At 40.1% G+C, this 411,491-nt stretch overlaps 1 protein-coding gene across 5 annotated transcripts; it reads left to right on the top strand.

Moving 5' to 3' along the window:
- Positions 1-42,298: 42,298 nt before the first annotated feature.
- Positions 42,299-394,799, top strand: DCLK1 (doublecortin like kinase 1). Of its 5 annotated transcripts, XM_012465568.3 has the most exons (18): positions 42,299-42,592; positions 47,547-47,941; positions 65,134-65,480; positions 220,139-220,238; positions 294,523-294,639; positions 310,351-310,445; positions 325,848-325,932; positions 328,892-329,000; positions 336,993-337,050; positions 337,546-337,665; positions 341,727-341,873; positions 353,878-354,011; positions 355,718-355,795; positions 356,481-356,577; positions 358,812-358,892; positions 370,159-370,272; positions 375,306-375,379; positions 389,108-394,799. In XM_012465568.3, exons 2-18 carry the CDS (start codon positions 47,566-47,568, stop codon positions 389,163-389,165), a joined length of 2,190 nt encoding a protein of 729 aa, XP_012320991.1. In that variant the 5' UTR covers positions 42,299-42,592; positions 47,547-47,565; the 3' UTR covers positions 389,166-394,799. The 5 variants fall into 5 exon arrangements, with proteins under 5 accessions (XP_012320991.1, XP_012320990.1, XP_012320997.1 ...); XM_012465567.3 differs by lacking the exon at positions 375,306-375,379; XM_012465571.3 differs by lacking the exons at positions 42,299-42,592; positions 47,547-47,941; positions 65,134-65,480; positions 220,139-220,238; positions 294,523-294,639 and adding an exon at positions 309,242-309,440.
- The last annotated feature ends 16,692 nt before the right edge of the window (positions 394,800-411,491 follow it).

The following is a 411,491-nucleotide window of genomic DNA, read 5'->3' as shown; positions in this document are numbered from 1 at the left end:
GGGCTTTTACTTTGCACCAGGGTTTCTTTACATCTCCATGTGGGCTATGAAAGAAGCTTGCAACTGGGAACTCTTCAACAGAGGACCTAAAAGGTCTGACCCCTAGAGCCATCTCTCTACTTGCTCTCTCATCCCACTTTTCCTTTCAGCATAAAAAGGAGGCTACCAGATCCATCCTTAGGGCTCTCTACTTTTCAAGCCTGGGTCCCATGATCCTAGACTTCATGCAAGTGTCCAAATTCATTTCTAATGTGAGAATTTCATTTTTAATGAATTCTTCTCTTCCAAGTAAGCTCAACTCTTAGCCAAGGAAGAAAGGTTAGTTGGGTTACACCTTGTAGAAAAAGAGCAGAATTTTCCTTGTAAAATCAAGTTGGCTGGTCATGGAACAGTTGCAGTGTTATTTTCACAATAAAGAAGATGCAAGGAGCTTGCCTAGAAAAGGTGACAGCTTGTAGGTTTCACATTGGTGGAGGCAGAATGAGTGAAACATAGTAGATGATCTGATACAGGGCTGTGAGGAAGGGCAAAGAATTAAGGATGCCACCCAGGCTTCCGGCTTGAGCAGCTAGGCAGACTGTATTGCTATCCACTGAGAGAATGCAAGGAGTACACTCGGAGTCATGGCACTAGAACATGACAATTATATGGGGACGCGTTGCATTTGAGGTATTTATATGATACCGAGTTGAAGTAGCCAAAATATATTCAGATATTGCAGCACAGGCAGGAGATATAGATGAGAGATGTGGTTTGGGGTGTCATCAGCACTGGAGGGGAATACCAAAGTCGGGGGATTAAACATTAAATGGTGGGAGTGGCCTGGATGACCCAATAGGAACTTGTGATGCTTTAATTTTTTTCTTTTTTTTTTTTTATTATTTAAGTTCTGAGGTACATGGGCAAAACATGCAAGTTTGTCACATAGGTATACACGTGCCATGGTGGTTTGCTGCATCCATCACCCCATCATCTACATTAGGTATTTCTCCTAATGCTATCCCTCCCCTATCCCCCTACCCGCTGCTATCACTCCCCTAGCCCCCCAGCCCCTGACAGGCCCTGGTGTGTGATGTTCCCCTCCCTGTGTCCATGTGTTCTCCTTGTTCAACACCCACTTATGAGTGAGAACATGTGGTGTTTGGTTTTCTGTTCTTGTGTCACTTTGCTGAGAATGATGGTTTCCAGCTTCATCCATGTCCCTGCAAAGGACATGAAATCATCCTTTTTTATGACTGCATAGTACTCCATGGTATTTCTAATTCTAGATCCTTGCAGAGTCACCACTCTGTCTTCCACAATGGTTGAACTAATTTACACTCCCACCAACAGTGTAAAAGCATACCTGTTTCTCCACATCCTCTCCAGAATCTGTTGCTTCCTGACTTTTTAATGATCACCATGCTAACTGGTATGAGATGGTATCTCAGTGTGGTTTTGATTTGCATTTCTCTAATGACCAGTGATGATGAGCGTTTGTTCATATGTTTCTTGCCCGCATAAATGTCTTCTTCTGAGAATTGTCTGTCCATATCCTTCGCCTACTTTTTCATGGGGTTGTTTGGTTTTTTTCTTGCAAATTTAAGTTCCATGTAGAATCTGGATATTAGCCCTCTCTTGGATGGATAGATTGCAAAAATTTTTTCCCATTTTGTAGATTGCCTGTTCACTCTGATGTTAGTTCTTTTGCTATGAAGAAGCTCTTTAGTTTAATTAGATCCCATTTGTCTATTTTGGCTTTTGTTGCCATTGCTTTTGGTGATTTGGTCATGAAGTCTTTGCTCATGCCTATGTCCTGAATGGTATTGCCTAGGTGTTCTTCTAGGGTTTTTATGGTTTTAGGTCTTACATTTAAGTCTTTAATCCATCTCAAGTTCATTTTTGTATAAGGTGTAAGGAAGGAGTCCAATTTCAGTTTTCTGCATATGGCTAGCCAGTATTCTCAACACCATTTATTAAATAGTGAATCTTTTCCCCATTGCTTTTTTTGCCAGGTTTGTCACGGATCAGATGGTTGTAGATGTGTGGTGTTACTTTTGAGGCCTCTATTCTGTTCCATTGGTCTTTATCTCTGTTTTAGTACCAGTACCATGCTGTTTTGGTTACTGTAGCCTTGTAGTATAGATTGAAGTCAGGTAGCATGATGCCTCCAGCTTTGTTCTTTTTGCTTAGGATTGTCTTGGCTATGTGGGCTCTTTTTTGGTTCCATATGATATTTAAAGTAGTTTTTTCTAATTCTGTGAAGGAGGTCAGTGGTAGCTTGATGGGGATAACATTGAATCTGTAGATTACTTTGGGCAGTATGGCCATTTTCACCATATTGATTCTTCCTATCCATGAACATGGAATGTTTTTTCATTTGTTCGTGTCCTCTCTTATTTCCTTGAGCAGCGGTTTGTAGTTCTCCTTTAAGAGGTCCTTCATATCCCTTGTAAGTTGTATTCCTAGGTATTTTTTTTTTTTTTTTAGCGATTGCAAATGGGAGTTTACTCATGATTTTGCTCTCTGTCTGTTACTGTTGTATAGTAATGCTTGCGATTTTAACACATTAATTTTGTATTCTGAGACTTTGCTAAAGTTGCTTATCAGTTTAAGGAGATTTTGGGCCGAGAATATGGGGTTTTGTAAATATACAGTCATGTCATCTGCAAACAGAGACAATTTGACTGCCTTTTTTCCTATTTGAATACCCTTTATATCTTTCTCTTGCCTGATTGCCCTGACCAGAACTTCCGATACTATGTTGAATAGGAGTGGTGAGAGAGGGCATCTTTGTCTTGTGCCAGTTTTCAAAGGAATGCTTCCAGTTTTTGCACATTCAGTATGATATTGGCTGTGGGTTTGTCATAAATAGCTCCTATTATTTTGAGATATGTTCCATCAATACCTTGTTTATTGAGGGTTTTTAGCATAAAGGGCTGCTGAATTTTGTTGAAGGCCTTCTCTGCATCTATTGAGATAATCATGTGGTTTTTTTCTTTAGTTCTGCTTATATGATGGATTACATTTATAGATTTGCATATGTTGAAACATACTTGCATCTCAGTGATGAGGCCGGCTTGATCATGATTGATAAGCTTTTTGATGTGCTGTTGGATTTGGTTTGCCAGTAGTCTTTTGAGGATTTCCACATCAATGTTCATCATGAATACTGGTCTGAAATTTTCTTTTTCAGTTGTGTCTCTGCCAGGTTTTGGTATCAGGGTGATGTTGGTCTTATAAAATGAGTTAGGGAGGATTCCCTCTTTTTCTCTTGTTTGGAATAATTTCAGAAGGAATGGTACCAGTTGCTCTTTTTACCTCTGGTAGAATTTTGCTGTGAACCTGACTGGTCCTAGAATTCTTTTGGTTGGTAGGCTATTAATTGCTGCCTCAATTTCAGACCTTGTTATTGGTCTATTCCAGGATCTGACTTCTTCCTGGTTTAGTCTTGAGAGGGTGTAAGTGTCCAGGAATTTATCCATTTCTTCTAGATTTAGTGGTTTATTTGCATAGAGGTCTTTATAGTATTCTGTGATGGTAGTTTGTATTTCTGCGGGATTGGTGGTGATATCCCCTTTATCATTTTTTATTGCATCTATTTGATTCTTCTGTCTTTTCTTCTTTATTAGTCTGGATAGCAGTCTATTTTGTTGATCTTTAAAAAAAAAAAAAACAGTTCCTGGATTCATTGATTTGTTTGAAGTTTGTGTGTGTGTGTGTGTGTCTGTCTCTATCTCCTTCAGTTCTGCTCAGATCTTAGTTATTTCTTGTTCTGCTAGCTTTTGAATTTGTTCTTGCTCCTCTAGCTCTTTTAATTGTGACATTAGGGTGTTGATTTTAGATCTTTCCTCATTTATCTTGTGGGCATTTAGTGCTATAAATTTCCCTCTACACACTGCTTTAAATGTGTCCCAGAGATTCTGGTATGTTTGTTCTCATCGGTTTTGAAGAACATCTTTATTTCTGCCTTCATTTCACTATTTATCCAGTAGTCATTCAGAAGCAGGTTGTTCAGTTTCCATGTAGTTGTTCAGTTTTGAGTGAGTTAATCCTGAGTTCTAATTTGATTGCACTGTGGTCTGAGAGACTGTTTATTATGATTTCTGTTCTTTTGCATTCGCTGAGGAGTGTTTTACTTCCAATTATGTGGTCAATTTTAGAATAAGTGTGATGTGGTACTGAGAAGAATGTATATTCTGTGTATTTGGGGTGGAGAGTTTTGTAGATGTCTATTAGTTCTGCTTGGGTCCAAAGCTCAGTTCAAGTCCTGGACATCCTTGTTAATTTTCTGTCTCGTTGATCTGTCTAATATTGACAGCGGGGTATTAAAGTCTCCCACTATTATTGTGTGGGAGTCTAAGTCTCTTTGTAGGTCATTAAAAACTGGCTTTATGTATCTGGGTGCTCCTGTATTGGGCACATATATATTTAGTATAGTTAGTGCTTTTTGTTGCATTGATCCCTTTACCATTATGTAATGCTCTTCTTTGTCTCTTTTGATCTTTGTTGGTTTAAAGTCTGTTTTATCAGAGACTAGGATTGTGACCCCTGCTATTTTTTTTCTTTCCATTTGCTTGGTAAATCTTCCTCCATCCCTTTATTTTGAGCCTATATGTGTCTTTGCACATGAGATGGGTCTCCTGAATACAGCACACCAATGGGTCTTGACTCTATCCAATTTGCCAGTCTGTGTCTTTTAATTGGGGCATTTAGCCCATTTACACTTAAGGTTAATGTTGTTATGTGTGAATTTGAATTTGATCCTGCCATTTTGAAGCTAGCTGGTTGTTTTGCCCATTAGTTGATGTGGTTTCTTCATAGTATCAATGGTCTTTACAATTTGGTATGTTTTTGCAGTGGCTGGTACTGGTTGATCCTTTCCATGTTTAGTGCTTTCTTCAGGAGCTCTTGTAAGGCATGCCTCATGGTGACAAAATCTCTCAGCATTTGGTTATCTGTAAAGGATTTTATTTCTCTTTCACTTATGAAGCTTAGTTTGGCTGGATATGAAATTCTGGGTTGGAAATTCTTTTCTTTTAGGATGTTGAATATTGGTCCCAACTCTATTCTGGCTTGTAGGGTTTCTGCATAGAGATCTGCTGTTAGTCTGATGGGCTTCCTTTTTGGGGTAACCTGACTTTTCTTTCTGGCTGCCCTTAACATTGTTTTCCTTCATTTCAACCCTGGTGAATCTGACAATTACATGTCTTGGGGTTGCTCTTCTCAAGAAGTATCTCTGTGGTGGTCTCTGTATTTCCTGAATTTGAATGTTGGCTTGCCTTGTTAGGTTGGGGAAGTTCTCCTGGATAACATCTTGAAGAGTGTTTCCAACTTGGTTCCATTCTCCCTGTCACTTTCAGGCATACTGATCAAATGTAGATTTGGTCTTTTCACATAATCCCATATTTCTTGGAGGCTTTGTTCATTACTTTTCACTCTTTTTTCTCTAATTTTGCCTTCTCACTTTATTTTATTGAGTTGATCTTCAATCTCTGATACCCTTTCTTCTACTTGATCAATTTGGCTATTGAAACTTGTGTATACTTCATGAAGTTCTTTGTTTTTCAGCTCTATCAAGTCATTATGTTCTTCTCTACACTGGTTATTCTAGTTAGCATTTTGTCTAACCTTTTTTCAAGGTTCTTAGCTTCCTTGCATTGGTTTAGAACTTGCTCCTTTAGCTCAGAGAAGTTTGTTACTACCCACCTACTGAAGCCTGCTTCTGTCAATTCGTCAAACTTATTCTCCATCCAGTTTTTGTCCTTTGTTGATAAGGAGTTGTGATCCCTTGGAGGAGAAGAGGTATTCTCGTTTTTGGAATTTTCAGCCTTTTTGCGCTGATTTCTTCCCATCTTTGTGGATTTATCTACCTTTGGTCTTTGAAGTTGGTGACCTTTGGATGGGGTTTCTGAGTGGGCATCATTTCTGTTGATGTTGAAACTATTTTTCTGTTTGTTGGTTTTCCTTCTAACAGTCCCGCCCCTCTGCTACAGGTCTGCTGGAGTTTGCTGGAGGTCCATTCCTGACCCTGCTTGACTGGGAATCACCATCAGGGGCTGCAGAACAGCAAAGGTTGCTGCCTGTTCCTTCCTCTGGTAGCTTTGTCCCAGAGGGGTACCTGCCAGATGCCAGCCAGAGCTCTCCTGTGTGAGGGATCTGTCAGCCCCTGCTGGGAAGTGTCTCCCAGTCAGGTTACACAGAGGTCAGGGAGCCACTTGAATAGGCATTCTGTCCCTTAGCAGAGCTCCAACTCTGTGCTGGGAGATCTGCTACTCCCTTTGGGGATGCCAGACAGGGATGTTTAAGTCTGCTGAAGCTATACCCACAACTGCCCCTTTTCCCAGGTGCTCTGTCAGGAAGGTGGGGGCTTTACTTATAGGTCCTTGATGGGCTGCTGCCTTTTTTCAGAGATGCCCTGCCCAGTGAGGAGCGAGTCTAGTGACACAGTCTGCCTGAAGAGGCCTTGCTGAACTGCTGTGGGCTCTGGCCAGTCACTGTGTAAAATTTGCAGTGACTCTGTTTACACAGCAAGGTTAAAATCACCTACCCAAGCCTCAGCAATGGCAGACGCCCCTCCCCCCACCAAGCTTGAACATCCCAAGTTGAGCTCAGACTGCTGTGCTGGCTGCAAGAATTTCAAGCCAGTGGATCTTAGCTTGCTGATGATGCTGCAGTTCTATCGTACTATATGATTCATCATACAAGGTCACTCGGCCAGGCTCCTGATGACACGTGGCATTGCAAGTCACCAGAGATCCAAGGTACGTGGGTAAAACCCTCAAAGGGAGAGGGTACAAGTTACCGGTGGCAGCTGTTTGTTTATTGGCTATTTTTTGAACGTTAAGAAGTTAAATTGCTCTGAATTTCTGGCTTCTGAAAAATGCAAAACATAGACAATACTGGCTCTATTTCTAGTATGGCAAAATAGTGACAAACTGCTTAGGCAAAGCAGTGCCTTCCCCTTTACATGGGGCGTTGGCTTCCCTTTGGCCCCTCCCCACCCAGCCTGCCTCATTCATTGAAGTGAGGTGCCCTGTCCCAGTAGGTGTTCCAGTTTGGTTCCAAAAGGGGTAGTGTTTCTCTATACAAAGAAATCACTTTGGGATGGGAGGATGGAGAGGTTTGTTAAATTGCAGATTCCCAGGCCATACTCCCACAAGGTCATATATGGTAAGCCTTGCTCCCTGGTGCTTTGGAATCTGCATTTTAACAAACACTACAAAATGTGTTTGCTGTTATCTGATTATTCCTCTTAAACACACCCAATTCACATAAAGAGATTTAGATGTCCATAGAGGACAGAATAGATACAAACTAAAACCATATGTCATTGACTTCCAAACCTGGCATAGGGGACAGAATACATACAAACTAAAACCATATGTCACTGACTTCCAAACCTGGCAGGACCTCAGAAGCACTTGTAGGTTGATTCTAGGACTTTCTCCCAGAGATTCTGATTCCATAGCTCTGGAATGAGGCCCAGCACTCTGCATAGGATGATTCTGATGCACAGCCAAGTGTGGGAGCCCCTGTTAACTTACAGCACACTGATCAGATGCATGTTAAGGGCTGGGGTGGAGCACAAGGAGCACCGCCCTCCTGAATCCAGGCAGCCAGCGATGGAGAGACTCATTCATTACTCCCACAGTGGTTGATTCAGAAAGGGTTTGCTGAGATGGGTTCCCGAAACTGCTTTGGTAAGTTAGGAAGATGAATAGGTAGTACACTTGTGGGGAAACTCAAAGGTGGGAGTGGACCCCGTGAATTTTGAGTAGGTATTCCCAAGAAGAGTGAAAACCAGAAAAGTGAGGTGGGGTTTCACTCATTTTGGTTTATCTAGATGGTAATGGAAACTGCCATGGAGAGGTGGTTCCGAATTTTTCTCAAAGCTTTCATATTTTGTGAAGATACTCTAAAGGTATTGTTAAAAACAGAATGCCAGTTTTGAAAAAAAAAATTGGAAAGGATCTGTCTTTTCTCTGAATGGCATTGATATAACAAAATCTTAAGATTCGAACTGGAACCCCGTGGTATTTTTCTACCCACCTATCATGCTTGCCACTGGTTTCCCCTTTCCTTCTGTGCATCTGCCTGTTACATGGAAGCAGGAAGCAGGAAGCCCTTAGATCACCTTAATTAATCCGGTATCAGGAGCTGGTTTTATCTCCAGGAAACATAACACTCCTATGGAAAATGGAGAAACCTCTGATCTTTATAGTTTCAAAGGTTTTTTTTTCTTTTGTTTTTTTAGCACCCTAGAATAATGTTCTTTCTAAAAACAAGATACACATACAAACACAGGATTATATTACATATCTTGTATGCTGTTGAATTTTACTCATCAGGCTTGTAAAAATACTAATTTATGCTCAGAGCAAAGGTTTCTAGACATGAGATTATAAAATGAGAGGGCTTAAGGGCCACTGGAAGAAACTTCAGGGAAATAGTCTTCTAAAATGCACAGATTGCTCTAAGAAGAACATGGATCGCAAGAAGTCTTTACAAACATATTCCTTTATGCTTATTTCTTACCCAGGTAGTGTCGAGACTGTGTAAGGGTGTTGGGAGTGGTGCATTTCATAAAAACACTAAATTTTTCCTGCTTTCAAACTGCATCAAGCTATTTCTTGGTGTCCTTCAAAATAATAGCCAAATGTTCAGAAATTCTCTGTTTAGGACTTGTGGGACTCCATGCTATTTTAAACCCTCAATAACAGATCTCAACATTGCAAGCGTCTTGTAGATTATTTTCCACATAGACCTAAAATAGGACTCATTTTTCAAGTGGCAGCTATTGAAAAGTAGAAAATCTTTCCCATAGTTATGTGTATATTAGGATAGGCACACAGAAACAAGAATAAACTCACTGATTTCTTTCCCTACTGCTTTGGGCTAATACTGGTTCTCTCATGTTGTGGTATTCTAATGTGACTGACTCTTGTTTATAGAACATTAAGGAAGGGGTGAGAAACCTACAGGACTCATATCCCAGGGGTAGTTACTTGTTTCCTTAATATTTTTAGATTTTATTTACTGTAATCAAAAAGAAGGCCAATGAGGTTGGAACACTGATTTTTATCTCCTAACAGAGAATTGTAATTGAATTATGACATTTAACTGGTAAACTAAAGATGTTAAATATCTTTTCCTAAAGGAGACATTATAGGCTTTTTCTTTTTTTCAGTACAATAGGAAATTCTACCTTTTTATAGGGTTAGAGAGTCAGGAGCTGGATGAAAACACCCCTAAGCCTTTGATAGAGTTCAAAGAAAGGGAGAAAGTCAAAATACCAATTGAGCTGCTTTTTTTCCTTTAGAAGTAGAAAATAATATTTGGAAAAATTTGAATATGAACACATTGTCATGGGATAAAGGAACATTTTAAAAGGGTTATTAATTTTATGCAACTGAAAAACTAGTGCAGGATTTACTCTAAGTTCAAAGTAATACTCCCTTGCTTTCTTGAGTCATGTGAGAAGCATCATATATGGGGAAGGGAATTCCTCTCTTGACCATCATTGCCCTCACCCTGTGAAGCAAGAGCTATGCGTTTCAATATAAATATTATTGCTGGCCACAAGACTTCCCATATCCTTTTCAAAAACCTAGCTGCAGAATTTGACTGGCAGAGAATGTGTTTATACTTAGTCTCACTATCCTCCCTAAAATGGAAAACGTGTAACAAAGGATGCAATAAAATGCTGCTCCCCAGGGCAGGCTTGTGTCAGCACAAGAGGCAGTTACAGGGAGATCATGTTAAGGGATTAGCACTTACAACCTTGGCTTTCGTCCAGCCAAGGCTGGGAAAGGTACTCCCAGTTCTCTAACCCAGAAGCAAATGATGAAATTCACGCTTCAGGAAGGCACGTCCACTGGCCTGGCTTGGCGGAGGTGAGTGCGAAGGTGCTTGTATAAATGGTTTGCTTGTTGAGGCCCAAGATGGTTTATGAAAAGGAGGTGCTTAGCCAGCATTTTATCACAGGTTAACTGCATTAGAGAAATTGGGTTAAAATGTTAAATCTCAGCTGCTAGAACCGGCTTTGTGTCATTTGGGTATTTCCTTCAAATGCTAATGAAAGCTCAAGAATACTAATCAGATCCCATTGGCAAAGCCAAGCCAGTCACAGCAGGTTTCCAGCTGAAAATGATTTTTCACTGTCTACACTTGGATATTCTGCTTCCACTTGAACAAAGGCAAGGCAAAGTCATTGGTGATTATGCTCCTCCCATGCCCAGTCCAGGCCTCCTGCAGCAGGTCCCTATGACTGCTCCTCACAATTCTGAGGCCCTTGCCTCTAATAAATAGAGCTCTGCTTCTACACCCTCAGTGCCTGATGCTAGGCCAGACACCACTTGTTCACTGCTCAGGCCAGAGCACTGATTACCTTACCCAGAAGAGGCAGCTGAGTGTTTTGGGAAAAGCATCAGATTAGAAGTCAGAATGTTGTCAATAGGGCCTAGTTCCACTACCCATTAGCTGCATATATTTGAGTAAATTATTCACTTTCTTGCACTTGTTTCCTCTTCTGTAAAATGGGAGTAATGAAATTCATTTACTCATCCAGGGTCTGAGGATTAAAGCTCATGCTTATAAAACTTCCTGGCATGTGGTTGACCTTGCCCAATGGTAGCTGCTTTTCTTATCTTGCCACCTTCCCTTCCTGTAGCCTGTCTCGTCCCCACTACACGATCTGCAGAGGAAGAAAAATCATGGTTCTCAATGTCACCTCATATCACTCTTCCTGGCTCTGTATCGTCCTAAACAAGGAGGTCTTTTGGTTCTTTGAGGGTGATAGGATTTTCTCCAGGCAGATTTGGCTGCCTGGCTGCTGCTGTTATATAGGCAGAGATTTAACTGGGGTTTCACCAAGCAAGTTTGACAGAAGATAAGGGTTAGGGAGTTGAGTAAGTATGCAAGGCAGTCATGATCAGGAAGACCCGGGGGGATCTTGGCTTTACAAATGAGGAGGGTGATTGGCCCTGGAAAGGATCAGTAGATGCAGGCCTTCACCTGTGTGATTAAAAAATTGTTGATGTCAAAAGTAGGTAGAGGGATGAGATGTGAGGGTAAGGTGGGGGTAAAAGCAGATGTAGCAGCTGGTGAGTGGCATACTCGGAATGGTGGGAATGGAGGGGGTACTGTTCCTGGTATGAGCGTGGGAGTATTCTTTCTCCTTTGTGGAAAAGAAAACTTATCATACAAGGCTACGGAGAGAACATGGTAACTCCAGAAAGACCTCATCTCTCCAGCACTGCCAGCCTTTGAGAATCCTATTCATACAAACCTTCCAGACAACAAATACTTAAAGCACATACTTTATTTTAAAGACTTTGAGATAGCTCTTACTAATGACCAGTTGGCTGAACGCATCAATCATATACTAAGAGATATTGTACTCGCACAGAGAGAAAGGGCACGAGACAGGGAGAGGATGTGTGATCACTTTAAGGAAGAATATAACATGTGTCAGTATTTTGAAAGATAACCATTTCCAGGGAAATGGTTTACAAAGCCTTCATAAAGTCATACATTTCTATTTTAATAACAGGAAGAGGACGGGACTGTTACTTGCTGATCACTTGCTTATTTCTAGTCAATAGCACAAGTAGGACCTTCATGTAATTTTCTACAAAGAAAATAAATATATAAACAGATGCTTATAATTGAAAAAATAATGGAGCCATTTCTCACCAACTAGATATGACAAAGATTATGAACTTTTGCACAGTGTTGGTGAGGGATTGAGAGAAAACTATCATATGTGGATAAGAATTAAATTTGCATCAATTATTTGGCAACATCCATCATGATTGTAAATGTACATATCTTTTGTATTAAAATTCAGAGACAAAGAGGCTTAGATGAATGTAGCCCCAGATGCAGAGTTCAGAACTATGGACTAAGTGTGAAGTGCTCCATATGCTGAGAGAGAAAAGGCAAAGGTTTTCAGACTGATGGGGTGCGACAGGATCCAGATGAGCCCTCTCCTTGAGTTGAATCATAAGTACTTTTTAAACTGGGTATGATAAAGTTAGCATTTGAAGAATGTTAGGAGAAAGCAGATTATTCCAGAAACAGCAATGGGGAAGCAATTTGAAATTAAAAAAAAAACAAAAAAAACAGAAGTAAAACTGCATTCCTACATCACCCCCCAAAAATACTATAAGAAAACGTGTATTTTTATAAAAATGACATGATGACTTTTGTTTAAAAGAATGACAATGAAACCCAGACCTATATGATTAAACACTCCTCCCCCCATATTTTCCATTAATATGACTGGCAAATGGCTTGTTTCCCTAATATGCAAAGGGATTTTCAAATGAATAAGGAACACACAAGCAACCAGGGAGAAAGATGGTTAATTTCAGGAAGAAAAAACAGTAGGGAAATAAATATGTGAAAAGATATTCACAATAGTAATTGATAAAGCAATGAGCTATTTTTCACAGACTAGATATGACCAAGATTATGCTCTTTAACAGGGGTTGAGGGAAACTGTCATATGTGGATAGGAATTTAAATTTGCATCAATTATCTGGCAACATCAAGATTGTAAATATACATACACTCATTCCACAATTTTTTATTTACCTGAATTCATTATGAATCTTCTGAATTCATTATGAGTTCAGGACCTCCTCCTCCTCTAGAGGTGACATGAGGGCCACAAGGACAGCCATTGATTTTTCTTCCCCCATCACAACACAATCTGCCCCACCATTATAAGCAGAATCCAATACTCAAAGAGGCTATAATTAGAAATGACTGCACACCTTCTCCTAAAAGGCCATGGGAACTGGCCTCATCACTCTTTTCATGCCAGTCACTTGTCACCAGAAGTCAAAGCTTCTCATGTCTCTACCACCACCCTATTGTTGGACAGCTCCTATTGGAACCCAATGTCCCAACCACCATGATCACATACATGCCTCTGGTATTCAATCATCAAAATCATTTGTACTTTTCTCCTTTCTAGGCCAGCCCCTCCACTCCCAGCTTGGGTCTCAGCCCCTCTTGACTACTCACGGACATTCCTCGAGCAATTGTCCCTTATCTCTCTTGAACACTGGATTCTCCTTTAATCCAAGGTCAATTCCATTACACAATAAACATGCTTTAATATTTCCCACCTAAACAAACAAAACCAAAAAATCCTCTTTTGACTCCACCCCACTTCCAGATACTGCTCGATTTCTCTGTTCTCCTTTGGAGCAAAACTTGAAAGCATAGCGTTGTGTCTGCTTTCTTCACTTCCTCACCTCCCATTCTCTCTCTTGTGAGAGTTTTTGCTGAAGTGTAATTAGCCTACTGGAAGGTGCACAGATCGCGGGTATGCAGCGCAATGGATTATCACAAAGTGAACACACCCTGTGCCAATACCCAGGTCAAGAAATAGAACATTGTCCACACCCCAGAAACCTAGTTCTTTCTTTTGACTGCCACTGTTCCCTCTTCCCCAAAGACAGTTACCATTATTCCTTTTAAAACAACACGTTATTTTGCCTATTTTGAAAAATTGCTTTGGAATATTACTGTATGTATTTCTCTGTGCATGTTTTCTTTTGCCCAATGAGATGGGCAATTTATGAGATTCGTTCAAGTTATTACACAGCAGGGACCAGATCACACAATATAAACACTTTTTCAGTTTTTTGAAGTAAAGCCCTTGGGAGGTTTTTAACAGAGGAGTGACATGATACGATCTTTGCATTGAAGGTTCACTTAGCTGCTACCTTGAGAATAGAATATGGGTCTGGAGGTGAGGATGAAGATGAAAGCAGGGAGACTGGTTAGGAAGCTGTTACAACAATCCAATCACAGTATTAAATTCTCCGGCTTTAAAAAGAAGACATTTTAGGTCAGTCCCTCAGTGGAGCCAAACCAAAGCAATAATAAACCAAGTTCACTGTTGGACCTGCAATAACTAGGCCAGCTATCACAATTTAGCCCCAGAAAATAATTAACACCTCCACAACAAAAATAGCCTTTGCAAACAACTGTAATTTTCAAAATTAAAATAGAATAATGTATGGCTGAGAATAAATAGAAGCTTCAATATTTAGAAACCTTGGGTCTTAAAAGTAATACTTCATCAAACACAGAAAGCATTCTCAAGGCCAGAAAACCAAAATAATTTCAGGCCTTGGGGGAATGACAGGGAGGTAATGACTCATCAAAAGCAGACCGATAGGCAGGGCGAAAAGTATGGGTTTCCTGGATACAAATAATTGGAAATACAGGGATGCCCTACCTCACTGCGAGGTTTTCCTTTACTATTTACATTCTTTCTTACAATTTTTAACACTTGCAGCATCACCAAGGTGTGTTTTCTTGGAGACAAGTGTTTTTACAGGACTCAGTTGGACCGTGAGATTATGTGTGGTTGGTTTTTCTTCCATGACTACACATTTGTTTTGGTCTCAAGAATTCCCAGCCTTTCAAAATGGAAGTTTTAACATTTTTGCTCAGATCCACATATTTGATTCCATGTTGGTTTTCACAGCACTCTGGGCAAAAGATGGGGCTGGAATTTGGTGTATGTTAAATCTAGGAGCATGGCAAATGATGCCAGGCCACGGCTCTGTTCAATCTACAGTCTGTCTAGGGGAGTGGCCCCATCCCACGTCCCCTTCTTCCAGTGGAAAAGTGTGGCTGCCTCATACGATATCAACATCAAAACATTAGCGTTGTATTGAATATAGTCTCACTTATTAACCAACTAAGATCTATTGCTAATGCATTTACCTAGGCGTTTTGTTTTAGCTTACTTTATTTTTTGCTTCTATTACCTTTGAAGGAATGTTCCCCTTTGGAACAAAATTTTTCAAAATAGTTCATACTTGTCTCCAATTCCCCTCTTGAATTCTTTGTTAAACCCACTCCAACAGCCTTTGTTTTTAATATAGCCTTGTCAAGGCAACAAAAAACCTGTGTATTGCTGTGCCTATACAACCCGTGCAGAATGTTTATTTTTCCTACCAACCTTCTGAAGGTAATTTCTTTGCCTGTATGTTCCGACCAAAAAGAAGTGATTCAAAAGAGAGTTTGAAGCCAGGCTGGGTGTGAAGCCAATAGCGCAAGAGCTCTAGAGTCAGACAAACCTCAGTTGAAGTGCGACCTGCATCACATACTAGTGGGTGACCTGAGCAGCCTCCCTGACCCTTCTGTGCCTCAGTTTCCTAATCTGTGAAAATAAGGAGTTAATAGAAGCTGCCTAGCAAGGCTGTGGGAAAATGAAATGAGAGAATGGGCCTGGGACATGGTAACCATTTATTATGCATTAGCTGCTATTATTATTGTCGTTGATACTGTTCTCATCTGACGCCAGTGGGGGCAAATATGTTTTACTCCAGTAGGTTCCTCCCCACAAATCCTCCTGGGTAAGCAGCTGCCTCTGCTGTTTCTCAGGCTGCTTTGTTCGACTTCCTGCCTGCTTGAGGCATAAATCAATAACTTTGATGATAGCCACTGCTCCTGTGTGTGAGATGAGGCAGGAGGAAGGAGGGTTGTGAGAGGGGGTGATCACTGGAAAAAGTAATGTAAGTCTTATAACCTCAGCACCCCACAGAGAGAGGAAGTGCTACCATTGCATTCACCTATACATCTGGATAAAATTAAAACAATAAGCTTTATTATAATAAGATCATAAAATGGCAAGCTTTGCAAAAACAGGAGCAACATCCTCCATTTCCTCTGAGTCCCTCCACTCTGCTGTCCTTAGGTAGCTAAGTCAGCAGCCTTCAATCTTTTTTTTTTTTTTTTTTGATCCACAAAAATGGATGCCACTCACAGGAGCGGTCACTCTCGTGGGGATGCCCAAGATTCTGTGAAATTCCCAACACAAGCAGCAGTTCCTCCCTATTCTCTCTCTCAAATGCAAGGGAGAATGACAAAAATAGAGGGGTACATTTTAGCTAGCTCCAATTCACTTGGAAAAAAATAAATAATTTGCGACCTTTATTGTTAATCATAAGTTTCTTTTGACACCTCACACTGTTCACCTTTGCTATTTCAACAGGCATCATTTCCTATCATCAAACGGTGCCAGGGAGCTACTAGGAAATGGGATGAGGAGGGTCTGGGATGTCTATCGGTGCTTCCCAGTGACTGTTACAGGCCCTCTGTTTCAGGTGGACCCTCCTGCAGGAGCAGAAGATTTCTTGCTAAAGGGGGCTTAAAGGTCTTTTCCTTTCTCTTTAGTGGATCAGAACCTGTGTATAAAACAGAAATGAAATGCTCAGGTGACAGCAGTGATTCTCAATGGCTGGTGTCCAAGACACAAAAGGAAAATCCCAATGTTTTTATAATACCAACTTCTGAAGTTCATGTTTGGCAAATTTTTCCTGAATAATGGGGAATATGAAGAAGACCCAAAATGATCATAAAGGGGAGGTTTTGGAGTGTGATCTGTTTCAAGTCAAAGGAGAAAGTGGTCAAGCAGCTTGGGGGCCAATTACAATAGTGGGTGAAAGCCACTGGGTTAGCGAGAAGGCTCTGGGGTCACCACATAAGACAAAAGTGCTTTTGATTACCTTTCCCCACCATTCCTCTCCTTTCCTTTTAGTGAATGGTAAATCCATTCGTCACCAAGCTAGAAATCTTTGATTCACTGGCTCCTCTCTCTCTCTCTCTCTCATACTTGAGTTTCAAAATGTCATCAGTACCTGACCACTTCACTTCAGTGAAGGAAGGTACTCATCTTGGTCCAAGCCAGCAATATCTTTCGCCCAGGTAACGGCCTCCTAACTAGTCTTCCTGCTTTCACCTTCCCTGCTACAATCTGTTTCACACTGTAGACAGAACAGTCTTTTTCTGTTTGTTTGTTTTGTTTTCGTTTTCTGAAATGGAGTTTCACTCTTGTTGCCCAGGCTGGAGTGCAATGGTTCGATCTCGGCTCACTGCAACCTCTGCCTCCCGGGTTCAAGTGATTCTCCTGCCTCAGCCTCCTGAGTAGCTGGAATTACAGGCATGCACCACCACACCCAGCTAATTTTGCATTTTTAGTAAAGACAGGGTTTCTCCACGTTGGTCAGGCTGGTCTTGAACTCCTGACCTCAGGTGATCCACCTGTCTCGGCCTCCCAAAGTGCTGGGATTACAGGCATGAGCCACCATGCCTGGTCAGACAGTCTTTTTAATATTTAAATCAGATTATGCCATTTCTTTGCAAACCTCCAATGGCCTCTCATCTCATTCATGGAAAACCGTTCTTTACTGTGTCTATGAGCCCTTTTAGGACCTCAGTCCTTGCAGCCTATCCAACCACATCATCTCCAACAGCTCCTCCCTTCTGTCACTCAGCTCATTGACAGTGGTCCCCTGGGTTTTACTTGAACATGCCTACCTCAGGGCTTTGCACTTGTGGTTCTGTCTGCATGAAATATTTTATTCCAGAAATTTGCTTGGCTAACTTATTTATTGAGGTTGCCACAGGCCTCAGTATGAAAGAAGCCTTATTCTTTTTCATGGGCAACTTGATCATTGGCATCTGTTTCAGTAGTCAATGACTGTGAGCAAATTGGGTATGTCAAACTCTGCAAAATTGCTAGATTTTTTTAAAATGACCTAAATAGAAAGTTTATTTCTCAGAAATTTGTTAAGGCCAAATTTTTTGTGTATTATCCTCAGCATATGGTTGCTTTTCTCTTACAAACTCTCACTTGTTTTAAAGAATGAATAATTTGGGGACTTTGAGTATTTAAATCTATTTTTAAACATGGTATATGTTCTTGTAACTATCGTTTCTCACATTGGCACTGATTGTACTTTATTAGTTAGTTCCAGAGACGCTTAATTACAGAAAGCTGCCTGGGGAAGTACACGATGGAGTCAATTGTATTGATGAGAAAAGAAAAAAGCTAACTAATAGACCTAATGACTCGGAGTCTGAGACAATCATGAAAGACTTTCCCCTCCACTTCTTCAAAACAGGTAGTGTAATGTTAACTAGAGTCAGGGAAGTCAGTAACTCGTTGTGCCAATTTAAACCCCTAAAGCAATTTATTTATGAGGCTCAGGGTATTTTAAATTCACCCAAGTCAATCACGCGGTGAAAATCATGCTCGGGTGTGAATTCCGGCATGGAAATATGCATCCCCTTCTTGTATTCACACAGACTTTTTGCATCTCAAGGGAAGTAAGCAGCTGTTGCGGAGTCAGTAGAGTCTAATCTGAGTAAGGAGGAGCCCAGCAGGGCTCTGGTGGGGTCCGAGAGAGGGCACTAGGGCTGCTTCTATTCGGGGATTTGCGGGGAGGCGCCGCCGCCGGGTCATTGCAGCACCTACCCAGAGCGCAGGGCTGCGGATCCCACAGCAGCCTCCGGGTCAGGTTCCAGGATGCTCGGGGATGGCGCGGCTGCACCTGTCACCCGCCGCTGCCTCCCGCTCCGGGGAGACCCCGCGCCGACCTCTGCCCTCGCGCCTGACAGCTGGGCCCCGAGCCTCCCCTGCCTCTGCTGTCACTCGGAGGTGGCTGGTGATTAGTAATCGTCTCCATCCTCCACGCAGGAGGCGTGACCAGGCTTTTACACGCAGCCTCTGCCCCCCCAGCGCCTGGAAATTCCTTTCAGGGACTGCTTTTGCATCTGGAAACCAGACGTGATTCAAGTGATATGTTCAACTCCTGCCCCTGGACTGGGGAGAGTGTCACAGCTCAGTAAAGCACTGCTCCCAGGGAAGAGCTGTCTCTGCCCCCATGAGATAGTTCTTTTCCCTTTCCTGATCAAGGAGACAATGACGGAAATATGACTGTCATGGCTGATGATGGCCAGACTGGAGAGACATTCACACTAGGGTTTGGTTTTGTTTGTTTTTGTAGAAAGAGTCTCACTTTGTCATCCAGGCTGGAGTGCAGTGGCACAATCAGGGCTCACTGCAGCCTCAACCTCGCCAGCTCAAGTGTTCCTCCCACCTCAGCCTCCCAAGTAACTGGGACTATAGGCGCATGCCACCATGCCTGGCCAATTTTTTTTTTTTTTTTAATTAGAGATGAGGATCTCACTATATTGCCCAGGCTAGTCTAGAACTCCTGTCTTCAAGTGATCCTCCCACCTCACCCTCCCAAAAATGCTGGCATTACAGGTGTGAGCCACTGAGCCTAGCTCCCGCTAGTTACCACTAACACACTTCCTCAATTGTAAAATAAAGCATTGAACAAGTTGTTACATTTAAATCACTTTCGAAGTGTTCATCAGCCTCCAAATATTGAGGCATTTCTCAGACTAATATCAGTCGCAATTCTATCACTATTTCTACGTGGCAATATCTTTTTCCATGTAAGGGAAAATTGATTTTGACCAATTCGCCAGGTATCAATTTTGGTAACATTTTGACCATCTTGATTTGACATATTGCATTGCGGTTCCCCAAGTCACTCCAGCTGGGGCAGAGGAGGCAGCTTACACAGAGCACAGTCACTGTGGGCAGTGACCTTGAGCCCTCCAGGCTCATGTGCTTAGTCCTTCTTGTCACTGGCTCTGACCCTGCCCTTGGTACTTGCCCAGCCCAGGCCCCAAGGGAAGAATGCTTACAAACTGGGTCAGATATTTTACCTTCCCCATTGTTCTAGGGAGTGGTCTCCATCTTCTTCCCATGTTTGTTCATTTTACTAATTTCAGGAACCCCAGATCGTGGTCCTGGCCCTCCTCCACCAGACAAAAGGAAGTCAGAGCTTGCTGTGAAGCGATTCTTGCAAAGTGGCTCCACAACTGCTTGCCTGAGTCAAGCCTCAGGGGAAAAAATCCCTGTATCCATCATCTTTTTCTCTATTTCTCTAGGAATAATTTATCTCATAGTTTATCATATTCCACAACATCTGCTTATGATAACTAAGGCATTTAGCAGCTTGACCTGCTGGAAAGGATATGGATTTGGGACTTTGAGTCTCAGCTGTACTTCATACAAACTTTGTGACTTTGGAAATAGACACTTTCTTGGTATGAGTCTTAGTAAGCTCACCTGTAAGGTGGGAGTTATAAGAATTTTATAGTGCCAGGCACAGTGATTTACACCTGTAATCTTAACTCTTTGGGAGCCAGAGGCAGGAGAACTACTTGAGCCTAGGAGTTTCAGACCAGCCCTGTCAACATACAGAGACCCTGATTCTCTAAAAAATTTAAAAAATTTTAGCCAGGCATGGTGATATGCTCCTATCATCTCAGCTCTTCAGGAGGCTGAGATGTGAGGATCTCTTGAGCCCAGGAGGTCGAGGCTGCACTGAGCCATGATGGTGCCAGTGCACTCTAGCCTGGGCAACAAAGCCAGATCCTATCTCAAGATAAATAAATAAATAAATGAATAAAAGTTTTGTAGGAATCCAGTCAAATAATGTATGACAAAAGATTCTGTGAGCCTCACAACGTTATATAATGGTTTTTCTGTGTGTGTTTGTTTTACTGCAGTAGATTTTGGTGATTAGGAGAATGAGTTTTTGGAGTCAGACTTCTGTTTAAAGCAAGGCTTTGCTAATTACTGGCTCTATGACCACAGACAAGTGACTTTAATTTTTTTATACTCCAGCATCATCATCTGTAAAGTGGAAATAATAGCTATATTTTAGGGTTGTTGAATCATTAAGTGAGATAAGCATTTAGTGTAATTCTTAATATATTATAATAGTAGTTGCTGCTGTCAGGCCCCAAGCATGCTGTTGGCCTGAAAAAAAAATGTACCCTTTAGACTTTTAATCTAGCTCTGGAGTTCCTCCTTCAGCTGTTATCCACATCTGAATTTTTATCTTTAGAAATAAATGTGTATAAAATTGCCTTACTTAATTTCAGTGTTTAGAAAATATATATTTTTTTGTAGTTTGAAAATGCATAAAATTCTAGTGAACCAGCTTCTTTCTTATCTCAGCAGTTGAAATTATTTCATCTGACCATTGATTCTTGAATTCAACCAAGATTTTTCCAGAAAAATCATGAAAGAATCCATCTTCAGAGACTGATGTTCCAAAAGAAGGCATATCTTCTGGGATAACAGATCTGATGTGAGTATTCTGCCAAAACAGTTGAGCAAATGAAACAAACTTAACAGCTTTTGCCTAATTCACTAATATACCAAAAGGCTTCACAATTAGGTTTGCATGTCAGGTGTATTAGTCCATTTTCACACTGCTGATAAAGACATACCTGAGACTGAGTAAATCATAAAGAAAAAGAGGTTTAATGGACTCATGGTTCCAAGTGGCTGGGGAGGCCTCACAATCATGGCAGAAGGTGAAAGGCACATCTTATATGGCAGCAGGCAAGAGAGAGAACCTGTTCGGGGAAACGCCCCTTTATAAAACCATCAGATCTCATGAGGCTTATTCACTATCACAAGAGTAACATGGGAAAGACCCACACTGATGATTCGATTATCTCCCCCTGGGTACCTCTCATAATACATGGGAATTATGGGAGCTACAATTCAAGATGAGATTTGGGTGAGGACACAGCCAAACCATATCAGCAGGGTTGTTCAGGGGACTCCTTGGGGAGCTGTAGCCCTGCATTAGGATGGGGTTCCAGGAGGTGTTGCCATGGAGCATCCCTTTTATGTCCACAAATGGCCCTTCTGAGGAACATGAGGTTCCTGAACATGACACATTTGTTCTGGGCTAGAGAATTTATAGTTTTGCTCATGCACCTGTGATCAGCTGCTAGACTGGCTGGCTGGTCTAGCATTGCCTTAACAAGGACTGCTCGTCTCTGCTCAGTGGGCCCTCTCTTCTTCAGCAGGCTTGTTCTGATGGCAGTTGCCAGAAGCAAGAGAGCCAGTGAAAGAGTGCAAGTACTCTTGAGACACAATGACTCTCCTGCTGCAATCTATTGATAAAAGCAATAGAATGGAAGGTCAACCTAGACAGAAAGGGAGAAGAAATAGACTCTACCTCTTGATGAAAAGATGTGCAAAATCACATTACAAAGAGTATGGAAATGGGAGAAGTGAAGGATCATGGCCATTTTTGCAACCATCCACATATGGTACAATTGCTGTGTTGCTCTCTAAGTAAAGCTGTAAGGCATTTATGTTCCCACTTTCAGTGTGAGTTTCTGTTTCTCTGCATTCTTGCCAGCACTTGGCAGAATACACTCATTTTTTAAGTTGATCTGATAATATAAGGTAAGTGGTGTCACATGGTTATTGTTTTTATTTCATTTTCAGTTTCTTATACCTACTGAGGTTAAACATATTTTTATATATTCACTAGTCATTTGTATTTCTTCTGAAAATTGCCAATTCCTATCTTGCTAATTTTTCTATTGGAATGTTTTCTATTGGAACCTTTTATGAATATTTATATATTTTAATTCTTTAAGCATCATTTCACTGCAAATTTATTTCCATTCATTTGTCCTTTTTTTTCCCAGTAGGTTTTTGAGGAACAGGTGGTGTTTGGTTACATGAATAAGTTCTTTAGTGACAGTTTCTGAGATTTTCGTGCACCCATCACCCAAGCGGTGTACACTACACCCAGTGTGTAGTCTTTTATCCCTCACCCCCCACCCTTCCCCCTGAGTCCCCAAAGTCCATTGTATCATTCTTATGCCTTTGTTTCCTCATAGCATAGCTCCTACTTACAAGTAAGAGCATATGATGTTTAGTTTTTCCACTTCTGAGTTACTTCATTTGGAATAATGGTCTTCAATTCCATCCAGCTTGCTGCGAATGCCATTATTTCATTCCTTTTTATGGCTGAGTAGCATTCCATGGTGTATATATATTTATGACATTTTCTTTATCCACTCATTGATTGATGGGCATTTAGGGGGCTGGTTCTGAATTTTTGTTCAACATAGATTGCAAAGATTTTCTCCCACTCTGTGAGGTGTTTATTTACTCTGCTGATTATTTCTTTTGCTATGCAGAAGCTTTTTAGTTTAATTAAGTCTCATCTATCTTTTTTTTTTTTTTTTGGTTGCATTTGCTTTTGTGTTCTTGGTCATGAAGTCTTTGCTTATGCCAATGTCTAGAAGGATTTTTCCGATGTTAGATTTAAGTTTTTGATCCATCTTGAGTTGATTTTTGTATAGGGTGAGAGAGAGGATCCAGTTTCATTCTTCTACATATGGCTTGACAATTATCCCAGCACATTTGTTGAATAGGGTGTCCTTTCCCCAATTTATATTTTTGGGTTTGCTTTGTTGAAGATCAGTTGACTGTAAGTTTTTGGCTTTATTTCTGGTTTCTCTACTCTGTTCCATTGATCTATACACCTATTTTTATACCAGTTACCATGCTGTTTTGGTGACTTTGGCCTTATAGTATAGTTTGAAGTTGGTTAATTTGATGCCTCCAGATTTGTTCTTTTTGCTTAGTCTTGCTTTGGCTTCATTTGTCCTTTTAAATTTGCCTTGATGTCTTTTGCCATAGGCAAAAATCAATTTTTATATACAAATAATGTTAACCTTTTCATTATGAGTTATATTTTGTGTAACTTAAGCTATCCTCAACTTCAAAATATTTCATATGTTACTCCCATTTTTGGTAAAAAATAGTTTTAAAGTTTGCATTTTATATTTTGTTATTTAATATATCTGGAATTTATTTTTATGTATGACATGAAGGAAGAAATCTAATTTTATTTTTTCTATGTAGTGAACAATTATTCTCACCTACTTTTTGAAGACTGTGCCTTTCCCCACTGATTTTTGGTGCCATCTTTATCATATATCAAGAACCCACGTATGAGCAAGACTGTTTCTAGACACTCTAAAAGTTCCATTGACTTATTTATTTGTTGTAGCACCAAGAAATTTGCTGTTTCATTTATGATGACTCTGAATATGAACTAGTTTCTAAAGAGAAAATATGCTTTTTAAATTATTTTTCATGATTTCTTAGCTGTATCTAAACTCTTTTATATGAATTCTATATGGACCAAAACTTAAAAAAAATACACTTTACCTTTAACTTTTCTCCTCTATTATGCAGTAGAACACACATCTAGCAAACAGCTATTTTTACTGAGCACATAAATCTTCTTCATGGTCATTCCGAGGCAGGGAAACATGTTCCCAGTGGAAAAGGCCTGAGGTTGTATTCTGTTTTAATACTTCTCATCTGGTAGAATCATTTCTCTGTTTTTCAATGTTTTTACTTGCTGAGTAATACTGTTAATGTAGAATCTTAAAAACTGTAGGAGTGTTTTATTAAAAGATAAGAAGGTAACATGAGGCCTATTTTTAGTTAGAGCTCTGGTACTTTTTGAGTTCTAAAAACCTCAAATACAATGTCTCATCTCAGATGTCTTAGAATGTAGCCTCTTCACTTATTCATTCAGCAAATATTTACTAAGGTCCTATTACATGGCTGTTACTATCTTAGGTGCCAGGGATAGAGTGGCTTACTCACCAATTCTTTAGAAAAGAAGAGACAATGATTATTTTTATTTTATAGGTGAAAAAACTAAGGGACAAAGCCTTCATTTAATTTGATTAAATACAAGTTGCATTTGCTGAGAGCTTACAGAGGTCCCAGACTGTAGGGTTATGTATTAGGTGCTCTGGATGATAATATCAAAGATGAGGAAGAGAGGTTGGTCTCATCCAACATGACACATTACAGTCAACATGAAGATATTACACTTGAATTCATGTAAGACCACTTGACTCCTTTCTAAGGAGATTTAAATTGCTTCCTCGAAAGAGTAGACTGTAAGTTGGCTTTTGAAGAATGGAAGTCTCATTGTCTGATTTCTAGTGAGATTATCATGTAGACAGATTGAAGCCCAGATGAGATTTTAGAGCCAAAAGGGACCTGGAGAGAAAGACAACATTGCAGAGACAGGGGTTAGACTGGTTGGAATAGAGCAAGTGTTTGAAGCATACAGAGATGGAATGAGTAGTGAATAATACTCAGGTCTCCTGCACTCCTGGCTAGTAGAGGTCAGTAGATTAGGAGGCCTGACAAATTACAATCACGGGCAGGCTACCTATGCCTTCTCATTTGGTACTGATTCCTTTCTAGTAGTTCCAGTGTAATCTCCTTTACAGATTTTTTTATAATTCACCACTGAAACTTAATCATTCTTCCATCTATGCCCCCTGTACTCTGTGCATTTTTAAAGTCACAGCATCTGTAATCATCAGCATACTTGATAATGTGTCTGTCTGCCTGAGAGCAGGGCCCATGCCTTTGGCCTCTGTGACCTCAACAACTAGCCCAATGCCTGTTAGTTGAGGGAAATTTTTTTGATGGAAGAATACTTTTATAGCTTATTCTTTATGGGAGGGCTAGAGTTCCTTGGGTTTTTTGTTTTGTTTTGTTTTTTAAATCTGTACATCTAATGAATCTTATGAGGTAGTAACCTGATGCACTTATATGACATGGGTCACAGAATTTTGTGATTATGTAGGAGTGAGGTTACAGATGCAGAATATGATGTGACCCTGAAAGGGTTCCAGAGAGAGAAGCTGTAAAGAGTTGACTCATCCAACAGTGCAGTGAACGGTCAGCAAATCACACATCTTGTAGTAGTTCAGGCCTTGCTGAGATTTACAGGAAAAACATTTTCCTAGTAATTGGAAGTTTTCCTCCTAAATTGGTGTTTTACAAACTTGGGACTTAACTAAAAATTGGTTTTTTTTCTTTATTCTTTGCATTTTCTGTGTCTTTTAAAGAAATACTCTTATCCTGATGTTGAAAAAAAAATATTCTTCTACAAATTTGATTATTATTTTTCTGTTCACAGGAAAGTCTTTAATCCATCTGGGATTGCTTTTTGAGTATGATATGCTCTAGGGGCTTAATTTTTCCCCCCATTGGGATAGCTGATTCATTTACTAAAAAAAAAAAAAAAAAAATCCTTTTTGTCCCTTCTGATCTGCAGTGCCTACTCAGGCATAAAACAACTTTTTATATGCATGTTATTCTGTTCCTGGGCTGTCTTCTATTCCATTTTTCTATTTGTTCATTCTTGCATCAATGCCACAATGTTTTAAATAATATAACTTTGTATGGTAATGCAAATCTCTCTACATTCTTTGTCTTCAGTACAGTTTTGACCATTTATTCTTTGCTTTTTGCTTGCAACAAAATTTTAGAATAAGCTTGTCATACTTCACAAAAAATGAAAACACAAGCAAAAATATGGTTGGCATTTTTGCTGCAATCACACTGAATCAATAGCTCAATCTGAGGAAAATTTATATTTTTATTATTTGATTAAATCAATCCATGAACATGGTATATCTCATCATTTATTTTGTTTGCTTTAATGTCTTTCAATATAATTTCATAATTTTTTCATAAAGATCTTATATATCTTTTCTAAGGCTTATATTCCTCCATACATTGTATTTTAATGCTATTATAAGTGATATCATTTAAATTACATTTTCTAGCTGTTTTGCTAGCATATAGAAATGTAACTAATCTTTGTATATTCAGTTTGTATCAACCTTCCTAATTTTTCTCATTAATTCTAACAATTTGTCATTAGATTTACTTGAATTTTCTATTCAAATGGTCATATTATCTGAGAATGACTTTCTAATCCTTGTACTTTTCATTTCTTTATCTTTCTTTACTGTGTTTGAACAGCAGTATAACAATAAGCATCCTTATCATGTCCCTAATTTAAAGAAAATACTTCAATATTTCTTGATTCAGCAGGATGACTGCAGTAGATTTGGGGTATCTTATTTTAGGACTTCCCTTCCATTGCCAAGAATTTTAAAAATCATGAATGCATGGTGAATTTTTATTTAATACTTTTCTATATCTGTTGAGGATTATCACATGATTTTTCTCCCTTAAGCTATTTTAGTGATGAGTAACATCGGCTGATTTTCTTTTGTTAAGCCAATTTTGCATTCCTTGGATAAACCCTACTAGCTCAAGATGTGTTTTATTTTTTATATTTCTAGTTTGTCTTGACAATGTTTGCAACTATTTTTATAGATGAGATTGGGTTATAATGATCTTTTTTTAAAAACACTGTTCTTGTTAGATTTTGGTATCATGCATTTGCTAGTTAGTCTCTTAAAATAAATTGAGGGGAATATTCTCTTTATTTATCCTTAAGAATAGTTTCTGCAAGATGGAAATTATTTGTTCCTTCAATATTTGGCAGAACTCACCTGTTTTTTTGTGGGCCTGTTGTTTTCATTATTGGAAGATTTAAATTCTGATTCTATATCTATTTCTTCTCAAGTCAGTTTTGGTAAGTTATATTTTTGAAGACTTTGTTTCATCTAAGTTTTAAAATGTATTGTCATAAAACTGTTTATGGTATTTTTTATTATCTTTTAAATAACTGAAGCATGGGCAGTTAGATTTGATTTTTATTTTTATTATTATTCACTTTAGCCTTCCTTATTTTATTCTTACTTTTCCCATAGTTTCATCTATTTTATTAGAGTTTTTAAGGAACTAGCTTTTGTCTTTGATGATTCTCTATATTGTATATTTGTTTTCTAGAACACTGAATCAGCTCTGTATTAGTTTTTTATTGCTGTGTGACAAATGGCTGCAAGCTGAGTATCTCAAACAAAAGAGACTTACTGTTTTATGTTTGGGTATGGTTAGCTGTATGCTCTGCTCAAGGTCTGACCAGGCTGACATCAGGGTGCTAAGGTGCTGGCTGGGGCTATGATGAGGCATGAGCTCTTCTTCTAAGTTCACTTGTTTTGGCAGAATTTGTTACCCTATAGTTATATGGCTGAATTCTCCATTTTCTTGTTGGCTGCTTAACTTCTACAGCCAAACACAGTTCTTTGCCATATGGCCCAAGTTTACAGCATGGCTATTTGCCTACCTCCAGGACAGAAGAAGAGCATCTGCTGAACCTTTGAATTTCTCAGACCTCTGTCTGTGACCTTTAAACCCTCTTTAAAAGGGCTCACCTAATTAAGTCAGGTGCATCCACACTCAACAGAAAGAGATTATACTGGTTGTGTTCTCAAGGATGCAGAAATCTTGAAAGCTATCATAGAATGTTTTCTGCCATTAGATCCCTATATTTATCTTTTTATAAATGTTATTATAGCTTTATTCTGTTGTTTTCTTTCCAACTTCTAAAGTTAGATGCTTAGTTCATTGGTTTTCTAAAGTATTTTCTAAAATCCATTATGATTTCTTCTTTGAACAATGTACTACTATAAGAATATTTCAAATACTTTAAATATGTAGATTTAATTTTTTCCTTTAATTACTCATTTCCTACTCAATTGAATTGTAGGGAAGAATATTGACTGTCTGAATCAATATTTGGAAATTTGTTGAATTTTTTTTTCTGTTTTTATAATTCTGTCAACTCTTGACTTTTATTATTAAGGTCATACCATTTTGTGCTGGTACATAGAAATAGATTGTATGTTCTTGATCAATAAACTTTTTTATAATTTATATAAGATCTATTGAGATAATCATATGTTTTTTGTCATTCATTCTGTTTATGTGATGGATTATGTTGATTGATTGGTGTATGTTGAATCAGCCTTGCATCTCATGGATGAAGCCAACTTAATCATGGTGGATAAGCTTTTTTGCCACTAGATTTGGTTTGCCAGTACTTTATTGAGGATTGTTGCATTGATGTTCATCAGGGATATTGGCCTCAAATTTTTTTTTTTTAGTTGTCTCTCTGCCAGATTTTGGTATCAGGAAGATGCTGGCCTCATAAAATGAGTTAGAGAGGATTCCCTCTTTTTCTATTGTTTGGAATAGTTTCAGAAGGAATGGTATCAGATCCTCTTTGTACCTCTGGTAGAATTTGGCTATGAATCTGTCTAGTCCTGGGCTTTTTTGGTTGGTAGGCTATTAATTACTGCCTTAAGTTCAGAACTTGTTATTGGTCTGTTCAGGAATTCAGTTTCTTTCTGGTTTAGTCTTGGGAGGGTGTATGTGTCCAGGAATTTATCCATTTCTTCTAGAATTTTTCTAGTTTATTTGTAGGGAGGTGTTTATAGTATTCTCTGATAATAGTTTGTGTTTTGTGGATTGATGGTGATATCTCCTTTATCATTTTTATTGTGTCTATTTGATTCTTCTCTCTTTTCTTCTTTATTAGTCTGGCTAGCTGTCTATTTTATCGATCTTTTCAAAGAAACAGTTCCTAGAATCACTGATTTTTTTGAAGGGTTTTTTGTATCTCTGTCTCCTTCAGTTCTGCTCTGATCTTAGTTATTTCTTGTCTTCTGTTAGCTTTTGAATTTGTTTGCTCTTGCTTCTCTAGTTCTTTTGTGATTATAGAGTGTTGATTTTAGATCTTTCCTTCTTTCTCCTGCAGGCATTTAGTGCTATAAATTTTCCTCTAAACACTGCTTTAGCTGTGTCCCAAATATTCTGGTAAGCTGTGTCTTTGTTCTCATTGGTTTCAAATAATTTATGTATTTCTGCCTTCATTCTGTTATTTACCCAGTAGTCATTCAGGAGCAGGTTGTTCAGTTTCCATGTAGTTTTGTGGTTTTGAGTGAATTTCTGAATCCTGAGTTCTAATTTGATTGCACTGTGGTCTGAGAGACAGTTATAATTTCCGTTCTTTTGCATTTGCTGAGGAGTGTTTTACTTCCAATTATGTGATCAGTTTTAGAATAAGTGTGATGTGGTGCTGAGAAGAATATATATTCTGTTGATTTGGGGTGGAGAGTTCTATAGATGTCTACTAAGTCTGCTTGGTCCAGAGTTGAGTTCAAGTAGTGAATATCCTTGTTAATTTTCTGTCTTGTTGATCTGTCTAATATTGACAGTGGGGTGTTAAACTTTCTCACTATTATTGTGTGGGAGTCTAAATCTCTTTGTAGGTCTCTAAGAACTTGCTTTATTAATATGGGTACTCCTGTATTGAGTGCATAGGATAGTTAGCTCTTCTTGTTGTGTTGATTCCTGTACCATTATGTAATGCCTTTCTTTGTCTTTTTTGATCCTTGTTGGTTAAAATCTGTTTTATCAAGAGACTAGGATTGAAACCCCTGCTTTTTTTTTTCTTTTGTCTTTCCATTTGCTTGGTAAATATTCCTCCATCCCTTTATGTTGAGCCTATATGTGTCTTTGCATGTGAGATGGGTCTTCTGAATACAGCACACCAATGAGTGTTGACTCTTAATCTAATTTTCCAGTCTGTGTCTTTTAATTGGGACATTTAGTCCATTTACATTTAAGGTTAATATTGTTATGTGTGAATTTGATCCTGCCATTTTGATTCTAGCTGGTTGTTTTGCCCGTTAGTCGATGCAGTTTCTTCATAGTGTCAATGGTCTTTACAATTTGGTATGTTTTTGCAGTGGCTGGTACTGGTTGTTCCTTTCCATGTTTAGTGCTTCATTCAGGAGCTTTTGTAAGGCAGGCCTGTCTGTAAAGTATTTTATTTCTCCTTCCCTTATGAAGCTTACTTTGGCTGGATATGAAATTCTGGGTTGAAAAAATTCTTTTCTTTAAGAATGTTGAAAATGGGCCCCTACTTTCTTCTGGCTTGTAGGGTTCCTGCATAGAGATCTGCTGTTAATCTGATGGGCTTTCCTTTGTGGGTAACCCAACCTTTCTCTCTGGCTGCCCTTAACATTTTTTCCTTCATTTTAACCTTAGTGAATCTGAACAAATATGTGTCTTGGGGTTGCTTTTCTCTAGGAGTATCTTTGTGGTGTTCTCTGTATTTCCTGAATTTGAATGTTGGCCTATCTTGTTGGGTTGGGGAATTTCTCCTGGATAATATCCTGAAGAATGTTTTCCAACTTGGTTCCATTCTCTCCATCACTTTCAGGTACACATATTAAATATAGGTTTGGTCTTTTCACTTAGTCCCATATTTCTTGGAGGCTTTGTTCATTTCTTTTCATTCTTTTTTCTCTAATCTTGTGTTCATGGTTTATTAACTCATGAATAAACTCATGGTTTATTAACTCAATGAGTTGATTAACTCATTGAGTTGATCTTCAGTCTCTGATATCCTTTCTTCCACTTGATCAATTCAGCTATTGAAACTTGTGTGTGCTTCACGAAGTTTTCTTGCTGTGGTTTTCACCTCCATGAGGTCATTTACATTCTTTAAACTGGTTATTCTAGTTAGCAATTCCTCTAACTTTCTTCCAAGGTTCTTATATCCTTCCATTGGGTTAGAACATGCTCCTTTAGCTCAGAGGAATTTGTTATTACCCACCTTCTGAAGCCTCTTTCTGTCAACTCATCAAACTGATTCTCCATCCGGTTTTGTTCCCTTGCTGGTGAGGAGTTGTGATCCTTTAGAGGAGAAGAGGCATTCTGGTTTTTGGAACTTTCAGCCTTTTTTGCACTGATTTTTCTTCATCTTCATGGATTTATCTACTTTTTGTCTTTGATGATGGTGACTTTCAAATGGGGTTTCTGTGTGGACATCCTTTCTGTTGATGTTGATGCTATTTCTTTCTGTTTGTTAGTTTTCCTTCTATAGTCAGGCCCCTCTGCTGCAGCTCTCTTGGAGTTTGCTGGAGGTCCACTCCAGACCTTGTTTGCCTGGGTATCACCAGAGGAAGCTGTAGAACAGCAAAGATTGCTGCCTGTTTTTTCCTCTGGAAGCTTCCTCCAAGAGGAGCACCTGGCAGATGTCAGCTGGAGCTCTCCTGTATGAGGTGTCTCTCGACCCCTGCTGGGAGGTCTCCTTGTCAGGAGGCAAGGGGTCAGGGACCCACTTGAACAGGCAGTCTGTCCCTTAGCAGAGCTTGAGTGCTGTGCTGGTGGGAGATCCACTGCTCTCTTCAGAGGTGGCAGGCAAGAACATTTAAGTCTGCTGAAGCTGTATCCATAGCTGCCTCTTCCCCCAGGCACTCTGTCTCAGGGAGATGGGAGTTTTATCTATAAGCCCCTGACTGGGGTTGCTGTCTTTCTTTCAAAGATGCCCTTCCCAGAAAGGAAGAAGTTAGAGAGTCTACAGCAGCTTTACTGAGCTGTGGTGGGCTCTGCCCAGTCTGAACTTCTTGGCAGCTTTGTTTCCACTGTGAGGGGAAAACCTCAAGCCTCAGTAATGGTGGATGCCCCTCCCCGCATCAAGCTTAAGCATCCCAGGTCTACTTCAGACTGCTGTGCTGGCAGCAAGAATCTCAATCCAGGGGTTCTTAGCTTGCTGGGCTCTGTGGGGGTGGAATCTGCTGAGCTAGACCACTTGGCTTCCTGCCTTTAGCCCACTTTCCAGGGGAGTAAACAGTTCTGTCTCACTGGCATGCCAGGTGCCACTGGGGTACAAAAAAATAACTCTGGCAGCTAACTTGGTATCTGCCCAAATGGCTGCCTAGTTTTGTGCTCGAAATCCAGGGTTCTGGTGGAATTCCCTCGGCATCCGAGGGAATCTCCTGGTCTGTGGGTTGTGAAGGGGAAAGACGTAGTATCTGGGCTGGAGTGCTCTGTCCCTCACAGCACAGTCCTTCATGGCTTCCCTTGGCTAGGGGAGGCAATTCCACAACCCCTTATGCTTCCCAGGTGAGGCAATGCCCCACCTGGCTTTGACTCACTCTCCATGGGCTGTACCCACTGTTTAACCAGCCCCAAAGAGAAAAGCTGGGTACCTCAATTGGAAATGCAGAAATCACCCACCTTCTGCATTGATCTTGCTGCGAGTTGCAGACTAGAGCTGTTTCTATTTGGCTATCTTGCTAGCCACCCTCAATTTTTACAAGTTCTTTTTGATCCTTTTTTTTCAAATTTTCTTGGTCTTTTTAAAAATCCCTTGCTCTTGGCTTGAAATATTTATCCTCTCTTCTGTTATTTTAAACATACTATAAATGTGCATATATTTTTATATCCCATGTCTGATAATACCACTATCAGAAGTCATTTTAATTCTGATTCTGTTTTTTACTTTTTTCTAGCTTATACTCATGATGCTTTCTTTATTAATCTATTCAGTGTTTCCTCCTCCCCCTCTTCCTTCTCCCTTTTCTACTTCTTCCTTTCTTCTTTCTCCTTTCTTTTCTTCACCATTAGCCTATATTCTTTAAAAGTATATTTGTAGCAATTTTTTGAGACTTGGCTTGAAGATGTATTTCTTCGAGGAGTTAATTCACTTTTTCTAAATGCCTGAAAACATTTTAAACGGAATTGAGAGCTTCAAGGCTTTTTAGGTCACTAGAAGAGTATGACTTTGGGCTGCAAACCTACATGAGGCCCAGCGTATATACCTAAATTTTTAGGGAATATTTTCCTCCTTTACGTAAAACACAGTTTTGAGATAGGCACCCTTTCTCTGAGAGTGCATGGAGTTTCCTGTTCAGCATTTTATGATGAACATATTCTAGGTTTTGTCTCCAATCTTCCTGCATTGGGAGGCTATGAAAACTAAAGCTCAGCACTCTTAGGATAAAGCCAGTTTTGAGTTCCTTTTCCCCTGTGTGTATTTGTTACTTGAACCACACCCATTGGTCTTTATAAAAACAATACATTCTATTATTTGGCCTCACGTTTTATTAGAACTGAGAAGGGTAGGAGAGTTTTTCAGAGTTTAGTGTTACATCCATGCACACGAGTTTAGTGTTGTGAAAGTTCTGAACACTGGATGGGGGGTCTTCGGAGAGGAATATGCTTCATTCTTTGTGCAATTGGTAGAACTATTTTCTTGAATTTTCTTTTCAAACTACAAAAACAAAAAGTGTTCATGCAACAGGGCATTAACATAGAGATACACAAAGAAAAGGGCAACAATCTATCTCCCCCACTACTCCTTAGCAGCCAGTATTTACACTTTTGGATGCATGTTTATCCTTAGCTCTGTAAGCTCACACAATTGTATGCAAACAGATACACAATATAGACTCTCTTTCTTTCTCTTCATTACCAAATAATGAGATCATAGTATAAATATTTCTGCCACTTGCCTGTTCATATAACAGCATATCATGTTCCTCTGTGTCAATATATATAGCCTAACTCATATGTTATTAATAGAAGCATGCTATTCTGTAGTATGTACATATGTGCTCCAATTTATTCAGCCATTTCTCTATTCACAAACAGTAGTTTTCCTGCCAAAATTTTACCATTGATGGTAGGGAACGAACAGCAATGAACATTCTAGACACAAACGCTTATGTACTGATGCTTGCTGGATCAAAGACTCTGTTTGTGATTTGCTTTCCAAAAAAAATTATAGCTGTTGTATAAGAGTGTCCTTTCCTCCATATTTTAACTAACAATATATTTTATCAGTCCTTCTAATAGATGCCAGGCTGATGAGGGGAAACACATCTCATGTTTGCCTTGTTTACATCGACCTGAATTTTCAGTAAGGTTGAGCATCCTTCCATATGATTAATAGCCATTGCATCAACTCTAATGTGGAAAATTGCATGCACTTTATTCATTTTTCTATCAGATTGCTTGATGTTTACTATAAATTTCTATGGCTGTTTGTAAGTTAGAAAGAGTAATCTTTGTCTGTCATATATATTTCAAATATTTTTTCCCAGCCTATCATATGTTTCTTGACTTTGCATTTCGTGTATGGAAATTTTTATCAGTTTCATTGAGCTATGATTTACATACAATAAAATCGACCTGTTTTAGGTGTACAATGTGATAGATTTTGACAAATGGGTACTGGTATATAACCAGAACCACAATGATGATACAGAAGTTTCATTATCCCACATATTTTACCTGTGCTTCTTTGTAGCCAATCTTTTTCCTAACTCTAGCCCTCTGACTACTGCTTTTCTTGCCTTTTCTGGAGTTTCATATCAATGAAATTATGCAGCATGTAGTCATTTGTGCCCATCTTTTTTCACTTAACATAATACCTTGAGATCCCATGTGTGTTTCAGCAGTTCCACTTTTCAAATAGCTGAATAGTGTTCCATTGTATGCATATTCCATAGTTTGTTTATCCATTCACCAATAAATGTTTATTTCAGTTGTTTTATCTAATTTGAATAAAACTGATTAAAAAATTTTAAATATAAGTCTTTGCATAAACATATTTTTCTTTTTCTTGGGTATATATTTAGGAATGGGATCGATGGGTCATTGAGTAGGTACAAAAAACTGACAAATTATTTTTCAAAATAATTGTATTATTTTGTATCCCAAACAGGGATGATGAAGAGCTTTAGCTGCTCAACCTCCTCCCCAACACTTAGTATCATCAGTCTTTTTATTTTCAGTTATTCTGTTGGGCGTTCATGGTATCTCATTGTAGTTTGAGTTTGCATTTCCCCAATGACTAAAGATGTTGGGCATTCTTACGTTTCTTTGGTGATGTGTCTATTCAAATATTTTCCCTTTCTACCCCTCTTTTTTTGTTCTTCTTTCTATTGAGCTGTAAGGGACCTTTATTCTGGATGCAAGATCTTTATCAGATATATATTTTGCAATTACTTTTTGCTATTTTGTGACTTGCCTTTTTATTTTCTTAACAGTGACTTTTGGAGAGCAAAAGTTTTTTAATTTCATGAAAGCCAACTTAACTAATTCTTATTTATGTTTCATGGCTTTTTTTTGTCTTCTCTAAGTAATTTTTGTATAGCCAAAGGTCACAAAGATGTTTTTCCCATATTTTCTTCTAGAAATCTTATTGTGTCAGTTTTTGTATTTAGATTTATGATATGTTTGAGTTAATTGTAAAGTAAAAGAAGCTATAATGCATTGCATACATTGGCATCCTACTTTTATTCTATTTAAAGCTACACTTTTGGTATGTATACATATAATAAAAAGTTCAGAATATGTACATGCTAAAAATATTTTGATTTTTTTTCCACTTTAAAGATTATCAACAGCAGAAATATAGTAAGCTTTCTCTTTGTTTAAAAGATACCTTTAAAAATCCACTTCTACAAATTAAATGAAATTAAATTTTAAAAGACTCATTGGGATATAATAAAAACTTGCCAATGACTCTTTGACTTTACTTATGAAGTTATGCAGTCTACATGCATATTTTATAAAAGGACAAGCATTATTATTGTCTGAGCCCCTAATTTTAAAAATCCCATGTGTTTTAGGTGAGGTCTGCTACATGCTTAGAAGGCTGACATAGCTATTGTGACTTCTTAAATATCTGTGTTCCATAGAATCAGTGAGAGTTCTCAGAAAAGATAATTACATAAAATATAATTAACAAAGTAGTATACAGTATTTTAATATAAGTATGCATTAATAAATATAAAAAGTAAATTATTTGTCTCTAAAAAATTTCTGGGACAAAGAGTGTGGCTAAATAAAATTCTATTTGAATGCATTCTAGGACTTGGCATGGTGGCTCATGCCTGTAATCTCAACACTTTGAGAGGCCAAGGCAGGAGGATCGCTTGAGCCCAAAAGCTTAAGCAATATAGTAAAACCTCATCTCTACAAAAAATAAAAAAATTAGCCAGGTTTGGTGGCAAGTGCCTGTAGTCCTAGCTACTCTGGAGGCTGAGGTGGGAAGATCACTTGAACGTGAGAGGCTAAGGCTGCAGTGGGCTGTGATCATGGCATGGGTGACAGAGTGAGACCCTGTTTCAAAAAAAAACCAAAAAACAAGATGTAATTACAAGAGGTAATTTTAGGATCCTTAAGTAAAATTTTTGTTATTTTCGGGGAATTACTCCACACCTTGGGGCATAGATAGAAAGTATAAATACACATTTTTAAGTTATTTTTCTGAAATTCTTGTATCAAGAATAATCTGTAATTTTACATAATATTATTTGCACTTGGAGATGCCATATTTAATCTATGGATGTAAAGAACTCTGCAGATTTGAATACTTTACTAAGTTCAGATCTATATTACAACGAGAGAACTATAGTACACACATAACAACTCAAAGTTTCCCGGTCGCCTACTGTTCTCTCCTGCCACCCTCTCCAACCAAGGTCTTGCTAGTAAACTTTTCCTTATTCCCTGTCCTTCTCCAGTATTCTCCAATAGCAGCCAGAAAAACTAGAGGAGATGTTAAACATGCAAATATGATCTCACTTCTCTGCTTAAAATCCCTCAGTGATTTTCCTTTTCTTTTCTTTTTTTTTTTTTTTTTTTGAGACGGAGTTTCGCTCTTGATACCCAGGCTGGAGCGCAATGGCGCGATCTCGGCTCACCGCAACCTCCGCCTCCTGGGTTCAGGCAATTCTCCTGCCTCAGCCTCCTGAGTAGCTGGGATTACAGGCACGCGCCACCATGCCCAGCTAATTTTTTGTATTTTTAGTAGAGACGGGGTTTCACCATGTTAACCAGGATGGTCTCGATCTCTTGACCTCGTGATCCACCCGCCTCGGCCTCCCAAAGTGCTGGGATTACAGACTTGAGCCACCGCGCCCGGCCGATTTTCCTTATCTTTAAGACAAGTCCACATTCCTTAATAAGACCCTCAGGAAGTGGGGTGCTGGCCCCTGCCCACCCTTGCAGCTGCCTCTCTCCACTCTCTCTGCCTGTGCCCCAGCTGCTCTGCCCAGCTCTTCTTCCTTGAACAAGCTGCTTCCCACTCAAAGTCCTCACTCAGCTATTTCTTCTGCTTGGAGTAATGCCGTTTCCCCTTGTTGCCTGGCAAACCTCAGGCCTCTGCTTAAATGTTACTTCCTCGGGGAAGGAACGCTCTCCTTGAAGCTCTTTGTGTTCTTTTCCTTTGTGGTACTTAAATAATTATTGTGTAAGTATGGGTTTAAAGTATGGGTTTAATCCCGTCTCCTGACAAGCTACCGATGCCTGGGCGCAGCTACCGATGCCTGGGCGCAGCATATTTGTAACTCTATCTCATGATTGTATTACTTCCACCTAGCTTGGTGCCTGGCACATTGGAGACACTCAAAAATTACTTATTGGATGAATGGATGAATGAAGGAAAATTAATGTGGTCTGTAAATACTCATGACCTCGAAATGGCATTGAAGTCAAGGATATAATCCTTAATGTAAAAATGTGAATTTTTCCTATCACTGGATCTCTAGATAATTATTTTCTGGAGAGAACATGTTAACTTCTAATTACTTGAGTACATCGAGAGAGTCACTGGCCATCAGCCATCAACCTAGAGAGAGACTGTGGCCAGTAAGGTGACGGAACCTGCCGTGACCATGTTCTGTTGAAAGCTTTTATCAACAACTGAGATGACGATGTTGGTGCAGTGTTTATCAGGCTGATAGGATGGTGGAGGGATTGTTTAAGTATAATGTGCCCTCATTACACTCCACAGCTTTGAATGGGGGATCAAATGACAATATACAATGTAATAAAGGAAAATTCCAGTGGGCACTGGACTTAGGTCCTCCAAATCTAATTGAACAAATGCAGAATGAGGGGCCTTAAGAGCAAAACATGTGAAAAGCATGGAGATTTTTATTGACTGAATGAGTCAATAGCATGGCATGCCTGTCAGAGACATTGATTACTCCTATAATGGCAGCACCGTGTCAACAGCCAATGAAGTCATGGAGCTTCCCTAGTCAGACCACCCCTGCTGTGCCATGCCAAGTTCCTGGAGGCAGATGTGAAGGGAGATGCTGACAGTTGCACTGCTGTGAGCATTGCCAAATATGTCAAATGAGAAGCAGTTGAAGGGCTGAGGATTCCTAGTTAACAAGGAGTCAAATTTGGGAGAATGTAATGAGACTGTCAAGCAAGAGTTAGGATCATTCAATCTGTTCTCTGCAGGTCTAAAGGGTAGACCCAGGGTGCACAGGAAAATTCCAGGGAAGTGGATCTTAGTTGAATTTGAGCAGCTATCCAGCAGGGGAGTGGGCTGTGCAGAGTTCCCCTTTACTAAAGCAAATTATCACTTATGCAGGAAACGAAGAAAAGAGCATTGGGAAGCCGTCTGCTAGTTGATGCAGGTTCTATCAGAGTCGTAGGGACATTTCTTCCTCTGTGCAGGTCCAGAATCTCATGTGACTTGGACCTCAGCATGTTTGCAGTGCCAACCCAGAGATAAATGGCCAGTTAAAACAATTACTTTTAAAGATCTCATTTACTATGCCTAGATTTTCATGATCTAGCCTAACACTCCAAGGGATAATCTTATTCCTCTTGGTTTTTGCCACAGAAGCAACAGAATAGAGGGAACTCCAACAACTTGTTGTGGAGGGAATTCATGCACCAGGTAAGAATTGGATAGGCTTCTGCCAAGGTCCCACGTCACTGAGTTTCTATGATTCTAGTAGAAGCCAGAAAAGTATGTTCTCTGTAATTAGAGGGAATTAGATAAGCTATCAGGAAATGTCATAAGGAGCCTTCAGAAGAAAAGAAATGCAAAGGAAATCAGATTGATGATTGTATTATGTAAAGCTGCTTCTCACAATTGTGGCAGCCACTACATATGCCCAGTCCCCCAACCCAGGAGCCCATAGCCACAGAGGAGAGATTGTGAATGAGCCAGAGCAAATTCTTCCTCCTACAGGGAAGAACAGGCAGTGAATCTCTTCCTGCTAATATTCTTATTCTACCATTCTACTTGAATCTACATGATTAAGTATATTGTTTATAAAGAAGCCAATGAAAGGAACCTGAAAAGACATACATGGTGAATTAAAGAGCATTATTCCAAAGAATAATGGTTCTCTGTCTCTTTCCTGGTTTGCACTAAAACCTTACATTCAGGAAGACAAGCACACATAGATAAGATTGTCCATCTGCTTTGTTGTCAGAGGTTAAAGTGCAAATGTCCTCATGGAAGATTAGTCCAAAGTAGACATATTTGAGGGGACCCATCACTAAAAGAAGCAGTGTTCACAATAGCAAGGAGTTAACTCTCTATTATGAAGTAATAAACTCTTTGATTAAAAGACTGCATTTTCCAAAAAAGATTACACTTTGCACTAGAATTTGGTATTGCTTTATAAGCATATGGCCTTAGCCATTGAAAAACTGACTTGAATTTTAAAACATAGGGATTTTAAATATTGAAGTTGGGCTTGACATTTTCAAGCTACATGACTGTGGGCAAATGATGTAACCTCTCTATGTCTAAATTCCTTCATCTGTAAGATAAGGATAATAATGCCAGGGCCTACCTTGCATGGTTCTTATAAGAATGAAAGAATAAAATGTATAAAAGCCCCCAGCATGGCAAAAAGCAAGCACTGAGTTGATGGAGCCACTAATAGAGCTGGGGCCTAGTCATTGTCAACCTGTAGAATACAGAGGTGTGTCTGCATAAGGCTGCAGTTGGGGTACAGCTTAAATAGCATTTGCTGTAGGGAGCTAGAGTGAGATCTCCAGTAACTTCAGAAAATCCTGGGGAAAAGAATATATTAATTCTAGTCACTTTTTTGATCAATACCTTAGTGATATCAATGAAGTAGCATTGGCTTTTGAAAATTACTTGAATTAGGAGTTTTCTAGTTATAAGAAATTATTGTTGAATATGAATTAGATTTGCCAAAGGCTTAAGCTACCCTGGAATAAACTTTAGTACCAGCTGCTGTCCTGGACTAAATGATATGACCATAATGTAGTGGCCAATGGGTACTATTTAATGTCCTCATCTACTTAATTATCAGTTGTCCCCAGGTTTCCCTAAAGAGTTAATGATGCTCAACTATTTCTTTTTTTCTTTTTTTTTTTTTTGAGACGGAGTCTTGCTCTGTTGCCAGGCTGAAGTGCAGTGGCGCAGTCTCGGCTCACTGCAACCTCCACCTCCTGGGTTCAAGCAATTCTTCTGCTTCAGCCTCCCGAGTAGCTGGGACCACAGGCGTGTGCCACCACGCCCGGCTAAGTTTTGTATTTTTAGTAGAGACGGGGTTTCACCATGGCCGGTCTTGATCTCTTGACCTCGTGATCCGCCCGCCTCGGCCTCCCAAAGTGCTGGGATTACAGGCGTGAGCCACCGCGCCCGGCCCAATGCTCAACTATTTCTAGTGAGAGCACTTTGCTACCGAGAGAGTCCAACACAAAGGTGTTTCTTGAACACATTATCTGTGTGTGCTAGGTACAACAGCTAGGAAGAGGTAAGATGCTGGTGAGTTACTTAAAACTCTTAAGAAATGACCCTAGTAGAATATCCATACGGGTTAAGAGATGAAAGTTATTTCTTGGCTTAGCATTTTGGAAGAAATCACTTTGCATTTGTCATTGGCAAGATAATAAGAAGCTCTGATTTCTGTTCTCCTGAAGACGTACTTGGCTTCTTCCTTTCTCTGAACTTACCCCCATGGCTCTCATTTTGCATCAGAACATGAAAGAATAGGCTTAGTACTTTGCATTTAGTTAATTTGGTGAATTCATTGCACTCTCATCTCTAGGCTATTAAATAGTTCAAAAATAAATATTGCATCACTTGTGGAATATGTAACATGCATCTCATATGAGCTGTGTTTTAAAACAAATGGCAATTATTTAGCATTTACATCATCCTTGGAAAGTATTTCGGAATAGTGCTTTTTAATAATAAGTAGTCAAACACATAACTGGGCTCAATGGACAAGAGAAAAATAAAATTTTAATTTTCTATTGAAAGGTGTGGGCTCAGGAAGCGAGAAAAATACTTATGTGTATTTGTATACATATGTGTATTTGGGACAAGCACAGGTCTTGGGGGCAGGATTGAAAGTCAGATTAACTGGATCAAAATTCAGGCTGCATACTGAGCCAGTCTAAGATTTTACCGAAATCTGGGAGCAGCTCCCACTCCCTGGACTATGTGCAATGACTGGAGGAAGCTGTGAACAGTCTGGGCTGGGGTAACATTCCCGCTCTGGGAGGAGAAGCTTGCATGAGCTCATGGGGCTTTCCGCCGCAGACCCAGCCTTGGCAACCGCAAAGTGTCCGGTAGTGAAACCTGGCCCTTAAGTTCTCAAGGGCCTGTTGGAACATATTTGACTCTAAGCAGAGGTCACTATTCCAAGGGTGACTCACGTCTTGGGGTTAAGTGGAGACGATGGGTGGGATCCATGAGCAGATCCAGCTCGTCCCAATGTGGGGGGCTGAGGGAACCACCAGAGTGCATAGCTTGGGAGGGTTGGTCATCTGGAGAGGCGCTGCGTGGGTGCATCCTGGGCAAGAAGGATGAGAGGGTGATCCACTGGCTTGCATACCCTGGGAAATGTGTCAGACCGTGAGGTCACATCGAAAGGTGTGGGTGTGGGTCCTTCCTTCCCTCCTCCGACGGTGGGGGCCTCATCTCTGGGCCGCATCACCTCTCTGCCTTGCACACTTCCTGGCTCAGACTCAGCCCTGTCCACGTTCTCTTCCACCATCTGATCTGCCCCCATCTCTCAACGACCACTTCTGAGGACTAAGGAGGTTTAGGGGTGTAGTCAAGTCGGATGCACCGAGGTCGCTGCGGTGGGAGCAGGGCGCTGGGAGGGAAGAGGACCTGGGGCGCAGCCGTGGTGGGTGCGCCCTGCCAAGAAGGGCGGGGGCGACGGGGCGCGCACGCGGAGGAGGAGGAGGAGGAGGAGGGAGAAGGGAGGGCGTGTGAGCGAGTGAGACAAGAAAAGGGAGCGCGCCCGCCGCCGCCGCCGCCCTCCTCTGGAGAGAGAGGCTGGAGTGAGGCTGTGCGAAGCGCCGCATTTCAATGAGGACGGGCCGAGGCACATCCCTGCACTAGTGGCCGTAGCCGAGACGCCGCACTCCAGCAGCTGCTGCCGCTCAGCCCGGCCCCGCCGCCGCCCCCCAGCCGCGCAGTCCCTCAGCCCCGCAGCCCCTCAGCCCCGCAGCCCCGGCCGCGCCCAGCCCGGCGAGGACAGCACCAGGAGGCGGCCCCCAGCACGGCCACAAAGACCCCCGGCGGCGTCTCTCCGCGGACCGGTGCGTGGTTTGCCTTCCCAGGGGACGAGAGCTGCGGGGAGGGCGGCCCCGGGACCCTGCAGCGCCAGCTCCGCCCGCAGCCGCGAGGCGCCTAGGGCAGGGCGGGCGCTCAGCTTGGCCCCGCCGCCCCGCCCGCCGTTCCTCGAAAGGCGGCCGCCCTGCCCTGGCCAGCGTGGCCTGGCCCGGGGGCGTTGAGTGCGGGCGGCCCCGGGGCTGCTGGCACCTGGCTCTTTTGTCTGGTGCCTCGGGGCTTTAAACCTGGAGTCGGGCGAGCGGGCCCCCCCAGGCTTTTCGCGTTGTTAGTGGAGATGGAGAGCCAGGGCGGAGGAGCTGGGAGAGGTGCTTGTCATTGTCAGAACTGGCTGTGGAGCGGGAATCAGGGAAGGAGTGGCCGGGCCCGGCCTCTTATTGTGTGTGTGCTTTCCCGTGTGCCCGGGCCGGTGATGTGTGCCTGTGGATGGGGTCGATTTGTGCGTGGTGGTGGCTGCAGCGTGGGTGTTGCAAGTACGTTTGCAGGGTCTCAAGTTCCTTCAGGGACAGCGAGGCTGCCTCATGTTCAAATTAGTACCTGCAGTGCTAAAAGCATGCGGAGAGGAAATGGCATTTTTCCTCCTAGTGGGAGCGCACGCACAGCCCCGCAATGCCCCACAAAAGAGGCTGCTTTTGAAAACCAGGTTTGCGCGGAATTGCTGCTGGATTTGGCAAGGAGATGCTGGTTGATGAGAGAGCAGATGAAAGGTTTCATTCAAACCGGCTCCCTCTCTGCTGCACCTGCGAGTGTATCCAGGCACGGTGCACACACGTTCAGCGACCACACTGCAGGGTGTTCCGTGAATACATTTTATGACTGTTCCTAAATATATTGCCTTTCAGTGGGAAAGGAAAGTAGGACAGCGTTTTAAGTATGAAATGTCACATGGATTCGGGTCAGAAGGAATTTTAAGAGAGGTCATATAGAGGAAAATTATAAAAGATAGGCACACACCCTGTGATGTCTACGTTCGTGGTGGTGCACGGGCCTGGAAGGTATGTGTATGCCTTTTATTCCCTGCCAGTCCACCTGAATCCTAATCCTACGGTTAAAATATGCCTTGGGACTTCAAGGTCCAGCATCTATTTAGATGTGGTAGCATTTGTGTCATTTTTTTTTCTTGGTATGTGCGTGTGTTTGTAAATTTCTGAAACAAGAACCATGTGCTCACCTAGAGAACAGAGATTCCTCAAAATGGTGAGAAATCCTACTGAGAACAATCAGGGATGTTGGTTTCTTGAAATGGCAGGATTTATAGGAAAAGCTCTGATGAGAGGCAGTCGCCCTTCTTCCCTCCAGTATCTGTGGTCGCTGTGGTTGAGGCGCTGTGGTTACCGGCCTGGTGTCACTGCACATGTGCACTCAGGCCCTTGGCCACCTATGGTCTCTGAACGTTGAGCTGTGTGTTCTCACAGGCTTCCTGTGCAGAAAGTGTAAACCTGTGGAAGACCAGTGGATCTTCTTCAGAAGCTCATATATGACTAAGCCTAAGCCAAGGCGAGGGAAAGAACACCTATTTTGATGCCACGAATAATTACCGGCACACTAGGGTGTGGAGTGTGCTTCATTTAGAGGTAGCTGGAGCCTTGAAAATAATTTCACTCTGAGTATGGTTTCTTTTGTCGACACCATTGCCCACTTTTGGACAGGTTCAGGGAAGGGAAGTAAAAGGTGTATCCCTGCCCTGGATGAAACTGTGATCCACTTTGAGGAAAAATGCAAATAAAATGAAACAAAGTAAACCTTTTTTTTTTTTTTTCTATTTTAAATTGTTCTTTTCTTCTTTTTTCATCTGGTGTGGGAATTCCTGGTCATAAAAGCCTGTTCCTCCTGGGGAATTCAGACCACTGCCAAATTATTTGGCCTTTGCCAATTGTTGGTCACTGAGAATTTGATGTGCACTCTTTCTGGTAACAGGACTGTGCCATCTTTCCCTACCACCCTGCTTGTTTTCTTTTAGTTTATGTCAATTTGGAAGGAAATTCCCAAAACCCCTAGTGTTGGAAGAGTGATCACTGCCTTTAAGAATAAAACACAAACTTCAAAAGCCAGTTTGACCTTTAAAATTTACAAAATGTTGAAGAGCTTAGTGAGTTAGTGTGAGTACTGGGAGTGTCTTCCATTACACCCCCAAGACACACTCCCTTTTAGAAGACAAGAGAGCTCACTTTAAAAACATATAAATTAAAAAGTAAGGGCAGTTACCGGTATCATGGGCAAAAGTTGGTTCTGTTACATAAGTAATGCATACAGGATTGTGTATCAAGTGATCATTATTTTAAAGTTATCTAACTTCAAAATCAATGAAACCAGTTCAGAGCTGCCTATATATGGTGTAACTATTTTTTGAAAAATGCAAATTCTAACTATTATGCGTTAGTAAGAGGCAAGAAATTGTTTTCATATTTGGAGGGAACAAACTGTACTGAACTCATTAACACTCCAAGTTTAAATCACACTTCATTTCTCCCTCTCTAGACCTTCAGTGGGGTCAGCAATAGACTCATAAGCAGGTAGATAAAATCACGAACATGAGAGGCCTGCTGACCACTGCCTCATCTGTGTGCAGACTTGATCTGGATAATTTATGTGGCCTGCCCTAGGTCACTGAGCTAGTTAGGAGTCAGGGTTTACAAAATCTTGCTTCTCATGCTGAAGAGGAACCAGTTTCAGATGGGCTAGGGATGGAAACACCAGCTTTGGAGTTACAGTAAATCTGGGTTCAAATCTCAACCACCTCAGTTATAATTTTGGGACCCTGGATAAATTCCATACTCAACTGAGTATTGATGATATTACCTAGCTTGTTGGATTAATACGAGGTTTGGAAGAGAAGTTTTAGCATATTATACAACTGATTGATGAGTAATAGTGTCAGGTACAGCCTAGACATTCAATAAATATTGCTTTCTTCCACTTCATTTCTGGAGTACCAAATCTCTAGCCATGCTTTTGGGTGTGAAATTTTAGCCACTCAGAATGAAGCAGAGGTCAGTTTACTGAGGGTCAAAGAAAGGTCAGGGAGACAGTGGTACTTTGGTGAGTTTTGACTGACTTTCAGAAAGCTGATGTCCATCTATATGGTGGGAATTGGGAAGTGCTTGTAAGGTTCTTGCTCCAAATTTTCCATTTCCCTGATATTCTATTTCAACATGCCTGAAATGTTGTCATTAAAATTTCTTTCCTTTGAATGCTTTGGTCTTTCCACTTCCTAGATTGTCCTGTTAAAACACAGATTCCCCTGCAAGACTCCACAAACCTTTACCAACCAACCCCCCAGCAAGGATGAACTGGTTCCCCAGGCAGCTTGCTGTGGGGGCCGGGGGTGCAGGTGTACTTTCAAGGAGTCATGAGATGGAGATCAGGAAGAAAGCAGGGGCCACTCTTGCCAGAAAAGAAAGATTCTATTCCTACTAGGTCTTTATGTGACAGGGTCAGGAACAGAAAAACAGATTTTATTAATAAAAAAATGAGTACTTATCACATGCCAGACACTCATGTGCATGAACTTATTTAATAGTTAATGCTGCCTATGAGGTGATACTGTTCTTATCCCCATTTTGTGATTGAGGAAATCGAGGCTTAAAGGTGTTGATTACGTAGATTTTTCAAGCTTACACAGCTAGCATGGGGTCAAGTGTAAACTGACATCTTTCAAGTGTAAATTGACATTGAGGTTTACCTTGATTTCTTCAATCACAAAGATAGAGAGCCTTAGTGAAAGGAAGAACCAAGAAATGTACTTCCAAAGAACATTTTTTCCTTTCTTGTTGTTCCTCTTCCTTCTCTTCCTCCTCCTCTTCCTTTTTCTTTTTTTTAAACTCAACTTTTCTGAAGTACTAAATGTAAGTAAATGAGGTTTAGTGAATTTGCTTTTAAAAATATTGCATGTGTGAATATGTTAGAAAATCTTTAAGTTTTAAATCAACCTACGGACTGATTTAATTTGCTCTCCATCTGGCCATGGGGTGCACAAACACTGTGAAACTTTTACAATCTATTATGTTGCCTGCCCTCTCTTTCTGTCCCAGCCCAGCATAGCTACTTATCTTTCACTGTATAATGATATGAGAGCTTATTTTCTTCCTGCTACCAGGATTAGCACACTTGCCCTGCAAGCTATGGAGTCAGGGAAACCTGGGGCAGAGTTGCTGGTACAAGCATTTCTCCACTGTATTACTTGGAGCAATTTAGGAGAAATTTTTCTGTGCCTCAGTTTCTTCATTTGTAAAAGAGGACACTACTTTGGAAAGTTGTGTCTGCTGGGAATAATGGTTGTTTGAAGCCTGATGCACTGTGGGCAACCTATGAGTTGCTTCTAACAAATCTGTGGTTGATTAATAAGCTGTTTCCACTGGGGTCGGCCCTATCTATTGAGAGCGTGCAGAGGAGCCTGCGTTTATTTTGTGGGAATTCACATCCCTTTATCTTTCTGTCCCACTTGATAACTCATATTAAATATGTCATCAGTTACAGCAATATTTCCACCCAGCTGTTTTGAAGCAGATCCTTTGAAATCCTGATCTCAAAACAACATCATCCCAAAACTTTGGGAGGCTAAAGGGGTTGGGGGGCTGGGGAGGGTCGTTTGAGGCTAGGGATTCAAGACCAGCCAGGACAGTATAACAAGACCCTCATCATTACTACTAAAAACAAACAAACAAACAAACAGAATAATGGAGGAAATTAACCAGGTGTGGTGGCAGGCACCTGTAACCTGTTACTACTCAGAGAGACTGATGCAGGAGGATCACTTGAGCCCAGGAGCTCGAAGCTTCAATGAGCTGTGATCGTGCCACCTCGCTGCAGTCTGGGTGACAGAGCAAGACCCTGTCCCTAATTTAAAAAAAAAAAAATATATATATATATATATATAAAACCCACATCAATATGTGTGTCTGCTTTTGTTTCTGGGGCTCGTAGGTCCTACTTGAAGTCCATCATGTCCTTCGGTAGAGACATGGAGCTGGAGCACTTCGACGAGCGGGATAAGGCGCAGAGATACAGCCGAGGGTCGCGGGTGAACGGCCTGCCGAGCCCGACGCACAGCGCCCACTGCAGCTTCTACCGCACTCGCACGCTGCAGACGCTCAGCTCCGAGAAGAAGGCCAAGAAGGTTCGTTTCTATCGAAACGGAGATCGATACTTCAAAGGGATTGTGTATGCCATCTCTCCAGACCGGTTCCGATCTTTTGAGGCCCTGCTGGCTGATTTGACCCGAACTCTGTCGGATAACGTGAATTTGCCCCAGGGAGTGAGAACAATCTACACCATTGATGGGCTCAAGAAGATTTCCAGCCTGGACCAACTGGTGGAAGGTGAGCGCTGTGAGATAACCCCCACGTGACCCTACAGCTTCCAGGCTCAGATTTCCGCAGTGTTCTAGCTGGCTCCCATTTGTCCTCTGACAGTTGGCATTCAGCCTTATGGCTGTAATCCTTATGGTTTCACACGTTAGAATGTGCTGTTGTGTACTATAAAAAGGAAAAAAAATTAGTGGTATTGTCAGGTAGCTTGGGAAAAAGTGCCTAATTCTACAGCATTCTCTATTTTCTTTCTCACACTCATGTTGCATTAATTTTAAAAGTCCATTTTTATCTCTTGAATCTCATAGTTTATATTCATTTCTAAATGCAAATTAAACTTTTGCTATCACCATATCTGAAAGTACTTGAATTGAAAACGACGAATGGTCATGAAATTTTAGAGTTGAAATGAACCTTTGATAGCCATCAAATCCATTAATTTTATCTTTGGAGACTGAGGACCAGAAAATTCAAATGACATGTCCGTGGTTACATGGCAAGATAGTGATGACCCTGAACCAAAACTTAGGTTTTCTGACAACTCATTCCACTGTGATGCTTCCTTTTGATTTTAAAGGATTATTGTCTTTCTCAGATATTTGCTGAGATGCAGGGACTAGTCTGTTCAGTTTCATTTTTTTAGTCCAATTTAGGTTAAGAGTAATTATCTGTTTCAGACATTTAATGTGGAAATAGGACTGTTTGCATCCGCGGTTGCAGTCTGGTGTCTTATGCAAGCAGAGAAGGTCACCGACTCTGGACTACACTTGCCTCAGGACTGACCCTATTTGAACAGGGCATAAAGCCTGTCATTGCCTTAGAAACCATTGCCAATTAAAATGAGTTGGAGGAAAAGGACCGGGATTAAATGTATACCAAGGTGCAAAGAGGCTAGCAGATCCTCTTTGGAGAGTTGGTTTTCTGAGATTGAGATCTCAAGGCCCTAATGATGAAGAAGTAGATAGCACAAAAGAACCTGGGAGAGGGAGGTCAGACAGAGTGTTGGAAGAGCTTGATTTCGGCCTTGAGTTCATCTTTACTTCAGAGCTATCTGCTCAGGCCGTGTAACCCAACTGGGTCCAGCAGGGATGCCATGTAATCCCCTCCCTCTCTTGTGCAGGTAGCAGGAAGCATCCGTTGCACCCCTGTTGGAGCTGGGGTTGCTCTCCCCTGACTGCACACTAACAGAGCCTTCTTGTCCTGCTTTGTAACCAGTGTTTGTTTGTGGCTCAAGGCTGGGGGCTTCTCCCATTTTGCTCCCCTTCATCCCTTGGCAGGAATGCCAGCCTGATCACAGTGTGACTGGCCTTGAGAGCATGCAGAGGAGCCTGTGTTTATTTTGTGGGAATTCACATCCCGTTTTGGTGACTTGACATGCTGCCAACATGCCTGTGGACTTGGCCTTTTTCCTTCTACTCAGAGGGTGGAACTTCCAGTAAATTAAAGGAGAAGAATGAACATGAAATTTTACTGTTTCAGCTTTAATTTTTGTGCCCTGTCCTTTGCATGACCTTGGGAAATCCAAGGTTAAATGAAACATTTGGTGGTATAGTCCAGGGGATCTGGATAAAAGTCATATGCAAAGTCAGGTACATGACCAGTCAACAAGCCATCCCTCTGAGGGCTGATAGTACTGTAGGGAAAAATATGGCAAGATCTCAAAGCATGTCCTAACACAGCCATGGGTTGACACCTCACTCTGTTCCAGAGTCATTTATGTAGCATCTATGGGGGTTGGGGGACTTCAATCAGTTTTGCACCCAAAATAATCTTTACTTAGAAGTTGCCAGAGGTACTCCAATGACTCCCATCCACCAAGGAGAGAGTCTGGGAGGTGGCATATGATAGTACTCCCTTCACATCTAGGAACCAGCAAAATCGTGGCATACTTGCCACCATCTTCTTTGTCTGTCTTTTATGGGAAAATAATGCTGCTCTGAGGGACTGATGTCTTGACTGAAGGTAATAATGATAGCTCTCAGTTACTGAGCATGGGCCAGGCACTGGTCAAATCCTTGGATATATAAATACATTTAATTCTCACAATGATCCTAGGAGGTAGGAACTGTTATCCTTATACTAACGTGAGCAAAGCAAGGTACAGTGTGGTTCAATGATCTGCTCAAACTCACAAAGAAATAAATGATAGAGTTAGGATTTGAACCCAGGAGGCCTAGTGCCAAAGCTTGAGCTCTTAACTACCTCTAAGATGCTGTGTGCTATGAATTCAATTCCTATGAAAAGCACCCTTGTGTTTGTTTTAATACAGTGGATTTTTTTTATATAATGGAATGGTAGATGTTTCATTGTGAAGTTAACTGCAAATTCTAAGTTGTTCCCATGGCTGTTAGTGACATTGAAGTGTTATTGTATTAGCTTCTTCTTGAAAACAAATGTTTTTAGTCTTGACATAATTCCAGGAAAGAAAGATGCAGCTCCCAGAAACACTTTAATATTTGCCCCAAAACACTTTTTCCCCTTAATCAATATGAAGTAACTGCCAATTGAATATTCTGATGTTTAAAAATGACTTTTTGGAGAAAAAAAATTCTCTGATTGAATGAATGGTAACTTTGGTACAGTGTGTGAGTTCACATGTTGGCTGCATTTATTTTTTGAATTTTCATTTAAACAGATTTTTTTCTAATTCATAACACTGACAATTAGCATGCAGCTGCACTTAGTGTTTAAATAGCTGGAAATTCATTTAGATTCGCCTCTTTGTCAATTACATTTTTTGCTTAGTCTGTTAAAATGCAAACCGTTGCTTCATATTCATCATTAGGCTCATATCTCTCACTTTACATACTAATTTTATGTAAACGTCAATGCGTGTTATTAGCTTTTCATTTTCCCTTCCAATATGATGATGTTTGAGTTTTAAATTAAATCCTTTTAGTGGGTGCAGTGGCAAGTGTATTTGACTTATAATTATTCTCTTGCTCTTTTTTGCTTGTTCTCAGACTAAAAATTCTGAATTACAATGATATTTGTGAATTTCTTTATCTATAACAGTCTTGTGGTCGCTGTCACTGTTTTGTTTATATATATGGATTATTATGCCTAAGTGTGGTTTAAGCATGTTGGTAGAGCTAGCTGTATGTAATTAGCCGAGCCCAAATTATATGGTCAGTGTGAATGTGTTCGTCTATGACTGTATGTGTATGTGTGTCACCTATGCACATATGTGTATATATATACACACACACATTCACACACACACACACACTTAAGAGCATTCCAAAGGTGACACTCTTGTTTGCTTTCAAAATGGCCTTAATATGTTTTTTAAAAAGATCATGATGCTTAATAAGGAAAGTTGAATTGCAGGCCTATTTCTGCAAGTGATTCATCTTGAGACTTGGCCTCATTTCCCCCAATTTTGCACCATCTATATTCTACTGTAGGTGTGTAAATGTTGTGAAGATAAATTAACATATGACATTTAAAGCCTTTGAACTCTTAGGAGAAAGATGTAATGTAAACCTGGAGCATTGGTGGAGTGACTGATTTGTCCTTCTTTTAACATTTTGTGAAAATGTACATGTGAGAGGGCCAGAACATTTTCTTTAAGCATTAAGATAAAAACTCTGTAGATATGTCATCTCTGGATACATATAAATGAATTTGTTCATCAGATCTGCACTATTAGCGATAAGCCCCTCTTCTTCTTTGGTTCTCAGGCATGCCTTGGCTTTTCACTAACCCTGTATGGACATTGCCTGACTCTGGAGCTGTAGTTTGCATAAAGGCTTTTTCCAAGTTCCCATCATAATTCCCCTCTCAAGATTAAACCTATGCTTCACCCCACAGTCAGGGAATCTCTTTCCTATTGTAGCTTCTGGATTACCATCTTTTCCTATTTCCTAATGGGGCATCCTCTACTTTATTTCCCCATTTTACTGGCTTTCTCTGTGCCTCTTCTTGCTATATTGAATTTTTAAAATTAATTTTTGAATAGCTATAAAACATATTCTTCCTAAAATTCCCCAGAAGGGACCACTTGATTAATTTCTTTTTCTTTTTTTTTTTTTTTTTTTGAGACAGGGTTTTGCCATGTTGCCCAGGCTGTTCTTAGACTCCTGGGATCAAGCCATCCACCCACCTCAGCCTCCCAAAATGCTGAGATTTCAGGCGTAGGATAACTATGCCCAGTCCACTAGTTTCTTGAGTATCCTCTCAGAGATACCAGTGCATGTGAAGGACACATATACAGAAGTGCCCCCTTATCCTGGAAGGAAATACATTCTAAAACCCCCCATGGTTGCCTGAAACTGAAGATAGTACTGAACCCTGTATATACTATGCTTTTTCCTATGAGTGCATACCTATGATAAAGGCATGTATATGATGTAAGGTATGTGATAAAGTTTAATTTATAAATTAGGCATGGCCAGAGACTAACAACAATAACAAATAATAAAATGGAACAGTGGTAACAATATGCTGTAATAAAAGTTCTATGAATGTGGTATCTCTCTCAAAACATCCTATTGTACTGTACTTGCCCTTCTTGTGATAAAGATGGAAGAAGCAGGATGGCGAGAGAGTTCATCACACTACTCAGAACTGCCTGCAGTTTAAAACTTATGAATTGTTTGTTTCTGGATTTTTTCATGTGACGTTTTTGGACCTTGGTTGACTACAGGTAACTGAAACCATGGATAAGGTGGAGCAGTACTGTAATTTGCCCAGAGGTAACTTTCCATGCCCGTAGTTCTGCACCTTGCTTTGTGTACTTAACAATATATCCTGAAGACCTTTCCATATTGGTACATCCAGAACTACTCTGTTCTTTTACTGACTTCATAGTACTCCTTTATCCAAAGCCACCATCATTTATTTAACCAGTCTTTTATCAATGTGCTTTTAGGTTGTGTCCAATCCTTTGTTATTATAAACAGTTTTGTGATGACTATCCTTGGGTAGATGTTTTCCACTCACGTAGGAGACTATCTTTAGGATAAATTCTGAGAAGTAATATTATTGGATAGAGAGGTACAAGCATTAAAGTTTTAAGCACTATTTGGAAAATTCCCTTTCATAAAAGTGGTTTTAGTTTACACTCCGACCAGTTATGTATGAAAGTGGCTGTTTCTCTACCCTCAACAAGATGGTTTGTAATCAGAGGTTTTGTCATTAACCCATTAAGAAAACTGTATAACTTCTCATAGCTTTAATTTTCATCTTTAAAAGCCATTTGTATTTCTTTTTCTGTGCGTTGTTTCTCCATCATTTATGATCATTTTCCTATCAGGTTGAGGCCTTTTTTATTAACTTGTAGAAATTTTTCTTTTAAAGGTATTAACTTTCTGTAAAATGGTGGAGAGTGCAGTCATGTGTCATTTAATGACATGGATATGTTCTGAGAAATGTGTTGTTAGGCGATTTGCCATTGTGGGAACATCATAGAGTATACTTATACAAACCTAGATGGTGTAGCCTACTCCACACCTAGGCTACAAACCTGTACAGCTATTGTTCCTAGGCTACAAACCTGTACGACTTCTTACTGTACTAAATACTATAGGCAACATAACACAATGGCAAGTATTTGTGTATCTAAGCATATCTAGACATAGAAAAGGTACAATAAAAATATGGTGTTATAATCTTATGGGATCACTGTCATAGATGTAGTCTGTCATTGAACGACACGTTGTGGCACATGACTGTATTTTTTCCAGATTTCTCTTCAGTGAGTGACTTCATTTATTGTGTTTTTTGCCATGTTGATGTGTAAAACAATTATATAATCAAATATATTATTCTTTATTTATAGCTTGATTTATAGCCTCTTGGGTTCTCTGTACACTGAGATTATAAAGCCATTTTTCCTCATTTTATGTTTTCACTTAAGAAATATTTTAATGGAAGTCATATTGGTGTAATATGTGAGGTAGAGATTCAATTCAACCTCTTTTTCTAGGCTAGTTGCATCATTTCTTTACCGTTATATTTTCAGATTAATTTGGACTTACAGAAGTATCACAGAGATAGGAAGTTCCTGTATACCCTTCACCCATCTTCTTGTAATGGAGCAGCACACACAATCATGGTACAATGAACAAAACTAAGAAATTAACTGGTATGATACAGTAGCTGCACTACAGGCTTCATTTGGCTTTTATTTTTTTCCCCACTGATGTCTTTAAAAAAAAAAAATTCCAGAATCACACATTTCATTTAGTCATAGTGTCTGTTTTTTGCTCCTTGAAGCTATGACATTCTTCAGTCTTTTCTTATTTTTAATGACTGACAGTTTTGAAGAATACTGGGTGGTTATCTTGTAGAATGACCCATAGTTTAGGTTTGTCTGATGATTAGATTGATGTTATTTATGCATGGAAGTCACGTTTTGTTCTCAGTACAGCATTGCAGGGGGTACGTGATGTTGGTATGTCTCCTTGGTTACCTGTGATCATTTGGTGAAGGCAGTGTCTGTCAGGCATATTCACTCTAAAGTTATAATTTTCCCCTTCGTAATTAATATTTCGGGAAGAAACTTTGATGCTATGTAAATATCTTGTTTCTTTAAGATTTTGCCCATGAATTTTGGCATTTATTGGTGGATCTTGCCCACAGCAGTTAGTTCTATGATGTTTTAATGGTGATTTTCTTTTCCCTCTTTACTTGCCAAATACCTAAACATCACTGTTCTCCATTTTCCTGTCTTTGGATTATCTACTGTGATCTCATCAACTAATATTATTTTAACCACTCTTTTAAGATCTATTACTCCCAAATCCAGTCTTTCTTCTGCACTCCAACTACCTGGATATGTATAACTATTTCTCTTCCTTAGTTCTTTCAAACTCAACATGTATAATTGTGGACTCATGCTTTTCCATTTTCCAGAATTCATTCTTTCTGTCATGTTCCAGCATGTAGTACCACCTGCTAGGGTCCCAATGTTGGGGACCCCCTCAACATTCACATGTTAAGGTATTAAGAGATAGGACTTTTGGTAGGTGATTAGTTCATGAGACTGTAGCCTTTATAAATGAGATTCATTGCTTTATAAAAGAAGCTTCCAAAAATTGCCTTGCCCCTTCAGCCCTGTGAAGATACAATAAGAAGGCGCCATCTGTGAGGAAGTGGGCCCTCACCAGACACTGAATCTGCCTGTGTCTTGATTTTGGACTTCCCATCCTCCAAAACAGTGAGAAATAAATGTGTGTTGTTTATAAGCCTCCAGCTGATGGTCTTTTGTTACAGCAGCCAAAGGACTAAGACATCACATAACTTAACTTCTTTCTCTCTTATTCCCTCAAATCCAAGCTATCACCAAATTTTGTTGATTCTGCTTAAGACATTTCTCCAACTTGTTCTCTCTTCTCCATCACCTATTTCTGTTTACTGGAAATCTCCAACTGATTGGCCTCTAGGAACTTCAAGTTTAATATATGCACAGCCAAGTTAATTTCCTTCTTTACTGCCTAATCCAAACCTTTTCCCCTTCTAATTGTACCTATGTATGGAAAGTAGGCCCAAAGAGAATTGTCAGTGTCATCACTTCAATGTCTTTGTTGCCTCATATTCCCTCGGAACCCATAGCCAATCAACTGCCAATTCTGGCTGGTTATATCTGCTAAGTACTCCTCATAGCATCCACTCCTCTGTCAGTAGCGTAGATACGTAACATTCAGTTCACCTCGTCTCCTGGCCAACTGTAATGACTTTCCAGGGGATATCTTGACCTCTCTCTCCCCATGTTCACTTCAGCCCCTTGTTCACACTGCAGCCAATGTAACCTGTCTCTCACCCAGGGGTGATGATGTGTAAAAACTCTGACCTTGTTGCCTGATGCAATTTTATCTAACTTGTCTGTGGAACCATTTTCATTTAATTTTTTTGAGAAAATATATTAATATATCACAGAATATCCCTTTCTGTACTGTGCGATAGAGCATGTTAGTATTTTATTTTTATCTGGAATGCTGTCCTCTGTTTTCTATCAATGGTAATCTTACCTTTGCTTTCAAGGCCTGTGTGAATTCCATTTCCCTTTCATTGATAGCCCAGTGGGAAGTGGGAAGTGATTTCTTTCTCCTCCAAATTAGGATGGCTTAGACCACTTACTTAGCAATTATCACTGACTGCCTTGTGGTGGAATCTTTTCATAGACACATCTTGCTTTCTAAGCTGTTTGAAGACAGGCTCCTGACTTAGGTTTCTTTCCCTCCCCAGAGTGGCTAAGTTAGGTCTTACACCTATGACTCGGGATTTAGGAGGTGGTTTTTAATTTTTACGTTTCATTGCTAATGCTATATGTGCTTGTTTTGTTATTTGTTGTTCTGTTACAGTTAGTTGTATATAACAGTTTTGTTATTTGTTGTTCTGTTACAGTTTGTTGTATGTAACAGTTTTGTTATTTGTTGTTCTGTTATAAGGCAAAATTTTTAGCAATGAGATTATAGGTATAAACATTTTCATGGCTCCAAGTAGTTTTCCATGTTGTTTTAAAAGATTATTACCAATTTAATGTCTGTAGTGGTGTTTTCTAGTTATGCTTTGTTTGTGTTTATCCTTTGTCATATATTTTAGTGCCTTGTATTATTCTGTTGCTGCAACCTCAACACCACTTTATTTCCATTATTCTTTTGTTGCAATTATAATAGGTACAAGAGTACATCTTAAATCTGCTTTAATTTGCACTTCTTGGTTTACTATTTGAGCATCTTCCCATGTGTTTTTCACATATTCTTTGTTTTTAGCCTTTGCTATCTATTTTCGTACCTTGTATATTTGTAAATTATAATAAGCCATGCTTATTATAATAAGAAATAAGAGGGCCGGGCGCGGTGGCTCACGCCTGTAATCCCAGCACTTTGGGAGGCCGAGGCGGGTGGATCACGAAGTCAAGAGATCGAGACCATCCTAGTCAACATGGTGAAACCCCATCTCTACTAAAAATACAAAAAATTAGCCAGGCATGGTGGCGCGTGCCTGTAATCCCAGCTACTCAGGAGGCTGAGGCAGGAGAATTGCCTGAACCCAGGAGGCGGAGGTTGTGGTGAGCCGAGATCACGCCTTTGCACTCCAGCCTGGGTAACAAGAGTGAAACTCTGTCTCAAAAAAAAAAAAAAAAATAAGAAATAAGAAAAAGAATCTCTGCTTTTTTTTTTTTTTTTTTTAAAGAGAAAGAGAGAGAGAGAATAGGAAGGAGGAAAAAGGAAGAGAAAGAGAGAGAGAGAATGGGGAGGAGGGAGAAGGAAAAGAAAGAGGGAGAGAGAATGGGAGTATTGCTTTCTTGCCCAGGCTAGAATGCAATTTAGTAATGGGTATTGAAAACCTCTTTTATACTGATAATTATACTTAATGATGTAGTCAGGAAGGAATAAGGGAAGAAGATAACAAACAAACAGCCAACCAATATTTAATTTAAACCTATGAAATGCTATGCGATTACTGAGGAGTGATTTACTTCCAATTATATAGTCACCTTTGGAATAGGTGTGAGGTGGTAACGTATGTTTTGTGTATTTGAAGTGGAGAGTTCTATAAATGTTTATTAAGTTTACTTGTTCCGGGTCTGAGTTCAAGTTCTGAATATCCTTGTTAATTTTCTATCTCGTTGATCTATAGAATCGTTAGCTCTTCTTGTTGCATTGATCCTTTTGCCATTATGTAATGTCATTCCTCGCCTCTTTTGATCTTTGTTGCTTTAAAGTCTACTTTATCAGAGGCGAGAATTGCATCTCCTGCTTTTTGTTTATTTGTTTATTTTTACTCTCTGTTTGATTGGTAAATCTTCCTCCTTCTCTCTGAGTCTTTGTGTATTGTTGCATGTAAGATGGGCCCGGATGCAGCATACCGATGGGTTTTGGCTTTTTATCCAATTAAAATATATATAAGTTTAATACCGGCGTTTGATGCTAGCTGGCTGTTTTGCCCATTAGTTGATGTAAATTTTTTATTGTGTTAAAGTTCTTTGCTTTTTGATATATTTTTGGAAAGGCTGATATTGGTCGTTCCTTTATATGTATAGTGCTTCTTTCAGAAGCTCTTGTAAAGCAGGCCTGGTGGTGGTGAACTCTCTAAGTACTTGTTTGTTCGCAAAAGATTTAATTTTTCCTTCGCTCATAAAGCTTAGTTTGGCTGGATAGGAAATTCTGGGTTGAAAGTTCTTTTCTTTAAGGATGTTAAATGTTGGTCCCCACTCTTTTCTGGCTTGTAGGGTTTCTGCTGAGAGATCTGCTGTAAGTCTGATAGGTTTCCCTTTATGGGTAACCTGACCTTTCTCTCTGGCTGCCCTTAGTATTTTCTCCTTCATTTCAACCCTAATAAATCTGGCGATTATGTGCCTTGGGGTTGGTCTTCTTGAAGAATATCTTTGTGGTGTTCTCTGTATTACCTGGAGTTGAATATTACCCTGCCTTGCCAGGTTGGGAAAATTTTCCTGAATGATATCCTGAAGAGTATTTTCCAACTTGGATTCATTCTCTTCATCACATTCAGGTACACCTATCAAACGTAAATTAGGTCTTTTCACATAGTCCCATATTTCCTGGAGACTTTGCTCATTCCTTTTCATCCTTTTTTCTGCATTCTTGTCTTCTCGTTTCATTTCACTGAGCTGGTCCTCGACTTCTGATATCCTTCCTTCCTGCTTGATCAATTCGACTGTTTAAACTTGTGCATGCTTCGCGAAGTTCTCGTGTTGTGTTTTTCAGCTCCATCAATTCACTTATATTCTTCTCTAAATTGTCCATTCTCATTAACATTTCGTCAAACCTTTTTTCAAGGTTCTTAGTTTCTTTGCATTGGGTTAGAACAAGTTCTTTTAATTCACAGAAGTTTCTTATCACCCACGTTTTGAAACCTGCTGCTGTTATTGGAACACACGTGTAATCTATTAAGCCTTGTTCCGTTACTGATGAGGAATTGCAATCCCCTGTAGAGGGAGAGGCATTCTGATTTTGAGTATTCTCTACCTTTTTACGCTGGTTTCTTCCCTTCATTATATATTTGTCTGTCTGTCGTCTTTATAATTACCGACTTTCTAACTGGGTCTCTGACGTCCAACTTGTTGATTCCCTGTGCCGAAATCTGAGCAATCCACTGAGCCGGCCAAAACAGCGGTGTTAAGATTGATGGTGCTTTTCTGCCCGGGAATCTCCAGACTCTGCACCAAGAACTGGCGTGCTAAGGCACCAGCAAAACCGCCATGCCGGCCACAAGAGTCGCCCTGGCGACCCGTGGGGCTCCTCTGCTGGGAATCTCCTGGTCCGTGAGCAACTAATATTCGTCTGAAAGTGTGGCGTCCTCTCGTTCTTTACGCTTTCACTGGGAGGTACGTGCCCGAGCTGCTAATCATCAGCCATCTTGGATCTCTCTCCGAATCTCTGCTTTTCAATTTCAAAAAGTTTGGATCTCTCATGTTTCTCCTTCATGTTGGTTTTCTGTTGCTTTGGATTTGAGAAGTTGACATTTCCACAGGTCTGACATACTCATTCAAATTCATTTTCTATAAGCTTACTTTTATGTTCTATTTTATTATGGAAGAATTCTGTGAAAGAATGACCCATAAGCACCTTTGGGAAATCTTTTTTCTTGCCTTTAATAACTCTGTGAAAATCATCTTAAGCCAATGACTTCCAGGTAGATTATAAATGTTGCTGTATATATCTGAGTTGCCTCATAAAATGCAATATCCAGAAGGCACTTTATGATATTCTATTCTGTAAACAATATTTCATGTAATTTAATTCAGTTCAGTTGCAGAGGTTTCAATACATATTTTGAGTTTTTGCCATAACTCACAATAATGAAATTTAATTGCCAGAGATTTTAATCAGAAAGTTTATCCTCTGGAAAAATGAAATATATTACAGATATCCCTCACTTGAGATACTTTTGAATATGCCACATATTGATCTTAAAGAAGGCCTAGAGCAGGTAACAACCAGCTCTAGTAATGTGAAGGATAGAGATGAAGTCATTTTCAGACTGAAGTTAAGTAATGTTAGAACTAGAATTTACAAGTTGCAACTCTTAGCAGATGAAAACACTCCCATAATAAGAGGCAAATTTGTAGAATCCCCCAATATAGAATCTTGTGGAGGAACACTTTTATAGCTGACACATCGTGAGGACAGTCACTCAGGGAACTGGTACCACATTGTCAGTTTTTGATAATGCCTAGGAAATTCATTTTAAGTGGAAATATTCTAATGTCATAATGGAAGCTAATGGGAAAGTAGAATTTACTTAGCAGATTTTAAAAATAATAAATACTATTAGAGAAAATGTATTGCTATGCTTTGAAGAATAATCAGAAGTATGATCATTTAAAAATACAGGTCAGATGTGGTAACATGTCTGTAATCCCAGCACTTTGGGAGGCCAAGATAGGCAGATCACTTGAGGCCAGGAGTTAGAGGCCAGGAGGGCCAACATGGTGAAACCCTGTCTCTACTAAAAATACAAAGATTCACTGGGTGTTGTGGTGCATGCCTGTAATCCCAGCTACTCAGGTGGCTGAAGCAGGAGAATTGCTTGAACCTAGAAGGCAGAGGTTGCAGTGAGCTGAGATGATGCCACTGCACTCCAGCCTGAGTGACAGAGTAAGAAACTGTCTCAAAAAAAATTTTAAAAAACCATAAAAATAAAAATACGTAGTGATTTTTTAAACAAGGACTCTTCAGTATCTTAAAAATAATCTAATATGGTTACTTAAATATTATTTCATCCTCCAACTTTCTGAAAATACTGGTATCTTTCAGGAAAGAAATTACCATATTCTGACATTTTAGTATCAGTTGAATCTAAACATATTTTCATGCTTTATTTCCTTGTCTTTAAAAAAAAACTGTCATTTTCTTTATCTCTCTCTCTACTTAAAAACAAAGATTAGTTTTTGGCCTTTGTAAATGCCACAACAAAATTCAGGCAGATGCTGTTTCAGCAGTTCTTGCTATTTGTTGGGGTGTCTTAGACACCCACAGTATTAAATTTCAAGTGGAGACTCAGTCTTATTCTAGAATCTTTAGGGCTTGAACAAACTGAAAAAAAACAAAAACAAAAAACTCACTGTATGATAACTAACCAGCAAATTATTATGTTTTGTAATTTCCAGTATCACCTCTAAGAGCTTTGCAATCATGCCATCCTTGTTCAAGTTCACCTATAGGAAGTATTGCAAAACTTTCAAAACAAATTTTGGGCTATTTTGCTCAAATATGCTTTAGGGATTTTTGTTGTTGTTGTCGTTTGTTTGTCTTTTAGATAAATTCACTTTTATTTCATTGTTGCAGAAGTTATACCAAAAGACTTTGGGGTGTGGGGTGGCTTAGTGTATGTAAGAGGAAGTATGCTGCAGTAATTATAAGCTTACTTTATCTTGTGGGGTTTTTGTTTGTTTGTTTGTTTTCTTGTTTTTTAAATAACAAGAGACAGGATCTCACTCTGATGCCCAGGCTGGAGTGCAGTAGCACAATTATGGCTCACTGCAGTCTCATTCACCCAGGCTCAAGCGATTCTCTCACCTCAGCCCCCAAATAACTGGGACTACAGGTGTGAGCCATCATGCTTGACACTATCTTATTTTTGAGTGACACTTAACACACATACCTCATGTCAATACTTGAATGCACCCTAAAAATGATTATTTAAACGAGGTTATAACTTACCTCTTAACTCCCAGTCACATTAAGGAAGAGATTGAACACTGGATATCCAGAGCTATTTAACCAAATCAAAACTATGTATTATTCTCATTCAGAACAATCACATTTGTTAATTTATAATAATTGATGATGATTAGCCTATTAATTAAAAAGGTTTTTTTTTAAAAAAATCAGAAAATACAACCAACTTTAACTGTGTTAAAGCAGGAACCATATCTCTTGCGGCAGAGAGAAGTTCAGTACTATGATTACAGTAAAAATAGTTAAAACATGAATTCAAATAGATTCAATGGAAATTTCTTTGCACAATAAAATGGAAGTTTATTAGCATAAGGAAATCAATGGAAATTTATTAGCATAAGGAAATCCATCTGGGCCTTTCCTGAATTCCTGAATAGTGTTGCAGACTCTCAATGACTGTGGTGTGATCTTGGATTTGGTGGCAGCTCCTTCTCCTTCCTTTAGCGGTTGCTTTCCTGTTAGCACAGTATCATCTGTTACTAGAGTCTCACATCCTTCTCGAAGATTCTCATTCCAGCCTTTAAATCTGATTATCTAGGCAGAGGAGCCTCACACTTACAGCACAGATTAAACACATATTTCTTCTCATCATTGTTGCTTGAACCAAACCATCAACACCTTCTCAGAGTTGTCATTGGAGAACTTTCTTATGCTTTTAAACATTTTCAGGGTGCTTTATCTAAGAAGATATTTTTAAAAAGTGTTTCTTTTCTCTTCTAACAAACTCATTCCATGTTGCTATCTTCTTTAAAATTGCTCCCTCTTCTAATTTAATATATATTTTTAATATATTAAGTTTTTGTTGAAATGTAAACTCTCTATATCTTTGTTTTGCCTTTAATTAGCTTAGTACATAAACTTACAAATAATTAGACAATTGTATATGTTCAGTTAGCACAGAATTCTGATAAAGGCTGGCTTTGCCTGCTCAATTACATGCTGTGTGTCTCATCGGGGAGCATTGGGGGCATTCTCACATTGACATGGACCCAACGTAGTGTCCACTGGTAGAACTAACTGTTCAATATAAGATCTGCTTACCGATTTCTAGTAATTTTGTTTTTGAATTTTTCTTCAGGCTTACTGTATGATCAGAGTAATGTAGCCTCAGGTCATTTTCACTTAAATAGCAAGCTTGCATTTGAGATCACTTTGATTTCCATCTTCTAATTTGATCTTCATAAAAACTTAGTGGGGTTTTGTTTTATAGATAAATAAACCACCACCCAGAAATCTGAGGGACTTGTCCAAAGTCACATGCTTGGAGAGGTCAGGTCTTGAGCTTGAATTTCCAATTCTCTCTTCCCACTATCACTTTTAGGTTATCATGTTGGCGGGTTTTGGGGTGCAAGGGAGCGCTTAGCTCCCCCGAGAGGAAGTTTTTCCAGGCTTTTGGTCTCTCACTTACTCAAGAATGGGAGAGGGGACCACGGCAGGTGCGCTCGTAAGAAAATATCGGACCCCAAAGAGTTTTTGCAGAGAAGTAACTTAGGCAGGGAAAAAGAAGAAGGAGAGAGAAAAAGATGAAAGAGAGAGAGAGAGCTTCCACGAAGAATGTGGAAGGGGACCCAAGTATGGAATCCAGGAGGGGAAAAGCAGCTTCCACTAGGGTGGAAGGGGACCCCACAGCGGGAAATCCACCTGGATGAGGGAGACAGGGACTTTTAATCTGGGAGGAATTCCCTCCCTCTCCAAGCCCCTTGGCCAATGAAAAGAGTTCCCTTAAACTTCCGCTGGAGTGATTGACTTCTGATTCTTTTCCACACCCGTGAAAATTAAAACAGAAACCGTTAAATCTCCCAGATGGAGAGGCATGGGAGCGGGGCATGGCGCTGGGAAGTTCTTGTCCTTAAAACTACGCCCCATTGTGGACCAGGAAAGAGAACACATTCCCTCAATCACTCCATGAAATCTCCCAAAACACTACTGTTTCTGTAGTACCCAAATGTGCCTTTCTCAGGATTTAAGCAAATATCAAAAATATGTATGTGTTTTGATATTTGGTTAAATCCAGAGAAAGGCATAGCTGAGATAAGTCATGATCTGCCAGGTGAATAGAAAGGGGGTTGGTTAAACTTGCACTATTCATATAACTTCTAGTGAGGCATAATGTGTATGTACACACATTAGAAGATGTTTTAAGAACATCTGCAAAATAAGTGTTCAATAACATGTATAACTGTTCTTTCTAATTTTTGAAAGTGTGCTTCAGTTATTTACTTTTTATTTTTGTCACCCAGGCTGGAGTGCAGTAGTGTGATCTTGTCTCACTGCAACCTCCGCCTCCTAAGTTCAAGCAATTCTCCTGCCTCAGCCTCCCGAGTAGCTGGGACTACAGGCACATGCCACCACGCCTGGTTAATTTTTGTATTTTTAGTAGAGATGGAGTTTCACCATATTGGCCAGGCTAGTCTCAAACTCCTGACCTTGTGATCCGCCCGCCTCTGCCTCTCAAAGTGCTGGGATTACAGGCGTAAGCCACCATGCCAGGTTGCTTCAGTTATTTTTATATGACTACTTGTTCTGTGGCCTTGGATGCTTGCACTGTTAATTTAAAAATAATACAAGGACTTAGATAAAAGCCAATGGGCTGTGTTATATTAGGCCTAGGTCACGTTGCCTGCAATTATGAAGGCCTTTAAGCATTTTTACCTATTCCTAGTTACAAAAACTTATTACAGAGAGAAAGCCATTATGAAATCTTTAATTTCAAAATGGTTTGACCTCGCTTTATGAAATATATATTTAGAATTCATCATTTTACAATTAGTTGTCTCTTGGTTCATATTTTTCTTTCTTTTGTGTGTGATCCACATCTACTTAATAGTCTGATTATTTTCATTAAAAGATTTCCTGCTAAGGAGTCATTTTTTAATAAAAATTTGATTATATTTATGAGTTCATTTTTGAAGCTGTAGTTTGTATATTGAACACTTCTAAAACCTTTTACTTATGAACAAGTATAAGTTGACTTTATAGTATGTGTGGATCACTGTGATCAGCACTATATAGATGAGAGAAAAGGAAGGGGGATTATTTGCTTGCTTTTGGAATTTTACTGGGCTTTACAAAATCTTTAGCATCAACTCTCATCAAATTTGTAAATTACATGACTACTTTAAGATGCTGTATTCTGATTCATTCTTAGTGTTTAAATTATCTCAGGTAACAAATGTAGGTATTTCCAATTTTGAAATTTTCTGCAAATTTAAATATCTCTAATTCCCAAAGAATATTTTCTATTTTAAATTCACTTTCATACTTCTCTAAGGTCTTTTCAAGCAGATCAATGTTTCTGTCACCAATCTTAAGATGTGGAAATGGAGGAATAATGTTTTGTTTTGTTTTTCCAGGATGTGGATCTTTTGCTGACAGTGCCAGATTAGCAATCCGAAATCTTTCATTTTCCCTATTTATTAATCCTACTTCTGTTGTTTGAAAAGTCAGAGCTAGGTGTTGCCCCTAAGTAGAAAAGGCAAAAGGGAGGATAAGTAGGAAAAAAGAAATGGGTATATTTTAGTGTAAATTTAAATATATTTCTCTCTTCCTTAGGAGAGAGTTATGTATGTGGCTCAATAGAGCCCTTCAAGAAACTGGAGTACACCAAGAACGTGAACCCCAACTGGTCGGTGAACGTCAAGACCACCTCGGCTTCTCGGGCAGTGTCTTCACTGGCCACTGCCAAAGGGAGCCCTTCAGAGGTGCGAGAGAATAAGGATTTCATTCGGCCCAAGCTGGTCACCATCATCAGAAGTGGCGTGAAGCCACGGAAAGCTGTCAGGATTCTGCTGAACAAGAAAACGGCTCATTCCTTTGAGCAGGTCCTCACTGATATCACCGATGCCATCAAGCTGGATTCGGGAGTGGTGAAACGCCTGTACACGTTGGATGGGAAACAGGTAAGAGAAGTGTTGTGATGTGACTTTGACTTTAAGGCAAGAACTGAGGAGTTGGAGGGTATACGTGGCTAAAGCATATATTTTTCTCAAGTTGTTAAAGGACCCGGGTCACTTAATCAACAAATATGTACTTGCTGGCCCCAGAACAGTCGGAAGTTTGAGTTGAGCAGGATTATTCACAGGAATAAAGTAAGAAAACTATCTTTGAAGATTAAATAATTACTCAAGGATTTCTACTTTTTCATTTATTATTTGCTTAACATCATGGTTCTTTTCAGTCATCTGTTTTCAGTTTTCTCGTACGTCTTATGGCGTTAGGCATGACTGAGGTGTGGAAGTAAACTGTGACCAGTGGGGAATATTCTGACTTATTTCTTTGACCTAAATATTTTATGATTTTAAGTCTTTGTACTGTTCACTAGTGAGATTTACTTACATTTTCTAGATTTTAAAATATATATGTAAGAAATGACATATTTCCATCTGGATAGCTTTAAAGGCATATTTCTAGAATAGTATGCATCTTGTATTTTTCAGTATTAAAAGGGAGGGTTTTAGGTACAGAATGAACATCAGTTGACTTGGATGGGTGGCCATTTTAATGTGAGTTGATCAGATGAACCCAAAGGAAGCATCACCTTTCATTTTCTTGGGTGGATGACTTTTGTAAAGGTTTGACAGAACCCTGATGGTGAGTTGAATTAAAAAAACATTAATTATATGTATAGCATGATTTGCTAGTGATTCAGAGTTTACCAGATTATATTTTTGAGCCCACTATCTTTGCTGGAAGTTTAGTTTTTAATGTTGTGCTATCAAAATGCTTTTTTTAAAATTTAAGGGATAATTGGAATGATTTGTATGTATAGTAAATATTAAAATTAAAGTGATTCATGAATTAAGAGATTGATCTCATTAAATAGAAGACTCCTACAAGTTCTTAAAGGTAGCACATTCAGACTTCGCGAATTAGAAATAGATGCTAATCCTAGAAAGAGTATTAGTCATAAAAGAATACTTCCCTTAGGGATCCATTCAGAAGCTCTAAATTATAAAATTCATTAGGAAAGAAAGAATACGTGCCAGTTGTTCATTCGTATTTACTATCTTCTGCTTGTCTTATAACTCTTGCCCTAAGTATCATGCGGTTAAGGATTCTAATGGATGAGATTCTCTAATGGATGAGATCTAGTCTTCTAGATCTAAGAGTCTGTAGCCTAAATGTCATCAATATATCAATGACGAGAAAGTTCATGATGGCTTGTGAATTATACTAGCAATAAGATGGCAAGCTTCACATTTACACGTTTAAGCCCTTCACTGGTTCCATTTCTAATGAATGATTTAAACATCTTATAGTTCTGAATTTTCTCAAGATGGGAGTTTATCTATTTTCATAAATATTTACCTATTCAAATAAATATTTGTATAAATTGTTTCATTAGGGCGAAGAATGCATATTGATAAATGTTCTCTCTCCCCACCTCACTTCAGAATTTTGGGAATTCCAAAAAGCTACACTGAATCTAAAAATCAACTTTAATCACTTTAGCTAAAATTTGCCATCAGCTGATTATTTAATTTTGCTTATTTCAGGAATAAATCCCTAGAATAGGTATGATGTTCTCAATTGTTTTCTTCCTTTCTGAATTTGTCTACTATCAGTATTTGATAATGGCTAATTTGCTGTGGTTTACATGTAAATAATCCAAGGTCATGGGAAGGAATCCCAGGTTTAATGTCAAAAGACCAAGATTTAAGTTTTGGCTCAGCCATAGAGTCCTTATGTTTTTAGCAAAACACTTAACTGAGCCTCATTATCCTCATCAGTGAAACACAGATAAAAAGATTACCTGTGTTTTATAGAGTGCTTGTGGGTCAACTGTGGTGATACATGTGAAAGCAATTTTGAACTATAATGATGATAGCTTTTTTGAGCATTGTTCTAAGTGCTTTGCATGTATTAGCATGTTTAATTCTCATAATAGCTTGCTTATTATTCCCATTTGACACATTAGAACACTAAGGCACAGAACTTGTTAAAAACATGCCCAAGACCACACAGCTACAATTTAAACTGGTCTTGGTCCAGAGCTGGTGCTGGTAACCACTGTACCATTGCAGATTATGTTAAAGCACCAAACCGATGTAAATGTATTGAGAAAGAATTGTCAAGGGAGTAATGTGTCTAAAGAATATCATCTGAAACATTTCTGCTCTGTACTTGTTTTCCCTGAAGTCATTCTGCTGACTGTTGTACTCAACTGTTTTTTTGTCAAGCATTCAGTTTGCTGCTGTGGTGTTTCCCCTCCTGTTGGCAGGTTCTCTTCATAGCAGGAGCAGTGAAAAGCTGCAGAGGATGATAAAGTGGAAAGAAGATAAAGACTCATTCCTTGGGTTCCCAGTGGGAACAAAGATGCTTCCTCGTGGACCCCAGGAGTCTTTAGAATCACTTTGACTCAAAAGAGAAATCTGCCCCGTAAGCAGTTTGTTAGAGTAGAATTTTTGACAACCTGGCAGAGACTGAGGCTTGATAAGCCTCTGAGAATAAACCACTTTCCTCCATGCTGTCCTATGGAGTAATGCTTGGCCATAGTGGGGTGGCGCCTGCACTGCTACCACCTTGGCCTGCCTGTGGTGGCGTCGAAATCCGCATGCTGCCAACAAGATGTCACCCTAAGATCACTTGTCGCATCTCTTTTTTTAAATAGTTTAACTGAACCCTCACATCAACTCCACAAACAATATGGCAATTCCAATGCCCAGTAAAGTATTTCATGTTTTTGGGTTGAGGAAATAGAATTGTTTAAAAAATGAGTTAATTGAGTGCTTTGAGTAAGTAGGTAGAGAGGAAATGGTTTTGTAGAGTGCCTTTGGTCAGCCTGCAGATGTATCTGTCACATGGAAACTGTTGATGCTGTGATTTTGGAAAATGGAACCATGAAAGCCTGAGCCTACTGTTTAATATGTGACCCAGAGGAGGTGGACACTGGAGGGCACAGGCCACGTGTAGTGCTCACTTGTTTCTACCATCACTCTTTGCTCAGTTGCCTCTCGGGTTTGTATTAGCCCTAAGCGAAGAGTTCATTGTACAGTACTTTTTTTTTTTTTTTTTTTTTTTTTTTTGCTGTTTTTAGGCTGAGATAAGAAAATCAATGTTTTGTGAATGCTGCACAATCTAGAAAAGATTTTGCAGGAAGCTACAAGTTGGCCAAGATGACCGCTGTGGTTCATAAGCGGTGTGTGTGAGCAAATCCTTTCTAATGATTTCAACTCCATTCTTTCTTCAGGGGCACTGAAGCTTCAGTAAATGGTTGCCCTGACCTTCCTCCTCTTCCTTGCAACTTTCAGGGTGACTGCTCACCAGGTCATCAGTCCTTTTGCTGGCGTGACTGGGAGTTCAAGGAAGTGATGCATTTTTAAAAAATCTGGGCCTTGGTTAAAGGCTTCCAAAGAATAAAATGGGACATTTCTAGCTGATAGTTAAAATCACGTCCCCTGAACCCACGTCCAAGGGGAGGATTTGCAGGATCTGAGAGTCTGAGAGTCTCTTCCTCTTGTTCAAGTCCGAGCTCTGGATGTTGGAGTTTTGCTGTGGGTTATTCACTTAACCTGCCAAGCAGTTACTCCCAGAGGACATTTGGAGTATAACTATTTTTTAAGTGCTTAAAATAAGCCTAAAAGTTACCAGATTTGCTACAAAGATACCCTTGCATATCTCCTGACTCCTTTTATGGAAAAGCAAATCTGGCTGTCTTGAGCTGCTAAATCTGCTAAATCTGTGGTTCTTGAATCCTTCCTTAGAAACATAGAACTGCAAGTCTTAGAACAGCTAGTGTCTAAGTAGGTGATTTATACTATAAAGAACATAGATAAGGCACTTCCCAATGATCCCCTTCCCACTAAAATAGAGCAATAACAAACTCGGTTGCTCTTTAAGTAGAAAATAAATGCACATCCCTATCTTATCTACTTTTCAGCATCGAAGATCGGTACAACATTTGCAGCATACTTTAGTAGAGAGAAAAAAATTGAGGGATGTTATATTTTATCTCATAGATATTTCACTTTATAAAATCTACCATGTACTTTATAAAATCTACCACTGCTAGCATGCTAGGGTGAGCAAACAATTTATTGTTTTCCCAATATGGAAAACATTAGGTATTACTCAACTGAAGTAAGGGTAGCTATAAACTGATTTAGATGGTAAACCATGAGAAAGCATCGTAACTGCCCTTTTGAAGACATCTCAGTAGCTGTTGATAAATTAATTTATTATTACATCTTCTCTGTATCTTTTGATCATGAATCCTCATTGCCTGTTATAAACATAAAGCTCAAAAGATGCTTGTAAATGACTCGTAATAATTGCCACCATTTTTTTAGGTGTTTAATATAGGAGTTTACTTGACTGCAGAAAATGGTAATGATGATTAATAGGATATTACAAAGTGGTCTTTATTTTCTTCCTTTTGGCTTCTAATACCTAATTCTAATCTGAAGTAAAAATATTTTGGTTGGCTGGGTGCGGTGGCTCACGTCTGTAATCCCAGCACTTTAGGAGGCTGAGGCAGGCTGATCACGAGGTCAGGAATTCAAGACTAGCCTGGCCAACATGGTGAAACCCTATCTCTACTAAAAATACAAAAAATTAGCCAGGCATGGTGGCGCACACCTATAATCCCAGCTACTCAGGAGGCTGAGGCTGGAGAATTGCTTGAACTCAGGAGGCGGAGGTTCCAGTGAGCGGAGATCACGCATTGCACTCCAGCCTGGGTGACAGAGCAAGACTGTCTCAAAAAATAAATAAATAAATAAGTAATAATTTGATCCATTGTTGAATTTGGAGCATTTAAGATATGTCTTCCTCTTACATGTTAAAAAAGTGGTACACATTATTTACATCTGACCTTGGCTATAGGAGTCGATAAGCATAGAAAATGTGAAAAACTAGAGGATTCCAGATGAAGTATAAGAAATTTAGAATCTGATAGGATTTATTTGGAATGGGAAAGGAGGTTTTCTGTAGCTGCTAGTAGCAGTGGTATTTTTCCTTTTCTATTAGTAGAACTTTTTTGTGACAGTTCTAATTAACTTCTGCAAGTGTATTAAAACCCTTTATTCTTGGTATAAAGAGTGTGTACTATTGATTTGCTACACTACCTATGTAGTAAAAGTGAATGTAATACATTTTAGTTTTGTTTGCAATTGAAGTAAAAAACAGTTGATATAAGTAATTTAGCATACACTTTAAAATGTCCAAATTTTCTACAAAAGCTCAGAGCACATGTTAAACCATCCTCATGATTTATTAGAGCTATGAATTGATGGAAATAGATGGTTTCAAAGAAACAGAAGCTTAAGAATCATTATGACACTTTACTTGCAGAATTTAAATGTTCAGAATAGAATGTGCTATTTTAGGTTACATATCTTTGGTCAATATTCAGGACTTATGAGTTATACCTGTCCTTATGTAGATATTAGTGCCTTCAAATTGGGAAGATTTAAATCCTTTCTTTTTCACTTTGTGCTCCTCTGAGGATGTGAGCAATTATAGGTACCTGCAGTGATATATATTTTAAGGCTTAGATTTGTTTCAGCAAAAGTCAGTTTTCTCTAAGTTGCATTCTAACTTGCTGTAAAAGGAATTCTAAGTTCTCTTACTGTTCCACTGCAGTACTGAAGATAAGTTGTCTAAAGCCCTTTCTATAGTGTATTGAGAGCATCTGGGGGATGTTTACAAGTCTACTGGCTTTGTGATTGCCTTCTAGTGGTGACTTCTGTTGCTTCTATGACAGCTGGAGCCCTGACCTGGCCTGTGAGCCTTTTCTGTTCATCAGGAGCATGTTGGGATGGTGGAAAGAACTTAGACCTTAAAGTCAGCTGGTCAGTCAGTTATCCCTGCAACAAACAAACAAACAAAAAAATTCAGCTGGGGCCTGGACTGAGATTTCAGTCTGGAAAATCTAGCTTGCGGTTTTTCATCCAAGCTTGGAAAATTAAGTTAACCTACCCGACTTATTGATTAGTTAAGTTTAACATTTCTGCATATTGAATTTACTTATAATGAGGAAATTTGCTTATGAATGCTATAAATTTAGCATAGAAATATGCGATAACATGACACAGAGGAACTACATTAGTTCCATAGACTTATAGACCTGAGTTCAAATCTGTCCTCTACTCTGGGCACAGTAAAATTTATCCTCCCATTGGAAACAGTTCATGCTCTGATGATCCTCAGTTTCATCATCTGTATATTGTGAATAATAATATTAATAACGCCTGATTCATAAGTTGTCATGAGGACTAAATGAAACAATTCACATGGCAAATTTAGCACTATGATTGGTACCCAATTGTTGGTAGTTGCTATGATGGAAAAGCTGACACCTAAGTTGTCTTTGGGAAAAAAAATATTTTAAATGTGCCAAAGGGACTCACTATTTTAAATTATCCCTTTATAATGACTAATCATATTTTCCTTTATAAATGTGGCTTTTCACAAGGAAATGCTTCATGATGTAATAAAAAGCATGGAATTCGAAATGAGACACTTAATATAAAATCAAATCCTGACTTTAATACTCATTAGTGGTGTGACCCTTGGGATTTCAGATAAACTCTCTGAATCTCAATTTCTTCTTCTTTAAGATGGCATAATAATGCATACCTCATAATATTGAAGTGATAATTAACTGACAAAATATGTATATAAAAGCCTTGGCTTCACACATGGTAGGTCCTCTAAAAATATCAGTCCTCCTCCCTTCTGTTCTCATATTCCAGGCTTTCTTAAAAACATAAGAGCCTTGTAGTTGTATAATACCATGAATATAGAATTGGTCATTTTGCATTGTTTGCATTGTGACTAAACTATTGTTTAGTACATGAACTACTAGTGACTGTATTTTCATCATCCCCTTTATTGTCAGTCAGTTGTGAATGCAATGCAGATATTTTATTCACTTTCTTCTTCAATGGTAAAAGTCATCCCTTAAAGGTATCTATCTATTGGCAATCCATCACACCAAGAAAGTAATATTACCATTACTATAATTTGTTGAATACCTTCTCTGTGCCTGGCACTGGACTCGTTGCTATATGTATTTACATTGATGATTACATTGATGATTGAAGGTAATCTCATTGAACCCCAGATCTGCAAAGCAAGAACCTACTCATTTCTCAAGATTCAGCTCAAAGGTGGCCTTGTCTATGAAATATTTCCTATCTTCCTCATGTAAAATTGACAACTCCCTCTCTTGGGGCCTGTTCACTGTACATTGTATGTAGCCATGCAAATCTTCATTATGCTGGTCTATTATAATGCCTGTCTCCTCCTTTCAATTTTATAGGATGAGGCTAGGAAAGGTGTTCTATTGACCTTTGAGTCTTCAGAACTTGACCTGGTAAATGATTAAATGACTAAGTGGCTGGATGATTGACCAGTTTGCTGTGGTCTATCCACTTGGCATTAGCACATGGCTCCAGTATTCAGCAAGGTCCTTACAGGTCATGGCCATGTAGGAGCTGCCTTGGTCACCCTGGGCTGTAGTCATGTGTAGCTGTCAATGATGATGGCACATTACACTACCATGCACACAGCACCATGGTGGTTGTTTCTAGCTGGGACTCCTTCATGAAAGACTCTAGTGTAGAAAAGAAAAAGAATGCATCTGCCAATTTTAGATCATTTTCGCTATTGAAAGCACTTTCATTTTGTGGGGGAACAATTGATATTCTGTTAGAAACATCTTGCTGTCTGAGTCAGGAGAATTGCTCTAAACCTTCCTGACATTGCCTTAGCCATCCAGTGAATAAAGAGAAGAGCTAATCAATATGTCCCATGAATTTAAAAATTGGTGATGGGCCAATAGGAGATGCGCATGAAAAGCATCTGGCCTAATTATTGCAGAGACACAAACCTGCAGTATTCAAGGGTGTTTGTGGTGGCAGAGTATAATATGTTGCAGCAGATTTTCCTGATTAGTTTTTAAATCCTTGAAACTAAATTAAATGAAAGAAGTCTGTTTCAGAAATTAAATGGAACTTTAAAAATCCAATTTTAAATGGAAACTATGTGGTAAACAACATGCCTTAAAAACAAAAGGACATATGGGAGATTTATTTTTTAATTGGCCTTGTCCTTTGTAAGACTAACATATAATCAACATAAAGAAGGAAATGGGGAAAATATTATGATAAATTAAAATTACCCACAGTTGAGTTGGGAAGATGGCCCTTACTCATATTTTGGTCTTTTTCCTTTGTCTTTTTTTTTTTTTTTTTTTTTTTTCCCGAAATGGAGTCTTGCTTTGTCTCCCAGGCTGGAGTGCAATGGCACAATCTCAGCTCACTGCAACCTCCACCTCCTGGGTTCAAGTGATTCTCTGGCCTCAGCCTCCTAAATGACTGGGATTATAGATGTCCACCACCATGCCTGCCTAATTTTTGTATTTTTAGTAGAGATGAGGTTTCACCATGTTGGCCAGGCTGGTCTTGAACTGCTGACCTCAAGTGATCTATCTGCCGACTTCGGCCTCCCAAAGTGTTGGTATTACAGGCCTGAGCCACTGCATTTGGTCCTGTCTTTTTCTAAAGAAAAACAAACAAACAAACAAACAAACAAAACCCTCAGATCCCACTCTGTGTGGTTTGGTTCCTTGCTGGTACCTTCACACGATAGTCTGCACATTTATGTGGGAAATGTATCAAACCATTCCCTCTCTAACTTTGTTATTTCATTGTCCAGGGTCAGATCCCCTGAAGCCAAATTTTCCAGTGTGCTTTCCTCTCTGTTGACTTGTCTGTAGAGCCTCTTTTGTCTGTCTTCTAACTTATGTCTGATAGTAATCGTGTTCCAAAGTCTGATCAAGAAGCAAACAGCATTCAAAGTAGCAATTCTCAAGGTATTGTTGAATGTAATCAGTTATTGGAGGTTAAAAGTGTCTCAGAATTCATCCGCTCTGTGTAGAAACCTCTTAGAAAAAAAGTCACATTTTTCAAAATATGTCTGATTCCATAAGTCCAGTCTTGTTTTTGTAAATGCCAGTTAATAGGCTTTTTAGGTCAATGAGAGCATAGTCACCATGATCTTTTATGAGTTTCTCCCTGAGGGAAAAATACAAGGTAGGTCTCTTTCTGTGGATAATCACTTCTACTTTGCATTAGAACTGTTTGTACACCTGTGTGAGACCAAAATATCCTGAAGAAACAAGAGGGCTTTGTTGATTTCTGTATTTGCGACTACCCTCATGAGATGCTTACAATTTGTTAAATGACATTTCTTAGTTTTAACTGTGGCTCATCTTTTGACGAGTAGATTACAGGGCTAGGAGTGCCCCTACAAGAGATCTTTCTATTCTCTTTTTCTCTACTTGGAAAACCATAAAGTAAACTTGACTTGGCAGATAGTAACATAAAATTGATTTTTTATTTTTTTAAAAAAAACCTTCCAGGAAGAAAATAACTCAAGGTAAGCACTAGCTTAAAAAAAATAAAAAATAAAAAAAGATTAGACATTTTACTTCTGATGCTTTTTCAGAGTGAGAGTCTGGGAGCTAGAAACTGCGTACACAACAGAAACAAGTTGTAAAGAGTCCTGCTGTGTGCATAGGTGTATGCTTCATCTGTGTTCTTAAAAACCACACTACCGGCTGGCCACAGTGGCTCAAGCCTGTAATCCCAGCACTTTGGGAGGCTGAGGCAGGCGGATCACTTGAGGTCAGGAGTTCTAGACCAACCTGGCCAACACGATGAAACCCTGTCTCTACTAAAATAGAAAAATTTGCTGCGTGTGGTGGTGCACACTTGCCATCCCAGCTACTCAGGTGGCTGAGGCAGGAGAATCACTCGAACCCAGGAGATGGAGAGCTGAAATTGTACCACTGCACTCCAGCCCAGCCTGGGCAACAGAGTGAGACCCTGTCTAAAAAAATAAATAAATAAAAATTAAAAATTAATTAAATAAATAAATATAGACCTCACTACCAAAAGTGGTCCCAGGACAGCAGCAACAAGGCCACACTCAGGCCCCACACAGACCTACTGGGTCGGAATGTGATTTCAACAAGAGTCTCAGGCTGTGTATATTCACATTAAAGTCTCAGAAGTGCTGCTCCAGAGACCGAAGAGTATGAATGGAACATCAGAATCCAAAGCCCCGAAAATGGCAAACCCTGGCTGTTGTTGCATGGTAGATGCATTAAACACTAATTTTAGCTGATTTCGCAGTTTTATTAACATCCTCTCAATGCCCATGTTGACATCAGATGGCAAGATATGATTGCCAGCAACAATGTTCTGGAAAGCAGCCAGTGCATTGGTGTGAAATGTGTTCCCACTGCAATGTAGCCTCAGTGGGCTGCCTCCTGTGGAGAATGGGTGGCTTCCTCTATGGAGAATAAACTTAGGTTGAGGCAGAAAGGCTGAACAAACACTGTGGAAACACGGATACGGAGGAAGAGATTAATGCCACAAAGTGCACATGTGTGGTGTTAGAAGTTGTCTGTATCTCACCTCAATACGCTGCACAAACTGAATATGATCCCTGTGCTGCTTCCGGGTGTCTTCTGTGGGAATGACTGGAATTCATTAACTGCTCCTGAGAACCGATTTCAGATCTTCAACTGTTATCAGGTGGAGTCCCTACGCATGAGACAATTCACAATATGGACGATGCCCAGAAAGACGTGGGCTGTTTTTAAGGTGTGCAGGACATGGAGGGGTAACTTTTGAAAATAATTCCCAGCAATAATAATTTCCTAGGCATGCCCAGGGATTTAGTGGCCAAGAGTCTTATGTACCACAGACTTGACTGTGGAAAACAACAATGGATGGGACAAGCTGGAGTGAAGGAACCACCTAGTAATCAGAATTGAGTGATTTTCTTATAACACAGCCTGGGAGGTTAAGAGACTGAGGTGGTGTCGCCTACTTAATTCAGCTGGCGACTGGCAGGGACTGCACATCACTTGGGGCAGACAGGGCTTTGCAAACAGGCATACGATGCCCAGCGGCCCTGTCAGCAGGGCCTTTTTTAATGGGAAGGTCAACTCTATCTCTGAGGTTGTAGCTCTAAATTAGGGAAAAAATAATGAGCTCTAGAAATAAGTGGGGTCTGTATACAAAGAACCAGTAAAAGGTTCATTTCTGTCATTGGTTGATACAGCAGCCCTGGGAAGAGTAAAGTTAGAGTAAAATATTTCTCAGACCCTTTCTGGGATTGGTATCCTGTGAAAGGAATAAGCATAGGCTTATTGTATTTTGTTTCTTGGTAACATCATCATTTTGTTTGTTGGTTTGTTTGTTTGAGACAGGGTCATGCTCTGTTACCCAGGCTGGAGTACAGTGGCACAACCTTGGCTCACTGCAGCCTCCACCTCCTGGGCCCAAGCAATCATCCCACCATAGCCTCCCCAGTAGCAGGGACTACAGGCAGGCAAACTATGCCTGGCTAATTTTTTGTGTTCTTTTGTTGTGGAGACAGGGTTTTGCCATATAGTCCAGGCTGGTCTTGAACTCCTGGACTCAAGCAATCCTCCCACTTCAGTCTCCCAAAGTGCTGGGATTACAGGTGTGAGCCACCATGCCTGGCCAATTATTTTCTTATACAGCAAAAATTGCTTTTCTCTTTATTTACATTTTATTTCAAATTGGTAGGCTTAACCACTGTATATTGAAATAAAATACATCCATTGATTAAATCCTTGCTGCATTTGGCAACAGTTTATAGGAAAAGGGAGAATTTCTGAAGATCACACTCTGATGCCTCTGAGATACATTCAGTTGGAGAAAATCTAATCTCATGCATTACTGTATTGTGAAGAGTGCCGATTATTGACAGTGACCATAAAAAACAAAGACCTGTTACAAAGCCTGTTAGGTGAACAGGCTATTCACAGAGTTGTCTTTGGTTTTGCCAAATTAGATCAAGAGTTTCACCTGGGTTTATTAAGATGATTGTGCTTTAGCTTTTTAACTTGAATGTCCTTTAATGTTGAAAATGTGCATGTCCTTGTAGACTTGTTGGATGCGGAAACATCTATTCAGCATGGATTCTGTGCCAGGCATTGGGAATACCTTAGTTTTCTTTCAGTGGGTGGTAGGAAGACTTGGGAGAACTCCTCAGTAGAATCCTAAGGGAAGAGTCCTTTATAGACTCACTGCAAGTTTCGTTACTAGAGAAACTTGCATTTTCACATTTGTATGTTCATGGGAGTAGGAGATGATTGATACAGTTCATCCTATTTGAGAATGTCCTTATACCATTTAGAAATGTGACTGCCGAAACACCGTGAGTAACATTGCCTTCAGACTTTAAATAACTGAAAGATGTGTTTTTACTTTATAGTTGGATTAACACTTCTAGCATGTTAAGAATCTAAATAATGCTGGGTGTGGTGGCACACACCTGTAATCCCAGCTACTCAGGAGGCTGAGGCACTAGAATTGCTTGAACCTGGGAGGCGGAGGCTGCAGTGAGCTGAGATTGTGCAATTGCACTCCAGCCTGGGCAACAAGAGCAAAACTCCATCTCAAAAACAAACAAAAATATACAAATAATATTAAAAGCCTACTTTTGTGTACCAGCATGCTAGTAAACAGATTTCCATTAAAATTAGTCCCTGTACTCTAAGCTTATGGCAGTTTAAAGCCCTGAAAATAAATACTAAATATCATAGCCCTCAGTTGTGTGAGCCTGCACTTTCCCATTGAGGTGTGTTGGCAATCAGGTGTGTAAAGTTCCCATTCATTTTCTACCCTCAGTTAAAGAGAGAGGGAAGTTATTTTCAAAACTTTACAAGATTATGAAAATGCATGAAAATTTGACTTTGGAGATGTTTACACCCACATACATACATTTTGGGGCACAAGAGACATAGAGGAAGAACAAGAGGAAATGTGAATCTATTTTGAGGGTTGGCAACATTAATGATGCTATCTTTTCTAGGTCTTAAAATCATTTTTTTTTTTTTAAGAGAAAACTGAAGCCTTACCCTGTGTAGTTAAATAATTGCATCTCTCTCTCTCTCTCTCAGTGCTTCATTCACCTGGAAGGACCAGTGTGAATGACCCCACTGTAAATGGATTCTGTTCCTGTGACTTTTCCTTTGTCCTATTTGCCTTATAATTTGGTTTGACATCAGCTGAAGAAAGTGTGTCAGATCATTTCTGGGCTATCTCACCAGCACTGTGCCAGAAAATGAGTGGTAACACCTTGTGTAATGAATCATAAGTTGGAAGACATTTTCTGTTACAACAGCTGGAAACATTTTCTCCAGTTTGCATGAACATTGCTGAGTATTTGGCATTCCAGGAAGGTAAAGGACTGGAGCTGTCCCTGGGGGTGAGGCTTTGTAGAAAAGAGAATAAAGTCATCTTGTAGAACCCAGCCCAGGCATAATAACATTAATAAATGTAGAATAGCAGCTAGTGTTTCTTGCATGTTTACCATATGCCAGGCACTAACTAAAATTTCTCTCTTTTACCCCATTAACAGTATTATGAGGGTAGATACTATTGTTATCTCCGTTTTACGGTTGCAGAATCAGGGGAAAAGTAACTGGCCCAAATGATTAGTATCTGGTCAAGGCAGACTGACATTCTTAACTACAGTGTCATCTCTGACATCATATAGTGTTTTCCAAATACTTTAAGTATATAAAATTCAGGTGGCCGGGCGTGGTGGCTCAGGCCTGTAATCCCAGCACTTTGGGAGGCCAAAGCAGGCAGATGATGAAGTCAAGATATTGAGACCATCTTGACCAACATGGTAAACCCCGTCTCTACTAAAAATACAAAAATTATCTGGGTGTGGTGTTGCATGCCTGTTGTCCCAGCTACTTGGGAGGCTGAGGCAGGAGAATCTCTTGAACCCGTGAGGTGGACATTGCAGTGAGCTGATATCGCACACTGCACTCCAGCCTGGACACAGAGCGAGGCTCCGTCTCAAAAAAAAAAAAAAATTCAGGTGCATCATTTTTTTTTTTTGTAAGAATGCTCCCAATTTATTGCTAAGCTCTATCAGTGTGCCCACTGGAATTTTAAAATACTTTTCTTCTGAAATTATCAAATTCCTGTCATCTGTCAGTCTTTACACATATTAACATTAATGTACTGCCCTGTTAAAAAGGCTACACTGGTTTGTCAAAAGAGAGTAATGTTGAGAAAGCTCCTGAAATGTCTTCTTTGAATTTCTTCTAAATGTTTCTTGCTTTTTTTGGTTCCTATTTGGAATGTTAATGATTATGAAAATAATCCATTTAGAGTAATTTTTAAAACCTAAGAATCTTACTTTAGATTATTTTAAAAGTTTATATTCCCAATAGTGGAAAAAGAACATTTTTAATGTAACACATCAGAGAGATATACAGTACAACTATTTTATATATAGAGAAAAATGCGGAATTTAAAAACATGTCAACTATAAAATAACAAATGATTGCTGCTTTATTAAGCTAAAATTTTCATACCACAAAAAGTACCCATTGTAAGTATATTATTTAATGATTTTAGTAAATCCATAGAATCATGCAGCCATCACTACATTCCAGTGTTACACACTTTCATCAAGAAAGTTCCCTCATCCACACTTGCAGTCAATCTGACCTCCCACTTCTAGCCCAACAGCCACTGATCTGCTTATTAATCATATCAACTTTTAAATGTTGACCTCATTTTTCTATCTGCATTTATAGAAAAGCCTCTTTTCTATCTTCTAAGTCATTTGTGTAATTATGGATTCACGAAGCTCGTCGCCTTTAACCGGTAACTCTAACCTTCCTCCTTTCCAGCTGGGTTTGACTAGCTCTGGGTTTTATTGAGGTTTTATAGGTAACTTATTATAGAGGTTACACAGCCAGTTTCAGCACTGTGAACCACTTATAATCTTTGCACTCTTTGCACACATGGTATTTCTGAGCTTGCTCCAGACTTAGGTATCCAAGAGAAGAAACCTTTCACGTTCATGGCAGGATGGAATAATAGTTGTCTTCTAAGCCGTAGGGTTGCTTCCTTGGGGCCTATTCTTCACTCCTACCTTCTTGGGGCCCCATTTGGTGATACTTGCTTTGTTGCAGTCCAAAATACCAATTATAAGCTGATTAGGTTTCACATGATATTAGCATATTTCAAGCTGTGTATCTCTTTTTGCACTTCATAGTTAAAATATGGCTTCCATGAGCTTTGTCTGTTCCTTGGGTGAGATCCAATTATTTCATAATCTCTCTCTTTCCCTCTTCATGGTGGGTTTCCCACTTGTCCTTTCATTACTTTGCTATTCAAGATCTTTGAGGACTTTTAAAAAATTACCAATTTCTCTCTTCTTAAGGAAAGGGACTTAATTGTGCATTTTAATATCCTGCCATACAGAAAGGCTGCACCTGGGGGATTATGTTCACTGAACCATCAACTGAATGCCTTTGTACTGCAGTGCTAAGATACTGCTGGCTTTTGGATTCCAGAAAAGGTTGTATATTCAGGGTATACTTATCTTCTTTTTCTTGTTCAAGGCATTTCTAAACCAAAACCAAGGACTAGTCTCCCCTCTGAAGCCTCTTACAAGACAGGGAAGAAAAGCTGGTCTCTGGCTGAGATTCAAAGGCCTTGGGCTTATGTCTAGGCACAATTCTGAGGTTGGTGAGGAACTGAGATTGCTTCCCAGATTTTTCTCCCTTTCTAACCTCCTTCCTGGTAATCTGTCTCTCCAAAGAACCAAAGGAGTTTTGGTGGTGGGTAACTACATTAAAGAAAATTACATACCTGAAAACCCTTTCAAAACCAATGGAGCTGATTTACAGTTTTTAACTCTCTCTTTTGGGGGCTTTATTATATAGGTCTTATTATTAAGTTGAAATTAAATAAAATAGAGATTTACTTTGTTTATTATATGGTTAATTGTAATGCTCTTTAGCTAAAGCCGACAACAGAAAATAATATTGATGAAATGGAAAAATGCTATGAGTTCCAGTAATTTAAGACAAACCCTCTATCTTTAACTTAGTTTTTCTTATTTTGTCTACAACAATAGCTCTTAAATTTGGGGGATTGCATTCCCCTTTGAGAATTTTACTGCTATGGCCATGTCCTCAAGAAAGTTATGCTTCTCAGATGAGGTAGCATTTAACTTTTCTATTATGATCCTAGCAGTGTTCAGTCTTTGACTTTCATATTTTGGGGGAGAAGTTGGTGGAATTTATATTTCCATGATATTTACTCATCTGATGACATAATTAAAATCTTGCTTTAGATCATCTTTAATTTTCTTGCATTAAGTAGTGCTTTTTTGGAACCATTTGGGAGTTTGAGCCGAGAAAGATATGAGAGGGCCGGGCGCAGTGGCTCACACCTGTGCTCACAGCACTTTGGGAGGTTAAGGTGGGCAACTTTTCTGAGTTCGAGACCAGCCTGACCACCACGGAAACCTATCTCTACTAAAAATGCAAAAAATTAGCTGGGTGTGGTGACCTGTGCCTATAGTGTCAGCTACTCAGGAGGCTGAGACATGAGAATCACTTGAACCTAGGAGGTGGAGGTTACAGTGAGCCGAGATCACGTCACTGTACTCCAGCCTGGGCGACAGAGCAAGACTCTATCTTGGAAAAAAGAGAGAGAGAGATCAGAGGATACATTCTGCCACCTGTGTTCACTCATGGCTGATTATCAAAAGAAATTTCTGGTTCTTGACAAAACATTTCCTGTTCATAGAGAAATTGTTTAGTTCAATTGGGCATAAGTTTGCTTTCTGTCACTTGCTGGAACTTCTTTACCAGATCAAAAAATCTAGTGCTTCTGCACAAGAGAAGACACAGACATATGGTCCTTCTTCAGAACACTCCTGCTTCCTTTTTGCTCCTCATTTTCCCTTTCCACCTTAATTTTTTTCCCACCATTTGAGCCTTTAGTAAGTGTGAAATAATTTCACTTTTCTTCTCGTGATTATTTCACTTACAGGAAATTATATTCCTGGCTCTAAAGTGTTTTTTCTTTCACAGCAGATGCTCTCCAGGGCTCTTCATCATTTTGTCCTGGGCAATACAGTTTCGAAATGTAAAGTGCTTCCCAGCTGATAGTTCTGGAGCCACTAGGGGGTTTAGGAATGTGATACAGTAACGACATTTGTCTTAATACCCTTTCAAAACTATAAGTAAAGTATAATTATTGCTTAGAAACTTTTTCCTTCAAAAGGAATTGATTTTAGAGCCACAGGGTGTATACCAACTACCCATGACTGGCAGTTAGTGGGGATCAAGTAAGAGTCCACATTTCTGAGTTGGTTTAATCACGCAACAGAATGCCAACAGCTGATAGCTCCTGGTTTTGACCATTAAATTGCTTTAAATTGGTTTTATTCTAATCTATCTATTGTTAACTTTGTATTCATAACCATTGGTTAAATACAGGAAGTGAAGAAGGAGCAGAATATAAACGATGATAATGCCAGTTTTTATAAAGCACATTAAGATGTTTCTTGTACTTAAGAAACTAATATTAAAAAGAAAATACAATGATAATTCAATCCAATGTAGTTTTTATTTACTGAGATGAAAACTTTCTACTCTGACTATGACTAAACAAAATGATTTGTGGAGGGGTGCAAAATTTATATCGGGTCAAAAAAGGCAGATTTTTAAAAAAACTATAAGATATATTTTAATTTGTCTATATTTTAATATAGATTTGACTCTAAAGCCAAATAAGGACTAGTCATTAAAAAAATTTTTTGGCTGGGTACCTATAGTACCAGCTACTCAGGAGGATGAGGCAGGAGGACCACTGGAGCCCAGGAGTTTGATACCAAACTGTATAATATAGTGAGACCCCTATCTAAAACTAACAATATTTTTTGTGCTCAAATCATATATTTGCCATATAAATTAAAATTACTTTAAAATATGTAACACAGGTTGATCGTGAAGAACAAACTTTGTCTTTATGTTCCATAAATATTTTCTAAACTCTATTAATGTATTTCTAATTTAAAATATTTAAAATAACTATGATTTAAAAATATCAGAATTATTCTAAAATTCCTTAGCGTATTTTAGAGGCTAAATAGTTCTATGAAGGAATTCTTGGGAAAAAAAAAAAAAAAGGGCTGGGAACATAAGGACCTGGATTGTAGTCAGGTGATTGAATGATCATGTGCTGGCAATGACTTTGGGAATATCAAGGTCCTCAGGGGTCTCTAGCATGGTACTTTGCTTGAATCAGGTGCTTGGTAAATGTTTGTTCATTAAAGGAATTTGTGTATGTAATATATGTTTCTTTAATCATAGGGTGCTGTTTTTGTTAAAAAATATAGAAGTCATAGTCTACTGTATGGAAACTTAGGTAGGTGATTTGTAGCCACCACGGGAGCCCTTGGCTGAGAGATTCATTGTAGCAAATATCCTTTCACAGATCCATGACCTAGTAGTAATGAATGAAGTGATGGTTTTACCCCCATGATGACTTCTGTCAATCAAAATGAAAAATATACTCACTTTTTTTTATCCCTACTGACTTCTTAAATAATTTACTGATCTGTTGTGAATATGGTACACTGACAATTTTCAAAGTTAGCTATGTGAGCAGTCCTTCCTCCAAGTACAGGACCAATTAATAATGAAGGTTTGATGTAGAAGTAAGGATTTCAGGAACGGTCTGATGCTTGGCACAGACCTAAGGATTTCAAGCTGCAGTCCGTTAATAGTTTTGAAGCATTGTTACTGTTTTTTGTCTCTTATTCGGGAAGGCCTAATTATCAATTAAGTTAACAATACTTTCCTCTTCAAAGGCACTATTTTTTTTGACTTGTCTTATTTTCAAGCCTTTTAAATTCAGTTTATACCTATTTTGTGCGGCCTGGGCTTTTGCCCAATATGTGAGGGATATTTCGATGGTAGAATTTATAGAATTTAGTAACTTGTTGAATATGGGAAAGAACAGGAAGAAGTGAAGAAAAGGAAAAGGAAAGAAAATGCCTCTCAGATGGATAAGGGATATGCCTTGGGCAGCAAGGCAGAGAGAGAGTAGTGATATTAAAAGTTAAATCACATAATATGTGTAAAAACTACTAACAGCTATCAGCTATTTGCCATTGTGCCAGGAACTGCGATAAACACTTCATATACATTATAAAATTTAAAATGTTTAAATCCTCACAGCAACTCTAGGAGGTAAGTACTATTTTTTTCTCTTTTACAGATGAGGAAACTGAGATTTAGAGCGGTTATGTAACATGTGTGATATCACACAGCTATTAAAAAAAACTCAAAAGCCAGAACTCTTAGATACTAATTGCCTTCCAGTGGGAAAAATAAAGCAGATTTGGAGTTATGTACAGTCTGCAGTATCACATGCTGCTAAGTAATTAAATAAAATAATTCATTAAATACAATACTGTAAAGTATTGGCTAGTAGGAAAGATGATGAGAGGACATTCTAGGCAAAAGAAACAATGTGAGACATTGCCCTGGGCTAGGAAAGCAAGATGATTTGTCCAGAATGATAATAGCTGTATTGGATTTGGGGAGGGGTGGTGCTGAGAGCATAGGAACAAGGAACACAGAGAAATATGAAAAAGTAGGTAGAAAATGATGCCAGTGGTGGGGGAAATGGATAGCTATCGATGGAAGTGGGAGGGAGGACCCAGATGAGCAAGACACACAGCAGCCTTCTTACTGTCAACCTCCAGTGCTTTCTCATATGACACATATCACGCTAGGAGTGGTGGCTATTTTCTTTATCTACCTTGACTCATATATCACATATATTTATACCTCTGGGGTGTCATGACTGAAATAAATTTTCTGGACTAACTTTATAAATGTATAGAGAAGCAAACAGAAGAAAGAAGCAACTTCTCTGAAGTTTGGGTTATTTTCCATTTTGATGGCCAAATATAGATTAAAAGTTGAAAGTCAGCCATTTGACACATAACGAGCCCTTATATATTGCCAAGTATTGAGGATATGCAGATAGGTGAGTTATGGTCTTTGGCCTGAGACACTCAGAGTACAGCCCAGGAGACCAACATTTAAAAAAAAATTTATTAAACTTTTTAAAAATTTTACTTTAAGTAAGTTCTGGGATACATGTACAGAACATGCAGGTTTGTTGCATAGGTATACATGTTCCATCATGGTTTGCTGCACCTATCAACCTGTCATCTAGGTTTTAAGCCCGGGATGACTAAAACACCAAAAGCAATTGAAACAAAAGCCAAAATTGACAAATGGAATCTAATTAAACTAAAGAGCTTCTGCACAGCAAAACAAACTAGCATCAGATTGAACAGGCAACCTACAGGATGGGAGAAAAATTTTAGAATCTATCCATCTGACAAAGGTCTAATTTCCAGATTCTACAAGGAACTTAAATAAATTTACAAGAAAAATAACAAAAAACCTGGGTGAAGGATATGAACAGACACTTCTCGAAAGAAGACATTTATATGGCCAGCATTTTAACCAGTGGTTTATAATGCCATGGGCTAGTGCCTAAGGAGCTTGTACTGAGCCATGTGACAACAGTGCAGGAGAGGGACTGGCTGTCACGTGGGGTGGAGTGGGGTGGGGGCTGGGACACAAGATCAAGCTCATGATCATGAGAGCTGCATTGTGCTCTGCTGCTATTTCTCTGAGCTTTCACTGACCTCACGAGAGCATTCACCCCTGTATCCAGTAAGTCATTCAGTGACTCTCCAGTCTGGCCAGGAATGTTTTGGGAATCCAATTACCCTTCTCCAGGCATGTGCTCAGGCTGTCATGGTGGACCCTTGACGAAGTTCCCTAGCTGATCTCTTTGCCTCCTGTCTCTTTCCTTTCCTACCTATAGTCTGTGCTGCCTCCCGAGGGCTCTTTCTAAGAACAAAGCTTTTGTCCCAGCGTGGCGTGTAGCATCCTTGGAGATGCTGGCCTCTTCTCCCTTTCTAGACTCATTTCTTGCCATTTTCTCCTGTATACCCTAAATCCCAGTTCTCCAAACAACTCATTGTTTCTAATACCAAGTGTCTGTGCCATCCCATTCTCTCTGCTTGGATGCCCTCCAGCTGGTCTTTTCAGTGACTCCTCTGAGAAGGGAGCATCTAGAAAATATGCTTGTGAATAGAGGATGTGCGTCCTTATTGGACTATAGGCCCCACATTTCCTGCTCTGAGAATTTTCATCCAGAAAGTCCTGAATGTCCAGACCCAAAGAGAGCTATTTTTCTTTTTGTCTTTATTCTTTGCCAGAACAATAAATATCAAATAACTTTCCTTACCACATCAATAAACCTACAACTGTTATGTCACCCCACTCTTAAGCAAGGCTTGGTTTATAATGTTTTGGAGGGCATGTCATGATTTATGAAGGCAAAGTGCATTAAATTTTTAAAAATAGTGCTAGGTTATTAACCTAATGCTTATTCCCACAATGCATGTGGCACACTTGGGGACCATAGGAATGGAAAATGCACATCTGGATTACTAAAATTTGTTAATCCTCTCCAGTTGATCTGAAATAATGATTAGTCACCAGGAGAGTAAAAAGCTTTGGTTCCCTCATGCTGCCAGATGGAGATCAAAGTGCCATCAACCCTTCCCATTAGCTATTGTTGGAGTCACTCTTGTACCAAAGGAAACAAAATTTTTTCTTGTTTTGTATTTGAAATATTGGAGAAAAAAAATCAAATTAGGCTAGATGTTATTGGTGTGAGACAAGAGTCAGAAACATCAAAGGAAGTTAGAGAAATTAAGTGACCAGAACTGCCTGTTGTGTATTTCTTGATGCAAAGAGAAAAGAAGATGCTTTTGCCAGAGAATGGAGGTGGAAAGAGGAGAGTGATGGGAGAAACTTTAAGTAAATGGGAACACTTTGCAGTGGACAACATGGAGTTCCTATTGGAGGATGGTCCTGAAGAGAAGTGTCATGGGAGAGTGGAATATTGAGTGTTGCACAGGAAACAGACATGGGCTGAACTTGGAACCAAGATTCTGTTTCCAAAACTAGAGTTATATTAACTGGACAAAGCACATAGATCGAGGAAAGCCTGTGCTTCTGTTCAGGCCCAGCAGGCCAGTAGGTCTCTAAGCCATCTGTCCTGTTTCTCCTGGGTTGCCCCACTGTTTATAATGTGACATTTTCTCGTTAAGTAGAGGAGAGCTTACACATTTATCTGCAGAGATACGAGATTGTACAGAGGAAGAGTGATTTGAAGTGGGGCAGAAATCAAGCCCATTGAAGATATCAGAAAAAAAATTAAAACAGCTTCTCAAGCATTTTAATGAGTCTGGCAAGAGCCATTTTGAACTAATTTCAGACTTTTCGTCTTCAACTTGCATATAGAAATTGCACCAATGATGATAAGTAGATTGAGAGAGTTTTCTTAAAAAGACAGAGTAAAATTTTGTTTCTTTTATTGGTTATTGGTATTTCATCTCTTTTTTAAAAAGTATTCAGAAAAGTTTACAATCCAGAAGATCATTGAAACAGAGATTAGAGGTGGGAAGGAGTATGATGTCTGAAGAAATGGTTGCACTAGAAAGGTAGGCTAAGAATAGTGAGTGTTCTTGAGTTATTATGAGCTAAGACATAAATGGAAATGTGGTTGTCATGGGGACTATTTGCAGTAGAATAAAGTATTTTGGTTTGTCAAGAGAGATAGATCTTTTTCTAGCACTAATGATAAGGTCCCACTCTCCCTGGATTCTCAAGGTATATCGGGAAGCCCTGCACGTCCTGCAGACCTGCTTCTGGGGCACGACGCTGCTGGCTGGCCTGCAGGGCACACTTGCCATCTTACAACCTGTTTTCCAGGACGTAGTTCTCTACCCTATGCCACTTTTTTTCCAATACAGAAAGGAGCCTGTCCTTTCATTCTCCACAGCATAGCTGAGGCCAAATCATGACATTTAAGCTTTCCAGAAAGCTTTTACATAAAGGAAGGGTAAGGGAACAGCCTTAAGACGGGACCCTACATGGGGCTGCTCCTGAAGTACAGAAGCCAGCTTCCTCTCTGGCACTGTCAGCAGGCAGCTCACCTGCTCACAATGGGAATGCCCTTGTCATCCCTTTCTGGGCTCAGGCACCAGCCCTCAGTGCCTCCTCTTCAGCTACAGAGGGAGTTTTCCTCAAAGCATACAGTTTGCAGCACCAGCCACACCTCCTCTGAAACACACTTTAATTATTATGCAGGCAGCTCACTCCTCCTAGTCATCAACCTGCTATTGAAGTATCCAGCAGTCACTTAACCTTTGCATAATCACTAGGAGGACATAAAGTGTTTTCCCACCATACATGAGAGATCGGTTTCCAAAGATGAATTTTAGTCTTCAATAATGAAGAAACAGGAAAACCACATCTAACTTGGCCATTTTCCCACATCATGTTTTAAAAAACGTTGTTTAGACCCAACCAGAGCATCCTAGGCTCATGGACACTCTGGTGCTACCCAAAGACTTCCTTAACATTTTTGGTAAAAACAAAGTCACAGGTTTTGTGCCTCTTGCCCTCATCATCTCTGACCTCCTTCCCTGTTTTCTCCTTTTTTTCCCGGCGTCGGTGGTGGGGTTAGTCTTATCCTTGGCTTGGGAGAATAGCATATCCACAACAGGATAGGTGTTTCTGGTATTAAGGATCCAATTGACCTTTGCCCACCTCCAGTGAAACCTGTCTTTTGTTAGAAGAGAGTGGAGAGGAGAGAGAGAAGCCTCTAGGAGTCTTCGCAGTGCAAAAAAGGTATGGATATCATCAGAGCACCTCCTGTGTGCTGGCAATACACACGGCCTGTTTTCCAGTCACTTCTTTACACATCCAAACTGTCACTAGGCTGCAAATTTCTCACAGTCACAGGATGGGTCATTTCATGTTCCCATGCCCCATAATGCTTGCCTCTAAGAGATGCTCAGAAATGGATTACGAATCTAATAGCTAACATTGTCTCCTAACTCTGTTACTTACAACATGGGCGAAGAGATAACAGGTTCCTTTGCAAGGGCTTATTTTTCCTTTTAGCAATACCTATGCTGGAAGATTAATGCCCTGTTTTGTTGCGTACTTTGTAGTCCACCTGCGTAGACATGCAAACAGTCTCTATCATGTAGAGTGTTTAAAAAGCTGTCCAGGCATTTCTCAAAAGAAGACATTCATGAAGCCAACAAACAGGAAAAAAAGGCTCATCATCACTGGTCATTAGAGAGATGCAAATCAAAACCACCATGAGATGCCATCCCACACCAGTTAGAATGGTGATCATTAAAAAGTCAAGAAACAACAGATGCTGGAGAAGTTGTGGAGAAATAGAAATGCTTTTACACTGTTGGAGTGTAAATTAGTTCAACCATTGTGGAAAACAGTGTGGTGATTCCTCAAGGATCTAGAATCAGAAATACTATTTAACCCAGCAATCCCATTGCTGGGTATATACCCAAAGGATTATAAATTATTCTACTATAAAGACACATACACACATATGTTTACTGCAGCACTATTTACAATAGCAAAGACTTGGACAACCCAAATGTCCATCAATGATAGACTGGATAAAGAAAATGTGGCACATATATACCATGGAATACTATGCAGCCATAAAAAAGAGTGAGTTCATGTCCTTTGCAGGGACATAGATGAAGCTGGAAACCATCATTCTCAGCAAACTAACACAGGAACAGAACCAAATACCACGTGTTCTCACTCATAAGTGGGAGTTGAACAATGAGAACACATGGACACAGGGAGGGGAACATCACCCACACTGGGGCCTGTCAGGGGGTGGGGGGCAAAGGGAGGAAGAGCATCAGAACAGATACCTAATGCATGCGGGGCTTAAAATCTAGATGACGGGTTGATGGGTGCAGCAAACCACCATGGCACATGTATACCTGTGTAACATACCTGCACACTCCACACACATATCCTAGAACTTAAAGTATAATTAAAAATAAATACATTTTTTAAAAATAAAAAGCTGTCGAGGAAACGTTTTATTTCCAGCTATAGTGCCAGCCAATAATGTTGCCTGAGGCAGACTTCTCTTGGGATTGATTCTCTCTCTTGCGAGCTTTGTCCTGACACCTGAGTTCAGCTGAGGTGTTCTGGAGCCCAGGGGACCCCTGGTGATACAGAGCAGACTCTAGAGGGCTGGTGTAGGTGGTGTTTTAAGTCACAGAAACAGCTCCTGACATTGACCTGCTTTGTTGATGGAGCTAATTAAATAATGCTAACGGCTGGCAAACAATGATGTCAGTTGGGTAACAGTGACCCTGGCTGCTGAGTTGGATGGGGGAAGGAAGAAAACAAGGGAGAGCGCCTAATTGTAGCCAATGAAGGACGAGCCTTTTATATCTCATACAGATTAATGATAATTTTTATTAAAAGTGTCTGACCCTGTGGTGAGTGCCACAAGATTTGGTTTGTGTAGAGACTTTTCTTTAAAGATTCCTTCACAGAAGTAATCTATTTAATTACTGGATAACTAATTGAAAATAAACAATATGCAATGAAATATTTATCCGGGGTTCCTGTCTATTTAAAGTTGCCAGAATGCCAAGAAAGAAGAATCCAAGGCTAGATAAAGGGAGAGCTTCAGGGGTCAGGGCTCCCTTGGTCTGCCCATGTGTCTCTCTCTCTTTGCCCTTTTCAGTTCCTCTCCAGCCTTCCCTCCCAGGGAGCTCGCTGTGCTTAATGGCAGACTGGTGTTCTCTTGGTCTACCCCAACTACAATTTCCTTGATAACATTCAGGGTATTGGTAACTATTTCCTCAGTTATAAAAGATTGTGTGCGGTAATTTAGAAGCTTGATTTCTGATAGAAAAAATTGGGGGAAATTACTGCAAACGTGAGCAGTTGTGGGAACTTCCTGGTTGAAGATTTAAAGCTAGTTATTGATGGACATTTTTGTCCTTGGGGATAGTGGTACAGAGCTGGCTCCCAAACTGTATTCAGGTTAGTAATTTTTATCTTTACCAAAGCAATTTGCAGAATATGTGCAGTACAGTCTCTCATAACTTAAAAAAAGTCCAACCTTTGGATTATATAAATTATAGACAAAGTTCTGGAAAAAAAACACAATAAATTGAGAGGAGATGTTGTTACCTCTGAGAAAGAAAGTGGGACTGGAATCTACGAATTCTAGTCTATAGTCTATTCCAAATGGAATCTCCAAATTCCAGTCTACAGTTTATTCCAAATGGAATCTATAGATTCCAGTCTACAGTCTATTCCAAATGGAATCTACAGATTCCAATCTACAGTCTATTCCAAATGGAATCTATGAATTCTAATCTACAGTCTATTCCAAATGGAATCTATGAATTCTAATCTACAGTCTATTCCAAATGGAATCTCCGAATTCCAGTCTAGTCTATTCCAAATGGAATCTACAGATTCCAATCTACAGTCTATTCCAAATGGAATCTATGAATTCCAATCTACAGTCTATTCCAAATGGAATCTACTAATTCCAATCTACAATCTGTTCCAAATGGAATCTACAAATGCCATTTGCTTTACATTATTTGAATTTCTTACAGTATAAATGTATTTTAAATATAAAGATTAAAGTTAAAAGAATCCAAACACAACTTTTAGAGCATATAGACATTTGTTTCAAACTTCTCTGGGGAGAAAAAAGTCAGTATCTTTTATTTACATAATTTTGAGATAAAAATTATTATTTTAATAAAATATTGCTTTGAGTTTCCTTGGACATATTTATAGTACCTAAATTTTCTAAAGTGGATACTTAAAAATATCAGTTATTATTAATTTGTCTTTGACCGCATGGTGATAATGAGAAACTTGTTTTCCTTGAAAGACGACATATGTATTTATGGAGTAGTTTTGTTTTCAAAGTCTCATCTTGACTTATATAACCACATGATTTCTTTTGAAAATGGTATAACAATTTTATTTATGATGGGAAAGTACTTTAGCAGGGTGGGGGCTAGGGGAGGGATAGCATTAGGAGAAATACCTAATGTAGATGATGGGTTGATGGGTGCAGCAAACCACCATGGCATGTGTGTACCTATGTAACAAACCTGTACATTCTGCACATGTACCCTAGAACTTAAGGTATAATAAAACAAATAAAAAATAAACTAAAGAAAAAATGCTAAACCAAGTTCCATATAACCAGTAGTGAAGGCCATTTCCATTGGTTTATTGTTCTTTCACCAGTTTTTACACACTTGCTTGGTTTTGTCTTTTTTTTCTTAATGTGACATACAGATCCCTTGTTGGTAGTCTTTCTAATAGAGATTGAGTGGGAGCATAGATAATGGCAGAATGATTCTAGCTTTCACAAGTGTAATTAACTTCTTGTAAAGTACAGTTCTTCAGGACAAATCTTGAAATAGAATAACTATTTCCAGATCTGGGCTTTTATCTCTCTGCTTTATAATTCAGTTCCTTTTACTTCTGTGCTGTCAAGACTTCCCAAACTTCAAATTTGTTTATTGTCTTTTCTGTTTAGCTATTTCTTTTCGTCAGATTATACATAAGTGTTTTTGAAATAGCTGCAGCGTTTGACCCCTATGTGCCCAGTGATTGTATGTCAGTCATTTGAAAAATCAGACACTCAGCTGTCATCCCTGTGGTCCAGTTTCTAAAACCAAGAATCATGAACTGTCTGGGGATAAGGGAAATGGAAGACAAAACTAGCTACTGTCTGCTGATTCTTGCATCTAGTGTTTTTCCTTAACCCTTTTCATTCTGCCAGGGCGGGGAAAAATCATTCTAGGGTGTTTACTGACATTTCTGCATATGTTTTTGAATGCCTCAGGAATTATTTGACATTCTTTTGTGATAGTCCAATCCTAAGTGTCTGTTTGCCCCAGTGTCTTTTTCTTAGCCAAGAGGCCGAGAAGCGATCCCCCCCGCAGTGTCTTTTTAATAACCAAGAGACAAATAAATTTAGTTTTCTTCCTTTTGATAAAAAGTAGTTTGAGAAAGAAACATGTCCATTTGACCCATTTCTATTATTTTTCTAGCACATTCTAATTATGTTATAAAAACAGCAACAACAAAGAAACTCAGAGAAATCCAGGAGGAAATGAACCTGTTGACTTGGAGGATATATATATATTCATATACCACTAATCCTGTGTTTAATAGAATGTTTCTTAAAGCAACAAGTTTTATCTTCCCAACTTAGAAGGCAAGACCAACAGTAGGGGTAACAAGCTCCTGCTAAGCACCCGCACCACAGTGGATGGCACATAGTGGGTCCTCCATAAATATTTGTTGAATTTTTTTAAAAATGTATGGGAAAACTTGAAGAAAAAGATTGTTTCTGGAGGAATTCCATGGATTATTTATGTGTTATTTGGCAATATTACAAATCAGCTGGAACGTGAATAATACATTGTTTGTTTCTTAGAATTGATTCCACTTTCAATCTTTTTGAGTCATATTTATAAGATTTGACTATGTTTTGATGATTGCATGGGCACCAATAAACAGTATAGGACTTGTTTTCTTATAGCCATTTAAATTTTAATTATCACTGGGTAGTGAATGCCATCCCATTTGTTCCACAGGCTGATCTACCAAAGTGGGAACTGGAGTTGAACTGAGGAGGGAACCAACAGAGTAATCAAGATGAAGGAGAAGTTTCAGAGATGTGAACACATAGTACAGTTAAAAACGAACTAGACATTTTTAGTGTATTTTAGAAAACTTCCTATGAGGTCACTAGGACTTAAGGCTCTGATCAGAGGCAAAGGCTAGAGGTTGCTAGAGGCCACCACCTTGATTTGTTAAGATAACCTGGGCTTTTTCTCCTTAAATATGGTGCTTTCTTATAGCTAATAAAGAATGGATTGTTTACTCATTGGCCCTCCATTCCCTAAGGACTTTCTAAATAGCAGTTTGGAATGTGTGGGTACATTGTTTAACGCTGAACAGGTGTTTGGCAAATTCAAATGAGATTTCAGAGACTCTTATGCACAGAAGATATTTAAGGAAGCAACTTTTGTGGACCGACCCCATTCCCTGTAACCATAACTTTGACTCACCAGGAGCTGGGTTTCTGAGGCAACAATTGCCTTTTTCTAACTGCAACCATCTGTTTGTATATTCCCTTCTCTCCACCAGGAGCAAGGAAGCCAAATGAGGAATGAAGATAAAATTCTAGATGGATAGCTGGGGCCATTCAGCTCAGGTTTTCATCTAATCCAGTGGGTGGATTTGACTCTTTTCATATGAAAGTATTTAGCAACTTTTAGTGCTTTCTACAACTTCCATTGTCATGAGGTTTACAAACTCTCTGAGAGTGGTCTAACCAGGACTTGTATCTGTTCAGTTGATGTTGCAGGAGAGGAGTTGGTGAACGTCAGACCTTCATGATGCAGTCAGTCTGAGGAAAATGACTTGTCCATCCAACTCTTTGTTGAGAATTTAAATGACAAATGACATATCAAGTATAGTTGGTCCTTGAACAATGCAGGATTAGAAGAATCTGTCTCCCACACAGTTGAAAATCTGTATATAACTTTTGACACTTCCAAAACTTAACTAATAGCCTACTGTTGATCAGAAGCCTTACCGATAACATAAGCAGTCAATTAACACATATTTTATATGTTGTATACTGTATTCTTACAATAAAGTAAGCTAGGGAAGAGAAAATATTCTTAAGAGAACATATAATTACTATTCATTAATTGGAAATGGATCACCATAAAAGTCTTTATCCTCACTGTCTTCACCTTGAGTAGGCTGAAGAGGAGGAGGAGGAGGAAGAGGTGTTGGTCTAGCTGTCTCACAGGTGGCAGAGTCAGAAGAGGTGGAGAAGGTGAAAGGTGGAGGCAGGAGAGGCAGGCACACTCCTAACTTTTATGGAAAAATTTGAGTATAAGTGGACTCACACAGTTCAAACCTGTGTTGTTCAAGGGTCAGCCATCATTGCTAAAATAGTAAGGCTGGAGATGAGATTATCTGGAGGGGGCAGATTGCTGGCCTCTTCACCCTCATTAGATAATGCTTATCCAATGCCTTGGTTTGCAGGATGCTACAGTTCTTTCCAAAGCACTGTGGCCTTATAGCATTGTTGTTGCTTACTCCCCTTGACTAGAGCAATCGAAATGTTAAAGGAAAACAAAAGTTTCTCTAAAGAATGCCTGTGTAAATTGATCCCTCTGTTTAATCTTCACAATTTTTCTACTTAAGTTGAATAACTGTTATTTTTCTCAGAAGTCAGAGAGCATATTCAAGCAATGGTTTGATGCAATCCTTTATAAACTGTGAGACCTTGTGTGCATGTGTGGTGGGGGTGAGGGCGGGAGGTAGAGATGACAGTTTCCAGTGCTTTCTACTTGACACAGATTAGAATTCCAGAACAATGAAACTTTCCAAGAATGCCATTTCTTGGAAATACCTGCTTTTTAAGGCCCCCTTAGGCATGACTTTTAAAATGGAACAATTAAAATTTGCATTTCAAAGCCATCTAATTGGCCCTCTATTCTTTTGAACTATGGGTGGTCTTTTTAAGTAGATTTCAGCATACTTAATTTTTTTATATATTTTACTTTGAAGTTTTTTTTTCTGCTTCATTAGATCTTTTTACAACCTGGCCAAAAAGTTACTTAATTATTTACTAAGTGATGAGATTCTGTCTTTAAATTTCACATTGTTTTTGTCAGCCTTCATGATATTAGACTGTATTTAATGAGATGTTAGAAAAGGAATAATTTTGGAAGAATTATACTTGAATCAAATTGAATTCTTAGCTTCATTATGTTAATAATTATTTAATTCTAACTTTTTTCTTTTAAAAGTTGCTTTCATTTTAACCGTTTAATTAATGTTACACTAAATTTTTACATGCATTGAAATGCTTGTTTTGTGATATGAGTAATGCAAAACTTCCACCAAACACCGAAGTCTGTAATTATTGAAAACAGAGTTTCTGAACCTGCACTATTGACATTTTAGGCCAGATAAGTTGGTATTGTAGGGGCCTGTTCTGTACATGGCAGGCAGGGTGTTGGCAGCATCTGACACCACCTACTAGATGATAGAATGCCCTATTCCTTCCCCTAGTTGTGACAACTAAAATGTCTCTAGACATTGCCAAATGTCCTCTGAGAGGCAAAATTACCCCTGGTTGAGAAGCACTGATGTAAAGTCTAAACTCTTTTTTCCCTGTAACAGAAAGGGATGCCTTATAGTAGAGAGTTAAAGCAGAAGCAGTGTGTGTTGAAAAAATAACTGTGGAAATCCGACTGGAAACATTATATTGTAGATTATTGTTCCAGGTTAAGTAAAACTCAAAATCAAAGGCAAGCTAAATATTGAAATAATGCAAAAATCAATACATCATTTTTATATAGAATATTTCTGGACCAAGATGGAGGTAGAATGAAGTACAATACAGAACACTTCCTGGAGCAAGGTAGTAATTGAATTTCAGCCTGCTGAAGGAAACTGACAGATCAGATTCAAAATGCTGTTGACCTTGATGAATATTTCCTTTGAATATGTGTAATCTCCTCCACCTATGTAAGATAATCCAACATAGACCAGAAGTTTTATTGAGTCCCTAATTCTTATATTTTGATGTTTTGATTTCACAGGTATTTCCAGCTTGGTTTTCTCTCTCCTTTGACCTTCCATGACGTCGTGTTCTCCTGGTTTTCTTGCTGCTTCTTTGTCTCACTATTTGGCTTTCCTTTCTTATACCCTCCACCCAGAAACTGGTTATCCCCATAAGCTAGGCCTTGTCCTCCTTTTTTTACCTTCCTTCTTCATTAACTCTCACTTACCTTAAATACCAACTCACAGTACTATTCCCAAACTCCAAAAGCTGTAGAAATAGACATTTTTCCCCCATAACTCCTTTGTTGGTAAAATCTGACCCAATTAACATGAAGCTTGTATAGTAATCATCGATCCCACCTAATGTGATACCACCTAATGTGTATGTCACTGCAGAATTGTTAATGTGCTGATCACAGGCCACTGCCCAGATGTCACTGGGCAGGGATAAGTAATGTGTGATGTATGTGCTACACCATTTTTCTAAAATCTGAAAAATTCAGAATTCTAATGTATTTGGCTCCCTACACATTGGGTATAAAGTACAATTACTACTTTTATGTGCAGCATCACGAGTCAATAGCTCTTAATAATCACTTCATTGCTTTCCTTTTGGATATCTTCAGCTATTGATGGAGCATTCTTTCGATGCTTGAAACAATTTTTTAAAAATTATGGCAACTCATTTTACATGCTCTAAGAAACAGAATATTCCTGATGGTGTTGTTGGTACTAAATACTCCAGCCTTCAAAACTTGAGGTTATCTTTTTTTTTTAAAGATGGAGTCTTATTTTTATCCCCCAGGCTGGAGTGCAATGGCACGATCTTGGCTCACTGCAACCTCTGTCCCCCAGGGTCAAGCAATTCTCCTGCCTCAGCCTCCCAAGTAGCTGGCATTACAGGCACCCCCCACCATGCCTGACTAATTTTTTTGTATTTTTTAGGAGAGACAAGGTTTCACCATGTTGGCCAGGTGGTCTTGAACTCCTGACCTCAAGTGATCTACCTGCTTCGGCCTCCCAAAGTGCTGGGGTGTGAGCTACTGCTCCCGGCCAAGGTTTTCTTAATGTTTCCTTTTCTCTACTTGCCCAGGTGATTGAATTCTCAAGGCTTCTAGATCCTCATGAACAAGTTTCTTTTCAGCTTTGTTATCACTTGCAGTAACTTTAGTCTTGAGCTGCTGCTTCAGCCTCCATTTGCGCATGGCGAGCATATCTGTTGTTTCCTCTCGCTATGATCCACTGCGACTTTGCAGAGTAACATTCTAGGCATTTCCACAACTGCCCCGACATGGCCTCATCTCTAGCCATGTAGCAACAGGGGCTTTTCTGCATGCTTGAGACACCCAGGTTCTTTAATGTCAAGTGTTTTGAGGCCATATCCTGCTCTTTGGTTGATTTTCTCTCTCTGACTGCAGAGCTCCTTTTCGGAGCTTCTGTCCATCATCCCTCTCCGTTTCATCTTCACACAACCATCCCTCAGTGCAGTGAGTCACGTTTTAGAGGGGGTTGCATTCCAAAGTCCTAGTAAAAATGCAAAATTCACAAAAATCAGACCTATTTTTTTTGTCGGAAATGATTCACATTACATAAAATTGTAAGTGTAAAGTGACAAACTTTTAATGTTTTATGTCACTATTTTAAGTTCACATAAAATAAGACCATTTTGGAAGTCTATCTACTAAGAGCTAATCTGACTTTGTTTTTTCATCTGTACTTAGACTACAGTTTGTGGTATTTCACCATCCTCTTGCTCCTGGGCTCAGATACTTCATATTCATTTAGAGATATCTCATTCCTCTGGACACCCTTAAAATGTTTCAGTATCTACAACTTGTAAGCCACTTTAAATAATAATGCATTATAATATTATGGCTTTGTGGTAGCTGAGATTAAAGAAGAGTGGGAGATTTCTACTAAGTTGGAGAACTCTACCCAACTGGTACAGATAACAGATCATTGAGAGCTTGGAGGGGCTTCAGTAGCACACCCCAGACTTTGACCCCGTGAGCATTATCTATGGCCATACTTTAGTCTCTGCGTTGCAAGAAGACATAAGAGGTATGCTTATTGTCTTAGTTAGTTTGGGCTGATGCCCTAGGAAACTATAGACTGGGTGGCTTAAACAGGAAACATATGTTTTTCATAGTTCTCAAGGCTGGGAAGTTCAAGATCAAGGTGCTGGCAGATTCAGTTCTCATTCAGGGCCCTCTCCTGGTTTGCAGATGGCTGCCTTCTTGCTCTGTCTTCACATGGCATAGAGTGGAAGCTCTGGGGTCTCTTCCTTGTCTTATAGGGAACACTGATCCCACAATGGGGGCTCCACCCTCATGACCTTATCTAAACCTAATCACCCCAAAGGCACCATCTTCAAATACCATCATATTGGGGATTAGATTTTTTTTTTTTTTTTTGAGACAGAGTTTCGCTCTTGTTACCCAGGCTGGAGTGCAATGGCGCGATCTCGGCTCACCACAACCTCCGCCTCCTGTGTTCAGGCAATTCTCCTGCCTCAGCCTCCTGAGTAGCTGGGATTACAGGCACGTGCCACCATGCCCAGCTAATTTTTTGTATTTTTAGTAGAGATGGGGTTTCACTATGTTGGCCAGGATGGTCTCGATTTCTTGACCTCGTGATCCACCTGCCTCGGCCTCCCAAAGTGCTGGGATTACAGGCGTGAGCCACCGCGCCCAGCAGGGATTAGATTTTAACATATGGATTTTGGAAAGACACAGGTATTCAGTCCATAGCACTATCTTACTAAAGTACTGGTTACTGAGAAAATCTAATGATTACAACACACCAAAATTATGGGGTCAGAGCTCACAAAGTCATATCAATGTTTGTGACATTGTACATTCTCCATAGATGTCCCCAATATCAGTTACATAAGCATTGATCAGAGCAATAACTTGACATTATAAATTCATGAAAAATAATGTAGGTTTTGATACAGAATAAGCTAGCCATGTGTTATGACTTGTAAAGCAAACATAGAACAGGGATATGTGTAGCAAGGTGTGTGGCCCATGGAGGTGGTGCTCTCACTGCATTCCTCCAAGTCATCAATCTGTTTGCTGTGTTGACTGCATCTGACTCTTCTTTCATCTTCTTACCACCGCATCTTGTTTGAGGTTTATTAACAGAAATTTCCTCTATAATATCTATTTTTCTGCTTGCAAGTCTTCAGTGCTAATAAACTTTTAGCTGCCTGAGAACAAGGCCTATCTGTTCATGTCTCCTGTCTCCAGCTCTAGCAGAGTACTTGGTATTTAATACCCTCTTAGTACATAACTGCCAAACTTGCCTCCGTGACCCATTTCCAGTGGGATGCTGGCAAGCCTGGTGACATCTAGAAGGGGGCAAGTCGATTTCTGAGAACTTTTTGAATCCAAATGACATAGGGTAACATAATGATTAGTTCATGGAACTGCAATTGTTTAGGCTGGAAAATAATTATGTTTGCAAAATATGTTATAATTTTTGGCACACAGAGCATGGGTTACAGAAAGGAGATAAAACAGTGGTTAAAAATTGATAGCAGTGTCACTTTGGGCAAGTCTTGGTGTATCCATTTGTAAAATCAGGGTAGAGCAGAGTGATTACCCCGCTAGGTAGTTGAGAAGCATTAGTGCTTGGTGAGGTACTGATACTAAGTGCTCAATAAGTGGCACCACTTTCTCTATTCTTCTACCTATACTTCCTCCTTCTCCTCTCTTTCTCCTCCCCCTCCTCCTCTCCAGGTTTCCACTGGGGTCATTATCATATCTATTATATAGACAAAAAAGTTAAGGTCAGAAGGGTTACATGATATGTTTGAGATTTCTTTAAAATATGTGAAAGAAGAAGTCGTAATTAAGTTTTGGCCCATTATTCTTTTTTGGACAGAATGCTCATCTTCAAACATTTGGGAAAGCATCATGTAGAAGACAGAGATAACTCAGCCTGCATTGCTTCAGAAGGCAGAGCCAGGGCCAATGGGTAGATATTACCCACTTCAAGTATAAGGCGGCAGGTGCAACTGGAACTTCTCTCCTTCCCTGGCATCAGGAATGGCACCGTGCAGATTGTAAGGAGTCCACAAATCATTGAATTAATAGAATTTCACCACTGAAACAAGGACTAGGGTCTTTTTATATTCTGCCAGGGAAAACAAGGTTTGAAAGGTTCTGGTGTTAAAATATGTAGAGAAGGAGAGTTCTCAGGAGTGATCAGAAGGCCGCACAATAGCAGAGATGGAAGGAGAACTCAAGTGCAATCAGAGTTTTTTCAGGAATTCAGCAAATGACTAGTTGCATTAATCCGCAAGTTATTTTTGAGACCTGAGTGGTCAGCAGTTTTCAGGAACTGGTTTTATTCCATCAGGAAGACTGGGGAAGTGAAGATGATATTTTAAAATAAGATCCATGATATTGTGAAAGTGCCCATGAATTCCTGGTGCAAGGACCACCTAGTCAAGGAGATAGGAGAAATAGGGCATCTTTTACATTATTAATATACTGAATGGGTAACCTACCTCATTTGGCATTTCTTCGCATCATTTTTTAACATAATTTTCTCATGGTGAAACACTTTTTATGCAGTGATTTCTATTCATTCTTTTGACTTTCAAGAAAAATAATCTTGTGGATTATTTTTTTAAAAGTGCTTGATGAGAATAAGAAATACAAGATATATTGAAGGAGAGATCAAGAAGACAACACTAGCATTTCTTAGTGCTACACTATAGCCGGGCTATCGTGCATATCCTCTCACTTAACTCTTCTTCATTACATGCACATTTTGCAGACAGGATTTTGAGGCTTATAGGTTAAATAACTCACCCCAGCCTCTGCAGTAAAGAAGTAATGATCTATCATAAGAGGCAGTCAATAGAAATTTTTCATAGAAATAGTTCTTTACTTCTCTTTTTGAAATTGTCTGGGAGCCCTAAATTATAAGGCAGTTGGTGGCATCTGACATATGCTTGATTTCCCAAAATACTCAGATGTCGCTTACAAGTAATATCTCTGCTTTATTTATTTCATCCTCATTCATATTTTCCCCTAACTCTGTGCTTCCATCTATTTCCCCTTGTGTGATAAAAGTGTGTTATCCAGGAAGCCATAGTAATTGTGTATCAGAACTAATGGAAAAGAGCCAGGCAAACATATCTAATTGTTTTATACAGGAGTGGAGGCAAAAAAGAATTCTCCTTGTGATCTGGAAGGGATTTAATACCATGCAGATGATTCTGAAAATATTCTTCACTTTCAAGAACCCATCTAATTTTTTGAGACACAAATTTTTGATGCTATCCCTCATTTGAATCTTAAAAATGTATTTGCCATCCTGCTACAGAAAGATGTGGAGGTCAGGGAGTAATGTGGTCTACTTTGAAGATTAGCTTTTTTTCCCCTTAAACATTTGGAAAGGAAATATTTGTACCACTTCACTAGCAGAAATTCAGTAGCAATGATAAGAATAGAGTTACCTTCTGTGTCTAGTGTTGCCTTTACAGTTGCTTCGTTTCATAGTTTTATAAATTGGGTTTTCTGGTTTCCTTGGAAACCCAGTTGTCGACATTGGTTGCTAAGGAGCAGCCTTGGCTGCACAAAACATAAGGAGCTGTGAGTCTGCTACCAAGTGACTTCATTCTTGGCAGTAACAGGCAGTGGGACTCTAAGGACCTGCTCACGGGGGGCCTCCATCTTGATTTTTAGCCCGAAGGGTTCGAACAGCTCTTCCTGATCTTTATTCTCCTGGCAGTTACCAAAGCTATAGGTGCCCATAGGAGCTGAGAATTGTGTAGCATTTTAGAGCATCTTTGTCCTCAACTATTTCTTCAGTCACTTGATAGCAATGATTTATGCAATAACAGAGAATCTATTTCTGCAATTATAAGATCCCAAATAAACTGTACTGTCTTCTCTTTTTCTGAGATGATTTGGGGGATCTTCCTTCTTAAATTTAGCAGTGAGCAATAATGAAAGAAGCTAACAGTTGTTCATCTTTGCAAATCAATGTGGTAGCATGACAGTGATACTGGACTGTGTCTGATCTACATTTTCTAATATTCCGGTTTGAAGAACTAGAGATTATAGTACATGTAACTGTACCATAACTAAATGGTTATCCAATTAAAACAATAAACAGAGAACTGTAACTTACATTTTCTGTATTGGCATACAACAGATATTTTAGTTCTTATAGAAATACATCCCTAACTTGGGTTATACCCATTTTTGAATATGACTTTATAAGCTCTTTTAGGCATAGTAGTTCAGGTGTGTATCTGTCTGTGGTCATGGTCCACATGTCTGTTTCATGAGTGTATGTTGCACGAGGAAGTCAATGATGTGCTAATCTTTGAGATCAGAGGTAGCAAGGTCCTCGTTGTTTGAATAAGTGCTAAGGACATGTGCAAGCTCCATTTTCATAGCTCAGGTGTGAGCCAGACAGAGCCATCCTCCTTGGCTGTCAGGCTGTCAGGCTGATTTGTGTTACAGTGGGTGGTGATGGAATTAAACCCTGACAGAACACCGTTCATCTTCCTTGTTTGTTTTGGATGATAGCATTCTGAAAATTCATCATATTGTTTTATCTGTCGGATATCTTCAGATACCTGCTTTTAGAGGTAGTTTTTTTTTTTTTTTGGTAAACCCACATATTTAAGTGAGACTCTTGTCTTACCCTCCCCAAGCCTCATATTTGTTATCTTTGGAATTGGGAAAATAATAATACCTTGTATAATTGTTGTAGGAGTGAGATCACATATGTGAAATGTTTACTTAGGTATCTATTCCATAAGAGGACCTTAAAAATAGTATCTGTTTTCTAGAAAAGGCAAATCTGTAAAGATAGATATATTAGTGATTGTCAGGGGCTGGACATAGGAGGATAGCATGACTGCAAACAGGCGTGAGGACTCTTTCTGAGGTGATGAAAGTGTTCTAAAACTGAATTGTGGTGGTGGTTGCCCACTGTATGAATTTACTAAAAGTCATTGAATTATACAATTAAAATGAATGAATTTTGTGGCATGTAACTTATACCTCAATAGAGCTGTTTTTAAAAAGTAGTAGCTATAAGTGGTACAGTAGAGAATTAAACTTTGCTTCTCATAGGCTCTTCTGGATGAGCTAGTAACATCTTAGAGGATGCTATTTAAGCTGGGCTATCCCAGAATCCACGTAATGATGAGCATGAATTATAATGAGATCTTGTTGATGTTATGTATTATGATACAACAGAAAATGATTATTATTTGTGATTACTTTACATTATATAATTTCCAGTTCTATAGAAACCTCCAACTTTCATGACTGTAACAAAATAATTACTGTGGTTTTGTAATGGATCTGGATGACTCTTTTGAACAAGGTAGGGCTGCTGGTTGCAGGATGTATGGCTGTGATTCTTCTTTTGAGACTGTCAGCTGGCTGGACTGTATCGATTCAGTCCAACAGCTTTATTGATCACCTAATATGTGTTAGTGATTTTCTAGAGGTTGGGGGTAGAAGAAGAGAGGTGCTCAGTTTTAGATATGATAAGTTCGAGGTCTCTTGTTAGTTGTACAAGAGGAGTTACTGTATAGGCAGTTGGCTACAAGTATGGAATTCAGGAAAGAAGTCTGGCCTGAAGATATAAATCATGAAGACATTAGCATATAGATAATATTTAAAGCAATAAAACTGGATGAGCTCACCAAGGAAATCAGTGTCATTAGAGAAGAGAAGAGATTCAAGAACTGACCTTAGGTTGCTCCAAAATTAAGAGACGGGAAAAAGGAAGGGCACCTGCAGAAAGGACTGAAAAGGAGTGACTGGTTGGATAGGAATAAAGTCAGCAGAATGGGATGCCCTGAAAGCTTATCCATGGGGCACAGAGGGATACCTGTTCATCCGCTGCGAGTGGCTCATATAAGATGAGTCCTGAAAATGGGACGATTGAATAGAATAACTTCATGATCTTGACAGAAGCAGTTTGGTGGCAATAGGTGAGGGAGCTAATTTAGGAAAAAAATGAGAGGAGAAATCGATGCAAACATAGACATGTCTTTTGGGAAGAAATGGAGAGGAAGTTGGTGAAGGAAGTAGGATAGTAAGAATGGCTTCAATCCGATATTTGAATTATTAAACATTGAGAATTTGGTCTACATGGAGTCATTTAGATTTTAATTTCTTTGGCATGCCTCTCTCGATCAATATGTCTTCACTGGTATTTTTCCAGTTTTGATTTGCAAGCTCTCAGCTTTTACAACAAAATTCAAGTTCTGTTGTGTGTGAATTAATTAATGTAAGATTTTTTCCCCCTACAACCAAAAAGCAGTATAGTCTGGTAGTAAGGACCATGCACTTTATGTCAATCAAACTGGAGTGTGAGTCTGTCTTCTGCTCCTTGTTAGCTGTGTGAGCTGGGAAAATTCTTTAGTGTTTCTTAGCCTTGGTTGCCTCATTTGTAAAATTTGGATGGTAGCATTCTTGCCTTTTAGAGTTATAATGAGACTTAAATAACACAAAGTGCCTGGTCCAGCATCTAACATCAATACAACCTAGTAAAGTTTAGCTTTTATGATAGCTACAAATTTATATTTTGATATGGAGTAACAGTGTAATAGAAAGAATGTGGGATTTGGAATTAACCACACTTGGGTTTCTACCCCATTCCATCTCTCACTATCTGTTCATATTACTTGATATTGCTGAATTCATTCTTGTATCTGAAATGAAAATAATACTTAACAGAATGAGGATTAAATGAGATATTCATAAAATCACATAGAAAGTGCCGCACAAACATTAATTTTATTTATTTAAAATGAAGTTGTACTTTATAGAGATTACAACTCTTCTATTACATGTATATACTAAGAAAGGAAAAATCTTAATATACTTTTGCAGTTTTAAGTGTTTAATTTAATGGGAAATTTGGATTCCAAATAGAAAGAAGCACTCCAGTGACAGTGAAAGGAGATATGTTCACATTATTTCTGGTCATTCTGAAGTGTTAAATGCTATAAGCAGAAGAATAGAAATGTGCATTCTATTATGCATATATACAATTATATAAAAAAATTTCCATGTAGACTGACTCATTTTACTCCAAGTGACCTAACTTGGAGGCCAAGCAAGTATCTTTTTCTCTTTCTGCCAGAACACCCTCTTTTCTAGGTCTCTTTATAAAGATGGGGGCTGGGCCCATTGGCTCATGCCTGTAATCGCGGCACTTTGGGAGGCCAAGGGGACGGATCACCTGAGGTCAGCAGTTCGAGACCAGCCTGACCAACAGAGTGAAACCCCATCTCTACTAAAAATACAAAAAATTAGCTGGGCGTGGTGGCGGGCACCTACAAATCTCAGCTACTCGAGAGGCTGAGGCAGGAGAATCACTTGAACCCGGGAGGCGGAGGTTGCAGTGAGCCAAGATTGTGCCATTGTACTCCAGCCTGGGCAACAAGAACGAAACTCCATCTCAAAAAAAAATTAAAAAAAAAAAAAAGATGGGAAAAAATGATGCATAACAGCTGGTAAAACCTGAAAGTGAAGGAGAATGAGGTCAGCTAATCATTGAAGAAACTTTCCAAGTAAGAACAACCTAATGGTAAAAAATTGAAGTTAGTGTGATCTTGTTTGATAAAAATCTAACATAACCTCATACAAATTCTCTAACCAAAAGCTGGGGTGACTTGGATCCCTTTTGAGTCCTCTTGGTCACCCATGACAGATGTAGAATAGTAAAGACCTGTGCTGTTACTACTAGTTTACGTTTATAGAGTGTTCAGTCCTTTTCAAAATACTTTCATGGGCTTTGTTGCTTGTAATTCTCAGAACCACCCAGTGAGATAAGTTTTGAAACTTGTATTATATCCTTCGTAAAAAGAGATAAATGGTTTCTTTGGAAGATGTTGTTATTGCCTCTAGGTCAGGACTGGGACTGCAGCCACTTTAGGATGTTTTTGGACTAAAAAAACATTTTTTTCACATTTTCAGGCATTATGCAACAAATGTGAATGGTCACATTCTGAGCTTCCTTGGACACTTAAGGATTTGATTTTATTTTTCATAACATAAGCCTGTTGAATCAAAATTCGTTTCTAACCTCGCTCTTTTCACCAGATGTAAAGTTGGCCCTCAAAGAGTTCTTTGTTGACTGGCTGATTGTAGCAAAGGCAAGGTGTCCTGCTGGAGCACATGTGATCATTCTAGTTCATTTCTCCTGCTGATGGATGCTGTTGCTCTGCCGTTATTTTAAAGGAATAGTACTAGGTTATAACAATTAAAATGTTTAGATGATATGCATTGTGGTTCACTATGGCATATACCTAACAAGCTGAATACTACCACTGCTCAGAGAGTAATGAGGGGACATCCAAACAAGAGACATTTAGATGGCAATTCCAAAGCAACACAAAGATAAGGCTGATGTGTGACTCCATCTGAATGAAGGCAAGGATCCAGGTGCAAAGAGGGGGCTCTGGGACAGGTGGCCTGTCTTGGAGAGAGTCTAAGTTGATGGATGGAGACGAAGGGAAGGAAAAATAGCATGAATACGGGGGAGATGAAGCAGGTCATTTCCTGTGACTGCCTTAGTGACTGTGAGTTGCCTTATGAGCAAGCACTGTTGCTATCAAGTGGCCTAATACGTGGAAAAAAACAAAATCAATTTTAACAAATTAAGGAATGTTCTCATTGAAGAAAGAACCATGAATAGTGGTGTATTCTTGGTTTCTTCACTTCTTGTCTTTATTTCTGTTGCATGTTGGCATAGTTACTTAGCTTAATTTAAACTTAATTTAATATGGCTTGGATTCAGGGAGAGAGGATTGTGTTTTAAAAGAATAAAGAGCCCTTGAAGCCTTTTTTTTCCAGTTTCATAGAGTTCAGAATAATATTTTCCAGGCATTGTTTTCTGGACTGTATTTTTCCAAAAGCTTTGTGCCTAGTTGCTTTCTTCATCAGTGATCAATTCCTACAAAACTTTAGTTTCTTCTTCTGACAAATGGAAATTAATGCTAAGATTCTCATGAGATTATTAAGATTAAATTGCTATAATGTAATGTGAAAACTGTATTCACTGAAAAATGCATTAGACTATGCTACAGTGACATTATATTATTAATGTAAAGCTATAACTTTTATCTGACTGCTATATTTGGAAACAGTAACAAATTTTATTTTATTTTATTTTTCCTTGGTCTTGGCTTACCTTCAGAGTATCCTAGAGTTTTTAACTCATCCAAACCAGTTCAGCGTGTTTTGCAAGACTATGTACTTTGTAGCACCCATCACTCATGCTCTTGGAAAGAGGATTTGAAATGCCCTGTGTTGAAACTAGTGAGATGAATTATGAATTTTCCCCCCCGCATCTTTTTAGAGCATTCCAGAAGTTTATTGTGGAGAACACATTTAATCTGAACTATGTGTCTTAGGCCCTATTGTGTCTTAGGTCATGAGAAGTGTTTTTTAAAACTGTCTTTGTTGATCAGATTAACTATTTATTAAATGTAGAATTTTTGGAAAAGAATTATGAGAATTTGTTTAAAAAAAAAAAAAAGACTGTGCTTTACCAAGATTCAGCCAAAGAAAAAGCTCAAAAGTAGAATGTGTTAAACCTAAGGATTTAATTTTTGGCCTGTAAAAGCTATATTATACAAGTTTTACATAGAAGTTCTCCAAAGCTGAGTTTAAGATTTATTTAAAGAGGCTCATATTCACTGAATACCAAGCAGTTCTTTTTATTGTGGCTTTGTGTGAAGAGTTTAGGATTGATTTACATGGACTCTTATTTATAACTTGAGACCAAGATAGTGTAGTCAGCCAAAACTATGTACAGTGTCAAGTGCATTTTAACTAGATACAGAGAAATTTATCTTCGTTGCCTAGCATGAAATCAGCCAGGTCATTTACTGCCAGAATAATAGGAACAGAATGACTTTACAGGCTTAGCAAATTTGGCTCTGTTTTTTGATAACCATAAATTTTCAGGAATCACAATGTAAAATGCTGGAACTCAAAGATATCTTGTAGATTTAAAAAATATTAATCAGTGTGATCATAGTCCATGGTTATGTTCTTCTTGATACTTAATTTTTTTCTTTCTATACTTGAAAAATGTGAACACTTTTATATATGCATTTACACTGTACCTTTTTGCTCCCTAATATCTAGACCAGTAACTTTTTGTTTCCATCTAAAACAGATGTCCCCTATAAAACATCTGGCTGAAGATAGAACAGATTTGTGTTCTGCAGGGGGCAGCGGACTCTTCTCATTAAGCACAGTGATTTTGGAGGGCGTTGCAGGAAATGCTGCCTGCTGTGTTAGCTCCTAGGGCAGAAGGGAATACTTCCAAGAAGCAGATTGGAAACCTAGTGGAAAGAACCCTGGCATCTCAGCGGCACCATGATTGTCCTCAGGGAGGTAGAGCTGAGGTGTGGCACCAAGACCCACTCTCCCCAAGGCTGTTTAATACCTTCATTTCTGAGTTATGATGCAAAAGAAAAGAAAAGAGGCCTGTTAGCACAGGTTCTTTCCATGCCTCCCCTCTATGATGGAAGAGGATGTTTGTGCCTGATTTACTTGGGCCATGCTAAGTTCATGACAGCACCTCTAGGTGAATGAAGACCATAGAGAGACATGTACCAGTGGTTACTTCAAACAGTATCTTGTTTCTTATTGTAACAAGATTTGTTTGGGAAAGGGCTGTCATTTAGACTCATTTTACAGCTCAGGAAAGAAGTGCTGTGGCCAAGGACCAACAAGGTAGCTCTACCCATGGCTTCTAACATTCCAAGACCGTTCTGTTCCAGACCACCCTCATGGGAAGAAGTGGAGAGGCCCTGGGTTGATTTCTAGCTTCTCTCCCTCCTTGCTGCCAAAATATGGGAAATGACTTGACCTTTCTAACTCTCAGGTGCCTCCTCTTGCAGGAACGTTATGTGCTCAACACACTTGGTAGGGTTATTTGAGGTGCAAATGACACCTCAAATAATGTATATCAAATATCGATATATCAAATATTGTAGCTCTTAGCGTATTTATAAAATACTATTTAAATTTGACATGATGAAGTTGTTGTTATTATGATATCTGGGACTTGTATTTTTTATTGTGTGTTTTTAGAGGGCGGAAAATACAGCATTTGGTTCAAAGAAGAAAATAAAAACCAGCCATAATTTTACACCGCAGAGCTTTACAATTGCTGTTACCATTGCTGTTGCGTATAAATGATTCAGAATGTGCACAGATATTCTATTATATGTTTAATTTTATGTCCTCTATTCTTTTGATGTAATATAATGGTGTAAGTATTTTTTCCATTTTACCATATAATGTCAGTGACTATTTAATTGTTGGCTATTTAGATTTCTGCACAATTTTAAAACAATGTGTCAAATTAGCCAGATGAGTCTTTCCTTTGCCCAGTCACCTTTAGTCTTATAGATGGGTTCTTAAAAGCTAAGACGCCTTGGATCTCCACATCAGTCTTTGCAGAGTTGTCTTGGCAAATTATTCTTCCTTTCTAGTTTTCCATTCAATCTTATAGGAAGAATGACCCAAATTCCAAGTAACTGGAATATCAGTTAACATTTACAGAGTCCTTATTCTGTGCCCACATGTTTAACATCATGTCTCATTTACCCTTCACAACAACCTTGTAAGGTGTATGCTCTTTTTATGCCCATTTTATAGATGAATAAATGGAGGCACTCAGAGGTTAAGTAATTTAAGATCACATAGTATGTGGTAGAGGTGGGATATCAACTCAGATAATTTCTCTGGGAAATAGGCGTTAGATGGCACAGATAGCTAAGAAGCCCATTCATTTTGTGTTCATGCCTCCCATAAACTGCTTATTTCCTTCAACTATTCTCACATATCTGCAGTCTGTTTAAAGTCAAGAATTCCAGAGAAAGCATTTTTTACAGAAGAGTGCTTGGCAAACATTTCCAGCATTGTTTAGGAATATCAATGAATTATTAGGACCATTGTCTTTCATTATTTAATCATGTTTAAGAAAAGCTAATGCACTTTGGGAGGCCAAGGCCGACAGATCATGAGGTCAAGAGATCGAGACCGCCTGGCCATCTGAGGCAGGCAGATCACCAGGTCAGGAGATCGAGACCAGTATAGCCAAACCCCGTCTCTACTAAAAATACAAAAATTAGCTGAGTGTGGTGGCGCGCGCCTGTAGTCACAGCTACTCAGGAGGCTGAGGCAGGAGAATCACTTGAACTCGGGAGGCAGAGGTTACAGTGAGCCAAGATTGCACCACTGCACTCCAGCCTGGGCAACAAGACTGAAACTCCGTCTCAATAAAAAGGTAATAAAAGCAAGGTAATGGCATGGAGACCTGTTTTCACTTGAGAATAAAATGTTGATGACAGAAGATAGGTCTCCTTATTATAGAATAAATATAATATTTTACACTGAACCACTGAACTTTCATGTTTCATTACCTTTCTTCTTCTTTTTCTTTTTTTTTTGATACGAGAGACCCTGTTATTCCTGGTAGACTAAAGATGAAGTTATCCATTTCCTGCTTTCCTCTCTACTTTCTTATGGACTAAAGGTAAATGGATCTTTGTCTTCTCTGCAGGAAAATGGCATTTGTATTGCACAAGAGCCAAATTTATGATGAACAGTTCACCATGACTATTTCCTTCTGGATATTAGCTACAGTATATTCCTTGATGCCTAAAGTTTTATGAGTTTTCAGATCAGTGGATGCTTCATTTTACCTTATATGTTAAATTCAATGAATGCATCTAATAAAAATCTTGTTCATAGCAAGAATATGACATATGAATAGTATTCATCAAATACTGTGGGACCCTCCCAGTGTTCACTTACTTTTAGCGTGAGATGTTTATTACTTCTCATTTTACCTGATTAGGTAAAATGACAGTTGTCAAAGTGCCAGAACCTACCCTTCAGGTCATGTTTTAAAAATGTAATAATCTGTTTTAATGGATTGTGGAGATTACTTATGACAATCCCACCTCATCATTAATTTATTCATGTACTAAATATTTATTGCCTGCATTCTCTGTGCCAAGCTGAGTACTAGGAACCAAGTACATGCTAATGAATGAACCTGTTATTTCAAAGCCTTTTAAGAAGGTTGAATTCCTGACTAGCTACTCTGAAAAATACACCAAATATTATTGTCCAAGAAGAGAAAATTTCTATTCGGCTCTTTTCACATTTTCTTAAAAAGGGACACCTACAACCTTTCCTCTTAAGGTAAAAGGAAATAAATTCTCCTATTCTGACCATTTCCTAATTTCCATCTAGCAAGGGGGGTGAGTGGTTTGGCAGGTGTAGTCTCTTCTGAAATATTGGGCACACCTGTATGCTTCTTGCGTCTCTTTGCTTCTTTCTTCTGTAACTGATGCCAGACTTACTCCAAAAGTAAGAGCCTCAGGGCCTTGAAGTTAATAAGAAGCAGAGTAAGTGTGCATACTTTTTTCCCTTATATATTTTGAAAATGGTCAGAGCCTAACTGAAGCCATGGTCTAGTAACCTAACTTCCTTGTGAGGCAGAGGTCGTTGAAAGGAAGAAGTTCCCACATTCTCTCTGATTCTTCAGCTCTTTTATCTTCTTCTCTTGTAATATCCCTGGGACCCCAGGATAGGAGAGAAAGAACTGGACCTCCAGAATGATCATCTAGACTTTTCCAACGTATCTAAACGGCAAACCCAAATGCACTTTGTAGTATTCAGGTGACATTGGAGGAGCTTTCTGCTAAAAGTTAATAATTTCTATCATAGCTGAGATGATGAAAATCATGATCAATATCAGGATCAGTTCATTTCCACATGCACGTGGTGCTATATTGGCTCCAGGTAAGTTGAATTAAACAGACACAGGTCTTGTTCTCATGAGGCCATTGGCAGCATGTTACTTACAAGCAACCAAAGGACATCAGATGCAGACATCACAAACAAGTACACACAGACCTTGCATTATGATCTCAGGAAATATACTCACTAAGTTTGCAGATGACACTTGGGTCAGGACTATCAACCTTTTGACATTAGTAGACATCATAGTGACCTGAACATATTGTCAAGTTGGATTATCAAATTGGAATGACGGCTTGTATAGTCAATGTTTATTTAAGGTAGATCCAGTCCCATCTGGAAGAAGTTTCCACAATTATTCCTATCTGTGGTTAGTTCTCTTTTCTCTTGCTTTTTAATCTGCAGCATCACAGTTTGTATTTACCATTAATCACTAACAAGTCATCATCCTCATAGCTATTATTTGGGTATCTTTATGTGTCAGGCAGGCACTTTATGTAATTATCTCTAATTCTCACAAAAGCTCTGCTGCAAGTTATTATTTTCATTTTAAGGATCCATCAACAGGTTTAACTTTTAAAGAGGTATATTAAGTGATAGGTGTGATTCAAACCAGAAACTGCCTGGGCCCAGTACCCACGTGCCTTTCCCTCTAGGGTAACAGGTAGGTTGTTCTCTACCTGTTTTCTGTTTGATTGTAAACCTTATGTTCTCAACACTGACAATAGGGCAAAAACCAAGACAGTAAGTCCCTGCTTCCATGATGCACATTCCAGTGGAGACCAGGCAACATCCATGTGGCCTTCAGGAGGCTTGGAGAAAGGGGGATGATTTAGGTTAGGAGTGTTTGATTCTTTCTGTGTAGATCATTAATGCATGAAATTCAAAAACAGTCTGTAAACCCTGAGCGTCTGAGCATCTCAGAATTAAATAGTCTTTCTTGAACATCAAAGCCACTATATAAATTAATGTAGGTGTTCCTGTTTATAAAATTTGCAAAATGGGAACACCTACATTTATTTATATAAAAACCCACAGGGTGACATTTTAAAATGACAGGAAACTCAACTGAAGTGTGAATCACAACCAGGACTCAAACAGAATTGTACCTGACAAGCACTCCGAATTTAGACAGGTTCTCAGAGGGCTGCTTAATAGCTGAAAAGTCAGAAAAATGGAACTCTGGGGTTTCCAACAAGTTGTGGTGACTTCAGTGGTATCTCATGAAAACAACACATTGATGGTGGATACTGAAATTTACCATGCTGTCATTTCGTGCCAGAAAAATTTCTGGCTGCCACTTAGTTTTGAGTAGGTGCAAGGTAACTCTAATAAATGTTTGGTTGTTTTGGAATATTGATTTGTTGGGCTCTCTGTCAAGCACGAAGTTGAGCCAAACTATATTTACACCTCATCATTTCACTCCTATCTGTTGCAGTATTTAAACTAGAAACTATTTTTGGCATTTTTTCCAGATAATATTATTTTTATTAAGTGTCACGTGGACTGGTATATACTGCTGGAATTATTTGTGAGTCACTCTTTGGGTGGAAGGAGAGAGAGTAGCTAAAACAAAAGAATTCAAATGTAAATTTGTGGAGAATTGAGGCTTTTTTTTTTTTTTTTTTGAGACAGATTCTCACTCTGTCGCGCAGGCTGGAGTGCAGTGGTGCTATATCAGCTCATTGCAACCTCTGCCTCTCAGGTTCAAGCGGTTCTCCTGCCACAGCCTTCTCAGTAGCTGGGACTACAGGTGCATGCCACCACACCCAGCTAATTTTTTTATTTTTAGTAGAGACGGGGTTTTACCATGTTGGCTAGACTGGTCTCGAACTCCTGACCTCAGGTGATCCACCTACCTCGGCCTCCCAAAGTGCTAGGATTGCAGTTGTGAGCCACCATGCCCAGCCGAGAACTGAGGCTTTTTACATGTTTTGCTTGCAGTTTTATTGCCCTCTCAGCCATCAGAAGTGAAACCACTTATGTGCTTTGAACAGCAGCTACCTATCTAATCTCATTTTAGAAAATCAAGTAAATATTTGTCTTTAGATACTTTATTGTTATGTATCATAAAAATACATGTGTAATGGGGTATGTTTTTCTTCTTGAATGTGCTGGAGCTTACTTCAAGATTGGAACTCGAAATTAGCCATAGATGAGAAGAAACGCCAGTTCTCAGTTTAGGAAAGCCAGAGTGGGGTTACTTAGTTCTCTGTTGCTCTGAATGCACTGTTTTTGTGCTCTGTCCAGACTCGTGGCTTCACAACTTCTCCCTCAACTCTCCCATCATCATCACCGTCACATGCTTTCTCTGAGTCTTTTTTAAAAGATCTGTGTGAGCTCCCCCTTACCTGAGACCAGGATTGTGTTCTGATCAGTCCCATTTGCTTCTGTCCTCATATGGCTGTGCACACGTTGTTCCTAACCAGGTGTTGCATTCATCACAACTGACATAATGATCATTTTCCTTCCAGCCTATGGATCATCGCTGCATCCTGGGGATTGATGGGGCACAGAATAAATGCTCTATGGGTCTTCCTACCTGCATCCTTGGTTGTCTGAGTTCTGGCCACAACTGCACAGTTCTTTGATATCTTTTTACCAGTTTGTGTTACTAATTTTTTGAGAGAAAGCTTTGTTGCAGTCTAATTTTTCACCAGACATCTTTTAAAATTAACTCATTTAATTCATTATTAACCATTTGTTGGTTATTTTGCTGCTGTGTGCACTTGCAGAGTGCACACTGAAGTATAATGCAGCAAGATTTTAAAAAATTTCTACCACTCAAAACACACACATACATGGACACACTCAGCCACATGTAAATCAAAATTAATCGTTATGTATTTGTCAGTCAAGTAGAATATGGAATGTATGTGTTTGATAAACATCTGTAAGTCTATTTGCATGCTCACAGAAGACTCCATTAATCGTTCTGATCATGAGGCTGATATAATTGGAAAAAGTATGCTTTCTGGCCACTGTACCACTGAGAATGGGAAGTTGGTATTTAAAAGACAGTCAGTCAGCTGTGAAAGAGTGACCTGGTACTGAGTAGATAATAAATGATTGAATGAATTGTTCATTAATATTTTATTATACTAAGAAAATGGAATTTAGACCAAAAACACATGTTCGTGTATAGTTAGCTCACGTGAATTGAATATTGATATTCTACTTATATTAAGAAGATTTGGTTGGGCGCAGTGGCTCACACCTGTAATCCAAGCATCTTGGGAGGCCAAGGCAAGTGGGTCACCTGAGGTCAGGAGTTCGAGACCAGCCTGGTCTACATGGCAAAAACCCATCTCTACTACAAATACTTGGGAGAGTGAGGCAGGAGAATCTCTTGAACCTGGGATGTGAAGGTTGTAGTGAGCTGAGATTGCACCACTGCACTCCAGCCTGGGTGACAAGAGCGAAACTCCATCTAAAAAAAAAAAAGATTTAAGTGAAGTCATCTTTGTTATGAAAAACATGATATAATAATATGAATTCTTCTTCAGGCTTTAGGGTATTCTGAAAATCAGAAGGGAATAACCGCGTTAGAACAACATAAGCAATGGGAGTTTTCTTTTCTTTTTTCTTTCTTTCCTTTTTTTTGAGGCAGAGTTTCACAATCCAAGATGGATGGCACCATCTCGTCTCATTGCATCCTGGGTTCAAGATATTCTCTGCCTCAGCCTCCCGAGGAGCTGGGATTACAGGCATGTACCACCATGCCCAGCTAATTTTGTATTTTTGGTAGACACAGGGTTTCTCCATGTTGGTCAGGCTGGTCTTGAACTCCCAACCTCAGGTGATCCGCCTGCCTTGGCCTTCCAAAGTACTGGGATTACAGGCATGAGCCACCGTGCCCAGCCGAGGGTTTTTTTTTTTTTTTCCAATGACATGTAGCCTGTTTATTTAAGCACTACCTGTGGTATTCCAGGTTAAGGATTATACTGGAAAACCAGTCAGACTCCATTGTCAGTTCTGGCTCCCTACTTTCTGTGGTGCAGGCTCTCTATGGTCTAGGGTCAAATTCCTCAAGTCAGGGTAAGTGGTTTTCTTTCATACTTGTACTTCTTTCCCCTGATGCTGGCAGTTGGCCAGTGGGGTCTAGTGGAGAAAATAGTTTCTGGATGGATGAAGATCTTGATTTTATTTCAAGGCCCACTGTGATGATTTCACAGAATAGTGACTGATAAAGTGCTTTTGGCTTCTTGGGAGAAAGGTATTATTTAAATGCCAAGTTTCTAGCATTAATATTTCTTCATGTAGCAGTAAAGCGTGTGTTTGTATTACTATGTGAAGGAGGTAATGGATGAGAAAGTGGAGCAGTACTGTAGGGAATTGAACAGAGAAAGCTTTTATCCTCATCTGACTTAAAGAATACTTTTATACACAATGGTACTTTCCTGAGGTGCACACACTAATTCTGTTTTGTTTCTCACTGTAAATGAAGGTGTATGGCCAAAGCACTATGATGGATGGAGCACTGTGCTAATGGGCTTTGCAAAGCATGATTTGCCATCTTATTTGGAGAGGTCATTCCAACGATTCTAAACCTACAGAGTAGTCTTTTTTCCATAAAGGTAGCATTTGTCAGGTGGAAATTTTTTAGAAAAGTATTGGAATCAATTTTACGTTACCATAGCTACTCTCTTTGGCCACGAACGTTGATTGAGAAACCAAGTAGATATTCTGATCATTACTAACTTATTCCTGAGAAAAATAAGGGAGATTGGATTTCGTTCCTGATCTATTCAGGGAGTTCCAGCTCTGTATTAATCCCCACTGAACATATAATCCCCACTGAATTATATGTTGGCCTAGGTGTCAGATTCAACATAAGCACAATCAAATGCCCAATCAAATTCTCTCAGTGGCTTTCCCTATCAGTGGAGTCTTCACTCTTCTGAGCCTCAAATCCTTCAAACAATTTTTGCTACTTCTGTCCCTTCGGATAGCGCCTCAGATAGCAAATCTTGGGTCTAATTTTATAATATCTTTACATCTCTCCTGGCTGCCGCAATCCCATTTTAGATGTTTCTTATAGCTGTGGACCTCTAACATCCTCACCTTGTTCTCAGCCTACATCTAGAATTGCTTCATCCTTCCTCAATAAGTGCCTTACTCCAGACTTACTTCCGATGTTAGCTTCACATTTCTTAATTTGCCTTCTACTTAGATCTCCCTATCAGTCCTGGGTCTTGATACTGCCCTTGGCACTAATATCTGGTTCTCATTCCCTACCAAATTTCATTCTTGCTCCTCACACAGCCTAACCCTTGGTTACTCTGGGAAAGGTTCCCTTTCTCAGTCCCTCAGGCTCTCAGAATGCCATCCTGGCTCAGACACTTGTGGCCAGTGTTTCAGGGAGGACAACCCTGTCCAGTGAATGGCAATTTTACTTCACAGAGATGGCTTCTTAATGTGTGCTTGTCAAAATTCCACTCTTTTTTTAAAAACCTAGTTCTAATCCCATCTGCTTCATTATGTTTCTCAGTACCACCAGCCCACGGGTTTCCTCTCTCTTCTGTAGAGCACCAATGAATTATTCTTTTGATATTTACTGTTATTGTTCAGAATATGTCCATATGCAAAGATGAAAAACAGTGACTATTTATATACAACTTCTCTCATCCCCCCAAAAATCTATAAGCATTTTGAGGGCAGAAGTCATAGTGTGCATCCTCACATTCTGTGTGGTCTTTATCTCAGAAGCATACATTTAACAGACAAGCATTCATGACTGGCAGACTTTCTAAACTCTTCTTAAAGCACAGTGGTCATAGGAAAAAAGATAAGCTCAGCCTGAATACAGGGCTCTGAAATACCTCTCTCTACACCACTATGTTTTATTCTGCAAACTAAAGCCATTCTGGCTGACTGCACATCATGGCTTTAGTCTATTCCATAAATTTAATATCCTGAATCTGAACCTCAACTGAACCCTGCACAGGCTGAAAGTACAAATAATTTTTCATGGGTGTCTCACACAAAATAAGGGCTGAGCAAAGACCCAGATCTCTTTAAAGCGGTCTTACTAACAAGAAAAAAATTGCAGCTCATCTCTCTACCCCAAGAACTTTACAATGGAATTTTTATTCTTTGCTTATCAACCTGATTGAATAATTGATTGATGTCTGCCTTAAATAGTGCTCATTCCTAAATGTGATGTTACATACATTTAAGTAACAATTGCTAATATTTTCAAGATTAAGCTCTCTAGAGCATTTAAATCCTCACGTATACCTTCAGGTTTTTTAAAGACAGGAAAGTAGAGATTGGAGTGAAGTTACTTCTTTGAAAGAACAAATCATTTTGAAGGGAAGGAAAAGGGTGGGGGTGGGGCAGGAAGACTGGTGTTGCTGTCCATGGTTCTGATTTATGTTACTATAAGGCAGTATTCATTTGGAGAACATATCACTGATGTGGTTTACAGAGCCATCATCATCATCAACATCATCATCAAATGCTGAGATATATTTATTTTAGACTATAATAAAATTTTAAATATTGACTATATCATATGTGTGTGTGTATGTGTGTGTGCGTGTGTGTAGAAACATGTGCATGCCTACCTATGGGTGAGTCCTTGGTAATAGTTTTAAAATAGTATGTTCTAATCTTCAAAGTCTGTATAATATAATGCCATTTGTATAAAAAGTAGAATATATTATATACACATGCATACATATGTATTGTTATGCATACATGTAACATGTATGCATGTATATTTTCATTATACACTTTCGAATATGATTTGGTGTTTGAACAATATAACTGGTTCATATATTCAACAGTTGACTTAGTAGAAGTTTATGCCTTGTTCGCTGTGGCTCACGCCTGTAATCCCAGCACTTTGGGAGGCTGAGGCGGGCGGATCACGAGGTCAAGAGATCGAGATCATCCTGGCCAACATGGTGAAACCCCGTCTCTACTAAAAATACAAAAAAATTAGCTGGGCGTGGTGGCATGCGCCTGTAGTCCTAGCTACTTGGGAGGCTGAGGCAGGAGAATTGCTTGAACCTGGGAGGCAGAGGTTGCAGTGAGCTGAGGTCGTGCCACTGCACTCCAGCCTGGCACCTGATGATGGAGTGAGACTCTGTCTCAAAAAAAAAAAAAAAAAAAAGAAGTTTATGCCTTTTTATATTTTTAATACTCTCTATTTTAAAAAACTTATAATAAACCAGAACTGTTTAAAAATAGAAATAGAAGATCTATTACTGACCTCAACATCAGTGCACTCTGGCAAGCTTTAAAGAAGTTAGAATGAAGTTTTGAAAATCCTGCAGTCAACATAAAGGGATAAAATGTGACATGAATTTATGACAGTGTGGTGTCTGAATTTGTTATATTTAATATAAGTAGAAAGGATAAATTGAACAGCAATACACTGGTGTTCTCCAGAAAACCAGAAAAAGAAGCACTGGGGAAAATGCTGGGAGGGTTCCCCTTATTCTTCCAAAATCTCCAAAAAGAATAAAAAAATGGAAAATTTAGTAAGAAAGAATAGACACTGAGTTCACTCCCTGCTTATTGAAAGAAAGGGAGCTGGCTGGTTAGGAATAGCCGGCACGAGACAGTTCATTTTCTCTTGCTGGTGTTTTAATACGACCCAGGGGCTAGGCTAGAACTAGAGTTTGCAGATTGATAAAAATCATGACAGAGGGCAGAGAAGCAAAGTCCATGATATCTCAAATCTGAGGGGAAGTTTCAAAGGCTATTCTGCTAATGCATCCAGGTTGGTATGTCAAAAATCAAGTCATTATTTCTCCATTTAACCATGCTCCCTCTCTCCCAGCCCCTCCTCCTTGAGCCCTGGTTTCTGGCCATTCATGCTTAAAGGCCCTGAGTCCTCTCTGATCTCTCCCTTTCTTTGCCTTTTAAGTGAACCCAATGACCAGTTTTGTGAAATCTGTCTCATGCTGTTTTTCAGATCTGCTCCTTCTCATAAATCCTACTGCATTCTCCATAGTGTGGGTGCTTATTACCACTTAGAGATGAATATATACAGAACACATAGTGTGGCAGGATTCATGATGCCAAGGTTCATATCCCCACCCCACTACTTGTTAGTGTAGAGGCAAGTATACAACTTTTTAGTTGTATAACTTCTTACTTGTGTAACAAGTACACAACTTGTTAGTTGTGTAAGTTGTGATGAGTACACAACCTGTTAGTGTGGACAAGACCTCAACAAGATACACACTCCTAGCTTCATTTTTGTTTTGTTTTGTTTTGTTTTTTTCTTAAATAGACATAATCATAGCAAGCAGCTGCCTCATTTTATTTTCAGGTCTCTGCTCACATTTACCTCTTCGCAGAGGCCTTTCCTGATCACCATATCTAAAATAGCATCCCCATTATTCTGTCCTTTTACCTTGCTTTATTGTTCATTTGTGACTACCTGACATTCTATCAAGTGTCTTTTTGGTTGGTTATTTCTCTGTACTTCCACTACCCCTCTCCCAAGTAGAATGAAAGTTTCTCAACTCAATGTTTAGTTATTAGGATAATAATAGCCTGGCTATGTTGTGAAGGTGCTGAGATTTACTTTATTTGAAAGCTAAAAAGTTAGACTGTCACACTTTAATGAAAACTGGCAAAAGACAGAAGACTCCCGGGTCAGAGATGAAGGACTTTATTACTCATAGCACAGCAGGCAACATGAACTCTATGTGTATTTTGGTTTTCCCCATGAGTCCCATGATGGTGATGTGCAGTAGCCTTGGGGATTCTTGGGCATATACTGATGATGTGTCACTTCTGAGAAATTTCAAGCTTAGAAAGCCCCCGATCTTATGAGGGTTGCTACCAAACCTTTGCCCCAGCCAAGGACATTATCTTGGTGATGAAACAAATATGCCCTCTATTTTCCAAGGCTGTTTGCTCTATGCATAAATTTGCAAACATAAGACAAAAGCTGTCATCAGACATGTAGAAGTGTCATGAAGCATTGCTATTTAACTCTGCTTTTCTATCCTTTGTCTTCCGTAGCTTTTACACTAATCCTGCATTACACCAAACTGCAGCACATGCTATTTCCCTTTGTGTCATGTAGCTTCCTCACTTTATGCCTCAGTGTATGCTTTTCATTCTGGAGTCTCCTGGGTAACACCACATCTCATCTTCAAGACCTATCTCTTCCCCTAGTTATCTGCATAGCTTGCTTATTCACTTCCTTAAGGTTTGTGCTTGGAAGTCCCCATTGGAGGTGTTTCTCTTAGCTGAAATAGAAACCAGCCCCTCCCCACCCAGCAGCACTGTCCCATTTATCATTATCACCCTATAACATATATATGTCACAATATATAATATATATAATTTATATATAAATTGTGATACTATGTATATATACACACACATACACACATTGTGACATATATGTCACACTTGTCTATGATCTGTCTCCTCTCTGTAAAATTGCATCTCTTTGAAAGTAAAGACCTCAAACGTTAAATGTGGGGCTGTAACCTCAGTCCCCCAAACAGTACCTAGCACACAGTAGATGGTAAGTATTTGTTGACTCTGTTAATTTTGCATTTTCCTTTCTCCATGGCTGTTTCCAGGTTTACTAAGTGGAAAGTGATCTCTGCATCTGCTGAGTCCTTGTTCTACCTGATTTGTCCTTCTCTGTGATGAGGTATTTTTCTGCCCCTTATTATGAATGTGCATACCTCCCACCTCACTAGACTGTGAGCTTCTTGTAGGTAGATTTGTTCTCTTATTCCAGTAGCTGCCTAGTACCTCACACAGTTCTTTTATTTAGTAGACACTCAATCAATGTGTATTGCATTTCATGATAAGTAGATAGACCAGGCAGCCAGAAATATAGCATTCCTTTTAATACTTGTTTACTTGGCATCTTGGGTAATTGGAATGTACTCTTTAACAGCATTTGGAGGAAATAACTGATGTCAGTTGGTTGAAGCTAAGGGAAAAGGGATTTCAGCTAAATACAAGGGAAAACAAATGTAACTTCCCAAGGTAATGACTGCCTCAGGGATTGTAAGCACCCCATCCCCAAAGAAGCTCAGTCATAAAATTCAGGCTGAGATACTACTTAGCAGAAGGTTGGCAGCAGATTCAAGGACAGAATGAGTGTGGGGTGGGGAGTGTGGTTTGTCTAGAGGTTCATAGACATCTCTCCTACAGGCTAGCTTCTATGACTTCTGTGTGCATATGCACTCATTTACCCATCCATCGCATACTTACCTGGAGTAGTACTTTCTAAGCCTAGAGGTATAGTTTTGGGCTGGGCTTCAATCCTTTTGGCTTCTCAATTTCACAGCAATTTGAATACATCTCCTTTACTTCTGACCTTTCAGTGTTTGTTCACATGCCTGTCTTTCTAAGAGACTGTGTACCCCTTATGAACAAAATCAATGTCTTATTTAGCTATCTATTCCTAGTGCCTGTCCTAGAGTCTTAGAGCTCCTTGGATTTTCATAGAATGAATGAATAATCAACCTAAGGTTGCTCACCTCTATATTCTTAGTACTCAGATTTTGGGGCTCTTTGCTACCTGGACTTGCTGAATGATCCAGAAATATTGCCTTTCACTCTCACATGATATCCTTACTACTTTCCTCCTTATAAAACAAATTCTTCTTTGAATTTCTGTAGGGTAATGATCTTGTCATTGCTGAGAGTAGTAAGATGATTTTCTCATCATCTAATACAGTTCTGTTATCATGTCAAGCAAGAAAGCAAGTTATTCAGTGCCAAAATAAAAGGAAACATCTCAAGAGGCAATTACTAATTGCACCATATAAGCTCAGTGATGAGACCAAGTTCAGTGATGAGATATAAGTTGAGTTTCTCAAGTAGAAAGAAGTTTGAATGGTAGGGGATATTTTTTTTTTTAAATAAAGTAGCAGCTATTACTTGCTATCTCTAAAGTGATAGTGATGAAAGTGGAGTTATATTCCAAATCACCTGGGGGACTTAGGCTTCCTGTGAATGGCAGCCTTTAATTTTAAGAAGGTAATTTAACTTTCATTAAAGATCTTTTCCCTCCTACAGAGCATAGGGCCTCTTTCTGAACAGATTCATTCCCTTCTAAGGTTCTTTTTTTTATTAATCAGTAAACATAGCTTTCTAGATGGCTATCACTATAATAAGGAAAGTATTGAAATTCAGATGCTACTGAGAAAAAGGGGGCATTGTACTTTCAGTCCAAAAAAAGGTGAGGCTGAATAGTACCTTAGTGTTCATTCTCAATCTTGCTTTGATTTTACACTACTGTAAAACAAGCTACCATTCTTCTGCTTAAATCTGGGTAATTTCAGAGAGAAAACCAGTGCCATGTGTTAGATGAGATTTAGTGAATGAATGAACAGAGTGAAAAGACCAGTGAATTTCAAAAAATGGTCATGGTTATTAACAAAAGAGAGAGCACATGAACATGAGGGTAAGGATTAAAAGACCACACAGAGGGTTTTATAATCTAAATCAGCAAGAATCAAGCAAGACAAATGTACATATGTGTTATTTAAAAAATTTAAAAATTGACTTGTACATAAAGGAAAATAATCCTTTGGCACCTGAAAGTGTGAATATGGTTGAGCAGTGAGGTGATTATGAGGCTACTTATTCACGTGAGATGACTGTTGAGGTTTGGTGATTGAGAAGTCATCAGTCCTTTTCATTATGATGTGTTGAAGCACTGAAGAGTCTCCAGGGACCTTGATGACCAGACAGACAAAAAAACGAATCCTTAAAGATTATGAAAACATGAGCCAGAAGGATTAGTGTCTAAGGAGAGGAGATCAGAAGAATGTTTTGACTATGGGTGCTTTTATCTTCTCCTCGTTTTTAAGATTGCTTAAATATCTGTTCATTTATTTTGTAGTAAATAATATGAAAGGAAACTGGTTGTACTTTGGCCCTTAAGCACTTTTAGTGTTTTGGGTGGAGTGAAATGTGTTTTAGCCTCTGTAGCATCATTCCTCATTGGCTGATGTATCATTGTTGTGAATGGCTTGTGATATGTCACTGGGCTTACAGGCCAAGTTAAAAGTTTTATGTTTTTTATGTGACCTACTGACACGTCTCATTCCTGACTGGTTTCAGAACTGGTCTACTAGATAACCAGAGAGCAAGGGATGTCCTTGAGCATCTTTGAATCCTGACACGGCTCCTGATAGGTAGGAGACGCTCATACTCAGTAAATAGAGAAATGAACTGAATCAGGTTAATCACAAGCGACACTGGTGGAGATGGTGTGCACCAGTGCAAATCCTATAATTTGAAGGAGAACTTGAACCTCATGCATAATGAAGGACAGGATTAAGTTAATCCTTTGCTATAAAGGGAAAGCACATTTAAAAAACAAATGAATAATGGGCCTAATCCTCACATGTCACAACTGCCTTGAATGGGTAGATTTTATGGCAGGATAAAGGAATTGGCATTGGGATTCTTAAAGGTTGCAAACCAAATTAGGATTTTGTGATCTTCTGGTGTTGGTTGGCACTCAATTCTCCCTGGCTATCTCTGTTGAATTTAATTTCAGCTACGTCATTGTTATCATCCAAGTCCACCAAGAATTTAACATCCATCAGCAAACACCAGAGTAGTACACTATGCCTGTGTTAAAAATTCTGTTGAATGATGTGCTTATTTAACTCATGTTTGCTTTCTTCAGTTAGCTTTTTAGTATATCAAGATATTTGAGGTTGACTAAGAAATATGAATTTTTTCCCACTCCCCAGAGCTATTTATTTAAAAGATATAATTAAACATCAACTATTAATAGGCCCAAAGATTCTAATGATGATAGCAAATATATTCAATTATAAAATGAAAGTTTAACAGTGCTTTAAACGTAGTAGGCGCCCACTGTGTGCTGGAGCTGGCATGTACCAGCTCATTCGAGCTAATTGTTAAAATTTCCAGAATTTTCTAAGCCAGTTGTTAAACACTTGGGTAGCTGTAAATTAGCCATGGATGTCATGGAGGGAGCATTTATACCAGGAAAATTAGCAGTCATTACAAATCAGGGATTCCACCCACCCCAGCAAAAAGCCAGTTGTTAAATATTTTTCAGCCTTTTGCTGGTAGTCAGTCAGATTTTTATTAAGTGATTTTAACATAATATAATAGAGTCATTATATTTTATTTTTATTCTGACAACTCCACTGTTATTGATACTTTTGCTCTTTTTTCCATAGCCAATTTTATATGGGTAAGGACTTATACATATTTTTTAAAAAATACTTGTAAAACTACAAATATGATTTCAAAGAAAATTAAATCAATTATGAAGTTGAGTAATGTAGGCTTTTTGCCATCTTTAGGATAAATTTTTTGAGATGTATAACAAAAGATCATATAAAAGGGTAATAGATAATTAAGATAGAAAACATGAATTTTTATCTAATTTAAAAAATAGTAACTGGAAAAGGATTCTGTTAGACCACATGGGACAGCTAGGAAATGGTCTTAGAGGACTTGGAATATTGGAAAATAAAATGGACAAAGAATGGGAAAGTTTAAATAATACTTTAATGGAAGGAATCTGTACAACAACCAGATTGCCAATTGCCACGTGCATTTAATGCACTTGCCAGATTGCCATGTGCATTAAATGTCTCCTGAAAGTTTGTTAGATGCATTCAGATATGCATGTACTCTTTCAGTTCATTAGAATTTAGGGCTGGATTGACAAATTCTTAGGAAAAATCAGAATATGCTTATGTTTCTTAAGCAGCCACATTTACTTGATAGGTCAGTGCAGTACTAAACAATCTAAAATAATACACAGGCTCTTCTTTTCAATGCTACATCTCATCATCAGGCAGTCCAGAAAACAAAGACTTCCTTTTTTCTTCAATACTTAGTTTCATTTTCTTGGGTTTTCTATTGTCTTTGGAAAGTGATGTGGAGTAGAATAAGATGGAAAATGCATGGAAGTCATGAGATAGAGTTTAAAGGGAGAAAAAGAAACAGAACGAGGTAAGATGAGAAGATAGATAAGGTAAATCATCATGGGTAGGAAATTACACGTGAAACCACTCCCAGTTTCCCTCCACTTCAAACCCAGCAATCCTACTGGATAGATTTCCAAAGCCAAGGCTATTTCCAGAGTGGAAGGAGACAGAGAATCCGGAGTCCTGAGGCCTTTGCAGCAATTGCCCACAAGTGCTGTGACCCCAACTTACCAACACTCAAATATAATGCAGTCATAAACTTGTACACTATGCAGGATCTTGACCATCACTGTCAAGAAAAGAGAGAAGCTGACTTTCCCAGGAGCACACAGCTTATTAGCAAAGCTGAAAGTAAAGTCTCTTATTTTCCAATTTAGTGCTATTTCTAGTGTGTTATTCTTGGACATCACTGAATTGAATGTATAGCCTCATTTGTTTTAAGGTGACAAATAACCTGGAAATTATTGAGTTGAGTGAGACAGTCTGCCAAATGGCTCAGAAGGACTCAGAACTTTACCACATTGAGTGAAACACAAGACTGAGAATATACAATCTTTATAATAAAGGTATACTCTGAGATGAGAAAGTGTAAGTGTAATCTACATTCCATAAACTTGCAAAGAAAAATATAAACAGTATTACTTTGTGTAAAGGAAAATAATATTGTCTTTGGGTGCCTATTAAGATATGTAATAGTTATTGATTCCCTAAACAATATAAAAGAGTATTTTATACTGTTTTATTTCAGTTGTTTCTTTCTTGGGCTAATATTTAAATTATTATGAAGAACTTTATCAGAAATGCTTTGTCCCTAAAGTTTCCAGTTTTAGCATATATCCAGTGCTAAGTATATCAGCTGGCTCCAGCTTAGCATTCACAGACTACTTTTTAATTTTTAATTGACACATCAAAAATTATCTGTATTTATGATATACAACATGATGTTTTAATATACGCATACATTGTGGAATGACTAAATCTAGCAAATTAAAATATGCATTATTTTACATTCATATTATTTTTATGGGGAGAACACTTAAAATTTACTCTCTTAGCAATTTTTAAGTATACAATATATTGGTTTGGGGTTTTTTTTAGAGACAAGATCTCACCCTGTCACCCAGGCTGGAGTTCAGTGGTGCAATCCTAGTTCACTGCAGCCTCAAGAACTCCTCATGCCTCAGCCTCCCACAGTGCTGGGATTACAGGCATGAGCCACTACACCCAACCCTCAGGTATTTGGTATATTGTTATTCATTATAGTCACTAGAATGTACATAGATCTCTTGAATGTATACTTCCAGCCTAACTGAAATTTTGTATCTTTTAACCAACCTATTCCCAATCTCCTCCTCCAACCTCTGGGTAACCACCTTTCTACTCTACATTTCTGTGAGTTCAACTCCTATAGATTCCACACGTAACTGAGATCATGCAGTATTTGTCTTTCTGTGCTTGGCTTATTTTACTTAGCATAATGTCCTCCAGGTTTGTCAATGTTGTTGCTACTGACAGGATTTCCTTCTTTTTTTAAAGCTAAATAGTATTCCATTGTATATAAGCAATCTAAGTGTCAATCAATGGATATATACATGTATTAAAAAAAGTAACATATATATTATATATATATTATATATATATATATTCTAGTGTGTTATTCTTGGACATCATTGAATTGAATGTGCCTACAAGTACTGTGACCCCAGCTTACCAATGCTCAAAAATAATGCAGTCGCAAACTTATGTTTTCCTTTGTAAGTTTAGGGAATGTCGATTACATTTAAATATATTAAAATGTAATATGTGTATATATGTATTATATTTTAATGTATAAATTTAATATAATATATAATTTAATGTTAACATATATATTTAATATAATATATATTACATTTTTTAACCCATGTATCTATCCATTGATTGACACTTAGATTGTTTATATACAATGGAATATATAAATATATATATTAAAATGTAATATATGTATATTACATTTTTTTTAACCCATGTATCTATCCATTGATTGACACATAGATTGCTTCCATACCTTGGCTACTATGAATAATGCTGCAGTGAACGTGGAAGTGCAGATCTCTTTGACAATGGATTCATATCCTTTGATATATACAGAAATGGGATTCTTGGATCCTAGGGTGGTTCCATCTTTAATTTTTTTGAGGAAGCTCCATATTGTTTCCTATTAATGGTTGTACTAACATTCCCACCAACAGTGTACAAGGGTTCCCTTTTCTCCACATGGTCGCCAAATCTTGTTATCTTTTGCCTCTTTGATAATAGTCATTCCGTCAGGCGTGAGATGCCTCATTGTAGTTTTAACTTGCATTTATGATGATTACTGATGTTGAACATATTTTTGTATTCCTCCCAGCCCTTTGTATGTCTCTTTTTGAAAAATGTCTTTTCAAGTGCTTTGCTCATTTTTTAATTGGTTTATATGGTTTCTTGCTGCTGAGTTGTTTGAGTTCCTTTTATGCCAGACTATTTAGACTGAATGAAGTGTGATGTGGGGCATGAAGTTCAGCTGCCCAGTAAACAGCTGATTTTCACTTATGTAAACTTCGTTGTGACTTCACTCACTTGGCCACCACTGCTGTCCTTTTTGGGCTATATTTATGGCTTTGGAGTTTCAAATTTCAATTTAATTCTGTGGTCTCAATTTTTGTATTATATTTATGGCTTTGGAGTTTCAAATTTTAATTTCATTCTCATTAGTACCAGTCCTTCTTGAAGTTAGTTATTTCATATATTTTGAGTCAAAAGTTACTAAAGATAGGACATGAAAATCATTAGCTTTACAGGAATGTGGGTCATAACACACTCCATGGAGGGATCTGAGTCTTGGATTCGCCTGTGAGGAGATTGGATGCAGCCACTTTGTAGAATGTCCTGCTTCAGTTTCTTTGCCATTACGTGTCCCTCCTGTGCTCTGTGCTGGCACAGCCATCAGATTTCAGAGCAAAGGGTTAATAAAATTTCAACCAGTTTACTTTTTTGGCTTCCTTGAGAATGTGATGTATGGATCTGGAAAGTATCACAAAGTCATGGAAGTATTTTAAGGAATATGTTAGATTTGGCATTGTCTGTTAAATCACAGTTGTAAAATTCTTAATGTTCAGGCGCTATTCAGCTGTGTATGTTAGTGTATGTATTAATTCAGATGGTGTTGGATGATTAGAGGCCTGTTAAGTACCACTGCAATTACTTCAATAGTTTGCATTGTGACATTTAAGTTAGTCATATAATCCTAAGTAAATATTAAGCCACAATAGAGTGTATGTTTGCTTCTCCAAGCTTATTAAGCAAGGAGAGAAATTATTATTAGAAAAGAAAGTAAATGTTCATTCTAACCAGTTCTCATAACTTTCTTTATCAAAGTAATATTTACTTTTTTTTTAAAATATGCTTCCTGAATCTTATTTAACTGTAAACCTGGGGTCTGTTTAAAAAAGCAACACTACAAAATAGAAGCCAGTCATCTTTCCTAGAATTGGGTCATGAACTAACCTAAACTGTATAAAAAAGCTAAAATGTTGATTTACTTCAACATACCTTTACTGGACCCCTTTATTGAGCACTGAATTTGGCTCTGAGAAACTTTTTTTTTTTCTTGACACAGAGTCCTGCTCTGTTGCTCAGGCTGGAGTGCAGTGGTGTGATCTCAGCTCACTGCAACCTCTGCCTCCTGGGTTCAAGCCATCTCCTTGCCTCAGCCTCCCAAGTAGCTGGGACTACAGGCATGCACCACCACACCCAGCTAATTTTTGTACTTTTAATAGATATAGGGTTTCACCATGTTGGCTAGGCTGGTCTTGAACTCCTGACCTCAAGTGATCTGCCAGCCTCAGCCTCCCAAAATGCTGGGATTACAGGCGTGAGCCACTACACCTGACCTGATGACAAAATTTCTAAAGTTCAAATATACAAAGTCAAATTTTGACTGAGAAGGCTATACTTTATTGTATTCCAGTTAACTTTTAGTTTGTTCAATAATTTGCTTGTTTTTTTTTTGATTCTTAAAAGTTTTTTTCTAAAACATATATACGTATGCTAGTATACTTAGAGGAAAGTTCATTGAAATACATATATATATGAAGAAGATGTATTTTGAATAGATAGAGCAATGGCTACATGGATAGATACGTGATGAGACAACTATGATAAATTGTTAATGGCAGGGTCTGAGTGTTGGTATACAGGTGTTCACTATAAACATTCTTTCAACTTGATTGCGTGTTTAAAAATTTCCATAGTATAATTTTGAAAAAAAAAAAAAAACATGATTCCCCCTACTCAGATTAATAAATAGAATATTATTACTGTTTGTGAAGTCAATTTGATTTTATTAGAAGGAATATATTTGTTTTTATTTGTAGCAAAGTAAGAAATAATGTCCTTAGAAATCAAATAGTACCAAAGATGTATAACAAAGCAGAGGCTTTACCTATCCCATCTTTCCATGCAACTCCTATTTCCTAGACTTTCATTTTCTCTATTTACCTCCATGTCTCTTAAAAAAATGCTTATTTGTTATTTCTTGATTTATCATGTTTAGATTTTTAACATATTTGATGAAGAAAAATTTGTCTTCCTTTATCTTTCTCAATTTCCCTCCTTCTCCCTCCTGCATCCATATCACAAACTTTTAGTATTCAGTAGTGTTTACATTTTATTGCAGAGTCAAGTAGTATACTATTATTGTTTCATTTGCTGCAAAATTTGCTCTTTTTGCTTGGAGTTATTTGTTGATTCATTTTTAAAATTTTGCTTAGTTTCCTATGTACTTATCTTACTCTTTCTTGAGATACATTAAACACTAATCAATATTAATTTCTGTATTCCTAAATGTATCAGATGATCTACCAATTACATTTCCTTTGTAAACTTCTTTTGGAAGCCTACATTTTCCTATTCACTAGGTAGAGTTGAATGCTTTGCTTTCTGCACAATCATCATCTTCACAGCACAGTTTAAAAAAAAAAATAAAAATTGGACTTCCCTTTATTATTTTCACAAGTGTGTTAGTCCATTTTGCATTGTTATAAAGGAATATCAGAGACTGGGGAATTTATATGGAAAAGAAGTTTACTTGGCTCATGATTTTGCAGGCTGTACAAGAAGCATGGCACTAGTATCTACTTCTGGTGAGGCCTCAAGAAGCTTCCACTCTTGGTGGAAGGAGAAGGGGAGCCTGCATGTCACATGGAAAGAGAGAGAGAGCAAGAGAGGGGAGGGAGATTGCAGACTCTTTTTAACAACCAGATTGCATGTGAACTCGTTACTGCAGGGAGAGCACCAAGCCATTCATGAAGGATCTGCCCCCATCACCCAAATACCTCCCACTAGGCCCCTCTCCAACATGGGGAATCAGATTTCAATATGAGATTTGGAGAGAACAGATATCCAAACTATATCAAGAGGGAACTTCCTTTTGGCCTTTATTACTTTCTAGCTTTTTGGAAATGTATCTCATCTTTTGGAAGAGTTTCTCTGGTGGTTTCCTAACAGGATACATGTAAAATAAAAATTGTGAGACCTTGTTCATCTGTAAAATTTGTTTTTATTCAACTCTCACTTGTGATGTTTTACACAATTTAAGAACTTTCATCAGAATTTCAAAGGTCTTGTTGCTTCTAGTATTTCAATTGTAAAATCTAATGCTATTCTCCTTCATATTTACTTATATATTACCTATTTTTATTTGTTTCTTTGTGGCATCTTGTAGGATCTACTCATTATCTCTGATATTGTGAAATAATTTTGTGAATGATATGTCTTGGTGAGAGTCCTTTATTATTAGTGTACTTGGCACTCTTTAGGCCCTTTAAATCTTAAAACTACTGTGCTGTTCTGTTCATTTTTCTTATATTATTTCATTGATAATTTCTTGCTCTTCATTTTCTCTTCTTTGAAACTTCTATTAAGTCAGACGTTGGACCTCCTATATTGATCTTTTAAGTTTCTCTTATTTTCTTTTATGTTTCTTAAATTTTTTTTCTGACGTACTGAGAAATTAATTTTGTTTTACCTTTTAATTAAGTTTTTATTGTATATCTTTTTTAATTTCCAAGAGCCTTAAAAGTTTTTTATTTTTTGGTGTTTCTTTTTCGGAATACCCTCTTTCTTTTCATGGATGTAATGTCTTCTCTTAAACAAGGAAATTAACATTTTCCATGGTCAATTACACATTCCCAAATTTACTTTTTATTTTCCCATTTTAAGTCCTGTAAATGATTTTATCTTTACTTTCTAACATTTTCTAAAAGTAGGTTCAATAATTTTTTAAAAGAATCAATGGCTTTCTTATTTTAACTGCTTTCCAGTTAAATAGGATGTAAAACAAACTTTTTTCTCCCTAAATATTAAGTGCAGTGATGTTACTCCATCTGATTTTTAAGTGGGCCACAAATTTAATTTGAGTGAACAAAAATATACTTATGTAGAAGAAAATGAATAATGAATTGGATATTAGACCACATTAAATGTATTTGAATATTTTCTCATCAGAATTCATTTAGAAAAATGTTATTAAAATGGAACAGAAGAGACAAAAAATGTCTTTTGATTTCTTGCTCTAACTTTCTTTAAAATAAATGCCTCCAACTTCTGTTATGATCCCCTTTCTTCAAGGATGCAGAATGTGTGAATCACAACTTATATTGGGGCCCCATTAGATGCCTACTAGAGACTCTTTCATGAAAGAGTTCATTGAAAGCCTCTGGCTTGGTAATGTTGACCTTAACATTTAGCTGTGTTTTATGAACTTGCAGCTGTTTATACCCTTTGGAAGCCCAGATTATTATATTGTTATTTGAGTCATCTTAATTGGCAGCTTCGGTCAAAAGTAAGGACATGCATAAAAGAGCAATTGTTGTATTGTGGATAGAAGGTAGAGAATGTTTCATTGATGCTCAGTAATTGTGACTTTCTAAATTTAGGTGATGGTTTCGAATTTGGCCACTAGATTCTCAACCAATTTAATAGCAAATATCCCTGTTTTAAATCAGGTTGCAATGAAAAAGGAAATGTGAAAGTAGTTTTATCCATACTGTATATTATGGGAAATACAGACAGACATAATTTAATAGCCGTGTTTAATACATTTAGGATATGCAAGGAAGTGGCTTGTGTCAGTCCCACACAAATTGTCCTCAATCAGCATTAAAACTGGACAGGATGCCAAATATTCCCTCATGTATGATCCATCCTTGTCTTGTGTGCTACCATTCCTGTTGAAGTAAAGACCTGAGCCACTGAAGCAAAGCTCTGGCTTTACACTGTTTTCACAGCCCCCATTTGTCCTGTCCCAAATTTGAATTGTTCTAGTAATGAGGAACATAGTAGCCAAGGGAATATTTTCCCCAAATATGGGGCAAGAGAAGGAGAGACAATAAAAAGTCCTTATAGGTGGAGTCATTTTTGAGAGAATGAATTTATATTCTCATATTCTCACTAATACATAATTCTTAAAGATATCATTTATCTTACTAGGAGCTAAAATTTGAAATATTTCAGCATTTAGATTATATACAATTTCATTAAAGTGAATGGATTTAAGTATAGGTAAAAGTGTACGTGAGCATGTGTACAAGTGTGTGTATTAAAAGCACTGTGAATAAACTCCATGGCCATGGAATTTAAGCAGAGTGTTTAAAATACTTGGAAACCTCATCTAAAATATAATTCCATTTTAAATATCCTGCCATTTAGAATACGATGAAACAGGTTAATATATTTAGCTTCCTTTTTCTTTTTAAAGAACAATGAATGAGACAAAAACAATCTAACTGTATTGTAAATGTATGAAACAACCTCACTCAAGGGGGTGGAGGTTAAGGTGCTGAACAAAGTAACCTTGGAAGCGAGTGAAATCTGTTGAGATGAAGGCAAAAAAAGCTGTACAGAATTATTGTCCTGTAGTTAAAAAATAATTGTTTCCCATAGGAGTACAGGTTAACAGTTCTGATGCTACTATACATGTATGCTGGAATTGGGCAGTTAAGTAAATGGATGGCTGATGGTGGAAGCCAGGTGACTCACTGTTGGAGTGAAATGTTACATATAAGCAAAGGAGGAGACTAAAATGATTCAAGTTGTAGATTAGAGTTGGAGACATCAGTATGAACTCAGGTTTAGTTTAGTATAGACACAAATGGTTACATATAGAAATATTTTTCAGTATGTATATATACATTGGTTGGTATATTTCCTTGCTCTATCAACTGAGAAGGCCTAGTAGCAATGAACACATCTAATACCTGGATTTTGGTTTTTAATATCATTCTCCAATGAAAGGAAACAGAGGTCCTTGGAAAAATGGCTGATTCTAGAACTAGGAAAGGAAATATACTGATGAGCCTCAGGTATCTTACAGTGCCAAAAAGTAAGCAAGTGCTAAAATAAAAACAAAATGAAACAAACAAACTCATAATGATTGAGGTATGTCAAAGGGACACATAAACCAATTTATGCTCACAATGGCCAAATTGGAACAATTTAACCAACATATTCAATAAAGTAGCCTTGGATTAAAACTCATAGTATAAATATCCATGGGTTCATACTGATATAAATAATTGATTGAATAAATGGTTAGTTGGAGAGGAGAGATAAATCTCCAAGAATGTCAAACAATTTATGTAGATATTTTGCCCTGAAGGAAGTGTAACGTAACTCTCCACTCCTTAAGTGTGAGTTGCACATAAAGACAACTTTTCCGTACGGAAAAGAGAATAAAAGATTAACTTTACAGTTGAAAAACCTGTCAAACGCTACTCAGCCAGGTGAATGGGGTCAGCATCAACAGTGATAAGTCATGCTGATAGAATGTGTTCTTGACAGTATGCACTTAATGTGATAAGGATGCCACTTTACCTCTGTAGCCTTCCTCCCCAAATCCTATAATCCCAGTTTTATCATGAGAAAAACATCAGACAAATCCCAATGGAGGAACATCCTGCAAGTCTCTGAGTAGTACTCCTCAAACTGTCAAGGTCATCAAAAACAAAGACAGTCTAAGAAACTGTGCCCAGAGGACGCTAAGGAAACAATGACTAAATGTAACATGGTGTCATAAATGAGATCCTGTAACAGAAAAAGTACTTAGGTAAAAACTAAAGAAAATATAAATGAAATGTGGACTTCAGTTAATAATAATGCATTCATATTGGTTCATTATTTGCCCAGATCAGTAAAGAAGCATTTCTCCTATGTTTCTTCTATAGTTTTACAGTTTAGGGTCTCACCTTTATATGCCTTTAATGCGAAGGTCACTTGAGCTCAGGAGTTTGAGGTTACAGTGAGCTATGATAGCGCCACTGCACTCCCACCTGGATGACAGAGCCAGACCCTCTATCTAAAACAAAAAAAAAAAAATTAAGTTTAAATTAAAAAAATAAAAGTTATTCATATTATATAAATATCTGCTACTTAGTAGGGCCATCTTCATTTTAAATTTAGGGAAAACATACTTTATTAGACACTGAGTTCAAAAGTGTTTTGCTAATAAATGCATAAAATACAGCAACATATTTATGTCTCTTAATCATACTTTCAGAATTTCATGATTAAATTAGGTGTTTGTTTAGCTAGATCAAAGATTTTTTTTTTTTTTTTTTTACCTTACAGCTTATTTTTGGAAGATAGAATGGCAGTAGTATTTGTGTGTGTGTGTGTGTGTGTGTGTGTGTGTGTGTGTACATGCATGCATACTAACCCTGTCTATGCAATACTTTCAACAAAACATTTTACCAAGAAAATTGACAGAAATTTAAATAAAAAGGGAATTTTTAAAAGTCAATGTTTGCCTCTCTGGTTTAGCTTTAGAAGAAAGTGGTGCTGAAAAATATCACCGATGTTCGCACATTTTGAAGAGTGTGAATTTTATTCACCAATTTGCTTTTTATACCAGAGGCCAGCTGCTACCTTTTGGAAGAGTGAAACATTTCAGCCAGAATTGCCTACAGCTCAGTATAGCTCTAATGGCAGAAGAAATCCTACCAGATTATGTCCTTTGATTTTCACAGATTTTGTTCAGAGGATCTGGCAATGGGTTGCAGTTTCACACTTCAGAAATACATGGTGGCCAAGAGCTATTTCTGGAGTTTTCTTTTAAAGCCTTATCAGTTGTTGAGATTCTCTGTACTCCTGAATCCATTTCCTACTCATTCCTTACCTGAAATGAGTATTTATATCTTTTCTAAGTTGCTTTTAACGTTGAAAACTGCATTTTCTACAACAGCAAAAGATCAAAATGCCAGCCGGACATCTGATGGGATTCTCTGTTGGTAGGCACCCTGACGATTGACTACTAAGTCATGTGAAATGCTTTCTTTAGTCATAGAACATGATGCTGTGAATCACGAAATGTTAGACATAAATTTTACACACAGGGGATTACATTCTAAAATGAGTGCTCAAGATCCTTGGCTTTGGAATTAGAGAAACTTCATTCAAGTCTCAAATCTGCTGCCTCCTTAGATATATGAACGTGGGCACATCTTCTTAACTTTATACCTCAGTTTCCTTATCTGCAAGATGAAAAAGAAAAATAGTGTTTAATGCATGAAATGTGAAATGCTTTCTTTAGTCATAGAACATATTTTAGTGGTAAAGGAGGTAACTTTGCTGTGCTTGTCATAGCACTTTGTAAAATTAAATAGATATTAACCATTTTCATTATCATGTTGGCATTTATGAAAGACATCCCAGCTACCTCCCTACCTACCTGAACAGCATCACCAAATATATTTCTTCTAAAAGATCAGCTGTGCATTAAGTTGCTCAGGGACATGTACTGGAAAAGCTTCTGAGATTATGCATTTGATTAAAACAAAAAGAGGTATATGCCAAAGAATGTCAATGCTCCTTTGGGATCTTTACTTAAAGTTTTGCCCCATAGGTTCCTCAGTATTCCATCTCTCACCTCTCTTTCCTGACCAAAGCTAGGTTCTAGGCTCTTGTTACTGTATCTGGTTCTCCAGGATTCTCTGTTCTGCCCCTGGGAGGCTCTCATTCCTATAACCAAGAAGCACTCTGGAAGATGGAACCATCTCTGGGCCTTAAAACAAGCCTCAGGGGCAGGGATGGACCCATGATGGGGACAGTGCCCTCTCTTGCCTCTTCACTTCACACCCATTTTTGGGGACTGTTACCAGCTTAGCAAGCAAGGGAACAAGTCACTGAGCTTTTATGGGACCCAGATTCCTTGTTCATAAAATGTGAAAGCTACCAAAGATGGTATTTATGGTTTTTTGCTTCTCCGTTATTCTCTTTGATTCAATAAATTATTGGCTATATCTAGGAAAAATAGATGTCACAGTCACTGACTTCAAGAGGCTTTCTTTCTCCACAAAGTCTTCCTTTTATTGCCACTTGGGCTGCAGTGAGCTGTATCTTAAAAGTCTTAATGTGTCTGTGATACATTATAAGCCGTACTCATAAAACCTTAGAAGTTCTTTTTTTACATTGGGGGATTAGATTTTCTTTTTTAAATTTTTCTTTTTTTAATTGAAACATGATCATATTCATGTGATAATTTGATACACTTATATAATATGTAAAGATCACATCAGGGTGGCTGGGCACAGTGGCGCACGCCTATAATCCCAGCTACTCGGGAGGCTGAGGCACGAGAATTGCTTGAACCCAGGAGGCTGCAGGTTGCAGTAAGCTGAGATCGATCGCACCACTGCACTCCAGCTTGAGCAACAGAGGGAGACTCCACCTAAAAAAAAAAAAAATCACATTAGGGTAATTGGGATATCCACCACCTTAAATATACATCTCTTCTTTATGCTAGGAACATTAGAAAAATTCTCTTCTATTTTTAAATATATAATATGCTAATGTTAACTATATTCATCCTACTGCTCGATGGAGCACTAGGTCTTATTTTATCTAACTTTGTATTTGTACTCTTTAGTCAACTTCTTTTCATTCTCCTCAATCCCTACCCTTTCTGGCTTCTGGTAACCACAGTTGTGTTCTCTAGCTTAGTAAGATCCCTCCCCCCTTTTTTTGAGCTTTCACGTATGAGTGAAAACAGGTGATAGTTGTTTTTTTGTACTTGGTTTATTTCACTTATCACAATGGCCAGTTCCATTCATGTTGCTGAAGATGATAGGATTTCACGCTTTTTTTATGGCTGAATCATATTCTATTGTGTGTGTCTGTGCATGTGTGTGTGTGTGTGTGTGTGTGTGTATCACTTTTTTTTTTATCCAATCATCCACTGATAGAAACTTAGGTTGATTCTATATCTTGGCTATAGACATGGGAGTGCAGACATTTCTTCAGTATATTGATTTCTTTTCTTTTGGATATACACCCAGTAGAGGAATTGCTGGATCATACGGTAGTTTTTTAAGGGTAGAGATAATGCTCTTTTTAACCTCCCTAAAGAGACTTACCAGCAATTACATTCAAAATTAACTTATTCATTAAAATTATAAATCTATAGTACATAAATGTTTAACATATACAAAATCTCATAGCTTTATATGTGAACAAAATGTGATTTCCTATGTTATATGTATCACATATACTTTATATGATCTTATACCTACACATACACACATATATACCCTTTTGGGTTCAAAATCACATGAAAATATAAGGAGTCATTGTTAGTACAATGGGTAGTAAATGGTGGTCTAGTGTTATGTAGAACATCGAGGTATTTATTCTACTTGCCATTCAAGAAGTCCAAGAAACAGCATACCATACTGATGTAGGACAGGCAAGCCCCTGAATTGGGGCTTAGCCCTGGAGGATTCCTGGTTTTGCCCAGGAAAGAATTCAGGGGTGAGCCGGTGGTGCTGGACAGCAGTGTTTATTGAAGCAGTAGTGCACATCAACAGCAGAAATGCTGGTCCTTGAGGAGCAGGGCTACCCCATAGGCAGTGTGCTCAGAGGAGCAGCTCAAAGGAAGTTTTGCAATTATAGTTATACCCACTTTTTATGTACAAATTAAAAGGCAGTTTAGGCAGAGACTTCCGGGTTGTCGGGTTGTTGCCATGGAAAGGGGCGGTAACTTATGGGTGTTATGGCAATGGTAAACTGACATGGCACACTGGTGGGCATGACTTATGGGGAGGTGCTTCCATCACAGACTGCGTTGGGAGGTGCTTCTGCCTCTGTTTTAACTAGTCCTCAATTTGGTCCAGTGTCTAAGTCCTGCCTCCAGAGTCTAGTCCCACCTCCTAGCTCAATACTCATGGAAATATTATCTATTTGGATAATGTTGTTATCTTTATAACTATTTCAATGTGGCCAAGAAGAGAGATAACAAAGATTAATCTCTCTGATACCCTTTTTCTTAGTATATAATTCAAATTTCCCTAAAACTTATATTGATTATAAGTGAGCACTGCTTTTCTAGGAATTGTAAGGAAACACAAAATTTATGTATGTTCTTTTGCCACTGACAAAAGTAACAACCTGAATTCCTTTTGCAACAAAATTATATAAGCACAAGCCAGGCATGGTGGCTTTTGCCTGTGGTTCCAACTGCTTGGGAGACTGAGCAGGAGGATTACTTGAATCCAGTAGTTTGAGGCTGCAGTGGGTTAAGATTGCACCACTGCACTCCAGCTTGGGCACCAGAGTGAGACCCTGTCTTCAAAGGAAAAATTAAATAAGCACAGACTGGATATTAAAGAAATAGTTAGATTCAAGCTTTAAATTATTTGGACCCTTTCCCCCCAATACTACTTAATAGCAATAAAATACAAAAAAAAAAAAAAATGCTGGGAGCCAAAGAACAAGATAATTAAAAAACGAGTTATCCAGTGGTTCATTTGTGGTTTCAGTGTGGGTAATAAGACAGTTTTAGTTCCAAGTTAAGTTTTCAATCTTAGGAGGGTTCAAGGAGGCAGGAAAAGATTATTCAAAATATGACTGTAAAACATTATGAAACAGATGGTATAGAAAGAAAAGGAGTGAGTGAGGCAGGAAGAGGCAAAGTGAGAAAGAGAGAAGATGAGCAGGGAGCAGTGAAAGAGAGAGAATTCACTGATTTGAAGAGGGAGAGACACAATAGCAGACAAAGGGGCAGAGATGGGCAGCAATGTGATTTGGTGGGCAGGACTCACTGGAGGTAGGAGAGTCTTGTGCTACCCCCTTGATATTTGGCTGGTGTTTAGGTGGTCAGAGAGGAGAGGGGTTGCAGCAAAGGAGAAAGCTGCAGTGATTTTATGCCCAGCTGGTAATATGCTGCATGTATGACCTTTCCACCTACCTAAGACTTTTCTTCGCTTATATAACTGGCTCATTCCCTGAGCTCCCTTCCTGAACTTTCTCCTTACCAACACCTTTTCTTTCAAATGGGAAGAGGCGATGTGTGCTGGAAACCACTTTCCCTGGCTCTTATTAAATAGGAATTTTGTGAGCTGGTGGTTAAACTGTTGGCAGCCTGAAATCAGTCATGGTGGGAGTATTTACACTTTGGAAACTGTTGAGTGAGAGCTTTTCATTTTCCCCTCAAGAGTCAGTTTACCAGCTCACCATTGAGAGAGGACTTGCCTGGGTAAAATTTCCTGAATTTCATATTGTTTTGCTGCTTATTCGTATTTGTGATTGAGATCATGACTTAAATCCTTTAAAATTTCAAGAATAGAATTGATTATTGGGCTAATTTTTAAATTTAGAGCAGTTTGCAAATCCAAGGACCAAACATGTCCATTTAATATTTAACATTTAAAAGAATGCACATCACTTCCAGGTGATTATCACAGGGAGAGCTGGGGAAATTTTAGAGAAATGACTTTAGCTATTTCAAAATAAAAACAAAAGATACAGGAAAAATATATTGTACAGACTTAGTCATAATTAAACCAGACTTGAAATATTAATTTTGATTGATAATAACTTTAAAATTCTAATGTAGCTTCTATTGATTCTATTCTGGGAGAAAACAACCAAGAAGTTTTATTATCCCTAATTCTGGTTTTCTTTTTTATCCTTATGATTGCATTGATATACATGATCCTTCTTTTTAGACTGGAGACTAATTTGTTTAAAATTTTTTATGTTCATGACTTCAATGATAAAATTTTGAGTTCGTTTTGAACTAACTACCCAGTTCACTACTGGCCAGGCCTGGACAAAGACCTTCCCTCCTGGATCCTGCTTTTGCTTTGGCATGTCATGTAGATTTAAAGGGTGACCCATTGCTCATTAATTATGAAGCTTATATTATTTTCCAGAAGTGCACAAAATACTTCATAGTTGATAAAGATTTATATTTCTAAGTGTTACTCATAGTTATTGAGTGACAATCCTGTAACAGACTCAGGTTGGCACTTTACGTATTTTATGTAAAACCTCGCAGCCATCCCATATGGTAAATATTATTACTCCTCACTCAGAAAAAAATTACTTGTCCAAGGACACACCAATATTAAGAATAAATGTTTTAAACTGTTTGATTCCAAAGCTTAAGTTCTTTATAGTATGCCAGGCTGCCTCCTATATATTATATGATTTTAATCTGCCTATTACCTTAGGAAATGCACAGCAGGTATTATTACTACTTTACAGATTAAGTTTTCATCAGAGAGCTAGAAATGTCCTCTGACTTCTTGTCTAGTGCTCCTCCCCAGATGGTCAAAATTACACAGGCAATAATAAAATTAAAATAAGGTCATCATATCTGACTTAATGTGAAACTTTAGTAGGACATTATTTCAAACTGATGAAAGTTCTGGATTGAACACAGACTTCATATAAATGTCTTTAAGTGGTTCATATTTTAAAAGCGGGAGTGTAGGCCAAGAAAGAAATCTTCAGTTACTGTTTGCCTGCTTCCATCAGAATGATATGTTTGGCACACACTGTGTTTTGTATATCAATCCTGTTGTTTATGGGAAATACCATTCCTCACCCATCCACCCTCCCGTGTTGCTGGGTCCCAGCTACTGCCTTGCGAAAAAGGTGATGTTTCATTTTTGCGTGTTCCTTTATTTTTGTGACAAGGAATTATTCTTAGCGATGTTATAAACGATTTTTTCTGATCCAAGGAACCTTTAGACACCCAAGGTTACACTCTGCATTTGCGATAAAAGGAAGTGGGAAAGTGAAGCAGGAGCAAAAAGCAGAAGAATCAAAAGAACCTTTGCAGAGAGAGTGTCCTACCAGGCCACCCATGGCTGCTCCCAGGGCAGGGGCTCAGTTAAGGAGAGCCCCAGCACTATTTTCCTTCCCTGGTATGGCTCAAAGGATCACTGCAAAAATGGACTGTCCCTTCTTAGAACATGGAGAGGCCAAATAGTCAATTTGACCTATATCCTTCAAAACTGCACAACTAATGGCAGGTGGTGGTGACGGGGTTTGTTAGAAAGCAGTTATAAAAGCCAAACTGAATGGCATGGCACAAATCTCATATTTATTTCCTTATGATCACAAAAGTGATAGATACTTGGATGTAAAAGAAAAACTGGCCTGTGTACAGTGGCTCATGCCTGTAATCCCAGCACTTTGGAAGACTGAGGTGGGTGAATCACCTGAGGTCAGGAGTTCAAGACCAGCCTGACCAACATGGTGAAACCCCATCTCTACTAAAAATACAAAAAATTAGCTGGGTATGGTGGCGGGTGCCTGTAGTCCCAGCTACTCGGGAGGCTGAGGTGGAGGAATCTCTTGAATGTGGGAGGCAGAGGTTGCAGTGAGCCGAGACCACACCACTGCACTCCAGCCTGGGTGACAGAGCAAGTCTCAAAAAAAAAAAAAAAGAAATACCTAATTTTCAGTTGACAACCCACTGTGGGGTTCTAAGCCACCCAGGGGAGTGGAAGAAAGATTAATGAATGGTTTAAAAGGGGCCCGCCCCACAGACTTGTCCCCTTCCCTTTGTTCTCTTCTCCTCCCACCTAAAGTGTTGAGCTGCACATCCAGCCTGACCTCCACCGCTGAGCCCTCACATCTATCAGGCGGGGCCTAGCAGGGATCAGGGTGGGAGGTTTGGTCAGATGCAAACAGCAGCCAGCTGTGTAGAAGCCACGTGCAAAGCGGTTTCTCACCTGCTGACATGACAGCTATGCATTTCAACAACAACCACAGCAAATCGCAGAGAGGACCAGCATGCTATTCAATTTTAAACTAACCACTTAGCAACAGCCTCCCAGGAAGCCATCAAATACGTCACTGTAAATAATGCCGAGGGTGACAAAATTCATCTTTACAACTTAACAAATGGTACTTAATTATCTAATAAGAATAAGGGACCTTTTTATATTATCAAACATATTACCAGAAAATAATTTAAGGCCTGCTGGCAATAAAATCATAGGACTGCTCTTTTAAAATCACATTTAATGACATATATAGAAACACATACACACCTATATAATATATATACACACATATAATTTGTGTCCATATCTAAATGAACCCCGGTCCTTTGACACCATTACCATTGCAGAGTTCAAGCTATTTGCAGCTGTTTTTTAGAAAAGCAAAATACTTTTGAAGCTCCTCTTTTTTATTTTTGTGGTTGACATTGGACCCAGTCCATGAGCCTCACAAGAAAAATCACTCTTTTGTATTTAAAACTTTTTAGCCTAAATGGAATTATCCAGTTTGATCATACATATTATTTGCTAATTTGATTTTGGCTGTTTTCCAAAGTCAAATCCAGATTCAAAGGATGATGACTCACCACTATTTCGGGTTTTTGAGGAAATGGGCCCACGCTGTGAAGGCCTAAAACTCCAGAAATGGAGTCTGAGCAATCATGATGGTGCTGGGAAAAGCGTAGGAGTGACTGTTTTGTATAATTTTATACACAGTTTAGAAATAATTCCTGTGGCTTTTGAGTTATACCTGCAGAACGCAGGGCAATGTTCTTTCTTCGAGGTGCTAAGGGAACGGTGCCTCCCAAGATGCAGAGGTCTGAAATACCAAGGTGCTGGGCAGGCATTGTGAGAAGTGTGGTGTGGTGAGAGCACGGGAAAGAGTGAATGGGATGGGAGCTGATCAGGTGGAGAGGTTCCCTGGAATCTCTCTGCTGTAGGCAGAAAACCTGAGAAACGTTTATTCTATTTGTTCTGTGCCCTATATCGATAATTTTTCTCTATTGAAAAAGTTTGCTTTGAGTTTAATATTTATTTTTAGGGAGTACTGCCCCCAAATTTGAATAACAAAGATACTGTTCACTAATGGTCAAGTACTATCCAGATTCAGTGTGTTAAAAAGAAATGGGCCAGGCATAGTGGCTCAGGCCTGCAATCCCAGCACTTTGGGAGGCCGAGGAGGGTGGATCACCTGAGGTTGAGAGTTTAAGACCAGCCTGGTCAGCATGATGAAACCCTCTCTACTAAAAAAAAAAAAAAAAATGCAAAAAATTAGCTGGGCATGGTGGTGGGTGCCTTTAATCCCATTTACTTGGGAGGCTGAGACAGGAGAATTGCTTGAATCTGGGAGGCAGAGGCTGCAGTAAGCCAAGATTGCGCCACTGCACTCTAGCCTGGGCAACACGAGCAAAAACACCGTCTCAAAAAAAAAAAGAAATGAAACAAAGCAAAAGACCTTTGGTTAGCTAATCACTCAATCACTCTTGAATGTTTGAATATGAGCTCTTACAGAGTGGCAGTGGGGTTCAGACAGGTGCATTCTTTTGGTCTGAATGAGATACTAAATAATGAAACAATCTAGTGATTGTTTAACACTGCTTCATTCAACGTTTGCAAGATTTTGAATGGGTGAAGCCTCCTTTGGACGTGTTCTATTTTCAAACAATTAAAACTCATTAATGCGTTCCTGGCCTCTGCATTTGTAGATCTGGGTCAGTGACTTAGGTCCATGCTGTGTTCGCTGTGTTATCTCAGAGAAGATACTTAACCTTTCTGAACCATGTGTGTAAAATTAGGTTAATTATTTTTGCTTCCCAGGGTTATTGTGGGGGTTACATGAAATTTAACAATTTGTATAAGCATATGACAATGTCTGGCATAGAAGAGACCTTCAAATCCAATAAAAAAAAAATGGAATGTAGGTATCACTATATATCACTAGATATCACATGAACGCTTTAAAATGTTATCTGTAATGAAAATTCTATGGAACAGCTCTTGTTTTTCTATTGGTTTCTAATTCATAATGGAGACAAACTTTTCACCAAAATACCCCAAATAGATCTGGGCCTCCTAATAGTCAGTCTGACTCTCTTAAGCCTTTCCATTGCTATGATTGTGTCTCAAAATCAGGTTCTTTGAGATCATTGGGATTCTGCTTATATCTCAAAAGTAATACACAATTGCTTTGTTTAGTAGAGTGTAGTATTTAACATTAAAAGTGCATTGAATTTACTTTGGCACCATGCTTATACAAATCGTAAGGTAATGGAACATTATGAGGTACATGTATTCATTCAGCAAATATTGTCTGGTTCACTGCAAGATACTGGGGAATGCAATGAGGAAAATAAGACAGATCCAGTCTCTCATGCTGTGGCACTGATAGAAAAAGAGATGTCCATTGGATAACCACACAAACACATATGTCTTGTCATGTCACTGTGACTCATGTTACAAAGCAAATGTATATGGTGCCATGAGAGTGTGCAATAGAGTTTTAACCTGACCAGGGAGGTCAGGGAAGTGAAGAAAGAGTAGGTGTCACTGTTACCTGAACAAGTCCTGATCCAGACCTCAAGAGAGGGTTCTTGAATCTCAAACAAGAAAGAATTCTAGGTGAATCCATAAAGAGAAGCAAGTTTATTAGAGAAATAAAGAAACAAAAGAATGGCTACTCCATAGGCAGAGCAGCCCTGAGAGCTGCTGGTCAGCTATTTTTATGGTTATTTCTAGATTATATACTAAACAATATGTGGATTGTTCATGAGTTTTCTGGGAAAGGGGCTGGCAATTCCTAGAACTGAGGGTTTCTCTCCTTTTTAGATCATACAGGGTAACTTCCTGGTGCCATGGCATCTATAAAATGTCATGGCATTGATGGAAGTGTCTCTTAGCATGCTAATGCATTATAATTAGCGTATAATGAGCAGTGAGGATGCCCAGAGGTCACTTCCATTGCCATCTTGATCTTGGTGGGTTCTGGCCAGTTTCTTCACCACAGTCTGTTTTTTCAGCAAGGTCTTTGTGACCTGTATCTTGTTTCGATCTCATATCTCATCCTGTGACTTAGAATGCCTTGTTTCCTGGGAATGCAGCCTAGTAGATCTTAGCTTTATTTTACCCAACCCCTATTCAAGATAGATTTGCTCTGGTTCAGAAGCATCTCACATCACCTGGGTACAGATAAGATGAGTGCTTCCCAGGCAGAGAAACAGCCTGGAGGGCGGGAGGAAGCAAGGCAGAGGAAACCAGGAAGTTTAGTGGGTATGGAACATGGTGACCAGGAGCCTCATAGGAAGCTGGAGAGTTCACCAGCCCTGAGGGGCCCCTGTGAAGGAGCAAAGGGACATGTGGAACATTTAAGTCCATGAGTCATGTGGTCAGATCAACATTTCAAAAGACCAACCTGAAGTCTCTACTGTTTGGAAAATCATAACAGAATCTCGGTTTTGAACTTAGTCAAACCTCAAATTATAATTTCGCTATGCAGTTGGATTTTAGAAAAATTAAATCTTTATTACAAGTGATGTATCCATAACAAGTAGACACTGAGCTGCTATTTCTTATAATCAGTAAAGTCCACAATAAATGCATATAATATAATATAATAATTTAAGAAAACCTAGAAAACTGAAAAGCAAGTCTTCTAAAACAGCAACTTGATTAACTTAAAAGTCAAATATGAATCACAACCAACAACAGAATATAGGTATTTAGCCCAGGCTGGGTGGCTCACTCCTGTAATCCCAGCACTTTGGGAGGCTAAGGCAGGAGGATGACTTGAGCCTAGGTGTTAAGAGACCAGCCTGGGCAACATGGTGAAACCCTGTCTCTGCAAAAAGTACAAAAATTAGCCAGGCATGGTGCCATGCACCTATAGTCCCACCACATGGGAGGCAGAGGTGGGAGGATCACTTGAGCATGGGAGGCAGAGGTTGCAGTAAGCTGAAATCACGCCACTACACTCCACCCTGGGAGGGCACAGCAAGACCTTGTCTCAAAAACAAACAAACAAAAGAAAATAGGTATTTGATTGCCCCAGCTAATGTACTAGATAAAGAAATTTTTTTCTTCACATATAGAAGTTCATGGCACTTTAAATACTTAACTCACCTCTTCTGTATGCACCTCAGAACTGCAGCAATTAGCTTGGAGGGTCAGCTGTTGACATGTTCATTCCGAATAGGCATGTGTTGAAGCTATTCAAGTTACTCACTCACCAAAGCTCGGTAATAGTTCCCAGATCATGTCTTAGCAATGCATATCCAGTTTTATCGCATTTAAAGTTGATATAGAGCAGCGATCCCCAACGCCCAGGCCTCGTGGCCTGTTAGGAACTGGGCCGCACATTATGAGGTGAGCAGTGAGCAAGGAGGCATTACTGCCTGAGCTCTGCCTCCTGCCAGATCAGTGGCAGCATTAGATTCTTAGAGGAGTGCAAACCCTATTGTGAACTGGGCATGTGAGGATCTAGGTTCTGTGTTCCTTATGAGAATCTAGTGCCTGATGATCTGAGGTGGAGCAGTTTCATCCCCAAACCATCCGTCTACCCCACTCCATGTTGTGGGAAAACTGTCTTTCACAAAACTGGTTGGAGGTTCCAAAAAGGTTGGGGACTGCTGGCTATAGAGGATAATGCTACAGTGAAAATCTCTCCACGTGAAAATAGTTTGAATCCTTAGATATTAGTCTCGTCATTTGTTAGTATTTGAAACAGTGAAGTTAGAAAAACCAATAAAAGAATTTTAATATCTCTTAAAGCTTTTTTTAATAAGTAGATTTGATTATAACCCTAGGATGAGTAGGTCTCTAGATCAATATACCTTGTTTTGAGTTAATGAGGAATGCTAATATATTCATGTTATAAGTCAACCATCAACTGCATTTTCCTGGTTCATTATAAGAATGCCTGAGAAGCTGTTGACTAAGAGTGTGCCTGCTCGTATTGAATTTTGAGCAGTTATGTTTCCAAGGAAACCTGTTCATTGTCAGCAAAAGATGCATCAAAGCAGTACAAAAACATTTGCCAAAAATAATCTAACCTTATTGTTAAATGTGACCTCAAATGTCCTCCACAGCCCTAAAGCAATAATTAAAAGAGGTTTACATTTTTTGTCGAGTTAACTCCATTTAATAAACTCACCATAAAATATATTTCAAATAAGCATTTATGTGGTAGAAAGTAAATGATTTACCTTGAAGATGTATCCAGTTTTGAAAGTTAATGTCTTAGAGATAGTATGGATCTGTTAATGAAGAATTGATTAGATCTTTGCTTTCTCTATTAATAAATCTGTAGTTGTGTATAGTGAAATCTTATTTGTCTCAAATTTTTGACAGTTGGCTATGGGTTGGGTTGTAATTTGGTTTTGCATTATCTATGAAGAAAGTCTTTGCAAGTGTAAAATTTGTAACATAGTTGAAGGCATTTTTGCGTGGCCAGCATTCAGTATTCACTGCTCTAGCATATTCTTTTAAAAAGCTGACAAGTGTTAGGTTATTTCTAACTTTAATAATGCCAGATCAACACATTTTCTGCCTAATGTTAAAGTCATTAAAGCAAAGCTCTCAAAATACCTGGTTCACAGACACAATCTAATAGGCTCTGTTTTTATTTGTAATCATATATGTAATGTAAATAGCTGTATAGGTAACATGACAGTTTGCTTCACTAAGCATGCTTAACTTTGGGCACATTTACCACTCAAACTGAATTGATGGAAGTTTAGTAAAAACACAGTGCATCTCTTTTCTATCTTCCCTCCATGACCGCCCTAGATCAAGTCCTAATTATCTCTGACTTAGAACTTAAATTGTTATAGTTAAGCACTTTGCAATTCACCTCTGTGTTGCTGTCACAATGATCTTTTGGAAATAGATTGAATCATGTCCGAATTTTTAAAAATATATTTCAATTCATTTTTCTTAAGAACAACGTCTAAAGTACTTAATCATGGTGGTAAAGGTTGTCCCATCTTTCTCTCTCATACCATTCCCTTTACCATCCTTACCATGAACGTTCACAAAATTGCCTTACACCTTTGCTAATTTGGGACATTTCATATAAATGGACCTATATGATATGTGGCCTTTGGTTCATTTTACATTCTTTTGCATGAAAATTTAGCATGTTTTCATGATACATTCATGTTATAGCCTGTCAGCAGTACTTCATTCCTTTTTATGGCTGAATAATGTTATTCAATTATTTAAATTATTCAAGAAATTGAATAAATTTATTCAATTTATTCCATTGAATAAATGTATCACATTTTGTTTATCCATTAATCAGTGATGAAGATTAAGGTTATTCCAACCTTTTGACTCTTAGGAATTATGCTAACCATGAGCATTCATGTACAAGTTTTTGTGTGGCCATAGGTTTTCAAGTTTCTTGGAAATATACCTTCATTCTTTTGCATGTGGATGTCTGGTCGTCCCAAACCATTTGTTGAATGGGATATTGCTTCTCCATTAAATTGCCTTGGTACCCTTATAGAAAAAAATTGACCACAATGTATAGGTTTATTTCTGGCTTCTTAATTTTATTCCATTGATCTATATGTTTGTCCTTATGTCTGTATCATACTCTCTTGATTGCTTTAGCTTTGTAGGAAATTTAGAAATTGGGAAGTGTGAGTCTCCACCTTTATTCTTCTTTCTCAAGATTGTTTTTGGCTATTCTAAGTTCCTTAAATTTCCATAAGAATTTTAGATCAGTTTGTAACATCTGCAAAAAAAAAAAAAAGGGCAGCTGAGATTTTCAATAGGGATAATGTTGAATCTGTAGAAGAATTTGGAAGGGGTTATTGCCATCCTAACAATATTAAATCTTCAAATCCATGAACACAGGATGTCTTCCCATTTATTTTGGTCTTCTTTACTTTCTTTCAACAATGTTTTACCATTTTCATTGTACAAGCCTTACCCTTCTTTAGGTAAATTTATTTCTAACTATTTAATTCTTTTTGATGCTGTTGTGAGTGAAATTGTTTCCCTACATTTATTTTTAGATTTCTTATTGTTAGTTGATAGAAATACAGTTGATTGGCTGGGCACAGTGGTTCACACCTGTAATTCCAGCACTTTGGGAGGCTGAGGCAGGTGAATCACCTGAGGTGGGAGTTCAAGACCAGCCTGACCAACATGGAGAAACCCTGTCTCTACTAAAAATACAAAATTAGCCGGGCATTGTGAAGCAGAGGCAGGAGAATAGCTTGAATATTGGAGGCAGAGATTGCGGTGAGCCAAGATTGTGCCATTACACTCCAGCCTGGGCAACAAGAGTGAAATTCCATCTCAAAAAAAAAAGTTGATTTTTGTATATTGATTTTGAATCCTGCAACTTTATAAAGGAACTCATTTATTCTAACAGACTTTTTATGAATTGCTTAGGATTTTCCAGATGTAAGATCATGTCATCTGAAAATAGAGAATTTTATTTATTCTTTTCCAATCTGGATGCCCTGCCTATCTTCTTGCCTATTTGACCTGGCTAGAACCTGCAATCCACCACTGAATAGAAATGAGGAGAGCAAACATCTTCATTGTGTTCCCGATCTTAGGGGGAAAGCTTTCAGTATTTCTGTATTAAGTATGAAATTCTCTATGGAATTTTTGCGGGTGCTGTTTTATCAGACTGAAAAGTTCATTCTATTTCCAGGTTTTCTTACTGTATTTATTATGAAAGAGTGTTAGAGTGTCTCAAATGATTTTTCTATTCATATTGAGATGCTCAAGTGGGTTTTTTTCCCTTTATTTTATCAATGTGGTATTACATTGATCGATATGTGGATATTGTGATGGCTAATTTTCCCTGCCAACTTGGAGGATGTTTTATATGAGATTAACATTTTAATTGGGGAACTTTGAGTAAGTAGATTGCCCTCCATAAAGTGGGTAGTCCTCATTCTGTTAGCCTAAGGCCTGAAAAGAGCAAATGACCCACCTTCTTGAGCAGGAAGGTCTCCAACAGACTGCCTTCTGACTTCATCTGCACTGTTGGCTATACTGGGTCTCTTTCCCCTGGTCTTTGGACTGGAACTGCACCATCAGCTCTCCTGGGTCTCAGGCTACCAGCCTTTGGACTAGACATGCACCATTGGCTCTCTAGGTCTCTACCTGCCAGCCCATACACTGCAGATTTGGACTTGCCAGTCTCTATAATCACATGACCTAATTCCTTACAGAAATATCTTTATATATCTATATCTGTATCTGCCTATTGAGCTATCTATCTATGCACATCTATCTCTCACTCCCTATAGATATCTGTCCTATTGATTCTGTTTCTCTGGAGAACTTTGACTAACACAGATATTAAACCAATCTTGCATTCATAGAAATAATTCAAGTTGCTAATGGTATACACTCCTTTTTATATGTTGCTCAACTTGTTTTTCTAGTATTTGGTTCAGCATTGTTGTATGTCTGTTCACAAAGGATACTTGCCTATAGTTTTCTTGTCTTGTGGTATCTTTGTCTAGCTTTGGCATCAGGTTAATATTAGCCTTACAGAATGAATTGGAAAGTTTTATTTCCTCTTCTGTTTTCTGGAAGAGTTTATAAAGAATTGATGTTAATTTTCTTTAAATGTTTGGTAGAATTTATTAGTGAAGACATATGGTCCTGAGATTTCCTTGTGGAATGTTTTTTGATTACAAACTTATTTTCTTTACTTATTATAGGGTCTAATTAGATTTTCCTTTACTTCTTTGGTAGTTTGTATATTTTAGGAATTTGGGCATTTCATCCAGGTTATCTAATTTATTGATTTATAACTATTGTGAATTTTCCCTTTTAATCCTTTTTATTTCTGTAAGGTCAAAAATGATAACCCCTCTTTTATTCTTGGTCTTAGTATTTTGAGACTTCTCTCTTTTTTTCTCAATAAGTTTTATTCTAGCTAAAGGTTTGTTAATTTTGTTGATCCCTTTAAAGAATTAACTTGCTTTCATTAATTTTTCTCAATTAAAAAATTCTGTATTTTATTTATGTCCACTCTGATTTTTATTATTGCTTTTCTCCTATTTGCTTTAGGTTTAGTTTCCTCATTTTCCACTTTCTTAAGTGGAAAGTTAGATTATTGATTTGAGATCTTTCTTCTTTTTAAGTAAAGCCTTTTACTATGATTTTGTCCCTAAGTAATAACTCCATCTTACCGGTTTGTGTTGAGTTTTCATTTTTGTTCATCTTGAACTATTTCCTAATTTCCATTGTGGTTTATTCTTTAATCCATTGGCTATTTAGGAGTATATTGTTTAATTTCCACACATGTATAAATTTCTTAAATTTCCCTTATTGATTTCTAATTTCATTACAGTGTGATCAGAGAATACACTTTGTATAATTTCAATCCTTTTATATTTGTAAAAGCTTATTTTATGGCCTAATACATGGTCCGTCCTGGAGAATATTCTATGTGTCTGTTGAGAAGAATGTGTATTCTGCATTTGTTGAGTGGAGCATACTATATAGTTCTATTCATTCTATTGTTTTATAGTGTTGTTCCAATTTTCTGTTTTCTTTTTGATCTTCTGCCTAGTTGTTTTATCTAATATTGAAAGTACAGTATTGAAGTCTCCAACTATTGTTGTTGAATTACATATGGGTCCCTTCAATTCTGTTAGCTTTTCCTTCATGTAGTTTTGGGTTCTAGTGTTAGGTGTATGTATATTTGTTAATTACCATATCTTCTTAATGAATTGACCCTTTGTCATTATAAAATGTCCTTTGGCTCTAGGAACAATTTTTGCTTTAAAATTTATTTTGTCTGATGTTAGTGTAGCCAGTCCAGCTCTCTTTTGGTTACTTTTGGCATATTATATCGTCTCATTCTTTTACTTCCAAACTACTTGTGTCTTTGAATCTAAAATATGTCTTTTGTAGATAGCATATAGTCGGATCATGACTTTACAAAAAAAAAAAAAGTCTGCCAATTCTGGTTTCAATCAGTGTGTTTAGCCCATTTAATAATGTAATTACTGATAAAGTAGAATTTCTTTTTGCCATTTTGCTATTTGTTTTTATACATTTTAAGCCTTTTTTTGGTTATTTTGGTTATCTTACTCCATTACTACCTTTTTCAATTACATAAGTTTTTCCTAGTATATAATTTTAAACCTATTATTTCTTTTGCTATTTTTAAAAATTATTTTTATAGTGGCCATCCTGAGGAATACAATTATCATTGTAAGACAGTCTAGTCTGGTATAATGTCAATGTAATTTCAACTGTATACTAAGACTTTGCTCCCATATAGCTCTTTCTCTTTCACCCTCTTTTGTGCTATTACTGTCACACAAATTATACCTTTATACATGAAGACGGTTTTATAAGTGTAGCTTTATTAAGTTGCATTTTGAATCAGATAGAAGAAAAGTATTGCAAACAAAAAGAGATTTTTACTGTATTTTACATTTACATACTTATATTTTTGCCTGTGTACTTGGTTACCTTTGCTAATGCTCCTTAACTCTTTATGTAGAATCAAGTTAATGTCTTGTGTCCTTTTATTTCAACCTGAAAGAGTCTCTAGTGTTTCCTGTAAGGCATGACTGCTAGTGACAAATTTTCTGTTTTGGGTTTGTTTTTGTTTCTTGGAGGATAGTTTAGCTGGATATAGAATTTTTAGTTGATAGTTTTTTTTTTTCTTTCAGCACTTTAATATGTCATTCTGCTGCCATCTGGTCAACATTGTTTCCAACAAGAAGTTGCAGGTCACTGAGGGACTGTTCATTTTTCTTCATTGTCTTTTCTTTTTTTGTTCTTCAGACTGGATAATCTCAGTTGACCTGGATACAAACAAATGGGAATAGGTCAGGAAAAATGCCACAAAGCTCATTTTTCTTCCCTAGAGTCAGCTGTTTAATAAATGCTCCTCAGATTGGTGCAAGCCTTTGATTCATTTCCAGACTTCTAAGAAACATATATTTTGATAACTTTTTGCCATTGTTTTTGTTTCTATGGAGGAGCCATTCCAGGAGTGCTTCTTCATTATATACTTCTTGGACTCAATGACCTAAGGATTGTGGTCATCCTTTATGAATGCTATTCAATAACCATGTATCAAGTGTCTTAGTCCATTTGTGTTACTACAAAAGAATACTTGAGGGTAGGTAACTTATAGAGAAAAGAAGTTTATTTGGTTCACAGTTGTGCAGGCTATATAAGAAGCATGACATCAGTATCTGCATATAGGGAGGGCCTCACACTGTGTCCAATCATGGCAAAAAGCAGAGGGGAGCCATGTATTACCCGGCAAGAGAAGGTGCAAAAGAGAAAGATTAGGGAGGTACCAGGGTCTTTTTAACAATCATTTATCATGGAAACTAATACAAGAACTTGCACACGACTGGGAGGATGGCACAAAGCCATTCATGAGAAATCCACCCCCATGACCCAAAAACTTTCCATTAAGCCCCACCTCCTATAGTAGAGATTGAATTTCAACCTGAGATTTTGCAAGGCTAAACAAACTATATACAAACCATAGCATTGAGTAATACAATGAACCATATATTAGGTGCTGAAGATTACAATGTGCCTCTCACTGTCTTTTAAAACTCAGTACTGCTTACCTTAGCTCCTTCTGTAGTTACAGTTTTTATATTTCTAAGAGTTAGGAGGCATTGAGTAAGAAGCATATGAAGAAATAAGCAGAAAAAGAAAATCTCTAGCATAATACACCTCTAATGTATACATGAAATGTAGTTAATGTAATTGTGTTTAGAATTGTCATAAGGTACTCTTAGGTACATGAATGCTTCAGGGGTATGAAGAAGAGGTGATGGAACAAAGAAGTGAGGTCATTATTATGTAAGTTTAAACACATTGATGCATGCATTAGTGATGTGTATATACTGTGTAGTAAGTGATAAAAGGATGACAATACTGTTGAATAAAACTCACAATAAATAATTATCTGTTAATCTATCAGTTACACTTTTTTAGGTCTGGCATTTGGGGCCAGAGGGAGAAAGGTTCAGTGGAAGGGTCCAAAGCTTGATGAAACAGTGGCCAAGATATTTGAAAACTGAGTTCTGTTTTCTACCCAGGCTTGGATCTTAGGAATACAAAATAGTTTGTTTTTAATCACAGGAACCATCTTATCAGTTTCTATAATAACTAAAAGAACAAATCTGAGAAGGTTAAGGAGCAGCTTAATTAAAATGTTGGAGAAAATGATAGAAATAAATTAATTCAGGGAGTGCCTTTGCCATTAATCATAGAAAAAAATGCATCTCATTTTGGTAGCATACTTAGAAAAAGCAAAATAAGAATAAATTTGCATGCTAATTAGATACAAAGATACCACACATACCTCAAGATAAATTTGAAATCCTGAAACAAGCAAGTGGGTCTATAATAGTCTATAACATATTCATTTGAGTATGTGCACTATCTGCATTTTTAGTGAAAGAAAATGCATTCAATCAAGGGCCATAGAGAGAGTACCATCAACAATATTCCAAGTTCTAAACTAAACTTGCAGACAATTGTCTGTGCAAGTTCACTTATAATATGTATAATATATATGAAAGCAAAGCAAATATGGATGAAAGAAACATTTGAGTGAGAAAGGAATACACTTCTAAAATTTTGCTCAATATTTTATAATCATGGATAGCTGATTTCTTATTTAAAAGTTATATTCTTCCATAAATAATTATCCATGAGAAAATCTTTATAGATAGCCTTATAAAATGTTCACAGTAAATTAACACATTTGAAATCAAAATTGGTAGGAACTGGTTGTGTATAAAAGCAGCATACATTTTGATTCATGAAATTTGTTCAATTGAGCAACCATGGAAAAAATAATTACACTATATTTGTCAGAATCAGTTTTAGGATGACTAAAAGATGATTAATGATTGTTAAACATGCATAAAAAAATTTTAATTGATTTTTTGGGAATGCTTAACATAACTATTAGTTAACTTCAAGTTATAAACGACACAAGAAAATTAACTTAAGAATTTTATGCCATAAATCGAATTTGCTCCCTTAAGAGGAAAGATATTTATTTGAAAAAAAAGAATGTGAATCAGTAGAAAGGTTATGTACAAAATTTGATTTGTGTATAGGGATGTGTACAAACTGAGTCTGTAGGGAACACATGACAATTGGTTACAATTTTACAATCATAATTGTGTAACGTAGAGAAATCAACAGCACAGAGAAACTACTCTAACACATTAAGGTACTTGGTGAAATAAAAGAGATTCTCCTGTTGAATAACAGAATTCAAAACATTTTCAGTAGTAGGCAACTGTGTTAAGCTTTCCTGACCATGGTGGAAATAAAGGCCCTAGAAGAACTGAGTGGTGTCATTAGCAGTGCAAATAGAGTTAAAAATTGCCATCATCTAGAACTAATCTCGTGTGCTCAGGAAACTGAATCTCCTCACTACAGATGGCTCTTATGAGTCAGGAGGATGGTGCTGATCAGAGGTCAGTGTTGGAAGTCCTTTCTTATGGCAAAGACTTTGCAGTTTGTGTGTGTGTGTGTGTAAGTGTGTGATGAGGCTTTCAGTTGTGGGATGTAAGGAATAAAATGCAGCTTCTTTTTGTATGGCAAACAGAAAACTGGATAAACAGTAAATTTTGAGATGTGGCAATGATAGATAAAGAGGGGGCTTTAATCCCATGTTGTAGTTAGTGAAGCATTGCCCTACACACACCGTATTAATGACTAGTGTCACAGATTGATAATGCAATTAAATACCTGCTATAAAATAGTGAACACCATTTAGTTTTTTTATTGATTCTTAAGTCATAATTGGATCACACCATACCCCTGAGTACTCACTACAACATTAGCTATCGAGTCATATGTTTTTATAATATGCTGGTTAAGAGAATTCTGGTTTCCCAGAATGTTGGGTATCAAACTTTCCCCTGCACTGGATTTTATTTAATTCCAAAGGTTGTGGACTTTCCAGTTGTGTTACATTCTATCTTCATCAGTCTGAATGACATTCTGCTCTTGACATTCTGTTCTTCCGTGTCTAGTCTTGGAGTTTTGTTTTTCAGTTACTTAAGGATAATGATTGCTTCCTTCTGAGAGGCTGTGAAAATAATTATTCCATGAACAGATACTGCAGTTTGGAGGTACCATCAGGAACTCCAATTCTGTGTTAAAAATTGCTATGATCATTGTTTCCTTCCTTTTTTATTATTTCTAAAAATGTTATTACCTTTCCAAAAAAACATATCTTTGCTTTCACAGGCATTCACGTGTTATTTTATCAAGCTGCTTAGTATTCACCTTCTTAAGGTATGCAGTTGCTGGTATTTTTCTGCAAGGCAAATTAAGCAACCTTTCTCACTTGGTTGGATGTTTTTGTTTGGAGTTGTTCTGTCTGATGTGGTGCCGCTAGCTATATGTAACTTAAAATGAGGCTAGTCTGACTTGAGGTGTGTTATAAATGTAAAATACGTACACCCTGTCAAAGACTTCATGCCATAAAATAATATAGAATATTTCAAGAATTTTTATACTGATCGCATGTTAAAATAACATTTTAGGTATATTGGATTAAATACATTATCAAAGTTAATTTCATTTATTTCTTTTTACTTTATTAACATGGCTACTAGAACATTTAAAATTACAGATGTGGCTTGCATTATGTTTCTGTTGTGAGAGAATAAAGAAAATGTGTTCAGGTTATTGCAGAATCCATGATAAAAACTCATGGAGTCACGTCCTTAGTGTATCCTTCTCTGGTGAGATGAATGATGGGGAAAAGGAAATCCTGATAAAAGAAAATGGCTTGTTTGATAATTATTGGCTGTGCTTTTCATTTCTACCATTATGTGTATGCTCTGTTAGCCTGATTTGCATGGTTTAATTGCTGGGTTGGGATGGCTTCTTGATGGGTTGGGATGGCTTCTTGATGGAGGAGGGAATAGAATCATTGTGCTATTTAGGGCTCCTTTTAATGGTGACCCCTTTACTTTTCAATCATTTGTAGTTCACTCATATGACTGAGAAGGATAGTGGCAGGAAGGAAATACAGAAAGTCTGCATTAAAATATGGCTAATACAGTATAAGATGTGCTGCATTTTAGTGTACTGCAGGTTAAATTTGCAAACCTATTCTGTAGAGTAAGTATGTGGCAGTTTGTGTTGCTTTCTATGAGTCTGTGCCTGGGGTTACATGTATAAAGCAGCAGTTCCCCCAGACTAGTGATTTTAGCCATTTGAACATGAAATGTGAATTTTACTGCATAATCAGTATCTCTTGGCAAGACATCTAAATGAAGTAAATTGTCCATGCTCTAGCCTTCTGGTTGCTTGGTAGTTATTACCCAAATAGATATATGAAAGTATTCAACGTCCTAGCCACTGAGTGATTTGCTAGTTAACTGATTCTGATTTCTAAACCCATTTATACTTAGATTTGCAGAAGCGTGACAGAATAAATATGGTTATGAGGACAGTCTTCTAACAAATTGACATTTTTCATCTCTAGTTTGAATAAATACAATGAGGGACTGAACTAGTTAGTAAGAGAGATGGAGAAGGCAATTGGATTTTTTTAAAAAAGATACAAATAAAGGCCTCTGGGAATGATCACTGGTTGGCAGGCATGGGTGGTGAAATAAAGACATGGATTTCACGTAAGCCCTAGATGGGTAGCATGGGCTGATGGCTGGATGTTGATGCCTTTTACAGAGTAAGGGCCACTCTAGGAGGGGGGCAAGATTGAAAATAGGTTGTGGCAGGCTCATGATTAGGCATGTTCACATCATAACATAGACGCTCTGGCTGAAAGAAAACTTCAGTTCTATCTAGTCCAATAACTTATGGTAATATTGGTAGTTTAATATAATAAATATTAAATGCCTTCTGTTTCCAAAGCTCTATGCCAGACGCCAGAATTCCCCATTGGAAAAAATTTAAAACCTGGCTCATTTGAGGGTTTCCATTCCTAAAGTGCTAGTTTACCCAGGTTTACTGCAAAACAGCTTTGGGTGATTCCCTCTTCCTTCATTCAGCACTGAGCCTTGTCAATAAGGAAGGATCCCACATGGGGAATCACTAACCCTCAAGTTAAACAGGAAAGCTTCAGAAGACACAGGTTCAAACTCATTGCAGATGAGAGGTGGCCCTTCATATTTCCTGAAAAAAATTGGAGGCTGTTGATGTAATTAATCCTCATTAATTTATTAAATATCTGCTATATGTCAAGGGCTGGGAATATATTGGTGATTGAAACAGATATAGTCACTGCTCCGATGGAGCAGACACAATCACATCAAAAATTGTGTGGGGGGAGGACAAGGAGAGAGAGAGAGATAATTAATAATGGAACATTAGAATATGGTAGGGGAAAAGGATGTTTAAGCCAGGATCTAAAGGATGAGAAGAAGCCACCACTGAATTATGCATGGAACTTTCTTCTGTGGGTTACTGGAAAGGGCAAGGTCAAAAACATGTGGTTTACTTGAAATTCTGATGAGTCTGTAGCTTAAGTTTAAACATCTATTTTCTTTTAAAATATACATCACTTAAACACACTAATATATTGAATAATTTGATTATTTTTCTCAATCATGTTTGTTCTTATTGTAAGACTAATTTTTTTACAGGCTAGAAAAAAATCGAGAATTGTGATCCATTTACCTGACTTCCTTGTTGCTATTGTTATTTTCCCCTCAACTCCAAGAGATTGCAAATGCTTTGTTAACATTTCTCCTAGGAAAACGTATCTGGAAACAGTTCATCAGAATTGGGCTTTCGTCTATATTAGATTAGTTAGTCATTCACAGGTTGTTAGGTAACAGTCATAGGTTGCAAGTACTTTAGGTATGACAAAATAAGGTAAATAGTTTATCAGCTGTAATTTAAAATTGTAAAAGCAGCAAAAAACGTCGCTCTCTGAAATATAATTATGAAGAAGAATGCAAAGTAAGCTTCATTTGAATTGAAAAGAAGCCAGCCTTTCCAATGGCAAGAATTAAGCCTGTTCACGTTTTCAAACATGTATTTTGTTTATATGATCTTCAGCTTTCTATAGAATTTTAGAGAGAAGGTCAGTGTTAAGAATAGCACCCTGTTAGTAGTTAAATGACTGGAAATGATTGGCATTGTAATTAACTATAATTGGAAATAGGTTTAGTTCATAAGAAGAAACTTAAATATACATGTGGAGTTTTATAAACTAATGATTGTATTAATTACTCCTGAGGATTGCCTTTATGGTCTAGATGAGTCACAGTTTGTATATGACACACAAAATAATGATCCCTAACTTCTTAGAAGTCAAAGATCATCCAAGATATACTAAATATAACATTGTTAAATATTTCATTAAGTTTTATCGTATGCCAAAAGTGGTCAGATGGATATCCTCTTTAGAACAAATGTTTCATTAGTTGTTTGAAGGTAGTAACAGCTTATAGATTTATATTTCAAGGTTTATGTTCTTCTTTTGCTCTTTCTCTCCTTACGAGTTTCTCTACTGACGAATAGTATGGATTTGGAAAAGATCCTGAAGGAAATATTATTTTAGGGAATAGAATATATTCAATACGCTTACAATATAGGATATCTTTCGGTTCCCTTAGTGTACTTCATCTTCCTTCCTGTTTGTTGCTTTTCTTTAAGACTATCTAGAGCTTTCCAGCATGCAATACTCATCTCTACTCACAACCCCAGGATATTCTGAGGATTCTCCAAGGGAATTTGGCTGAGATTTTGCTGGGAATAGAGATGGCTTGGACAAAGATTTTGTGAATTCAAGACTGTATGATTCTGTCTTCACATTTGTGTTAACACAGCCTGGTAGCCCACTAACACTATTCTAGAATGGTCAAATTACATATGCTGGCCGAAGCTTCTGACTGTGAAATATTAAAAATCTCTACTAAGCTTTATTGGTAAGAAGGCACTGTTGGCATTTGTGAATTTGATGTTCATGATTTCAGGTGTTTGAGGCTGTTCCCAAAGGTTTGTGATAGTAGTCATTCGAAATTGCTTTGAGGCTCAGCAGGAGTGGTGATCAGTCAAGCCATGACGTTGCTGGGCAGACCCATGCTGCAGAGTTGACCAATGAGCCTTGCTGGCCGCTGGGCACATTCTTCTCCCATGCATATTTACTTTCCCTAAGTGGTAAAATCGCTATTTCTTTGCGTAAATTTTTCATCAAGATATAAATCTTGATGGAAGTTGAAAGCATTATGTTATGAATCTGAGCATGGGAAACAGCAATTCAGACATTTCCTTATTTCCAAATACTTAAAAGGTATCAAGACAGTCTTTCAAATATATACTCTCTAGTATCATTATTTCATCTTACAGCTGGGGAAACTTAAGCTAAGAGCCTGTAAGTTACTTGCCCAGGGTCAGCTAGCTTTTGCCCTAAACCTGAGTCCTCTAGTTCCAAACTTCATACTCTATCCTCCGCAGTCACTCCTGGATCTAGGCCACCCCAAATAGAAGGCTCTTTGCCCAAGAGCTTGCAAATCAGTTTCTCACACAACAAAATTAAGCAATTTTTTCTCCCCTGTGGCATCTGCTTTCAGGGCTATGTCCTCTCCTTTCCCTCTCCTGAAGCACTGGCCTCTGGTGCCTTTAAATATGGAAAGTAGCATAGCAGGTTTTGTATAGCAGGCAAAAACTGTTTCATGAGAGGGTCTTGAATTGCTAAAATATAAATGTAAACATACATACAAATTTGGTAATGTCATGGTGACGTGTATCAGGTTTCATGCTTTATTTGATGGTTTCACACGTAAATGTGGCTTTTGGGTCCTCCTTTGTTTCTCTTCCCAGTTTAAACCAGAGGTTCTCATAGCATTTCTCTAAACTGTGTGTCTGTCTACTCACTGGTTTGCTGGTCTCCCAGCTCCTTGGTGCAGCTCCCTGGAAAAGGTGCTTGCCTTCATTCACGTTTTCTTCCTTTTACTTTATGCATGATTTCCCTAAAAGTTTCTGTGTAATCCAAACTTTATTTTCTTTTTTCTTCTAAGTTCTGGGATACATGTGCTCAATGTGCAGGCTTGTTACATAGGTGTACATATGCCATGGTTGTTTGCTGTACCTATCAACCCATCATCTAGGTTTTAAGCCCTGCATGCATTAGGTATTTGTTCTAATGCTCTCCATCCCCTTTCCCCCGACCCTCCAACAGGCCCTGGTGTGTGATATTCCCTCCCTGTGTCCATGTGTTCTCATTGTTCAGCTCCCACTTATGAGTGAGAATATGTGGTGTTTGGTTTTCTGTTCCTGTGTTAGTTTGCTGAGGATGATGGTTTCTAGCTTCATCCATGTCCCTACAAAGGACATGAACTCATTCTTTTTTAAGGCTGCATAGTATTCCATGGTGTATATGTGTCACATTTTCTTTATCCAGTCTATAATTGATGAGCATTTGGGTTGGTTCCTAGTCTTTGCTACTGTAAATAGTGCTGCTAATCTAAACTTTCTTTACCAACTTCAGTAACACAAGCGTACTGCCGTGCTGCTAGCTCATCTTTGCCCTTTGCTATCACTTTGCCTGCAGCAGCTACAGCTTTTGCCATTGACTAGCATATTTCCCTGCACCCTTTTATAATGTATTCCAGAGATACCTACGGAGTGTTAGTTGATATCTTTTTGAAAGCATTTTCCCATCTTTTTAGATTTTATTATTGTTTCTCTTTGACCTTAAAATGAAGTTAGTAATAGTTTGACATATGACTTTCGTGATGCAAGATTATTTGCTAAATTTTCCTTATATGTGATCATCACATTCTTAACATTTGCTGGCCTCCAAAATGGGTGGGATAATGAGTGATAATTGTTTTTTGTTAAATCTTTTTTTTTTGCATATGAACTTTATTTATTATTCTTTACATTCAGAATAGATATCTTTTATTAGAAACATTCAGCTACCCTTTCCAAATACTTTTACAAGCACATTCAAGTTATAATCTATTCAATTAGCTAGCACTCAAACTTCTTATTTATGTTTCGGGACACATGTGAAAGTTATCTTATTTAGAACCTCTAAGTAATGCAGTTTTTGACTGCAGTTTTTGCAGTTTTTTTATGGCAAAACTCATATACAGTGGCATTTCATTAAAGCTCTATTGGGCTTCCAGTCTCTTTGTATTAGTTTCATGCTAATGATGCAAAATTTCAGAGCCACAGTTTTAGTTGTAAAGATATTAATACTTAGCCAGATTGTTGTGCACATTAAGTTAAAGTAAATAAAGCATTTGATACATGGTAGACAATAATGGCAGCTACTATTACTATTTCAAACTTACAAACAGGCCGAGTGCAGTGGCTCACACCGGTAATCCTAGCACTTTGGGAGGCTGAGGCAGGCAGATCACTTGAGCTCAGGAGTTCGAGACCAGCCTTGGCAACATGGCAAAACCCCATTTTTACAAAAAAATACAAAAATTAATCAGGCATAGTGGTGTGTGCATATAATCCCAGCTACTTGGGAAGCTGAGGTGGGAGGATTGCTTGAACCCTGGAGGCCAAGATTGCAGTGAGCTGAGATTGCACCACTGCACTCCAGCCTGTGCAACAGAGGGAGATGGTGTCTCAAAAAAGAAAAAGAAAAAACAAACCCCAAAACTACAACAACAAAAAACTTATGAGCAATTTTGTGCCTCACCGAGTAGTCTCTTTTTAAGATAACATGAAATTTATTAATTTTCTTGGTGTATCTTCACTTTATATTCTATTTATTTTCCCCCACCCCAGCCCTTCACCCCTTCATTATTCAACAAATATTTATTGAGCCCCCACTGTGTACCAGGTCCTGTTTTAGGCTATGGAGATTCTGCAGTAAGTGATAAAAGCCGCTGCTTTCATGGAGCTAATATTCCAGAACCAGTGCATGTAACTTTTTTGTTTTTGTAATGTTTAAAGGCTGTTTGTAAAATCTGCTAGGAGCTCCATTTTTAGGTAGTGTGGAAATGCAGACACAATGGAATCATTTTGTGATCACCTATTGAATTATTAGAGACAGTTCAGAAAATGATGTCGTTTTCCAAAAAATAAGTTCACAGTGATTCCCTTCTGATAATCAAGGAGAGGCCCATATTAAGGCAAAATATCAGACAAATGTATGATTTTGTTCTTATCAATTATGTGACTTTTTATATTTAATCCTTGAGTTTTATCTTGCTTCTTTTCAAAATGACTATTATTATTTTACAACAAAACACTCTACAGTAAAGTTAACACAAAGATATAAAATTTTATTTACTCATTGCTCTTTCTTCAATAAGAAAACTTAAATTTTTAATTGCAGAAGCAATATGTGCTCACTATTAGAAAAATTAGAAAGAGAAAATGCAGGTAATCAAATCTTAAAATCATAACTACTTCTATAAAATATCTATTCTATCCTTCCAAACTTTTCAGTTTGGTCATATGTCTTTTAGGAAAATAAAATCATAGTGTACATATTGTTTTGTAACCTATTGTAACCTTTGACTTACGTTTAGCTTTTCAGTCAATATTCTTTAACATAATTTTTAGAGGTTATGTATTTTGTATAGTTCTAACTTATGTTGCAATACCCTATTGTTACCTATTTATGTTGTTTCCAGTTTATTTTCAGCTTTTATAAGCAATCTTGCCACGAATCCTAGTCTCAGCAAATGTTTTGCATGTCTTCAAATATATCCTCGTGATAACCTATAAGAAGTTAAATTGAATATGCTATTACGGTTTTAGTTACATGTCATAAAATTGCTTTCCACAAAGATTTTTAAAGTTTACATTTCTCCAGCAGTCTATGAGGCACATGTTTCTCCAAACCAGTAATAATATGAAGGATAGTAAATTGGATGGGTTACACACACACACACACACACACACACACACACACACACACACGCATGCACTAGTTCTGTGATTCTTTGTGGCAGAAGGAAAGTCTTCAAGGTCAGTTTCTCCTCCTTGATCTCCAAGGTTTAGTGCCAGGAACATTCTGAGCCTGGAAAATTTAGCTCACACCCACCAAAATTACATGAGATTGATTGGAATCAGCTTGGCATCAGAATGTTCACTCAATGGTTTATGCAACTGGCTTTCCCGTCTCAAATGAGATCAAATAGTTTAGAAAATATGGGCAGAGTGCTCAGATAAGGACACAGTGCTAGATCTTCCTGAGCTCCCTGGACCAGACCCACTGACTTTGGTCACATGGAGAGGAAAGTGGGAAACAGCGCAGACGAGGGCAGGGGGCTGCCATGGCAAGGCTTCCCCCAGCACTGAAGGTGCAGCCAAAGCTTTCCTCAGAGTTGGAATGGTGCCTTTTATGATTTCTTAAAAACTGTGGCTCTTTCAGAATTTATAATTTATTAAGTTAATTTTCCACAGGATTAAACCAATTAGCCAAATCATGTGGTTAGTTGTCACAAGGATAGTGGATGGTTGAAAGAAGCAACAACCTAAAAGAACACATATGTGCACACACATGCACGTGTGCATGCACATAGATTTTGCAGATGAGCCAGAGACAGTCTTTTTCTACTGGCCTCAATATTTGTTTTATAATTCTTGACCCTCACCCCCAGCAAGTCTGATCTTCTCTCTGTCTCCCAATATAAAATGATACTTCAATTTTCCTTATTTGTTTATTGCTTAAAATGCCTCTTTGGAAACAAAATTTTAATGTAGCATTAGCATTTCAATAACTTTTTAAACCCTAAAAAGGATTTCCATTTCTCCAAGAGAATCTGTTGTTACTTAACTTTGTAAGATAAACTTAGCTGTAAGGGTAATTTTAGAATACATTTCAAGCTCATTTTATTCTCTAGCACATATTATTCTAGCAAATATTGGTTGCTAGGTTTTGCTGAAGAAATCCTTTGACTTAAATTGGATAACACTAAATTGAAACTCAGAACACTTTTAAAATGTAAAAGTTGCCAGCACATTGAATTAACTGTATTGTACTGTTTTGGAAATGTTTGTCACCTCACTTGGCTTAAAGAAAAATGTGGAAAAGACCAAAAAGCCTATGCTTATGCAGGCTTTCAATTCTTGCCTAAACCCAGCCTTGAGTTGGCCATCACCAAGAATAAAAACTGGATATTTCTTATCATATATTATACCTGGCCTTGTGAATAGAGTCATTGTTTTTAAAGAGAGGTTTTTTTCAACCCAACCTCATCATCCTCCTAATAGTGGGTAAGGTAGATAATCAAAGCTAAAACAGTTTTTTGTACAACAACAAAAAGGCAAGAGTGCGTCCAAGCTTCATCTAGTTGATACTGAAAAGAAACCAAGCAAAGCTTCCAATTAGCTTGATCTGTACAATGATGGGCTTTCATTCCCAGTTAATTAAGAGGGATTCAATAAGGCCAAGGCCATGGGTTCCTATCTTGCATTTTCCAAGGAAAAAAATTACCCACAAAATAAAAACTTAACTAAAAGGAAACCTTTGTTTAGAGATTCTCCAGGGTGACGAGTCTTACATTTTTTATCTTGTGGTCCCACACAGTTCTTCTTTTGTCTGCTTACTTTATTACTTGCAGGGTACGCCTCATATTCCATGTCAGACATCCTGTCCATTTAAAACACAAAGTCAATGAGATGTCTTCTAGCAGACAAGCGGTGTGGTGTTGAGTTCCATGCTGAAGAAGTCTTAGCATCCTTGGAAAGTCAGGGAGGGAGAGGACCTAAAAAGGCATCTGGCCTCAGCCCCTTCTTTTACAGAGGAGACTGAGGTCCAAGGGAGTGAAATGACCTGCACAAGATCACATAAAACAGGAGACTTCTGGAACCCAATCTCTCGATTCGTAGCCGGCTGGTTCTTTCTACTCAACTTTATTACTTTGATGTTGCTGAAAGAATTATTGTCTGTTCATAAAGGTAGCATTGTTTTCTGTTGTTGGATGTTCCTTTCAACCTTGTGTTTTGTTACTGCTCCTAAAGAATCAGTTATGCATACTAATTTTATAGCAATGTGTGGAGTACGTACTTAATGTATTAAATATATGAGTATGTGAAAACAATTCATATTTACTCATTCAGTTAACCAACATGTATTTATTAAATATCAGCTATGTGCCAAGTACTGGCAATATCAAGTCAAATAATAGGTAATCCTGCATTTATACATAGGAGTGTATTCAGGGTTTTTCTTTTGCGTTTGTTTTCTTGTAAAACATCATATGCTTAACAGGATGTAATTATTCTCAATGTCTTTATGATGTCTAAATTCCTCAATAAGGCATTTCAAATGATCTTCAAAATACTTTGAAGTAACTTTCAATGACTTTAGTAATGGTATTTAATGGTACGTAAATGGTATATAATACTAATTCATATATTTAATTATGTTATTTGAGATATTAAAATATGGTATCCTGCTCTTAATGCAGCCTTGCAAATGAGAATTGTTACAGATCAAAAGCCATTAGGTGATGGAGCTTGCCCCTGCTATGCCTGGAACTGCTAATATAGCCAGACCCCTAGACTTCCTTCATCCTCACCCCTAGAACTGCCATCAACTGGGACATGCCAGAGAGTGTTCTAGCAGTTTGATACCCAAAGATAGCTGACTTGGTTTCTGTCCTTAAGTTACGACAGAAACTCCAGGACTCACAGCGGGCAAAAAATGACAGTAGAGAGTAAGTGCCCAGTGAGAAAGAGGAAGTCATCACTGAGGGGAAGGGCCAATAATAAGCCTCTTAGATTGTGTGGGGTTTAAGCTTTGCCTTGAGGATTACATGGAAGAACTGAGGGAATAGGGCAGGCTGGCCATGTAATAGAAAAATGCTAGTCAAGATTAGGGTGAAGTGGGGGAAAGGCCTCACTTGGCTTAAGGCTTGCAATTACTTCCTTTCCTTCCTATTTTAGCCACATCAAGTAGTTAGTCCCTCTTCCTGCATAACTGTCCCAGATGCAAACGCTTTGCTCCCTAGCGTGGAAGTCTTGTTTGGGTTGATTGGGAGATTTCAGCAGTGATTGCTGCTATTTTTGTATAGAAGTCAGTCATTTTGTAAGCAACAGTCTAGGATCAGCTCTAGCTGCAGGTCAGCAGACCCCAAACGCCATCCTTCCAGACCATCTCCCACAGGTCTCCTACCAATTTCCTCCGAGAAGAGTTTGATACTAGGGCATAGTAAGACATCAGGTAACAGTAACGAGAAGAATGGAATTTAGTTTAATACTGCTGTTTTTCAATTCCAGCTTCATAATAGCTCTCTGTTTGTGTCAAGAAAACAAAATCAGGCAAAATGAAAGTCAGATGCCTCAGGAGAAAAAATCTGTTTCCCTGATGGCAGGGAGGGCCTTGCTTAGCCAGGTAGGAGGGATTTTTGTGCTGATTGTGATAGGAAGAAGCAGGGATTTTCTATTCTAAATTGTCCTTGAAGGGAGAGAGACAAAAAGAGAGAAGAAAAAAGGGTGAGACCACCCATACCACTGACTATCGTCTCAAGAAACAGTGTGCCAAACTTCTGGGAAACTTAGAAGGATTCCATTCAGCTCACTCCAGCTCCGAAACAGGCAGGCTGTCAGCTGTGCTGAGTGAATGTCATATCCATTCACTACTTGAAAGAAGTGTAACTGTGGGAGCAGAGATTTATTTGGGGAATTTTTTTTTTTTGAGATGGAGTCTCGCTCTGTCGCCCAGGCTGGGGTGCAGTGGTGCAAGCTTGGCTCACTGCAACCTCTGCCTCAAGGGTTCAAGCGATTCTCCAGACTCAGCCTCTAGAGTAGCTGGGATTACAGGCATGCACCACCACATCCAGCTAATTTTTGTATTTTTAGTAGAGACGGGGTTTTACTATGTTGGCCAGGCTGGTCTCGAACTCCAGCCTGGGTGATCTGCCTGCCTCAGCCTCCCAAAATGCTGGGATTATAGGCAGGAGCCACCGCGCCCCACCTATTTGGGGATTTTTTTAATTGTACCTGAAAATCAAAATCCCTTATCACCATTAAAATTAGTGATTATCTTATTCTCATATATTTTGGATTCACTGCCTAGAAAGTAGCAAATGTTCAATACATTTTTGTAGTGAAAGCTATAATAATTGCAGCTTTAACTGAAACTCTTTCTGGATGGCACATTCTCATCTCATCTGGAAATATTTTGGGGTGTAGCTTGAAAAAGATTAGGGCACTTTTTTGAAAAGCGTAATCACAATACTATTACCTTATGTTCAACAAATATTTAGTGAAAGTCTGCAGTGCGCATGACAGTAAGTGAGTTTCTGTCAGAGAAACAAGGAGAGCCTAACAGATAAAGAGAGAGGGAGGAATTTTTGGGTTGCCCATAAATGATCGGGAAGACCACTCTGGACCTCAGAGTGTGGTGTAAGTATAATGATTCTGAGTGGCATAATTGGAGGGGAAGGAAGATTGGTAGAGATGTGTAGGCTGGAGAACAGGGACCAGAGGAGGCAGAAGAGCTATTGCCATGGCTGTGAGGTGCCTCTGCAGAGTCATCAGTATGGGTGTGAGGTTTCTGCATTCGCAGCAGGTATTGAATGGAGAGGATTATGAAAGGGCTCTATTTTTCTTTTCAGGATGATAAAAAGCAAATCTATTGAAGGGCATTTTATTTGATAATGATATTATTTGTCAAAATGCTTAGCATTTTCTGACAATAGGAGTGCATTGTGTCAGAGTTTTGTACTTTAGGACATTTTTAGCCAATTTTTCTTCTAAGACTCCTATACTTTCTTATATTTTGTAATTTTATTCAGGATTTAAAAAATTATTTTAAAACTTTAGGGCAGTTGAAGGGATACTAAAATACTCAAAAGGGAGTCAGTAACTAAAGTCACTGAGGAAGGTGGGAGTGGAGCTCAGCATGTCAAAAGATGAATTGATTGAGTGATGATGCCACTCGAACAATGGTCTGGATCAGCAGTCACATCATGGGAAACTGCTGACCACACTTAGCAGGAAAAAAGACTAGCTGTGGTTTGCATTACATATCAGTAATAAAGCTGGAAGAAAAAATGCTAAACTTTAGATTGCTGCACCAAGCTACCCAAAACACTCCAGGACCTATGCATTCTGAGTGGTCAAAGTATTTCTGTATAATTGAACAAAGTAATTGCCAGTAATTAATCCATGAGGAACATATTTTGTTCTTTGGGTTTTTTTGCTTAGTTTTGGTTTGGGGGGAAGTTCTTTTATATCTGATTTAAAGACCACTACATTGCAGTTTCACGACTTACAACCATAGTTGGAATGTTCTGTATGAGAAAGAACGTTTTCACCAGGAATCAGTCATTTTTAGGTCAGGCCTGAACTAATCAGCCCAACACCACCTCATGATCATCAATATTAAAAACTATTGATAGATATAAACATGTGATTGGCTGTTTAACTGTGTTCCATTGTCAGAATGACATTGATCTGTGAAATTAGATCCATGTGTATTCCATTCACACTGGAAAAAGCCAGGAGAGGGAAAATGTTCCTTGACCCCAAAGCAAGTTTTTGGGCCTTCTGCTCTACTATGATTTTCCCCTTAAATTGAGAGATGAGAAAAGAGATTAAAGATAATCATATCTACCTAGGTTTTAGTTGAATTGGGGCCTATCTTCATTAGTAATAAATCTCATATTTCCTCATCCTTAAAAAGAACTTGATCCAGACAATCTGTGTTCATGTTCAGTGGAGAAGATCACAGGATTATCCAAAATGGGCTAGCTTTGGCTTTGCATTTGTGTATGGGTGAGGCTGATATTGGATTTAATTTCAAACCACAAGGTGTAGCCCCAGGAGAAAGGAGCCATTCTGGAAACTAATTGGCTTTTTCCATCCTACCTTCAACTCAAAGCGTTATTAAACTCTGTTTCTAGCAGAAGGACACTTTTCCTGCATGCAAATTTAGGGAAGTGGTTTAGGGGCTTTAAAGGGCTTCACTGTGTGTGAGATAACACAGGAATCAGAGTGTTAAAAATAGAAGCTCTGAGTAAATAGCTATAGCTTTGTGGCCAACAGGTCAAATGCTCACTCTCAGTATTAAATGGGCAAAAATAAAGTTATCCCATCCATGTCAATGAAAGCAAAACATGTACAAAAGATGATGCACAGAGTGGATAACACCCTTCAGATAAGTGGTGTATTGCCCAGAGTTCTCCATAGAAACAGAACCAATAGGATGTGTATATGTAGGGAAAGATATTTGTTTTAAGGAACTGGCTCCCATGAATATCAAAACAGGTAAGTTCAAAATATGCAGGGAGGGTTGGCAAGCTGGAGACTCAGGGAAGAGCTGATGTTGCAGTTCAAGTCTGCTGCAGAATGGCCTCCTGCTTGGGGAGATCAGCCTTTTGTTCAATTCAGGCTGTCAACCAATAGATGAGGCCCATCTGCATTATGGAGGGCAGTCTGCTTTGCTCAGAGTTAGCAATTTAAATATTAATCTCATCTAAAAACACTCTCACAGAAATATCCAGAATAGTGTTTAACCACGTACCTGGGCCCTGTGATCCAGCCAAGTTGACACATAAAATTAACCATCTCAAGTGGGAATGGGCATTGCACATGGTGCTGTTCGCATTACTAGCACAATGGAGTGACTGATGAAGAAGAGAGGCTTTTATCTATCTCTCCTTCTTAAAGCACTGATGATTTTATTTACAATTAAAATAGATTGGCAGGGTGAGGTGGCTCATGCCTGTGATCCTAACACTTTTGGAGACCGAGGCAGGTGGGTCACCTGAGGTCAGGAGTTTGAGACCACCCTGACCAACATGGTGAAACCCTGTCTCTACTAAAAATACAAAAATTAGCTGGGCGTGGTGGCAGGCACTTGTTATCCCAGCTACTTGGGAGGCTGAGGCAGGAGAATCGCTTGAATCTGGGAGGCGGAGGTTACAGTGAGCCAATATGGCTCCATTCCAGCCTGGACAACAAGAGCAAAACTCTATCTCAAAAAATAAATTAATTAAAATGAAAAATAAAATAGATTGAAAATACTGCTGGCCTTAAGCAAAGTCTAATATAGATGTTTTAGAAAAAATTGTTTTAATCTTATTGCTTATGTTTGTAACATTTCTGCTAGATTTGCATTTGTAAGACCAGCCAGAAAACAAAGATTTATAGTAAAAATGTGTGATCTCACATACATGGGTTAGTTTATCTTTTGTAAGGTTTTCTATCACAGCCTGCTGCTAAAAATAAGCAATCTTCTATTATTTGCTCACCTGTGATTTAGTCAGAAAAGCCAGTGTATTCTCATGAACTGGGAAGAGGCAAAATTTCCACTCAGAATGATAATTTTCTGTTAATCACCATTGAAATTGAAGAGCCTCCCAGATTGTTCCTCAACATTTGAATTGGCCTCAGTTTAAAAAAAAAAAAAGAAGAAGAAGACAAAGAGACATTTCTATGAAAGTAAAATGTTCTTATTCTTTCTGGTTTTGCTAATAAAGCTGCCAGATTGGTTTCCTTCTCTTTGTCCTCAGATTTATTTACATTCCTTTTATTATATTTTGATGTGGCCCATTAAAAATATTGCCCCATATTAACTAGTGTATTGAAAATGGTTAGAATTAGATTTCGTAATAAAGTGAGCTTAGTTCACTCAAATGTTAAGTCATTTCCCCCACTGAATCCTTGTAGACACAGGCATTTAGATTGTATGTTTCCAATATGATATTGGAAAAGATGAGGGAATATTGGTAATTTGAGGTGAAAAAGAAAACTCATAGTTATAATTGAATGTGGATGCTTTGTCTCTTTTCTTGGAGCAGAGGTTTAAAAAAGAAAAGGAAGAAACTCCACCACTACAAAGCTACTTTGGAGAACATGTAGACAAAAATTTCTCAGAGGATATGCTATTTGGTAAAAATTCACAAATAGCTCTTCATAGCTTTCTGAATTTTGGGTCATATCTGCATTTTAAAATTGAATGTGCTGCAGTTCCAACCTGTATGCTTTTGAATGAACCTTAATGATGGGCCGTTTCTTATTGCCATCATCTGTGCCTTTCATTTCTGATTTATGTCAATTGCCTTTAAATGCTTTGTGGTATTTAGGCAGTGGATAAGATAGTAATGCCATCGCACGCTGGTTGCTTAATGATGCAATTGCCTGAAAATTTAAAGTCCATAATAGCTTCAGGTCAGGTTCAGAAGTTCATGTTCCGTGCCAGACATTTGAAGACTGAATCAGAGCCCAAGCACTGCCAAAATCATGCCACATTTGTCAAGCCTGGTCTTGGGTAAAAGCTGTTGGAAGCCTCCCATTCATCCAAACCAATCACTGATAATGAAGCTTGAGGGAACGTGAAATATCTTTTCTAAAAGAAGAGACACCCTCACCAGTTGGCTGCCTTTTTTTATTTTTAGTATAATTACCAGGGGCAAACTGTCTTGCAAAATTGGTGTCCTATATTAGCTTTGAGTTTGTGTTCTCGAGAGCTGATAGAAGGATGTTTTATTCGTTAAGAATATGTGGTTTGAGGTCAGCTGAACGTGATTCTTTCAGGTTTTTCGTGTGGGCTGTAACATGATTGACTATTCTGTGGTGTGGGAAGCTAACAGCTAGAAAAGCAACTTCAGGAGAACCACTTTCCTGTTTTCATGCTTACATTTTTATCTGACTAATTCGCTTGACTCCTGCCACAAACATCTATCAGTGCACAGATTTCTGCTACTTGGAAAGTTCCAGAAGAGCTGCCCACCTGGAACACCTCAGTCAAGCCTGAAGCTGGAATTGTAAAGTGTGACTGATTCCAAAATCACGATGCCCCCACCTTCTCCTGCTAAATGGCTTACTTTCTTTTTTTTTTTTTTTTTGGAAGCTGCATGTTGCTTTTCCCCTTTTCTTTTATTCAAAGGGCTCATAGTATTGGTTCCAGTATCTCAAAAGGATGTTTTGCAGATGAGAGAAAAGGACTTGAAAGTAGTCTGAAATGCTGGAAGGACTGGAGATGTTAACTGGTCACTTCCCCTCACTCTTTCTGCCTTTCATTTTCCACAGTCAGCTCTTTAAAGACTTTGGCTTTGAAGAGAGGAAAGGAAGTATGGCAGCCTCAAGGCTGACACTTGTTCTAGCTTTGTTTTTTCATGAGTGTTCAGAGAAAGGAGTTGAATTCAAATTCTCTGAAACCTGCCCAAGATGCATTCAGCTGGGTCCTAATGTGTCTCTGAAGCACCATATGATAGGTAGTTCTAATTAGGTTGTGGCTAGCTATCTTTGTTATTACCACCATCAAAAAACTGTTAACTAATTCCTCACATATGTAAATCTTTGTAATTCAGAACAGACTCACTTTACCTGATTCTAAAGGCACAAGGCATGGCAGGTATTGGTATCATCCTCATCCCCCAATGTGTAGATGCAGAAACGGAGGACGAGAGGTAAACCTTTCCCTGGCTTTCACAGCTAGCAAGTGGCAAGTCTAAGACAAACCATGCTAAGTCCAGTGCTTTTCCTGTATTTTATGCTGCCTCCTGCCTTCTCTGGGCAGACTTTGGTGGCTATTGGAGGAAAGAAAAAGATCCTTGCTCCTGATGAGCTTACAGTCTACCTGGAGAGATAGAACTGAGGCATGAAAGAGACGAAGAAGAATGCAAGGTGGGCTGTGCTAAGTGCGAAGTCAGTAGTTCTGAGGTTAGATGCTGCAGGAGTGTCATGTAGGAGAGGTGATTGATTGAAGGCAGGGACAGCAGAGAAAGCTTTCGGGAGGAAGTGAGAGTTGAGTTGGTCTTGAAAGGAGAGTAGGTCTTAGATAAGAGAGAGCAGAGCAGCTTGAACAACTGTGTCACAGAAGCAGATGCATGTGACAGTGTGTAGGAGGCTGAGCAAGCAACTGTACTGGGCCCACATATTACATCAGGGAGACAAGGCTGCAGAAACAGCAAAAGGGCCAGGATGTGAAAGATCTTGAATGCCTGAATTTGGATTTAGTCCATTAAATAAGGAGAAGATATCCAGGGCTTCAGAGCAGTAGCTTCATGTGTATAATTGATTAGAGACTGGAGATCACAGCGCGGGGAGTAGCATATCAGTGCAGTTCATAAAGGTGGTAGAATTAAAATAAAGGAATGAATGACCAGGTCACACAAAGGAAAAATGAGCAGGATTTTTTGGGGGAAAGAGGAAAAATAGAGTGATCATAAAATTTGTCTTCCAACCTAGGACATTTTTCAAGACAAATGCTACACTGGTCAGGATGCTGGGAAAACAGGCACAAACTGGGACTATCCCAGGCAAATTGAACATATGATCATACTGGTCAACACTGATGCTGAGGTTTTGAGACTGGGGCAGTTGTGGTCATTGATAGAAGGAAAACCAGCAAGGCCAGTGATCTTGGATTTTAAGCTTCAAGCTGACTGCGGTAAGTCAGGAGTAGATCTCCAATGCAAAGTTACAAATACTCAAAACTTGTCTGTATAGCCCTTTGTTACACTTTTCACTCTTCTTTTAACCCCCAGTGTTTAAAAAAGAAAGAAAAAAGCACTTTCTTTTGAAGGAAGCTAGCAAAGTAGGGAATGGCAGCCACATCCTAGTACTGTCAACAGGTTGCACTGTAATTCTTCATTTTGAAACATGAGCCTGAGTGTGCTGTCAGAACTCATCATCTTTGTCACACCATGGCTTGCAAAAGCAAATCCTTGCATGTTTTCCCACATCAAAGGGAATCATTTGTCTCTTAAGTGGATTCAGACTACTTTGTGTTTCAAAACAACCGAACTGAACGTCTGTCAACCTGTTAACAGTTGAGATTTTCAGAAGGAAGAAGTGTGAACTAGAAGGGGTGTGAGTTTGGGAACCCTTGTAATCTATGATTTTATTATAGATCAGAAAGGACTTGTTCATTAGTTATCAGTTGCCTTGGGACTTTTTGGAGAGGCAATTAAAATCTACTGAGCCAGCGTAATCATAAAACATAATTTTTATGATTTAAAATGTCATTTAGGCTTTTATTTGACATTTTAGGTGATTCATGTGGCACTTTCAAGGCATTAGAAAAAGGTTTTTCAATGCCATGTATAAGATCTTCCTAGCTTTCCCCCCAAATAGATGAGTAGCTTGTCATATGAGGTTAGAACAGGGTAGGCAGTTTCAAGCTCACAAAACGATCTAGAATCAGACCTGGGTTTGCTAATACGAAGAAGAAAAGAATCTTTTCCTCTCCCATCCTAGGTTCATGGCTGAGACCCATATAACAAGAGATAATTAATGAGAAAAGAGCATGCAAATTTACTTAATACAAGTTGTTGTTTGTTTGAGATAGGGTCTTATTCTGTTGCCCAGGTTCTAGTGCAGTGGTACGATCACAGCTCACTGCAGCCTCGACCTCCTATGCTCAAGTGATCCTCCCAGCTCAGCCTCTTAAGTAACTGGGACCACAGGCATGCGCCAGCACACCCGGCTAATTTTTTAAATTTTTCATAAAGGTGAAGTCTCATTATGTTGCCCAGGCTGGTCTCAAACTCCTGGGCTCAAATGATCCTCAGCTTCATCTTCTCAAAGTGCTGGGATTACAGATGAGAGCCATCACATCCGGCCTTTAATCTAAGTTTAAAACGACATGTGAGCCCTCATAAGGAAATGGAGACATACAAACGTAGTTAAACTTGTGTGTTTTTGTGCTCGGTCTGTTGAAGAGGGAATAGTTGTGGAGAAGTATGATTGGACAAAGTTCTGATCTAATGGTAATAAGCTGGGGGAACTTAGCAAGGCTTGTTTGTTGAGGTTCTTCTTGGTATCTGTCTCATACGTTTTTCTTTAGGTATAGAGAAGGTACCCCTCTCATGAGGGTCTTATGACCTGCTTCATGGAAGAAGGGGAGGTGGGTGAAATGAGAGTGACCATCCCATTTCTGCTTTTTCTCAAATGCCAAGGTGCCATATGTTGGGGTAGCATGTCCTGAACTCCATCACCAAGGACAGGGTACGTCATCTTGCCTTGTAAGGAAACTAGTCCACCAGGAAGCCTGAGGCAGTCACCACCCAGAGCAGGAATTTGAAACTGTCTCTCTCTGTAGTCAGTTTTGTATTCTCCAGGCCTACTTTGTAGACATTATGTACAAGATAATTCATCAGATTCGAAATAACTTGGTGGGAATATTCAAAAATACCTCTCTTAAAAAAATTCCCCACTCTGGATGTCTGTTTAAAAACCAACAAAAATAGTCACACTTGAAGTCTTGCTTGGAGTTCAAAATGAGCTTGGAAACCATCTGCCCTGACTTAATCAAGAGCGTTCACTGAGTATAGACAGCTCTACATAGGTGCTGTGAGGGATCCAGAGATTCCCAAGCCCAGCCGGAAGTCCTACACTCTGCATCTATGAACCAAGTGGAGAAACAGGTGTTTATTACACCAACAGCCACTGTCTCCACTGCAGGGCAAGTTCAGAGAAGGTTGCAATTGGCCAGGCATGGCCTGGGGTGGAGAGGTATCCTGAGAGCCTTGCAACCGAAGGTAGACAGAGGGACCAGGAGAGCTCAAGCAGAGATCAGGGGCCTAAGAGCCAAATGGGACTGAAGTTCTGGAGCATGAAAGAGCGCCCCCTCTGGGAGAGAGAGAGGATGTGCTTCAAAGGCCTGGGCAATGTGGAGGATTTTTTGCAGGATACTGGCAATTTGCCCAGCATTAATAGATGTCGTAGTGTAGTATTAAAAATTACGACTTAAATACACACAAATATTAGTTATTTTTCATCTGTAGTTTGGTATTTAGTATTAGTGCAACTTGTACTCTGATATTCAACCTACATTTATGTCCTTGGAGACAATTAACACAATAGGAAGACATTGTTGGGAACTAGGACCTAGGACCATAAATGTATTTTCTATGCCTTTTACATTCTCATCACGAGTGTGCCACCTTCAGATGTAATTTTCATATTTTTAGTAGACATATATAAAAAAGTGTAGTTAAGATTGGCTACCCCAGGAGCTGTGCTTTCTTTAAAAAAAAAGAAAAAAGAAAAAATGGCACCTACAAACTCTAGTTTACCACATATCATTTATTTTGAAAAATGAAATATTTTCTTCTAAAGTGAAAAATGCAAAAAAAAGTCTTTATAAAGGTGATGTTTTGCTGAGTGTGGTGGCTTATGCCTGTAATTCCAGCAACTCAGGAGGCTGAAGCAGGAGGATCTCTTGAAACCAGGAGTTCAAGACCAGCCTGGGCAACATAATCAGACCCCTGTCTCTTAAAAAAATAATAATAATAAGCCAGTTAGCCAGGTATGATGGTGCACTGTAGTCCTAGCCACTCAGGAAGCCAAGGAAGGAGGATTGCCTGACTCCAGGAGTTTGAGGCTACAGTGAGGTATGAGCAAGACCCTGCTTCTTAAAAAATTATAATAATGGCCAGGCACAGTAATGGGATTACACACCTGTAATCCCAGCACTTTGGGATGCCAAGGTGGGCGAATCACTTGAGGTCAGGAGTTCAAGACCAGCCTGGCCAACATGGTGAAACCCCATGTCTACTAAAAATACAAAAATTAGCCAGGCATGGTGGCAGGCACCTGTAATCCCAGATACTCTGGAGGCTGAGGCAGGAGAATCGCTTGAATCCAGGAGGCAGAGGTTGCAGTGAGCCGAGGTCGTGCCACTGCACACCAGCCTGGGCAACGAGAGCAAAACTCTGTCTCCAAAATAATAATGATAATAATAATAATAAAGTCACATTTTGAAGTTCCAAAGTATAGATGTTTTGCAAAAAGCAAATTCACAAGCTGTTCCAGTACACATGTATCTTAAGGGAGTCTGTTGAGGGGGAGATAGTCAATTCAGAAAAGTACGGCGTGCGGTAGGTGCTGGGAGAGAGTGAATATGTTATGGATTCTGTACCCCCGTTATCTTCTAAATCATGGGTTAATTTGTGAAGTTTCTATTTATCGTTTGTTGAAAAGTTACATTTACATTGCTGAGGATGGTCTCCAGGTGAGAGAGCACGCGCAGGTAATTTCCAGTGGCTGTTTAGATCCTGGAGTCCGCATCCCTCGTGGTGCGTGCTGATGATACCCTCAGTTGTTCTGGGCAGCGGCAACAATTCAAGTCTCCTGAAATGTTCTGGGCTGCAGCCATTTCCTTACAGCAAATGAATAATGAATGAACTGTGGGTGAAAGCTAATGGTTCAAGATAAAATCAGAAGCTCACTGCAACATGGGTAATGTTCCTTTGTCATCTCCATGGAAACTGCTATTTGTCAAGACATGCTAGTATTTCAGAAGACAGGGAGGAGTCACCAGTTTTTGTAACTTCAGGTCAGCTGTTGAAAAATAGATTTAAGAAGCACAGATTGAGACAGAATGAATACAGAGAAAGCCACCTGCATGCAGCAGGGGAGCTCTGTTTGTCCATTCTTTGGGATTTTTAAAAAAACAGATCATAAATGGTATAATAAATATTAAGCTGTAAGATTTGAATGGAAAATTGAGTTAACACTTTTTCCCTCCGTTGACACCATTTCTTGTCATCTAGCTGGGCCACATAGTGAGTGAGTGCGCAGACCTCATCCAGGTGGCCTTCTTGCATCACAGGGGGAGGGCTGGCACCGGTGTTGCAAGAAGGGAGAGCAGCTGGCTGCACAGCACTGGTACAAAACGGGCACCCTGGCCTCGCGCACGCATCAGGCTATGATGTCGCCAGCAGCCTGGGCGTGTGGTCCTCGCTGCGGGGGCTGATGTCAACCTGCTGAGATCACATTGGAGAGCGGATCTCATGCTGCAACCTGGCAGTGGGTGGGGCAGGGTCTGATGCATCCCAGTGCTGAGGACAATGGCACTCCAGCCACTCAGGGTTGGGGGAAGCAAAGGTGGGGCTGGGTCTTCCAGCCCCATCAAGACTGGGAGGTTCTAGGGAAAGAGGGAAATAATAAGGGACAAGAAATGTCCAAAAGTGGGGCTCAGAAGTGGATCTAGCAGGTGGCTGGGGCTGCTTTCACCAGCACAGCAGGCAGGAGGCTAGCCTGAGACTGGGGACCTCTGAGGGTGGGGTGCTCCTTGTCTTTATTGAGAGAGACGTGGGGAGCAGTGAGGAGATGATGCCATAAAAGCTCGAGAAATATTCAGACATCAGTAATATATGAAGAAAGCGACTCTTCACACTGTAAGCTTCTGGCCTTTGGAGCATGTAGTATTGGGTTACTCAAATCCGAGGGAAAAGAAGCAAGTGCTATAGACTTGGCCTGCATCTTGGCTCCCCCACTGTGTCTGCGTTACTCAGGGCAGGTGTCTTCTCTCAGCCTCCTCCCATTTCATCCGTGAAAAGACCAAGTAGTGGTCCACCGCAGGGTCATTTTATTTATTTTTTATTTTGGTGGTACATAGTTGGTGTATTTATAGGATACATGAGATACTTGGATACAGGCATGCAATGTAATAATCACATCATGGAAAATGGGGTACCCTGCCCTCAAGCACCCCCTCAGAGTCATTTTAAATATGAAATACGACAACACCTGTGAAAAGATGAAGCCCAGTGACCAGCACCTCACCACTATCAGTAGAAATCAAAGCATTTCTCTTCACTAAGGCTGTCTGTAGAAGTCTCCCCTCACCTCTAAAAAGGGGGTCAGGGTTCAAGCCTTCTCCTGCCTCAGCCTCCCAAGTAGCTGTGATTACAGGCATGTGCCACCATCCCTGGCTAATTTTAGTATTTTTTTTAGTAGAGACAGGGTTTCACCATGTTGGTCAGGCTGGTCTTGAACTCCTGAACTCAAGCGATCCACCCATCTCAACCTCCCAAAGTGCTGGGATTACAGGTGTGAGCCACTGTGCCCGGCCACCACTGACACTTAATCCTGAGCCAGTCTCAGTCTCTATCTGTTGCCCACTCCTTTGTCTGCTCAGTTAATGAGAGAGCAAGGAAGGGAAAGTAATTTAAATATTTTTCTATACAAAATATTATCAGGAAAATGGAGCTTTTACAAGAGGCTTAAACCGTCTCAGTGCAAACAGGAATGCCTTTACATGATTGTCCAGGCTTCCTTGCAGTGAGGAAACTTTCCTCCCCACCAACTTTCTCCCTTCTCTCCAGGGCTGGTCTCCCCTCCCTGACCACGTGTCCTGTGCTCTGCACACATTGCGCATGTCATCACCCGTCACTTCTCAGCCTGAAAAGCTGAAGTGTAGCTCTACTTACAAACGCAGCAGCCTCTTGCTTAGGGAAGGCTCTTGGATCTGCCTGTGAAGACCATGAGGGTCCCACCAGTTTCTGTGTTTCTCCAACTTCTCCTCTACCTCACCCCCCAAAGCCGTTCTCTCAGAGATGCAGAAAGTTGCCAGTGACCGACGAAAGAAATCCTCTCAAGGAGCCAATGTCAGGCAGATGGTGAAAAGTGCCCCTTTTTTCGGTGAAAGAGGTGATCACATCTATACCCTCAGCATGTGCTTTTGATTTTCCACATTATTTAGCTGGCTACTCAGATCTGATTAAAAGCATGTGTACGAGCCAAGGTACAGCAATGAAAGTCAAACACAGACCCATGAGAAGACGTAATGTAAACAAACTATACTAGGAGCTCACTTGCTGGGGTGGGTTTGAGGCCAGATCCTCAACCTCCTGGTTCTCCTCTGCCTCCTCCGTGAAACAAGGATAATGCTGCTTCGTCAGCCTTTTAAGTGAGGGCTGCACCTCACGAACTCTTAATATCTTCTCCCACTCTATGATTACGATTGTTTGGACTTTTTACTTTTCCTTAAATCTGGGGATCAATCCTGCTGTGCTGAGGATGTGGCTTTCTTCCTGTTAAAATATCTATTTCTTCCATTGGAATACATTTTTATTTGGGGACAAGCATCAATTTTAGAATTAACCCTTCATGTTCTGCTAGTTGGCATTACTACATGGCCAAAGGGGAGGAAGATTCTGGAAAGGGAAGGAAAAAGGGCCTGGAGAGGGCAGCCCATCCCCAGCTAATCTCTCCTGGGCCTGCAGGCCACCAAATCCCTCAGTCCCAAGGGCCAAGCCTGCCACAGACCTCTCCTTTCAGTAACACCAAAAACGAGATGACATCAGGTTACCACTTAGTGGTGCCTGGAGAGTTGTCAATTACCTTTCAGTCACTTACCCTTTACTAATTGCAAAATAAACAGACTCTGCAGTCTGCCTTCAATCACAGCCTCATCTCCTGTCCTAATATTTATATATTAGCTTCTTACGAATTGCATTTCATTTATCATTTCCTAAATACTCACTCTATTTCCCTTTTGTGTTTTAAGTACTCCAATTTTTTTTTTTAATGCAAAGAGCAGGGATCAGGGTCAGATTTTCTAAAGGACCTGCCAGTGCCACACCTGCTATTGTTGATCCTCATGCCCTGTAGATCCCTAAGGATGGCTAATCCCCTTGGCAGGAGGCATTGTTTCCAGGGAGAATGGGCTTATTGGCTTTCCACACCTCTGTTAGGAACAACAGTGGAGAGGATGATGTGGAAGGGAAGTCAGCTGGTAGCAGGTCTAAATGCATCTGTAGTCAGAAAGATTTCCAGATTTCCCTAATTGCTGTTTTTATTCGCAGAACTTCTATTTTAAGCGCACACACTCACATGTGGATTGACAGGCACAGCCACAGTAATGGCTGTGTCTGTCTGTAGCGCCTGCAAGCGCTTGTTTCCATGGTGACGGGAGGCACCACAGAGATACAATTATGGTGCTGCTGGGACCAGGGCACTGCCACGCCGGGAGGCCTCTCAAGTGTGTGTGTGTGAGCGCGCGTGCTCGCACACGCATGTTGGGGGCACAGGGTTGCTGTCGAGTGCGGAGTGCAAAAAAGTCAAGCGGGGAAAGGGTTGGGGAGATGGGCGGAGGGAACTTTTTCTCCTACAGAAGCCTGGGGGGGCAGTGAAGAGAGATGATTCCTGGATTAGGGGAATGATAGAAAATTGAAGAAAAGAATACAGATGGGAAAAGGAAAAGGGCAAAAAAAAGTGGGAAATTCTCTCTGCAGAACATGTTTGCCCCTCCCTTGGAAAGGTTTATTGTGGCAGAATTATCCCACATAAATTAGGCAAGCAGAGAAACAGACTTTAGCAAGCAGAGGCAGACGGTTCAGGCAGTTTGGGTGTCAGAGTTTTTCTGAAACTCCAGAGTTGATAGTTTGCTGCCTCCGGCTCAACAGCCCCATCAGGAAGAGGAGAGGAATCAGTCGCTCACCCACTGCAGGGTTTTCTGGGCATGTGAAGCCATTGCTTCTCCTCTGGGCTCTGCCTGAGGTGGAGGCACCCAGTATTGTCTCCAAACAATGTCATTTGGCCTGAATGAATTACGTGTGAGGCAAATGAGGCTTCGTCCAGGTCTCACAGAGGGCACCACTGTTTCTCGGAGACCTTGAAAGGATGCCCAAAGGATTCCATTATATGAATGCTGACTTGGTGAACAGGGACTGAAGTCCTGTCCTTAGCTGACAGTCAAGACACCCACCCCAGGGGTCAGCCACCAAAAAGGAACTTTCTGGGGTTATTCTGTGAGGCTCTGGTTGTAAAAAAGAATGATTCTCTGGTTCCAGATTGAGCACTTATTGACAACCTGCTGTGGGCCAGCAGTTTTCACACAGGCTTGCCTGCACCACTGTAAGTGCTGTTGGCCCCATTTTATAGCGGAGGGCTTGGAGGCGCAAGGTGGTTGAGCAATGTGCCCACAGTCAAGGAAGTCAAGTCAAACCCAGATTTCCAGATTGCAGTCCATCACTGTCTTCCGTATTCACTAGTTCCTCTTCTATGCCAAGAAAAAACTTTTTAAAAATGTCTTTGGGTACATAGTAGGTGCATTTATGGATACATAAGATGTTTTGATACAGGAATGCAGTGTGAAGTGATTACATCATGGAGAACGGGGTATCCATCCCCTCAAGCATTATCCTTTGTGTTACAAACAATCCAATTATATTCTTTTAGTTATTTTAAAATGTTTAATGAGATTATTCTTGACTATAGTCACCCTGTTGTGCTATCAAATAGTAGGTCTTATTCATTCCAGAAAAAACTTTCTGATGGAAGGATTCAGGCTCAGGCATACCCCACGGAGCCTGATTCCACTCATGCACTTGGTGATAGAAGGACAGGAGTTTGGCCCAGCCTGGCTCCTGGGCAGAAGTGCTTCCCAGAGGTTAACTCTCTCCACCAGCCTTACAAAACAAGGTCTTGGGGAAGGGATTTCCTGTCCATCTCTTAGTTTTCTGAGGAGTTCTGGGCCAGCTCATGCTTGTAATCCTAGCACCCTGGAAGGCTGAGGCAGGAAGATTACTTGAGGCTGGGGATTCGAGGCTGCAGTGAGCTGTTATGGTACCACTGCACCCTAGCCTAGGCAACAGAGTTGCTAAAATAATAATAATAACAAAGAGTTCTGGACCCTACAGGAAGCTTGATAGATAAAGCAGACAAAAAAGCAATTCATGGCTGGGCGCAGTGGCTCACGCCTGTAATCCCAGCACTTCCAGAGGTCATGGTGGGAGGATCACTTGACCTTAGGAGTTGGAGACCAACCTGGCCAACATGGTGAAACCTCATCTCTACTAAAAATACAAAAAAATTAGCCAGGTGTGGTGGCAGTTGCCTGTAATCCCAGCTACGTGGGAGGCTGAGGCAGGAGAATGTCTTGAACCCAGGAGGTGGAGGTTGCAGTGATGAAGATTACACCACTGCACTCCAGCCTGGGTGCCAGAGTAAGACTCTTTCAAACAAACAGACAAAAAGCAATTCACACTAATGAATGGACTTTGAACACTTCCTAATCATCTGTAACATTCTGCAACAGATGTGACTTAGCAATCAGGTTTTAGATTTTGAAAAATTGTATTCCAAATCTGAAGGCTGACCATGAAGCATCTGCTTGTGTTATTTATAGAAATTCTTTGTGTTGCATTGTTAATGTTCACATTGTGGTCTCACCGTAGGCCCACTCTGATTTTAGAAATTAATGGAACTTTAGGTATTCTGATTTCACTAAGTTGAAATTCACTTGAATTGGTTGCCTTTTCTCCCTCCCTCCCTCTCTTTCTCTCTCTCTCTTTTTCTTTCTCTCTCCCTTCCCTGCCCTTCCCTGCCCTTCCCTGCCCTTCCCTCCCCTCCCCTCCCTTCTCCTCTCCTCCCCTCCCCTTCCTTTCCCTTCCCCTCCTTTTCTCTCAAAATAGGGTTTCACTCTGTTGTCCAGGCTGGAGTACAGTGGTGCAAATCAGCCATGAACTCCTGGGCTCAAGTGATCCTCCCGCCTCAGCTTCCCAAAACACTGGGATTACAGGCACATGCCACCAAGCCCAGCCTGGTACCCTCTTTCCCTTGTAAAAAGTGCCTACCCCAGGGGGCTGTGACCTCACCTTGACTCTCTTCCTTTCTGGCCCAGGCTCCCTCCAGGTGGGTTGTGGTGAAATCTTAAATGAACAATGCATTTCTATAACCATCAGATACTACTGCAATATTTTATAATTACAGCTTTTAAAAAGTCATAGAATTTCAGCCTCAGGAAGAGTTTTAAAAAATACATGAATGACAAGTTCTACCTCACACCCACTAAGATGGCTGTTATAAAATAATCAGAAAATAACAAGTGTTGGCAAGGATGTGGAGAATTTGGAACCTTGTGCACTGTTGACGGGAATGCAGAATGGTACAGCTGCTATGGAAAACTGTCATCTGACAATTCCTTAAAAAATTAAAAATGGCATTACCTTGATCTAGCAATTCCATTTCTGGGTTTATACCCAAAAGAATTGAAAGCAGGGTCTCAAAGAGATATTCGTACCTCCATATTCATGGCAGCATTACTCACAGTGGCCAAGGGGTGGAAGCAACCCAGGTTTCCATCAGCAGAAGAATGGATAAATAAAATGTGGTATATAATACAATGGATTATTATTCAACTTTAAAAAGGATGGAGCACAGAGGATTCCTAAGGGCAGAGCAACTACTCTGTATGATACTCTAGTGGTGGATACGTGTCATAAATTTGTTCATAGAATGTGCAACATAGAGTGAGCCCTAAGGTGAACGATGGACTCTGGGTGACAATGATGTGGCAATGTAGGCTCATTAGTTGTAACAAATGTTCCCTTTGGTGCTGGGTGTTGGTGGTGGGGGAGGCTGTCTGTGTGTGGGGTCAGGGGGTCTATGGGAAATCTCCATCCCTTCCTCTCAGTTTTGCTGTGATACTAAAATTTCTCTAAAAAAAGAAAAGTATTTTTTTAAAAGCAAGAAAATTCTGACACATGCTACAAAATGAACTTTGAGGATATTTTGCTAAGTGAAATAAGCCAGTCACACACACACACACACACACACACACACACACACACACAAAACAAATCCACTTTTTATGCCACTTATATGAGATAGCTAGAGCAGGGGCCCCCAACCCCCAGTTAAGAACTGGGCTGCACAGCAGGAGGTGAGTGAGCATTACTGCTTGAGCATGCCAGGAATCTAGGTTGCATGCTCCTTAGGAGAATCGAATACCTCATGAGCTGAGGTGGAATGGTTTCATCCCGAAACTGTCCCCACGCCCAGCCCACATCCATGGAAAAATTTTCTTCCGAGAAACTGGTCCCTGGTGACAAAAGGGTTGGGGCCCGTGATCTACAGTATTCTAAATTACAAAGACAGAAAGTAGAAGAGAGTTGCCAGGGCTGGAGAACAGGGGGAACAGGGAGTTCATGTTGTGTTTTATTTTGACACAGAGTCTCCCTCTGTCACCCAGGCTAGAGTACAGTGGCTTGATTTCTGCTCACTGCAACCTCCACCTCCTAGGCTCAAGCCATCCTCCCACCTCAGCCTCCCGAGTGACTAGGACTATAGGTGCATACTACCGCATCTGGCTGATTTTGGTATTTCTAGCAGAGATGGGTTCCACCATGTTGGCCAGGCTGACCTCAAACTCCTGAGCTGAAGCAATCCTCCCGCCTTGGCCTCCCACATTGCTAGGATCACAGACGTGAACCGCCACACTCAGCCAGGGAGTTTGTTTTTAATGGATACGGAGTTTCATTTTTACAACATGAAAAGAATTCTGAAGACCAGTGGTGGTGACGGTTGAACGACAGTGTGAATGTTCTTAACGCTACTAAACTGTACACTTGAAAATGGCTTAAGACAGGAGATCTCTGTGTTATGTGTAATTTACCACAGAATAAAAAAATAAAGGTGTGTCTCCTGTTGGTTCCAAGTAGATGGGATTTTGTTATATTTTCAACAGCACACTTTGAGTTGTAATATGTTTCACTCAGAATCACAAAAGAGCCAGTGTGCTCAGGTCCAGCTGACTTAGTGCCAGAGCTGCTCAGAGAACCCTTCATGTCCAGTTGAAGAGGGACCGGGCCACCTGCATGTGGTTGCCTCTGCAGAGACAAAGGTCATTTTCAGCCCTGACGGTAGGGTAGCACATTGTGAAAACTCACTGTTCTCCAGCTGTTAAGATTTGAATAAAGTAAATGACCATGATTGGCCTTTCGCCATGGGGATTTGTTCGCAGTGAATCATCACCACTTGACTGAGGAGCCAGCTCAGCATCTTTTCAAAAGTAAAAAAGAAAATTCAGTTCCTTCCCTTTTAGCCAAGAGTGCTATGAGTCAGTAATTTGGCACTGGGAGTGGAAAGCAGTGAGAAACGATGGGCCTTTGGGATCTGACTGACGGGAAAGGATGGCTCTGGGACAATATTGTGTGTGGGTTGGCTGTCATGCATTTGCCAAGCAATGGCAGTGGCTGTTTAGAAGCTTTCTGCGCCTCACCCCCTTCACATGTCCTCTTTCTGGTTGTCTCAGTTCTGAACCTTATGCAAAGATCAGCTGACATCCCTCATTCTCTATGAAACCTCATTGGTTAGTCATTTTCCAAGTCTCCTGAATCCCGGCTGCATTCTTTTGCTCTTAATAGTCATTGGATGGTCACTTGGCACTTCCTTTACAGCCCTTGTGCTATTACTCTTTTGAGGGTAAGGGCTGTCTTCCAGGTGGAGACTCTTTCTCCAGACCCAACACATAGCTTCTCTTTTGTGGCCTCATGGCTTAGCAGAGAACTGTGTGAGACTGGGGACTGGGAACAGCTTGGCATGTTAACCCTACAGAGCTCGGGTTTCTCATCTTAAAAATAAAGACAAATAACTACCATTTTTTAGAGGAAGACCATGTTTTCAGGATTAGATAGGACAATCTAGGTAAAACACTTAGCGCTGTGGCTGGTACTCAATAAATGGCGGTTATTACTCTTACTTGTAAGGTAAGTCATAGGTGTGTATATTGTTTGGGAGTTAACCTGAGTTTACTACCTTTCTAGAAGATAGTTCCATCATTCTGATAATTCATACCATTGTCGTTTTGTAATATCTTTGTGTGAAATGGGGCGTTTAGAGAAAAAAAGGTCTGGAAGTACAACGTCGTGTCTTCTGGCTAAGTGTAACTTTGAATTTCCTGGAGCTCTAGTGACACCAAGTGGAGAAATTTGATATTACATGTTGGTTGGTTGAACGTGTTCAAATTCTATTTCATTGGTAAAATAGCAAATTATTCTGCTGTGTGTGATTTCTGAGTTTTCCTCTGTTAATTGTAATCTAGTCTTAAGGAATGAGAATGAAAATAAGATTATAAGAGTACTACATGTAGACTTATTGAATGAAAAACTGGAATTCCAGGCCAGATGTGATGGCTCACGCCTGTAATCCCAGCACTTTGGGAGGTCGAGGAGGGTGGATCACCTGAGGTCAGGTGTTCAACACCAGCCTGGCCAAAATGGTGAAACCCCGTCTCTACTAAAAATACAAAAATTAGCCAGGCATGATGGCACATGCCTGTAATTTCAGCTACTCGGGAGGCTGAGGCAGGAGAATCGTTTAAACCCAGGAGGTGGAGGTTGCAGTGAGCTGAGATCGTGCCATTGCACCACAGCCTGGGTGACAGAGAGAGACTCCGTTTCAAAAAAAAAAAAAAAAAAGAAACGAAAAGAAAAGAAAAACTGGAATTCTAAATTGCACAAAGCAGAAAATCGATTCTTAATGAGCAAGTGTTTTCTTCATGTATTATTTATATCCTGTCAATACAGTGACACATTTGAAATTGACACCAATTTATAGTGGATCGTTAGTAATACTTCCTTAATATTTCTTTCAGGGACAATGACATTCTGCTTATTACCTACCCAGTCTATAAAGAGAGCTGACATTTGAATACTCACAGAGCTCTTGTTGACAATGTGATTGTGCCCACTGTATAGTGGACGTTAGTCCTGTTAACCTACAATGGCTACTGAACCTTGACTTTCTTCACGGGGAAAGAAATGAACAACTTTCCGTTATTTGCTATGCCACTGAGACAACATCTAGGCCTGGATTTAGTCCTGGAACATGGAGCTGTTCTTGGGTTTATTACACCATTATTAGGTACTGAAGAACAGACCAGAGTTGATGAGCTGGGATTTTCTAAACCTAATCATTTGTTCTCAGCCTTCTTGTCACTGCCAACATTCGTCTCTGGCTATGCTCTGCCCTTATAGGTATTTCCTCATTCATTATTTGAGGTATTGTGTGAAATAAAAGAAACACAGCCCATCAGGCCCATCATGGTGCACCTGGTGATCAGTATTAAATGTGTGCGTTTCTGTACTTTAATTAGCAAATACCTAATATTGGGGCAATGGAGAACCATATGCTCAAGTCAAAAGAGTTTCACGATAGTCATTCACCAAAATGTTGCTCCTCAGAAAGAAGTCCTTGGACCATCAATCCTTTGCTTGCCCTCAGGCCACTTATTTGGGGTGAGCTGGGCATGGCTGATGTATCCTTCCCTCTTGCCCATCCCAAGGAAGGAGTGCAGAAATGCAGGCAGCAGATTGTTCGGGAGGAAGACTTGCCCAATCTGCCCAGACAGTCTGAGCCAGGAACATAATCAACTGGCATTTATGAAGCTCATAGTTGTGTATTCAGCTTCCTGATATGCACGCAGTAACTTATATATTTGGAACAGTTGATAAAATTTGAATTAATCTATCTCTCTATATATATACATACACACATACATGAAATACAGCATTTTATTTTTGTCATTTCTTAACATCTGGAGTGGATGAAAGTTTCACAAATGAAGCTTTTTGAATTATTTCTGGTGCAATTTCTTAAATAATAAAATCCAGATTCCACTAAGGCTTAAGCTCTCTAGATCCCTCCTGAGGCCTTGCTAATTCTTTCTGGACACTGTGCTGATGATTGTTAATGCTGTGGTCTGCTCATTTGTGTTGGCTGAAAGAGTAACTCAGTGCAGCGTCCAGCCAGGCGTGCCTCGCTTAAAACCTCAGAGAAGCTGAAGTGCTGGGAGGACCTTTCTCATGATCACTCACAGAATTCTGCCTCGAGCTCACAGGCTTAAGTGTCGTCTGCTAAGGGTTCACCAACATCTCTGCACAGAAGTCTTGCTAAGGCTGTTAGGGAGGAAAAGGTGAGCACTGTGCCAGCCTTGGCAAGAAGGTATAGTGTGGCCAGGAGCTTCCATCTGGGCTGTGGCTGCTCCGAAGTCATCTCTCTCTCTCTAGCACCATGTGCCTGTGCTGTTCTTCCTTACTTGGCCATGCCCCTCCTGTCATCCCTGACTAGAGCTGGTTGGGACTGACCTCCTTTTTCTCTTCCCACCCTGCCTCCAAACCCACCCCTACAGTGCTCTGAAAAAGAATCTTATCTGCATCTCATCCTTTTGGGCTGGCTTGGAACCCCTAGGGAAATAGTGAGCTCAATCTGCTAAACAATTGATGCTGTGGGAGACTAAAGGAGTTCCCTGGAGGACCAGCTCCCCTCCGTGTCATTTCCTAGTGGCCCAGTGATAAGCCACAGAGGCCACTGTCATTGAGGAAATAGGTCGGAGGATGTGGCCCCCTTACACATTACAGGGAGGCTTGCTTTGGCCTTGCAGCTGGTGGTGCATTGTGGAGGTTCCCAAATCACAAGTAAATGGCCATTTTCAGAGCAGGTGGGACTCCCTACCCTATTGAGCTGGCACATAAAAGGCGAGGAAAGGTGGCCCAGATGTCATTAGATATCAGGTTTCCACTGGTAAGAAATCCTTCTGGAGATTTCAGGTGAGTTAGGGCAGAGCCATGAAGGAATGAAGGGAGGAAACCCAAGCAAATCTGCGTGATGCCCCAACCCAAGATTTCCTGGGAAAACTCATCCCCGTGCTCAGGGTACACTCCTCCCTCCTCCTTTTATTTCCAGTTTCTGAGCCATTTTATAGAAAGTCACACCACCAGAACTCTGGTAGCATGGGGTGGGGGTGGGGTGGCCTCCAGCTCCCTGGTCTCACCTTGGAACTGGTTGAAGAGGATGGCATCCTTCATGGGCTGTCTGGTGGGGACTTGTCCAGGAACAGTGAGTGGACCCTCAGTGTCATCTCCCTGCATCTCTGTGCCCTTGTGTGTCTAGCACCCCACGTTGACACCGTAACCAGCTAGATGGTACCATGAACTGACATCTCCACCCTGATGCGGGTCAGACCCCCTTTTCTTCTTTTCAGTGGCAAAGGTGAGACTCATCCCCAGTTCTCTGGCACAGCTCGTATGTGTTTTTTCCCACCCAAGCCTACTGGTCATTCACACCATGTCCTCTGCCTCATCCACACCACAAGCCACACCCACCCTCCTGCTCCTGGCTCTAGGCAACTCTGTGGTGCTGTTTCTGCAGCGCAGGTGGACTGATGTAAGCCTGACCTAGTCTTCGGTCATGTAGTGTTTCCAGTTGTGGCCTCTGGAGTCAGACTGACAGGTCATGCACAGGCGTTGTGCCCTTGAGGACCTTACACAAGCTCTGCCCTCACTTTCCTCACAGCGCACTAAGTGTGGAAATGGCACCTGCCTCAAAGGGCTGTTGACTGAAATGAGATCATGGAGCTGAAGTTCTTAGCACCATTCCTGGTACGTTCATTTTCTAGGGCCTCCATAACAAAGTACCACATACTGGGTGACTTAAACAACAAATATTTATTTTCTCACAGGCCTAGAGGTCAGAAGTCTGAGATCAAGGTGTTGAGGTTAGTTCCATCTGAGGCCTCTTTATGAGTTCATTCTTAGTGCTATAAAGACATACGTGAGGTTGCGTAATTTACGAAGAGGTTTAGTTGGCTCATGATTCTGTGAGCTGTACAAGCTTCTGCTTCTGGGAGGTCTCAGAAAACTTACAATCATGGCAGGACGTGAAAGAGAAGCAGGCACACTTCACATGGCCAGCAGGAGAGAGAGGGAGCAAGTGGGGAAGCGTTACACACTTTCAAACAACCAGATCTCATGAGAACTCACTATCACGAGAACAGCAAGGGGACATCCGCCCCCAAGATCCAATTACCTCACCATGTTCCTCCTTCAAAATTGGGATTACAATTTGACACGAAATTTGGGTGGGTACATAGAGCTAAATCATATCACCCTCTCCTGGGCCTGCAGGTGGGCACCTTCCCCTGGCGTCTTTACACGGTCTTCCCTCTGCATCTGTCTGTGACCAAATTCCCTCTTTTTGTAAGATCAGATGACAGCTCGCATCACTGACCTCATTTTAAAGTAATCATCTGTGTCAAGGTCCTCTCTTCAAATGCAGTCACATTCTCAAGTACTCAGGTTAGAAATTCAACATATTAATTTGAAGGGGACTCAATCAGGCCTGTAACCTCTAGCAAATAACAAATGCTCAACAAATGTTAGTTACTTTTTCTTGGACAGTTATTCTAAACTTTTGTTATTTTTTTTCTATTTCTATTTTTATATGTCTATTTGCTACTTAGTAAATGACGCTTCCTCTTACATTTTTTTTTTCTGCAGAAAAATGAAGTACCAGGGCATAAACCTATTCAACTTGCAGACTGTCCTTCCCTCTCCATTGCCCCAAACCCCACCGACATCACCCCTTTCCTTCCGGTCTCAGAAAGGGGGGTTTCTCTGTCTCTGTCCCTGCTCCAGGCTCATTCTCACTCCTCTGTGCTCCATTTTGACCAGGCTGGTCTCAAACTCCTGACCTCCAGGACCCCGAGTCAGCCCCTGCTCCCTCTTCCTTGCATCTGCAGGTTTGTGCTGTCTTCTCTATCCTTAACCGCTGAGCAGGATCAGGTTCCCCCTTCCACAGACACACTCTCTTGGCCCTGCCTGTCCTTCCAGCAGCTGAGCTCTCTCTGCCTTTTCTCATTGGAGCTTTTGAAGGAAAAGCCTACATTCTGTTATCTCCTTTTTGTCATTCATTCATTTATTCATTCATTTGTTGAGCACCTTCTTTTTGCTAGGCACTGAACTAGGCATTGGCAATCTGAAGATGTGTATTCATCGTTCCAAGATCAGAGAAGAAAACAGATCATTACAATATAATGAGGTGTGTGACGTGCCTTGTTAGAGAGGAGCCCCGTGGGCCCTGTAGGAGGACTTAGGCACATCCGGCCCAATCGCGGCATAGACCAAGGTGGCGGTGCAGGGGAGAGTTTCCCAGAAGAGGCCCCTGCTCTGAGTCCTGAGAATTAGATGGGCCATGGGCATGGCAAGGTCTTCCCAGCAGGGGCAAAAGCCTGTAAGCAGGAGGCCTGGGGTCTTTGAGTGGGTGGTATTTTCTTTCCTACCCTTTGCTCCTGAGCTTACTGGTCTCTACATGTGCCTCGCCATTGAAAAGATTTCATGGGAATTCCACTGGCCCCCTACTGGGTGACCTGGAGAATGCAGTGTGTTCTTTATCTAATGGACCACTTCCCCTCCTTCTGCCTCTCCTCTCTTGGCCCCACACTCACCTGCTGTCCTCATTCCTTTCTCATCTTTCTTTCTCTGTCTTCTTTGTGGAAGCTCCTCTGCTGTGGGCCCCAGAATGTTCTGGGAGCTGACTCAGGCAAGTGAGTTATTAGTGATGTCAGCAAAGGACAGGAGGAAAAGCAGGCACAGGGAAGTGGGAATAATCATGCATTTGTACAGCATGAGGACTGTGAGTTTTGTGACTGGTCACATGCACTGGACAGAGGAGAGGAGAGAGAAAGGGCAGGACTGCACCAAGAGGCCGGGCATCATCAGGATATAGGGTGTGCTTGAGCCGTGATGGTCCATGAGATGGGGCTCCCTTTTCCTCATTCCTCACATCAAATTAGGTTCAGAGTTCCCTTGTTTTTCCACTCCCGCCATCCTTTGAGTCCACCTCACTGCAGTGTTCATCAAGCTTTCTTCCCACTCTGTCTCAGTGCTGCTCCCACCCCAACTCTCTGCTACCTCACTAACGTGCCACCTGCTCCTTGCCACTTCTGTGTGTGTGGCAACCTCTGTTGACTCCTCATGTCAACGCGGAATACCTCTCTTGGACTTTCAGGAATGTTTGTAATCAGACTCCCCATCTTAATTATTTATCGTAAGTTGATAAGCCAATATGTATTGGACACTATGTGTGTAGCTCTGAGGTAGTGAGTGTCTGGGTTTTTCTGTCTCTTTCTCTACACACACACAAGCTGAGCACTTAGTAAGCAGTTAAGACCTCATGTCAATGCTGAAGCAGAAGGATCACTTGAGCCCACGAGGTCAAGGTTGCAGTGAGCTATGATTGCACCATTGCACTTCAGCCTGGGCAATAGAGCGAGATCCCATCTCTAAAAAAAAAAAAAACAAAGGCTACCTGTAAAATAGCTGATTAAGAATCTACATGAGGGCCGGGCGCGGTGGCTCACGCCTGTAATCCCAGCACTTTGGGAGGCCGAGGCGGGTGGATCACGAGGTCAAGAGATCGAGACTATCCTGGTCAACATGGTGAAACCCCGTCTCTACTAAAAATACAAAAAATTAGCTGGGCATGGTGGCGCGTGCCTGTAATCCCAGCTACTCAGGAAGCTGAGGCAGGAGAATTGCCTGAACCCAGGAGGCGGAGGTTGCGGTGAGCCGAGATCGCGCCATTGCACTCCAGCCTGGGTAACAAGAGCGAAACTCCGTCTCCAAAAAAAAAAAAAAAGAAAAAGAAAAAAAAAGAATCTACATGAGGGAAGGACTTGCTGGAAGATGTTTGAGAGCCACAGAAAGGACATCAGAGGAAGGAGGAGGAGAGAATGTCTAGGTGGTGGATAGGACCCGTTGGAGGTATGCTGGTGCTGAGCCACACAGAGGGCAAAGGGTGGAGAAACAGTTCAGCTGTGGGAGAAGGATAGGTGTCCAAGTATGTGGTCACCAATCAATGAATGTGAATTTTAAGTCTGTGGTTGGAAAAGAAGCTCCTGGGAGTGCAGTATGATGAATTGGAAGGATTCCATCTAGACATAGAAAGGAAGTCCAAGATAGGATTATCAGCTGGTAGAAGATGGGAATTATTTGTAACTTGCTCCCTGTCCTTGTGCCAAAAGATAACAAGGTCCAGGGATGGGATTTCATCCCAGAGTTGCGTTAGCAGCTCCAAAGCCCAGCATTGGGCACAGGGAGAGTGTTTTCACTATGGACATTTTTTTTTTTTTTTTGAGATGGAGTTTCATTCCTGTTGCCCAGGCTGGAGTACAATGGTATGATCTCGGCTCACTTCAACATCTACCTCCCAGGTTCAAGCGATTCTCCTGCCTCAGCCTCCTGAGTAGCTGGGATTACAGGTGTCTGCCACCATGACTGGCTAATTTTTGTATTTTCAGTAGAGATGGGGTTTCACCATTTTGACCAGGCTGGTCTCAAACTCCTGACCTCCGATGATCCGCCCATCTTGGCCTCTCAAAGTGCTGGGATTACAAGCGTGAGCCACTGCACCCGGCCTACTATGCACTTTTGATCAAAGGACATAGCTTCCTGTCTTCTTGTATCTCATCATTTCTCACAGGAGCGTCGTCATCAAACTCTGAGCCTTGGCTTCGGTGTCATGTCCTTCAACCTAAAAGGGAACAAGTGTACGTGTGTTATTCCAGATGGGAGAGTTCCCAGCTGGGGCCCAGAGAACCCCCTTTTAATTCTTTTCTTCTTTCTCAGTGCTTCAGTTACCTTGAAGCCAATTGATCATTCTCTGCCTACGTCATTGGCAAAAATTGTATAAGAAAATGATATACTGATAACAGACTATCCTGACATAGCACAGCCGATTATTGAAGAGCGAAAGTCTTATAACTTGGGTTGGTTGTTTGAGCTACACAATGCTGAAGAGCTGGGTTTCACACACTTTTCTTTTTAGTAGAACTGAGTGTATTCCTGGGGTGTCTGCTCTTGCCTATCAAGTGTGTTACCGTAACAATGTGTAGCTTGTTTCTCTGTTACTCCGTGGGCTCTTTGCTGTTTCCATGGCCCTGGATGCTCATGGGCAGCCCAGTCTCATCTCTGTTCTGCCACTGCCCCGTGTGCAAACTGAGGTTGGCGATTAACATTTAGGGCACTGAAATCAGGCTACTTTTTCTGCTTTTGACCTCACCAATTCGCCCCACAAGGTATCTGTGAAATTAACTGTAGTAGTCTGTTGTGTACTGGTATAATAGAATACCCAAGGCTGAGTGATTTATAAAGAATATAAATTTATGTATCATAGTAATGGTTAGATTGAGAAATCCAAGATCAAGAAGATCAAGGTGCCTGAAGATTAGGTGCCTGGTAAGGGTCCAGTTTCCACTCCCAATATGGCACCTTGAAGGCTGCATCCTCCAGAGGGAGGAACACGGTTCTTCACATGGCAGAAGAGTGGAAGAGCCAAGAGAGAAAGAGGCATTAAACACACCCATGAGGATGGAGCCATCACTGCCTAATCACCTCTTAGAGGCCCCACCTCCCAATACTGATATATTGATGATTAAATTTCAGCATGAGTTTTGGAGAAGACAAACATTCAAACTGTGGCATTAACTATTTTTATTCTTTGGGCAAAATATTAGAAGTGGGGTTGGCTAGAAAAAAATCCTACCTTTCAAAAAATGCTAATATCATTAGGTCTGATACATTAAAGCAAAGTGAATGGTCTCAAATGTGGGAAAGTGGCACTTCTGATATTGCTCTGCACAACTTATTTCTGGATGGAGCCATGAATGGAAAATAATTCTTTAATTGTTAGGAAGATTAGCGAAATCTAGGGAAGCTAGGCAGCTTTGAAAATAAAAAGTGTGAAGGTCTTGTTCCCCTAGTGGAAAGGAGAAAGAGAGCTTCAGATTGTGAGAGAGACCTCAAACAAGGCCATAGACCATTTGGCTGCTATAACAAAATTCCATAGACTGAGTGGCTTATAAACAACAAAAATTTATTTCTCACAGTTCTGGAGGCTGGGAAGTCCAAGATCAAAACATCTTGGTGATGAATTATTTCCTAGATCACAGGTAGTATCTTCTTAGTGTGGAAGGGGAAAGGCAACCCTCTGGGGCCTCTTGTATAAGGTCACTAATCCCATTCATGAGGGCTCCACTCTCATGCCTAATCACCTCCCAAAGGTGCCACTTCTCAATACTATTACATCGGGGGTTAGGATTCAATATACACATTCTAAGAGGAACACAAGCATTCATCTCATAGCAAACAACTAAGTCACCACTGACTTTGCCCCTTAGACAACTGAGTGAGTGTGTGTTGGGTGGAGGGCCAGCATTTCTTAGGGAAAGAGGAGCCCCCTACAAGGAAACATGCCATCTCTGTTGAGCCCACTGGAACAGTTTCTTAGGGATGCCTTAACAGAGAATCATAAACTTGGCTTAAAACAACAGAAATGTATTCTCTCACAGTTCTTGAGGCCAGAAGTTCATAATCAAGGTGTCAGTAGAGTTGTGCTTCCTCCCAAGGCCCTAGAGGAGAATTCTTCCTTGTCTCTTCCAGCTTCTAGTGGCTCCAACCATCCTTGGCTTGTGGCTACCTCTCTTCAATCTCTACCTCCATCTTCACATGGCTTTCTCCTCTCTATCTGCTCTTCTGTCTCTTATAAGGACATTTGTTACTGGATTTAGGGCCAACCTATTAATCTAAGATGATCTTATCTCAAGATCCTTAACTTTTTCCAAATAAGGTCACATCAGCAAGTACTGGGGGTTAGGACTTGGATGTATCTTTGTGGGACCCACCATTCAACCCACTACACACACCAATGGAATCAGGACTTCAGACACTCACATGATGTGTCCTAACTGTTGGTTCAAAAACTATGCAGATTATAGTGGCAGGAGAAGTGAAAATTCCCTGAGACATTGCACCCTTGTTACCATGGTGGTAATTTCCCTGACTTTTTACCTTCTTTTAACGTGTAGCATTTACACCAGACCCAGGGAAAACCACTGAAGAGGTTGTGCTCTGTTTTGAATTGTAGGTAAACATTTTGTTTCCTTGTTGGTTGGCTGATGGTTAGGATGTAGGTGGGAGAATGTCATGGGTTGGGAAGGTCGGTGCAATCCTGAGAAAAACCTTTTCTTCAATTTGCACCCAAAGGCCATTGTTTGTAGAGATGTCTTCTATGCTGGAACTGGTGTTTTCTTCTTGTTTTGTTCTTTCGTTTTTTTTTTTTTTTTTTTTTTTTTCCTCTTAGACAGTAAGACTGACAATCTATGATCTACTGAGAGAATTTTTTGTATATCAGAAACTTGGCGTGTCAGTACCTAACCTTGCAGCCCACCTTTGTGAAAGAAGAATTGCAGCTGCTGCTTGTAATTGAATTTTGGAGAAATTTCAATAGATCAACAATCAGGTGGACTATAATATAATGCTATTTTTTATTATCAGTGTGTAAGCTGTTAATGCTAATTTGACTTTCTGCCAAAGACTTGTGGACAGTAGTAATTGCCAGTAGGAGCAACTTCATCTGATGTTCAGGAAAAGAAAGCTAAGGGGAATTCTGCTGGAGGAAGTGTCAGATGAAGGCACTCTGTAGAAAGCACAAAGCCTAAAGCCCCTCCCTGGTCACCACCACTGCTCATGCTGTGTTGAGTTCTGCGGCATTAAGTGTGTCCACAATGTTGTGGAATCATCACCACCGTCCATCTCCAGAACGTTTTCATCTTCTTCAACTGAAGCTTCAGACTCATTAAACACTACTTCTCTATTCCTCCTCGCTGAAGCCCCTGGCAACCGTCATTCCACCTCTCGTCTGTGAATTTCACTATTCTAGGTACCTCATTTAAATAAAATCATGCAATATTTGTCTTTTGTAAAAAACTCATTTCACTTAGCATAATGTCCTCAGGATTCACCCATATTGTATGTAGCATATGTCAGAATTTTTATTCTTTTTAAGGCTGAATAGCATTCTCTTTTATGGTTATGTCATATTTTGTTTATTCATCCATCAATGAATATTTGGACTGTTTCTACCTTTTAGCTATTGTGAATAGTGCTGCTATGAATGTGGGTGCAGAAATCTATTCAAGATACAGCTTTCAGTTCTTTTGGGCATATACCCAGAAGTGGACTTGCTGGACCATATGGGAATTCTGCATTTAATTTTTTTGAGAAATTAGTATGCTGTTTCCCACAGTGACTACATCATTTTGTATTCCCACAAGCATTTCACAAGAGTTCTAATTTCCCCACATCCTTGCCAACACTTGCTATTTTCTGTTTTCTGTTTATTTGTTAATAATGACCACCCTAATGGGTGGCAACCTATTTGAATTTTTAAATGAATTGTTTTTTTCAAAAAAATTTTTTCATATTTTTCTTGTGTGCATTTTGTTTGTCTCTTTACTTCGAACTTTCTGTTATTCCTCAGCGTTTCCTTAGCTCCTAACATCTTGCTTCAAATGTCTAGGAACTCTCCCTATGGCCCTCCTCTCTTTGGAATGAGAAGTTCAGATCCCTTACAGTCTCTTGTTGTTCTTGATTTGGGATTTTTGGTCATTTTTTTCTCTATATGGCTCTGAACAGTATTCCTAAGGTTGGACACAGCACAAAACAAAACAGCAGAGAGAGAGAGAGAGAGAGAGAGAGAGAGAGAGAGAGAACACAAGGGCTCTACTATTACATCGGGGTTAGTAGAGAGAGTGGAAGGGCACCTGGAAGCAGAGGGATTAAGCGTAGTTGATTCTCAGTGGCTTCCAGTCAGTCCTCCCAGAAGAGGAGGGGAGCAGTGTGGTTTCTTAACTATTCTTTAGCTGCTTTCTAATGATCTTTTCTTCATGGGAGGACATTTCAAGGTTTCCCTGAGTAGGAATTTTCTCTTTCTGTGCTTTGCACAGCCACTGGTAAACTGAGATCCCTAAAAAAGTAAATATTTTTAAATGTGGAAACATTGCTTACAACCAAGTGAATAACATTTGGCTAACGAAGAGCATGGAACTATCAGTTGGAATTAGGGCCACGTGCACACAGTACAAAAGCTCCAGATGCTCGTGTTAATTCAGTTGCATTGGAGTCAAAGAATCAGTGGAGCTGGTCCTTTGGACCAAGTGGTCATGTAAATACAGATGGCCAACACATGCCCAGCTTGACTCGTTGGTCAAACAGAGTAGAGATTTATTGACATATACGGGAATATTCTTTTCCTATTGAAACATGGCTGTGTGTTGTACTTATTTCTAAAACTATTAGTATCATGAATGACACATTCATGAAGCACCCACCCTGTGTTAGGAAGAGACGGAGTAAAGAACTGCACCTGTGATCTCAGAACAGCGTCTTCCAGGACAGGATGTAAAGGAACTTGCTGATTTCATGTCACAGCAACTTCAGTTATGGCTTAAGTCAGTGGTTGGCAGACGTTTTCTGAAAAGGTCAAAGAGTAAATATTTTAGGCTTTGTGAACCATATACTCTCTGTTGCAACTACTGAACTCTGCATCTGGAAAGCTGCTGTAGACATATGTAAACAAATGAGCATGGCTGTGTTCCTAAAACTTTATTCATGGGCACTGAAATTTGAATTTCCTACCATTTTTTACCTGACACAAAATGTGATCCTTCTTGTGAGTTTTTTTCCAACCATTTTAAAATGTAAAAACCATTCTTAGCTCCAGGGCTGTACAAAAAGATTTGGCCCGTAGATTTCAATTTACAAAACCCTTGGAAGTCATAGCTTCCAAGAATGTTTCTTTTTGATGCTCAGATTTTTGTATGTGTAGGAAAACTTGGATGCAAGCAAAATAAAAAGTATGTTCTAGCAAGTCATTTACGAAGATTTGAATTTACGAGATGAAAACAAATATTTCCGGCCGCATGCCTCAGTGTAATTTGCTTTGCTGATTTAACATCTTCCTGAAGGCAGAATTTTAGGTAGCAAAGTTAATCTGCCAAGTAGGAAAGGAAGATGGAAGTTTAAAAACTCTAGCACTGCCTATGAAATCTTAAATCCTGCATTCATGCTATTTGCATGTTCATTTCCTCTTTTACAAAATGCTCCTGGGATTCTTATGGTTTCATTGTTAGTGAGAATTGTTTCTTTTTTTTCCTCTTCACAACCCTATATTATAAATTCTCAAAACCTGGCACTTCATGCCACATTCCTTTTGAATGTCTCTAATTCTACAATTTTATACACCCCCTTATTTTCCAAATTTAATTAGTTTCCAGAAGTTCTGAGGAGAAAATGAGCCATAATAATTCTTGATTGTTTCCACTTATCTTCTTATAATTTGATACAAGAGGATTTTATTGCATTTTAAAGTAGTTTTAATTTGAAAAATATGGTCTTCTCCAAGTTTAACTTCATACAGTAGTAATAATTTAACTACTATTTCCTAGTTCTAGAAGTATTTTTCTATCTAAAAAATTGCTTTTCCCAAATTATTATACTACCATTGTGTTAGTCTGTTTTTACACTGCTAAGAGGGCATACTCAAGATTGGGTAATTTATAAAGAAAAGAGGTTGAGTTGGCTCACAGTTCTGCATGGCATGGGAGGCCTCAGGAAACTTACAATGGTGGCAGAAAGGAAAGGGACATGTCTTACATGGCTGCAGACGAGAGAGAGAAATGCGTGAGAAAGCAGGAAAAACTACCATCTAGAAAACCATGAGATCCCATGAGAATTAACTCACCATCATGAGAACAACATGGGAGAAGCTTCCCCCATTATCCAGTCATTTCCCACAAGGTCTTTCCCTAAACTGGAGATTACAATCCAAGATGAGATTTGGGTAAGGATACAAAGTCTAATCATATCATCCATGATAATAATTTAACTACTTCATGGTTCTAGAAACACCTAGAACATTGAAGTTCTAAGTTATCGTTGACTAGACCACTGCCAGAAATTTCATACCCTTTAACCTCTCAGTATAAACCAATTCTTGACAATCCCGGTCTTTACATTCACAAAATATGGCCAAGCAAGGCTTCCTATTATGTTTCCTACTCTACCAAAACATTCAATAACAGCCTCTAGTAAATTGTAGAATTAAAGCATTTTCATTGTTCCCCACTATACTAGCTATGGAATCTCCTCCGCCTGGTGATAAAGATGCATTTGGTTTTTAGTGCCTCAAGCATAGTAGGCTCACGAGAAAATTCACCTCCCCAGTTTGCCCTTTGCAGGTTTCCTCTGTAAGTCATGGAACAAAAGAGCTCGAAGAGACATTGCTCATTTAGTATAATTTCTTATTTTAAAGAAGACAAAACTGGCCATCAGAGATGTTAGGCTCCCACTGTGAGTGATACAGAGTCAAGATGAAGAGAATCCAGTTCTGCCGATCCACTGCAGTGTGGCGTCCTGCGCATCATCCGCTTGTTCTTGGGGCATTGTCATGATTCCTTGTTTCTATCTTAGAAGTGAAGGAGATGTCCTATAAAGGCTTTCCTGTTCTTAGTTCACTCTTCTGAATATATAATGTAAAACAACTATGAACAAAGCAGAAAACACAAAGAGAACATAAGAGAGTCCAGATAATCCAGGATCTGTACAAACAACTCTTTCATACAATCAGGAACTGGTCATGGTGGCATAAGTAATAACTAGCATAAATGTAAAATAATGAATAAAGACCACATGTTTGCCTTTCTTCAGGTTGGCAGAACATATATATGTTACCAGAATTTCCTATGCTTTACAGTTTCTCTCTAAAACCCTCTAGAACTTAACTAAACTCAATGGAAGACTGAAGCCATTAACCATTGTTTTGTTGGAAAATTTTTGTTGTATATTTCTGTGTGCATGAAAAATACACACCTGTATTGATTTGCTAAAATTTCTGTAATAAATCACCGTGCTCTGAGTGACTTAAACACAAAACTGTATTGTCTCACACTTCTGAGGGCTGGGGGTTCAAGATAAAGGCGTAGGCAGGGTTGGTTTCTTCTGAAAGCTGTTAGGGAGAATCAGTTCCAGCCCTCTCCCCCAGCTTCTGGTGCTTGCTGGCAATCTTTGGTTTTCCTTGGCTTAAAGAAGCATCTTCCAATCTCTGCCTTTGTATTTACGTGCTCTTCTTCCTATGTCTTTGTCAAAGTGTCCTTTTGTTATAAGGTCACCAGTCATATTGATTTAGGTGCCCGCTCAACTCCAGGATGACCTCATCTTAACTAATTACATCTGCAATGACTGTATTTCTCTCTCTCTCTTGCTTTTGCTTTTTTTGAGATGGAGCCTCGCTCTGTCTCCCAGGCTGAAGTGCAGTGGTGCAATCTCAGCCCACTGCAACCTCTGCCTCCTAGGTTCAAGCAATTCTTCTCCCACAGCGTCCTGAGTAACTGGGACTATATGTGTGTGCCACCATACCCAACTAATTTTTTGTATTTTTAGTAGATACAGGGTTTCACCATATTAGCCAGGATGGTCTTGATCTCCTGACTTCGTGATCCACCTGCCTCAGGCTCCCAAAGTGCTGGGATTACAGGCATGAGCCATCACGCCTGGTCCTGCAATGACCCTATTTCCAAACAAGGTTATATCCTGATGTACTGGGAATTAAAACTTCAACCTATGAATTTTGGGGGGCACAGTTCAACCCACAGCAACACCCTTCACTGAGATACTGCAAAAAAATAAGACAACTATTTTGTTCACTGTAAAGTTTCATATAGACACTTCTTGAGCTGAAAAAATTTTGATAACAGTTCATATGTTTGGACATTGAAGGGCAGTATAACACTACAAATAATTGCAAAAAGAAGTTTATGACTTGATTGCTTTATAAATTGCATGATGATGATGATTTTGTTTAAATGAATTTATAACTATGGCTATCATGTATGGTGATTTTAACCTTATTTTTATCTGATTACACTTAATATTGAAGTCAGACTTAAAACTTGTGGATAACACATTGAAGTTTGTCTAAATCAGAAACAAGGAGAAAACTTCAATTTTGAGATTTGCATTGAATGGCTATGCCTTTTTTGTGATTTTAAACCTTTAAATTGCTGTTCATTGTGGTAGTTCATGCTTAGATCTCATTTCCTTTAGAATTAAGGAAGTTATGATTGGCGTGGACAAACGTTTCAGCCTCAAGGGAATTTTCAATCATCTACTTGTCAGGTACTTGAAAAGAATATTATTTCATGGGATGCAAGGGGAAAGTTTATCTTAATTTAGTTATTGCACTGTATTCTTCACATATAAAAGAAAAATGGATCATATACAGCAGGAAAGAAAATATGGTTTTCATGCACTTTGGTCAGTGCTGATTGCAGTTCTACTGGTGCCTTATGGTTGTCTGAATCCAACAGCTGTTAGACAGAATAATTTTCAGTGTAAAACCGGTACAAGGAAAGGACAGACTGGAAACCACTGATTTATTTTGCTCTCTGTTATTGATAGTTGACTCTGAGAGTAATCTTGGAAGTTTATGTTTCACCAACATTAACTTACGGGCTATATTGCTATTATTTGCTTTTTTCAGAACATTTGCATTGGGCCTGACATGTCTATGCATTATCTTATCAAATTCTTTCAATCATCCTGGGAGGCAGATGCAATAGTATCCTCATTCTTTCTGTGAAGAAATGTGTTGAATAGGTGATCCAAGTCTCCCTTTCATGGAATTGACTTTTAAACTTGAGTTTCTCTGACTCTGGAGACTATGCTCAAAACCTCTATTATATGCTGTTCTATATTGCTGCATTGTTTAAAGTGAATTGGAACATAAAAATACGTCAACATGAGCATGTTCTCATCCAAATAACAAAAGCATCTTCCTGTGCTGGGTAGCTGTTCTGTACATAAATGGACTGGACCACTAGGGACATTCAGAGCCAATTATGACATCATGAGAGAAGGCCATCAGTCATGAGATAAGTTTGTGGAAGGAGAAAATAATCATGTCAACTCATTCCTGATTTGTGAGAAATGCAATAAATAAAAATACACCATTAGAAATTATTTGTGAAAAGCTCTGATTTTTTTGGCCAGGCATAGTGGCTCATGCCTTTAATCCCAGCACTTTGAGAGGCTGAGGCAGGAGGATTGGCTTGAGTCCAGGAGTTCAAGACCAGCCTGGGCAACATAGTGAGACCCCCATGTCTACAAAAAATTTAACAGTTAGCCAGGTATAGTGATGAGTGCCTGTAGTCAGCTTTTGGAGAAACTGAGGCAGAGGATTGCTTGAGCCCAGGAGGTTGAGGCTACAGTGAGCTATGATCCCACCATTGCACTCCAGCCTGGGCAACAGAGACCCTGTCTCTAAAATAAATAAATAAGTAAACAAACAAACAAACAAACAAATAAAAGCTCTGATTTTTATCCTTTCACTCTGATGTCTTAAACCCACTTCCCCAGATAGCTGAGTTTTATTTACTCTGCTTCCATCCAACTAAAGCTAACAAATTTTTAATAGTTTTTAATGGCCCTGGTGATTTTTTCACATTTGAGCAGAGAAGTTGTGGCCAAGAGGAAAATTACTGCACATGGTAGATTTTTATTTTAGAGAGCGATCATTCATTTTTAAGGTGAAGTTGGTAGCTTTTGAAACCATGATTTGCCCTTGCAGCCAGAGATTAAGGGGTGAGAAAGGGAAGTAGAAGGAGCTTCTTGGCTTTGTTGGAGGGGTTTAGTTTTGTTCCACCTCTACTGGGCTGGTAACATTTGCTCTAAAATTTCCTGTTGTAAATTATCCACTTTATTTCTCTCCTCTTCTCTCCAGGAATAAGTCATGATGATCAAGCATAGGAAAAGAGAGGAAGGAGACAGGAAACAATCTGTTGACTAACACAACCCTTTCCCAGGACAGGAATGTAAGCACATGTAGACGCATCCATGTACACATGCGCATAAACATGTACACATAAGTGCACACACACACATAAGACTTGCTGTATTGGTATTTTCATGAGCTCTAATTTCTAGGAGTGGTTGGTCTTGACTGTGCCCTACCCTGCCTTTGGAAATTACAAGAGCTAGAGTCTATCCGGAAGCTTGGTAGTCTCTCCTGAGATCGTAGATACAGCCAAGAGTACTGGCTCTGCACATGTTAACCATGGCTGCTGGAATTCTCTCCTGGAGACTGCAAACTGCCTGCCCACGGGTTGAATCCAGGACATGGACATGTCTCATTTGGAATACACAGTGTTTCTTATAAAACATGATTTTATTGCCAACTTTTTTAAAATCAGGGGCTTTCAAATGAAAATCTGATTTTACTTTCTCATAGGAAATTAATCAATCTGGCCTACTTTCCTGCATGACAAGTGTTGAGCTGCCCCATTTATGGGTGGGGGGTGTTCCAGGTCAGTGCAGTCCCCATCAATTTCCTATTGTCTGCCTGTGTTAGTGGCCATTGATCGCTCTGTTTGCATAGTGTTTTATTATGTCTGGCCCACTTCACTGTGTATGTTACCTGCCAGGTCTCTGTAGGCTTTTGAAGTCATGATGCTTTATGCCTTGGTTCATGCATCGTGGCGAGATGGAAACCAGCCCTGTGTTACTCACTCAACTCTAGATTTAGATAAAAAAGAATTAATTATAGATACTCTAATATACATAATATACAATGAAGACAAAGAGGAAATGTTGACATAAGGTATTTTCATCACCATATATAATTTTTAAAATACCATTAAGAATATCTCCAAGTTTGTATTCATAGTTGTGTACCCACATCAGAATTTATTTATGAAAACATAATGGCTTGAAACCAAGCCTTCATTTTGAACTGTAATTTTTTTTAAATCTTACTATTGCCATCTCTCTCTCAGCCTTTCATTAGCTGTGTTTAGATCTTAATACAATTATGTAAAAACAGTATTATTATTCAAACAATTCCAGGGAATGTTTCCATTTATAATTTTAAGAGCTCACTTGCTCTAAAATATATTTTTTTGGAGAGCAAATACTTTCCTCCAATATTTTTTAAGCCATGTAAATATGTTTAGTAGCTGCATTTAAGTATGGGCAAAAAAAAAAATTCATTCCTAAAATAATTTTAGAATTCTAGGTTGCCTTTGTACTGAACATTACTGGGATGATTATTATCAATTAGAAGTGGTTAAGCACCCAGTGAACAGAACACAGACTAATATGCTGCACAGAACACTCGAGACAAAAGGCTCTGTCCTCAGCTCATTTAGAACAAAATCCAAAGTTTTGTGGGCGCTCCCCTTATGGAGGTAGTGGTGTTGACGGTAATGATGGTGATAGTGGTGTTAATGGTGGTGGTGGTGTTGGTGGTAGTTATGCTGAGGTTGGTAGTACAGTAGTGGTGATGGTGATGGTAGTGATGGTATGTGATGGTGGTAGTGGTGGTTGTGATGGTTATACTGTTAATGGTGGTGATGGTTATACTGGTGGTGGTGGTAGTTATAGTGGTGATGGTGGTGGTTATAGTGATGTAGTGGTAGTGGTGTTGGCTATTGTAGTGGTGCTGGTGGTAGCGGTGGTTATAGAGGTGATGGCAATGATAGTGAAAGTAGTGGTAGTGGTGGTGGTTATAGTGGTGATGATTATCGTGGTGGTGGTTATAGCTGTGATGGTGGCGATGGTTATATTAGTGGTGGTGGTGGTGGTTATAGTGGTGATGGTGGTGATGGTTAGATTAGTGGTGGTGGTGGTTATAGTGGTGATGGTGGTGATGGTTAGATTAGTGGTGGTGGTGGTGGTTATAGTGGTGATGGTGGTGATGGTTAGATTAGTGGTGGTGGTGGTGGTTATAGTGGTGATGGTGGTGATGGTTAGATTAGTGGTGGTGGTGGTGGTTATAGTGGTGATGGTGGTGATGGTTAGATTAGTGGTGATGGTGGTGGTGGTGGTTATAGTGGTGATGGTGGTGATGGTTAGATTAGTGGAGGTGGTGGTGGTTATAGTGGTGATGGTGGTGATGGTTAGATTAGTGGTGGTGGTGGTGGTGGTTATAGTGGTGATGGTGGTGATGGTTAGATTAGTGGTGGTGGTGGTGGTTATAGTGGTGATGGTGGTGATGGTTAGATTAGTGGTGATGGTGGTGGTGGTGGTTATAGTGGTGATGGTTAGATTAATGGTGATGGTGGTAGTGGTGGTTATAGTGGTGATGGTGGTGATGGTGATAGTAGTGGTGGTGGTGCTAGTGGTTATAGTGGTGGTGGTGGTGATGGTAGTGGTGATGTGTGATGATGATGGTGGTGATGTTTATAATGGTGGTGGTGGTGGTTATAGCAGTGATGGTGGTGATGGTTGTAGTAGTTGGTGGTGGTAGTAGTTATGGTGGTTATAGTGGGGATGGTGGTGATGGTTATAATGGTGGTTGTGTTGGTGATGCTAATAATCATTTTGGAAATGTTAGCTTTATGGGATTGTTGTTGTTTGAAAAACAACCTTTACTTAAGAAGACTCATTTGCACTGTATAAAAATGCCTTTTAATCTCAAGCTATATTGCAGAGAAGTAGATTCAAAATAGAAATATTTAAAACAACAAACTCCACGCTTTAATGTCAAGTGACCGTTATAAATGTTCCTGGAAAAAGCATACTTCCATGACTTAGGGACTATTATTTTTCACAATCTCAGGCAGCAAGCCAGTGCACAAGAACATACCAGGCAAAGTGATTTACTTTTATGTTTTCAGCTCTCAAATATATGCCAATACTTTTGATACTTACAATTTTCTTTCAAAACTTTTTAAAAATCTGATTTTACCAGAGTCCTTGTGAGGAATCAATGTAACATCATGTTTCAAGTCTCCCTTAGGGCCTCACACCTCATAGGTCTTAGCACTGGTCCTGGGCTCCTTCTAAAAAACATCAAGAGGGAAACTCATAGCACCAAAATGCATTTATGTGCATGTTGAATAAGAGTGAACAAAATCATAAGAGAGCGATGAGTTGCTTTAAAAACATTTTTAAGTCCTGACTCTATCTGAGGATGTTGCCTGACACAGATTTTGTGGGTTGGGTTTGGTTCTCCAGGTTTGAAGCCTGACATTTGTAACTTTGTCTGCATGCCAAGACTTCTATAAAGCACCTTACACTAGCTGATTAGTGACTCCGTTCTTTCACTCTGAGTTTATTTTGCCCCAAACCTATTCTATTAATGTGTTTTGTAGGCTTATGTGCATTTAGTAGGAGAATCTCAGAGCATCATTTCTTTGCTCTTCATCTTGGCTTTTATAAATAGTAACCACCCTAACAAACAACATACAGTAAACTCATAAAAGAATAAACATTTGAAAATCTTTTTTAACAGTATAATTATTTTCAAAGTTTTTTATGGATGTTTGTAGATCAAAAGTTGAATGGACTGAATCCAGGCCAGAGGAGCACTTGTATGGGTTTACATAGTACCACAGATTTAATTTTTTAATTGGGGATGTTAAATTTACAACAATTCTTTCTATGAAAATGTTTTCAGAGAAAGTAATATTGGAGCACAGTGCCTGATGCTGCTTGCTGTGGACAGGGCATTTATGATCCAGTATGCCTCTGATGGTTTGTTTTTTTTTTTTTTTTTTTGGCCAAGCCTTCACTCATCCATATTCCCTGCCTATCCCTGGTTGGTCCTGTGTTTATGACTCCTGCGATGAACTCTTCTTGGCATTGGTGATGAGAACTTGAAGTATTCCTCAGAATGACTTGAAGATAGCGTTATGTCCAATATCACTCCCCAAGCATTACGCAGATGACCAACCATATGTTCGGTGCCACATTTTACCCCTTAAGGATTTCCAAAAGATTCTGTATTGTGTGGCTTCGTGTTTCTCTTAATAGTTTTCTTTCTTCTTTTTCCAGTTATCATAGTAAGATGTTTCTGCCTAATTAGAAACCATGCCACAATCTCAACTACCTACTTGCATGAATCTTTTGGGAGATCCTCTCAGCAGTAGAATATAAGTTTAATCTTTTTCTATCCCGGAAGATAACGAATTCAATTAGACGATTCAGATAAGCCAATTTCCTGGGCTTGGCCACCCTTAATCTTGAACACTCATTGTAAGGTAATTGATTTAGGTTGGCTTCTGGGTTCAGACCAGAGATTATTTGTACCCTCTCCAAAGAAACTACTGTGTCACAGTTTTCATTTTCTTGGACTATCCTTTAATTCCTTAAGTGAAAGGCAGGCAAGTAGGTAAGCTATTCTAAAAAGGAGATACACAACAGTAAAGGATGTCTTAGTGGGAGAAGCTAAACAGAGTAATAGGACTGATGTGGTATTAACTTGGCAAAAGACCAGGATTGGAAACCTTCTGAGTAATCCCTATTTTTCATACCTCTCTTTCCCAGTTATTTTAAGAGTTTAGTGTTCTATTCTTAAATAATAGCCCAAAATCCCTCAGAATGATGTTTAACACAGAGACCTACCTACTATGCCTTACTAACATCAGCACTGATAGCAGAAGCTGCTCAGCCCTGGTGTTCTCTACAAGCCAGGCATGGTACTGATTACATACCTTATCTCATTGAATCCTCACGAAACACTACAGGGTAAGCATTGGTAGCTCCATTTTACACATGAGGAAACTGAGGCTTGAAGATGTTAAACAGTTGTCCAGGGTCACACATCTATCAGGTGGCCGAGCCAAGATACTTAGTCAGTATTTGTTACTAGAAGGTCATTTTACACTTTGCTTTGGTCTGAACGTTTGTATCCCCCAAAATGCCTGCATGTTGAAATCCTAACCTCCAAGACGATGTATTAGCAGGCAGGCCTTTGAGAGGTGATTAGGTCCATTAGGTCACGAGGGCATCATCCCCATGAATAGAATCAGGGCTCTTATTAGAGATCCCAGGGAGGTCCCTTGTCCCTTCTGCCTCGTGAGGCTACAGTGAGAAAGCAGGCCCTCACCAGACACCAAATCATCTGATGCCTTTATCTTAAACTTCCAGCCTCCAGGCTGTGAGACATAAATACCAACTGTTCATGAACCACCCAGTCTGTGATATTGTTGTTATAGCAGTCTGAATGGACTAAGAGACACATTTTACAAACCAGAACAGGCTCACACCTGTAATCCCAGCTCTTTGGGAGGCCATGGCAGGCAGATCACCTGAGGTCAGGAGTTCAAGACCAGCCTGACCAACATGGAGAAACCCTGTCTCTCCTAAAAATACAAAATTAGCTGGGTGTGGTGGCGCATGCCTGTAATCCCAGCTACTCAGGAGGCTGAGGCAGGAGAATCCCTTGAACCCGGGAGGTGGAGGTCGTAGTGAGCCAAGATTGCACCATTGCACTTCAGCCTGGGCAACAAGAGAGAAACTCCACCTCAAAAAGAAAGAGAACAAAATGTTAGTATTTAGAAAAACAGGGTAGATAATAAAAGATGAATCACTTAGAATAGGTTGCAGTCTGCTTAGATATGTCTGACTCCATGAAAGATGGTGAACCATGCATAAAAGGTGCCTTTGGGGTCAGAGAGTATGTTCAACAGCAGGCTGCAATAGCTGATGTCCATGTCAACTACAGCAGCTACAAACACATGCAAGGAAGAAACACACTTTCAATTCCGTAATTGACTTTTTCTGATTGACCCAGATAATCAAATTGCTAGCATTTCAAAGGAGAATGTTTCTTTTTTTCCATTTCTTTAAAGCATCAGCCTGTTAGTTTGAGTGTTATCTCCTAGCCTATTCTGAATTTCAACAGTATTATCCATTTTTGTAAAAAAAAGTCTTAGAACTTCATGTTTTAAACTTGTAAAGAGTACTTTGAGGATCTTTATTTTCTTCTTTCTGTTAATTATTATTACTTTACTAATTTATTTTTTATTCACATATTTTCCTCTGGCCAAGAGCCAGAGTTTCTTTAAAGAACTTTTTTTATCAGAAGCTTCTAGCCGTAAGAACTAGAGTAAAATAAATTATCACTTGCATAAATTTATCATCAGAGTGAAAACAAAAATGTAAGAAAGGGATGGAGAGTGTGTTTTTATGACAATAACATAACACATTCCTAATATTTGGCTATAAAACTAATTGTGAACATATTTTAGAACCAGAAACATATGGAATTACATGATTATAGGACAGAAAAATTCACAGTGGTTGACTTATAATATCATGTGGCATAAAAATACTCATTGCTAAGAGTGGAGAGAAGAAGCCAAGTATGGAATGAAATTGGAAGAGGAACCTCCTCTCAATTCAGTTTTGGCAGGATGAGGAGCCCCATATGTGCCAAGTTTTAACTGAAAGCTAATTATAATGGTCACATTATGAATTGTGCAGAAAGAGGAAGGTTGTTAACTTGGCACCTTAGATACATAGGTAACTAGGGTTTTTTTTGTTTTTTTTTTTTTAAGTATAAGCATTCCTTTTTGGTAAGGAGCATCTCATTAAAATGTTAACCCCAGAACCTTTAAGCCTACCATCTTTAACTGGTATCAAGAAGTTTAAGAAACTATAAACAAAGTATTTAAAGAGAAAGTTAAAACAGAAAGAATGTGCCATACTCAAAGATTCCAATAGATGGAATGAATGTATTCGTTTTTACTTCTGTGATGGTTTATGATCTTACTTAAAATATATTATTTAAAGGGGTGACAACAAAATATTGTGGTGTCTCTGACACACAGAGAAACACCTGATAAAGACACAATGACTTCTGTGGCTTCAAATACATCCAGGACTGCAGAGATATCCCCTGTTTTGTTTGAAGAGGGCGCTCTTGTAAAGAAAATATCCTTGCCAAGGCTCTGCTGAGAAACTGGCCCCGCTCCCTGAAGTCAGCGTCACCATGGAGATCTTATTCCAGTGAGGGGGAATGGATTCCACGGTCCTGCTTTGGAAATGTGTAAATAGCAGATGCTTTTATTGCCTTTGTTTGAATATCTGCCCTTGCAGAGCAACTCAGGCCGGAAGCTCAGAGGAGAGGAAGTCCATATTTGTCTGTAGCGTTTGTTTCCTCTGTAAGCGGCTTAATCTCTCGGGATGATTGTGGGTAATGACAAGTTAATGGAAAAGATGTGAATTCAGATTTCACATGAAGAGAGTCAGAAAAAAGATATGTCTTCCTTGAGCCAAAGAAATAATTCAAACTGCCTTCTTTTAAAAAGGGGGGTTTTATTAGACGCCGTTTTTATTATATACTATTAATGTACAATATATGTGGTAATTATTGATCATAATTATTTTATCAGCTGAGATTTATAATATGCAAATGTGAGGGTGCGTGACCGACTCATTTTCCTACAGCTTGGTAGTTAAATTCCGACTGCGTTCAAATTTCTACTGATTTTCTGTTTAACCTCGCTAAGGTTTTTTCATCTGTAAAATGGGGATACTGATAGCAATAAACTATTGTCAAATAGAGTTTGTCTCCTTCATCGTCGAAAGGATTGTTATCATGTATAATGAAGATGAAATGTAGTCATATGTGCAGACTATTCCTGTTGGTATATCATACCAAAAAGTGAATTTTCATATTTACTTTATCTTTATCATATAATTTATCCTTTATCACATAATTACTGTGGTAAAGCATATTAGAACCAATACAGTAACTGATAAACAAGAGAATTTAAGTCACTCATCTAAATTCATGCAACAGTTATAGCAAATACGGGCTCAGAACCCAGGTATCCTGACCCTCGTTCAAGGGCTTTTTCCAGCACATTTGGCAATTATAATCACCCGTGTTTTTTGAGTTATTGTGGGTATGGCATCATGTTAAGCACCATCACATAAACTCTCATGCAATAAATTGACTGTTTTTCTTTGGAGTTAGAAAAACATTCAACATTGGAGTTAGATTTCCAAATAATAACCAAAACACTAAGAAAAAACTGAAAATAAGCCAACAGAATAATTAGTGTCATGCACTATAAACAGATTACCTGGTTTGTGAATTGCGTATATTACACATATAGTATCTTTTGCAGTGGAGGATATTTCAACAGAGAACAGTTTTCTGAGGAATAAAAATCTCTGGTTCTCATGAAACTAGAAGTTGGTGACAGATCTCAAAAGGCCCTGAGTTAAGACAGTGGTTCCTAGCACATTTGTGATATCAGGTGAATATGCTTGCAAATCACTTTTCACAGAATCATTCTGTGGAAGGCTAATGGAAATCAGAGGCATAAACCCTGTCCCACCTTTGTGTTAGCAGCTTCCACCAGCTTTGCACCAATTCTTTTGTGCAATTCAAAGTGTACTTTTCATCAGAATAATGATACCGATAGAATCCTTATTCCCAAAGCAAGAAGAGGCACCCATTTGCTACATTTTCTTCAAGTCAACTTAGAAAAGAAGCACGTTGGTATAAAACCCAGGAGCTACATGCTGCGTGTTTGCTTTTTTCCTTTTCTTTTCTTTTTATGAGATGGGGTCTTGCTCTGTCACCCAGGCTGAAGTGCAGTGGCACAATCTCAGCTCACTGCAACCTCCACCTCCCAGGTTCAAGCAATTCTCCTGCCTCAGCCTCCTGAGTAACTGGGATTATAGGCATGCACCATCACACCCAGCTAATTTTTGTATTTTTCCTAGAGACGGGGTTTCACCATATTGGCCAGGCTGGTCTCGAGCTCCTGACCTTGTGATCCACCTGCCTCGGCCTCCCAAAGTACTGGGATTATAGGCATGAACCACCGTGCCTGGCCATGTTTGCTTTATTAAACATTTTTAACAATTTATATTATGTATGCACTCAATGTATACTTATTTAGAAGTAAAAATACATTTGGGCTAATAAAAATAGCTAAACTTTATTGCGGACTTATTCTCTTTGGAGTCATCATCTTAACTCATCTTAAAACAACTGATGATATGATAAACCAAGACACAAAGAAATTAACATCCAAGTGGAAGACCTGGGCTAACTCAGAAGCTGGGCTCTGTTGACAGTGCTGTGCTCCTGGTGAAGAGCCTAAGCTGATATCTCCATGGTGCCAGAAAATGGCGCCCAACGGGAGACACTGCCTTTGTGCTGACTGAAGTTAGGAACTATAGAAACAGGACTCATTTCAAGATAGCTGATTGAGGTTTCCTGACTTGCCCAAGTCGGTGACGGTGGCAGAGCAAGGGCTGGAGTGATAGCACCTGTCTCCTGCCTTTGACAAAACCACTAGAAGGTAATGTGAGTTCCTGTCTGCTGAATTGCTGATTCACAACAGGAATTATGTGGATTGTAAGTCTGTAAACATATACTGGAAAAGAAGAGGTGATGGATAAGGGCAGCCATATTCTCAAGACCTAGCCCAGTGACTGGCAAATAATGGGCACTCAGTAAACAGGTATTGATCAATGAATAGAGGTTCAGAACAGGGATGAGTCACTTTGGATTAGAGTGGATAGAGAAGGTAGAGCTTGAATCTGCAACTGAGCTATAGGCCATAGGAGGGATTTGAACAGGCAAAGATTAAGAAAGGATACAAAATAGAAAATAAAAAAATAACACATAGGTAGGAAAGAATAAGCCCCTTTTTAGAGAAAAACAGGTAAAGCAGATAAATTGAAACATGTTTCATGTTAGGACATACATCCATTCATCCTTCCATCCATCCAACAAATGCATATTTAAGTATAAGGCACCATATCACAACTAAAACAACTGGAAGCTTGAAAGGTAGGCTGGGGCCAGATTTTGAGATATCTGGAATGCCAAGCTCAGAAAGTTGAACTTTAACTTGAGGATAGTAAGCCATGGATGGCTTTCTGAGCCATGAAGAGAGATATTGAAAATTTGCTAAGGAAGAGTAGACTGACAGAATGACAGAATTAAATAGGATGGATTGGACAGAAAGGAGGTAGGGCTGAGAAAATCCAGAAAATCCACTAGAGTGATATGCCAGGGTCCACAGGCAGGAGGATGAGCTCTGGACTGACTTGGTGCTGGGAGTAAAGGAGAGGAGGGTGGGGAAAAGGCCTGGATTTGAAAGTTAATGCAGGGGCAGAATCTCTGACCACAGTGAAACCTCAGAGAAGAGCAGGCTCTGACAACACCAACTCTCCTGGGAGGTGCAGGACAATGGAGGTGGAACAGAAAAACTTGGAAAGGTGCTTCTCCATAGGTTGGACATCTCTCTTTTCTCAAACTTGACATTTCTCCCTTTGCATCTGCCATGTATCTAATCGTGATGAATGCTTCCAACATCTGACACCTATTGAGCAGAGAATTCACGGCAGAGAGGCCAGTTGCCACTATCCCTTTGTAACAAGAAGCATGTTTTTCATCCATAAAATGAACATTAAAAAAAAAAAAAGGTAACTACACTGAATCTTTAGTACACCAGGTTTCAAAGGGAGTAACACTGCATAGATAAATGAAATCAGATTATTGTGCAAAACATTGGTTTTCAATTCCTCCACCTTTTCATAATTCCTTGATATCAAAATGTACAGTAATGCCTCAAGGAAAATTCTTAATGTACATTTGTCCAGAGAAGAGGGTTATAATCTTTCTTGTTAGTTGAAATACATTACAGCTACCTCTGTATCAGTGATAGAGTGTGTGAGAATGGATAATTGAAGTGCACAGATTATCCTAAATTAATCTTTAGGACAACCTTGTTTTTAAGTCTCCTTTGCTATCATCTCTTTAAGAAGACTTCTAACAAGGAGCGGTTTTATAAAGTTGAATTTGATCCACTGACCATACCTACCTTTTCCAATGGGAAGTTGTGAGCAGGAAAGTGGTTACATGATGTAAAACAGAAAGCACAGAAAACATAAGAGTTTCTGCTAGTTCAACACATTCTTTCATTTCAACCACTGAAGATTCAGAGGTAAATGAATGCATGCTGCTTGGCACTGAAGCGACTTGCCCCTGCCTTTTTGTGCTCCGTGATGACAGTTACTTTTCTGTAACAATCATTGCGCTCCTTTTATATTTTTGGAGTCTCAGTGTTGGAAAGAACATCGAAAGTTCATCACGTTTCATTTCCCACTTGCCAAAAAAACAAACAGACCTAAACTGCCCAAGATGGATCATCATCTGTTCTGCTCTTTTAAGTCTCAGACTTGGAGAATGGTCATCAGTAAACTGAGGGAAGAGCGTTGGCTAGCAACCTGCTTAAAACCTGTTGTAGTTTTGATGATAGTTATTTGTCCATGTAGAAGTGGCGTGAAACATGCACACACTGATGAGTAGGATGTGGTTAGCAATCAGATGTTCTCAAATGCAAATGGTGGGAATGTGTTTCCTTTAAAAAACAGTATTTTTCATCGATCAGAGATACATCATCAAAATGTTTGATGCAGAGTAGGCCCATCATAAATGTTTGAGTGAGTAAATCAGTTGGCAATGAAATATTTATCAGCCGCAGAAGCATGGCTGCCTAGGAGCAGAGTGGGTAACTGTTCTTTCTTTCCTGTACTCCCAGAGATCTTTTTACCTATGGCCGTCAGCCCAATTCCAAAGAGAACTCTGAGGAGCACTATCTGTCTGTATGAGGCTGTGTCAGAAAAAAGGTCTGGAATCAAATAAGTTTGGGAAATACTGGATTTTTCTATCTCTTCTTGACGTCATGGTGTACATTAGAACATTAAGGATTTTGAGAAGTTTGGAAACAAATATTTTCTAAATCCATTTGGCTTTAGAACTCTCTTTTGCACAAAACATATTAACCATCAACATTTTAGGAGATACTGCTCTTTTGGGTTAATTGTTCACATTTGGGCAGAGATCATGATTTCTTCATTTGCGTATGTCTGTGCCAGATGCTAACTGGCACATGGTAGGCATTCAGTAAAGACTTCCTGTAAATGAAATGTAAAATGAAAATGGCCATGGGGGTTTGATTGGGATGTTGTTAGAAGAAGTTATGGTGTCACGAAGGTAAAGATGAACAGGACTGGGTTGGAGTCAGAGAGAGAGGAGTGAAATGGAGAGTGGGTTCTGAATTCAAAGGGTCTGCTTTTATACCAAGTAGAATATCAGAGCTTCTGACATCACTCTTGAAGCCCTTCAGTTTATCTTCTTCAGTAATTATAGCATCCCTCTTAAATACCCTGTGTTTTTAAGCTTTCACAGGCCAACTAAACACTGACAACCGTGGATATACCTTATTCATGCTTAACGCTGATTATCAAACTGTTAAAGAAATTTCTTTTTAAAAACTGCAGCCAAGTGATTATTTAGAAAGAGACATTATTTGGAAAGACACTCTGAAGCCCACACATCATTGCATTTGGGGACTCTAAATAATGCTGTGTTCTCTCAACTTATACTCTACGTTTTATAGCACATGTGATATATCAGAGTAATATTCCCAGGAACTGACAAAAAAGCAGAACCTCAGAGGTGCCCACAGAGGAAACTGCAGACAAATCAGAGAGGAGCTCATTGTAAACACAGGCCCAAACAATTGAGCACTCCAGAAAGGTTTGTCTCTGGTCCTCAAATATCCAGGGGAAGATGCTATTACAACGTCTATTTCGTACAGCTCTGAATGGGTGCCTGCAATTGACCATCTTATGATTCGCCCAAGTGGTCAAAGGAAATCGAAAGCAGATAGAAATCAGCAGTGTTCCTAGTGTTGGTATTACACATAATGTGAACAAAATATCACATAGTCTATCCAAAGACAAAGAGCAAGATGTTTGAAAATTATTCATTTTGATCACAGTTACTTGCAAAAATGACATTTAGCTCTCTTAAAGTTCTCATTGGAGAGTAAGTTGAGTAAATATCAAAAGGTTGCCTTAAAACTTGTCTTTTACGTGACAAGAAGAAGTTGGGTGGCCTGGGAGTTTTAGAGTCTGGCAGAGCTCGGGAGTGGGCATACACTTACCATCATCTCTCTATCTAAGCCTAAGCAATAGCTTAATTTATTTATTATTGCTTTTAAAAGTTCCATTTTTCTTTCAACTAGAGGTACGATGGGCCTAAAGGAGATGATTATGTTCATATTAGGAGAGAAATATTTTTCTTCAGTGATTATCATGTGTATATGATGGCATCAATTACTAAACATACTTGTTGTTAAAACCATATGCTGACTTGTGTTGCTATCAAGGAGTATTACATTCCAGAGAGGAAAGGGCCGCTGCACCTACTCTATTATGGAAACAAAGGGCTGTTACCTCAGAGCCTATTGATGTATCAAGTAATAAATGTGACAGTTACCGGTTCTATTTTTCTTATCCCATCTTCCTGCAGAACTGAAATGGAACATGTTTCTTACTAGTAACAGATGCTCGAACCCCTCTTTTGAAATTCCTCTGGAGAAGCTGCCCTGTTGATTCCATTAGGTGGGAAGGGGCTTTATGCAGATGTCTGCTCGTGGGGTTGCATTGTTGTAATTGCTGTTCTACCACCCTTGCTGAGTGCCATGCTTTTCTCTTGTAGGTGATGTGCCTTCAGGACTTTTTTGGTGATGATGACATTTTTATTGCATGTGGACCGGAGAAGTTCCGTTACCAGGATGATTTCTTGCTAGATGAAAGTGGTAAGGAAAAAAAAAAAGTTCAAAACCAGGGGAAATTTGAGGCAGCTTTCCAAAATGAGCTGCACCAGGCCAAGATTATGTCAACTCCAAAGCTACCAAATCAGTTTCAGATCCTCACGCAGCGTGTCTTTTCCATATCTTGAATTTCTTTGATTTTTTTTTTTAATATGGAAAACAGATGAAATGAGAATTGGAAAGGTTAAATCATTTAGAAGAATCAGTTACTCATGGTTAATTTATAACCACTTAATACTTAAATTGATGTTATGTAGAAAACAATGGTGTGGATTTCTACATTTTTATTTATATATTCTTTTCGCAATTTTTAGCTGAGGAATTTGTCATCATAAAATTATTTAGGATGTTTCTAGGCTCAGCTTTCATGTGGCTTCCTTTAATTCCTAACTGGGCAAGTGGTTTTTCTTTTCCTTTAAATGCTGTAGAATTCATGTGTCATTAGCATCTGTGAGGTATTAGAAAAGAGAAGACAAACTAAATGTGCTGCTCTGCAACTGATAAAGAGGGGACAGTTATAAAGAGGGAAAGACATGTCTTAGGAAATGAATATGAAAGGTGGTGACTTTAAGAATGATTTTTTCATACTGTAAATCATCTGAGAATCTTAGCACTATTACAGGTAAGATTACAAAGATTATTATATCCCTTCCCTTGATTACTCTAATTTAATTAGGTGAGTATTGCATACTTAGAATTCAAATTCTGTCTAGTTGGAAATGGTTTTTGAAATGATAATGAATCTTTTGCTTAGATGAGTGCAGAAAAACAAATCAGTGAGCTTCTGAAACAGTGGCTGAGCAACACTTGAACACTAACAATGATGGGGAATGTGATGTGGTGTAGTGGCCTCACCCTAACACTTCAGATGTGTGTTAATGTGTAGCACCGATGTCACATGTATACATACATATTATCAGTTATATGCATTTAGAAACTAGAGTTCTTTCATTTAAAAATGACTTAGAGACTGGGTGTGGTGGCTCACGCCTGTAATCCCAGCACTTTGGGAGGCCAAGGTGGGCAGACCACTTGAGATTAGGAGTTTGAGACCAGCCTGGGCAACATGGTGAAACCCTGTCTCTACAAAAATTAGCTGGTCCTGGTGGCGCATGCCTGTAGTCCTAGCTGTTCAGGAGGCTGAGGTGGTTGGATCATCTGAGCCCAGGGAGGTCATACAGTGAGCCCTGATTGCACCACTCTACTCTGGCCTGGGCGATAGAGCAAGACACTGTCTTCAAAAACAAACAAACAAACAAACAAAAAAAGACTTAAGGTGTGTAGGGATAAGAATTTTTAAAATTACCCCTTTCTCATGAAAGCTTCAAATGCCCAATAAGAATAAAAACAGATGTGTCATTTGAAGAGATTTATTTTGGTTCAAGGACCCTAACTAGAAGAGTGGTTTGGCATCCCTTTTTCTCTAAATAAGTTGACTCTAAATACATTCCATCTTTATTTCTGATCTACATGCCCTTTGAGGCACAGATTTTTGTAATAGATCACAAGCATAGTGTCCTCAGGGAATGCCTCCCCACACCACCGTTTTAAGAACAGCTTTGCCATTGTGTAGAACAGGTGAAAGTCAAGAGTCAGACAGAAGAGCTGACAGCACGGTTTTGAGAAAAATAAACTGCCCTGACTTTCCATTTAAAGAAAATAGCTGCTTGTGATAGAATGGCTTGAGAGACCAGATGCGTCCTGAAATGAAAGTCTGTTTGTTGCTTTGATATAGAAAACAGCCTGTCAAACTCGACCTGGAATACAGCTCTTTTTCAAACCAGCAAGCAGAGTGGGCCAAGTTGGCCACAACTTCCAAGCTCTGAGGTCTCTGTTTAGGCCTCAGATGGACTTGGGGCCCCTTCTCCGTGCTGGCGGGCTAGGTGAGCTCACACAGCTGGGCTTCCCCTCCCCAACAACCAATGCGCAGCTACTCCCACGCACCTGCCATGACGGGCTGGTAGACTTTCTGAGAAGTACAACAAGAAAATGCCAGAAAATCTTTTGCTATTTCACCTTCGAAATATTTCTCATTAAAAAGAATGAGATTTACACAGGAGGACTCACATGCGATCACACACACACACACACCAGAACACCTTCTCCATCTTTTGTGGTTTGACCCGGAGAAGGACCACTTCAAACTACTTAGCTAAGAACTTCACATCCCTTCCCTGGATGAATAATACCCTAACCCTTTCTTGGTGTGAAATACATTTGCTGAGTAACCATGTCCTCCCCCATTCCAAAAGAAACACGTGGATATGGAAGGAAGGGGGCTCGAATAGAAAAACGATCTAAATTGAGATTTTACTTCCTTGGATGAACTTACCCCGAGACTAAATTCACACGTTGACAACTGAAATTTTCCTGTTGCTTGTACAGCATGTTCTAGTGCTAATGAATTAACATTTGAGTCTTTTTTAAAGTGCTCCGAGCTTGATTTTGCCCAGCTTATCTGTACTTGCTAAATGGTATTTGCACATTGATGCTTCATTTGGCCTTTTCCATAGTAGCTTCCTTAAAGGGGTGGCAGCGGGGGTACAGACATCTTCAGAATTACTACTCTTGCTCTGCGCAGGGCTGTGCTTGATTTAAGCTGCCAAGAAGTGGCCTTTTGCCACGAGGCGGCACTTTTATCTTTCCAAATTAACCTGGCTCCCAGTGAGTTCAGGATTAGCAATAATACATCACTGGCTCCCAGTGAGTTCAGGATTTAGCAATAATACATCCCCCTAATTACTTCTAGGAAATCTCTTAAGGATGTCTCTTAAGGTTCATCCTGGGAGATTTGCCATTATAGACGAATATTTCATGGGGCCATACTGGAGACAGATCAACACAGGAAACTTCCAGGGAGTCTCCTTCCTCCCCTAAGTTTGCACATTCGGAAAATAACACCTTCCTTGTTCTGGTTCAGAATGTAACCATTTTAGTGATATCGTCATCAATCAGTGGAGTCTTAGCACCTTGGAGATGGTGGCTAGAGCACTATAGATAGAGACAAGCAGAGAGGCCAGCAGATCCTTCCCTTGCTGTCTAATTTAGAATGATGAAACATAGGCAGGGAAAATGTCACAATGGAGACAGGAAGCTCAGCATAGTTTTGCTTCTGTGTCGATGACAAACAGACCAATTTGTGATCTGTTGCCATTTAACAGTGATAGGGTTTTGTTGAGAAAGGATCACCCCACACCTGGGAGGAACAGTGAACTCCTTGGGGATGAGCCTAACACTGGATGTCAATTCTTGTCCAATCCCCCAGTCTCAAAGCCAGTGCCCCCACTCTGCTTGGTCAGTTCCTTCAGCCACTCACTCCACTGCCATCCGGAGCCTTGCCCCCACCAGACCTGCCACCTGCTCAGGAGTCCAGATATCTGTCATTCTCTCTTTCAACTTTTCTCAGATCTTTCTAGTTTTTTATCAACCAGTTCCTAAGTACTCTTGATTCTAATGTTAATAGGCATTACCTTCAACACCCATCATTTTGCCTAGATGTTGGATTAATTTCCTAGGGTTCCTATAACAAAGTACCACAAACTGGGTGACATAAAACAACAGAAATGTGTTAGCTCATAGTTCTGAAGGCAAGAAGTCCAAAATCAAGGTGTTGGTAGGGCAGTGCTCCCTCTGAAGGCTCTAGGGAAGAAACCTCCTTGCCTCTTCTGAGTTTCAGATGACTGCCAGCAATCCTTGGCTTGTGGCAGTGTCATCACTCCAGTCTTCACCTCCATCTTCATGTGACCTTCTCCCATGCATTTCAGTATAATTTTCCTTTTCTCATAAGGACACTAGTTATTGGATTAGGGCCCACTCACATTCAGTATGACTTCATCTTAGCTTGGTAACATCTACAAAGACTTTTGGAACATATCTTTTGGGGAACAAAATTCAACCTAAAAAAGACAATTGGTGGGAGCTATTCAGATTTTATTTGAACTTGGGTTACAAGTAAACTAATGTTTATTAATTTGTTTGGATCTGTCGTTAGATGTTTACAGTTATAGCATTATATTTGTTAGTAGAATACATCAACAACAGAGCTGTGGCTGCCCCTCATCTGACCCTTTACAGTTAGGGTTCCTCGCCTTGTGGATCACAGGAATACTATCAGACAGTCTGAGAATTTTAGCAGTGCATTTGACAGAGCCCTTCTTGAAATCCCTTGGACTAAGACGAAACGTATAGTGAATGGCATAGGTGGTTATATTTTTAATTGATTGATCTTCTCTGACCAAAAGGTACTGATTTATAGGCTGATGTCAAATGTGCCGGAGGAGTTCTCTATTAGGATTGACCTATCAGGCCCCTGAAGGTAGGGATTGTGTTTATTTTCTGAAAGTGAACAGGTTTCACACCACAGGGTTCTGTTTTGGACTTGATACGGTTTAGCATGGTTATCAGTGTCCTTTAGAGGCCAGGTGGCCCACACCTGTAATCCCAGCACTTCGGGAGGCCAAGGTGGGTGGATCACGAGGTCAGGAGATCGAGACCGTTCTGGCTAACAGAGTGAAACCCTGTCTCTACTAAAAATATACAAAATTAGCTGGGCGTGGTGTCATGCGCCTGTAGTCCCAGCTACTTGGGAGGCTGAAGAAGGATAATCACTTGAATCCACGAGGCAGAGGTTACAGTGAGCCGAGATTGTGCCATTGCACTCCAGCCTGGGTGACAGAGCGAGACTCTATCTCAAGTGTCCTCTAGAGAGCATTCAAGCTGTGTGGATTCGAACCATCAGGGAGGAGAGTTAATGTGGTCAAAGGTAAGATGAAGATTTGAAAAGGTTCTAACAGGGTGGATTGTATCTAACCAGAGAAAATTGAATTCATATAAACAAAAAGAAGAGCCCTAGGGTGTGAAAAAAAGAAAGAAAAAAGCCAGCCTTGCAAGCTTACTTAGGAACAATGTTGGTTTCACAGCAGCACGTGTGAAATTTATTTACTTGACTGCAGGCTTAGTATGAGATGTTATGTGACATGGGTCATTTGTGTGTGGGTTGTAGGTGTATCACATACCATATTGTAAAATGTTTTTGTCCCTCTGATTGAAGATGGTAAATGTGAACTGAAACAAAAATTTAAAATTAAAAAATTTATTAATATTCATAAAACTAAGTAACTATAGAAGAAATGTAAATGAGCTTTCAGATTTTTTGTATGTTTGTAGTGTTTATAATTCTGAAGTCATTAAAGCTCAAAACTGCAGGAAGGTTTTTGAGATGCAGTGTGTGTGTGCATGTGTGCATGTGTGTGTGTGCGCGTGTGTGTATGCCCGTGCATGTGTGTGCATGTGTAGCGTTCCATCTCTAGGAAATACCAGTCCTGCTTCTGCCTGTACCAGACAGACGTACCTGGGGTCCAGTGTTATTCCTGGATATGTGATTCTAGAATAGACATTTCCTCAGCTTCTCTTAAGGATCTCCATGGTGTTGGGTACCCAAGATCTGCTTGGTAAATAGTTCTAGAAATATTCCATCCTGACCACTTTCCTGGGACTCATGACCCCTAAATAAGGCAGAAGATACACCAGGCACCATTCACCACCGGGTTCTGATTACCTTCCTTAATTCTGGGTGATAAGAAAATAGGGCTAGAACCTATTTAGGTTGGTGCAAAAGTAATCACGGCTTCTGCCTTAAAACTAATGGCAAAAAATGTGATTACCTTTGCACCAACCTAATAGAATAGTAGGAACAGTATTGGAATAGTGGGATTGTGTTTAGAAGACACAGTCTCATCCAGGCTCTATGTCCTGCTTTCTGTGTGGTCTCTACATCTCCAAACTTGCTTCCTATTCCCTGAAACACCTTTTTTTCCCTGGGTTGTAATGGACCTCAAATGAGACAATAAATGTCAAAGCACATTCGAAACTGTGTTCCTTATTACCCAGTGAATGATGCCGATGAATGACACCTCAGCTGAAATATACCTCCTAGTGGACTGCAGCTGGACTCAGCCACTTAGCTTCATTTGTGGGGCTTAATTGGAGGCAGATGACATCAAGATCTGCTTTTGGTGCTCTTTGGAACCAGAAAGCGATTACTACTGCTTTCTTCCACGCCTAACTTTTGTTGCTGTGGTGGAGGTGAGAGGGAATTAAGGCTCCTTTGAAGATATCCACTCTTCTCTAAAAGTGACGGGGTTCAGGAGTCCCAGCCCTTGGGAAACGCCTCCCTCTCTCTGTGCCCATGTTGATTTGGGTTAAAGAGATCTGATGACCCTGCTGTTTTGTCCTGAGGCTGGTGATGTTAGGAAACCAGAGGTTAATGGGAACACTGGAAGATGCTCACAGTCAGGATAAAGGCCACACCTCCTCACAAGCTAGTTTTTGAGCTACTAAATCCGTCCATTCTTCCACTCATACAGTCATTTATTCAATGAGCTAACTTACTATGTACCAGGCAGCATGCTAAGCATACGTACCTGCAGACAGTAGCACTTACATCACATGTAATCTTTCATATTGACTTAATTTATTCCTTGCTTTTTTTCTTCTTTTTCTTTTTTTTTTTTTTTGGAGATGGACTCTCACTGTGTCACCCAGGCTGGAGTGCAGCAGCTTGATCTCGGCTCAGTGCAGCCTCTGCCTCCCAGGTTCAAGTGATTCTCCTGCCTCAGCCTCCCGAGTAGCTGGGATTACAGGCATGCACCACCATGCCTGGCTAGTTTTTATATTTTTAGTAGAGACAGGGTCTTGCCATGTTGGCCAGGCTGGTCCATACTGACTTTTAAGATTGTTTATGTGTAAAGATGTCATCTTAGGTAATGAACTTTGACCCAGAATACTAAATATTGCATATTATTTTAGTGGATTTTATCTCTTAGGAAAAATACTGTGGTAAAATGACTAGCGATTTACAACAGACAACTCTTTGTAAATCCAAATTTTAATTGCATTATAAGGCCATTTTACATTACATCTATGGGCAGATTTCTTTGAGATGGATGGTACTTGTTGGTGCTGGAATGTTTTATTGTTTCAGTAGATGTTAACTCTAGGAATGTACAGTTTTTATTTTAAAGAAACAGTATTAGGGCCGGGCATGGTTGCTCATGCCTATAATCCCAACAGTTTGGGAGCTGAGGCAGGTTGGATCACTTGAGCTCAGGAGTTTGAGACCAGCCTCGGCAACATGGTAAAACCTCATCTATACAAAAAATACAAAAAATTAGCTGGGCATAGTGAGTGCACCTGTAGTCCCAACTACTTGACAGGTTGAGATGGGAAGATCGTTTGAGCCCCAGAGGGTGAAGCTGCAGTGAGCCAAGATTGTACCACTGCTCTCCGGCCTGGGTGACAGAGTGAGACCCTGTCTCAAAAAAACAAACAAAAAAAATAAACAAATGAAAAACTGTATAGCTATCTTGTGGAATAATTCCAGGTTTTTGTGGCTTTTCGTTGTCTTATGAGAAAAGGATGTAAAATCTGGTATGATCATTCCCAATTTCATTGATTTGTAGAATTCAGCCTGATGTTTCAAATAGAGGGTTTGGGCGCTTTTGTCTGTTTTGTGTTCTGAATAGAGCACATTGGCTAATGTGCTTTGCTCTCTGCAAGTTCCCATTTGCCTCTAAGCAGTGGAAAGGCCGCAGGGGGTTCTGGAGACTTTCCCGACCATAGCTACCTTTTAGTTCATCCATAAATATGAAGTGTCCCAGAACATAGTGATTGTTCCAACTTAATCAACTGCCAAGCTATGGATACATATAGAGTACTGTACTTTGGAGACAGAATCTAACTCAAGCTCAAACTACTTCCTTTGCTACAAATAGATAATTTTCCACTTAGAAAATCAAGGCATTTTATAACACATGCAATCTTTTCTTTACATTTTATCTTCTGGTCTTTATGGGCCTTCTTTTTCATTGCATTCAACAGTGACATATGAATTTTTGACATGGAAAACCCTATAAAACATAGCATTGTATATGAATCCTGGGCACGAAAGGTCTTGGAGGTCATCAGCTTCCCCCCAGCTTTGACGTAGAAACCCTCTCCACGGCATCCAACAGCTCCTCCATCCCCAGCTAGAACCCTTCATTGATGACGGTATAAAACTTGATAAGAAGGCCAATTCCACTGTCCACTAGTGCTCATTTTTAACAAGTTATTGAGCCCAAATTAATCTCCTCCAGCTTGCGCGTAGTCCTCCTAGTTCTGGTTTCCAGAGACACAAATACCACTCACTGCCCTCGTTCTAAGGGGAGCTTTCCTTCTACCCCTCTTCTTGTCGTCAGTCACTCTGTAAACTGTTACTGCTTTTCCTTCTAGACCAAAATGATCTGTATCTTCCCTCATCTTCTCTCCTGCTTTCCTCAACTTTCCGAGAAAGGGTCTCCCTTCTTTCTAAAATCAATGATCGTTTCCTGTCTTTGTCTTCTCCTTCTCTTTGTGACCTGGCCTTGTCAGTATTCTGTTCCTACTGCTTTGTGGATTTGTTGTTTTACCCTATCTATGGGGTAGGTAGGGTAGATCTCTTTTCTTTCGGTGCACAGCCAGGCCCAGTTTCCTCCTATCCTAAAAGAGCCTCCAGTCATCTCCGTCATCTCATCAAACCACAATGCCTTTCTTTTTCTGCCAAACTGCTAAAAAATAATAATTAATAATGACTGTCCTCGAAGCCTTCACTTCGTCAACCTGATCATTTGTTATACTATTGTATAACTGATACATGGAAAGCACAAGAATTATGGGGTTTTATCAGTTTTCTAAAAAACTGTCTTCCGCCATCCGTTTAGGTTTATATAAGGCTGGAATTTCCTCTCTTGGCACTGGATGGCACCTCAGCAGTCCCAAGATTTTTCTGGTCCCTCCGAAGATAGCAAAAAAGTGTTGTGGACTCTTCTAGATACAAATTGCACCTTTATTCCAAAGTGGAAGTATCTAGTCCCACATGATAGTCATTCAAAATTGGAGTTCTGTTTCCACACCTAGCCAGAGCCCAATGTAGCATGCGGTGAGTCCCCTACTCTGAAGGACAAGGGAAGGGTTGGTGACTCCTCTCCTGTCCACTCCCTCCTCCCTGCTTTCTGATCTCTCCAGGATTGGAATGGGGATGAGGTGGGTGGGACAGGGTGATGAGAAAGGAGAGGTGGAAAGTCCTTACTTGACTGTTCTGTTATAGGGTGGTTTCAAACTCTCTCGGCCAAGAACTGTGATTTAAAGCTAACTTCCCTTTTGGGTGTTTTCATGGGTTCTTCAGGGACTCTCACTGGGAACATTCTGCTCTTCTTTATTGATGTAGTCGATTCAGTTTCTTCCAGCTTTGACTGAGTCTCTCTCAGTCTCTGTTTTCCAAAGCCCTCCCTATTGGCCTCAGATGCTCCTCTTGGGAAGAATTTAAATTAGTTTCATGCCAACTCATGCCCTCATATCCGTCAGAACACCCATGCATCCTTTACCTCCAACAACAGGCCACCCAGTACAACCAAGCCTCCTTCAATTTTCTGCCAGAGGTTATCAGGTGAAAGTCAAACACATAAATACCAGTCTGTTATTTCCCTCTGTCCACGAAGGACACTGATCAAGCACTTAGGATCTTCCAGTGAAACCCCTATTGAGGTGAAGGGGAATATCACCCCTCTTTTGGAATGATGGAATTCAAAGCAAGGCTCTCTCTTAGGGAATCCTTCTCATAGATCTGCTTTCTCTCCAATAACTTAAGCCTTTATCCTCAAAGTGGGTAAGAAGACTAAGTTCTAGAACTGTTTATATCTGCTTTGAAATTTCTGGAAGAGGATCCATCTCACAATTCACTTTGGTATCTGATACACATCTCCTTGGAGTCTGGGTGAAATTTTCATTTTCAATCCTATTACATTTGCAACTGGATTCTATGCCTACCATATGTAATAGTTCCACTAAGCAAGGATAATCTTCAAAGCACTAGATTCAATTTTCTTTTTTTTTCTTCTTTATCCTTCTTGACTTCTTTGTAGGATTTGACATTTTTGATGATTCCCTCCTTGAAATTCTCTCCCCTTGACCCTTCATTGTGTCTTGCTGTCTTGGTCTTCTGCCTGTCCCCCTTTGAATACTCTTAAGCTCCTTTCAGGTTTGCTTTTCTGTCATATATCCCTTAATAATTGTTCTCTAAGATTCATTCATTTTTTTAACTTAATTACTCTCCATTCCTAGCCAAGTTAATCTACTTTAATGGCTTCAGCAATGATGGTTCTGGTAGACAGTGATGGTGACGAATGGCAACCAGATGGTATGCAATAAGCAAAGCCTTTGAAGTATGTATAATTTTTCCCAAATTTACAATTAAGGAAATTAAGGCTTGGGGAGGATAAATAATTTGTTCAAGGCCACACAGCTAGTATTAAAGGCAGAGCTCAAACCCAAGTTTGTTTTTGTTTGACAATACATTCTTAACCTTTAACTGTACCTCCTTTAAGATATACATCTCTAACCGTGACTCCTCTCAAGAGCTCCAGAATCATATTTCCAACTTTCTCTTATGAACTTTCCTGTGACTATTCCACAGCCACCTGAAATTCAACACATTCCACAACTGAACTCATCATCTACTTGGTCAGCTTCATTTCTTCTCCTGTGTTTCCTGGATGAGCTCGTGGCATCAGCATTCTCAACACAACGGTTTCAAAACACAGAGTCACCTTTTACTCACTCCTCACTTTCACTTTCCAAAGCCCATCTGTCCCCCTCCTTTCCGATGATACTGCCATTACCTTTAGTCAGTTCCTCATCATCTCCCACTTAGATTCATGAAGATGCTTGAACTTTCTATCCTAGTTGCAGTTTTTCATCTTTCCACACCATGTTTGAACACAAATCAATTCTCTTGAATTCACTTACCCAGCCCTCCACTGCCTGCAGACTCCTTGGCGTGCCTTTCTAGGGCAGTTGTAATCTGACTCAATTGTATCTTTCTAGCTGTTCTCACCCTTTATTCCTCCTCTGCCCTCTAGCCACAATGTTATTTGTGGGTCTCCCAAAAGCTATTTATTTCAGATATTTTAGAAATATCTGTTTTTACTTATATTGTCTCATTAATGTGGAATGCTCTTCTTCCTCTTCTCCTTCCCCACCCACCACTCCATCTTGTCCTTTGAAGTTCAAGTCAACCATCACCATCCTTGTAAAGCCTTTCTCCATCTATTGGAGTAGTTACTTAATTTCTAAGCAGCAAAGCATTCAAGAGGTGACTTAGGTGCCGTTAAAAACATTTAAAAGAGAAACAGAGCTTAAAAGTTTGGAAAATTTGCAGCCTGACAATGCTATAGAAAAGAAAATCCCACATTCTGAGGAAAAATTCAAGTGGCTTCAGAAATTTGCATAAGTCGCTAGGAGCTAAATTTTAATCCTCAAGACAATAGGGAAAATGTCTCCAGGGCATGTCAGAGGTCTTCACGGCAGCCCCTCCCATCACAGGCCCAGAGGCCTAGAAGGAAAAAGTGGTATTGTGGGCTGGGCCCAGGGTCCCTGAGCTGTGTGCAGCCTAGGGACTTGGTGCCCTGTGTCCCAGTCACTCCAGCCATGGCTGAAAAGGGCCAATGTAGAGCTTGGGCCATGGCTTCAGATGGTGCAAGGCCCAAGCCTTGGTAGCATCTGCATGGTGCTGAGCCTGCGGGTGCACAGAAGTCAAGAATTGGGGTTTGAGAACCTCTGCCTAGATTTCAGAGGATGTGTGGAAACACCTGGATGCCCAGGCAGAAGTTTTCTGCAGGGGAGGGGCCTCATGGAGAACCTCTGCCACGATAGTGCGGAAGGGAAATGTGGGGTGAGAGCCCTCACACAGAGTACCTACTGTGCTACCACCTAGTGGAGCTATGAGAAGACAGCCAGCGTCCTCAGACCCCAGGATGGTAGATCCACCATCAGCTTGCACCATGCAACTGGAAAAGCCACAGACACTCAATGCCAGTCCATGAAAGTAGATCAGAGGGAGGCAGTACCCTGCAATGTCACAGGGGCAGAGCAGCCCAAGACCATGGGAACCCACCTCTTGCATCAGTGCGACCTGGACATGAGACATGGAGTCAAAGGAGATCATTTTGGAACTTTAAGATTTGACTACTCTGCTGGATTTTGGACTTGCATTGGCCCTATAGCCCCTTTGTTTTGGCCAATTTCTCCCATTTGGAATGGTTGTATTTACCCAATGTCTACAGTCTCATTGTATCTCAGAAAGTAATTAGCTTGCTTTAGCATAGGCAGAAGGGATTTGCCTTATCTCAGATGAGACTCTAAACTGCAGACTTTTGGGTTAATGCTGAAATGAGTTAAGACTTTGGGGGACTGTTTTGAAGGGATGATTGGTTTTGAAATGTGAGGACATGAGATTTGGAGGGGCCAAGGGTGAAATGCTATGGTTTGGCTCTGTGTACCCACCCAAATCTTATCTTGAATTGTACTCCCATAATTCTCACGTTGTGGGAGGGACCTGGTGGGAGATAATTGAGTCACAGGGATGGTTCCCCCATACTGTTCCCATGGTAGTGAATAAGTCTCTTGAGATCTGATGGTTTTTAATCAGGGGTTTCTGCTTTTGCATTTTCCTCACTCTCTCTTTGCCTGCTACCATCCATGTAAGATGTTACTTGCTCCTCCTTGCCTTCTGCCATGATTGTGAGGCTTTCCCAGCCATGTGGAACTGTAAGTCCAATTAAACCTCTTTCTTTTGCAAATTGCCCAGTCTCGGGTATGTCTTTATCAGCAGTGTGAAAACAGACTAATACATATACACACACAGAGATAGAGAGAGAGATAGACTTATAAGGAATTGGCTTGTGTGATTTTGGAGGCTGAGAAGTCCCACAGTCTGTGGTCTATAAGCTAGTGACCCAGGAAAGCCAGTGGTATAGTTCAGTCTGAGAATAAGGACCAGAGAACTGGAGGAACCAATGAGAAGTCCCAGTGCAAGGGCAGGAGAAGATGAAATGAGACATCCCAGCTCAAGCAGTGAGGCAGAAGAAAAAAAGGGTGAATTTATCCTTCATCTGCCTTTTGTTCTGTTTGGGCTTTTGTGGATTGGATGAGACCCACCTACATTGGAGAAGGTAGTCTACTTTGCAGAGTTCACTGATTCCAATGCTAATTTTACCCAGAAACACCCTCACAGACCCCCCTCAATAATGTTTAATCTGGGCACCCCGTGGCCCATTCAAGTTGACACATAAAATGACCCATCACTGTTACATACCCAGTGGGTAGTTATTAAATTAAAACTGAGGATCCTGGACACTTTGTACTTTGTCTTAGTTTATTGTAAGTGCCTTGAGAATGGTCCTGTGTATCATTAAAATATATATCCCACAGCACATATCAGGGTGCCCTGAATATAGTAAGGGCTCAGGAAATATTAGCTGAATTAATGGATGCAGAAGGAATCTATTCCATCTGTCAATCTTCAGATGCTTGAGGCCCATAGCTGCGTACTTCCCAAAACCTTCTTTTCCAGACAAAGTTTCTTCAACTATTTCTTTTAAGACCACCCTACTATCCTGGTTACACTTCTCTTGATATCCAATACTAGATATTGATCAGCAATATCCTCCTTAAAATGGCACCTAAAACTGACCATAGTAGTCCTTGGGAGCTTCAAAGAGCATTAAGAATATAAACTTATTTGATAGAGGCAGCAAATTTGTCCAAATATAGCTAAAGAGTAATTAAAGTTTCTCTTAACAATTGTCAAACAATGCAGGCTCATGGTTAGCTTTTGGCCAGCTGAACTCTCTGGGGCTTTCCAATGTGATGTCAAGCCAGGTTCTACTTGTTTAATTGAATATTTGAACCTTCTTGCAGTGCTTTAATTGTATTCATGCCAGCGAGCATCTTATTAATTTTAGTCATTAATTCTGGCCATTTAAGAAGTTTAAGCATCCAAATTCTGCCTGAGGATAAACAACAGCAGAGAGTTGAAATGAGGTCTGATTTCCAGGCCCTTGTTCTTCCCAACTGAGTTATGCTGCTAGAGGCCTGCCTAGCCAAAGACCAACAGCATAGCTGCCTAGAAGCTCTGATAAAATGAAAAGAAATGAAAAGCTATGGTAACCCTCACATTTCCTTATGGGCAACAATGGTAGGAGAGCCTCAGACTCAGTGTCCAGCTTTGTCTGGGTGATTGACTGCAGTTGGTTAATGAACTGTTAAAAGATAAACGTAGGCACATTAAAAATTTTAAGAGTTTATTTTAATCGACAGCACTTCATGAATTGGGCAGCACCAAACCAAAAGTTGTTTGGCCTCCAACAAAGTGATATGGGAGGAGGCTTTTATAAGGTGGACATTGACTCAAGGCTAAGACAACATTTGACTGGTTAAAGTGGAGCAGTAGCCTTATTTAGGTCATTCCAGTGAAAAGTCTTGTTGGCAGTTTCTGATGGGTTATGCTTAAGTTTTATATTACCCTTCACACTGAGTTACATTTCAGCTTGCTTATATAGGAAGCCAAGGTACTGGAATCATCTCAGTGTAATGGGGTTCCAATTAATTTCTTTTTTTCTTTCTTCCTTTTTCTTTCTTTCTTTTCTTTCTTTTTCTTTTTTTGAGATGGAGTCTTGCTCCATCACCCAGTCTGGAGTGCAGTGGCACGATCTCAGCTTACTGCAGCCTTCTCCCTGAGTTCAAACGATTCTCCTGCCTCAGCCTTCTGAGTAGCTGGGACCGTAAGTGTGCATCTCCACACCTAGTTAATCCAATTAATTTGTCTTTAACAAGTTCTACAGAAGAAGACAACAGATTGCTCTGTCCCTTGCACTCACCCATACATACCCCTGAGTACAGGAGGGAACTGCAGGACTTTCCTTTTAGTGTGGGTCCACAGGGCATAGGAACTTATGTTTTTGTTCCTATTTGAAATATGCCCATTTATTTTCCCACACCAAACATGCACTTGTTAAGAGCCTACTGACTGTCAAGTATTCTTGGGTTTAAACAAACACATTCTAGAAAGTTAAATATCTACTTCAGGGTTTAAACAAAAACATTCTGGAAAGTTAAATATCTACTTCAGGGTTTAAATGAAAACATTCTGGAAAGTTAAATATCTACTTCAGGGTTTAAATGAAAACATTCTAGAACATTAAATACCTACTTCAGGAAAGCAGATGAAGTGAAAATCCCTGAGGAAAATAGTATACTTGATGTAAAGGTGGTTTTAAAATCCGGTTTCAAAATTGGGTAATAATTTGATACATGTGTGTATATAGGCTGTCTTTATAAGTGTTCTGGATGACTAAAATATATTAAGATATTGATATTCTATGGCTCTTCACCACTTGAAGCTGAGTTTTTCTGTCTTAAAGGCTCTGGAAAATAAACACATACATAAGCTTTTAGTAAAAAAAATTTAAAAACTGATTGTGTAGGTGACATCTTCATTTCTCAATAGGCTGAATCACTATAAAATCATGAGTCTCACCTTTCTTGAAGACCTAAAAAACAGATATGAAAAGAAGAGATTCTCTAAGTTTGTATCACTCCTAGTCAAAAAACCATAGAACAAAGCTGAAGAAATGTGGCAGTGCTGTCAGGAATGCCAGCAAATGGACTAGAAGAATCCGTGCAGGTTAGCTCAGAGCAGGGGAATGAGGAAAGAAACGTCATTGTCAGCAAGGCAGGGTGAAACTAGCATCATCTTGCTCACAGATAACAATCAACCTCTATGTTTAGTTATGAAAGCACTCTAGGGCCAGCGGAGCTGGTGATTGCCTTTTGTTCACTGGAGGACAGCCTCACAATATGGCAGGAGGGATATCCCAGTGATCTGACCACAAAGCTCCCTGCCCAACTATTGAGAACCGAGGTTATAAAGCTTTCGAGTTTATTAGCTCGGGAGGAATAAAAAATCTGTTTTTATAGATTTGTCCCTTAACTTTAATGTTAACATAGCCAAATTTATGTTTTCGTACCTTTTTTTGTTTGTTTCATACTTGACAGCCTTTCAACAGGATTTTTCTGAGAATACCATTAGAAATTAGAAGATTTGTGTAAGCTTTTCAAAAAGTGTATAGAAAAGTGAGTACCACTGCTGCTTCTTGCTCAAGTGAGATATAAAATATCACCAGGTTTTATGGGGTTCCCAAATATGAAAATTAGCATAGCTCAATGTACTATCCACAAGAGGTTACAATTAACATGAGTTCAATTCATTATATTGAAGTAGCCTGATCTTATATGTGTATACATGCATATAGGTATAGATTCTACTAACAGTGAGTGAATATCTACAATGTGCAGGCATTGCTCTGAGCACTAGGCATATCACAGTGAACCAAAGAGAGAGAAATTCTTGCCCAAAGAGAGCTTACATCTTATCAAAGGAATGCATTAATATACAAAGTCATATGCAAATTACCTAGAGTATCAGAAGGTAAGTGCTATGAAGAAGAGTGAAACAGGGAAGGAAGAAGGGGTATATGGAGAGTGGACGGTGTGGGGAAGCTGCAGGAGGCAAGACTTCAGGAAGCAGTGACGTCTGAGCAAAGACTTGAGGGGTTAATGGAGCCAGCCATGCAGGACCCAGAGCAAGAATGCTCCCCGGGCAGAGGGAGTAGTTAGTGCAGAGGGTCTGACGTGGGAGGGTGCCTGACCTGTCCTAATGCACAGCTCTGTGGTGGCAGGAAGGCTGCAGTGCTAAGTGCAGTTCCAACACCAGCCACCAGGAGTCAGCCCAGGCTTCGCAGGTTAAGGGCACCATCCCCAACAAGGCTGCCTGCGCTTTAGGACCAGCCACAGATTTAGAGGTCCCCAGGTCACCTACACTTCTGACCAACTGGATACAGTCAGGGATTCCCGCAGCTCCCTCGAATTCAATAGTTTGCTAGAACAACTTACAGAACACAGGAAAGCACTATATTTATGATTACAGTTTCATTACAAAGGCTACAGACTAGGGCTAGCCAATTGAAGAGACACGCAGGGGTAAGGTCTGGGAGAGTCCCATAAATGGAGCCTGCAGGTACTGTCCTCATGAGATCACACTCTCAGCACACTGATGTGTTTACCAAGCAGGAGGCTCACCCAGCTTCTGGTGTCCAGAGTCTTTACTGGGGTTTGGTTATGTAGACAATGGGTGATTACATCCTAGGCCCTGTGATTGGAACTGAGTCTCCAGAGGTCAGGCTGATATCACATGATCAAAGCCCTAACCACATTGCAGAGCTGTAATATAATGGACAAATATTGCTACTTGGTGATATTATTTTTGGGTTCTAAGGAACTGTCATCTCTTGATTAAAGTGGCACAAATTTGAGGTCTTTATTGTGAACTATTTAACAAATATTTATCTGAACAATATGCTAGTGAATGTGGGGGTTGCTAGCTTATGGTGAAACTCCCAGGAAGAGGCCATCCACAGTCAGCAGCAATGCTTAACAAACTCAGATTGGAAATGGTACAAGGACTGCGTGGCAACCCAAAGCCGACAGCTTGGAAGTTCCAGCATGTGGTGCAGTGTTGAGTAGAATAAGACTCCCAAGAGGTTCCCTGACAGTAAGATTACATTGGCAGCCAGGCGCGGTGGCTCACGCCTATAATCCCGGCACTCTGGGAGGACTAAGCGGGCAGATCACGTGAGGTCAGGAGTTCCAGACCAGCCTGGCCAACATGGCAAAACCTCGTCTCTACTAAACATGCAAAAATTAGTTAGATGTGGTGGTCCATGTCTGTAATCCCAGTTACCTGGGAGGCTGAGGCAGGAGAATCGCTTGAACCTGGGAGGCAGAGGTTGCAGTGAGCTGAGATCTTGCGACTGCACTCCAGCCTGGGTGACAAAATGAGACTCTGTCTCAAAAAAAATAAAACAAAAAAAGAAAGAAAGAAAGAAAAAAGATTACATTTACCTTTTGCGAATATTTCTTCCCCTCTGGCCAAGAGATTGTTATTATGTGTAACTCTCAGTCCTAGCTCTGGACACCTAGTTTCGTGTACAAATGGCAGGTTTAGGTAAAGCATATAGGTCTTGCGATTTCAAGCACAGAAGACACTAACAGAATTAAGCTGCATATCTTGGATGTGTAGTCATATTTTCTGTGGTGTCTGCTTGCTTTGTTCTCTATAGAGTGAAGAGTATGCACATGTATAATTAGAGTTTATATGCATAAGCTGATCAGTCAGCAAATAGATCAGAATGGTGAGATCTGCCCAAAATAAAAACAACAAACAACAACCAAACACACAAAAGGTAGTTCTTGACTCAAAGATAATAAAATTAATATAATATGCTGTAATCAAAAAATAAATTGAAAATGGACATGAGTAACTTAAAACACATTAAAATGGAGTAAGACAGTCTGTTAACTTATTTTGTAGCCCAAGAAAGGCATTCTATCAGACTGATTGAGATCATTATTTTTTAAATGCTCTTAAGAGGTTTCTCTGTATTTAGACTGATCCTAGGCTAGTTAATATATGGCTTCGTTTCTGCAGCTCTGCCTTCACGTGGTGAGAGCATTAGCATATTTTACATAGTCTTTTAAATGTGCTGCTGCTAATTATATAATTTCTCATGTTTGGTTTGTAGCCAGCATCAGGAATCTGAATTATTTAGAGTGATGATAATTCTCTCGCCTGACTGCCTCTTCTCTAGCAGTTTGCAAAGGAAGCTTAGCCCAAGATGCCTGGAGCAGGTAGCCTTGGAAGAATTCTAACTAGGCTCTTCTTTGGCCACTCCTCTGCCCAATAGGTTTCCAAGGAGGACAGGATAAGGCCCAATCTATAGTAGATGGATTAAAAGTTATAAAGTTGCAATGTATTAGAGCTGGGAAACTGATTCTAAAATCATTTGCTCACCTTTGGATTTTGGTGGTGAATTATTAGCCAGCAACTGCTCAAGTGTAGTAGATGGTACGAAAAAGATCTTGTCTAAATTTAAGATCAGCAGCCTTTTTCTGGAAAAAGCAAGATAGTGAATATTTTAGCCTTCTTGGGCCATATGGTCTCTGGTGAAACTGCTCAGCTCTACTGTTCTCATGTGAAAGCAGCCATAGATGATAGGTAAGCATGTACAGGTAGCTTTATTCTAATAAAACATTATTCATAAGAACAGGCAATGGGCCAGGTTTGGCTTTTAGGCTATAGTTAGCTGAACCTTGGTCAGAACCACTGATTTTTTATTTTCTGGAGAATATTCTCCTTTATGAGAATTTAATGAGAGGTATGGACCCTACTCCAGAAAAATAAATATTCATGTGCAGAATGCTAAGAATTCTAAGCCTTCCATTTCTTTTTTATTTTTATGTTTTAAGGCAGAGTCCTGCTCTGTCACCCAGGCTGGAGTGCAGTGGCGCAATCTCAGCTCACTGCAACCTCTGCTTCCTGGGTTAAAGCGATTCTCCTGCCTCAGCCTCCTGAATAGCTGAGACTGCAGGTGTGTGCCACCACGCCCGGCTAATTTTTTTGAATTTTTAGTAGAGACAGTGTTTCACCATGGCTAGGCTGGTCTCGAACTCCTGACATCAGGTAACCCGCCCTCCTAGGCCTCCCAAAGTGCTGGGATTACAGACATGAGCCACCGTGCTCAGCCTAAGCCTTCCAATTCAAGAGGTCCTATATCCTCAAAACTCATCCAGGGCTTGGTCTTGATGCTGTTTCCCTAACAGAAAGTCTTTGTAATTATCTGCTGGATGCTCTGGGACAGTGATTTAAAAAAAAAAAAAAGATTTGCCCCCACTTATCTCACATCAGAAACTCTGGACTTTTATCAGACTCGGCAGTTTATAGAGACATAGAGGTCTTGAACCAGACAAGGCAGATGCACACATCAAGGGGCTTTAGAGGGAAGAAGCCATGGATGGGTTGGAAAGGTGGGGGAGAAGTATACTTTGGGGAGTCCTGGGGAGAGATGGGGGTCAGAGGCAGTTCAGCTGTGACACTTAAGTAAATGGTGGGTGACATGGTTATTGGAAAGACAGCTGAAATACACACATCCTTATGATCCCTCAAACTGCTCTGGTCCTCAATGCCCTCTCCTTTTGCTAGAATGGGGCCTAGTTTAGCATGAGTCTTTGTTCTGCTTCTTACTGTCTTGTGAGTGTTAGTGTCAAAATTCCCTGAATTTATTGTCCTATTCTTAAAGGCAAGGGCTAATAGACTCCTAGGGTTTCTTCTGTCCTTCAGGGGCATTCTTCACAAAATTGTCATCCTTCTGGGACAGGTGTGTGGCTTATGTCTAACACATTAATGCCTAGTAATCCAGCAGCTGCAGCATATTGAAATAGGGAAATATTGTTCCTACTGCTACTGCTAATCATTCATTAGCTCTTGTCTCATGTTGAACATTGACTGGTGTGTGCTAGGCAGTAAGCATTCATTTATCTGTGTTGCTCCAATTTTCTCAAGATGAGTGAGAATGAGGAAGTTGAATTTCCCAGGATTGCACAGTGAGTATACAGCAGAACTGCAATACAAACCCAGACCTGCCAGCCTGGCCTCATGTTGTCTTTGCCATGGGACCAGCTGTAGCTCTCAGTGATTTAAAAATTGACCAACTGGTTGGGCATGGTGGTTCACACTTGTAATTCCAGCACTTGGGGAAGCCAAGGTGGGAGGATTGCTTGAGCTCAGGAGTTCAAGATCAGCCTGGGCAACATAGCGAGACCCCACCTCTACAAAACATTTAAAAATTAGCTGAGCGTGGTGGCACATGACTGTGGTCCCAGCTACTTGGGAAGCTGAAATGGGAGCATCCCTTGAGCCCGGGAGATTGAAGCTGCAGTGAGCTGTAATTGTGCCACTGCATTCCAGTCTGGGTGACAGAGCAAGACCCTGTCTCAAAAAAAAAAAAAAATTAGAATTAAAATTGTACAAGAGATTCATAACATGACTTTTAATCAATATAAAAGTTTGGCCTCTATTTAATTGCTATTGATGGTTGTTCTTTTTGCCTCTAGTGACAAAAGAGAACACAGAGACTTTCTGAATGTTTACCCCACTGCTCTTTTCCAAAATACAACTCAGGGCCACGCTTCCTGCTCACAGACAGTGACTCACTGGTGAATCAGGGGCTGAGCCAGCGTGTGTCCTTTATGTTTAGTGCCAACAGATTATCATTTATCCCATAGCCTCTCTACCCCCACTGCTCCCTCCTAAGCCTCCTGACACCCACAGAATTGCTTGTCTCCTCCTTAACAATGTTTCCCGGGTTCAGGGCAGCCCACCAAGCCCTGGCCATCTTCCCAGTGACTCAGATGCCCTTCAACAGCTCAGGGGAAAGGTGGTAAAAAAGTGAAGCTAGTGGCATCTTGGACTTTGCTCCAGAGCCAGGTTGGAAGTCGAGCTCTCCTTCAAACCAAACTGGAGTGTGACCTTGTCAAGAAGGTCCCTTAGCATCTCACCTGAGTCCTGAGACCCCTGTCTCTAAAGTCCTGATTGGTTGCTCTCGTCTGGTCACAATTCTTTATTTTGGTGCACAATCCTGGGAGATCCTCCCAGGGGTCATTCCTGTTGGAGTTCTTGCAGTCTTTTCCTGGTTGGATTACTGGCTAGTCAACCTATTCACTTTACTCAAGTTCCCAATTGATTCATAGCAGTTACTGTAGTTCTTTAAATTTCTGGTATAGAAGCAACGTCACTTTCAGGAACCAAGGAAAGGTGACCAGGATTGGATCTTCATTTCTAGTGTATTGTTCCCATGAGGCTGTTCTCTGGGCCTCTGGTTTTTCAGATCTAAAGCAGATGGGCACGCTGAGACAGGCTTCCAGGGACCCTGGATGGCAGTGGACTTAGAAGTCAGACATCTGTTTTAGCACCATTTGGGCCTAAGCTGTGTGACTTTGGGGAAGTGTCCAGCAGCTTGGAGCCCATTTCTTCATGGGGTTATTGTGAGGATTGAAAACAATAACACTTGCCAGGTGTGTGGCTTAGTCTTTGACCAGGATTTATGCTCAATACATGTCAGTGCCCTTCTCTCCCCATCGCCATCCATTCCCTTCCAGTGCTAAAATCCCAAGCTAAAATCCAGTGCTAAAATCCCATTATTATTAATAATGGCAAGCATAAGGTTTTGTGTTCTTTGCAGTTTGCACAGTGCTTTTTTTGTGTGCTATCACCTACAATCCTCACAATATCCTTGTACAGAGATAAAGGTTTTTAGTTACATTGTACTGTCAAAGAAACACATTCAGAACCTGGGCCTGACTTTCGGCCAGTGCTCTATGCTGTATATAATAGGCAATCAAGACACAGTTATTGATCATCTGCTGTGTGCTAAACTCTGAGCTTGATGCTGTGCGAAGGGCATGGGTGATGTGTGAATTCCCCCAGGAATTCATGAGTAATGGGGAACCGGAAGGTGATAGGTAGAAGATAGCTGAAACAAGCTACCATCACCCTCAATAAACATTTATTGGGCACAAACCGTGTGCAAAGCTGTGAAATTGCAGTAACTATTATTTACTTTAAAAAATATGATTTATTTTTTCAGTCCCTTTCTCATAATGATCTTAAGAGAAATAATAGAGATCGAAAGTGAGCCCTGATTCAGCTCAAGTGAAAATTTTAAAAAGTAAATAAAAACCACTCTACCTGCATGTTTCAAGGTCAGGACAGGGTTTCTAGCCTTGATAAGATTTTTGTTGGATAGAACTTATCTTCATCAATGAGGCCATACAGAGCACTTAAGCACTGTATTTTTCTATTTATCTTTACTTCTACTCAACATATGAAATTCCAAAACTCAGTTTCCAGCTCAGATATCTAGCCGTGTCATTAACACCATTTCCTCCCAGCTCCTGGGGTGGCAACTTTATCTCTGTTTCGTCACCTGCTCTTTCCTCCTCCTTACCTGCCCATTCCATTCCCACAGTCATCAGCCCCATAATGTGTTTTGCCAAATGTCACCAGGTCCTTCTTTCATTATGTGAGTTATTGCAGGAGATTCCTTAGTGATCTTCATTCCTCTCTTCATTCAGTCAACAAATTTTCATTGAGCACCTACTTTGGCCAGACACCTTTCTGGGTGCTGCTGCCATTTACATAAGACAGACATGCTCTTTGCCTCATGGAAACTTAAGGTCTCATGTAAGATAGAGACAGGAGATTAAATGAATAATTATAGGAATGATGAGTACTATGAAAAAGGACACGCAAGGGTGAGACCATGCATTGTGGAGCTTCAGTTTGGGTTTTAGGGAAGTCTTCTCTGAGGAAGTCAAATTTATGCTGAAACCTGAAGGAGTGGTAGATGGTAGCCGGTGCCCGAGGTGGGGCTGGATGCTCTGTGGGTCTGTGGGGGTGGGAGTGGGGTGCTGTGGCCGGGGAGGTGGAATGAGAGAAGAATGCTTTCAGGTACAGAGAACACATGCTTGAATACCAGCCAGCTGAGGAACTGAGAAATCCACATTGCTAGAGTAGAAGGAGAAGGAGAAAAAGTGGCAGGAAACAGGGTAGGGGCCAGGCTGTGGTAAACCTTCTAAAGTCATTTTGCGGATTTGGTATATTCTGGGAATAGTAGGATGTGATCCCAATAGGGTATGACATGATCTGACTCACGTTTTCAAAAGGTCTTTCTGGAAGCAGTTGAGAATCGATTGGAGGGACCCAGGGGTAAATGCAGGGCAACTGGTTAGGTAGCTTTGAAATAGTCATTGTGGAGGTGTTGGTGGCCTGCTGTGGGCTTCTGGCAGTGGGGGCAGGGAGCAGTGGACAGAATTAGGGAAGAAACATGGAATGGCAAAAATGAGTGGCCACGGTAACTTACTGAATGCAGGGTGTGAGGAGATGACTGGGCAAGGGACCATGGGCAGCTTCCTTGCTGGGGACCTCATCTGGTGGTGGCAGGGAGAAGCAGTTGGGAAGAAGATAGATACAGCTATGTATGTATGGGGGATGCTGCTTAGAGATGGTTCCAGAGCAGGTGTCCCTCCTCCCAGCACCTCCCACCCTGGTTCCTTCTGCACACAGCCTGCAGATTCATGGCCCTCAATCTCCAGTTTAGAAAACTTTCAATAAGCTAGTTTGTGCTAGTTTATTGGGACCAAGAACACCCTTCTTGTCCTCCATGGTCTCAACCTTGTCTCTTGTCGGCCACCTCCGTTACACTCACTGGTTTCCTCCACAACCCCCATGCATTTTCCTTATCTTGGCTCATATTCCCTTCAATTCCTTGAAAATACACTAACTCCTTGAAAATGCACTTACCAACTTCCCTAGCATGTTCAAGCTTTTGGTTTTGCTATTGATTTTACACTTAAAACACACTACTAAGCTTTCTCATTATCTTCTCCCTTTATAGACTCTGCTTCTCTGATTCACTTAGAAAACACAATTCGGATATTGTCATACACTTCACTAGTCCCTTCCACGGTGCTCTATGCATGGCTCTGCTCCATACGTGTCAAGGCAAGGGCGCGTGAAGGGCAGGTCTGTGGAGTGGAAGGTAAGACAGATGAGGTTGGAAAGTCCGATGGAAGATTGAAGATGTGGACATAGTTGCAGATAGAGGTAGAGAGATGTCCCTACGCATACACATCGGAGAAGGGATTTATCATTTATTGTGTATATAATAGTGGAGGAAGAAATTGTAAAGTTCAAAACATGAGGATCATACATGGAATGCAGTAATTTAAGAAAATTAATCTGGCAGTGGCGTAAGGGTAGACTCAAAGGGGAAAATGGCTACTAATTAATGTGTTTATTTTATTTGCCGGGCTGTGTGCTAAGCATTTTACATGGATGAATTTATGTAATTCTCACAACCCCCTGCACCCCACATCCCCTCTCCCCGAAAGAGTGCCACTATCATTATCCTCATTGTACAGAGGAAGAAGATGAGGTAAACATTTTTTCTTTCTTTCAATTAAAAAAAATTTTTTTGAGATGGGGGGTGGTCTCACTATGTTGCCCAGGCTGGTCTCAAACTCCTGGCATCAAACAGTCCTCCTGCCTCAGCCTCCCAAAGTGCTGGGATTATAGGCATGAGCCACCATTCCTAACCAAGGTAAACTTTAAATTGTTGACACCAGGTTGCAAATCCAGCCTGCCTAACCATTATGCTGTAGTGTCTTCTGGAAAAAGAAGAAAAAGAGAGGAGTCTGGGAGAGGGCTATGGTCAAACTGTTCAGGGGTCTCTGGGGTTCCAAGAAGAGCCTCAGAGTTTGCAGAAAAAATAAAAACCCTCTCCTTCAGCCAGAGCCACCCCACTGGCATCTGTGTCTCCATTTGGACTCTACATAAGATTTTTTTTTTTGAGACGGAGTTTCGCTTTTTTTACCCAGACTGGAGTGCAATGGCGCGATCTCGGCTCACCGCAACCTCCGCCTCCCGAGTTCAAGCAATTCTGCCTCAGCCTCCCGAGTAGCTGGGACTACAGGCCCGTGCCACCATGCCCAGCTAATTTTTGTATTTTTAGTAGAGACGGGGTTTCACCATGTTGACCAGGATGGTCTCGGTCTCTTGACCTCGTGATCCACCCGCCTCGGCCTCCCAAAGTGCTGGGATTATAGGCGTGAGCCACCGCGCCCGGCCTCTACATAAGATTTGAAGAAACGATCCCCTGCTTAAAAAGTTTGAAACCACTGAATCAAGGGTTTCTGTTGTTTGGTTTGTTGAAGATGCTACAGGATTCATGCTACACACTGCCTTAGTGCTGCAAGCCTGAAGAAGTCTTCCTGAGGCAAGCGAATAGATATTTGTTCTTCCCAAAGATGTGAATCTGCTAGCTCCAGATTGGAAAAAAAGTGTACTTTTTAAAAACTTAATTAGTAGCAAAACTTGTTTTAAAACTCTTGGATATGGTGGTTGATGCCTGTAATCACAGCACTTTGGGAGGCCGAGGCAGGCAGATCGCTTGAGGTCAGGAGTTCGAGACCAGCCTGGCCAACCTTGTCTCTATTAAAAGTACAAAGGTTAGTCAAGTGTGGTGGAGGCTGAGAAAGGAGAATTGCTTGAAGCTGGGTGGCGGAGGTTGCAGTGAGCCAGGAGATTGCACCACTGCACTCCAGCCTGGGCAACAGACAGAGTGAAAGAAGATTTCTTTTTGGCCCTTTAACAAATTATAAGACAATTAATTAAATAGGAGCACTTGTTATAGACATTTCCCATTTGCAGGATGCTTTCATAGATCCCTTTATTTTAGCCGTACACCTGTCTGTGAGGTAGATATGGCCAGTCATGATTAATGTCCATGTTTCTTTGCCAATAATGGGCTCAGGAAGGCTAGGTGATTTTCTGGGGGTCCACTGCTCTGTCTTCAGTGCCTCGCACGCAGTAGTTGCTCAAAAGATGTTTGTTGAACAAGCTGAATGATCAAACAAAGACCATAAGTGGTAGAGTTAGAATCTAAGCCCTTTAAAATCAGGGCTGGTTTTATGATTCCACTCTGTCTTTGATATGGTGAGAAAGTCCAGTCCGTGCAAGCTGCCATGCAAGTAGATGTTCATATGACATGGGAATCAGTTAACTTTTAGTGATAAATGTTTGAAACACTCTCCTCGGTCACATCAGCTGAAAAACTTTCTCGCACATAGCTCCCCACTCCTCCACATTTAGGGTTTGAATCCACGCAACCTCATAGATGATCTGTCTCCTGGGTATTAACTATTGCAGCCACCTCTGACAACTATATGTTCCTTTTATTCAAACTTTGATGCAATTTATAGAACATATTGTATCTGGATTTGGGGGGGAAGCGTACATTTATTCCAAATTTACTCTCTAATGCATTTTAGAAAGAAAAACAAAAATTTGTGTATGCCTTATGAGTCATATGAGGATATGTAGAATGGATTCATTATTTTTGCTGGTTGCTTGAAATGATCACATCTTAGTGTGCCTGTTAAGAATAAGCACTGACATTTGACTGAAACAGGTTTAGAGAGAGAGTAGCAGATTAATGGTGGGGTTTGGACATGGTCTCTATTGGTTTTCTCTTCTGTCTGGCTGTCAGGGGCATGAGTGGGCGGCTCTGTGCCCTCGCACGTGGCTTCCTGGCCCTCTGGAAGTCTCCCCAAATTCTGAAATGTGTGTCAGGTCAATTGTGCAGCCTGCAGCCCAGCTAGACAATGCCTCCCCACTGGCAGCCCCCCACAGGAAATGCTCAGCTGAGCTCTGTTTAAAATATTCCCAGGGTAACTAACAGTTTTGAAAATGCCACGTTACCATGGTACTTGAGACATGGTGGGTGGGGGGCATGCAGCTGGGTTTCAAATGCAGTATGTCTCCAGTTTATAAGCTTTCATTTTGTTTTTGTTTTCAGTTTTCATTTAATTTAAATCATGCCGAGAAGAAAACTGGATGGCAAGAGGCTTGGCATGCTTTCTCTTTTGCTTTTCTTCCTCCTCGAGGCTTTGTCCTCCACCTCCTAAGTTCCTGCCAGGCGTTCTGTGTTTTGAGGCAGGACAGGATTGCTTGAAAGCTCCCACCTTTGGAGGGCTGGGTGTGTCACAACCTGGCAACCCATGAAGCATCACCGACCATAGGAAATGCTATTTGAGGGCCCAACAATAGCAAACAAAACCGAATAAAACCTGCCTCCATCCAGCATCATTGTTTTAGTTATATGCAATTATAGGGGAGGAAGGGTATCTCTTCCTCTCCAATTCTAGATTCGTGGCTGAGACCCCTGTAAAGAAAGACAGTTTAACAAGAGAAAACCACAAATTAATTTAATATGAGTTTCATGTGACATGAGAGTTTTCATAAGGAAACAAAGACCCATGGAAACAATTCAACTTGTGTGTTTTTATGCTAGATTTGATGAAGGGTGGACAGTCATGGAGAAAGATGATACAGCCAAGAGGGTATGAGTTAAGTGCCATGAACTAGGGGAACTTGGCAAGGCCTATTTGTTCAGATTCTTCTCTGGGGCCCTGTGTCTTCAGAGATAATGATGCTATTTTCCTCCAGATAGAATAAGGCCGCCTGTTGAATGAGGTTCTTATGACCAGTTTCACTGGAAGGTGAGAAAATCCTTTCTAGGTTTTAGGACCCGCTGCAGGAGAGAAGGGAGGTGGAAGGTCCGAGAGGGCTTCCTGCACATGCTGCCTCCCAAATGCCTTCACCTTCCAAGGGTCCACGGTTATGACAGCATGTCCTGAACCTTGTCGCAATCCCGTGACCATTTTTTAAAGATAGGGTTAGACAGATATTCACCGTCACATTTGTAATATGTATGCATGCATGTGTATCTCTGTGTGTGTGTATTAAAGTCTCGTATTTTGACCTGCTAAGGAAAGCATATCTACTGAGACACAGAGAGAGAGAAAGAGGAAGGAGGAGAAAGAGGGAAATGTAAGTGAAATGTAAGAGATAAAAAGAATAAAGGAGACGGGCAGGATCAGAGGATGAATGTTTAAAATGTATTGAGCCTCTGCAGTACACTCCTGTTGAAGGCAGGGCTGGACTTCTTACATGGGGGAAGGAAACCAAGGCTAAGGGTAAGGAAGATGGAGAGGGCAGAGGAGGGAGAGGTGGACGGGGAAGAGAGCTGCCTACAGAGGCAGAGGGACTGCCTGGAAGTCCCAGATGGGACTATGTGTATATATAACGTACTGGGCTCTGGGTTGCAGAGTTACTGGAGTCACCAGAGCCCTTTCAAATGCTCATTTGCTATTTCTGTCCTGGGAAATAGCTGATCAGTTTCTGTGTTCAAATGCAAACGTTATTTATGGTGTTTGTTTGTTATGGGTGTTTTGGTTTCTTTTGCCCATGAGATTCTTAGGATTTTGCTCCCTGGCATCTTGGAAATTTAGAGTGAGTCTATGCTAACTGGGACCTGAAGATCCTTTTGGTGGAAGATAGGTGAGTCATCACACAGAGCCTGAAGGTTAGACTTAGGGTAAGGATTGCATTGACCTGAGACTCACCTTTGACCCTCATCCTTAAAATCAAATCAAATTTCCTTGATTTCTTTACTTGTTTTAAAATACTTAGTCTTGCGGTGCACGGTGGCTCACACCTGTAATCCTAGCACTTTGGGAGGCTATGGCGGGCTGATCACAAGGTCAGGAGATCAAGACCATCTTGGCTAACACGATGAAACCTCGTCTCTACCAAAAATACAAAAAAAAAAAAAAAAAAGTTAGCCGACCATGGTGACACATTTCTGTAGTCCCAGCTACTTGGGAGGCTGAGGCAGGAGAATCGCTTGAACCTAGGAGACGGAGGTTGCAGTGAGCCAAGATTACGCTACTGCACTTCAGTCTAGGTGACAGAGAGAGACTCCGTCTCAAAAAAAAGTAAAATAAAAATATAAAATAGAATACTTACTCTTATTCTTCTCTGCAAATGGGTGTGTCAGGCTTGAACATTTGAATGAGCTTTGAACAAAAGCTGCGTCATTCTTTATTTGGTGGCAGCCTACACAGGTTAGTGATCAATCAAAACATAAGTAAAATAGTAACTCAACATTTCTTTGAATGTTTAGGTTACTTGCTTTTGAATAGCTCTTAGCCTTTTTTAAAAAAAAATATTATTCAGACTTAAAATTCAACTCTGTGTTTTTGTTGGTTTGTTTTTGAGATGGGGTCTCAGGGTCACCCAGGCTGGAGTGCAGTGGTGTGATCACAGCTCACTGCAGCCTCGACGTCTGAGCTCATTATTCTTCCACCTCAGCCTCCTTAGTAGCTGGGACTGCAGGAACCCACCACCACACATAGCTAGTTTTTTGTTTTTCTTTTAGTAGAGAAGAGATCTTGCTATGTTCCCCAGGCTGCTCTCCAACTCCTGAGCTCAAGCGATCCTCCTGCCTTGGCCTCCCAAAGTGCTGGGATTATAGGTGTGAGTCACCACACCCAGCCTAAAACTCATCTTTGAATAGATAACTCCAGGAGTCAAGAGTAGGGAATATAGTTTGGGGATACGCAGACTTTGTGGCTGATAACATTCAGATGCTATGGTTTAAAGGAACCCACTCCATGCTACAACACTTACTACCCAAGTTACTTTTCTCAGCATGGTTTGTAGTATTGACCTAGAACTATTGAATTTCTGTGACTCTGAAAAAAAGTAATTTTTCATTTTTTCAATCTGCAAAATAGCGATATATTCTAAGGATTAACAAACTGCCTCAAATGCTTGCTATGATAGTATTATACTTGAGCTTAACTTATTTTTATGTTTTCGAATTCCCTGAATAGCACTTAACTTTCTCATGGGAAATTTGGTTACATTTAGTAAAGATTTCAAAGCATAATGCAACAATAAATATTGCTTTTCAGTATTTATTTGCTTCTTATTGCCTCATAAAACAATTCCTAAAATCACTGGCTCTCTCCAGTGATCTTTTTCTGATCTTCAAGTAGTCTCCTTCCTCTTTGTATTTGATTGAATTATGAGATTTTACTATTTGTCAGGCCTTAAACTAATTTCCAGGGATAGAATGATGAATAAGCTATGATCTTTGCCTCAACTTCTGTCTTTTTGTGGGATGGCTCATAATCAGCTCAGAATTTGGCAGCCTTGGAAAATATTAGGTTAGTTCCTTTTTTTTTGAGACAGACTCTCACTGTGTCTCCCAGGCTGGAGTGCAGTGGTGTGATCACAGCTCACTCTAGCCCCGACCTCCCAGGCTCAAGGGATCCTCGTGTCTCAGCCTCCTGAGTAGTTGGGACTACAGGCTGTGCCAGCACATCTGGCTAATTTTTGTATTTTTAGTAGAGACAGGGTTTTGCCATGTTACCCAGGCTTGTCTTGAACTCCTGGCCTCAAGTGATCCACCCACCTTGGCCTTCCAAAGTGCTGAGATTCCAGGCATGAGCCACTGCATCTGGCCTTGGTTAGTTTCATTTCTCTTTTCAATTAACAATACTTTTGCTAATATGCCTTTTTTTAATCTGAGACAAGGTCTCCCCTCTGTTGCTCAGGCTGGAGTGCAGCAGCACAATCTCAGCTCACTGCAGCCTTGACCTCTCCAGCTGAAGTGATCCTCCCACCTCAGCCTCCCAAGTGGCTGGGACTATAAGCACATGCCACCATACCCAGCTAATATTTGTATTTTTTGTAGGGACAGTGGTCTCACTATGTTGCCCAGGCTGGTCTCTAACTCCTGGGCTCAAGAGATTCTCCCTCTTCAGCCTCCCAAAGTGCTAGGATGACAGGTATGAGCCATTGTGTCCAGCCCTAATATATCTTTTTATTTTCTAAAAATTTCTACCTCTTTCCTATACTGACTGACATAACCAAATTGGAATTAAAATAATGCAGGCTAGAATTTAAGAAAAATTCATCATCTTCCCTGGTCAGTGCCCTGCTCAAGTAGACAGCACTTGGTTACCTACCTTTTGCAAGTTTAGTTTTAAACTGCTAAGTTTATTCATTGAATTTTTTCATATATTATGCTTCTGTAACTTCTGTTTTTCTAGAAGCATGGGCCTTGGTTTCTCTGCAACATTTCTGAAATGCTTTTACACCTAGTATTAGACTTTTTGTCTAATGTGGTGCTAGGAAAAACCACTTAGGAACAATGAATAACAAGAACTCTGTTTATTCTGTTTCTGCCTAACATTGTGAGGAGTCTGCACAGTCAGAGTTTTCAGAAAAAAATATAATTTAGTTGGCAAATTAAAACTTTGATAGCCAAGGGGATATGCAGATAGCCTTTCCTGTGTATTTCCATTAAAAATAATTTATTCGAGGAAGTGGTTAGGAAGAAAGACATGTACAAAAAAAATTTAAATTCTTTACCAAAGGCATAATAGAAGTGCCAAATGGTAAAGAATTGCATTTGAGCGTTTGTGGTTGGACATGGTTTCAGGAAAGTAGTCATTAAGAAGTGAAGTCAAGAGCAAATAATGTAAGGTATGAATATTGTATACTAATATATATTAGGTAGGTGCCAGTTAAAGAATATACCATCATCTTCTTTATGTATTCTAAGTATCTAGGACAGTATCATGGGACCTTGCTTTAGTAGTGCTTTGGAGCTGCATTTGGGTAAATTTTCAGCTGAAACTGACCTAACACAAGGCCCTTTGGGCAGAGACAATCATCAGAGCCATATGGCTGTGTTCCAGGACAATTTCACATCAAGCTGTATGATACAAGGCGCTGCCCTGGAATAAGTCATGTATCTTCAAAACTCGTTATGATGCAGGAATTTTCTCGACCCCTTGTCAGACTTGTGACAGGGGTGCCCCATTTATTTGGCCCACCAAGCTCAACCTCTTGCAGGAGGGAGTATGTAAGTGAGCAAGGACAAGATCCAGCTGGCCACTTTGGGTAGCAGCTCAAGCAGGCTCTGTGTAAGCCCCTCAGCCAGACCAGGTAGGGGTGACTGCAACCTCCAAGGCCCCAGAGGGTATGTTACAATGCTCTCTTAGTTCTGCTGTCCATGGACAGTGGTGTGTTACCAGCTCAGTGGACACCTTGCCTCGTAGTGTGGGGCAGCTGCCCTCTGTCGGCGAGGGCAAAGGGCCAGTGTGACAGCCTTTTTTGGGTACTTGCACTCAGTGGGTCCTGAACTCTTGTCTGTTGTCCAAGAAGAATTAGTCACACAGACAACTGAAGGTTGGTAGAGGCAGAGAATTTTATTTAGTGATAGAAGTTGCTCTCAACAGAGAGGGGAGCTGGAGAGGGGATAGGAAGGGTAGGTAATCTTCCCTGAAGTCCAGTTGTTTCCAGCCAGCTCTTCTCCAAAGTTAAACCATCTGTCCTTCAAAGTCTAGCCGTCCCACTGAAGTCAAATCACCTGTCTCCAGTCAAGCTGCTTCTCTCTTCTCCTAGTTGAGTCTGGGGTCTTTATAGGCACAGGATTGGGGGTGGGGTAGGTCATAGGTAGTTTTGAAAAAGGCAGCATTCGATTGGTAAAAAGACATTATTCAGAAAGAACCAATCAGGAGACAGTGGGCAAACAGGGACAGAAGTTATTTTGGGTTGTGGGTTTCTGGCTTTTTTGCTCAAACTGGGGGTTTTGCCAGGGACCACCCCTGTCTGCTTAGAATTTCTCTGCCTCTTGCCACTATCACTTGGGGTTGGCCAAGCATTGCCTGAGAGCCCCCTGCATGCCCAACTGTATGCTGAGGACCATGAGGAGGATGCAAAGAATTCAAGAAGGGATTCAGAAAGGGAGGGCCATGATTGATTGATCGAGCTTTACTGTGGGGCAGGCACCATATGAAGCATATTGCATTTAATTCTCACAACCACTCCAAAGGAAGGTATGATGGTCCTTATTTACTTACTTGGGAAGAATGGTTGGAGAGGTGAGCTGCCTCTCCAGGCCCTCACAGCTGGGATGGCAGGTGCAAGGGTCACCGTGGCCGCAGGACTCCTGGTCTGTGCCCTTACTCTCACACCCTGCTCTCCAGACAACAAAACAATCAACCCACTGCTGGGGTGGGAGGCTGTTTTATCCAATCAGTTCTCTGGATCCCTGTGTAAGTTAAAAAGTGTATATGGCCTCTTTAAGATGACTGACTGCTAAAGCCCTAAACCATTTCCTGTCTGGTTATCCTCAGTGCAAGAAATTGTTCAGATCCACATCCTAGTAGCAGCTGTATTTCAAAACACAAAGGGCAGCTTAAATTGAGAAATTGTAATATTCTGAGTGGCAGAGGCAATACTAGTCCTAGAAGCCCCTCCTTCCTATTTAAGGCATAAATACTACAACAGCAGAGATATCCTAGGGTCTAGACCAGAGTAATGTGACCCCACATGTCTAGCTGAGCTCCAGCACTAAAGGAAACCTCACAAAATCCCACTGCCTTCTCTCTAAGAGGAGATATGCCACTGTGGCCCCGTGGGTGTCCTGTGGTGGTGGGTGGACAAATATTCCTGGAGAGGTGGGGCCATTGCTTGGAGCAGCAATGATACAAGAGTTTATCTTTGGGCCAGGCACAGTGGCTCACGCCTGTAATCTTCACACTTTGGGAGGCCGAGGTGGTTGGATCACGAGGTCAAGAGATCGAGACCATCCTGGCCAACATGGTGAAACCCCGTCTCTACTAAAAATACAAAAATTAGCTGGGCATGGTGGCGCATGCCTGTAGTCCCAGCTACTCGGGAGGCTGAGGCAGGAGAATTGCCTGAACCCAGGAGGCGGAGGTTACAATGAGCCGAGATCGCGCCACTGCACTCCAGCCTGGCGCCTGGCGACGGAGCAAGACTCTGTCTCACACACACAAAAAAGAGTTTATCTCTGAAAAGGTTGTTGTTGGTGGTAAAATTTAACAGTTCTGTACACCTGTGTTGTAAGCTTTGAAACCACCGATGACTTCAAGAAGTAAAATTTTTAAAAATCTCTCTAGTGTCACATCCCTCAATGGGCCAATTATGCATCAGTGTCTTTTGCAAGTTTCTAAAATGATTAATTGCACAAAGAATGAAGATAGCAGGTTTGTGTGAAGCATGTTCTTCTATTTTGCTGCCTCTCTTAATTCCCCGCTTCCTGCCTCCAGCAATTTCTGGCCTGTTCCCTGGGTGGCAGCTCATTGCCACATTAGTGTGTTCATTGTATGTTCTGTTGCCAGGAAGGTGCTGCCACAGCAACCCCTGGGAAGTCAGGATGGTGCTAGTTTTCTCTGTAGGTCATTCAGAGAGAAGCCTGTGGGACTAGAAGGGGATTTGGTCATCCTAGAAATGTTCTGTTTTAGGGAACTCTATGTTCTGAGATATATGCTTACATCAACATTTTTATTTCCAGCATAGGAAGGAAAAGGAGAAAAAGGGAGTGAAATATTCAAATTATCTGGGAGCCGTCCTCTCATTTAGACACAAAATCCATCCTTCCTTTTCAAATCATTATTGACCCAACAAAAGATTGTTTGTACTGGGGCTGAGTATTATTTCTGTTATTATCACATTCTTTTGTCTTCTATGCACTTTCATTCATCTCCTGTAGAGACAGATCACAGACTGACTTTAAAAAATGGAACAATGTCTCCTCAATCTCCGCAGAGTACATTTTGTCATTGTGTTGACTGTTCATGCGTTTCAGTTTATTATCACTGGTTTCAAAAGCATGTAATTTTTACCTGAAAGTAGGTTACAATTAAGGGATTTGCAGGTAGTGATCCTGGATCCTGTTTTGTCTCCTTGATAAATACAACTTAGAGGAGCCGGAGAACACGTGTTTGGATTTGTAGCTCTCCTGTTCCATCCTGAGTAACCTCAAGAAATAGCACCTGGGGGAAGACAAAGGTGAAGCCAAGTGGATGGATGTGGGCGTCTTTAGCAAAATGACAGGTGAGGCAGGGCGAGGACAGAGAAGGGAGGTGCTGGCTGCTAGAAGCTTCTCGAGATGGAGTTGTAGAAACAAGCCTGTTTTTGGTGGGAGAGGCAAAGTCTCATGCCCAGGGGATATTTTTGTTTTCTTTTAAGGAGTAGTAAAGTCTGGGGTGGTCTGTGTCATTTCACTCTTTCTGGTAAAAGTGATTAGTTCTTGTTGAAAAATGCCTCCTTGCCCCCTGAATCTGTCAATACTCCACCTTTGTCCTCACCCTTGACTTTAAAAACCCTGCCAGATGCCTTCCTAGGAAGGCATAAATTAAGCATTTTTTTTTCCTTTGTAGAAACACACACACACACACACACACATATGTAAATACACACACACACACAGACACACGCAAACGTAACGCACACAGCAATTAATAGCCAGAGTTTATTGAGGGTTTACAGTGTTCCAGGCATTTCTCATTGTATACAAAATCTCATAAATCCCACCCAAAAACCTCGAGGTGAGTATCATCCCACTGTTGAGGAAGTCTTAGAGAGGCTAAGTGGAGAGCCAGGATTCCCAGCAAGCCTGCCTGGCACCAGGGCCCACACTTTTAATGTATGTATGTGTCACATGTACAGAGTCTTCCGTTTTATATGCAAATATTCATTTCTCACACCCTCTTTGGAGAAAGACAAGGTGGAGAAGAGGAAGTTGTAGGTGTTGAAATGGGAGCACTCACATACGTGAATATCTAGAAGCCCCCCAGGAGGCCTAGCAACCACGTGGCCCCATCATAGCCACCTCGTTTCTTTTTCTGCAGCATAAGTCACTGTCCCCGGGTGCTATTGAAAATGCGTGTTGTGTGGTGCTGACACAGTCCAAACATACCTAGTGAGCGTGCTCAGATCTACTCAGAAGCCTGTCTCTGCTTCCTAAGATATGAAAGCGTCTGGAAATATGTCTTCTTTATCTTTTTGCTTTGTAGAGATACATTTTTTTTTAAATTGCAGAAAGCTTTTTGGTTTCTTGTTCAAAAATGTATGAATTGGCTGGGTGTGTTGGCTCACACCTGTAATCCCAGCACTTTGGGAGGCTGAGGTGGGTGGATCACCTGAGGTCAGGAGTTCATGACCAGCCTGGCCAACATGATGAAACCCCGTCTCTACTAAAAATACGAAAATACCTGGGCATGTTGGCAGTCTCCTGTGATCCCAGCTACTCAGAAGGCTGAGGCAGGAGAATTGCTTGAACCCAGGAGCTGGATGTTGCAGTGAGCCAAGATAGTACCATTGCACTCCAGCCTAGGTGACAAGAGCAAAGTTCCATTGGGACAAAGTTGTGTGAAAAAAACCTTCCCCCCTGAAATCCACAATAAGATTTGATTACCTAAATGATGCCCCAACAAAGGATAGCACATGAAAGGGCGGAGGAGCCTCTATTATCACCTAGTTTAGAATTAGCATAATCCATGTCTTTTTCTTTGTCCTTAACCCAGCATTTTCTCCTACTTGATTTGAGTAACTAAACGGCCTGCCCTCCTTGAATGATGAGAAAGCTTTATCTTCTATTGAGAAGTGATGGATAGTATCGGCTGAGATTTGTTTCCTAGTATCTATGCCTTATTCAAAGTGTCTTAGATCTTTTATACTAATGCATTTTAGTATACTAAAAGTTTAATTCCTTCTATAATTTATCTATTCTGAATTTTCCATCTCCAACTAATTCAAGCCTCATCTGGAGAAAGAAGAAACAAATTATACCCCAACCATTGTTCCTTCTTGAATTGTATTATAATGTCACCACAGTCCTATTTTAAGATCCTAAACTCTAAAGCTCATTTTTAAGGGTGTGAATATGTCTAGACTGAAATTGCAAAGCTACCCCAGAATAAGGAGGAAAAAAAAATTAATCGTTCTTAAGACTGTTATTTTTAAACTTAAAGATAATTTATATAATAATAATTACATTTATTCTGATAGCGCCTACTTGTAAATAGTTATACTCTATACTTTTGTTTTTAGGCTCTTTTTTTAAACAAAAATGTTTTTTCATAGACATGAAATTAAAGATGCTGGTGAGGGTCTTAAGACAGTTCACAAGATTGTTTAACCCACACTTAGCCTGAACCTCTGAGTTGTGGTGTTCCCTAATCCCTGTCTTGGACCCTGCTGACACCAACTCTACTGCAGAGAAATGGGGTAGCTTTGGGGCCTGGGATGGCCTCTGCAGGATGTCCTATCCCACCTTTCCCCATACACTCCTGTTGCAATCAAAAGAAAATATAGAGACAAATCTCTAAATTAAACATTTTATTTGGGAATCACGGAATGGCAATTTGTGGCATACACACAGACTGAGGTGGGCTTTGGTATGTCTGAAAAACAAAGGGAAAATTGGGAGTTTTATTATAAAGAGAGATGTAGGCTGGGGACAGTGACTTAGGCCTGTAATCCCAGAGCTTTGGGAGGCTGAGGTGAGAGGATCACTTGAGGCCAGGAGTTCGAGACCAGCCTGGACAACATAGCAAGAACCTGTCTCTACCAAAAAAAAAAAAAGAAAAAAGAAAAAAAAATACCTTAAAATTAGCAGAGCACACCTGTTGTTCCAGCTACTTGAGAGGCTGAGATGGGAGGATCACTTGAGCCCAGGATTCAAGTGAGCAGTGAGCCATGATTGAACCACTGCATTCCAGCCTGGGTGATAAACTGAGACCCTGTCTCAAATAAATAAAGTCAAATGAATAAAAGTCAAATGAACAAAACCGTGTTACATATTGTTTTGGAAGAAGCTCACTGGCACTAGAGAAGCTTTTGGGAGCTGATAAATTCTGATTACTGGGTGACAGTGATGATGGTAGATAAAACCAGTCTTAGAGTCATGGCAGGTCGTTTCAGCAGCTACTAGGTGACACTGGTTTCAAGGTTACAGCTGGCCATTTTGGCAGCTGGGCTTGCAGAAAATTCAATTCTTGGAGCCAATGCTGTGTGTCCTGAGTGCTTACCCCCTGACTCCCACCTCTCAACTCTGGCTTAGTTGGGTATGATAAGAATGACTCAATTTGCGTAATCAAGCTTCACATTCTGTATCCCAATTTAGGCCCCCGTGACTTCTGGACCATGCTTCAGGCCACTGCCAAACCAAGCTTTCCTACAACCTCACCCTGGCCTCATCATTGTCTTGCTAATAACTCTTCACTGATCTCCCCTGAGCCAGTTGACTTGAGGGTTTCAAAATTCTCCAAGTCTGCTCTCAACTGCCTTTCCAGATTTTATCCATCTATCTTCCCCCAGCCAGCTCATCTCCTGTGTTCATGTCCATCCAACTGGGCCACTCCCAGTTTCCCAGGCATAATTTAAGGTTTCACTCCCTCCCTTCATCTCTGTTGCCTGTTGCTCTTCACCACCCTTCAAAATCTAGCACAAATGCAATTTCTGTGATGTCTTTCTAACTCCTGTCTTTGTAAAGCTCTGCGTTTGCAGGTTGCTGCTTACTATACATTCTCTCCTCCAAAATCTCGTAGCTTTTTAAATCTATTCCTTATGAATTGTTCTTGTTCTATTTTGTATTCATTTAACAGACATCATTGGGCTTTGCTGTAGTTCTGTTTTTCTTTATTTGAAAACAAATATTTGGCCAACTATAAAGTGAAAATTAGAAAACATCTACTTCTAAACTTAGGAAACTTCTTTTAACTTTTTTCTTTTCTTAAGAGTCTCCCATATAAAGATGAGGCAGGAAGTTGGAAGCTGTGTGGTTGCAGTGCTGTTTCTATCTATTTTACTGTCTGGATTATTCCAGCAATTGGGAACAGGATAGAGTGGCCCTGGAAGCTATGTGGGTGGCTGAGAGAGGAAAAGAACAATGCTATTCCACATCCATTTCAAAAACATTCTAACAATGAAACACAAATTCGGATCATCTGCTTGTTTTAATTTTTAAGTAAAAATACTCTCTGCAAGAGATACACCTCATTTAGATCATGAATATTCAGTTAATTAAATAAAAGGCTGCTGAGATATATAACGGGGGAGTGGGACTTCAAGTGGGATGATCAGTTAGAAAATCCTGGCGGTCTGGTTTTTTTTTTTTTTTTTTTTTTTTGAGATGGAGCCGCCCAAGTAGCTGGGATTACAGGCCCACACCACCACCCCTGGCTACCATTTTTTGTATCTTTAGTAGAGACAGGGTTTCACCATGTTGGCCAGGCTGGTCTCAAATTCCTGACCTCAAGTGTTCCGTCACTTTGGCCTCCCAAAGCACTGGGATTACAGGCATGAGCCACTATGCTTGGCGTAGCTCTGGCAATCTTAAAAGGAAGAGAATGAATGAGCTCATCTAAGTGGAAAATTCAGAGAGGGCCGGCCCTCTTTGTTGATTTGAGCCAGAGGATTTTGAGATCTCAGAGTTGTAGCTGGTTGTCTTTGCAAATCGCTTGACTTTGTTTCCTTCTGCATGTGAGCTTTGACCTCATGGGCTTTGACCTTGTGCAGGTGAGGTGGCCACTGAGAGCGCCCCCAGGGCTGTGTGCCTCCTGGCTCCTGGGGGAGGGTGGGATCTTCTCACTGAACAAAATTCTGAGCTTTTCTCTGAATGGACCAAGTTCAAAGTATATCACATGTCTACTTCTACACTGTGCCAGAAGAAAACTGTGATTGGCTTAGGTCAACCAAGGCCCACCTCTGGAACTGAGGGTGGAAAACACAATTTCATCTAAGGCCAGGTTGAAGGGTAGGACTGATGGGGGTCTTTGACTAACCACAGGGCAACATAGGGCCACGGTACCCGTCAGTTGATGACAGGAGGCCGGGCAGGCCAGGGTTCATTTATCTCTTGACACCCTCTTGAGGCCAACTCTGTGCCAGGCATTAGTAGTCTAGGTGCTGGTGATGAGAGGGACCAGCACAGGCCAGGCCCTTGTCCTTGTGGAAATGGCAATCTATTAGGGTAGGAAACAGTAAGCAAACAGACAATTAAGTGCACAGATAGTTTCAGGTTGTGACAAGTATCATAGAGGAAATAACAGAATGGCTTGCAAAGACGGGCAAGAGAGTACTTTAGAAAAGGTGACGAGATTTCAGAAATAACACAAAATGCCCCTTTGCAATTTTGCAGATTGCTGCCTATTATACAGGCTGTCAGAGCCCGAGCAGAAGCATTGAGATTAATTTGGAAAACCAAAAAGCTTCCCACTTTGCTTGGTCTTCACTGTCCCAGCTAACCCACATCGGTCTTTCCAGCTCTCCTAGGGACTCCCCATTGTTGTCCAGCCCCTCTTTCCTAAAGGCAAAAGGGAAGGAGGTGGACATAGACAAGGAGCAATAGCCATATGCCATCCAGCACCCACCACTTTCCCCATTCTCCTTTTTTCTTATCAGAGGAACAAGTGCAATGTTTGATAAAATTCCCTGTTAAAAAGTGTCTTTAGAAGGTTTTGCTATTAGGCAGGGCACGGTGGTTTATGCCTGTAATCCCAAGCACTTTGGGAGGTTGAGGCGGGTGGATCACCTGAGGTCAGGAGTTCGAGACCAGCCTGGCCAACATGGTGAAACTGCATCTCTACTAAAAATACAAAAAATTAGCCGGGCATAGTGGCACTCAGCTGAGGCACAAGAACAGCTTGAACCCAAGAGGCAGAGGTTGCAGTGAGCCAAGATTGAGCCACTGCACTCTAGCCTGGGTGACAAAGTGAGACTCTGTCTCAAAAAAAAAAAAAAAGTTTTGCCATTAAAAATATTGCTTAGCACATATCACACAGATTTAAACTTTAAGTCATTGGAATCTTTTTTATGGATTTGTACCTATCCATAAATATGTGAGACCCTGTCTGATGTTTGCTTCACTGGAAACAAAACTAGCCAGATGAAGAATTCTTAAGATGAAAATATTCTTTCATGTATATAATTCACTGAAGGGCAGAGAAAATTTGATGCTGTATGTCAATCAATGAACTTAAGGGCTTTTTTGCATTTTGTTATGCTTTTGGTAAATGCATCACAAGTGACTTTATGCTTTTGAAGAAATTATGTCAGTCTGTGGTTTTTAGTAGTTTGTTGTAAAGCTTTTTTTTTTTTTTATTTTGTTAGGCCATATATCAAAGCTTGACTTTGGAGGGGGATGGATAGTCTCCTTGTAGAACATTTGTGTGTGTGCATGTGTATGTATAGCTTTCAACATTTTTTAGCTTGAAATTTGTTTTGAGAGCATTAAATACAATATCCTGTTCCTTAGAAAATATTAAAGACTCTGGTTGACATTAGCCATATGGTACTAAATAGAATCTTTATGACATTATAACTTTATAATTTGACCAAGACATTTATAAAGTAGATGGCAATGAAATAGGAAGAAACAAGCTAAAGGTAAAAAAAGAGAGAGAGAGAGCGAGGAAGCATATTAAATGCTAAATAATAGAAAACATGTCTGTTTTGAGGTTGGAAATCTGTTCAACAAGTTGTCTAGCAACGTTTCTGTAAGCAGTGCCTCTGCCTCCTATTATGGCCAGACGCTTCCTGTGGCATTCTGTTTAATTTGCCATGTGTGCCTGACATAATGAAGTTTAAAGAACATCATGCAGATGATAGAAGCCCTCAAATTTTTAATCTTATGCTGAAGGGCAATTGATAGAAGCAACTCACCAAAACTTCATTTCAATCAAAGCACTTCAGGTTTGGTACTTCATTTAGTGCATGAAGTTTTACAGACATTGTTTTTAATTCTCCTTGAGAAGGCTGCGGAAGAGCCATTTTCTTTTCCTGCCCCATTCTTCCCACTTAAATGAAACTCGGTGCATGAAAATTTAAATTTTTATTATTTAGTAACTATTTGAATTATAAAAGAATTTTCTTGCTTTGCAAAATGATTCTGAGAAGTGTCTTCAAAAGCAGGACTTTGGAGCCTCCTTAATTCATCTTTTCTAAAATGTTTGGCCAGTATCTTTTGGACATATGCCTTTAGGATCCACAGTTTCACTGTTTTGGGGGCTGAAATTGCTAGAAGTGTTAGGAGGCCCTGACTGTGGCTTTCCATAAGCAGCCCCCTTCAGCTGTCATTGTCACAGCACCCCCCTTAAGAATTGGACAACACCTCAAGACCACATTCACAGTGTTGCAGCTCTGCTGCTACTCCAGCTCTATTATTCTGTTAATAGTGTCGCCATCCCCGTCATCCCCCAGGCTTACATCCTTTGTCATTCCTGATGCTTACCCTTTTCTCTTTCTCACAATCTGCACCCATGGCTGCCAAGTGATAATGCTTCTGCTGGCAAATCACTTCTACCATTTTCCTTCCTTTGTCTTGGAGAGAGAACATATTATCCTTCCAGGATACAGAAAAAGTTGATTTGAAGTGGGTCTCTGGAGCCCTGTGTTCAGAAGGATTCTGAGACTATATCCAAGCTTGAGTAGGAAATCGATTAGCAATGTCTGCAGTGGCAAAGAAATAGAATCACCACACATGCCACAGATTTGTTGCAACTGGTGTCATGAATGAAGCCTTGGATTTTGAATTAAAGAGACCTGGGTTTTACCCTTGGATCCAGAACTTTCCAGCCCTTTAACTGTGGGCAAGTCAGCTAACCTTACTGGGCTTTAGTTCCCTTATGAGTTCAGAAGGGCTCATTGGTTAACTTAAATGCATTGAATCAAATTAAACCTAACATGTTAAATATTTCTCATTGAATCAAATTAAACCTAATATTAAATATTTCCTATGCATAAAGCAAATCTAGATTTGTTGTTGACTGTGATAAGGAACAAATAACATACATTCCCCCTCAAAGTGTGATACTGTAACCGGGTGTCCCAGGTTTTTGGCCTCCCCTGCCGCAGGAATGGGGGAAGAGGCCCTGGAGTTGCAGTGGGCTCAAAGAGTTTTGCAGAAAGTGGTTTATTAGGCAGAAAGAGAGAGAGAAGTAGAGAGAGAGAGAGAGAGCTCCTACGTTGTTGTGGGAGGGGATCCAGAGATGGAGTCCATATAGGTAAGGGAGTGGGGGGATTTTAACCCCAGAGTTACTCCCGTCTCATTTCAAGTTCTCATCCAGTGAGAGGAGTTTTACCAAACTTCCTCTGGAGTGATTGATCTTCAACTCTGATGCTGGATTGGCTGTCTGGCTCACAATAGAGCCCCTCCTTCCAAAGGCTTTTGGTGGTCCTTTTAAACAAAGGAAGCTCACCTGGGCTGTCTACCTTCCCGCACACAGGAAAGTTAGACAAAGAACTCTAGACTCCCAGACTGGGGAGTGGTGGATAGAGGTATGGCACTGGGAAGTTCTTGCCTTTGAAACCATGCCCCTTGTGGACTTTGGAAGAGAAGTTAACACAGTCCCTTGGTACCAAACATAAATCATTCTATTATATTCAGTTTCTTCTGCCATCACTCTGACTTAGGCTCTCATCTCTTTGTTCCTGAACAGTTCTCTTCCTCACTATTCTTCACACAAATTCTCCCTCAAAAAAATTTTTTTGCTCTATATAGAAAAGCAAGACTTTAATCATGCCATTCCCCAATTCCCAAGCCTGCTGTGGCAGTCATGGTTGGCAGTGAGTGAGTCCCCTCCTAGGTGTTTAATATCTCCTGGCAGCATCCTCAGGGCTTCCCTGAAAAGAATGCTGTAGCAAGCAGTAGCTGGTGGGGCCTGAGGAGAAGGATGGAGGACAGCCTGGTGGAGAAGGTTGGGCCAGGGTCTAAGAGGGGAGGCCTGTAAGAGAACATGCAAAGGGAGTGCCAGGAAAACTTCCACTTTCAACTACCAATCTCTGTCCCTGTCTTCTAAAGTTCTACCCTATCTCCTTCCCCAAAGCCGCCGCATCGCCACATCCTCATAGTCTGTCATTTTCTTTCTTTCTTTTTTTTTTGAGACAGAGTCTTGCTCTGTTACCCAGGCTGGAATGTAGCGGCACAATCTCAGCTCAGCACAAACCATGCCTCCTGGGTTCAAGCAATTCTCCTCCCAAATAGCTGGAATTACAGGCACCTGCCACCACACCTGGATAACTTTTTCTTTTGTATTTTTAGTAGAGATGTGGTTTCACCATGTTGGCCAGGCTGGTCTTGAACTCCTGACCTCAAGTGACCTGCCCACCTTGGCCTCCCAAAGTGCTGTGATTACAGGCAAGAGCCACTGCATCCAGCCAAGTCTGTCATTTTCTACTTATGTTTCCTCTGTTTTATCTTTCAGTTTTTATCCTATTTCAATCATAATATAGAACTGAAACATATTTTTATAATCTGCTCTGTTTACTGAATTAATTTTATTTCCTCTGTTCTTAATTTTATAAGTGAGAGAGAACATTTCCTTATTTCTTGTTTCTTTCTGTCTCAACACCTACCTTAAAGAAAAAAAATAAAACATACTTTGTTGAGTCTTCCCTTTCGCTGAGTTTAATTTCTCCCTGTGGCATAATAGTTCTCATCAAAGAAAAAGTTCCCTGTTCTTATTAAGAGTAGTGACCTCCGCAAGTGCCCTTCAGTTGTGACGCCATGCACAGAATTTTTATTTCCACATTCTATAAAGCGGTCCTTCTCAATGGGGCAGGTAGAGGGGGGATTTTGTCCCTAAAGGCACATTTGGCAGTCTGTGGAGACATTTTTGGTTGCCACAGCCAAGGGTGGGAGGTGATGCTACTGGTATCTGGTGAATAGAGGCCAGGGATGCCAGGGAAACATCCTTCAATGCACAGTTCCCCAAAACAAAGAATTATCTAGCCCAATAGTGCAAAAATTGAGAAACCCTGCTGTAAAGTAGTATAAGACTGTACAGTCCTCATACAGAAAACTTGGCGAATAATTTTTATAAAATGTCTATTTAGGCCTGGTGCGGTGTCTCATGTCTGTACAAATCCCAACACTTTGAGAGGCTAAAGCTGGAGGATCACTTAAGGCCAGGAGTTCAATATCAGCCTGGCCAACATAGTGAAACTCTGTCTCTACTAAAACTACCAAATATTAGTTGGGTGTGGTGGCACACGTCTGTAATCCCAGCTACTTGGGAGGCTGAGGCACAAGAATTGCTTGAACCCAGGAGACAAAGGTTGCAGTGAGCTGAGATCATGCCACTGCATTCCAGCCTGGGTAGCAGAGTGAGACTCTGTCTCAAAAAAAAAAAAAAAAGTTTATTTAGTATTGCATATATTCAGTAATTCCTTCTTTTTTGTTTATTTTAGCTTTACTTAACTTTAATTCTTGTGACATATTCTTCCACTGTTAGTATGCTAATGAGTGAAGAAGAAAATACTTGGTAAATATATTTAATAAGGTAAGTATGATTTTAGAGAAAGCTGTATGTAGGTTTGATTTCTTTAATTTATATTATTAAAAATACTTGTTAAATAATGTTCCTTAGGCAATTGATTATAAAATTTACTACATGTTTGTTCTTTAGGAATTTGATTATAAAAATTTGCTTTGCTAGTGTGTCCATTTTCCAATCCATGAATACATCTAAAGTAAATTTGATTTAGAAACAGCGTGTATTATAGAATAGCAAGCATATCTTTTACTAATAGCCTTCTTGTCTTCATTTATATATGCCAGTTTTTCAAAATTATTATTACTCTAAATATGCTTTTAATTCCTTTCTCACCTTGTCATTTCATACAAAGTTGTAAGTTATGGGCCAATGACCATAGTTTATGAGTGATAAATTATGAAGATGGATTTAACACAGTACAGTGTTGTAGTAAAAATGTGCACAAGTTAATCCAACACTTTTTAAATGATTTACATATTCATCACTGTGCTGCATTGTAATTAGGCATATGGATATGGTAAGCAGATCCGAGAAGTTACCGTGATTAGTATTCTTTCCACACGACCAAACTACATTTTAACAAGGAGTTTTTTTTCTGGCTTGCTTAGTTGGTTCTCTAGTTCCTGTAATCAGTGTCATGGCTGATAGCCTCCTTACATAGTATGATGTACACTTTATGTACACTTGATTGTCTTCTATCTCTCTTTCTCTCTGTCTCACACACACACACACACACACACACTTCTATTTCTCATTTACACATACTTACAATGAAAAATGTGCAAGCTGCTCTCTCTCTCTCATATTATTGTCCTGGGGCTTCAGAACATTAAGAATAAGCAGATGATTGGAATCAGTGACACTAGCATCTCCCATTTTGATCTTCCTTTTGATAATATGGAATTGAAATTATTGTTCTTGTTTGGGAAAAGATAGAACGTAAACTGGAACCCAGAGGTATACCTGGGTTATAGTCATTGCACCCATGTCCCCCTATAAGCAGAGCATCGTTTTCTGCCTACCACTTAGGGAATTAAAACACCATGTTCAGGCTAAGGGTGGTAGCTCACGACTGTAATTCCAGCGCTTTGGGAGACTGAGGAGGGCAGATCACTTGAGCCCAGGAGTTCGAGACCAGCCTGGGCAACATAGTGAGACCCTGTCTCTACAAGAAATACAAAATTAGCTGGGCATGGTGACACATGCCTACAGTTCCAGCTACTTAGGAGGCTGAGGTGGGAGGATCACTTGAGCCCAGGATGCAAAGGTTGCAGTGAGCTGAGATCATGCCACCGCACTCCAGCCTGGGCAACAGAGCAAGACCCTGTCTCAAAAAGAAAAAAAAAAAGCACCATGTTCAAAAGCACATGAACTTAAAGTTGTAACCAGACTGTGACACATAAAATGGCAGCCATGGTCACACCAACCAAGAGCTGCCATATGCTTTTTACCCATTCATGCTGGGTCAATTTTTAAATGATAATTCACAATGTCCTTTAAACCAACCAGGTGGTACTGAATTTTTTTCCGTCAACGTTATTGTAAATATGCCTAAATGGTGAGATTGTAGCCGATTTTGATTCTCATTATTTACAAATGAAATCTTTATAGTATAAGAAATGGTCACTGCTGATTTTTCCTCTCATTCATTAGTAGAAGCAAGTTTTTCAGACATTTCTATTTAACCATGTACTTGCAAGACTTGATTAAATATCTTTCCAAGAATTTGGATTAATGAGAAATATGTTTCATTTCTTTCGTGTAGCTTTTCCTGGAAGACTGGGCTAGGATACTTAACTGTTTAGCTGGCAATTAAAGAGAAGTCTTACTGATTATTTTTCTAGGATAAGACATTCATTGACATTTTTTAGTTCCAGGAAATAATCTTGTACCTGTAATTGGAACTTATTTAGGCTTTCTTAGGCTTTAAGTGTGTGTTTAAAGTAGACTCTTGGAAGCAGTAATGGAAGGGAATTAAAGAAAATCAAACTCGAAGGGGATTAACCTATCAGCCACATATGCCCTCTGCTATTTTAAATCATATATTTTAAATCCAGATAATTTAATGTTTTCACATATGTTTGAAGACTTCTGCAATATTAATAATTCATCCTGTTGCTGATAGAAATGGTCTCTCAATTCCAAGTGAAACTTAATTATTATAAACACAGAGTTTAAGATAAAAAATTAAAATGTTTAAGATAAAGCAACCCTCTAAGTACAACCATCAATACAGTTTTATCAGTGACACTCTCCTTTATCAGGTGTGTTTGTTTCTATTGTATTTCCTGAATCATGTTTGCTTTGTTTTCAGTCGCTTTGGTTTTTTATAAGCGGATGATTTAAAATGTTTATGCTTCACTTACGTGGGAAGCTAGACTTGACCTCTACCCAACCGTCACTACCAATAAAAAGTCAATTGATGTGCTACTTTCAAATGTGTCTATTTCTCATTTTTCTTCCTATGGTTTGATAAATAGCCTTTAATAGGAAAAAGTTATCCTAGAACATGGCTTATCATGACTCTGCTTGCCATAGCCCAAGCAATGTCCAAGGATTCATTCTACATATTGGTTCTTTCAGCCCTTGACTATTTATGGAGCTCCTAAAAAGTCAGATCTATCTGATCCAGGCAGTCTTATCTTACATCTGGTTCCTGCCTTCCATTCTTGCTGTCCTGGCTGGGTCCAGGCACTCCTCACTTCTCTAACAGCCCCAGGCCCCTGCCTGCAGCCTTGCACTCCTCAGCTCCACCCTCCGCGTTGTCTCCCAGTGTTCTCTCTAAAGGCAAATCCGATCAAGTCTTACTCACTCTTTAAAATATTTTGTAGAGTAAGAAGCCTCCTTACCACCCTTCTCTCATCCTCTTTAAATGGTCCTAAAGAACCTACATCATCTGGTCCTTATCTGCCACTCCAGAATCCTCTTCATTCATCTTCTGTTGGAATCCAATGGCCCGAAAATGAAGAATGGTTGGCAGTTCTTGCCATGCTTTCTGTGCTGCCTTAGACCTCTCCTGCCCTGGAACATGCTGTCCTGTGGCCTGGGGCACCTTCTCTTCTCTTCACCTAGTTTCTCTCTTCTCATTCTGTAAGGTCACCGCAAGTGTTCCCTGTGCTATGAGCCTCCACACTCACAACCCCCAGATGGGTTAAGTGTCCCTTTTCTGAGCATCTAGAGCCCCGGCACACACCTCTGTCTTCTACCCTGGCATACTTAGCCCCTTATGTTGGAATGATCTCAGGGTGGATTTGTCTCTCCCTCCCTTCTAAAGGTTTACCTGAGGTAAGGACCACATGCTCTTCATCTTGCCCTGCCAGGGCCGAGTGCAGAAGAGACGCAAGGGAATGGTTTCTCTGTGGGGCTTTACTGGATGCCTCAATAAGACAAACTTTGCTGTTTTCTGTATTCTTTCAAAAAAAAAAAAAAACTTTACTTGGTTTTTTTTCTGTATATCAAGTTCTAACAGCATATTTTAACTTTTTTTTTTTTTGAGATGAAGTTTCATTTTTGTTGACCAGGCTGGAGTGCAATGGAGCCATCTTGGCTCACTGCAACCTCCAGCTTCTGGGTTCAAGTGATTCTCCTGCCTCAGCCTCCGAAGTAGCTGGGATTACAGGCATGCGCCGCCACGCCCGGCTAATTTTTATATTTTTAGTAGTGATGCGATTTCACCATGTTGGTCAGGCTGGTCTTGAACTTCTGACCTCAGGTGATCCGCCTTTCTCGGACTCCCAAAGTGCTGGGATTACAGGCGTGAGCCACCACACCTGGCCTGACAGTGTATTTTAGAGAGCTCACTTACTTTTACTTTTCTTTGTTGTTCTATATACAATCTAAGCAAAGTTTATCTAAAAATTGTGTGTTTTAACAGCAAATCTTACCATGTTCTACCTTGTTTGAAAATAAATATTCAAAATATTACTTTCCCTTTGGGGCATATGTATGTTTAACATCTCATCCCTGAAGTTTTCCTGAATGATCATGTCTAAGCACCCTACTTGTATTATTCTAAGAATATTTGGAGGCGAAAAAGAACAATTTTTGTTTGAGAGAGTTTTAGGTTTATGTGAACTACAAAAAAATTATGAAAAAATCAATCTGGTATTTGTAGAATTTTTTAAAAATTTGGTATTGTTGATAGTAGATGTAATTGTTTTTCCCATTAAAAATTTATTTATTTTATTTTCACTGAAAAATGTATTCATTATTCTAAAAGAGTTTACTCTCAAGTTTATACAGTATAGGCAATTCCTTTTTTTTTTTTTTTGGCTATAGTGTATGAACACTGAGTTGTAAAGATGACTGTAAAATAGTTACAGTTTCATATAAAATAGGTGCTTTACTTGTGTTCCTCGCTAAAATCTTGTCATAAAATAATTATAGCGATAGCTACCCACATGCCATAAATGCAAAGACATAATTAGCCACCTCTGATATCACTTACAGAAGAGAATTTACTCAAGCGGGAATGAGACCAGCATGTGCATCATGTCATATGCACTGTAAAATAGAAAAAATGTAGAAAAATATGCCTACATGTAATTTAAATGGAAACGGTCTAAAACTAAATGCGTCCCGAAGAACATGAAGCATCCAGTCATAATCAGTCTTCAATTGTTCATATTTCTAAAGGTATGATAAGGATAATTCTGAATGACCAAAAGATGCTTTAAAATCCATCCAAGGAATTTTCATCTAAAGTTTTTTTTTCCTTTTCTGTTAGAAAAATACGTATTCAGTGACCAATTGTGGGGGCTCATGCCTAATCCCAGCACTTTGGCCTCTCCCAGCACTTCAAGAGGCCAAAGTGGGAGGATCGCTTGAGACCAGAAGTTCAAGACTAGCCTAGACAACGTGGCAACACTCCACCTCTCCACTTTTAAAACTTAACTGGGTGTGGTGCCGCACACCTGTAGTCACAGCTACTCAGGAGGCTAGGTGTGGGCAGGAGGATCACTTGAGTCAAAAGTTTGATGTTGGAGTGAGCCACGATCACACGACTGCATTCCAGCCTAGGCAACAGAGCTAGACCCTGTCTCAAAAGAAAAAAGAAAAAGAAAAATGTGCAATTAATTACGTCTACTTAAATACGATTATCTTTGTAATCATGCCCCAGTTTGGAGTCAGTCTTTCTGTTCATCACCATTACAGCAGCCAAATACTTGAAAATAGAGGTCATGGTCGGTGAGAGATTGGAGATGAAATGCTGGCGGAATCTGAGCTCTGTTCATCCTCTCTTGGTCCTCTCTGCTCTTCGTGCCCACACATTAATGGCAGGCTCAGGAGGGAAGAATCATCTCCATAAGGAAGAGCTGAAGTGTCTGTGTACCATGGCACACTGGGCTCTTCCTTCCCACCCCTGTGCTGAGCACCTTCTGGCGTGGTCCTTCCTGGGCACCTTTGTGCCTTTGTGTCTTTCTGCATGCTGCTTCCTCTTTTTCTTGAGGACACTCTTACACCCCTGCCTCTAGTCCCTGCTCAGAGACGAGTGTGTAGCAGCGGGGGAGGTGCCCAGTGCATATTAGCTTTCCTTCCAGCTGTTTCCAGGCTGGAGTAATCTCCCTCCTCGCCACTGCAAGAGTGCTTCCTAGTGTAGGGTGCCAGTTACACCCTGGGAACACATCCTGGGCTCTGGCATCAGACTGCACCAAGTTCAAGTACCGGTTCAGATGCTGTGTAGCTGTGTGGCCCTGGGTAAGTCCCTTGCTGTGCTAAGCCTTAAGTTCTTCATCTTTAAAATGGGGCTGCACTTGCTCTTAGCTCTTAGCATGGAATAGTACGGTCACGCATGTTAAGGAAGTACACATTGAGTATCCCTTGTCCAAAATGCCTGGGGCCAGAAGTGTTTCAGATATTAGGTTATGATTATTATTATTATTTTTTGGAATATTTCCATGTACATGAGATATCTAGGCAATGGGACCCAAGTCTAAATATGAAATTCATTTATGTTTCATGTGTACTTTATACATATAATTTGAAGGTGATTTTATACAATTTTTAAAGTAATTTTGGGCATGAAACAAAGTTCGTGTATGTTGTACCATCAGAAAGCAAAGGGATCACTATCTCAGCCACCCCAGTGGATGATCTGTGGTGATTTGGCATCACCATCATTACTGTCTCTGAATTTATAGGCTACCAATAAGCAATCATTTGCCTAGACTTATTCACACGTAAGTACTTAACAGTAAAAAATATGACACACCGTAAATACAGTAAAACAATAATGTGTGCAGCTTAACTAAGCAACATAGTAGCATCACAGAATACCTGGGTCAGCTGTTAAACAGCAGCAACCACAGACAGTGCAGGCTTTCAGTGTCCACCCGCCATGCTGGGTTTTGGTTAAAAGGTAGGACACTGGGCAGTGACTATCTTGAATAACCTGTGCCGTGTACCTGCATTTTGACTGAGACCTGCCACTTGTGGCATCATGTCAGCACTCAAAAAGTTTCAGATTTTGAAGCATTTTAGATTTTGGATTTTCAGGTCAGGGATGCTCAACCAGTGGTACAATGACTGGCACACAGGAAGTGCTCAATAAACGGTAGCTATCGATGACTTTGTCAAAGTTGTTTATATGCTTGCCTTTCTTCTTTAAGGATAGAGACAGGGTTTTATTCTTTTTTATATGTCACACAGTAGATGCTCAAGAAATATTTGCCAAGGGGATAAGTTGATGAATAAACTTAGAATGGGGGTTGTGAGCCAAGAGCAGGAATATTTCAAATCCTTCTGGAAAAAGCTGCTTGCCCATTCATCTCTGCTAGAGTTCTTGCCCCGACCCCAGTAGTTCAGAACCTTAAAGGAAACTACTCAGATAGGGTAGATGTCTTTGGTTTCGTCTCGTTTCTTCATTCAGCATTCCTTAAACAATTACTACAGGGCTCCTCCTGTGTGTCCAAGCACCACTGTCTATATGAAAGCAAGATGCCAAAGTGTAAAAACACTGCTGAAAACAAATCAATTTGTGTGTGTGTGCTGTCCTGTGGAGAGCGGAGCCCATGTTTCGGCATATTTCAGCGATGCCTCTTTCTTCCTCTGGGATACCAAGGGCTTTCCATATATGCTTCTAGCCAAGAAAAATGTTCTGGAATCATCTAAGGCTATTTAGCTTATGCTGAAATATATAAATGAACATGTAAAGATGCAGAGGTGTTTAACAGGAGGGGCTACCAGACAATGTCACATGTAGGGAACAGGGAAGTGAGATCTGGTTGAAGGGGAAGCTGCCCATGTTAGGTGACTGTCCCTTTGCCATGGGAGAGTGCAAGGGTGGACTAAAACCTTTTGTGGACTGTGAACTTCTTGAGGGATTAAACTATATCCTGGACCATTTCAGAGATCCTCTAAAATACTTAATATGTTTTGTTTAATTATCTAATCACTGTCTACTGGAAACTAACATCTAATTCACATTTTCCTAAGTCTAAAGTAGAGAAACACCTCACAAATGTATTAGCAAATTGGATAGAAAACATTGACAGTGTTTCCTGAGTTGTGTGTGCTAAAGATGATTCCTCTAAATTAAATTACAGATTTTTGTTCATCTGTGACTCATTTCAGATTTGTGGAAAGAGAAAGGCCATTTACCTTGACTTTGACTCATACACTGGGGGTTAATAATTTAATGAGTAAGGTAACAGTCATCAAAAGCTGCTGGGAATGATGCAATAATGCCTGTAGTTTAATTCTTCGTGTTATATTTTAGTGAAAGCTCTTAAATAATTAAAATGTATGAAGCAAAAAAAAAAAGTCTACCAAGGAATAATCAGCACAGGTATTCAAGGAGAGAGGGTGAAAACAGATTCTCTAAGAAATAGTAATTGCATAACACAGTGTGTCACATTTGCCTCAGCAAGGTGAGGACACACGAGAGCATAAAAGTGCCCTGTGATATGACTCAGCTGGTACCCGCCAAGATAAATGCCTTGAATCATTCAAGACTATTTACCATATGCTAAAATCCACACTGTAGCATGTTATGTCATAGAGCATCTGCTTTGCGGTAAAATTATATAATCCCAGGAATCAGAAGAATGACAAAAACATAGAAGGGAAGGTTGGAAAATCCCCCTCCATCTGCCCTGCTCCCTACCCTAAAGAAAAGAGTACAAGAATTTGAGAAGGGAAAGAGGATAGCTGAGAATAAACAAAGAGGGAAGGGGGCCTCAGAAGATGAAGCCACTGAAAACTTAATGTTTCCAGAGTTCCCTAATGAAGCCGTTTCCTAGCTGGTGCAGACGATGCTATGACAGTGTGGTGACAAACCACAGCACTTTACTTCGCACATCACTCTACTCAAAACACACCACAATTTATTTTTTATAGCAGCGCTATTGAGATATGATTCACATACCACACAATTCACCCACTTAAAGTGTACCATTCAGTGGTTTTTAGTATATTTGTAGAATTGTGCAATCGTCACCACAATCAATTTTAGAACATTTTCATCACCCCAGAAATAAACGCCATGCCCATTAGCAGTCTTATAATTTATTTTTATCCAAACAGAAAAAGAAACATCCTATATTTATAAACCTAGACTTATAGTCATTTTGATTTACAAAATAATGTTATAATTGGGGATAAAACATCTACGACTTCTTATAACTCTTACAAGGAAATAGTAACTTGAAAGGTTGAAAGTGTTTTAAAAATTATAGATAATCCAACTTGACTCTCTGTCAACATTTTAATTTTTTTAAAAAAATTATAAAATTCAACATTTTATGCCATTCCTTGAGACTAGACTTTACTGCACAGTCTACCTATGTTAGCTGCTGCCTTATGGGCCATTTTCAGGACCCATAATGCCACCTACCTAATGAGAACATTCACTGAAAATACTTTTTGACCTCTTGTTTAAATATCATATTGGATAGTCTCCTTGCAATAATTAATATCCAGAGCCTACAAAAGAAAAGATTGGCCAATCAGAATGTAAAACAATTAATTTTATATGACAAAACACTATAAAAATTAAAATTAGCAGACATAGGGAGAATGCTGTTTGTACAAAATGTGTCCTACAAAAGACTACATTTCATAATATATGGATTGGAATATTTGCTAATCAATAAAGAAAAGGAGAAAAAATAATAGAGAAATGGAGAGGGAAATAACAGGCAGATTACAAAAGACAAAGTCCAAATGGCTTATTAAATATATAGAAAAAAGTTTTCAATGTACTAAGTAGTAAAGAAATGTAAACTAATACAACAGGGAAATCCCATTTTTTCCTCAACAGGTAAGGAAAGTGTTGTGAAAGCATGGAGAAACAGCCTCATACCAAGTTGATGAGACAGAATAGTGCCAAACAACAGCAATTTGTCAAAATTTTAAACACGCATCAGTCTTCCATCATTGATCCAGCAACTCTGTCTCTAGAAATTTTGTGCACAAGTATACCAAAGTATATGATAAATTTGTAATCTCAAAAATTTAGAAGAGAAAAAGTAAACACCATCAATAGAGATTTGGCTAAGTAAATTACTATATATCAATTTAATGGAATACTATGCTGTCATTAATAAGAATTAGGCCAACCTAAATAGGCCAATATTGTAAGTTGTCAAATATGGATTGTTAAGTGGGGAAAAAAAATCAAAGTATCAATATTATGTATTGTATCCCATTTTTATACCAGAGAACACATACATATATGTACTGGTATGCATATTTTTCTACCAGAAAACACATTTTTACACCAGAAAACACATACATATATGTACTAGTATGCATATTTTTCTAATGCTCTGACCTTGTATGACGGACCAGCCAAGAAATTGTTACCTATAGTGTACTGAACTAAGAGTGAGAGGAAGTGGGGGAGAGATTGTTTTTACTTTATGTTCTTACAGATGATTTAAATTAATTCTAAAATATTTAAATGTTTTAAAATGCAAGAACATTTTTACATTTAAAAAACAACACTTATAGAAAATTGGAAATGCAAAAAAATTAAAAGCAATGCCTTGATCTAAAGGAAAAAGACACAGTTAAATCCTGTTCTGATATCCTTTAAAAATGTCCCTCTGCATATAATGTGCACACTCTACTCTGTTTAAAATCTACATTTTTTCACTCATAAACATTTCACATCACTAAATACTCTTTTACAATACATTTCAAATAAATATGTCACTGTTGATTACATGGCTATGATAGTCTGTTAGTGCATTTTCTCTTCATTTCCCTGCATAAATATATCGGAAGGAAAATATTTGGGAGAAAGCTGTAATCAAGGTAATAGGAGAGTTTTGTCAAAATAAATGTCATAAATGAAGATCGGGTGGTGACTCAGAAAACCAAAAGCTAAGTTCCTTCTTTAAAAATAAGATATATCATCAAATATTAAGGGGGAAAAAAACGATGATGGAATGAATCAGAATTACAGAATGTCTTCTACAGTTCTAACAAAATTAACAGAGTCATTTAAGGAATTAAAACCAAAATGAAAAAACAATCAAGAAATCATTAGCTGACTCCAAAGAAAGAAAGAGGATCAAGTCTGGGTCCCATACTCTAAAATATGGTCATCCAGGAAAGACACAGAAGACTCTTGTGGGACACAGCATTGCAGAGCCTAACTCCTAATTAGGGTGATGTATTGCTTCCTTCTTTTAATATTTATTCATATTTTGAATTTTTATAATGGCATATAACATAGTTACAAAAATAATAAGTCCATTACAAACCCTTTCTGATAGATTTTTAAAGAAAAAGGAAACTTATGCATGAAGGGTTAATATTTTCTGTGTATGAACATGATTTTCTCAGTGAGGCCCTGCAGACCTCAGGAGAATCCTGCTGTTGCTAAGAGACCATAGTGTTCAACAGCTTCTCTCTTAGCCTAACGATGTTTTAGGTTTCTGTAATTTTTGTAAGGTACAGAATATGCCAGGGAGGATGAAGAGAACAAGATTATCTGTCTGTTTTCTAAACACAAAAGCATATATTTTTAAAATTATATAAATACATCTCTACTAACATTTTTGGAAAGGAAAAGAAAATTCTCTATATGTGAAATTGAGTGTCTTTGAATAGGGCTTGACACTTCACTCTTTGTTTTGGAAATTAAAGGGCTAAATTTGTCATAAAATACAAGTTTACCTTGCAATTTACGTACAATTGCAATTAGTGGGGTAAATATTTAAAGACAGTAAGTCTAGCCACCAAAAGCTAGTTATCTACTGAAATAATTTTGTGAATTACTTAGCCAACGATAACTGCCTTGTGGATTGCAGTAATGACTCATTTGTTTGATGGCTGAAGGCCAAATGCAAATAGAGTATCATCTGATTTCAGGCAGCTTGGCCACAAGTCAACTATAATGTCTCCCTTCTAACCAGATCCTTTTCATTGAAAGACCACAATCCCTCCAAAAGCCTATATGCTGTCATATTAGATGGCTGCCTTCGTATGACTACAATATTTATTAGCCTTGAAATGCTATAACCCAGGGACTTACGTAAGTACTGCATGGGGAATTCATTTCAAGCCACATTTGACCTTTCATTGTAAAGGTGATCTTCAAATAGGTTTAAGGGAAATAAATCAAGTTTTCAACCTAAAGTCTGCTTTCTCCTAATAAAAAAGAAAAGAGGGTTTAGATGTTTCTAACCTTTTCTTCTTTTCTTCACTTTAGAATTGAAGATTAATCACATGTACCCAGAGATGTAATTTTATGTCTGTCATTTGGAATAGGAAGGAAAATAGATAAATGGTTCATGAAGAGGGTGCTTTAAAATTAAACAATACAACTAAGAATTTTATTAGACAGTTGGTGGGAAGGATATTTCTCATTAAAAGGAAATTCAAATAACAAGGGAACATGAGAAACAGGATAATAAATACTAGACTTTTTGGCAAAAGTGGGGGAAAGGAAGTCTGAAGTTTTCAGAGTGGGACACATAGAATTATCCTTGATAATTAATTCACTCTTAAAATGTCTGCCTTACATTGGATGAATGTGGAAGAATATAAAAAGAAGAAATTGTTTAGAAATTTGTTGGACTCCAGGAGAACTTTTTCATTCATAAATTTTCATTGCATAGGTGTGAACGTGCTTTCCTCTGAAGGATTCTTTTTTTTTTTTTTGAGACAAGATCTTACTATGCTGTCCAAGCTCAAATTCCTGGGCTCAAGTTATTCTCCCACTTCAGTCTCCTGAGTAGCTGAGACCACAGGCACGTGCCACAGTACCTGGCTTGAAAGCTTCTATTTTTTTTGGAATAACTGTCCTTAAAAAAAAATAATCTAGCTACATGACATAAGTGATTAAATTATGTTCACAAGATCAGTTCCTAGATAATTGTTTGCCTTTGATCTTTCACAGAATAGGAAACTGGAAATTTTGTTTTTAAAATGATATGAATGGCCATCCTCTTCAAACCAGAATTTCCCAAATTTCGGTTTCCTTATCAGTCTTTCTCACAGGGTCTCTTCCTTGAAAGCAACTTCCTCTAAGCCAGGTGACAGGAGAGGGCGGAGAAGCAAGTCCAGCCTCCCTTGGGAATTGTGAGCACCCCAGATCATGCAGCCAGAAATCCAGAGAACAGGACAGCAGATCACTTACATGCTGGCAGATATGTCGGCTGGTTGTGAATGGCTGTAAGGATTCCCCCTTGTACTTAAAGACCCACTAGAGCTGCTTACATATGCAAGTCCAGCCTAACACTGAGATGTTCACCAGGAATTCCCATTACTACTTGATTCGGCTATTTTCAGGTGTTCTAACCTCACCTCCTTGCCCACTCAAACAGGTCACCTGTGGCATTTGGATCACCTGTAATTTCCCCACACGACTTACTAATGTGTAGCATCATTACCAAGTATATCACTTACGTGACTGACAACTGTAGATAACTGGATGTATCTAGGGAGACAGACTCTCATTTTGCCAAAAATATAAGCAACGCAGAACTATTTCTTCTTTCCAGTTGAATGGCAAGCTAACGTTTATGGCAGTTGGAATTCCGCTTAAAACACAGTTGCTTTCTCAGCAGAGAATGACTGAAAGAGGAGTGGCCATGGAAAGCTTAGAATCTACTGAAGCTCCTAGCAAGTGTAGCTTCTAGAAATTTACCTTTTACTTACATTGAACCTGTGAGACTTTGTCTCCGGGTTTTCTAAATGTTTTATCCTATTTAATCTTTAAATGAAATAACCCAATTTGCTGTTTTCTCTGGAGCAGTGAAAATGTCAGGAAAACTACTGACAGACTCCACAAAAGCTGTCCTAACATGTGGGCGTTGTCTGGTTCATGTACTGAGTTATGATAAAAAGGAAAGAATTTATTTCATACCGCTTTCCTGAGTTCTCTCATGCTGCTTTCTTCAAAGAGTAGCCTAGAAACCCATAGGCATAATTGAGTCACCAGAAACTAATTTGTAGGCAGCACTTAATTGGATTTCTCCGGTGGATCTTCCACGTGGTACTCTTCGGAGCGCTTTTAGAACAGACGCATTGCTTGTGTGGCATCAGCGGGGAGCTTTCTCTAACATCCTTTGTTTCTTTAGGGTAAGTATTTCTGCAATCTCCCAAGAAGTCATTAATTCTAAAGCCTTCCAATATCTAGAGCAATATCTAAACCATTGCCCAAAAACATGATTGGCTGCCATACTTTTAAGTAACGCCTTGGAAAGAAATGAAGCTTTCTTAAGAACCTATTCAGCCTTTATGTAGCAGCTTTCCCTGATGCCTATGGGAACTTCTGCTACTACAGTTTTACTTCTCTCTTCTAGGCATTACTATTATTTTAGGTATAGAACATCACCATCACTGTAATAATTATTTATTACTGAAAAGCAATCACAAAGTATTTCCAAAGTTTTATTTCTTCAGACCACCAATCATTATTTTATCATTAAGTTTGCATGGTAAGGCCCTGAAAATTTTCATTTTTAGATCATAAATCAACAACCTGAGTTACAGATAAAAATACGAATTTGTGGCCGGGCGCGGTGGCTCACGCCTGTAATCCCAGCACTTTGGGAGGCCGAGGCGGGTGGATCACGAGGTCAAGAGATCGAGACCATCCTGGTCAACATGGTGAAACCCCGTCTCTACTAAAAATACAAAAAATTAGCTGGGCATGGTGGTGCGTACCTGTAATCCCAGCTACTCAGGAGGCTGAGGCAGGAGAATTGCCTGAACCCAGGAGGCGGAGGTTGCGGTGAGCCGAGATCGCGCCATTGCACTCCAGCCTGGGTAACAAGAGCAAAACTCCGTCTCAAAAAAAAAAAAAAAAAAAAAAAAAAATACAAATTTGAAGGTCTTAGGGTATGCCTAATTCAGTGCCTGATTTTTTTGTGTGTTCTGCCAGACACACATTTGTGTTACCCATCTCTTCCCTGAAACGGCTGTTTCCTGCCCTCTGCGATTGTGCTTATTCCTTGAAAGTAAAACCTCTTGATTAAATTCTATCCCAGTGAGACTTTGCTCAGGAATATGTTTACATCACTCTTCTTCAGTATCACTTGATCCCTTTAAAATAAGCACAGAGCTTCAGCCTGTCATTTACTATGACATTCTGATTACTTTCTTTACACAACAACCTGAATGTTTTGTTCCTGGCCTTACAGTTAGAGTTTTTGTTCTTGGTTTCCCAGTTGAATTTTTATTTGTTTATTTATTTTTGTTCTAGTATAGTCTGAAAGGAGAATTTTACTTTTATTTTCTCTGAGATGACAGTGCAGGCTCCAAGATGATTTTGGCTGGAGAATAATCTTCCCAAGTCTTGTCTTACCTCATTTATCCAAGGTGGATTCAGGTTGGAGGTCCTTTCTCAGGAAAAGGCTTGGCTGACTTCTAGCCAAACAGATACCTCATTCCTGGTGGACAATCTCTTTTCCCAGTCAAGCTTGATGCTCACTTCACAGAACATCTGGATGAGGGTATGTGCCTTCTGGAAGCTTCCTTTATATAGGAGCCCCTTCTTCCACCAAGAGCCTGGTCCTTCTGATTTTGCTGACTTAGTGATGACCTGAACCAGGCAGGCTCACCTTGCAAGATACTAGAGAATGTCCCTAGCCATAGTGACCCAAGGTGTTGGGCAGCACAGAGCCTGTGGCTTTGCTTTAATGGACTAAGAATGGACCCTATTGTAATCCATGATGAGTCATCATCCAAAACAATACCCTTAGCCTTTGCGAATGACACACTTGGAGCTCTCAACCAGAAACTCCAAATGCTTCCCCTTTCCAGGGAGCCCCCTCCAGACCTCTTGACCCCAATCCACTTGGGCATGTGCCAGAGTAGGCTGAATTTTGGGCCACCAAACCAAAGATGCACATTTATCCTTGTTTTTCTGCATCCCTGGGATAAAGTCAGGCTTAAAGGAACCTTACCCAAGGAGAAAGTGATCAAATTCTATTTCAGTTCACATTTTTATGCCCTTTTTATTTTTGTTAGTTTCTTTTGTTTTCTTTTCTTTGGGAAAAATTCTTGTTCATTTTTCTAGTGCTCCATTCTTGAATAATTTATCTATTTCTTATTTCTTATCTAGCTTTCAGATCCTCCCCATCTTGTAGCTAATTAAAATCAGGTGGTCATGAGCCGACAATAAATAGAAACTCTTGTTCTGCTTTCAAAGTCTGCTTTCAGCTGGGTCTCAGGATAATAGTTTGTTGTTTTTGCAAATTTGAGTTGGGATAAAATCTGAAGGAGGACAGATATTTGCTGTTTTTCTCAACGTTTGTCTTGCTAATTTATCTCCTCATACTTTTAGTTTAGTCCTTTTTTTCCAAATGGCACATTGCACAATTACTTCAAACTCTGAACCTCTGGATTTTCCTTGGTAATTTTCTTGTCCATTCACAGGAGAATGACAAAAGCTGTCTGATCTGTGGAACCACACCACTGGGGTCACATGGGTTTTTTATTTTTGTAAGTGCCCCAGGTTCTACCTCCAATGAGTTTAATTCCGTAGGTTCAGGGAAGGGCAGGGAATCTGCGTTTTTAAAGAACTGGAAAGTCTGTCCTTTATCCTGGAGAAAGACTGTGGGCCTTTCTAGACTCTTGATCTCTCCTGCACTTTGCACATGAAGCCACTGCAGGACCCTCAGCAGGACTCACTCATCAGTACATACACAAGGAGCATATAAGCTGGGATTGTCCTGTCTCCCTGCCCCTCTGCAATCAATCCATCCTCAAGCCTTGTGAACTCTATAGCCTCGTCATATCCAAGTCACTCTCTTCTATCCATATCCATCACCTCCATCCTAGGTCATGCCACCATCCTTTCTTACCCAGAATAACCACTTTGCAATCTTCCCTCTACACACCTCAGCCAGAGTTCTCTTTTAGACTCACAAAGCAGACCACATCACTGCTATCTTAGTCCATTTGTGTTGCTATAAAGGAATGTTTGAGGCTGGGTAATTTATAAAGAAAGAAGTTTACTTGGCTCACAGTTCTGCACGCTATACAAGAAGCATGGCACCAGCATTTGCATCTGCTGAGGGCCTCAAGCTACTTCCACTCATGGTGGATGGGGAAAGGGAGCTGGTATGTGCAGAGATCACATGGAGAGAGAAGACAAGAGAGACGGGAAAGTGCCAGGCTCTTTTTAATAACTAGCTGTTGAGAGAACTCTTGCTGGAACTAGCAGAGTGAGAACACTCTCATTATCTCATGGATGGCACCAAGCCAATCCCGAGGGATCAGTTAGCATGACCCAGTCACCTCCCATTAGGCCCCACCTCCCACACTGGGGATCAGATTTCAACATGAGGTTAGGAGGGTCGAGTATCTAAACTATAACAACTGCTCTTGCTTAAACCCCTCCTGTAACTGCTCATCGTGCTTAGAGTAAAACCCAAGCCCCTCACTTGGTGGTTTCAGTCTTGACTTAATCTGGTGGCTGCTTTCCTTCAATCTATCCACAGCTGGCTTCTTCCTGTGTTCAGAGCTCAGCTTCCACATCCTCTACACCAAGAGACCTTCTCTAACCACCAATATAGAGAAACCACTCACTCGGCCACGCACTGTCAAATCATCCTTTTAATTCATGACAAAGTACTTATAAAATCAGCTCTCGTTCTTGTTTTTGTTTGTTTAAGGCCCATACCCTCCACTGGAGTATAAATTCCTCAAGAGCAGGTACCCTGTTGACTGACACACTACAGTATCCCAGCACCTAAAACAGTGAAGACTCAGTAAATATTTGCAAAATGTACAAATTTAAGTTGAGTATGGAAGTATGAACAGAACATTAACCAGGCAAGGTGACGGTATTGGGAAACTGCTCCTTTTGCAGGGAAATAAATATTCCAATGCCCAGAGGCAGGAGTTTACTTAGTGCTTTTAAGAAACTAAAATAATACACCCAAAGAAGAGGGAGAGAGCAAACTGAAGCAGGGAGGGGCCTTATAGGCTACTCTAAGGATATTCTCGAAGAGCAACAAAGAGTCCTAGAAGGATTCTAAGCAGTGGAGCATCAATAGATTTCCTGACGAAAGTGCTCAAGAGAGGCTAACATCAAAGTGATGTCATACACATTGTAGTAGATTAAACAGTAGCCACTGAAAGGTTTCAACTTGTAAATGTGACCTTATTTGGAAAAAGGTCTTTGCAGGTATAATTAAGTTAATGGTCTTGAGATGAGGGGATTGTCTTCAGTTATCTTGGTAGGAACCAAAATCCTATCACTAATGTCCACCTAAGAAAGTGTTCAAAGAGATAATGCAGATGCACAGAGAAGTCCATGTAAAGATGGAGGCAGAGATTTAAGTAATGTGGCCACAAGCCAAGGAATGCCTGGAGTCACCAGAAGCTGCAGGAGACAAGGAATGGATTCCATTCTAGAGCTTTTGGAGAGACTCCAGACCTGCCAACACCTTGATTTCAGACTTCTGGCCTCTATAACTGTGAGCAAATATATTTTGGTCATTTTAAGCCATGAAGTTTGTTGTAATTTGTTACAGCAACTAAAACATACACTTTGGAAAAAGATAAAGAGAAATCAAAATTCATATGTGCACCATTAGGCACATGAGTCCAGCCAGTGAGTGCAGGCCCAGAGTAAGCGTGAGATTGGAGATGTGCATCTGCTGTTTCCGCAGTCAACCTTGTTTCCCTTGTGAGCTGTTGACATGATTCTAGAAGATAAAGGGAGGCCTATTTCAAATGACATGCCCCTCAACTGAAGTTAGCTGCTTTGTTTTACAGTCAGCTCAAGAAGTGGTGTCTCACCAAGTGCCAGAGGACAAACTGGCAGGGAGATGGGGTGCCACTCTCCAAGGTGTCACAAGTAATAAATGTGGCCACAAGGAATCGGACATATGAGTAACAGAAAGAGAAATTTGCTGAGCCATAGTGCCAAGTGCTGCAGTCAGCTAAGGGAGAGCTGTGTGTGCTGTGCAAATCAGTGACGACCAACCAAATGAGAACAAACTAAGGCTATTTATTCAGAGCTTGCTATTACAAGGAGTCAGCCACCATCATCTGCATTTTGGCAGGGACTCAAAGGCAGGCAGAGGAGTGGGAGTGCTTTAGAGAAGAAAAAAAGGGAAGGCTTTCCCTGCACCCTGATGGAAGCAGTTGGTGTGGGGAAGGTGTAGGCAGGCTAACCAGAAGTGGGGCACCCTATGGGACTGGTTAGAGGCGTACATTTGAGCTTTTCTCGTTGGTGCTAAGTTGGAAGTGGAAACAAAAATTAGGAACGCTGTCACTTATCAACTAAGTCCTGGCTAATTTAAGGTCAGCTGTTACAGGGGTTATTGTTTGGCTTCCTGGAATGTTGCTAGAGATAGATCATTCTAATTTGTTATTGATTTTTCTGCAAGTCTAACTTAGAGCGTGCTATCTTCTGGTAGGCTGTCATAGAAAGGGGGTTTTCCTCGGCAGGTTGCTTCAGGTTATGGGTCAGAGTTCTGTTTCGTTACATGGTCTGGCCATTGTCCATCTGTATATTCAGTCTCTCAAGGTGATCAGACTTCAGCGAAGACTGAGAGGGCATTGTACTTGGGCGGAACGCTGTGGAACATATGACATGTGAGAGAAAAGGCACTTGGCATCTTTGATTTATTCAAACCTCTCACTGAAGACACATGGGTTTTTTATGAGAAGAAGCTCAGAGCCAGCCAATGTGGGGCTTCTCAATTTCAATAACTGCTTTACTTTCAAAAAGTTGAAGACTGTTGGTGAAGCCTCATTGGCCAATGAAAGGGCGGCAGACCTTGAGCGAAGACCAGCTGGGAACCCATGGCAGAGAAAAAAAGGATGCCTTCTGGGACACGTTTTAATGCTAATGAGGTTGGGTTCCTATGGAAAAAACAAACTACCAACTACGCTTGCATTTAGGATTCAGAAAGATAAGATCCTGACTGCCAATCAGCAAAAAGGCACGTTTGTGATTTTGAGGCAATGCAGCCAGGCTTAATGACTAAGATTGAAAATCCCCACATCTCAATAGGTACGAACAATGTAATCTCTTGCAAGTGTACTTGCTTTCAATCCAAAATAGTAAGGAACACCATTTTGGAGTTGTTTCCAAAGGGTCATTGCAGAGGTCAATTGGTACCTGGAAGGAAAAGGACCTTACCTAGAGGGCAGGCTGATCACCAGTCATGCTTATGGCCTTTCTGCAACACTTGGGTTTGCACACAGCAGTATGGAAGTCTCTTTCTCTAACCTCTGCCCCATGACATTCTTCATCCTCCAAACTCTCAACTAAGAAACCAAGGCCCCATGCTCCCGTGTTCTCAGGATGGTTAAGCAATGGGTACTGGTCTAATTTTAACAGACTATTGGAAGACATTCAGCAGTGTCAATTGCATCCCCTACACTGCAGTGTAAAGCCCAAAACTCTTTATGCTGGCCAAACCTGCAGAAAGAATGCAGGAATGCATTGTTTAGAGGCTAAGGCAGGTGGTTGGTGATGGTTTCATTAACACCATGGAGGAAGAATGTAAGCGTTAATTGAAGGCCCTTCAGGGAAACATTGCCTAATCAAGACACCTGCAGGCAATGGTTCTCTACTCGGTGATATGCCCTCAGGAGACATTTGGGAATGTGTGGGGATGCTTTGGTCACAGAACTAGGTAGGGATAGAGCTGTTGGCATCTATTTGGTGAGGCCAAAGATACCACCAGCAACTGACACGAAACAGTGCAAATGGTATGTGGGAGAAAGGAAAGATCAGTATCAGTTTTAGGAAATGAAGATCTAGTGAAACAAGGGACAGAGAAGGTTTTGATGCCTAGTGTCTGCAAACCTTCCTGTTTTACTGCTTTCTCCCAGGGCTGAAACTCAGACAAGGCAACATAAACTAAGGGACCCTTGTGGATGAGAACACTCAGGGGTGACAGCGATAAGATAGTAGGAACTTGGGTTACCAAGTAATCTCCCAGAGCTAAACCCCCTACCCCTCAGAACCCCTGCAGACCTCTGCACTGTTATGTAGGGAAAGATGAACTTTTATCTTACTTGACTGTTAAGGAAAAGGAAAATATTTGGAAAGGAGAATCACTCATACTATCAGAACAGTAGATCTGAGCTGTGACTCTTGAGATGTTAATACAGAAATCCCAGTGCCATAAAGCCTTGTGCAGATGTTACATAATGTTTCAACTCCCAGCCTTGTCTCCAGAGTCCTGTGCAGGTGCAGGAACACATGGGTGCCATCTGGAGTGCTGAGCTGGGTGTTCTGGAAGTTGTGGTGGGCCAGTGGAAATGCTGGTTTAAACATACATGCCTGTATTTTTAGAAGGTCCTTTTAAAATCTCAGTTTCTGGGCCTTTACTCTCCAGCTAAGTTACTCTGGCTGATGCCTCTGTCTCCAATTCAGTCTGCTCCATGTCTATGGACTAAAACAGAAAGTTTTATACATTTTTTTATTTTTGGTTGGGTGTGGCGGCTCACGCCTGTCATCCCAGCACTTTTGAGAGGCTGAGGTGGGCAGATAACCTGAGGTGAGGAGCTCAAGACCAGCCTGGTCAACATGGTGAAACCCCATCTCTACTAATAATACAAAAATTAGCTAGGCATGGTAGCACAGGCCTGTAATCCCAGCTGCTCAGGAGACTGAGGCAGGAGAAGCACCCGAACCTGGGAGGCAGAGGTTGCCATGAGCCAAGATTGTCCCACTGCACTCCAGCCTGGGTGACAGAGCAAGACCCCATCTCAAAAATAATAATAATAATTTTTATGGTTGCATAGTAGGTGTATGTATTTATGGAGTACATGAGATTTTGATGCAGGCATACGATGCATAAAATCTCATCAGGGTAAATGGGATATCTATCACCTCAAGAGTTTATTCTTTGTGTTACGAATAATCCAATTATGCTCTTAGTTATTTTTAAGTGTACAATTAAATTGTTCTTCACTGTAATCACCCTGTTGTGCTATCAAATACTAGATCTTACTCATTTTTTCTAATTTTTTTTTTACCCATTAACCATCCCCGCTTCCCCCTCACTGCCATGGCTTGTGTTTAAAAGCTGTGTTTTAGAGTGTGCGGATCTTGATTGCTTTTATTCCAGACGTGCTGCATGTGGAGCTTGGGAAAGCAGCACTTATTTCAAACCCCACAGGCGGTAGGATAGAAGTCTTACCATGGTGTCAGGGTTCACTTAGAAAACAAGTGGAGTAGAAGACACAGGATGGGCCTCAGTTCTTACTAGATGCAGACCCACCCTTTCCACAAGAAGCCTCCATGTGGATTTTCCTGTAATGCTGCTGTGAAGTATGAAAATTCTAACATTTCTAAAGGAAATGAACTTTAGTTGTCCATTATACCAGGGTTTGTTCAGCTCAACCAGGCAGACAAGCATCCTCCTGAGGATGTTGGAAGATTCAAAAACCATGAGGCAGGAGGTGGTGAATCTCCCGGGCATTGGCAGTGCTCAGAGGGAAGCTGGATCACCACTTGGTTGGAGTGGAGACAGGAGGAGAGCATATTCCTGAGTTAAGGAGAGAGTTGCCTCAGTAACCATTGACAGCCTTGATATTCTAGGAGGGTGCCTCCCAAGGGGAGGGAAGTGAACATGTAAGGGCAACTTATTGAAGGATTGGAGAAGCAGAATTGCAAGTTCCTTTTGTCATTGACTTTGTGCCATTTTTATAAAAAGGCTTTGGAACAGAATGTGCCTCCTTACTCTCTTTTGCATATAGCAACAGAGAGGAATATTATTCCATTTACAGGCATTGTACCCTTGCCAAATTAAAAAGAAGCTTGCCTTTGTAATCAGGGTAAGGCAGAAAGCATAAAGCATCTACTGCTCATGATGGATTCTTCTAGATGAACTTGTCCATTTCCTGAACAGTTCAGAAAACTGAATTTAGAGTTAAGACATATTAAGAGGCCTCTGCCTAAGAGTGCTTTTATGTGGGTTGGTTTCAAAAAAGACTAGAAAAGTAGAAACATTTGTTGTTTAAAGAGTATTCCCTAGCCGGCATGCAGCATGTCACCAATGCTGTGAGACACTCGAGGGACTTCACCTATGCCTTGTTCAAGATTCTCCGGAAGGTATAAGTGGGCCCCTTTGAATGCATGAACACTGTGTGAGCTCAGGTAAGCCACTGGTGCCTGTGGTGGAATTCTGTAACCATTTCTATTCTTTAGCACCTTCTAAAACACTTCAGCCTACCTACCAACTGTTTCTGAGTGGGGCGAGGATCTCTCTAAGTGGAGGTTCTCCTGCCACCGGGAATGTGGCCAAAGAATGTGTTCCACCTCCTCTTTATACATCACCATCTGGGCTGTCTCTCTAAATCTGTCCATCAAAGAATGCCCATTTCTTGAGTTCATGTCCTGGGTGAAGGTGAGAAACATTTAACTTCTGTCTTAACAAATCCCCCAAACATTTATAAAGCTAATGTTAGTATAAATTGTGTGGGGAATGATACTTTTCACCTCGAAGAACAATGAATTAAGGGACTGAACAGAACAGAGATGTAATCCAATGTTGCTTACCTGCTTGCATGCTATGGGAGGTTCAGTCATCAGAGAACCAGTTCATGAGTTTGGTATAATCAGACCTGTCCTTTGTCCTGTCCTTTGGGTAGGCTGCAATCTTTAGGAGCAAGAGAAATTACCATCTGTTAGCTTCCTTCAAGTGGCTTACCCACAGTCCTTCGGTGTCATCTTTATTAAGGAGTGTCTGGGGTGTCCAGTTTCTCCACCACCAACAGAAATGCAGCCCTCTTAGAAAGTTGGTCAGTGAAATATAGGGGTGCCAGGAAATACCTGAGTAAAGAAAGGGTGGCCACAAAGGCAAATGCCCCCATGTGAGAGGCAGAGTGGAAGGTACTGCTTTCTTCCTTGCCTGAGGCTATGAAAATGTCCTTGTATGAACAAAATGGTTTTCGACATTACTGGCCGTTTAGATCCTATTATTCACAATGTTTCAAAATTGTGGTTTTCAGCTGATGAAAATTTTGGTATTCTCTCTAAAGCCATGCAGCATTTGTTCCTTACTGCATTTTCACCATGATATAAAGTACAATTCCCATTTAAATTAATTAAAATACGGAAAATCTAAACTTTATTTGGAAAGATGGTTGGAGTTCTTGTGTGTGTGTGTGTGGTTTTTTTTTTTAAATAATTTACAGCTTGGCACTGCAACATTCTTCAACTGGATTTATTTTGACCCATTTTAGAAAATGTAGTTACTATAAATATTTGTTGTTGTTTCTGTTTTTGTTATTCGACCGAAGCCTTTGGAATTATTCTAATCCCCATTATGACGCATGAAGCATAACTCTTATCGTAAAGGCAAGTGGTCCATGAGTAGAAATATTTGTAACTATCTTTCCGACTCCATGATCCTCCAAGCTGTTACTTCATTATAACTCCATTTCTGAAAGACAGTTTAATGTTCTTTTTTTCCTGATACAATAAACATTTGATAGACAGGTAGCTGTCATATATTGAATTTCTAATTTAATGTTGACATGAGAACAGTTGTTTGCAGTTCTTTCTCTGATCCACCCTCACCCATTTGTCTGCCCCTGAGCAAGGACACTGACAGGCATTTCCCAGGCTTTTGTCATCATGGAACACCTTGCTTAGGCCGCAACATCAGATATTGGGGGTGGTGAGAAAGCCACCAACCCAGGAGAGCTGGGTTCTGATGCAAGTCATTTCATCTCTCTGAGACTCAGTTTTCTCAGCTGTAAAATGAGAGTTTGGGTGAGTTCGGTGAATACCATGAGTTCACACAAGTAGTAACAGGATCAGCAGCAATTTGGGCCAATATTTATTGAGCAGCTACTTTGTGCTTTTTAATATGCCAGGAACTAGTTAGTACCCAATGAAGTATAGGAGTGGGGAGACAGACTAATAAATAAATAATTCTGAATGAGTAATAGTATGGTGAGAACTCAGTTCAAGAGAAGTACGGGAAGCTTTGGAAGCATGATAAGAGGCCACAAGTTTTTCCAATACTTCAAAAATGTAATGAAATACCTACAGTTCTTCTAATAAGAAGAGATGCCTCACAAAAATACCAAATTTCTTTCTGGTAGTTGGAGAAATGCCAACTGAGTGTGGTAAGATTGGTTCTATTATGGTGACCTGGATTGCTGGTTGGTAGTTACAGCCACAGCTGGCAACTCTGACGTCCGTGCCAACCAGCATGCCGCAAACCCTAAAACCAACTTTTTAATTCAAGTTGTGGCTCACAGATGGGTATTATTAACAGTGTGTACCATCTGGTAGCTTTCTATCTTAACTATTCGTTCTTGCTAACTAGATGCTGAGCTTTTAAAATTATTGTTTTAAATTTATGTGACCTCTGAATGTTCATAACCTGGGACAAAAAGTTCTGGTCATCTGCCCTCGTGATCATCTTGATTTTGATTTAAAATGAGAAAATGAAATGTTAACTTAATAGAAATGTGTTGCAGAAACCAACATTTTTCAAACATGAGGTTCATGAAATAAAAATTAGCAAAAAGAGCCCTCACTGATGAAAAGACTCTGTGCACCACTACCAGGTGGTAAGAGTTTTGAGTTCCAAACTTTGCATTGCTCTCCACCATGCAAGCAGTTCTCGGGGCCTGGCACATAGTGGCCACGTGATAAAAATGTACCTGGAAGCATGCCAATGGGCCAGCAACATCATGGCATTCCAATTTGGTTGCTAGTGTACTTCCAAAAGGCTAAGCAGAGGCCAAAGCTATGACAAACTCCAGGATGTGTTGTCAGTTGCGTGGACAGAGCCATGCGCTAATCTGAGATCCTAGCACGTTCTAAAGCTCTGTTTTGTGAATTAAAATCTCTAAGGACACCTCAGGCATTTATTGTCCCATGTGAATGGTCCTGGTTTTCCGATCTTATTTTCTGATGTTATTAATGTTGTTTCTTAGTTATTCCTATCTTAAGTTTTGCAAATATTCTTGTCTATGTGTAGATTTTTTTTTTCTTTTTTTAAAAAGCAGAACTCTCTTGCAGGGTCACTGGGCAGGCCAGAACAGCAGCAGTGGCTCACATAACTGTTGGGGAAGAGGGGCAGGCTCTGTAATGCCCTGATTAATTTCTCTTTGTCTTGGGCTATGAAAACAAGTGAAGGCATCCATAAATAATACAACCAGGCAGAATTTCCTTCCTCTTCTTTTTTAATCTTCCTCTTCTTTTTCCCCAGTTGAATGCATGAGACTCTCTAGGAGACGCTCTTCTCCATGACTTATCTCCTATTTCTAGCTGTATGACATCTGTATTTCATATACACTCACATCCTTTCTTACTAAACAATTTAAACCACTTTGTTGGTTTAGATGTCAGAAAAAAATAGAAAATGATGTTTATGTAAAGCAATTTAGAATATATAAGAGAGAGAAACATGTTTTGAATTTAGAAAATCAGAAATTGCATGGCTAGAGAAGGAAAATTTTGAAGTTAAAGTCAGGCATCAGAATGAGATCTGGAATGATTATGAGTTCTTTGTTACTAAAGCATAAAATGGGTTTTAGAATATATAATGGAAGAGTTAAAGTAGTTTAATTTAAAACTACTAAAAAGGTTCACCACATTTAAAAAGCTAACATAGTTCAACAACTACCTACAAAGATAAATATTTATAACATGATAGACTAAGGGTTAAATTTTCATATAGAATGCACTCTTACAAACCAATAAGAGAAAGCAGGACATAAATAAGTAGTAACAAAAGGAGAAATCCAAATGGCTGAGATGCATGTGGGAAAAATGTACAACTTTACTGGCAATCAAACCAATTTTCGATTTCAAGAAATAAAATCCAATATTCGCTTAGAAGTTGGCAAAGATTTTTTGAAAATGTAATCCCTAACCTCAGTGAGGGATCCAGCAAATGACCACTCATTGTCTGTAAAAGTACAATTTGAGGCCGGGCACAGTGCCTTACATCTGTAATCCCAGGACTTTGGGAGGCTGAGGTAGGTAGACCATTTGAGCTCAGGAGTTTGAGATCAACCTGGCCAACATGGTAAAACCCCATCGCTACTAAAAATACAGAAATTAGCTGGGCATAGTGGTGGGTACCTGTAATCCCAGCTACTTGGGTGGCTGAGGCAGGAGAATCTCTTAAACTTGGGAGGCAGAGGTTGCAGTGAGCAGAGATCATGCCACTGCATTCCAGCCTGGGCAACAGAGCAAGACTCTGTCTCCAGGGAAAAAAAAAGTACAATTTGTTTGAGTTGGACTTTCTGGAGGGTGCCATTCAGAACTTTTAAAAAGTTCTTCTCTTTCAATTCACCAAATCTACTTTGTTCAGCAAATTTTTTCAGTTTGAAATTTTTTATTTTTATTTGTTTATTTATTTATTTTGAGATCTTGGCTTACTGCAACCTCCATCTCCCAGGTTCAAGTGATTCTCTTGCCTCAGCCTCCTGAATAGCTGCGATTACAGGCGCCCACCACCATGCCCGGCTAATTTTTGTGTTTTTAGTAGAGGTGGGGTTTCACCATGTTGGCCCAGTTGGTCTCTAAAATTTTGTATTTAAGTTGGAAAACATAAAGAGGAAATTAGAATATAAGGAATGACCTGATTGTCCCTCAATAGGGGAATGATTGAATAAATTGTGATATAAACATATTACAAAATATGATGCAGGGTTTAGAAGAACAGTTTTGATTGCTATGGACTGACCGAGAAAGATGATTATAATATATCATAAGTATGAAAAAATGTATAAAATATGTCACTATCTTGCCGTTTTTACAAAAAGCAAACAAAAACCTGCCTATGTATGTATGTGTTTATAAAAGCTTAGAAAAGCTATGGCAAGATCCATACACTATTAAAAATGGTGGTGATATTGAAGGGGAAAGAACAAATAGCTATTGCTATTTTTTAATTTTGAATTTATAATTTTTTTAAAAGAAAAGTGTTGGCAAATATTTTTGAGCACTCACAGAGCATCCTTGGTTTCTGGCTACTAGAAATTAAATTTCACGTGCCAGGGACTAAATCTGTCCTAAGGGAATAATTAGATAACTGTATACTCATTTACATATGAAGGTGTCACTGAGTAATTATTTATAATAGTGAAATATTGAAAGCAAGTTACATATTCAGTAGTAGAAATTTGGTTAAGTAAATTACGGTATTCCATGCAGTCAGATGCTCAACAGCCATTAAATAACAGGGTGAAAATGTTCATAGATATTGTATTGTGAAAAGGGCTGGTAATAGATCAATACGTATGAACAAATCCTAATGCTGAGATATATAAATGCATAGGAAAAAATTCTAGGAGTTTGTATACCCCCCCCCCCCGCCAAAAATAAAGTATCATTTGATCATGGGTTATTTGGGGGTGTGTTTTTTGTTTGTTTTTTGAGACAGAGTTTCACTCTTTGTTGCCCAGGCTGGAGTGCAGTGGCATGATCTCAGCTCACTGCAACCTCCACCTCCCAGGTTCAATGGATTCTCCTGTCTCACCCTTCCGAGTAGCTGGGATTACAGGCACACGCCACCACACTTGGCTAATTTTTGTATTTTTATTAGAGACAGGGTTTCACCTTGTTGGCCAGGCTGGTCTCGAACTCCTGACTTCAGGTGAACCACCCACCTCGGCCTCCCAAATTGCTGGGAGTACAGGCGTCAGCCACTGTGCCCAGCAGGGGGTATTTTAAAATATACTTTATATTTTCCATCTACAGTGAGCATTGATTATCCTTACAAGCGTACAATTTTTGTTAATTATTAAAAGCAATTTCTTGAGAACAAGACGTATAGGTTTGCATAGCATCAGAACTGGTCGAGGGAGTCACTAAGAGAGAAATAGAAAGCTCTCTGCCATTTAAGATGTTCAGCATTGAATTTAATGGACATGAGCACTGAGAATTTAGGTCTAATGAAAGTGAAGTTGTTTCTTGTCCTCAAGCCACAAACCATTTCACAGACACAATATAAGCTCTGTGGCAGCTTTGTGTGGTGGCACAGGCTGGCAGGATGCCCTCGTTGCAGGGAAATACCACCTCTTCACCAGTTTTACCTCTTCCAAGCAAATGCTGTCATCTCCCACACATCATAAAGACCCACAACTATCTCCGTGTGGACCCACGACAATAAACTTGGCCCTGTTGTGATGGGTGGAATCTTCCACCACCACATTTCTTGGTTTGTGAGGTTGACCTTGCTTCTAACATTTTCCTTGGAAAGAAAGAACAGTTTATCCTAAGAGATCCATATATACAGATAACTTGAGGGGTGAGTCAAGAGAAATGCAAACTCTTTATTAGCCTATTACTCCTATTACTAGCCAAAATATTATTGTAAGGAAGGTAAACTAGGGGGGTTGAAGTATTATTTACTTCCATGTCTAAGAAGCTCACCCTGTCCTTCTTCTTTATTTTCTTGTGGCTCCATTGCTGTAGACAAGAATCCAACTGGTGGGAAGTAGCCATGACTGAGGATGGTCGTATATTTCTACTTCCGGGTGTATTGTGCATTTTGAGTTGGTATGTGTGCCACTATCCCATAATGACGTGTGGTTGTTGTTCTTTCCCCAGAATGTCGAGTGGTGAAGTCCACTTCTTACACCAAAATAGCTTCGTCATCCCGCAGGAGCACCACTAAGAGCCCAGGACCGTCCAGGCGCAGCAAGTCCCCTGCCTCCACCAGCTCAGGTAAAGCAGCAGAGGAGATCTTGAAGAAACTGCCTTGTTCCTGACACAGGATGAGCAGAGGGTGTGTGAAGCCCAGAGTGTGAGGTTTTTAAGCGAGTGTAGGTTCCGGTTTATAATTTTAGAACGTGTTAGAGCGGTTGAACAGATTTGCTGGAGTCTAGCATGCTGGCTGCAAGAAAAAGCATTGAGCTTCAAAAATGTACTTAGTGAAGACTTAGGAAACCCAGATTTGCCCACAAATAGAAGAATGTTACTGTCTTGTATCATTTCTACCACCGAAGTTAATCATTCAGATTCTGAAAGTCTCTGTCAAAGCATTTATTCCACCTGAGACTGGCCTATGAAGAGTTTCCAATTTGTATTCGCTGAACCTTTATTAAGCACACTTTGGCTCCAGCATCAGTTTCCTTTCATGGCTCTGGAGCTAAAGGTAGTGAGCTTGAGAGGGTAGAGCCAAGATTGTCCCAGGGTCCTTGGCCTGAGCCTGCCTCTCAGCGAATTCTAGAACTGGTGTTGGAAAGGCTGTGTATGCACAAGATGAGCACCTCAACCCTACCTTCTCCTTTGTGGTCTTAAAACTGACATGACGTCAGTTAGAAAGTGTCTTCTTTATTTGCCTCAGGTGAAGGGTCTGTATCATTATTAAAGGGAATTATTTATTAAATGACACAAATTGTTGAGTGGGAATTATTAAATGATGCAAACGTCAAAGTGATTGTTACCTGATTTCATGAAGACAAGAAGCTCTTCTAAATAAGAATAAAGATCTCTGGGGACTACTTGGAGGCCTTCTTTCACTCAATAGCATGGGCCCAGGGGAGTGTAAAAAGAGCTCTAGCCTGAGGCTGCCTAAGAAGGAACTCTCAATAGTGTGGCTCATTATAGGTCATGGGCCAGCTACCACCAACCCACCTTGGTTTTCTAAGAGTCACCTTCCCCTTGGAGTTTTACCAATTACTGCTATTCTCTAGACGGATCTCCGAAGACCACTCCCCTCTGGCTCTCAGCCTAGGGTGGCATAGATGGGTTGCCAATGCCTCCTTCCCCCCAGCGTAGCCTGCATCCTAGCCAGTCAGGAAATACATTTCAGAGCACAGCTGGCATTTGAGATGCATCTCGTTTGCCTCTGTCATTTAAGGGCGGGCTGAGAACTCCTCCCTTAGCATGACATTGCTCATCTAGATCGGATGGAGCCCTAAAATGAGGCATTGCTAAAGGATGAGGCAGTAGACTCAAAGCTTAGAGTTCATGAGAGTAACTGGGGAACTTGCTGAAGTTTGTCATCCTGACCCCCACACCCTGAGATTCTGACTCAGGACCTAAACCTGTGTTTCAGCAAGTACTCCAGGTGATTAGGATCTGGGAGTCCATGGCCCACATTTTGAAAAACAGGAGTGAGATTGAGAGGGTGGAGCAGGGATTGCTCCAGTGACCTTGGCCCAAGCTGAGCCTGCCTCTCACTGGTTCTCAGACTAGCAGCATCGCCATCACCTGAGCACTTGTTAGAACTACAAAGCCCTGAGCTCCCTCCCCTGAACCACTGAATCAGAAACTCTGGAGCTGGAGCAGGAGCACAGCAGTCTGGATTTTTCCAAGCCCTCCAGCTGATTCCAGTGCACACTTTGAGAAGTAGTGGGTTATAGAAAACAGAAAGGAAATAAATACAGGTAATTGTTTGACTCTGGATAATCTGGAGAGAAAGACATGGCTTGTTCATCTTCATTCACTGGCATGACAGAGATGACTTCCTTTCTATTTCCTTGTTTGCCTCCAAATAGCAGTGTCTATCAGTGTCCTTGCAATCCAAGAGCAGGCCTTTAGATACCTTGATGTGTAGACCAAGAGAGCAATGAACAAAGGAGGGTACCAGATGCTAACTTCCTTTTCTCCCTCCTGGCAATGGCCTGGCTTTAGAAAGTCAGTCACTTGGGAGAAGAGAGAATTTCTTTCTGAAGATAATCCTTTCCCCGGGTTATTAGGGAAAGTCTCTCCCTTCAAGAGAGATACCACCCACACACAGAGAAGAGGACTTCCACAAAATGACAGAGTAATCCTGGAATTGCTACATGGAAAACTCTCCTGGAAGAACTGAGTTTGTCCAGCTGACAGGTTAATACTGAGCTCTGTGGAGGATGTTCCGTCTTAACTAGAGCATTTCTCATTTTCTGTGATTAAATCTGGGCTGTAGGGCTGGGCCTGGTGGCTCACGCCTGTAATCCCAGCACTTTGGGAGGCTGATGGAGGTGGATCACTTGAGATCAGGAGTTTGAGACCAGCCTGGTTAATGTGGTGAAACCCCATCTCTACTAAAAATACAAAAATTAGCCAGGCATGGTGATGGGCACCTTTAATCTCAACCACTCGGGAGGCTGGGGCAGGAGAATCGCTTGAACCCTGGCGGGTAGAGGTTGCAGTGAGCAGAAATCATGCTGCTGCACTCCAGCCTGGGCAACAGAGCAAGACACTGTCTCAAAACAAATAAAAATAAATAAATAAATCTGGGCTATAGGATGAACTCTTATGGAAGAGGAAAGGAGAACAAAGTCATAAGCCTAGACAGCCTATTCCCCCTAAAATTTTGGCTACTTAATGCAATCATTGAAGGTTGTGAAAGAGAAAGAGAGCCTATATTAATGAAACCTTATCAGTACTATTAAAAATCATCAATATGAAAAAACAAAATTAGTTCTTGTTCCAAACCAACTTTAACTTAAATTTTGCTTAACCTTTCCTCTCCTCTTCCTCTCAGTATGTAAGATGAATAAAAAGACAAATGTGGAACAGATGCATCTAATAATGGGTGACTAGCCAAATTCTTATGTTTTTTATATTACAGATATTCCAGGAAAATCAATATGCACTGTAGCTTTTAACTTTTTATTGTTTTTAGTTTTCTTGTTAAGAGCTGTAGTTTGTTAGATACTCCTGGATTTAGGTTATGCTTTCTTTCTCTCTCTTTCTTTCTTTCTCTTTCTCCTTCCTTCTTTCCTTCATTTCTTCCTTCTCTCTCACCCTTCCTTTCTTCCTTTCTTCCTTCCTGCCTCTTTCTTTTTCTTCTTCCTTCCTTCCCTTCTTCCTTTCTTTCTCTTTCTTTTTTCTTTCTTTCTTTCCTTTCCTTTTCTTTTCTTTCCTTCCTTCCTTTGTTCCTTTCTTCCTTCCTTCTTTCTTTCTTTCTTGTCCCTATAAGTCAATGAAGATAGGGAATGGATCAGATTCTTGTGTACATGTTAAAGAATGGACTCACAGGTCTAATCTTAAAAACATAATTATGCATATAGGCAATAATTTCATTTTAGAATTAACTAGTAATATAATCACTATTCAGCATTGTAAGGATTTATATTCATTTTTGAAAAGAAATTTTGGAAACTCAAGAAGATAGGCAAACATATTAAATGTACTTGTATATCACTGCCAACATTTGTAATTATTCCTTTTAAAAGTTTAAAATGGATAGAACGCATTGCCTCAAAATCAACAGGTTGCTCCAAACAAGCATTTCCACATTCTATTGTTTCCTTGAAGTCCTTTTCAACTCTAGTTGAAACCTGGTTGAATTGGCCAGCACTAACTTGGAATTTGTGATAGGTGAGTCATGCCAAGTAGTATCATTTTCATAAAGAAAGTAGAATCCAAATTCATTCTAAAATTAATATGTTCTTTAAAAATTAGCACTTCAAGGTGTCTTTAACTTCTAGGCCAAAATTAATTATATAGCATTAATCATACTTTGTTTAATGTGAGCTTTTTATGCATATAAAATTTTCAGCTTGCTGTATTTTGACCTGGAAGAGATAATATGCAACTGTTTCCTGATTATATGAGAACTTACTATATGCACTGACTATCTCTTGATTCTGACTTGTTACCACTTTCCTTTGGATAATTCCAATTTAGAGGGTTTCACAGGGCAGTCAACTCCCAGTCACAAATGTATGGATTGTGCCAGTGACCTCAGGACTACCTCCTTTCCCTGGAACCGGGTTCAGGGGTTAGGAAGTTCAGCAGTGTTGCCAGTTCTCCTGGAGGCAAGTGCAGTTGCTGGATGTCAGGGAAGACCCCCTCTCTCGGGGCCCCTCTGCTGCTCTGGCCCAGGATGGCTCTTGGAACCAGTGGAAAGGCATGTCCAATTATCTCTGTATGTATTGCATCACATTTTCTTAAGATAGCCTGTTTAGTGTTTTTTATCAATCATAGGGACTCAAACATGAATCGTTTTACTTAAATATTCTATAAACGTTGATATTGCCCCAAACCCAACCAACATCTGACTTTTTAATGTTAAAGGATCTTTAGACCAGGCGTGGTGGCTCATGCCTGTAATCCTAGCACTTTGGGAGGCCAAGGTGGGCTCTACAAAAAAAAACCTACAAAAATTAGCCAGGTATGATGTTTCCTGTGGCTCCTGTGGTCACAGCTACTAGGGATGGCTTGACCCGGGGAGGCGGGGGTTGCAGTGAGCTGAGAGCGCACCACTGCACTCCAGCCTGAGCGACAGAGTGACCCTGTCTCAACAACAACAACAAGAAACAACTTTGTTTTTCCCCTAAAATATTAACCTAAAGTTTATAGTGATTTCTACTTTAGTGTTTAAATTTCTGCTTCCAGTATTCAGTTTCCTATACTATACAGAAATTGGAGCATATTATAAAGTTAAGATCTGCACAATTTTCAGGCTATGCTGCTATGAATATAACATGGTTAACTTATATTTACCTGGAACTTTATGGTTTACATACAGCTTTTATTTCTTCAATCTTTTTTGATCCTCCTATTAATTTCCTAACAACAACCAAGTAAGGCAAATTATTATTATCTCTGTTTGTAGAAATAAGGAGACAGAGGCACTGAACTCTCCGCTTTGCTCTGAGAGTTCAGAACGGCAATTCAGGACTGGCACCAGGGGCTTCTGGTGCTTTAGACACACAAGGCTGGCAGTCCTTGATACCAGTGTCTTCACCTCTGCTTACTAGAGTTTTGATCTCCAGGAAGTAATTAATCTAGTGCCTGGTTTGAGATTGCAATTCACAGCATCACAACATCTTGCAACATAAGCCTAAGTATTAGTCCATTGGCACCAGGGTTCCAGGAAGTGAATGATTTACCCCAACTTCCTGATGTATAGCATTGCTGGACAGAAACCTCCCTTGTAAGTCAACACTAAAACAAGAATAAGAATCCTCTGTAAATCTTCCCTTTGTCCCTTACCCATTTCTCTTTGTAGGACTAAAAGACATTCAAAATGATTTATTAATGTTAGGTGTTCATTTACTCTTTCAGAACTATCAGTTACAGACCAACTAGTGTCAGGCATTTGCTAGGCACTAATGATACAGAGATGAAAGAAAATCCCTGTTATCAAGAAGTGTAGGGGTCAAGGCCTCATAGATGACATAATTCACATACCTGTTGAATTATGATTAGTCTCCATAATAGAAAAGGCTGAAAGAAGGCAAATAGAGCTAGCAAAGAGAAACCAGAAGCTTTAATAACACATGAAAAGAATAAAGAGCCCCCAGACAAATTACGTGCTGAGACACTGGAGGATGAATCACTAAGACATTGAGAAATGACTTCCAGCTACTTCTTAAAGAAATGAGAATCTAAGAGCATCGTAAGGAGTAAAGAGTTTCATATGGGTTGACTCTTCATACGTGTGTACATATTTGGAACACAGATCTAGTAAAACGTATACGTTAAAAGTCAAATTCTTTATTTTCATTTTTGAGACAGAGTCTCACACTGTCATCCAGGCTGGAGTATAGCGGCAAAAGGGAAATTCTTTTAAGCAAATTTGTTTTTATCTGTATAGGGAAGTTATAACAAAATAACTCTAAAAATAAGAATGAATTAATTAACCACTAATTTGGTTTTAATAAAGACTGATAAAATTTCAGGTGGCTTTATATTGTTATCTTAATCTTACAAGTATAAGAAAAGTGTGTTTACTTATCTTGAAGCTTCATAGCTGCAGTCCTCCTTAAAACTTACAGATTTCAAGTTTTTGATCTTTTCTTGGATTTGGGAAAGCTTTGAGGCAAGGCATGGTGGCTCACATCTGTAATACCAGCACTTTGGGAGGTGTAGGCAGGAGGATTGGTTAAGCCCAGGAGTTTGGGACCAACCTAGGCAACATACTGAGACCTATATCTACAAGAAATTTGAAAACTAGCTAGGCGTAGTGGTGTACACCTGTGGCCCCAGCTACTTGGGAGGCTGAGGTGGCACAATCTCTTGAGCCTAGGAGTTTGAGGCTGCAGTGAGCCATGATCACACCACTGCACTCCAGACTGGATGCCAAAGCGGGACCCCATTCCAAAAAAAAAGAGAAAGAAAATTGAGGTTTTTTTGTTTGTTTTAGAGTTTTTATTTCCATTTAGATAGCCAACTTTTTCCTCATAGAACAACACCCTGTATTTCAAATCTCTGTCTGTAAAGACATAACAGGCATAACTGAGCCCCAGTGAGTGCTTCATACCTTTCAATTCCAATATGAGATAAAGCACTTTCCTGCCCTTCAGAAGCTTATAGACTAGAGTAGAAACATTTCATGGCAACAACCATTCATTCATTCATTCAATATGCATTGAGAATCTATAGTGAACCGGCGATCTTGGTGCTGGAGATGCAAGGGCAAACATTTGAAAGACAGAAAAGCCAAGTGCCTTAGTTAATGAACACCTACCATGACGAAGCACCATTCTGAACGCCCAGCCTTGAAACTTGCTTCTGTGTGATTCCAGAAATCCTGAAGCCTTTTTATTCATGCTATTTAAAGTTTACTTTTTTTATGGTTCTATAAAAATATTTTATGCAACATATGTAGATAAGAATCAAAGCTGGGGAAGTGAAGAGAATTTTAATCAGCTCACTAGTCCAGTTTGTCAAATTCTTTTGATTTATATCAAACACCTTCAAAGGCAGATTGCCGGCTATTAATTTTTAGTTCCGTCTTTTCCTTTAGTATAGAGAATTCAGCCTTATACAGTCTATGGAGAATCTTTTTTGCTTTGGAGCTCCAAGGGAATTGTTGAGAACAAAATGCATCAAGAAAATCAAGAGGTTGGTGATTCATCCCTTGTGTCTTTGGAATTTCTGGCTGCATGTAAGGCTCATCCCTTCTTCCATTTCTCCTTTCTCTGCACCCACCAACTCTTCCTAGTGCTCACCCCAGCAGAATCTCCAAAGATACTCTTCAATGCTTTGAACCACTATCTTGACTTACTGTCTACTTGGGTGCAGCAGTCTATATCAACTGCTTGTATAAATTTCTCACTGTTAACGCCCCAGGTCGATTCAGTCTTCCCTGAGTATCTACTGTGTTCCAGGCATGCATCAGATCCCAAGAGTGCAAAGATGATTAAACCACAGTCCTTGCCTTCAAGTTGCTTATATTATAGTTAGGAAAGAAACATACACAGTCATATGTTGCTTAATAATGGGGATGTGTTCTGAGAAATGTGTTATTAGGGAACTTTTCCATTGTGCAAACATCCTGGAGTGTACATACACAAACCTGGAGGGTAAAGCCTGCTACCCAAGTGGCTATGTGATATGGCCTGTTCCTTTTAGGCTATAAACCTATACAGTATGTTACTGTACTAGCAATTGTAACCAATGATAAGTATTTCTACATCTAAACAGATGTAAACATAGAAAGGGTGCAGTGATATTGTAATCTTGCGGGGCCGTCATCTGATACGTGATCCATCGTTGACCAAAACACTGTTGTGTGGTACTGGACTGTATGCCATGTAACTATAATAGTGTAATAAGTGCCATGAGGACCTAGTGGAAATGGGTTAGATCTCATTAATAGGATCAGAGATCTCTTCCAAGAGAAAAGGATTTATAAATTCAGATGTAAAGAAGGGCCAGGAGGGCATTCCCTCTGATGCGAGCTAAGGCACAAAGGCATGAAACTATATGGCAGAGATAGGGAATAGCTGCTGGTTCAATATAAATGCAGGATAGAATTCTAAGAGAGTTGGAAAGATGGTGGTAGCCCAGTTGGTTGTGGTCAAATTGCACAGGGTCGTGGCAGTATGTTTGTGCTGCAAGTTGTAGGTATCATGAAGTAAAAGGGGATTTTTCACAATGCCATGACAGATCACATTTGAGTTTTGGAAACAGTGGCAGAGGGATAGAAAACGCTACACATGAAAGTCCAAGGGCCAGGAAGGCTCTATGAGGCCGTTGCAGTTATCCTGGAATGAAATTGTCAAGACAGAACTGAAAGAGCATCATTGGGAATGGGGGACACCTCAAAGGGAAATGAAACTGGATTTGAAATTTAACTGGATTTGAGGCTAGAAGAAGAGAGAGGAATCAGAGATAGGAAGCAGGTTTGTCGGGTGAGGAGGGGTAGGGAATGAGTTTCATTTTAGGCATATGGAGAGTGAGGTGATTTGGAAATTTCCATAAGCAATTGGGAATAAATAACTGTGTGTAAGTCAGGAGATTTGAGCTAACAATGTGTATTTGGGAGACCCTGGTATATGGTAGTGATTTGAATAATAGAAACATAAGGTACTTCCCTGCTGCCTTAACAAGAGATTTGTAAAGATGAAAATGGAACCATCGGGGAAGGCTGCATTTCTAAGAGCTATCAGCAGAAGCAGGGAAAAACAATGAGAGTACAGGGACAGAAGTCAAAGGGGCAGAAACTTTAGAGATGAAGGAAGGGGCAGAAATGCTTGATGTTGAAATGTCAGGTAGCATGAGAACTGAATGGGGAGCATAGCATTCCATGGTGAGGGCACCACTGCGGCCTGTGAAGGAATGGGCAAAACCAGATGGCAGGGGGACCTGGTCTGGGAGTGTCATTCATGGTGGTCACCATGGGTCCTCTTCCAGGCTGGCTCCAGGCTTTACTCTAGCAGGGGCAGTCCTGCAGCAACTGGTTGGTAGGGATCAGCCCCGGGACCCTCATGCACCCTGACCCTTGGTGCTTGTGGTCCCCACTTCAGTAGTCATAACTATAGCCTGTTCTTGGATCCCAGTTGATAGGGATCAGATCCAAAAATTTCCTAATTGTACATCACAGGACTCTAGGTGGTCTTTTTTTATTGCTGAATTAAATTTTTTTCTTGTACCCCAAATTGTCACCAACTCTTTTCTCCCCACCCTGTCCACCCTCAGTGCATCACCATTCTCCCTTTGGTGATGCTATCACTAGCTGGCCTTCCCTCACCTTATCTTACATCTGCTCTGGGCACCAACGTCCAACCTGCTGCCATCACTTGTCTGCCAAATAAAGTCTGAACTCGTTCTCAAGTGAAAGACGTCTTCCTTTCCAGCCATGTCTCCCATTTCTTCTCTGGACCCCTGCTCCAACCTAGAAACTAATTTAAATTATCTCGAGCTTGGGATCTTCCACCTTATCCCTTTATTCCTCTCACTTGGCCTAGCTAGAATGTCTTCCTCTGTCTCTTCAGCTCTCTAGAGCCCACTCGCCTTATTTGGCCCTGCAGACCTCTGCCACGTTCCCGGATCACCTCGCTGTCCAGGGTCTTCCCCAGCCCTGCAGTACTGCAGCAGCTGATTCACAGATGACAGTTTGTACCACCCTGCTAAGTTGTAAGATCTCTGAGAGCAGGGGTTCTTTGTGCATTCGACAGTGACTATGAGTTCATGGTAACCACTGGGTAAATGTTGACCACATGAATGAGTTGAGAAATACTAGGAGCTGCTGCCTAAATTTCCTGAAGTTTGAAGCCTTTCATAAATATTTATTTAAAAAATTAATTCTCAGAGCCATATCCCTTTCTCCCTTTCCTCTGTTCCTGGGTCCCCTCCTTCCCATTATTCTCAGTAGATGGTTTCTTTGAATTGGACCCATTGTCTCAGTTCAAGAAGAGAAAACAGACATGGAGAAAATCAGGGCTCCATCTCACCTATGAGGTGAGAACCCAGGAAGCTAAAATTAGAGAAAAAGTACTTCTTCTTCCCTCTGTTAAGTAGTTGTTTCTTTTCTTAGGGTCTCAACTGACTCCCTATGCACCCCCCACCCCTTGCATTTTTTTTTTTTCTTCTCAATAATGTGGCAAGCAAGGGACAAGAGCTGAGAAAGAGATTTTAGGGAATCAACAGCCTACACCATGATTAGGGAGTAAAGAGAGTCTAAGGCAGGAAGCCAGATCTCCCTGGCAGCATGCCTGAATCGCCATCCCCAAACCCAAGGACATACACATATATGCAAACACATTCTCTCCCCAAATCTTGACAAGTGCAGCACTAGAAATAAATGAGCCGCCATAAGGGCTAAAAGAAGACAGGGAAACGGTAAGGTAGATTTCACATCCAAAGAGTTGCACATCTTGTAGTTAGATATAGTCTCACTTGGAGATTTCTCTGATTTCAGAACCGATTTAAGACACTTAATAACATTTAACTTTCACTTGGTGTCTGAGACTTTGAGGAACCCAACTGCAAAAAGAAGGGTTAATCTACATATGAGTGGAAAGTCATTTAAAAGGAGCAATGAATTTGTAAAAGTAAGCCAATTCCATACTCTAGAATTTTTAAAGTAACTTTGATATGTAATCATAATCATCTTAAGGACAGACAGCAGTAAGAATCTAGCATGTACTAAGTGTATACTATGTGTGCTGATTGGTTGGTGTCTAGGGCCCTGTACACGTGGCTCCAATTAGTGAAAAAGAGTGGGTTCACCTGTCTGAAATGATGAAGGAAAAAGTGGATCTGCACACTTCCTAAGGAGTGTTATTCAACAATGCACTGTGACCAGTATGTGCTGCTGGATCCCTGACAGGCTTAGGTGACAGCTGCATTGAAATAAAGGAGTGTCATGTACCATCAGGAGGGACAGAAGTCAACTCTGCAGTGAGACTTCTTCCACAGCTCTTTGGTGGCCAGTGATGTTAATTGATCATCGTGGTATCCGTGAGTGATCCATCCTGAAGTTGAGCACTTCTCGTTCAGGGGTAACAAGCACAGCAAAGGAAGTTATTTCCTATTTTTTAAAATAAGAAAATGTACCCAGACAGATATAAGCAAAGGAAACCAGAACTGGGTAAAGGCAGTGGTTCTAATGAGTTCTTTACTAATTCAGAGTTTAGTGGATTCAGATTGAAATTATTAATTGTTTGACCCTGGTTGGCTATTTAACAACAACCATGTTAAATTGAATTGTTTACATTCAACATAAAGAATTGTTTAATAAGGGCCTCTGAAAAATAATGCCATTTTAAGTTGAATTTTAATAAGTGATATTAAATAAGTAACAAAACATTTTTTATTGGCAGTTAGAGACTTCTGACATTACAGAGTAAAAACCAAGTGAGCTCAATACATCTGTCAAACTTACTTATGAAAGAAAATTATTTATCCCAGCAGTGATTCAACAAGAAGGTGTGTAACGCTCTCTGGATGTCAGGTACAATTGTAAGAAATTCCTAATGCTCTTCTGCATGGTGAAGAGGAAGAGTCTGAACAGAGCTCTGACCCTAAGAATACGCGCTGTTCCCAATGTTCAGACGCATTGTGTTCCAAAAACGTTTGATTATAAATGACTTGTCTGGCACTTGAGTTTCATTTTTCTAGAGATGGCAATGCAAGTAGAAGCACTGAGCCCAGTGGTTTTTTTAGGTTGGTGCAAAAGCAATTGCGGTTTTTGCTTTACTTTTAATGCAAAAACTGCAATTACTTTTGCAACAACCTTACCTAAAGGAAGCAGATCCGAGTGTCCCAGTGGTAGAGCGAGAAGCCTATGCATCCTTAACCCTGCAGATGCAAGGAGAGTTCTGGACATGCCCTGAGGTGCCAGGACCAGCCACTCATGGGAAAGATGTGAAGTTTTTTGTGAAACTAAATAAAATCCAGTTTTAGCTCTGCCTCCTTCCAGCTGTTTGTCTTTGGACAAGTTATCCCACTAAACCCGTTTCTTCATCTAAAACAGAAAACATTGCACCAATGTACATGGCAGGACTGGTGTCATCTAAGGTGCTTCCATCCAAAGTGTCCGAATTCTCTATGTCCTTGCAAACATGCTCCCTTCGTAGTCTTCTACAGCCAATCAATGACCAAGTTCTGTAGTTTTCACCTCTTGCATGTCTCCAGAACGTTTCCATTTACCTCCACCCGCAGACACTACCCTAGATCAGCCACGTCAGCATCTCTACCAGAGGACCCTTAAATGTGCCCCACTCTCTCCTATCTTGACATTCTCCTTACATCCAGTATTGTTTCCCACAAATCCATTCTTGGCGGGGCAAGAGCGCTGGAGAGCATTTTCAAAGGCGAGCCTGATCCTGTGGCTCCTGCTTAAAATCGTTTTTTTTTTTTTTTTTTTTTGGCTTCTCATTGCCCTTTGGATAAAAACCAAACTCCTTCACATGAATTTTAAAGCCCTGCTCACTATGCAGCCCTTGCCTCCATCTCATTCCTGACACTCCTCCCTCTCCAACCCCACATACTTGCTGTACTAACTTATTTAAGTCTTTTCAATGCACCACACTGGCCTCCTTTCTTGCATCCAGCCCTGAAACGGGATCCCTGGGCTGAGGACACTTTCTCTTCATTGTGCCCTCCGTGCTTCACCAGGTTAACTCCTGTATCCACTGCCCTCTCTGAAGGGCATAGGCCAACCCTGAATCTGTTGATTATTAGGATTCCAATTGCAATACCCAATACTTCTGTTGATGGCTGTTGTGATACCTTGATTCTTGTCTTCTTAGTTTAAAAGAATTTAAACAAGAGACACACAGCAAAGAAGATGCAGCAGAGAGTCATTCATTGCAAAAAAAAAAAAAAAGAGTATTTTGAAAGTTAAATGCAGAATAGACAGTATACCCTGAGAGAGAGAGAGAGAGTTCAGGGTAGGCTGCTTGTAAGAGCGAGGCAGTATTGGTTATTGCTGGAGAAACCCCTTTTATGGGACTCTTACATGATAATTCGTAAGGAGGTGGGAAGAGGTGTTGCTAGTAAGCATGTTCTAGGTAGTCCTCTGGGTGCACATGCACAGTAGCTATACGTGCGTGTTCATACATCACATCTCATTAGCGTCTTAAATCTCCACTCAGGGGTGTGTTTTTTGCTATAAATGAGCAAAGGGTCAGTTTGAGGACATGCTCTAGAGAAGAGACAGTCCCTACTGAAGATAGCTTTGCTTAAATGAGCTCAATTACTATGAGAATGCCAAGGCTTATTGTGTTGGCTGGGAGGTCACCACCATTGCTGCATCCCGAGAACATGGTTACCTCCTTGACTCTCTATCCTGCCTCACTTCCCCTTCTCAAAACACTTTATTGTAATTACTAGCTTAGTTTGCTGATTTCCCTGCAGGCTAGAAGGCTGGCACAGTAAGGCAAGGCAGTAATAAGAGTGCAGGTTTCGAAGTGCCTAGATTAGGCATGGACATGCCCTGGAGTGCCAGGACCAGCCACTCATTTTGGGCTCTGTTCCATATTTGCTGATCAAATGTATCATGATCTGTAGCCTCAATTTCCTCACCTGAAAAATGGGTGGATATGATATTGCCAATCTTACAGAGTTATTGTGTGAGTTAAATGATGTAATATACACACATCATTTAAGCATATATGTGCATATATAAAAGGTTTAAGTGCATTGACTGGTGCATAGAAATGCCTTCCATAAACTGAGATACACATATAATGGGTACTTACTAAATACGTACAAGCTTTTATTGTTTTGTTTTGCTTTTTAAAGCAAGGTATTCCTAAGACTGTTTTCTTGTGAGTCCTTTGTCTCTTTTTCTTCATTTTCCATTTGCTGGATAAGATCAGAGTCTCAAAGTAAAAAGTGTTAACACTGTGTTTGCTTCCCTATTTGCTCATATTTCCCCCCAGTCTATGTAGCCTTTAGGTATGGCATAAAGATGTGCATTAGAATGTCGGTGGGCAAAGAAAACATCATATTCACAAAATGTGTTCTCCAGCCGACCAGTAGGGCATCCCTTCCTTACTAGTTGTAGACTCTGCTTCTGCCCTTTAGTCCGTGTCTATTTCTCAGCCCCTTCCTTAATGGCTACTGGCTGGGAAGGCTAATATGATGAGGTCCGAGCATGAGGTTCACCCAGCAAAGATGGAACAGTGGCATGCAAGCAGATTAAAGCATTCTCAGCTTTCCAGTTCACGCTGCAAAAAAAAAAAAAAAATCATAGCTTTTTCAGCTTCTATTTTTAGGAGTCTCCAAATACATTTCAAAAGCAAAACTACAAATTAATGCAGCATGGGGTATGTGACATTTTTTAAGGTCTTTGGAGGAGATGACAAAACAAGGAGCTTCCCACTTTCCAGGGTTGTAAGATTTTGGAAAAACATCGAGTGTGAAAAATCAATAAACATCCTACCTTGCCACTGAATTGTGTGAGGGTTTCCTGATTACCTGGTAGTCACCGGGCTTTAGAAGAGTTATTGTCATTTCGATTTTCAGATGAGTCACTAGGTCTCTTGCCCCAGGGCCACTTCATTATGATTCAGTGCAAAGTACTGACTGCGCTGGGGCTTCCGGGAGGGAGTGGTATCAGGGTGGGGGTTGCTGTTGGCATGAGGCTTAATTGACACCTTTGATGTAGCCTAAGACAGAACCTGCACCTCCCACTGCTCTTGGGAGACGTCAGCTTTACGCAGAAAAGGCATCTGCTGATGAATCCTGCATCTCATTCAGCCTGCTCTGGGAGCAGCCTTAGCCATCCTTAAACTCATCCAACCGTTTCCCGTTTCCGCGGGTGCTTGGCTTAGTGCTGAGAAGGGATTCCGCCCTTGCTATTGTCAGGTCCAACACTAAGACTGTGTCCATGTTAGAACTCATAGAAGGTAAGTGAAATGCATTGCTGCTCTCCCTTGTAGAAAGTGTTTATTTTGCACCCTCAAGAATCTATGTGTCTCCTGGTTAATTCTACTTCACTGACTATGGGGCTGTAATGTTGTCATTTTTACAGGTAAAATAGAGGCAACCTGCTGCATCTTTATAAAACCATGTCTTTAAGTGTTTTATCTGTTCTTAGAGATGGTGTTACTTAGAGAAAAGAATTGCTTACTTGAGTTCTGTGGCTTTAGTGCAGTTTAGTGAAAATGTGCTTAAAACTCTTGAGAACTGGGTAGAATTCCAGTGATTTGAACTTCTTAGCAGTTTTTCTTTACAAAGGCAGCAAAGAGAAACTGTGAGGAGTTTCTGTCTGTGACTAGTGACTGTCCTGTTCAAGGCAGGTCCATCAGAATCAGGCTAGGGGTATGACAAGACACAAGTGGACGCAGGACATTTTTCTAGAAGTGAGTTATTAATTATACAAAAACATACCAGGTCACTGGAATGGTCACTGGTTATCTGTGCTTATATTTATTCCTGCTGGGTAGTACTAGGTAGCTAAACTGAAGAGTTAAGGATGAATCTCATTGAAAGTGTCTCAGGACCTTACTCACATTTCTGAACTCCCTGCTGGCACAGTTAAAGGCATCCTTAATACATTCATCAGGAAAGTTGTGAAAGGCAGATCTTAAAAAATTACTCTGTAACCTACTGCTATATGAAACACAGGATTAGCAAAACGGTGACTCTCCGAAGGCTACTCCCCAAAGCTCTTCCTCAATGTACACATGTGGAAGGGTGTCTAGAGTTCTAGTAGATGGCTCTCTATATAATTGTTTGTTTCTTGGAGAAGATGATTTGTCATGAAAACTATTTAACGTGTCATTTTTCTCTGTGTGTGATTCTTTGTGTTTCTAGTTAATGGAACCCCTGGTAGTCAGCTCTCTACTCCGCGCTCAGGCAAGTCGCCAAGCCCGTCACCCACCAGCCCAGGAAGCCTGCGGAAGCAGAGGGTAAGGAAATAAGCAAGCTGCTTGCTTCAGACCTGTCTCGCAGCCTCGCTGCAGCGTGGTACAGGTGCCAGCAAATCATGCTGCTCGTCTCTAGGCGATGTCTAAGCTAGAACAGGAGGTTACCTTTGAGGGGGTGGCTTATTGCTGTGGTTTAGCTAGAACTCAGGGCTGTTAGCTTCTCTGTAACCTTGTCCAAATCTTACCTCTGAGAAGAATGCACCTTTGCTACTTTACTTTCACATACTCTTTTTTGTTCTGAATGCACAGGCTTTGTTAGCACTAGTTTGTAAGCCTTTTGAGTTGTGATGAGTTTTATTAGATCTCATCATTGACCACCAGCCCCTTAAGGGAATGAAGAAGTGCTGTGAATGGAAGGGAGGGCCCTGGTGGAAAATTGCTTCTGGTATGGATGGGGCTCCAGAGCAGCAGAGGGTCCATGAGGCAGAGGATGGGAACCTATGACATGTGCTTTGTGGATGAAACCCACATCGAGCACCTTTTCATCAGGGCTTGCATTTATGGAGAATGTGGCTGAGCTTCGAGACCACAGTGAAAAAGTTACCAGAAACAGTGTTAGCTTCTCCACACTAAGGAAGAGGTGAGGGTTAGCACTTGTTTCGGGATGGAGAGACTCCTGTTCTTATCCTGTCACAACGTGCACTGTTTGTCTCTTCCAGTAATACCAAGGGAAAAATAAAAGTAGTGGGAAGGGGCAAAGCGGGAGCTACAATGCCAAAAACGGAAAGCCCTTTATGGTCCTGACTTCAGATGCGAGGTGGGGGAATGCGTGCTCTTAGGAGGTTTTAGTGCTCACCGAACATTTTAGTAAGTGAGGATGCCTGCAGTCTACCACACTCAAATGCCGGATTCTTGAGTTTGGTTTCTTTTATTGTGTGTTTTAAAATGAGACTTCTGAGTTCCAAAAACTTGGTTGTCATCCAGGATGGAAGGCTCTGTCTTCAAGATTTCTGCACAGGTTGTGTCTTTAGGCTGCCGGACGTCCAAGAGTGTGGGGCAGGGAGATTCAGTTGGTCCCCAGCTCCTTTGAGCCTGTCGCACCAAATATCAAGTTTGGTTATCTTTCTCCACTGGCTGACCTGGCATCAGGCGGAGCTTGTCTTGAGTGTTTAATGACGCCTAAGATTCGACACCCGCTTGTCCACTGAATGGCCGTGTTATCTTAGATAAGTCTATTATCTTTTCTGGGCATCCACTGGAAACACCAAACAAAACGAGGGGCCTCTTTCCAGAGAGAAAGCCCAATAATTCTATTCTGCTTCCATCTGAGTGTTTTTCACTATGGTTTCTTCTTGGCCACAGTCTAATTTGGAGTTTTAAGATATTAGACTCATTTGTGAACAACTCAAAGAATTGGCCGAATTCATTTTCTCTCCTGAAGACCTGTCCTTGAGTGAAGGAAGAGCTGGTGGGTCATTCTTTCCTTGTAAACATCACCCAGCGAGGCTTGTCTATAGGGACCGCCATTAGCTACAGCACAGGAAGGGCCCTCATTCTGAGAACATTCTCTCTCTTCAAGTGTATGCTTTGGAGAGTACACCTAGCATAGAAATCCGTCTTTATTCTTTGAGCTAATGAAACTCAGATGAAGGATTTATTGGTGTCATTTATGCTTAATTGTTGAGATTAAGAGCGAGAATTCCCACTGCAGATGGGAGCTTCTCTCCCTGCTTGTTTATTGTGGAGACTCCATCTTAGGGATGTAAAGCTGTGCTCAGATGTCTCTTTCTTGGCAGAATGGGGCTAGAATTCACTTCTTTTGCTTTCTGTATTTCTGCTTCAGTATAATTTTGTCCAGTTGAGGCAGAAAATTTCCATTCAGCGGTGTGGCTATTGGCTTATATAATTAACATTTCCAGCACTTGGGGAATGATTATATGGTATGGCTTTCTTATAGATTCTTCATTTTACCATTTAAATGATCAGTGCAAACACCATACTTCAGAGAAAAAACAATCCCATTTGTTTTAGGAGGATAAAGGGTTTATACCATCTGAAAACATTTACTGAGCACATGTTGTGAGCAGGGCAGTGGATATATTCTAAGACGGTTCCATTTCCAAGCTTTTGAATTTAGGCCATAAATGAATGTCCCCGTCCATGTACTGTGTCAGTGTATGAAGGCATTCCCAGCTGCTTTAGCCAGAGGAGCTTTTATCTTGGCGTGTAGGCAGCTGCATCAAATAATCCCTCCCAGTTAAAATGGTCCTAGAAGATCCCTAAAAACTGATCCTATTTCAAATCTGGTTAATGGTCTTCTCAAATGGTTGGCTATACTCCTATGCAGGAAATACTGAAATAAGCGTAAGATGGCATGTGCTAAAAGAAGACACTTCAAAGAATAAATTAACTCTTTTTACTGCAAATTAGAAAACAGTAGCTACTTCTATTTTTTCCTTCTGTGTTGCCTAGCAACATGGCCAAGAAAATGAGTTGGCCCACCCCAACACACACACACACACACACACACAGAGGTATACACACATGCACACGCGTGCGCCTTGCCCTCATTTAAAAATACAGGAACATAGCTGTTTTCTCAAAAGGAAGGTTGAGACATTTGACTAGTTTCTTTACAAATAAGAAAATCTATGTTTTTACTTATATTAATCACAAAATTTAATCAACTTTTTTTCTTCTGTTAAAATCACATTTTTATGTTACCTCTTTTGACATTTTGGAATAGTCTTATATAATAAAGAACCTGCATGCCAGACATTTCTCTCCATAAGCATGTTCATGGCAGTATACCAAGTAACCTATTTTTCCAAAGCAGAGTTATTTAAGTTGCTGTCTACAGGCATTTGACTGGTCACAGAAGCAGAGCCTGGAGACTCTTTTCCCACTCGTGAACTTTTTTTGGTCTCATTTCTTAATCCATCAGGAAGAAATGTGTTGTGTTATGTAGGCTGAATGAAGCTCCCCATTATACTCCCACATCACTGACTTTTGTAGATTATCTGATCAGTCAGATGATGTGAGGAGTGGGTGGTACAAAACAGGAGAAAAGCCAGCTCTAGACACTCTGCAGATCTGAGCTGGTTGCCTGGCTACCAACTGAGATCTAGTAGCAGGAAGGGGAGGGAGGAAAGGAGAAAGGAGGTGATGAGTGAGTGGTCAGTTGGAGAACAGGGAAAGAGCCTTGGGAAGGGAGTTGGGTGAGGTGGGTTAATTTTGCACTTTCTGCCATCCGAACATTTTGAGAAAGCAATGCTTTCTTGGGTTTCATGCTACATGCAACTGCAACATTTGAGTTGCTGCTCTGGGATCAGAATTTGCTGAATGCCATCTGGGCCTCCTGTTACATTATTTTATTGTGAGGTAAGCACATTCCTTTTCTACCCAGAATGAGAAGGAAATGGTCAAGGAAGAATTGCCTAGTCATGTAGTAGTGGAGTTGACCTTTACAGACCTCAGGGGCTATACAACTCGACGGGCACCAAGGAAGGCAAAAGATTATAAATAGATCAAAAGGCATTTTCTTGCCAATAAGCAAAACCAGCACCATTTTGTCTATTTAGATGGTTTCTCCATTATTATCTTTCCTCCTATTCCAAGTTGATGACTTGAAAAGGCCTAATAATATTTGAAACTGGGGATGCCCATTCAGTGTTGCTCCCACGAGAGCCACAGAGCACCCAAGAAAGCCTAGTAAACAAATCTATACCGCCCTTCGTCTTGCAGGACCTGTACCGCCCCCTCTCTTCGGATGACTTGGATTCAGTAGGAGACTCAGTGTAAAAGAAACAATGGAGCAATGTATATGGTTTGTGATTGGGTGAAGGTTTCACATTTCCTAAGCAAAAGCCTAACGGCAAAATACACAAAAGAGTTTTGCATACCTTGAAATGATAAAAGATCAAATCATACAAAAGTAAATATGTAGGCGTTTTGTATTCATGATGTTCAACCTTGAAATTGAGAGATTTTAAAACAATATCTCCCACATTGATTTGATTGGGGAGAGTCTGAACACAAAATGCTGAGATTTTTGTACAGGACCTGGCATTAGGTGAATTTCCTGTATAGACCCAATATTCAGTACAAGAACACGCTGATGATGTGGCACTATAGAGCCAGAATTTCTATAGATGGAGTTTCCTTCTTAATTCTAAGTAGACATAGAGATATAATTTTTCTGTACTTTCTGTAAAGCATATTAAAATGGCACTAGCAGGTATATTTTTCTTAAGGTTAGATTGTTTTTAAAATTTGGATTGCCGAGTTTTTAGAGGTAGTCTTATTGCAAAATAATAAAAATGCTTGGTTAGATTTTTTTTCTTCCTAGATAATAGAAAAAGCTGCTTATTGTTTTGTAGATTAGTATCTCTGAGAGATAAAGAAAAATTATGAAGAGGACACATCTCATAAAGACTAAAATTATGCATTAGGAACTTTCCTTGATTTTGTTGTCAGGTAAATTTTATTTTTTAAAGTTATTTTATTAGAAACAGCATAACTATAGCTTAAGCTCTATGCCAACATGAACTTGGCCAATGGCATTGCTATAGGTTGTATAATTTTTTCTTACAATCATATACATGATTTTTCAAATGTGTAAAAACTAAAGTTGGGAATTTTTGTTTTTACATACAGACCTAAAAAAAATTGTGTCTGGACTTTTCCCAAGTACTTCATTTGAAAAGCAAAATTCACTTAAATGGTGCTATATAAATCAGGCCCAAAATATCCACATCTCCACCCTGAATAATCTCAGTCTTGCTGGTGTTTTGGAAATTTTCATATGCAAAACTCCTTTTGTGTTAAACCAAGTAAGTCTATGATTATAACCCATTGTTAAATATTAACCTACTAATTCTGCTCTTCTAGTCCTCTGTTTTAAAATTATAGCTAACTTTGCTTAAACATAAAATAATTATTTTAAAGTCTGAATGTTAAAAAATAATTTAATGTGTATGGTCTATTGTATTTAGCCATATCTTAGTGGTCATTTACTTTTACTAGTTCAAACACTAACAATTTAAGACTTGTGAAGCATGGTTTTGATATTCTCCAGGCTTGACATATCTCAGTAGGTGATAAATTAAAAATGTTTGATGCCATTTGGAGGCTTTTACATGATTTTTTTTCAAATTTTACTTGAAAACCATTTTTAAATGTTTGATTCAAGATGGAGAGAAATTCAGTTGTCACATGCTGTTTTAAATGTTATTGATTTATCTTCCCGATAAATTGTTCAACTAGCAGATTTTACCATCTGGTTTATAGTTACATATGTTACCATCTCACTTTACAAATGAATAAAATATTCCAACCAAAAGAAGAAGAAGAAAAAAAAAATCCAGGCAATCTAATAGCATTTGAAAACTTAGCCCTATAATAATTAGTGCCTCATTATCCTGTCTGTTGGAGAGAAAGACACTTCTCTGGCAGGTTGTTCAAGAGCTGCAAACTGAACCATTCCATCTTGAAAGAACAGCTCATAATAATACCTGTTCCAGACTTCAGGTTTTAAAACTGTTTCCAATAGAAATGACCAGAGACTCCTGCTGAGATCAAAAGGCTGCTTTGTTTTAGCTGAAACCGTAAACATCTGTGAGGTTGCCTATGCTGGTGCCCGTTTTAGTTATGTCTTTGTAAAATGCATTACTTAATACAGTTGGATCCATAAAAGATTAGTATGTATTTGACTAAATTGCCAAAAATGCAAATAAAGCAGTGGAATAGTTACTTTAAATCTGAAGGGGTCAGTTGGTCCAGAACAAAAATAAATCCAATAATTTTAACTTCTCTGCACTGTCAATCTTATGGACAACTACTGCTAGAAAGGTCCAATAACTGCTATTTGTTCTAAGTGGTAGATATTGCCAATTGATGTAGAGCCCATGGCTTTGTTTAGACAGGGCAAGAAGAAACTGGACTTGTACTAATTGCCGATAGATATCATGGCCAACTTTCCATTCAAGCAGTTCCAAGGGAAGTGCTTTCCACAGCATTTAGTCTCTTGAACATATGACTTCTATTAAAGGACTGTTCAGGGGCTATATATATATATCATTTACTTTTTGAAAGTAAAGTCCCTCAGAGATTGAAACAGCACACCATTTATAGACTTTGAGATCTCTTTCTGTGCAAAACATAATTCTATTAAACTAAAGCAGAAATTAAAAAAATCCTTAGCAACAAACCAGAAGTTTTCAGTTCATTGGTGGAACAGAACTGGTGATTTATAGGCACTTATGACTGACTTACTTAAAGAATTCTTTATAAAAAAACTGGCAATGAATTTTTAGATTGTTCTATTGAGCAGGGAGCACTTCAGCCAAAACCATGCAGTTTTGTTCTAATGGTAATCCTTAAATGTGCTCTGAAGACATTGTGCTATAGTTGAAAGTTCTATACTTTTTCACTGGCACTCACTTTTTTTGTTAGACATATACGTTGTAGAAAAAGATAGCAGAAATATTTCCCTGCTTTCAGCATTTTAGAAGTGCAAAACTTAAAAATATATAAAGTGTGAAGTTCAGTGTGAACTCAGAAGACTATAGTTCTGAAAGCCACATGGTGCGTTCTTGTCTTGTTTAATCAACTAAGCAGGGGGGAGTATCTACACTGTTTCTGCACTGCCACAGAATTTTAAGAAGTGTCAGTTTCCCTCATCTCTATACATCCCTGTACACATATTGGCTCATCTAAATGTTAAGAACCCAAAAAAACATTTTCTAAAAACATTTGAACCAGCGCTAATGTACTATATATGTCCCCTACTTTAACCAGCAGGGGGATTTCGATCGCATGCACTGAAGATCTATCCATGATTGGGCTCTGTTTCCTTCTTTTTTTTACTTAAAGACAATGAAGTGTGCAAGTCAGATTTCTGAATGAAAGTGAATGAAGATATAGAATAATATTCCTGAAAATTCCATATATTTTAATTCTTGGACTGCTAAATTTTTCATATGTGGCCATATATCTATACAGATGTGTGGGTGTGTATATAAATTTGCCAGGCTTGGTGTGTATGTGGGTATGCTTCTGTAAGTATCTGTGTATGTGTATAAACTGTCAATAGTGAAGTATAGTATTTGTGATACAGCCTTATAAGTTACTGGCTCTTGTGGAATTCTGCATAAAATCTACATAAAGTGATACTCTGTGACATATTAATTGGGGCATATTTAAGTTCAAAAGCAGTTTGCTAAACTAATATGGCAATGGTTCCAAATATTCAGATGTACTGATTTATAAAAAAAAAATTTTGAAATTCAGCCAAATCCAATATTGTGTTAACTATTAAATATAAGTAACATTAATGTTTAGATTGATATATCTTTGTGTTAAATTATTAACAAGATTGAATATTATGACTGATTTTTTCTATTGTGTGTGTATTGTTGACTTGTAGTGATTGTCAATCAACATACACTAGAAAAATGAATGTACAGTTGCAGATTGTCAAGTATAATGTTGGAACATAAATAGAAGAGAATCCAGAGTATATTTGATATGAAATAAGTTTAATAACAAAGCCAGATAACCTGTAAGGCAATTCTGTATGTCCTTTCAAAACACTAAACTGTTGACAAATTTTGAATATACTTGCTGTATGTGTGTCTATATCTACATAAATATATACACACTTGAAAATGTTAATTGAATGGATTTACTATATATGCATACATTTGCTCACTTATGCATATTTGCATTAACCTTGCCAGCATCTCTATTTGTGCATGTTAGTGACAACTGTCTTTGATTGAAATATCCCACAGAGGCATAGTGTGAAAATTAGAGATATTGAATTCAATATACCAATTGCCTGATAAAGTGTGCTGTACTGTCAGTTGGAAAATATTTGTAATTTTGTGCCTGTTATGCATGTGGAAAAAAGAGGAAATCAGAGGCCCTCACTATAATTTTTAAGGGTGCATGACATATGATGTCTTTAAAATGTGGTTTGTTTTAGTAAAGATGATGGATAAATTCCAAGGTAGTATAAATGATGCATGTAATACATGAGTGTTTGTATTATATATGGCCACAAAATGTTTTTGAAGCCAGAGTAGTAGATATCTGAAGGTTATAGGCAAAGAAGTATGAAAGTTAATTTTCTTGTGATGTGTCTTTGAGGAGTTGATACTCATCAATAAGCAAGGAATTGAGTTTATTTTTTCTAAGGACTCTTTACTTTGAAATATACTATGACTGTTGTAAATTTGGATAACATTTTTATAAAGAGGTTACATACTTACTGCTCACAGTTTGAGTTGATTGGATGTGTATTCTTTAAAAAAGAACATTTGGTGTTAAAACATTTGACACAATATATTTTTTAAATCCATCAACTGAGGCCATTGGCAGAGCTTTATAGAGCTAAGCGTTGACAAAATGTTTCGTTGAACTACCCAGTTTTGAAAGTTCAATTACTTTGTGCTGTGGTTTCATTGTAAAATGTTGTATCTTGTGTTTCACACTGGACCATGTTATTCCTCTTGAAGTTAACTTTGTTGACACTTACCACCTTAGAATAACTATATAATAAACAGGAAAAACTGCCTATGTTGTTCAGTGAGTTTCTTTCAGAAATCTTGCTAAGTAGACACTGAAATTGAAATGACCACGTGTGGGATAAGAATGACCTTCACAATCACATGTATCGCATTCTTCAGTTGTAATTAGCATCAACGTGTGATAATTGAAAGACTGCAGAATGGTACCACGTAACATCTAAAGCATAAAATACTGACAGTAATTACAAAATAAGAAGATTATCTGATGAAGACTTCTATTTCAGGTAGTTGCATTAAAATCAGGAGTATACCTTCCTTTCAGTGTTGCCTTAAAGGATGAATTTGTCAGACATATTGCTAACCCATTGAGAAGAAGAAATTAATGTCCATTTTTAAAACCACTAGTGGTCTTCTAGGCTTGAAGGCATTTTTCTCAAGGTGATCTAATTTGCAGGGGAAAAATGTGCATGTGTGTGGGCATGTCTGTGTATATATGTATATGAGCTATTTCTTCTAAAATCACTGGATAAATACATCATTTTAAATATAAAATTAATTAAAATAACAAAATATATAACTCTCGTAACTTTAAGTCAGAAGAAAAATCATAGCATATATAATTTATAAAAGGAGGATAGAAAAGGATGGTAAAAAGGATGGGAAATTCTGCTGACCAAGCTAGAAAAACATTTCTTTTTTCTTTTTTTTTTTTTTTTGTGAGACAGTGTCTTGCTCTGTCACCAAGGCTGGAGTGCAGTGGTGCAATCTTGGCTCACTGCAACCTCCGCCTTCTGGAGGTTCAAGCGATTCTTGTGCCTCAGCCTCCTGAGTAGATAGAATTACAGGTATGCACCACTATGCCCACCTAATTTTTGTATTTTTTAGTAGAGACAGGGTTTCACCATGTTGGCCAGGTTACTCTTGAACTCCTTACCTCAAGTGATCCACCCACCTCAGCCTCCCAAAGTGCTGGGATTACAAGTGTGAGCCACTGTGCCCAGATGAAAAAAAATTTCTTATTGCAATTACTATATAAGTTCCAAATTCTGGTTTTAAATCTAACATTTTCACTAGTTTTACTTTAATCTTCAAATTACATTTGCTTTAATTGGTCCTTTTTATTATTTCCATGATAACTTACATGTCTGCAGCAATGATCACAGCAAAATGTAATCAGTGTCCATAGCAGTAATCACTGGAAGGAATGTTCCCAAATTCATAAAAATTTCAAATTGAGCCGGGCGCGGTGGCTCACGCCTGTAATCCCAGCACTTTGGGAGGCCGAGGTGGGTGGATCACGAGGTCAAGAGATCGAGACCATCCTGCTCAACATGGTGAAACCCCGTCTCTACTAAAAATACAAAAAATTAGCTGGGCATGGTGGCGCATGCCTGTAATCCCAGCTACTCAGGAGGCTGAGGCAGGAGAATTGCCTGAACCCAGGAGGTGGAGGTTGCAGTGAGCCGAAATCGCGCCATTGCACTCCAGCCTGGGTAACAAGAGCGAAACTCCATCTCAAAAAAAAAAAAAAAAATTTCAAATTGTACTTACAGTTTCTTAATATAACTAGAGTTTAACATAAAATGTAGCAGGTACCTAGAAGAGTAGTGAGCTTCCTTCATTACAGGTTAGGAATCCCATTTGAGGAGTAAATCATGGAGGGAATGATTCTATCCAGAGGAAATACAGTATATGACTTCCTGGGCTGCTTCCAAACCATGATTTCATGAATAGTAAAACTCATGAGAAGAGGCATGTGGCTACCCAATGGTACAGTCTCCTTGGGACAAATGGTTCAGATTATCAATTTATAGATCTTGGCTTACATGAGTATAGTGACTGGACAGTCAAGACCAGGAAGACTTCCCAATACAACAAACAGTATAGATCTGGTTGTAACTAAATGCATTTGTCTTTGAAATCTTGGCTCTCATGGTTTCACTAATGTAGACATAACACCATTATTTCCATTTGCATTTTCTCCTCCTTTCAGTAAACCAACTTCATGAGTAACAGTTTTCTAGTCTTTTAAAAAATTTATCCAAATCTTTATGATAACATTTTACATTTTTCAGTATTCATTCTTATACTCATGCTTATCTGTGCCATAAACTTTATTTAGGCTAAACATACTACTATGAGGATTTCAGACAAAGGAATTTGGAAAAAGGTGTTCCCTTTGTGCCTTGTTTCAAATAGTGGAACCTTATTAGTAATTGCAGATAGATGCCTTCAACTCATTGTTCTATACCCACTTGGGAAATAAATAAATGTATGGCTTTTCTATATCACATAGAATCCTGTGGGTTTGAAGCTCTCTATACCAAGACTATTATTTAATTTTCTTAAATGAGGTCATCTTTAGAGCTTCTGTAGATCTAAAGTCAAGACCACCAAGACAACTGTTTGAGTTTGTTAAAAATTTATTGCTTGTGTTTCCTTTATAAGATCGATTCAGAAATTGTATGATGGTGATTACCTGATTTCTAAATTATTTTAACTATTTTTCAAATCAGTATCAACTTAATAAGGTAATAATTGTATGCCAAGATAAAATGTGAAGTGGAAATGGTGCCATTACCCAGCCAAAGCTAAAGTTTTCTGGTGAGATTTTTCTACCTTGATTAGATCAATTCTCTCAATTGGATATTTTCAAAATCTTTATGCAGTGTGGTCCCCAGCTGAGTGACAACATTAATACAAATGGCAAGAGTAACTCACACCATTTAAAGTGAACTGTTTTTCGCTGCATAGTCATCAGATACATTTTGATAAAATGTGGTTAGAGTTGTTATGTCAGCTTTCTCACTTACTTCAGAAAGTGTGATGTGTTCTCCATCTGTTATATGATCCCAAGCTCAATAGCCACACTTACGGTGTGTTCTTACTTAGGGCAGTGTTTTTATGAAGGTGTGCCATAAAAGCATCCAGGTGCCCGCAACCTGCCCAAATGGTTCCCATTAAACCTGCTTGGGGGTGACGACATTTCAAATGTCACAACATCTCTCAGAGCAGCTAATTACCCTAAATTCTAAAATAACTGTATGCTTTGTACTGTATGCCCAGATGCCTTGGAATTAGCGAATTGAAGCAAACATAACATCTTGTTGGCATGTGGACTATAAAATGGTTTGTCTGCTCAGAAAAACCAAAAAGGTAAATTGATTTCATTTACAAGCAATGAAAAAATATAGGTGGGCTTTTCAGCTTCTGTTGGTCGTAAACAAAGTCTGGTTAATCTCATTAAGTTAATTCTAAAGAGCAAGCACTTACATATTTCACCTTTACTATGTTAGAAAGCCTTCAGTGGACTTATGGATAATAACAGAAATGTTCCAGCAGAGTCTAAATTAGTATATTTAGGTGGATTGGTAAGGAATTGGTGGATTACCCAAAGAGTCATGCTCATTACTAAAATGGCTTCAAATGGGAGACAGAGCAAAAGCATTAAGTGACCAGAGCAGGATCTAAAAGATAACAGGCTGGAAAGATATGAATGTAATAAAGATGACATTTAATGTGAGGAAATGTGAAGTCCTGGACTTGGCCCAAGACAGCCTTCCAAATACTGATCAGGGAGACGCAACACAGCTGTGGGCTCATTGTAAAGGTGAAATGCTATGGCTTCATCCACATAAGCCAGTAAGATCTTGAAATGAATTGATACTCTATTCAGGAGAAAGAAAACTCTATCCTTCTCTGCTTTGTGCTAGTCAGAGAACACCCAGAAGTTGCATTAACTTTTGAGCATCAGGTTTTTTTTTGTTGTTTTTTTTTTTTTTAAATAGAGACATGGTCTCACTGTGTTGCCCAGGGAGGTCTTGAACTTGTGGGCTCAAGGGAGCCTTCTGCGTCAGCCTCCCAAAGTGCTGGGAAGACACAGATGGAGACCAGTAGCTATATACAAACACCAGAAAGCACTGTCATGTGAAAAGTGGATTAGACCTGTACTGGGCAACTCTAGAAATCAGAGATAGGACCAATAAATGGAAAACATAGAGGGACGTAATTTCAACATAACTTATAGAAGAACTTCCTTTATTTTGCCTTCTATTAATGATGAAGGGCAGCCTCAGGAAGTAGTATGTTCAGTACTAGAGGTATTTGGACAGAGGCCATCTGATCACCCACTAGGATTTCTATAGGTGGCATTTGGTCTCTGGATGGAAGTGGGGCAGAACAGGTAATATTTAAGGTCCATCCCAGTCCCAAAACTCTTTGAATCAATGAATGGTCACTATCTTGGCAAAGTATTTGGTATTAACTATCTTACTTCTTTGGGAAAAAAGAAGAGATAACACTATTAGAAGTTTACAACATTTATTTTGCTCTATTTGAGCATAATAAATAAAATGAAGGCTTTCCATTTTCAGAGAACTCTGTATGTCCGTTAAGTACGTTTTTCTCTTAACTGCCCATCATCTGTTACTCTCAAGCAGCAAAAAATTTGAAACAACTTGGGATACATTTTCAGAAACACAAAAACACAATTGTCAAGTTGAAAATAAGCAGTTATAAACATAAGCAAACTTGTGTTAGCCCTACGTTTTTTTTCTTTAACCAGAGCCTAAAAACCTTGAGAGGTTTTTGTTCAGAAAGCAGAGAAAACCCAGCTGGCATTGTGACAAGCATTCAGGGATCAGCCATTTGGTGGCACTGTTAAATGCAATTCATTAGTTGATAAGGCAGTTGAGTGAATAATAGCCCACAAGTATATGGAATGTTACAGTTTAAAAGATGTTTTCATGTACTATGGGTCAGAGCTCTGTATCAAGTACCTGATGTTCTTACTAAAAGAACAAGTTTTGGAGTTGAGTGTCTAAATTGTGAACATCTTTGCTAGGAAACATGCTACTGGTTTATTAATTTGGTGAAAGACATTATGTATCTTTGTATTCTAACATTTAAAACACCACGTGACAGGGCACCTGCCAGCCTAAACCACACCATGTGTCTCCATTATGAAATACCATTTGTGATGCTGCTGGAAGAAATTCAAGGACCAGAAAGCCCAGAAGAGAAAGGTCTACATTGTAGACATTTACTTAGTGCTTTTCTGTTTGGAACACCATTATGTCTGCAGCAAAACCAATGAACCAGAGGGTGAAGGATCTCACTGTTCTGGAAAACACACACCTCCCCCTCAAATGTGGTTATGTTTATTTTCTTTTGTTATTGACATAATAAATCTGCCTTGTCTCAGCCTCATACTGCAATATTATAAATACAAAGTTTTCACAAAGGGATGTTCATCCATAAAAGTCAGCAGAGCATGGCTTAGAAGCTCCTACACTTATAGTCCCTTCCGTAGAGTGGGTTATGGGTACATAGTGTCACACTAAGAAAAACTCTGTGTCAAGATGACAATCTGAATCTCTTTTTCTAGCCTAACATATGACAAATGTGTATTGCTGGTTACAAAAGATAGAAAAACAGCTTAAGTCACCAGACTTACTGAGGGGCAATTTTTATGATATTGCGAAATAATGGGTACATTACACAAACTGTGTGGTATTCAGGGGTATACAAGAGTCATCACCAAACTTCTAGACCATTCTGTAGGAAAGCAGATGTACTATTGCTATTACTTTAACTGTCAGCCCAATGGTGTCAACTGTGAGCTTTGATGGACTTGGCCGATGGGATATGCTCATCGTGGTTACACCAGGAAAATGTTCTGTGATGCTCGACTCAGATGGCTCTGAAGTGACTTAGGCAGCATTTCCCTGACTATATTAATCTTTTTAATGAAAGCTAAAATCTTTGAATCTCTTAGGTAGGATACTGTAGACCATAATGAAATTGTGTCAAACCTCTCTTTCCTCCTGCTTTGTACACACTTTAAGGCTGAATGGGATGGGGAGGAGGTGGAAGGGAAACAGGTAAGCAGAGGAAAAATAGGTCAGCTTTGCTTCTCGCCACCTCTTCATTATTAATTCAACTACAGATGCTCTTTCCCTTCTCTCTGCTCCACAGACAGCCGGCACCATGAGCCAATGCCGCCCGCCCCCTCACCGCCTCCTGCTCCCATCAGGCCAACCAAGTGGATAAACCCAGGGAAACAGAAGGAAGATCTTTTAGGACAAGCTGTGTTCACTATTTAGAAATAGCATTGAAATGTGCAAATTGTTTTCTCAGGAAGTAGATGCAGAGATGGAAACATTCATTGTTAAAGTACTGCCCCATAGCCAATCACAGTATTAAATATTTGGTACTGTTTTGTCCTCTGAGCTCTCTCATACAGTTGTTACCCTGTTTGCTTTTATGGGTCTTGGGTCGAAATCAAACAAAACTACAGGGCCTGGGCTTTTATTCTTGTCTTCACTCCAGACTTATTATGCAACATTTAACAAACAGTAACCTACTCAGTCCTTATGTTTTGATCTCAAAATGGAAATAACAACCCTACCCTTTAATCTTTCTCCTTAAGTTGTGGTAAGGTAGAACATTTAATTTTTTTTAACGATATTTTATTAAAACCAACTGAAGAGAAATCTTTTCTATTGGAAAAATAGAAAAAATAGTGGATGGGATCAGAATGGTACCACATTTGAGGGCCATTTGCCGATAGACTGTGGAAGAGTGAGGTGAGATGTCTGAAATCTGCCAAATCCAAACAGTGAGCTAAAGGACCCTGATTTTGAGCAAAAGGAGTAAGAAGTCATGGAACACTGAAGTTCACAGTAACTGGCTTGATCCTGTTGTCATGGTCTATAATAATTATTGGTCAATAGGGAGAGAGGGAGGTGTGGCCCCAATTGAATATGCTGAGGACCTCTTTTTCCAAGTGTCAAGATCAAATCCTCCCTAGTATGGGTAAAGCTTTGTCCTGAGATTCCGGGCTGGGCATGGCCCCTGGAGACTCGGGCTTTCTCACCCAGTTTTTGAACTATCTGTTTCTGTTCCCCTACAGAGCTCTCAGCATGGCGGCTCCTCTACTTCACTTGCATCCACCAAAGTCTGCAGCTCGATGGATGAGAACGACGGCCCTGGAGAAGGTGATGAGCTTGGGACTTGGTATCTGAGGAGGCAGAGGACGGGTTGGCTAAATTTACTCCAAGAAACTGTAGCTTCTCAAGCAGAATGAAATGGACCAGGCTGAGCAGCTCCTGAGGGTCAATCACAAGGGGATAGGGTTGAATAATGGTGCCTACCAGGGATTGGTATCAACTCTGTGAGAATGGGAGGGGAGCCTGGTGTATTTTGGAGGCATTTCACATCCTCTGAGGGCATATATATCCTAAGAAGGCCAGCTATTGCTTGCTTTGGAAATAAGAGGGGATAAATAAGGGGATCACTGGGATCGTGGCTGCCTTTGTTTTTCCAAACTGTTTTTAGTGTTACTCTTAGTGAACAAAGACTATTCAAATTTAGACAGTTTATTCTTTTGACTGTTGTAGTCTCCCAGATGTACTCTAAATTAAGTGAACTCAATATATTAAAATATGGTTTTACAAAAAGAATTAATTGGTGGAAATTGCAAAAATATCCTTGAGCTAATTCACTGCAGAATGCCTCTGTGATGTGGTCAAATGATCAGGATTCCAGAACTGACTTTTTCACTAGCTCACTGGCTTGTTTTGGACAAGCATCTTCAACTCTCTGCATATTAGTTCCCCTCCTGTGAAATGGAGACTGTGAATCACACCTATTTCCTCCCTGAAAGCTGTTACCAGGTTCAAATCAACTGTGGGGAAGTATTTGGAAAAGATAAAAGTGATACCATCAAGCCACTGTTAAAGAATCAGCTTCTCTTATCTGTTTTAAATGATATGATGTAATTTTTTCCCAAAAAAATACCCTTTGGGAAGTGCTTTTATTATATTAAGTGAAATATGTGATATACAGTATAATTATTTTCTGACTACAATGCAACATCAGAACATTAGAATTTTTTGTATTTCCAGAGTATGAAATTCAGCCACCTAGAAGTCTCTTTTGTTCCAATGTATTTTGTATTCTTCTAATGAAATGAAATAATTCTTGATTTAAGCCTTTGGCTAAGCCTTTTTTTTTTTCTTTTTGTTGAGATGGAGTCTCACTCTGTCTCTCAGGCTAGAGTGCAATGGTGTTACCTAGGCTCACCGCAACCTCCACCTCCCAAGTTCAAGTGATTCTCCTGCATCAACCTTCTAAGTAACTGGGATTATAGGCGCCTGCCACCATGCCTGGCTAATTTTTTGGTATTTTTAGTAGAAACGGGATTTTGCCATGTTGGTCAGGCTGGTCTCAAACTCCTGGCCTCAAGTGATCCACCTGCCTTGGCCTCCCAAAGTGCTGGGATTACAGGCATGAGCCACTGAACCCGACCTGGCTGAGCCTTCTTAACCAAAAGTGAGAAAAAGTACCTTTTATGAATAGTCAGGGGAAAAAAATCCCAAGCCATGTGCTTTGAATGGGTGTCTCAGTAAATGCTCCCACCGGCAGGCAGGATGAAAGCACCTTCTTCCATTTTCCACTGGGAGGATCACACTTGTACCCAACAGCCAAAGATGGTCCCTTTCTTAGTCACCTAGTAAAGAGCCTTAAGATTGTGTCATCTGGAGCTGTTTTGTAAGTTTGGGTGCTTGCAGTCAACAAAAGTCCCCTGGCTGAGTCCTTCAAATAGAGGCAAAATTATGGCTTCTTTAGAGGGGTGAGATGGGGTTGGGAGATTGGCTCCAGCCCTCGCTTTATTCTAGATACCATCTGGATGACTTCTAGCGGGGTAAGAGGGAAATGTCACTTATAAAGGGGTGAAAAGGCTGCACTAACGCCAAGGACAAAAGTCATAGCAGCCAATGTCCTACATTTGTTCAACACTTTTCAGAAATTTCATCCACTCTAGAATTCAGATTGTTGCCAATTGACTATCATCATAAATCAAGAAGGCCCTCATGCAGATATCTGATGATTATCAGTCTCCCTTTGATTATGAGTCTCCAGCAATACAGAGCAAGTGTGAATACAAAAACTACCAAGAAAGCCCATTCACCACCTAGAGTTTTATTTTGAAGAGAAATGTTTGGTCTCAGTTTATGATGAAAGGTCAGAAGAGGAGTACATTTAGAAAACACGGGAGGCTCCCATCACATTTTGTATTCAGGTTGCCTCAGGGAGAGCTGGGATTTATCACTTTAAGGCATGTACATTTTAGAGCCCAGCTGTAAAAGGCTTTTTATACCCTCAAGATGTTAAAGGTTATCCAGTATATTTACATGACCTAACTGTGGCTTATTTAGTTTTATGGCCTTAGATATTTAAAGAATTATTAGGCATTTGTAAAATATTTCAAAATGCATTTTCAGGGGGAAAATGTGTTGTGTTAGTGGCACTCACATAATTGAAACTACAAAACTGTTCCATTCACAGACATAATAGATATTGTAATTTTAACTCAACATCTGCTGCACAGGTTGCTGGTGAGAAGATTTGTCTAGAGTCTGCTCGTTGATACTGAGGACGGGTGGCCATCAGTGCTTAGTTCATACGGAATTTTACGGAGATTTCCATTTCAGGATGTAGTAAAACTAAGTGTCCAAACAGCAGGCAATTTTCATGCTTGTACAATGTCAGGCAGCCCAGAGTCCCTTGCAAACTGCGGTTTCCTCCTGCACCATACATGGGAATATTTCTCTGTACACAACGGGTATTTGGTAAATACTATTGATCAAATTGGCATGAAGGAAAAAGAGCAAAACTTCCTCCTGAGAATTCCCATGGCATCAGAAAACCAAGTTTCTCTTGTATAGGTGGGGGTGGACCCCTGTCGTTTCTTTTTATTTTATCATTTGTCTTAGTAAAAACTGTTGAGTATATACAATGTCAGCAAGGGAGGGAGGCCGTTGCCTCACTGCAGAGAATGACATATTGATTCTGAATCCATTCCAGTCTATTAGATGATACTTTTAACTGTTTCCTTGTGCGACATCTGTGTTCCCTTTTCTACCAATAAAAAAGTATTAATGATTCTTTCAGAAGTGTCGGAGGAAGGCTTCCAGATTCCAGCTACAATCACAGAACGATATAAAGTTGGAAGAACAATAGGGGATGGAAATTTTGCTGTTGTCAAGGAGTGTGTAGAAAGGTGAGAAAGATGTCATTTGCATCGAACTTTAAAGGTAACATTTGGCGTTATGTTTTCCAAGACTGTGTCTCTATTTCCAGTCTGTGGCACATATGGAGTAAGTTAATGTCTCAACCCCAGATGCAAAAGAATTTTTGGAAAAAGAAAGACCCATCTCACAACAGATTTGAAAAATATAGTGATACCTGGGGACAATCTATAAATTAAAGACTTTGAGTTTTTTTTTAAATGTACTCAGAGAAACGTTGCCAGCTCTTTCAGGTAAGCCTTTTAATGTTGTTAAAAACCATATTGAATAGTTTTTCTCACACATTTTTTATGACATATTTTGTAGAGGTCAGAAAATTCTTGTGAGGGTTTATGTAGCGTAAGATGAAATACATAAACAATCATCTTGAAAAGCTTTAAAATGCATATGTACTGACCCCAACAGAAGTGGTATTTAATACATTAAGATGAATTAAAATGAATGAGCCTGGTACCCTGTGGGCTAAAGGGAAGGGTTTATCCTGAGGTTCTCAATACCTAATTGGAGACATTAGCTGGTGGCTGCTAGAAAGAGGAGTGACAACTGGTACAGTTACAACCCAGCTACAGTGGCCTTAAGCCCTCCACTCGGTATCCAGTTTGGATTTCTTTTCCTGGGCAGCTGCTTGATTTAGGGAACCTGGTCAGCCAGCGGCTTCTCCTCAGAGCTGGGTGGGAGGAATATTGAAACGTCAGGGGAACTTGCCTCATTCTTTGAGGGACTGTGTCCTCTAGCTTTCTGGGGTCTGGCCTCGGGTGTATACACTTCCTTGTCACCTTTCTGCCCATTCTTTTTTTTTTTTTTTTTTTTGAGACAGAGTCTCCTCGCTCTGTCATCAGGCTGGAGTGCAGTGGTGCGATCTTGGCTCACTGCAATCTCCACCTTCCAGGTTCAAGCGATTCTCCTGCTTTAGCCTCCCAAGTAACTGTGACTATAGGCACTAGCCATCACACCCAGCTAATTTTTGTATTTTTAGTAGAGATGGGGTTTCACCATGTTGGCCAGGATGGTCTCGATCTCTTGACCTTGTGATTCCGCCCACCTCAGCCTCCCAAAGTGCTGGGATTACAGGCGTCAGCCACCGCACCCAGCCGCCCATTCTCAATCCTCTCAGAATCATGCTCCTAAGCCTCACTCAGAGAGGACAACTGAAATGAGAAGACAGACGAGAAGGCTTTGGCCTGGAAGATCTGGACCTTGCCACCTCTGAGGGCTTTGATTTAGAAGCACAGGTCCATGCCATATTAGAGCTGGCAGTCTCTCTGTAGGGCCCCACGTCTCATGAGGCTTCCTCATTTGGCCAGTAGCCAGTTATGTGTTCCCAGCACCCCTTGCAGCTCTTTGGAAGGTGCTTCCCCAGCTCAGGTAGCAGAGCCCTCATTAAGTGACCTTTGTACAGTGGATCTCAAACCTTGTTCTACCCCAGCATGTCAGCAAGGCTAGGATATTCCCAACAGTGACAGAGGCCCAGCCGAGCAGCCACTGTGCATCAGGGAGGGGCATGAGTCATAGGGAGCTTGAAAAGTCCATGAGTCCATGCTGCCAGGCCACCGTTCTCCTGTCTCCCTCTCATGCCCCCACCTCTCCACAAAGCTTGGCCATTTGGAGCATGTGTGCCAAACATGGAAAATGTCCATTGCATTTCTGGGCCTCACACCTCCCAAAGCAGGAGCAGCCTCACTTAACTGAGAATAAACTATCTACAAAGCCCTTAACTTAGGACATTTCATTTAATTAACACAATACTTACATAATATCAGTATTGTCATCTCAATGTAATAGATAGAAAGCGTGGACATGTTAAGTGTCCAAGGTCAATCAGCTAAGAACTTCTTAGCAAGACATAGGTCCAAGCCCAGCTCCAAAAACCACACTTTTAACCACTGTACTCCGCTGCCTCTAATAAGGAGTCTCCCATAAGGCTCTGTCTTAGCTGAGCCCAAATCACAAATGTTCCTTTGGCCCTGTACAAATCAGATGAATTAATTTGGGAAAACCATCCTTATAGTAATAGATAGAGGCATGCATGCAAATGCATGTGTGCTTATATAATTTTATATTTCATTGATGCTTTCACTGATAGTAAATCTAGCTCTTTTTAGCTTTATTTCCACTGAAGCAGAAAACCCCATTTCTAGCAGATTGCCATGCCCCTGAGCTGTGGGGTGTCTGGTGACTTGCCAGCATCTGTCATCTGTTAAGTCTGACATGGTGGCATGTGCTGTTTCTCCTAGCTAGTCCTTGGATCGGGCTGATGTCTTAGTCCAACAGGACGGTTCTTCTCACATAGGAATTTCCCATTTCTCCACCCAGAATCAATTGGTTTCCTTCTAACTTGGATTGCGTTCATTTTGCATGAGTTCACATCTTGGGTCTCACCATATGAAACTTCAGAACCTAAACATCAGATTGCTCCATGAAGTGTTAGTATTCAGCTCCCGCTGAATGAGGACATATGGCATGTGCCCTCTCTCCCCAGAGGTATCACAAAACATTCTTCTAATATTTTCCAGAGATCCAAGAAAATAAAAAGCGAGCTAAGGATGTTGTGAATGGCACACATTGCTTGTGGGTGCATTCTACCGTGTTTGGAATGATGAATATGTATGACCAAGGGTGAATATGCCCCTCCTCTGCTAATCATACCCTGTCACAGGCAAGATTTGTCTACAACAGTGGACACAATAACGATGTCTTTCTGTGGTCCTGTTCGGGCATAGCCTTTGGCAGCTAGGTCCATTTAGATTTCTGCCCACGCTCCAAGAGTAACTTCTTGAGTGGCCTCTGGGGTACCCAGGACGTGCTAAAGGAAGTTAGTGGACTGTGACTCCAGCTGGAAGAGACATGCTCTACTTTGAATCTGTTTTGTGGAGCATATTGAGGCCCCATAGCAAATTCAAAGAGCAGAAAAGCACTAATGAGAGGTCACAGCACAAGCAGAGGGCGCGATGTGAGGTGCCCTTCATCCATCACTTTCCTGGCTCTGTGTGGACTAATGGCCACATGAGCCAAGGGTAGGGGTGAGACAGTCATGAGCAGGGATGGAGCTCCCGGTGACTCTAGGTCCTCTTCCCCACCTGCACTGCTGGCAGTGCTTAGTGATATAGGCACCAGAGCTGAATTAAAATCCTTGCTGTGGATACTTCTCTCTCTCCCTCCAGTACCTATAAGCCTGAAGATGTGTACAGCAAAGCTGCTGGCTCTAGCAATAAACATAAGCAGGCTCAAACCCACCAGAACAAGCTGAGACCGGAGGGTCACCAAAATGGGTTGCTTCCACCTAGAAAATCTTCAAAATTCTCAATAACTTCAACAAAGCAACTATGTGTCTATAGTTTGAAGGCATTTTTGTCAGAACTGGGATTTGGAGGATGCCTTGTGCTGAAGCTTAGATCACTGATCTTGGCTAGTGAATTACTGTTCTTCCTTCTTTCCTTCCTGAGGAGCCTCTGGCTCCTGAGATCTATGGGGCCCTTGTCAAATTCAAAATAAAATTCCACTTGGGAGCTGTCTGACAAGACACTGTGGGATGCCTCGGTTCTCTGCTCTCTGCTCTTGGCAGTTATCTCTTTATGGAGGAGGCTGAGATTGGGCTTTGTTAGGATTGCTTGGTAAACAAAGGGTGTGTTACTAACTCCTCTTTGCTGGGGTGGGGGTGGTATTCCTGTCATTGTGCTAACTGCTGCCATCCTCTGGAGTTTCCACAGCCAACATGTGCAGAGCATCTCCTAGTTCAGGCCCATGCTGGGCACTTCTGGGGGTTACAGAGAGAGAGAACACACAGCCCCCATACAGAGAACTTGACCCACAAACAAGGATTGCCGTGAAATTCAATGAATGCTATGGGAGAGGAGTGCTTGGGAGCTGCTTTTCTTTCTCCGCATACTCTTTTTTTAAAATCCTTCAAAACATAGCAGGCAACATCAACAAGAGAAACCATGTTAGCTCAGAACATCCCAATCTTTGCCAGCCATTTCCACACCACCACCTTTTTTTGAGACAGAGTCCTAATGTGTCACCCAGGCTGGAGTGTAGTGGCAAGATCATGGTTCATTGCAGCCTCAGAGTCCTGGGCTTGAGTGATCCATTCTCCCGCCTTGGCCTCCCGAATAGATAGGAGTATAGCTAATTTTTTTTTTTTTTTTTTTTTGTAGATAAGTCTCACTATATGGCCCAGGCTGGTCTCAAACTCCTGACCTCAAGTGATCCTCCTACCTTGGCCTCTCAAAGTGCTGGGATGACAGGCGTGAACCACCACGCCTGGCCCATTTCTTTTTCTGGCAAATATTCTGCTACACTCCCTGGGTGAGGGGTGCAGTGGGCAGAAGATTGGCCTAAGTTGGGAATCACTAAGTTAAATAAGACAACTGTCTCCAAACCATTTTTTGCACAAACACAAGAAGTTAGATTTAATTAAAGTTTGTAAAATTTGGAAATTTCCCTCTAGTAGTTTGGGCTTTAACCTTGGGTCACACTTAATAAGAAGGCAACCTTACAAATTGATTTCCCATAGTCAAGGAAGAAGCGAAGTGTTCTGTTGCTGCTGTTTTTGTTGTGGCAAAGAGGGTTCTCTAGAAGGTCAAGAATGTAATTTCAAAAACAGGCAAATGGCCTGTATTCTCCTCACCAGTAATCAATCAGATCATCTAGTATTCTCAGTATACTCAAATGTAGACTCCTTGAAGACAAGGATCAGGTCTTGCTCCCCTCTGAATCCACCAAAGAGCCCTGCTTCCGACTGCTTGCTGAATAATTACACAGGCACAGCAGTCCTCAGAGTTCGGGGTATGTAGGAAGGCAAAATCGTTATATAAGATTTGATTTCTTGCCAAGTGTTTTCACTTAAAGCAGACACTTACATTCTTATTCTTATGACATCCATTTAGTCCTAGCACGTGTTTTCAAGCTCACTTTCTAGACTAGCTACTTTCCTATAAAGCTGTGCTTCTAGGAATTAATTTTATTATATGGCTTTGATTATGCATTTTATTATGTGGCTTTATAGTTTGGCCTTCAAAGAATCAAGGAAGAAAAGGTGCAACATTCATTTGGTGGTCCTCTATGGAAAGCATTGTCCACTATAAAATATGAGTAGATGTAATGGAATGTTTAATCCTATTACAAAAGTTTCTATAGTGGAAATCCACAAGGTCTTTGTTCCTAGTAAGCCCTAAGTTTGCTGCCCTCTTGCCCTCAGCTGTGGGCTCAGGGCAGAACCTGCTTCCTTGGCTTGCTGGGAGCCACCACACCCTCTGGCTCACTGGGAATCCTGCTTCTTGTCTGTCTGGCTATAGAGGGGGTTCAGCCTTCCTGTGCTGTACACTAGCCCTGGGCGTTGAGTGCTTTAAAATTACTCATTCAAGGGAAAAGAGCATCAAATGGCAAACATGGGGAATCACCAAGCTAAGAAGCTGCTTCCTCTTTTGACCAGCACAGCCCTGTCCATCCATCCCCTTTGTGGAAGTAGTGAAGGGAATGCCAGCTTTTATTTTTGACCCTTACAAAGCTCTCTTCTCACTCTCTGACCCTGCCTGGGATTGCTGATGATTATCCAGGCAGGCAGTGCAATGGTCTACGTTCCCTGCCGTCCAATGGGACATGTAAGCCAGTTAGGAAATTGCTCATGTATTCCAACCTGAGTTTTGCTTTATCATAATTTTTTACTGATTTATGAAAAGCAGAATCCCAAAACACTTGAGCTTTTTAGTTTTCCTCTTAAATACTTTCAAGTTTGCAGACAAACTCTACAGGAGCCTCTTCAGAAGAGGCTACTTAAAGAGACCCTGTGGTCTTATAGGATATAGAGCTTCAACAATGTGAAGAATCTCTTCACATGTGAAATCATTTCACTTTCTCATTTATATTTGCCCTCACATCTTAAATTTCTCTATTGCCCAGGCTGGAGTGCAGTGGCATTATCTTGGCTTACTGTAGCCTCCAACTCCCAGTTTCAAGCAGTCCTCCTGCCTCAGCCTCCCAAGTAGCTGGGATTACAAGCGCACAACACCATGCCTGGCTAATTTTTTGTGCTTTTTTAGTAGAGTCAGGGTTTCACCATGTTGACCAAGCTGATCTCGAACTCCTGACCTCAAGTGATCCTCCCACCTCAGCCTCCCAAAGTGCTGGGATTACAGGCATGAGCCACTGCACCCAGCCCACATTTTAAATTTCTAAAGTTAAATATTTTAAATACCTCTTACTCAAGTGCCTTCTCCTTCTCTACCCCCAGACTTGCTGGTGGTCTGGTGTTTATGTGGGAAAATCTACCACACCAAGCCATGCGTTTAGTCACAACCCGGCTCCCACTCCATCATGGCCTCTCTGCCCGACCATGGCAGAGTCTTTGTGGAAGGATCAACCTCTGTTGAGTGGCCAGAGTGGCAGAGGCATCCTTGGGCTTCTAAGTGCATTTCCTTCCTGAGTGAAAGCCATGGGAATTCTTCTGGACAGCTGCATATCTGCAGGAAGGCAGCCCCAAAGCAAAGGGTTCACCTTCTGCCACCTGAACCCTGAAGCCCTGTAGTGGGGAAAAGAGTCTTCAAAGTCATTATCTTGTGATTTTATTCAGCAGATAGAATCATAATTCAGTGTTCACTGTTTTTTAAGGCTGGCACCATGAAAAGGCCTGGAAGTGTCATGGAAGAAGCATTTTTAGAAGTAAATGACCAGAACAGTTTCTAAAATGCCCTCCAAACACAGTAATGACTGGCCTCTTGATTTGCTTTAAGGCAAATCATTTTCTCGCTCTAACCATATAACTGGGAAATCCCACTTAATTCACCATACTGAAGATTTTATAGCCCTACTTTAAAATCGTGTTCTTAATTAACCTTATTGCTATTTGTGTCCATTAGATCCATAAAATTGGCTTTAATCTATAGGTAAAAAGCTAGGCTCTCTTGATTTCACACCAGAAATAAACCAGCAATGCTTGTGAAGTCATGGTTCGCTATGTTTATGAAGTATGCATCGTGCCCTTTCATAATAGACCTGTTCTTGTGTTTTAACTACAGTATCTTAGAAATGTTAGCACAAGTTAAGTTAGGAAGCTGTTTAAAGGTGGCGATATGACTAAATCCTTCTTCGTACACCCGTCACAGAGGATGGATTGTGTTGACTGTGCTATGCAGGGAGCAGGGGCCTCGAGAACTGAGAGTCCAATTCCAATGCTGCCATGTGGCTTTGGGAAGTGAGTGGATTTTCACTGTCTCCTTCAATTTCTTTCAGTGAAATGAGACAGCCCATAAAGGGGCCCGGGGTCCCAGGAAACTCTGAAATAGATTTTTACCCCTTTCTCTACACCTTGACCATGTCATCCATGAGTTCTCCGTGGAACTCACACAGGCTGTCACACTGAACTGAGGTGTAAAGTCCATGGCCTGCTTTCTCTAGAGTCTTCAGTGTGATTGCGTGAACATTCCGAAAACTGTCACAGGTGCCCTGGGTGGATAGAGAACTCAAGAGAGACTTGAGGCAAGGGGAAGGGCGGAAACTCATCTCTGCTTTAGGCCGCCGCTACATCACTTCAGAGGGAAGGGGAGGGAAGAACAGCCTGGCAGCGGGAGGAGCTAAGACACAGTAGCAATGCTATCGTTTTGTTTTCAGAGCAGGAGTGAAGGTTAATAAAAAACTTTCCACAGTAAGAAAAGGAAGAAAAGTACACTTGGAAGAAGGCCAAGTGGGCAACTCAAGAAACCACGTGGCAGCGCTAGTGTTTTTATTGCACGTCTGGCAACATAAACAGCCCAGGGTTTCTCTATCCCAGCAGACTTACTGTCCTTACACTTGGTCAGTCCACAAACATTTACATATTTGTTTGTTTAAAAAAAAAAAAGGAAAACTTTTCACAAAATACTTACAATATGAGGCAAGATCTACTGGGTAGGAAATTGATTTCCTGACAACATAATTCACTGGATTGGAAGTTAAGTTTTATTTTAAAAACACAAGCTTTCTCTTTACAGATCGACTGCTAGAGAGTATGCTCTGAAAATTATCAAGAAAAGCAAATGTCGAGGCAAAGTATGTATAAAATTTGTTCTTATGAGATAGTGTTCAAGGGGTCAAAAGAAACACACAGATCAGCTCCCAAATAAACATAAGTTCACCCTAAGGGTTAAATTTTGGTGGAATAGAATGTTATACACTTACTAGAATATAACTTTATATATATCCCTGGGATAAAAGTTATTTGGAATGATTATATATGATTTCTCTTCCTTATCTTTGTTTATTCTCTTCCCTTCCTCATGTGATCTGAGTTTCATCCCATTCTTTGCTATGAAACTGTAGTTACCATGATAGTTTCTGAATTTACATGCATTATGTAAGGACCTCCACATCTATTGGCAATTGTAGGCTATGTCTGAATATCAGAATATAAGATATGCTCATTACATTTTACCAAAATGCTTTAGTGTACTGTGTAAGGGTATATACAACGATAGTTGTACTCATTTGAGTTAGCCCTTCATATGTTTTATGGAAGTTGATGAAGATAACTTTTCCTTTGGACAGGAGCACATGATCCAGAATGAAGTATCTATTTTAAGAAGAGTGAAGCATCCCAATATCGTTCTTCTGATTGAGGAGATGGATGTGCCAACGGAACTGTACCTTGTCATGGAATTAGTAAAGGTGTGTATTTTGGGAGAAAAAGTAAGCCTTTATTGATGGCACCGCGCTTGTCTATGTTCTAAAGTTCTTGTCCTTAGTTTCCCCCATCAGTATTCAGGTTCTCATTTCTGCACATTGGCCAGTGATTAGGAATGTTCACAAGAGAACCATACACAGCGATCAAGTCCCAGCTTTGGCGCAGAGAGGCCCATGCCCTTGGGTCTACCTCTTTATGCCTCAGTTTCAGCATATGTAAAGTGAGAATACTAATAAGACCTCCTTAATGGTGTTATTGTGGGGATGAAGAGATGGCTTCCACCAGTTTGTGTGACACACAAAGCATTAGGTACAATTGCTATTATTGTTGTAATGGAAGATCGTTCACTTTTCCATGAACTATATTCAAAGGTACCAGCCATCTTGTAAAAACAAGCTTTAAACTTTTAGTCACCAACATAATGGGAAAATAGCACGGTCCTGATAATGATGTGCATGGCGTACTGCCTTTCAGTGAATGTCGTAATCTCATCCTGTCGCATACAATTACCTTCTTATTCTCTGAGAACATAGACTATGGGGAGAGCCAAGTGTTGAGGATGGTTGAACGGAGGTGAAAGGTCTCTTACCTGCTCTCTCCTTCCATACATTTGACATTTTCAGGAATTAGAAGTTTTAAAAAATGGAATGCTTCATTTTCATGAGGCTGTCTTGTTCTCAGGTCTTTTCTAGTATATTCGTCAAACTGAAGGTTTAAGTAATGTCTACCTTAGTTGGAGAATGTTGTCATTGGTTACAGCGCCTTCTGCATCAGCTGTGAGCACTGTCGGGGGAGCCTCAGGCTCCCAGGGCATGTTTGGAATCCCCACACTGCTGACTTTTGAATGTGAGGTTTTCTCTTTTAAAAATTCAAGACAAGGAAAGTATTTAATAAGCTAATCTGTGATAATATGAAAGTTCATTCTAGGCTCTTTAAGCCTTTGTTATTCAGAGTTGCTTCACCTTAGACGTATGGGCATTTTTTTTAACTTAGTGGTTATTTGTATTTATAGGTGAAATCTATTTTTAGTCTACTTCAAATTAGAACTTGTTTCTTTCAAAGAATGAGGGCTTGTTTGTAGTAACAAGGTTTTTGTCATGTTTAAGGTTGAAGAAAGTAAAAATGTTAAACTGTTATTCCTGTAAAGAAAAGTTGATTTCATTTGAATAAAGAAAAAATATGAAGATTTCCCTATTGGTGCTTTATTATCAAATTATCTTTTGACCACCATTGTAAATTATACTTTCCCTAGTATGAAGGAGTCTTTTTACAGCCATGGTAATTTTTAGACTAACAACTTCAAGCCATTCTGTTGTCCTGCATGCTGTTAGAATTTGACGACCCCGTTACTATTGATTGACCCTCATTGTTGGCTGATTTTTGGAGTGCTGAGACTAAATGAAATTTGAAGATGGCAAAGGCTCATAAAGACATTTTGTGGGAAATCTTAGTCTGACTTGCGTGCTTTGTTAGGTGACTATGGTAAGGTCCTCATTGCATTTAACTGCCTTTGTGAATTCTCTCTGCATCACCAACATACCCTAAAAAGGCCATGGAAGATCTACATAGCCCAGCACTGGGACCCTCAATTTTGCTGCAAGATCATACCCTTCAATTTAATCTTACTCAGAATGCCCTGAGGCCAGCTCTAGAAGCTTCCCAGGGAAGTGAAGGCCAGCCCTGGGCTTGACTTGAAAGACTCCCATGACTTTCCCCTGAGACCTGTGGTTGGGGTGTGCGTCTGAAATCCTCAGGGCCCAGTAGTGTGCCAAAGGATGCCTGAAGCCCTCAGACAAGCAAGGCCTATGTTCCAGAAGGCAGCAAGTGGACCAGCAGTTAATGAGAATGAAATTCTATACTCATCAGGTGCAGAGCTTTAGACTTCTGCCTGCCAGAGGTGGTGCCCGTGAAGGCTGCCTCTGTGTTCAGAGGAAGGCAGGCCTTGTGGAGGAGTTGGGCCTGCAGCTGGGACCTAGGAGAGCAACAGGAGTTAGAAAACTGAAGGGAAGGGAAGGGGGCACTTCAGGAAGGGGGCTGTTCATGAGGACAGGCTCGAGGACAGAGCTCTTGGCCTGTTTGGATGGCTAGGCAAGAAATATCCTGGAGCGTGAGGGTCACTATTTTAAGCAGCAGCAAGAGAGGAAATTAATCAGGGTGGAATGAAGGTTGGGGCGGAACATAGAAAGCCTCCTCCTTTCGGCTGTGGGAAAAGAATGGTGATTTCTTGAAGATAGAAGAAAACAGCGACGTGATGTGTGGGAAGGTAACAGTCGGTGTGCAGGATGCTTTGGATAAAGAGCTCACAGAAGGAAGCAGAGCGGGCTGTGAGACCACATGACAACAACCCAGGATGAGGCGACAGGAGTGTTCGGTGGAGTAGGAAGGCCCAGATGGCTGCGAAGGAGAAACGTGTCCAAGAAAGGATGGAGAGGACCTGTCGACTGCATTGTTGAGGACAAAGAGGAGAGGAGCCAGACGCAGTGGCTCACGCCTATAATCCCAGCACTTTGGGAGGCCAAGGCAGGAGGATCACTTGAGGCCAGGAGTTGGACCAGCCTGGGCGACAAAGAGAGGCCCCATCTCTACAAAAAATAATAATAATAATTAGCCAGGCATGGCGGCGTGCTCCTGTGGTTCCAGCTACTTGGGAAGCTGAGACAGGAGGATCACTTGAGCCCAGGAGGCTGAGACTGCAGTGAGCCGTGACTGTGCCACTGCACTCCAGCCTGGGTGACAAAGCAAGACCTTGCCTCTTGTAAAAAAGGAGATTACAAGATGCCAGGAGCCCAGATAACTGGGACTGGTGGAATCTTTGTAGGGTCTCCATATACAGCCACACAGGCCCTGTGGTGGAACTCTAGGGGTGCTGTTCACATAGACCACGGTGACCGTCCAAGCTCATCAAGTAGTGCGGGGACAACCTGCAAACCTATGTGTGGCAGCCTTACCTTTGCAAGAAGCGGAAAGTTGAAAAAATTATTCATTTTGAAAAAAACCGTGTGCTTAGTTTGAGAACTATTGCAGCTTTGGGGACAGTGAGAGAAGCCTCCAGAGTGGAAAGTGATGGGGTGCAGAGGGCCCAGGCCCGAGAGGCAGATTTGAAAATCATCAGTCTACAGCGGCCGCCTTTTGTTTTAGCTGTTTTACAAAGAAACACTGAGTGCCTGAGCACACTGGGTAACAGACCAACACAGTTGGCTACTGCGTGTGGCGGTTTGGTGCACTACAGGCAAGAACGATGCACATATTGTTAGTAAATCAGACCCAACTCTACGAAAGGGTTTTGAATAAACCAAACTTAGGCTGGAACTTAAAAATCATTCCATTTTACCAAGAAGCAATATATTTAAAAAGGTACCAGGGAAAGAAAAGTTCAAATGAATAACAGTCCTAGAAAACTTTCTTTGAAATGTCCCCATCTTCCTCTCTCCTTTTCTCTCTCATCTTTGAAATGACAGTTTCTGGTCCTTTTCTCTGTTCCTTACAAAGAAGCACAGTATTGAAAAAGAAAACACTACACCCACTCCCAGAGAGCTAAATCTAGCGTTCGAAGGGGATTGTGTGTGTGTGTGTGTGTGTGTGTGCATCTTAATCATTTCACTAGGCAGTAGGACATTTTCAATGTGCGGTTTTCAGTATTACCTGTTTCTCATTGGAGGAGGTTAAGGATTACGAATCTGAACTCTGGCTGGCAGTCAATGTGAGGCAAGTAGCACGTGCGCCTAGATCTGCACGTGTCACAGGCCTCTGCCCTGGAGATCCAGGTGCATCTCCTCATCCCCTAGCTGGGAGCTGTGGAAATGGCCATGTGTCTGGTGGTGGAGAATCCTCACTTTACCCCTTTCTTTGAGCTCTGGGGAAAATGCCGCTGGCTTTTCTAGTGGAGGATAAATCACTATTAAGCCTTCGGGCCTTTGAGAGGGAAGTGGCCGGAAAAGATTCCACGCCCATTCTTCCTGTCCTTTGTGGTTTGTCAGTGGCCTCTGCAGGTGGCCCCACTGGCCCATCTGTTAATGTGCTGCTTCACCTTCTGTTCACTTCTCAGGGGGGAGACCTTTTTGATGCCATTACTTCCACTAACAAATACACCGAGAGAGATGCCAGTGGGATGCTGTACAACCTAGCCAGCGCCATCAAATACCTGCATAGCCTGAACATCGTCCACCGGGATATCAAGCCAGAGAACCTGCTGGTAAGAGGAATCCCAACCCATAGGGCATCCTGAGTTCCAAGCGCTCATGAATGAATATGAATACTTCTTTTTTCTTTTCTTTCTTTTTTTAAAAAATTGCCTGAAAGGTTAATTTCCAGTTAGCCTTCAGGATCTAGTTGGAAACTAGCCTTTTAGGTTGATCTAGATGAGTTAATGCGCTCTTAAGAATACTTTATTCATTAGCAAATAAAAACCAGGCACAAGAATGGGAATTGAGCTCGCGAAGGGTAGGGCTGTATCGAATACCTGGAGCTAGGGCAGGATAGTGACAGGGAGCGCAGGCACGGATGCCATTTATCTTAGGCGCTTTTATGTTAGAAAGTTTTTACTTCCCAGTTGGGGCAACATAGTGAGACCCCCATCTCTACAAAACAAATGTTTTAAATTAGCAAGACATAGTAGTGTGCACCTATAGTCCCAGCTACTTAAGAGGCTGAGGTGGGAGGATTGCTTTAGCCCAGGAGGTAAAGGGATCAGTGAGCTGTGATCATACTACTGCACTCCATTCTGGGTGACAGAGTGAGATCCTGTCTTAAAAGAAAGAGAGAGAGAGAGAAAGAGAGAAAGACAGAAGAGGAAAGGAAGTTTTACTTGGGGAAAACAAAGGAAGCTCTTTTAGACTTTTGGAGTCTCCCAACTTTACAACTCAACAATGTGATCTAAACCCTAAAAGAAAAAATAAATATATAATGAGTTTTTAAGACCCTAACTCCTTAGCATAAAAACAACTATGAGAAAGACTCATTTTTAAAAACAGAGACATCCTTTCCCCCACTTTCCACTATTTGGTTTGCTTTTCATGTACTCCACATCTCTGGGGAAACCTTGCAAGATCTCCGCAAAAGCAAATGGGGGTCCTTCCTCACCCAGTTATTAAGGAGAATGCTTAGGGAAAAAGGAGGTAGAGACCAGGCATGGGATGCTTCATTGGGAAATATGGGAGTAATGTAAGTGTTGCTGGCTATTCAGGCTGGAATTTTAATGAAATCTATTTCATTTCTATATACTGTGCATATGTATATGTGTGTATATATATATATCTTTTCCCAAAGATGCTATTTCTTCTTTTACTTTTATTATCCACCCCTGAGCGTCATGTATAATATATGACTTCTGTTACTTTGCCCATCTCTTCAGAAATCTGGGAATAGAGTATTCTCTTTCTAAAGCAGTGTTTCTCCAGGGTGGTCTAAAGACTCCCTGAATCAGAATTATTCCCAGATGCCTGTTAAAAATGCAAATTTCTGGGCCTGGAGGCAGCCCTACCAAATCAGAATCCGGTGACTGATGACAGCTTGCAGAAATCCACATGGCAGCCAGCTCCCCCAGGTGACCTGCATACACACTCAAGTCTAAAAGCGGATGAGCCACCCAACTCCCATGACATGAGCAAAAGCTAGTCAGATCCGCTCTGATGGAGAACCATCGCTGTGCTTGCCCTGTGCTAAGGTCTTTACGGTCATTATCTCGTTTCATCCTCACAGCAACCACATGGGGTAAGTTCTATTACTGTCTCATTTCATAGGTAAGGAACCTGGGTACCTAGAATTTAAATGACCTGCCCAAGGTTGTAACAGCTCTTAAGGAGAAGAGCCAAGGTCTCAACCTAACTCTGACTTCCAGAGCCTTGGCTCTTACCGCTATACTACAGTAAGCTCTGTGTTAAGAAGAGGTTACTGAGTACTTGCTGTGTGTCAGGCACTGTGCCAGGGAACCAGAGAGACACATTCTTCATGAAGTTGGCACTGAAACAGGAAAGATAGGCATTCAAGAAATAAATATGCACACAATTAGTTCATTGCAATTATGCTGGTAATCTTGTAGCTACTGGCTAAGAAAAGGCAGCCGAGGTCAAGTGACTGAGCCCTGACTTAATTGCACCTCAAATTCCACATCTCCACAGTAGCCTAAACATTCTCTTCTGCATAGCTGCCTCCATCAAGTGCAGCAATTTTCTCTCATCTGCACTCATTATTCCTGTGTCTTGAATTATGTAGGAGTGTCTCATGGGAACGGACTTACAACTGGGCCTTTGTTTCAAAACGTCTCAATGCTCCCAAACTTCAGTGATTGAAAATTAATGTTTTATTTCCTTTCCTTTTTGCTTTTGCTGCTCAGTTTTGTGTACCCATTGTTCACTTACTCCTCACCGAGGTGTTATCTGTAAATGCAGGGGTTACATAGAAGTGCCCTTTCACTAAAATTACAATTTACCTGATATTTCTGACGTATTATGCTCATTCAAAGATATTTTACTTTAAATTATCACAAAATGTTCTCTCTTTTCTTTTTCCCTTCTCTTCTAATTTAAGAAACTGAACTATATAGAGAAACAATTGCAGTCATTTATAATATAGATTTAAGATATCTATACGAAAAGCTAAAGAGATTTTATTCTCCATCACAGTGATTTCTTACTGTAGGGATTAGGGGTTGGTGAATTTTGCAGGGATAAGTTTAGCTAAACTTAACACAACTGATTCTGTTCTGGTGTCACAAAACCAGGAATGAGGTCACTAATTGCACACGAGACCACTGTTGGTTTCACATTCTCTTGAGAATTGTGGAAATCAGAGAATCATCCCAGAAGGTAGACCCTCACACACCCAGGATTATAGACAAAAGTTCAAAATCAAGTGGTTCACTCTTCCACTGACTGGTCTTACGACCTTGAGCAAGGTAACGCCTTCAAGCCTCCTTTAAGGGGTGTTGATGAAGATAAAGCGATAACACGTAACTATTAATTTCCTTTTAAAAATTTTCCCTTTCTTTATAATTAAAAATTAAATTATTACTAAAAATAAAACTGCCTAATGATAATATTATATCTAGTGAAAAATCACTTTTTAATCCTTTTTTTTGATATTGCTTTAGAAATTTTACTATTTGTTCATGCATGGATTTGCCACCTCATGGCAAAATGTAAAGCTGTAGACTATTTTTTGAAAATGTTACAATGAAGTTAATGTAAAGGTTTGGAATTCATTTACTTATTATAGGGAAACTTACCAAATATATAGAGACCTCACAGCATACTTTGTTTTACTATTTTATTAAAAGACATAAAAATATCCTTCTAAATTGTGAGATCGCCAACAAGATATTTGTTAGCTAACCATTAGATTAATGTTTGCTATAACTAGCAAAGTATTTTTAATACATATCTTTTTCAGCTGTAGATTTCATTTTAGGCAGTATAATTGTGTATATATAACTTTCAGTGTTTTTATTTTTAATTCTTATAGAACAGTATAAAAAATGTAGCTTGGCCTTAAGGATCTAGATTGTGTGAATGATTTATTTAACTCTAGTGTTTGGTCAGGTTAAAGTATTTTGATGAGAAAATATGATTTGGCTTACAGCAATTTTCCAGCCACATTCTAGGTGAAAACTGGGCACTGATCCAATAAAAAAATACCCCTTGTAAATTTGTTATTGTATTTAACTAAAGTTTTTCCCCCCAAAATTGATCATGTCCATGATTTTATATGGTTCTTGTTGCTTTACTTGTTGTCATGCCTGGTACTTAATAGCTGTATGGACAGGTGGATGAGAGGAGTGAGTGAGTGAATGAATGATACTCCTTTAAACAGAGGACAGTGCTACCTGGCCTGTTAGATGGAGTTCTCACACTGGCCTCAGTATTGACTTCACTGAGCAGTGGGAGTAAGTATGATGCTTCCCAAGATGGGCTTATGCATGGGACCACTGTGAATGTATGCGTGTATGTGTGTATGTGCATAGGTATGTATGTATGTGTATAGTTCTGTGTGTACGTATGCCATGATGGTTCACGACTGAAGGAACTTTTTGCTAAAGAAAAAACCAAAAATTTTAATACTTTCAGTTTACACAAGTCACCACTAGATGGCAAGCTTGTACCCTTGGCAACAAAAACCATCAGTAGCAGCTTGTATTCCTTCCAGGGACCTGGGCAGGTCTTTTAAAAATGTGTACACAGGTGCCACCTCCTTATGAAAATTAAATCTCTACTGACAAAACTATAACTCACATCACTGTCTTTTATTAGATTCCAAAAACAAACATAGTAATTGTCTTCAAATATAAACGTTCAAAAATCTTTTCCCTCCCAACGTCCCTAAGACTCTCTAGGAGAAAAACTGCCTCTCTTGGCAAGAAACTCTGTGTTCAGGTGTTTGTACCTGCTCCCAGCTGCCCATCAAAGTGACACGTGCAACTCATGATCCTCGTTTTCACGCAGTGGTTTATATCTAGCAATAAGCTAGTCCTGTTCCACCCAAGTGACAATGATAGGTTGTGCTCTGGCTCTTTCTAGTTTTCAATTCCATGCTCACAAGATAACATATTTCCTTCACCTTAATCCCATGACTCTTAATTCCCCAAATAAACCCACTTGGTGATAGGATAGCTAACTGCACTGGTGGACAAGACAAGTGCCACAGAGAGGATGGGTCTAGAGGTCATGGAGAAAAACACAGAACCTGAGCCCTCAGAGTGTATTGACGAATGGATTGGGGGTTACCCCAAGGAAGGGAGCCAATGATGTCCTGTGAGTCTGTCACCAATCATACCATATTCATCATGACAAGTGACTCCAAATGAAGGTGGATTACACCAATGACAGAAGTGAAATCCAAAAATATCTTTGGCTCTGTCAAAGTCCAAAATGGGTAAGAAGAAATTAAACAAGAGATAAGCATGAATCCCTAGAGGCTAAGTCATTTGGGTGTAGTTGTGTTATTGGCGATTACAGAAACAATAATGGAAAACTTGGCCTGACTGCAGGTCAAAAGGCCAGTAGTTGATCTGGAAAAGACTATTGGTTCAGTGCGAGTCTCTTGACAAGACTGTTAAAAGTATTAATATGGGCCGGGCGCAGTGGCTCACGCCTGTAATCCCAGCACTTTGGGAGGCCAAGGCCGGCAGATCACGAGGTCAAGAGATCGAGACCATCCTGGCCAACATGGTGAAACCCCGTCTCTACTAAAAAATATAAAAATTAGCTGGCTATGGTGGCGTGCGCCTGTAGTCCCGGCTACTCGGAAGGCTGAGGCAGGAGAATTGCTTGAACCCGGGAGGCGGAGATTGCAGCGAGCCGAGATTGCACCACTGCACTCCAGCCTGGCGCCTGGCGACAGAGCAAGACTCTGTCTCAAAAAAAAAAAAAAAAAAAAAAATTAATATGCCCTTAGACCTCTTCCCCTGAAAGAGTCAAGAGAGTCTTTGGCCTGACTTATCATGTTACCCCTTATGGTAATAATCTGAACACATTCTGTCTGGGCCCGGGGTTGATCCAGAGGAGGGATGTCCAGTTGGGGCATGGTGGTTCTCATCACATATAGGAAAGGCTGCCGCATGGAAGATGGGAGAAATTTCTTGTACTGTATTCGACAGCATGGAACTAAAATTAAAGAGAAGATATTAGTGGGCAAGAGATTTAGGGTAACTTTAGAAAAACTTTCTAGTAATCTCATTTATTTGAAGTTTAAATGTCCTTTATTACCGGTAGCTTGTAGTCATTGTAAGTGTCCAGGCAGAAATGGAACTATCCTTTTTTTGTGGGTGTTTAGAAAACAAATTCTACCCTTTGAATTTGGATGGAAGTTGAGGGAAAATAGAAAACACAACATTTTCCCAAAGCATTATTCAGTACCATAATGTGCCAGTTACCGTACTAAGTATTTACTGGCGGTTCTTCAAAAACCAGTGATGTCATCAGGGAGATGAGGACAGGAAGGAGAAGTGTAGTGTGTCACCTTGGTAGGTCTGTGTCTACTTCACTACTCCTCTCATTAAGAGATGACATTCATTTCTCTCTAAAATGACGTAGCCTTATCAGACTAGCAAAACTTAAAAATAACATACAGTGATGGCAAAGTTAAGAGGATAACAGTTACCTCATATGTGTTGGTGGGAGGGTCACGTGGCAGAACCTGTCAGAGGGGCAATTTGGTATAACCAAAACCTTCAATAACATGCGTGCCCTGTGACCAAGTAATTCTGCTTCTAGAAATGTAACCTAAGAGGAAGAAACTGAATATGTAGCTATCCAGAGGGATGTTCATCTCAGGGTTTTGTAGTATGAGAAAAAAAACCCAAATAGTATATATTGAAATAACTTATCTGAGGGCACTGATGAATTAAATAGTGGCACAGTGGTGTGGCAGGACATGCTGGTTAGACTCTTGGACTCAGACATATCTGAATTTAAGTTCTGACCCTGCCACTTAATAGCTGTGTAACATTGGGTAAGTTGCTTTACATCTCCAAATCTCAATTTCCTCATCTGCAAAATATGAGTGAGAGTACTAGGTGAATAGGGCTGTTGTGAAGATCAAATGGGCCAAAATGCACATGAAGTCTTCATCACGATGCCTGGCATGTCCTGTGTGTGCAATAAACAGCAGTGGTAATGGTAGTTGTTGGGATTACTAATATGGTGCATCCATATAATGGAATATCCAGCAGCCACTGAGAGTAATTATGTAGATGTATTCTGATTCACTTTGGAAAAGCATTCAGGATGTATTGTTCAATGGAAAAAGAACAGGAAAGAGAGAAAGAAAGCTCTGAAGTCCATATCCCAAAATAGGAATGGTGGTTATTTCTGAGTGTTATGGGTGAGTTAGTTCCTTTTCCTCTATAGTGATCATTTTCCAACAATGACGTATTGGATGATAGCTGTGTGACAGAAATGTAATACAATTTTTAAAAATTGCAATGGCATTGAGTTCCCACAGTTTTGGCAAAATCCTGGGATGTGTAATTCCTAACAGAATCTGGAATGTGCATGTTTTGTGTATCTCGCTACAGCTGCATAGAACTCCTTTTAAGATAGTTTCATGACTATTTTAAATTGAGGGTGAGAATCAGGTTTCCTGGAGTTTCCGTTCACTTCTCCGTCTTCCCAGATATCTCCAGTGTAATATTGAAGAGCAATTTTAGTTTTCCCTTTAATTACCTCTCATCTGACTTACTCCTTTCTGACATCCGCACAACATTCATTGTTTTTATTATTTTATTTAACTTTTGATTTCGTAAATATTTTACATGTAAGTGTAATTTTTTTTTAAATTATGTTTTTCCAGGAGATTTAATTTAAAAGTATGTGGGCGATAAAGTGCATTCCACAAAATAACTCTCTGCTTAAATGTTGTTATATTTTATTTTTTAAAGATTAAAGATTTATGTTTAATCCACTTTCCTCAGAAAGCATCATAAAGGCCATATACCATAGCTGGAGGAAAATCAATGTCTTCTTAAAGGGATACCGTATATGTTAAAAAGTAAATTGACCTTTTTCATGGCTTTGTCCATTTCATGCCACTTTTGTTCAATTCTATTTGGTGAAATAATTTTTATTACCTACTGAGCTCCTCTGTGAAATAGTTTTCAGTGGTTACTGATGATTCATTAGCCAGTGTTTCATCAGGGTTATCCTTGGATTCATAGAAACACTGAGAATTATGTTTGTTCCAACACATCTGTTGTATTAGTCAGCTTTTAGTGCCATATTATGGGAATCTCAGAAGCCTTTTGACTGGGTTCAGATTATCTGTGAATTTTCATATTATTTTATGGCCACCGGCTGCATTTTATGACTATATATTAAATGTTTTATTTTTTCAAATAACTTTTCCAAATGGTCTCAGTTTTCCATCCAAGGGAAATCAAGCATATGCCCAAAGATCTACTGTTCGGTAAGTTGCAGCTAATGCAAAACCCCAAATAAACAAAAAAGGCACAAAAATGAAACCCTTATTTCAAAAACAATCTGTATACAATACCAGTGTGCCCCCAAATCTACATACTTGACCTTTTGTTATATTTGTTCTTGGTTGGATATGCCTTCAGCTTTTAATTGGAACCTTTTTCATAATTGTTGCCATTTAACACATTTAGTCTGTCAAATCATAGGATGTCTTTATAGCCATATAATAAACCCTAGAGAACAACTTCTCTGACTGTAGCCATCTGCAATGATCACAAGAGTAGCTTACAAAATACTGACAGTCTTTATGGTAATAGGATACATATGGCAGCCCACAATTATGTGTAGCTGCATTCAATTAGTGTTGTACAATTACACAGTTTTATTGCTTAGTTAAAACAGTGAAAGCACTACATACTGGGTAATTTGCACTAATCCCTGTCCCTTTAATAGCCCCTTGGTGTTTAAAATGTGGGGGAACATCTATAGTACTTAAAGGACCTGTTATGAACATTAAATCATATCTCTTGTGGTGAATACTCCTTGACTGACAATTAATGTACTCCTACTTCATGTGTGGGTCACGTTTTATAGAGACTTTAATACACAGTTATGGCAAAAAGTTCTTACACTAGAGCTCCACTAGCTGGACCAGCCTGTCCAAGGCTGTGCTTGCAGCCTGCTCATGTCCCTTTCTGAAAGATGGTCAGAATAAGGAGAAACGCCAAGGAACAGAGTCAATCCAGAGAGCAGTCTAAGCCAAGGTTTCTGCATTTTCAACGTGAACTTGTTAGAAGACTTTCTGGTTTCTAACTTTTAATTAAAAATTTAGTTCAAAGTGAATTTATGGCTGCCATTTAGAATAATACTTTCTGGAGATGGTTTTGTGAGGATGTGCGTGCGTGTGCGTGCATGTGCTCATGTGCAGGCTTTAAATGGATGTATTTAGCAATCTGTGATTTTTAAACAAAGGTTTAATTACATTTTCGAATGGCCTCAGTCATGCCCCTGTGTCACTGGCTGGATAAGAGATAAGGGTGCACGTAGCTCAGGCTGCAGCAGGTGCTAATGGAGAGCCCCAGTTGTGAGAGGGGTCCTTAAACCATTGCGGGAAGGGCCTTCCCATTGGAGGAGAAGAAACACTGAAATATATTCTTCTTCATCCTTTTCCCAAAGTGTTGACAGAATAAAAACCAGAGTGACCTTGTTTCCTGCCCTGCCTGGCAGTGAGTTAAACAGAATTCCAAACTTGAGGCCTGGACATTTACTCACCTGCAAAAACATTTTGTTGCAGCATTTCAAATGTACTTGTGTCTAGATATGGTTTCAATTACATGGAATTGGCCTTTGTCTTTAAGCTCTTATTTTCCCTCCTAAGAATCCTTTGAACCTCTTTATGTTCATGAAAATCCTACTATATGGTTTTCAGAGCGAAAAAAATAAAAAAGGGACATTGTCAAGTAAGTGATTAAAAGTTCACTGTACAGGGAATAAAAAGAACATCACAATTATGGTTCTATGTATTTTAATGGTTTTGGTTTCTGTAGACCTATGATTACTTTTAATAATTCTTTTTTATGATTACTCATTTTCTTTAAGTAGAATTTTTAATGATTTTTTTTCTTAGCTATTGAAACTTTGAACTATATTGTTCATTAATATTAAATATAATTGGTGTGTGGCTATATGTTAGATGGAATTTCTATTAAAATGTAGATGTTCAAAAGAAAACTTTCGCTACATGTAGGAGAATTACAGGGTCATATTTAGAACTAAAATGGGACTTGTAACTGAATCCACCACGATCTTTTTTTGTCAAACTTTTGAACAGAGTTAGGTGATATAGATACTGTGTTTAGGAAAAAAAACTACAAAATTCCTGCATCAAGGGGGTTGAATAAATCACAATCTGCATCACCTCACAAAGCACACAAAATGAAAGTCTGGACCTAGCAGAACATCAAAGCAAGAGATTATTTTGCATTTTAGAAAGGTTATTGTTAACAAAATGGAATTAAGGAAGTAAACAATTCTGCTCTGCCTCGGAAATCAACTAGACCATCTACTAGATGATTCCATCTCAGATTTCTTTTCATGAAAAACATTTGCTTGTCATCTGGATGACCAGAACGGCTGACGTGGTAAGACTACAACTTAGGATTTTCCTTTGCCTGAGAACGGTTAGGCCGGGGCGGATGTTGTGTTTTGCAGCTGTAAAGCCTCAAAGTTTTTAACTCTAACTGACCAAGGCTGGACAGCTGCTTTATTAAGTAAGGAAGAAAATGTCCATCCCAGATGACAGCTGGGCAAAGCCACATCTGTGAGGGACATATGGCTGTTTTTGCCCTAACAACCCAACCACAGGTGACCCCACAAGTCTTCAGATACCTGCCAGAGGGCAGCCCAAATTCAATCCTGATCAATAGCTCTTGGGAATAAGACTCCGTGCTATGAGTGTGGATAAAGTGTAAAAGAGTGTTTTCTGCTCAGAAAAGATGCAGTCTCTCTAGACAAGAGGATCTGACTGCCTGCTTCTGCCAAAACTGTTGGATCCAAACGATTATTGCTGATATTGCAGCTTAGCTGGCCAAACATCTGCACTTTACGTTGCAGTGAAATGCAAAGTTAATCTACTTTTTCCAAAGAAGGCAGTCATGGCATGTGAACAGTAGCGGTGCCCCTGATGTGTGGAGATGTGCCTTGCTGTGCAAGAGATTCGAACTGCTGCAGCAAGTTACAGATGATCATAGAGTGAGAACAGAAGAATGTGCGAGCCTCCGCTTGCTGGATGAAGTATTTTGACGTACATGGAAAAGTTGGCTGCTTCCTTGAGGCATCTCCTGAAGATTGCCCTTGCTGGAATGACTAACCTTTTACCGTGGTTTTCTTTTCTTTATCTTATTAATTCCAACACAGAACACTGAATTAGGATTCTTAATGCCCTTTCCTCTTTTCTTTGAAATAAAAGTAGTTATTTGGGATAATTTTTAGAGCAGCTCCATTTGTTTTGATGGTGGCTGGAATTAAAGGGGTATAAGTACTTGCCTCCAGTCACATGCATCCTTTTCTTGATTTGTTGGGTGAAAGACAGAAGACTTTTACTGCCTTAATAAGGGAAACCTGGACAGGATGCCGACTCTGCACCTGATAAATCTTTCCAAATTGCCACAGGTGAAATGAAATGTTAATATCTCTTTCAATTATTAATTTAAGAAACGTAAATAGATCTTGTTGAAAATACGGGGCACTGAAAATAAGGTATTTTACTATAAGTTTTTTTTTTTGTATTCGGTTACTAAATAATTGTATTTTTTTAATTTCTTTCTTTCTTTTTTTTTTTTTTGAGATGGAGTTTCTCTCTTGTTGCCCAGACTGGAGTGCAATGGCATAATCTCAGCTCACTGCAACCTCCGCCTCCCTGGTTCAAGCAATTCTCTTGCCTCAGCCTCCCGAGTAGCTGGGATATAGGCGCCCGCCACCATGCCCAGCTAGTTTTTGCATTTTTAGTAGAGATGGGGTTTCACCATGTTGGCCAGGCTGGTCTCAAACTCCTGACCTCAGGTGTTCCACCCAGCTCGGCCTCCCAAAGTGCTGGGATTACAGGTGTGAGCCACTGCACCTGGCAAAGTTTCTTAATATATTGAAATGAAGAGATAATTTTCATAAATCGGAGACACTGCACTAAAGACGTTCTATACTTCATTTTATTATGCAAATCCGTGTTTATTATAGACTATCAAATACAGACGAACAAAAGGATTTTAAAAACCTATAATCCTACCACCAAGACACAGATACACCAATACTGTATTCTTGAACTCCTGACCTCAGGTGATCCACCCACCTCGGCCTCCCAAAGTGCTAGGATTACAGGTGTGAGCCACCCCAATACTGTATTCTTTCAGACTTTTTTTCTTGTATGTACTTTTTTTTCTTTAACGGACATTTTATAGAAACCAATCTGAAAATCACTCTGCTCATTTCCCAAACATAATCCAATAACTTTAAACCCACATCGCCATTTTAAGTTCATGTAATCTCTCGTTGTATGAACGTACCATAATTTATTTAACCAATTTCCATTTCTAGGTGTTCATCATGTTTCCAGTTTTGCAGTAATCTACAGGAAGAAAGATATTTTTGTGTGTATATCCATTCTTGCATAATTGCCTAAGTTATTTTTTACCTTCTATACATTACATTTAAACACAGTGTGTTTCTTATTTCTTCAAGAAACGGCTTTTGAGCTCTTGGTTTTCACGTAGTTGTGCTTTTTAACCTTTGTTTTAGGTGTATGAGCACCAAGATGGCAGCAAATCACTGAAGCTGGGTGACTTTGGACTGGCCACCATTGTAGACGGCCCCCTGTACACAGTCTGTGGCACCCCAACCTACGTGGCTCCAGAAATCATTGCAGAGACTGGGTAAATGCTTCTCTTATGCTTAAGTGCTGTGCTTGCAAAAGAACTTGCCAGCTTCAAGAACAGGAAAAATAGTACTGCTGTGTCCCATCCAGAGAGAAATAGCTATTAGGTTTCTTTCACTCTTTTTAAAATTTTATTTTATTCTTTAACGTTTACAGTGGGAGCCATTTTCTTTGTTTTCTCAATCTGTTTTGTCAATTACTGCAATCTTAAGGCTTCCATTTGGTCTTTGTTAAAGGTAGAACAGAAGTTATTAACCCCAGAGTAAAAAATGTTCAGATGAACAGAAACACACCGCGATGGTAATTAACTCTCATTCGGAGATAAAAGAAACAGGCACTGCTCTGTGCGGTGATTACAGTCTCCTGCGGTTATTGCTCTCAGCTGCCCTTATCCTCCAGTCCAGGTCCCATTTGGGACCTCTTGGGGATCCACTGATTTTCTGTGGAGTACAAACACCTTTAGGCATCAGGGGCCACCGGGAATTTCCGGGTTTCTGTGTGTAGAATCAGATGAATGTGGGGAGAAGGGTAGGGTAGCCTATTCCTTACTAAGGACTCACAGTACTCCAGGCCTGAAACTCCTTTACTTCTTACTCTTCCATTTTGTACTTAAATAAATTGATACTCTAATGGGTTAGAGACCATGTAAGCTCATGACTAGTTTTAGTGGCTGAGTCAGAATTTGAACTCAGCTCAGCCTAAGTCAAAGACCCCTTTGGTAAGAAGCCCTGTTTCTTACCAAGGGCCATAGGCAGGCTCGGAAGTGCCATCCTTAAGCAGAAGGAATGGGGAGGGTGGAGGTGCTGAGAGCAAGCAGCCCTACTTTTTCTTCTCATTAGCAGTTTCAGTTCACACCTGGGGATCTAGGTGGCACCTCCCCTGTGACCAGTTGGAGATAGTTTTTTGTTTGTTTGTTTGTTTTTGTTTTTTATTTTTTTGCTTGTACCATAGACCACAAGGGCAGAAAAACCAGATAGATGAGAAGGGAATCCCAATAGGAAAATTCCTGGGGTGAGATGTGAGGGAGTGAGGACTTTGCTATTTGGCAAATTTGAATGAGGTGGGAGCCCACATTCATAGCCTTGGCTGACCTCCCTCAGGTGGGGCTGCCTGGGGCACAGCCACACTTTCTATTGGAACATATTCTGCCTGCTGCTGGGAGGAAGTGGTGAGTCTTGAAGACCTTGTTGGGGACCAGCTCTGACATTAACCGTGTGACCTTAAGCAAAATTACTCACCGGTCTGAATCTGTTTTCTCTTCTGTACAATAGGCAATACTTGTCTTGTCCAACCTACAGCGTTGCTAGGAAAACAAAGTATGATCGTGTATGTCAGTGCTCTATGAATTGGAAAACATTCTAGAAATAATTATTATTCCTAAAGTAAGGGAGTTTATCTCAAGGGTCCATCCCTATCTCAAAATTGTAATGACTATAATAAACCTTTTGGCTGAAACCCTTCATTTACTGATATTTATATATAAGCCCAGGCATGAAATCCTTTGATTTTTATTTCTGCACCTTGGTCTTTTTAATTTTTTTCCTTGAACTCTAGCTGGTGGGTTTTAGTTTAGTGTTTGTTGTTGGGATTTTTATTTTGTTTGGTTTTGTTTCTGTCTTGGAGGAGAAAATATATTGATTTTACCAAGCTGCATAATTTGTCCGAGTCTAACTCTCCTAACTCTAACATCCCTTATTTTTCCAGATATGGCCTCAAGGTGGACATCTGGGCAGCTGGTGTAATCACTTACATCCTGCTGTGTGGTTTCCCTCCATTCCGTGGGTATGGGCAACAATCTTTTATTCAGCTCTGACAAAGCAGTTCTCTATTCTCCCAGTGATCCATTCACCCTTCTTGCACAAAGGAGCCTGCGGCAGGAAAAGAGCACAACAACTTTACTCGCAATCCCTGTTATTTTTTCCATGTTGTGCATACTAATTTATATGCTTCCATATTTCTTCTTCATATCATTACAAACTCATTCTTTCTTTCTTTTTTTTTTTTTTGTTTTGAGACAGAGTCTCTCTGTTGCCCAGGCTGGAGTGCAGTGGCGCAGTCCCAGCTCACTGCAACCTCTGCCTCCCGGGTTCAAACAGTTCTCCTGCCTCAGCCTCATGAATAGCTGGGATCACAGGTGCACGCCACCATGCCCAGTTACTTTTTGTATTTTCAGTAGAGACAGGGTTTCACCATGTTGGCCAGGCTGGTCTTGAACTGCTGACCTCAAGTGATACACCTGCCTTGGCCTCCCGAAATGCTGGGAATACAAGCGTGAGCTGCCGCACCCAGCCCAAAAACTCTTTCTTAATATATCAAAACAGTTCCACGTTGACATTTTTTAATTGCTTAAAAACACATTTTACACCTTTACTGGAAAAGGAAGGGCTCCAGTGCCTAAGACTGAAAAGACATACACTGAGTTGATATCTTAGTGCTGTTTTTCCCTTGTTGTCGTTCACCTAAACAGAAGTGGTGATGACCAGGAGGTGCTTTTTGATCAGATTTTGATGGGGCAAGTGGACTTTCCTTCTCCATATTGGGATAATGTTTCCGATTCTGCAAAGGTAGGTTTCCAGTGCCTTCCTCTTCCCTATATCCTGTGTGTCTTAACGGAATTATTTATTCCAAATCATTGTGTGCAAAGAGACTAATGACATCATAAGTGTGATTTCTGTACACGTTTTAGTTGTAATTGCTAGGTTTTCCAGGATTGCACAGTCATCAAGTCATCTGTTCACAGACATCCCAACAAGTACTTATCAAGTCTCTCCATCTGCTGCCTTCATCTCTCCCAGGTGTCAGTCCAGTGGCGTTGCTATAACCTCTGGCTGTGCCTCATCCTTGCCAGGCTTGAGTCCAGCTCAGATTTCTATATGGCCTGGCCTGTGGTTTCACCTCTCTCAGGTCTTGATTTAATGCCATTTTCTTAGTGAAGCCTTCCAGACCTTCCTGTTTCCAATTGCATCTCTTAAACCTTACCTGGCTTGCTGTATGCTACTTGTCTGCTTTATTTTTCTCCAGAACACTTACACCTGTGTGTCCATCTGGTATGCCATCTAACTACCTATCTCTCTACCCAAAAAGATAGATATAAATAGGTAGGCATATCTTCTTTATATAGTCAGTTTCCAGACTCTCTCCATCCACTAGAATGCAAGTTCTGCGAAGGCCAGGATTTCTATCTATTTTGTCTGTTGCTGTAGCATCACTGCCTAAAGTATGGCCAGTATATAACTGGTGCTCAATATATATTGAATAAATAAACAAGTATACGAATGAATCTGTCAATTAATCAATCAAAGGGAAGAAAACTCAGCCTCAATGTAGGTTGAAATCATCAAGAAAGACGTTATGGGGAAGCTATGATTTAAGTTGAACCTTGAATAATAGCCAGGATTTAGAGGCAGAGGGGAAAAAAAACACAAGATTTGTGGTTTTTATACCATGAAACTAAAAGATCAATCCTTAACATGGATGGTTGCACAACAATGTGAATGTATTGAATGCCAGTGATAATTATTTTGAGAAATAATTATCTTTTGGTTGCTCAATGAGTATGCCTTTGCTTTTGCCATGTCCTGAGTGTGAGTTCCCTTTAAAAGCCAACCCCTCCGACCTGAGCACTTTGTGTAGAAAATAATGCACATTGCGTGCAAGTCTCTCATTTTCTTCAACTGTCTAGGAACCTGGCAGAAAAGGAGTGTCAGAGAGAGGCGCAGATTAAAGGAGATGGGATGATACAGCTGCAGAGCTGGGGGCTCTTCAGGAACCTGCCCAGCTCCCCATGCCATCACTGCATGACCTGAGGGCTCACAGTTTCTGACAAATAGGACCATCTCCTACACCTCCATAGCACCTGCAAAGGGCATCACACACAGCAGATGCTTTCACGAGTTCTGGTCCAAGTTAGAAAGTGAATGAAGAAGGCTAAGTGAACTCTCTCCCTCAATGAAAATAAACCATCCCCATCCCTAGTAGTGCTATAAAGCCTGTATATAGTGGTACCATAAAGCCTGTGTATGTTATACGAATAACACATATCTAACCATTTCATGACATGGGAGCTTCTAACCCAAAGTGCACAATTGTGTACCATACTCATCGTTAAGACCCAAGTAGAGCATTCCTGGTCCAAGTCCATTTGAGCTCATGAGAAAGTTCCATTAATTTCAGGATGATAAAATTGTTTACCTCTTCATAGTTCTGTTTTCCTTTGTATTGATTTGTCTGGAAGTTTTTGAAGCAATTTTAATGTATTTCTTTAGAATTCTTTAGCTACTAAAGGATAAATTCTGTCTTACCACCTAGCTGTTGGCAATTCCACCTTTCCTCATTTCTTTCTTTTGAACCTAAGTATGCTGTCTTGAAATTCAGGAAAACAATTCATTTTTCCTTTCGGCTACTAAAGTGAAATTTTAAGTAAAGTGTTTTTTAAAATGTGACTTCTATATTAAACTAATTAATAAATCTGTCTTTAATGTGCAAAATGCTAGACAAAGAAAAAATATTAATTTCTTAACTTGTATACTTTCTTTTCTACTACAAACATTTTTATGAAATTGATTTTATTATTAATTTAATTTTTATTCAACCACAAGCTATGTATTTATAATTCCAAGTGCTTACCATTTTTAACTTTTAAAAGTGGTAAGTAGCCACAGGTAAGTGGAGTTGATATGTTTAAGATTTAGAGCTTTTACAAACGCTTTTCGAAACTGAAAGAGAACTCCTGCATTTGCACACATCCAGCTTTTCTCCTTAAATTCAGATAATTGGACTCTAATGTTCCCCTTCACAGGAGCTCATTACCATGATGCTGTTGGTCGATGTAGATCAGCGGTTTTCTGCTATTCAAGTCCTTGAGCATCCCTGGGTGAATGTAAGTGACTCGCACCGTTTTCTATGTTCATGCCTAACATTCCTTTTAAAAATCATTTGCAGATCTCTTAATGTTATTGTCCCCTTTTGAAAGTGTTGTGGGCCAGGAGCAGTGGCTCATGCCTTTAATCCCAGCCCTTTGAGAGACCAAGGTGGGTGGATCACCTGAGCTCAGGAGTTTGAGGACAGCCTGGGCAGCATGGCAAAACCCTGTTTCTACCAAAAAAAATACAAAAAATTAGCTGGACATGGTGGCACATCCCTGTGGTCCCAGATACTCAGGAGGTTGAGGTGGGAGGATTGCTTGAGTCTGGGAGGCAGAGGTTGTAGTAAGCCAAGATCATGCCACTGCACTCCAACCTGAGTGACAGAGCAAGACTCCATCTTAAAAAAAAAGTGTTGTGTTTCATTTCGTTCCCCCCTATCTCATATGTGCCACGACAATTACAAGATCTTAGACTTGTTCCATGAGGGCATCTGATGTATACATTATATTTTATTCTGATGAGATTGCCTTCTAACTGGTGAGATGCCCAAGGCCTCAATCTTCTACCCCACAAGCGGCTTTCTGTGGTCCAGATTAGAGCTGAATAATCATCAATAAGACATAATAGACTTTCTGAGTCAGTCCTGCTTTTTTCATGATTCCTACCAACAGTGAAAGTGACCTAAGGGTTTCTGCATACACCTTGGGCTACTCCAGGGCAGCACTTCTCAAATGTAAATGTGCTCACAAATCACCTAGAGATCCTGTTAAAATGCAGATTCTAACACAGTAGATTGGAGACTCTGCATTTCTAAAAGCTTCCCAATGCTGCCTCTGCGGCTGCTCTTTGAGTACAGGTATTACTCAAAGAACTTCAAGTATGGTATTACATTAACATAAAGGAATTCTCCAGAGCAGAGTCATTATTTTTTAACTCTATATTTCTCTATAACTGGTGGGTAAAATTTGTTTTGATTAATAATACTCATAGTTGGCTGGGTGCAGTGGCTCATGCCTGTAATCCCAGCAGTTTGGGAGGCTGAGGCAGGCAGATCGCTTGAAACCAGGAGTTTGAGACCAGCCTAGTCAACAGGGTGAAATCTGATCTCTACTAAAAATACAAAAATTAGCTGGGTGTGGTGGTGCACACCTGTAATCACAGCTACTCAGAAGGATTAGGCATGAGAATCACTTGAATCTGGGAGGCAGAGGCTGCAATAAGCCGAGATCATGCCACTGCACTCCATCCTGGGCAACAGAGTGAGACTCCATCTCAAAAAGAGTAATGATGATAGTCTGGGCGTGGTGACTCGTGCCTGTAACCCCAGCACTTTGGGAGGTCAAGGTGGGCAGATCACTTGAGGTTAGGAGTTTGAGACCAGCCTGGCCAATATGGTGAAATCCTGTCTCTATGAAAAACAAAAACAAAAATAATTAGCTGGGCATGATGGCATGCACCTGTAATCCCAGCTACTCAGGAGGCTGAGGCAGTAGAATCACTTGAATCTAGGAGATGGAGGCTACAGTTAGCTGAGATTGTGCCACTTCACTCCAGCCTGGGTGACAGAGCAAGACACCATCTCAAATAATAATAATAATACTCATAATTAATACTGACAGAATGCTTAACTTCTAGAGTCTGCCAGAAGTATTTTAAGCATCTTATATACCTTAACTGTATTGTGTTTGTGCTGATCGTTTTCTTCCCAACAACTTTATAATTTTGTAATCTAGTTACTATGGCAATCCCCATTGACAGATGGGGAAGCTCTGTCACTAGGTTTAATGGTTCCTACTGCCAGAATAGAAGACAGATATAGGTTTGAATATATACATGGACGTGGTCATAGAAGTGGACAGTTATAAAATTGTCAGCTCACTGATATAAATTTTACCAGCCTCCCTACTGCACTGAATCATCTGGCTGTACATTAAAGGCAACAAAATGTTCCATTTCTCTGAATTGTCACCTTGGTGAGTAGTTGAGTGATTTGTTTTGTTTTGTTTTCCAAAACAACAAAAGCTTGAGGTCAAGGCATGATGGAAAGCACAGTCAACATGTCAGCTGACTACATATGGGGTGACAAGAACTTGGAATCTCATTCATGTTCTGCCACTTGATGGCTGTAGGTCCAGGTTCCAGCTTTCTACATGTCTGAATGTGATGCTTCACACTCCACTGGGAGGTTATATACAAATAACAGAAGAGTAGACATGAAAAAGAGCATGTAGAGCTATGCACTGAGGTTTATTTTAAGATTTCTCATATAGCAGTTTTCTAACTGGTGTACAGACATGCAAAGATAGTAATCCCCATGGCCCTAGGGACAGTGAGGCTATGCAGCCAGCATCCAGGAGTGATCACTTCCAGCCTCAACAACCTCGGCATTCACCCCTGGGTGCTAAGCAAAAGTTATCCTTTTCTATGAAGCTGAAAGGATTCGGAAGCATCTTATCTGTGCCTCATAACAAGCCTACAAGATAGGCGGGATGGGTATTATTGTACCCATTTTACAGATGAGGAGACAAAGGCTGTGCAGTGTGGATTTTCTCAAAATAGCCAAACTTGCAGTGGAGCCAGAATTTGCAGCCAGATATCCTCACTCTCAGCCCAGATGTTTTAACGTCCCATGCACCACATTACATCTACCCCGCCCTTTGTTACACATAATGTTGCAAACAGATAGGTACAATAGGGACACAGTCGTCGTTGTAATGATTGCTAATACAATTAGCAACTTTTCCAAACTCACTTACCCAGGTCATGGTACCTTTCCGTAGCTGTGCAGGGAGGAAGAGGCACAAGCCAGCTGTAGGCTCTCTGAATGGCAGTGGTTGGTTCTGACTGATCCATGTGGGCTCATTAAAAGCCCACCATCCATAAACTGACAAATTGCATGTTAGCTCTGGAAAAACTGGGACAGGGTGACCACACAGAAGAAACTAGACAATCTGAATTTGACATGTGACCTTAAAAGTCCCCTGAAGCTTTTTTTTTTTGAGACAGAGTCTCTCTCTGTCACCCAGGCTGGAATGCAGTGGTGCAATCGTGGCTCACTGCAGCCTCCACCTCCTGGGCTCAGGCGATCCTCCTGCCTCACCTTCCCAAGTAGCTGGGACCCCAGGTGTGTGCCACCACACCTGAGTAATTTTTTAAAAATTATCTATAGAGATTTCTAAATACATTTTCATCAGAGGGACACTCTGTGCCAGCCCGGCCCTCTAGGAACAATGTCGGATACAACCATACAGTTCCAGGGCAGTGAGAGCAGCTTCCTCAGTCTGCTCTGTGGGGACACTTCCCAGAGAAGGAGGTGCCAGAGCTCGATCCTGGAGAAGACCGAGAAGGAGATATCTGGCAGTCAGTTCCAGCAGAATTGGTGTTTGCTAGAAGATACCTTTGTAAATGTGAGCAAATTTGTTTATATACATGAGGGGTCTGGAGTGCTGTTGGGAACAGCATAAATCTTCCCCTGATTCCAGACCAAATGGCCCTAGATCAATAATATCCCAACTCAACTGTGGTAAAGACACAAAATAAAGACGACTTCTGGCTGTTACCAGTGAAAAATTAGGTCGCTCATTTTCCTATGGCAACATGTACATGTCTCAGCAATAACTTGTTCCCTCCTCAACCTGCTCTTGTGCACATTTTTGCACATGGTCCCACTTTACCCATAATTACGTTCCATGGCTCCCTCTGGATCTTCGACTTCTGCTGTCATTTCAGTTGCTCCTCTCAGATTTCCTAAAGACATTTTCTAAAAGCAAGGAGAGAATTTAAGTAATCATCTAGGAGATCGAAAACTAAAAAAAAACAAAAAAGCAAAACAAAAAAACCCTTTCTATAATACTACAAACAGACTTAACACACTCAAAAAAATATCAGTTTTAATAAAAGCTTTAAAAGACTTGATTAGGAAGTGACTGCTTAACTTTTGAAAGTAACTGAATCAGAAAATGGATTTTTTGTATCTGAAAATAATAAATTGTTAAAAGTAAGCTTTCACAATCAGCCTTTTTAGTATTTGTTGAAGTCTCTAAGTACAATAAATGAATGACCAAGCAAATGAAATAAATAAATTAGGGATTTCAAAGGATATCCATTTAGTAAGACATTTTGCATTTGGCAATCAAATTATACCTGATTACCACAAGGGAGAGAAGGAGAGAGAAAAGCACTAATAATTATGTGAACCCTAAGGACATTGTCAAAAAGCTCTTCCTCTGCTCTCATTAGTTCTAATTTTCTCTATTGCTTATGCCATGACCTTTTTACCTGACATTCTTGGAATTGAAAAGGCAGTCTAGGCCGGGTGCAGTGGCTCACGCCTGTTTACCCCAGTACTCTGGGAGGTTGTGGCGGGTGGATCACTTGAGGCCAGGAGTTCAAGACCAGCTTGGCCAACATGGTGAAATCACATCTCTACTAAAAAACAGAAACAAAAATTAGCCCGGCACGGTGGTGGGTGACTGTAATCTCAGCTACCGGGGAGGCTGAGGCACGAGGATCGCTCGAACCTGGAGGGCAGAGGTTGCAGTGAGCCAAGATGGAGCCACTGCCCTCCAGCCTAGGTGATGGAGGGATACTCTGTCTCAAAAAACAAACAAAAACAAAAAACGAGAAAAAAAAAGAGAAAAAAGAAATAAAAAAGAAAAGGCAGCCTCACATAAAACAGAGAATAGAGCATAGGGCCACAGAACTGGAAAACCTAGTCGGCAAAAGTCGCTTGTTTTAGCCTCATTCCAGGAGCTTCTTCTAAGTTCACCTTTATTTTTTACACGCCCTGGATCTGAATCCCAGCATGCTCCACTGTATTCTTGCCTTTTGCTCTGTTGTTGGAAGAGACATGAGCGAGGACTCTCTGTGGATGGTTCCAATGAGCCACATGAACAAAGCCATCCTCAGTAAGCAGCCACGTGTCGGGAAGAGGAATGTAGACCCGCGGAAGGAGCACCAGATTACCCACTTGTGTGACCTTGCTGGGCAAGTCTTTTCTCTCCTTCGAAACTATTTTCCTATCTGTGAAATGGAGAAAATAGGATTCTCCTCTCCATTTGCTATGAGGATGGGAAAAGATCATATATTTGAAGAGTCTGAGAGGGCAATCTTAAGTCCTAGCACCTTACAGATACTTAGCAAATATTTGATGAATTTGAGTCTGAGCGAGATGACAACTGTATCATCCATCACCATGTGCTGATGAGATTCAAATTGTGATTCATGTTGGTGAATGAGGAGCTTGATTTAGGAGGAAAGACTGTCATCCCCAAACATGATCTTGTTTGTGTGCCACAGATCTGGATAGATAATAGGTGCATCACCAGCTCTGTTACTTTCTCCAGCATCACAGCTATTTTGTTTAATGTAGTTACAAAATACCAACAGAAATTGTCCCAGCTACATTTCTTTATCCTATTACCCATCTAATGGAGAACAATGTGATTTAGGCACATTTATTCTAAGAATAGAATAGGCAGTAATACATCTTGACTTTTTCAGGAATTGGAACGAGGATTGAGTCACTTTCCCCACAAAAGATGCTTTATTGATAGAAAATGTAGGTTCATGATAAATTCATAATCAGAATTGACATTTCCAGAAAAAAATCTTATTTGTAATTAGGATCAAATGATCATCATTGTAATATTTTAAATTTATTACTATCATTCCATTTTTATTTTCAAAATGTTCACCTACCTTATCCCAGAATTATTATTCTGATACTCTAGAATGCTATAATTTTATGAATCTATGTTTTATGTCAAATTATTTTGCCAGTTTTACTGATGAAAAACTGAGGCTCAAAGGAGTCTAGTGGAGCCTCTAACACAGGGCTGATACCTGGTTTTGCCCACAGACGTTCTCATTTAATTTGTTTGCACTGGCTTCCTGGCATCAGGACTTTTAAAAGCTCACAGGTGATTATAACGTGAGACCAAGTTCAAGAACTTTTGTATTAGCAGAATGGACTGGTTTAAATAAATCAAATATAGTTATTTAGCCAATTCAAGACTTTCTATCACCTTCCTGGCCTTTACATTTTAATGTACCTTCTATATCCCACCTATGTACTCTTTTGAAAAGATACTCCTAAATCAAGATATTCAAAAAGAAAAAGAGCAAGAGAAAGAAGAAAAAATAGGAGCCTGGATAATCTCTCAAGATATTCCACGTTGACTAATAAAAATCAGCCCTACTCACACACAAAAAATGTACACATTCATCTTATTGTGCTGGTAGAATTTGTTAAAAATTAAGTGAAGCCCAATGACACTGTAATAATACATAAAACCACTTATTTATATTCATAAATTTTAAATGATGACATGGAGTTTCAGTTTCCATATGGGCATTTTATCCTGTCCTTTCTCTAAAATAAATCTTAACTTGCCTCACATTTTCTCCAAAAGGGCAGTGTGAATTGTAGACAGAGAATCACAGGGCCATGCTGAGGAGAGTCAATGGGACTTGGGGTGCCGAGCAGGTGGAGATGGTTAGCAGCACCCTGGGAGGTGAAGTGGAACCGCTATTGAAGAGTCCTTTAATGACCTTGGAATTGTTTAAAACTAAATGGGGATATTCTAGCAGTAAACTGTTCAAGACTGCCATGCTTCTCATGAGTTTACAGAGTCTGGCAATGAATAGACTGCAAACCAGATCCATGATAAAACCAAAAATCCACAAGGGGATGATAATTTTCTAAAGCATGATGCCTGAAATGATTTCCCAGAGGAAAGCGAGGAATTCACACTACGGAGTGACTTCACATCCATTCCCCAGCAGGCCTCCCCACAGCTCTTCCCCAGGAACCCCTAGAGAAATGGAGACCAGGAGGCCAGGTCTCCTATGGACGGTGGTGAGAGTTCATTTTCCATTTTGCAAACTAATTTTGTTCTTGTCAGTTGCAATGCTCTGCCAAGTGGTGGATGGGAATTTCTAATTCAAAAACTACTAACCTCAAACCACAACCAGCCTGTGTCAAACTTCAGAAACTACCCCCAAACCAGAACGTATGGTAATAATACTATAACTATTTGTAAAATGCTGCCAGATTTGTAACGTTTAGAAAATTCATAGCACGTTTTTGGCACATAATCTATTCTGAATAATGGTGATAAAGATGTATATATAAAAGTATGTTTTTAATGTCCCTATTTATTTTATTGATACATGAGAGTAAGTTAGCTAAATCTCCATCATCAATTTGTATGGCACAGGTACAGATCAGATCCCTGCAAAGACAATTTTTTAAGTCTTTTAATCCAATTATGCTGAAAGCCTTCAAAATTTATGTAAAAACACTGCAGACTGTTTCATTGTCACGGTGTGTGTGTATGTGTGTGTTTGTGTACATGTATGTGTTTTACCTCCTCCAGACACCTTATTTCATTGGCAAAAAATCCTGAAACATTTTAAGATTTATGAAGCCAAAAGCATCTCTGACAACTTGTGAGAGTTGTTTCGCTACTTGCATTGCTTAAACGTGAACTAATAACCCAAGGGAAGCTCAAACCTTCACTGGAATTTAAAGCTGGAGGCCTTCACCTCCAAGCCCCAGCATCTGAAAGAGTTGCTAGGAACCTTGACAGGAGATTAGGACCAGGACAGGGCTGGGAAATGATAAGGAAATCCACTGTGAGGTGGTGAGAGAGCAAACTCCTAGTTCAAGAACTAGCAGTGGGGGGAAAACCAGGTGAAGGAAGTTTCTGAAAAGATGCCAGTGATGGGGAGTGAAAAGAAGGTGGAGTTATTCAGCAAGAGCTGGATCTTTCTCAGTAGGTTAAGTGGGACTGCTCTTATGAAAACCCAGCTTTCTTTCCCCGTATTTGCACCAGGATGGTAAACACAGCCTGTGCCCATCATAGGACCACCCTGTTGGCTCCGTGCCACTTTATTCTGTCCAGCGTCAGCCGGGCCTTGCTGCACTGCTTGCTGCACTTAGGAGCCTAGAGTCCTAGCCCTAATAGGTCACGTCGACACATCCCAGATTGGTGGACACCCCGTCTCCACTTGGCAGAGAAGTTTCTGTGTTCCGCTGGGTCCCTAAAATGCTCAGCGTCTCTTTTAGTGACCTCCAGATCATTCCTAGGCTCCATTAAGTCGTGTCCGAATATTTTCTGGTTTGTTCAGCCCTAATTCAATTCTCATTCCCTCTCACCACTGTGCCACTTTCATCATGGAAAAGATGATTCACTGAGTATTTTCATTTAGCACTTAAGCAGTCGTTTTGTAGCTGATGCCATTCTAGTGAGTGTCCTCAATTGATGCAACCTGGTATGGGAAAAAAAACAAGAAAGCAGAGTTTCAGGCCTGGTTTGATGCTGACTCAACCACTTTCTAGCTGTGTGACATTGAGCAAATGTTTAAAACTAAACGGGAATATTCTAGCAGTAAACTGCTCAAGACAGACATGCGTCTCATGAGTTTCTCATGATTTCATCTTTCATGCTTCTCATGATTTCACCTTGCTGAGCCTCATTTTGCCCATCTTCAAAATGGGAATGATAGTGACTAACATGGACGGAAGTTTGCAGAGGAAACAGATCACACATATAAGTAGCAGTTAACACTTGTGTCATCGTCCTCTCTGTGCCATGCTCTTCTAACTTGCCTTCCCTGCACCTCTGCTCGTTCTCTCTGCTTCATCTTTGCTTCAGAGAAGAGGTAAACCTATACCTCCCCAAGGCAAACCATTTCACCTGTCCTCCGTCCCCACCCTGCCCTTTCTCTATCTTTCAACTCTCCCTTTTCACTAGCTTCTTATCCTAAGACCACAAATATGCTCGAGTTTCTTTCATCCTAAAAAGAAAAACCTTTCCTCAACCTTCTCCACAATCATGTTTTCCAAACTATCTCATCATCGAACGCTCATTTGATCACTTTGTCCAGGGTAGCCTGGAACTCAACAAAAAGATGGTAAGAAGTGCGTATATAATCTTGGGGGTGAGGCCAGTAGGGCATCCAGGGTGGCTGCTTTCATTCAGGCAGAGCCTGACACTCTGCCAAAGCATGATACTAATATTCAGAAGACTTTCAGCATCATTTTATCCCTTGTCAAATGTTGAAAAACTTGCAAAAATTCTCACTTAGATCCCAAAAGCTATTGTTCAACTTGAATTACAGGGGCCTTGTGTGTCATTCACCATTTTAATAAAAACATTTTTTATATACACCATTGAATTCACTCTTGTGTTTAGAACTCTGGATGCATAATCCTAATTCTTTGTAATCATCATCTGACTTCTCTTTGACTTGTAGAGTGAACCAAGAACTGGATAATGTACTCTAAAAATGCCTCAGTAAAGGTGAAGGTAGTCCTTTACTTAAAATCCTCTTATTAAAAAGCTTTATTCCTAATGGAGATGAAGGCTTCAATTCTGGGGTCTTTCGGGTACTCATTTATGGCCAATCTTCTCCTGTTTCTTCAGCTTTCTCTGCCATGACCCTCGCACATAAACTCTTAACTAGAGACAAACTGTTTGATTTCTTGTTTTGCAGACATGACTTTGTGGCTTCCACTGCCCACACTGCACACCAAATATCACCTTCCTTCTCTCTGCCTGTCAACACACTCTCCGTCATTAAGGGCCAGGTCAAGCCCCATATCCCTCATGAAGTCTGCTGTGACTGTTCACAACAGAAAGTATGTCCTTTCTCCTCTGAACGTCTTTGGTGCATCTAGCTGAGCCATCCAGCCATGCCGCCTTGTCACAGCACTTTTTTGTATGGTTGACCTGTTTCACGATTTTACATAGTGTGTGCATATTTTGTCTCCCAATTAACCTGCAAGGTTCTGCTTGACAGGGATCACATCTTCCTCCCACACTCTGCTATTCCTAACGTAGCCCTTGACATGCTCGGCACTTCGTGTGGCCCTGCTTCTGTTCCCTCCCCAAGTAGCATCCCACTCTACTGGAATTGCACTCTATTACTAACACCAAAAAATAGAAATAGTGCAAATTGATATAATGAAAAAGCATTAGGGGTTTCCAGAAAAGCCATTAGAATGGATTGTGCTTAATTGGCGATACATGCCTTGGAACAGGCCAGTTAGACCCAAGTTGTGAAGAAAAGAAATGGAGCCGAGGGTCTAGAAGAGCAAGGCCCATGCCTGCCTCTGCCCGCCGTCATTTCTCCCCCTCCTACTGTACTACCTGGTCCATGTAGGCATGCAGTTAATGTCCACTGAGTAAGTGAATGACCAAATGCTGAACGAAAGAGCAAATGCCATGCAGAGGGACCAGCTCATGCAAAAACAGCCAGCACCTTATGCTTGATAAGCAACAGATTTATTTTCCCGGGTGAAACCAAGAAATTACCTGCAAAATAATGGAGACGAAGAAGAAAAGAAAAATAACAAATGGCATTGAAGTGATTGCCGGGAGTTTCTTTATAGCAGTGAGTTACAAACACTCTATTATCCATTCATTCATTTATTCCACAACTGAGCATCCATTTTGTGGCAACGCCCTATCCTAAAATCTGGGGATTCCATAGTGAGCAAAACACAGTCTGTGCCTCAAAAGATCCTGCAGCCTTTTCATCATGAACTCTAGTACGTGGTGGCACATACTTATGACCCTGGTTATTGTTATTCTAACAATATTTAGTACAAGAGAAACATGTGTCCAGGCTCAGTCATCCATGGCTCCAGCAGAGAATGGAGACCTGAGTTAAAATGAGCTCCATATAAACCACATCATAAGAACAGATGATTTGAAGGCAGCAAGAAGGATTTAAAATTTAAGGAAGATCTTTCTGCCTGGAAGGCTGCCTGGGATTTTAGAATGGCCAAATGAGTAGCTGTGGAACAGGCCTGAGTTTATTTATGGGCCATGCAGGAGCCCAAGCTTGCCAGCCAAGACCCTTGGCTTTAGGTCTAAATGATGGGTTAAGAGGGAAAAAAATTAAAAAGAGATGTTCATGTTGATATATTTTTTTTTTTGGTCATCTAGATTAACTTGCTCTTTGACATGTTCCTAGAGCCATGGTTAGAATAGATTTTATTAGAAACCAAAAACAGAAATTTTTTTTTTAATTTAGAGGCAAACCTCTGAGGGTCAGATGACACGAAGCAAATTAATTTTAGAGCAGATATGGAAATGAATGAGACCTTGGAGCAGTGCTTCCAACAACAGTGTTTAATGAGTAGATGTTGGAGGGTTTATTTCTGACATCTCATGAATTCTAAGATCACAGCCTATGACTAGAAGATTTGGCCTTTGTTTTTCATTTATCTCATTTTCTTTCTTTTTCTCTTATTTTTTTTTTCTCCAGGATGATGGCCTCCCAGAAAATGAACATCAGCTGTCAGTAGCTGGAAAGATAAAGAAGCATTTCAACACAGGCCCCAAGCCGAATAGCACAGCAGCTGGAGTTTCTGTCATAGCAGTAAGCATCTGAAATATCCACCTATAACTTTTTTAAAGCAACCCACCTAAGAGACAGGCATTACTCAGGAGATTCTCCAGCCAGAGACAGCAGAATGGGTCATTTCTTTAGACAGCTCAGCCACTTAATGCACTAGAGGAGGTATGGGACTTATATATATTAGGTGTTTCTGCAGATCATTTCCCTGGGCGTCACATCATTATCCAACACCTCCAGGGTGTCTTGCAGTATATATTAATTTCATGATTTATTTCTTCAAAACAGAAAACCTCCCCCATGCTGGACTCTGTGCCAATGCAAACTTTTTGGCTCTAAGAAAAAGAGTTCATAGTGTCCTTTTGCCAGGACCTAGAAAGGAAAGGGAAGCTGAGAGAGATGACATTGCAGGGAGAGCTCGGAACACTGCAGATCTTGATACTAGACCTAAATTAAAGTCAAAGCATAGCAGAAAGCTACGCAGTGAGATTTTCAGTGAAATTGAATTACTGTGAACACCCAACGAAGTCATGATGTCTTGCTCCTTAGAAATTTCTGTTCTTAAAGTTGAAAGTCTTTTAACATTTACAATTTTATTGATGTGGCTGCACAAGGACTTTTTTTTTTTTTTTTTTCTGTTCTATACATGCAGACATACACTACATGCAATTTGATCGCAGCTCTAGGCAAAGATTAAATTGGGCTGAGGAATAATGAAATCTCATACTTCCTGGTGTCATATTCTAGAGTAAATATATTCAAGTTCCAATTACTTGAGTTTTTAATAATTTCCTTTTTTCCAGAGTATATACATTTTAATAGCATATTCAATCTGAAAATCACTTGAGTTGTTTTTCTTCTCCAAACAAAGAATTTAGGACATTATGATGTGGACTTTTTCGAAAGTATTTATGCTACTAAACAGTACCTCTCACTCATGAGCAGTACTGAATATTGGACTACTCTAGGTGCTTTCAATTTCTTTCTTTTTTTTCTTTTTGGGTTGTGCGAGAGCTCTAAATAAAACTGAAGCTAAACAAGTGACCTGTTGGATACCACCAATCCCAGATCTGGGTTACTAAATATTTGATATGAGATTCCAGAATTTGCAAATGATATGAACGCGTGCATACATGCTGTCGTACAAGCATTTCAGTAGTGATTTACATGCGTGTGAGCAACTGGCACACGAGGAAACTGAAAGAGAATGCCTACTCTTCCAGATGTTCCTCAGTGCCGCTGAAGTTTTACAATTTCAAGTTGTTCTTGCCCTCTGTCTTTAATTCTTTCTAAGAAAATTCAGTGTAGAAGTAAATTAGCCTCTACGTCTTCCATATATGGTCAGTGTTCTTTGTTCTGAGCTGATATTCAGTCAGTAATTTTGAAAGTAACACTCTTATGGTGATTCTCTACTAAACCAGACATTCTATACTCTATTTCCATTGTTCATTCAAGATATAAGTCTATTCCAGACATTTGTGATTCCACAGTTTTCTTTTGGAATGGACTGCCAGCACGCTTGTCCATGAAAGGGACTGTTTTTCTCCTGCTAAAGGCTTACAGCTGCTAGAGAGAGTGCCTTTTCCTCTTCTGTCATTTTGCTTTTATTTTCTTTTTTCCCCTGGTTGTTTATTTTAATCAGTCTTTGGTTAAGTTTGCCTTGGTTGCTCAATATTGGTTTGTTCACAGTATTCTAGGAGTCTTATAATGACTAAGGGCAGGAACGTCAGGCAATTTTCCAATTGACAGACAACACATATTTGAGGGGAAATCCTATTTTAATCAAACTTGGATAAATTCTGAAGCCTTATTCATATGAATTCATTAAAACCTCATCTAGGTGGATCTTAAAACACTCGTTAGTATTTGGAGATCAAAGATCCACTATTTTTTTTCCCTAAATGTCATGATTGGACCACTTTGAATGCAATTTTGAATGCAAGTTTCTCAATTCATCACTAACACGGTTTCCATGGGAACTGCACAAACTGGTAATATACTTACAAATTGTAAAGCGGACTGTGTAATGCTAAGCTATGCATTGGTTGCATGCTCATTTAATCTTTACCACTGCAGAGTTTTGGTTTTTTTAAAAATAATTATCAACTTAATTCAGATTCAAAATAATTGGCTGGTTTCAGAAAACTGTATTTTAAAAATTGCCTGTCAGACCTACAGCACAATTCATATGTTAACTATCAGCACTAATATTTCAAGCATGAAAGGGACTATCAATGTAAATTTCAGAAGTTGTTTTAAGAGAAACTAGTCTACCATACTATGTACATTTAGGCACCTTTTCCAGAACACTTTTCCCTCATAAACATCTCTAGCTTCCAGAAGAACCCAGCCGAGGTCCCTAGCCACAGGGTGGGGCTGGGAATTAGAAACAGGCCATTTTGGCCACCTTCATTGTATAACTTTCAGAATAGCGCTGAATGCGTCCAATTATATTGTATAACCATGTTTTTCATTCTTAAAGTGCAAAGACTATCAGGGGACTATCACAAGAAAAGGAAGCCCTGGCATTAAGTAATATTCCAAAGTATGACTGCCAAGAAAGTCTATTCTGCTATGAAGCAAAATAAGTGGGAGGTAGAAGAAAAATTTTTTATAATGGTGTATTCTATAAAGACCAGTTGATAATTTAATAACTTAATATAGCAATTCATTTACCCACATCATTAAAAGTTCAGGAATTGATATAATACAGTGATGACTTCTATTTGATAGATTTACAAAAGCTAATTTCAGCATAAATTTCATTCACACAGAATTTTCCTGGGTATATATGCTCTCCCCAGTGGCTATAAAATAACGTATTTTAAACTGCCTTTACCATAGGACTAATTTTTTTAGAATTACATGCACCCTTTAGAATTTTTTTATTATTATTATTGTTTAGGATGTAGTGTTAGTTTGTGGGTGGTGGGGGGAGGGGATCAACAATTAAATCATTAATTTTTAACTAGTACTTCTCATTCCTTAGTTAGAAACCTAACTACCTGCTGGAGATCACCAATGCTCAAAAAGGAATCTGTGACACATTTTGCTTTCTTAGAGTGACAAAAGAAAAAAGCATACTGTCATAACCGGCAGGCTGTCTCACAGGTGTAATTTATGATATGAGCCTAGTTTAACATGGACTCATGGTTCTGAACTGTAGTGTTTTTGTTCATGTTGTCATTTTTTTCTTCTGCTTCACACTCCCTACTTTATTAAGACCAAAGAAAGGACAAATGATAACTCTATGTTAAGGTTGCAAGAGGGCCTTGAGTTGGCTAGGGGAGTGATTGCCAGCTGGAGATTCACAGGGATCACATACCCTCCTGAAGGAGGAAAAGTGCTCTGACATTAGGTCAAGCCATGGGATTAGGTGGAAGCCATTGCATTCCTTAGAACTACAGCGGTCTGCGCCTCTCAGAGAGCCTCCCTTGTCCCTCTGCTACCTTCCTCAGTAGTTGGGGTATTAAAAAAAGAGAGAGAAAGGGAAACAAAAGGTTATTAAAATGCAATTTATAGACATAAAATGAATTAGAGATGACATTTTAACGGTGAACTTTTTGAGAGCGCAGGGAAGAGAGAGAGGCATTATTAGATTTGCTCAGCTTGATGAAGAACCGATGACTAAGATGTCAGTTCCAATTTATTTTTCCTCATTTAACACTGTTTATTATTTTAACCAATAATTTTCCTAATGCTTTAAAGTTCTTCTTTTGCATTTTGCTCATGCAAATAGAGCATTTCAGTCTAATTGAACAAATCCATACTAATCAGCGTGCATGTAATTGTGACACTGGGAAGCTTAGTTGTAAAATGAGACCTGTTATATGACACTTTGCCTGTAGATGGCAATAGAAAGCTAATTACTAAGTAACTGTCTTTGTGGACAAGCATATACCTTCATCTTCCTGAGAGCAAGTATACTTCGATTTTTTTCTCAATAAAATGAAACACACATTTTTAAAAAGATTAAAACCTCACACTGTATTTTATGAACACTGGGATAGCCTAGTTTATAATCAGAACACCAAATCCTCCAAGCAGTTTTTAGTTTAAATGCCTGGTGCCCTGGCATGTTTTTGAAATGCCTTTGTGAATTTAGAAGCAGAAACTGTCATCAGCATCATACCAGTAATGCACTTGAAAGAACACATGAGCCTTTCTCTGAAGAAAGATGTGCAAGCTGCATCCTCTCGTGGGCAGAATGGGGAAGCAGGCACACAGTATGATTATCATTCTTCAGGTTTTGGGGATTGAATCTTTTATTCCCAGGTAGCCAAAAGCTAACATCTCATTCCAGGATGAACAACTCTGAGGACTTCTCCTGTCTTCTATTAATTATACTTTGTGTTAATCATAAGCACTTAACTGTACATATGCATTTTTAATATATAGTGAAAATTTTTTGTTCTATTTCATTTTCCATATTTTCAGAGAAAATTTATTGACTGTTTTATACTATATCTTTTTAGTTTAGAAATGTAATTAAGATTCACCTTTAATCAGTTCATATACCTTTTATAAAAAGGAAAAGAAAAGATTCACCTTTAAGAGTAGCTCTGCTTGTGAAGATTAACTCAGAAATTTAAAGTGCTATAATTGATGAGGTTTCAAAACCTGATTCTTTTCCTCTTTCATTTCATAGTTATGAAGCCCTCAAATTTAAGCCTTATGTGGTGATACTCTTTGGGGTCCAATCTGCTTTCTCTTAAGTGACTAATGCTGATTTCAGTACTTTATTGAACTGTGAAGCATTTTCTGTTCTATGGCATGTGAAGAGGTGTTTATATCTTTTGAAATTGAGAGGACTTGATTAAATGGTCATGACCAGATCTATATGAGCAAATTGGCCTCCAAGATATTCATGAGGGATTAGTGTCTTTTCTTGCCTTTTTGTTTGCACTATGCAGACTTAGGATATTAGCTAGTAACCCTGCAGAAGAGGCATCGTAACTATATGTACATATAGAATCAGTGAAGAACAGCTTGGTCTGGAGTCTTAATTCTTTAGCACAATGTTGATCCACTGAGTTGCCCCATTTCTCTCTGCTCAGCTGGACCACGGGTTTACCATCAAGAGATCAGGGTCTTTGGACTACTACCAGCAACCAGGAATGTATTGGATAAGGTATGAGATGGTGCAGCTCAACAGTCAGTGTTTCCATGGCAACGTGCTGGCAGTCTCCATTAACCAGTTCCTTCGGTGGATAAACATGCTTTTGATTTGTTATCCAGTCCATATGCTGCTTTATCAGTTTCATTTTAATCTTGATTGAGATGCCACACCCCCTCATTCCTTTTTTTCACCCATTATTCACACTGACATTTGCCAGCTTTCTTTCCATTGCACATGCTCAGTATCAATTTTCCTTATGGTTAAAAGGACAGTATATTTAGTGCTAATGCCAAAGCATTTTCCTGATGTTGTTAATTAAAACAACAATTTCCAGTGCTCTTCTGTCCCTTAACAAATGGAAGAACAGTAGCACGCTAGTGTGTGTTCTATAGAAGCATATACTGTCATTTTAAAGTCATCATGCCCAACCTTGACCTGATTAGATGGATAACAATGCATTTACACTTAGTAGTAGAAGCACCTCGAAGTACAATGGGCTATAGAATGCATTGTGTGTGTTGGTAAGCTTGTGTTTTCAAATTCTCCACCTTTTTGTTTTGTTTTTGTTTTACTGTTTCCTCCTCCCCCTGGAAATCCTTCTATGTATTAGCTATTGCATGAATTTATTTTTTAATATTTTGTAACTGTCAGATTATTTAGCTGGCTTATCTGCTCAAGCAAAAGGGATTATGGGAGGTATCGATTTTTTTTTAAGTGGGTTAAGAATTCTATCCAATCGCTTTCTATTCTGGTCAACAGCCCTGCCATTTCCTTTAAGGGGCATTGTTTGTGTCTCTTTAAGTTATCCACAAGCAGGATGCTTTTTGATGGTTTGAGAAATGAACTCTGAGAAGTCCTAGGGAGCTTGTTTTCTCCATCTTAATGTTTCTGAAATGATCTCCAGGTAACACTCTATATCTTAGTGTTTGACAAAAAAATTTCCACTGGTTTTGGCATTTGTTTTCTCCAAACTGTGGAGCCTATCTGTAGTAAGATAGTGGCTGCCTGATACTGTTTCGTGATTAGACTGCAAAGTCTTACAAAGAAAATATATATATATATGTTTGTATATACACATATATAATGTATATGTATTATATATATAATGTGTATGTGTGTGTATATATATAACATATATATATAGATATGATTTTAGTCCCAATTGTTACTCCTGGTTAGTTTTTTATAATCAGACACTCCAAACATAGTACGTAGGAAAGCAGAAAGGGGCATACCTTGACAAATGATTCAGCTATACTAAGACCATGATCATTTCCAAATCTGTTTAAAGCCAGAAAACACCCAAACCGCAGTAAAACTTTCTAAGGTCATTTTGACATAGAAGACTATTTGTGTCTTCTCCATGTATAATGCATGTAGGAATTGCACATTCATTTATTTAATTTACCTACATAATTAGCCTTATAGATGTAGAAAGAACTTGATTTTTGACCTTATTTTGGAGGGAGAGGGTGAGTTAATCATAATTTGCCCTTGTGCAGACCCTTCTTTTTTGACTTTGTAACACAGAAGAGGATTCATCTATCTCTTACTTTTACCTGAAAGAATATATACTTTCAGAAGACTGCACATATCAGGAATGCACATCTCAATAAATTTGTATGAACTGATCTTGCCCCTGTAGGCAGCACCCAGGTTGGGCACAGAACATTCCTAGCATCCCAGGGGTTCCCTTCCAGGAGTCCCTTCCAGCGTTTACCCACAAGGGTAAACACTGACCCTAGAGTCTAGCCACATTAATTAGCTTTGCCTCATTTTGTACGTTATATAAATCGAATCACACCATGCTCCATCTTTTTGAAATTATATGTCTCCTAACCTCAGGAATATTAACCAGATATATACGTGTAAAGTTGATATACAATTAAAAATAGGCATCAAGTATATCTAATTACAGTTGTGCCTATTTGTGTTATAAAAATTACACATATAAAGTCATAAATTAAATTACTAAATTTGTAGGATTAAGGGTCGGAACAAAACCCCAAGTAAATACAGTAATTAATAAAGGTAGCCAAGTATAAAAAGGCCATTTAAGTAAAATCCTAGTGATGGTTCCCATCAGCAGACAAAATGACACATCTCTGAATAATGGGCAGGAGCAGATGGGAGATAATCTCTTTTTTCTTGCACACATAAACTGCTCTGTTTTCCAGCTGGGGCAGTAACAACAATGTTTATAGTTAATGCTGTACTGAACAGCGCACCCAGTATGTAAAGCTAAATTGGAGAAACGATGCTAAAAACTCATCGGCGTGTATGCTTAATTAGGAAGTTTTATAATGCCATTTAGCCCCAGAACATACACGCTCTCCTTACTGATTACAAGTGCTTGCCTTTTATCTCCACAGAAGTGGGAACATTTGTCTAACCACGGTGGCAGCCAACTTTCTAACATAAACAATCATTACAGGCGAGCATCCCCGCTCCCAATTGTTGTGTTTAAAGCGCTCATGGCTGTTTTTACTGCTCTAAGCAGAACGCCTGGGAGTCGGGCTTGCTTTTTGTAAAACAGATCACATAAGGGCACAGGCTGGGAAAACCATCTCCTCAGGGTGCCCAGAATTGGTCTGTCCCTTGTAACTAGTTTTTTGGTGATTGTAGAGAAATGGTGGGGGTTTGTTTTCCCCTTTCTCTCCATTCTCCAGCCTCTTATCAGAAAGCTGCTTCCAAGGGAGCAGCATCCTCCACTTGACTCATGCATCCAGGAGACTTTGCTCCTATCACTACTCAGAGTCTGGGGGGACACTGCCCAGGAATGAGCTTACTGGGCTATTCTGTACTCTCCTGTCCTAAGAAGCCACCATTTTCCCCTGCTACAAGCCACTGGAAAACATTTACATCCCGTTACAGTTTCCCCCTCCTAGAAATGCATCCTTATTCAAAGGGGATGCAGTCACACACATTTCTACCTTTTCCAAGTGAAGCTGTCACCACGGCAGGTCCTATGCCCTGTAACACATGAAGAAGAATCCTGCACCTTCAGCACGCAGAACAGGGGGGCGACAGCCAGAACCGGGTAACCCAATTAAATAAATATCAAAACAAGACATAAGCTAAACATGAGAAATAAGATAAAATGGGGAAGTGAGCTAGGACAAAAGGGTGGTTGAGTTCCCAGGCATGACGTGACTAAAATGTGCATATTGGATTCGAGCACCGTCCTGAAACAGTGAGTAATGAGGCAGAGCGGCCGCGCGCCGTCTTTGCAAGGCTATTAAAAGGTGTCATGCTCAGTTGTTAAAAGGAATGGGGTCAGTTAAATGCATCTTGCTCAGCGCGGGTTTGAGAGAACTGTTCCCCTGGAAGCCAGGGAGGAACCTCGCTGTGGTGTGAGAAGGGATCTCGGGCCAGCCTTGGCCAGACGCAGCCAAACATACCCAGCAAGTTGCAATGCGTTGCAGGTTGCTCGGTGGCAAGTTGTCCTGGCCTTGCTCTGCCAAGTGAGAATGCAGTCCCCGCGGAGAGCCAGAGCCTGATTAGCAGGCAGGAGTGGATGCTGCACCCACTCCAGAGGCTCCCTCTGTAACAGAGAGTTGGGGGGTTCATTTTAACACATCAAAAAGTCATAGATTTAAACTTCAAAACCACTCAGACTGTGGCTAGAGAGAAGTCTCAGGAAAGTAGTGAGGATTGGTCTTGCAGTTGTGCCTTGATACCCAAGCCTGAGTTATTAGGCCAAGAGGCTCAAAAGATGAGTGATACCTATGCCTGTTGGGGCATGAAGGTCACCAAGGGTCATTGGAAAGAACATGGGAATCGTGAAACATCTGTTACATTTCCCAACTCAAACAGGTTGCTCACTGAGGTTTTATTTTCTTTTGTTTTCAGAGGCCCCTTAAGAGAGGATTCCAATGACATATATGTCTTTTTAAACTTTAGCTTACTTATTATTAAAAAAGAGAAAATGCCATGGCATCCCAAGTCTTAATCATTGAGTGTAAATCGAAGTGAGATTTTTAACATTTTCCTAAGATGCCTGATGATTCTAGATTGACTGGAAATGATGTAGTATCGTATTTATTCTGACCTTGCCTCAGAACTTCTTTCCCTCGTTTTGACTTAAAAGTAAACATCTACGTACATTTCTACATATTCATTCCTGCCATACTTTGTGAATACTCCTTAGTGAGGGTCATCAAGAGGATAGAGGTTTTTTTCTTTTTTTTTGAGATGGAGTTTCACTCTTATTGCCCAGGCTGGAGTATAGTGGCACGATCTTGGCTCACTGCAACCTCCACCTCCTGGGTTCAAGCGAATGAGCCACCATACCTGGCTAATTTTGTATTTTTAGTAGAGATGGGGTTTCACCATGTTGGTCAGGCTGGTCTCAAACTCCTGACCTCAGGTGATCTGCCTGCCTCGGCCTGCCAAACTGCTGGGATTATAGATGTGAGCCACCAGGCTTTATGAGGTGTAAATGGGCAGAAAATCATACATAAAGAATGTAATTTTAAGTATTGACACACCTTTTATTAAGAAAGGGTGTTAATGTTTATAGGCTGAAATAAACAATTCTCAAATACATGTCAGACACAAGGCACTTTTAGAAATTAAAAAGTCATGAAGGCTGGGCATGGTGGCTCACACCTGTAATCCCAGCACTTTGGGAGGCTGAGACAGGTGGATCACCTGAGGTCAGGAGTTCAAGACCAGCCTGGCCAACATGGTGAAACCCCATCTCTACTAAAGATACAAAAAATTAGCCAGGCATGGTGGCAGGCACCTGTAATCCCAGCAACGTGGGAGGCTGAGTGGAAGAAGTGCTTGGAACCAGGAGGTGAAGGTTTCAGTGAGCCAAGATTGTGCCATTGCACTCCAGTTTGGGCACTAAGAGTAAATTTACATCTCAAAAAAAAAAGTCATGGAGATTGAGATGAAATGAACTCGATTAAAAATTGGCAGCCCAGTGTACAGAAAGAGTGTAGCTTTGGAGTCAAGAATCCCTGGGTGTAGATCTAGTCCACCCGACTTCCTGCAGAATGACCTTGGACAAGTTACATTCTCTGTCTGGTTTTCAATTTCCACACCTATAAAACGGAGAAGAGTGTTATCCACCTTCCATGTCTGTGGTGAGGATTAAATTAGCTGCCTGTGCAAAAGTGCTTTCACACAACCCAGCCCAAAGAAGAAAGTCAAAAAAAATTGCTTTCTGTTTCCCTCCCTTCCAAGAGCAAGTCACCCACTCCACAGATTTTCCTGAGAAAACTGATATCTCTCCAGAGAGAGGCATTTGTTATTAAAGTAGAATCGTGAACTTTTTTTATGCTCTGATTAGGGTCAACTGCTCAGTAATGCATGTCATACTTCTTGTGAGCCTTTGTGGCATTATGTTTTACCTGAAGTAGCTATAGCCAAAGTTCTGACGAAGTATAAGTTTGAAATGTGAGACTCTAGGACAGAGATTGGCAAACTATGGGCAATAGGCCAAATCCAGCCCACCTCCTTTTTTGTAAATAAAGTTTTATTGGAACACAGTCACACATTCATTTACTAACTGTCTGTAGCTGCTTTTGCCCTACAGCAGCAGAGTTGAGTAGTTGAGTCAGAGAACCATGTGGCTCGTACAACTTAAAATATTACCTATCTTGCCCTCTCCAGAAAAGTTTTCCAACACCCTTTCTAGGGGGAAAATATGTCTAAATTAAAAGGCACCATTGTACAAATGCAAATTTCACAATACCAGGATTAGGGCTTGTTAAAAACTGTATCTCCACTTTAGTAGAAGAGGCCTTCAGTAAATATTTGTTAAGTTAACAAATAAAAGATTGAACTCTCCAAAGAAGGGGCCATTCTTTCACTGATTTTCAGGATAGACATGTTTTTGAAGAGTTTGGGATACGTCAAAGTTCGGGCAATCAAATCACATATGAGATGCTCCAGAATGACATCCCACTTTTAGCATTCCAGGACTAAGGCTTTTGGCAAGGTATAAACGGTTTCTGCAATAAAAGGAGCTACCCCTGACTTACCTGCTTTGTAAGCACTAAATTTTCATAGAGTTTCTTAAGGCAAATATGCTTTTGGTGGCTGTTTAATTTATTGATAGGACAGAGAATAAACATGGCAGTTCCACTGAGGTTGAGCTTCTGTGGAAAAATCAGGGGCTACTGAGCAGAGGAAACACACGTATTTTGTCCTGACCTCAACTCCCACCAATTGGCTGTAATTTTAACTCTCTGATGGGAGGCCATCAGAAACCCACTGCAGAGCTAGGCCAGTTTAAGACTATTAAGAACCAGGTCCACAGCAGAAGCCTGTGTCTAAGATTAGTAGTGCAGAAGCATAAGGTCAGCTCTCTCAGGAAAATGGGGAATCATATTTAAGATAGTCGTGCCTAGAAAGTAAGCAGCTTGGAAGGCTACTCAGCTGCATCCCAGGAAGACCTCCTTTTCCCATTGTAATGGTCATCTTTAAGGAAAGCCATGCCATGTCTTCAGATATGGTGCCATTTCTGGCAAGGTCTCAAAAGGAGATGAAAGCAAAGCAAAACAGAACCTCAATAAGCATGAGAGTAAGCCCAATAAAATGAGGAGGGTGGATATTTCAATCGATTTGTCAGTTTAATTTTACTAGCAAGCAAAACATTTCCAAAATGACAAGCAAATCATAATGTAGTCCCTACAGAGTGAGGGTAAGCAAAAGAAAGGGTTCCTGAGATTAATGTCCCAGCAGCTGCATCCCCAGTTCAGTCTCCTAGGTAGTATGAATAATGGATGGGCTAAAAGGCAAAATGCACAATAATGTTCTTTTATTAATGAAATGAAGACTATTTGTGATGGCTAGCAATAAATTAAGAAAAGCAAAAAAGGAAAAGCAGTCAATGTTTGCCTCTGAAAAATGCAGTTACTTAAATCCAATAATTACTGCCATGACAGAGAACATCTCCTCACAATGAAAATGAGGTACATCTCTTGCGAATCCTCCAAGTACTGTAGAACAGAAATATGTCTGGTCCATAGACTGGAAGGCCTATTGTTTGCTAAGAGAAAAACATAACCCATTAAGTAGATTGATGGTGATATTAAGCATATTCATAGAATTTCATAGGTGAAGGTTTCCCTAGGGATCAGGCACAATAACCCCCTTTCAGTCTATGGACCTGGAAATTGGGGCTTGATGTGGTTAGAAAACATGTCCAAGGTCACATAATTAGCTGAGCTAGGACAAAAAGCTAACTCCCCTGACTTCACCTACTGCTGCTTCCAAGGGGATTACGCTAAAGCTACCAGACAAAACACGCATTAGAGACGTGGGGTGACTCAGAGTGGCAAAATCTAAGCTAATGCTTCGGTTCATGTTCTTGATTATTCCTGAATTTCCTCCTCTATGCTGTTTTTCCTCTAATATTGCAGATACACCAGATGGGTAGTTCGTATGTCTGTATACTGATTTCCAAATTTAATGTCAGAACGAAGGATTTCAACTATCTGAGCACATGTGGAGGACAGTGTCATTTCATTTTAACAGAAGAGGCCACTGGCCAAATTCAGTAGATGTAGACTTTGTGGGAATAAATCTGACATTAGGCAAGCACTGTCTTGTATTGATGTATGCCTGATGTTACAGCAGGCACCAACATGATGCGGATGGATTTCCCTGAGATTTTCAGCTACCATGTGTGCAGCCACCTGAGTTGCTGAGGTAGCTGGCATTATTTTACCCTTCCTCTGTTTTCACACTTGACCTAGCATCTGCTAAGGGCTTTGTGATAAGCCAGGGCTTACAGTTTGCGGTAGGAATATGCAGTGTTTCTCTGGGTAGGACAGGTTTATATTAGTCCATTTCTCTATACCATCTATTTAATCAACCATGTGTTCTCTCTTAACCAGCTTCCCCCAGGCCATCATTACTCAGCTCTCACCCAGTCCACAGCATAGCAGTCGCTATGGTGCACATATTTGAAGTAACTAGGTTAGAGCTGCATCCTTGGTTACCACTGGTCAACTCCAGAATCTCAAGATACTTCTTGCTCACCTCTAACCTGTGATAATTAGCACCAAAATGTGATAATAATACACTCTTCAGAGTCTCTTAGGAGCTCTTAATGAAGTGATAACTTACTAAGGAAACACCTGGGATTTCTACTGCAATCCTGTTCATGTAGGTTCCAACAAAGCTACAAACTGTGAACAAAATAACTAACGAAATAATAAATCTGTTAGGAACTCTTAAGTATTCATGGAGTCTCAAGCCTATACCTGAGGATGTCCTTAATTTACAAAAATAGGCGTTAAGAAGAAGAGACACTATTTGCTTGATGTCTGGGGATTTTTTTGTGATTGATAAAGAATAAAGCTATCCACACACACACACAAACAAAATCAAGTTAACTCTTGTGGAACCAAAATAATAATAATAATAATAAAGCTGCCTTTTAGAAATGGTTGAAAGGGCTCAGAATCTGAAGTTGTGATGCAGGATTTCAGAGGAACACATTATAGTTCAAATGCTTTTTTTTTTTCTGCAGTGGCAGGGAAGAAATTTTCAATTGGATTACATGTTTTATGACAATGCCTTGTAAAAATTCTAAAATAGCCTATTGTGCTATTTCCTTGGTAACTTCATCTGTCCCAAACTGCATATATGCGCTACAAAATTCAATTGGAAAAGATGAACTGCACATATTTCAGAGTCAAGTTAATTTTGTAGCCACAAACTTCTAAACATCATACACAACAGCGTTTAGTGTGGTAAGAAGTTAGACCACAATAAAAGTTTGCTGGATGAGTGAATTCATAAGAGAATTTTAACTTTATCTGACATAAGAATTTGGTCATATTTGAAACATAAATTTTAGTCTTAAATATTGCCTCTTATTACCTTTAACTTCTTACTCTTTTGCATCAGAGTTGCTTTGAATTCTATTTTTTGTTATTGTTATTATTCAGAAAGTATATAATCCCCTAAAATAATGCTGTATTAATTAAGAAGTATTTAATACATACCTAATATGTGTGCCACAGTATACTAAGCATCTGGAAAATGCAAAGAAATTTTTAATTCTACCATAGAGTAGTTGACAAGGTATTTGGGGAATATGCAAAGAAAAAAATAATAGAAGGTCACTGTGCAATTAATTTCCAAAAGTTTGGCCGAAACAATTCTTGCCTAAGGAGTTTAGGAAGAAAAAGTATGATACAGGAGATAAAATTTGATCAAGTGTTCAAGAATAAATAAATTGGCCAGGCGCAGTGAATCACGCCTGCAATCCCAGAACTTTGGGGGGCCGAGGCAGGTGGATCACCTGAGGACATGAGTTAGAGACCAGCCAGGCCAACATGGTGAAACCCTGTCTCTACTAAAAATACAAATATTAACCAGGTATGGTGGTGGGTGCCTGTAATCCCAGCTACTTGGGAGGCTGAGGCAGGAGAATCACTTGAACCCAGGAGGCGGAGATTGCAGTGAGCCAAGATTGCGCCACTGCACTCCAGCCTGGGCAACAAGAGCAAGACCCCATCTCAAATAAAATAATATAAAATTAAAAAATTAATAAATTTGAGTGGGAAGAGAGAGGAAGAGAGGTAATTGCATGTTGGCGAGTACCTTGAACCAAGATGTAGATGTGGAATAATTAAACTACATTCAGAGATGTATCAGTTTGGACTGTTTTTATGGCAAGTGAAGAAAACCAAAACCAAACTGGCTTAAGCAAAAAAGGAAATGAATTCTTTTACATAGCCTGAAAGGTTCACAGGTTGAGTCTGACTTCAGTGATGGATGGATCCAGCACTCAGTCAATGCTTGGTTTCTTGACATTCTTCAGTCCTGCCTCGCTGTATTGGCTTTACTATTGGACTTCACATGGTACTAGAATGGAAGAAGCAGCGCCAGGCCTGCCATCCTCTCAAAATTGTAAATGTGAAGTTTCAGCAAAAGTCTTACCATGTCCTATTGATGGGGTTGGGTGCCCATCTTGGGCCTTTCATCGATATTGGGCAATGCAGTAAACTCAGGCTTGCTCCTGGGTCACGAGCCCACCCCAACCCTACTCCTAGACATAGAGGTAGGGTAAGCTTCATTGAAATCACAGAGTGTGGGAGTGAGGAGGTGTTCAAAGGGAAATTAAGATATGGTTAACCATAGGCAGAGTAAACAGATGCTGTGCTTGAAAATCAAGTGTTCACTAAAGGAAGACAATGAGTCCATTGAAGCCGTAGGATGATTTTGAGTAATAATAGTTATTACACACTGGAAATTGTTACTGGAAGCACATTGCAAAGGCTGGGACAAGGAACTGGGCTTTATGAGGGCCTGTAAATAAATTGGACCCTGTAGAAATTGATCTAACAGCTGTATTCAGGATGGACCAGAAGATGGGTGCTCCAGAGAGAAGCAGATCACCTCCATTGTACTTTCCCATCTTTCAAATGCCACAAAGTTCATAGAGTATCTACTGTGTGCTATGAACTGTTGAAAACACAGAGCTGATGTCCAAGACATGACCTTGGTCCTCCAAAGAGTCTACAATGTGGTAGGGAAAACAGTTCATTAGGGTCAATTATGGGTGCAGGCAGGATGAACAACGATAGCGCTACTAGATTGTCATGGAAACAGAGAAGGAAGAAGTTCCTAAAATACTTTCTGTAAGCAGAGTGAGCTGGGGCCCAGGAGAGACCTGTGGGCAGGGACACCCTCTGGAACATCTTTGAGAGCAAGTCAGTAGGAGCCCTCAATGCTGGTTTGAGAATACTATGAGGACCTGAGGGTAGGAAACTGCACCTCTGTCATCAGATTCAGGTCTCCTTAGGAGTTTACAAGCCTCAAAATTCAGAATGTGTACACAGGATTGTGTATGTGGTGGATCCCACCTGCTTCTCCTAAGAGAAGTTTCTCTGATCATCAGTGTGGAGAAACCACTGTATTTGGCCTTTGATGCTACCTGTGACCAGTGTCTTCTCCCTAGCTCATGCTGGCTGGGAACAGAGAAGGGAGGAGCTGCCGGGAGTGCAGTGACTTTAAATTTATTGTTTCAATAAACTTCAGAGTAAATGGGCAGAAACTGCTTGGGCTTTGCACAAGAGAAGATTGAGTTCTCTTCCTAGTTAGCAATGCATATGGGCAAATCTCTTCACATGCCTGGGCCTCAGTTTCCCTGCCTAAAGACAGATCATTGGACAAAAATGTGTTATTAATCCTCATTCAACTCTAAGAGTCTGGAAATCCAATAGAAACCACCTTGAACCACTTATTCCATGACACATGACCATGACCATGATACGCTTCCAAGAATGAGTGTCATGAGGATCCTGGGGATCCATGCAACTGAAAGCTCAGGAGCATTTGTGCGTGAGGCCTTATCTACAAAGGTGAACCTTTAGAAAGCTGCTGACTAGGGAAATCTGTAGGAGTGGCCAGAACTGACTGCTTCAACAGGGACAGGGCAAGGGCTTTTGAGGCAGGACAAGTAAGGAAGAGAATAGGATTGTGCTTATAAGGATTTGCAGAAATGAAAATGAGGGTGAGGGGGCCATCCAAGCATGGGCTCAGCATTAAGTGCCACCAGCTTCTGCATAAACTGAATCACAGTATTTTTGAGGGAATGGTATGTTTCAGTGGCTGCAGCCGAAAGTGTGAAGTATTGAGTGGATAATGGGAAAAAGAGGTAAATATCAAGAAGGTGCCAGTGAAAGTGAAGGAAGGAGGGAAAGTACTGAGTTAAATTTTAATGTGGGCTTTGTGCACATTGCTTTTCTGTGACCTGCAGTCACTTAATTTTAAAATGATGTCTCACATAGAATTGTAAAGAAAAGAACATGTTACATTTCTGGGAGTCTTGGCTGTTTAGAAAGCATTGGCACATCCATTTCTACCTACAACAACTCTGTGAGAATGGAAAGGTGCTCCTTATTTAAAAGATGAGACAGCTGGGTGAATGGTCAGCAATGGACAGAGTGGGACGCCAAATCCCTGACCGCAGACGTGATGTGCTTTTCTTCCCCACATCTGACTGCCTCTGCTCACGAGTCAGAGTTCATTCCAATGCCAATGACTTTTCTCTTTCTCAGGGAGGTAGAAATAGAAAGATTTTTTATGACCGGGAGGAGTTTATGTTACTCTTGGATTAACTACAAAATGCTTTTTATGTAAGGCAGACTAAATAGACATCTGTTTTTTTACAAACATTCAACTCTACACAAACAGAACATTTCAGTTTGCTTTGAAAGCAAAATACCATGTGTTGTAACTTTACAATGTTTTAAATAAAGTTAGGAATTTTGGTTTATGATACTGAAAATATCATAAAATCAGTTGGTATAAGATTAAGACCTATATGAGGATACTTAAAAATTCAACAAGTAGAAGAATCAAAGGTAGATGTTTCAACAGACCAGTTACTGAATCATTGTATTAACTATCTAGTGAGGCAAGAAGTGAATTATTGAGGTTTATCTTCCTCGTTGGTTTATAACTGTTCATTCAGTGTGTGGAGAGTTTTTAAAGTAGAGCAGTTCAGCCTAACAAAGCCATTTACTGTACTGGTTCTACACACTGCCTCTCTTTCTCTCTTTATTACTTCATTTTGGAACTTTGGCCTATTTTAGATCTAAGATTGCCCTAATGCTATACTGTATGAGGGGCTTAGTTTTCACTTTGTTCTCAGAACCAGGCTGGCTATAAATTTATCTCTGTTCTTTGAAGGAGCTAACAGTAAATTTTCAAGAGGAAAAATGGTGGCATATATCCCTGTAGAGGAAAAGTAATCTCTTAAAAGCAGAATAACCTCCAGGCTACATCCTTTTAAAGAGGGATTTTCAAACAAGAACGCCTTCAACTTTCATATGTGTTCTGTATTTTTCTTCAGACCTCATACCTACTCTTCTGCTTTCTGTGTAGGGTTTCTCTGTAATGATCCAATTTCCCCCCACACCCATTAAATCTGTGATGAAGTCATGCTGTCCCCCATTCTGATGTCATAATAACTTCCTGAGCTACAGGCAGATAGCACATCCGGGAATCATCGGAGGTCTCCTCAGGAAATTGAGGCATAGAGACTGGGAGTTGGAATACCTACGAAACTGAATCTCAGTTTCATAAATTACCATATACTATGATGAAAATGAACTTTGTAAAAGTGACATGGGAAGGTTTCCACTTGGTTTAATTGCATTCAAAGCAGTGTTCAATTTCAGGCATTGGCTTCATTAAAATTAAACCAATCCTTCCCAGAGATTCAGCCACACTCCCTCATCAACAGATAATAAGATCATTTAGAGTGAGGAGGGGCTAAAAGAACAGGATGAGCAGTGGCTCCATTTCTATGTCTGACTGTCAATTTCATCACCCTTTATCTGTATTATGCAGCTACCCTGAGCTGCATGTTGATTCAAGTTGCCCAGGGAGTGTTTTTACGCACAGGATGCAGGCACCCCTTTACAGAGAAGGTGGGGGTGTCCAATGGCTAGCCTAGGAGCCACCAAGGGTAAATAAATGTGGAGCTAGCAAAAGTCTGGGGAGGGCCTGAGATGGGTCAAACCCAGTACACCATCCATCCTGCCTGTGTCTGTAGATGTCATGACCAGGTCGCCAAAAGACTTGGATTTGTGGGGAGCAGAGGACTCCCTGAGAGTGGTGACTGTCAACAAAAAATGAACCATGATGGACAGGTGAACTTGGCCAGTGTATTTTTTCTGACCTAAGATAGTTCTAGAAAGAGTCTGTTTTGCCGTTTCCCTCGCCCTAATTGTCCTCTTTCTCATTTTATGCCCCTGCTAGACCACCGCTCTTGATAAGGAGAGGCAGGTTTTCCGACGAAGACGCAACCAGGATGTGAGGAGCCGGTACAAGGCGCAGCCAGCTCCTCCCGAACTCAACTCGGAATCGGAAGACTACTCCCCAAGCTCCTCCGAGACTGTTCGCTCCCCCAACTCGCCCTTTTAATAAGACCCTTTTACTCAAAGTCCTAGCTTAACCCTTTGAGACTCTGAGATTTTTTTCCCCAAAATTTGTGTAAAACAGTTTCATCTGATCTATCTAGCGCTCAATGCTTGAATGGCAGAACTGAAAGTGTTTTCAGGTATCTTTGTAACGGTTTCCCTTTACTGAATGAGATGACACGTGGTGTTTGTGAAGATGGTTATTTGCTGCTAATAGAGTCCTCAAAGGGTTAAGGCCAATTTGCAATTTTTTTTTTAAAACTTAGAAGCAATGAATGTTTTCATCAGTCAAGCTAGGATCTGCAGTATGTAATATAGCACTTGTTAACCCTCTGAGTGCATTGAATTTTATCGAGAACTCTTGTTGGGGAATTTTTCAGGCCTTTGGATGTATACACAGATGTTTCTTGATTTTACTGCAGATCTAGGGGTGGTGTTAGATGCTGAAATGTCCAGGAAAGAAGGACATTTAGAATGATGTCTTGTTTGTCCTTTTCTGTGGGTTTAGAACGTGGCAAGTTTATAACTTCGACACATGCACGACTCTTTCTTCTTCACAATCCTGTTAAGAAACTGATTTTTTTTTCATTAGAGATGTGACTGTCAGTTGCAGTGAGTTCTGCATCGGAAGTGGAGGGAATTGGGTTTGTGGCAAAGAACTTGACCCAGGAAATAGATGGTGCCCCCCAAATTATCTCCACATGAAGATGTACTGACGATGCCCCAGAAATGCTGCTTCCATATCAGCTGCTGCTGGCACCAGCGCAGACTCTCAGGGAGTCACCATAGCTTGTCTTGTGCTTGGTGAGTGAGGGTCTCTCTACACAGTTTCAGACATCTACAGGAAAGAAACAACTGGTGGAAAAGAGCAATAAATTGCCCGGTGCTCTACAGGGCTGGAATTTCAAACAGAAAGAGGGAATAAGATCCCGTGCTTTTTCTCACCTGCTTTTCCATGCACTGTGGTCATCGCTGTGCAATCTACATCTAGTATGAAATCCACACATAGGAGAGATGGGGCACAAGGGAACTGGAGGCAAGTGCTTTGCAAGATGGCTGAGGAGAAAGCACACTGGGAACACAATCCAGAATGTTCGAAAAATAAGTTTTCAGTGAAGAAACCACTGGTAAGACAATTCCATGTACACCTTTAGGTTACCTATGTAGTCTCCCAGGAAGAGCAGGATGAAGGACCTAGATGATACCCTTGAGGATAAAACCTCCATCCCCTAAAATGACTTTTTAAAATACTATCTTTATCCGTCCAGAATGTCATAGTGTTTTTCTGTCTGTGGGCCAAGTCCTGTGTGAGACCTGTATTTTCACTCCTGGTACCAAATCTATCTCCCTAGCATGGTGTCGCCAGGCCTGAGTTTCTTCTAGAACAGATTCCATTTTAGCATGAGGGCTCACAGCTTCTGTGCATCACTGCAGGGCTCAGAGAGGATTCTCCTGGGGTGTCTTAGAGGCAGGTGACCAACTCAGGTGTGGTTTGCTCGGCTCTGGAATCCACAAGACAACCAGGGAGTGATATCTCATGAAATGTGCATCTGGGTGGCTAAGCAGTATACCTATGTTCTCTGTTTTGAATATACTTTAATATCTGAGAGTCTTAAAGTTTGTGAACAACGTTTCTATAGTCCTTTATTTTCAAATGCACATTCACCTTGCTGCATTTTTCTCTTCAGCCCTGAAACTATGGTCTACATTCATATGGATTTTTAAATCACATGTCATTACTTTGCAACACCATCTCCAAAATGTTTTGCTCTTTTACATTTAGGTTCATCTCTGTGGTCTGTGTTGTCCTGACATGTAAACAGCATATTACTTATTGAGGTTTCTTTTTCTCCCTTTTAGAGCATCCAGAAGTGATAACTCACAAAATCACAAAGTAGCATAAATCAGTAAATTAGTTGAGTTGTTTTTTGCGGGGAGGTGGGGGTGGGGGGCACAGAACACCAGAAAGAGTGTTGGTGTGTAGGTAGAATCCACATTAGTGAGGAACACTGAACTAGTCGGAAATTACTGCTTTCTCTAGAAATATAAAGCAAAGCACTATTCCAAGGCTAAGGAGTAGCTCTACATCCTGGCCTCAACTCTAAAAGTATGAAGAATGCAATGGGCAGAGACCTACCTGCAGTGGACTGTCATTTTCCTTTCTTTTCTCTGAATTACTGCATTTTCTGTGGGCATTAACCATATTGCTACAATGTCTAGTGTACTGAACCTGCAGCTCATGGCTCAGGCCTTTTCCCATCCACACCTGGGGGGACTCTGGACTGTGTGAAGCTGGGGAGTGTTTCTCAGTGCACTGTGGAAGGGCAGCTCGGAAGAATGCAGGGCCCATTCAGCATGGGGATCCCAGCACATCACTGTAGAATTTGAGTGATCTATGCTGAATAAACAGTGGAATGTGACCAGTCAAGTAGAAACCTTGAGTAATCAGGTGGAATGCAATCTTTCCAACATTAAGCTACCAAGATCCTGAATGTCAGAGATGTACTCAGAGGGTTAACAGACAAGCACAAGGCATGCTGACGACATTGGCGTATCCAGATTGCTTTGCTTTTAGCCAGTGCTTTCTAATTTTTGTCTCGACATTCTTGGGATAGTTCAAGTTTGAAATAATTAAGTGGTGGTGTTCTTTAAGGAATTTCTATAACCAAATTGATCTTATTTTTGATTTCACTTATCATAGAACAAATACATACCATTATGGCAGTGTATCTATGTAATTATCAATTTAATCATCACCACAAGTATTTCCATATTTTTCTCCCAAGTATTTAATATAGCTCTCTTATGGTCGTGGCCTGGTGATGGGGACTGTCTTTCTTTTACTGACACAAGACCAACCATATGGCATTTTCAAAGGAATTTTAAGATTCATCTTTTCAGTTTGATAGTAGACTAGTTAAGGAAGAACTCTTTCATTACTTGCATCGTGTAAATCATCTCTGTAGACATGTGTTCATATTAATGAACACATTTTTTCTCCACATTGTAGCAGAAATCATTTTATTCGTCATAATCAATGAATATGTGATTTGCTCCAGATCGTTAGAAGGAAAAGTAAGATTTCAGTCATCAAAAATGTTTTTACCGTAGCCCTCATCTAACTTACACGTGGTGCATATTAAAAATAAGCAGAAAAAAATGTGAATAAACTACTGAAAACACTTGGTGTTTTGTGTTCAATGAGACCTTCCTGCAACCTGCTCCCCATGGGTGGCGGTTAACAGGCCTGTCAGATATTGTTGAAAGGAGGCAATATATCCATGAATGAAGGCTAAAATTGCAATCCTTTACCCTTTGAGGCATATTTCAGTTGAAAACAAAAGGAAAAGAAAATTTGGCTTAGAGGGTCACAGAGCTCCCATATGACCAGGTCTCAAGCACATTAAATCACAGTTGTTTACTGGCCAAGGGCGTCCATTAGACAACTCTATCCCTCGTGCTGAAGCTCAATCGTGCTGAGGGAGAGCTTTCTTAATATTACTGTGTTGCTCCTAGCCCTCCTCTGGGTAAAAATCCGTCAGCATTTCTATGATAAACTCCTATTCTCAAAGGTTTTTAATTTGACCATAAAAATGTGCCCCAGGCTGAAGTTTGCTGTACAGGGCCTGTACCTAAGAGTGAAGGTTTACTTCCTTCTCTTTCCAACTTCTTCCCCATTCTCTGGAGAAAAGAACAACAAAAAATCTGGTATGGCCTCTCCTTAACAGCGATTTCAGAATTTTGGAAGGCACCAAGATCCAAGATGGTAGTTTTAACGTAGTTACTTATTCAGATGCATTTTTTAAATTTAATGGGTCACCTGGCATATATTATAGATAACATATCTTTTCTGTAATTTATAAGTCGATAATTTTTTAAACTGCTACACGTTATTTATTTTTTGCCCAAAGATTTTAAAAGACTTGAAGCTGGTCAGTTCAAAACTCAGTTTTCTCTACATATTATCTGCCATTTCCATTAGGAGTTTGGGAAAAATACTCTCACACAGACCCTTACTTTGCATGCAGTTTAGAGGGTCAGATATGTGCTTCTTTGGGGGATAGAGATTTCCTTACTTAATTGTCAAATTTCATGGAGCCATTTTAGTCTGTTGGGAAAAATAGTGATTAAAAGCACTTCCAAAATTAACATTTTTGACAATTCAGATATGATAAGAAGCAAGAGAAAAATAACACACTTTACTCTTTTCTTTCTTGAAGGCAAACAAATCAATGAAACTTGAGGACACACTGAACATTTGATAACTGCAAATGTGCTTTAAAAATTGGTTCAATGGTGCTTATATATGAAACAATAACAAATGGGGTTCCTAGGACTGTCAGAAGGAATCTTTAGTTTGTATGTAATTACATACTAGAGAAGGAGGTGCTTTTAAGCCAGTCTTTTATTTTTAATCATCTCAAATATGCAACCATTCATCCAGTAACATTAAGGGTCGTAAACTGGTGGGAAACAGGAAATTCAATGTACAGGCTTAAAATGCCTCTGGTTAGCGTGGGGTTTTTTGTTTGTTTGTTTTTTGTTGAGTTTCAACACCGAGCATCATTTCTGTGATCAAGCTTCTAACTGGCATGTGCTTTGATCAGGAAGTTTACCATATCTTGCCCATAAAACGAACAAGAGATCTATTTTCTTTTTTTCCCTAAAGGAAGAGCACCCTCTAAAATTAAGCATACCTCTAAATTTCTTCAGTATTTGTTTTTGTTCAAAAAAATTGAGACCCTTAATGTTGCTTTAATGTAAAACTGTATATTTTTGTCTGTGATATACTTTATTAATTTAAAGTAAGTAATAGTTCTAAAGTCTTCGCTGTCGCTCTAAGAGAAAATAGAATTTTAAGGTGATGATAAAGATGCTATAATGTCCGTTCATTCCAGTCCAATCAAATGTAGTAAGAAAAAGTCCTTGAATAGTTCTCTAGGGACAATTTCTCACTTGCCATTGACATTAATCTTTGGTGTATTCTCAGAAAAAATAAAAAGAAATTGAAACCGGTCCAAGGTTATAGTAATATCCTCAATAACTTTGTAAAAAATTTTTATTAGGAAATTAATACTAGCCTTTTTCAATCTGACTGAAAGAAAATTATTAAAGGATTAGTTGGGTGTGAAATTAAATAGTATTTTGCTCATACATACTAAAAAGGTGGGTAGGAACTTGATGCATTTAAACAAGTTTCTGAAAGGTTTCAATTTGACACAAGAAAAAATTTCAATGTTTCCTTTGAAAATACTGAATTTATCACTTGCTGCATGGATCAGATGGCATAGGTTAATCTTTGATTTTCAGAATCCTAGTGAAATAACTTTCAAACAATTTGTGTCCTTAACTAAAGGTGGAATGAGATCCAATTTTTCCCCCTAATCCTTCAGTTTAAGCGAATACATGTAGGTTAATGTGGAATGAGATCATCTGTGATATATTATGTTCATTTATCAACTGAGCTTTTTTGATGTTGCCTGTTTATATGTAAAACATGTTCTTAAAGTTAATAAAATAATAGTACTTGGTGTATGAACTACCACATAATACCCTAGCTGCAGGGTGCCCTCCTCAGTTCGTTTTGCCATATTGGAGTAAAATTTCATTTTCGTACAATTCATAATTGACACATTCAGTCCACGAAGGAATAGCCCAGCTGTGTTCTTAGGGGGAATTCTCTCTGTGCGAGGCTTTAAAAATTAGTCATGCGGTCAGAGTGTAGCTTTCCCACATGTCCTCCATAGCACAGTGTGTATTTCATGAGCATAATTCAAAAAACAGCTATTCCAAAAATGTCCCTTTTCATATATTACCTTCCTTCCTGGGCCACTGACTTGGATAAACACAAATAAATCAAATACCGTTCAGCCTTATTTTATCCTTCAACCTATGTGCACGAGCTCTCCAGAGAAGAGTGTTGTTTTATCCACTAACCTGTAATTAGCTGCCATTTTTATAGCAATTTCCCATTAGGCATTCCATGCGTAATATTGACCTTACAGAAAACTGCAAAACTCTACAATGGATTTAAGTTCTTTCCTATTGAGCTTTTCAATGCTCGGAGATTGAAAAGTCAGCCAGCAACAGTGACTGCAGGTCCCCTGGTATCCTATGAAGGTGCCAGAATATCTCTGAGTGCTTGTGAAATCAGCAGTCACCTTCCCTCCCATCCACAGGCTGCTGCTGCAGCTGCTGTCTTCCCTTTGGCCGTACTGTCCTGAAGTCACTGGGTCCTTTCTAGATTCTCCAGCAACTGCCGAGAAACAATAGCTAAAGTGATTGCTTCCTAAAGACCATTACCTTGTTTTACGAGGCTGGCAGCTCTGCCAAAAACCTGCCATCGAAAACCTGGGCCTTGGTGTGAAAGCCTCAAGCACAAGTTTGGAATTGGAGATGATAAAACTGCCAATGGGAATTGAGAAGGAAGGGCCCTCCACAACCCCTGGCCATTTGGATGGGTAGTGGGCAAGGTGGCACTCATTAGGTACGGGGAAGGCAGTCCTGGAAATGGAAGTAACTGGGTAACAAACACAAAACAGGTCTAGGAGCATCCTGGAAACATTCTTATAACATCTCCTAAAGGGAAGAAAAGCTGTGCTCTTCCTTTGAAGGTAGCCTGCTCCCCACAAGCTCCAGGAGGAGCACCAGGGGAAGACGAGGAGCCACACCCAGCCAGCTGGACCGACCAAATCCATGCTGGCCATCAGCACGGTGACAGATGTCCCAGCCAGCTTGCCTGCACTTCCAAATCATTCATTTAAATGTTTCTTGAGTGAGTGCCAACAACATGGAAGGCACTTCATTTGAGCTTAGAAAAGAGAAACTTAGCTCTCCATGTTTATTTTCACTATGGATCAGAAGACTTTAAAGACAAGAAAATATATCTCAAGCTGGAAGGTTTGCCATTTATTCTGAGATGCTTAGTCCAGGGTTCAGCTGATGTACACACCCACATGTAGCAAGACCTTGCATGTATGGCAACTTCCAGCCTCTAACTCGAGGATGTGTCTACCATCTGCCTGCTCAATGGTACATGCACCCCATGGTACTCTTGGCTTGACTCCTGGGCTCTGAGCTGGAAGGCTTTCCCGAGTCCTCTTTGCTGTCTCTAATTACTATGAGATTTTACCTCTTGTCGTGCACTAATATTGCACTATGTCTATTAACTCAGCAAGTGTTAGCAAGGACCTACAGTGGGTGATGCATTGTGGAGGCTGAGATAAGCCACAATTCCTGTTCTTAAGAATTTCCATCTAGTGAGAAGTATTTTACCCTGGATGTTCACGGGGCGAGGTGACTGATTTATCACTCACAGATGGCGGAACACCAGTTTGTCAGGGGCACAGCATCACTACCAGCCCGAGACTGGCTCTCAGCATGTGGAGACCGTGCAGGCTGCTTGCAAGCCAGCCATCAGTCACATGCAAATACACTTGTGGCCCACTCTATTACAACAATCCAAATGTCACCCTTAGTAAACCCCTAGAAGGAAAAAGAGAGAAGAAAAAGAAAGAAGGGAAGGAAGGGAGGGAGGGAGGGGAAAGAAAGAAAGAAGGAAGAAAGAAAAAGGAAAAAGGAGGGAGGGAGAGAGAAAGAAAGAAGGAAGACAGAAGAGAGGGAGGAAGGGAAAGAAAGAAAGAGGGAGGGAAGGAGGGAGGGGGAAGAGAGAAGGAAAGGAGGGAGGGAGGAGGGGAACAAAGGAGGAAAAGAAGAAATAAAGGCTGAAGAGATAGTTTCCATGGTTTTTTTTTTTTTTTTTTTTTTAGAAACGGGGTCTCACCCTGTTGCCCAGGCTGGAGTGCAGTGGCTATTCACAGGCAGGATCTCACTACTGCACTACTGCTCAGCACAGGAGTTTTGACCTGCTCCATTTCCCACCTGGGCCAGTTCACCCCTCCTTAGGCAACCTGGTGGTCCCCTGCTCCCGGGAGGTCACCATATTGATGCCGAACTTAGTGCGGACACGATCGCATGGCGCACTACAGGCCAGAACTCTTGGGCTCAAGCAATCCTCCCACCTCAGCCTCCCTAGTAACGAGGACTACAGACATGCACCACTGCACCTGGCTACACAGTCTTAAAACTGGAGTATCATCTGGAAAGTTTAAAAGGAAGGGAAATATCAATGTCTCCCAAAGTGTGTTCCTCAGAACCAGTCCTGGGAGATGCAGTGTGGGAATCGTGGAACACACTTTGGTGTGAGTCTGGCATAGGTCTTGGTCTCCTCCACATTTTCCATCCGGGCGCACCCTCCCCCTGTGACAGGGTGAGTGATAATAAGATGTCATCAATGGCTCCATCCATGCATTCTTGTTGGAAGCAGGAGGTGGAGGCTTTCCCAAGAATCTTCTAATTCTCACACGTCATTGTCCACTCTTTCCGGGACTTTCAAAATCCTCTTGGAGAACCTATTCTCCACCACCTGGAAGGACATGCCCTGAGCCTCTACTACTAAAAGGAATTTCAGCCTGGTGAAGCCCTCCTCCACACCCTCCCCACCACCTGTCAGGTAGGCGAGTCATCTGCTCCCACCTCCAGCAAGTGCCTGTCATATGCCCCTGTCCCTTTGCTGGATCTGAGGCCACACAATGAAAGCCCTAACCACTGCCTCTCCCACACTCCACAGGCCTGTGTGGGAAAGAAGTAGATAGTTGCCATCCTGCATGACCAGGGGTGTGACGGAGGAAGGCACAAGACAGACACGGTGGGCTGGCTTTGGAAGGTCATCTAACTGCCGTGGGCAATCAGAGGCTTTCTGAAGAAAGTGTCCCTGAGAAAGGGCCTAAGAGATAAGTAGGAATTAGCCAAGAGACCAGGAGGAAGACGTCCCAAGTCATGGGAACAATCAGCACAAACACATGCTTAAAGAACACACAGGCGCTCAGAGTCGGCGAGATGGAGGCTTCAGGTCAGCCCCAGTGAGGTCAGGGTGGAGCTCAGGGAACTAACTGGCTCATCTTCTGGCTGTGTGAATGTGCTCGGGATGGGGTAGGCAGCTGTAAAAATGAAACAATGCAGATGCCAGGTCCCAGGGCTGGCTAAGGAGGAAGATAGGCAGGGAGGATGGCTCTGGAGGGAGCATGAGAGACCCCAGGCGCTTCTGAAATACTGTGGATTCCAATTGCTCCTTCTCAGCAATAGCAGACAGCCACCTCCTTTTGCAAACAAAGGAGTTAGCCATGGGTTAATTCTTTCCTAATGCATAGAACCTCTCGCTCACAAAGCTTATCAGCTCACCACTCACGGGGAAAACCTCGTTCTCTCCCATGTTGTTCTGGGAAAAGAGAGAGACAGAGAGGATAGAGAAATCCACTGACCCTGAAAATATTTCTCTCCCTCCTTCTTCCTGGACAAATCCAAATTGTCACCTTTCCCTTACAGCAGGGCGATAATTTATGGTCCACCTGAGAGAGGTTTTGCTATTCCAGCAGAATTACCTATTAATTTGCTGGATTCCTCCGATTAAGCAGTGAACTTGTCAGAGCAGCTGGCTCATCGTTCAGAATGTGAAATATCCTTTCATTTTCAACAAGTAAATCAAGGCCCAATCCAACTCAGACGTTTGCAATTTCTTCTCTTGACATGGTCTCCTCTGTTCTGAATGTCTCAGATGTTCCATTTTTTAATAACGAGCAAGCCTTTTTTTTCTTTTTCTTTTTTTTTTTCTTCATGAAAAGCTCTTATTGTTTCTACTTACCTTATAGAGGAAGGTAACTGTTCACATTGGTTTCTTAAATTGGAAAACTGAAAATATTCTGCTCAGGATGGAAGGGAAGCCTCATCCTAACATATTTGCCTGCTGATTTGCTCAAAGGACTTCTCCTGCTTTGTGGTTTTATGGATTTTTCTGCAATGCCCACACTCGAGCATGCTTTTCTGCGAAAATCTTGCGAGAGGTATGTGTGGCTTAATCCTGCCGCCGCCTCTCAAGGTGTTCTTACAACAGAGCGTTCCTCTCTCAATATGTTGTTTGCACTAAAAAAATCTGATGAATACCCAGCAAGGAGAGAGAAATAAGGAGCACTTATGTAACCCGAGTCTCCTCAGTGGCCACAGATGCATTCAGAAGGGTAGGGACAGCCAAGAACCCTGGGCCTGGATGATCCAGCTGCCAGAGTGATGTCTGTTCGCTGCTGGGCCCTAGCTACCTTCAGGATCAGTGGATCAGAGCTTCGATGGCCCCTCCTAAAACCAGAGTCCAGGGGGCAGTGGGTGCCCTTGTGCCTAAGTGATCATTCCCATGGGTCACACTTTGACTGTCCAACTCAGCTCTGTCCCCAACCTGTCAGCAGGGCTTGCTCTCATGGACAGGAACTTTCCAGGCAAAAGAGAAGCCAGGGTCTCACTGGGCCAAGCCAGGCCCCAACTGCTGGCACCTGCCTCCTCCTAGCACCTAGTTCCACTCAGCTGTGTTTTAGCAAAAACAGCAGGTAAACCACCTGCCCTTAACCTACTCTCCTCCCCAGAGGCACATCCGCTGCCTGAAATCCATGTGGCTTCTCCACTCATGGCCTGACCTCTCCTTGACGTAGCCCTAAATGCAAACTGGCCTCTGGGCAAACTCTGGCCTTGGCCACCTTTATGCCTCTTCAAGTCTGTAGATTTGGGAATCATTCCCTAAGTGAATTTTCGCAGGAGAGACCACAGGCCCCTGTGAGAGGACCAGACACCATCTGGAGGAAGTCAGAGCACAACTGGCGGGCAGGCTGTTTGCTGTTGACTGTCCTGTAGGTCCCAAGTATGCCTCAGAGAAGCTCTAGAGCTCAGGCCTCGCACTTCAGCTGCTCCCGTGTTTCCAAGTGTGTGGGCAGCGCACAGCAGCAGCCCACGGTGCCATTGCCAGAGTTTCCAGCCGAGATACTACTTTGTTATCCTGAAAGTACACTTGTATGTGTGTGTGTGCATGTAGGTGTGTGTATGTGGTGTGCATAGTTGTGTGTGAGGTGTGTGTGTATGTGTGTATGTGTATGTAGGTGTGTATGTGTGCAGGTTTGTATATGTGTAGGTCTGTATAGGTATATATGTGTGTGGGTATGTAGGTGTGTACAGGTGTGTATGTGTAGGTGTGTATGGGTGTAGGTGTGTATGTATGTGTATATGTGTGTAGGTGTCTATGTGTATATGTGTATAGGTGTGTGTATGTGTGTACATGTGTAGGGGTGTGTGTATAGGTGTGTATGAGTACAGGTGTTTGTGTAGATGTGTATGTGTGTAGGTGTGTAGGTGTGTATGTGTGTATAGTGTAGATGTGTATGTATACATGGGTAATGTGAATGTAGGTGTGTATGTATGTGTGTGTAGGTATGTGTGTAGGTGTATGGGGTATATGTGTGTACAGGTGTGTATGTATGTGTGTAGATGTGTAGGGGTGTAGGTGTGTAGGAGTGTGTGTATAGGTGTGTGAGTGTAGGTATGTAGGTGTGTATGTGTGTAGGCATGTGTTAGGGGTGTAGGGGTATATGTATATATAGGTGTGTATAAGTGTAGGTATGTGTATGTGTGTTTAGGTGTGTATGTGTGTAGGAATGTGTAGGTGTGTAGGAGGGTATGTATGTATGTATAGGTGTGAATGAGTGTAGGTGTGTATGTGTGCATGTGTAGGTGTGTGTGGTATGGATTGGTGTGTGATGTGTATGTGTATAGGTAAGTTTGTAGGTGTGTATGTGTGTAGCATGTGTGTGTATAGTTGTATATGCGTGTATGTGTGCAGGTTTGTGTATGTATAGGTATGTGTATGTGTGTATAGATGTGTGTGTAGGTGTGTTTGTGTATGTGTGTTGGTATGTAGGTGTGTACAGGTGTGTATGTATGAGTGTAGGTGTGTATGTGTGTAGGTGTCTGTGTAGCAGTGTGTAGGGGTGTGTGTAGGTGTGTATGAGTGTTGGTGTGAGTCAGCATCATCACACCCTGCAGCCAGCCGGCCACTGTGGGTAGCCTCCCTGGTCCTCAGCATCTGCCATCTTCTGTCCTCGTAACCATCACCCTCTCCCACAGTGTCAGTCTTAACAGTTGGCTGTAACTTGGGACCTCGTTCCCGGCCGGCACTGGCCTCCTAGAGCTCTATTTACTCTCCTCTACTGCCTTCCACTTCATCATTCCACACAAGCAGGGAGGCAGCTGCAGTAACTTTAGATTTGAGTAGTCAGCCTCCAAAGTCCTGCTGTAAATCAGAAAGGCACGACCTGGCACTTGGAAAATGAGGCGTTCCTTTCTTCAAGAAAAGTTTACGATATTTTCTAGTTGAGGGGGGCAGTTTCTTGTCTCCCAGCCTTCCCCCAAATGCTGATACCCTTCACAGATATCTGATGTGAAAGGCTGCCTGCTGGCTATCGGCATCTTAAAAATGTTTACGTGTGAAATCACCAGACCATTATCTTTCTCCCACATGAGGCCCAGCTTTAACAATCAGCCAGTTGCCCTCTGATATTGGCTTTCTTTCTTCCTGCTGGTTAGGCTGACAGTAAATGCCTGCTGGGAAGGCTCTTGCCCGCCTCTGGAGAGCAGAGAGGCCTGCTGCGCCCCTTATCTGTTGATGTGAATACATCAATGGGGTCACAGGAGGGAAAGGACCACATCTGTAAGTCTAAGCAGGGACTCCATTTGTGCAGAAGATGAAAACTTCTGCGGACAAGAGTTTGAAATTCCCCTTCTCTTGGGAAGCCCTAGATAGTCCTTCATTTGGTTTCAGCCACACCTGCAAGCCAAGTATAAACTAGGGCTTCCAACAAAGAGAATTTGGAAGCTCACAAATCATAGCTAATTCAGTCCAACGTGGTCCTCCTGGCAGCTAGCCATCTGAACAGAGATCTTTTCATAGGGATCAAGCAGCTGGCCATAAATATTCTCTAGGGACTCTAAGCTAAGCCCACAGGTCACCAATGAAGATGCAAGTGAGAATAAATATCATTGGTGCTTTGATACCACCCAGGGACACGCTCACAATTTGCACAGCCTCAGGAGTCTAAACAGTGTGGTGTATCTGTGTAGAGCATCAAGTTCAAAGTCTTGTATGACAGGAAACATGGCTGATAAGGACGTTGTGGGAACTTGTATATTAAATAATGAAGTGGGCTGTAGGCAAGGCATGACACGCTCAGATGGATATTTTGAAAAGATGACTCTGAACAGAAGGGAAGGTTGTTTGAAAGGAGACAAGCCTGGAGAGTTGAAAACCAGTTAGGAGACTTCTGTAATATTTTGGGAAGAGATAGTCATAGCCTAAAGTGGACAGTGGAAATAGAGATGAAGAAGAGGAAATGCACCAAGGAAATATTTAAGAAGCCAAATCCATCAGTACAAGTTAATTATTTTACTCGGGTGATATGGTGGGTATGGTATGACCAGCAGAGGCGGGAAGGGAAAGGTGCACCATGTTTATGTGTGTGCGTGTGTTGGGGTAGGGGAATTGGCTTTGAATATGTTGAGTTTAGGTGCTTGTAGAGCCACGGGAAGGAGACAGTTGGTAGGAACAAGTCTGGGCTGGACACAGTGATTTAGGGAAAGGGCGCAACAGTGATGGTTGAGAAAGAGTGGATGCCGTCACCCAAGGAGGCATGAGCATGAGTAGAGAAGAGGGCTGAGGAAGGAACCCTGGACACCCCTGGCAGAGAAGGAGACCCTGAAGGACGCAAAGACATCATACATGCAAATGACAGTGGATCAGAACTGGGGGCTCAGGAGCTGAGAGGAGAGACAATTTCAAGGAGGGCATGATTAGTAGTGTTAAGTGCAGCTGAGTGATTTGATAAAAAGTAAAGGGTTGTGGGAATAAATGAAGACCAACCAAGCATTCTCTCTTCTCTCTCTCTCAATCTCTCTTTCCGGCTGCATTCTGGGTACATAATTAACATCTGTATTCCAGAGTATGAATTCTCTTCACCTGTAACCCCTTCATTTTCTTTCTTCAATATGAGCTTTCATTTTTAGAACTTCTCTCCATCTTCCTTGTCATTCTTGATATATGACCCAAAAAGTGAGAAAAGCACAGCCTGTTTCTTCTGAGTTTGCTGCAGAAAGGGAGTCAGCCACCATCACTTGCATTTTGGCAGAGACTCAGAGACAGGCAGCGGAACAGGAACACCTTAGAGTATAAAAAGGGAAGGCTCAGGTGTACCCTGATCGGAGACTTTTGGCCTGAGGAAGCTGTAGGCAGGCTAATCGGAAGTGGGACATCCTGTATGACTGGTTGGGGCATATTTGGCTTTCTCTGGTTGGTTCTAAGTTGAGCAAGGGAAAAAAATTGGGAGTCTGCCAGCTGCCAATCATTTAAGTCATTAATTAGTCCTGGCTGTTTGTGGCCAGTTGCTATCAAAGTTATTTCACTGGATTGTCACTAAAGATAGCTGTCTGGATTCCTGCAAGTCTGACTTATACAGCAAGCTTGCTTCCTAGACTGTTTTTGTAAATAAGGGTTTGGTTTCCTGAGCAGGTTGCTGCAGGTTGTGGATCAAAGTTCTATTTTTATATGTGGTCTGGACATTGTCCTTTTGTGTATTCAGTCGCTCGGGTGCACTAGATTTGGCTTCTGGGTTCCGTATTGAAGGCAGTTTCAGCGATGCCAAGAGAACGGGAAGTAGAGCAGTGAACAGGAGTTAAACAGATGCAGACAGAGCCTGTGCTGTCTGCCCTCTCAAAGACAGTTTGTTAAGAAGAGGAGTAAAGGAATACAGTTCCAAGAAGCGTTTTGTTTTTAGCCCTTTTCTGGTCTGCCCTGAGAATACTCACCAGCAGCACTTGGGGCTGCAGCAATTTATAGCGAGATAACTTTGCCACGAAATCTCACTTTATTATTATTTTTGCATCTCTCTAGTATATCAACTTTGGAAACAAAAGACATCATCCTTTTTATAGCACTCTGTTTCTAGTAGTGGTATTTCTATTTACAAAATAGAGTAATTCTTGATCACTGAAAACGTCAAATCCTAGAACACACGGCATTTCTACACAGGCTGTTAACATCCTTCTCTAACAATTGTTGGCCAAAGATTCATTTGATGAATCTGAGTTTTCCAAAATACATGTTTTTGATGATTCAGACAGTTCTGATGTCAGTTCTGTGTAGAAATAACTCCAAGAACAATTTTTATGTTTTATTTTCATGTTGAAAATCAGTCCAATTTGCTTCAGCCTCAAAGGGCATGTTTATTATAAAATTAAATGAGTGCTGGCAGGAAGCCACAATTTTTTTTTAAATGGGAAAAGGGTTAAAAGAAGAATAAGCCTAGCCCTTGTTACTAGGCAGAGAATAAACCTGTGAAAAGAGCTGAAAATATAAGACTGCCCACTAGACATCTTCCCCAGCGTGTCTCCTAGGAACCTCCAATTCATCAAGTCTCAGACTGAGCACATTCTCTCTTGCCACGAACCTGTTCTGTCTCCACATACTCTGGATTCTTTGGTGCACTTCCCTCCATCCCAGCAGCCACTGTAAACCTCCCAGCAGGTTCTCCTTGCCTGCTGTGTAGACGGAACTGATTTATCAAGACAAGGCAATTACAATAGAGCGTTTAATTCATGCAGAGCCAGCTGTACTGGAAACTGGAGTTTTATTATTACTCAAACCAGTCTCCTGGAAAATTCTGGGATTTGGGGTTTTAAGGATAATTTGGTGGGTAGGGGTTTGGGAAGTGGGGAGTGCTGATTGGTCGGGTTGGAGATGAAACCGTAGGGAGTCAAAGCTGTCCTCTTGAGCTGAGTCATTCCTGGGCGAGGGCCACAAGATCAGATGAGTCAGTTTATTAATCTGGTGACACTAACTGATCCATTGAGTGCAAGGCCTGAAAAATAACTCAAGCATGAGTCTTAGGTTTTACAATAGCGATGTTATCCATAGGAGCAATTGAGGAAGTTTAGAATTTTGTGGCCTCTAGCTGCGTGACTCCTAAACCATCATTTCTAATCTTGTGGCAAATTTGTTAGTCCTGCAAAAGCAGTCTAGTTGCCAGCCAGGAAGGGGGCTTGTTTTGGGAAAGGGAGTTATTATATATGTTTCAATATTAAACCACAAACTAGGTTCCTCCCAAAGTTAGTTCAGCCTGTGCCCAGGAATGCACAAGGACAGCTTGGAGGTTAGAAGCCAGACGGAGTCAGTTAGATCAGCTCAGTTATAATCTTCGCAAAGGCAGTTTCACCACCTCACGGAGTCACTGTGTTCTATCTGTCCTGACTTCTGAACATTGGTCACTTCCACTCTGCTCTTCAGTCTCACTGGGAGTGCTTTGGCTGGGTGCTCATTCTTTCTCAACTGCACTATTGTGACAGGTGTCAAACTGGTCCTTTTCCAACCTCTGCCCATCCTGTCTCAAAACAGTTGACTGAGCTTTCTTGTTTACATTTAAATAATCTACTTTCTGCTTACAGTCTTTCACTGAAGCCCAAGGAATAAGTTGCATAGTCTTAGTATGGCATTTGTTCATTCATTCATTTAACAATAAGGAAGCACCCACAATACACCAAGCATCTTGCTATGGACTGAGTATGCAATAGAGAATCAAATAAACCATGCTACCTTCTGAAGTTTGCAACGTAGAGGCAGATAAACATTATTCAAATAAAGGCACAAATAAAAGTTCAGCTATGAGGAGTGTCAAAAAGGAGAAATAAGGGTACTACGAGAGGGTGTGATGGGGAATTTAATGGAGAAAGGGAGCTCAGGAAAGGCTTCTAAGAGGAGGCGAGCCTTCAGCCGAGATTAGAAGGATGACTGGGAGTTAACTAGGCAAAGAAGAAAGAAAATAATTTATGGGGGACACCTTGTACAAAGCTTTGGCGGTGAAAGGGAGTGGGGCCAGCCCAAGCGACTGACACCTGGCCAGTGTGGAGAAAGAATGGTGTGAGATAACCAGAGTAAGGCAGGCTAGGTCGGCCTCACAGGCTGAGCAGTGGTTTACCTTTATCCTGTAAGTAATCAGAAGTTACTGAAGGAAATCAAAATATACCCCAAAATATATTTTTTGGACATATTTTGAGATGGCTGCCACAGGGAGAGTAGTCTAAAGTGACACTGCAAAACCATCTATTGTGGGAGAAGTTTGCATCTGTAGAGAATCTCCATTAATGCAGCCAGGCCTTGTCCAGATCTAGGGCAGATTAACTGAGTCTGACACCTCTAAAGATCCAAAAGAAACATTTACTATACGTACTCTCTGAGAGCTGCTACCTGTGAGGTTTCATCTACATAACAAGGCCGCCTTTGATAGCCAAGCCTCCTCTTCTCCCCTTCCCATAACCAGTCTTGCCACTATATGATTTACCACTATGACCTGTTTTTGGCTATGCTCTGAGTTCACATTCTTTCTGTAATCTCAAGATGGTATATAAGCTTCTGCATCCCACTGGGGGTCAGGTCTTCATTCTGAAGACTCCTGTGTATGCACTTTGAATAAAGCTGTATGCTTTTTCTCCTATTTATCAACCTGTCTCATGTCAGTGAATTTCATCAAACCTTCAGGGGGACAAGTGTCTGGTCCCTACATCACTGTTAGGTTTTAAGCAGGAGGTGGAGATGGTAATGTGATCAGATTTCCATTTCAAAAAGATCATGCTGGCTGCAGTCTGGAGAGTTAAGGGTACAGACCAAAAATAAAACTAGCAGCCCCCCAACAATCCTAATGGACCTCTCCTCTCAGCCAAGGGTGTTCCAAACTTAACCTAAAAAACTAGCTCAGACCATGATGGGAAGGAGGAGTTAGACATACCTCATTGCCATTAACATCATCACAGACCTGAGGACTGATAGAACAAACTCTGATAAGAAACACATTTACAATCTATTGTCTCTGAAGCCTGCTACTTGGAGGCTTCACCTGCTACTTGGAGGCTACTTTTCATGGCTTCACCATGATAAACGTTGGTCTCTACAACCCCTTATCATAACCCAAACTTTCCTTCCTATTGATTTCAGGTCTTCAGATAATAACTCAACCAATTTCCAATCAGAAAATATTTGACTCCGCCTGTGAAGCGGAAGCTCCTGCTTTCATTTGTCCTGCCTTTCCAGACCAAACCAGTGTAAATCTTACACGTACTGATTGATGTCTTACGTCTTTCTAAAATGTATAAAGGCCAGTTGTAGCCCAATCATGTGGGCACATGTTGTCAGGACCTCCTGAAGCTGTGTCACAAGCATGTCCCTAACCTTGGCAAAATAAACCTCTAAATTGATTGAGACTAGTCTCACATATATTTTGGTTTACAAGAGCATGGAGCCAAGAAGACAGACATAGAAAGCAGTACAGGTGGGAGATGAGAGTAGATAAACTCAGTAGTGGTACTGGAAATGGAGAAAATGAATATTTAAGAGCTATTCTTAACAGGACTTGAACATAAGAGGTTTGAGCACAAGAGCTCACAGCTGATTTTAGCTTTCCTGCCCACGAACATAGATAATGCTCCCACTTCCTGAGATAGGGAAGTCTGGAATAAGATGAGTTGGAGGAGTAGAGGTAGATGCTAAATTAATTTTTGACATGTTACTTTTAAGGTAATTTTGAAATATCCAAGAGACCTCAAGGATGCTGTAGGGATACATTAGTTTGAAGCCCAGAGGAGATATAAGTCTAAGTCATCTACAAAAAATAACTGATAGATGTAGAATAAGAGGACCTTGTAGTGATCAGGTAGAGGAAAAAAAGCAAAGAGATCATAGCAGAGAACTTTCCAAACCAGAGAGAGGTATCAATATTTAAGTACAAGAAGTTTATAGAACACCAGTCAGATTTAACCCAAATGAAACTACCTCAAGACATTTAATGATTAAACTCCTGAAAGTCAAGGATAAAGAAAAGATCCTAAAAGCAGCAAGAGAAAATAAACAACATATAAAGGAGCTCAAATACATCTGGCAGTAGACTTCTCAGTGGAAACCTTACAGGCCACAAGAGAGTGGCATGACATATTTAAAGTGCTGAAGACAAAAATTATATTATCCTACAATATTATATCAGTGCACATATCCTTGAAACATGAAGGACAGAACTTTCCTAGACAAACAAAAGTTAGGATTTCATCAATACCACACCTGTTCCACAAGAAATGCTAAACGGAATTCTTCAATCTGAAAGAAAAGGGTGTTAATGAACAAAAAGAAATCATCTGAAGATATAAACCTCGCTGGTAACAGTAAGTACACACACAAATACAGAATGTTATTAACTGTATTTGTGGTGTATAAACTACTCATATAATTAGTAGAAAGACTAAAAGACTGACCTATCAAAAACAGCAAGTATGACAACTTTTTAAGACATGGACAGTATAATAAGATATAAATAGAAACAGCGAAAAGTTAAAAAGCAGGTGGGATGAAGTTAAAGTTTAGAGTTCTTAGTGTTCTGCTTGCTTGTTTGTTTTTGCAATCAGAGTTAAGGTATCATTAGGTTAAAATAATGGATGTTATTTGCAAGCCTCATGGTAATATCAAATGAAACAGATACTGAAAAAATAAAAAGCAAGAAATTAAAACATGCCACAAGAGGAAACCAGTTACTTTCGAAGGGAGAGAAGGAGGGAGGGAGGGAGGAAGGGAGGGAGAGGGAAGGAAGGAAGGAAGGAAGGAAGGAAGGAAAAGGAAGGAAGGAAGGAAGGAAGGAAGGAAGGAAGGAAGGAATCTCTAAAAGCTAGGAAAGCAAGAACAAACCAAACCCCAAATTAGTACAAGGAAAGAAATAATAAAGATCAGAACAGAAATAATTGAAGTTGAAACAAAAAGATACAAAAGATCAACAAAACAAAAAGTCAGAGTTTTAAAAAATTAAACATAATTGACAAACCTCCAGCCAGACTAAGAAAAAATAGAGAAAAGACCCAAAAAACTAAAAGGAGACATTACAACTGATACAGCAGAAATGCAAAGAATTATTAGAGACTGTCATATATGTCCTTTATTGTGTTCAGGTATGTTCTTTCTGTATCCAGTTTTTTGAAAGTTTTTATCATGAAGGGATATTGAATATATTTTATTTATTTATTAACATTTTTTATTTCCATAGGTTTTGGGGGAACAGGTGTTTGGTTGCATGAGTAAGTTCTTTTTTAAATTTATTTACTTTTTTTGAGACACAGTCTCATTCTGTCACCCAGGTTGGAGTGCAGTGGTGTGATCTCTCCTAGCTATGACCTCCACCTCCCAGGTTTAAGTGATTCTTCTGCCTCAGTCTCCTGAGTGCAGGCAACCGCCACCATGCCCTGCTAGTTTTTTGTATTTTTAGTAGAGATGGTGTTTCACCATGTTGGCCAGGCTGGTTTTGAACTCCTGACCTCAAATTATCCACCCACCTTGGCCTCCCAAAGTGCTAGGATTACAGGAATGAGCCACTGTGTCCAGCTGAGTAAGTTCTTTAGTGGTGATTAGTGGTGACTTGTGAGATTTTGGTGCACCCATCACCCAAGCAGTATACATTGAACCCAATTTGTAGTCATTTATCCCCCATCCCCTTCCCACCCTTTCCCCTTGAGTCCCCAAAGTCCACTGTGTCATTCTTATGCCTTTACATTCTCATAGCTTACCTCCCACTTATAAGTGAGAACATATGTTTGGTTTTTCATTCCTGAGTTACTTCACTTAGAATAATGGTCTCCAATCCCATTCAGGTTGCTGCAAATGCCATTAATTTATTCCTTTTTATGGCTTAGTAGTATTCCATTATATATAATACCACAGTTTCTTTGTCCACTCGTTGATTGATGAGCATATGGGTTAATTCCACGTTTTTGCAATTGCGAATTGTGCTGCTATAAACATGCTTGTGCAAGTATCTTTTTCATGTAATGACTTATTTTCCTCTGAGTAGATACCCAGTAGTGGAATTGCTGGATCAAATGTTAGTTCTGCTTTTAGTTCTTTAAGGAATCTGCACACTGGTTTCAGTTTTCTGCATATGGCTAGATAGCACTCCTAGCACCACTTTTTAAATAAGAAGGCCTTTCCCCATTGCTTGTTTTTGTCAAGTTTTTTGAAGATCCAATGGTTGGAGCAGTGCAGTCTTATATAAACAAATGGAGAAACATTCCATGCTCATGGATAGGAAGAATCAATATCATGAAAATGGCCATACTGCCCAAAGTAATTTATAGATTCAATTTTATTCCCATAAAAGTACCATTGACATGCTTCACAGAATTAGGAAAAAAACTATTTTAAAGCTCAAATGGAACCAAGAAAGAGCCTGAATAGCCAAGACAATCCTAAGCAAAAAGCAAAGCTGTAGGCATCACAGTACTGGACTTCAAGCTATACTACAAGGCTACAGTAACCAAAACAACATGGTACTGGTACAAGAACTGACATATAGACCAATGGAACAGAATAGAGACCACATCTAGTTTCATACTGAATCAGGAAAAACTGAAAGCATATTCTCTGAGATCTGGAACAAGACTAGGATGCCACCTTTCACCACTGTTATTCAACATAGTGCTAGAAGTCCTAGCTAGAGCAATCAGATGAGAAAGAAATGAAAGGCATCCAAATTGGAAATAAAGAGGTCAAACTATCCTTGTTTGCAGATTATATGATCTTATATTTGGAAAAACCTAAAGACTCTGCCATAAAACTATTAGAACTGATAAATTCAGAGAAGTTGGATGATACAATATCAAAATACAAAAATCAGTAGCATTTCTAAGCCAACAGTGAAAAATCTAAAAAAGAATCAAGAAAGTAATTTCATTTACAATAGCTACAAATAAAATAAAAATGACTAAATTTAACCAAAGAAGGGAAAGATATCTACAATAAAAACTGTAAAACATTGATACAAGAAACTGAAGAGGACACAAAAAAATGGAAAGATATTTCAGTTCATGTATTGGAGAACCAATATTATTAAAATGTTTGTAATACCCAAAGTAGTCTACAGATTCAGTGAAATCTCTGTCAAAATACCAACAACATTCTTCACAGAAAAGAAAAAACTCCTAAAATTAATATGGAACCACAAAAGACCCAAACAGCCTAAGCCATCCTGAGCAAAAAGAATAAAACTGGAAGAATCACATTACCTAATGTCAAATTATATTACAGAGCTCTAGTAACCAAAACAGCATGGCACTGGCATAAAAGCAGGCACATAGACAAATGGAATAGAACAGAGAACCCAGAAATAAATGCATACAACTACAGTGAACTCATTTTTGACAAAGGTACCAAGAACATACATTGGGTAAGGATAGTCTCCTCAATAAATGGTGCTGGGAAAACTGGATGTCCATAACCAGAAGAA

This window comes from Aotus nancymaae, unplaced genomic scaffold (genome assembly GCF_030222135.1).
Source record: "Aotus nancymaae isolate 86718 unplaced genomic scaffold, 86718_ANA_hifiasm-v0.15.2.pri h1tg000043l, whole genome shotgun sequence".
Lineage (NCBI taxonomy): Eukaryota > Metazoa > Chordata > Mammalia > Primates > Aotidae > Aotus > Aotus nancymaae.
The sequence above is the reverse complement of the archived record's forward strand: the minus strand, read 5'-3'. Positions and strand labels throughout refer to the sequence as shown.

Coding starts and splice junctions, on each gene's coding strand:
- DCLK1 (XM_012465567.3), top strand. CDS start 47,566: ATGTCCTTCGGTAGAGACATGGAGCTGGAGCACTTCGACGAGCGGGAT. Junction 325,933..328,891: donor GAACGACGGCCCTGGAGAAG/GTGATGAGCTTG, acceptor TGATTCTTTCAG/AAGTGTCGGAGGAAGGCTTC. Junction 358,893..370,158: donor TTGAGCATCCCTGGGTGAAT/GTAAGTGACTCG, acceptor TTTTTTCTCCAG/GATGATGGCCTCCCAGAAAA.